The sequence below is a fragment of the Stegodyphus dumicola genome, chromosome 5 (assembly GCF_044657685.1).
Source record: "Stegodyphus dumicola isolate Sdum_Otavi_A_Nest chromosome 5, ASM4465768v1".
In the NCBI taxonomy this organism is placed as follows: domain Eukaryota; kingdom Metazoa; phylum Arthropoda; class Arachnida; order Araneae; family Eresidae; genus Stegodyphus; species Stegodyphus dumicola.
The window spans coordinates 31,665,216-32,241,931 of NC_140772.1; the positions used below are offsets into that span (position 1 = coordinate 31,665,216).

Consider the following 576,716-nt stretch of genomic DNA (forward strand, 5'->3'; position numbering starts at 1 on the left):
TAAGCAGAGAAAGTTTTGTTATTTCTTTTATTTGTACCGGTAAATATTTTAGCTTTTTTTTATGCATTTGCTTTTATCAGTTTGTATTGTAGAATTCTAAGCTACGTTTGGACAGAAAGTCGTCCGAGAGTCCACTGAAGTTATTCAGCATTAAACATACTTAGAAATCAACGTTTGTTGTAATCAAGTTGTGTTGAACCCAGCTTAAGTTAAGCCAGGATGGAAAGTCATCCCGTCATTTTGTTTACTTATCTTACTATGTTTACGAGATTCAGCCTCGAATTGAGATTAAGTGCAATTAGAGTGTATTTTTATAACCCGAAAAGTTCGATGATTTTCCCGTTTTTGCTTCCCTGTAAAGGAAGCATTGTAATTGAGAAAAATTTCGGGTATCATGTTTCAACGGAAATATCCATTTTGTCCTCTCTCGAATCCATTTGAACGATGTTTATGCGTGACAACTGTACGTACGGATAGAATAAAGAACTGTTCTCCTTAAACGGATTGCAAAATTTGATTTTAAATGGATTCCAAAAGAGATTTTACTTTCGAGACATCTGTACGTACCTATGTATTTATCTCCCACAGCTCAAAAACGAATTGCCTCAGAATGTTGAAATTCTGTATATAGGACTGCTATAACATATAGTTATGCACTTCACTTTTTTGGCCTCACCAAAAGTAATGTACAAATGTTACCGTGAAAGATCGAAATTGGAGAATGTCGACTTTCACCGGAGAATATCAACAGTCACCAAATACGTCGGTGAAATCGACAAGCACAGATATGCTCTGGTGAAAGTCGAAAAGAGAGGTCACAAAGTGCCATAATAGTTTAAGTTGTTGCAATAAATAAGATTTGAATCACATAATTTAGTAAGTTTTTTATTACATTGGTAAGTTGTACGTTTTTTGCTTTAAAAGTGATTGAATTTGGTTTTATGTTCCGGTTAAGGGTTTTATGCCTTTAGTTAATTAAGTGAGCCTTTAGTTTTAGTTAATATGCATGCGATAGATGTAGAATTATCAGCAATTTAAGCTTAACGAACCCGCCATTTGTTTACATTTGAAACTTTTAGTAGAATTGAGCCCGCCAGTGGCCGAGCGGTAAAGTCGCTAAACGCTGGTAGTTCAGGCCGAAGTTCGAATCCAGCGAACGGGATGGCTGCATGGGTGTTTTCGTGGTTTTCCCCATATGTAACGTGTATACGAGCCAGTTTCCCATAGAAAGTCCTCCACGAAGGCATCCCTTCCCTTAGGCAGATAGCCCTCGAGGCTGGTGTCCGCCGATAACATCGCGGCAAAAACATCGCGGACGAAAACGTCGCAGAGAAAACAACGCAAGGCGAAAACGTCGTGCTACAAAACATCGTGGGAGAAAACATCGCAGTTCTAAAACATCGTGGTACAAAACATCGTCGTCGAAAATAAAGCGATTCAAAAACTTCGCAGTTTAAAAATATCGTGGTAAAAAATAAAGTATCTACAAATCATCGCGTGACGATAACATCGCAGACATGCTTTTTTTCAGACTTTAATAGCTGTAAATAGATATTCCCATAACAATTTGTGAGCGCAAAATAGAAAGTAGGATAATTTGTTTTCATATTTTATATTAACTAATTTTTGCTGAGGAAATAAGAAGGAAACTTAAGCATAGAAAATTAATGCAACTTATAGCACTTAATAGAATTTTAAACCGACATAGTTAACTAACAAAGACCATTAATAAATTATTTTTATAAAGTTTTTACTGGTAATTTTACATAAAAAGTATAATCTATAAGTTGCTTTTAATTTTCTATGCTTATATTTCCTTCTTACTTTTTCAGCAAAAATTTATTAGTTAATCAAAAAATGTGAAAGTAAGAATTATTATTCTTTACATCTTGCGCTCTCAAATTATTATGGGAATATCTATTTACAGTTATTAAAGCCTAAAAAAAGCATGTCTGCGATGTTATCGTCAGGCGATGATTTGTATATACTTTATTTTTTACCACGATATTTTCGACGACGATGTTTTGTACCACGATGTTTTAGAACTGCGATGTTTTCTCTTTGCGATGTTTTCTCCCACGATGTTTTGCAGCACGACGTTTTCGCCTTGCGTTGTTTTATCTGCGATGTTTTCGTCCGCGATGTTTTTGCCGCGATGTTTTCGGCTGTAACCCTCGAGGCTTTCCGTAATTAAATAACCTAACCTAACCTAACTTTAGTAGAATTGTGATTTAAGTCAGTTTCTGAACCAATTCCAGTATCTTTCTGCCGAGTGAAACCAAAAGTAAATTATTAATTGACGAGAATTTGTTTCGCGATTCGTTGACCCTATCTGTATGTTGCAACTACACTCACGTTTGTGAAAATTGCAACACCAAGAAGGAATCGTCATAATTGAATGCAATTTAATACACAGTTGAGTGGTAGTGGTACAAATAAATGATTAAATTTTCAAAGCAAACAAACAATAACAAGAGATCAGAATCAGTATTTTATGTGGCCACCACGCGCCGCAATAAGTGCTGCTACACGACGTGGCATGGAGTCAAACAAAGTTTGAATGTCTGACTGAGGAAGAGCATTCCATATCGTTTGTACGCGTACCCAAAGTTCGTCTGCAGACGCAACAGGACGAGGATCACGAGCAAGACGCCGACCAATGACATCCCACACATGTTCAATTGGCGACATATCCGGGGAACACGCAGGCCAAGGAAGAAGCTGTACCTGCTGCGCTGCAAAGAAGGATTTAACAATCCGAGCAGTATGAGGGCGGGCATTGTCCTGTTGAAATACAGCGCCTGGCAAGCTTTGAAGGAAGGGAACAGCTTCGGGGTGTAGAACTTCACGGATATACCGGTTGCTGTTCAGATTGCCCACAATTCGTAGCAATTGAGATCGTCTATGATATGCTATGGCGCCCCAGACCATAACTCCGGGTGTTCGTCCACTGTGGCGTTCGATAATGCACTCCGGAAGGTGGCGTTCACCGGCATAGCGTCTGACACGAATGCGGCCATCATGGTACCACAAATTAAAGCGGGATTCGTCAGAAAACACGACATGCTGCCAATCAGCACGCCAGTCTCTATGCTGATTGGCCCACTGTAGCCGCAGGCGACGATGGTCGTGCGTTAGGGGGGATCCTGTATAAAGGAGTCCGTGCGCGCAGTCCACACTGCAGCAGACGTCTACGAATTGATGAAGCACACAATGAAACACCTGTAGCTATTGACCACAGTGCTGCCAATTGTCTAGAGGAAGCTGTACGGTCCGTCCGCGCCATGCGGACCAGGTGTCTATCATCGCGAGCTGACGTCACATTTCGGGGTCCACTCCCGGATTTCCGAGTTGTCCGACACTCGTCCGTCCACTGCTTCCAAACGCGCATCACTGTGCTGCTGTTACGCTGCACACGAGAGGCTACTGCACGATACGACAATCCAGCTTCACGAAGGCCGATGATTCTCCCTCGTTCAAACTCTGTAAGTTGTTCAAATCTCGCTCTCTTTCGTCGAAGAGGCATAAGTACAGATTGAGTTAACGTTTACCACTAGCAGATAACCACCGATAACCATACACGCCTCGCTACAGCCGTCTATTTATTCGGATCCATCAGCCGTTCAGAGGGCGCTGCTCAGCATACGCATGCGCTACGGATTTGCAATTCTAATCATTTGCATATCATGCGCTACTTTGCATTTCCTGAAAATTTCAGCTCACTCGCGTAAGTCCTTCATGGTGTTGCAATTTTCACAAACGTGAGTGTAGATATCGCAAATACTACGTTGCTTATGATAAAATTATAAACTACGAGGTGTACAGTAAATGTTGCGACAAACTTCTACGGGAGGTGGGGCACATCGTAAGATTAAGAATTTCACAGAAACCTGTATCCGGAAATGTGAGGGGTAAGTAGTAGCAGAAGTAGAAGATTTGAAAAGAAGCAAGCGTAATTAATTTGAAACATTTTATGGATTAAAGAAGGATCTTTATAACGGTATTAAATACTGAAAACAATTAGTACAGTATAACAACATTCTTTCTAGAAAACGCAAATTGTAGCTTAAAAAAATATTGAATAATTTGAATAAGGACGAGCAGGTCATCACATCACCTAATTTTGGAATTCCTTCATAAGTGTCCTTGTGCTGAACAATTTCCTATCCATCACTCGGGCGTTTTTGTTGTTCTTCTTCCAACTTTTATTTTACAATGCATGGCAGCTTCCGCGACTCTTGGATCGCGATTTATAACCTCTACTTCTTTTGTCTCCAAGAACAATTTTCGTCTTCTTTCGAAGAATCGAACGTCATTTGTTTTGTCGTCTGTTGTGCTGCTTTGCCACGTGTCCATCACTGATTTGCCAGATGGATATTCCAGAATCGTTATTGGCCAGATGTTGGTTTCAAAATGAATGTTGTATGCGGTTGTTACGAAATGTTTTTCTCTCAATAAATAGGAAAGAGCCATGACCTGACTGAACCATTTCTTCGAAATTTCTTCCTCCCTAGCATCCACCCTCTTCCGATTGTTTTGAGAAATGCTTAAATGTATTTTATGAGAAGTAATTCAGGACATTTCCATAGCTGAGCTTATTCTTCACCTCTCTTCCGTGAACTTTAAAAGACTCGATGACAAAAGTGATCGACTGTTGCTTTGTCTTCCTAATTCGCTGTATTTTCGGAAGTTGCGATTATTTCGGGAAAGTAAATACATGGTCAAAGTCTTTTTGTGAAAGGGGGTTAAGTCAGTTTTTTGGGCGTAGTTTCTTGCTCAAATTTTTGGGTAAGAGAAACATAAATTTTCTTATCATGGTGATATCTGCATAAATCAACTAAACTTATCCTCAAGTGTGCATTGTTATGTACTACGAGTATGAGTTTGCGTATAAGTGATTATAGAATGATTAAAAAAGAAGATTATTAAAAGAATGATGAAAATTAATTAATTTAAATTAAAGGAATGATTTAAATTATAGCAAGTCATATAATTTTAACAGAGCTCCGATAAACATCTTCCATATGTTTCTGAGAGAGAAACAGGATTATTAATAATTATAGGATGATCTGAGAGCTGACCAGGAACCAGGAGGACGCCTTCAAACCGTTAACAGGTGACCTTCAAACTTTATGCAAGTCGGCCATTTTTTGAAACAGGGGCTATCTCAGCTTAAAGTTTCCCTCAGCTGTATGGAAGTCAGATTAGCAAAGCAAATGAAAATTCTATTTGTCAGACTTAAATATGCCTCCATCTTTATGCAAATTAATTTCTTACTTATGTAAAAAATAATGTTACGTTATTTTTTTTCTTCATGTTTGTACGGGGCTCGTAGATTTGGAGTGAATAACGACGACACTTGATGAAGTATCGGAACACACATTATTTAGCCAATATTAATCAGGACAGCTCTAATAACACTTTTTACAGTCGTCGAATATCTACTGTAAACACGCTGGTGATCAGCGACACAGCTTTCACACTGCCAGGCAATAACGGTGGAGACAGCTTCCTGCAAAGCACCAGAGTACAGCTCCCGATTCTGTTTGGTCGTTCTCGGAACTCCACGTACTCTCGAGAGTCTCCACGCTACAACTCGCGATGGACCAGACGACACACGAGCACAGCTCCCGACTCTTCGATTCAGTTATTCCCAGAGCTCAACACGCTCTCTCGACGATGCATTACGAGACTCTTTCGGTGCACTCGACGACCCACTCGGCACTCGACTTCGAGACACTCGCTCAATGACTGAGTATCAGCTCGCTAGAGGAGGTACACACTTACTGACTGCGGACCAGCAGGGTTTATATAGCTTTCGGCTTGTGTTCGAGAACATTCTGGGCTAAACCGGTAAGAATTCGTTCCAGAAGGTTCTCCCTCCGTCCATGGCATATCGCCAATTTTGTCGCCAAAATGGGCGATTTCTCGCCAAATTTGGCTACCCTGCCTTCCCTTACCATGTTATGGCAACCCTAAAACTGCTTTGTGAAGAAGCCATCTACCGCGCCTGTACATTCCGTAACAATAAGTAACACGCACATTTATTTATGTAAAGTAAAATAAAACACGACGCAGAGAGAGTCTTTAGTGTGAGGTATTGGTGAGGAGCTTCACTCTGGTTGCCTTGAGCGGAAAGTTTTAGAGTAAAATAAAGTCGTTTAAGCAGAGCAAATGCAGATAATTTGGTATGGTTTTTTAAATACACCTGTTAGGTCGAATTTTTATGTATAATTAAGTAAAGATGTGTCTAAAAAAAAGAGTAAATTCTGCCATTAAAAATAAATTGATTTGCCAAATATGTAGACTGTACCCTAACGTCACATTGAATGTTCGATTTGTACTAAAGAATATAATTGGAATAAAGCAAGTCGAATTGTATTTAAAAATGCAAGTCCTTTCTCTTAGCCCTAATGCAAGTCCTTTCTCTTAGCCCTAATGCAAGTCCTTTCTCTTAGCCCTATCAGCTACCGAAGGAGTATGTGAGGTGTAATTCACGAATCCATTTCATCCCCCTTATTCAATGTTGCTGGTAGCTAATTTAATTAGCTATAGTATTTACCTTTTGGCACATGTTACTAGCCTTGTGTTTTGGTTATGATGAATACGGGGAAGTGTCATTTAACATTATTCATTTTCAAAGTAGGATAACACATTTATTGTTCACAATCTATTTTTCGCAAGAATAAGTATAATTTAACATGGTTTGCTAATTGAATGTATTGCATTCATTAAAGACTTCTATACAACTCCTTGGAGAAATCTTCCATTCCAATTAAATAGTCCTTTTACCTCCCCAGACGATTGATTGCGATACTTGTCATTTCCCGTATCATCCTGTGATCGAAATCGTAGCATTTCATCCACTGTTATCCCATTTCCCCCTCATTAGTAATCCCTGCTGATGGTATCTTTTCCGTTTCATCCTCTTTTCAAAACGTCTTTACCGAGACAATTTTTTTGAGACGATAAAAATTATGTGACAAGTACCCATTGGCTTGTTAGACTTAGTAATGTGATCAACAGGCCAGTTGCTGTAAACTGGAACGGTGCACAAGCCTAAAATGCAGTTTTGTTTTTGATCACATATCTTTAAATTAATTTAGCTTCTTCAAATTTCTGCTCAAACTTGTTTAAATTGTGATCATGAGTTTATTGAAACCGAAACTTATTGAAATTATGTGTGATCATCGAGCGTTAATATACAAAGATAGATCATTTACATTCAAAAGAAATTGATAATTTATAATACATTACGAAGAAATTCTTGAAATAAATTGTCGAAAGTAAATGGTTAGTAAGAAAGATAAAAGCAGTAACGCACGTCTCTTTTAAAGCATTTTAGTTGATTAAAGCGGGAGACTGTTGCCACAGAAAATAACTTTTCTATAACATGATGAAAGAGGAAATGATGGAGGGGCCGCAGAGAAAGAAGCAGCAAGATTTTGAGCAGAGGATGAATCGGTACTGAGCCCTCCCAAGAACACACAGCACGACACGATGCAGAATGAGTTTCTTCCATTATACGCAAAAGCATAGTGAACTGCAATTTTAACGGCTGTTTACGTCAGGTAGGAAATAGGAAACATTATAACTGTTAGATAACCCGTTTATATATATATATATATATATATAAATCTTTAAGCTTGCAGGTCGAGCCCGTATGTTATTGTATATTTAGGACTAATAGCAGACCGCTATTTATTTTTATTTTTATTTTTATTTTAGTCTTGATTTTTGATGTAATTGGAATAGTTTTTACATATTTTAACACCTTAATGTGTCATTTTGTGCGGACGCGTAGGGAAATTGGAACAGAGAATTGAGACTAATAAATTTTCCAAGACACTTTTGTCTAATTAAAAACATTTTGTAGCGAAAACGTTTCAATTGTCTGTTTCGGCGAAACGCGTAATGGAGTTAGCTTGATTCGACGCTCAATTAGATATTTTCCTTGAAAAGCCAGATTGGACCTCGAATTCAGGTAACTTACCATTTTCCGCTTTCTATTTTTATCTGTTTTTGTTTGTTTTATGTTTTAACTTGTTCCTTGGTTTGATTTTTCATATGTTTTAATTTTTCAAGTGTCACGTCGATAGGTATTTTACTGTAATTTTTGCCATTACTAGTTTCCAACGCTTAGTATTTTACTGTGTTTATTTTCTCGTGTAGCATTATTTCTCACCCTTCAATGACATTGTTCTTTTAAAAATGTGTTGAACTTTTTTGGAGCCACAGCTCCTGGTAACTTTTAGGCGAGCTTACTACAATTTCTAATTTACTTAATTTTGCAGCATATTGCGGAAAACATTTTCTAGACCAAATTGGTCATATTGCATTATACTAACTACCTTGCTTGTTAATAATATATATATATAATATATATATATAATAAGTAATTTTAAAAATAATAATAACAAAACTCGGTTTTCCAGGTGATTTATCTTTCAGTTAGGAGATATTTAGTGGCTCTCATTCAATTCCCTGGATCTTACTTATTCTCACTGTTACAGATTTACAGCAATATATTTGAAAAACATTTTCAAGTTACTTCTTAAATAATTAGTAGATTATTTCTGCAAATAAATTTCAAAAACACTGTCCGAAAACAAGTATGACTTTCTCTAAAACTACGCAGTACACATTCATTTTCAACAAATTATTAAATTAATTTATACGGCTGTTTACGACATTGTTCAGCAAATACGTTAGTTTTCGCGTAAACATTAGTGGGAATATAATTATTTGCCTCGTAAAAGCTTACTTTCTATGTGTGTTTTGTGACTCATTGTTTAGTAATAAATCTAAATCCATGTTTTAAAAAATACACAGTTCTGAACGTTACGATCTATTTCTAGCCCACCAGCGGTCGAGTGGCTACATGGGCGTTTTCCTAGTTATTCCCATGTGTAACGTGTATACCAGCCAGTTTCCCTTAGAAGGACCTCCATGAAGGCATCCCTTCCGTTAGGCAGATAGCCCTCGAGTGCTTTATATAATTAGCTAAACCAAACCAAGACGTTATTTCTAAACTCATATTTTTAATTTCACTATTTTATACTATTGTCGTTTATTTATTTAATTATTATTTTTAATTACGTAATCTTTAATAAATAAAATACGATAAAAAAGGATAAGTTAATGAATTTCACTACATTTGCATTGTAAGGAAAAAAAGGCATGTCTGGCATTCATTGTTAATAGATAATATTTGTAGATTTTCTCCTTTTGTTGTTGTTAATAGATAATATTTGTAGATTTTCTCCTTTTGTTGTTGTTAATAGATAATATTTGTAGATTTTCTCCTTTTGTTGTTGTTGTAGATTTTCTCTTGTGTATCGAGAATATCAGCTAGTTAAAAAAAACCTTGATCTAACGATTAAAAGTTAAACCTTGTCGCAAAAAGTTAAACCTTGTCCTTATCCTTTGCAGAGGGCTGGGACATATATGCCGCGCACGTTCACTCCTTTAAATATGTTTCAGGAAATTTGAGTAAATTATGGAGATTTGAAATTTACTTTTTTAATGGGGAGTAGGAAGTGTAAGACTTTGTTGATTTGTTTTTCCGCTCTTTCCTTTAAAAATAGCTGATTAAATGATCCTAATACATAAAAACTGGCCGCTATAAATACCACGGGAAAAGATTAAGCAGATTTTCCTTGGGTGGTTTTGCTCTAATCTGATAATCCAATCCATTTTCGGTGGTCTTAGTGAGGTATCATTGTAAATAATAAATTAAATAAATGTAATAAACCATTTGCTGAATTATTACCCATTAAGTGTCTACAACCATGGTTTGAATGTCTTTAGCATATCTTCACGCAGGCCAGAAAGTTAATTTGGGAAGGGGGTAGGAGGCTTCTTTTCCAATCGATTCGTGTTTTCCTATTGTTTAGCTCTTAGTATTGTACGAAACTGCGTTAAGAACATAAAGAATCTTTCCTCTGAACGATCGTGAAGGGTTATCGACGGTTTTTGCTTCTGGACCGGAGCCTTTTGTAACCGACATCCCTTTCATTCCCACGCGTTTTAACCTCATGAGGCTGACAAGTAGAGGAAATGACTCTCATCAGAGGTCATTTCCGACCTGATCCGGAAGATGGCATTGTCTGTCAGTCAGTCAGCCTCTAGATCCCCCTTTTCCGTCCCCTGTAATGAAGTTCGAGCAAATGGCTGAGCGAAAATAAAATTACTGGATCAGTGTCAACCTTTTTTTTTTTTTTTTTTTTTTTTGTTATATTTTTTTCCCTCCGTCTTGTACTCGGTTTAACAAGGCAAGAATTTGTCGAATTTGTTACAGGGATTAGAAGTAAGATTCGCTTTTCGTCTTGACTGCAATTACAAGAAATGCGCTTAAACGAAAGGCATGTAAATTTCGAAATCTGAGGTGTTTTTTGTAAACAATGCCATTAAGGGGACTCGTACACCTTAAAACCCATAAGATTTTCGAATATGTGACTGTTGCAAGAACTGGGATAACTTATTTATTTTAAAAGCAATTACTTCGAATTTTTTACAGATGACTACATAATATAGCTGTTTTCTGAAATAGTGATCAGAAAGTTTGTGTTGCCACAAACATTTTTATAATTTAATCCGCTTTTTGACAAAAGTTTTCGTCATGTTTCCACCTTGCGCACACAGTTTAAAACATTCTGTTGCATAATTTAATTCTGTATTTAATACACAGCTTTTATAACATTTGGAAACTACTGTGAACCAAAAAATTCTAAGAATTTCATGTTAAATTTTTATTTTGTTTGGAGTCGAATTTATAAAATGTATTTTATTAAAAAAAATATGTAATGTTTTCGTCCATAAAATTTTTTAATATTAAAATATTCATCAGATTTTAGGTTCAGTTAAAAGATAGGGCTCATATAAAGAATTCCATCCAATTTTCAAGTATGTACCATTAGCCATTTTTAAAATATCGTGCGCGTAAGGTGGAAAAATGACGAAAAATTTTGTCCCAAACCGGATTAAATTACAAAAATATTTGTGGCAACACAAACTTTCTGATCACTATTTCAGAAAGCAGCTATATTATGTAGTCAGCTGTAAAAAGTTGGAAGTAATTGATTTTAAAATAAATTCTTGCAACAATCACATATTCGAAGGGTGTTAAGAGGTCTAAGGTGTATGAGCCCCCTTAACTTTCACAGTGATTGTAGAAGCCGTCCGACATAGATTCATCTATTAGTTTAGCTATTTTCTGTAGGTAAATTATGTTTCTCTTTGCGAGTTCAACAAGGAAAGGCTTCTATTAAATAAATCGTTGGTTCTTTTTTGCTTTACTTAATTTACGTTTTGTTAAATTTCTAATATTATTGTTCATCGCTATGTGGTTTCATTTATATGGAAATTGAATATCCATGTATTTGCTGTGCTGTTATTGGTTTATTTACTGAAGCGTACTAATTTTTTCCGTGATATTTTAGAGTGTGTGAATGAAACAAAAGTATTTTGAATCCGTTACGTATAATATATTCTTTAAAGACCTCTTCAAATGCCAGTTTGCATTTTAGGAGAGCTTTTGTTTGAATTCTTACAGAATGAAATATATATCGGAATAAACTTGTTAACTTTTTTTCATTCAAACCACATTAAGTAAACATATATAATGGCCAAAAATTAAATCTTTATTTTTACTAAGATTTTCCTTTTTAGCTTTTAAATGAGTTTCTCTTGTACAGTGTATTAGTGTTTTTCTTATTTTTTAAAGCAGAAAACGTGAAAAATGTGCACTCCCCTCGCCGGGACTAGAACCTGGACATCTCGAATACCCTCGAGCGTGCTACCGTTTTACCCCAAAGGCATGCAGAAAAGAGGGAGAAGACACCTTATACCCTTGTGTGAAGTTTTGAAGCTGTAGATGAGAATTAGGGATATTGTAATTTCGGTACATAAAGTGCCTGAAAAAATATGTGACATTTTAATTTTAAAAAATAATATTCCGTAAATAATACTAAGTTTCCAGTCGAAAAATCTGTTCTTGAATACTAATGGTAATCTGAGAAAACCGGTTATATAACATCGAAGTTTAGTTTCATATGCAGCTTTTTAAAACGCATCGAATTTTGTTTTTACTTTCTATTTCTGGTTAGTCACCTTTCTCTTGAAATCATCATTGGGACACCTATATACAAGCAGTATTAATCAAGGAAATGAAATGATACTTGCGTGTTCTAAAAAAAATTGCCCATACTTTTATGAAGATTTGCGTTTTGCAAATTAGAAACCGATCTTCATTTGGGTGCAGATATCTTTAAATCGGGTACCCACCCTTACGAAGGTTTCTGTTTTTTTGAACAACGGCTGAATTACATAAAAGTTCCGGAACTTATGACGGGATAGCTTTATGAAGGATTTCCGAATCAGGTAGCTGAAACCATAAAACGCAGTACTTCTTGCTTCGTATTGTGCGTTCTTATGATACAAGCTGACCACTACACCACGAAGGCATGCTAAGAAGACAGAAGAAATACATTATATACTCCCCATTTTAAAGGCCGAGTGGGTTTTAAGAGATCCATTCGCCAAATCATGGTGGTGAAGAATTGTAATTCACCACCTTTTTGTTCGGGTGCCACTGTAGAAACATTAGGGTGTGTTAAAGCAGGAGAGATGAAAAATGAGCAACGCCTTCGCCGGGACTCGAACCATGGACCTCTCGAATACGCGCCGAGCGTGCTGACCACTACATCACGAAGGCATGGCAAGAAGGCGGGATTAATCAAACTAAAAAGTATAAGGAATCCTCTCGTGGCAACCATCTCCTTAAGATGACCATTCTTAAAACTGGTCAGTGTTTCTGTGAGCATAATTTAAACATCGGTGTTAAACGCAACCTCTCTTAGACGGCCACCTCCACAGTAGACCGGAATCACCATAGGTGTCGTCTTAGAAAGGTTTATATTTGCTTTAGAAAAAAAAATATCCAAAAGAACTTTAAGATATTGCTTAGCTTTTAAACAAAACTGTTAGTCAAGTTTATGAGAACGATAAATTTCAAATATTTATTTGGATTTAATATTGAAAATTAATATTTTAGTCAAATAAAATATGTTTTTGCTTGCAGTGCCTCATTATTGCGTTTTAAGTAATGTTATTAAACTTTTTAAAAAAATTCGTTTGTTTCCTGAAATGAGAATTTTAAGAATAAATTTTGGAAGTATTAATACTTCACCGTTAAAAATATTTTCTCATAAATGTACGACATTGAACTTAAGTGCAGTCAAAGAAATTTAAATTTTGTTTTATCCTCTACGCATTTGTTAGATGAGTTTCCTGTTTCGTGTCATTAATTTGATGCAAAGAAATAAGCTCCTCATTAGTTTGAGAGTTGTCCTTAATCTTGAAACTTAAATTTGAGTAGCGTCGAGCAAAAGCTACGTATGCAAGAGAAAAAAATAATGCAAGAAGCAGAAGAGATATTTTTGTCTTTGAATCCCGATTTTTCTTCATCCCTAATCAAAGTGAAAGCTCTTTGAGATGTTTTGCCGATTTCGATTGAAGGGTCTTGGCAGTTTGTTCTCTTTTTTTTTGGGTCTCAAGGATACGAGGAGCTTTAACTCCAGAGGCCGATTAAATCCGGGCTTCTAAGTCCCCGGATAAATCCTGAATAGGGAGGATTTAAGTATTTCCTTAAGATCTCCGACAATTTTGTCTTTCTTTTGAGCGCACTTCTTGAGAGTATTGAAAATTTTTATTGCGTAGCTTATAAATGGAAATATATTCAGGAGAAGGTCATTAATGAAGTGATACGTGTAGTTCTGGAAAATTCTCGATAACGTGCAGTAAGGACTGACGCTATTTTGCCACGGAATAAAATTTTGTGTAAAATTATTATTATTGTTTTTTTTTTGGCATGCTGTTAGCGGTTTCCACATCCAGTTGACAACTGAAAGATCTGTTTTCCGAGTTCTTGTTAAGTCACGGTTATTTTTCATGTGTCCTCCTTCGAAAAATGTAATGATCTCTACGATGACGCAGAACCAAAATGTGAGAAACCGTAAGCCATCACCATCTGAATTCGGTGAATTGGTTAAATGTCTGTTCATAATTGTCCTTTAAGTCGGAGTGAGTGTAAATAAGTATGGCATTTCCCACGTACGTTCTGTCACGCTTAGCATGTGCAGCTAGTAGTTAGAAGGGGAATAGTTATTGTTTCTCTTTTTCACTCTGAAAGTCTTAATAATCTCTATAACTTCTTAATTTTCATTACAAATCGTATCCATAGCGTAGGATGGTATAACTTCCTTATACTATCTCTTGATCATAACATTGCATTTAAAAAAAATCTGATGTGTAAACCACATGACTTCCTTGTGTGGAACATTAAATTATACTCAATTTTCCGGTATTTCATTTATACATATTGAATTAACAGTTAACAAATTTTGAATTAAATCTACTTCGTCGATAGCGCATAAACCACAATAAAGTAAATGCACTCTTTAATGTTCACTCTATTTACCTACCATAGCGACACTTCGGCGTTACGTTCCCTCAACACTGTTACATCTTTTTCATTTTATAACTCAGAATTCAAAAGAATAATTATATCATCTGAAGAATTATATAATCGTTGCCACATGTTCTATTCAAATACTATAATAAATCTAAAGCGAGGTATAAAAGAAATTAAACAAATAAAAAATAAACAGTTTTTGACGGACGATTCAGCAGTCGTGCGGTACTACTCATGCGCTACTTTAGCGGGCAAGAAGTTAGATTTTTCGGTGCACAAAACTGAAAGTTTACTATTCATTTCACTCGACAAAAGGACACTGAAGGCGTATAGAAACTGAATTTGTTGAAGACGCTATGCTGAGATGGGATAGTTTGGGATAATTTAATAACGTAAGCATAATTTAATTCGCAGTAATAAAAGAAGCTGTTACTTTGTTGTTGCGAAGCTTAGTTTCTCTAGATTGGCAACAAATCCACTATTCTGCTAAGTTTCAAATGTAAACAAGTATGGCTGCTATAGCAAAATATATATATAATTAGGCTTAGCCTCATTTAAAAAACTTTTAAATTGTTGATAATTCCACAGTTATTGGATGAAGGTTAAGTAAAGGCATAAAAATCCTAACCAGAAGATAGGAACAACATTTTTAAATTAAATAATTAAAATTTTTAAATAATTCAATCATTTTTAAAGTAAAAAATGCACAATTTACAAACATATAACAATAAAGAGACTGAGTTCACTGAGCCGAGTAATAGAGTGGATGTATATATAAGTTTATTATATGTTACGGTGAAACACCGAAATCTGGAGAATCTCGACTTTCACCGGTGAATGTCAACATTCACATAGTCTGTTGGTGTATGTCCGAAATATTTTCCAAATACTCTTATTTCTGACTTACACCGGTCAATGTCGACATTCACCATGAACTAATGGTGAATGTTGAACATATAACAATATTATATTTTCTTCTCCGTAATTCAGTCGCGAATAAACGCACCTGAGACTTGAAATAAGAACTTAAGAACATGAGAACCTAAAACGCACAATACATTCAAAATGAGAAAGAAAAATAATAGAAGTTAAAAACTTACTTAATTATACAGTACGTTCTAAATGAGAAAATAAAATAACAGTAATTAAAAACTTACTAAATTATGTCATTCAAATCTTATTTATTGCAACAACTTAAACTATTATGGCACTTTATGACCTCTCTTTTCGACTTTCACCAGAGCATATCTGTGATTGTCGACATACACCGGTGAGGGTCCGAATATACAAGAATGTAGTGAAATATTCGATCTTTCACCGACGTATTTGGTGAATGTTGATATTCTCCGGTGAAAGTCGACATTGTCCAATTTCGGTCTTTCACGGTAACACACACACACACACATATATATATACTGAAGACCTAAAGATAATAATTATTTGAGGTTGAATTAAAGATGGGTACGAGTGTTAGTAAGTCACAAAATAAGCAAGCGGGAAAACGTTACTACTGGTCGAAGTTTAAAACTTCTTGTTTATAATATACGAGAAACGGTTCGTATAAGAATACCACAAGTAGACGGATGTAAGGCCGACAGCCGCGAGATTATAACTGGCATGATTTCTAAGTAAAATGAAAACTTATATAAACTAAATACAAAAGACAACGTTTTAAACCAACTTCCTACATAAAGAATGATTTTACTGTCTGCAAATAAGCTTTCATTTTAGCCATTAATGTTCTAGATATTGAAATAAGAATAAGAGAAGAAGAAAGTAAGAATTCTAATTTAGTTGGCTAAGGATTTCATTGCAATTGTATTAGCAGTTGCAACTCAAGCTGCTGCATATGTAAAAAGTCAAAAACTCTTTGTAACTTCAAATTTCACAGATGCAATTCCTGCCAAAGTAAAAAATGTGTCAAAAATGTAATAACATATTTTAATGCAATTTTTTTGCATTTATTTGTTTGTTAGAAATGTAATAATATTGTGTTTTATTTATTTCTACTTTACTTGCTTCGCCATTAAAAGACACTACGAGTTGGAACGGTCATTGCCAGTCCTTTGGTTGCTTAGTTTTTTCAACCTGTTTTTTTTTTTTTTTTTTTTTCTCTTTTATTTCTGATTGCTTCTGGAAGACTGGTTGGTTAGTCTAGTAACCATTTTTCTTTCTTGTAATCTATTTCCCTTTGTAATCTGCTTGCCTAAATTCTTTGTAATTTATTTGTCCTCTAATCGAGTAAATACTCGTAAAATGCTTTTGCACCCCATTTACTCGAAGACTCTTGATGACAAGACTACAGTTAATAAATGGATATATTATCAGATATTTTGCAATCTATTCAATGTTTACAATTTAGCATCTTGTTATCTACAAGATCTGCTTGTGAGGATACTTTCTGTTGCATTTAGTTGTTTTTGATTACAACTTCCGTGTTGCTGTGGCTTATCATCATTTCTTTCAGTTCTTTCAGACAATAGCACTTATTATTTAAGTTTTTTGAGTATTTTAAGTTATTTGCAAGTTTCCCCTTAAGATTTTTGTGTGTAATGTAATTTGGTTGATGTCATAAATAGTAAATGTGTCTTATAAATAACAGTAGTCATTTTTAAAAAAATTGTTTTTATATTAATAAGATTTTGTAGATAACAAATTTGCTAACGCATGTAATTTCATGCACTTCATATCGCATGACAGTAAAAGTAATACAGAGCTTTGGATTTAATTTATTATGCTTAATTCATAATACTGTCAAAACTTCATAGGTAATGATTAATAATTATCGTAAAAGTGGTGATTTGCATTATTTATCACATTAAGAAATATTCATGGTTATTATTAATAATAACAGGATTGTTTTTACTGTGACCATATCGTATGATGTACTCGAGATGTGGAAAATATATAAGAATTAATTCAGAAGTCAAACAACAAAAATCAGCGTTATATTTACAAAATTTTCACAGGACTAGTTTCGATGGTTTTACCAAACCACCATCTTCAGCTGCAAAACCGCAAATGAACAAGATAGGAAATAATGATTAGATAAGATAAGAAAGCCTGGACAAGAATAAGCAAGTGGCGCCATCTGTTGGCAAAACCAGAACTAAAACATAATTTCTCTAAAAGCCGAAGGCAAATTTGGATTGGAATTAGGATCGTTAACTAGAACAGAAAGATTTTTGTGAATGTGAAATGCCTCTAGAAAATCCAGTTCTCCAATGGAAGATGTTTTTTGAATAATTTTAGCAGGATATTTGAGGTTGTTTGGCTTCTGAATTAGTATTTATTCGGCGTGTTATTGTGTCTTAATTATATAAGAATTGTTAAATAACGAGATCAATTCATATTGTTGACAATTAGGTTTTTCCCGCCTGGATACAAAAATCATCAACTGTGACCTCACCGGAATACAAAATATGGAGGATCTGCTAATTGGTTATGCTAACCACTTTATCGTGATAGCATGCGCTGTGATAATAACTTTCTTTTTGTCTGTCGTGTGACTTTAGAAAGTATGTATCGTTTTAAGGACATTAGGAATTAGAGATAAGAATATCTTCTTGCATTAATCATAGTTTCCTTCCCTGCTGTTCAAATAACCAGGGGAAAACTAAAGCTGAGGCAAGGGAGCAGCTAGCTTAATATGAGATAATAAACAGAACGACTATTATTATCTCCTATTTTCATAAACTTTTTAAATCTGTAAGATTAGCAGAATCTGTAGATTGTAATCTGTACATCAGATTAGCACAATTAATTAAATGAGTATAATTTTTGTCTCTCCACACTGATTGATTGTAAAAATGGCGGAATTAACAGATGCTAGCACTTAACGGACGGGGCGGCAAGTAAATTTACGTGTTGCCATTATGATTTCTTAGGACGGGCCTCGTAGATTTACGTTTTTGCTTGAATTTTCAATACCCTGCGAATGAAACTACAATGCTTTAAAACCATACATACATGTTTATTTAATTGTCTTAAAAATGCTCGGAAACTGACAGTGGCAGATCAGATTCGACCCCTCCGTTAAGTGCTAGGAAAGGAAACAGAATCGCACTGTTGGCGTGATGGTAGAGGAGCCGATTGTCATTACCTTAAGTCTGGACTCGAATACTAGCAAAAGCTTGGATGTTTGAAAAGTATAGTGTCTTAGTGGTATGGCAGCAATCAGTGTTGAAGTTCCTGTGAAGAGGTTGCTCGTAGGCGAAGAGTGGTAGAAAATCGTTATATAAATTAAGCTGTGCAAAAGAGAAATTGCTAATACCCTGGACAACAACAGGCGCTTACTACATCTTAGTCATGAGGAATTTATGGCAAAGATCGATAGCATCTCAATTCAAAATGATAAGAAACAAAGACAAAAGAAACGGGGGATTGGAACAAGGAAGCTTATTTTATTAGAATGATATCAGGCCAGCATTAGTGTACTATTACCAACTGAGAGACACATTTTCTCTTTCTTTGAAACACTTACCATTCTTGAAGTGGTGAAACCTTCAGTTATCTAACAAAGCCAACTGGCGTAGACACTTCCACAACGAGCATTACAACGTAACATTCTATGTAATGTGTCCAATGAACTGTAAAATATCCCAATGAATTGAATGCTAGAAAAGATGATGAGGCTTTAGAGAAGAGAAGGGTTCAAAAAGAAAATAACGGGAATCCTGCCAATTTCTCATTTGACAAACCGTTAAAACTATTAGACAGTTTCAGTACAATTTTAGGATCTGACGAAGTTTTGAAACGGCAAGCTACTTCTAATGTTTCATAGTTTTCAGTGCAATTTTGGATCTAATGACGTCTTAAAATAGCAAGATATTTCGATTGTTGCATAGTTTTCAGCGTTGGGATCTCACGATGTCTTGGATCAGCAAGGTAGTGTATCGAATATTGATCACGGCTGGTTTTTAATGCAAACATTTTGGCTTACCCACACACCTCCGCAGTAGTGGTCTGTTCTCATGGTTTGAGTACATGAAAGACAAGAATGGTGGATGACACTGGAAAAGACTTTTCCAGTACAAGCTAAGCATTACCTTCTTTGTATGTAATAATACTTTGGAAATACTGGTTTTATAATGTAAACATTTCGGCCACCAACGCAGTAGGTATCTGTTCTCATGGTTTGAATACATAAAAGACAAAAATGATGGATGACACTGGAAGAGATTTTTTTTTTCAATGCCACAAGGTGAGCATTATGTTCTTTGTATGTAATGATTCTTTCGGAGTCTTTTCAAACTTCTTCTGCTTCCAAACATGAATCAGCTTTAAGATTGTCACATAGTATCCAATTTTTGTCAAGCACAATGCGATGAACACAGTGCATTTATAATTCACTAAATCAGAAAGTACTAGGGAAACATATTTATTTTAAAAAATTTCGAGTAAATAATTGCTGCTTATTTAAAAAATAACCATTTGTTATAAAGGAAAAGAAAATAAATATGGATGCATAATTTCCAATTTCAGTTATAACAAACAAAGATGAATGTTTGTTAAAACCCGCTCATGCAGCTATTAAATTGAAAAATAATTTATGTGGGTAGATTCTATACCTAGAAACCCACCGGGGTTCTTATCACAAATAAAAAAAGCTTTTGTATTTCAACAGTAGCAGCAAAATCAAATACATGCATTATAAAAATAACTGCAAAGTGTTCTTTAATTGGATAAAAAGAAGAGAGAAGAAAGTGCATTAAAATACATTTTGCAGTTAATTATCTATAAATCGTATTTTTGAAATATTTTGTTTATAATGCATTCTGTAGAACTGAATGTCTTAAATTGCTTGTAAGATCATGAGTGTATATTTTATATCTGCTGCGTTTATCATTCTAAGAAATGTTGTTAGATAAATAAAAATTGGCAACAAGCTTCAATTTCTTTTACGTATGCTTTTTGTAAAGTTTGGAAATGTGCTAAAGAATGTGAAATGAAATATTTGAATTTCTTTTCTGACGAGCAATTATTTTGCCTTTGTTGCTTCCTAAAAGGAAAATGAGATAGTGAAAGAGGATCTCGTTTTCTTACCTCCTTTTTATCTTCAAAGTTTAGGAAAAAAATCTAAGCTGTTTTATATGATCTGAAATAATTTTTTCCGCAGACTCGAATAAGGAAATAGTGTTTTTCAAATTTAATTTCTTTATTTTCGGCGAATTTGCAAGATGCAAATAGGTTTTCTTTGAAAAATTCAAAACATGTAAGTAATAACCAGCATGCCAAAAATATATTATATATTTTAAAATCTGCGGTGAGTTTACCAATGTATACAATCTCATTTGCAGTAAAGCGAATTAAGTAAACTTTAGAATTTTCCTCAAAAAATAAACGTTTTATTTCGAACTTCTTCCATAAAGTTAAGTCAATTTGCATATTAATATAGAGCTGAAATATTCAGTTGGAAAAAAAGGGCACAGAATTTTTACCATTAGGAATACTTTTAAGATAAAAGAGGGAATTATGAATATTCTTTCATTTTATTTGGAAGCAAATGGAAGATACTGCGGAATATAAGTGGAGAATAAATGTATTAGTTCAATCGATCTTAACACGAAAAAATAATAAAGTTCTGATTATCTGACTGCAATTCCCGATTTTCCAGTATTTATTTCGGATAATTAGGCATTGTAGTCACATAACTAATACAAATCACATAAGAATAGTAAAGGTGAATTATTAAAATAAATTCTCTGGATATAAAAAAAACATTTTATTTCAAACTTGGAGTAAAAAGCAGTTGCATAACTATAGAAAATTATCGTTTTATAATTCATATCTTTTAAACAATTTTATTCAAAAAAAATATATATATGTCCGGAATAAATAGATTGGTGAAGAATCAGAGATGTAGTCGAATGCTCTAAGTATCAGACGATAAATTTAAAAAACAGGATCCATTCATTATTATTTAGGAGAAATAGCAGTTACAAAAAATCAGATCTCCGGAGTAAATAAAAAAGAACTACTAATAACTTTTTGTATGAAGTTTACTGCATCGTTACAATAAAGAAAAGACCCCGATATTCCTTTGCGACTCCTTTTATAGCCTCCGGAAAGTCGGAGCTTCCAAGAAATGACGTCAGCCATTCCAGTTCGCTATAAATATCTCCAGAACATTCTATAACTGTACGTGTAGAAAAGGCGGGAAAAACAACTTGTGGATTTAATTCCACGTACTTTCAAATAAGAGACCGTCGCCATTAAAAATGAAAAGAACAGTTAGAATTTTAAGTGTATTTTTGACTATGGAATTTTATTATTACATATATATATATAAATGCATCGCTCTTCGCAGCGCGTTGTATAAAAGTTGGGTTTTAGATAAGAAATATGAAGTGAACCCTCTCTGTGATGACTACCTCCTGTGGTGCTGATAGCCTAAGACAAAGTAATGGTCAGGACGGGGTTTATTTATGTTTTGATAATACTTGTTGTTTATGGAGACAGTCGTCTATGGGAGATGATAGCTCCAAAAATTTTCATTGCATTGTACCGGGTGTTAAAAGGAAATGAGAATATCTCCTGTGGAAATTTCTACATAGTGCTTTGTGAAAAAAGCTGGTTAAGATCATGATCCGGTTGATGATGAGCGATTATTGATGCTCAGTGATTTGCACAGAAGAAGTACGGACACTATGTTTTGAATGAAAAATACCATAAAGTACATTACTAGTAGCAATATCAGAAGCAGTATTAGTAGTCGTAATAGTTGCAGTAGTCGCAAATGTGGCGCAGAAATCGTTCGTCATATTACTATTGTTATCCGCCTGTACGGTTAACCGCCTAAAGTAATCATTATACAAAAAAATATGTATAATAATTTTAATGAATCCAACTAATGTAATTTCACGGGTCTACGTACGTAGTAATCAGTAGACATGAAGTGCGTGTATTGTTTTTAAATCGTTTTATTTGTTGATCAATAACAGTCTAAATTTGAAAGAAAAATTGAATATTGCTACAAATTTTGCATATTTTAGTGAAATAATTTATAATAATATTAGAATAACTTTAGCGAAATTATTTATAAAATTGTTATCTCTTGTATAATGTAACATGGGAAGCCTCAAAGGAATGATGCTTCGCCGGGAGAATAGGGTTATAAGGGCAATCCATTTAACATTGAGGTAAATACTCGCCAATTTGGCGAGATAGCTAGGCGACTAATTTTTATCGCCAAAATTGAAAAAAAAAAATTTCCTTGGGTCGCCAGAATTGGCAACTATCTGGCGACATTATGATCTGATCCCTGTACAAAGGTAATGAGTCCAGTCCGTATGTAACTGTAATCGGTCCTATATGTAACCTGTAACTGTATATTTCGAAGCAATTTCGAAATAGATACTGGAAGTTTTCTCGGCAGCTTGGCGGAAAACTATATAAGATCGGAAAGAGCATCAGTTCTCAGTTTAGTTCAGAATATTGAAAGATCACTGTGCGAGCTATGCATTTGAGGCTTTTTATATTGTTTTTCATTTAATGTTTTCAGTAGTTTTATGGAGAGCAACTACCAATAATGATGCTCTTTCCGAGACTAAGTCGAGTCACAAAACATTCGTACAGTACTTGTACCCAAGAGCTGTACGAATACCTTTTTGAAATGTTCAGAACTGTCAGTTGTTTGTTTTGAGAAAATAAATTCCATCAAGCTATTATCGGTTCTGCGTTCAGTACATTAGGAACTCTATGCATGTGATAATACCTTGTGCTGGCGTATAGAAGATAAAAATATGTTTTTTCGGAGAGCGTCAACACACTTTTACATTACTAAGTTTATTGATTAAATTTGAAAAATAAACATATTTCTTTTAAAGCGCTAAGTTTCTGAATTAATTTGGAACATTAAGTATTTTGCGATTTGCCGAATGGCAACAAATTACTTTTAAATCGTGACGTCTGTGAGAAAACAAATTCGAAATTCAAAATTAGGATTTCGAGGGGCGCATGTTCAAATGAGGAATTATATGTGTTAAAAACTGGATAGCTGTAGGTACCGTCGTGTTTCCATAATGCGAGGGATATACATATACGCATACATACACACAGAGAGAGACAGATAGATTCTTCATTATTTATTAACAGAGAATATCTAAAGAAATGATCGCAGTCATTGTCGTCGTCATCATCCCCATTTTTTGTTCTTAAGTTTCATGATAGGTGGGATAAAACAAAACTTCGGCTAGTTCAAGTTTGCAATAAACTGAGATTGTTGAAATTAATGTAATTTAAACTAGATGTAATCTCTAAAATTTACTTGTGTCAAAACTCGCCGTTAAGCAAATAACCACAGAACAATGCGTGAAAATGTTTACGAATACAATTCCTCAAAGATTTTGTATTCTCTCGAGTAATAATTCAAAAAGAAATGAAAAACATTGCTATTAGCTAAAGGTTTTCATTGAAACAAAATTTCAAATATGCATTTATAAAGAAAAGAAATTTAAAAATTCAGTTTTTAAGAGTTCATTTGTATTTATTAAAAACATAAAACCGCCTCCTTTTGCTATGCGCGCTCTTTTTTCAAGTGCATAATGAAACGTAAACCTTCAAGTCCGTAACGGCCAGTTTACTTGATTTTATCATGGTAAACAAATCTTTAAAGTTTTATTGGATAGTTTTAGGAAAATTTAAATTCTAGAGGCTGTACCCCCCTGGTGTTTTGGCTTAGATAGTTTATCATGTGCCTGGCGGTCACCGACTTCGATTCGCCAGACGCAGATGTCCGTGGTTTGATTTCTAGTGGATAAAGGTCCATGCTGGAAACTAATTTAAAAGGAGAAATAAAGGAGGAAAGTTTGGCCCAGACGAATATTTACTTAAGGGGACTCTTACACCTTAAACCTCTTATGATCTTCGAATATGTGACTGTTGCAAGAATTGGGACATTTTATTTATTTTAAAAGCAATTACTTCCAACCTTTTACATCTGACTACATAATATAGCTGCTTTGGAAAATAGTAACCAGAAAGTTTGTGTTGCCACAAATATTTTTGTAATCTAATCCTCTTTGTTACAAAATATTTCGCCATGTTTCCACCTTGCGCGCATGATATTTTAAAAATGGCTAGTGTTACATACTTGAAATTGGATGGAATTCTTTATATGGGCACTACTTTCTAACTAAACCAACAATCTGATGAATATTTTAATATTGAAAAATTTTATGGACGAAAACATTAAAACAATTTTTAATAAAATACATTTTATAAACTTAACTCCAAATAAAATAAAAATTTAACATGAAATTTTTAGAATTTTAGGTTCACAGTGGTTTCCAAATGTTATAAAAGCTATATATTAAATATGGAATGAAATTATGAAACAGAATGTTTTAAACTGTGCGCGCGAGTTGGAAACATGACGAAAAATATTGTCACAAAGGGGATTAAATTATAAAAATATTTGTGGCAACACAAACATTCTGATGACTATTTCAGAAAGCAGCTATATTATGTAGTCAGCTGTAAAAAGTTGGAAGTAATTAATTGCTTTTAAAATAAATAAGTTATCCCAATTCTGGCAGCAGTCACCTGTTCGAACATCTTATGGGTTTTAAGGTGTATAAGTCCCCTTAACTACAGTATATTTTGCTCGCACTGATATTTACTTGAGTATGTATATTTTCTAAGATAATCGCATACGGGTACAGATTAATAGGGCAAAAAAGACGTTAGTTCCGAAATAGATATTAGTCTCAAAACGGTATTTTGCGTCGGAACACATAAATGCATTTTATCACTTCAAGTTGTTGCCACCAAATATTATCGCCCTGTATTATTTTTACAGAAATTAAATAATGAAGAATATCTATAAATGAATGTATGCTTCTCGCACTGCGAAAAAACAGCGCACTTACAGCCACCAAATTTGGAATAGCGTAGCCCTCCACCCGAACATGGGCACCCGGAAGCCTCAATTTTGAATTTCAAATCTGTTTTATTATCTGTTTCATATTCTGTAAAACTGTAAAGAATTTTTGATTAACAAAGTCAGCGATTTCAAAGCGAACAGTGGCAACACTGAACGGAATAAAGCATTTTTATTTCTAGCGCACGAGACTGTGTATCGGAAATTCTAAAGATATGCTGCTTTTAAATATTTTGGGATTTTGCAGTTGAATCGAATTTTATGTTACGTAAATTTCAAAAAAACGTTATGAAAGTAAACACACAATATGTTAAGAATAAAAAATCAAAGTTTTGTAAAGCCATCTGAGTAAGAAAACTGAATACCGATATGATGAACTGAGAAAAGACTGGGGGGGGGCAACAGAAAAATGTCTGCCAACACTTAATGCTGCATCGGGAATTATAAACGATTGCTACTTTTAATTTTTTTGTAAATTTGCTGTTGAATTGTACATGGTTTAAATATGAAGAAAATTATTAATAATAAAGCTAAAATGACAAAAAAAAATGAATGAGTGTAGCAGCGTCTGGTAGACTGTGAGTTCAAGCGAAAGCGTAAAAAGCCTTAAGAAACCCTTTTGGGTGACCTTTCAAAGCTGAAACCTTTAAGATTTTTTTAGTGTTCTTTTCAGTTTTTGTTTTCCAGTTAGAGAGATAATATTCAACACAGCGTTTACTTTTACTTCTAGAAATATTCGTCGCGTTGAGAACTTGTCTCTACAAGAAACTTCGTTGATAAAAATAATCTTATTTCCAACATTTTTAGTTCGAGAGATTTAATATTAATATATAAATAACGAAACTCTGAGATTAATTTGTTAATTTAATACATCTAATTTGTTACATTTGTCATAAAAGTGTGTTGGAAAATCTACTCGACCTCTATCGAAGAGTAATATTTCTTTCCAACAGCCCTGACAACGAGAGGTGTATGCGAAAAGAGAGTTATTTGCTGTTCCATTCCTACTGAAATGGAACTTGCACAGTCATCGAACATCTGTCCGATAGCGGAAGATACATTATATCGTTTACGAGTTGACTTTACGGAATAAATAAAAATTCATCCTAGCCTCTCGACCATATCCATTATCGGTCACATAAACACGCTGGAATGGTAATATATCTCTAAATATCAGATTTAAAGATTTCCAATAGCGTAGCATTCAGAAATATTTAATACTTGCTATTTTATTCGGAGACCGTGAGCGATTATGAGTTAGGGCAACGGAATCAATTTAGCACGGCGTGCAGGGATGAAAGGAATTTAGGGAGGATTAGTCATCAGGTTTAGATTCAGACGCTGGAAAGAGAGAGAGAGAGAGAGAGAAGTTTTCGGTTGTGCTTTTGATGCAGTCGCTCGAAATGTTTCAGCACGAACTATTCGAACTGAAATAATGAGCAGTTTTATCGGTAACTCACGTTCCTTACGCAGAGCGTACGTTGCATGAAAAGGAATATTATGAATGTTATCTTCTCCAGAGAGATTTCTATCTTTCTGTATCGACGTTATTAAACGAGAAAGGATACTGTTACTGCTCCAAGGAAAGGAGGCGCTCCGATTACAGTTGTAACTAATATAGGGGATTTAAAAGGGTATAGCTGTAAAAAGTATAGCTTTACTGAAAGACAATTTTGCAGTCATGTAATAATAACATATTTATCATTTGAGCATCACGCGGATGCTATAAATCCAGGTTTCTACCGATTAAATAATCTCCAAGTTAATAATGCTGCTTTTGACCACGTTTATTGTTGAAAGGTTATGTAGAAATTTCGTTTTCTCCGTAAGAATTCCAGTGCCAACACGCATTGGCGATTTGAACTCATGTACAGTTAAAGCTCCCTAAGACTACCGTCAGTGGTTTCAGACGTATTTGATATTCAGTAAAGGTGCTAACCTTAGAGAGTTCATTTTCTTACTAATGTTTATTACTCAGTAATAGAGGCCTTTTCTAACTGTGGTCGTTTTCGGAATGTGGTCACCATGAGAAGTTCCATGGTATCTAATCTCTTCTGTCATGATGACTATTAACACTGTAAGACCTTTTACAATAACGTCAGGTCAGTGGTTATCCCAGGCGACGCTGATTTAGAGAGGATGTATATTGTCTAGGATAATTGGTGTAAAATGCTAGATGATTAAAAAAATGTGTGGCCAAAATAGACAGATACGAAGAGCGGATTAAAATAAGTAGGTTTTGCATTGGAATATTTGTGCCGTAATGGCGAATTGTGGTGGTAAAGGTCGATGTTCAAATCCATAGGTAAAGGAGGCAGTTTGTTGGCATAAATCATCATTTCTCATTGGGATTTCACACCAGATGCATGGCCGGATCATTGCATTGACATCCAGTATATTAATGGATCTGTGGACTGAAACGGATCATCTTCTCAGAGGATGAACGATTCCCAAATAGACAGCTGCTGAATAACCAAACATTCGAACAATATTAACCGAGCTGGGCGGGACTGGAACATTTTGTGCTTGCAGCTGTGATGTTGGTAAGAGAAGTCATCGGACTTGGTAAGATAAGTCATTTGCATCCGATAGGCTGGGCAAGTTCTTTGGCCTCTATGATCATCAGATACGACATACGTGAATTTCCTCTTCTGGACGCGCATAAAGAGTGTAATCTACGAAAGCCCCTGGAATATGATAAAGATGGGCGGGACTGGAACATTTTGTGCTTGCAGCTGTGATGTTGGTAAGAGAAGTCATCGGAGTTGGTAAGATAAGTCATTTGCATCCGATAGGCTGGGCAAGTTCTTTGGCCTCTATGATCATCAGATACGACATGCGTGAATTTCCTCTTCTGGACGCACATAAAGAGTGTAATCTACGAAAGCCCCTGGAATATGATAAAGATGAAATGACCACAACGTCATTTGTTGGAGATGTGCTTGAAATGTATGACATCTTTGCTAATGTAGACCAATATGTATATCGCCACTGTGAATTTAGTATTACTGTAAGTTGAACTTTCGAGCATCTGTTATAAGAATATGAATCGCTGTTTTTTTTTCTTGTTTTGACTTTACCTGTGGGTTCTTATCTTTCCTCTCTTGTTCGTGCCTTCCATATGTGCCAACACATACATGTACCATTTCCACCCATACATTCCATTATAAAATCTTACTTTGGTCCCTTTTATCTCCTTTTAAATTTCTGGCACATATTTTAGAATCACTCCGTTTATTAATAGAATGGATTACTATGATGAGACTATGGATTAATATGATAGCACTTCCAGTTCTAGACCTTTTTGATTTTTGGGAAGATGGTCTCTATAAAGAAGTAGTGTCCTTACCGATGTTGTAAGGATTATGCTGTATATATTAATAAGTATTCCTCAGAAATAAAGATGTTTGGGGGTATAATTATAATATGCAGAATATAAAGAGAACTCAAGGCTCTGTATTATAATATGCAGATAATGTACTGTCTTGTTAATATATTATAGTACCCGGCTTAATGTACTTACTTTGGGAAGTGTACAGACACAAGGAAGAAAACTGCATAATCGAGTGAATTATTAAGCAAAATATAATTCAGATAGTAAATAACATGCACAAACAATAATGCATGTGTCGATGGGAAAAAAAGTCATACCGCTGTTTATAAAATGCATTCGAAGTATTAAGACGTGTAAAACCATTTGCTTCTTAAGTGTTGTTTTAATGAGGATAGGAATTTATAGACAAAAATGCATTTTGCATTATCTGATGTAATGTGTGTATTATGGATTATATCGATCGTATATGCAGACGTAGCTGCGTTAAATATTAAAAAGGGAAAAAGAATTTTTCAAAGAATATGAAACCTTACTTGCCATAGAAATCTTTTCTGGTTATTGTTGAACGCCAAATCATGTTATCAGCTTTAAAATTATTTTGAAGCTTCTTCATTCTTTAGAATTATTAAGATTAGTTTGAGATTAATTAGTATGAGAAACTTTAGAGCTGATGATGAGTAGGAAATATTTTAATTAATATGATAAATAAAATACTTCATCTCATTTGACGAACAGCGTTTCCGGTTGCATCTTCTTGATGAGAATCATTTATCGCGTAATGTGCATTTTTCACCATGTATTGGACTTCCCATACACATGCGTCTGCAACAATCCTGCTAGGACCTTAGCAAATCTTATTATCTTTCAAAATTTGCTTAACCAAAAACAGCAGGTTATATTAATAAAAGTTATGAAAAGGAATTCTAAACAAATACGTACTTATAAACATTACATAAAAACTACATGGTATGATGCTGGCCGGTATGCTTTAAACATCATTGTATCGCTGCTAATTGTAGCAGTTGTGATAAACATATACAGCTAGCCGTAACTAGTTGCATGTCGCAGCGTAATATTGTGATGTATACTCAGATCTGCGTTTCAGTGTGATTATGTATAAATAATATATTTATTTGTTAAGATCACTGCAATTCATACCTCGTAATTATCTATCAGTGTGTAACTGCGGATTCAATGTGAATTCAGTTTAACATTTATGCAAAGAATATCTATGAAACATCTCTCTGGGCCGGCTTCTAGTGCGGGCTGACTGTGCTCCTTCCAGTAGGTATTGTAGTGAGATGGAGTGGAACTTGTAAAATCAACGACGGAGTTCTGGTGTTCCATTCACATTTCTTTGTCCCTATCCTATCCCTCCCGGGGGTTGACTCAGGAAAATTCCTGGGAAGTTCTGGTACCTAGGCAGTCTCAACCACGGGGTATACAAACAGTCTTCTCACAGGACTAAAACCCGAGTATTGTGCTTAGGTTGGTTCAGGCTTGACAGGGACCGTACTGGTACTGTCGTGTCTGTTCCTCTGACTGTGGTGGAGGGTGGAGCTATATTGGTGATTTTAGTGGGCCTTCTTGATGGAGGTTCAGCCCTCAGAGTCCCAGTGACGGGGACTGACATAGTAAGGCAGGGCACCAATTTGACGAACGATGCCGAGGGAGTGGTCTCCCGAAGCAAAGATGTCCCAGCGTATTTCTTAATCACAGTGATCTTCTTCTTTGTCCTGCTGGGGCTGTGTATAAAGCCGGGCAGGGACTGTGGGGCCTGCGCCGTCACTGAGGAGTCCGTCATGGCCCAGATATATATATCCTCGAAAGGCTTACCAGGACGAGGGTCTTGGTCATGGAGCTCTGTCCCTATCCTGTCCCTGCATCTGCAGCAGTAGACTGTTTATTATAGAATTCCCAGATTTTGTATATGAAAACTGTAGTTATACGTATGTATTCTTACGGTGATGTATTTTATATTTCTGTTTTGGATTTTTTTGGTGTGTGTGTGTGAGAGAGAGAGATAGAGAGTCACTGAGATAGGGAACATTGGTCTTCATATTGTTGTTCATTTGTTTAATATTGTTGCGATGTAAATGTGAAGGAACTCAAAACACGTCCTCGTTTTAAACATGAAACTTATATTAAATAACTGCACAATACAAGTATAAACAAGAAAATAACATATAACACTTATAAGTACGAGAACAGAACAAAATAGTGAATAATAGACAGCATAGCAGCTGCCTTGCGAATGCGTTCGTCTGAGTCTGACTATTCAACTGAATTAAATGTTCTTTGGCATAGTTCCAAAACCGAAAGAGTGAGGTTGAGTTGTTCTGTTCCGGCGCACCGGAACATACTCCCACCCTATCAGGCATTAGTCCTGATATATGGGCAAAGGTGCTAATTTATGAATGTTTCTTTTAAAAATAGAGCTTTTAGTTTTAACCGTGGCCACACGAACTAGTCCGTCAGCACCATGATGAAGTTCGACCACTTGCCCTAGTGACCAAGAACCTGGAATATGACCATCATCTAGTAACAGGACGATGTCTCCAGTTTTCATATTCGGCTGAGTGTCCTTCCATTTCTTTCTGGTTTGAAGAGAAGATAGATATGCTTTGGTCCATGATTTGCAGAAGTCCTTGCGCATCTTTTGAAGGAGATCCCACCTATTCCGTATATTAGCAGGACTAGTAAGAGGTAGTTCAGAAGGGGATAAGGATCACGTCTCCTGTAAGAAAATGTGAAGGAGTGAGAATATTAATGCAATCAATGTCAGTATTGTTTACACTACATAACGGACGAGAATTTAAAATGGCTTCTATCTGAGCCAATAGAGTTGTCAATTCTTCGAAAGTAAGTAGCGTTTCACCTATTACTCTTTTACAGTGATATTTGGTTGATTTAATTGCGGCCTCCCAAATTCCTCCGAAATGAGGAGATGCTGGAGGTATAAAGTGCCATTCTATTGATGCTTGAGTTAAATGATGAGCAACGGCTTCGTTCTTAGGAAGTGAGGCCCACAATCGTTGTATTTCGCTGAGTTTTCGATTAGCCCCAACGAAGTTTGTTGCATTGTCGCTGTAAATGTGACTTGGAGCTCCTCGTCTAGCACTGAAGCGACGCGAAGCAGCTAAAAATGCATCAGCGGTTAAATCGCTCACTGCCTCGATGTGTAGAGCCTTAGTAGCGAGACAAATAAATAGAGCAATGTAACCCTTGGTTGATTTTGCTCCACGACCCTTGTTGAATTTGATTGAAATAGGACCGGCATAGTCCACTCCGCAGTTGAAGAAAGGCCTCTCGAGTGTTACACGATGCTTAGGTAGATTACCCATAAGCTGAGACGCGGTGGATGCTTTAAATTTGAAGCATTTGATGCATTTGTGAACACATTTATTAATGAGCTTTTTTCCACCTATGATCCAATATGATTGTTTGATAATGTGGGACAGTAATGAAGCACCAGCATGTAAATAAGTCACATGCTTTTCTTTTACGATGAGCTCACTTATCTTGTGTTTAGCAGGTAGAATCACTGGGTGCTTTTGATTAAAAGACAATTCTGAATTTTGTAAACGCCCTCCCACCCGCAAAAGACTGTTTTCATCTATAAACGGATGGAGGGAGTGTAGCTGACTTTTCTTAAGCAACGATCTTTGATTTTTAATGCATTTTAGGTCTTCATTAAAATAATCTTTCTGAACCCATCGAATTATGATTATTTCTGCATTTTTAGTTTCCGTGTAAGTGAGTGGAGAAAAGGAATCAGTTATAAGTGTTTGACATTTGTTATTGGTTTTGCACTTATTGATGAATCTTAAACAATATGCTAAAATGCGTATAATCTTAGAAAATGATGAATATTTTTCAAATAAATCACTATATAATTCATTTGATGTAGCACTATGAAATGAAAATATAGGATCAGATCTTTGTTCAGCTTTAATTAGATCCTTGATTTCTTTGGAAGCGGATTCCTCTTTCGGCCAGTGAGCCGAATCCAAAAAAAGCCAACTTGGGCCATTCCACCACAAGTTGCAATTAGGAAGACATTTGGGATCAATACCACGCGAAGCGATATCTGCTGGGTTATCTTTGGAAGGGACATGCCTCCAGTATTTTGTTGGAAGTACTTCGATTATTTGAGTCGTCCGGTTTGCAACAAAAGTCTTCCATTTACGGGGATGTGCCGAGAGCCAGGAAAGTACGACTTTGGAGTCAGTCCAAGCGTAAACATCAAACTTATATTTTTTGAGAGTGTTCATGACTGTACGATATAACTTTGAAAGCAAATGAGCACTGCATAGTTCCAATTTAGGAACAGATGCTTGTTTAATAGGTGCGACTTTAGTTTTAGAAACTAAGAGAGAAATCTTTATTTCATTTCCGTGTATTTGTTTGCAATATATTGCAGCAGCGTAAGCAAGTGTTGACGAGTCGCAAAAGCCGTGCAATTCAAATGTGTCAGAGGAAATAAGCGTGACACCTCTAGGAACGGTAAAATGTTCAACTGCATTGAAAGATTTCTGAAATTTAAACAAATCTTCAGCAAGACTTTGTGGAATAGGAGAATCCCAGTCCCCTTTTGTAAGCCAGAGCTTCTGATAAAAAATTTTCATTACAACAGTACATGGTGAAATTAATCCTAATGGATCGAAAATGCGTGCCGATTGGGACAAAATGTGTCTTTTTGTCAGCGGTGAGGTGAGTGCAAGTGCGGGTTTGAAAATGAATGTGTCTGTTGAAGAGTTCCAAAATAATCCTAAGACTTTCGTGCTTTCCTTATCATTAGGAATTATTTCTAAATTAGTGTCCGTTGAACAATGTTCTTGAAATTCTGCAAGAAATGCATTTGAATTAGAATTCCACTTTCGTAGGTGGAAACCGTGTGTTTGTAAAATATTGGTAATTTCCTTACAAAGTGATATTGCATCACTATCGGTACTTGAACCCGATAGCAAATCATCCATGTATACATCGTGTAGTAAAGTATGAGAAACAGCACTATTTTGTGAATAATCTAGTGCAATTTGCTTAATGCATCTAGTGGCTAGGAAAGAAGCTGGAGCTAAACCATATGTTACGGTGTTTAACTTGTATGTGCGTATTTCTTCGTTAGGATTAAACCTCCAAAGAATTTGTTGGTAGTTCCGATCCTCATCGGACACTAAAACTTGACGGTACATTTTCTCTATGTCTGCGGAAAAGACTATTTCCGGAAATCGAAAATTAAGTAAAATTTCGAAAATGTCTCGTTGCAATTTAGGACCAACACCCAAGATAGAATTCAATGATTTACCGTTGGAAGTTTTACATGAAGCGTCGAAAACGACTCTTAATTTAGTAGTTGTACTAGACGGCTTGATCACTGCATGATGGGGAAGGAAAAATTGCTCATTCTGAAATCTATTTAAACAGTTTTGTGTAACCAATTCCATATGACCTAAATTTTCATATTCATGCATAAAATCCTTGTATTGGGTTTCAAATTCCGAGTTTTCCTTAAATTTACGTTCCATAGCATATAATCGAGAAAGTGCAGCTGGTTTTGAATTACCTAATTCAGATTTAGATTTTAAAAATGGCAACTTCACCACAAAACGACCATCTGAATTAATTGAGTAATTTTCCTGAAAATGTGTTTCAACAAATTGTTCTTCAGGTGAGAATACAGTGTCAGTTGAATTTGGTACTTCTTCTAACTCCCAAAACCTTTTCAATTCGCTGTCAATATTTATTTCATAAATATGCATGTTTGAAAGTGAATTTGATTTCGTTTGATATTTCGGTAGTTTTCCGGATATGAGGAAACCAAAAATTGAGTTTTGAGCAATTAAATCACTTTGAGAACAAGTTATTTGTCCAGGAAGTAAAATAGAAAACAAGTAGTCAGATCCTAGAATAATATCTATCTTATCCGGAATGTGAAAATATGGATCAGCTAACTTTACATTTTTCAAATGCGAAAAGTCTTTCTCATTTATTTTTTGGCTTGGAAGCGCAGCAGTTAGTTTATCTAATACAAATGCCTTAATTGGCATTCTCACTGATGCATCATGTATTGACATCAACTCGATTTCAACGCAACCTTTTGTAACTGCGACTTCTGACTCAGCTAAACCCTTGACAGGAAAACGCGCATTTTTCCTTTTAAATCCCAATAAATTAATACAAGATTCAGATAATAATGTTGATTCGGAACCACTATCACAAAGCATTCTAATATTACGTTTTTGACCCATCGAATCAATTACATTTACATACGCAGTTGGCAATAAGCCAAAAGTTGTTTGAACGTTATTATTTTGAATTACAGTTCCGTTTTTGTTTTCATTCGTAGACGCAATGTTTGGTATTTCATTCGCGGTTGGATTCTTTCTTTGCTGTTCTGACTGAAAATTGCTCTCAGAAAGAGACGCAGATGTGGAATAACTTTTTAACTGATTTTCACACAGAGTACTATGATGCAATAACTGGCAATAATGACAACGATGTTGAGACATACATTCAGATTTTTTGTGCTGACTAGAAAAACAATTTAAACAAAGATTATTTTTCCCGACAAATTGATTTCTTTTTTTGACAGTTAGTGCTTTAAATTTGGGGCATTTGAAAAGAAAATGATCTGACTTACACATAATACATTTGATACTTTTGTTCACAGAAAATCTTTTAACATTAGGTTGAGTTGTTTCCCTTTCTTTTTCGTGGAAAATTTCTAAAGAGGAACATCTATCATTTATAAATTGAATAAACATTTCAAAAGTAGGAAATTCCACTTTTGCTGAAAACTCAGACCACCGTTTACATGTTTCGTTGTCAACCTTCTGTAATAAAATATAAATTATCCAAACATCCCTTTCACTAGCTTTTGGATCAATAGATTTTAAACCTCTGATAATTTCATCAGATGTATCGGCAATTTTTCGCAAATTAATTGAGTTTGCATTAATTACACAAGATTGTTCCATGAAAGTTTTTATTAGTGATGTGACAATTTGTTTTTTCTTATCATACCTAGATAATAATTTTCCCCAGGCTTCCATATAACTATTTTCTGAAATGGGAATATGTTTAATAATAGAAGCCGGTTCATCAGTTAATAAACTTTTTAGATATTGAAATTTTTGAATGTTGCTTAAATTTTCATTGTTATGCACTAATGATACATATAAGTCTTTGAAAGACATCCAGTTTCTGTAATTACCGTTGAAGGATTGCATATTTATTCTCGGTAATTTAAAATTATTAGCAGTATTTGGAGTACTATAACCTGGCATTTGACGTTCATTAACATTAGTAACTTGCATATTAACAGTAACATTTAATTTCTCAAGTTCTTGTTGTAGTTTGGCTTTGGTTTCATAATATGTTTTCTCAAATTCTTCCATTTCAGAACTTTCCGGCGGAAGTTCTGAGTCTGCCTTGTCAAAATCAGAATAAACGCTTTCAATTTTTTGAAGTTTATTCATTAAATCGTATTTTTCGAATAACTGCTTATCATCATTAATGAAATTTGAAATTCTGGTAAGAGCAGCTTTCGCTCTACCTCTACTATTTTTTGCAATCCTAACCTTGTCTTCCATTACGACGTAATGGTGCAATGAGGAAAACCAAAGTCAAACTTGTAAAAAAAGAAAAAAAAAAAATACTTATCTTGCTTGGTCTTTAAATGAAGTTCGAAGCTAAAAGTATCCAGTAGTATCCATTACTGTACCGAATGCAGTGTTGCAGTGCTGATGAAACCGAAATCTCGTCGGTGCCTCCAAAATATTATGTTGCGATGTAAATGTGAAGGAACTCAAAACACGTCCTCGTTTTAAACATGAAACTTATATTAAATAACTGCACAATACAAGTATAAACAAGAAAATAACATATAACACTTATAAGTACGAGAACAGAACAAAATAGTGAAGAATAGACAGCATAGCAGCTGCCTTGCGAATGCGTTCGTCTGAGTCTGACTATTCAAACTGAATTAAATGTTCTTTGGCATAGTTCCAAAAGCGAAAGAGTCAGGTTGAGTTGTTCTGTTCCGGTGCACCGGAACAAATATTAACATCAAATTGTGAGATCTGGGACGATTCAGGATTCCTGACTGGATTAAATGTTGTCTTTAAGGAACCTGATGTATAAAATGGTATGTAGAGGAATGACCTGGAGAGCGCTGCACGTGGAGTAAACAGGATAATATTGTGACCAGAGGCGTCTCTTATGGCAGTTGCAAAATCCAGCTAATGCAATTCGGGCCTCTCTCATGCTAGACTTAAGTAGAGCGACAACAGGCCGTTCCCAAACATAGCAGTCATTGTCAGAAACAGCTCTCCAAGACGTACTTATCACGATCCTGACCCTATTGGTAAGGTCCTCAAAAGGATGGGCATTAAGGGTCTAGTTGTGTCCTTAACCCAACCCTCTTTAACAAACCCATCCACAGTTTCATTTCCATGTATGTCTACATGTGACAGAACTCATTGGAAGAACACCTTATGATATTTACTGAGAGATTTCAGTTTGGGGGCCGTGTTCATAATTAGTATAGCCATTATGTTTCCGCCATTTAGATAGATGCGCCTGTCGCTCAGAATCTATACATCTTTGTCGAGATTAGCAGTCACACAATAATTCATCGAGGATGGCTGCTAGGTATTCAAACTGACCCTATTTCCAATAGCAATCAACTGTAATCTAAAACTTGAGCATTCATTGGGATTTCTCTTATTAATTTTAATAGCATTATTCTCTTTTCTGATATAAATTCTGTTACCTAAATCAGCTCCATCACCCCTACTGCCGTCAGTATAAGTCTGCTTGATCAGGTCTTTTATGATTACCCTCCAGGACCAACTATCTGAGACACTCTGGGTGATGAATACTTTTACTAGGATATGAACTAAGTTCAGAGTTGAAAAAGACCAAAAAAGGAGAAAATAGGATCAATACAGCAAAACCTCTTATGGTGGTGGCTGTTGGTTCAGTTATGTAAAAAAAAAAAATAAATAAATAATTTCGGCGCTCATCTCCACAGATTTCCAACTTTGCAAACTATTTCACCAGAAGGTATTTACTCCTAAATCTCGCAGTCTGAAGATTTAACTTCGTGCAAGGTGATGTCTCTTGGGCAGGTGTATTACGCAGACTAGTAGCCATTCTGGTAGCATTGAGCTGAAGCAGTTCTCATTGATTACTGAAGATAACTGGTCAAGGCATCTTGGTAAACCTGAAAGATTGGGCAAATAATACGTATGCATAGACGGAAATAAAGCATGGGCGCCATATTCCTATTCTTTTTGCATTTAGAAATATTTTTCACAATTCTAAGTCTCTGTTTATATCTACAAATAAAATCATCAGTATGCACATGGCTGAAAAATTCCTGGTGGAGAGTAAATCCCATATATTTAAGAATTGTCTCCCAGTAAAGTCTCTTTCTCAGAAGTAAAATATATGATTCCGTATTGTACATGTATCTGTTACCGTGAAAGACCGAAATTGGAGAATGTCGACGTTCACCGGAGAAATCAACATTCACCAAATACGTCGGTGAAAGACCGAATATTTCACTACATTCTTGTCTATTCGGACCCTCACCGGTGTATGTCGACAATTACAGATATGCTCTGGTGAAAGTGGAAAAGAGAGGTCATAAAGTGCCATAATAGTTTAAGTTGTTGCAATCAATAAGATTTGTATCACATAATTTAGTAAGTTTTTTATTACCGTTATTTTATTTTCTCATTTAGAACGTACTGTATAATTAAGTAAGTTTTTAACTTCTATTATTTTCCTTTCTCATTTTGAATGTACAGTAAGACCCCGCTTAACGCGGGGGATACGTTCCATCAAAGTAGAGCGTAATGCGAAACAGCGCTAAACGAGGCTATCTTTACATGTAAATATTGGGGTTAGGGGAAGGTGGCTAGGAAATTGGTTAGGTATTATATTTAAAAAGTATGTTTTTTTAATAAAAATAAAACCAAACATTTATTTCTTAAAGCCCAAATTAATACCACATTATTATTTCTTGCAAAAATAAAAACAAAATATAAATAACAAAACGAATATTCTTAAAAAAAACAAATAAAATTATAAGTCAGTCATATTTAGTTAGCCTTCCGCGTTTTCAGTGTTCTGCCATTTTGTGACAAAAGCATCTAATGTTGTTTGCCTTTTTTGCGTTGTTCTCTTAAAAGTTCTTCTTAACGGATAGAGCATCTCTAACACCACGCCTTACTTTTGAGCTCCTGTCAAAATTCGGATCATTTTCAATGAATTGATCCACTATTTCAGTTATGGTAGACAAACTCCTTTTTACAAACGCCATCGAAAGTTCTTTTTGCTCTTCTTCTGAATCACTGCTGTCAACATTTTTGTTTTCTTCTTTTTCAGTTAATTCTTTGAGCTCGTCATTAGAAAGACTAGCCGCTGCTTCTTGAATTATTTCTTCGACATCTTCCACATTTACCCCTTCAAAATATGTCTGTACAATACCGCACCAAACAAGAAATACAACTACACTCTTTCGGATATGTATTTGAAACCTATCGCTGCATAATATTTCGGGGAATCCCCGTATGCTGCGAGCGATTTCGTGGAATCCCCGGGTTGAAATAAAAGAGCGCTAAACGAAACAGCGTTAAGCGGGGTCTTACTGTATTGTGTGTTTTAGGTTCTCATGTTCTTAAGTTCTTATTTCAAGTCTCAAGTGCGTTTATTCGTAAAAGAATTACGGAGAAGAAAATATAATATTGTTATATGTTCAACATTCACCATTAGTACATGGTGAATGTCGACCTTGACCGGTGTAAGTCAGAAATAAGAGAATTTGGAAAATATTTCGGACATACACCAACAGACTATGTGAATGTTGACATTCACCGGTGAAAGTAGACATTCTCCAAATTTCGGTGTTTTACCGTAACGTATCTATTAATAAAAAAAAATTGCTGGCAATGGATTTTAAAGGACTGCAAGTTAGCTGCAAACTTCTGACTGCGATCCTCTCCCCCTGTAGGTTGTGCTATGGTTTCTAATGTTCTTTACTATGATTCTGTATAGTGTTTCTAAAACAACTGAACGAGGAAACTAACATAACTAAACGTGTCTTTATCAACTCACAGCAACGTTCAAATAGATAGTAGTTGTGAAATTTAACTAGCGCCCTTTTGTTTTCTAAAGAGACCTTTGCACTGCCAAAGTAGTATTTAATCATAAGAAATTATTTTCATATTGTTAAACGTTAAACTTAAGCATTGTCCTTTACTTCTCTCTGATTATATTTGTTCAGACAAGAAGGTTATACATATCAAAGCGTGCGTGAGAGAATTAAAAAAACTACTAAAAGTTAACTGTAGTATTATTATTGTTATTATTCAATAATGACAAACGAGGGCTGTTTGTCTAAAGAGAGAGAGGCCTTCGTGAAGAACTTTCTGAGGAAACTTTTTCGCATCCCCGTTACACATGGGGAAAACCACAAAAATGCCCATGCAGCCAGCCCATTCGCTGGGATATGATCCCAGGTCGAATTACTAATGTTCACCGGCTTTATTACTCGGCTGCAGATAGGCCCAAATTTTGCCTTATTAAGGGGTATCAGAAACCCCTATACCGACAATGTTAAATTAGCCATTTTCGATGTACCTTTTCTCAAAATCTGCTGTAGATACAAGCTTGAAATTTTTTCTGTAATTAAAGTATATCTATTCGATTATACTGAAATGAGCTTTTGAAGCATTTGTAATTTTAGAGTAAATTACAGAATATTTTGTTAGGCATACTAAAATGTAGCACTTTTCTCACACAAAAAAATTACAATTTTTTTTTTCTAAGTTTATTACAAAAAGCTCATTTCAGTAAATTTTAGGAAACCTAATAAATCAGCCATAAAAAGTTTAGATACCTGTGAGCAGTAGTTCCTGAGAAAAGGTACATCGAGTGTAAAAAAATCACGTTTGGAGAAAAACGCGTTTTTATGTAAAAATCCTCATTGATCAAAGCAGTAGATGACAAATTAAAACTAGATTTTTTTTTATAGTTCTAATTTTCATAGAAGTTAAAGAATGGTATTTTTAGAAAGATAAAAGTGTAGAGAATTTGAAAATGGAAAAAAAAAAAAAAAAAAAAAAAAAAAAAAAAAAAAAAAAAAAAAAAAAACGAAATCACAATTTTTTGAAGATTTTGGGGTTCCAACTCTCCTTAAAATAAACATAAAAATACAATGAATGAAAATAAGTATAAATGAAAATAAATCAAAATGTATATAAATCTAAATGTACATAAATCAAATATGTAAAATGTATATAGATCAAATGCGCAAAAATGAATTTAAATCTAAATACTTATTTTACATCCCATACCGTGATTTTCCTCAAGAATTAACACCGATTATCAATATTATACAATGTTGATGAGTGAACCTCTTCTGTAATGATTAATTAAGGATAAAACTTAGTTTAGAAGACTTGAATTTAATATTTCTATGTTTCAAGATAATTCTCGATAAGTAATTGACCAACAGTAAGAATGTAACGCTTAGTAATGTACCTTTCAGAGCATATCAAGAACAGTTTAAGCACTTCAGCTACTATGTTAAATTACATATTAGTCGAACATTTTAGATTCATATACAGGGGTTGGACAAAAATATGGAAACACCTTTAAAAAAAACATGTTTCTTTACTTAATATGGTGTAGGAAACCCGCTGGCATCCAAAACAGCTTGCAGTCTTCTCGGAATGGATAAATACAGTTCCTGTATGTTTGCCAAGGGAATATTATACCATTCTTCCTGCAAAACGGTGGCAAGTTCAGATAACGATGTTGGCGGTGGATAACGAATCCGCACTTTCCGTTCCAATGTAGACCACAAAGGTTCGATAATATTCAGGCCTGGAGACTGTGGTGGCCAGGGGAGATGGGACAACTCATCCTCGTGCTCAGAAAACCAGTCCTGGACAATGTGAGCTGTGTGAACAGGGGCTTTGTCGTCTTGGAAGACACCATCACCATCGGGGAACAAAGTTTGTACCATGGGATGAACTTGATCGGCCAAAATGTTCACATAAGTCTTGGCAGTCATGTGCCCTGACACAGTTATCATGGGGCTAGAAGAGAACCACGATATGGCTGCCCAAACCATAACAGAACCCCCGCCATGTTTCACTCTTGGCAAGAAGCAGTCTGTATTATAGGCTGGAGATGGCGTTCTCCAGACGTAAACTCGGCCAGAAGTGGGAAACAATGTGAAAGAAGACTCGTCAGACGATATTACTCGCTTCCACTGCTCTATAGTCCAGGCTTTATGACTTAAACACCACCTTTTCCTGTTACAGGCATTAGCATCACTGATGAGTGGCTTCTCAATTGAAGCACGGCCAGCAATTCCCTGTTTATGAAGTTCCCTTCTAATTGTTTCGGTACTCACAGGGTTCGGTAACACAACATTCATTTCAGCAGTAACTTTTGCAGCTGTGGTTTTCTTATTTTTCGTCACAATTGCCCTTAATGATCGTCTGTCACGGACACACTTTCGTCCGCGCTGTGATTTAGCAGATGATGTTTTTCCGCTTTCCAAATATGCGGAATAAATCTTCGATACAGTACCTCTTGAAACACTAAACACCTCGGCTACCTTGCTTACGGAAGCACCTACCATACGTGCTCCAACAATTTGCCCACGTTCGAAGTCTGTTAACTCTGGCATAATGCAATGACAACCTTACATAACAGTACTCCGACAACAATTGAACTGTTTAGCACATTTACGAAGTTGTATAGGTGGCGTCATTAGTCAAAAACGCCAGCGCCACCTACATATTTCATTAAAATCAATCTTTCTTTTCAAACATGCTTTTCACAAGGTGTTTCCATATTTTTGTCCAACCACTGTACTTTTCATGTGCATTTGTGGCTTTTTAATGCAGTGGTTTATCTTTTTATGTTACTTAACATCGTTATAAAATTAAAAACAGGTAAATAAAATAACAAACTGGATTTTATTTAGTTAAAAAAATGAATAATTATTTGTATTATAGAAGTTCTGTCGGATTCTTTGATTCTGTTGCATGTCAAATAATTTTTCATAACGTGAATTTGACATTATTTTCTTCTTATTATAATATTTTGATTCTAATAAGTGATTTCATTTTTTTACAGGTAAGAAGTATTTCCATGTTGTTTAGAGTTCCAGTCAGTGGGACGTCTGTCAACTGGTGTGCGAATTGACTGCTTTGACATGTAATAATGATCTTACGCTTCCTTAACGCAGTATTCCCTACAGCAAAACCAAGGTAAAATTTTGTTTAATTAAGGTGTATAAGGCCAGAAAATTTTATGAAATTATCTTACCTTTTATTGATAGCCTTTCTATGTGATGTATTCCAGTATTAATGAGCGATGTTGTAAATATTATTTGTAACGACAACATGTAGCTGAATAATGCTGAACCTTTTTATTTCTACGAAATGGGACTCTAAAAAATTTCAGTCGCGTCTTATTATAATAATATCTTACAGTCAGCAATTATGAAAGGTATAAAATGACACAGTGCAAATCGGTGGCAAGAAGAAGTGTTATTACATCACCAGTCAATAAAATCTGAAGATCAGAGCTTTATTGGCTGGCAAAAAGCGATTACGTGAAAACTGTTGTACAGGGACATGTACTCAAACAATGTTAATAGTTTTAAAAGTAATTCAAAGGAGTTGTTTCTAGAAATGCCTGACACAAACGTACGCAGAAGATGATTGCTGAAGTAAGAAAATAGCACAAAAATGTTTGGAAAGATTTGTAGAGACATTAGGTTTTTTTTTTGGAAGCAGGAGAAATGAAAAATGAGCAATGCACTCGCCGGGACTCGAACCACGAATCTCTCGAATACGCGCCGAGCGTGCTGACCACTACACCACGATGGCATGCTAAGAAAGCGGGAGAAACATCTTACGTACTCCCCGTTTTAAAGGGGGATTGGGGGACACAATCGCCAAATTCTGGTGGTGGAGAATCATCATCCACAAACGTTTTTAATCCGAGCGCCACTGTAGAGATATTAGGTTTTTTTCCTTGGAAGCAGGACAGATGAAAATTGAGTAATGTCCTTTCCGGGACTCGAACCGCGGACCTCTCGAATACGCGCCGAGTATGCTGACTGCTACACCACGAAGGCATGCTGTGAAGACGGGAAAAATACCTTATAGATTAATTTAGAATTTCAGCTACATATAACTTATGTAGCCTAAATTTTAAATAAATCGTTCCTTTAATCTGCGTATATTTCTTGCTCATTACGAATTCTTCACGTTTCTATGCTGAATATCCCTAGAATTCCGTTATTTCAGCCAGTGCCACAGTTAATGGATTCTTTTAGATCCGAACCTAAGATACGAAATAGCATTCATTTGTTTCGCTCATTGTCTTCCTGTCGCATTCGAACCGCTGACCCTCGCTATTTATGTACATCAGGAGTCTAGCGAGAAGCTTCGAGGGGGGGGGGGGTAACTAACCGAAGTTCGAGATAAATGTGATGCGATCAGATTTCTTTTTCGTTTCCCTCTTCCAGAGTTTCTGCGCCTTTTGTTTCAGTGAGTATTGTTCACCCATTGCTTAAACGTGATGAACGGTCACGCCGCTTCAGGCAAATGGCGCCACTTCTCACATTCTTTCACTATCAAAATCGAACTGCCATTTTTTATACACGTTTATCTTCTCAGTTAGTCGTGCATAAAATGGTGGACCCTGGAGCGAGGTTACATTTCGCATCTGCTAAGATCCGCCTGGCAATAAATGTTCACGAGGCTTTAAACTGTAATAATAGAAAACTATTCCAGACGGGTTTTATAGCAGCCGTTCTCTTTCGATACACGACTTTGATTGCGTTTATTGTCCTGTATTATTATTACAAAAAAAGGAAATTAGAATTTAATTTTCTGATATGTATAACTTTCAGATGATTTGGTTCTTAACACTTTACTTATAATCGTTGAATATTTATTTTTTAATATGGCTGATGTTTAATTATATTCCTGGCGGGATTTAATTTCACTCCAAGGAAATGGCATCTGAAAAATATCAGTGTAATTAAAATCCGTTTCGTAGAGTGACAATGTTATTTATGTCTATAAGCATATAGGAAAGAGAAAAAAATTTCGCCAAATGTTAAGGGGACTCGTACACCTTAAAACCCATAAGATCTTCGAATATGTGACTGTTGCAATAATTGGGATAACTTATTTATTTTAAAAGCAATTACTTCCAAAATTTTACAGCTGACTACATAATATAGCTGCTTTCTAAAATAGTAATTCGAAAGTTTGTATTGCCACAAATATTTTTATAATTTAATCCGCTTTGTGGCAAAATTTTTCGTTAAGTTTCCACCTTGCGCGCACAGTTTAGAACATTCTGCTACATAATTTTATTTCATATTTAATATATAGCTTTTATAACATTTGGAAACTACTGTGAACCAAACACACTGAAAATTTCATGTTAAATTGTTATTTTATTTGGAGTTGAGTTTATAAAATGTATTTTAAAAAAATCTCTAATGTTTTCGTGCATAAAATTTTTTAATACTACAATATTGATCAAAATTTTGGTTCAGTTAGAAATTAATGCCCATATAAAGAATTCCATGTAACATTAGCCAGCGCAAGGTGGAAACGTGATGAAAACTTTTGTCACAAAGCGGATTAAATTACAAAAATATTTGTGGCAACACAAACTTTCTGGTTACTAGTTTCTAAAGCAGCTATATTATGTAGTCAGCTGTAAAAAGTTGTAAGTAATTGCTTTTAAAATAAATAAATTATCCCAATTCTTGCAACAGTCACATATTCGAAGATCATAAGGGGTTTGAGGTGTATGAACCCCCTTAAGAGTCTCGTTCTTTTCACACGGCATTTCGGTGATACCAGGAGTCTTTCGTAAGTTTCTGGTACAATCGAATCTATTTTAATCAGGTTTAAGTTCGCATGTGCGTAACAAGCATGTTTGTTCTTACATAGTAATATTGTTTCTCAAAGGCTCTGAATTGGCTCAGCTATATTAAATATTTATTCTATTTTACTGTAATTATTCAATAGTATTTTAGTATCGTAATGGTTTGTTTGTGCATTATGCTTTGCGATGCGATCCGTTCATCGGTGTTTAAAACGCAGGAATGTAAATGTAAAATGCCAAGAAGTGTAAAATGATTTAAAAAGTGTAAAATGCAGTTATGAATATTGCGTAGTAAACATATGTAAAGAGGGCTTGCTTTATAACGCCATACAGAATTTTGATTTTCTCAATTTTATTACCACTTACCTTCAAAAATTGTTAAACTTCTCTGCCCCCTTTTTACTTCCTTGTAAGAAGTGAAGGAAGTATTGTAATCCCGATAATCTTCGGGTATCATATTTCAATGCAAATATCCATTTTAACTGCTATCGAATGCAATTGAACGATATTTTTGAGTGACATTTGTACGTAAGGACAGAGTAAAGGACTCCTTTTACCAAAACGGGTTGCAAAGAGGATCTAAAATGGATTAAGAAGATATTTACAGAATAAAGAATTCTTTTTACCAAAACGGGTTGCAAAAAGAATTTAAAATGGGTTCAGATGATATTTTTCGTGATGTCTGCACATACGTATGTATGTAATGTATTTATCTCGCATAACTCAAACACAAGTTGTTTCAGAACGTTGAAATTTTGTATATAGGACTGCTATAACATATAGTTGTACACCTCCCTTTTTGGTTGCAATCGGTTGCACCAAAAGTATATACGTAACATAGTGGAGTAACAGAGTGGGTATACGAATGATATCCACTCTGTTACTCGCCTCCGTGAGCTCAGTTTTATATATATATATATATATATATATATATATATATTCTTAAATGTTGGTAAACTGTGTATTTTTTGCTTTAAAAACTGATTGAATTATGTTGTTTTTATCTTCCGGTTAAAGTTCTTATGCCTGTAGTTAATCTGCATGCAATAGTTATAGAATTATCAACAATTTAAAAGTTCTCTAAATGCAGCTAAGTACTTATTTCCTTTTCTTTCTATAGCAGCCATAATTGTTTACATTTGAAACTTAGCAGAATAGTGAATTTAGTCAGTTTCTGCACCTTTAGCGTCTTTTTGCCGAATGGTACCAAAAGTAAACTTTCCGTTTTGTGCACCGAAAAATCTGTCTTCTTGGTCGCTGGCCGAATTGTTTGTTTTTGCGCAGAAACTCTAATTTTAATTGCAAATTTTTTTTAAAAATTGTTTTAACTATATTTGGTGTTTTTATTTAAGTTTTTTTAAGTTATTTTGAGGTTTTTATGTGTTTTTCCCTTGGCGTGAGTTGAGAGCTGAAATAATTAAATGAGAATTGTATCTCTGATAAAATTCGAGAAAATAAGTTTAAATGAAATGCAGCAAAAAATGCGCATAATTTAATATTCCGTACAAGAAAGACATTCCGTACATATAGTACATACATCAGATTTTTTAATATTGTAAATCAAATCACCACAGTGATGCGAAAATTCCAGATCTTTACAATGACTGAAAAACGTCTTGATAGAGTAAATCATAATGTAGATGCAATCAATACCGTAGAGCAGAATAAACCGAATGACAATTTTTGCATATTCTTTGACTACCCCAAATACAGTATTTATTAAAAAGACTGCATAGATTCATCACCATTACATTTTCTTTTATTTTGTTTTTAGATGAGGTAACTGTTGACTTTTTTACTGAATACTTAGTTATTGTTTTTATCAGTTTTTGTAGTGCTTTGGAAAACAAACGTCCAGCTTGTTTTTTATGCTTCATGCATAACTACGGATTGTCATCAAAGTCTGTTAGATAAAATGCATTTGAGAAGCACAAAGTATTTAAAGAAATACAAAATTTTCCTTTTTATTTTGCCCAGTAATGGAAGCCGTTTAATAAAAGAATTGAAATTAATCATAATAAATGGAATATATTTTGTTTAAAATTTTATTTACATTAGAAAATTTTTGCTGCGTTTTTTTAATTAAAAGTTTTTTGATTACTTTCTTTTGCTTTATTCTCTATTCTTCCCAGTATTCATTATCTGTTTTGTGATTATTTATTAATATATATTTTTCTTTTAATTCTGACCATTCATTAGGAAGAATAATTGAAAATTTTAGTGTGTGTAGGTACGTTAGAATAATCCGAGAGTACTGAGGTGTATAGAGAAAACATTCTTTCTTTGTAGAAAACAATTAGATGTGACATTAAAAATTCGTTTCTCAAAAAAAAAAAAAAAAAAAAATCATGTCTAACTGGAGCATTTGAAAATTACGTTCTTCTGAAGAAATGATACTAGATTTAATAAGGAAAAAAAATAATTCATTTATATCATTAATTTTTATTTTAAAAATATGTGCATGTGTTACAAATTAAATATGACAGTGTAATAAATTGTATACCTTCTCAATGCATTTGTGAGCGATGATTTTTTTCTCTATTATTATGCGGGATCCGGGAAATGTAAGAGAGCATTATTTTTGGTACTTACGTGTTAACGCAACCAGGCCAAAATTTGCATAAATTGCGAAATTTGGCGACCCTACTTACGGCAACCCTACGTGTTATACGTAGTTTTGTAAAAAGAGCATGTGGAGATTCACAAAATTTTCCTGCATTTTCGTGCAAATTTTTGTAATTTATGAGAAAATAGCAGTGTACATGGATAAAGTCAAGAGTGTGCGCAATGCCATTTTTGTGCAATTCTGAGATGTTTTTTTTCTAAGTAAAAATAAGTCGACGTGTACATGGTTATGGCGAATACGGTTTTCAATCAGTGCTAAAAGCAATAGCCAAAAGATTTCTGCCAAAAAAATAATTCTGCAACTTATTAAAATTCGAAACCGGAAGGGTTTAATTGCTATTTTTTTTTTTATTTTAAAACAAAATAATATAAAAAACTGTATTAAAAATTATCTGTAATTAATAAATGTACATTTTCTTTCTATTCATACTTTTTTACTCAAACTTACAAATAGCGTCAACCTGGTTGTGATAATACGTAAGTACCTTATTTTTTATAATTTGTAAAAGCTTTGTCATTTTGCATCGAAGGCAGAGAAAAATCCACGCAGATTTTCTGGTATGAATGATTGAGAATCTTCCGAAAGCACTTTTACGTATTTGAACGCGTAGGCAGTAGACTGAGTGTATACTGATGCTGAAACTACTGAAAAACAGTTCAAGAAAGGGAAGAAGAACTGGCCAACCAACGGCCGAGTAGCAAAGTCGCTGAACACTAGTAGTTCGGTTCGAGGTTCGAATTCCGCGAACGGGCTGGCTGCATTGGCGTTTTTGTGGTTTTCCCCATGTGTAACGTGTATACGCATCAGTCCTTCACGAAGGCATCCCTCCCCTTTGGCAGATAGTCCTCGAGGCTTTGCCGTAAGCACATAAACAAAACCAAACCAAAGGGACACAGAACCGCTATAAAACGAATAGGTACTTCTTCGTTTCGCCGGCGCAAATCTCGCCAAGCAGACTTTATTGGCGACAACACACAGTATAGACATAGAAAATGATAACAAATCTTAGTTCTAAAAGAATGTTTTATTTTGAAGGCATGAACATTTTAACATCGTTTAAAATTTTGTAAGAAGCTAATAAATAAAGACAATAAATTTGTAAAAGGATATTAATTTACGAACTTACTACGCTGTCAGGGTTCAACATCCTGATTCGCCGGTTCATATCACGTGACCCCAAGTGACCTCATCTCACGTGAACTACGCTACAAAAATCTAATTCTCTCAGTAATTATCCACATTAATTTCAAGTTAAATGATAATTTGGAATACAAGTTTAAATGAAAGAATTATTTCAGTTCGTACGAATAGCTTACTCAGAAATTATGTAAAGCCCCAGTGCTTTACTTCGCTAGTGCATTCACATTAGAATAGATGAATTTAACATTTGACTTTGCCTTTTCTATATTTTCGCCTTCGCGTGAGCGGTGTGATTGCATCCTAATTGACTTATTTACTGCGAATGGCCTTAGGGCATAAAATTGAACGATCTGGTAAAAATTCTATGTAATTGTATGCCAGTATTGAAAGAAACAATCAATCTGGTAAGAAATGGCTGCGACTTGTTTTGAAAATGAGGCGTAAAAGGTTACCAGCGAGGATATTCCGTTTGGCACCAGTTGTACCATTATTGGCGACTTTATCGCCTGCGCTGGCAAAACGGAAAAGTACCAACAAATCTGTCTTTAAGGATATTTTTTAATAAATTTTAAAAAATGAATTTGAGGCAATAACTTGAATAATTTTTTCAACTATGGCAGTTCCTTCTGCGTGTTATTAGTTTATACCGTCTCACCTTCTTTGGAAACATAAACTAATTTGAGACTCTGGAAGAGGTAAGCGAATTATGGCTATGTCTTGGAGATTATAACAGAGGCGTACTAAGGGTGTAAAAGAAGACCTTTTATTATGTTCAGTACTTTAACAGAAGGCACGGCTTGTGCTTACAGAACGAGGCAGCATTTAAGACGTAAATGAAAAGTGATGACTTAGAGACTGAGTTGTAGAAAGCCAAAGGCGATACAAAAAGAATGCGCACAAGTTGGCTCAAATCGGCACAAGTATCGGCATGACAACAACTAACTTAATGGCGAGAATAACGCAACGGTGTAGATAGATTGTTATCAAGAAATTCAACTAGCAACGTGGCCTTCAGCAGACGAAGCACGCTCTGATTCAACACTCTAAAACATTCCTTTAAATAGTACTATCTCTTTCCACCTAATATGAATACGCGCGAACTAAAATTTGCATTCTGGCAGGAAAACGGAAAGCGAGAATGACAGTAAAGCTACTGAACATAAAATCAATGGTTAGTCAAAAAGTAAATAAATCCTTACAAGTTGCTTCAATGTTTATGCTCTTTTGTTAGATTAAGGTCTTATTTTGCGTTAAGCAGTTACATGAATAGGCTTTTCGAGATGAAAAATGCATCGTGAATTCGTCGACTTTCATTCATATATTCCCAATATTCGCATTCACTCTATTCAGCTTCTTTAAAATAATATTTCTTTTAGAATTCTAAGAATAGGCGCCTTTTTCAAGTGCCTTTCACTCCCTTTACTTAATGGAGTTTGCTTAATCCAGGCTAATGTCTCTCAATCGCTTGAAAATGTTATTTCCCCCCCCCCTCCTTCTACTTCCCTTCTACTCGGCACTTGCTTTAAAAGAGTCTTGTCCCTTGAATCCCTCGGAGATTCTGACTTCTTTGTTTATTAGATTTACGTAGTTTTCAAGTGATTTTCTCTTGTGATTTTATGTTTTGTTCCTGTTTTACTTTGTAGTGATTTACTGTGTCGTTCCCTTTCTTAAGACGCTGCAGAGAATTAAAACTTTTATTTTAAGGCAATGTTTTCGTAAATAAAAACACACAAGGAATAGTCGCTGTGTTTTTATGGTCAGAGTGTGAGATTTTATGGACAGCTTCACCGTCCATATAAAAGGCTTCGAATCTGGTGCATGATATTTTTCGCAAGTTTTGGTGAGATGACATCAACATTCTGTGTATTTAGCGATGTAGTATTTACGTCAGGATTCAGACAATTTATTTTTCACCGTTTGCCACAAGTTCTGTTATTAAATTGTGATATCGAGAAGCCCCCAACTTGTTAGCAAACTGTGGTAGTGACTGCTACTAAGTGTGAATTTACACAGAAACGTAAGAAGGGTTTTTTAAGCCCTTTTTATTCAACTTTTAAAATAACAGATGCGAAGTTGGCGCTCACAAACTACGCCGACGCGGCGGTTTAACTGAAACAGAACGTAGAACTGAAAAATAATGACTGGATGAATAAAATAGCGAGATCACTATCCACGAGGCTCTGAGATCTAAACTAACCTAACCGCGTTCTAAATTACCGCTGAGATTCAGCGAGCTTACTGATTAAGCAGTTGAGAGATCCAGCAAAATCTGCCGAGATAGGCGCACAGGCCGACACGCGCGGTTCTAAATTTCCACCGAAAGACATTCACGTTCGCGATTCAAGAAGCACAGCTACAATCTCGTTTCCCTTCTATTTAAACTCAACTTACTTCCGCTAAATTTGACTGTACTGCGCGCTCTACTAAAATTTACATACTCTAGCATTGGCAATTCTAAGGGAAAGTAAAGGCTAGACAGGAAAGATAACTTAAAAATAAATGTTAGTTAAAATAAATATAAACCCTACAAAGTGATTCAAATAAATTGAAGACTTTTATAAATTGAAAGAATAATATAACAACTACGCACTTGTGATACTTACCAGTGCGTTATGAACGTAACACAAATTCAAGCATAAATGGGCAAGACGGAATAGTTTAGGTACGTAAATGCTGCGATATGTTTTTCTGTAGTTTAAAATCTAAGGAATGAATTGAAGATGCCAGTTTAATTAAAACACTACTTCTGTTTCATGCTTGCGGAAAAAAAATCGTGGCAATTCTATCACGGTGGCAAAGTTGGAGTGGAAAACAACGTAAGGATAATAGCTCATACAGATCATTTTGGAAGTGCGGTTGAGAAAAAAGGCAAAGGTACTTTGAATATTATTTTTGAATATAGCAAAGCACATGGGAGCTGTCTACCTAAGAGGAGGGATGCCTTTTTGTAGGACTTTCTAAGGGGAAATGGCTCGTTTTCAGTTTACCCAAAGAAAAATTTGCGAGAATTCTAAAACAAACACTTTTTGCACTAAGATTCGACCCTGGACAGGAAGAAAGAAGGGATAAAACGTGGCTGTTCTACAGAGGCTGTTCACACATTTTTTAGACGATGTATATTGTATTCACAAAACAAAATTACATAAAATTCTTGTGTTTTAAATGTTCTACTTGACATCCCTTATGCTGAACTATCTTTCGACACCGCAATTTCCAGGATAATAATGCCTTTTGAAGTGGCAGAAGAGGTATTCTATGAAATTCCTCCCGAACAGCTTTCCAAAGCCCTGTTAGGGTTTTGGGACAACGTCTGGATAATGCAGTTTTTAAAAAGTTCAAAAGCACAAAAATCCATAGGTGACACATCGGGAGATTTAGTAGGGATATCAGTGAAGGGTATGGCCTTGATACTAGTTTTTTGTTCCATTTCTTTTAGGAAATTTACAGTGGATTTTGATGTGTGACTGCTAGCTTTGTCCTGATGGAGTCTCACAGATGTATGGCACTGTGGGTAAAGAAAGCGATGGTATTTCATTCAGAAAAATTGGCGATAAAATATGTTTCTGGTAGTATTTGGAGTTAATCTTGACATTTTTTTGCACTGTCTTTATTTTTAACTTGCCATTATAAGAAGAACCAGCAACAATCATGAATCCCATAGAAAAACTTTCTTTCGATTCTTTGAACCATGTACTTAAATTTTTTCCTCCACTTTTATGATAATAAATGGCTCTTTTTTTTGTTACAATCATGTAAATACACCTACGCTTCATCTATTGTGACAATCGTTTTCCATTTTTCTTTGGATAAGTGTTTCTCATATAGAATTCTGCAGCGTGTCCTGCGTTGAGCGATATGCTTCGGAAGAAGACGATGCACATTGCGTTTTTCGCTTTCTTAAGACTTAAATCAACGTTTATCGTTTTGTTTACAGTGGACACCGAGAATTTTAATGATTTTGCAACTGTCCTCTGACTAGGGGGATTTTTCTTTTAACAATAAACAACGTAACTTTGCAATAGTCGAAGATGTCCGTTTTTTCCTTGGATACTTGTTTGGAATTTTTGTCCCACTTGAGGCTCCAATTTGACGTTTTTTTTTTTCCTTTCTTGTTGATGACGTTACCTATCGACGCTTTAGATATCACAAAACCATGACTCTCAGATTGTTTCTGGATAACGGAGTACGCATATGTCTCTTCGGAAAGTGCGTAAATGTAGCCTTCGAACCACTGCTTTGTTAAATTCGCCATTTTGAATAAAAACAAAACTTTCAAGCCACAGACGATAATTTTGACTTTTAAAAACATAGTACAATTGCAATTACTTCTTTTGCAGCAAAAGAATTTTTTTTATTACCGCTTACCAAAATCGTCTAAAAAATGTGCGAACAGCCTCTGTATAATATACGAAACGTCGCGGTAGAATATAAAGCGACGACAAAATTTCTTAATTTCAGAACAGAACTGGACTGACATAGCGGTAGAAAATAAAGTAGCTTCATCAAATGACAAAAGTTGTTTTTAGAAATATCCAACTTATGTGTCTGTGACGCTTAGAATTTTGCAAAACATTTTTGCTCTTTCTGTATCATTCCGAGTACTTCTTGTGAAGTCCACGAATTTTATCGTGGACAGAAGCGCAAGGATTGTGCTGACCATTGTCCAAGGTTTTAAGTGTTTAATAATTCTACAGGGTTATCCAAATTAAACTTCCCCAACTCAGAAGCCTGTGCAGAGCGTTCTATGGGTCATAATGTGATGAAATTTTAAAAACAGACACTTCAGATCATGCGCTCGAGATTTATTACACAAAAAAAAATTAGTGCAAGAAGTTGCCGATAGGTGGCGCTGTAACACTAGTAATGTGCATATTGCAGCAACGTGATTTGCAGAAATAAAGCTTCTGCTCAACGTATCCAAAAGACGAGCCCTACAAAAGTGGAAGACAGGCCTTGCACAGGCAGTTGTTTCCAGCTCGCTGAAGACAAAGCTCTGTTAGTGAAACTTTTCTACTAGAATGACGAGAACTCCTATGCTGCGATAAGAGCATTCCCTCAGCTGAAGATCTTACGCCGAGGACCAATAACACCACGCGCTCTCCGAGACATGATGAAGGAGATCGAAAGAACGGGACGGCTGGGAATTTTACCAGGTAAAGGACGACAGGTTGGGGAATCTGCACGCGTAGAAGACGTTGCTTTGGCGGTCGTGGACCCCACTAGCCAATTGCCACATGGTGTTGTCAGTGTTCCAACTGTTTCTCGTGCTGTTGATATGCCCTATACGACCGTCTGGCATGTGATGCGTCGAATCCTCGGTTATTTTCCTTATAAAATCCATAGTTGTCATCAGCTGTCCGACGGGGATCCTGTAGTTCGGGAAACATTTGCGTTGCAGTTCCTTGCCAGAATGGAAGTCAAAGCTGCTTGGCCGTGGAACATCCTTTGGACGGATGAGGCCCATTTTCAGCTAAATGGCCAAGTGAATACGCACAACTGCCGCATTTGGGCAAGTGAAAACCCGCGCGCAATCCATCAAGTGCCCTTGAACCCTCCAAAAGTTACTGTATGGTGCGGTTTCACTGCAACATTCGTCATTGGGCCTTAGGTTTTTGAAGAGGTGACTCCAACAGGGTTCAAAACCTGCTCTATCACAGGAAAACGGTAACAGGAAATGTTGACAACGTTTGTGATCACTGAACTGCAACGACGTGGCCGCCTCCAGAACACGATATTTATGCAGGATGGTGCACCTCCCCATATTTTTCGTGGCGTTCAACAGGTGTTACGGGCAACTTTTACCGATGCACGTGTGATCAGCCGCTGTTTAGCTACAGCTTGGCCTCCCCGCTCGCCTGATCTCACGCCATGCGACTTTTGGTTACGGGGATTCTTAAAGGATCGGGATCGACCGAGAACACCCAGCAACCTTGGCACATCTGAAAGACGCAATTATTCGACATGTTCGTGGAATTAATGTGGACTTACTGCGTTCCGCTGTGGAACACACTGCTTTGCGAATGGAAAGAGTTGTGGAGAACCACGGCACACATATAGAACATTTGTAGAATATCTTGTTGATCTGCAGCGCCACCTATCGGCAACTTCTTGTACTAATTGCTTTTTGTTTAATAAATCTCGAGCGCATGATCTGAAATGTCTGTTTTTAAAATTTCATCACATTATGACCCATACAACACTCTGCACAGGCCTCTGAGTTGGGGAAGTTTAATTTGGATAACCCTGTACTTTTGCACAGCTCCATCGCAATTCTGAAGGCGAAACCCCAGGAAACGGATCCAAGGTTCTTCTATCTCCTCTTCTCCTAGGTCCAACGTCTAGATAGCTTTGGCGTGGTAATAATTTAAATGCCTCCTTCCTTAATACACTGTACGCCTGTAGAGTTTCACCTTCTTGAGCAGCATGTACTATGACGAAATCCTAGCTGGATCCAAGAGACTTATTGCTATGCCCAGTAAAGAAAACAGAGAAACGTAAAAGAAGGGTCATTTACACCTTTCTTATTAAGAACTTAAATCATTTAACGTATGTCACTTTGTGCTTACAAAACCAGCCAGCATTTATGGCGTAACTCAAAAAGTAATGAATTGAAATTAAAACTTAGATCTTGCGTTAGCCGCAGACACTAATAACGCGCCAAGTTGGCTCAAACCTCTACCTCAAGCGCTATTGGCAAGAATAAAAACAACGCCGCAGGCAGACAACTGTGTTAGAATTTCACAAGTAACGTGGCCTTCAGCAGGCGGAAAACGCTGTGATTTAAACTGCCTAAAACCTTCTCTTAAATACGCGTTATATGAATTAGCATTGTAGCAGAAAAACGGAAAGGAAGAATGATGGTAAAGTTACTGAACATAAAATAACTCGTTAGATAAAATAAATAAATCTTTACACGCTTATAAACGTCCATGCTTCCTCGGGAATTCGAATCCGTTCCGAAAGCTATGGCACCTGGGTCTCCTGCCACCATGGCAGCTGGGCGTCATATCGAATATTTAAATGGATATACGAAATATAAAAACTTTCTCTTCTCAAACTTTCTTTCTCGTTAAAGTTTTTTTTATGAAGAGTTCTAGTATCAAACTGTTATATTCATTAAGATTACTGTACTTTTACTGGATGATAATTTCACATTGCTACGATGATTAGAAATTAAGTTACTTAAAGATAATAAAAGGAAATGAATTGAAAGAGCAACCCACTAAGAAATGATGTAGCAGAAATGCAAATGTGACTGGAAATAATGAAAAGAATAATCCCTTAGAATTAAAAAAGGTTTGTTACTGAATGATGATTTCGCGATAGAACAATGATTATAAATCAAGTTACGTAACGACAAATGTTTTAGGAAAGGAACGGTTGAAAGAAATTCATCAAGAAACGATGCAGCAAAAATAAAAATGTGGCTCACTCAAGAATGATAATAATTCCTTAGAATTAGAAGAAATTAAAACATTTCAATACCCGATTTATTTTATCAGCATTTATCAGATTGCAGCAGGGCAGCGAATTTTGTAGGGCAAGTGAATTGTAGGGCAGCGAATTTTTAAATAATATTTACTGCCTATATTGCATTTTTAAAGCATTTTTTAAGTACTGCAATTGTTAAATAGCTACTGCACCAATGTTCTGTTTCTATACTTTGCCGTAAAAATCATGGGCACCAATGCGGTGTTACTACTTCCTCTTAGGGAGGAAACTAATGCAGAAACAGACAGGTGAAACCGCAACTAACTAAAAAAAGCAACTGAGAAACTAAACTCTTAAGAGTTTGCTAATTACCAAACTTTTAGTGATCGTATAGGTAAAACGGTAATGCATTGCGTTGTGAAAATCCATCCGGGACCGCGCCGTGAGAGGATCGAATAAATAACATGTAGAATCAGTATATATATATAAGAAAAACACATAATAGATATAAAGAACACATAAGTAATAGGTTTCCAGATTAAATATCAGTTTATTCAAATTCCTCACAATAAAAATTAAATCTTATCCTCATCAGAGAGTCTAAGGGGAATTCTTCAATTTGTCATTTACTTCTTGTTACATTTAAATTCATGATTTGCAAATCTATTAAATGACTCTTTTAATTTAACGGGTACCCGATCTATAATTTCTAAGAGATTAAGGAAAACATATTATTTGCAATTCACATCTGTTCTAAGGAAGATTACACAAACAACTTAAATTATTACATCCTAATTCATATAAAAACCTTAAGGTTTGTCTTGGTAATTTAGAAGGGGAAAGGGAAACAATTGAAAGCCTGAGAATTAAATTAAGATTCGACGTTGTTATTTTACATTCCAAGGAAGTCGTTGAAACCTTACTTAAAGTTCAAACACAAAAAAAAATAGACTTATCTGGTAAGGACGTCTTGAAGTGGAGGACTCGTATCCTAATAAGCGTTGACGTCGGCGGGGCTCATTTTTACGGTCACAAATGGAAGTTTCAGAAGACATCGTCATGTCCTGGCACTATTTGCGAAACACACACGCAGGTAACTGGTTTTCATAACGACGAAGCTATTTTAACTCTGGAAAACAGAAACAGGAGCACTGCTGCCCAGCACGGCTGTCCGCCTGGTCTTGAAAGTCTTAAGTCACTCGCCCGGTTCAATTTCGCCTTTTAACCAGAACGCGGCAGGGGAGCATGTTTGCAGCTCCCGGCCAGAAACGTCTCTCTAGGCAATTACGGCTCGCCTGTTCTTGCTCATCCCAAGAGCAAGCTTCAAGAGTAACGTCCAAAGTAAGTTCCGCAAGCAAGTCTTGCCAAGTCTCGCACGAGAAGTGATTCAAACTCGACAACGCGGCAGGGGAGCATCTCTCTTCGTAAAGTACATCGTTTAGAACACTCAGTCCCAGAGCAAGTTTCAAGAGTAACGTCCAAAGTAAGTTCCGCAAGCAAGTCTTGCCAAGTCTCGCACGAAAAAAAAAGTCACACCAAAAAGTGATTCAAACTCGAATTTTCTTCCTCTCCTTCACAAACGTGGGCTCCCACTATGGCTTCAATTATCGCCCCCTTAATTTTGGAAAAATTTGCGTTTTCAACCCCTGAATGCGGAAATAAGGGCGATCGCGCATGCGCGCCCTTCTTCACTTAGCCAACAACCGGACCCTCAATCGCCAAAAACCTGAATGACTTACATCGAAAGTCAAGTAGCAACCTTTGGCCCTTTTGTCACGTACTTCCTGTCTTAAGGTCAACTACACAATGAAATTCCTTCTAGAACATTCTAAAGGACAAAGCGCGCGAAATCATGACTTAGCAAAAATTGCCTCCCTTTCCCTGCTTCTTTTCACAATGAATCAAAGCTTGTACAAAATTTGCAAATAAAAGAAAATAAATAATATTCTTTTAAACTAAATAATATTCCCAGAAGCATCTGTTTTTCCCCAAAATTAAAGCCTTAAAATAAATAATTCAGAATCAAATAAAATAAAGATTTCCATAAATCAGAAAATCATTCACCTAGTTTTTATAACGCTATCAGACAAATTCTCTACACAACACAATATTATTTGTACTTCATTAGACATGTCTGTTTTTTTATCTAGTTTCATTTTGTGTAAACTGGTAGATTCATCTGGGCTCAAATCCCGGAGATTGAGGTGCGAAGCGAATGTGTAACAGTTTCTCTTAGAACGCTCTTCCTGAAATTATGGCTAGTGTGTTCTGCATTAATCTGCTTGATACAGTTCTGAAAAAATAATTAAATTGTTTACTCTATTTTAAGCACCATTTTAAAGCAAATATTGAATTATATCATTCTTTATTTTGCGGTTACTAATCAGCTATCAATTAGCTTCATTTTCATTATTTATTTATTGAAATTTAAAAAATCTGATGTGTACACCACATGATTTCCTTGTACGGAATATGAAATTATACACATTTTTTCTTGCATTTCGTTTAACCTTATTAGATTGAATTAAACTTACTTCGCCGACAGTGCATAACCACAATAGAATAAATGCAATCTTTAAATTCACTCTATTTGTTTACCATAGCGACACTCTGGCGCTAGGTTCACTTAACAGTATTATATTTCTTTCATATTATAACTCAGAATGCACAAAATGTATATCATTTAAAGAATTATTTAATCGTTGCCACATGCTCTATTCATATACTATAATAAAGTTAGAACGATGCATAAAAGAAATTAAGCAAACAAAACAGAAAAGAAACAATTTTTCCCACACGATTCAATATTTCTCATTCAATTAATTCAGTTCTCACTTCGCGACAAGGCAAAAATACATAAAAACTCAAAATATCTGTATTAGAAATTACGAAGTAAATCTTAAACACTTATTTCCTCGGAAAAATTCCAGAAAGGATTAAGCATGATTTAATTCGCGATAATAAATTAAGGCGTTATCTTTGTTGTTGCGAAGCTAAGTTTCTCTAGATTGGCAACAAATCCGCTATCCTGCTGTTTCAAATGTAAACAAGAGCAATGGCCGCCATCAAAAAAAATTATTAGGCTTAGCGGCACTTAAACAATTTTAAAATTGTTGATAATTCTAAAAGTGTTGCATACAGATTTACTAAAGGCATAAGAACCTTAACCGGAAGATAAGAACAACATAATTCAATCATTTTTAAAGCAAAAAATGTACAATTTACAAACATATAAGAGTAAAGAAACTGAGATCACTGAGCCGGGTAACAGAGTGGATATATATATAAAAATATTTATATACGTTTGGTGCCGCCGATTGCAACCAAAATACGAGGTGCACATCTACATGTTATAGCAGTCCTATATACAAAATTTCAACGTTCTGAGGCTACTCGTTTTTGAGTTATGGGAGATACGTACGTACGTACATACGTTCGTACAGACGCCACGAAAAATTCTCTTTAGAATTCATTTTAAAGCAGTTTTAAAAATTTTTTTGGAGGAAAAGAGTGTTTTAATTTGTCCTTACGTACAGATATCACGGAAATACATCGTTAAATTGCGTTCGAAAGAGGTCAAAATGGATATTTTCGTTAAAATATGCTGCCTGAAACTTTTCGCGATTATAATACTTCCTTTTTATTTTGTACAAGTATGTAAAAATGAAAAAACTTTGTAACTCATAAATGTTGCTGAGTTTTTCAGTTCTATGCTAATCGAACTCAGTTCTTTGCTTTCAGTTCTTTGCAAATCTCTGTCGGAAAGACAAAAAACTTTCGAAATGCCAAAGTTTGTGCGATGTAATGACTTTTTTGCTTACAGTTAAGTGTATTTAACGTTTGATTAAAGCGAATTAAAAAATTTATTTGAAATGCCGAAGTCATCTCTTGAGGAGCAGAAAATTTTTAAGTGCGTGTATTGGCGGCTTGATGAGTTTTTATACATATTCATTTTGAGGGACGTTGGAACAGGATCCCTCTTTTTCAAGGAGTAAAACATTGCTACCCTCTTCCCAGAAATGGAGATGAAATATTTTGCTCCTTGAAAAAAAAAAAGAGATCCATCATCCATCTCGTTATAAATGTATAGAGCATTTCTGTAATACTCTATACATTTATAACGAGAGGTTTCATCACGAGGCCCCAGTTTTTCAAGGAGCAAAATTATTCTGTTTTATTACCAAAAAAATTTAAATGAAAATGTATGAATATATTTTTGCTCCTTAAAGAAAAAGAGATCCATTCCTAATCTCTTTCAGAATGTAGAGAGTATTTCGGTAAAACCTAAGAGAGACGAGAGACGAAAACTGGATTATTTTTTTTTCCAAAGAGCAAGCACATCTGCCTTTCTATATCTCTCCCTATAAAAATGATGGAACATTTTACTCCTTGAAGAACATGGCAGAATGTTTTTCGTCCGTGGAGAAAAAAGATCTATTTCCATTCTGTCAAAATTCATAAAATACATAGTGTATTTCTTTCTGAAAGTCTGCTATGAGATCTCTTTTCTCCAAGGAACAAAATATTCCACCTTCTACCCAAAAAAGAAATGAAGGTAGGATCTCCTTAAAGAAGATGGCCGAATATTTTTGCTGTTTGCAGAAACGAGACCCAAAACTAATTTCTCTTGAAATGCATAAAGTACTTCTAAAACCGGCCTTCATCTAAGCTTAATTGTTATCTAGTTGTAAGTCTGAAAATGGTGCGAATCTCTCATATGTGATAAGTTGAGTGTAAAATATTTTTTTGAAAATGCCAATTTTGCATAATTAAATTGGTTTCATATTTAACGACGATTGTAATAAAAAGCATCACTTTCTAGATTGTTTTAAGTAGAGAAATTCGTAATGTTTTAGGTCAATTAACTAAATAAATTTTATTTTATTTTAAGTTAACTGTTTTAAGAAATAAAAGGCTATATATATTACTAGTAGATAAGCAATAGTTATCGTTGAATCGCTGATAATATTTATGGATTTAGTATTCAGCATGGGTAGTGGTCAAGATCGATACATTTGGACCCTTTTGAGGATATTTTTAAAAATTTTATTTATTTACTTATATTATTTTATTTTTATTTTGTTTCCTTCCCCTTCGTTTTTTTTTCCTCTGCCTTGCTACTAACAGTTTTACCATAGGATCGAATTTCCTTCATTATATTTCCTTCCTGTAATTATTGCTATTTTGTGTCTTACTCGTTACTTTTGTTCTCTTATTTACTTCTTTGCGTTTTTTTTCCGGGGGGGAGGGAGACTTAATATAGCGTAGATAAAACGCAAGAGTAGTTTTAAGAGGCTGAGCAAAAATAAAAGTATCGTTAAGTTTTTATTTATTTATGATTTTTTGTTTGTCTAAAGAAAATATTATTCGCTATAATTTTATGCTAATCATTCAATTTCCTGCAATTATTTGCCAGTGATGAATGGTAATTTTTTATTACGAGAAGATAATTCCCAAAGGAATAGGTTTCCTTAAAAATGAAATAATTTACTTCCGCTAAAGTGAAAGCAAATGATCCTATTTTCTGTCTTTCCCCCCAAACAGAGTGAATTTCCCAAGCTATTTTAAGAATTTCAGTGAATAAATCATGAGATATGAGTGTTAATAAACATTAATGATATCTGAAACGAACGGTACTGCTTTCAAAAAATATCTGCAGTTCGGCAGCAGGAAATATTTTATAAGAGGGAAATCCGTATTTGGAATTTCGGCAAGGATACAGTTAAATTTTAATGTTTTCTGGTCCAAAATATTTACTGATCTCTGTAAATTCTCTGACGATGCTTTCATCCTCATTTACATGATGAAGATCTGGTTTTACTTATATATATGCTAGTGTGTCTCTAAGGGAAAATATTGCCGATTTTGAGAGTGTTTGAATTTACCCAGAATCATTAGTTATTAAGAGATAGCAGCTGGGTTTTAGATTTAAAGAGAAACTACGACTTAATTTATGCAACAACTTCAATATGCAACATATAGATTAGCGTTTCTTATTCTTTTAGATAACGTTAACTGTATTTAATGTGTGCTATTATTGTGGAATCTCTTATTTGCTTCAAAGGTATGGTTTCAATGCAACCCTCTGTAAATAAATTATTTGTAAAAAAAATGTCATTTTTACTTCCTTGTACGAAGTAAAAAGGAAGTATTGTAATCGCGAAAAGTTTCAGGCAGCATATTTCAACGAAAATATCAATTTTGACTGCAATCGAATGCAATTTAACGATGTTTTTGCGTGATATCTGTACGTAAGGACAGAATAAAAGACTCATTTCCTCCAAAAATATTATAAAACTGCTTTAAAATTAATTCTGAAGAGAGAATTTTTCGTAGCCTCTGTACGAACGTATGTACGTACGTACGTGTCTCCCATAACTCAAAAACGAGTAGCCTCAGAACGTTGAAATTTTGTATATAGAACTGCTATAACATGTAGATGTGCACCTGGTATTTTGCTTGCAATCGGCCGCACCAAACGTATATTGTTTAAATTTAAATATATTTATATATATATCCACTCTATTACCCGGCTCAGTGATCTCAGTTTCTTTACTCTTATATTTTTGTAAATTGTACATTTTTTGCTTTAAAAATGATTGAATTATGTTTTTTTATCTTCCGGTTAAGGTTTTTATGCCTTTAGTATACTAAAAAGCAATATAATTCAATATGTGTGCAATATTTTTAGAATTATCAGCAATTTTAAAGTTCTATAAGTGCCGCTAAGCCTTTTTTTTATGGCGGCCATTCATTGTTTACATTTGAAACAGCAGACTAGCGGATTTGTTGCCAATCTAGAGAAACTTAGCTTCGCAACAACAAAGATAACGCCTTCATTTATTATTGCCAATTAAATCATGCCTAATCCTTTCTGGAAATTTTTCGAGGAAATAAGTGTTTAAGATTTACTTCGTAATTTTTAATATAGATATTTTGAGTTTTTATGTATTTTTGCCTTCTCGCGAAGTGAGAACTGAATTAATTAAATTAGAAATACTCAATCGTCTGTGAAAAACTGTTTCATTTTTGATTTATTTGCTTAATATCTTTTCTACATCGTTCTAGCTTTATTATAGTATTTGAATAGAACATGTGGCAACGATGAGATAATTCTATTCTTTAAATGATATAAATTTTGTGCATTATGAGTTATAATATGAACGAAATATAATACTGTTAAGTGAATCTAGCGCCAGAGTGTCGCTATGGTATACAAATACTAGAGTGAATTTTAAAGAATGCGTTTATTCTATTGTGGTTTATGCGCTGTCGGCGAAGTAGATTTAATTCAATCCAATAAGTTTAAATGAAATGCAAGAAAAAAATGTGTATAATTTAATATTCCGTACAAGGAAGTCATGTGGTGTACACATCAGATTTTTTTAAAATAATATTTATTTGCTTCAAAAGGTTATTTCAAAATTAGCCCAGAAGTTCTTAAAACAGCGTATTCTAACAAGATTTTTAAATTTTAATGAGTTGAATTATATTGCTTTTTAGTATCTCACGTATACTTAATATTAGTGTTAGGTGGTAGCAGACCACGAAACACGGGTTACAGGGCTGGACCCTTATCCCAGTTTAACAAGATATGTGATAAACGTAGCATGAAAACATAATATATAAGTAATATAATAATGTATAATAAGAAGAATGTTCCTTGTCGGGTGAATCAAACGATGACAAAATGTTCATAATAAAGGCTATACAAAATGAAGCATGTCCTTCGATATCGAAGCTTGTATAAAAAGCACTGATGGAGAAGTGGCAGCGTTAAGATTTAACGATTGGCAGGTGGATGCTTAGCTATTGGCTGGAAGTAAAACTTAATATTAGATTGTACGAATGAAAGTAGAATTCTTATGTCAGATTCTTCGGCATAAAGTCTTCGACTTTTTTTTTTCTTTTATTGGTCGACTCATTGCTGAGTACCCCATTTCTCACATACATGTAGTTGCAAATGGTAAAAGTGCCTACACGGCCTTTTGTGACAATTGATGGCATTCATCTTTCAAATTGCACCAAAATTTCGCTAACGGCATTAATTTAAAATTTTTTGCAACGATGACTCGTTTGTCATTTCATTAGCAGTTTCGTATTCTTCTGCTGACATGCTTGAAGGTCTTGCATTGACAACAAGTGGGTTTTTAATCAACAGTTCGTTCTGATATTTAATCTGCTGTTCATTTGAAAAAATACTGACTAAAAGCTTCATTCAAACTTATCATTCGCTGAGTAATTTATTGAATAAATGTCTTCCCTATTTCAGCAGCTTGCTCTTCTCTGACAAGCCTTTTAATGTTGGGAAACAACCAAAGCCGTATGAGAAGTTGTTCTAAGTTCTACTTTTTTCTTGGAAGCACGAATTTTTTTGTAAGCCTTAAATTCATTTCCCCTTTTTTTTTTTTTTTTTTACCTTGAAGTGTTAAATTAAGCATCTTTGTACAAATGTTGCTTAAATAGGCTGTTAGTTTTAAGCTGTTAATTTCTATCAAAACATCGCCTTTTAAATTCGAAATTGTGTTTTAAAAAAACACGCACCTTGTAACTTAGTTCAAACATACAGGTTAATATAGGGTGGCCCAGAAGTCACTTTACATTTTGAAAATTAAATAACTTTTTTTCTATTAATATATTTCTTTTTCTCTTTTCAGAATTAAAAAATATAATCCCTGGAAATTTTTGGCATGGATAAGTTTACAACAGAACAACGAGTGAAGATAATTGAATTTTACTTTGAAAATGGACGGTCAATTGTTGCAACGTAAAGAAAGATATGCGCCATTTTAATGTTCGACATCCCCCTAGTAGGCCTGCAATAAGGAACTTAGTGACGCGTTTTCAAGGTTCAATTAGTGCAATCTTTAAAACCAGCAGACTTTCAGAAACGAGTAAATTATGCTGTCAGGTTTCAGAGAACTGCAAGAAATGACAATGAGTTTATTCACAAGTTGATCATGGGAGATGAAGCTCATTTCCATTTGAATGGACATGTGAATAAGCAAAAAATAAAAAAAGAATTAATTAAATACAGTCATTTAAGAAAAAGTTATTTAATTTTCAAAATGTAAAGTGACTTCTGGGCCGATCTTTGCGTTGCAACAATTTACCGTCTATTTTCAAAGTAAAATTCAATTATCTTCACTCGTTGTTCTGTTGTAAACTTATCCATGCCGAAAATTTCCAGGGATTATATTTTTTAATTCTGAAAAGAGAAAAAGAAATATATTAATAGAAAAAAAGTTATTTAATTTTCAAAATGTAAAGTGACTTCTGGGCCACCCTATATATTTCGTCAAGATAAGCTTTTGATTTCAATACATAAAATAAGAGACATGTGTACATTTCATATGTTCGGGCGTAGCATTTGAAACAACGATTGTTTAGTGGCCGAGATTTGTGAAGTTAATGATTCTGACGACCTCATTAAAAGCAATAGCAATTACCTGCCTATATAATAGATCATGAAGTTCTCCTAGAAGACGTTTGGCAGCCGGGGAGTCACGGTGATTTATAGCTCGCAGCTGGTCAACGCTTCTGGTGTTTTAGGGAAGGCTTTCTCATTACGCCATCTGTGGATCGAATCAGAAGTGTGATGTGAGAGACCACGCCGGCTTTGGGGAAAGAGGCAGAGTCCGTGTTATGGGACTGAAATACTTTTCTTCATTGCAAAATAGCTCTTCGGTGACTAATTCAAGTAGTTCAATTCTTCCGAATTTGCGAGCGTTGGCTGGCTCTGCTGGCTGCCATATACGTTCCCCAGCATAAATATTTTTCAGCTCCGTTTGTTAGACGTGGTTAGTTGTGCCCGTTGAACACTTGTGGAGCGAGGTGGTGTAGGTACCACGAGTAACGTAGTTCGTCATTTTATGACCAGGTAAGTAGGTAGAGGAGGTGCGTGTTCCTGTCACGTCCAAAGAGATACCACTGTGGCGACCGCGGGGATGTGGTTGAATTGTGGCTCCTGTCTGTTCAACACTTTTGCTGTATTAGTGGAGGCTTGCTTGTGATGTCACCTATGGATCGATTCAGAAGTGCAGTGCAAGAGACCGCATTAGCTTTGAAGGGTAGAACGTAAGTCCATTTCATGGGAATGAAATACCATACCTTGTCATGAAAGAGCTGTTTGGTGATGAATTCAACTTTTTCGAATTTGCAAATGTTGGCTGGCTGCGCTGGCCGCCATAACATTTTGGCGATATTTTTAATAAGCTGTCGTGTCGAATTAAATATATCACTCATGGCCTTTGATCCAGCGATACAGATATCAATGCAGTTGTTCCATGGTATTTTTCACTTTGTGATGAAAATCTGCATGATTTCATTACAAAGTAACGACCAGAAGAAACGTAAGTTCATTCTCTTGATTGGGGGCTCAATCTCTGATGCGCTGATTTGTCATGCCGTTCGAAGCTACTCCTTTTACAGCTTTTGCAACTAACATATTTTATAATCTACGAAAGGTTTAATGAGATGTTTTGCAGCTGAGTAAGCTTCACCACGGTGAGCTATCTGACAACTGACTAAGAAAGAAGCTTCACTTGCTTTTTAATTCATCGTTTTTGTGGTTTGAACCATCGTTTCTCTTAAGTGAACTGATTCCAAAAAATGACTCATTTTCGCTGGAGCCATGCAAAGTGAACTGAACACGTTAAATGGTAACCATTATTGTTTATGAATCCTTGATATATGTAACTTTCATCATATTTCCTAAATTTTTAGTAACTGTTATTGGTTGATTACTTATAGAAACATTAACTGGTCTAACTTCTTTTGGAGCGATTTCATTTGTAGAAATCTTACTTTTACCTTAATTATGTCTAGCAAAAGAGCTAATTGTTGAGGCCGGAGCAAAAGAATGTTTTGCAGCAGCACTTCTTTTTTTACGCCACTTCTATATCCTGCAACAAAATTTCTAAAACGATTTTAAGACAAAAAATACAGTGATAGCTGTATTTTAATACCGAATAAAATTTAAATGGTTTCTTACGTTGATAATATTGTTAACATCTGAATATAAAACACAAACTATTCATACAATTTCTAGGTCTTAAAACTTCAAAAGGCACAATATAACAGCGCGCCTTCGTCTGCCCTGGAGCACATGGTAATACATAACGGTGATTCACCAAGAAAACTTTAACATCTGTTGCGGATCACATAACAGGATAATATTTCAATTGGAAGATGCGCGTGATAATATAGTCGCAGTTTTGATTATTCTTTTAGCTGCGCATAATTGTCGAAAAATAAATGTTCATCTTTTATTTTGTTTGGACTTCCTTATAATTTACGTTATGGCCGTCGAGATGTTGGGTTCTTTACTTCTAATTTTCTGTAAAAGTATGTGTGAAGGGATGATATAAGAAGACGAGAAGAATAAATAAAGTTTATAAAGTAAGCCAAAGGAATTTGTATTTTATAAGACAACGTCAATTGTGCCTATTATGCCCGGTTACTCGCAGCGCACTTTCATATTAAAGTTTATGGGATTCCCCAGGCTGGCTGCTGTAAAATACTCGAAACAGAGCTATTGCAAATCGTGACGTCAAGCTGTTGCAATGGCATCGACTATCCACAGATAGCCCTCGTGTGCTTTGCCATAACTGAGTAATCCATAAATCCTTTGGGGCTTACTTGGTGTGTAGTGGTGTGGTCTATTTAATTATGGCAAAGCACACGAGAGCTATCTGCCTAAGGGAAGAGATGCCTTCGTGGAGGACTTTGTAAGGGGAACTGGATCGAATGCACGTTACACATGGGGAAAACCATGAAAACATCCACGAAACCTGCCCATTCGGGGGATTCGAACCTCGGACCGAACTACCAGTGTTCAGTGTTCTCGGCCGCTGGGGGGCCTGGGGGGCTTACTTGGCAAAAAGGCATTGAAGGTGCAGAAACTGAATTATTCACTATTCTACTGAGTTTCAAATGCAAACAAATATCGGTTCATTAGGCTTAACTCGTTAAGTTTCAAGTTGTTGATAATTCTACAAATAGTGCATACAGATTAATTAACTAAAGGTGCAAAAACCTTTACCAGAGCATAAGAATAACATAATTTAATTACTTTTAAAACAAAAAACAATTTATTAACATATAAGAATAAAAAAATAAGCTCACCGATCCAGACAACAGAGTGGGAATATATATATGTACGATTGGTGCAGCCGATTGGAATGAAAAATTGAGGTGCACAACTACATGTCATAGCAATCCCATATAGAAAATTTCAGCATTCTACTGCTATTTGTTTTTGAGTTATGCGAGATACATACATACATACGTAAGTACATTGTACGTACAGACGTCAAAAAATCTCTTCTGAATCAATTTTAAATCCTTTTTGGCAAAAATATTCCTTTATTTTGTCCGTAAGTACAGATGTTACCCAAAAACTTCGTTCAAGTGGTTTCGAGAGCGGTTGAAATGGAAATTTTCGTTGAAATGTGATACCCGAAATGTTTCGCGATTACAATACTTTCTTTACTTCGTGCATGGAAGTAAAAAGTACGTAAGTTTCAGAAGGAACCTCCGCGGAATCCCAGGGTTCCACTGAACACAGTTTAAGAAAGGCTAACACAGAACAACATGAAACTTAACCTTCCTCCAAATAAAGTCATTTCCAGTAACATAATTAACAGAGCGAAGTTATATTGCTTTACGCCAGCTTTTGACGAAAGAAATGAAATCGCTTCCAAATAGCTGATTTACTAATTATTTTCAAATTTTAATTGCAATACTCACAAGTTATTAATTTCCCAGCAAGTTCATCCATCCCATTCATTAAGTATTATAGTAGTTATTTTAAATTGAATGAACTTCATTATTACTGTAGTTACTATTGTAATATTAATGAATCCTGTTTTATTATTATTATGACAATACTTATAAAACAATCTGAAGTTTTGCCGCTGTCAATATTTTTTCAGTGTGCACGTATAACAGTGAAATTGTAAGGTATTACCGCATTTCCGTGCCTTTGTTGTTGTGGTTGGCACATTCGCCTGGAAACTATAGAAGATCAGATCCGTGATTCGAATCCTGGCAAAGGAGAAGTTTATTTTCTCATCTCCTCGGCCTGAAAAAACCTAAATAAACTTCACAAATCTAGTAAGAAAAGATCAAGTTAATCATACTGTTAATAGATAATTTTCGTCTCGTTTTTAAATTTCGTAGCGGCATTGACAGAACGCATTTTTAGTAACTATTTAATTTACAAAGTATGTATTCAGTGGGAATTAAATTAAATTAAAATATTAATGTCCTTACTGCTCAATTTATTTCTTTCAGTTTTGTTCTGAAGCATTTACTGAAGCGAAATGAATTCCAAGAATTTTTTTTCCTCTCTTCCGAACTCAAATAAAACCGGATCAAGAGCCTTCAAAAGTGGAAAAGGAGGATCCGAGGAATATCCAGTTCGCGTTAAGTGGGATTTCCGGATCCCGTTCTCCTTTCAGCGATTCCTGTCCACGATAAAAAGAGCAGGAGTAACTAACCAGTTCTGAAAAAGCGTTTCTGTCCCCATTTACTCATTTGTTTTCGTCGCTAATTGTCCCGCCTCTGTCGATCAATTAGTGCAACAATTAGATGCGATTAAACGGGAACAGTTTCATACTGTAACATTTTTTTTTCGCTTCCAATATGTTTCACAAAAGAAACAAAAAGTTTCGGGATTTGCGAGAAGGCTTTAAGTGTTTAATTTCTAACGAGCTTAGAGTGGATTTCCCCTTTTGCCAAGGACTTTTTTTCCCTCCTTCAACTACTTTCGAAGGAATTCTTCCACTAGCTTTCTCTTCTGTGTAGAGAGATTTTCTGATTATGTATATGGGCAGACTTGGGTCTTAACTTCTCCTGAAGGACTTTTCAAGTTTCCTTACAAGAAACCAGCTGTGTTTAAAATAAATTTCCTTACTCCAAATGAGAGATTTTTGAGACTGTCAAGAATAATTTCGTGTACAGGAATACATGAAATCACTACATTAATCATTATTTATTAGAGTACCTACATAACATCGCCCATTAGCAGTTAAATAGTTAAGAGCGCTAAACACTGATATTTCGACCTTAATTCTAAGAAGAAAAAAAAAAAAAAAGATGTGTACACAACATGACTTCCTTGTACGGAATATTTTCCTTTGTTTTCCTGAGTACTCCTTTTTATGACTAAACATTATCAGAAGGAAAATGCGCCGTAATTTAGACTACAATCAGACAATAGAGAGTCATATTTTATACTTCAATTTAGTGTATAAAAATCGTAAAGAAAGGATGGATTGGGTGCTACTGAAGCCCAAAATCAGACGTTGGAAACAGTTAATTGTGAAATTATCCAACTACAAAATTACAATTATCTTTTACCATACCTTGAGATATACAGAATGTTGAATGCAGTAGGCTGGTGATGTAATGTATCATTGTGAGCATCGCTCGTGTTCGCCAAACGCTTCATCTCCTTGTCTCCTCTTCCGTTAGTTGATGTCACTGGCAATCCATCAGAGCCGTCAGAAACTGGAATTCTCGTCCGTATTTGTCCGTGTCATGTATCTGCCGCAAGTATTTGCGGATTTCAGCCTGTCTCTCTGAAGGAGACAGAAGCCTGTAACTTACTTGACCGGCTTGACTGATGTGATGATACTGATTCGTTCATTTTTAGAAATTTCTATATATGGCAGCTGCGTTACAGCAGTGAGAATTCCTGTAGATATTTTCTCGAACTTTAAGTGATTTTCTGAGACATCATGTCGAATGAAATTGCGGATTTTCTCGTATTGTTTTCTAATGTGCATTACTTTTAAGTTTGTATTGTTATTAACACGTTGAGCGCCATGTCAGCCATCTGTGGCTAACACTAGACTTTCCGTTTAGGCCGCGTCAGCCATCTGTGGCTGACCCTAGACTTTCCGCTTAGTCCGCGTCAGCCATCTGTGGCTGACACTAGACTTTCCGTTTAGTCCGCGTCAGCCATCTGTGGCTGACACTAGACTTTCCGTTTAGTCAGCGTTAGCCATCTGTGGCTGACACTAGACTTTCCGCTTAGGCCGCGTCAGCCATCTGTGGCTGACACTAGACTTTCCGTTTAGGCCGCGTTAGCCATCTGTGGTTGACACTAGACTTTCCGTTTAGGCCGCGTCAGCCATCTGTGGCTTACACTAGACTTTCTGTTTAGTCCGCGTCAGCCATCTGTGGCTGACACTAGACTTTACGCTTAGTCCGCGTCAGCCATCTGTGGCTGACACTAGACTTTCCGCTTAGTCCGCGTCAGCCATCTGTGGCTGACACTAGACTTTCCGTTTAGTCCGCGTCAGCCATCTGTGGCTGACACTAGACTTTCCGTTTAGTCCGCGTCAGCCATCTGTGGTTGACACTAGACTTTCCGTTTAGTCAGCGTTAGCCATCTGTGGCTGACACTAGACTTTCCGCTTAGGCCGCGTCAGCCATCTGTGGCTGACACTAGACTTTCCGTTTAGGCCGCGTTAGCCATCTGTGGTTGACACTAGACTTTCCGTTTAGGTCGCGTCAGCCATCTGTGGCTTACACTAGACTTTCTGTTTAGTCCGCGTCAGCCATCTGTGGCTGACACTAGACTTTACGCTTAGTCCGCGTCAGCCATCTGTGGCTGACACTAGACTTTCCGCTTAGTCCGCGTCAGCCATCTGTGGCTGACACTAGACTTTCCGTTTAGTCCGCGTCAGCCATCTGTGGCTGACACTAGACTTTCCGTTTAGTCCGCGTCAGCCATCTGTGGTTGACACTAGACTTTCCGTTTAGTCAGCGTTAGCCATCTGTGGCTGACACTAGACTTTCCGCTTAGGCCGCGTCAGCCATCTGTGGCTGACACCAGACTTTCCGTTTAGGCCGCGTTAGCCATCTGTGGTTGACACTAGACTTTCCGTTTAGGCCGCGTCAGCCATCTGTGGCTTACACTAGACTTTCTGTTTAGTCCGCGTCAGCCATCTGTGGCTGACACTAGACTTTCCGTTTAGTCCGCGTCAGCCATCTGTGGCTGACACTAGACTTTCCGTTTAGGCCACGTCAGCCATCTGTGGTTGACACTAGACTTTCCGTTTAGTCAGCGTTAGCCATCTGTGGCTGACACTAGACTTTCCGTTTAGTCCGCGTCAGCCATCTGTGGCTGACACTAGACTTTCCGTTTAGTCCGCGTCAGCCATCTGTGGCTGACACTAGACTTTCCGTTTAGGCCACGTCAGCCATCTGTAGTTGACACTAGACTTTCCGTTTAGTCAGCGTTAGCCATCTGTGGCTGACACTAGACTTTCCGCTTAGGCCGCGTCAGCCATCTGTGGCTGACAGTAGATTTTCCGTTTAGGCCGCGTTAGCCATCTGTGGTTGACACTAGACTTTCCGTTTAGGCCGCGTCGACCGCCGCTGGCTGACAGTATGTAACATGATATATAACTATACAATTTATACTGTTTTATCGAATTACAGAAAAATTATTTAAAATTTACTTAATTTTGATTCATTACAGGACTAATGGTATTCATTGAAACACGGTAAGCATAAAAACGGTTCTCCATTACAGCTATTACAAATTGTGACAACTGTCTTAGTCTTTTTTCTGGCCATGACTCTACCAGCTTCAGTTGGATTTTTATCATAACATAATTTACAATAATTCCGTACTTCAGACGCTTTTTCCGGTTTTCTTTGGGTTTATGCTGTCGTTTTTTTAGATATTCTTGCATTTCTGTTTGATGGAATATATTGTTGTGTGCGTACGGGTTCGTTACGAAATGAATGGACAAGTTCGATGAAAAATTAACAAAAATTTATTATTATCACAAGAAATATCCTTAAATTTCCTCAAATTATCGTGCAGTATTACCATATCTCACAGTAGTTATCTTTTAACTACTCAAACGTTCAATAGAACTTAATTCCAAAACAGCTAAAGAAAGCTAATCCGCGAATTCGCTACAATCAACAAGAGCAGTTTTCTAAACAACAACAACAAACTAAGTAACTACTACGAACTTTTTTTTTATTTATGTCTGACTGACATCAGGTATACAACTACTTTGAGTTTTGACCTGTTCAATCTGTGCAGCCTATGAAGGCCATTCACGGTTTTTAGTACATTAAGGTGCTACTGCACTTCGCCCGGGGGCGTGACATTAAAATAAGGTGCAATCATTCCGTGGCGAAGTCAAGCTGAATATACGAAAATTGGGAAATTAGTACTTGGAAAACAAAATCATCCAGTATTCAAGTCCATGCATGATGCATTCGGTCAGGATAGTAGCGTAAGGTTACTGAGATAGGCCTACTACGAACTGAGAGGTTTTCCTCCTTTTATAAGATTTTTAAATCGCGTGCGAGAATTTTCTGGTACTTTCTCGAAATCAAAAAGACTTATTTATTTATTTAATGTTAAATGCACGTGCACTTGTATTTTCAATTTTTCCGGCTTAGCTTTCTTTTAATATTCGTCACGCGCTGCACTGCGCGAGAAATAAAACCATTTAATTTATAATTGAACTAACATTAGCTTTTTAAATACCAAATTCGTAACAATATTCTTTTTCACAACTTGTAAGGGATAGCGCTAATTCTTTCCGGACTTTAGTAATGCTAATTTTCTGCTTCATAATATCTTTGCATAGAATGTAACTATTTACAAAGCAGACTTGGAGCGTAACGTCTTGAATGAATGCCTATAGGAATCACGTTCCAAACGTAAACTATCTTCTACTGCGATAAGAATCGCTGGCCCTACAATGCCAGCGCTTTTAAGCGGCGCGCGTGGCCTGAAGGGAATTGCCTAAGAAATACGCTTGGCGCTCAACGTTTAAAGTTTGTATTGTTATCTCTGTATTAGAATATTTTTACATTTAAATCCTTTTTGTGCTATTCTTCTTTAGAATATAAGAAAATATGAGAAAAAATCCTTTCTGGAAGTTCAGTAAAATCGCCTTGCGTTGCTTGTCAATGCTGACGAACAGTTTGGATAAAAAAGAATCTTTTTTAACCTATTCCAGACGGATCCGAAACGAAAAAACGGGTGACACATAGTGTTAATTGTACTGAATGATGGTGAACTGCAAGCCGTCCAGACGGTATATTGGTTAGGGAAGCCGACTACGATACCAAAGGGCCCGGGTTTGAATCCCATAGAAGGCATAGTTGTATTTGTCCGTCTCCTGGTAGGAGGCAAAGGTAGCCCCAACCCATTAGGTACCTTCATAATAAAGTGACCACCTCTTCTGGCCTTAGTAGCGGCCGGCGCCTGTGGACAGTTGACCTCGCCGTTGGGAAAACATAATATTGAATTGCAATTATCAGTCAGTATGGAAATAGCAGCCAATCAGGATAAGACTGGTTTAAAATAAGAAGTTTCTTAGAAATGTGTAGCCATAAAAATTTGGTATTGGTTTCAATTTAGTCCCTAAATTGAGTGACCCAAAAATAGAACCATCATGAATGCAGAAAATGACCAATGATAGTTTAAATGATGATTTATTTCTTGCAGAAAATAGTAAAAAGAACCGAAATGTTGCTATTATAGATGGTGAGAGTGATCCCGTGTATGAGAAAGACACGCCTAATGAATACAGGATGGTTAGATGATACACTTGATGAGATTTTTTAAGGAAACTGATTGGGATGATTGTAATGTAAGTAACATTGAAGAGCTTGAAACTTGAGCTGTATAGATAGATAATGGTAATTAAAAAAAAAAAATCCTTTTGAGAGCAAATTGGTTCTTCAAAAAGGAACCTAAAGGAGGTAATACGTACAAAAAAGCTAAGGATCGTCTTTGCCAGGAAAATTTCTTGATTATATTCTTTTCTTCATTACTGAATCTAAAATAATGATATCATGTTATTTGATTATTTTTGGAATAAATGTTATTCCATTTTAATGATGTCTTTTTATTTTATTTTGCATCGCATACATGGTGCTCAACCAATCTTATTTGTACGAAGTGACTGATTTCTATTGCAAACATGCACTTTTGTTAAAAATGGTCAATATTTTCAAATTTCAAAAACAAATTTCGGCTTCTTGGGGGATTGTCTCGGAAAACATTCGCCTTCTCGAATGGATTAAAATTAATTCCAAGTATTTATAATGTAATGTATGAAAGCGTCGAAGAAAATTTGTGTATGTATAACATAATGATAATGTATACAATTTCCAAAGAAAACCTGTAAATATATGGTAAAATGCATAAAAACATCATCCAATTAAGTGACAATTTTTGTCTAAAATATCTTTAATGACTACATTTCTGAATAGTTTATAAATATAAATTTCACGCTTTATAAAAAATTCAGTTAAAATGCGTAATAAAAGGTTTATTAAGTTACATATTAATTATTTATGTTACTCCTGCAAAGTTTTGCCAATTTTCACTACTTGCTGACTCCATCAGCCTGCAAATTTTGCCTTTGTTTCGTGCGATAAAACTACTGCCCTAATCGTCATCCATCGATTAATTACAGGTACTTGTAAGGAAGACTATAAAAAACGTCTTTAGAAAAGACTATCGAAACTAATTTTCAAACTATATATTGTGGATCATTCAGGCACTAGACTGTCGCAAATTGAAACATGCTGCCCTACAACTTAGTGCTATACTCGAACTTTGATTATGCGTTTCAAAATGATTTATCAGCGAAATCATTAATTAAAGTAGGTACAATTTTACGTATTATTTCCTAAATAAATGTTTGCTTTGTTTACATTAATTTGTAGCGTGCGTACGTAGGTAATAGATTCGCTAATGCGACCTCAGCGGTGTCGCATTAGGATCACAGCGGGGCTGTTTCAGGAAAGTAAAGGATGCGGACACTTTCTTCGAATAGCTACCCCCTCAACATATCTTATGAGATCCACAACAGCTTTCAACAGCCACAACATCGTGGACGAAAACGTCGCGGAGAAAACAACGCAAGGCGAAAACGTCGTGCTACAAAACATTGTGGGAGAAAACATCGCAGTCCTAAAACATCGTGGTACAAAACATCGTCGTCGAAAATAAAGCGATTCAAAAACTTCGCAATTTAAAAACGTCGTCGTCGAAAATATCGCGATTCAAAAACTTCGCAATTTAAAAACGTCGTCGTCGAAAATATCGTGGTAAAAAATAAAGTATCTACAAACCATCGCATGACGATAACATCGCAGACTTGCGTTAATAACTGTAAATGGATATCCCCATAATGATTTGTGAGTGCAAGATATAAAGAAGGATAATTTTTGTTTTCACATTTTTTTATTAACTATTTTATTAGCTTTGCCACGTGTCCATCAGAACGTGCATACATCCACGTGCATACAGAACCGATTTTAGCTTGATGAATAATTTTACGCATTATTTCCTAAATAAATGTTTGCTACATAAATAAATGTTTCCTAAATAAATGTTTTTAAGTAATATTTCCTAAATTAATGTAATGTAAACAACATTAATTTGTTGCGTACGCACGTAAGTAATAGATTAAATGCAAACAGAAGCAATTACAGATTGATGAAATTAAAAAACCTGATGTATACACCACATGACTTCCTTGTGCGGAATACTAAATTGTATGCATTTTTTCTTGCATTTCATTTAAACGCATTGGACTGAATTAAATCTACTTCGTCGACAGCGCATAAACCACAATAGAATAAATGCATTCTTTAAAATCCACTTTCTATACCGTAGCGACACTCTGGCGCTAGGTTGACTTAACAATATTATATTTCGTTCATATTATAACTCAGAATGCACAAAATTTGTATCATTTAAAGAATAGAATTATCTAATCGTTGCCACATGTTATATTCAAATACTATAATAAAGTTAGAATGGTGTATAAAAGAAATTAAGCAAGCAAAAGAAAAAAGAATCAGTTTTTCACAGACGATTGAGTATTTCTCATTCAATTAATTCCGTTCTCACTTCGCGAGAAGGCAAAAATACATAAAAATTCAAAATATCTATATTAAAAATTACGAAGTAGATCTTTAAACACTTATTTCCTCGAAAAAATTTCAGAAAGAATTAAGCATGATTTAATTGGCAATAATAAATGAAGGCGTTATCTTTGTTATTGCGAAGCTAAGTTTCTTTAGATTGGCAAAAAAGCCACTAGTCTGCTGTTTCAAATGTAAAAAATCAATGCCCGCCATAAAAAAAGGCTTAGCGGCACTTAAACAACTTTAAAATTGTTGATAATTCTAAAAATATTGCATACAGATTTACTAAAAGCATAAAAACCTTAACGGAAGATAAAAACAACATAATTCAATCATTTTTAAAGCAAAAAATGTACAATTTACAAACATATAAGAGTAAAGAAACTGAGATCAATGAGCCGGGTAACAGAGTGGATATATATATATATATATATATATATATATTTATATACGTTTGGTGCGGCTGATTGCAACCAAAATACGAGGTGCACATCTACATGTTATAGCAATCCTCTATACAAAATTTCAACGTTCTGAGGCTACTTGTTTTTGAGTCATGCGAGATACGTATGTACGTACGTACATACGTTCGTACAGACGCCACGGAAAATTCTCTTCAGAATTCATTTTAAAGCAGTTTTATAATTTTTTTGGAGGAAACGAGTCTTTTATTCTGTCCTTACGTACAGATATCACGCAAAAACATCGTTAAATTGCATTCGATAGCGGTCGAAATGGATATGTTCGTTGAAATATTCTGCCTGAAACCTTTTGCGATTACAATACTTATTACAATTACAGTTACTTATTACGATTACAATTTACAGCTCATTTTATCCATAAAAAATGTTCCTACAGCTCTGTTCAGTATTGCTGAGCACTGTACTTCAAACTACTAAGAACGTTAAACGCAACGCATTGCAAAGCGCATCTAAAAAAGGCGAAACTGCTACTGAGATCGCTCAGTACTCCAAACTCACGCTGAACTGAACAACAACTCAGAAATATTTTCTACAGTCTTATGTAGTTTTCACCCGATTGCATAGAAATCTCTAGTAAATTCCATATCTCGGAATTTCTGGTACGCATATTCCGTTAGAATTACATCTAAGAGCCGGATGCGGCGGCGCCGCTGCATATAGCATCAATTACAGTTATCAAATTACAATACCCTTTAAAGTTGTGCAGGTACCGAACCAAAATGTTGCCAAATGGTCGCCAAGTTTGGCAACTTTGGGCAAATTTGGTGACACAGATTAGTCGCCAAAACCGTCGCCGGTTTGGTGATATCTCGCCAATTTAGCGAGAAAGCCGTTTACTCGATGTTAAATAGACTTGCCTCTCTATTACTTTTTCGGAAAAACATCGCTTCTTTAGATTTTCATGTTATATTCATAAGGTATTTCTCACGCCTTCTTAGCGTGCCTTCGTCGTGTAGTGGTCTGCACTCTGGGCGCGTATTCCAGAGGTCCGTGGTTCGGTTCCCTGCGAAGGCGTTGCTCATTTTTCACTTCTCCTGCTTTCAAAAAAATACCTAATGGCGTCCGAATTAAAAAGGTAGTGAATGCTGATTCTCCACACCCAGGGTTTGATGATTGGGTCACCTAAAAACGCCAGTCGCCCTTTAAAAGGGGGGTATATAAGGTATTTCTCCCGCTATCGTTGTGTAGTTGTCTGCACGCTGGGCGCGTATTCCAAATGTCCGCGGTTCGATTCCCGGCGAACGCTTTGCTCATTTTTTACTTTTCCTTCTTCCAAAAAATATACCTTATGTCTCTACACATTATGCAAAAAATACTACAATTTCACATATAATTTCAATAAAATTATCTATATATGTACAAAATTCATTACAGTATGGTTTTAAAAGTAGTTTTGCAGTGCAGACATAATCCATGTTATGTGTAAACACCTATCTGACGTTTTGACCGTGAGAGAAGACAGACCCGTCTATCTTCTGTCACGACATTTTTGCAAATTATTGTTTCATTAGACTTTGCAAATCATTAGACTGAATTTTGGCGAAATACGCAATGATTAACAATTAGCTCACTTTCTGTACGCTATAAAGAATTAAAGTACTCTAACGTCGTAACGATTAACGCATTCCTAGTTGCTTTCGTGGTGTAAATAGTTAACACGTCTGGCTGGCAAGTGGAAAATTCTTGATTCGAATTTAAGCGACAGCATAATGGGCTTTTCATTTTTTGCGTTTCATTCATAGTTTCATTCATAGTCTTTCATGCATTTCATTCATAGTCTGCATAGAGCATCCCTAAATTTTAAGATGACTATTTCTTTTAACGCCCGTTTTCCCTCTCAGATCATTTCGATTACTACCAGACTAGATATGTTTCCCAAAACAGTGATAATAACAATAAAGTTTTAGAAACATTAGGTTGTTATTTGGAAGCAGGAGACATGAAAAATGAGCAATGCCCTCGCCAGGACTCGAACCACAGACCTCTCGAATACGCGTCGAGCGTGCTGACGACTGTACCACGGAGGCATGCGAAGAATGCGGGAGAAATACCTTACAAAATCATTTTAACAAAGAAAATTAGTTCATAAGTTCATCTTAAAATGTTAACGAGTTTCAGTCATTTTAGCTGTCAGAAGTTGCTGTCGAAATGGACTATTGGGATTATTTGAAGACTTTGGGTCTATGTGGAAAATTTTCTAAGAGAAATAGCTCGCATAAATGTTTCTCATGGAGGAAACTATGAAAACTCTCATGCAACCAGCTCGCTCACCGGATTTTAAACCCGAGGTTTAGCTGATCAAGCACCGGTACTGTTCGGACATTGATGTGTTACTAAATCATATATTCTTCAAGTGAAAAAATGTGCACAATAACTTCAACTCATAGTGTATTTAGCCTTTTAATTTATTTCAATTTCTAAGTTCTCTTTGCTTTATGAATAAAATGCTGTTCTAGATTTCAGTTTCTGACAGTCTTACTGATATTTGTAATAAATAAGATTATGTTTTCTCTTTAAATTAAAGTTCTATTTATATTTTCATTAAGCTAATGCAGATGTCTTTATTTATTTCCCTGAGAACATTTTGAAATTGACTTTTAATATCTTTTTTCATTCTTTTCTGACTTTAAAAATTCCTTTAATTAATAGAATTTTTCTCTCGTTAAGATATTATTTTAAATGCTTCGAATTCTGAATACAGGAAATTATCGCGTTTTTTTTCCCCTAGATATGATCATTTTACAGAAAAGGAATGCATTCAGAAAATAAAAATTTCGTAGTTATGTATTCGGTTTTACTTCATTAACAACCCGATGAGACAAAGAAACGTGGACTCTAATTTTTGTTTTTATTCGCAAAGAAAATAAAATGCAATGTGCATTACGCAGAGATAGTGCAATATAAAATTACGTTAGCTCAAATGCTTTTAAAGAGCTTTTAGGGAAAATGGCAAGTTTCATCTAGTCTGGTCGTTTCATTTGCAATTAAATAGTGTAAACAATTTATGCCTACACAGTCGAATACGTTATTAACTCCCTCCCCCCATATGCCGTATATCTTTTCCAAAGATTTTTATATTCCCTTCACAAATCAGCTAAATTTTACATTTTTTTCGTATGTCAATGAATAATTATACAAATTTTGATTAACGATATTGATAGTATAGAAGTGTCTGTAATTAAAGTTTCCACCGTGTAGTTTCCGCTTATTTCTCCCACTCGAGATTTTGCCGGAGTAGTTGATTCGTTCTGTTAAATATTTTTCTTGAAAAGGAATTTTCTTCCATGAACTGCACGACAATAATTGTCTTGCAGATTCCTCTGTATCAATTGGTCATCATTTAATTACCAGTTATGAATGTCTTAATAGACCAATATATTTCTTGGAACCACACGGATTGTACACATTCAGCACAAAAATTAAATTAAGGATTTCCGTCCTCTGAGACTATCCGGAATGTGCTGTAGAACACCTTCATAATTTGTAGCCTCCCTCTGACCGGCCAGGGTTTTCGCAAAACTACTATGAGAAAAAATTATTTTCTTGATTTTAATATAAAAACTCTCCTGGTATTTTATACCTAGATTTGTGTAATTTTAATATATTGCCTTAATTCTTTTTGACATATTTTAATATGCACGTATATATACGTTCTTACAGATATCACAAAATATATTTTAGGCCGTATATATACGTTCTTACAGATATCACAAAATATATTTTAGGCCGTATATATATGTTCTTACAGATATCACAAAAAATATTCTAGGCCGTATATATACGACCTTGCCGGTTAGAGGGTTTTAAGTACATTTTTTCCCCACCAAATTTGAGGTCTGTGATGGCAAACACCAAAACTGCCTTTCCTGTTTTTCCTTCTTTCAGTCGACGACTAATAACGCCATCCTTTTCAAAGCTGTCAGGACCTCTGCACGTAACCAGTACCAACCGCGTCATTAAGCACAGTAATATGCGGTTCTATGATTTTTCATTTGAATGACATTTATATCATAAACGGGCAGAAACAGAAAAACAAAAGCAGAACTTAAAAGGAATCAGAACTCAAAACTTAAAAGAATTCAGATTTTAGCGTCCCACCGGAGGGTTTATTAAGGTTTTTTATTCTCTTGCTGAGCTAAAAGTTTCTCATTCTGCTTTTCGACTCACTCCTGCTAACGGAACGTTTTGTCTTTTTACCTTCGTAATATTCTAGCTAAATTAGAAGTTCTTGAGAGCTAGAATATTGACGAACTGTATAGCAACTGTTCTCCGAGTTCTTGTAAGTAAGAGTCCGAAGAAGAGTTAAATTTACCCTTTATTCCAACTTAAAATAAGTTAACAGATGACCCCCTTCGTGGACCTAAAATAAGGCTTCACTTGGGCTTTAACCCAAGATAGAAATTAAGAAACTAATCTAATGCCTATAAAATAAGCTAGCAGAAGCTGCACAGAATTAACTTACAGAGTTGCCCGTTATTTAATGGTAGCGACGTATACTAGCAGGTGCGTAACAATACGACGGAATAACACTAAAATTAGATTAGCAGTAACAAAACTTGGCTGGAAGACAGAACACGCTTTCCTACGCTCTTCTAGTGAAGTGATCCAGACTCCAGCTTACTTACTGGTTTCTACTCATTTACATAAAACGTAATCTGAAAACCTGGAAACTCATTTTGGCAGGCTGGCTATTCATAAGTACAATATTAGAAGATTTAAAAAAAAAAAAAAAAAAAAAAAAAAAAGGCTTGTTCCAAAATAAATGTTAGAAAATTAAATAAACTGTACACCTTCATTCTTAAATATCGCTTTCTTACTTACGCTTCATCAAATTCAACTGTAAAATCACAAGCATTTTAAAGCAACATATTTTTAGATTTTCCGATAGAGTGTTAAGTGTTGCCACACATTTTTCCTATTTTTTTAACGTTTTTTCTGTGGTCATCCTATCGATGTCTAGTTTTCTTAACAAGATGACCTACACAATTTTGTTTTGTCTCTTTAGTTTTAGTGGTAACATAATTTTCTTCATACTTACGTCCCATAAAATTCAAAACCAAAATCAAAAGGTGTTTAAAAGCAACGTGTGTTTAGAATTCCGCATAGACTGTTAAGTACCGCCATTAATGTATTTATTAGTTTTTTCTCAGTTCATCGTATCGATATTCAGCTTTCTTAGTAATATGACTTACACAACGTTTCCTCAACTATTTCAGATTTCCTTTTTAATTTCATTTAATTTTTATATCCTTCGTTTTACTTTTATATTAAGTTTTGTGTTTTAAGTGTATTTATTAAGCATAACTTTTTTGCACTTATTTTGCATAAAATTTACACTTTTTTGCATAAAATTCAACAGCAGTATCACAAGATATTTAAAAACAGCATATCTTAAGAATTCCCGTTAAAGTGGTTAGTGGTGCAGTACACTTTTTTAATATATTCGCTATGATATTTCTTAAAAAATGGAGATAACATTTGGTGGCAGCATTTAGAAAGTGATACTGACCAAAAAGGGAGGTTTCAGACTAATAACACCCCTGGTGCGAATAAGAAAGAAATGTTAATATTCTACAAAGAAAATCTCATGCTATTTTGAGCTTCCCACTGACGTTTAAACAGAGAATTCCCTCTGACAGCAGGGCAAAGGAGGAAGTGATCATCGACCATGGAGCCGCAACTGCAGAGAGGACTCTCCGAGCTGTCGAAAATTCCAGTCCTGTCCAGATGGGCAGCCAAACAATTATGTCAAACCGCCAATCAGAACGCAGCTACTACAGTATCGCGAGGAGGGTAGTCTGGTAAATCATTAAGAATTTTAATATCAATAAGATCCAGACTTTCCAGTTTAATGCGTTTTAAAAAATAAAAATAAAACTTTGATCAATGAAAAATTTTTATTAACTACTGACTTGACAAGCTGTGTTACAAGAAATACATTGAGTTATTTTGATACATTTCTTTGTCAGGCTGTTCGTCTTTCTGGTACCGGATATGTTATAATGAGAGAGAAATTTTAAAATTATTCTTATTTTTAATTCAGCTAAATATTTAAGTAAAAATCAATACAGAGGCTATTCGGAGACTTTTAGAGGATTTCATTGTATTTACAGAAATATTTTACATAAAAATTTGTGTTTGAAAAGATCAGTTTGATAACTCTTATACTTCACTATCTTTCTACACGGTAATTTCCAAGGCAGCGAAGCTTTTTGCAATATCGGAAGAGGTATTTTATCCCATTCCTCTTTAACAGCTTTTCAAAGTCTAAGGAGGGTTGAAGGTCGACGTCTAGACAATCTGCTTTTAAAAAGTCCAAAAGCACAAAATTCCGTGAGTGATATATCAGGAAATTTAGTACGGTTCAGAGTGAAACATGTGGCTCTGATACCCGCTTCTTGTTCCATTTTCTCCAGGAAATTAACAATGGATTTTGACGTGTGGCTGTTTCCTTTGTCTTGATGCAGTTTTACGGACCGATGACACTGTGGGTAAAAGTTAAGGTATTCCATATTTGAAAATTGTGTATAAAGTATGTTCCTGGTAATATGTGGAATTGATCATAATATTTTTCTCCACTCTATTATTTTTAATTTGTCTTGGTATGAAAAACCAGCAGCCATCATAAATCCTTTTGAAAACTTTCTTTAGATTGTTTGAACCGTGTTTTAAGATTTTTTTCTACTACACTTGGATGGATCTCTTTGGATCTCGGATGGATCTCTTTTTACTCCTGGATGGATTTCTTTGGATCTGGAATAGATCCCTTTTTACTCCTGAATGGATCTCTTTGGATCTCGAATGGATCCCTTTTTACACCTCAATGGACTCTTTGGATCTCGAATGGATCCCTTTTTACACCTGAATGGATCTCTTTTTATTTCACTCATTCGTTTTTTCCTCGGAAATGTATTTAGAACAATTTTTCCACTTGAAACCAAATTTGACATTTTTTTCTTTCTGATTACAATATTACGTACCATAGCTTTAGATACCGAAAACCCTTGGCTTTCACAGAATTTTTTAATAACTAGATACGAATAATTTTCTTCGAAAAGAGCACAAACTTCCATCCATTGCTTCTTTAGAAGTGCCATTTTGCATGAAAACAAAACTGTCAAGTAGCATATGATAATTTATACTTTCTAAAACAAAGCTGCAGTTGAAAGCTTCCAAGCGGACAATTTTTGTATAGCAAAGTAAAATTATCTAATAAATGTGCGAACAGCCTGTGTGTTCTCGAATATTTAGGCTTCAAGATGTATCATTTCATTTTAAAACCCTCAAACCGGTAAGACCGTATATATACGGCTTAGAATATATTTTGTGATATCGGTAAGGACGTATATATACGTGCATATTATAATGTCAAAAAATTAAGGCAATAGATTAAAAGTAAACAAATCCAGGTATAAAATGCCAGAATTTTTACATCAAAATCAAGAAAATAAGTTTTTTCTCATAATAGTTTTGGGAAATTTGTGTTTTCTTAGCGAAAATCCCGGCCCATCAGAGGGTTTTTTCCCTTGTGCGTACAAATATTTTGTCGAAGCGGTTGACCTGATTGATGATATTATACAGAGACGGGTGCCAAAATGGATTTCTGAAACATTTTCATAGTTTTTGACATACATATATATTCTTTCCATATCATCGACTTTGCTTAATATAAAGGAAAAGGGCAAGTGGTTGTTCACCGCGTATTCAATTTTTATATTCTGCAAGGCAGAACAACAAGGGAAAAGGCCAACCAAATCCCGAAGAAACGAGGTCTCAAAGCGAAGAAGGCAACTACGCAGAAAATCCTTCCCCTCTTTTATTTCCATAAAAAAAAAATTCTTTGAAGATAAATGTCGAAGAATCGCTGAAACCGCAGATGTTGACAAGAACACGCATACTTTCCCCACCATGAATTTCGAAGGTGTAGCATCTTTGCCTTAAGAAATACTTTTATATTTTTTCCGGGGACGTAAAATTCAAACTACCGGACATAAAGCATTTTTCAACGCGCGCTTCAGCAAACTGCGGTTTTTAATTTTATGTAACACCGTTTTAAAACAAAAGCCTCCTCGTGGGAGAGAGAGGTGGAATGTGGAAGACGAGAGAGCAAAGATAGAAGGTATTTTTATAGTTTACAAAAGCAAGCGATGGCGTCACAGAAGAGGTAGGTGTTCGCTTCTTCATTATCAAGAAAATGTATTCGGGGCCATAAATGGAGAATTATTTAATAGTCCAAGAGATGCGAGAATTTTCGAGCGCCGTAAATACTTTTATCATGCAAATATGGACGAAAGTTAAGAACCGACGGCGATTTCCAAACTTATTTTTACCAAACAAAAAACATACAAGAATAAAAAAGGTGAAGCTTAAGATGATATAAGGGTTAAACACTCTCATAAAAATGATAAGGATAAGCAAAACGTAAGTAAACGTAAGGCATTGTTTCAGCTATAAAGGTGCAGATGTTTGAAAGTGAGAAAGAAGAATTATGATGTACTTCAATAAATTGACTCTTCAGCTATATAAGAAAAGTAGTTAACTATAATCGTCAAACTTAACTATTATTAAACAGTGAGATAGTAGTTCAGTGACCACTATGGTCACTGCGATGTGACCGCAGAGTGGCACTGTGCAGGCCATTTAAGAAGCTCTCCCTAGAGATGAGATGAAAAATTGTTCCCTTATCCTTCCTTTTAACAGCAAATATATTCTTTTTATTGTCCCTGTGGGTTATGTTTTCTCACGTTCCTTTCACGACTTAATGGCAAAACGAGGAAAATGTTTTTTTCATTAGCTTTCATCCCCAGAAGTATTTATAATAATTTTTAGCTGTGATGCTTTTAACCAACAATGCGTACGTAACTATTTATGCTTTTGTTTGAACGAATATTTTATCATCAAGCAATATTAAAAAAATGTAGTTGACTTTATTAGTCCAAAGGGGCAATTTGCCCAGAAAGCGTATTCATTTCGTTTTGGCATTTTGCTGCGTTGGTTCACTTTCTGCATTCTTTCACTTTTCAAATTGTTGCCACCAAATGTTATCGCCCTATATTATATTGAAAGAAATTAAATAATGAAAAATCTGCATAAATGTATGTATGTTTCTCACTTTCTGATAAAACAACGGTATATAGAGCCATCGAATTTTGAATAACGTAATCTTTCACCGAATACAGGCATCTGGTAGCCCTAATTTGGAATTTGTTCTGTTATAGATTTCATATTTTATAAAACTTTAACGAATTTTTGATTAAAAAAACTGAAGGATTTCAAAGCGAGCAATGGCAACGTTGTACATAAAAAAAAAATGTATCGCCAGCGCCGGCGAGAGTCTGTAACGGAAATTCTAAAGAAATGCTCATTTTAAAATTATTTTGCGATATTGCTGTTGAACTGAATTTTATGGTTATGTTATTTAAAAAGTAAAGGTAACATACAAAACTTTAAAAAACGCCTCTTTAAGACGTAATTTATAATCTGAAACCTTTCACATTTTTTTTTATCTATGTTCTTCACTTATGCTCTTAATATTTAGATGTCTAATTCAGAAGAACAACAAAAATCAGCGTTATATTTTCAAAATTTTCACAGGACTTGTTTCGATGGTTTTACCAAACCATCATCCTCAGCTGCAAATCCGCAAATGAACAAGATAGGAAATAATGATTAGATAAGATAAGAAAGCCTGGACAAGAATAAGCAAGTGGCGCCATCTGTTGGTGAAACCAAAACTAAAACATAATTTCTGTAAAGGTCGAAGGCAAAGATGGATTGGAATTAGGATCGTTAACTAGAACAGAAACATTTTTTTTTAATGTGAAATGCCTCTAGAAAATCCATTTCTCCAATAGAAGATGTTTTTTGAATAATTTTGGCTGCAGAAAAACCACCAACAGATGGCGCCACTTGCTTATTCTTGTCCAGGCTTTCTTATCTTATCTAATCATTATTTCCTATCTTATTCGTTTGCGGATTTGCAACTGAGGATGGTGGTTCGGTAAAGCCATCGAAACTAGTCCTCTGAAAATTTTGAAAATATAATGCTGATTTTTGTTGTTTGACTTCTGAATTAGTATTTGTTCGGCGTGTTTTTTTGTCTTAATTTGATGTCTATTAAATTTCTTTAAGTAGGAACTAGGAACTGAAGTTAACTGATTTTTTTCATGTTCAGGGGTAAGTTTACTTCCTAAGATAGAAGGTTTAGAAGATAGGTATCTGAAATGATTAATCATTTACTCCGAAATGTTGGTGTTTAAATGTAAATGACACAATCTCCCGAAAGGTGCTGATCTAAAATAAATTAGTATCTTACCATAACGGGTAACTTCTGCGTATAGATAGCTTTCCCGTTCACTGCTATAAATAATAAATTAAGGATTTGTTGGAGTTTTATTGCTCCAACATAGTTTTTTTACTGCCCAATAACATGAATACTTATCATATTTCAAATGAGCTTGTCTTCTACTTGTATCATGCTTAGCTTTCCCTTCTGTTTTGTTACTATATTTGTTAAGAGCAGGTTTTATGCAATTTCTGTATGCAGCTATTTTTCTTTCTTTTGCTTCGCGCCATACTCGATCTAGCTGTGTGTTTAACAGGATGATGAAAGTTATTATGATTTACTTCAAACACTTTGTTTTTTCTGAGCATCACTTTAAGATAAATATTCCTGAGGTTAGCTAACAGTAAGACGTCATTTAAACTCTGAACTAATTTTACTTCCTTGTACGAAGTAAAAAGGAAGTACTGTAATAGCGAAAAGTTTCAGGCAGCATATTTCAACGAAAATATCCATTTTGACCATTATCGAATGCAACTTAACGATTTTTTTGCGTGATATCTGTACGTAAGGACAGAATAAAATACTCTTTTCCTTCAAAAAAATTATAAAACTGCTTTAAAATTAATTATGAAGAGAATTTTTTGTGGCGTCTGTACGAACGTATGTACGTACGTAAGTATCTCGCATAACTCAAAAACGAGTAGTCTCAGAACGTTGAAATTTTGTATATAGGAATGCTATAACATGTAGATGTGCACCTCGTATTTTGGTTGCAATCGGCCGCACCGAACGTATATATATATATATATATATATATATATCCACTCTGTTACACGGCTCAGTGATTTCAGGTTCTTTACTCCTATATATTTGTAAATTGTACATTTTTTGCTTTAAAAATGATTGTATTATGTTGTTTTTATCTTCCGGTTAAGGATTTTATGCCTTTAGTAAATCTGCGTGCAATATGTTTAGAATTATCAGCAATTTTAAAGTTGTTTAATTGCCGCTAAGCCTTTTTTAATGGCGGCCATTGATGTTTACATTTGAAACAGGAGACTAGTGGATTTGTTGCCAATCTAGAGAAACTTAGCTTCGCAACAACAAAGATAACGCCTTCATTTACTATTTAAATCATGCTTTTTCTGGAATTTTTTCGAGGAAATAAGCGTTTGAGATTTACTTCGTAATTTTTAATATAGATATTTTGAGTTTTTATGTATTTTTGCCTTCTCGCGAATTGAGAACTGAATTAATTAAATGAGAAATACTCAATCCTCTGTGAAAAACTGTTTCTTTTTTTTTGTTTTGTTTGCTTAATTTCTTTTATGCATCATTCTAGCTTTAGTATAGTATTTAAATAGAACATGTGGCAACGATTAGATAATTCTGTTCTTTAAATGATATAAATTTTGTGCATTATGAGTTATAATATGAACGAAATATATAAGTTAACTGTTATATAATTATTTGATTATATAACAGTTCTTAGTTTCCGTTATAAATTTATTATATAAGTGAACTGTTATATAATTATTAATACTGTTAAGTGAATCTAGCGCCAGAGTGTCGCTATGGTAAACAAATACTAGTGAGTGAATTTTAAAGAATGCATTTATTTTATTGTGGTTTATGCGCTGTCGGCGAAGCAGATTTAATTCAATCCAATAAGTTTAAAAGAAATGCAAGAAAAAATGCGAAAATGCGTATAATTTAATATTCCAATACAAGGAAGTCATGTGGTGTACGCATCAGATTTTTTTGGCTATGCTCAGAATGATTGGTGAAACAGGGAGTTTATGGAAATTTAAAATCAAGCTCTACAGTTTAAAAGTAAATGGCTAATCTTAATTTAAGGCTTGCACCACATTTTTGTGCTGCGTTGACTGAGTATAATTTTCTCCTGTTATAAGATATTTTTTCCCACCTTTTCGCATACCTTCTTGATTTAATTGGAAGCATACTTGACACGTAATCGAGAGGTGCAGGGTTCGAGCCCTGGCGAGGAAACTGCACATTTTTCATTTCTCCTCCTTCAAAATAACTAATGACTCTACACTGTAATGGTGAACAGATACTGATAGTGTACTGCCATGCGATGATAAATTGCTTTGTAAATTTAGCTACAGCAGATCAATTGTTTTAGTTTTAAAAGTAGGACAGAGTTGTAAATCTTTAAAATTTTTTAACTATGATAAATCGTTTCAGATTGTAATAAGAAGCAATCGTTTCAGTTTGTCTCATAATTTTAAGTTTGTAAAATCACCAGAAGAAATAATTTCTCAATTTTAAATTTGGGTTTGTGTTTTTATTTGAGTTTAAACAATTGCATAGGATGGTAACTTGCCAAATTAGATAGTTCACTCTGACGTTAACTGTTATATTGTAACATCAAATTGAGTTATTTTCACACTACAGAAATTACAACTTGAGCATCGAAATGTTGACTGGTCTGTGTCCTTCTGCACTTCATTCCAGTCCATTTATAGGGGATATGACACAGGGGTTTTCTATCATATCTATACAATTATGTGGTAAAAGTTTTATGGATTTCTAAATAGATATCGCATTCAGCTATGCGTTTTCCTTTATCTAACTGTATCCCGGTAACGCCACATCTGAATCTTCACGTTACCTCTGCTTAGAAAACCGTATGTTTGGCTCCCGAACTAATGTGGTGGACTATAATTCATCAACCAATTGGATTTGGTCGACTGGGTCTCGTGTTTCTTTCCAGGTCTTTTAAGAACCTAAGAAACTATAACATTTCCCCTTAGGTACTGATCTGGAATGACTGGTTAACACGGCTAATTAGCAAGTGGAATATACTTGTTCGAGGCTCAGGAAAGGTATAGTTGAGTTTGCGCCTTTCCTAGCTATGGAAAATTTGAGGATTTCTGCGTATTATAAGAAAATAATATATTATTCGTATATATATTCTTATATTATTTTATGCCACGTGTAACGCATATACGAACGAATTTCCTTTAGAAAGTCCTCCGCGAAGACTGTTCTTTCCTTAACCCTTTCCCGCACGCTACATTTTAAAGTCGGAGTTTTGATTTAAAAAAAAAGTAGGCAGTCTAATTAGGCCTAGAGGAGTACACAAGTAAAATTTGTAAACATAGCACTTATCGTTCTAATTCTGTGGTTGTGCCCAAAGTGGCACACTGATTGAATAGAGCTTCGAAAAGAGCGGTGAAACGAGCATTGCTGTCAATGAACTGACCGATGAGATGCGGAGAAACAAAGAATACAGACCCTCAGTTGTCCTAGATGATCGGTGAGCCCGGTCTGGGCATACCTAGGGCTCGCCGTTTGATTTTAGGCAAGATTTCAAGGTAAAAATTTGAAACTAATATAGAATAAGGAGATTAGCATATAGCCAAAAAATAACGTAGAAATTGTTTTTCAAACAATTCCTTTCATACCCTCAAAAAAATCTGTAAGATTTCTTTGAAAAATGAGGGTCTTAAAAAAACTAAACATGGCTAAAATATATGGACTGGTTTGTGTTGAGCTGCCATCTACTATAAATAAAGAAGGTTCAGAGTAACCTATAGTAATCTATAAATCCTTTGTCATTCAATTTTTCTGTGCGTACAGAAGGAAATTTTTAGGTAGTGTCCAGGCCGAACAACACACTGTGCTGCAGAGTTAAGGGTTAAATAAATGATCCACAAGCGGCCGAGCGGTAAAATTACTGAATGCTGGTAGTTCGACCTTTGTTTGATTTCAGGTGAACGGGCTCAGCTGCGTATATATTTCCGTGGTTTTCCTCGTGTGTAACATCTGGTAGAGTCAGTTCCGCATAGAAAGTCCTCCACCTTTCCCTTATCGTGCTTTGCCATTGGCAAATAAACCAAACAAAACTTTAAATAAATATTCTCGCTCTGTTACAGTGGATTAAATAAATTAACGAAAAACATTTGCTCTTTTGTCTTGCATAATTCATCACCGCCTTTAATTGGAGTTAATAAACTATATTAGTGGGATCTACTATATTATTAGTCCAAAGGGATTTCAGTCCCAAAGGACTATTGCTTTCGTTTTGGCATTTTGCGTCGGACTCATAAACGTCGGTTCACTTTTCAAACTGTTGCCACAAAATGTTAGAGTCCTGCATTATATTTGAAGAAATTAAATAATGAAAAATCTGCATAAATGATTGTCTATTTCTCGCATTGTGATAAAACAATGGTACATAGAGCCATCGAATTTTGAATGACGAAATCCTACTGCGAATATGGGCATCTGAAATCCCAAATTTGGAATTTTTTTTATTATAGATTTTATATTTTGTAAAACTTTAACGAATTTTTGATTTACAAACTCAATGCTTTAAAAGCGAGAAATGGCAACGTTATATATAAAAAAAAATACTTTTATCTCCAGCTCGCGAGACTGTGTATATCGGAAATTCTAAAGATATGCTTAATTTAACATTATTTTGCGATATTGCTCTTGAACTGAATTTTATGGTTTAAGTGCAAAGAACATGATATTTAATAAATAAAGGTAACACTCAAAACGTTAAAAAAACGCCCCTTTGGACGTAATTTAAAATCTGAAAAATTTCAGATTTTTTTTTTATTATATCTATTTATTATATCTTAAATAGGAAAAGTACTGATTTTGATACTTTTAGTTATAGCGAAGCCTCTCTCTAAGCCGACCACTTACGTTTCCAGACAATTTTGGCTGCCTGTGAAGGTGGCCGTCTCAGATAGGTGATGCTCATTAGCTTCCTTATTTTTATTTATTTATTTATTTATTTTTCATTCACAGAAATACTGGTCATTTTGAGAGCTGGTCTTCTTAGGGAGGTAGTCGTCACGAGGCGTTTCAGCGTTGTTTTAAAAAACTGGAAACGCGATGCATCTTACAGATAATCGTATCGAGGATTATGCCTTCTCGGTTTTTAATTTGATAACAGCAGCTGCTGCAGAAATTAAATTCAGAATTATTGCATTTAAAAATACAATCATGGCTACGTTGATATTTCTTCATGTTACTCAATCTTGTTGCATCAACCGCTTTTGTTTTCCATCACGGTTTTCAATATAGCATTTATTTTTTGATCAAAGATAAACTTCGGATATGCTCCTGATTGAAATCACGTGATTGAGGTAAACGCCTCGGGACGTGAGAAGAACCACACCTGGAGTGCATCACAATCTTTCCCTTTTAATAGAGAATATTTATTTTTAGCTGAATCGATGCTGGGAGGTGTCTGTCTCTGGCCGCCTGCATATTCTTAAATATTTCGAAAACCTCTTTATAAGTGGGCTTTTTTGATAGATTAAGCAAAAACTTTTGTAATATGTACATGCATTTTTAAATCGAGTAATTCCGTCTGCCTGGTTCTTTTGTTTATGCCTTCTAATTGGCTTTCTTGTTGAGAGTAGTTAAAAATAGTCAACTTCAAATCTGAGCGGTGTGTTTTGCATACTGTGTTTAGAAATTCAGCTTGCATTTAGCGTGTCTTTCTGCGTGAAATTCGTCAAATTGGTCGTATTATCGTCTTCGCTAATTCAAGCAAAAATCAAAAAAAGCTCTTCCTCTAGAAATATTAGGAAGTAAAAAATATGAAGCTGAGTTAGTTTCTTATCGCCTGGATTTATTTCAAAACGCTCCTGTATTTTGAAAGTAAGATATAAATTTATAAGAGTTCCAACTTGTTAGGAATTATTAATTATTGCATGTTATTATGCGCTGTAGAAGAGTAACACTTCCAAGTAACTATATCCAAATCTCTCATGGTCATCTTTCTGAAACTGAAAAATATTTCTAAGAATGTATTTACTCTTAAGTATTAAACATCACCTCTTAAGAAAATTGCCTCAACAGGAGATCAGAATCATCTGCTGCTGCGAACAGTGAACCTCGGGAGATTTTATTGCATCCTCAGGAATACAGCTAATTACTGAGAGTGTTTACACATTTTAGAACGATTTCGGGGCCGTTTAATCAAAGCTTAAAACGCAAGAAGCAATTTTTTTGAATGTTCGATCTACCAGTCTTTTTTTCTAGACTACACGTCTGCATTCTGATTTTCTTGATATACGGGCCTTTCGTGAAATTTCTAAGCGTATTGATTTTCATTCCTCTTCCACTACTTTATAAAGTCGTGGTCGGTTTGACCTTAGAAGGTAAGAATTCTTTTCGAGAAACCAAAGCCACAACAGTATATAGGTGAAACGTCAGAGGTCTTCGCAGGAATTCCTTGAAAAGATAAACGTGCAATACCTGTATCAGTCTTCTTTTTTCAATGACTAGAGTGGTACTTTCCGATGTATGATTTATAGCTTTGTCTTGAAGTTTCACTCTTTGAAAGCCATTGGGGTAAAGAAATGAATTTCTGTTGTAAATAACGGACATAAAACTTTCTCTTGATAGTACGTTGATTTGATTTGAAAAATTCTCCCGCTATTTATATTTTTAATTTCCCTTTGCAAGAGAATCCGACGACAGTCATAAACACCTTATTAAAACTTTCTTTGCATTGACGGAAGTAGGTTTGTACATTTTTTACCTCTTCATGTTCCATAATAAATTGACCTTTTTTGTGTATGTTGTTGTTGTTGCGAACATTTAGATAAGCCTGTGATAACTCAAGGGTCGCAATGCACTATTTCCATTTATCTTGTACTAAATGTTTTCTTAGAAGGTTCTACGAATTGTTCTGCGTTGAGCCACACGCCTGGGCAAAATTTGGTGAAAAGTTTTCAAGTTGTAAATCTTGGTTTATTATTTTATTTATCGTTGTTCCATATATATTTAAAGGTTTTATAATCGATTTCTACGTCGGCGAACTTTGCTTCTTTACCAACGATTTAATTTTAGAAACTATGCGTACCTCTTTCGAGTATTCGTTTGGAGTTTTCTTTTCCTTGTAGAAATGATGATTGACAGCTTTCCCTCTTCTGATTAGTAATGTTCTTTATTTTACACGAGTAGTTTTTAATCTCACGCATTTCACAATGTTTTTTTAATTATGGAATAGGAATATTTCTCTTCGGAAATTGCAAAAACGTAGTTTTCAATGTACAACTTGTTTACATGCGACATTTAAAAAAAAATTTGATGTGTACACCACATGACTTCCTTGTACGGAATATTAAATTATACGCATTTTTTCTTGCATTTCATTTAAACTTATTAGATTGAATTAAACCTACTTCGCCGACAGCGCATGAACCACAATAGAATAAATGCATTCTTTAAAATTCACTTTGTTTACCATAGCGACACTCTGGCGCTAGGTTTACTTAACAGTATTATATTTCGTTCATATTATAACTCAGAATGCACAAAATTTATATCATTTAAAGAATTATCTAATCGTTGCCACATGTTCTATTCACATACTATAATAAAGCTAGAACTATGTATAAAAGAAATTAAGCAAACAAAACAAAAAAGAAACAGTTTTTCACAGACGATTGAGTATTTATCATTTAATTAATTCAGTTCTCACTTCGCGAGAAGGCAAAAATACATAAAAACTCAAAATATCTATATTAAAAATTACGAAATAAATAAATAAATCTCAAACGCTTATTTCCTCGAAAAAATTCCAGAAAGAATTAAGCATGATGTAATTGGCAATAATAAATGAATGCGTTATCTTTGTTGTTGCGAAGCTAAATTTCTCTAGATTGGCAAAAAATCCACTAGTTTTCTGTTTCAAATGTAAACATCAATGGCAGCTATTAAAAACAGGCTTAGCGGCAATTAAACAACTTCAAAATTGCTGATAATTCTAAAAATATTGCACACAGATTTACTAAAGGCATAAAATCCTTAACCGGTAGATAAAAACAACATAATTCAATCATTTTTTAAGCAAAACATGTACAATTTACAAACATATAAGAGTAAAGAAACTGAGATCACTGAGCCAGGTAATAAAATATATATATTTATTTATTTATATACGTTTGGTGCGGCCGATTGCAACCAAAATACGAGGTGCACCGCTACATGTTATAGCAATCCTATATACAAAATTTCAACGTTCTGAGGCTACTCGTTTTTGAGTTTTGCGAGATACGTACGTAGTTCGTACAGACGCCACGAAAAATTCTCTTCAGAATTAATTTTAAAGCAGTTTTATAATTTTTTTGAAGGAAAAGAGTCTTTTATTCTGTCCTTACGTACAGATATCACGCAAAAACATCGTTAAATTGCATTCGATAGGGGTCAAAATGGATATTTTCGTTGAAATATGCTGCCTGAAACTTTTCGCGATTACAATACTTCCCTTTTACTTCATACAAGGAAGTAAAAAGAATAAATTTCACAGATGGAAACAATATTTTTCATTTTATATAATGAAGTGTTGTCGGAAATTTGTATCCCAAACATTTGCTTTTATTTTAATTCTTTACTAGAGTTGTTCTAAAAATGTGTAAACAACGTTTGTACAATTACTTTTTTTCAAACAGTAGAACCAATTCTAATTGAAAAATCAGAAACTTCAGTTCAGAAGAACTTTGAGCGGCACATATTGTGTATACCACAGACGTTGAGTTAGAAGTATATAAAATGTCTACAAATACGTAAAGGAAGACGTAATTCGTGTGCATGGTCATCTTAGGGAGGTTTCACTCAGCGCTAGAGCAAGTAATAATAAGCGACGGAAAATGCTAAATCGAAGCTTCTTTGTCATCTGCCAAAGTTAAGGGGACTCATACACCTTAAAACCGGTAAGATCTTCGAATATGTGACTGTTGCAAGAATTGGGATAACTTATTTATTTTAAAAGCAATTACTTCCAAATTTTTACAGCTGACTACATAATATAGCTGCTTTCTGAAATAGTAATCAGAAAGTTTCTGTTGCCAGAAATATTTTTATAATTTAATCCGCTCTGTGACAAAATTTTTCGTCAAGTTTCCACCTTGCGCGCACAGTTTAAAACATTCTGTTGTATAATTTAATTTCATATTTATTATATAGCTTATATAACATTTGGAAACTACTCTGAACCTAAAATTCTAAGAATTTCATGTTAATTTTTTATTTTATTTGGAGTTGAATTTATAAAATGTATTTTATTAAAAAAATCTGTAATGTTTTCGTGCATAAATTTTTTAATACTACAATATTCAAAAAATTTTTGGTTCAGTTAGAAAATAGTGCCCATATAAAGAATTACATGAAATTTCAAGTATGTACCATTAGCCATTTTTAAAATATCATGCGCGCAAGGTGGAAACATGACAAAAATTTTTGTCACAAAGCTGATTAAATTACAAAAATATTTGTGGCAACACAAACTTTCTGGTTACTAGTTTCTAAAGCAGCTATATTATGTAGTCAGTTGTAAAAAGTCAGAAGTAATTGCTTTTAAAATAAATAAATTATCCCAATTCTTGCAACAGTCACATATTCGAAGATCATAAGGGGTTTAAGGTGTATGAGCCCCCTTAAAAATAACCACAACAAACAAACAAAAAAAAATGTCTATATGATAACAAAAGAAAAATTCGAGAATTTTTTTTTTACATTTCCACTGCTGCAACTGAGGAAGAAATTTATGTTCAACCTGTAGCTAGGGTTATTTTGTTAAGGCAAGGCATACGAAGGATATCTGCTTGAAGAGATGGGTGTCTTCATGGAGGCCTTTTTTTTAAGAGGAACTTCGTTGGTGTTTACTTTACAACTGACGAAGCCCACCAGCGGCCGAGCGGTAAAGACGCTGAACACTGGTAGTTCGGTCCGAGGTTCGAATCCCGCGAACGGGCTGGCTGCATGAGCGCTTTCGTGGTTTTCCCCATGTGTAACGTGTATACGAGCCAGTTTCCCTTAGAAAGTCCTCCACGAAAGGCATCCCTCCTCTTAGGCAGATAGCCCTAGTGTGCTTTGCCATAATTAAATACACCAACACCAACTTTACAACTGACGAAAATCACGAAATCTCGCACACAGCCCGCCCATTCATCGGGTTGTTTAACCTTGGAAACCATAGTCCTGGAAAATAATATCGATTCTTCTTGTGTAGTTTTTTAATGTTTAGTTCACCTATGTGTTTCGGGTTTGGCACAGGTTTCACTATATTTGCATATATTCGTTAATAATATTTTAATTTCATATATGCAATTTTCTAGAATTGCTCATATGAGAATTCCTCTGTATAATTTAATTGTAGCGAAATGGAATTAGTAAATTATATCTGTGCCTGGTTTAAGAGCTTTTAAAATGCATTTAGACGGATTTAATACTAATTGAGAGAAGTCCAAAGTAATTCCTTTTTAGACGTCTTAGTTTCTGTGGATTACATTTAAAATCAACTGGGAATGGTAAATGGCGTAGAATTGCTTTTATCCATCGAGAATTAACTGTTCTGATGATCTGCTATCCAGATATACTGGACTTAAAGTCAAAGTTTCGTTACGAAGTTTAATCATTCGATTAACTGCGTAATTAACCCATGTAACCGTTTAATTTAAGATTAAAACTGTATAAAGAGCTTCATCGTTTATTCATGTTTCTTCAAAATCTTTGAATGCCATGGTCTTGTGTGATTATTATTAGCCAAAGTAATGTAAAGGGTTCTTTTAAAGGTTTTAAATAATAGCGTTTTCTATGCAGTATTTCGGACATGTATATTATCATGCTTATCGCTTTTTTAACTTTCCCCGAGTATAACTTGGAAGAAAATCGTTTAATATTTCAGTTATTATCTTAAAATGTTTATATGAGCTCAAATTAGAATGTTTATCGAGAACTGTTTTCTATATGCAAAATGTAAAAAGCGCAAGTATGTGAAAATTTCTGGAAAGAGTTATTTGCGTAATGACAAATCGGAGTCACATGGTAGGTCGCGGTTGTACCAATGTGATTCCGATTGTTTCATGATATGGGAATATTAATCAATCAAATTTCGTTTAACCCTTTCCGCAACTAAAATGAAGTAAAGGTGACACTTCGGGAATAATCTCCGTATTAGGCGGGAGGGCCGGTCAAAATCCAAAGAAGAACCTCAAAAGAAAAATACAAAAGAAAGACCCCGCTTAACGCTGTTTCGTTTAGCGCTGTTTCGGTTTAGCGCTCTTTTATTTCAACCCGGGGATTCTCCGAAATTGTGCGCAGCGCTAGGTTTCCAAATAACATATCCGAAACAGTGTAGTTGTATTTCTTGCTTTTTATCATTTGAAACAACATTTGTTGACATTATTGTAAATTTGATATATAATACTATAACGATTAATAATACAGTGACAAATAGTATGTATGATCTTTAGTTCTTATCGTGGGTGATAATAAAAAACAAGAAAAGAAAGCAACCAGAAAAAGCATTTCACTGGAAACTCAAATGCAAGTGATTAGAAGATTAGATTCTGGTGAACGTCAATCTCACATTAGTGCTGCATTGATTTTGGCAACTTCAACAATAAGGACAATTCTTAAGAATAAAGAAAAAATACTGTCATCGACAACTGCAACTAGAATTACCCGTTCTAGAAATAACATTATAGAGGAAATGAGAAAACGACTGTCTATATGGATTGACGACGAAATTGAAAGCAATATGCCATTAAGCCAATCTATCATAATGCCTTCTTAACAAAAAGGCAGAAAATTGGAAACCAAGAATAGACTGAATGATCTGACTGAGAATTTTATTTGTTTTTAAAAGTATATTCGTTTATATTTTTTTTTTATTTTTGTAAGAAATAAATGTTTGATTTTATTTTTATTAAAAAAATTATTCAATTTAATACCTAACCATTTTTTATCCGTCTTCCCCTAACCCCATTATTTACATGTTAAGATAGCCTCGCTTAGCGCTGTTTCGCATTACGCTCTACTTTGATGGAACGTATCCCCCGCGTTAAGCGGGGTCTTACTGTATAACGAAACCACTTACTACGCTACGGGGCCTCAGTTCAGCAACGCAATTTTTTAAGTATAACCCCTCAAGGCTGAACCGGACCACAGGCGCTCGTCAACACATAGGTTTCCGAGACCACCAAGGGAAAAGGCAAACTATAGACACCGTGTTTCTGGCTGTCACGCTAGCCCACTCAAATGCGCTAAGCCACAACCATCCAGAACAGCAATGGTTGGGTTTCTGACCCTAGGAACCGGATCCATGTTATTGAGCCTCAGAGCCGCTACTGTGATAGTAAAGAAATAAGCCAGTTTATACAACCCCAGTGGGAAAGATATGGGGATATGGCAGTATATCTTTATTTGGTAAGGCCAGTTCAGGCTCCAGAATGCTCGTAAGTTCGCTCAGGAACCATTGTTTATATACCGGCTGCAGTGGTATTTGGATAGCTGAGGTAACTTATCATACTTTGATAACTTCTTCTGGGTCTATATCAAGGGAGAGATTTACGACAGACTCTAAAAGCGATGAGGACCATGTAGCATGCATCTCTGTAGTGAAAGCGATGAGGACCATGTAGCATGCATCTTTGTAGTGAAAGCGATGAGGACCATGTAGCATGCATGTCTGTAGTGAAAGCGATGAGGACCATGTAGCATGCATCTCTGTAGTGAAAGCGATGAGGACCATGTAGCATGCATGTCTGTAGTGAAAGCGATGAGGACCATGTAGCATGCATCTCTGTAGTGAAAGCGATCAGGACCATGTAGCATGCATCTCTGTAGTGAAAGCGATCAGGACCATGTAGCATGCATCTCTGTAGCCACTACAGAAGTCCGTAACACACCATAAAGTTTTCCAAGCAGCATGCGATTCCATGTGCCGAAGACGTCAAAAGTGTGTTATAGTTCATAGTAGCAACTCTGAATACCTTCTGTAATCCCTCGTTGAACGGAACACCAATCTTTTATTTCCTTGTACGATATAAAGGAAGTATTGTAATCGTGAAAAATTTTGATATCATATTTTAACGAAAATAGCCATCTCGGCCGCTCTCGGATCCATTTGAATGATATTTTTGCATGACATCTGTACGTACGGAACATTTTTTACAAAACGGATTGTAAAATGGATTCAAAAGAGATTTTTATCGTGATGTCTGTACTTATATGTGCATTTATCTGCCATAACTCAAAACCAAATAGCCGTAGGACGTTGTATATATGGGACTGCGTCAACCTCCTGTTATGCATCTGCATTTCCTGTTGCAACCGGCGGCACCAAACGCATCCGGCTCGATGAGCTCTGTATTCTCTTCTTATATGTTGGTAAACTGTGCATTTGTTTGCTTTAAAAATAAATGAATTGTGTTGCTTATGTGTTCCGGGTAACGTTCTTATGCCTTTAGTTAATCTGCATGCAATAGTTGTAGAATTATCAGCAATTCAAATGTGGCGCTAAGCCTAACAAGCCTTAGTGGAATGTTTAGCTTTTTTTTTCGAATGGTAATTTTCGGAATGTAGTGAGCGCTCATGGTTTGTATACGAAAAACATGTTTTTAGGCAAATAACTTATTAATTTTTCTAATCATCACGGGGGCATTTCTTTCAGGTGGCATTAAAAGCTCGGGTTTTCGAAAACAGAAATGAAGTATTTTCTAGTTACGTAACAACTTCAAACTACAGTGGAGGAACAAAAATATGGAAACACCTTGTGAAATGCATGTTTGAAAAGAAAGATTGATTTTAATGAAATATGTAGGTGGCGTTGGCGTTTTTGACTACTGACGCCACCTATACAACTTCGTAAATGTGCTAAACAGTTCAGTTGTTGTCGGAGTACTGTTATGTGAGGTTGTCATAGCATTATGTCAGAGTTAACAGACTTCGAACGTGGGCAAATTGTTGGAGCACGTATGGTAGGTGCTTCCGTAAGCAAGGTAGCCGAGGTGTTTAGTGTTTCAAGAGGTACTGTATCGAAGATTTATTCCGTATATTTGAAAAGCGGAAAAACATCATCTGCTAAATCACAGCGCGGACGAAAGTATGTCCTGAGTGATCGTGATAGACGATCATTAAGGGCAATTTTGACGAAAAATAAGAAGACCACAGCTGCAAAAGTTACTGTTGAAATGAATGTTGTGTTACGGAACCCTGTGAGTACCAAAACAATTAGAAGGGAGCTTCTTAAACAGGGAATTGCTGGCCGTGCTGCAATTGAGAAGCCACTCATCAGTGATGCTAATGCCCGTAACAGGAAAAGGTGGTGTTTAAGTCATAAAGCCTGGACTATAGAGCAGTGGAAGCGAGTAATATCGTCTGACGAGTCTTCTTTCACATTGTTTCCCACTTCTGGCCGAGTTTACGTCTGGAGAACGCCATCTCCAGCCTATAATACAGACTGCTTGTTGCCAAGAGTGAAACATGGCGGGGGTTCTGTTATGGTTTGGGCAGCCATATCGTGGTTCTCTGCTAGCTCCATGATAACTGTGTCAGGGCACGTGACTGCCAAGACTTATGTGAACATTTTGGCCGATCAAGTTCATCCCATGGTACAAACTTTGTTCCCCGATGGTGATGGTGTCTTCCAAGACGACAAAGCCCCTGTTCACACAGCTCACATTGTCCAGGACCGGTTTTCTGAGCACGAGGATGAGTTGTCCCATCTCCCTTGGCCACCACAGTCACCAGACCTGAATATTATCGAACCTTTGTGGTCTACATTGGAACGGAAAGTGCGTTCTCGTTATCCACCGCCAACATCGTTATCTGAACTTGCCACCGTTTTGCAGGAAGAATGGTATAATATTCCCTTGGCAAACATACAGGAACTGTATTTATCCATTCCGAGAAGACTGCAAGCTGTTTTGGATGCCAACGGGTTTCCTACACCATATTAAGCAAAGAAACATGTTTTTTTAAAGGTGTTTCCATATTTTTGTCCAACCCCTGTATTTACTTAAGAAATTCAGTCAAGCATGTCTTGAGCTGATTTTAAATAGAAGTTTGTTTACATGGTTGACGCTGCAAATCACTGAGGCATTATCTACCTGTCTTTGATTTATCAGTGACATTCATTACTATGCATGACGCATACGATTTCTATCATGCATAATAAAAGTAATTTATATCACAGTTTAACTTTCGCATATTCTATGCACATTTTCTGATATGTTGTAGATCTACCGCACATGATTCTTTTAGAGCTAATTAATTCAACGTAGCACTTAAATAAACAACAAAAAATTTATTTCTGCGGCACTTTACTGTATGTTTATGTTCCTCGGAATTTCTATCAAGAACTAATAGTTGCTTTGCATTTGTATCAAGAACTAAGTGTTCAGATTCACTTAGTACACACAAGTATTTGAGTAGAACATGTGGCAACGATAATTCTTCAAATGATGTAAATTTTGTGCATTCAGAGTGTCGTTATAGTAAACAAATATAGTGAATTTTAAAGAGTGCATTTATTCTATTGTGGTTTATGCGCTATCAACGAAGTAGATTTAATTCAATCCAATCAATTTAAATGAAATTCAAGAATAAAATGCGTATAATTTAGTATTCCGTATAAGGAAGTCATGTGGTGTACACATCAGATTTTTTTTTTTTTTTTTTAAAGTGGACGTCGTTCTTTTTCAGGACCCAGAAAAGAACTGTAGAAAGTTTGGTGACAATAGCTGTAGTAAGGATTGAGTTATTAGCGATCAAACAAACACACAGACTCTCTACTGTATAGATAGATAACACGAACTCCTAAACGTAAAATATACTTTGCAAATATGTGAGTGTAGGCGAAAACTACATTTACATGGGATATACCAAAAATAACTCAAAAAATATTGTCTTTAATTCCAATTAGAATGATTTTTCTTTTCCTTCTTCCCCTTTTATTTAATCAGCTTCAAAATATTCATAATTATTTAAATTATTTATTATTTTTATTATTCCCATCCTAACTTTTTTGTTTGTGTATAAATATACCTCGTTTTCTTTTAAAATATTATTAAAATAATCTAATAAGCTTTTAAGGATTATGTTAATTTTATTAACAGTTAAATTTTGAGTTAAAGTTCCTTTCCTATCGCTTCTTAATTTCAACTTACCACTTCCGGCCAGAACGTAGTTTTAGAATCACGTCTGAATGCTAATGAGGAAGAGCGGTATTTAACCGCGACATTCTACTATCTTAGCAGAGAGATACCAGATATTCTAGCTAGCACGCGTCCGCCTTTTTAAGCTACTCTCTCGTAAGCTATTATTACGCTTGGCCGTCCTTTAGGCCCTTGATAGCTTTGCAGTCAATTAGCGTTAAGGTGCCAACTCTGTTAGAATTTTGATAGCTTCGGCTATATCTCTTTAGTTAAGATTAGTTTAGTTTATTGTCTCTTAAGTTGAATCCCGAGTGTCTGCTTTATTGTACACTTCCAAGACGAAGTTCTGTTAAATCTTTTTTGAATAATAAAGGGTCTTTAACGCTTTTTAAGTTTATTTACTGTCTCACAAACTCAAGTGATTATTCGCTTACTAGTTCTTGATTCTTCACATTCAACTGTAACTTAGAATTACACAGTCGGGAATCCTACAAGCTGTGTATGTGTTACGGTGAAACACCGAAATCTGGAGAATGTCAACTTTCACCGGTGAATGTCAACATTCACATAGTCGCTTGGTGTATGTCCGAAATATTTTCCGAATACTCTTATTTCTGACTTACACCGGTGAATGTCGACATTCACCATGTACTAATGGTGAATGTTGAACATATAAGAATATTATATTTCCTTCTCCGTAATTCATTCGCGAAAAAACGCACTTGAGACTCAGAATAAGAACTTAAGAATATAAGAACTTAAAACACACAGTGCATTCAAAATAAGAAAGGAAAATAGTAGAAGTTATAAACTTACCAAATTATGTGATTCAAATCTTATTTATTGCAACAACTTAAACTATTATGACACTTTGAATTGCACAAGAGGCCCTTGCTTTTACAACTGCATTTATTTGTGGAACACTTCCTTTTGTAATGGCAGCATGTACATATACTCCTCTCTTTTCGACATACACCAGAACATATCTGTGATTGTAGATATACACCGGCGAGGGTCCGAATGTACAAGAATGTAAAGAAATATTCGATGACGTATTTGGTGAATGTTGACATTCTCCGGTGAAAGTCGACATTCTCCAATTTCGGTCTTTCACGGTAACATATGCACACTTCCATAAGCAATGCTTAAAATTTTGATTTAATGCTTTACATCTACATTTGCAGCTCATTCATTTATTTATTTATTGGAATCTATTTAAATATTCGGACATTGTTCATGAGCGGTTTAAGCTTGATTTATTCTTTTTTCTCCAAAGTAAAAGAGGTAAGACTTTTTTGCGATACAAGAGTAAATCAAACTTTAACCAGTCATGGACAGTGCTCGAATATTTGAGGGGATTCCCCCCCTCAACAAAAAATGATCAGGTTCACTCGCCAGGATGCGACGTAGAGTGTCCTGTGTAACTGTCATTGTCTTCTGAAGAATGACATTTTCAAGACTGTTAATATGAGATGCAGCATGAGAGAAAAACTTTAGTTTTCAAATATCCTCATTAAAAATATGCTGCAGTAAATTCCGGAAATTAAAGAAGAGCCCCGAAATGCACCAAACCGAACGAGAAGAAGCCCGGATGATAGGTATTTTTAATGGAGGAATTTGTGAACTTTCCAAGTTTTTACTCATGCTTTATCTAATACACTCAACGTAAGCATGCTTAGATTACTTCTGTCCATGCAAATGCTGCAACTCTTGCTCATCTGCAAGGGCTACAGAACTACTTCAACGACAGCTCTGCAGGTTCTAGCAGGAATTCCTCCTCTAGACCTGCAAGCGGAAAGGGAGTCGTTAATTGCAAGATTGTTAAGGCTAGGTGAGGATGGAGTTCTATGGGAACAACACCACTTTGCTGAAGACTTTGAAAAACACAAGCCAGTGACTCAAGGACATCCGGCTGAAACACATCTAAAAAAGTGTATTCTAGGCCACTATGTGACACCAAAAGATAACCACACAGCTATATTTACAGATGGCTCAAAAACCGAGACGGGTACTGGCAATGCCTTCTGCGTTCTAAAAGGTAATACAGCTGTGTATAAATGGAAAAGAAGACTTGGCAGTAGGAACTCAGTATTCCAAGCTGAGCTGGCAGCACTTAAAGCAGCAATTAATTATGTGAAGAGGAACAGACTTCTCCACATTACTATTTACAGTGATTCTGCCTCTAGCCTTGACGCAATCAAAGGTTACAAAAGTAGAAGCCAGTATGTCCAAGAAATTAGAAAATTCCTCCTCAGTCTTCCACCATCAGAAAGGCCATGCCTCACGTGGGTTCCGGCTCACGTGGGCATTAAAGGCAATGAGGAAGCAGACACCCTGGCAAAAGAAGCGGCAAAGGAGGTCTCAAGAACAGAACTGCCAGATAAATTACCTAGGTCTCATCTCTAAAAGATCACTCTAAAACAACTGATAGACAGATGGCAAGCCAGATGGGACACAGCAGATACAGGAAGGAGAACGTATATGTTCTTCCCAAAAACAACGCTAGAGTTAAACTGCAATAGTGGTAGTCAGACACAGTTTTATACAGGTCATGGCCCATTCCTGACCTATCTGCATAGATTCAGCCTGAGTGACACAGAAAGATGTCAATGTGGAGAGGTGGGGGATCCAGACCACTACGTCTTCCACTGCACAAACACGGCACAGTACCATATAAGAAAGCCAAGTCAAGCTTACTGGCCACAATGGGCGGCAAATATGAGAACAAACAAAACTGCAAATAAAAAGCTACAAGCGGTAATCAGCCATTGTCAGAGAAAGTATTCTCTAATACGACGATAAGTGTCCCCAAATAGAAATAATCAAGTGCTTAGCGCTCTGAATCATAAAATGTATAAATCACACTAAATCAATCTGGGCACACACCTCGAACCTCTCAACCCAAGACTAACTTAGATAATTAGGACTATGGCAACAACCTGCCTATATTCTTTATAATGTTTACTTTTGCAATTAATGTACAGGTCTAGGACTCGCAAGACCAGATCGTGCCAGTAAAATCTTCAACAGCAGTGAGTTTTTCCTACACTTACTAATCGTGTATTTAAATTACAAGTTTGTGATAAATAGGTTCAAGAAGGGCAAGGTCAACTTATGTTATCACCTCAAGTTTATGAATGATATTATTATTGGTATGGCATTTTTGCCTTCTTAATTTTAATAAATATTCAACTTTTTATGCAAATCTTAGGGAAGAAATATCTGTATTTATGTGATCAATTGCATGCTTGAATCTCTTCCCTAGTGATCAGCATTACGTGCTTAATTATGTTTTGTATAAATTATGTGCATGTTCTAAGGTGATAAAACTAACTATGGAATATGGAATGTAGGTAAGTTTCTCTTTGTAATTATGTATCAGCATTATGTATTCAAGTGTTTGGAATCAGATATCAGTTTTACTGAGTATGGTGCTGTACTTTTCTGTTTATGTTCACTTTAAAGTACTCAAGTCTGTATTTATTCCTTCTCAGCATGTACTATGAAGGTCAATTCGTACTTGGCTAGGATTTAGACTACATAGCAGTACTTAATGATCATTTTTATGTATTATGCTTATCAGTTTTATTTTTAGTTTTCATGTATTATGTATGCATTTTTAAGTGTTATGTATGCAGGCATTAGGGATCAGCTTTCTGTATTTCTGTACTCAGTATCATGTTAGTTTTTCACTTTAATATTCAGTTTTGTACTTATGTATGTATTATCCTGTCTGCAAGTACTACGAAAGAAAATGTAGGTGAATGGTTCAATTTGTAAAACAACTACAGTTTAAGTATGCGCAAAGAACTAAATTATGCAGGAATTTGTTATCTTAGTGATAACAGGTATACAATCTTTTAAATGTTCTTACATAAGAGTCAGGCACATGGAAAGTAAACTGCGTTAAATTATGTTTGGGCGCTAGGATTTTTTTAATCATCTTTTAATCTCTCTCTTTATTATTTTTTTTATTTTTTATTTAATTTTTTTAAAGTTTACTATGTGCAATAATTTAATAGGTTACAACTTTCCTCCATGCAGGACCAACGATTTCACAGAAGCCCCATAAAGATATGACGGTTGAGTCACGATAAGCACCCGCATGTAGACATTTAGCAAGTCCAGAAAATCCACGGCAGTTAATTTTTCAGGCAAAGTCCTTCTATCTTTACTTTATCTAACACAAGTTTCTGTCTATTCTAACAGCGATTCTTAACAGTCTTTTGATTGCTTCTTTGCTTAATTTTAAGTAGTTCCTAACAGGATACTCTTTCCCCGTACAACAACATCCAAGCTTATATGTAGACTTTATGAGGCTCTTAGCCGTCTATTCGGCTGCGTTCCCGGAGCAGGATGGAGCAGAGAGTAGATGGTTTCTGCCAGGAAGATAACACACTGTGAGGCTAAGGCCAGGTCAGTGGTCTTCCTTGGTGGCGCTCACTCACTCACTCACTCATGCTTTATCTGGCATTAACAATTTTGAAAATGCATTTCATAAGGAGCCTATGTATGCTATGCAGTACACTCTATAATAGCGCAGCGGTGCCCAACTTTGTGTACTCGGCGATCGTTTTGTATGTGTACTATGAACGAAAAATATTATAAAAATAACCATTCATTTGTATTTCTTAATTGGTAGAATATGGTAAGCATTTATAGTCATAAGAGATATCTTGCAAGATGTTATAAAATAATTGATTGCTGACTAATGATAGGTGACAGGTGACCATCAACAGAGCAACTGCACCATCATTACGAATTTCAGGATAAGTAAAAGGTAAACAGTTCTTGAGAATATAAGTAGGTCTTGAATAAAAGAAGAAAACAGTCCTTGAGTTGTAGTCTTTAAATTAAAACTATTTGAGTAGAAATTCATCGAAGTCAAGATAATTGACGTATAAACATGTACAATGATGAATACAATAAGATTAGAGAGGACGTAATATGGGTAATTAGATTTTCTATAGTAAGAATTTTAGAAAAAGCATGATGACATCATACTACACGAAATTTTGAAGAAGGATGAATCCTTAGTATTCCGAAGTTCCAAAATGGGAGGGAGTATGCTATGTAAGTACTTACGGTGCTTTGAGATTGTCACAATTTAAAGATAGATAAGTTATAAGTGACTGTAATTTTTTACGAAGTATATTCCTTTCCTTGATTTTCTTGAACCAAAGTGGAGCAGATGTTGAATTATAAGGTTTAAGATGAAATTCTTTAGTAATTTCACAATGAAACAAATAATGGTCTATTGCTCCATCGTGTCCACAAATGCATTGGATTGAAGAATGTAATCCAAATCTATGCAGATAGAAAGGAAATGGACCATGATCTGTGAGTAGAATTGTGATTGCACGTTCAGTAGGTATTAGATTTCTGGAAGGAGTTGGAATAAATAAAACGGTGCGTCTGCCTGTCGTACCAGAGATCCATTTTTCATTCCAAAGGGTTTTGAGATTGTCTTCTAGTTGGTTATTCAAATATGATAGAGGATATGGTAGAAAATGTTGAGGAAGTGATGAATTATTTGCTGCATATTTTGCCAATTGGTCTGCCATTTCATTGCAAGTTGTACCTGAGTGAGCTTTTGTTCATTTAAATTTTGGTCTAAGATTAAGTGTAAACAGAGATAGTATGCGATGTATGCGACGTACGATTGGTAATCTGCTATGGCCAATTATTGCAAAGATGCTGGATGCACTATCAGTAATTATGATACTTGTTAATGAGGTATCTTTTGCATACTTTATTGCCTGTTCTATTGCAAAACGTTCTGCTTGGAAGACGGTATTATTTTAATAGATAGAAAGGAAATGAACCATGATCTGTGAGTAGAATTGTGATTGCACGTTCAGTAGGTATTAGATTTCTGGAAGGAGTTGGAATAAATAAAACGGTGCGTCTGCCTGTCGTATCAGAGATCCATTTTTCATTCCAAAGGGTTTTGAGATTGTCTTCTAGTTGGTTATTCAAATATGATAGAGGATATGGTAGAAAATGTTGAGGAAGTGATGAATTATTTGCTGCATATTTTGCCAATTGGTCTGCCATTTCATTGCAAGTTGTACCTGAGTGAGCTTTTGTTCATTTAAATTTTGGTCTAAGATTAAGTGTAAACAGAGATAGTATGCGATGTATGCGACGTACGATTGGTAATCTGCTATGGCCAATTATTGCAAAGATGCTGGATGCACTATCAGTAATTATGATACTTGTTAATGAGGTATCTTTTGCATACTTTATTGCCTGTTCTATTGCAAAACGTTCTGCTTGGAAGACGGTATTATTTTAATAGATAGAAAGGAAATGAACCATGATCTGTGAGTAGAATTGTGATTGCACGTTCAGTAGGTATTAGATTTCTGGAAGGAGTTGGAATAAATAAAACGGTGCGTCTGCCTGTCGTATCAGAGATCCATTTTTCATTCCAAAGGGTTTTGAGATTGTCTTCTAGTTGGTTATTCAAATATGATAGAGGATATGGTAGAAAATGTTGAGGAAGTGATGAATTATTTGCTGCATATTTTGCCAATTGGTCTGCCATTTCATTGCCAGTTGTACCTGAGTGCTGGATGCACTATCAGTAATTATGATACTTGTTAATGAGGTATCTTTTGCATACTTTATTGCCTGTTCTATTGCAAAACGTTCTGCTTGGAAGACGGTATTATTTTAATAGATAGAAAGGAAATGAACCATGATCTGTGAGTAGAATTGTGATTGCACGTTCAGTAGGTATTAGATTTCTGGAAGGAGTTGGAATAAATAAAACGGTGAGTCTGCCTGTCGTATCAGAGATCCATTTTTCATTCCAAAGGGTTTTGAGATTGTCTTCTAGTTGGTTATTCAAATATGATAGAGGATATGGTAGAAAATGTTGAGGAAGTGATGAATTATTTGCTGCATATTTTGCCAATTGGTCTGCCATTTCATTGCCAGTTGTACCTGAGTGCTGGATGCACGATCAGTAATTATGATACTTGTTAATGAGGTATCTTTTGCATACTTTATTGCCTGTTCTATTGCAAAACGTTCTGCTTGGAAGACGGTATTATTTTAATAGATAGAAAGGAAATGAACCATGATCTGTGAGTAGAATTGTGATTGCACGTTCAGTAGGTATTAGATTTCTGGAAGGAGTTGGAATAAATAAAACGGTGCGTCTGCCTGTCGTACCAGAGATCCATTTTTCATTCCAAAGGGTTTTGAGATTGTCTTCTAGTTGGTTATTCAAATATGATAGAGGATATGGTAGAAAATGTTGAGGAAGTGATGAATTATTTGCTGCATATTTTGCCAATTGGTCTGCCATTTCATTGCAAGTTGTACCTGAGTGAGCTTTTGTTCATTTAAATTTTGGTCTAAGATTAAGTGTAAACAGAGATAGTATGCGATGTATGCGACGTACGATTGGTAATCTGCTATGGCCAATTATTGCAAAGATGCTGGATGCACTATCAGTAATTATGATACTTGTTAATGAGGTATCTTTTGCATACTTTATTGCCTGTTCTATTGCAAAACGTTCTGCTTGGAAGACGGTATTATTTTAATAGATAGAAAGGAAATGAACCATGATCTGTGAGTAGAATTGTGATTGCACGTTCAGTAGGTATTAGATTTCTGGAAGGAGTTGGAATAAATAAAACGGTGCGTCTGCCTGTCGTATCAGAGATCCATTTTTCATTCCAAAGGGTTTTGAGATTGTCTTCTAGTTGGTTATTCAAATATGATAGAGGATATGGTAGAAAATGTTGAGGAAGTGATGAATTATTTGCTGCATATTTTGCCAATTGGTCTGCCATTTCATTGCAAGTTGTACCTGAGTGAGCTTTTGTTCATTTAAATTTTGGTCTAAGATTAAGTGTAAACAGAGATAGTATGCGATGTATGCGACGTACGATTGGTAATCTGCTATGGCCAATTATTGCAAAGATGCTGGATGCACTATCAGTAATTATGATACTTGTTAATGAGGTATCTTTTGCATACTTTATTGCCTGTTCTATTGCAAAACGTTCTGCTTGGAAGACGGTATTATTTTAATAGATAGAAAGGAAATGAACCATGATCTGTGAGTAGAATTGTGATTGCACGTTCAGTAGGTATTAGATTTCTGGAAGGAGTTGGAATAAATAAAACGGTGCGTCTGCCTGTCGTATCAGAGATCCATTTTTCATTCCAAAGGGTTTTGAGATTGTCTTCTAGTTGGTTATTCAAATATGATAGAGGATATGGTAGAAAATGTTGAGGAAGTGATAAATTATTTGCTGCATATTTTGCCAATTGGTCTGCCATTTCATTGCAAGTTGTACCTGAGTGAGCTTTTGTTCATTTAAATTTTGGTCTAAGATTAAGTGTAAACAGAGATAGTATGCGATGTATGCGACGTACGATTGGTAATCTGCTATGGCCAATTATTGCAAAGATGCTGGATGCACTATCAGTAATTATGATACTTGTTAATGAGGTATCTTTTGCATACTTTATTGCCTGTTCTATTGCAAAACGTTCTGCTTGGAAGACGGTATTATTTTAATAGATAGAAATGAAATGAACCATGATCTGTGAGTAGAATTGTGATTGCACGTTCAGTAGGTATTAGATTTCTGGAAGGAGTTGGAATAAATAAAACGGTGCGTCTGCCTGTCGTATCAGAGATCCATTTTTCATTCCAAAGGGTTTTGAGATTGTCTTCTAGTTGGTTATTCAAATATGATAGAGGATATGGTAGAAAATGTTGAGGAAGTGATGAATTATTTGCTGCATATTTTGCCAATTGGTCTGTCATTTCATTGCAAGTTGTACCTGAGTGAGCTTTTGTTCATTTAAATTTTGGTCTAAGATTAAGTGTAAACAGAGATAGTATGCGATGTATGCGACGTACGATTGGTAATCTGCTATGGCCAATTATTGCAAAGATGCTGGATGCACTATCAGTAATTATGATACTTGTTAATGAGGTATCTTTTGCATACTTTATTGCCTGTTCTATTGCAAAACGTTCTGCTTGGAAGACGGTATTATTTTAATAGATAGAAAGGAAATGAACCATGATCTGTGAGTAGAATTGTGATTGCACGTTCAGTAGGTATTAGATTTCTGGAAGGAGTTGGAATAAATAAAACGGTGCGTCTGCCTGTCGTATCAGAGATCCATTTTTCATTCCAAAGGGTTTTGAGATTGTCTTCTAGTTGGTTATTCAAATATGATAGAGGATATGGTAGAAAATGTTGAGGAAGTGATGAATTATTTGCTGCATATTTTGCCAATTGGTCTGCCATTTCATTGCAAGTTGTACCTGAGTGAGCTTTTGTTCATTTAAATTTTGGTCTAAGATTAAGTGTAAACAGAGATAGTATGCGATGTATGCGACGTACGATTGGTAATCTGCTATGGCCAATTATTGCAAAGATGCTGGATGCACTATCAGTAATTATGATACTTGTTAATGAGGTATCTTTTGCATACTTTATTGCCTGTTCTATTGCAAAACGTTCTGCTTGGAAGACGGTATTATTTTAATAGATAGAAAGGAAATGAACCATGATCTGTGAGTAAAATTGTGATTGCACGTTCAGTAGATATTAGATTTCTGGAAGGAGTTGGAATAAATAAAAAGGTGCGTCTGCCTGTCGTACCAGAGATCCATTTTTCATTCCAAAGGGTTTTGAGATTGTCTTCTAGTTGGTTATTCAAATATGATAGAGGATATGGTAGAAAATGTTGAGGAAGTGATGAATTATTTGCTGCATATTTTGCCAATTGGTCTGCCATTTCATTGCAAGTTGTACCTGAGTGAGCTTTTGTTCATTTAAATTTTGGTCTAAGATTAAGTGTAAACAGAGATAGTATGCGATGTATGCGACGTACGATTGGTAATCTGCTATGGCCAATTATTGCAAAGATGCTGGATGCACTATCAGTAATTATGATACTTGTTAATGAGGTATCTTTTGCATACTTTATTGCCTGTTCTATTGCAAAACGTTCTGCTTGGAAGACGGTATTATTTTAATAGATAGAAATGAAATGAACCATGATCTGTGAGTAGAATTGTGATTGCACGTTCAGTAGGTATTAGATTTCTGGAAGGAGTTGGAATAAATAAAACGGTGCGTCTGCCTGTCGTATCAGAGATCCATTTTTCATTCCAAAGGGTTTTGAGATTGTCTTCTAGTTGGTTATTCAAATATGATAGAGGATATGGTAGAAAATGTTGAGGAAGTGATGAATTATTTGCTGCATATTTTGCCAATTGGTCTGCCATTTCATTGCAAGTTGTACCTGAGTGAGCTTTTGTTCATTTAAATTTTGGTCTAAGATTAAGTGTAAACAGAGATAGTATGCGATGTATGCGACGTACGATTGGTAATCTGCTATGGCCAATTATCTCAAAGATGCTGGATGCACTATCAGTAATTATGATACTTGTTAATGAGGTATCTTTTGCATACTTTATTACCTGTTCTATTGCAAAACTTTCTGCTTGGAAGACGGTATTATTTTAATAAAGACGAAAATAACTTTGTTTTAAAATATTATTATTTTGGAATACACAGTATGCATTGCCAACGCTTGAATCTGATTTGGATCCATCAGTATAAATTTGAAGCTTGAAATTATAAATTGATGTCGTTATAATTAAAGATTTTGTAAAAAATTGAGAAGGTTTTATATACAAATTGTGATCTAGAAGTTCATAATAATTTGGAGAGTAGAGGTTATTGTTAAATGAACTTGTAATACGTAATCTTGAGACTTGGACTTTTGTGGCTTCTTTTTTGATTGAAAGATTGATGGGTGGTATGCCAGTGATGATTTGAAATGCATTTGTAGGAGACGTTCTGTATGCTTTCGATATTAATAATAGAAATGGTTTTTGAGCGGATTGTAAATGTCGTTGAGCGTGGGTGTTTACGTTATTACCCCAGGCAGAGGCTCCATGAAGAAGTATTTTTTCAATTACTGTAGAGTACCATATTTTTTGGAATAGTAGACTGATGCCCCAAGTACTTGAACAAACAGTGCGTAGAATGACTAATGATAGCGAACATGGAATCTTATTCCTTCATTCCGAAGTTAGATGGCTCAGCAGGGGAAAAGTACACTGGTGTGCAAAAATTAAGGACGAAGTCGAAAAATTAGCATATCAGCTGAACGAAGAGGCAGAGCGGACAGAAAGACCAATCAGGAGATTAGGTAAGGTGATGTACGGTAGCACATGCGCAGATATGCAGGTAGACGTAATGGGGGAGTGTTTGAGTAGTATAAAGCATGCTGTCGGTGTAAGATCAGTATTTCTGGCAAAGAGATTGCACGCCGTATAGCAGTTAAAATCACACCGAGTTGCTGCCTCAGCGAGAAATGGCGAATAATCAATCTGTTAGACGACATCTGGATGCTTTTACCCGAGGTCGAATCATTGGGAAGTTGGAGGAAGGCCGCAGTGTGACAAGTGTGGCTGCAGAGTTCGGAATGGCTCACAGCATCGTTTCACGACTTTGGAGACAATTTCAAACTACAGGAACAACTATCCGGGTGTTTAGTAGTGGTCGTCCAAGAGGAACCACACCCGCAGATGACCGGTATATTGCCTTACAGGCCAGAAGAAACAGGCGGCAGACAGCGGGAGAAATCGCCAGACACACGACACAGGCGACTGGACGACCGATATCGCGTTTTACCGTGGCCAGAAGACTGCACGGTGGTGGTCTGTTTGCACGACGCCCTGTACAGTGTGTACCCCTAACGCCTGCCCATCTGAGAAGGCGTTCTCTGTGGTGCCGGGAACACCGGAATTGGAGAGACAATGAATGGGGACGAATACTCTTTACAGATGAGAGCAGATTCAGTCTGAGTAGCGATTCTCATCGCATACTCATCTGGAGAGAGCGGGGAAGCCGCAATCATCCCTCGAACATCATTGAAAGAGACAGGTATGGAGGTGGCGGTGTTCTCGTTTGGGGAGGCATCATGCTTGGTAGTCGTACAGACCTTCACATCTTCGACGCAGGTTCAGTCAACGGGACCCGTTACTGTAACGAGATTCTTCTTCCATATGTGCGTCTTTTTAGAGGCGCTATGGGTCCGCAGTTCCTTTTCATGGACGACAATGCACCATGTCATCGCACAGTAGCTGCCGAACAGCTCTTAGAGAGTGAGGATATTGAACGTATGGATTGGCCGGCACGATCTCCGGATCTCAATCCCATCGAGCATGTATGGGATTTTCTAGGCAGACGCTTGGCAGCTCTTACCTTACCACCAGTAACGATTCCGGAGCTTCGATTGGCGCTGCAAGACGAATGGGCAGCAATGCCTCAACAACTCATTGACACCCTCATTCTCAGCATGGGCAGACGCTGTGAAACCTGCCTATCAGTCAGGGAAGATCATATCCCCTATTAAAGACCGGATGTTTCTTGCTGGACACCCAAGCTTCTTTTTATCCCTCTGATTTCTCTTTTAGTAAGTGTTGCTTACATTACTCATGTCCTTACGTATTGGGGATCTTACGGTATTAAATGTGTTGATTTGGAAAGCTTTTGTACAAAGTTATATTGAAAAAACCGTCTCGTCCTTAATTTTGCACACCAGTGTACTTCAATGATTTGTAGAACTTCTTTCGCCAGTAAAGCAGTTTGGGAAATTCGAAAACGAAAGTTATAAAGAATTGGACGATAATAATTGGTTATCCGATTTGTATTTTCTCACGGATATACCAGCTAAACTGAACAAACTGAACGAAGATCTCCAGGGAAAAGAAAAAAAAAAAAAAAAAAAAAACCTTTTTCAATTGACTGGGACTGTAACTGCTTTTCAGATAAAGTTAAATTTGTCGATAAATCAGACGAAAGAAACAAATTTCACCCATTTTTCAGAATTTATCAAGCCATATTAATAACCACAAGGCAATTGAAACAGATAAATACTCGCAAAACCTAAATGCACTGAAAAATAATTTTGGAACTCCGTTTCTCTGATTTCCATAAAGTTCAACCAGTATTATTATTCATCTCAAAACAATTTGCCGAAATTAATATTTCAGATGTATCACATAACACTGAAAATATGTTTAACAAAAATGTTGATGTTTTGGATATGTGCTCGCGAGAGGCCAAAGGTTGGGCTCCACTGCTATAGCATATCATGGAAATTGTACGTGAAAGACGGCAGCAATGTCTTGATCGTCATAGAAGACATCTACAACATGTTGCATTGAAAATGTGAGGCTTGTTTTGTGTATCCAAGACTCTAACCCAGCTGCGTTCAGTTGTACTGAGCTTATTGCTGCCAAAACTTATATTTGCTACTCTTAAATCTTCAAATTATCTAAAAAGGTGTCCGCAATTAGGTAAATAACATTCCTGAAACATAAGTTTAACTTGCTTAGTTGTTTAATACGTTTCAACAGTTGAGGTATTCTTTTTCAATGGCTTCTGTTTATCGAATTTAATTTTCTTATAAATAAGATTATTGACACTCAGAAAGCTTAACGTGCCAGAGTTAAGATTTAACACTCTGCACATTGCAATGTATGTATTATTTCATACATTTTATTGAAAGTGTATCGCCTAATGTATTGTTGAAATAATCACTTTTAAGTTTATTCCGAGTATTCTTGAACAGCTGGAAATTAACTCTGAATCTTAAATTGCTCGAAATTATGAGTTTTTTTAGGAAGAGTAAAAGAATCCACTTCAATTTTTAATGTTAAAAAGGAAATGAAATTCGTAGTGGAAAATGGAAAATCAACTCTTAAAAGAAAATTACAGAAATTAAACTTTATTTTCTTTTTTCTAAGCGAGAATGTATGTGCAGTGCAGTTTACTTTGTTAAAAATTCTTCTAAATCCAATTTTGAAGTCGACAGTTTATTCTCGTTTTTGTTTTGTTTATACCTTACAACTGGCGTAATTAGGTTTTACTTCGAAAAGACAAGGGCAAGGAATACTCCTCTTTTACAAAAAAAAAAAAAAAAATGGCGTCTGTAGTAAGTAGCAATGTAAAACCAATCAAGCAACGACAAGGGTATCTTTTTGCAATACTTTTGCTAGTGCAAGTGGTATTAGTTTTTCTCCTTTGATAAATTCGATGCCTCTTCAAATCTCTAAAGAGCATACTGATAATATAATTCATTAGATAATACGTTAGATATTTTAATAAATGAAAACAAAATTCTTGTCCACCAGACCTGTCTCTTTCATATTAATATGTTTATTTTCTTTTCATTCTTTCTTGTCCAAAAGGGCAATTTGCTCTGAAGGACTATTATTTTCGTTTTATCATTTTGTGCTGGTTCATTATAAATGTATGATTCACTTTTCAAATTGTTGCCACAAATATTATCGCCCTGTATTACATTTAAAGAAATTAAATAATGAAGAATCTGCATAAATGTTTCTCGCTCTGCGATAAAACAACAGTACTTAGAACCATCCATTTGAATGACGTACGTTTCCACCCAAATATGGACATCTGCAGGCCCAAATTTGGAATTTGTTTTATTATCTATTTCATATTTTGTAAAAATTTAACCAATTTTTGGTTAACAAACTCAAGGATTTGAAAGCGAGCAATGGCAACACTCTACGGAGAAAAAAAAAAAATCTTTTTATCTCCCGCCCGAGGAACTGTGTATCGGAAATTCTAAAGATACCCTCACTTTAAAATTATATTGCGACATTGTTATTGAACTGAATTTTATGGTTTAAGTGCAAAGAACATGATATTTAATAAATAAAGGTAACACACGAAACGCTAAACAAAACACCCTTTTGCACGTAATTTAAAATCTGAAAGTTTTCAGTTTTTTTTTTTTATTTTTTTTTATCCCACCACCTCTGGGGTGCGAAAACAAATTTCTTCATAAATATATTCTCTAATTCCTTTAGTACAGATAAATAATTGCATCTATAAAATTTTAGTTCTTATTATTTTAACCAATTCCAGCATATTGTTGCGTTTTGCTTTTCTTCTGACACCAGTTGTTACGTTATACGTTCCTACGTGTCCTTCACGTTCGTACGGGGTTCGTAGATTTGGAGTGAATAACGACAACACTTGATGAAACATCGAAACACACTTTATTTAGCCAATATTAATCAGGACAGCTCCAATAACACTTTTTACAGTCGTCGAAGATCTACTATAAACACGCTGGAACAATCAGTGACACAGCCTTCACACTATCAGGCAATAACGGTGGAGACAGCTTCACTGCAAAGCTCCCGACTCTGCTCGGTCGTTCTCGGAACTTCACGTACTCTCAAGACTCTCCACGCTACAACTCGCGATGCACTCGACGACACACTAGCACAGCTCCCGACTCTTCGGTTCAGTACGTAGTACCGCAAGTACGTGTTAAAAAATTACGACCGCAAGTGCGTGTTAAAAAATTACGTATTAAAAAAATTTAAAGTAGCACAAGGAAATAAGAACAGCAAAAATTTGGCAAAATCGCATGCACATTAATTTTAATCGCACAGGTTTGTCAAAAGCAGCAAATTTTGGAGAAATATCGCATCTACTCTCAATATTCTTGTTTTTAATTAATTTATTGCCAAAAGGCAACAAATACAGTTTCGCAAGCACCAAATTGATTTATTGCGTCACCCTACGATTTTGTTTCTTATTTACAAAGCTAAAATTGCCGTTTGATGATGTCTGCTTCGAGTCTATTGATATAATAAGAGAAAATGCGTCGTGAGTCTTCAAGATATAACCCAAAAATAACTTCAAAAAATGTTTTGAAGACAAAGATTAGGAAAAGAACAGCCTGACAGATTCGCAGTTGTAGAGAATTACTTGCAATAAATATTAAAGAATAAATTAAATCTCGTGTTTTATGGAATCATTCCAGGCACTTTTAATCGCAATGAATAAGTTCCACGGAATAAAATAACTCGCTGAGGAATACAAAGAAAGCAACCAAGACGTAGATAACGAACACCATTTGATATATCAAAAACCCTTCTTGAGCTCCCTATGCTTATTTGAAATCTACGTAAAAAGCCGTACTGAGCGATTTAATTTCTCTGAAATTCTAAACACTTTCTCGCAAGAATCTTCTGGTTCTGCGACTTTCTGCATATTTACGTGCTTTTAATGTCGGAGATTTATTCTTTTTAAATATCTGAATCAAAGTGAAAATAATAATCGAATGGTTAGAAAAGGCAGAAAGAATTAAAGCGAAAGATTTCTGAGTTTATTCGAGCTTAAAATTTAAATATTTATTTTCAAGACTTGGAATTTTCTAACAAAGCTACTTCATGAGTATTCTATGTTAAAATTAAAATTCTCGAAAACGGGACCATCAGTTTTCAAAAATTTTACCATTCTGCTTGCATTACTTTTTACTATCTAATTTACTAATGCTCAAAATGAATACAACTGACACTGAAAATGCAATAAAAATAAAACTGGGAGTCTTGGTTTCGTTTATTTAGTTATGGTAAATAATCTCAAGGGAAGGGATGCTTTTGTGTAGGACTTTCTAAACAAAATTAGCTTGCATGCACGTTACACATGGAAAAAAGCACGAAAACGCTCAGGCAGCCACTTGCGCTATTTGAATGAACGTTTATTCGAATTTGTGATTTTTCTGATACGTCATCATTTCGTTGTGCTAATTTTTGCTACTTAGAATTTCTTTTTAAATTTATCAACAAATTCGTATATATTAATATATCTTTTGGAATTAATTTATAGTAAAAAGTTATAAATTATTAAGGTTTAAATAAAAACTGATAACTGAAAAACCTTCAATCGTTACCCATCAGTGCATGGGAACTCAACTTTCAACACGAGCAATGTTTCTTTAATTTCTTTACTTCATATTTTTGGTGATCTATAAGAAGGATTGCAATGTCAAAATCAAATTATTACTGCTGTGTTAAAGTATGAATTATGAGTAGCGTGAAAAAATTCAGCTTCACCTATTAAAATGCTTGCTAACAGCACCGATATTTCAGAATTCGATAGAAAAAAAAAAGTAAAAATAAACAAGGCCAAATCTTCTTAAAGTTATATTAATGTGAACTGACGACGCATACAATTGATTAAATGAAGCGAAGTACCTCTTTAACTGTATGACCGGCAAGGCCGTATATACACGGCCTAGAATACATTTCTGATGTCTGCAGAAACGTATATATACGGGTATCATGAAATATACCCAAGGCAAATATAAATGCAGGTATAATTTACCATGAGCATTTTCGCATTAAAATCGAGAATCTATCTCTTTCTCATGACAGTTTTCGGAAATTTGGGCTTTCTTAATGAAACCTCGTGCCGATTAGAGACTTTTATGTTTAGAAACGGAAAGTTATCTTAGAATGTATTCACTATGTTTGTTTTGTAATATATTTTTATATCAAATGCTACTTGATTAATTTTAAAATTAAAAAAAAATTAGAATAATGGATATATACAATCTAAACTAAACAAAAGCCAAACTTTTAGAAGCTAAGATGTGAATGTCTGTTCAAAAATGAAATAATTATATCATTATAAATAACGAGAGATAAATTTAACATTGAAAAAAAGTAGCTTTTTATCAGCAATCAGAATCTGATGAAGCGAAATAAGTTCAACAATCAGAAAGAAGTATTAACTGAATAGCATTAATAATTAAATCAAGAAACAATGAATAAAATAATAAACCATCATCTCAAGAGAAGCAATATTATCAATCCAAATGTGACAAATCATCTAATAACGGATATAAATTAACCGAAAAATAATAAACTTAATTCACTTAGAATTAGTTAAAAGAAATGAAGACTTAAATAATGGAAAATTCGTAATTTGGGATTGGAATTTTGATCAAAATTAATATGCATAAGATCAAGAATCGAATAACAATCCGTAACCTACGGAACCCTCGGAAGCAGAATTTGTAATGACTCCAGAAGCGCTTACAATGAAGTCACGTGGTATATGACGTCACAAAATCATTGTGACCGCTACTTTTTGCGACTTTTCGATTCTTTTCTTGTTACTTTAGCTCAAAAATTTCTGGCAACAATGACTGGAAGACAGTTCGAACTTCCAATAATCGGTTCTCTTTCGATGATTGTGGACCTTTGCTGTCTTCGGAGTCAGCGGGATAGGTATTCAAAGAAAGATGCGCCTGATTTAAAATCATTTATTATAAATTTACTATCCCAAAATAATTAGAAGACGTTTAAGATTTGACTGTAGAGATAGGCGAGATAATTTTGATATAAGCAGAGGCTTATTGGACAAAGGTAATGATACTGCTTCTTTTAACTAACCAATTCGCATTAACATTTCAATCATACAATAAAAATCGAAATGCGTATTTTTTGATAGTCAAAATGTAAATTTGTTATAACCACTCGACGCATTTTGGGCTTGTATGTACAAAGCAGCCGGTTGTTGAAAGCTATATCTTTTGTTCCCATTGCTTTTATTATACAGAGGCTGTTCGCACATTTTTTAGACGATTTTGGTAAGCGGTAATAAAAAATCGTTTGCTGCAAAAGAAGTAATTGCGATTGTACTATGTTTTTAAAAGTCAAAATTATCGTCTGTGGCTTGAAAGCTTTGTTTTTATTCAAAATGGCGAATTTAACAAAGCAGTGGTTCGAAGGCTACATTTACGCTCTTTCCGAAGAGAAATATGCATACTCCGTTATCCAAAAACGATGTGAGAGTCATGGTTTTGTGATATCTAAAGCGTCGATAGGTAATATCATCAACAAGAAAGGAAAAAAACGTCAAATTGGAGCCTCAAGTGGGACAAAAATTCTAAACAAGTATCCAAAGAAAAAACAGACATCTTCGACTATTGCAAAAGTACGTTGTTTAATGTTAAAAGAAAATCCCCCTAGTGAAAGGAAAGTTGCAAAATCATTAAAATGTAAACAAAATGATAAACGTTGATTTAAATCTTAAAAAAGTGAAAAAACGCAATGTGCATCGTCTTCTTCCAAAGCATATCGCTCAACGCAGGACACGCTGCAGAATTCTATATGAGAAACACTAATCCAAAGAAAAATGGAAAACAATTGCCGCAATAGATGAAGCATGGGTATATTTAAATGATTGTAACAAAACAAGTGCCATTTATTATCATAAAAGGTGGGAAAAAAATTTAAGTACATTGTTCAAAGAATCGAAAGAAGTTTTTCTAAGGGATTCATGATTGTTGCTGGTTTTTCTTATAATGGCAAGTTAAAAATAAAGAGAGTGCAAAAACATGTCAAGATTAACTCCAAATACTATCAGGAACATATTTTATCGTCAATTTTTCTGAATGAAATACCATCGCTTTCTGTGAGATTCCATCAGGACAAAGCTAGCAGTCACACATCAAAATCCACTGTAAATTTCCTAAAAGAAATGGAACAAAAAACTGGTATCGAGGCATACCCTTCACTGATATCCCTACTAAATTTCCCTATGTGTCACCTATGAATTTTTGTGCTTTCGGACTTTTAAAAACTGCATTATCTAAACGTTGTCCCAAAACCCTAACAGAACTCTGGAAAGCTGTTCGGGAGAAATGGGATAGAATATCTCTTCTGCCACTTCAAAAGTTATTATTATCCTGGAAATTGCGGTGTCGAAAGATAGTTCAGAATAAGGAATATCAAATAGAACATTTAAAACAGAAGAATTTTATGTAATTTAGTTTTGTGAATACAATATGCATCGTCTAAAAAATGTGTGAACAGCCTCTGTACCAGACATGATTAGGGTGAAGTCGATGGAAATATAATATGCCTTCAATAATCGCAAGATAACAAACTAGGTTAAAATTTGCTAATTATACGCTAAAAATAATTGAACTTTCTTGTTTACTTTACAACGTAAGTTGTCAAGCTGCTTTCAGTACTTTTTTATGAAGCTGTTTAATATCAGATCCCTCTTTTTCGATGATATTTTATTATCCGCTTGCAGTGTCCAGATAATTTTAGTATACAAAATTTAGATCGTTGCAGTTGTGCTGTATAATCTCTACATCCGCGAACTGTAATTGCAAAAGTTTAATCCAATGTAACTTTCGCTGAGCAAAAGCTCTTTTCCGCCTAAATTTTACGAGGAAAATTTGGGATTTAGATGTTACCGTGAAAGACCGAAATTGGAGGATGTCGACTTTCACCGGAGAATGTCAACATTCACCAAATACGTCGGTGAAAGATTGAATATTGCATTACATTCTTGTACATTCGGACTCTCACCGGTGTATGTCGACAATCACAGATATGCTCTGGTGTACGTCGAAAAGAGAGGAGTATATGTACACGCTGTCATTGCAAAATGTTCCACAAATAAATGCAGTTGTAAAAGCGAGGGCCTCTTGTGCAATTCAAAGTGTCATAATAGTTTAAGTTGTTGCAATAAATAAGATTTGAATAACGTAATTTAGTAAGTTTTTAACTTCTATTATTTTCTTTTCTCATTTTGAATGTACAGTGTGTTTTAAGTTCTTATTTTAAGTCTCAAGTGCGTTTTTTCGCGACCGAATTACGGAGAAGAAAATATAATATTCTTATGTGTTCAACATTCACCATTAGTACATGGTGAATGTCGACATTGACCGGTGTAAGTCAGAAATAAGAGTATTTGGAAAATATTTCGGGCATACACCAAGCGACTATGTGAATGTTGACATTCACCGGTGAAAGTCGACATTCTCCAAATTTCGGTGTTTCACCGTAACATAGATACCTTCGAAGGCAAAAAGGATGTGAAGTGTAATTATCTATCGTCAGGCTTGCAAGTGACCCATGAGTATTTTGCAAATTTATTTAAAATTGTTGACATCTGTGATTATTTTTGCAACCATTTCTTTTCGGTTTATTTCTGAGAAATCCGACTGCTGTGCTTGCTGTAAGACAAGCTCCTCGTAAAAAAAATAAAAAACCTACGTGTTAACAAAACTTAAAAATTCGATTTTTTTTTTTTTTTTTTTTTTTTTTTTTTTTTTTTTTTTTTTACTGATCCTGCATGGTACAATGGCCTCGAAAGAATCTGCTCCGACAAACGAGCATGAAATCGGAAGATTTATCCGATATGCTTTTGTTGCGTGGGCGAAAAAAACGCCACCGCTTCTCCAAAACCGGCTCGGCAATGAGTGTCAACTGAGTGCCTATTGATGCGCGAACAGGTATGGCGCCCGCACAAACACAATAGGCGGCTTGGAGAAAACAAAAAGTAAGTGCGGCCAATTTGTGGCCATTAATGACGTGATGGATCCAGAATCTTCTCCACGCTCTGCTGCTTTGCTTCCCCATACGGCACGAGAATTTGAAAACTGCCATCAATGCTTTATAAATCAGCTGAGAAATTAGATGTTTGCTGCCGGTGTTGTAACTTAGAAGACTTTTATAATCCAATCACATTTTCTTGCAAGAATAGGCTTATCTTCGTGTGAGAAAAAGAAAGAACTTTCGTTTATGATCTGTATTATCAGGAAACATACGCGTAATTGACTGCAGACTACTCAATCGCGCAGCTGCACTCAGTTTTCACTAAATTGCTTACAGCCCTGAAGGCATTATATTAGGATTTTCAGAAAAGAATTCAAACAGCTATTACTTGAGATCTGTTGAATAACCTCTGACCAACAAACGTTTTTTTTTTTTTTTTTTTTTTTTTGTTTTTTTTCAAATTAAAAAATCTGATGTGTACACCACATGACTTCCTTGTACGGAATATTAAATTATACGCATTTTTTCTTGCATTTTATTTAAACTTATTAGATTGAATTAAACCTACTTCGCCGACAGCGCATAAACCACAATAGAATAAATGCATTCTTTAAAATTCACTTTGTTTACCATAGCGACACTCTGGCGCTAGGTTTACTTAACAGTATTTATTATATTTCGTTCGTATTATAACTCTGAATGCACAAAATTTATATCATTTAAAGAATTATCTAATCGTTGCCACATGTTCTATTCAAATACTATAATAAAGCTAGAACTATGTATAAAAGAAATTAAGCAAACAAAACAAAACAGAAACAGTTTTTCACAGACGATTGACTATTTCTCATTGAAATAATTCAGTTCTCACTTCGCGAGAAGGCAAAAATACATAAAAACTCAAAATATCTATATTAAAAATTACAAAGTAAATTTCAAACGCTTATTTCCTCGAAAAAATTCCAGAGAGAATTAAGCATGATTTAATTGGCAATAATAAATAAATGCGTTATCTATGTTGTTGCGAAGCTAAGTTTCTCTAGATTGGCAACAAATCCACTAGTCTCCTATTTCAAATGTAAACATCAATGGCCGCCATTAAAAACAGGCTTAGCTGCACTTAAACAACTTTAAAATTGCTGATAATTCTAAAAATATTGCACACAGATTTACTAAAGGCATAAAATCCTTAACCGGAAGATAAAAACAACATAATTCACTCATTTCTAAAGCAAAAAATGTACAATTTACAAACATATAAGAGTAAAGAAACTGAGATCACTGAACCGGGTAATAGACTGGTTATAGATATAAATATATTTATATACGTTTGGTGCTGCCGATTGCAACCAAAATACGAGGTGCACATCTACATGTTATAGCAGTCCTATGTACAAAATTTCGACGTTCTGAGGCTACTCGTTTTTGAGTTATGCGAGATACGTACGTACATACGTACATACGTACAGACGCCACGAAAAATTCTCTTCAGAATTAATTTTTTTTCGAAAGAAAAGAGTGTTTTATTCTGTCCTTACGTACAGATATGACGCTAAAACATCGTTAAATTGCATTCGATAGCGGTCAAAATGGATATTTTCGTTGAAATATGCTGCCTGAAACTTTTCGCGATTACAATACTTCCTTTTTACTTCGTACAAGGAAGGGAAAATTAGTTAAAATTTCACAAAATATGATATAAATAATAAAACAAATTCCAAATTCGGGCGTCCGGGAGCCCATGTTCGAGTTAAGGATTACGTTATTCAAAGTTTGATGACTCTAGGTACCGTCGTTTTTTCACAATGCGAGAAACATTCCTACATTCATGCAGATTCATCATTATTTAATTTCTTTAAATATAATACAGGGTGACAATATCTGGTGGCAACAATTTAAAAAGTGAAACGTCACAAAATGCCGTTTTGAGACTAATAGCCCTTCTTTGCTGCCGCTTGGGCCTAAAAAAAAAAAAAAATTTCTTTCTCGAAATAATTTTACGAATACACGTTTCTGCATTTTTAATTTGTGAAACTGTTTTTGCTTAATACTTTCTCAGTTCCAAATTAGTCCCTGCACTTAGGTCGAAAATTTTGTCCGAAATTAGTTGCTACATTTCAAGTAGAGGGAGTCATAAATAACTTTCGATGCAATTTTGTAGATTGACACCAGTAAAATTATATATCAATTAAAATTGTTTTATTTGCCATTAAAATTATCATAACTTGATATTTTCATTCTCAATATTTACTTTCCACAAATGTGGCACTCATTTTTCGATGCAAATTCGCACGCTCCTAAGCCACGCCCCTTTTTGTAAGGACTCTACCGCCAGTATATCAGAAAGATAAATGTTTAATGTGAATAAGGCAAAGCCTCGAGAGTTGTTTACCTGAGGGGTAGGATGCCTTTGTGAAGGTCTTTCTAAGGGTAACTGGCTCATATACACGAAAAAGATCATTGAAAATTCACTATTCATTAACTAGAAGAGGTTTTTTTTTTTTTTTTTTTTTTTTTTTTTTTTTTTTTTTCTTTCAATTACTGGTGGAAGAGTCCTTACAAAATAGGGCGTGCCTTAAGGGTGTGCGAATTCTGGATTTTTGAAACTAATCTGGTACTGATTGAAAGAGGGAATGCTTGGCAAGTAAATGTTGTTGATTGATAACGTAGCACCCTGAAATTTCTGAAAAATGTTCAAGCGAAATCATAAAACCATCAATATCAATAATCAGTGCAAAGGTATTTAAGTGTAGCAACTAATTTGGGACAGAGGGAGTATTTTATTTAGCATGATAATTATATATGATTGATAATAATTATAAACCAGAATACTTTTGATAATAATATAATAATTATAAAAGCTATTTTTTTAATATGCGCCATAAGTATTTTAGGCTGTTGGGGTGTTTTTTTTTTGGGGGGGTGAAAATATTGAGTTTACCCCGGAAAATAAGGTTCTTTTCTGTTTTGATATTCGATTCTTATCTGACATTCACTGATAATTCAGTAATTATTGACGATTATTAATTTTAGAAAATCAGAAAAGTAGTTGCTCTTAGGATAGGAAGATATAGCTAAAATAATTCAGAAAGAAAAATAATTTGGGGGGGGGTTATTGTCCAAAAACGAATTTTCAGCTCAATTTTAAACTATTCTTAATGTCTGGAAACAGTTTCCTCGGTCAAGGTGGTACGTTAACGCATGTCACCACTTCCAAGAGGTTGGTGAACTTTCTCTCTGCCTAATCGTGCATGCGCGAGCTCAACGATTGTTTCGGGTGACATTGTATTCTATCGTAAAAAAGCTGTCTCGTGCTCATCAAGCGCGTAATATAATGCAAGGACTTTGTTTCTCTCTTCCTTCTTTACTTACTTCAGAATCTTGACATTCAGTGAACTCTTTTCTTATTTACCACATTGTCATTTCAAATTTGTTGAACAAAGACTTTCGAATTTCTTTCTTGTTAAATAAAAATGGTCATCATTGATTTTTCTTTAATCCGTTTTTTATCATGTTCATTTTCTTACTCGTTGTTACTGCTAAGTTTTAGAAACGTTTGTGTCTTAAAAGCAGTAAGACAAACTAAGAATTTTAAGCCTTTTAATGCCGAACGACGACATATGGTCGTTCGCAACACTTGCGAAAAGCCAGCGATGATATATCGTCGCGTCGATGGCGCCTTACTATAGCATTGCGAAAGAACTCTGTTTCAAAATAAATTTATAAAACGTTATAACATGATATAATTTCACTGCAGAAGAATTTAAATAATTGCTTTGGGGTATAACCTTTTCGTTATATTCTATGCTGGTTGGTGCCGAGACTGCGTATCCTCTGAAGCGTTGAAGTCGACAAGGGGCAGCTTCTATTCGCAAAATGTTCATAGCTGTTAACTCTTTGAGAACCGAAGTTTTCGCTAACCTGTATGCATAAAATACGGAGCCGCCCGAAAAGGTTTTCGAGAGTCACAGCAATTTCCTGCCCCCCCCATCCATTAACGCATAAAGAAGAGTGAAGATTCCAAATATCATCCTGTCTACTTCCTAACAAATGAAGATAAAAAATCCACAAATAAATCCTTTTAGGACAAGCTTTCTGCAATAAACTGATACAATGCATTTGGGGGAAACTGCACCTGCTACTGCATACCTTAGGGGAGGGAAGAAAACAACATCGGGATTTCGGCCGTTTTGGGCGGTTGTGGTCGTTTGAATGAAAGGCCGTCTGGGGCGTTATGGTCTTCAAAGATTTAAAACAGAAATGTGTTCGAAACAATGTTGTATCGACAAGAGGAGACTAAAATCTTTCTTTCAGTGTTTCCTCGGCATAAAGAGCATTTCTGAGCACTTGATGTTCGAAAAACCATCACATTTTGGATACAGTGCTGTAGCCCGACCGTCTCAAACGCAACCTTGGCTGGGATTCTGCGAGAACACAGACTCGCTCGTCTGAAAGGGGCGTTATAACTTGCTGGGATGTGAAAGGTCACGTTAAAGTCTTCTCTTCTCCGGAAAGAGAGAATTTAGAGAGAATTTACGTCCACATCCGTCCACCCTATTTTGAGAGAAATTCGGTCCGAATGGCGCATGCGTGTTTGCGCTCATGGTCGCAGATGAGGCTGTAGAATAATAATTAGCAGCAGAGATTTTTGTAAATACCATTTCTTAGTTTGATTGTTATGAGCTTTTTTCCCAAACCTTAGCAAATTCATCAAATTGGCCCGGTATTCGTTCGTCTCATGGGTACGATATATTGGCTTGTCAGTAAAAGGGTTGTAATAAGGAAGGGACTTTATTGTTTTGTAGGGTGAGTCAATTAAACGTATACAAAATTTTAAAAGGGGCAGGTTGCACAAATGAAAATTGGAATCATCGAGTAATGTAGGTTTGGGAACGCCATGTTTATATGCGTATGCACTGCGAAGACGGTAAATGAAAGAGGAGCACATAACACAACAAAACGCTTTTTATTACTTACAATATATTTTAGATGTGCATTGAAGTTTCAGAGCTGTTCAAAGCAGCTGCTACGAATTGTAACTGTTGTAGGGGGCTGAAAAATTCCTTGTTTCTCGGCAGTCAGAAGCTGCTACAGAGATGCGTGCTACAAGGTCCTCATTACTTTCAACGAGGATAACGTACGCCAGTCCTTTGAAATAACCCCAGATGAATAATGATACATACTAAGTTTGGGGATCATATAAACAAATAAACGCAATTTTGCTTCTATCTGTATGTCATGTTATAAAGTATTTCTCCTCCCTTCTTAATATGCCTTTGTGGTGTAGTGGTCAGCACACTCGGCGCGTATTCGAGAGGGCCGTGGTTCTTGTCAAGGCGAGGACATTGCTCATAGTGGCGCCCGAACTAAAAAACGGTGGTGGATGATGATTCTCCACCACTGGGATTTGGCGACTGGGCCCCCCCTAATTCCCAGTCGGCCTTTAAAAGGAGGAGTATATAAGATATTCTCCCGCCTTCTTAGAATGCCTTCGTGGTGTAATGGTCAGCACACTCGGCGCGTATTCGAGAGGTCTGTGGTTCGGCGAGGACAATGCTAATTTTTCACGTCTCCAGCATTCGATATAACCTAATGTACCGATCGAATAACCATTCGAAATAATCTACAATGATTAAGTTGCAGAAGCATTAGGATTTTTTGGAAGCAGGAAAGATGAAAAATTAACAACGCCTTCGCCGGGAATCGAACCGCGGACCTCTGGAATACCGGCTCAGTGGGCAGAACCACTACACCACGAAAGCACGGTAGGAAGGCGGGAGAAATACCTTATATACTCCCCTTTTAAAGGGTGGCTGGGGTTTTCACGGAACCCAATCGCCAAATACTGGGTGAGGAGAATCCTCATCCAACCCCCTTTTAGTTCGGGCGCCACTGTAGAGACATTAGGATATTTGGAAGCAAGAGATTGAAAAATTAGCAATCGCCTTCGCCGGGAATGAAACCACGGACCTCTGAAATACCGGCTCAATGTACAGACCACTCCACCACGAAGGCACGTTAGGGAGGCGGGAGAAATACCCTATATACTCCTCTTTTTAAAGGGCGACTGGGGTTTTTAGGGAACCCAATCGTCAAATTATGGGTGAGGAGAATCCTCATCCAACACCCTTTTTAGTTCGTGCGCCACTGTATAGACATTAGGTATATTTTTGGAAGCAGGCAAGATGAAAAATTAGCAACGCCTTCGCCGGGAATCGAACCACGGACCTCTCAATTACGCGCTGTGCTACCGTTACACCACGAAGGCACGCTAGGAAGGCGGGAGAAGTATCTTATAAAGTAACGACGGAAAAATGAAGGACTGACTCCATGCTGCTATATGATTGCAATTCGTGTTTGTGCAACTTACTCTTCTCAGAAGTTGGTAATTGCTTAGTTGATTCATTCCGCATATTCTTCCATTTTATTTTTAGGGTTATTTATAATCTTATTGCATTTATTCTGATCGATTCGTGCTAAAAATACATCATGCTTGAAAAAAAAATTTAATTTTTTTAATGAATCTTTTTTGGCATAATAAAATTTTATGATAAAAAACAATGTTGTTAATCTATCATTTCTTTCTGTGGCAGTTCTTAGCTGAGTATTTATACTTGCATCATATTTTAGTGCTTCATAATGATAATATTAAAGCTAAATTACATTAAGAAATAAATTTTAATTTTTTTTTTTTTTTTTTTGTTTGTTTGTTTCGAGATAAATATTGTTTGGTGGGTCCTGAACGTTCTCCTTTTCTGCCAAAATTTTCCTCTTATGATCAGAGTGATGTTATCCACAAATTTGCCTTTAATTTCGAAATCATGTTGTTTTCAGAAGATATGTTAATGGAAATGCTCGAAAACATTCTTGCTTCCTTTATAAGCATACGTCAGTAAAAAATGGTATTTTACACCTAAAAGCCATTTCGTATAAGGGCTGCACGCAAATATAATAGATAAAATAATGGGACCATTTCGGTTTTACCAATAAAATTTTTCGAAGGAAGGAAAAATAACTTATATATTTATGTTTTTTTTTTTTTTTTTTTTTTTTTTTTTTTTACAATGGAGCTCTCGCAATTAAAAACCTAGTACTTAAACGTGGATGCCTTTTCCCATCATTTCAGCGATGTTACAACCTTGAAGGAGAAACTCCTTTTACGTGTAAAAGCGATTAAAAAGAAGCAAGCTTTTAATTGCCATAGAATTCAAAGAGAGTCAATTACTTCGGCTTATACCTCCTACTTTCCAGGAATTCCTTTTGTTGTCTGCTTGACCTTGTGCTTACTGTTTGGCAGCTGAAGTCTTTCGAACATTTAACGACAGGCTGTAGCAACCGAAAAACTCGAAGCGCTGGAGCAAGTTTTGGCAACCAGCTTTCGCAGAGGTGAATTTTAAAGACTTCGTATTTAAGCAAACTCGGTTTGTTTCGGAGGCAAGTTAGCTGATCCGTTCACACTCAATGTGGACTGCAATCAAGACAAAGAATTTTTTTTTCTACATTTGTCCGCAGTTAATTATTCGCAACGAAACTTGCGCATTAATTGAAATACATTCCATCAGTCTACAAAGAATATAAAATACCTGGAGCGTTACAACTCGTTTGGAGCCTGCAAAATAATTACCCAGTCAACAATATTTTTTTTTCTTCCCTCCCATCTTCTTGGATAATGACAGCATATAAAAAAGTAAGTAATAACTTTCTGCGCTTGGAAAATATCAACATTAATTGTTCTCATCCGTTGTTTTCTACTCCTATTAATCATTTCTTGTTTGCGTACTCACTCAAAGGAAAGCATTATGCTTTTATTTTTACAACACAGTAATAAAACAGAAGTATGTCTGCTTCAGTTGCTATGTGTGTATGCGTGTTTTTCCTTGAGTCCTTTTTTTTCGCCTTTTTTGGAAAAGAGCTCATGTTTTTGTGCTACATTTAACTATTCTTGGATTAATCTTAGTTGATATGAAATAACTGAATCATCAAAGGAATTAGTTCAAAACTCCAGAATGGGTTACGCGTAACAAATGAAAAGGTTCATAAAAATGGTGAACACTCCACATGGCAGCAACCTTCCCAAGACGATCACTTCTGAAAGAATCCTTATTTCTGGAAACATAAATAGATATCGGTATATAACATTACTTCTGCCGCCTAGACGCTGTAGTAGTTAGTGGAGTCGACTGCGATACCAAAGGGCCCGGGTTCGATGCGGCATGGTGGTACTCTAAATAGTATATATATTTGTAATAATAAAATTCCATGTCAAGATTACACTTAAAATTCTAAACTAAAATGTATGAGCTAAAAATGTATGTTCTTTTCATTTTTAATGGCGACGTTCTCTATTTTGAAAGTACGTGGAATTAAATTCACAGCCTCGTAGTCAAGTTGTTTTTCCCGCCTTTTCTACACATTATAGATGTTCTGGAAGTATTTAAAGCGAACTGGATTGGCTGACGAGGCTGACGTCATTTCTTGGAAGCTCCGCCTTTTCAGAGGCTATAAAAGGACTCGCAAAAGGAATATCGGGGTTTTTTCTTAAATGTCACGATGCAGTAAACTTCAAACAAAAAGTTATTAATAATTCTTTTTATTTACTCCGGATATCTGATTTTTGTAACTGCTATTTCTCCTGAATAATAATAAATGGATCCTGTTTTTTAAACTTATCGTCTGAATATTTAAGCTACGACTAAAGCTGATACATCACATATATATATATATTTTTATCGAATGACGGGAATGTTACATTATACAATTCACGTTACATTATCCTGTAAAGACATTAGGCAAGTTGTAAGCAAGAGAGATTGAAAATTAGCGACGCCTTCGCCGGGAATCGAACCGCGGACCTCTGGAATACGCGACCAGCGTGCAGACCACCACACCACGAAGGCATGCCAAGAAAGCGGGAGAAATACCTTATAATGCAACAGAATACTACTGTTCCAGATATAATTTCACTAAAATTATGTACAAAATTAGCAAGAATACATTATTGTGTATGCCTAATATTCATCACAGTATTAACACTAGGAAGCGTCTGTTTAATGTCTGTCTTGTGAAGCTGTTCTTCTTATTAATATTTATTCTGCAATCCATCCAAACAAAAAAAGTTTGTTCTTTTTAACCCAAATGGGAAATAGCCCAGAAGGGCTATTAATTTCATTTTGGCATTTTCCGTTGATTCACTGCAAAACTCTAAATCACTTTTCAAATTGTTGCCACCAAATATTAGAATCCTGCATTATATTAAAAGAAATGAAATAATGAAGAATCTACGTGAATGTATGTATGTTTTTCGCATTGTGAAGAAACAACGGTACCTAGAGACATCAAATTTTGAGTAACATACTCCTGCACTCGAATATGGGCATCTGGAAGCCCAAATTTGGAATTTGTTTTATCACCTGTTTCTTATTTTGTAAAAATTTCACGAAGTTAACAAACACAACGATTTCAAAGCGTTCCATTAGCATTAGAAACGCGTACATCTTCAAGCACGGTTTTTTTATGCGCGAGGCTTCATTTATTTCGTACTGGTATTATGTATTGCAAAGACGTTACAATGTCTACTGGTATTTTCATCAAATAACTTTAAATTTCTCTATCACTTTTGAGTTTGTTAATCAAAAATTCGTTAAAGTGTTACAAAATATGAAATAGATAATAAAACAAATTCCAAATTGCAAATTTGGGCTTCCAGATGCCCATATTCGGGTGGAAACGTACGCTGTTCACAATTGGGTGGCTCTAGGTACCGTTGTTTTATCACAATGCGAGAAACATACGTACATTTATGCAGATGCTTCATTATTTAATTTTTTAAATATAACACAGGTCGATAATATTTGGTGGCAACAATTTGAAAACTGAACCGACATTTATAGTGAATCAGCGCAAAATGTCAAAACGACATTAATCGTCTGCCCCTTTGGACTAATAACTTAATCATTCACCGAATATGGGCATCTGCCCTAATTTGGAATTTGAAATATGCTTTATTATCGATTAGTCGCTACGGGGCCAACCTTCGTCTGGCTTTTTAAATGTACCAGAAAAATGCTGAAAGGAAACACCAAACATTAAATTTAAAAACTGCACAGTTTTACTCTGCAGAGCAACTTTATCAGAAAACACACAAAAACGAAATCTGACAATTTTCAATAAAAATGTATTATGTATAAAAACATTACACTGAAGTAAGCAATATCCCTTAATACAAACATTAATTATCCTAATAAATCAATTAACGAATTTCCCGTTGCCAAAATCGCCCACCTGCGGCCGAGCGGTAAAATCGCTGAACACTGGTAGTTCGGTCCGAGGTTCGAATCCCGCGAACGGGCTGGCTGCATGGGTGTTTTCGTGGTTTTCCCCATGTGTAACGTGTATACGAGCCAGTTTCCCTTAGAAAGTCCTCCACGGAGGCATCCCTCCCCTTAGGCAGATAGCCCTTGAGGCTTTGCCGAAATTGAATAACCTAACCTAACCTAACCGTTGCCAAAATCTTAAGAATTCAAACGGTTATAAAGGAAGCTAAAAACTTTGTTTCCTAAACAAAATCATGCAAAACTTTTCAATGTCTTAAAAAAGGGAAATAAGCAATAAATAACATGAAAGAAATATTTTTAAAAAATCTTAAAAGGAAAGCATAACTAATAATATTTTATCTCATATTTTCAACAGTCCAGTATACAAAGCATTGAAGGAAAAACTGTTGCCAAAACCACATTTTTAAAAGAATGAAACTATTCAAAATCATGCGATTTCATCAAAAAAGATAAAATAAAAAAACTCTGATTGGAATTTTGAAAAAATCGCTTCGAGGTGCACTGGCTCTTGTCTAGATGCACCTATGTACCAAATTTCGTAGGCCTGGGTGTATTAGCTTACGCGCAGCACAAAAGAAAGGCACACAGACAGACTCTTTCTTTTATTATATGTAGAGATTTCATATTTTTTAACACTTCAACGTATTTTGGATTAACGAACTCAGCGATTTCAAAGCGAGGTATGGCAACAATGTACGGGGGGGGGGAATTTATCTCCAGCGCGCGAGACTGTGTATCGGAAGTTCTAAAGCTATGCTCATTTTAATATTATTTTGCGATATTGCTGTTGAATTCAGTTTTATGGTCTAAGTGCAAAGAACATTTAACAAATAAATGTAACAAACAAAAGGTTTTAAAAAAGTCTCTTTGAGCGTAATGTAAAATCGGAAAGCCTTCAGTTTTTTTTTTTCCCTGACTATATTGTTAATGTTTTTTCCGTTCCTCTGGCGACCTAACTGATATCAGCATTTTTTTTCTTGTTTCAGCTGGTATCGGCATTTAGAGTTTTAAGTAAGAATGCAAGTATTAAATTAAGGCTTGAATGAAGCAGATGAACGGGGTATCATCACCTTGTTTAGAATTATTGATTATTTTCTGGACTAATCGTCTTCATTACATTATATTTCCATTACCAGAAATATCAATTTATTAAACTTAAAAAAAATCGAAAGTTTTGTCCCCTAATTCAAAAGAATAAATAACTTATACGTTATCGATAAAATTATGCGAAAAGAAGTATACGAATTTTTCAAATAATGAAAAATCTTAAGTAGTTTTTAGCTAATATCTGAAAATACAGTCATTAATTATTCAATCCAAATAGTACAAAATATTTTACGCATGAAAAAAGCATTTTCATTAGTTTTGCTTTTTAAAAGAAAATAATGCTTTTATCAGTTTTTATACAATCGTAAGAATAATGTTAGTTCTTGCTTCGAAATTTTACAAATATGGTAATCTTTGCATTTTTCTCGTCGATTTCTTTAGGATACTATAAAAAGAAATTCCTGTGTTTTTCTGTACGCATATGTTATAAGAACATCTCTCTTTCCTGTGCTGCAGAATCGAAAATCAGAATAGCAAATGTTACACAAAACAAATGTATTATATTTTCTTTATCCCCCTACCCCCCCCCCGAAAAACGTACCTCTGTACGACTCTAAGGACGTGAATATTTAACTTCACCTGCTGGTATAACTAAGACAAAAGCTAGAGAATTCTTAATAACATTTGCAGATGTATCTGCTTAGAAAATCATCGTAACATCTCATTGAATTCCGCCTTTTTACTTCCTTGTACGAAGCAAAGGATTTATCGTAATCACGAAAAATTCAGAGTGTCATATTTTAACGAAAATATAAATTTCGACCGCTATCGAATGCAATTTAACGATGTTTTTGCGCGACATCTGTTACGTAAGGACAAAATAAAGGACACCTTTTTCCTCAAACGGTTTATAAAATTGATTGAAAATGAAGTTAAAAGCGTTTTTCCCCATGGCGTCTGTACGTATGTACCTACGTACGTATGTATGTATGTATATTGCATAACTGAAAAACAAGTAGCCTCAGAACGTTGAAATTTTGTTAACTATATAGGAACTGCTATAACATGTAGTTGTGCACCTCTTTTTTGGGGGTTGCAATCGGCTACACTAAAAATATATGTATACCAACTCTGTTACTCGGCTCGGTCCGCAACAGTTTTTTAGTCTTTTATGTTGGTAAACTGTGCATTTTTGCTTTTAAAATGATTGAATTATGTTGTTCTTATCTTGCGGTTAAGAATTTTATGCCTTTAATTAATCAGCATGCAATAGTTGTAGAATTATCAACATTTTCGTTTTTTTACGATAGCAGCCACGTTTGTTTACATTTGAAACTTAGCAGAATAGTAAATTAAGTCAGTGTCTTTTTGCCGAGTAGGACCAAATGTAAACTTTCAGCTTTGTAAACCGAAAAATCTGCCGTCTTTCCCGCTGGCCGAATTACTTGTTTTTTGCGTAGAAATTCTAATTTTAATTGTTAACATTGTTTTTTTTAATTGTTTTAAGTCCATTTGGTGTTTTATATTTTTCAATTTTTAATAAACATATTTTTAGGTTTTATGTATTTTTTGCCCTGCCACGAAGTGACAACTGAATTAATTGAATGAGAAATCTATCTTCAATGAAATTCTAGGAAAGAAATTTAAATGAAATGCAGCAAAAAATGCGTATAATTTAATGTTCCGTACAAGGAAGTCATGTGGCGTTGACATCAGATTTTTTTGAGTAAATAATCCAATGAGAAAAAAAAAATAATTTCAGAAGCCAGATATTATCTTTTTGGATGCAAATAATAGAAATATTAAGCCATATTGCATAAAAATGGTGAAAACTATTCAGGAATAACAGAAGGTCGGAAGAAATGTGTTGCAAATTGGGTCGGCAGAAATAAAAACCAAAACGGGAGTCCTCCTTCCTGAACCAGGACATCTGACACATCTGTATTACATCAAAAACTAAATTTAAAAGCAATTAAAATGTTTTAATGTTCCCAGGAAATGTGCGGAAATATTTCAACTTTCGGAATAATAACATACGGGAATTGTGGAGAAACGGGGTTCCGGGAAAGAAACCCTTGTTTGTGAGCTTCACTAAATTGTTGGATTGTAGTCGGTGTGCGTACGGAGTTTGATTATTTTCATCAACAAAAGAGCCTTCCAAAGCATAATTTGAATGCATGATACAGTTAATCGCTTCTGCGTTCACGTGCTAAAAGGTCATAAATAACCATACAGATTCTGAAAGTTCTCAGCTGACGAGCGAGAAATCCACTCGACCACAATGTTAGCGCGGTAGAAAATGCGAAAAAGAAAGTAAAAAGGGCCAAACTCCCGGCAAAACGCCAAGCTGATGGCGCTTCAAAGTGTTGCTAGCTTTAAACGCTTCGCTTACCATCATATTCCGCTGCAAATTATTGCCACGCCTGGAGGAAAACGTAGTACAGAAACGAGAATTGCCTCTACCATTTGGTGGTGGCTCGTGGTTCAGTCGAGCGAAGCTTCCAGCTGGCTGTGGTTGCAGTTACCAGATTAGACGGTTGCTGTTAAAAATATTCATTAGCGTTAAATTATGGTGAATTTGTAAATTGTCGCCTTTTAAAGTTCGTGCGATGAACTTGTTACTTGTAGTTCTTTTTCAGCACCTCGGTGAAATAACTAGGGAGAAAATGTGATGCGAGCTGCGAGCTCGCCAGAAATCGCTTAGTGTTTCACCTTATCACTTTTCGATGGTTTGTTTCTCGTTCTACCGTCTACCTAATCCAGTTTGTAATGAATGTTCTTGCAAATCCAGTATGTCAGATGGTTTCTTTGAGTGATTTGCGTTGATACTAAATAATGAGCATGGCTTGCTTTAAAAATTCTCCAACTCTTTGAATTTCAAAAAAAGTACCCCGTTTTCTATCCGTCTGAAAAAATATGTCATAAATAAGGTAAATTTAGCTTTTTTTTTTTTTTTTAACGGTTTTCAAGTTAAAGGCTGGGACACATGTGCCCCAGCCATAGTTAATGATGGGACACATATGTTACCGTGAAAGACTGAAATTGGAGAATGTCGACACACCGGAGAATATCAATATTCACCAAATACGTCGGTGAAAGACCGAATATTTCACTACATTCTTGTATATTCGGACCCTCACCGGTGTATGCCGACAATCGCAGATATGCTCTGGTGGAAGTAGAAATGAGAGGTCATAAAGTGCCATAATAGTTTAAGTTGTTGCAATAAATAAGATTTGAATCACATAATTTAGTAAGTATTTTATTACTGTTATTTTATTTTCTCATTTAGAACGTACTGTATAATTAAGTTTTTAACTTCTATTATTTTCCTTTGTCATTTTGAATGCATGGTGTGTTTTAGGTTCTCATGTTCTTATTTCAAGTCTCAAGTGCGTTTATTCGCGACTGTATTACGGAGAAGAAAATATAATATTGTTATATGTTCAACATTCACCATTAGTACATGGTGAATGTCGACATTGACCGGTGTAAGTCAGAAATAAGAGTATTTGGAAAATATTTCGGACTTACACCAAGAGACTATGTGAATGTTGACATTCACGTGTGAAAGTCGACATTCTCCAGATTTCGGTGTTTCACCGTAACACATATATTCCACACGTAGCAATCGACTTACTATAAGCACACTTGTTGTTCTGGAAAACTTTATTATATGAAATATATTTTACATCGTATGGTACAGGGTAAAGCATTGTTTCCATAACCCAGCACTGCAATTTGAGTAAGTCATATTTGTCCTTTTCACTATCTTCATTTGTGTACAACGAGCACAGAGGCGTCTTATTGGAAGATGAAACATTCAATAGATTCTAAGTGCTTTTCAACACAGCAGTAATTTTTTAACTTTTAGTGGGATATGCATGTCCCCTAGGAGTGAAAGGGCTAAATTTGAACGAGAAGTTATTTCCGCTCTGAGCAAAGGTACTGTCCTGGCCAATTTTGCATGTTAGAATGAGGTAAGTCTAAATCATCACGTGCAGACTCTTGTCTGTTATAAACGAAGAAAAATTTGATTTTTTGAAAATTTTTGGCTGAATGTTATTTAATTTAACATTAAATAGATATTTGACGGCTGTAAATAAATATATCACGAAACCTTTCATGTCGACTACATTTAGAAAGTTTCAAGTGAGCACCTAAGTAAACATCCGAAAGTCGCCGATAAGAATTATTGTAATTAATAATTATGACGTTCCCTTAAAAATTATCTCATTCCTCCATATGTAATGTCGCGGTATAAGTGGTTAATGCGTTTAAGGGGGCTCATACACCTTAAACCCCTTATGAGCTTCGAATTATGTGACTGTTTGTTGCAAGAATTGAGATATTTTATTTATTTTAAAAGTAATTACCTCCAACTTTTTACAGCTGACTACATAATATAGCTGCTTTGGAAACTAGTAACCAGAAAGTTTGTGTTGCCACAAATATTTTTGAAACTTAATCAGCTTTGTGACAAAAGTTTTCGTCATCTTTACCCCTTGCGCGCATAATATTTTAAAAATGGCTAATGGTACATACTTGAAATTCGATGGAATTCTTTATACGGGTACTATTTTCTAACTGAACTAAAAATCTGATGAATATTTTAATATTAAAAAATTTTATGCACGAAAACATTACAAATTGTTTTAATAAAATACATTTTATAAACTCAACTCCAAATAAAATAAAAATTTAACATGAAATTCTCAGTTTTTTTTTTTTTTTAGTTTCCAAATGTTATAAAAGTTATATATAAAGTATGGAATTAAATAATGCAACAGATAATTTTAAACTGTGCGCACAAGGTGGAAACATGACGAAACTTTTTGTCACAAAGCGGATTAAATTATAAAAATATCTGTGGCAACACAAACTTTCTGATTACGATTTCAGAAAGCAGCTATATTATGTAGTCAGACATAAAAAGTTGGAAGTAATTGCTTTTAAAGTAAATAAGTTATCCCAATTCTTGCAACAGTCACATATTCGAAGATCATAAGGGGTTTAAGGTGTATGAGCCCCCTTTTAACTAACAAGAAAATGAAATATCCTAATATTCTACACAGCTCACGTTCACAAAGTGAGTATGACTCATGTTGGCAAAGTCCACAGGAAACCAAAATCATCTGCGACTACGGGTAATTAATTATTTTAGTGAGGTTTCTGTCTACTTAACCAGACAATATATAGGGGCGTGCAAGTTTTCTTTGCATAAATGAAAGTTGCGTCATTCATGAAATTATTGCTTGGATTAATTCACCCCTTAATTTGGATTTTTGGAACTTTCGGAAACTGCACTGCATTGCAGTTTCGTGAATGACGCAGTTTCTATTCAGTGCTTGTCGGAGGAGTGAAAAAACATGTGTCCGTAGCCCCCTGTTTCTTCTTTCAACCAACTATTACATCTCCTGTTGCGTTCACCCATCGCGTAGCAGCAAAGCTTTAACTGGACAGCAAACTTACTGTCAAGGATAACAATTTTGCTTATATGCACTAATTATTGCTTTTAACGTCTTTGTTTATTTACTACTAGGCTTCGTCTTGCTTTTAAATATACCGGAAAAGTGCCTAAGGGGAACATCAAACACTAAAAACAGCGCAGAATTTTACTCTGCAGAACAATTTTATCAAAACAAAAAGACACAAATTTCAGTAAAAATGTATTACATATAAAAACATTACAATGAAATAAGGAATATTCCTTAATACAAATATTAATTATCCTGTGATGTATGGGTGACGCCAACCAACAAGACGGATAGAGGGCGCGAACTCTCAGTCTGAGAGGCGCCAAAGTTTTAGTTTCCAAGAGGTAGACCAGACCGACAGAGAGATCATAGGGAAGGCTCGTGGAAGCCATTAATGAAAACGAAATTAACTTGTATTACTTAATATATATATGTATTTCAGTTATTAGTATTGTAGTTTTAGCATAAGTTTTGTGTTCGTGCAATAAATGTTCAAAATACAAGAAGGTGGAATTATTTCTCTATGAGGCGGAGGATGAATAATTGGTTAATTTATTTATTAGGCGGAGATCCTAATAAATAAATTAACCAACTTGCGGTTGCCTTATCTCAACAAACGTCCAATATCCAAGCGAAACATTAAATTTAAAAACTGCACAGAATTATCGCCCTCATTTTTCCAAGTGGCAACAGTGCTGATTTTCAACAGTCAGCAGTCCAGTAGATAAAAGCATTGCATGAAAAACTGTTGCCGAAACCACGTTTCTAAAATAATGAAATTATTCTAAATGACGCAATTTCGTCAAAAAAGATAAAATTAAAAAAAAAAAATCTTATTCGAATTTAGAAAAACTCGCTTCGAGGCTCTTGTCTAGATGCACCTATGTACCAAATTTCATAGCCCGTGCGAAAAAGAAAGTAAAAAGGGCCAAACTCCCTGCAAAACGCCAAGCTGATGGCGCTTCAAAGTGTTGCTAGCTTTAAACGCTTCGCTTGCAGCTTACGTTCTATTTGCTTCTGAGTCTATTTGCTTACGTTCAGCACGAACGGAACACACACACACACAGAGAGAGACTCTTTCTTTTATTATATGTAGAGATTAAATTGTGTGAAGTAGTTCTAATAAGGTTAGAGATTATTTTAAAAGTCAAACAACAAAAATCAGCGTTATATTTGCAAATTTTCCAGTATATGCTGGAATTATTAATACGCTGCTTTTTGTTGTTTGAATTCTAAAATAATTGTTGTGTGGCATGTTATTTTAAAGGTTAGAAATGACCTAAAGCAAAATTTCTAATTTATAAAAAGTAATTACTGATACAAACGTTGAATCAAATAATTATTAAACATAAAAGCAAAACCCTCTTTTGAAATGCGACTATTTTTCAGTTTGTATTTCACAAACAAAAACGTGCCCTCCAAAGTGCAATCCTTTTTTTCAGGTCAGTGGAAAAGTAAGGGACGAATAAACTGTTCCCTATCAGTCAATTCCAACACCCGAGGGCCTGCTTGCTGACACCTGACTTTTCTTATCTTTCCCCTTTTCTTTTTAATGTGCAACTGTCTTTCCTTTTCATTTTCATTCTCCGCAAGTTGGGGAAAAAATAAATAAAAAATAAATAGAAAGAAGTGTCGCAGCGTTTTTTCAAGTAATTTTTTATAACTCCAGAGCCTTTTTTCCGCTGCCAAGTATTCGATGCATCCAGATAGCGTCCAGGTGTTTTGGGGATTTATTGTTATGGCTTTGTTATTGTTCGTCGAAGTCGTTCATAACGAAAAAGCGAGAATAGTTTCCTTCGTTATTTCCTTCCCCTCTTCTTCCCACGTATTTAGCTTTTTCCCTTAGTTATCCTCCCTTTCGAGGGATATTTTGAATCATTTTAAACACCCGGTAATATTTAAATGAGAGAATGGAAATCTATAGGCGTCGGAGACGTACTGAACACCAAAAGTGCACTTGAAATTCCAGCAATAAAAATAAAACAACTCTCCATCAAAAATAAATTTTGAAAACTTTGCGGAATAAAATATTCTAGATAAAGCTCAGATAATTCTATTTTTGTGTGTATATAATGCATGGTGTTTGAAACATTTTATTATTTGCACTAGTGGTATAAGTATTTTTTTTTTTAAATTAGCAGTTGCATATATAATTGTTTCAATAAAATTTACTTTTTCATGCCAACTACCTTCTAATGACGACCGTTTGTCAAAGTGGTCAGTACTTTTGACTCTATTAACAGTGGTGCTGAATGTTACAGGGTTTGTCCAAAAAGTAGTAGAACTGATTTATTTTAAACTTTATTCATAATTTTGACACGCCCACTTAATAGTTTTCAAAATATGCCTTTTCTGTATCAACACAGTGTTTCTACAGACTGTGCCAATCACTGTAGCCTCTCTAGAACGCAGAAACTGGAATGCTCTTCAGCTCCTTCGTTACGGCCACTTGAATGGCCTGGACCGAGTCGTGGTGGCGTCCTTTTATGACCCTTTTCAGTCAGGGGAAGAGGAAGATGTCTGAAGGAGCGACATCTGGGCTATACCTGTACTTAAAAGGCTCAGAAAACGAGTCGCCCGCATCCAACTAGCAATCGCTGGATCATGGAAGCTCCATCACGGCAATACGCCGAAACACACCGCGTTTGCTGTCCTGAACTTCCTGACCACACATGGTATCACACAGGTTCCTCAGCCACACTACAGCCTATATGTCGCTTCCTCAGACTTCTTCCTCCGACTGAAAAGGGTCCTGAAAGGACGGCACCACGGTTCAGTCCAGCCCATTCTAGAGGCCGTTACGAAGAAGTTGAAGAACATTCCAGTGAGCCATCACTAATTGGCAAACTCGCTGGAATTGCTGTGTTGATGCAGAAGCGGCATATTTTGAAAGCTATTACGTCGATGTGTCAAAATTGTAAATAATAAGTTTTTTTAAAAATTCAGTTCTACTACTTTCCGAACAAACGATGCATATCTGTAAGATGATCATTTTTACAGGAAACCAAAAACATCTGTAATCGCGGGTTGTCATCTTAAAGAAGGTTCGCCGTATTTAGTTTTAAATTATAAAATTCATAAAGCAATATACAGATATAATAAGAAGACAAGCAGTAAATGAATGGTCATCTGGATTTCCAGGTATGAAATCCTATGATTCCTATTATGGAGATACCTGATACAGTTATACATAGAACAACAAACATCAGTGCCAATGTTAAAAAAAGGTTTAACCTGCCTAATGATCCCAACAGAAATACGTTTCGTCTTTTTGTTTTTTGTTGTCTTTTTGTTTCGTCTTTTTGTTGTCTACAACTTTGTATCTTGTCTTCAGAATATGTTTGATATTCATACCGTCACGTTTAACGTTTATTACAAAATTTTGTGCCATTTGTTCTGTATGGTGATTAGCAGAGACGACTACCGTATCATCCGGCCCAGATTCGAAGCCTGAAGACGCATGCGTATTTGCAAATGTTGTGGTTGTAGCTTGTCTGAGAATATGTCCGTGAATTTTATTGTGGCCAAGAGGCAAGACTTGCTTCTATCGTTGGTTTAAGCCATGTCCATCTTATAGGTGATCGTACGATTTTCCTCAGCTCTGTAATCGAGGGTTGTCGTGTGGAATCCAGATCTTGGAAGAGGATCCACCAGCGAATGTTTTTTGAGGTTCTCTCATACACATGCTTTCAACGTCTCGAGAGGGCTTCGACATTACCTATGCCAGTTCATACACATGCAGTGCGACATTACCTATGCTAGTATTCATTATTCAGTTCGACATTACCTGTGTCTCAAGGGCATTATTCACTTAACAACTAAGATTTTTCCAGAATTCATAACCAGGTCCTAGACCATGGCAGCCGACTTCCCTACTCTGTGCAAGCCGGGTAGCTGTTTGTAAATATGCTGTGTCTATGTGAAACATGGCGCTGGTCTTCTCGAGAGGCTGAAGGCAAGGAAAAAGGGTTGCCAAACGAGAAGCCAGCTGTCCTCCTAGAAGTTAATCACGCCTTATGACGTTTATTGCTGTCCCCAACTCAAAGAAAGAAGTGGTAAACCGTTCTTTGATCTGTACCCCAAAACTGGGATGGAGCTGTGCAAAATTCATATTGTTATCCCTAAAGTGAGCAAAGCCTTGACCAGCAAAGGCGTCATCCACTCCCTAGAGGCCATGATAAATGTGTTTTCCTAATCTAACACAGGAGAGTTGAAAACAACAACAAAATATTGTGTTCTATTTCTTTGGTGAGAAAAAGGTTGGAATTAAAACTTAACATATAAAAATCTAAAGACATAAAAATCTTTTAAAAATCCTCATTTACATAAATTTTCTTGCAACCGGAGTTGCCATACATTGAAAACTCACTGAATGTTTTGAAAAAAAATACACATTACTCTATGTTAAACTTATATAACAATCATATAGGAACATAATAAGCATGTAGGTATATGTAAATGTACTGCAGAACATGCCAGTTCAGTATCTGTTTATAAATAAAGACGTACAATTGTATCAAACTCATAATTCTCACTCGTTCATTGAATGAAAAGAGTTGTGTAGACAATCGAATCTGACATGGATGCTAGAAAACCAGTTCTTAGTGTTTCATTGATTGAAATTCGAGTAAGATTACTTAGATGTGGTGTGTACGTCAAAAACAGTGGCACTATAAGCATATGTATGAAATGTATATATTACTGTTGTGGTGGAAGAAGAAAAAAAACTTACTTCAAAAATAATTTTTTCCACTTAAATTGGTTGTGTTTTCTCTTTCTTCTTTTCTCTTTTTTTCCTTCCTTTTTAACATGTGTTGAGTGTTTTTATTTTTATTTCCGTAATTCAGGTAAGAGTGTGAAATCAAGCCCATAACCAACCACAGATGCCATTTTGCAGTATAAGGTCATTCACTTTCTTATAATAAAAGTTTATTGTTTATCTGGTGTAACAGTGCGGATCATTTAAAAAAGTTTGTGATGATAGCGTACTGTATGGTTATTACTTTTTATATCAAAAGTATAATTATTAAAAGACGTTTCTGATATTTATATTTGTGTGTACCGCCACTTCAGGATTTATTTATTTCTACCATTACACTTATTTATATACAAGAGTAAAACCTAAGAATAAAATTTTGTATACACAGATTGTAAATTTTACTTTACTTGATTGATACTTACTGTATAAAAATACGAGCAAAAAAGGTTTATTTTTCATTTAATTATGACAAAGCACGTAAGTGTTATTTGCTTAGAAGGATGCCATCGTGGAGGATTTGCTAAGGGAAACTGGCTGGTATTCACCAACCATTTTTGCCCGCATTCGAACCCAGGACACGCTTCTAGTGTTCATCGGTCTTACTTCATAAATACTAGTGAGCCCAAAGCAAAACGAACAAATATTTCGGTAAATTGCAACATTGTTTAAAAAAAAATGCTTGTTAAAGTTATGTAATAGCTGGCACCATAAGAAGATCAGGAGTGTATTGGATTTATTAGTTACATTATCAGAAAACATACTAGGACTATTTTGCTTAAAAGAAAAAGGATGCCTTCGTTAAAAACTGACTAATACTATAGTTACACATGAGGAAAACCACCAAAACAACCAAGTAATCAGCTCATTGAACCCGGATCGAAATACCAGTGTTCTGAATTATCATCGGCTCGGCCACTGGTGGTAAACTGTGAAATAAAAAGAACTATAAGTTTACATATAGAAAGCAGTTGGTTTTTTAGTAATGCTTGTACACTGTTTGTTTGCCAAAACTGTTAAACACCCGGCGTCCCCCGTCTTCCGTCACCTGTCACCTGTTTGCCAAATATATAGGGTCAACCTACGTATCGGAAACATGCAGCAAAATCGAGGTAACGGCTTCTTAAGTCGTAGTGTATCATCTTATCATGGCACTTAAATAAATGGAAAATTTTAGGAACACGATAACTATAAAACAAAACAAAACAAAAATCTGAAAGATTTTATATTACGCCCAAAGGAGCGTTTGTTTTTAACGTTTTGTGTGTTACCTTTATTTATCAAATATCACGTTCTTCGAAAACCATAAAATTCAATTCAACAGCAATATGACAAAATAATATTTAAAAGAGCATATGTTTAGAATTTCCCATACACAGTCTCGCGCGTTGGAGATAAAAAAAAGTTTTTTTTTTTCCCTCGTACAGTGTTGCCATTATTCGCTCCGAAATCGTTGAGTTTCTTGATAAAAACTCGTAAAAGCTTTACAAAATATGAAATTAAAAAAAATTCCAAATATAACAAATTTGTGCTTCCAGATGCCCATATTCGGATGGAGACATTACGTTATTCTTAATTGGATGGCGCTAGGTACCGTTGTTTTATCACAATGCGAGAAACATACATACATTTATGCAGATTCTTCATTATTCAATTTCTTTAAATATAATACATGGCTCTAAAATTTGGTGGTAACAATTTAAAAAGTGAAGCAACGCTTATAGTGAATCAACGCAAAATGCCAAAACGCAATTAATAGCCCTTATTTGCCCCTTTGCGCTACCAATAGTTTTAAATGGAAATAATAATAATTATTCTTAGCCTGCCTCGCCTCTCATTGGGCACTACAGGTCATTCGTTATTAATTAATTACAAAGCAAATTACATTTATAAATACAATTTGATGTTGGTTTTTCCAACTTACATTGAATAGTTGAAATAAAAAACACTAAATGGAAATAAAAAACACTATCTAGATAGTGTAAAATATCGCTATCTAGGTAGCACTATCTAAGTAATAAAAAGTACTATATACATCAGGGATGGCAAAGATATAAGGTGGCATATTAAATTGCTTTTATTCGCTTATATTAACCGAAAAAAACCGTCTCCGATAGTAGCTGCTAAGGTGGATTCAGATGCGAGCACTAGCATGGGCGCCATTATGACATTTTCCAGGATGGAAGGGTGACTAGTGCCCCCTTCCACCATGGAAGTCCCTGTAGGGAAGACTGGCTTTTTCTAGAGGAATTACTTGAGTGGGATTGAGTTATAAAAACGGAGTTTTGGTTTATTGCATTTGAATGTGTAGTATGCAACAAACCTGATGTTTCGAGATGTAGCGAAATGATCTTTTGCGAATGACAGCACTTATGAATTCTTATCGTCTCCTTTATTGATTCCGACAGTTTTATTTTTTAAACATGACAATCTGAAATAGTGACAAGATAAAATGCTTCTATACCGGAGAAAAACTGAATTTTTAAATAAATGTCACATAAAACCTTTGTATTAGAGCAGTGTTTCTCACACTGTGCCCAGGAGGCAGAGAATAATTTTGAAAAATTAAACATTTTTATGCAGATTCGATGCTCCGCGTCAATGTGAGAAAGAGTTTGGTAGTTTGAAACTTCTATTTATATAAAAGATTATTGAAATCATTAGTAGTTATTGAAATAAAGAGAGGTATTTAAAGACTACATTTAATAGCAAATATAACAAACAGCACACTGGACACCTGAAAATAATAAACCGTAACTTATCGCACGCTACTCGAAAAAATTCGCCATCCATGATCTAGGCCAATCGGGGGAGCGTTAAAGTCCCTGAACACTAGTAGTTCGGTCCGAGGTTCGAATCCCGTGAACGGGCTGGCTACATGAGCGTTTTCATGGTTTTTCCCATGTGTAACGTATATACAAGCCATGATCTAGGCCAATCGGGGGAGCGTTAAAGTCCCTGAACACTAGTAGTTCGGTCCGAGGTTCGAATCCCGTGAACGGGCTGGCTACATGAGCGTTTTCATGGTTTTTCCCATGTGTAACGTATATACAAGCCAGTTTCCCTTAGAAAGTCCTCCACGAAGGCATCCCTCCCTTCCGTGTAGTGTCTTAGGGCGGAACACATAAATAATAATAAGAAGAACCCTGATCTAGATCGGGGATATTTTATGGGATATTTGAAGTTCGGGTAAATGAATATTTTTATGTATATGGATTTAACAGCGCTGGCTTAAACAGCTTCAATCTCTCCGTCATTTACATCACTAGCACTATATATGTATTAAAAATTTAAATTATTTCCAGAATGGACAGGTTTCGATAGCGAATAAGTAAGTAATAATAAGAAGAAAGCTATCCAAATAATAAGTGGTTTGGATATCTGATTTTGGAATATTTGAAACTGAAGAGGCTGTTTTAAATCTTCGGTCATTCAATGCAAGTCTGTTAAACGTTATTCGCTAAAAATTTTAATTATCCGCATAAAAGCCACATTTTGATAGCGTATAAATAACAAATAATAATAAACATCATTCAAATGGTTACAAATTTGGATAATAAAGTCCTAGATAACAGAAATTCTGCACGAAGTGAAATTGATAATGTCTACTTGATTCTTTCCGTAATCTATTGTGAGTGCATTAAGATACTGTACGTAAATTTCATTTCTTTCTCGGAAAAATGAGTTACGATAACGTATAAACAAATAAGTTAAGAAAATCAGTATATGCCAGTAGCAACGACCGTGGAAAATGGTGCTTAATTAGAGTAGTGCCAAGTCTATCCCAAGATTAAAAACCAAGTGCTTTAAGCTTAATTTTTCCATCGATGATTACGTGCTGTAATGTCTACTCGAGAAATACTACCACCTGTTTATTTCTGATATGAAGAGGGGAAAATCCTACTTATCTCCAGAGCCTTTTTGGGGACGATGAAAAAGAACTACATCCGATGATGAAACGATTTTTTTTCCTTTTATCATGCTAAGTTTAATAGGAAAAAAGTTACGTAAGACGAAGCATGCAAAAAAAAAAAAAAAAAAATTAACATTTCCTATTTAATTAAAATTTAATTTTTTTTCTCTCTTTTTGATGTTTAGAAGTACTTAAAAGATTAAAAGTGACAGGCGATCTACGCTTTAGAAGGAAGATGAAAAACTTACCAGCTTCTTATACTTCAATCCAAAGAGTTGCTATCCCTCATTTTTGCCCCCTTCCCCATAAAAAAGGTTCAGTACTATTTTACCAATTAGCTATCTTTGTTTCGTAGGGGAAAAAAAGTTGGATGACGAAGGTTAATATGTTAAAAGTAGCTATAAAGTTTTAGATTAGAGTTTTCAATAAACTAGAATAACGGTTGACTATTGATATTCAATCGATGTTTGATTGAATATTGATTGCGACTTTATAGACCAAGTTTAACTCGTTGTATAAGAAAAAATCTGATGTGTACACCACATGACTTCCTTGTACGGAATATTAAATTATACGCATTTTTTCTTCCATTTCATTTAAACTTATTGGATTGAATTAAATGTACTTCGCCGACTTTAAACCACAATAGAATAAATGCATTCTTTAAAATTCACTCTAGTATTTGTTTACCATAGCGACACTCTGGCGCTACATTCTCTTAACAGTATTAATAATTATATAACAGTTAACTTATATAATAATTATGTAAGGGAAAGTAAGTTAACTGTTATATAATCTAATAATTATATAACAGTTAACTTATATATTTCGTTCATATTATAACTCAGAATGCACAAAATTTATATCATTTAAAGAATAGAATTATCTAATCGTTGCCACATGTTCTATTCAAATACTATAATAAAGCTAGAATGATATATAAAAGAAATTAAGCAAACAAAACAAAAAAGGAACAGTTTTTCACAGACGATTGAGTATTTCTCATTTAATTAATTCAGTTCTCACTTCGCGAGAAGGCAAAAATACATAAAAACTCAAAATATCTATATTAAAAATTACGAAGTAAATCTCAAACGCTTATTTCCTCGAAAAAATTCCAGAAAGAATTAAGCATGATTTAATTGGCAATAATAAATGAAGGCGTTATCTTTGTTGTTGCGAAGCTAAGTTTCTCTAGATTGGCAGCAAATCCACTAGTCTCCTGTTTCAAATGTAAACATCAATGGCCTCCATTAAAAATAGGCTTTAACCACTTTAAAATTGCTGATAATTCTAAAAATATTGCACACAGATTTACTAAAGGCATAAAATCCTTAACCGAAAGATAAAAACAACATAATTCAATCATTTTTAAAGCAAAACATGTACAATTTACAAACATATAAAAGTAAAGAAACTGAGATCACTGAGCCGGGTAACAGAGTGGATATATATATATACATATATTTATATATGCTTGGTGCGGCCGATTGCAACCAAAATACGAGGTGCACATCTACATGTTATAGCAGTCCTATATACAAAATGTCAACGTTCTTAGGCTACTCGTTTTTGAGTTATGCGAGATACGTACATACGCACGTACGTACATACGTTCGAACAAACGCCACGAAAAATTCTCTTCAGAATTCATTTTAAAGCAGTTTTATAATTTTTTTGAAGGAAAAGAGTATTTTATTCTGTCCTTACGTACAGATACACGCAAAATCATCGTTAAATTGCATTCGATAGCAGTCAAAATGGATATATTTTCGTTGAAATATGCTGCCTGAAACTTTTCGCGATTACAATACTTCCTTTTTACTTCGTACAAGGAAGTAAAAACATTTGCTAGACAATTGGCAACAACGATTTCGGAAACATCAAGTCCTTAGATTACACCAACATTGCTTTACATTGCTTACGATAATTCACACTAGCATTGCCATTGTTATTTGTATTTACATTATCTATGCACTATTGAAATAAATTAGAATCACTAATTAGCATTATATAATGTATGCTTTTGAACTGATATTTAACCAATAAAATTACAGTAATTTTATCAGTTCGTTGTATGAGATCAAGATTTACATTTTAGTAAACGTTGTTTTGACAGACATTGCAGCTATATTTCAGCTAACTTAAATCATTCAGATATGAATAATGCGACATTTTAAATAAAAAATAAGAAAATGTGTTATTAAATTCGTAATTCGTAAATTTAATTTGATATTCGCAAAATGTTTGAAATTTCCCTTAAACTTTCAGAAATTCGCGTCTCCATGAAATCCCCCCCATGCGTTACCATTGATCCAGAAATCCAGGTGTTGGACACCTTGTAATTGACTGATGCACTGTAGTTTCTTCAACAGACGTTGAGGTCAAAGAAGCACTCTGCTATGAGTAAGATATTATCGATTCTAAAGTACCGTTTTGATGAGATTTAGGATTTAGGGATTATCTTTTATATATGATTAGGGCAGTAACTTTATCACATGCAAAACTTGGCAAATATTGGAGCTTTTTTAAAATTTGGCAAATAATGGATTTTTCCGCCAATGCCGATTAAATAAGCAAATTTACTTACGTTGCATGTACAAAATTCTGGTCAGCAGTAATGAATTTGTCTCGTAATACTGAAATTATCTGCTACATTTTTTTAACCTGTCTGAATTACATCTAGCTGACTTTTTGGTGGCCTAAAAATACTTTTACGAAATTTTGTATATACATAAATAATTTTAGTGAAGCTATGTTTAAAACTGTAGTATTGTTTATATAATATAAAGTGAAATGCTTGAAAGAGACGATTCTCTGCCGAAAAAAGGAATTACACACGGCAAATCTATTTAAGATAGAGTAAATGGCTATTTTGCTAAACTGGCGAGATATCGGCAAGCTGAAGACGGTTTTGGCCACATCGCCAAAATCGCGAATTTGATGAAAAAATTGACGGAAGTCGCCAAACTTGGCGACCTTTTGGTCCGGTCCATATATAACTGCAATTTTTACCGTTATGATAATGTCATATATATTCTGATTGAATAAATGTAATTAATCTTTAGTATATGTAGCTGTAATATGCCTTCCAATAATTTCAAGAAGAGGAAGGTACTAGAGATTTCTCGGAGGCCGGGGAAAAGCTATATCAGATTGGAGACAGTATCAGTTTCTCAGCTGTTAGCTCAGAGCTGAATTCGGAGTACTGAGATATCTGTGATAGCTTCGCCTTTTAGATGCGTTTTGCATTGCTTTGTGTTTAACGTTCTTAGTACTTTGATGTGGAACTACTGATTGTGCTGTGAAGAGCTGTACGAGTACTTTTGTAAAAAGTTCCAAAACTGTAAAGTGTTTCTTTTGGTAAAATAAATTTTATCAAGCTATCAGCAGTTTTGTATGCGTTCAATCTATTACGAACCCGTGCGCAAGCAACAATATATTTTAGCATTCAGATATATGTGTAAATTTTTAGTTATTTTAAATGAGTTCAAGGTTTTTTTTTTTTTTTTCTTTTTGTAGGTAAGTGTACTATTCCACTTCTTCTGTGCAACAAGCTGATGATAAAAAGTTGTCCCTCTTTTTAAGAAGTATCATCCTATGCAGAACAGTTACTTATCCTGTGCAGAACAGGAGGTAAAAATATTAATTTTTTTTTCCAATGTGTACATTGCAATGCTTAACACCGTCCAGTAAAACAGTAATCTTGATTTTAAATAACAGCTTTAAAATATTTCCAGAAATTAGTGTGTTTATAAGTATAAATTTCAATTAAAAATTTATAATAGAATTTGGCTAATCTTTGGAATATGGTAACAGGTAGTTTGGCGACATTTTGGTAAGGCGATAAAGGTTACTAGCTAGGACTTTAGCAGTGTACATGGATAAAGTCAAGAGTGTGCGCAATGCCATTTTTGTGCAATTCTGGGATGTTTTTTTAAGTGAAAATAGGTCGACGTGTACACGAATACCACCATGTATGTGCTATTCTTAAAAACGCGGCAAGCAGTTTGCGATTCTGCACTTTCTCCCAATTTCACACCTAATCTTCGTCATGATTAAGCACTTTTGTACCATAAAAGTTCTACCATAAGCGTAATTCGGCTAGCACATTGTTGGAGAAAAAATTTTGATTAAAAAAAAAAATGCCTTTACTTCGTGAAAACAAAATGGCGTCCAAACAAAACCACCATGTATGTGCAATTCTTAAAAACGCGGCAAGCAGTTTGCGATTCTGCACTTTCTCCCAATTTCGCACCTAATCTTCGTCATGATTAAGCACTTTTGTACCATAAAAGTTCTACCATAAGCGTAATTCGGCTAGCACATTGTTGGAGAAAAAATTTTGATTAAAAAAAAAAAAATGCCTTTACTTCGTGAAAACAAAATGGCGTCCAAACAAAAACTAGCAGTTTGCTATAGCAGGGTTGGTCGAAAAATTTTCGCCAAAAAATCGCCAAGTTACCATAATCCAAAGATTAACCTAGAACTTTTATTGGTTGCATTTTTTTGTTTTGTTTTGTTGTTTTTGTTGTTTTTGTTTGTTTTTCTCCACCCTCTCTAGAATGTTAATGTAAACCACGGCTGTGAAATATTTCGAGAAATCGTTAGCGTAAATCCCAGGCAACGAAAATTTTGGGAATTTTGAGTATGTACCCCGCGAGTTGTTTTCTCGCTATAAAATTATCTGTTATAATATACATCAAGTAAACAAGCTTATAATTATGAATTAAATAAGCTTTAAATATCTTATATGAAATCAAGTAAATTATTTTGAATATTTATTTAATTCATGCCTGTCTTCAGTTATGGGATGTTGTTATTAATTTTACCTAAATGATAATATTCAACTCTAAATACGTATTTACAATTCTTGTTTACACAATAATTTGATAGAAAAGCGTTAGAAACGATGATGTGTGTACTTTCCGAAATAAATATCAAAGTCCACAGCTAATTTCTGAGAATAATTCCATCCTTTATCCGTTTATTTATGAAACATTTACCCGTAATGTGAAATAACAAACAACCTCACATTCATCTGATGGTTCCTGATTAATTGAATAATTTCCGCTTATTTCCGCGGCGTTAATTGATTCGCTATTTTCAGCTTTTGTTGTCGCATTTTATCAATTTTCGAGCGTCAGGGGATCAATTGGTTTTCTTTGTCACCGTCGCTTTATGTTGAGAGAGTGAGTGCTATCATTAAACGTAAGCCTGGGAAATGAAATTAACAGTAGCCACTTAAATTGTAACCTAATTTCTATTTTTATGATATACCAAATTAGCATGTGTTTTTAGACCACATATTTTGGCGGGTCCAAAATTACGATGCGGTATATCTATTTGAGACAGTGAATAGTTTTGAAGAAATTACAAATTTTAAATCATTTTTTTTTGTCCTTAATTAATCTGAGGACCACTAAAGTTCTTTTCATTTTAAACTGGTTGTTCTTGTTAACATTCTTTACTTAAAACTTCACTGTCATTAGCAGTATTGTTTGAGTCTTTATCCGCAAATGATGCGAGGTACATTGCATTATCTTGCGATTAAAGGATCGCTTTAGACAGCTATCTCTTTGAAACTTTTGGACGGTGCATGCCATGATAGGAATGAGCATACGGGGCAGTGTGACTTTACCATATGGTGATGCAGATACATTTTCCCGCGATGCTTTTGATCCAGAATAATACCGCTACAGAATCTGAGTACTATCTTCCTACACTCATGTCCATAAATTAAGGATACTGCAAAATCAGGCAAAGGAAGAGTTAGAAGCAAAACAAATTTGACTTATTTGTAAAGCTTATTTATTAAACAAAAGGTAAAGAGCAAAAAAGGATGCTATATGTTTGATATTATTAAAAAACTTAGCGATTTTTTCTCTCTGCAGCAAATTACAAAAAAAAAAACCTATTTACAAAAAAACAATTACATGGTTGGTAGGATTGTTAATGCATTGTATGTCTCCCAGACGATGCAATACAGTCCGTACAACGCCTAGGCATGCTGAGTATCAAATTATCGATATGATCTTGGGGGATATTACACCACTCAAAAAGCAATGCTCTCCGAAGTTCCGGTAGACATGTAGGAGGAGGTTGACGGGCTGCAACTCGTCGGCCAAGCATGTCCCACACGTGCTCTACTGGATTCAAGTCCGGTGAGAATGCTGGCCAGTCCATAAGGGTGATATCCTCCGATTGAAGGCATTCGCTTACGATGTTTGCACGGTGAAGACGGGCGTTGTCATCCATAAACACAAATTGTGCTCCATGGCACCCCGAAACAAACGTACATGTTGTTCCAGAATGACGTCCCGATAGATTCGGCTTGTCATGGTTCCAATTTGAAAAATCAGGTCAGTTTTGGAACCTAGAATAACTCCACCCCAAACGAGCACTCCTGCACCACCGTAACGGTGTCATTCAATGATGTTATCTTGGTGGTAACGGGTCCCTGGAGCTCTCCAAATGAAAGTCCGGCGAGAATCAGACTGCAAGCTAAACCTGGACTCGTCGGAAAACATCACACAAGCCCACTGTTGCGGTGTCCACAATGCATGCTCTCTAATCCAGGCTAACCGCAGGCGACAGTGAGTTGCAGTAAGTGGAACGCATCTGACAGGTCTACGAGCATATAGACCAATCTGCCCTAAGCGTATGTACGCGGTCTACCTTGAAATTGTCGTACTAGTGGCTGAAGAGAGCTGACGAGACAGGTCTGAGGCTGTGCTCCGCCTGTTTCTTTTGGCAGTTACTGCCAAATACCGGTCCTCATTCGGCATTGTAACTCTGGGGCGACCTGTGCTGTAACGTCTACTCACATTACCATCATCTTGGAATCGTTGCCAAAGTCTGGAGATGACACTCTGGGCAATTCCAAGTTCGTCTGATACTTACATTTGGATAAGCCCACATACCAGACGGCCGATAATTCTACCACGTAAAAAATCATCCAAATATGATGAGTTTATTTGCCACAGTAAATTTTTGTGGCTTTAGAACTTATTTATCTTAGTGGAAATGCTAGGAAACTTTATTTGCGACTAAATTTCTGAAACGACAGCTAAAGCCAAACTTTTCAGCTTCTGAGGAAGGATTCTATTTTTTGTTGATGATTTTTCTACTGAACTTCTACCACTGTATTAACTGCTTTACGAGAGACTCCTATCCCACTACGGGCCCACCAGCGGCCGAGCGGTAAAGTCGCTGAACACTGGTAGTTTGGTCTGAGGTTAGAATCCCGCGAACGGGCTGGTTGCATGGGCGTTTTCGTGTTTTTCCCCATGTCTAACGTATATACGAGCCAGTTTCCCTTAGAAAGTCCTCCACGAAGGCGTCCCTTCCCTTAGGCAGATAGCCCTCGAGGCTTTGCCATAATCGCACACACACCTTTCCCACTACGTTCTTCGAGAACAAAAAAGAGATTGCGCCTTTTGTTTTCAAAAATTTCGCACGAACCCGAAATGATCTAGTATCTTGGCAATTGCTTGTATTTAATTTGGTGGCAGCGGTTAAGTTCCATGAATTTACCCCAAAATGTGAGTGAATGCCGTAACGATTAAAAGTGCACGTCTACGCATTCCCCCTTTTCTTTCATTTCGCGTGTATGTGCAATCAATAATTAAGATAAGTGTTCATCGCTTTTAAATTGGTCAGTTTGATATACAAAGCAAATATAATTTGAAAAAGAATTAAAGATAATATGTTATTTCGAATGGCAATATCCAGAAGACAGGGCAGGTCACAAATTATAAAGAGATTATTAGATTTTGCGCAGTGGCAACGCATATGGCGTCACATAGATGATAAATGACTTAAATGATTAAATCTGTAATATAAGAAATGTAATGGCCCAGTAAATTTAAATTGATTTTGTTAAAAATATAAATTGATTTCGTTAAAAACTTCCGTCTTTAAGTGTGTGGCATGCAGATACGTTGTCTCGAAGGCATTTATACCAAATAAGAAATCTTATATGAATAAACCTCGGTTTATCGGGGATAAAACCATCCGGTTTTTACTGTATTTATTTATAATCCCCAAGCGAGACATCTGAATCACGGTCCATAAAAATTTCAGCTTTAAATATAATATAATAAAATATTTCAATCTTTTCTCTGATATTTCCCACTATAAGATAACATGGTAATAATTTTTTCTAAGCATAAGAAATATATCTAAATTAGTTGCTTCCATAAACGACGAATTAAGGGGACTCGGTACCTTTTGAATGATTTTTTTTATTTAAGCACTTTCATCTACATTTTATGAATAATATTAAGTGGTTTTATGAGACAAAATGGTTTTAAGCTGAAAAAAAAATTCTTGCTATTAATTGTTGTTTAATTTGAATTTAAAAAAAAATTCAACAATTAAAAATTTTTCTTCTTCCTCAATTTTCAATATTTTTGCTTCAAATTTTTTTATTGTATTCATCATAGTGTTCTTAATAACTTTACGGATCGATTTTTCAATTAATGAATTAGTTTCTGAGAAAAAAAAAATAAAAAGCACATTTTTATATAAAAATTTTTTAAAAATATGATTTCAGTAACATTTTTACTTCCAATAATTTTTCTTTTTATTATTTTTCAAATCCCATCCTTGATTATATTTAGTATATAATTTTAAATAAGCAGTAAATTTATTAAATAATTTGGTCCATATCTGAACAAGTTTTAGGACTTTAAGTAAAAGGATATATTAAAAAATTGCAAACTGAGAAATCGCAGTTTAAAGAATGTAAACTGTCTAGACGGTCATTCAATCATTTCCAATTTCTTAAAAATTTTATTACTGAATTTCAATACATATATATATTTATATTAAAACTTAGTACTGCTCAATTGATTAATATGAATATAAATTACAAGCTTTTGTTTAAATTCTTATCTGGCTAGAAATATTGCAAAAATATCATAAAATGCAAGTAGAATTTTCCTTTACCTGTTTTTGTTTTTTAAAACACGCTCAAAACAATTTTAATGCATGAATTAATTATAATATATTTTTTAAAACTCTTATAATCATTATTAGTAATATTAATTTGTCGTTTTATTCATTTTTTAAAAAGCAAAATTTGAAATTTTAACGGACATGAAACATTTTATTTAAAACCACTCAGCAGCTTATGTGATTTCTTTTCTTATTTTAGCCATTTGTTCTCGTATATAAATTGTATTTTAAATTAATTTATGTGCATTTTAATTAATTAAAAAGTTTAATGTTTGTTCCAGCACTATTTCAATAATGCTACGGTCAGAAATTTGATCACTTTCATTACCACCTCTTTCTGTTCGTATCTAATCGCAGATAATTTCAACTTTTGAATAAATATAGCATTTTTGTTGACTGATAATACATATAAAATTATTTGCTGAGCTCAGTATAAGTATAAAAACTTGCCAGTTTAAAGGTGAAAAAAATTTTTTTTCCAAATTTAATTTATATTTAAATAAATCATTATACGCATAAATAGAGTTTTTTGATAGTTGGAGTCATATTTAATTACACTCCTTTTCATTTACACTGATTTTTAGTAAGTTACTGAAAAAATTAAAAAGTAAAAAAAAAATAATAATAAACACTGAGGGGGTGTGGCATTTAAAGGGGTGTCAAAATTTTAAAAACCTTTTTATAGCATTTATTATCGTCAGATCATTTCAAAATTTCTCTTCAGTGTAGTAAGTGTATTAAGGTACGGTTTCAGCAAAAAATTGAAAAATCGGTATTTTCATTGATTTTTGGGGTACCGAGTCCCCTTAAGGGGGCTCATACACCTTAAACCCCTTATGATCTTCGAATATACGACTGTTGCAAGAATTGAGATATTTTATTTATTTTAAAAGCAATTACTTCCAACCTTTTACAGTTGACTACATAATATAGCTGCGTTGGAAACTAGTAACCAGAAAGTTTGTGTTGCCACAAATATTTTTGTAATTTAATCCTCTTTGTGACAAAATATTTCGCCATGTTTCCACCTTGCGCGCATGATATTTTAAAAATGGCTAATGGTACATACTTGAAATTGGACGGAATTCTTTATATGGGCACTATTTTCTAACTGAACCAAAAATCTGATGAATATTTTAATATTGAAAAATTTTATGGACGAAAATATTACAGATTTTTTTAATAAAATACATTTTATAAACTCAACTCAAAATAAAATAAAAATTTAACACGAAATTTTTAGAATTTTAGGTTCACAGTAGTTTCCAAATGTTATAAAAGTTATACATTAAATATGTAATTAAATTATGCAACAGAATGTTTTAAACTGTGCGCGCAAGTTGGAAACATGACAAAAAATGTTGTCACAGAGCGGATTAAATAATAAAAATATTTGTGGCAACACAAACTTTCTGATTACTATTTCAGAAAGCAGCTATATTATGTATTCAGCTGTAAAAAGATGGAAGTAACTGCTTTTAAAATAAATAAGTTATCCCAATTCTTGCAACAGTCACATATTCGAAGATCTTGCGGGTTTTAAGGTGTATGAGTCCCCTTAAAGTATGTAAACGTTTTCTAAGCACAAGAAATAGATCTAAATTTGTTACTTCCATGAACCATGAACTAAAGTATGATGATGCATTTTAAAAACATTTCATTTATTATACTTTCATTGAAAACATATTTAACTGAAATATCAAGCATCGACTAATCGACTAAGCTCTTTTGAAATCGGGTTTGATTTTTATTTTAACGTCTTTGTTATAAATTGATATAAATAAAAAAGTGAAATAATATGTGAGTAGAACCAAACTGTAGTTTGAGACATACATCTTACTACAGAAACTTGTTTGCAACGAATTTTCCTGCAATGAATGATGAACGATATGCTTTTCATTAACCTGATAAATTTTCTACAGATTTCTGGTCTTTATCTTTAAAGCTCCTTCACTCTAAATATGGTGTTATTATTTATTTAATTATACGCAATTAAAAACCTTCATATTAACTAATTTACCTACACTAACGTTTTTCCAGTTGTAAACTGTCCTATTCTGCTGTTTCAATTATAAACGCAGTTGTCCTTATTTGTAGTGATTCCATTATTGGCACCTTTAACCGTAACGGTACGATTTCTAACAAAGGACAACGATTCCTTTAACTTGTCCTTTCTTCTTCTGAGACTAGAAATCTTGGTTTGAGAAAACAGATCCAATTCTGTGAGCGAGCTTCTATAGATGGCAAACGATGCGAAAAGAATGTGACGCTTTTGGTGTGTTATCTTTTCACCCAGTTGTTCTATCGACCATCTTTGAACGACGCGAATTCAGAGTATTCTAAATAAAGCTACTACTGCTGTAGCTTTTAATTCTAGATATAATTGTATCTTCCTTTTATGAATAGTGCAATTTATCTTATCTCAAGCCGAATTTATATTAATCTAGTTAATTGCATCTTGCACCGTGGGCATATTTCACAAGTGCACATCTATGTAGCCACCGAGGGAGTGGCTTCTAGGATGGACCAATGAGCATCCAGTAATATTTCTGTCACGTCACATTGTAAGGATCTTAAGTTCTACTAACGTTTATTTTATTTTAAATCTTTACTATCACTTCTTATTTTCTACTTCCGGCCAGAATTATAAGCGTTAACGTATTTATGCAAAGTTTGTCTGGCGAACGCCAAGTATTTAAGTTGTGGCTTTTTGCAAAGCGAGAGGGAGGAAGCAGTTAGTCGAAGCAGGCCGCTTACCTTAGAAGTTTTACTCAGTTGCTGGTTGCCTTCCAGGCCAGAGGTTTAATCCTCTTGATAACTTTAAACGTATTGTAGTGTTCGCAGTTCTCTGTACTACATACGGCTTCCTGTTAATATAAGGCCAATCTTCCACGTTTATTATTTTAAAGTTAAATTAGAGTTTAGTTTTATATTTTTACGTTTAGACCACAAGTAGTGGGTCTTTGTATTCCGAAGTACGGAAGTTATTGTAAATAGAGAAAAATAAAGGGTTTTGTATACCCTTCTTGTGTATCCTGTCTACTTCCCACAGTTATTGAACATAGCTTTAGTAAGCTCTCTGTTCCGAGTCAGGTCCTTGCATGTTCCCGAAGAAAGTAAGACGGAACATTGAACCTGATAACATGACCTTTCGCGTGTTTTAAGATTTAAGCAAGATGCTTGAAAATATTCTGCCACGCAATTTTCTGTACAAAATAATTAAAGCATCGTCGATTGCTTCTGAAACTTTTCATTGCAAAGTTAGATCAAATACGAAATTATGAAGATTTCACTACCAGGTCGAAATAAATACAAACACATGTTGGATACTTCGCAAAAATTTCGATGTGAAATATTACTTAATAAGTGGTAAATAAGATGAAGAAAGAAGTATGTGATAAACATCTGAGCCCAAATGCAATCTTTACATAAAACTATGCCTATGAGAAAAATATTTACACCAATTATATGTGTAAATAGAAGTCAGCACTTTTTATTGCAGTCTATATGAAAAAAATGTTCTATAATAATAACCAATGCACAATTTTATTCAAAGTAAACTTTACTAATTTTCATTCCTATACATTTAGCGTGTTAAATTTCACATTTAATAACAGCTCACTCTTAAATGTACTGTCTACACAAGAAATACTAATCAAACAGAGTCAATTTATCTTATTCACAACGAATATATTCAATTTATTCACATATAATTTTTAATATTAGCAATGGATATAATCAGATATATATTCTGAATCTTACACTTTAAAAATCAAAAGAATGCAAGTACTGAAATAAGAAAACGCTAGATTCATTGTAACACTTTCAGTCATTCTCAGCTCAATTAAAATAATATACACTTCAGTTCTCTTAATCCACATAATATGCCGTGAACATCAATCCAAACATTAATGCGTCATAAAAATCACGAAAGTGAAATGTCGGAGATTAATTAAACTCAGAAAACGAAAGCACAAGATTTCTACCATTACGTCATATATTTATAACTGCGAAGAAAATTCAAATTAAGACGTAAACAACATACGCTCACGTGCACGAAGATTTAGCGTCACCAAGAGCAATAGCAGCTCATTGGTCCATTTTCCAAACCCCTCCCTCAGTGGCTACGCTGATGTGCACTTGTGAAATATGCGCACCGTGGATAGTTAAATATGATATGATAGATCGTTTTACTGTTGCTACAATAGAAGCGAAAGCATGATTATAATTGAGATTAGTTTTATTTGATGCAAAATATGATCTAAAATACTACTATTCTTATTATTGATTTGAATCCTTAGCAAATACGTACATGTAAGCATCAATTTATCATCTTCCTTTAAAGGCAAAGTGGTATAGATATAACGTCTAGCATATACCCATCTGATATAACATCTAGGTCACCAAACAGGGTCAATACAGTTCTGACATTCCTTCTTCTTAGGGCTTTAATTAATATTTCACATAATAAGGAATTATCATCAAATTCCTTCAAGCATGCTGTCGTTGTATAAGTTATTGCCATATCCAGCTAGCAATTGGAAAATCCGTGGTTCGAATCCCAGTGAGACAGCGATTGATTTTTCACGTTCCTTGCTATTGGAAAACTAAGAATCTGCAGCAGCGCCCGAAGTAAAATATAGTGGCCGATAATAATAATAGTGGCCGATTTCCTTCAGTGCAGAGGAAAGCCTACAAATTGTTACGGTAAATTCTTTCATATCAATAATTTGGCAAGTTTTCAGGTTAATCTTGCTGTCGGTTGTATTCCACATAGCTAAAGTTGGCAAAGGGTTTGATTAATAAGTTAACAGCTGTAGATAACTTAGAAGACAACTAATATCTGTTATACCTGAACCGCGCTACATTGTTCTGCTTGCCGTACTGCCAGAGGCTAACTTTCATAGAATCGATACTGTATATTATGAAACAGTTTGTAAGATCGAATCTGCACCGGTAACAAGATCTAAACAAGATGTACCAACAGAAGAGCGACGCAAGCCTGCTAGTTACCTGCAAGCTATCACAAGAGGAAAAAGTTCTGATAATTATTAAATTTTAAGTAAGATGATGAATGCATATTTATCATCTGCACAGAATCATCACAAACATACTGTCGATTCTGCGTCACCGGCATCGGCATGCCATCAAGGTGGACATAGGCTTGCCTTTGTGCACACTGGTACCGAATCGATACAGTATTTAATCGATATCGGCATGTTATAGACAAGGCTTATAAATTAACAACCGCACATAATCAGAACAGGGATAATTTTTGATTAAGTTTAAAATTTTAGGATACCTGTGTTAGGTTGAACAAATACTTTAGCTATTATGTCAGTCATACGAGCAAAGAGGTTGTATCATCGTGTCGATTCTATGCAATGTTGATCCTGTGTCGCTCGCATTCCGCTCCTAGAGTCGGGGATGCGAGAATAAGAAATGAAATGACAGAATAATAAGAAATTATATTGTAGGGTGTACTTGCTTATCTTCTAAGTGACATTGCTCCAGAGGAAACATGGCCAAGTTCTGGAAGGATCTTGTCCTCCCTTTCAAGGTTTATGTCCATGCCTCCGGGACCGTTCTGAGAGGGCGCCACTCCTCTCGGTCGCTGGGAAGGGGAAACCTCCCTCAGCTTTTTGAATCGTCTAGGCAGAGACCGGCGGGCGACCATTAGACAGTTACGAAAAGATCCACAGGGCCAATCTCTACCCAGACAACACGCAGTCAATATACTACGCCACGAGAGGGGGCACCACTCCCTCCTGCAGCAAGCTAAAAATGGCATTGTTTATACAAAATTCGAGTTCATACGTCCCTCCGCACCGACCGACAGAAATCATATCCTCTCAGACGGTCAAAATATCGACCATGTAACGTCCCCACCACCAAGGACACCGACAAGACAGTACGAGTACGGTCCCTGCCAAGCCAGTACGGTCCCTGAACCTACCATCGAATAAACGATGGCTCTAGTCACTGTGAAGACCTTCTAAGTGACAGGTGACGGAGGACGGGGACGCCTGGTGTTTAACATAGGTAAACAGGCGTATGTCCCACGCCCTTCCCTATCTAGAGACAGCCTCGGGACTTTATTGAGATAAATGCACCTGGCCATACAAGGGCTTAGGAGTGAGGTTAGACAATGTGTTTTGCAAGCATAGGTTGCACTAAACAGGCATTACAGAGGTGCATAAGATGATGTACATAAAATACATAATAAAAAAAAAGAAAGAAAAAACATTTCAATACTGAGAAAGGGACATATAATACATACAATACACCAGCACATTAATTACATTGAAGCACTGATACAAACATTATACCGATTATACATTGCACTAGAACATATCTACTTTAATAGGTAGGATATACATAATGAGAAGTGGTAATGCTAACTTGTTCACTCTACACAAATATTTGTAATACATACATCAGTATTGATGCATACGTTAGTGAGCGGCTGGTATCCACTGGTAAGAAGGGGGATAATGTATAATTTGGCGCAGGTACCGGGGTAAAGGTACAGTTCTTGACAATGGACTGCATATATTAATGCTGAAGTTGTCAGAGTTCGCGGAATTCGCCTTTTGGCGAGAGTTCATGCAAGTTAAAAGTTAAGTTCGGTGAGTAAGTTAGGAGTTCAAAGTTTATTGGAATTGTATTGGATATGCATGGTTCACTAAGGGTACCTTTACCACCAAGACATTGGTGAATACACATTGGTGAATGCACTATGACAGTACACTGATGAGTACACAAAGAGATGAATGCGCTAGTGAGAATACGCTGATGAATGCATATGCCGATGAATACACACAGAGATGAATACAGTATTGAAGAATACACCGATGACACCGCTGACATGATATTGATTTTAATGGGCTAAAGACATTTATGCGGAGGTGCTGCTTTGGCACCGGTGAGTACACTCTAATGAGTGCGTTAATGAAGAATGCGCTGATGAGTCCACACTGATGGATACATTAAGGAAGAATACTAGTGGATGCACATCATGATACTTATGAATGCACATTGAGGAGTGCATTAGGGAAGAATGTTGATGCACTAATGAGGGGTGCACTAGTGAATACACACTGATGATTACTTTAAGCTTCTAAGTGACAACTGTACGTGTAACAAGTTCTTGTAGGAACTACACAGGAGAAGGATTAAAAGTATCCTTTATTAAAATCTTTAACATTTACAATGCGTCAACTCGACGCTAACACATTACGCCTCCCTTGGGCGGTAGCTCAAATCACAGAAGTAAACTGAAAATTCGAAGATGTTCACAATTAGTAAAAATTAAGCTACAGGGCTCGGATATTCCTGTTTCTTAAACCCGCGTCGAAACTAGTGGCCGCAAAGTAAAATGTTGTTATGCCACGTAAACCAGTGATAACTCCTGGAGTGGAAGCTCACGCAACAGGGGTGACGGCAATAGCCTAACTCTCTCTAACTTTTCTTCTAGAAATTTAAATTCATTTTCCACAAGGTAGAATTTGCATTCCTTCACGCGCGCTAACGAAATTTAAGTATTCTGGCATTGACAATTAGGGGAACGGAGGCTTATAGGAAGGCGTAAAGTTAAATAAAATTGGTTATTTAAGGGGACTCGGTACCCCAATAATCAATGAAATTACCGATTTTTCAATTTTTTGCTAAAAAAAGTACCTTAATACACTTACTACACTGAAGAAGAATTTTGAAATGATCTGACGATAATAAATGCTATAAAATGGTTTTTAAAATTTTGACACCCCTTTAAATGCCACGCCCCGTCATTGTTTATTTATTTATTTATTTATTTATTTTACTTCTTAATTTTTTCAGTAACTTACTAAAAATCAGTGTAAATGAAAAGGAGTGTAATTAAATATGACTCCAACTATCAAAAAACTCTATTTATGCGTATATACTGATTTATTTAAATACAAATTAAAGTTGGAAAAAAATTTTTTTCACCTTTAAACTGGCAAGTATGTATATTTATACTGAGCTCAGCAAATAATTTTATATGTATTATCAGTCAACAAAAAATGCTATGTTTATTCAAAAGTTGAAATCATCTGTGATTAGATACGAACAGAAAGAGGTGGTATAATGAAAGTGATCAAATTCCTGACCGTAGCATTATTGAAATAGTGCTGGAAAAAACTTTTTAAACTTTTTAATTAATTAAAATGCACATAAATTAATTTAAAATGGAATTTATACGAGAACAAATGGCTAAAATAAGAGAAGTAATCACATAAGCTGCTGAGTGGTTTTTAAATAAAATGTTTTATGTCCGTTAAAATTTCAAATTTTGCTTTTTAAAAAATGAATAAAACGACAAATTAATATTATTAATAATGATTATAAGCGTTTTAGAAAATATATTATAATTAATTCATGCATTAAAATTGTTTTGAGCGTGTTTTAAAAAACAAAAACAGGTAAAGGAAAATTCTACTTGCATTTTATGATATTTTTGCAATATTTCTAGCCAGATAAGGTTTTAAACAAAAGCTTGTAATTTATATTCATATAAATCATTTCAGCAGTACTAAGTTTTAATATAAATATATATATGTATTGAAATTCAGTAATAAAATTTTTAAGAAATTGGAAATGATTTAATGACCGTCCAGACAGTTTACATTCTTTAAACTGCGATTTCTCAGTTTGCAATTTTTAATATAATATATCCTTTTACTTAAAGTCCTAAAACTTGTTCAGATATGGACCAAATTATTTAATAAATTTACTGCTTATTTAAAATTATATACTAAATATAATCAAGGATGGGATTTGAAAAATAATGAAAAGAAAAATTATTGGAAGTAAAAATGTTACTGAAATCATATTTTTTTAAAATTATTATATAAAATGTGCTTTTTATTTTTTTTTTCTGAGAACCTAATTCATTAATTGAAAAATCGATTCGTAAAGTTATTAAGAACACTATTATGAATACAATAAAAAAATTTGAAGCAAAAATATTGAAAATTGGGGAAGAAGAAAGAATTTTTAATTGTTGAATTTTTTAAAATAAAAATTCAAATTAAACAAAAATTAGTAGCAAAAAAATTTTTTTCAGCTTAAAACCATTTTGTCTCATAAAACCACTTAATATTATTCAGAAAAAGTAGATGAATGTGCTTAAATGAAAAAAATCATTCAAAATGTACCGAGTCCCCTTAAAATAAATATAAATCCCTACAAGTACGATTATTTTAAACTAATAAAATCTTATTTATTGCTTAGCCCTTCAAATATTATGTATGCTATTTTTCTAATATTTGTAAACGACGCTAGGCACACAGAGAAACCGCTTGCGATGGGCACTTCTGTAAATGACCAATATTTCTTAGAACATTTATAAACATCGGTACTAAACATTATCTTTCCAAGATAATCGTCTGCAAAGAAGACCGAAACCATCTAAAACTGGTGATCGTTCTTAGGAATTCAATGTATCTTGTGTTTATTTATTTTCCTTCTCGCGTCGTTTTACTTTAATGGATGTTTATCGTGCATTCCTTGTCTTCCTACTTATGTTACCTTTTTTAGGTACCACATGTTGGCATCCAAATTCGCATTTTCTGTTTGGCAAAGAACAGCTGTGTAATATAAATTACTATTTTTGTCCACTGTGACGACTGAGTCATTCTGGCCATATGCGTTTCGACCTGCCAAACTCTACCAGAACCTGAATATTGCTGTTCGTGGAGGTGGCAACAGCATCTAGTCGTCGATCTCCATCCATCATCCTGACCAATCACGATACGAGCTATCTTATTGACGTTGGTTGCCTTTTATTTTTCATTATTTCTTGACACGCCATCGCCGTTTTTTAGTTTCTGTAAATTTTTTTTAAATCTTGGGAACTATTTTTTGTGATTCTTCCTCCTAATTCTTCCGCCTCGAATCTCTCACATGTATGTCACCTGAGAAGAAGATCGCGTTCACCGTGTAATCATTTTAATGAGGCGCCGCTTGCACCACTGAAATTGAATAGCTGTGTTTAGGTTCGGATTTTATACACTCGATTAATTCTGGCAGGCTGTAATGTATACAGGCCACCGCATTTATTCTTTCATTTTTATTTTGTTATTTGCTTTTGTTTTTGCAGCTACTCTTTCAAATAATGATTGTTTAATTTTCTTATCTTAAAGTTGTCTAGCGCGTGCGATAAAAGATAAAAAGAACACCGAAGGCGACAAGTGTAATTGTATTACTTTGCGGTTTGGATATTTTCTTCAGTATCACATGTAAAATCTCGTCGGATAGCTTTACATAGTTTATAATCAGCGCTGACAAATTGCTTTGGGATTAATTTCTTGAAAGGAAAATGTATTTTATATTTTTCGCTGTTAAGTGTATGTTAGAATATGCAGCTCTTTTTCTGCCGCGCGGGAGTTATTTATTGCTCGCACACAAAAGTCGAGTTCTTCCGAAGAACTTTAAAGTTAGTGGTGAATCATGGAGATTATTTTTAATTTATTTACAACAAACTTTATTGCGTAAATATAAACAAAACTATTTTATGTTTTTTCACATTTCGTGAGCATTGCTTTCATATCAGACTTAACCAGGGGGAAAATAAATTTTTTGGACCTGGGCAATTAACTTCACAGTTACTCTTCTTAAAGTAAATAATATTCAGTTAAAGATTTAATAATGTTCTATTAGAGCTCTGATATGCCATTATCAGTAAGCGACCAAGAGACATGGAGTTGTTACATTCGCTGTTGTACTGGTGATATATGAAATAAACTGGCACCTGTCTCACCATATCAGGTGAAAAAGATACAGATAACTAAAAACTAAAAAAAAATTGCTAAGATTGAAAAAAGACCAAAATTTTATCTTTATTGTTTAAAAATCATTCATTGGTATGACAAATCTGCTTTTTGTATCACAGAATATATAAAAATTTTTACAATAAAAATTTACCATAATAAAAATACATAGAATGGACTAACAAAAATGGAATAAAATTTATTATCACACAAAAAAAAAAAAAACTGAAACTACTTAAACCATAAAATTCAATTCAACAGCAGTATGGGAAAATAATTTAAAAGGAGCATATCTTTAAACTTTCCGATACACCGTCTCCCGCGCTGGAGGTAAAAAATGTTTTGACTTTCTGTTCAATGTTACCATTGCTAGCTTTGAAATCTTTGCGTTTGTTAATCAAAATTCTTACAAAATATGAAACAGATAATAAAACAAATTCTAAATTCCAAATTTGGGCTTCCAGATACCCATATTCGAGTGGATGATTACGTTATTCAAAATTTGATGTCTGCAGGTACCATTGTTTTTTCACAGTGAGAGAAACTTGCATACATTCATGCAGATTCTTCATTATTTAGATTCTTTAAATATAATGTGGGTGAATAATATAATGCAACAATTTGAAAAGTGAAACATCGTACCGTTACAGTTACAGTGAACCAACGTAAAATACCAAAACGAAATTAATAACCCTTCTGGGAAAATTGGTGCTTTAGGCTAAAATTGCTTAAAATTAGTAAATTATGTTTCGAAAAGCACCGCATTCTGTTAAAACATTGTTTATATAACAAAATAAGAGTAGGAGTTAATATCTTTCAGAATTACATCGTCTGCGTTATTCATGAAGTCTGTTATCCTTTTTATGATAGTATGATATTTTCGAATTATAAATAGTAATTTATTTTTATTATGTAGAAAAGACTTCTTTACTTATTTCCAAAGATTTTCAAGAGAACATTAGATCGTGTGTACAACAAAATGGTTTAAAATGCAATAATTTAAAAATATGATGCAATTATGCAATTTTAATTCTCAGCGTTTTAGTTCATGAATTAGCATATGGTTTTTTCTGACCAAAATTTAAGTAATATTCGTATACAGCAGATGCAATAATGTATCATAGAATTGTAAACGCATCATCCTGTACTCAGTTACAATTTTGATGTCTTTTGGATTTGTGAGAACATGATATGGAGTTATTAAGTTAACAGATGTTTCTATCTTATGCTTGTTAATGTAAAGTTGTAGTTTTAATGTATGCTTCAGTGAAGCAGAAGGCATGAAGTTCTTAAATATTGTTTCTTGTGAGTAGCAATTTACAATTTAATTTTTTTTATTTTCCTTTTTCTTCAACCAGTAAAAACATAGTTAAATTATAAACTGGCATGTTCAATGACAGTTTGATATGCTTTTCTACTTCCTTGTACGAAGTAAAAAGGAAGTATTGTAATCGCGAAAAGTTTCAGGCAGCATATTTCAACGAAAATATCCATTTTTACCGCTATTGAGTGCAATTTAACGTAAGGACAGAATAAAAGACTCGTTTCCTCCAAAAAAGTTATAAAACTGCTTTAAAATTAATTCTGAAGAGAATATTTTGTGGCGTCTGTACGAACGTATGTACGTACATGCGTACGTACGTATCTCGCAAAACTCAAAAACGAGTAGGCTCAGAACGTTGAAATTTTGTATATAGGACTGCTATAACATGTAGATGTGCACCTCGTATTTTGGTTGCAATCGGCCTCACCAAACGTATATAAATATATTTATATATATATCCACTCTGTTACCCGGCTCAGTGATCTCAGTTTCTTTACTCTTATATGTTTGTAAATTGTACATTTTTTCTTTAAAAATGATTGAATTATGTTGTTTTTATCTTCCGGTTAAGATTTTTATGCCTCTAGTAAATCTCTATGCAATATTTTTAGAATTATCAACAATTTTTTAGTTGTTTAAGTGAAGCTAAGCCGAATCCTTTTCTTGATGGCGGCCATTGTGTTTACATTTGAAACAGCCGACTAGTGGATTTGTTGCCAATCTAGAGAAACGTAGCTTCGCAACAACAAAGATAACGCCTTCATTTATTATGGAAATTTTTCGGGAATTTTTTCGAGTAAATAAGTGTTTAAGATTTAGTTCGTAATTTTTAATATAGATATTTTGAGTTTGTATGTATTTTTGGCGAAGTGAGAACTGAATTAATTGAATGAGAAATACTCAATCGTCTGTAAAAAAACTGTTACTCTTTTGTTTTGTTTGCTTAATTTCTTTTATACATCCTTCTAGCTTTATTATAGTATTTGAATTGAACATGTGGCAATGATTAGATAATTCTATTCTTTAAATGATATAAATTTTGTGCATTTTGAGTTATAATATGAACGAAATATAATACTGTTAAGTGAATCTAGCGCCAGAGTGTCGCTATGATTAACAAATGCTAGAGTGAATTTTAAAGAATGCATTTATTCTATTGTGGTTTATATGCTGTCGACGAAGTAGATTTAATTCATTCCAATAAGTTTAAATGAAATGCTAGAAAAAATGCGTATAATTTAATATTCCGTACAAGGAAGTCATGTGGTGTACACATCAGATTTTTTATTAAAGGTATATTCTGCCCTTCAAAAAATGGAACAGTTCTTTTGTCTCCTGTTCTACTGGAACGATCGGCGAAATTTAACTAGCGTTTTACGCATCTCAAAACCGCGACTTAGAATATATGTATTAGATTTATGCAAAACATCATTACAGCATAGGTACTTTGACACAAAATCGGACTTTTTTGAAATGACATACCGATTTTTTTCCATATTTCGAATATTTTACATTTTAATTGTGCCTAAGTGCCAAGCAATAGTAATTTTAAAAAACTTACTCAAAAGTTTAGCTCCTCACTGTTGATGGAATTTGCTATACATTTATTAATAACTCTTCTTTTTATGAAACTTAATTCATTTCACAGTTAAAAATTTAGGTTCAATCCAAATTAAATTCGCAGATAACTTCTGATTTATTTTTAAATTTTGTATTTTTTAAAAATTTTTATAAATTTTTCGAAAAATATTTTGTGTTATAAACTTTAAAGTTTTAGTCATCACCTTAAAGGAGATGTATTTCTAGGCATACCTGCAACAAATTTGAGTTTTTATTCAAAATTTCCCAACATGTACATGAATTTACATATTGGCGCGTTTTGAAATTTGGCATATTTGTTTAAAACGATAATAACGCCAAACGTGGTTTACGTTCTTCATTGAAATTATTTGAAAGAAGGAACGATGCGCCTTTTTTTCCCCGCTCGTGCGCAATGAAAGAAAAAAGAAAATAGGTTGACTTAAATTAAGAATTTCACAAAATGAATTATCCCTCGGGCATACTGAAAAAAAGTGCGCTAAGGTAATTTTTTTAATTTCTGTGCTACTTATTTCCATCTTATTATTTCTTCCGTTAAAGGTCGGGGCTTATTTTTATTATTTAAAAGTGCGCCAAGATAAATTTTGGAAAAAAATGCGCCAAGATAAATTTTTTAAATTTCCATTCTAATTATTTCCATCTTATTATTCATGTTATTATTTCCTCCGCTAAAGGACGCTGCTTATTTTTAGGATTAAAATTTCTGACTACCAGGCATTACATTGTCTATATAGCATTTGAAAGGTATGTGATTCGAGTCGCGCAGGGTACAATTGATTTTTCATGCTTCATGTTTATAATACTGTTACGAAATGTACAGGCGCGGTGAGATAGCTCCCCGCAAAGCAGTTTTAGGGTTGCCATAGAATGGCAAGGGAAGGCGCGGTTGCCACATTTTGCGAGAAATCGCCCATTTGGCGACATACCATGGACGGATAAAGAACCTTGTGGAACGAATTCTTACCGGTTTAGCCCAGAATGTTCTCGAACACAAGCCGAAAGCTATATAAACCCTGCTGGTCCGCAGTCAGGGTGTGTGCTTCATCGAGAGGGCGAGAGTGTGTGCCTGACATAGAGGGTGAGATAGTCGGTATCGAGTTAGTGTCTCGTCTAGAGAGTCAATTCCAGCGGAGTCGATAGAGTTGACAGCCGGGCACCGACTGCCGAGTGGATCGTCGAGTTCACCGAAGGAGTCTATTAGTGCATCGTCGAGAGAGCGGGTTGAGCTCCAGGAACGACTGAACCGAAGAGTCGGGAGCTGTGCTCTGTGTGCCACCGAGTGCATCGCGAGTGGTAGCGTGGAGAGTCTCGAAAGTACGTGGAGTTCCGAGAACCACCGAGCAGAGTCGGGAGCTGTACTCTGGTGCTTTGCAATGAAGCTATCTCCACCGTGATAACCTGATAACCTGAAGGCTGTGTCGCTGATCGTGTCAGCCTGTTTATAGGAGTTCATCGACGACTGTAAAAAGTGATTTTGGAGCTGACCTGACAATACTGGTTAATAAAGTGTGTTTCGATACTTCATCAAGTAGTCTGATCATTATCATACAAACGCCGTACGAACGTGAAGGAAGAAAATAACGTAACAACTGGTGTCAGGAAAAGAAAAACGCAACAATACTCATATGGTCTTCACAGTCTGTGTTGTTTTATTTAAATCAATCTTAAATTTTATGTCCATCACATGCATCAGTGTTGTTTAGAAGCTTCTAATTCATTCCTAATTTCTTTTTTTAATCTAACCTTGTCTTTTGGGGAAGGAGCATATTTTTCGAGGCATTTAAATCAGCTAGAATTATACGGTGGTCTTAAAGCATTGTGTAATGTAGTCTTCCCCATCCCATCGCCAATTTCGAAAGGAAAGATTTCGTAAAATAAATTACTCCCATTCAAATCGCAGGATTTTTCGATCTGTTTAAATCCGGAATAATTCAGCCGACCTAGTAGAGTATAGCTTTTTGCATACTTCTATGCATCTTACCAACTGACTTCGTTTACGGGGAACTACGGTAATGAAACTGTCGATAGGCTTGCTAAAGAAGCAGCACAGAATCACGAGATAACACAGACCTTGACGGTTTCACGCCCAGTATCTAATCTAAAGCGTCACTTACTTCTCACAGCCATCTCCTTGTGGCAAAATGCATGGAGTTCGGAGGAAACTGGTCGCCGAGCATTTGCCCATGTCCCTAAAGTAGATTTAGACCGATTAATCATGCCACCACAGCTGATCTTCTACATTACGGGCCACGGGCCTTTTCCCTTATATTTCGAGAGACATGGACTCTCTTCCTCAGCACTCTGTAGTTGTGGACAACTGGGCAATCCAGAACACTATCTAATCGATTGTCCACTTACTACTGAATTCCATATTCCTTTTCCACCAACGGATAGGACTGCCTTTAGTCGTTTTTTGATTAAGCAACGGCATCAAGTCAAAAAGATAGTCCGTTTAATTGACAAACTGATGAATCTGGGACTTGATCTTTGTGCCTTATAATATCGACATATGATTCAACTTCTTCAACTGCTTGTATATATTATAACCCATCTACTTTTATGCTCTGAAGTGTTTGTAACCATTGTAATCTATTGTAATCCATCTGTTATAAGTCGCTGTGTATAGCAGCAGTCAAATATTTGTATATTCTCTCTCAGCATCTTTTTCTAAGTGCAACCAGGTAATATTGTCTATAACAGCTGTCCTTGTACCTATGGTACATTTATTACCAGGTGCTGTTTACTATCTGTATATCTTGCATTTGCCTATTTACCGATGAATAATAATGTTATCTTTTGCATATGCACATTTATTATCAAGTGCTGTTAAATATCTGTATATATTGAATTTGCATATTTATCTGTTGCATATGTATTGTCCTAATAGTCTCTTTGTTGTCCATAGCAGCTATCAATGTACTTATGGTACATTTTATACCAGGTGCTGTTAAATATCTGAATATATTAAATCTGTATATTTACCTATGAATAATAATGTTATTGTCTTTATTTTTATCTTTTGCCCATGTATTATCAAACATATAACTGTCTGTATTCCCTCATAATGCACTATGATAATATCTACATTGAACGTATTTTGCGTTTTTCACTGTATAATAGTATAGAATATCTTGGCATATCTAGTTGGGCGTATTAATGGTACATTGTTTGCCAGTTGCTGTTAAACATCGGTATACCATATACTTGCATATTTGGCTATACATTATACTGTTACTGTCTTCTTTTCATCAATTGCCCATGTAATATCATAAATTTAATTCTCTGTGTAATAATAACACTGAATGTATTGGGGTCGCTAGAGATTTTCATTGTATAATATATCCAACCATTATCCATTGTTTTAAATATATCCATTGTATTTATACCAACATTGAATGTATTTTGTGTTTTTCACGGTATAATATATGTTCATAATTTGTGGCATACTTAAGTCTATATTTCATCCTTTGCAAATGTATAGTAACACATTTAACTGTCTGCATCAATTTATTTGCTGCATAAGGATCACAAGTGTCATGATAATTTTAAATGTATATTTGTGTTACCAACACTGAATGTATTTTATATTTCTATTGTATAGTATTGTATAGTATCTATTGTATCGTATCGTATTATGGTATTGTTTTGTATTGTATAGTATCTTATATCAGTTGGCTTTATACAGGTTAAATATGTTAATTTTTGTTCATTATAATCGTTTAATTAGCTTTTGTATTGTATTGTATTGTAGTATTGTATAGTATTGTATGGTATCTTATATAAGTTATCTTTTATGCAGGTAACTGCATCAATTTATTTGCTGCATTAGGATCACTGGTATCATGACAATTTTAAATGTATTTTTGTGTCACCAACACTGAATGTATTTTGTATTTTCATCACTAGTGTCATGACAATTTTAAATGTATTTTTGTGTCACCAACACTGAATGTATTTTGTATTTTCATTGTATAGTATTGTATAGCATCTACTGTATCGTATTGTATTGTGGTATTGTATAGTATTGTATAGTATCTTATATCAGTTGGCTTTTAGTACAGGTTAAATATGTTAATTTTTTTTTTTTTGTATTGTATTGTATTGTAATATTGTATAGTATTGTATAGTATCTTATATTCGTTAACTTTTATGCAGGCTAAATATGTTATTTTTATTCCTCATAATCGTATAATTAGCCTTATTGCATGTTTTTCCTACAATACCACGTGATCAAGTGTATTGTACCGCTATTGCATTCTGTTACATTGTATTCTTTTATTTTTATTTCTTTTGGTATATCCTCTGTGTATTGCTGTAATCATTTACATTCATTATTTCACTATGTTCTCTATTTTTATGTTATATTGTCATTAAGTCTAATTCTACTGTCTATATTTATTCATTGTATATTATTGGGCTGCCCAACATCAGACTGTACTTTAGCTTATGTATATTCTATATTTGTGTGTATTACACCTTTGTAAAATTTTTGCTTATTGTCCAAACTCGCCCTTTTTGGCCCTGCATGCTTTTGTTATTTTATTTAATAAATGTGGGGCCTGGGCGGTTGTTGGGACTGTCTTTCGTGGGCATTTGGTCTGTTGGACTGCCCCCGGGTTGAATTTGGCTCTGGGTTTGGGCGCCCGGTGCGTGGCGTCTTGTAATTCCTCTTTAGGCTCTAGATATAGGTGGACGTGGTGCTATACCGATTAACCTTTTGGTAAAGGGACAGTGCCCACGTCCTCCGTTGCTTATCGCTTATATATATATATATATAAATCAAATAAAAACAAAACTTATGTAAATGATGGGAAAAACCGATAAAGAAGAATAACTCCAAATACTTCTTCGCTAACTTATGCCTTATTCGCTTAACTCAACGAGAATAAAGCGAAGTCATCATAGGAGCAAGTTTCAATAAGATGGATGTTGCCTTAAATTCCTTTGAACTGCATTTCAATGAAGTTTGTTCAAGAAAGAACATTTTCATCGTTTTATTGTTTTTATTTGAATCGCAGATCTTCAGGATGCTTCAAAAGCTTTTCGTTTCTATTATTAAAGTAAAGACCTAGACTTTTTTTCCCTTGATTAAATGTTGATTTTAATAGGACATGAAATATTTTTTTAAATTATTAGTGTATTATGGATAATTTTTTCCAGTGCGTCTAAGTATTTGATTTTTACATTGGTTAATTACTTAACACAGAAATGAAAAGAAAGCATTAAATTTTAATGAATTAAAATTAATTACTTTTATAGCACAGTATTCCCCCCATTTTAAAAGTAATTCTCAGTTATCTATTTTGCTTTTTTTTTCCGTTAACTGCAATTGTTAACTTGTTGTGTTCCACAAAGTATAGCACTTGGCTTACACACAAAATTTACACCACTAAAAATAAACAAATGTAGAGACTAAACTACATTTATTTTTATTTAAAACTAAAAATAAACAACTGCAAATGGGGGAAAATATTAAAAAAGCAATAAATAAATAAAAAAAAACTGAAAGCCTTCAGATTTTATATTACGCCCAAAGGGGCGTTTCTTTAACATTTTGTGTGGTATCTTTATTTATGAAATACCATGTTCTTCGCACTTAAACTACATAAAATTCAGTTCAACCCCAGTATCGCAAAATATTTAAAAACAGCACATCTCTAGAGTTTCCGATAGACAGTCTCGCCCGTTGGAGATAAAAATATTTTTTTTTTCGTACAGTATTGACACTGCTAGCTTTGTTCGAGTTTGTTAATCAAAAATTCGTTAAAAGTTTTGAGAAATATGAAATAGATAGTAAAACAAATTCGTAATTCAAAATGCCCTGGTTCCAGGTGCTCATATTCGGGTGGAGGATTACTTGATTCAAAATTTGACGACTCTAAGTACTAGTATTAATTATTAATATTAACGGGCGCAACGCCCAGTCCCCCTAGTCCACCACCAGTTCACAATGCGAAAAACATACATACCTTCGTGCAGACTCTTCGTTATTTTATTTCTTTAAATGTAATACAGGGGGATAATATTGGGTAGCAGCTGTTGGTGTATTTAATTATGGCAAAGCACACTAGGGCTATCTGCCTAAAGGAAGGGATGCCTTCGTGGAGAACTTTCTAAGGGAAACTGGCTCGTATACACGTTACACATGGGGAAAACCACGAAAACACCCATGCAGCCAGCCCTTTCGCGGGATTCGAACCTCGGACCGAACTACCAGTGTTCAGCGACTTAACCGCTCGGCCGCTGGTGGGCTAATGGATGGCAGCATTTTCAAAAAAATGATTCAAACTTTTAGTGTGATTCAACGCAAAATGCCGTTTTCAGACTAATAGCCCTTTCTGGGGTAACGCTCCTTTGGGCTAATAAATAAAAAAACAAGTGAAATAATAATATAATAATAAAAAATCAAAATATTTAAAAATTTTAAATTTGAAAGCTTTCAGATATACACTTAAAAGCCAAAACCGCTGTTTTTATATTACGCCGAAACGGGCGTTTTTTTCCATTTATAGACACACAGATTTCGAGAGCATTTGAACTAACGCAACATTATGCTAAAAGTATTTAAAAACAGCATATCTTTAGAATTTCTGATAGACAGTCTCGCGCGCTCGAGATAAAAATGTTTTTTCCCCCCTACAGTATTGCTACTACTCGTTTGGAATGAAAAAGTCGTTAAAGCTTATAATGTTGCGTGGCTCCAACCGGTCAGCAACAGTAGTAGTGACTGCTATAAACTGCAAATTATACAAACTCGTAAGAAGGGTTTAAATCCCTTTTTATTCCACTTTAGAAATCACAGATGCGTTCACTTGACGCTCACAAACTACGCTGACCCGGCGGTGTAACAAAAATAGAAAAGTACAACATAAATACAAATAACACATAAATAACGAAATCACTACCTACGAGGCTCTATAATCGTGACTAACTTAACCGCGTTCTAAGATACAGCTGAGATTCAGCAAACTTTCTGATTAAGAAGTTGAAAGATTCAACGAACTGCTGAAATAGGCACACAGGCCGAAACACGCGGTTCTTAAATTTCTACCTAGAAACCTTGATTCAAGAAGCACACTTACAATCTCGTTTCCCTTCTATTTAACTCAATTTACTTCTGCTAAAATTTGAATACTCTGCGCGTTCTACTAAAATTTACATACTCTGGCATTGGCAATTCTATGGGAAAGTAAAGGCTTGACAGGAAAGATAGCTTAAACTTAAAATAAATGTTAATTAAAATAAATATAAACCCTACAAGCTTTACAAAATATGAAATAGACCAATTAAAAATATTCAAAATTCGGGCTTCCAAGTGCCCATGTTCGGGTTGAGGACTATATTACTCAAAATTTGATGACTCTAGGTACCGTTGTTTTTTTACAATGGGAGAAATATGCATACATTCTTGCAGATTCTTCATTATTTAGTTTCTTTAAGTATAATAAAGAGTGATAATATTTGGTGGCAACAATTTGAAAAGTGATTCAGCGCTTTGAGTGATTAACGCAAAACTCCGTTTTGAGAATAATAGCCTTTCTGGGCCCATTTGAGCTAAAATGTAATAAAATAAAGAGACCTCAGTAATCTAACTTGAGAAGGAAATTTCGAAAAGCAGAATTCGTCTCTTGGATATTTTTCTTTTTCTCAGATCTAATCATATTCCCAGCATATGTTTAATTTGAAAGTTTTACTTGGATTCACATCGGCTGAGTGAATAAGCTGACAGATAACTGGTGGTTTGTTCCAGGCCCGGTTCGGTTACTGATTAGGTTAAGTAATAAGTGTGAGTCTTTTGCCATCCTTCTATCATGTAGCATAACTATGAGCAAGCTTCCTTAGAAAACTTTTTATACACGACTGTCACTTCGAAATCTTAGGCTTCAGAGCTGTGAGCGAAATTATAAATCATTGAGTTTCAGAAGGTTTCTTCTTTAAATTATATATTTTTATATAATTCTTATAAATTGTGATTTAATTTAATAAATCTTATACAATTACGAAATTCTTATATAATTTATGATTTGTATAATTAAATTTAATTATTATAATTATATAATTAATGTGGCTATATTGTTATATTACATAAATACAATAACTATTATTACTTCCTTGTACGAAGTAAAAAGGAAGTATTGTAATCGCGAAAAGTTTCAGGCAGCATATTTCAACGAAAATATCCATTTTGACCGCTATCGAATGCAATTTAACGATGTTTTTGCATCATATCTGTACGTAAGGACAGAATAAAAGACTCATTTCCTCCAAAAAAACTATAAAACTGCTTTAAAATCATTTCTGAAGAGAATTTTTCGTGGCGTCTGTACGAACATATGTACGTACGTGCGTACGTATTTCGCATAACTCAAAAACGAGTAGCCTCAGAACGTTGAAATTTTGTATATAGGACTGCTATAACATGTAAATGTGCACCTCGTATTTTGGTTGCAATCGGCCGCACCAAACCATAAATATATTTATATATATATCCACTCTGCACCCGGCTCAGTGATATCAGTTTCTTTACTCTTATATGTTTGTAAATTGTACATTTTTTGCTTTAAAAATGATTGAATTATGTTGTTCTTATCTTCCGGTTAAGGTTTTTATGCCTTTCGTAATTCTGGAAGCAATATTTGTACAATTATCAAGAATTTAAAAGCTGTTTAAGTGCGGTTAAGTTTTAAATAACATGGCGGACATATTTGTTTACATTTGAAACAGCAGAATTGTAGATTTGTTGCCAATCTAAGGAGACTAAGCTTCGCAACACAGAAATAACGCCTTCATTTATTATTGCGAATTAAATCATGCTTAATCCTTTCTGGAATTTTTTCGAGGAAATAAGTGTTTAAGATTTACTTCGTAATTTTTAATGCAGATATTTTGAGTTTTTATGTATTTTTGCCTTGTCGCGAAGTGAAAACTGAATTAATTGAATGAGAAATAATAAATCGTCTGTGAAAAACTGGTTGTTTTCTGCTTTGTTTGCTTAATTTCTTTCATACATCGTTTTAGCTTTATTGTATTTGAATAGAACATGTACCAACGATAATTCTTCAAATGATATAAATTTTGTGCATTCAGAGTGTCGTTATAGTAAACAAATATAGTGAATTTTAAAGAGTGCCTTTATTCTATTGTGGTTTATGCGCTGTCGACGAAGTAGATTTAATTCTATCCAATCAATTTAAATGAAATTCAAGAAAAAATGCGTATAATTTAATATTCCGTACAAGGAAGTCATGTGGTGTACACATCAGATTTTGTATATACTGTATTTACTATATAAATGTGCTTATTATTATATAAAATATAATGACATATTTTTATATTAAATGCATATATAAAATATAATTTTTGCTTTTAAACGATATATAATTATGATGAGTTATCGCATTCTCCCATGCGTATTCTCTGATGTGACTGTGAACGATCAGCAGTCGAAAGATTTGTAGTTACAGTCTTGGTCACCAAGATTAGAACTAGAGCCAGCAAGTCTATGCTGGTTCTTTTACGTTTTCCATTTAAAAAAAAAATGATAATGTGTTCATAATAATATTTCTTAGTTTTACTGTGTGTAATGTGAATACGAGCCAATTTACTTTAGAAAATCTTCCACGAATGCAACGCTCTTCTTAGAGCTTAATTTGTTTAGCTGTAATCTAATTAAATCCATTCTTATCCAATCCAGTTCAGTCGTTCAAGTACCTTCTGGAGGATAAGAACCACTAAACTGTTGTTTGACTCGAAGTCAAATCTTGGTTTTCATCCTGTAAGTCAAATCGGTTTATTAGGTTATGGCAAAGCATACTAGGATTATCTGCCTAAGAGGATGGATGCCTTCATGGAGAACTTTCTAAGTGAAACTGATATACATGTTACACATGGAAAAAATCACGGCAACGCCCATGCAACCAGCTTATTCACCGGGATTCGAACTTCAGACCGAACTACCAGTGTTCAGCGACTTTTACCACTCGGCCGTAGTCAAATCTCGATGAACGTATTTGGTTGCATTAGAGTTTTCATATGCTTCTCTATGTGTAGCAGAAGTACAAAACCACTTTCCCTTAAAAAGTCCTCCTCGAAAGCATCTTTCCAAGCAGTCTATCTTGTACTTTACGTAAGACACGTATCCAATCGACTCGAGTAGTTTAATTCTAATTAAAATACAGCTATTTCTGTATTTTAATAGGAAATTATATGTAATTAGAGAAAAAGAGAAAATTAAGAATTTTCGTAATTGATATTAAATGCGGAAATAAAACTTAGTCTTCTATATAATATGCTCATTGATTAACATTACGATGTGAAAAGACTTCGAATGATAATTACGATAGAACTGAATGGAGGGGGAAACTTATGTCGAATACTTGATTATCGATTCCTAATTGCGCCGCGAAAATATGAGAAATGGAATATTCATTACAATATTTTACCGCCTGATTCTTTGTTCTGTTTTCAGCAGATCGAAATTAATTGAAATGATTAATGTATGACGAGCCTCGTATTGATTTCTTTTTACAATCCTTTTCTTTCATTTTTTTTATATAATATGATGCGAATGCCGTTTTATTCGGCACAGCGCCATAATTTGCGTGTCTATTGAGTTATTTTATTATTACGTCCTGTGCTTGTAAGAGATTCATTCTGCAACAAAAACAAGTTCAATTTTAGATGTCTGTGGATTATTTATTTATTTACGGGGAAGACTGGCATTACGCCTCTACCGATTAGGTTAATTGGTTTAGCGCCGTCTTCCCACAATCTAGAGCATCCATAGATGGCGATGAGACGCGTGAAGGCCACACTGACCCCCCACACCAAACGCCACCACCCAGCGATGCGAGTCGACGTCCTAGCCCTCGACACGTTTATTAATTTAAACAGAATTATGCAGTAAAGATGTGTACGTAATTTGGAGTGGAGTACATAATTTGGACAGGTAACATAGTTAGTTCCATGCACAGAATTTTGAGCATACAATAATTTAAATATAGTTGTCATGTAATAAGTAAATAACCTAATATAAATATATATATCATAAATTAGTGACAGCAAAAGTCATAAAGTAACATAGAAATAACATAGTACACCCATATATATGTTTCATATAAGTCAATAGTTCATAAAGTTAATAATGAATCATGAGTTAATAATGAGTCATAAGTTCATAATAGGTCATAAGGTTCATAAGAGTGCATTTATATACTGATAAGAAATAATTAATATGTGTAATCAGAATTGGAAGTTCATATAAATTCTTCTGCATTCATTTATATATCTTACGTATAGTTCAATAGTTCATATAGATCAAAATAGGCCGTAGGGTTCCTATAGTCCATAAGAGGTGATTAGTCGTGGTATTGTGTTCTCCTTTTAATTTTAAGTACTTATTCTTGGTTGGATGGGCAGCGAGATGAGTAAGCTGGATGATTACAAACAATATTCTGAACCGGAACATTTATTTTTAATTGTAAAATTCATACAGTTAGGAGCATTAGCTGTGCAGTCGGGTTCTCTGTACTTTTTACCGCAGTAAACACAGCGCGAGTGGAAGGGGCAATCTTTTATTCGGTGATCAAAAGTTTGGAGATCAAAGGTTTGTATCAAAAGATGTCTGTTGATTAGTGGAAATATTTCATAAGCGAAAGTAAACATTTTACACGTTGAACATTTAATCAAAAATTTACTACAAAATGAATGGCGCTTGAGAAATACAAGTGTCTATAGATATTGTTCGGAAATGCTCAGCCGCGGTAAGAGAGCTTCCCCGCAAGGCGCGTTTAGGGTTGCCATAAAATGGCAAGGGAAAATTTGGCGACAAAATTGGCGATATGCGATAGACGAATGGAGAAACATCTGGAACGAATTCTAAATCCTTGAGCTTGTTAATCAAAAATTAGTTAAAGTTTTACAAAATATGAAATCGATAATAAAGCAAATTCAAAATTTCAAATTTTGGCTTCCAGATGCTCTAGGTACCGGTGTTTTATCACAATGCGAGAAACGTACATGCATTTATGCAGATTCTTCATTATTTAATTTCTTCAAATGTAATGCAGGACTCTTAACATTTGGTGGCAACGGTTTGAAAAGTGAAACGGACATTTATAGTGAACCAACATACAAAATCGAAAAACGAAAACTATAATTCTTCAGGGACAAAAAGCCCCTTTGGACTAAAAAAAAAACGCAGCAATATCTACTACAAGCTTATTTTACCTAAAGGTCAGAACGGGTCCTAAATATTCTCATATTCGAATCCTGAAAAATTTCTCAAATTCTTTATGTAATACTAAGAAGGAGATAAAAAAGGTCTTTTTAGTCTAAAGGAGAGTTTGCCCAGAAGGACTATTAGTCTCAAAACGTCATTTTGCGTAGGTTCACTATAAACGGCATAACACTTTTTAAATTGTTGCCACCAAATATTATCGCCCTGTATTATTTTTAAAGAAATTAAATAACGAAGAATCTGCATGAATGTACGAATTTTTCTCACGTTGTGAAAAAAAACGACGGTACCTAGGGACATCAAATATTGAATAGCATTTATCCTCCATCCAAGCATAGGCACCTGGAAGTCCGAATTTTGAATTTCAAATTTGTTTTACTATCTGTTTCATATTTTGTAAAACTTTCAAGAATTTTTTATTAAGAAATCTGTAGAGTCATTAGAGGTTTTTTTGAAAAATGGAGGCATAAAAAATCAGGCTTGAAAAATGAGTAATGCCGTCACCTTGATTGGAACCTGGATTTCTCTCATACGCGCCGATGTGCTGCCATTACACCACGCAGACATGCTGGAAGCAGAGAGAAAATACCATATAAACTCAGGCGTGGCCTCTTATGACCATAACTAACTAACTGGTTTTATACCGCGGGTCGTGAACTCAATCACATTCCGGGAACTGGTATCAAATACCAGAAATAGTCACCCAAAGATGACTTGAACACTCCTGCTGGCCCCGGAGTCCCACACCGCCGAGACAGCAACAAATTTAGAACTCCCTCCGCTGATCGCTCAACGATCAGCAAGCCCACCGCTAAACACGGACCAGTCAAGACCACCGTCCCGGCTGGTCCGAGACCACGGTGGGGTGGGCGATGACAACTTGAGGCGATGACTGGCCGTTGATTTAGGCTACCTGCCAGCATTACACGGGATGCCCCTCTCCTTAGGCTTTACATGGAATACCAAGGACAGCAGTGACCAGACTCTCAATGGTCCAGTTTGCTATTTGGCTACCAATACCCTGGTGGAGAGGACTAACACCTCCCGGCCCATGAAGAGCAAGTATGAACTTACCCCATGGACCATCGGGAACCGCCAAATTCATGAATTTTATACCCCCGTGGCCGAGACTGCTGTAACGTCAGGACACCCGTGTCGGGTGAAAGAAAGACAGGTTGTCTTTTAAATTATTTATTTGATAAACTAAAATAGATTTCTTGATTAAAACATAAAAATAAACTGATCATTACAGCCCTAAATCATACAATATCCGCTAACGCAGATTGGCCGCAAAAAGACGTCCTCTTTACTGTAGTTACAGCATAAAAAAAATAGAAAAAAAAAACTATTGTTCTACCGAAACCACTGGCGTGGTTTAGAACATAAAAGATGCGTCCTGTCACCTCAAAATCACATGAAGAACTCTTACACAAAGATTTCACTCGTTTTGTTATCTGCGAAGAGAAACATCATTAGTTCCTTGTGTCCGGAAACTCCCAGGGGGTTTTATCTGCAGTCCTGCTTTTTGCAGGTATGGTCCATTTCGTCCGCGAACAAAACAGGAAGTTATAATTCATAACATGTGCCCGCGGGGGGGTGCTAGTAGCTGTAACGTCACACTGCCTAGGTACAGATCCTAGCCTGTACTGCGCAGAGTACTCTACGTCGACCCCCGGGGGGGGGCTTATGACCATAAGACCAACTTGTTTGGTTAGGTGGGCCGGACTGCGCGCACTTCTGATACCTCAACGGTAACTCAACGATTTCAAAGCGATCAGTGGCAACGTTGTACGGAAAATACGGTACATTTTTAAATGCAACGCGCAAGATTGCCAATCGAAAATTCTAAAGATATGCTGTTTTAAAATATTTTGTGATACTGCTGTCGAATTAACTTTTTTGTCTTTTGTCGTTTATATGCAAAGAACAGGATATTTAATAAAATGTAACGCACAAAACGTTTAAAAAACGCCCCTTTGTGCGTAAAACAAAATCTGAAAGCTTTCATTTTTTTTTAAAAATTTATTCTTATTTTCCTCATTTTTGCTTAGTTCTAAAAGTGTTTAACTGGAACGAAATTTTAAACTTTTTAATAGAGAGAAAAAAAATTAAGAAAACTGTTTTTAGTACACCAATATTTATTAAAGAGAAGCAAATAATATTTAAATTTGCAATTAATCTTAAATTTTCTTCAAATCCTCAAAGGTTTCTAAATTTCTGTGGTCCTTGTTATAAGACTAAAAAATGGTTGAGTTAGGTTAACTGATTAAAACACAGCACTTCGGTAACTGCCTGCTTACGGGAAGGGATGGCTTTGTAGATGATTTCCTAAGAAAAACTAGCTCATATTCACATCTCGCATGGAGAAAACCACGAAAACGCGTATGTTATTTCATTCGCCGGTATTCGAACCCAAGTGTAACAACTAATGCTCAGCAACTTTACCACTGGATGGCTATGATTTTTTTTTTTTTTTTTTTTTTTTTATGGCGGGGACCAGCTTTTAGGCTTTGGCCCCTACTAAGGTCAAAAGTGGTGATCATTTTATCATGGAGGTACCAAACAGGCGGCCACTGTGAAAGGACAGATAGTTTACATTCATGCCTTCTCCGAGATTCGTACCCGGACCCTTAGGTACGTCAGAATCACTAACCACTTTCCCGTCTTGGCGGCGGAGGGTCAACACTACAAAGGAAGAAGCTAGGAAGGTGCCAAAAAATGCTTTTACGTAATTGTAGACTTTTGTAATTAAAGCAAGATTTGAAATCTGTGTTTAATCGGGAAAAAAATAAGGCTGTAGGTTTTTAAATGCATCAGTATTTGGTAAGGAGAAACAAATGGGTATTTTTATCTAGACTTAAAATGAATACCGAATGTTTTTCGAATCTGAATCCTTAGAAGTTCTCGAATTCTTTATATAAGAAGAAGAGAAATATTTAATTAGAAGCATTTTTACTTCCTTGTACGAAGTAAAAAGGAAGTATTCTAATCGCGAAAAGTTTCAGGCAGCATATTTCAACAAAAATATCCCATTTTGACCTCATTCAAATGCAATTTAACGATGTATTTCCGTGATATCTGTATGTAAGTACAGAATAAAACTCTCTTTTCCTCCAAAAAAATTGTAAAACTGCTTTAAAATGAATTCTGAAGAGAATTTTTCTCTGTACGAACGTATGTACGTACGTGCGTACGTACTTATCTCGCATAACTCAAAAACGAGTAGCCTCAGAACGTTGAAATTTTGTATATAGGACTGCTATAAGATGTAGATGTGCACCTCGTATTTTGGTTGCAATCGGCCGAACCAAACGTATATAAATATATTTATATATATATCCACTCTGTTACCCGGCTCAGTGATCTCAGTTTCTTTACTCTTATATGTTTGCAAATTGTACATTTTTTGCTTTAAAAATGATTGAATTATGTTGTTTTCATCTTCCGGTTAAGGATTGTATGCCTTTCGTAATTCTGGAAGCAATATGTGTACAAATATCAACAATTTAAAAGCTGTTTAAGTGCGGCTAAGCTTTAAATAACATGGCGGACATATTTGTTTACATTTGAAACAGCAGAATTGTAGATTTGTTGCCAATCTAGAGAGTCTAAGCTTCGCAACACAGAAATAACGCCTTCATTTATTATTGCGAATTAAATCATGCTAAATTCTTTCTGGAATTTTTTCGAGGAAATAAGTGTTTAAGATTTACTTCGTAATTTTTAATGCAGATATTTTGAGTTTTTATGTATTTTTGCCTTGTCGCGAAGTGAGAACTGAATTAATTGAATGAGAAATACAAAATCGTCTGTCAAAAACTGGTTGTTTTCTGTTTTGTTTGCTTAATTTCTTTCATACGTCGTTTTAGCTTTATTATAGTATTTGAATAGAACATGTGGCAACGATAATTCTTAAATGATATAAATTTTGTGCATTCAGAGTGTCGTTATAGTAAACAAATATAGTGAACTTTAAAGAATGCCTTTATTCTATTGTGGTTTATGCGCTGTCGAAGAAGTAGATTTAATTACATTCCAATCAATTTAAATGAATTTCAAGAAAAAAATGCGTGTAATTTAATATTCCGTACAAGGAAGTCATGTGGTGTACACATCAGATTTTTTTTATTAAAGCAAAACTTAAAGTTTGCATTTAATGAAAAAAATAAAAATAAATAAATTTCTTTAAAATCACTTACATTGATTAAAGATATATAAATGAAATTTAATAAGAGAAAGACGTAATCTCTTGCATCTTACTTTTCATTTCTGAGTAAAATTCGACAAAATTTATCTGAACAACAGTTCAAATTAAAAAAAAAAAAAAAAAGTTTTGCAGAGTTTTTTTAAATCGAAGGAAATGTAAAAGAATATTTAAAATGTTAACACAAATAAACTCTATAAATATAAAATGCTAAATTCTCTTCAAAAAATAAAGAGTTTGATTCTAAGGGCTACTAAGAATTGGTAATTGGTAACCCAGCTCACCAATACCACCTCCACTGAATTTTAAGCAATTGCGATTTATATAATGAAAGCTTTTATGAATAGTCAATAAAACTAATTAACCAAGAGACTCCCCTCCGAAAAAGTTACAGTTAATATGTTAAAGGGGGTTAGGATTCGAAAGATTTTAAATTGCAAAAAAAATGCTGTAAGATTCGGATTCTTCCATCTCGATTTTTTTTTAAGATTTGCGAGATTCGAATATCCCGTCTGTAATGTTATCAAATAAAATTTTAAACACAGCTGTGATATTCGTTCTTCCAAGATATATCCAAATAACAAACAAGTAAAATAAATAATAGTAGGAAAATCGTTTTTAATGGGGAACATGTTTCCTATCTCCCATTTTATTATTATATGTTATTGTCAATAAAATGACGACATACGCGGGTAGATTCTATTTGATAACTGTAACAGGTGTTTGCTCTGAAGGCTATCTGAAAAAAGCCAAATCTCAAAAGTAAAGTATAACCTGAAGAATAAGTTTTGAGAATTCACAACTGATATTATTTCTCGCTCGTTCAAAAATCTTGAAAAATAGAAATACAACGAAACCTTTAGTTATCCCGACACCAGATGTCTGGCAGTCTAGTTATCCGGATCACTTGTTTTCGAGATTCGGAAGACTGGAGGTGAAGTAAAAATAAGCTTATTGTATATTTGTTCACTTGCTTTTACTTTTTTGTTAGCTGAAATTACATAAAATGGACATTCCAAAAATTCTTTTCATTAAAATCATAAATTTATTACGCATTTACAAGCACAAAAATATAATAAGATGTGTGATACTGTAAATTATTTAAATTACTTTTTTTCAGTGTTAATCGTAGCCAAAATAACGATATGTTGGCTTAGTTTCAGTTCAGTTCAACGGAAACAAATTGCGCATGTAGTTTTTAACAGACACACACACACACACACACACACACACAAAAAAAAAAAAAAAAAAAAACTGAAAGTTTTCAGATTTTAAATTACTTCCAAAGATTTTAAATTACTTCCTACTTTTTTAACGTTTTGTATGTTACCTTTATTTATTAAATATCATGTTCTTCGCACTTAAACCATAAAATTTATTTCAATAGCAATGTCGCAAGTAAAATCAGCTTATCTTTAGAATTTGCGATACACAGTTCCGCTCCCGCTAGAGATAAAAAGGTTTTTTCCCCCCGTAGAGTGTTGCCATTGCTCGCTTTGAAATCCTTGAGTTTGTTAATCAAAAATTCGTTAAAGTTTTACAAAATATGAAATCGATCATAAAACAAATACCAAATTTCAAATTTGGTCTTCCACGTGCCCATATTCGTAGGAGGATTACATCATTCAAAATTCGATGGCTCTAGGTACCGTTGTTTTATCACAATGCGAGAAATAGACATACATTTATGCAGATTTTTCATTATTTAATTTCTTCAAATATAATGCAGGACTCTGACATTGGGTGGCAACGGTTTGAAAAGTGAAACGGACGTTTATAGTGATTCAACGCAAAATCGCAAAACGAAAACAATAGTCTTTCGGGAACAAAGCCCCTTTGGACTAAAAAACAATTATTCTGCCTTTTTCCTTAATATGCTATGTAGAGGCATTTGGTTTTTTTTTCGGGGGGGGGAAATCAGGAGTTGTAGAAAATGAGCAGTGCTGTCGCCGGGACTCGAACCTCGGAACTCTCGATTACCAGCCAAGTGTGCTGACCACTACAACACGAAGACATGTTAAGAAGGCGGAAGAAATATTTTTTATATTCCCTCTTTTAAGGGGCAATTGGGGATTAAGATTGCCGAATCCTGGTGGTGGGGAATCATCATCCACCACCTTTTTTTAGTTCGGGCGCAACTGTAGAGCCATTAGGTAATTTTTGAAAGCAGAAGGCGTGAAAAATGAGCAGTACCCTCTCCGAGACTCGAACCGCGGACCTGTCGAATGGGCGCCGAGCGTGCTGTCCACTACACCACGAAGGCAAGCTAAGAAGGCGGGTGAAACACCTTATAACTAAAAATAAATGTGTTACAATTTTAGTTTCAGTCTCAACGTATAAGTAAAAATTAAATTCATGATCTTATTTTAACTAAAAAAAATATCTTAAAGATTTCAGATTTTTAACGGTCGCCTAAAAGGATTTGTTAAAGTTTCTTAACGCTCTCACTGGGCTCCCAGTCTACTTAGCTTACTGTTGCACACACTTCCTGCTAACCTGTTTGTTTTGCCTTTTTAGCTTCATTATTAAGCATTAATTTCGCTATTTCTGAGGCGTTACTATGCGTATATCCTTTCTCCAATATTTTTTTTTTCTTATGTGATCTTTTGTCTGTCTAATGATGTATCTATTTAGTTTGATTGTAATATTTCTTGTTTCGCAGATATAAACATTAGCGCGCACCTCAAATATCATCGTAATATTTTGCTTTCCCATCAGACAATTATGGAGAAACGTAATCCTACGTTTAAAGGGGAAAAAAAAAGTTTCTTTTAGACAATAGTTATTTTATTGGGTATTTTAGGAAGGCATTTTGAAAATTTTGTTTTGTGTCTGTCTGTGTTTTGTCTATTTCTGGTCTTCGATTTGTTGCTTTTGATCATGTATGTGAGTTATAAAGTTTGACGAACCGCGTCATTGCATGCACAAGGTCGTCATTATGACACTCACGTTTTATATCATATGGCCATTGTTAACGCTCATAGAACAAATGAAATTTTAAAAGCTATTTTTCGTCAAACAAATTCTGAAAGGTACTAATTCTAATGTTTTTCGTGTAATGGCTTTATTTTCATGTCGACATAGTTTTCTGTGCAACCTTACTTAATAAACTGCATTCACATCTATTGAAATACTCGACAATTTTTGTTTCCTTGTACCAAACATTGTAATCGCGAAAAATTTCGGGTATCACACTTCAATAGAAATTTCCATTTTGATTGTTCCCGAATTCATTCGGACGAATTTTTTTGCCTGACGTGTGCGCGTACGGACAGAATAAAAGATTCCTTTTTCCAAAACAGGTTATTAAATGGATGTTTGTATAACATCCAAATGTGCAACTCACTTTTTTATTGCAATCAACAGTACCAGGCATATACCCCTTACTCCGGTTGAAATATTTTGCAATTGTATGTCATAGTCATATACTTCCAAGCGCAGTAGTGTTTTAAATGACGAAATTGACCGGGATATTAAATTTCAAAATTTGCAGTTTTTAATGTCATTCTCCACTTGCCTTGAGAGACCGCTTTATTAAATTAGGGATATTCGAGAAATAGACGGTATAGTGGTTAAGGGAGGTAAACCGCTGAGTTGGCTTCCGACCCAGGTATAGATGTATCCATGCAGAATTGGTTACCAACTTGGCGGGAGTCAACCACTAGCTACCAGGTCGCAGCCTTGGTCAGCTCCGGCTGAGCAGACGACATTTATAAAATGCAAAAAAGAGATATACATGTACATACAAGGCACTTGAAGAAGAGTACAACAATGTGCAAAGAAATATATACATGTGCATACAAGGCACTTGAAGAAGGGTACAATCAAAACATATGTATATACATATAAATACAAACTCATATACAGATATATACACACTGACATACATATATATTCCGAAACAAATAAAACTATACATACTCTCACTCATATTGATATATACACCCATACATATACGTTATTATGATAGTTAAAGTTTACAAGAAGCATGCCATTGAGGTACTCGTGATCCTTAGTATAAATTAGGTACCATAATTAAAAGATATGAACATGTACAGATACATTACAGCATTCAGATACAGTACGAACTTTGTGTATGAGAACCTGGCACAGCATAAATACAAAATTACATACTGAACATACATATCACATACTCTGTTGCTGACATATTGAGCTAGCTTATATAGACTTTTATGACTACTATCTTCCAGCGTCAGAAGAGTAATTGCTAGTACAGTAGTCAATTATTGTTTTCAGTTTCTGCTGGGCAACTCTGTTACTTTGCAGATTCTGGAACCAATTTGGCCAGAATCTGGCTCCTGGTTGCTTGAGGCTGTTAAGTGCTGTGTGTGGGCAGGAGAACATAAAATGATCTGGATGACCCTCCTCCCCACATTCACAGTTACCATTCTCTCTCAAGCGAAAGCGGCAGAGGTATGAAGGAAAGGGCCCATGACCAGTGAGGAAATACGTCATGTAATTGCTATTAGTTTGGATTGTTGTCTTGACCTTGGGAATGAGATTGTAAACCCGTCTCCCTGTGGAGTGTTGATCCCAACGTTCTTGCCATATTCTTAGGATCTGATGGAATGTCCGACTCTTTAGGTCCGAGACTGACCTAAGGGTCAGGATACGGTACCGAAGGTCCCGGGATCGAATCCCGGGGAAGACATGGATGTATGTAAGTGTATAGTGTCGGTGCGAGATGGCGGCACTCTAAGTACGTGGCGAGCCGAAAGACCTCTCGTGTGGATTGGTGAAAGGGAAAAGGAGTAGGAGACCACCGGACCATTCCCCCGGGGTGCTCTTCGTTAAAACTGGGTTGGAAAGTAGAAGTCCAACCTCTCTTTGGAGTAGGCTCTAGCAACTATTCTTCCATGTGCTGTAGACACGACAGTAACAACCACAACAATACAATTCGAGGAAATGAAGTGCAGCCAAAAAAAAGTGTATAATTTATTTATCTGTACAAGGAAGTCATCTGGTGTACACACAAGATATATTTTTATTAGCAATAAACTCTTTCTTTCTTGTTTTTAGTAAAGTATATAATTATACGTTCTTTCAGAATCATCTTCTTTTGCAGCCATTTTTTCAATCGAAAATTTGCTCAGAAAAATATCTCATGAAACTTTCATCATTGCTAAAAAATCCGGGAAGTGTCTACTGACTAGACAGTAAATGTTTTTCTCCTCCCCCCGCGTCTTTTTATGGATGTGCGATCTTTTCAAATAATGCTTTATGAGACAATGGATGTTACTCAATGCTTCTATCGGATTTGTTATGAGACAGAAATGGAAAATCCTCAAAGTGCGGAAAAATACTTCAAACGAAATGTAAACATTATATTGAAATCTGAGAAAGTGCATAGGATTCGCTTCGAGAAGCATGCTGCAAAAACATTTCAAACAAGCGCTGAAAATAACAGATTGGTCCGCAGTAATATAAAACCTAACACACTAAGCAGGGAAACGCGTGCTTTGAAATTCCTTTGTTTTTTATGACCTTCAGAAAATGCATATATATTCTGCTGTTCAATAGAGCATGAACAGAAGCAGAGCGTAACATGAGCAATTTTGTTTGAACAAGCAGAGAAATTTTTTCGCTCGCTTTTACTTTTTAGAAGTGGAAAGAGGGGGGAGAGGGAAAAACCCACGGATTTTTTTTTCATTGTCGCTCCTCGTGTTAAACAAATTTTTATCTATGATATTTTATTTTCTGATTTCGTCTGATCTGTTCTCATTTAAAAAAAAAAAAAAAAAGAAAGAAAGAAAAAAAATGATATTACCGATTCAGGTATCAAACTTTACATACGTAAATCTTTGGAAATTACAAAAGAAATTAAAAATATTATTATTTATTAAAAGTACATGTCATTAATAAGCTTCAATTACAGAGGTTTCTGGTGCTTTTTTCAGACAATTTTCATTGTAACTACGTAAATATTTTACCTAAAATTTTTATGTTTTAAATGTTCTATTTAATAACCGTTATTCTTCAGTATCTTCATACATAGTAATTTCCCAAGACAATGAAACCTTTTGTGGTACCGCAAGAAGTATTTTATAGCTTTTGGGCGGCTGGCACGGTTTATATAGCTTTTGGGCTGCATTCGAGAACATTCTAGTCCAAACCGGTAAGAATTCGTTCTAGGAGGTACTCCAGCTGTCTAGGGCATATCGCCAATTCTGTCACCAAATAGGCGATTTCTCCGCCAAATATCGCAACCGTACTTTCCCTTGACATTTCTTGGCAACCTTAAACCCATTTTGCGGGGAAGCTATCCTACCGCGGCTGGACATTTCGTAACAATATGTTTTTGGTAATATGTGGAGTTGATCTTAACATTTTTCTCTACTGCCTTTTTAATTTGCCATTATATGAAAGACCACCAACAATCATAAATCCCGTAGAAAAACTTAATGCATGTTTAAATTTGAAGCATGTTCTAATTTTTTTTCCTCCTCTTTGATGATAATTGATGGATCTCTTTTTATTGCAGTCATTTAAGTACACCCAAGATAAATATCATTAATTGCTATAAATGGCATTTATTTTGTACTCATTTCCCGTTTTTGAATGCTTAGGTTTCCTTCTCATCTTTTCCGCAAAACTTTATTGGTTAATTTCAAAAATGTGAAATGCAAAAGTAAAAAATATTCCCCGTTGCGTTCACAAATTATTTTGTGAATATGCGAAAAAGCCTGAAAACGCACGTATGCGATGTTATCATGCGATGATTTTAGGTGCTTTATTTTTTGCCACGATATTTTCGACGACGATGTTTTTGAACCGCCTTTTTTTTTTTCGACGACCATTTTTTGTACCACGGGTTTTCAGAACTGTGATGTTTTCCCCTTGCTTTCTTTTTTGTCACGATGTTTTCTCCAATCATTTTTTGCCTTACTTTGTTTTCTCCACGATATTTACGACGGACACTCATAACAGCTTTAATGAGGCGGAACTGTTGAACTTATTTGATACATTAGAATAATCCTTTTTAATATTTGTTATTTCTCTTGAACCAATTCATATCTTAACTATAGCAATAAAAGGTATTTTTGCAAACATTTTAATTAGATATGACAGAAAATTATCAGATTACTTGATTATGGCAGTGGCAAAACATACTAGAGCTATCTGCCTAGAATGAAGTATGCTTTCGTGGAGGACTTCCTGAGATTGGATGGGATTATTTAGATTTCGGCAAAGCACACGATGGCTATATAAGGTGAGGGATGCTTTTGTTGAGGACCTTCTACGAGAACGTGTCTGGTATATATGTTCATGTAGGTAGATCCGTGAAAACCTCTATGTAACCAACCAAGCATCGAAATTTAAGCCTGAGCTGAACTACTAATATACATTACTATTACAGCTGGGCTGCTGGAGTGTAGACTTTCTAACGGAAACGGGCTCCTATTCCATCTGGAGACATATCCATCCATAACATATGGAGAGAGCCATAACTAAATATCATCAAGTGCTGAGATTTTATCGCTACCAAAATTAAATAGACTGCATGTTTATAGCATGCATACACCAAAGTTAAAGAAAATCAGTTCATTCATCAAAATGCATTTTTTACTTATGTGATTCATCTAATTCTTTGTAACTAGCAGCTTTTAGCAAGAGCTTATCCGAATTATTTTCTCGTGTTGTTCATATCCGTTTGAAGTAGTACGTCTCAAAGGCCTGCTTGCTTTATTAAAATGAAATTTAAAGTGCCTTCATCATTATAATGCAGTGAATAATAGAAGATAAAAAATAATTTTCTTTTTTACTTCCTTGTACCAAGTAAAAAGGAAGTATTGTAATCACGAAAAGTTTCAGGCAGCATATTTCAACGAAAATATCCATTTTAACCGCTATCGAATGCAATTTAACGATGTTTTTGCGTCATATCTGTACGTAAGGACAGAATAAAATACTCTTTTCCTTCAAAAAAATTATAAAACTGCTTTAAAATTAATTCTGAAGAGAATTTTCCGTGGCGTCTGTACGAACGTATGTACGTACGTGCGTACGTACGTATCTCGCATAACTCAAAAACGAGTAGCCTCAGAACGTTGAAATTTTGTATATAGGACTGCTATAACATGTAGATGTGCACCTCGTATTTTGGTTGCAATCGGCAGCACCAAATGTACCGGCTCAGTGATCTCAGTTTCTTTACTCTTATATGTTTGTAAATTGTACATTTTTTGCTTTAAAAATGATTGAATTATGTTGTTTTTATCTTCCTGTTAAGGATCCTTTAGTAAATCTGTGTGCAATATTTTTAGAATTATCACCAATTTTAAAGTTGTTTAGTTGCCGCTAAGCCTGTCTTTAATGGCGGCCGTTAATGTTTACATTTGAAACAGGAGATTAGTGAATTTGTTGCCAATCTAGAGAAACTTAGCTTCGGAACAACAAAGAAAACGCATTCATTTATTATTGCCAATTAAATCATGCTTAATTCTTTCTGGAATTTTTTCCAGGAAATAAGCGTTTGAAATTTACTTCGTAATTTTTAATATAGATATTTTGAGTTTTTATGTATTTTTGCCTTCTCGCGAAGTGAGAACTGAATTAATTAAATGAGAAATACTTAATTGTCTGTGAAAAACTGTTTCTGTTTTGTTTTGCTTGCTTAATTTCTTTTGTACCAGTTCTAGCTTTATTATAGTATTTGAATAGAACATGTGGCAACGATTAGATAATTCTTTAAATGATATACATAATATGAATGATAATATGAATGAAATATTATACTGTTAAGTAAACCTAGCGCCAGAGTGTCGCTATGGTAAACAAAGTGAATTTTAAAGAATGCATTTATTCTACTGTGGTTTATGCGCTGTCGGCGAATTAGGTTTAACTCTATCTAATAAGTTTAAATAAAATGCAAGAAAAAATGCGTATAATTTAATATTCCGTACAAGGAAGTCATGTGGTGTACACATCAGATTTTTTTATTTTATGATGCTATGTGTTTTTATAACGGCATAAACATTGTTATTTTCTGTATTGCAAAATATCTTTCTTTTACTTTTGTGTTTTCCCGTCGATCATGAAAATCGCGGTAAAATCACGTTAAACTTGCGCCAATTTTTCGGGTGGAAATTTGGAGGAAAGAATCGCTTTTTGTGATTAGATAATTGACAAACAGTTATCAGTTACAGCAGGCGAGGGCATCAGTGCTTTACCATGGGTTCAACAAGTTCTGCCCTTGGACTGCAAATTTCTGTAAGTCAATTTTTTTTTTTTTTTTTTTTTTTTAAGGTTCTGTACTTCTCCAAAGTATCAAACAACAATTTATTTGCCAGTATTACTCAGAACAGTTCCAAAAACACGTTTACAGTCGTCGAAAAGAGTACGTTAAACACACTGAAACAATCCCCAACACAACCTCCAGGCTACAACAGTGAAGACAGCTCCACCGCAAAGCACTAAAGTGCAGCTCCCGACTCGTTTCGGTCGTTCTCAAGTTAATCTGTGAATTTAAAACACTGCTACTGAACTCTACATACTACAGATACTCTCTGACTATGCGTACCGGCAGGGTATATATAGCTTTTGACCTGCCGTCGAGAACATTCTCGGGAAACCCGGTAAGAATTCCCTGTAAAATGTTCTCTCTCCATCTATCTGTAAATGCATATCGCCAATTTTGTTGCCAAATGGGCAATTTCGTGACAAATCTGGCAACCCTGCTTTTCCTTGCCATTTTTTCTGTAAATTCTAAACTCGCTTTCCGGGGAAGCTATCCTTACCGCAGCTGGGCTTTTCGTAACAATAGTATATGTGAGCCCTTGTACTTCTAACAAAGCAATGCTTGCTATGATGAGTGTTAGCATGGAATGTATTTTATAAGTGCTACATTCTATGCAAGCATTAATTATAGCAAGTATTGCTTCGTCATAAGTACAAGAGCTTCACATGCAAGTTATGCATATAGCACATAAAAAAAGCTTAATATGAGTTGAAGACCATGAGATTGTCTGACAAACAAATTTATTAAAACTAGCCCCAAACATTCTGGCCGCCCCAAATCCCTAATAGTAAATTTTAACTGCAAAGCTCTTAAACCCCCTGAGCCGAAACTCCAGCCATCAGATTAAATCCCTAAAATAGTATTTAAAATAACAAACAGTTTACGTACATGCTCCTTTACGAAAACGGAACTGGCTTATCGAGGTTACACGAAGCGAAATCAGTTTCGGAAGGTCACGTGATCGAAATAGTCGATCTCTTTCTCTTTACCATAATCCCGGAGTTAAAAGTTTACCGAAATAATAGTTAAGTCTTAAAATAAATATAAATTAGTAAACGTGAGTAGGTCGTACGATTTACATTAAATTTTTCATACTGCTATATTTTTAAAGGCGGTAAAAATGTATATCTTCAATAATTTTTAAAACAATTTGTACTTCGTTTATGAACTAAAAATATCATTGAGAATCACCACATGCGAACTTCATTTATGTAATTTTGATAAAAACGAAATCCATTTACGTAATCTGAATCAAATTTATTGTCAAAATAATATAAAATCCACATAGGGGGGAAATTCAATAGATTTATGAATGTAAATTTTAGATTTTCATACTAGTAAAATAAATATTAAGGGAAGAATTATTTTGTAAAACTCCATACCGCTACCATCGCATTAGTTATATAAATTTTTAGAAGACAAATACCCATAGTCATCTCTCTTCACTCCATTCACTAATAAAATCTGCATATCTCAATTTTATCAAAACAGGAAAATGAATTAAAATTCCTTAAATGCTAGAAAATTTGAATATAAAGATGAGCTTACATGCATGTTGTACTATAAATAAATCTTTCAAGATAATATCAAAGAACTAAATGCTAATTGCATTCATAAAAAGGACAGCCATCTATTTGTACTAGTTCCAATTTAAATCAAATTCCAATCAAAATCACTTTTTCCAAACCATCCAAGAGGTAAGTGATTAGGCTTGGTTTTTTTTAAAGTGATTTCTCCAAATTACAGGTCTATTCCACTATTAAAAATAAATTCATAAAACTTGAAGCTGTACCATATACATACATGCTACATATTATACATAATCTATGCAGAAACAAAGCATAAATCAAAATAAACAATTGAGTTATTAACTGAAATTAATTAAATTTTTTAACATTTTTATATGAACATTTTATATTGATTTTGTCATTTTTATATTTTGCATAATTATTTAACATTATTTTACAAGTTATCAAACATATTTTCTAACCGAGTTTGTAAAGTCATTCCACAAGTGCAAGAATCTGTTAAATTAAAGTAACTGTATGGTGTACTAACCGTATCCAAGATAACTTATATAAAATATCCATTTGCTTTCCTGGCATAAGAAATGTATTTTTCATGTTTTTAAGAATTTCACCAAACAAGAAATATACAATTGAAGATTTTAATAGAGTAACTTCAGATGGAGAATTTTTAATTTCCCCCTTATCTAATTCTTTAAGAAAACCAAAAATATCATCTGCTGTATCTACTTAATGAATACTTTGCAACCAGTCCTGTCAAATATTGCATTTTATCACCCTTAATTTTTCATGGCATCATAATCTGAAACATAAACTAGCACTGCTATAATATCAGAAGAAACATTTTCTATAAAAAAATCATTATTAGTAAATTTGAATAATCAATTAATATTCGCAAAAGTAAAGATAGAATCCTTATCATAATCTGGTAAAAGGGACATTCATATTTGATTGAAATTATAATATTGTTTTAAAACGAAGCTTCTTCTCATTTTCTAATAATTGTAGGTCATTTATTTAATAATCTGAACCTGACATTTGCCGATACATTTCAAAACGTGATTCAGGAACATCAGTGTGAAATTTTCCTAACAATATGTATTCAGCTTCATACTTTTGAAACAAACATGGAATCATCAATTGAATGCATCTGTAGTTGTTATTAATGCCTGAAATGTTTGTGGTGATAAAGTTTCTTTTATTGGAACAGAATGTCAAATATACTATTAGAAAGAAATAATCAAAACAAGGAATCCCTAATTTACTATTCCAAACAAATATTCAAAACAACACTTCGCGAAACGTCCAAACTAATGTATTCGATGTATGTTAAAACGAAATACTTGAATAGGATTGAGAACAGCTACAAATTTTCTCAAATAAATCTAAAAATTAAAAAAGTATAAAACGAAGTATAGATAAAAATATTATTTACCACGCTAAGGTAATCACTTAATAGCAAAATATACATCCAAAAAATCCACGACCACGAGTTCACAACCACACACTACCACAAAAATACATCGACCATCTTGATCACGTGACTTTTGCGCTTCAAGGCCATTATAGAGTTGGCTGTGTATGAGTGCATTGTGACGCCAGCTTATCCATTATTGGTGCTAAATCGCACTGTTTGGCGATAGCTTTTGTTTTGTCAAAAATGATCGATGAGAAAGTGCGTAAGTATCCGACAGTCAAATTAGACATTTTTGTTATAGTAATACATTTTTTCCCTTTAAAGGACAACTTTTTTTTTCCTTTTTTCTTCGCTAATTGGCTCTTTTTATCTTCCTCTTTTGCTTAGTATGCTAGATTTTAACAGGACAATCTTTAATGTTTCTTAATTAGTTATATTTTTAATGTTAATTAGTTATAATATTCAAGTTTATCATGCATAACTGCATTTCTATTCAAATAAATCATCCTTACTTGATGGTTAAGAGACAGTACGTTAAATAATGCTTCCTGTCTTAAACGATTGCTCTGAAGGTCAGACAAATGCAAAGCGGAGATTAAGTTAATTTTCGTGGTGTCTGTGATAGCTTATTAATTGATGATGTTAGTTTACGACGTGCTCATTTATCAAGAAAGGTGAGAGACATGGATTATCATTTTTCAATTTCCTAGAAATATTCCTAGTTGTGAAAGCTGAAGAATGATTTTTGAAACCCTCTGTCCTCTTTTTTTTAATACGTTTCTGTGTTTTTTAACGCTCATGAAAACTTAATTAGTAATCGATCTCATATGATTAATATTTACTTTCGATTCGTTTTAACTAAAGGATTTACTTTGTTATCTCTTTCTGTTATATGTTTCAAAATGATACAATATTTTTCTAGCTTTTAACTTTAATTCTAGCTGATTATTGTTGCAATTTAATTTTTTCTAGTGAAAAAAATTGAATATGTTTGAAGTGTCAGAACTTGATTAGTGACATTTTGATTAATAGGCTGGATCTTAATAGTTAAAATAACCTCGATTTTTTATAATATAAACCAATTTTGCTTTTGCTGTTGAGGCTGATTAATGACCTGAGACTGCAAAGTTAATGTAATTTTACGTAAAAAAGGAATGAATTAAATGCATTTATTGGAAAATCAAATATTTTATTCATGTTTTGTTAATGTAAATTGCATTTATTTTTTATTGTTCCCGGGTATTATAGAAGAGATTTCTGATTTTAATTTAAGGAAATTATCCTCTGTTAGAATTTAATTATTTCTTTCTTAATTGGTAAAAAGTCTTAACCAATTTTAAGACACTCTGATGCGCTACATGTTTTTGTGCATATGTAATTTTGCAATCGTTTGGTGAATTAAGTAAAAGCTTGTTTGGAATGGAGTGAATTTCAGAAGCCTCAAATGCTTAATAATTATATTTTTCTTTTAAACTAAAATAAATATTTTTATTTTAGTTCTTGAGATAACTAGTGTAAAGCGAAGCAATCAAAAATTTGCATAAAAATTCGTGAAAAATATATTAACTTATTCGATCAGCGCCTTTTCACGAATCCATTTGTTCTCTTCTGATTCTACGACGTATTTCGGTAATTTATCTATTATTAAGTGGAGAATCTTTCCAGAAATTAAATCATTACTCCTCAGAGGAGAGTTTTATTTCAGTTATTTAATTTCATTCTTGATGTTTATGAGCAGAACTGAATCGGGCTGGTTCTTACTTAAGAAAGTATACAATTTGCCTTGTAAACTTGCATATTTCACGCTTCTCTAAAATACACATATAAAGGTAACCTGAGAATACTCAAAATTTTGAAAGAAAAGATGGAAATACACTATGTTATCACAGTTCACAATTTAGTAAATGTGCATACGAAGTTAAGTGTGCGTACTTTATGAGAATAGTCTTAACTTTGTTAGGTTCCGGAAACCTCTTAAAGTATAAACTTTAGTATAATGTCTGAGACTGTAACAGTTTTGGTGGAATCGTTACCTTCCTCAGAAAGACGTACTATCTTAAAGAAGCATTGAAAATATATCAGTAATGGGCAGAAAATGAAAAGATAGTTATTTTATGAGGTATTTTTGTCGTTCTTTCCCGCAGGCCTTCATGGTGTAAGTAAAAGCACACTCGACGTATTCAGGAGGTAGTTCGAATCATGACGAGGGCTCCACATAAACCGAACGGCATTCTCTAAATTGCCTTGAAGCCTGAAGATGCTTCTAAAATCGCATTCACAAAGGAGTCCGCGTTTTGGGGAATGTCGTTTGGCTTATGTGGCCCATCGCCAGGATTCGAACTCGGACTTCCCAAATACGAATCGAGTGTGCTTCCAGTTACACCACGAAGGCATGCGGAAAAGAGGGAGAAATATTCTTAAAAGTTTTACTCACGAAAACAGACTACTTCTTATTGCTTTAGGTTAGAATAACAATATGTAAAGCAAATTCAATGACAAAGCTGTGTTGAATGTGATGTCATGACAATCTGTACTTAACCAGGATCCATTATCAGGATTCTTTTGCCTAGGTTTTTCTAATTTTTAATATTTACGAATTCGATGCCCTCTAATCATCTCAATCATCGGCATTTAAAGAAATTTAAGAATTTACAGAAAGTTTAGCAATAAATGATTTTACTCTGTTCATATTTGCAATATGGGAAACGAATGTTGATCTTAATTGATCTTAATATATTATATAATATCACTGGTCTTATAAACTCCTATATATAATTCATAATTAAATCTTTTTCTCGAGTATCATCGAATTAAAAATTACCAATAAGGGTTGAATATTTTCGTTCGTGTCTTGTTCAGAGTGGAATGTTCTAAACCCCACTTCCATGTTTGGAATTAGATTTTAAAGTAACTCCTCTTGTTGTTGCAGTTTTTTCTCGCTTAAATTTAAACTTAAATGAATTTGACGTCGAGTATTTAATTTTTACAGAAAAGACAATCTACACCTTTTCTGTAATACATAGATAGTTTTTGTCAATAAATTATTTTATTTAGGATCCACGAATAGAATCATGAAAAACATAACTGTAGGAAACATATCACTCAGGTAAGGAATTTAACCCATTCTATATTCTGTTTGCTATACTTACTGCATACCCCCCCGCTACTCTCAGGACTGCAAGTATCGTTTCGAAAGACCCGTTACTGCTGTTGCTCGGAGCTACCTGCTTCCCATTTGCCTGCTGTTTACTAACCATTTGTTGTGTGGTTGTCTACTGGCTGTTTTTCATCTTTATTAGCTGTACATCTATTTAGCCAAAGATGAAAATACAGCATTTATGTCTTGGGCGTCGCCAGTGCTCAGAGAAAATAAATGTTTTCTATGACCACTTAGCAGTTCTCAAGAAAGTTGAGCGTGACCTGAAATCATGTACTGTTCTCGTATCTTTATTTCCTTTCATGGTGGTCCGAAGGAGAAACATTGTTTTGTTCTTGAGAAAAACTGGAACGTAGGAGTCCTTCGTCCAAATGCTGTTTGCAGCTGTTTCGTTATATATTGACGTCTTGTCACCGAACACACCAATTTCAGTACCTAATCGAAATCGGGAAATTCTGGTGGAAATTTTCCAAGTCCTGCTAACATTATAGCCGCGAACAATAAGGATGCTCTTGCCAACGGGAGACATTGTGATAATTTTCTGGCAAATGAGAATTCAGAAAATGGTCCTTACATGCCCAAGAACTCTTGAACAAAAACAGTGAATGCTGCTGCAGAGAGAGAGAGTTAGTGAGTTAGTTATTTTTTAGTGAAAGGAGAGAAAGTAGGTTTTAATCTCTTGGGTTTTTTTTCAAATCTGTCAAGAGCAATGTTTTGTTCAATCTGCCAAGAACATTCTTATCTCTCTGCGAAGAGATCTAGTAGCCGGATTTTCCGCTACCTAGCTTGAGAGCAGCCTGCTCGGAACAGCCAGAAGGTGCAACAAGACTGTTTGCTTTACACAGGAACTTCACCATGCATCAAAAAGGAAACCTATCTGTGAACTTTAACTCCAAGTAACGGACATGAACTTTAGCAGACTTTGTGCATCATCTGGTTTTTCGCTTTATACTTTTTTTTTTATTCTTTCTCGATGAGAACATTATCTTGTAAATTATTTCCATACAGCCTAGAATTAGAATCTTAAATAAATTAAATAGACTACTTCCTTGCTTGCATCAACTCGACACTACCTCCTTGCTTGTGTCAACTTGCTGCACTCGTTTTTGTTGCTAAGTCCTAAGAATTAAGAAATACTTTCTTAGAGTCTGCTGAAGCCTTCGTTGTAAATAATTTGACTGAAATTCTAGTTTTATTTCTGGTGGTGTTCCTTGTTTTCTGTAATATATTTTCATTTCTTCGTTGAAAATAATTTGATTTAATTTCTAGTCTTATTTTTTTTATTTCTGGTTGATTATTTCTAATTTCTTTTAAAAAACTTGGCAAGCATTAAAGCCCTGTTAATGTTTGTTTTCTATCATATACACTGACTACCAATAAGTATTTGGACACCTGTGATAGAAAAGAAAAACTAACTTTATTCAAAATCAATAGTTGGTAGAGCCTCCACGAGAGGTAATTACAGCGTGGACCCTCCGGAGCATACTTTCCACAAGTCTTTGTATGACAGCTAGTGGTATTTTCTTCCACTCGGCTTGGAGAAGACATAGAAGTTCCTTCACCGATTTTGCACGGGTAGTGCACCCCTGAATTCGGCGATGCAACTCGTCCCAGAGGCTGTCGATAGGGTTCAGGTCTGGACTCTGAGCAGACCAGTCCATTCGATGAACTCCATTGGCACCATACCAAGCCTTGGTTAACGTCGAAACATGAAAACTGGCATTGTCGTCCTGAAAGTAACAGGGCTCCAACCCGTAAAACTGTCACAACGTAGGAAGCACATTGTCATCCAAAATAGTGCAGTAGGCATCGGAGTTGAGCTTACTATCAATGGGGACCAAGGGTCCCAGCCGATACCAGGAGAAACACCCCCAGACCATAATTCCACCTCCGCCGAACTTGACTGTTAGCACAATGCATTCTGGCAGGAGACGTTCTCCAGGTAGACGCCAGACCTAGACCCTGCCACCCGAACGGTAAAGGATGAACCTTGATTCGTCACTCCAAAGAACCCGTTTCCACTGATCTACGGTCCAATTTCGATGTGCTTTGCACCACATTAACCGAGCAGCGCGGTTGGACTTTGTGATCAAAGGCTTGTGGGCAGCAGCACGACCATGAAAACCAAGCAGATGTGCTTCCTTATACGGATGGTATTCATTGAAACAATACTCCCGGATGCCTGTTGAAACACACTCGCGGATGAGGGCCATCGGTTGGGTGCGGTTCTTCCGAATTTCTCTGGACAGCACTCGTCGGTCTCTATCTCCCAGTTTGGTTGGTCTGCCGACTCGGGGCACATTCCGACAATCACCGCTCACCTTCCACTTCTTAATCACATAGGCCACTGTCGATTTTGTGTACTTCAGATCGCTAGATATGTCTCTTAAGGATCGGCCACATTTGTGATACCCGATAATTATACCTTTATCGAAATCAGAGAGCTTCGAACTGCGAGGCATCTTGCATGCCACTAAAGCCGATGCTGTTTCCTACACGATATATACCGGCGGAGTCCGTGACGTACCTTAGGACCGAAGATATCGTCATTTGCATAGGTGTCCAAATACTTATTGGTAGTCAGTGTAGCTATATTCTCACATAGACACATATTACGTTTTCGATATTTTTACACTCCGAACTAAACGAGAAGGTTCTAGTTAACCTTCAAAAGTGTAATTCTGGAAATTTATTCACATATTGATTTCTATTGCTTAGTATTGGTTGTTTAAACTTCCGGAAGTGTGCCTATAATTTCAAATTTACCATTCCATAATTTTTCTATTGCTTAATTCATTAGCCGTAAACTTAAACTGGTGAGTATTATGTTATAACAACCATAAAGCTTATGGATAACGGTTAGAATGTTATTGAATACAGTGAAGTCATATTTATAACTAAACATGGAAGCTTATATGTAAAATTCATGGATTCGGTATATCTCATTGTAAGCTTTTTCATTCGTACTACACTCATGTCCATAAATTAAGGATAATGCAAAATCAGGCAAAGGAAGAGTTAGAATAAAAACAAATTTGACTTATTTGTGAAGCTTATTTATTAAACAAAAGGTAAAGAACAAAAAAAGATGCTATATGTTTGATATTATTAAAAATATCAGCGATTTTTTCTCCCTGGAGCAAATTACAAAAAAAAAACCTATTTACAAAAAACCAATATTACATGGTTGGTATGATTGTTAATACATTGTATGTCTCCCAGACGATGCAATACAGTCCGTACAACGCCTAGGCATGCTGATTATCAAATTATCGATCCGATCTTGGGGGATATTACACCACTCAAAAAGCAATGCTTTCCGAGTTCCGGTAGACATGTAGGAGGAGGTTGGCAGGCTGCAACTCGTCGGCCAAGCATGTCCCACACGTGCTCTACTGGATTCAAGACCGGTGAGAATGCTGGCCAGTCCATACGGGTGATATCCTCCGATTGAAGGCATTCGCTTACAATGTTTGCACGGTGAGTACGGGCGTTGTCATCCATTAACACAAATTGTGCGCCCATGACGCCCCGAAACAAACGTACATGTTGTTCCAGAATGACGTCCCGATAGATTTGGCTTCTCATGGCTCCAATTTGAACATACAGGTCAGTTCTGGAACCCAGAATAATTCCACCCCAAACGAGCACTCCTGCACCACCGTAACGGTGTCGTTCAATGATGTTTTCTTGGTGGTAACGGGTACCTGGAGCTCTCTATTTGAAAGTCCGGCGAGAATCAGACTGCAAGCTAAACCTGGACTCGTCGGAAAACATCACACAAGCCCACTGTTGCGGTGTGTACAATGCATGCTCTCTACTCCAGGCTAACCGCTGGCGACAGTAAGTTGCAGTAAGTGGAACGCGTCTGACAGGTCTACGAGCATATAGACCAATCTGCCCTAAGCGTCTGTAAACGGTCTACCTTGAAACTGTCGTACCAGTGGCTGAAGAAAGCTGACGAGACAGGTCTGAGGCTGTGCTCCGCCTGTTTCTTTTGGCAGTAACTGCCAAATACCAGTCCTCATTCGGCGTTGTAACTCTGGGGCGACCTGTGCTGTAACGTCTACTGACATTACCATCATCTTGGAATCGTTGCCAAAGCCTGGAGATGACACTCTGGGCAATTCCAAGTTCATCTGATACATCCAGTTGGCTACGCCCACATTCCAGACGGCCGATAATTCTACCACGTAAAAAATCATCCAAATGCGTCCTTTGTGTCATAACTATTTGGTTATTGCACTAAAATGCTTATAAAGCGCCTGCGAACAATTTTACTTCTTTGCCTGTATAGTTTATATAACACTCTTACACTCTCGTCATTGTGGCGTACCATCGGTGTCATATGGTCACTTCCTGAAATTTTCATATGATTCTTGAAGATGTGTGTAGCTATTTTACAGGTGATATATTTATTTTAGAGTTCGATTTCCGCGTGACTCCGAATTATCCTTAATTTCTGGACATGAGTGTATAAAATAAATCATCTACATGCAGATAATTTGGGAGAAAGGCGGAGAGAAAAACAAATTCGTCAAATGATAAACATTTTCGTCAAAACTATGAGTGTGAAAGCGTATCCATGATTACTGGATTCCGTTCTTTCAGTACAAGCGTAAGCAGATTAAGTAAAATAAAATCAGGTACTAGACTGCTTTGGATCATAACAAGCAGATGCCTCCACTGCTAAGAAAGAGATTGCTTCCAGTTTTCTCCGAGACTAAAAACGAATTGAGAAGAAGCTTCTCTGCCGATTTTGAGCTGTCGGTTCCCATTACGAGTTGCAATAAAAACCCAAAATCGTATTCTAGGGTAATTTTATAGAAAAATTCAGTCGGTTTGATAACCTACTTATATACCGAGAGGCAGTTTTTTTTTTATTTCTAAAAATGGCATTTTCACCATCGCCTTTGAGAAATATTCCATCATGTCAATGCGAAATCATTTATTTGTAGACTAGAAAGGTGTAGTCGAAGAGTGGACAGACTGCTTCCGCCTTCGAAGAATATCATTTCATACATTTTAGATACTAAAATCAAATGAATCAAAATTGAAATTACAGTTTGGAAGGAAGAACATGAATATTTAAATTCAGTATCAATATAGAAAGAAGGTAGCCACCGCTTCTGGAATAAACAGATCTGACTATAACAAAATTTAAAAAAAAAAAAAGACATGAAGTGATTTAGTGAATTTTATGGACATATACGCAGGCGGAGACTTCATCTTATATGTCCTTAGGAGAAAGTGTTTGTTTCATGGGATTTTATAGATCTATTATAATGGTGGATGTGACTTTTATGAAAATATATGGCGGAGAAAAGTTCTTTTCGAGACGGTACGGAATATCTGAAACGAAAGCTTAACTTTATAAGCTTTTCCCGGTCGCAATTTTATTAAAAGCGTGGGGGGATTTTTTCCTGCAGTATAACTGTTGTGAAATGGTACTAGAGTTAGTTTTTAGTTATTATTATAGTATGAAATCGTAATATGAAAGATTTTGCTTACCTTCAATTTACTGCTTTTCATGGGTTACTTAGTGCAGTATAAAATAATTTAAAGTTTGATGACAAGACCAGGAAATCTAATTAATTCCATCTATTGTTAGACAGTTGTGAAAAAGTTATAAACTTACTTTTTTAAACTAAAATTAGGTAACTTTCTAAAACAAATTTCCCCCCCTCAGGCTTTTATGACCGTACTGAAACCTTAAATAATTATTACAGAATTAATAGTAAGATTTATTTTGCCTACAACTGAAGCACAAAATTAAAACTAATGAACACAAACTGATTCCCGCTCCTCTTCGAAATAACAATCAACGAGGAAATTCCAATTTTTTACAATTCACATTTTAAATTTTATCCTAGCACCTAAAACAGTGTAATTTCACAATTTCACGTACTAATTACCCAATTTTTGTCAGCAAAAGAGCTCAACAAATACTCACGAAGGACGCAACTAAAGAGAATCAATTTGGCAGGCGAGTGTTTCTGGTTCTCCTTAATTCAGATTACTTTTACTTTATAAAAATCCTCTTATTAGCGTATTCTGGCGAAGTAGATGAAACAGTAGGAATATAGGACAGATTTTCACATATGCAGGGTTTAATTATAAGTGTTAATTAAAATAAACCTTGTCGCCTAAGCGGATTAGTGGTTACCGAAGGCCCCGGGCTCGAATCCCGGAGAAGGCATGTATGTGTATAAATGTATAGTGTCTTTGCGGCATGGAGACACTCTAAATATATGGCGAGTGAAAAGTCTTCTCATGTGGTTTGGTCGTAGGGAAGAGGGGTGGTAAACCCTCTGATCTGCCCCCTCCCCGGGGTGCTGTCCCTCAAAATTTAGATGGAATGGAAGTCCAACATCTTTGAGGCTCTGGCAACCATTCTTCTATGAATTACGCGGACAAAACAACAACAAAATAAATCTTACAGTGTATATCATAAATTTCCATTATAGGTATTTCTCTTTCCAAGCGTGCCTACATGGTATAGTGGTTCTGCACGCTGGGCCGGTATTCCAGAGGTCCGTGGTTCGATTCCCGACGAAGGCGTTGTTAATTTTTCATCTCTCCCGTTCCAAAAAATCCTAATGACTCTACAGTGGCACCCGAACTAAAAGGGTTGTGGATGATGACTGTCCACACCCAGGATTTGGCGATTGAGTCCCCTAAAAACCCAGTCGCCCTTTAAAATGGGGAGTATATAAGGCATTTCTCCCTCTTTCCTAGCGCGCCTTCGTTGTGTAGTAGTCTGCAAGCTGGGCCGGTATTCCAGAGGTCCGTGGTTCGATTCCCGGCGAAGGCATTGTTAATTTTTCATTTTTCCTGCTTCCAAAAAGTCCTAATGTCTCTACACCATTTATTGTTAAACTTTACGTGCCTGGGACCTATCGTACATCATCAGCTGCGAGAGCGGTTCGCATCTCTTAGAAAATAAATGAATGTTAAAATTAAACAGAGTATTTTGAAGCCGGCTGGCTTCCAAAAAATATAAAACCATCGAGACTGTAGCCTAGGGAAAGTTTCATTGTATTTACATTCATACCATCTGGAATGACGCATTATTCTGGGAATTCTATACAAGTATCCGGTTATCGGCAATACCTGCGTAATATTCGAAACCATGGCATTTCCCCTACCTTTATATAAGAGAAATAATCTATTTTGCTGCAAATACACACAAACAGAAATAGACAAAGCATGTTTACTGCTGGGAATATAGTAACACCCCGCTTAATGATACCGCAAATCAACTCTGACCGGTACAGCACTTTTACCTCCAAAGTTCGTAAGCTGTAAATTTAAGATTTGTTAAAATGAGGATATACTCAAACATAAAAATTTTGCAGATTCATTATTTTTGGCGCTTTTTAATGATTTCAGCTTGTAAAGTATACCTTAATTTTATAACAGTTACTTTTAAGTTTATACCACTTTCCTATCTCTTTTAGAAGTATCGAATGGCTACATCCGATTGAAATTTTTCAACTGTCAAATTTAAAGACAGATTTTATTCATCAATCCACGTAATAACATTTACTGAAAAGCTAATCTGTGTAGAGGGGGGGGGGAGACAGAAAACGGTCTCCTCTGAAAGTGATGAGTGTTACTGAAAGCATAAACAGGCATCTGCATTATTAAAATCTCTTTGAGTCGATCTCCTCCGCAGCAAGCTAAAATGTGATCACCTTAGAGAATTACGTTCATTTTGTTACGCCCTTTGATTTCCGTATAAACATAGCTTTTTTTTTTCCTCCCACTATTGTAAACAATTTTTTTATTTCTGAAGAAAAGGACTGTATAGGTAATTGCCCTCGTATCGATAGAATGGTTTTTAAAATACAGGGTGTTTATAAAGTCCTGGACCCATTTTGATGTTTAATAACTCATAAAATAATAAAGATAGATTAAAATTAGTAGTATAAATGGTTAGATAGACTCAAAAGGTTTCATGACCCTTGTCAGTAGTTGCCAAAAACGAAATAGAGTAAAATGCAATTAAAAAGCAGACGATATTTAGAAAAGTACAGATATTTAGACTGGAAAATGAAATTATCTGATTTTAACCACACGCGCAGACGATATTTACAAAAGTAAAGATATTCAAACCTGAAAAGGAAAATATATACGTTATTTCATCAATAAATGCCATAAGTTTGTTTATATCTTCATTATGAGTTATTAACCCGTCGGAAGTCGCACCAAGAAAAGTTACTAGAGTGGGCGCGTGGGGTATCACATACCAATATTGAAAATACAATAAGAATAGTATTATTTAGTTTTAATTTTTTTTTTTTTTTTTTTTTTTTTTTTTTTTTTTTTGTTCTCGTGTATTGTAAATAAATTAATAATAATTGGGTTTCAAAAAATAAATTTCAAAAATAATCTTAGAGTTAAAATTAAGATAAATGAAAATAATAAACATCATGCCTCTAAGTTTCATTGCATCTCTGATACACATGCTTATTTTATTTCTTCACACTTTGAACGAAATACATTCATGTGTTCTTGGCACAGAATGTTTTCACATTTTAAACATTGCATTCACGTTCTTCTGTCCTTGGCGCGAGGGCAAAAAATTTATCACATCTTTCATACTTAGTTGTTTCGAATTTCATATATTCGTTTTAATTCTTCGTCGAAACTTCTGCTTTTGTTTTGCATGCAGTACGTCAATTTCTTGGAAAAGTATTAATCTCTGATCTTTGTTCAATACTTTTTTTCATTAATTGTAATGCTAAGTCCTTCAAAAACAGACTTCTGTTTCTTGTTGGTGGATTAGAAGTTGAATGTAATATAATTCAAGCATTTATTACAGCAACATTCAGTGCAGGAAAGAAAATTACCATTGGCCACCTCCTTGTTATTCTGGCAATTGAATAATTGGCTGACATTTCTTCCCCCATATCTACTGCTCCTTTAGTCATATTATTAAAACATATAATTCCTGACGTTTTATTTTCTACAATAGTGTCATCTATAGTATGATCGTTATATTATGTTGAAAGCATAAGAGCAGTTTTTCCTTTTTTAAGAACATCAGGAATTAATGTTTTATCTTTTTCGAAACCAAAACATTGTAGAAAATATTCTTAGTTTCATCTTCAGTTTCCGAAATGCAATCTTCATCGCTTTCAAATATTTCTAATAAATCTCATATGCCTTGCATCTCTAGATCATAGGGACTTATTCTTTTTACCATAATGCGGTTAGAAATTTTTAAGAATTTAATGTCAAATACTTTAAAATCACTTGCGAGTAGAAATATTTACTGTTACACTCTAGAAATAAATTTCTGAACTAAATATTCGGTGAGAAAAACACTTACACGGATAGGTTCGTAGGGTGTGTCATACCCCAGTTCCAACAAAATACCGATAAACCTTTTTCTGAAACACACAGGCAAAGAAAAAGCGGTTCTGAAAGTCAACCACAACTAGAAACTCAGCTACGGAAAGCAGCACAGAATTTCAGTTTCACAAGTTACGAATATTCCACTTTTATGTAGGGTTGGGGTATGATACACCTCACGCGCTTTCCCGCGGGTTAAACATCAAAATGGGTTCGGGACTTTATAAACACCCTGTATATTCTAGTTTAAGGGGACTCGTACACCTTAAAACCCATAAGATTTTCGAATATGTGACTGTTGCAAGAATTGGGATAACTTATTTATTTTAAAAGCAATTACTTCGAATTTTTTACAGATGACTACATAATATAGCTGTTTTCTGAAATAGTGATCAGAAAGTTTGTGTTGCCACAAACATTTTTATAATTTAATCCGCTTTTTGACAAAATTTTTCGTCGTGTTTCCACCTTGCGCGCACAGTTTAAAACATTCTGTTGCATAATTTAATTCTGTATTTAATATACAGCTTTTATAACATTTGGAAACTACTGTGAACCAAAAAATTCTAAGAACTTCGTGTTAAATTTTTATTTTGTTTGGAGTCGAATTTATAAAATGTATTTTATTAAAAAAATATGTAATGTTTTCGTCCATAAAATTTTTTAATATTAAAATAGTCATCAGATTTTAGGTTCAGTTAAAAGACAGGGCTCATATAAAGAATTCCATTTAATTTCAAGTATGTACCATTAGCCGTTTTTAAAATATCATGCGCGCAAGGTGGAAACATGGCGAAATATTTTGTCACAAAGAGGACTAAATTACAAAAATATGTGTGGCAACACAAACTTTCTGGTTACTAGTTTCCAAAGCAGTTGTATTATGTAGTCAGCTGTAAAACGTTGGAAATAATTGATTTTAAAATAAATAAAATATCCCAATTCTTGCGACAGTCACATATTCGAAGATCATGAGGGGTTTGAGGTGTATGAGTCCCCTTAAAGAGATAGGGGAGATTTTAAATTTTGCTTTAACGTGTTTTTCTTCGCATTGTTTCTGTACTTTGAAAAGAAGAGAAAGATAGCAAACAAGTGAAGTAATAAGTAGACGCAAACTAAAAACATCTCTGTAGCTACAGTCGTATGAATATCTGTGGTGCACACTTCCTTCTGCAAATGCACTGGAAAACTACTCAGCGACTTATTGTACCACCTGTGAACCAGTAAACATGACCCATTGCCACTGAACGCACGCTGTATTATTATGCCATGCTCCTGCATTTCCTGCCGAGAGGAAGTTGCGACATTTTGACAGCTGAGAAAATAGAAATGAAGGTTTCTTACAAACCTGATGGAAAACAGAGCATTTTGAAAACGAGTTCATGTGTAAGAGACTAAGAATCCGTGACTGGATGTTACCTATAAATTGCGCACTGCTTGTGAAATGCAGGTGATGTAATACAGTGTGAAAGCGTATCATTTTATACCTTTCTTAATTCCAGAAAATGATTCTTGCTGCGCTGTAAATACTTCCTATTTTGAGATTTTGGCAGAAATGAAATAATTCTTTTATTATTCTTCTATCTATCTCTAATAAATATGTACGGTTTGGTTTAGTTTATTATGGCAAAGGCTAGAGCTATCTACGCTAGGGCTATCTACCAGAGGAAAGGGGTGCTTTCGTGGAGGATTTTCATAGGGAAACTGCTCGTATACACGTTACACATGAGGAAAACCACAAAACACCCACCCATCCAGCCATCCCGTTCGCCTGGATTCGAACATAGGTTATAACTACCAGTGTTCAGCGGTTTTACCGCTCGGCCGTTAGAGGGCAACAATATTTATGAAGGCGTTAGTTTTCATTTATGTTTTATACATGGCACATTTATCGCTTAGTATTAGAAAAAACAAAAGAATTTTAGAAAGTATTGTTTATGAGTCAGTTATTTTAGCAATAATTAGACTGTAGACATAGTGACCTTGAAGATGGTATTATTTCCTCTTCTAAATTTCTTATTTTTGCCGCTGTCTTGAAAAATAGTGAAATTGTGATGTTGTGTTTCTAAGTCATTTTTAAGTTATTAAACTTGAATTATTTATTTTTTTTTTTGTTGCATATTGTCCAAAATAAATTTTACACTTTTTGAAAGTTTATTAAAGAATTATTAATAACAAAAAGTGCGGAATGTTTAGGGGGTGTCGCCTATATTAAAGTAATAGATGTTTAATAGTTTTTGTGGCAATACGTAATCTGAACTCTGTGGGCAATACGTAATCTGAGCAACTGTGATCGAGAAACGACAGATATAATTTTCTGAGTTTACGTCTCCTGTGGCTTTCCTCTGAAATTTTCTGAAAGTCTGTTACACAGTCTTCACAAAGATTTATTAGATAATGGCAACGTACACTAAGGCTATTTGCCTACGGGATAAAACCTTTATAGAGAGCATTCTTAGTGGAACTTTCTCATTTCAGGTAGCGCATGAGTTCCCATGCCCACGCTCCCAGAAGCCCGTTCGCCAGACTTTAAATCGAAGTCCAACTACCAATGTTCAACTATTACATCAGTTCGGCCCCGGATGAAAATCTGCATTACTGTTTCAATCCTTCTAGATGTTTTACCGTTTCTCCGAATTTTCTGCACACGCAATACTTCCCAGCTCAGATTTTGTCTTCCATTGTCTCTTACATTTTCAGAATTTTCTGAATAATACTTTAAAATCTATTTGTGTTGCTCGAAAGTAAATGTGATATTCTTGTTCATTTCATGTGCTCATCTATGCCACATACTAGACTGGAAACAAGAGAATACCTACACGAATTCATGCACACTAAGAAAATGTCCGATCAAGCCATCCTTATAGCTTCTTTCTTACTAAAGCTCACACTTTGCACCAACAGAAGAAAATTAGACGAAAGATCTCTACGTAGATGCTTTATTTGTTAGGGTTAAAAATGTCAGTGTTTCCGCGGTATAGAGATATGATTTTGTATTAATAACTATGCCTGAAACTCCAACCGCTTATTATTTATTCAGATCCAAATCTTGAGTCTGAGGAAGGAATGAAAAAGGTAGCCTTACAAGCTTCAAATTGCTTCAGTTTTGGTATACAACACAAACAACTTTCCTCTCCGAGATAAAACCTCGGTTCTTCCAATGCTAACTAGTGGTATTAACCACTTATACCACGTGATAACTCCTTACAAACTCTAATACAATAGCATCTATTAAAAATATTGTTATTAGAATTAGAATATTTCATAGTGAAACTTGACACAACAGCTGCCTGAAGGTCGTCTCAAACATTCAAAGCATTCTGGAAGAACAGCTCTTTAGAACAATTTTTCTGCTTTGTCACACGATACGAAACAGCCAATCACCACAGGCGATTTTGAAGTTACCAATTTAAACGGAAACTAATTTCTTCAATACAAATGATGCTTGATGTCGGGGGGGGGGGGTGTTCGATGCTGATAGCTGATTGGTTGTTGAAAACGAACAACCTAAAATTTTTGCAAAAGAAAAAAATATGCGTGTTTTTTTCTGTGATAAAGCAGGTAGAAAACCTTTCTGAAACAGTTGTTCGTCTGAAATAAATGGACGTGTGATACCAGCCTTAGGGTATAAAACTAGTGTTATCAGGTTCAGTGTTTCTTCTTACTTGCTTGGGGAGCATTCAATGACCTGACTTGGAACAGGGAGCTTACTAAAGCTATGTTCAATAAATGTGGGAAGTAGACAAGATGCACACGAAGGGTATACGAAACCCTTTATTTTTCTCTCTTTACAAAGATTTCCGGACTTCGGAATACAGAGACCAACCACTTGTGGTCTGAACGTAAGAATATAAAAATATTAACTAAATTCTAACTAAACTAACTTTTGATTAATAAACAAGTGTCTACTCGAAGATTGGCCGTATATTAACAGAAAGGCCATATGTAGTACAGAGAACTGTTAACACTACGATACGTTTAAAATTATCAAGAGGATTAAACCTCTGGCCTAGAAGGCAACCAGCAACCGAGTAAAACTGCTAAGGCAAGCGGCCTGCTTCTACTAACTCCTTTCTCACTCTCGCTTGGCAAAAAGCCACAACTTAAGTACTTGGCGTTCGCAAGACAAATTTGCATAAATAAGTTAAAGCTTTTAATTCTGGCCGAAGTAGAAAATAAGAAGTGATAATAAAGATTTAAAATAAAATAAACGTTAGTAAAACTTAAGATCCTTACAGTGTTCTCGGACGAACTTGTGTGCCATTCCTTTTCTTCCAGCATGCCTAATACCAAGAAACCATTTTGCAATGGATTATTGCAACGTGCAGGTAATAAATACCCAATACGTTGTAGTGAAATTACGTCTATATGCGAGAGTTTTAAAAATTTACTTAATTTATTTACTGTCTTGCTTCTTCAAGGTAACGAACTTTGTCTTTCTGAATAAAGAGTTGTGGATTTTGCATGTTGTGATATTCTTTTTTCTGGCACTAGGGATTACAATTCTTAACTATCAACGCCTCAGTTGCGTGTTTAAACCTTATAGCCATTCATAAAAGCGCGAAGTCAATGTATGATCGAAATTGTCTAAATAAATCTTCATGATAAGTGTTTAAAAATTTGCATACATATAATCACGGTCAAATTTTATGAAAGTTATCATTTCTGTTGTAATCCTTTTTGAAATAAATCCAAGGTTAGATATCATAGTAAAAAATAAAGAAAATGAAAACGCCTTATCCAAGATGCCTTTTTCAAAATGACAGCCATTTGTCTTGAAATACTAAGAGATACCTCTGGTGGAAGCGATTTCATCCTGTGTTGTTGATCATAGTACTTATCTAATTAAGGATGATGATAGCTTAATCATTATGCAATCGTATCTATCTCCCAACTGCTGATCATCTAACAAAAAAAAGAATGTTTTTATAATGAAAGGTTTATCCTTTGTAATCATCTTAGATGACGTACAAATTATATTGCTATCTATATGCTATTTTTTACGGTTCATTTAGTTATATGAAACGACTTTTTAATATATAGAATATTTCGCAATAGATAATGAGATTCTTTTAATAAAATCTGAAAAAAGTTACTACTTTTTTATAGTTTTTTTAATTAATCAGTGTTTCGTATATTTAAAATAATGAGATTTTGTTAGGGTAGGGGGAAGATTTCTCTAATGCAACTAACTATTTGGGAGAAGTAATGTTAGATATTCATATTTATTTTTATTCTGAGAAATACTGGTCATTCACAGAAATGACAATCATGCAAGATTTTACTGTATTTATTATCTTTCTAATATTTTTAAACATTTATTTTTAAAACGCAGTGAACCATTTTGTGGCAGCACTTCTGATCGTAAGTAGTATTTTTGATAATGTAAAATTAACACTGGTATTGAGTATTAGCTCTCTAAAAGGACCACTTTCAGTAAAGTGGAAAATTATCCGGAACCGGAACTGGTCGTTTTAGAAAAGATCTATTGTATGTATAACATATTAAAATTTTTGGATTATTTAATTTATTTGGATTTGTTTAACATTCAGAAATTTTCCCTAATTGACGTTTTCTTATTTTAGGTAAGAAAAGATTTTCGTTATTTCCTTGGATGCAAATTGTAGCGAAAAGCATTTTAAGTAAGTTTCATTTTTTTGGTAATCTTATTACAATTATGCGAAGGAAATTATGTCTGCCACTTTTCCTCTAAAGTATTGTTTAAGTATTTTTAATATATTGCATTGTTCATTTTAATACTTGTATTTTATTTTATACAAAAACCACGAATTTTAATTATTTTGCTGTTTCGGTATGTGTTTTGTTACACTTTTTATGAATGCGAAATGTCAGTATTTCTACCTTTACAGCAGATTATGATTCTTAATGGAAAAGAAGTAAAATATTTGCTTTGGCTGTAGCCCGCTTATCTGGCAAGCTTGCCTTTAGTTATTTATGAAGTATGTTTTACTATTTATTTAAACAACTGTTAGTCATGGACCTTATAAGAAATAGACTAACCCAAACGGGTTTCCTCCCTCGTCTGAGGCGTTGCCGGCTGTCACCTTGATCACATCCGGAGGAGTAGGGACGACTTGCAGAAATCTAACATTGGTTGCCTATTGCAGCGTGTATAATTGTCGAAAAAAAGCTGGTTGTAGCGCCTCATTTCACAAATTAGAATTTCTACATATTTTTATTTTTGAAACTCAGATTGATTTCTAAAAAATTTAGCATATTTATCAAGCATAATTAACGATCCAAATAATTATAAAGCTATTGCATGTTTTCAGGGCTGGATATTTTTCTAGCTTTTCCTATGCTGTAAGGAAATTTTTAACTACTTCTTTCATAATATTTTAAATCTGAACTAATAGAAAATTTCAAACAAGCAATTTTCTCTTGCAATTTTTATGCTTTTTATTGGTGTAAATAAATAAAAAATACTAAAATATTTAAAAACGAATTTTTGAAAGATTTGTTTAAAATTCTAAATTGTGCTGCTTTTTTAAAATTATAGATAAGTATTATAGCATAATTTCTATACAGGAATTTTATTTCAATTATATTTCATAATAAATCATAGTGATAAACACTTTTGACTCCTTAAAAATGTTTATACATTTAATTCTAATATTAAAATTGTATTTAACCGTAATAATTAATTTTGCTTGTATTTTATAGCGATTATTTTTTAATTTATTTTTAGTTCTGCATAAGATTTTTTTATTTACTGTTAATTTAATTTATTAGCCCAAAGGGGCGGTAGCCTAGAAAGGCTGTTAGTTTCGAAGCGGCATTTTGCGCTGTTTTACTATAAATGTCCGTGTCTCCTTGCAAATTGTTGTTACCAAATATTATCGCCCTGTATTATATTATATGTAAAGAAATTAAATAATGAAGAATCTGCATGAATACATATATGTTTCTCGCACTGTGACAAAAACTACAGTATCTAGAGTCATCAAATTTTGAATAATGTAATCCTCCACCCGAACATGGGCATCTGGACGGTCAAATTTCGAATTTGTTTTAATCTTTTTCATATTTTGTAAAACTTTAACGAATTTTTGATTAACAAACTCAACGAGTTCAAAGCGAGCAATGGCAACACTGTACGGAAAATAGCATTTTTATCTCCAGTTCGGAAAATCTAAAGATGTGCTGTTTTCGAATGTATGTGGTTTACGGGCGAAGTACATGATATTCAACAAATATAGGTAACACACAAAACTTTAAAAAAAGGTTCCTTTTGGGCGTAATATAAAATCTGAGTGCTTCTAGATTTTATTTTATCTTTTTTTTCCCTTTATTACGCTCAGAAAATTCTATGCTCCGAATTTTATGAATTATTAAAATAACTAATCGACTTTAATGTTAATAATTTAATGATCATATGATCAAATAAATACGATCGTTTTGTAATGTTATTATAATTTGGAAAATCCCTGCCTGAAAATGTTCATTAAATTTAAAAAATATATACATCAGATTTTGTTTAATTTTACCTTATTTATTTTAAAGCATCGCGTACTATTAATCTTATTTAATTTTACTTTATTTTTAAGCAAAATTAAATTCATAAATTTTGTGCTTAGAGTTTTTACCGTTTTACCAAAGTAAAGATGTTTGTACAAGAATTACGCGTGGAAAAAATGCGCGAAATGCAGTAAAAAGTGCTTTAATGAGATATATTAAATCCTATTTGGAAAAAACTGTGGCTTTCATGATCTCATCACTATACAACGTATCACATTTAATAACTAAAAAGAGTTATGTGATACGAACGCCATAGGTTTCAGTGTTAAAGTAAACCAGATCGTCCCTACTCTTTCTTGCCGACATGTCGGTGACGCGCGCCCCGCCCACTGGGTTAGTCTATCTCTTATAAGGTCCATGCTGTTAGTATTGATTTGAATTCAGATTAGTAAGAACTATTGAGACGCAGAACATATTAATGATCATTCTGAGAGCAATAAATTAAGTGGATGAAAATCTGAGAAAGTTTGTCTCCCTTTCTTGTGCTTTCGATACATTTCGAATTTAGATTTCAAAATTTTTATTTGATACAGCAAATGAAAGAAATCGCTGAAGTATTTTATAGAGGAATTAGTTAAGCTTGCTTATTATGGCATGATGGGAAAATTATTATTTTAAGTCACCAATGCGAAAAAAAACTTTATAGGGAAAATATAAAATGTGAACAAAATTTCTGATATGGACGCCACATGACTTCTTTCTACAGCCTATGAAACCATACAAATTTTTAGCTGCACTTCATTTTATCTTATTTCCTCGAATTTTATTGGGAGATATATTTCTCATTCAATCAATTGAGTTTTCACTTCACGGCAAGGGGAAAATGCATAAAAACTCAAAAACCTCTTCATTAAAAATTGTAAAATGCAGAAAAACCTCGAGCACAAATCACATTTAAAAACAGTAAAAAGGTATTTTCGCAAATTAAAATTAGAGTTTCTACGCCAGCGCAAGCTATTCTTCCAACTCGCAGGAAGAAAAAAAAAACTTTTCCGTGTAGAGAACTGCACAAATATGAAAGTTAACATTCAATCACGTTGGGCAAAAAGACCCTGAAGTTGGTTACCAACTGACTGAATGCACTTTTCTTACTAAGATTTTCAAATGTTGACACATGGCAACCTCGTAAGGCTTAGCACCACTTAAACTTCTAAATTGATGATAATTCTACAGCTATTACCTGCAGATTAACTAAAGCATAAAAACCTTAACCGGAATATAAGCACAACATAGTTTAATCACTTTTAAAGCAGAAAATGCGCAATCCACCAATATATAAGAATACAAATACTGAGCTCATAGAGCAGAGAACAAGATAGGAATATGTATATATATTTGTAATAATAAAATTCCATAGTCAAGAATACACTTAAAATTCTAACTGTATGTTCTTTTCTTTTTTAATGGCGACGTTCTCTTACTTGAAAGTACGTGGAATTAAATCCACAGCCCCGTAGTCAAGTTGTTTTTCCCGCCTTTTCTACACGTACAGTTATAGTATATTCTGGAAATATTTTAAAGCGAACTGGATTGGCTAACGAGGCTGACGTCATTTCTTTGAAGCTCCGCCTTTCCAGAGGCTATTAAAGGACTCGCAAAAGGAATATCAGGAGCTTTTTCTTAAATGTCACGATGCAGTAAACTTCATACAAAAAGTTATTAGTAATTCTTCTTATTTACTATTAATGATCATTCTGAGAGCATATGAATTTTGTAACTGCTATTTCTCCTGAATAATAATAAATGGATCCTGTATTTTTAACTTATCGTCTGATTATTTAAGCTACGACTAAAGCTGATACATCACATATATATATAATTGAAAAGCTAGTAAGTACTGTGCAGTAAGACCTATTTGGTCTTATAACTTTTTTGCGCAATATGCTGCAAAAATAATGAAATAATAATAAGAAAAATTGTAGTGAGCTCGCCAAAAAGTTACCAGGAGCTGTGGCTCCAAGAAGTAGTACAACACAGTATTAAAAAAAAAACAATGACATTGTAGGGTGAAAAATTAGGCTACACGCGAAATAAAATGTAGAATATAAAACACAGTTAAAATCAAACGTTGGAAACATGTGAACGGCAAAAATACAGTAAAAACCTATCGATGTGATAAGTGAAAAGTTAACACATATAAAAAAACCGATCGACGGAACAAGTTAAAACAAAATTAAAACATATGAAAAACGTAAAATTACAAAAATTATAAAGCGGAAAATGGTATATTAGCCTAATTCGACCTCCAACCTGGCTTCTCAAGGGAAATTTCAGTTGGACGTCGAACCAAGCTAACTCCATTACGCGTTTCGCGGAAACAGACAATTGAAACACTTGTGTGACGAAAAATTTTTTAAATAATATGAATTTTTCCAAAATATCTTTTGGAGCTTCAATTCTCTGTTCCAATTTCTCGACGCGTCTGCAAAAAAATGACACTTTAAGGTGTAAAAAACGTAAATGCAACTCCGATGTACAACTAAAATAAAAATAAAAATAAAATAAATAGCGGTCTGCTATTAGTCAAACTATACAATAACGTACGGGCTCGACCTGCAAGCTTAAAGAATTAAACCTTTATATATATATATATACATATTCCTATCCTGTTTTTTTATATGTTTTTTCATATGGTTTTAACTTATTACATCGATCGGTATTTTACTGTAACTTGTATCCAACGATTAGTATTTTATTGTGTTTTATAATTTACATTTTATTTCGCGTGTAGCCTGATATTTCACCCTTCAATGTCATTGTTTTTTTTTTTTAAAAAAGGTGTTGAACATTTTCTTGGAGCCACAGCTTTTGGCGAGCTAACTACAATTTCTCTTCTCATTTCCTTAAGGGGACTCATACACCTTAAAGCCCTCATGATCTTCGAATATGTGACTGTTGCAAGAATTGGGATACTTTATTTATTTTTAAAGCAATTACTTCCAACTTTTTACAGCTGACTACATAATATACCTGCTTTGGAAACTAGTAACCACAAAGTTTGTATTGCCACAAATATTTTTGTAATTTAATCCTCTTTGTGACAAAATATTTCGCCGTGTTTCCACCTTGCGCGCAGTATATTTTAAAAATGGCTAATGGTACATACTTGAAATTGGATGGAATTCTTTATATGGCTATTTTCTAACTGAACCAACAATCTGATGAATATTTTAATATTGAAAAATTTTATGGGCGAAAATATTAAAAAATGTTTTAATAAAATACATTTTATAAACTGAACTCAAAATAAAATAAAAATTTAACATGAAATTTTTAGAATTTTAGGTTCACAGTAATTTCCAAATGTTATAAAAGCTATATATTAAATATGGAATCAAAGTATGAAACAGAATGTTGTAAACTGTGCGCGCAAGTTGGAAACATGACGAAAAATGTTGTCACAAAGCGGATTAAATTATAAAAATATTTGTGGCAACACAAACTTTCTGATGACTATTTCAGAAAGCAGCTATATTATGTAGTCAGCTATAAAAAGTTGGTAGTAATTGCTTTTAAAATAAATAAGTTATCGCAACTCTCGCAACAGTCACCTATTCGAAAATCTTATGGGTTTTAAGGTGTATGAGTCCCCTTAATTTTGCAGCATATTGCGCAAAAGTTTTTGACCAAAATTTGTCTTTTTAGTATTGTACTTACAACCTAGCTTATAATATTATATTATCTATAAGATATAGATATATGCTGTATTTTAGGTTCGTACACGCCACTGGTACTTTTAGCAGCTTTCGGTATCGGTCATAGCTGATGGTTAATACAGATGAAGATAACAAAACTGGATTTCGATAAATCGCCAATCTTTATTTTCGCACGTATCAAAAATCATCCTTTTGAAGACAAGATATTTTTAATCATAGTGAGAACACAATACTTTCCATGTACACGGATTTTAAAAGTACGACGTAAGCATTTTGGACAGGACAGCATCAGCTAGGAAAAGGAGTGACGCAGTTGTTTTGCAAAGAGTATACGTAGCAGTGGCGTAGCTAGTGTGGGCAAGAGGGGACATGTGTCCCTGGGCGCAGCATCCAGGGGGCGCCAAATTGATGCTACGGAATTTTTTACTGAAATGTTTTCTATTCTTGGTACACAGAAAGGGGTGCAAATTCTTCAGTTGTCACCGGGCGCTGGGAACTATAGCTACGCAACTGATGCGGAGTAGATGCAGAAAGTACTCTAAGTTGTGATTGGTTAATTTTAGTTTTAGTTACTTTTTTCAAGCAGCGTTATGTAGCATGGAAAGATCTCGAATTTGGGAAGAACAGGTGAACTAAGGGGGGGAGGGGAGACACCAAATTTAGAATAGTTAATTTGGAGGTTGTAGACACATTAAGATTTTTTTGATGCGGTAGGCATAAAAAATGAACAATGCCCTCGCGGGGACTCGAACCACTGACTTCTCGAATTCGCGCCAAGCGTGCTTCACGAAGGCATGCTAAGAAGGCGTGATAAATACCTTATAAGGTCGCCAATTATTTCTTAAAGCAGCTATCGTATTTTGTTATATCTTACGTATTTAGTGCGGCCGACTGCATTCTAAGATGCACAACTAGACGTTATAACAGTCCTATATTAAAAATTTCAACGTTCTATGGCTCATTTTTGAATTATGCGAGATACGTACGTACGTACGTACAGATGTCACGAAAAATAATCTCTTCTCAATCCATTTTACAATCCATTTTCGAAAACGAGTCCTTTATTCTATCCGTACATACAAATGTCACACAAAAATATCGTTCAAATGCATTCGAGAGCTGTCAAAATGGATATTTTCGTTTAAAATATGATAACCGAAATTTTTGGCGGTCCTATACTTCGCACGAGGAAGTAGAAACGTGGTTTAGCAAAAATGATAAGAGATGATGTAGTTAATCATTTAATAAATTAATTTCTTCCATTTGTAACGACATTTATTATTTCGTTTATTTACAATGCTTTCTTTTTATTTTGAATGCTGATTTAATTTACAGACGTATAGTCTGTATTAAACTGATTTAAAATACAGATAAATAATTAATTATATTTTCTGTTTAATTATAACATAAATTATTTCTCTTTTTTGCGTTATTTCCCTTCAACTGCCCTCCGGTTAATCGTGATTTTTATTGAACCATAGATGTCCTCTGCATGCGGTAAATCGAGAATCGATTATATTTAAATTTTTGAATTAATTAGCCATTATTTGTACCTAAAACATCTTTGAATGATTGAAGCCTTGTAAATTTATTTAAAATTGTTCTTCTGAATTGAAACTTAGAACCACTCATGCATTAAAATCAGTTAAAAAAATCTGATGTGTACACCACATGACTTCCTTGTACGGAATATTAAATTATACGCATTTTTTCTTGCATTTCATTAAATCTACTTCGCCGACAGCGCATAAACTACAATAGAATAAATGCATTCTTTAAAATTCACTTTAGTATTTGTTTACCATAGCGACACTCTAGCGCTAGATTCACTTAACAGTATTAATAATTATATAACAGTTAACTTATATAATAATTATATAACGGAAACTAAGTTAACTATTATATAATCCAATAATAATATAACAGTTAACATATATATTTCGTTCATATTATAACTCATAATGCGCAAAATTTATATCATTTAAACAATAGAATTATGTAATCGTTGCCACATGTTCTATTCAAATACTATAATAAAGCTAGAATGATGTATAAAAGAAATTAAGCAAACAAAACAAAAAAGAAACAGTTTTTCACAGACGATTGAGTATTTCTCGTTAAATTAATTCAGTTCTCACTTCGCGAGAAGGCAAAAATACATAAAAACTCAAAATATCTATATTAAAAATTACGAAGTAAATCTTAAACGCTTATTTCCTTGAAAAAATTCCAGAAAGGATTAAGCATGATTTAATTGGCAATAATAAATGAAGGCGTTATCGCTGTTGTTGCGAAGCTAAGTTTCTCTAGATTGGAAACAAATCCACTAGTCTCCTGTTTCAAATGTAAACATCAATGGCCGCCATTAAAAACAGGCTTAGTGGCAATTAAACAACTTTAAAATTGCTGGTAATTCTAAAAATATTGCACACAGATTTACTAAAGGCATAAATCCTTAACCGGAAGATAAAAACAACATAATTCAATCATTTTTAAAGCAAAAAATGTACAATTTACAAACATATAAGAGTAAAGAAGCTGAGATCACTGAGCCGGGTAACAGAGTGGATATATATATATAAATATATTTATATACGTTTGGTGCGGCCGATTGCAACCGAAATACGAGGTGCACATCTACATGTTATAGCAGTCCTATATACAAAATTTCAACGTTCTGAGGCTATTCGTTTTTGAGTTATGCGAGATACGTACATACGCACGTACGTACATACGTTCGTACAGACGCCACGAAAAATTCTCTTCAGAATTAATTTTAAAGCAGTTTTATAATTTTTTTGAAGGAAAAGAGTCTTTTATTCTGTCCTTACGTACAGATATCACGCAAAAACATCGTTAAATTGCATTCGATAGCGGTCAAAATGGATATTTTCGTTGAAATATGCTACCTGAAATTTTTCGCGATTACAATACTTCCTTTTTACTTCGTACAAGGAAGTAAAAAGCGTAAACGGTAACTGTAACAAAAAGTACTAAACTTATTATTATTTTGTAATTTTCTATTCCATCATTGAATACATTCTGAGAATTTTGCCTTTGAAAGTCAACAGTTTTAAACTTCACTCGACTTATCTTAAATATAAAACTTTAAGCTTATAAATATACCTCTTTCGAATTCTTTTTTCTCCTACTGGGATACTGTTTGAAAAATGATCCGGAATTTTTTTCAGGGCGTGTTTTGAAACTATTGAATGAAATACCTGCTTAAAGCTCACTTATCATTGCGTTTATTCTTTTCAGAAAAACGATCTCGTCTAAATAAATACTCCTGAATTCTTTTCTGTAGTTTTAAATATATTTGAGACATCAAGTCAGATTTTGCAGGTTTCTTTCTTTATATAGGTATGAATGTGCCTGCAATTAAATGTAACGTATATAGAAATAAAGTATTTTATAAAGTGTATTAGTATAATTTATAAAATATATTATAAAATAAAGAATATGAAGTATATCATGAAATAACCAAGATAAGCATATTACAAATAGTAGTATGTTAGGAAATAAAATATATTATAAATAGTGGAATTTTATAAAATATATTATAATAGTAGACTATTATGAATGATGTACAAAATATATTATAAATATTAATATATTATTAAATTATAAATATTAATTTATTATGTAATAATGTATATTATGATAGTAAGTATATACAAAGTATATTATGAAATAAAGCATATTATAAATAGTGGTATGTTATGAAATAAAATATATTATGAACAGTGGAATATTATAAAATAAAGTATATTATAATAGTAGACTGTTATGAATGATGTATAAAATATATTATAAATATTAATATATTATTAAATTATAAATATTAATATATTATGAAATTATAAATATTAATTTATTATGAAATAATGTATATTAAAATAGTAAGTATATACAAAGTATATTATAAATAGTAGTATGTTATGAAATAAAATATATTATGAATAAAGGAATATTATAAAATAAAGTATATTATAATAGTAGACTATTATGAATGATGTATAAAATATATATTTTAAATATTAATATATTATTAAATTATAAATATTAATTTATTATGTAATAATGTATATTATGATAGTAAGTATATACAAAGTATATTATGAAATAAAGCATATTATAAATAGTAGTATGTTATGAAATAAAATATATTATGAATAGTGGAATATTATAAAATAAAATATATTATAATAGTAGACTATTATGAATGATGTATAAAATATATTATAAATATTAATATATTATTAAATTGTAAATATTAATTTATTATGAAATAATGTATATTAAAATAGTAAGTATATTATAAAATAAAGTATATTATAATAGTAGAATATTATGAATGATGTATAAAATATATTATAAATATTAATATATTATTAAATTATAAATATTAATTTATTATGTAATAATGTATATTATGATAGTAAGTATATACAAAGTATATTATGAAATAAAGCATATTATAAATAGTAGTATGTTATGAAATAAAATATATTATGAATAGTGGAATATTATAAAATAAAGTATATTATAATAGTAGAATATTATGAATGATGTATAAAATATATTATAAATATTAATATATTATTAAATTATAAATATTAATTTATTATGAAATAATGTATATTATAATACTAAGTATATACAAAGTATATTATGAAATAAAGCATATTATAAATAGTAGTATGTTATGAGATGAAATATATTATGAATAAAGGAATATTATAAAATAAAGTATATTATAATAGTAGAATATTATGAATGATGTATAAAATATATTATAAATATTAATATATTATTAAATTATAAATATTAATTTATTATGAAATAATGTATATTATAATAGTAAGTATATACAAAGTATATTATGAAATAAAGCATATTATAAATAATAGTATGTTATGAAATAAAATATATTATAAATAGTGGAATATTATAAAATAAAGTATATTATAATAGTAGAATATTATGAATGATATATAAAAAATATTAATATATTATTCAATTATAAATACTAATATATTATTTAATTATAAATATTAATTTATTATGAAATAATGTACATTATAATAGTAAGTATATATAAAGTATATTATGAAATAAAGTATATTATAAATAAATAACAATTAAATGTAATTAGTTTGCTATAAGAAATGTGTAATATATTTTCTTTTAGTACAATAATTTCTAGAACTGGCAATGGAAATTTAATTTGTGGAAAAAAACGTTTTCGAGAAAATCTCATCTATTAAAATAGACACTGATTAAAACGAGATCGGATAAGAGGAAGACTGTATAAGATTTGATACGTCAAAATTAAACTGATCTCACAGACAGAATAATTTATTCGTTCAATTGAAGTTATCTTTTTCCTTTCATGTACATGCTAACGTCCATAGAGGCCTTACATTTCGTGTCGAAGATGTTTATGACAAGGTCTTATTTTTATGACTCTTTTCAAATGATTAAGTAACTCAAACTGGTTCAATTTGTATCTTCTTTCCCTGCTTCTTATGACTTCGAAATCTTTTCACGCCAGTGTTCTTCTGAACTGATGAGGAAGGTCCCCTCCCCATCTCAAAGCTTCGTCGGAAACCATCCGTTCTGGTCGTGTCATGGCTCGTGATGAACGATGTCTGACTGATAAGGCTCCCTCAGCCTCTAATGATCATTCTTCCTCTCCGCTGCTCTTCAACATCTTCTTCAACCCGGGCTGCTGTTTTATTGACGCTGGATAAATGTGGATTTCCTTGCAGCATCCAACCAAGATAAGCATCTGGTGGGGCCAGTTAGGCGGGAGTGGGACTCATAATGAAGTCCTGCGAACGTCCAAGAGTCTTTCAATATCGCTCTTCGTTGATCGACGCATTTTGCAAATGGAGTGATAGTTTTCTAATGGGTTTTTATTGCATTTCGCGATAAAACCGCTGCGAAGTTCGTTCCAGCTGCACCGATACCACATACGTGGCTGCTAATGTCGGGTTTTATGTATTTTATGGTCGTGGTAGGTGTCGCTAATATGTATTATTAGATGTCATTAAGGGAAAGTAGAGCATTTCGTGGCTGGCATTCAAACTTTCAGGAATGATTCCTCCACGTTTGCCATAGGAAAACAGTTAGAATTCAATAAAGGGAACTTAATTGGTTCCTTTTGTTTTTATGAATGATTTAATTGCTGTTCCAAAATGGGGTTTTATCGCTGGCTCGTTGCGTATGTAAAGTAGGTCGCAGCACTGCTTTGTAGATGGCTTTTGTAGTATCTTTAATGTAAATTACATTATTACATTATGCCAACATAAATTTCCAAAATAAAGGCATATATATATATATATATAATTAACTTGGAAAGTATGTCCTGCCCAAAAAATACTGCTAAGATTTATTTGTAAATATTAATTGAGTAAAATTAGGCAAAAAATATAAGAAAATTAAGGAAAAATAAGTTACTCATTAAAATCTGAATTAAACTATTTAAATAAAATTAATCGCACTGAAAATTAAAATCAATGTCAACCAGAATTCTTGAGAATAAAGAATATCTCAATTACTCATTTTTTTTTTTTTATAATTACGTCGTTTCAAGATACTATGTTTCCACAAATCAATGGTATCCCAATGGGAGCTAATAACTCAGCTCAACATTGTAACCTTATAATTATTTTCTTAAGAATTCAAATATCTTCGTTCACTTCCATTCAATCGTTTGCAAAATAACTGCCTTGACCTGCAGATAAACTGATGATACTATAACTTTTAATAATTTTAATCTCATTAAAAAAAACGAAATATCTACATTGAATGATTGGAATTAAACAAAACCAACTCAGATCAATTAACTGAGTATTATCTTGAACTATGCATTGTGAATCTCAAATAATTAAGGTTTTATGACAAAGAGAAAGATTTCAACTTTACTACTATAAAATAAATTAACTGGTTTTCTAACATATCTTAAAAAAGTTTCAAGTAATGCTATTTATAATCAATTAAAACGAATTTAGAATATCTGTACTGTGCAACAACAAAAATTCTATTACTTTTACATACTTTGAAAGATAATCAAGTTCCATTAACTTTCATTAATTTACAACTGAAAAAAGCTGGATTCGTCTACGACCATGAAATTTTTTAATGGCATGACGTCCATTCTTAAATCTTTTTTAGGAGGAATTATGCGGATGTGTGAGAATAATTTCATGATATATAAATGTAAAAGTTGTAATTTTTATGCAAATTTGTATAATATTTCTACTCTTTTTTTTTTTTTTTTTTTTTTTTTTTTTTTTACAAAAAATTGGCAGTTTCTTTTCTAGTCGCCATTATCTGCCGATTAACGTGAAGACTGTTTCTTTTTTGAACAATAGCTGCTTATTTTTATTACTTTGCTAGATAATTATAATTTATTAATATTTAAAGTTGCAGTTTTCGTAAATACTATTTTTTTTCGCTTGTACTGTATGGCGTGATAAAAATTAGCCAATAGCAACCCGACCGCGCATTCGTTTCTTTCCGTTACTAGAAGTTCCACGATAATTATATATTCGGCTTTAATAATTTCTTATTGTAATTATTTCTTACCATTGTATTTAGACGCGAATTCAAATTTATTACCTAAGTTTAAAAGATTTAATTCCAGCTGTATTATGTTTATTTTATTTGAAATTTGTTAAATTTTATTCACGTATACGTATATAATTTTGTTAGAAACTTGTGGTATATTTTTATTATTTTTTGATTAACGAAATTTATTTTGTAGGTAATGCGACAGTTAACAGAAGTATTTAAAATATTTATATTATCAATTCAGTGCTACAGTTGATTTTAAACGTGCAGCAAGAAAATAAATTTGTCAGAAAAAAAAAAGAAATGTTGTTATAAGATGACTTTACCGCCTCCTGACAACGATAAGAGTCTGAAAATAATAATACAGCTTTTCCCGTTTTGTATTTTTACCAATGTATGTTTTTATTTTAATTGATTTAATTTTTTTTCTTTTCGAGAATTCTGGTTGGCAGTTTTAGTTAACAGTACCAGTTTTATTTTGCAAGTTTTATAATTTAACTCGAGTAAGTTTAATAGAGCTTAGTGAGTAATATATTTTTTCCTCAATTTACTTACATTTTTGGTCTGTTTAGTTTCAGGTTTATTTAATTTAATTAATATATCTGATTCATTTATCAAACCGAAATTAGGGATCTACAGCATCTGCAGTGAGTCTACAACGAGTCGCCAAGCGATATTTCGTCGTGCAGTTTTTAATCCAAAGGGACTTTGTCCCTGAAGGGCTATTGTTTTCGTTTTGCGATTTTGCGTTGAAAACTTTAAAAGGCTGTATTTCTTTTCAAATCGTTTCCACCAAATACTATCACCCTGTATTATATTTGAAGAAATTAAATAATGAAAAATCTGCATAAATGTATGTATATTTCTCGCACTGTGATAAAACAACGGTGCATAAAGCCATCGAATTTTGAATAACGTAATCCTACTGCGAATATGGGCATGTGGAAGACCAAATTTGAAATTTGGATTTTATTTTATTATCCATTTCATATTTTGTAAACCTTTAACGAATTTTTGCTTAACAAACTCAAGGATTTCAAAGCGAGCAATGGCAACGTTGTACAGAAAAAACGTTTTTATCTCCAGCACGTGAGACTGTGCTTCGGAAATTCTAGAGATATGCTCAATTTAAAACTATTTTGCGATATTGCTCTTGAACTGAATTTTATGGTTTAAGTACGAAGAACGTGATATTTAGTAAATAAAGGTAACAGACAAAATGTTAAATAAAGCCCCTTTGGACGTAATTTAAAATGTGAAACCTTCAAGATATAAAAAAAAAATTTTTTTGAAAAAAAAATGGTTGCGTATAACTAAATCACAAGTTTACAATTAATCTTCAAGCAATATTTGTCAGTGAGCTTCGGGATGAGTCTATATTAAATAGTTAATTTTATGAGTCATGAACCTTTAATGAGTCATGTGGGTCATGTTTCTGTAATGAATATCAAGTCCTGAGACGAGAATGATCCTTCAAGCGATATTTAGCCTTTGCAAATGTTTGTGAAAAAAACCTGTATAATTAACTTATCCTTTTGTTGTTCTTTTGCTTACACTTGCCAGCTTTTAAGTTCAATTTTGGAAATTACTAGAAAAATTTGTCTTTTACGATTCTCATCTCGAGAGGTTGCATTCCATTTTCTTAAAGTAATTATATAACTCAGTAATAATGATGCTTGCCAAAAGAAATCAATACAATGATGCATTATCCCATCACAAATTTCTTTCTTCTAATCTTTCAAGTTTCGCTATATTTTTTTTAACTTATCAGCTTAATTGAGCAACTCCAATAAAAACATCTTTTTTGAAGTATCTTATTCCCTAGAATATGCTTCGTCACTAACGGAGCTGATAACGTGGACTTAGGAGTTGCAGTTTTCGCCCCATGAACCGATGAGTCTCTGGAGTGCCATAGATTTGATTGAGAGAAAATCCGCAGAATGGCTTTAATCTCTTTTTTCCATTAAAATTTCTTACTATCTGGTGGCAACAAATACTTCGTCCCGTCACTGAAAATGTAGACGAAAAGTTTTCGTAGACTTGATTATCTCTCTCTCTCCCTCTTTTTTTTTAATAAATTGAAAAGAATTGAGCTCCAAATCCTCTTTTTCTTTTAATATAGTATATACACACCTTTAAGACACAGCTTTTTTTTATGCCATCCTCTTTTTTCCAAATACGACATATCAGTTGCGAGTTTTCGATCTGTCTTAGTCTTTCAAGAGATCTTTCAATTTTATTGTTTTATGCGTTCGAATTTCTTTATCCATTGCTCTGTTGGAACTCATATTTTTCAGCTGGCTGTACTTTTGTTTGAAGAGTTTTGTTCTTCTGATAGATTTGCGAGAAGTCAATCTAGCGTACTGCTATTTCTTGATACATTACAATTATTTCATAGTCCCTTATTTTACTGCGTTTCTGGTATCCAAATCAGACTCTGAATTATTTGAATTCCAAATATCCGAAATGCAATTCCACTTAGCTGCGTTTCAGATATCCGAACTGTAACTCCATCATCCTTGTCATATAATCGATCCTTTGATCACTGTCATAAATCGATCGTTCGATCAATTCATCTTTGTCGGTTCGTTTCGATCCACTTATGAATGTTATTAGTCAACTCTATTTGCAGGAAATAAACTGGGACACTTATGCAGGTTGAACAATAACATGAGCTATATTTTTAAATTTTGTAAATACAGGTTAGCTTTTCACAAAGTATTGCTTTTATTCACATTTACATCAAACGCACAAGTAATACAGGGGTTGGACAAAAATATGGAAACACCTTTAAAAAAACATGTTTCTTTGCTTAATATGGTGCAGGAAACCCGTTGGCATCCAAAACAGCTTGCAGTCTTCTCGGAATGGATAAATACAGTTCCTGCATGTTTGCCAAGGGAATATTACACCATTCTTCCTGCAAAACGGTGGCAAGTTCAGATAACGATGTTGGCGGTGGATAACGAGAACGCACTTTCCGTTCCAATGTAGACCACAAAGGTTCGATAATATTCAGGTCTGGTGACTGTGATGGCCAGGGGAGATGGGACAACTCATCCTCGTGCTCAGAAAACCAGTCCTGGACAATGTGAGCTGTGTAAACAGGGGCTTTGTCGTCTTGGAAGACACCATCACCATCGGGGAACAAAGTTTGTACCATGGGATGAACTTGATCGGCCAAAATGTTCACATAAGTCTTGGCAGTCATGTGCCCTGACACAGTTATCATGGGGCTAGCAGAGAACCACGATATGGCTTCCCAAACCATAACAGAACCCCGCCATGTTTCACTCTTGGCAACAAGCAGTCTGTATTATAGGCTTGAGACGGCGTTCTCCAGCCGTAAACTCGGCCAGAAGTGGGAAACAATGTAAAAGAAGACTCGTCAGACCATATTACTCGCTTCCACTGCTCTATAGTCCAGGCTTTATGACTTAAACACCACCTTTTCCTGTTACGGGCATTAGCATCACTGATGAGTAGATTCTCAATTGCAGCACGGCCAGCAATTCCCTGTTTAAGAAGCTCCCTTCTAATTGTTTTGGTACTCACAGGGTTCCGTAACACAACATTCATTTCAACAGTAACTTTTGCAGCTGTGGTCTTCTTATTTTTCGTCAAAATTGCCCTTAATGATCGTCTATCACGATCACTCAGGACATACTTTCGTCCGCGCTGTGATTTAGCAGATGATGTTTTTCCGCTTTTCAAATATACGGAATAAATCTTCGATACAGTACCTCTTGAAACACTAAACACCTCGGCTACCTTGCTTACGGAAGCACCTACCATACGTGCTCCAACAATTTGCCCACGTTCGAAGTCTGTTAACTCTGACATAATGCAATGACAACCTCACATAACAGTACTCCGACAACATCTGAACTGTTTAGCACATTTACGAAGTTGTATAGGTGGCGTCAGTACTCAAAAACGCCAGCGCCACCTACATATTTCATTAAAATCAATCTTTCTTTTCAAACATGCATTTCACAAGGTGTTTCCATATTTTTGTCCATCCACTGTACATTACATCTCTCAGTTCTTAACAAAAAAAAAAAAAAAAAAGCTAACTTTACTCTCGGAATACAGCCAAAACTAATTTCAAATTTTTTTTCACGAACATGCCGTTCTTCTCGCATCAAGCACGTTTCTTCTTCTCGTTCCCAGATTTTTCCCTCTCCTTTCAGATAAACTGTTTTTTCACACGAGCATGCCGTCCTTCTCGCATCAAGCACGCTTCTTCTTTTCGTTGCCAGATTTTCTGCTCTCTCCTTTCAGCTATAAGTCGTTGGCTTTCAGCTATAAGTCTTTTCTTCCGGCAGGTTTGGTCGGTAGCATAGAGTATGTGCATGACAATCCTTATTCCAGGTATCCAGACCAGAACGTTATTTACCTGCATTACAAATATCCTGGAAAAACCCTCCAGTTACTGTATTTCCAGGTATCCGAACCCACTGTATTCCAGGTGTCCAAAGAAGAACGCCAGCTCTCCACATCCCAGATATCCGAATAGGCGTTTTAAGATATAGAACCCTAATATTTGCATTCTATGTATCCGAATATATCAGAATTAACATCATTCTATATATCTGAAATCAAACCCAGTTAACTGCATTTGAGATATCCGAACTAAATCCGAAATTGCTTGCACTGCAGATATTCGGATCATTGTTCTTCTGTTAAGTCAAACAAGCTGGTTGGCGTTTTATTTACATGCTGTTAAGTTTTTATTAATATAATAATATGAAAAGATAATGCAATACAGTAAATGGTTTTTAAAATGATTAATTTATATAAATGTATACAACAAATTATATTGTTACGAATTTGGTATTTAAAAAGCTAATGTTAGTTCAATTACAAATTAAATGATTTTATTTCTCGCGCAGTGCAGCGCGTGACGAATATTAAAAGAAAGCTAAGCCGTAAAATTAAAAATACAAGAGCGTGTGCATTAAATAAATAAATATCTCTTTTTGATTTCGAGAAAGTACTGGAAAATTCTAGCGCGTGATTTTAAAATCTTATAAAAGGAGGAAAACATCTCAGTTCGTAGTAGTTGCTTAGTTTGTTGTTGTTTAGAAAACTGCTCTTGTTGATTGTAGCGAATTCGCGGATTAGCGTTCTTTAGCTGTTTTTAATTGCGTTCTATTGGACATTTGAGTAGTTAAAAGATAACTACTGTGAGATATTGTAATACTGCATGATAATTTGAGAAAATTTAAGCATTTTTTTGTTGTGATAATAATAAATTTTTTTTTGTTCATTTTTCATCGGACTTGTGCATTCATTTCATAACGAACCCGTACGCACGCAACAATTTTTGGTGTCAGAAGTGGGATTTGAATGCCAATAACAAGAGCGATGGAAGAGCAATTAAGGCAGTTAGTATCAGCCTTTGCCTCATTTAAAGAAGAAATTAAAGAGGAAATGAAATTGGGCCAGGAATCCGTTAAGGAAGAAATGAAATTGGGCCAGGAATCCGTTAAGGAAGAAATGAAATTGGGCCAGGAATCCGTTAAGGACGAAATGAAAGCCGTTCAAGCTGGTCAAGAAGAAATGAAAAGAGAAATTACTTGCATAATAGAAAATAAATTTGAAGCTATGGAAGGCAGAATTGACGCAGTTGAAAATAAAGTTGGCCATATTGAAGAAAAAGTTTCTTCCGTAAAAGATCATATTGAAGAAAGAGTTTCTTCGGTGAAAGAAGAAATAGAAGAAAGAGTTTCTTCTGTAAAAGAACATATAGAAGGGAGAGTTTCTGCTGTGGAGGAACGAATTGAAGGAAGAGTTTGTGCCGTCCAACACCAAATCGAACAACAAATTGATGAGAGAGTTTCTGCAGTTGCCAAAGAAATGGATACTTTAAAGAAATTCGTAACGTCGGCAGGGAGCAGGAGTGATGATTTTAAATTCTTACCAATGCCTGCTCGTCCACCTCTGAAGCTATCCACGTATGATGGGAAGACCTCCTGGCAGGTGTATAAGACACAATTTTCTATCGTGGCGGATGCGAATGGATGGGATTCCCAAGCTAAGGCCTGTCATCTCGCCGCTTCTCTAAGAGCCGACGCAGCGGATATCCTTCAGACTCTTCCCGAAAACAAAAGGTTAGATTTCGAAGCTCTATCCGGCGCTTTGGAGCTGCGCTTCGGCGAGAAATGTTTAAAAGACTACAGCAGGCTCCAATTAAAATCTCGTCAACAGCAGCCTACCGAAACACTTCAGGAGCTCGCCGCGGATGTTGAAAGGCTGTCCCATCTCGCCTTTTCGGAATGCCCGACAGAAACAAGGGAAATCCTGTCCTTACAATACTTTATCGACGGCATCCGAGATACTGAAATACAGAAAGCTCTTCGAATGGCAGATGTAAAGGACATAAAAAGCGCTCTGTTGTACGCCATGAAGTTCGAGGCAGCCCAGCAAGCAACTAGTACAGATCGCTACCCAGTTAGAGCTGTGCGAATCCATGAGCCAGTGGATCAACTGATGGCTCGTTTAGATGATTTAGCCAGACAAGTCGAAGATTTGATACGGAGTAGGAGCGAGAAGAAAGTGGCTCTAAGGTGTTGGAGATGTGGTAGTGAAGGTCACCTAAGACGGAATTGCAGAACACCCCAGGGTACGGAATATAAAGCAGATGATTTTACCAGACAAGTCAGTGGCTTGAGACGGAACAGAAGTGAAAAGAAACTAATTCTAAAGTGCTGGAACTGCGGAGTTGAAGGCCACATACGAAGAAACTGCAGAACACCCCGAGGTACGGAAAATAAGACCATTTCCCAGCAACAACGCAGTAAACAAATTAGTGACCATATCGAGGAACGGAGGTTGCCAGATAGTGAAAAACCTTGTTTTAAAGCTCTTAAAATTTATACAGTGAGTGGCAACAATAACGGACTGTCCATCAATGGGAATATCGATGGAGTTCCTTGCAGTATGATCATTGACACAGGAGCTAATGTTACCATCATTAGGAAAGATTTAGCTGAACAATTTAAAGATAAACTTATTTGGACGCCATCCTGTGTTACCCTTCAGACTGCGTCTGGTGACAAGATCGACATAACTGGGAAGTTAAACGTAAACATCACGTTTGGAAGTGCCGTCTACCATCACACGGCATATGTGGCGGATATTACAGATCCATGCATACTCGGATTGGACTTTTTAAGGAAATACAATTTTTCCTTAGACTTGAAAAACAACAAACTGCTTTCAGGATCTAAAGACATGACTATCCATCCTAAGAAGGGATCCTCACCTGGAAATGCCGACGACGCTTTGTCCGAAAGAACCAGCTCGAGAAACAGCCGAAATCATGCTAGGGTCGAAAAGAAACACCAGACTACCAGCTATTCTCCATCTCAGATGCTCTTCGGTCGAGACCTTCGTCTGCCTTGTGACCGCCTGTTTCATCGCCGTACGGATGCGCCTTCATCGCCTGAGGAACACATCCAAGATGTCAAGGCCCGTTTTGAAGTGATGCACCGTTCCGCACGAAAGCGAGTGAACTTGGCGACGGAGAAAGTGAAGACCAGATACAACACGAGAGCTGCTGGACATAGATCCAACGAAGGAGACAAGGTGTGGTTGTGGAACCCGATTCGACGAAAAGGAGTCAGGCCTGATTTACAGTCACCTTGGGATGGTTCGCACACAATCCTAAACAGGCTAAATGACGTCATGGTTCGGATCCGTGAGTCTTCGAACTCTTACGACAGGTTAGCTCATTACTATGGCCATAGTACATAATGTAAATAATTGTAAATAGTATAAGACCATGGTCCATCATTTTGTTTTTAAATGTGTATTTGATTTATTTTATGTATTGCATTTATTGTTCATGTTGTTTATTATTGTAATGTAATGCTTATTAATGCATTTATGCCACAGTTGTAAGTTTAGCTTCCTGTCCAGAGATTGTACTGCCCGGGACGTGCAGTCCTTGGGAAGGAGGCAGTGTTACGAATTTGGTATTTAAAAAGCTAATGTTAGTTCAATTACAAATTAAATGATTTTATTTCTCGCGCAGTGCAGCGCGTGACGAATATTAAAAGAAAGCTAAGCCGTAAAATTAAAAATACAAGAGCGTGTGCATTAAATAAATAAATATCTCTTTTTGATTTCGAGAAAGTACTGGAAAATTCTAGCGCGTGATTTTAAAATCTTATAAAAGGAGGAAAACATCTCAGTTCGTAGTAGTTGCTTAGTTTGTTGTTGTTTAGAAAACTGCTCTTGTTGATTGTAGCGAATTCGCGGATTAGCGTTCTTTAGCTGTTTTTAATTGCGTTCTATTGGACATTTGAGTAGTTAAAAGATAACTACTGTGAGATATTGTAATACTGCATGATAATTTGAGAAAATTTAAGCATTTTTTTGTTGTGATAATAATAAATTTTTTTTGTTAATTTTTCATCGGACTTGTGCATTCATTTCATAACGAACCCGTACGCACGCAACAATATGTATGAACTGCTTAGTTGTCTATTATTACTCTATATTGGCATGTAACACTTTATATTGAGTGTTTTTTTGGTGTTATTTCTCAAATGATTTGACACCGTGGGCACCTCTTTAGTATTAGTATTATTACATTTCATTATAACATTGTGTTCGCAGTAGTTTTTATATTTATCTCATTATGTTTATTACATCAAAATAGTTTACAAATAGTTTACAATAGTTTATTACATCAAAAGTTTTCAATTTAATTGATGAATTTAAAATTGTATTGAAGCTGTATTGTAATCTCTTTACGTCCTAAACCATTATTTTTAATAAATACTAGATGCGAAGTGTACGGTGGGTTTGCACTATATGCCATAATAGGTAAACACTAGATCCTTGCAATTTTTTATTAACTTTTTTTTTTACATTTTTTAACCCCAAAAAGGCGTGATCCCGAATGAGCTATTAGTCTTCGAACAGCGAATCATTTTTCAAATTGTTACCACCGAATATTATCGCCCCGTACTATTTTTAAAGAATTTAATATAATGAACAGTCTGCATATATTTGTATGTATGTATGTATGTTTCTAGCATTGTGAAAATACGATGGTACCTACAGACATTAAACTTTGAATAACGTTGTCCTGCACCTGAAAGTCCGAATATGGAATTTCAAATTTTATATTTCGTATTTTGTAGAACTTGAATGACTTTTTGATTAACAGATTCAACGATTTGAAAGCGAGGTGTCGCAACACTGTAGAGAATGAAATAGTAGTAACTCCAGCTCGCGAGACTGTCTGTAGGAAATTCTAAATTCTTTGACTGAACAAAATTGATACTCTCTTCGGTCTTAAGAGCTTTCCCCGGCCGCCGAGAATCTCCCAATACCTTGAATTTCTTGAAATTGCTGGAAGGCCTACGTAAGATCAGATTACAAAGTTATATAAGTGTAGACTGTGAGTTATATAAGGCCAAGTTCAGTTAGTTACACAGGAATCAGACCAATATGTCACCAAATAATCGCCAAGGTAATGAATTCTACGATTTCTCGCCAAATTTGGCGATAACAGTCTCCAGAACCACCGCCAGCTTTACGTTATCTCGCCAACCTCAGTGTTAAATCAACTTCTCTCTGCGACCTTATTTTTCTGGCAGAGCTTCGCATTCTTGAGAACTTTCATGCTACAGTATTCAAGAGATTCTACAATTTACATACGCTTTCATTAAAATCATTTATTGTAACAATATTTTTACATAAATGGAGGGATACAAGGTGTTTGGAATAAAATAATATTAGGTACTTTTCCGTTTTGCCGGCGCAAGCGATAAAGTTGTCAATAATGGTACAACCGATGCCAAACGGAATATTCTCGCTGGTAACCTTTTACGCCTCATTTTCAAAACAAGTCGCAGCTTTTACTTATCAGATTGATTGTTTTTTTTTTTTCAATACTGGCATATAATTGCATAGAATTTTTATCAGATAGTTCAGCTTTATGTCTAAGGACATTTTCGGTAATTAAGTCAATTAGAATGCAATCACAGTGCTTACCTGAAGCCGAAAATATAGAAAAGGTAAAGTCAAGGGTTAAATTCAATTCTAATGAGAATGCATTAGCGAAGTAAAGCACTGCAGTTTTACATAATTTCTGAGTAAGCTATTCGTACGAATTGAAATATTTCTTGCATATAAACTTGTGTTCCAAATTAAGATTTAACTTGAAATTAATGTAGATAATTACTGAGAGCATTAGAATTTTGTAGAGTAGTTTACGTGAGATGAGATCGCTTGGAGTCACGTGATATGAACCGGCGAATCAGGATGGTGAACCATGAAAGCATAGTAAATTCTTAATGTTTTTTTACAAATTTATTGTCTTTATTTATTGGCTTTTTATAAAATTTTAAGCGATATTAAAATGTTTATGCCTTCAAAAAAAGAATTCTTAAAACTAACATTTTTTTTTAATATTTTTTATGTGTATACTGTATGTTGTCGCCAATAAAGTCTGCTTGGCGAGATTTGCGCCGGCAAAACGGAAAAGTACCTAATATTATTAGATCGTATTTCAGTTTAATATTTCTTTTATTAGTTTATCTTTAAAGTATATAGTACATTAAAATACTGCACTGTAGTAACAATATCATAGAAACTCTGTAACAATACTGTAATAATATTACAAGAGACAAAGCATCTGATAACATCAACGCTGATCAAATTAGTATGTTTTTTAATTCCGTTTTTGTATATTACTTTTGTATTTTTATTTGGGTCATTACGTTTATTAATTTCTTAAGTTTAAAACTCATTCTGTGCTTTTGTAGACTGCTCCTAAAAGTTAGAAATTTGGCATATTTGTTAAAAGCGATAATAACATCAAATCTGGTTTAGGCACTCGGTTAAAATTATTTGGAAGTAGGAACGATGTCACTTTTTTTCGGCTCGTGCACAGTTGAAAGGAAAGGAAAAAAGGTTGCCATATATTAAGAAGTTCGCCAAGTGAATTATTCTTGGCACAAACTGAAAACAAATTGACCGAGATAATTTTTTGAATTTTTTTGTAAATTTCGCACCAAACTTTACTAGGCATAATTTGAGTCGTAGAATCGAAATACGGAAACAAATTGGTATGTTATTTCAGAAAAAGTCCCATTTTGTGTCAAAATACCTATATTAGAACATGCTATATATAAATCTAATATATATCCTAAGTAGCGCTTTCGAGACATGAAAAACGCAATTTGAATTTTGTCAATCGGCTTAGTAGAACAAGAGACATGGGTATTTTAAAAGCAGGCAAGATGAAAAATGAGCAATCTCCTTCACCGAGGATCGAACGATGGACCTCTGGATACCGGCCCCGCGTGCAGAATCACTACACCACAAAGGCACGCTAGGAAGGGAAGAGAAATACCTTATATACTCCCCCTTTAAGACAACTGGGTTTTTAGGGAACCCAATCGCCAAATCCAGGATGGGGGAGAATCATCATCCACCACTCATTTTAGTTCGTGCGCCACTGTAGAGACATTAGGTATTTTGGAAGCAGGCAAGATGAAAAATAAGCAATCGCCTTTGCCGGGAATCGAACGACGGAACTCTGGATACCGGGCCAGCGTGCAGAACCACTACACCACGAAACTACGGTAGGAAGGCGAGAGAATTTCCACGGTAGGAAGACCTTATAAGTGTACCTTATAATGTATTTTCTACCAATCCCTGTTGTTCTTTCCATTTTAATGCTTTATTCAATACAACATTTTTATGTATTATAATATGTATTAAAATAGGAGTCGGGAATTGCTAATTTGAAGAGAAGCATGCCGGCGTAGACTCAAGCACATTAATTCAATAAGACCGCAAAATTTTATCTACAGTGTTTTAAGAATCTAAACAAATAAACAGATACATTTACACAACAATAAATGACAATAATTGATTTAAATTACAAAATGTACTAGAATACTGCATATTTCAATCTTAATTTTCCAATACCCGTATTCTATTAAAGATTAACATATTTTTGTCCACTTAATATTAGCAGATTTTTACTCCTGAAAGTGAGGAACTTATATTAGATTCTTTTGCAAAATTGAGAATTTTCATGTCAAATTACCACCAATCTCGAGATAAAATTTCTTTAGCTTTCAAATTCAGACTGACCTGCTACTCTTCCATCAATTTACTTAAGAGAACTCATTGTCCTTAGATAAAGCAACATCTTGCTCACCAGTTAAACAGTATGACTTTTGCTGACTTTTATCCAATTTGAAACGAGAAAAGTTTGTGGAAAGCAAGTATTTTCTCTTTGCACCTATATCTCGAAGGTACTTCCGGATCAACGAATTTCAAGTGCCCTAGGTTTGCGTGGATTCTTACTATGATTGATAGCCATGCCTTTCTCAATATTTGAAAGCTTATCTGTCGGTGTGGAAGGAACCTTCGCTACTCATCACATCATGATGGGTGTTAGGGAAAAAATATTAAGTTTTTCTGTTAACAAATATTTAAGTTGCAAATGAAAAGTCTTGGGTACATTTTCAATATTATTATTATTATTATCATCATTATTTACGTGTTGCGCCCTAATGCACTATACGGCAGGGAGGGATGCTTTCGTGGAGGACTTTCTAAGAGAAACTGGCTCATATTAAGACGTTACACATAGGGAAAAGCACGAAAACGCCAGTGTAGCCAGACGCCAGTGTAGCAGGATTTGAACCTCGGACCAAACTACCAGTGCTCAGGGATTTTTACCGCTCGGCCGCTGGTGAGCGTCCATTTTTAGTAATAAAAAAATTTCATTTTTCTTCATTTTTATTTGTTTGCATCAATTATTGGTATAAATAATGATATACATATACATTAAGATTTTATATTTTAATTAATCCGAAGGTAAATAATGTTTGCATGCCTATATTTATATAATTCATTCCAGCAGCCATACCCTTCTAGATAAAAAAGTTATAATTTTGCTTTATTATACAAGAATATAGCTGAATTATAATAGCATTTCGTATTTTGAGCTTCGCTCTGATAAAAATATCAAAATAACTTTTATTTAAATTTATTTAAATATTTCCATACTTTATTATACTGGAAATTCCCAGTAATCTCTTGAGTAATATATTCCTTTTTGCATAATCTGCTACCGTTTTTTTGCTTTTTTTAATCATAAAAGTTCTTCGCGTCGTAAATGCTACTAATTAATATGCATTTATTAGAGCATATTTATTAGAATGTAATTACATTAAAATTTAATGACATGCAGTGCACTTTAATTCTTAACGCTTCTGAATTTTGTGTATAAATAAACGACTACAGTTTTAATTTTATAGAAACAGTATCGATCTTATTATTTTTAAGAGGAATTTGTAATTTATTTTGCATCTATAACGATAAACCCTCTCTTTAGACGACTAGATAATTTTGTTTTTATATAGACGTGATCGCCTCAGAGTGCTGATTTTCATTAATGAGTTTCTTTATGCTCTTAATCTGAAATGGTCGCTACGAAAAAGCTCGCGATATACTCAGTTAAGCTGCGTTCAGACGGGGGTATAAGTGGTTAAAGCCGAGCTCCGTTGCCAAGGCAGCCAGTCTGTGCTACGTCACAAAATCTGGTTTAGGGCTCGTGGCATAGGGTTCAAAGTTTTCAACTTTACGCCGAGTTTGGGATAAGCGTCGACCAATCAGAGCGAAGCTAAAACGAAGCGGCGTTCTACAGAAGATTTCGCTGTCACAAAACAAGCAGAGCGAACGCAGAAAGTCAATCGAGCAGGATAACAGCACGGGAAAGTTGTAGACACATCCACGCATGTGCAAATTTAGCTTCTCCGATTGGCCACGGCTTACACACCGTTCTCGCAAGTGTGAACGGAATTTCCGTATTTTATGCCCTTATGGCTACGCCTCTATGCCCTTTACGCCGCCGTCTGAACGCCGCCTTTAGGGACTCATATATACTATATTTGTTCATATATACATATATACTCTCTCTATATGTATATTATAAAAGTAGAAAGAGGTAAATTAAAAATTAAGAGACTTAACGGTAAAACAAATTGCGCATTGAGCTGCAAATTTTAATATATATATATATATATATACAGAGAGAGAGAGAGAGATCTAGATATAGATAGATAGATTGTTACGAATTTTTTACATAAATCGATGATTTTAGTGCAATTGTATGTATAATTGTTGTATTTTTTCCTGTGTAATGTAACATGAAAAATCTAGACAGACGAGCAACTATATATATTGTTGCGTTTTTCTCTTCTGACACCAGTTGTTACGTTATTTTCTTCCTTCACGTTCGTACGGGGTTTGTAGATTTAGAGTGAATAACGACGACACTTGATGAAGTATCGAAACACACTTTATTTAGCCAATGTTAATCAGGACAACTCCAATAACACTTTTTACAGTTGTCGAAAATCTACTATAAACACGCTGGAACAATCAGCGGCACAGCCTTCACACTGTCGGGCAATAACGGTAGAGATAGCTTCACTGCAAAGCACCCGAGTACGACTTCCGACTCTGCTTTGGTCGTTCTCGGAACTCCGCGTACTCTCGAGGCTCTCCACGGGATGCACTCGACGATACACAAGAGTATAGCTCTACTCAGCACAGTCTAAGACAAAACTCGACGATGCACTAATTCGCGATGCACTAAAAGACTCTCTCGATGTACTCGACGATCAACTCGGCGCTAGACTTCGAGACACTCGCTCAATGACTATCAGCTCGCTAGACGACTGCTAACTGACTGCGGACCACCAGGGTTTATATAGCTTTCGGCTTGTGTCCGGGAACATTTTGGTCTAAACCGGTAAGAATTCGCTCCAGAAGATTCTCCAAACGTCCATGGTATTTCGCCAATTTTGTCGCCAAATGGGCGATTTCTCGCCATATATGGCAACCCTGCCCTCCTTGCCGTTTTATGGCAACCCTAAGACTGCTTTGCGGGGAAGCTATCTTACCACGCTTGTACATTTCGTAACAATATATATATACAATTTTTGGGGAACTAAGCAAACTCCACAAAATGATCATGTTAAATTCCATAATTTCGTTTCTGTTGATGCGTGAAAATTTTATGACTATATACAGAAACAGTGTTCTGTTTAATTGATGCTATGTAATTAATCTTGCAGTATCAGTGAGTCTATATCTCTTAAGATATTTTATAATTTAATAGTTTTAGAAAAATCATTTTTGACCCCTACGCATTTGTGCAAATGTAGGAAGCCTCAAATGAATTACAGTTATCCTTCGCGAGTACATTTGAGAACCATGAAGGATTTGTGCTTCGAGATAAGATTAAGTTACCATTGACAAATATAAAATTCATTCGTAAAGCGCTTTCGTTTTGATGCGTCTTTTAAATGCAGTAGCTATATCTACAGAAAAAGAAATCTGAAAAAGTAAATCATATTTAGGAATATACAGCTTTTCAATGAAATTCAGCATTGTGGAATTTAATGGCTAATTTTGAAGATACTTTAATAACTCACGGAATACCTAACAACGGACGAAATTCCAGTTTAATGCTATTTAGCTTTCACCGTAAGAGTAACTTAAATGTCTTGGATTGTTCCTAGAATATTAAGCTTCATTCGTACGGTAGTTTTAAAGTCATTACAGGTTTAAGCAGAGCTTCGTTGCTGAACAACCAGACCTTGCTACGTCACAAAAACTGGTTTAAGGAGTTTGTCTAAAATTTCTAACTTTTCAGCTTTATGCCAAGTTATTATAAGAACTACCAACCATAGTGAAGCAACCACTGAGGGGTAGATGGTTTCGCTGGGTCAGCTACACATTTGCGCATATGGCAACTTTGCTTTCCGTCACTGGCCGTGGCTTAAACCCTGCTAAACGAGTATAAATGGACTTAATGACTTTTATCCTTTAAGGGGGCTCATACACCTTAAACCCCTTATGATCTTCGAATATACGACTGTTGCAAGAATTGAGATATTTTATTTATTTTAAAAGCAATTACATCCAACCTTTTACAGCTGACTACATAATATAGCTGCGTTGGAAACTAGTAACCAGAAAGTTTGTGTTGCCACAAATAGTTTTGTAATTTAATCCTCTTTGTGACAAAATATTTCGCCGTGTTTCCACCTTCCACGCATGATATTTTAAAAATGGCTAATGGTACATACTTGAAATTTGACGGAATTTTTTATATGCGCACTATTTTCTAACTGAACCAAAAATCTGATGAATATTTTAATACTGAAAAATTTTATGGACGAAAATATTACAGATGTTTTTAATAAAATACATTTTATAAACTCAACTCAAAATAAAATAAAAATTTAACATGAAATTTTTAGAATTTTAGGTTCACAGTAGTTTCCAAATGTTATAAAAGTTATATATTAAATATGGAATTAAATTATGCAACAGAATGTTTTAAACTGTGCGCGCAAGGTGGAAACATGACAAAAAATTTTGTCACAAAGCAGATTAAATTATAAAAATATTTGTGGCAACACAAACTTTCTGATTACTATTTCAGAAAGGAGCTATATTATGTAGTCAGCTGTAAAAAGTTGGAAGTAACTGCTTTTAAAATAAATAAGTTATCCCAATTCTTGCAACATTCACATATTCGAAGATCTTGCGGGTTTTAAGGTGTATGAGTCCCCTTAAACGATGAAGATTTATGACCACAAAACCGTCATCTGAACGAAGTTTTGTTGGTCTGTAGGACCTTAAAGAAAGATTTGTCTTCAAACTGACTCCAGCCATATTGTCTAACCTGTATTAATGGCGTATAGGATTTAGAAATATCTACTGCAAATCCTAGTCAGCTGCAGGAGAAATATTCTTTCAGCAGTAGTTGTGTATGTTCTTTACATAATTAAGTTACCATCTTCAGTCGGTAGTCTCAGATCGTCTTCAGTCGATAGAAATTAAGTTAGCGTGTTTAGTCGGAGTGGAAGATCCAGAGAAAATCCTTTATCTCCTGCTTTTTTGCGAGATTTTGGCTTGACCAACATCAAACCATCTTAATGTTGGCAATATCAAAATATCACACTATAAACAATATTTTGTGGTCTCCTAATAAAATGTTGAGCTCTCTGAAATCATCTAATCTTTGAAAAGGTTCTGTGATAGGTTTTATTTACTTTCCCTGGATATGCTGGAGATTGTTTCTGAAGCTGCCGAATTTGATTATTGGATTGGTCAATTGACATCATCTGCTGCCTTAAACAAGAAAAGTCATTTTTTTATATTTCCTATAAAATTCCGCGTTATACTGGAATTAATTGCATGTTCTATATTATTTTTTTGGATGGAATCAAAGACAGATTAAAAGAATTCGTTTTAATTACTTAATCAGACACGAGTCTTTGTCTTCTGTTTTTACTTGGGAGGTGTACGAAGATTTCCACTTATGTCTCTAATTCCATAATCAACCTGTTATTAGTATGTAAATAAATTTAATAATTATTGTTACAAATTTTGTACATAGTAGATAGATGATTTCAGTGCAATTCTTTGTGAAATCGTTATATTTTTCTGTGTAACGTAACACGAAAAATCTAAAGAGAAATAGCTATGGCGGTAAAGTAAGAATACAGGAGCAAGTCTTTTTAACATTGAATAAATGGGCATCTCGGTAATTTGGTGAGAAATCTCCAAAATTCGCCAAATTTGGCGACCATTTGGCTGCATTTTGGTGCAGTTTCTATATCACCGTAATAGTATTTGTAATTGAAATAAATATAATTGATCACTATATTAGCTGCAACCGTTATTCGGCCCTCATATTGCTTTTGAGTAATTTCGAGAAGCACAAAGTACTAGAAATATCTCGGCGGCCGATTGCAAACTATATAACGCCGGAGAAAGAGCATCTGCTATCAGTTGCTTAGTTATAGTTGTTGCGAGTTGTTAGCTCAGCGTGAACTGAGAAATCTCCGGGTTAGTTTTCTCTTTAGATGCGCTTTGCATTGCGTAGTGTTTAGCGTTCTTAGTATTTTGAATCGTTGTTGTTGTTGTTGTTTTGTCCATATTACATGGAATAATGATTGCCAGAGCCTACTCCGAAGAGAGGTTGGACCTTCATTTCCAGCCCCCAGTTTTGAGGAAGAGCATCCCGGGGAGATCAGAGGGTCTACCACCCCTCTCCTCACCCAACAATCCCCACGAGAGGACTTTCGGGTCGCCGCATAGTTGGAGTGCCACTATACCACACCGACACTACACATTTACAAAAATCGATGTCTTCTCCGGGATTCGAACCCGGGACCTCCGGTACCGTAGTAGACTCCCCTAATCACTGTGTTTTCAATCTCATTCCCAAGGTCAAGACAACAATCCAAACTAATAGCAATTACATGACGTATTTCCTCACTGGTCATGAGCCCTTTCCTTCATACCTCTGCCGCTTTCGCTTGAGAGAGAATGGTAACTGTGAATGTGGGGAGGAGGGTCATCCAGATCATTTTATGTTCTCCTGCCCGCACACAGCACTTAACAGCCTTAAGCAACCAGGAGCCAGATTCTGACCAAATTGGTTCCAGAATCTACAAAGTAACAGAGTTGCCCAGCGGAAACTAAAAACAATAATTGACTACTATACTAGCAATTACTCTTCTGACGCTGGAAGATAGCAGTCATAAAAGTCTATATAAGCTAGTTCAATATGTCAGCAACAGAATATGTGATATGTATGTACAATATGTAATTTTGTATTTATGCTGTGCCAAGTTCTCATACATAAAGTGCGTACTGTATCTGAATGCTGTAATGTATCTGTACATGTTTATATGTTTTATTTATGGTACCTAATTTATACTAAGGATCACGCGTACCTTAATGGCATGCTTCTTGTAAACCTTAACTATCATGATAACGTATATGTATGGGTGTATATATCAATATGAGTGAGAGTATGTATACTTTTATTTGTTTCGGAATATATATGTATGTAAGTGTGCATATATCTGTATATGAGTTGATATATATATTTTGATTGTACTCTTCTTCAAGTGCCTTGTATGCATATGTATATCTCTTTTTTGCATTTTATAAATGTCGTCTGCTCAGCCGGGGCTGCCCAGGGCTGCGGCCTGGTAGCTAGTGTTTGACTCCCGCCGAGTTGGTAACCAATTCTGCATGGATATATCTATACCTGGGTCGGAAGCCAACTCAGCGGTTTACCTTCCCTAACCACTGTACCGTCTGGGCGCAGTTTGAAACGTAACTAATAATTATGCTCTGTAATACCGTGAACACCTGTACGAGTATTTTTGCGGAGAACTTCAGAACTTAGAAGAGTCTCATTTGATAAAAAATAAATTTTATTAAGCTATTAACGGACCGGTGTGCATTCAGTCTATTACGAACCGGTACGCACGCAATATTATTGTTCCTGTGAAAGATAAATGTAATCTCTTCCTAGAGTTAAAAAAAAAAGGAAAAAAAAAAACACTAATCTGCAGCGGGTGTCGACACTGAATCGGGTCATGAATGGTTAGTGGTTGAAAGGTGAATTAATAGTTAGTGGTTGAAAGGTTAATTAATAGTTAGTGGTTGAAAGGTTAATTAGGTTTTGGCTGAAAGGTTAATTATGAATAAACGCATCTATATGTTTAATAACGCAGAAAAAGGAAGGTTGATTTCATTGTATATAGCAGTTATTTTAAACTAAATTTCGTTGCGATTCAAATAACTCCTCTAGAGGTTATGCAAATCAAAACAAAAATTGGAAATGACTTTTGAATATGAAAGGAACCGAACCGCAAAACCAAACATCTAAAATAATTAATTAATATCTTTTAGAGTCATTAGGTTATTTCAAAGCAGAAGAAATGTAAAATGAGCAATTCCTTCGCCGGGACTCGAACCACCACGGACCTCTCGAATACGCGCCGAGCGTGCTGACCACTACACCACGAAGGCATGCTAAGAAAGCGAGAGAAATGTCTTATAATCTCTCTTCTCTTTTTTTTTTTTTTTTTTTTGCTAATCTTTGGAATATGGTAACAGGTAGTTTGGCGACATTTTGGTAAGGCGATAAAGGTTACTAGCTAGGACTTTATCAGTGTACATGAATAAAGTCAAGAGTGTGCGCAATGCCCTTTTTGTGCAATTCTGGGATGTTTTTTTTAAGTGAAAATAGGTCGGCGTGTACATGGATACCGTGTATGTGCAATTCTTAAAAACGCGGCAAGCAGTTTGCGATTCTGCACTTTCTCCCAATTTCGCACCTAATCTTTCTCATGATGAAGCATTTTTGTTCCATAAAAGTTCTAGCATAAGCGTATTTCGGCTAGCATATTGTTGGAAAAAATGTTGAGTTAAAAAAAAAAAATGCCTTTACTTCGTGAAAACAAAATGGCGTCCAAACAAAAACTAGCAGGTTGCTGTAGCAGGGTTGGTCGCCAAATTTTCGCCAAAAAATCGCCAAGTTACCATATTCCAAAGATTAACTTTTTTTTTTTTTTTTTTTTCTTTTTTGGCTATTGCTAATCAGTGTTAATAAGTAAAATTCCAATAAATTCATCTTTTCATTTCTCACATAAAATGCATGCAGCATTAATAGTTTTCAATACTTTTATTTATTTTTCAGAGCTAAGTTGCGTAAAGCTTTTTTGGAATTTCTAACATAAAGCAAATTATTATGTTAAAGGTTCCAGAAAAGACAACTGTAATTTTAAGGGTTCTTTGACTCAACAAATTTCGAAAACTATTGCTTTACACTAACAGACAGTTATTTTTCCGTAAAAAATGCAATTAATGGCTTGCTATTGCTGTTTTTATTTTATTCATACGTTTATTTTCCATTAAAGAATGAATCTGATTTGAAAAATTAAGCAAATTCGTGTGTATTATATAAAGTATTTTAATATGCCGTTTAAGAATCGTTACGCTTTCAGTTACATCTTAACCTCTTACGTTAATCGCCATCTTTTTCAAATGAGGAAGCTGAAGGACATTTCAAAGTCAAAATTTCGATCATCTGGAATGGTTTCACCTAAATAATGATCGATAATATCGTTCTTTTATTTATGCAATCTGCTAATGTATATTCATTGCCCTAATGTAATGGGTAGTTACAGTGGGTGAAAAATAACCGCAAATTAAACATTAACGGGGCAACTATTTAATGATATACGTATATATATTTTTTTCATAAGGCATGGAAATCATCCATTACATATTAGCTCTAGCTAAAAATAAATTTTGCTTTATGAAAGAATTTATAAACCAGTGTAATATAGACAACAGATATATCTCATTTTATTGCATTTCTCAGATTATTTTGCTTTTTAGCAAACCAAAATTTTACAGTAAGGTATTCCAAGGAGATGACGGGTGACATTTTACCAACGACGCTGCTTGCTTCGTTATATCATATTTTGTTTATTTCAACAACATTTCATTATTAGTCTATGGTAGTTAGACTTGAATGTAGTAGCCTATGATGGCTTCTAATAAATTATATATTATTTACTTAATAAGCGTATTTAATAATAATTTCCAGTAAGGTAAATGTATTTTATTTATAAGAGTTATTAGAAATATAAATAGTTAATTATTTTCAATAAACGCATTTAACAGTATTCTCCAGTAAAATGATTTTCAAGAAATACAATTTAATACAATTACCATTTTCAATAAGTATAGTTAATAATAATTTTTCGATATAATAGCGCTTCCACTTAAATAATAACTTCAGTAAATGTTTTAATCTCATCTGTTATTTTAACTTTTCATGATATGATTTGTTTTTCGCATCATTATTACATTTCCGTAAACTTCATATAATTAATAATTTACTCAATACTTATATTCAGATAGACAATGACTACCAATAAGTATTTGGACACCTATGCAAATGACGATATCTTCGGTCCTAAGGTACGTCACGGACTCCGCCGGTATATATCGTGTAGGAAACAGCATCGGCTTTAGTGGCATGCAGGATGCCTCGCAGTTCGAAGCTCTCTGATTTCGATAAAGGTATAATTATCGGGTATCACAAATGTGGCCGATCCTTAAGAGACATATCTAGCGATCTGAAGTACACAAAATCGACAGTGGCCTATGTGATTAAGAAGTGGAAGGTGAGCGGTGATTGTCGGAATGTGCCCCGAGTCGGCAGACCAACGAAACTGGGAGATAGAGACCGACGAGTGCTGTCCAGAGAAATTCGGAAGAACCGCACCCAACCGATGGCCCTCATCCGCGAGGAGTTTCAACAGGCATCCGGGAGTATTGTTCCAATGAATACCATCCGTAAGGAAGCACATCTGCTTGGTTTTCATGGTCGTGCTGCTGCCCATAAGCTTTTGATCACAAAGTCTAACCGCGCTGCTCGGTTAATGTGGTGCAAAGCACATCGAAATTGGACCGTAGATCAGTGGAAACGGGTTCTTTGAAGTGACGAATCAAGGTTCACCCTTTACCGTTCGGATGGCAGGGTCTGGCGTCTACCTGGAGAACGTCTCCTGATAGAATGCATTGTGCCAACAGTCAAGTTCGGCGGAGGTGGAATTATGGTCTGGGGGTGTTTCTCCTGGTATGGGCTGGGACCCTTGGTCCCCATTCATGATAAGTTCAACTCCGATGCCTACTGCACTATTTTGGATGACAATGTGCTTCCTACGTTGTGGCAGTTTTACGGGTTGGACCCCTGTTACTTTCAGGACGACAATGCCAGTTGTCATGTTTCGACGTTAACCAAGGCTTGGTATGATGCCAATGGAGTTCATCGAATGGACTGGCCTGCCCACAGTCCAGACCTGAACCCTATCGAGAACCTCTGGGACGAGTTGCATCGCCAAATTCAGGGGTGCACTACCCGTGCAAAATCGGTGAAGGAACTTCTATGTCTTCTCCAAGCCGAGTGGAAGAAAATACCACTAGCTGTCATACAAAGACTTGTGGAAAGTATGCTCCGGAGGGTCCACGCTGTAATTACCTCTCGTGGAGGCTCTACCAACTATTGATTTTGAACAAAGTTAGTTTTTCTTTTCTATCACAGGTGTCCAAATACTTATTGGTAGTCAGTGTATATGTTCATACTTTTTCGTTAACGTTATTTTGAAAATAAAATTATTAGTAAACTTTTAATTGCCAATTAACGTTCAGGTGAAAGATAAAATTAGGCAGGTTTCATTTTAATTAAACAACTTCAAAAAAAGCTAAACGTGATTGATTTTGAGCGAAAAACGTCTGGAATACCAAGGGAATCAAAATATATACTTTTACCGTCGAACAGTAAATCACATTGTCAACACAAAAGAAAGGCGTAGATAGAAATTAACAACATTGTCGCAATAGACTATATAAGTGGCAAGAAATCAAAAAAGCATTCTCGATTAATGTGTTATAATATAAACTTCGTATGTGCACTGAAAAACCAAAATTTTGAATGATTTTATTAACATATTCAATTTATTGACATTATGTTGAGGTATATTTGTATTCGAATTCAATTATTTGTTTTGAATTTATATTTCTTGGATTATTTACAGCTACATTTTCAACTATGCGAAATTACGAACACCGACTGCAGCCCTTCCTCTCTTCAACTCTTTTGCGTCGGCAAAGGCCAAAATCTGTTCCTCTCAAACATCTGAAACGACCGTAAATACAAATTTTTGTTGGCATGGATTTCCTTCCTCCATGCCAAGTAGAATGCTACAGCAATAACAATAACCTGCGTAAGTAAAGCGATTACTTCTCTCTTGGGGATCTTTGCGCGGTTTCACCCACTGTGTACAGTTAACCCTTAGAATAGGAATGAAGTTGTGAGAATGAATAGCTAAACGTTGACGCTAAACAAAAGAGAGGGTAGGTGCGTTCAAATATGAGAGCTACTTTTAGTCGCTTCAAAAGAATGACTGGCATGCCATTTAACAACTCCCGAAACCAGTAAGCCGTGTATTAACGTGACGGAGGAAAGCACCAAGCCGAAAAGGGACTCAGGCATTCGGGTGACTCGTCGATATCGGATACTTTTAAATGCACGGGCGTTTCGGGCGGCTTTGCTTTTAAAGAGTTACTGAAATTCCTGTTATAACTCGACTTCCCGGAACATAATTCCTGGTAACATATATTTAAATATTTCGATAAATCACTCTGAGATGACCATTCGTGATTCCATAGTCTATGGGTCTTCTGCGGAGATAGTCACATAGAAATTATGTTTATTTACTCAAAAGTACTAATATTTTTCAGAGTTTGTCGACATAGAGAGATGGCTCCACAAAAAGATTCTCTGTATTTCCATTTCTCCATCTCATATTTGTTTCGCTTTGCAGTAAATGGAAAGGACGTGTCGTATTTGATATCACTATTAAAAATTTATGAATAATTCTTGGGATTTTTGGACTTTTGTAGCAACAGGGACTGAAAGTTCCTGATCTTCATATGATGCTGTAGAATTAACGAATGACATAACTACTTACAATATTTCAAAATTCATACGTCTGTTGATGTTTGCATTTTTGAATAACATACACGGGTCCTTATATGTAAAGCCGAAAAGACAACTGAGTGGACGTTTCCTTCATTCCAGGGGACTGCTAATCCTCGTAGAGTATTCAAAATGTATCAGATTTTAGGTATTTTTCCAGTCCGAAGTTTTATGAAGTTAGAAATAGAAAAACAAAATTAAGAATTTTTAATTGTCCTCCATTTTTTAATTCCTCCCCCCTAAGTACGTAAATACACTCATGTCCATAACTTAAGGATTATTCGGAGTCACGCGGAAATCGAACTCTAAAATAAATATATCACCTGTAAAATCACTATACACATCTTCAAGAATCATATGCAAATTTCAGGAAGTAACCAGATGACACCGATGGTACGTCACAATGACGAGAGTGTAAGAGAGTGATATATAACGAATACAGGCAAAGAAGTGAAATTGTTCGCAGGCGCTTTATAAGCATTTCAGTGCAATAACCGAATAGTTATGACACAAAGGACACATTTGGATGATTTTTAAACGTGGTAGAATTATCGGCCGTCTGGAATGTGGGCGTACCCAACTGGAAGTATCAGACGAATTTGGGAGACAGAGTGTCATCTCCAGGCTTTGGCAACGTTTCAAAGATGATGGTAATGTGAGTAGACGTTACAGCACAGGTCGCCCCAGAGTTACAACGCCGAATGAGGACCAGTATTTGGCAGTTACTGCCAAAATAAACAGGCGGAGCACAGCCTTTCTCGTCAGCTCTCTTCAGCCACTGGTACGACAATTTCAAGGTAGACCGCGTACAGACGCTTAGGGCAGATTGGTCTATATGCTCGTAGACCTGTCAGATGCGTTCCACTTACTGCAACTCACTGTCGCCTGCGGTTAGCCTGGAGTAGAGAGCATGCATTGTGGACACCGCAACAGTGGGCGTGAGTGATGTTTTCCGACGAGTCCAGGTTTAGCTTGCAGTGTGATTCTCGCCGGACTTTGATATGGAGAGCTCCAGGTACCCGTCACCACCAAGTAAACATCATTGAACGACACCGTTACGGTGGTTGCAGGAGTGCTCATTTGGGGTGGAATTATTCTGGGTTCCAGAACTAACCTGCATGTTCAAATTAGAACCATGACAAGCCAAATCTATCGGAACCTCATTCTGGAACAACATGTATGTTTGTTTCGGGGCGCCATGGGCGCACAATTTGTGTTTATGGATGACAACGCCCGTCCTCACCTTGCAAACATCGTAAGCGAATGCCTTCAATCGGAGGATGTCACCCGTATGGACTGGCCAGCATTCTCACCGGACTTGAATCCAGTTGAGCACATGTGGGATATGCTTGGCCGACGAGTTGCAGCTCGACAACCTCCTCCTACATGTCTACCGGAACTTCGGAGAGCATTGCTTTCTGAGTGGTGTAATATCTTCCAAGATCAGATCGATAATTTGATACTCAGCATGCCTAGGCGTTGTACGGACTGTATTGCATCGTCTGGGAGACATACAATGTATTAACAATTCTACCAACGATGCAGTATTGGTTTTTTGTAAATAGGTTTTTTTGTAATTTGCTCCAGGGAGAAAAAATCGCTAATTTTTTTAATAATATCAAACATATAGCATCTTTTTTTGCTCTTTACCTTTTGTTTAATAAATAAGCTTTACAAATAAGTCAAATTTGTTTTTCTTCTGACTCTTCCTTTGCCTGATTTTGCATTATCCTTAATTTATGGACATGAGTGTAAATAAAACGACATAATTTCCATAACCACATAAGACCCTACATACATATCGACAAAATAATCTAATATTACAACACAAAACTGGGTAAAAAGGTTAAATTCTTTTTTCTTTGATATATTAAAATGAATAAATATTGAAATTTTATGTTAATTTCCAAAAGTACGTTACGTAATTCGTATTAAATATAATTAGAGGAGAAACTGCCTTTAAAATGTAATTTGATTAAAGAGGTTTTGCTGAAGGTCTACTAGTCACATTCGTAATATACTCAGTTTTTATTATTTTTTTTTTTTTTTTTTTGCCTGTTTGCTTATCTGTTTATTTATGCGGTGCATCTGCGAAGTTTTAAAGCTGTAGCGAAGTTCAAAAAGTGTTACGATATTTATTACTTATTGTAGTTTAGTTTAGTGACGGAGGACTTGGGCACCACCCCTTTACCATTATGGTTAATTGGTTTAGCGCCACGTCCACCCCTATTTAAAACTGTCTCATGTTAGGGCCACACGAGATCCACTCATAGGGAACATTGATTAGTGTTACAAAACATAGATATTAAAAATGGTTACATCTGTGTGAACACAGTACTTATGAGTTATGAACAAAACTTTAGCAAGTGACACATAAGATTACAATTCAATACCATAGCAAGTAATTTTAGCAAGTTACATATAAAGTTTACAATTCAATACATAAAGAAGATATATCATACATAATGATTATATTATTCTGTTGTGATTGATAAGTGACGACATTGTCAACATGAATTTACTAATGCAGAATTCAACATTTAAACTCAGTATACAAAAACCGAAGAACATACAAATGCTTACATTTCATACATTGCCAACTTAAAATTTATAGTGGAGAAGTATAAAAATGCTTAGATCTCACATAAGTCTCTAATTATTCTGAATGTCATTGTTAACTTACTACTAAAGACACAGTTATTATATTAAAATTGGATATTAATACAGTTAATTGAATAATTGCACTTAGACTATAAATACACTATAAAAACATTAATTCTATATAATTTCTAAAATGCAATGGCTCAAAACAATGATTATATGCGAATATTAAAGCAATGATTCACTATAAATATACAATGATTCAATACTATTACTTAAATTAATGATAATATTATTCATATTATTAATCATATATGCCATGTTGACATCAAAATAATAATTTTTTATATAGGTGCTTATTACTGAAATGATGTTACATATTACTAGCAAGCAATTCAATAATAAGATATGTACAGCACAATTTTACTTGCACACTAGAAATACTATACAAATAAATAATTCAATACAATAATACCGTACGATTACTCATGAATAATTCAATACTATGATTCTATATCATTATCCAAATGCAATGATTCAATACAACAATTCTATGCGCTTATTAGAACAAAAATCTATATTCAAAATTTCAATATTATTGCTCAAATTAATAAAAATACCATTTATATTATAAACCTCACTAGCCAAGTGACACAAACATTTAAATTACACCATTCATTAATCATTACAGCAATGATACTACATGTTACTTGAAAGCAGTTAATTATAAATTATGTATTGTACAGTTTTACTTTGCACACTATAAATAATGTAATGATGCAATACAGTGATATTATACTGCTTCTTTAGACCATGTACCAAAGCAATAATTATATGCAGTTACTGAAGTATAAAGATTACGATACAAGTATTCAGTCATTTAACCCGCGGGAAGGCGCGAGGGGGGTATCATACCCCAACCCTATATAAAAGTGGAATATTCCTAACTTGTGAAACTGAAATTCTGTGCTGCTTTCAGTAGCTGAGTTTCTAGTTGTGGTTGATTTTCAGAACCGCTTTTTCTTTGCCTGTGTGTTTCAGAAAAAAATGTATCGGTATTTTGTTGGAACTGGGGTATGACACACCCCAAGCGCCTGTCCGTGTAAGTGTTTTTCTGACTGAATATTTAGTTCAGAAATTTATTTCTAAAGTGTAACAGTAAATATTTCTACTCGCAAGTGATTTTAAAGTACTTGACATTAAATTCTTAAAATTTTCTAACGGCATTATGGTAAAAAGAATGAGTCCCTATGAACTGGAGATGCAACGCATGTGAGATTTATTAGAAATATTTGAAAGCGATGAAGATTCCATTTCGGAAACTGGAGATGAAACTAAAAATATTTTCTACAATGTTTTGGTTTCGGAAAAGATAAAACATTAATTCCTGATGTTCCTAAAAAAGGAAAAACTGTTCTTATGCTTTCAACATTATATAACGATCATACTATAGATGATACTAATGGAGAAAATAAAACGTCAGGAATTATATGTTTTAATAATATGACTAAAGGAGCAGTGGATATGGGGGACGAAATGTCAGCCAATTATTCACTTTCCAGAATAAAAGAAGGTGGCCAATGGTAATTTTCTTTCCTGCACTGAATGTTGCTTTAATAAATGCTTGAATTATATTACATTCAACTGCTAATCCACCAACAAGAAACAGAAGTCTGTTTTTGAAGGACTTAGCATTACAATTAATGAAAAAAAAAGTATTGAACAAAGATCAGAGATTAATACTTTTCCAAGAAATTGACCTACTGCATGCAAAACAAAAGCAGAAGTTTCGATGAAGAATTAAAAGTAATACATGAAATTCGAAACAACTAAGCATGAAAGATGTGTTAAATTTTTTGCCCTCGAGCCAAGGTCAGAAGAACGTGAATGCAGTGTTTAAAATGTGAAAACATTCTGTGCCAAGAACACATGAATGTATTTCGTTCAAAGTGTGAAGAAATAAAATAAGCATGGTGTATTGGAGATGCAATGAAACTTAGAGGCATGATGTTTATTATTTTCATTTATCTTAATTTTAACTCTAAGATTATTTCGGAAATTTATTTTTTGAAACCCAATTATTATTCACTTATTTATAATACACGAGAACAAAAAAAAAAAAAAAAAAACCTCTAAAAAATCTGAAATGTTTCAGATTTTAAATTACGTCCAAAGGGGCGTTTTTTAACATTTTGTGTGTTACCTTTATTAAATATCATGTTCCTCGCACTTAAACCATAAGATCCAGTGCAACAGCAATATCGCAAAATAGTTTTAAAACGAGCATATCTTTAGAATTTCCGATACAGAGACTCACGCGCTGGAGATAAAAATGTTTTTTTCTGCACAACGTTGCCATTGCTCGCTTTGAAATCCTTGAGTTTGTTAATCAAAAATTCGTCAAAGTTTTAAAAAATAGGAAATCGATCATAAAACAAATTTCAAATTTCAAATTGGGTCTTCCACATGCTCATATTCGTTGGAGGATTACGTTATTCAAAATTCGATGACTCTATGTACCGTTGTTTTATCACAATCCGAGAAATATACATACATTTATGCAGATTTTTCATTATTTAATTTCTTCAAATATAATGCAGGACTCTAACATTTTGTGGCAACAGTTTGAAAAGTGAACCGACATTTATGAGTCCGACGCAAAATGCCAAAACGACACTAATAGTCCTTCGGGATTCAAATCCCTTTGGACTAAAAAAAACAGTTTTAAAACTAAATAATACTATTTTTATTGTATTTTAAATATTGGGGTATGTGATACCCCACGCGCCCACTCTAGTAACTTTTCTTGGTGCGACTTCCGCCGGGTTAATATATGTACTACAGATTTGTAATAATACTATATATGTTATTAATAACATTTAAATATATGGTATTGTCATTACTTATTGTAAAAAGAAATAGTATTTCCATTTGAACCTGTATTGTAAAGCCAACTTTTATTTCATTGGAATATTTCTTGAGTTCCATAAAAGATGGCGCTGCCGTCACGGTGTTGCTCAGAAGTTGGGAAAGCTAATCGGGGGAAGGGGGTGGTATAAATAATAATAATAAACAGACAAGATTCCCTGACATCTGGCGGATGTTTCTCCCTGACCCCGGTTCCGGCAGGACGCTCGATCATTTTCTCTCTTAGAAGAAAAACAATTTCCCTACCTAAGATTATAAAAAAAGATCTCTATTCCTCCAAACTACAGATAATAACTCCGATTATGGGCTTCGTGTCCTGCCAACCATGGCAAATTTTGGGACAAAACAACCTCCAGAAAATTTCCGCAGACACGCTGTTCTGACCATGCGACAGCAATTAGTTGACTGAGGTTGTTCAACCGATTCCAGGACAAGATACTTTGTGACGACAGTTGTCGTAACATTTCTAGTAAATTCAGCCTGTAAAGATTAAGTTGTAGAAATTTAGGAAACTCAGTTGCAGAGATGGCTGTGATCCAACAATATATCTCTTTCCATGTCATTCTTATGTTTCCGAAGCATCAAACATGAATCGTAAACTGATGCTAAATCCGTAATTGCTTTAGAATTCATATATTTACGATGCACATTTGTTTGTTTTAAACTTCAGTGCACATTTCATTCTGTACAATATTTGTACAAGCATGATTACCTGCCATTGAGTTTCAGTTAATTCGCGGACTGATATTTTATCCTTTTAAATAAATAAAAAAAAATCTGAAAGCTTTCAGATTTTATATTACGCCCAAAGGGGATGTTTTTTTTTTTTTTTTTTTTTTTTTTTTTTAACATTTTGCGTGTTACATTTATTTATTAAATACTAGCAGCTTCGCTGCCAGCCTTCGTCTGGCTTTCAAATGTACCGGGAAAATGGCTGAAGGGAACACCAAACGTTAAATTTAAAAACTGCGTAGAATTTTACTCTGCAGAACAACTTCATAAAAAAAGTTATTGCGTATAACAAAATCACAATGAAATAAGCAATATCCCTTAATACAAATATTAATTATCCTAATAATTAAATTAACCAATATCCCTTTGCAAAATCTTAAGAACTCAAATGGTATAAAGGAGGTTAAGAACTTTGTTTCTTAAAAAAAAAATTACTCAAAACTTTTCAATATCTTAAAGAGAGTGAAATGGATAACATAAAAGAATACAAAACACGAAAAAATTCTGAAAAGCAAAGTATAATTAATAATATTTTATCTGACATTTTTGAAGAGGAAAAAATTTCAATGAAATAAGCTATATCCCTTAATACAAATATTAATTATCCTAATAAAAAAATTAACCAGCTTTCTATTGAAAAAAAAATCATGCAAAACTTTTCAATATCTTACAAATAGTGAAATAAGCAAAAAATAACATGAAAGAAACTCAAAAAACAAAAGATTCCGCGCAGAATTTTACTCTGCAGAACAATTTCATCTAAAAAAAATCAATGAAAATGTATTATATATATAAAAAAATGACAATGAAATATGCGAATCTCTTAGAAACAGTGACATATGAAATACGATGAAAAATTGTTGCCAAACCCATATTTCTAAAAGAATGAAACTATTCAAAATGATGCGATTTCATCAAAAATCTATCAACAACAATAAGAAAGGAAAATTGTTGCCAAAATCACATTTTTAAAGATGTGAGATGTAAGAAGTGTACTCGGAAGCTTCATTTAAAACATTTTTTTTTAAAATACAAAATATTATCATTTTTTCAAAATATTTTTGTAAAAGCAGTCGCAAAGATGAAAGTTTAACGTGTTCAAAAATCAAAGAAAAATATAGTGTACATTTTTAAAAATAAACTTTTTTAGAAAAAATCCCATTGAAAAGGTGTTAAGCTCCCTTTGTTAAATGAATTCGTATTGAATCGATTTATTGAAACACGAAATTTATTTTAAGTTCTTAAAATAGCTAAGTGCCTAAGTTTCATGACGATGTGAAAATGGAGTGTGTAGAGTAAAATCTCGCTTTCCTATAGCCCATTATGTCTTAAAATGACGCGATTTCGTCACAAAACATAAAATTTAAAAAAAAATTCGAATTCGAATTTCGAAAAACTCGCTTCAAGGTGCACTGGCTCTTGTCTAGATGCACTTATGTACCAAATATCGTAGCCGTTTGTCTATTAGCTTACTCGCAGCGCGAACGAAAGACACACACATACAGATGGACTCTTTCTTTTATTATGTGTAGATATATTATGTCTTTCGCACTTAAACCATAAAATTCAATTCAACAACAATATCACAAACTACTCTTTTAAGAATATATCTTCAAAATTTCCCATAGACAGTCTCGCGCGCTAGATTTTTTTTTTTTTTTTTTTTCCCGCACAATGTTGTTATTGCTCGCTTTGAAATCATTGAGTTTGGTAATCAACAATTCGTTAAAAGTTTTACAAAATATGAAATAGATAATAAAACTTATAGAACTTATTCCAGCTTCTAGATGCTCAAATTCGAGTGAAGAACCATCCTTATTCAAAGTTTGATTCCTCTAGGTGCCGTTGTTTTTTTCACAATGCGAGAAACACACATACATTCATGCAGATTCTACATTATTTAATTTTTGTAAATATAATATAGGGCTCTAACATTTGAGAAATGGAACGCCGTTTATAATAGCCCTTCTGGGCAAATTGCCCCTTTGGTCTAAGATAAAATAAAATTCGAGGGAAAGCAGAATATCCCATAGATATTACTTAGGACACTTCCCTTTCAACATATTTTTACTTCTTTCTCTGCTGAAAATTAACATTTTAAAGAAATTTTAACACAGTTATTGATGCATCTTTTTTAACACTATATGATATTTTTTCATCAACAATAAAAAGAGCATTTCAGTGAGCTGAAATTTGCAGTTTTTTGTAAGCAGGGGGTTGTCTATTCCTATATCAAAATGATACTTTGTTTCTTTTACTGGAAATATTTCTCCTTCTCGGATCAAAATCTCAAAAATTTAGATTTATAGCTTTCTTCCATACTTCTTATACTTTAATAAGTAACTTTTAAAGTAAGCCAAGATTATTTTAATTTTTTTTTTTATGCTTAGAAAATACTTGTGTACTATGTTTCTATAAACTAAAAGTGTGAACCGTATAAAAAGAGACCTAACAGCTTTATTAATGATAATTACTACATTCAGTATTTCTACATGTTGCTTCAGTCGAAACCAGTGGTCAAGTGAGAGTTTCTTTCTTTCTCTACAATAGATGGCGCTGTAGGCTAACTTAACAACATGCAAAAATCTTTTCCTCTTAAAAATTATGAGGCCCACCAGCGGCCGAGCGGTAAAGTCGCTGAATACTGGTAGTTCGGTCTGAGGTTCGAATCCCGCGAACAGGCTGGCTGCATGGGCGTTTTCGTGGTTTTCCCCGTGTGTAACGTGTATACGAGCCAGTGTACCTGAGAAAGTCCTCCACGAAGGCATCCCTTCCCTTAGGCAGATAGCCCTCAAGGCTTTGCCTTAATCACACACACATAGAAATTATGAAATTAAATTTATGCAATATTTTAATAATTATGAATTTAAATGATTATTTTTTAAAATAATAAACCTGAAACATAGTTATTTGATGAAAATAACGAGTGAAGATTTTAAAAATGATGTCAGTAATATTTAACAGACATTTTCATTCCCACTTCATTGATATTATATAAAATGATATATTTTATTGATGTATCAAATCTTAAATTTATATATTATAATCGAAAATTTAACTTCTCCTTTGCTTCAACTCATATAATGAAAAACTTTCCTTTTTATTGAGAATCTGGCAATGACAAAATTCTTCAGATTCAGACATTTCATTAAAATTCTTTCAATTATATTCATTCGCATAAAAACTCACGTCGTTTATATTTTAGATCCATATTATGGATTCAAATCTGTATATCAATTTCATTTCATGTAAAATTTCCTGCAGTGTGTAATAAAACCTTAAAGGGGCAAGGGGAACTAAAATTATCACTGAAAAAGCAACTAAAAAAGGTCTGCAAGTTTTCAGATATTTTTTAACGTTTTGTGTGTTACTTTTATTTATTAAATATCATGTTCTTTGCACTTGAACCATAAAATTCAATTCAACAGCAGTATCACAAAATATTTAAAAAGAGCATATCTTTAGAATTTCAGATATATAGTCTCGCGCACTAGAGATAATTTTTCCTCCCCCGTACTTTGTTGCCGTTGCTCGTTTTGAAATCGTTGAGGTTGTCAGTCGAAAATTCGTTAACGTTTTACAAAATATGAAATAGGTACTAAAACAAATTTCAAATTTGGGCTTCTAGATGCCCATATTCGAGTGGATGACTGCGTTATTCAAAATTTGCTGTCTCTTTGGTACCGTTGTTTTATCGCAATGCGAGAAACATACCTACATTCATGCAGATTCTTCATTAGTTAGTTTCTTTAAATGTAATGCAGGGCTCTAATATTTGCTGGCAACAATTTGAAAATGAAACGCCGTTTTATAGTGAACCAACGCAAAATGCCAAACCAAAATAATAGTGTTTCTGACCAAATTGCCCCTTTGGGCTACTAATTATGTCGTTTATTGTGTGGAGCACATTCTACGGATTAATGCCTAGTATATACCTGTGCCTAGAAGAGTAGGACCGAATATCCTATGTGTTTTCAGCAACCACTCAGCTGGAGCACGTAGGAATCGAGATCAGTGTCACATTCTTGCCACTAGGTGGCGGGCATCTCTTCCTTTACTTTTGCTGTAATTAAGTTCCGAGAAGCAGTCGAGATTGGAACCGCTCTGAGGAGCGTAAAGACTCAGAACTAAAAATGTACTGTCTTAAAATAATTATCACCTACCTTGTAAATAGTGTATATTAGCGTTTTCATTGAATAAATAATTAAAAGACAAGATGGCCTGCTAATTGTAATAGAAACTCTTACTGGAAAACGTGATTATTAGAAGCCTGGCGTCGAGAACACTGAAGATGCAGCAGGTAAGGAATTTTACATTAATTTTATTGTAAATAGAAGAACCTGATGCAACATTTTTATGGCGCCCGAACAGGGACGCCAGGTTATTTGAAAAGTTCTAATAAAGTGAATTCAAAAGCTGAATATTAAAATTGAAGATTTTAATACTTGTTCTTGAAGTATTCAGCAAAAGAATAATTTTGTTTTCTAAGTAAGAGTTAAATATTTGTTTTTCATGAGACGTATATTTTTTGTGTAAGTGTTTGAATCTAAGAAAGATAATGGCTGAAGTAGATAAATTAAAAAAGAGAAGTAGTATCTTAAGAACTGCCGTTACAAAACTATTTAAGAAAATCGAAAGTGAATTAAATAAATCTGAAGGTAGTATTAATGAGCTCGAAGAATTGTTAGAACAGCTTAATGCTAAAGCCGAAACACTAGCTAATGCCGATGTAGAAGTTGAACCAATTCTGAGTGTAGATGAATTCGAAAATGAATTCGAAATTACAGAACAATATCGTGAGAAGATAACGTTATGGAAATTTAGGCTTAAGAAACGGATTAAGGAACTTAATCATGACTTAAATGCACCGAACACACAGCAAAATATAAAAGATACACCTAATGTTAAATTACCAAAACTTTCGATTCCCGTATTTTATGGGAACAGTAGTCAATGGCTTACTTTTTGGAATAGTTTTGAGTCCTCAATACATAATAACGAATCATTGAACAAAGTAGACAAATTTAATTACCTGAAAGCATATTTAGGAGGAACAGCTGCTAGCTGCGTTCAAGGATTTCCGTTATCGCCAAAACATTATGATTCAGCAATTCAAATCTTACACGACCGTTTTGGAAGGAGAGACATTCTTATTAATGCGCACATGAATAATTTGCTGAATATTGAATCATTAAAAAATGCGAATGACATAAAAACATTTCGTAACTTGTATGATAAAGTACAAACGCAGATTAGATGTCTCGAAGCGTTAGATGTTGTATCGGAATCTTACAGCGCTTTGCTGTGTCCGATGATTTTGAAGTTATTGCCTTCAGAATTAACGCTTGAATTTCATAGAACACAAAATGTTGGCACCGATTATAACATAAAAGATTTAATGTCATTTTTACACGCAGAACTTTCATCCCGCGAACGCACAAGGTCAACGCTTTCGCAACAGCAAAAAGTATCCAATCGGCGACAGTCTTCTTCCCCCCCTGCAACGAAAAGCGCATATGGTCTCTCAAATAGACATAATAAACCAAAGATTCCGACCGCTACAGATTTGTTTACAAAATCTGAATGCAGGGAGGAAGATATGAACTGCGTATTCTGTAATCAATTCCACAAGATTCATGACTGTAGTTTCGTTTCCGGCTTATCATTACAAGAAAAAAGGGACATTTTAAAAAGAAAATGTGCTTGCTATAAATGCCTAAAATTTCACCATTTGGCTCAAAACTGCAGAACAAAAATAACTTGTTCTATTTGTAAAAAACAACATGCAACTATTATGTGTAATAAACAAAATCCTTCTGTCGAAGTTTCGGAAATTAAAAAAGACAAACAGATAGAAAATAAAGTACTTTCAAATCAAGCAGGATGTTCAGAAGTATATTTGCAAACTTTAGTTGTTCGCATATATGGAAGAGGGAATAACCAATTTGTTCGAGCGATAATTGACACCGGAAGTCAAAACTCATACATAAGCAGGTATGCAGCAGAAAGGTTACAATTAAGAAGCTTAGGTGAACAAAGTGTAACCCACGGACTTTTCGGTGGCATAGAAGTTTCGGAAAAACATAAACGTTATAGAATAAAATTGGGTAGCGTAGATAAACGGTATAATTGCGAAATCAATGTATTGGATGAAAGAAAAATATGTTCTTCGGTCCCTAAAATCAAAAATATACACTGGATTAGGGAACTTAGAAGAAGAGGAATTTACGTCAGTGATGTTTTTGAAAATTGCAGATTATTTCAGGAGAACCCCCAAGAGATTCATTTGTTGTTAGGGGCAGATGTTGCTGCAAATTTATTTACAGGTAAAATCGAAGTTCTTCCTTGGGGAAGATTAGTTGCTGTAAGTACAAGACTTGGGTGGACAGTCATGGGGAAAGCGAACACTGACAATTATGAAATAGAAAATTCCTTTTCCACGCTTTCGTTATCTTTACATATTTCTGATGCCACGTTGTCAGAACTGTGGAGGCTTGATGTTATCGGAATAACAGATCCAGTTACAAAAAAGGCTAGAGAGGAAAGGGATTTGCAAGCAAAATTGCAATTCGAAAATTCTGTATCTCTAAACGAAGAAGGGCGTTATGAAGTCGCACTTCCGTGGGCGGAGAATCATGTACCACTCTCCACCCACAAGGATTTAGCGTTGAAACGTCTACAATCTACCACCCAGAAACTTTTATCTCAAAATTTATTTTCTTCATACAATGCAGTTTTTAATGACTGGTGTAACTTAGGAGTGATCGAAGAAGTTAAAGAAAATATTGCGGTTGACTATGGACATTATTTACCGCATAGACCGGTGATCAAAGAAAATAGCTCAACACCAATTCGACCGGTCTTTGATGCGTCTGCGATGAAACAATCGTCTCCTTCTCTAAATCAGTGTTTGAAGTGTGGACCAAATTTGATAGAACTAATTCCATCTCTTTTGTTTAGATTTCGGGAAGGCAAGTTTGCTGCTATAGCAGACATTGAAAAGGCTTTCTTACAGATCAGTGTAATCAGTGTCAATTCCAAGTGTAAGGCCTCAAGATAGAGACTGGCTTCGGTTTTTCTGGTGGAATGATGTGGAAGAAAGGAAAACGAAAATATTTCGTCATACTAGGGTAGTATTTGGGGTTAAGAGTAGTCCTTTCCTTTTGGCAGCTGTTATAGAATTCCATCTACAAAAGTACATGAAAAATTCTTCATATGATACGGAGATAATAGCTAAACACTTGCGTAGCTTCTACGTAGATAACGTTGTTGCCAGTTTTGACAAAGAATCCGAGATGATTCAGTTCATCGAAAAATCTCGAGAAATAATGAATGAAGGAAAGTTTAATCTTCGAGGTTGGTTACATAATGAAGATAACCTGAAACAGGAAACTATTTCACCCGTATTGGGTCTGTTATGGAACTGTCAGAAAGATAATTTAACTTTGAATCTGAATTGGCTAGAAGATTTTGAAATGGGTATAATAACGAAGAGAACAATTCTCGCTGTAACACACAAAATATTTGATCCTATTGGTATTGTGAGTCCTGTTCTCTTGTATCCTAAAATATTGTTGCAGAACCTATGGAAAACAGGAATTTCTTGGGAGACTGAAGTTGACGAGAGTACAAAACAAAATTTTGTGAATTGGTATAAAAGCCTTTTTCTCTTAAAAGAAATATCCCTCCTACGTTGGATACATTCCAGCAAGGACAATAGGAAGTTCTGCAGCATTCACACATTCTGTGATGCCAGTAGTAATGCGTATGCTGCTGCAGTTTTCTTGAGAACTGTGACGAATTCTGGAGTTGAAGTTCATCTGTTGGCATCGAAGTCTAGGGTAGCTCCCGTGAAATCTATTACGATCCCTCGTCTGGAATTGATAGCTGCCACGATAGGTGCCAGACTATGCTCTTCTGTTTTAAATGGTTTACAATGGCAAAATGTGGAAACGCATTTTTGGACGGATTCTACAACAGTTTTGACATGGATTCAAAGGGAAGAGATTGTCTGGGCTGTCTTTGTGGAAAACAGAGTCAGGGAGATTAGGAAACTGACGGATCCAAAAACGTGGAAACATATTGCTGGAACGAAAAATCCAGCTGACCTCCCATCAAGAGGTTGCACCGCCAAACAACTTTTAGCAGTTAGATGGTGGGAGGGCCCCGACTGGCTGAAGAAAAATCAGGAAGAATGGCCTAGACAAAGGGAAATACCGGATATGGAAATAGTAAATTCAGAAAAAAGGAAATCAGTCATTTCTGCACTAAATACGCAAAGGGTAGAACATTTTTTTGAGAAATATTCATCTTACCATAAAATGTTAAGAATAACTGCTTGGATATGCAGATTTATCAACAACTGCAGAAGACCAGATTCTAAACAATCAGGAGAACTCACGGTCCCTGAAATAGAAACTGTAGAAAAGAAAATATGCAAGATAATACAAATAGAAGCATTTGGCAAAGAACTTAAAGTTAGCAACCTTTGTACCTTTCTTGACTCAGATGGCCTTATTCGGTTAAAGACCAAGATTACTAGAAGAGAGGAAGAAGAAAATTTTCTCTGTCCAATTGTATTGCCCTCAAATCATGACTTAGTTCATAGGTTAATTTTAGATTACCATTTGCGACTATCCCACGCTGGTGTGCAATTCGTACTAGCCAATATTCGACAGAAATTCTGGGTCCTGAGAGGAAGAAAAACAGTACGTAAAGTTCTTATGAAGTGTGTTCGCTGTAGAAGATATAGCGCAAAGAATATAGAGACTGTTCCAGCACCTCTTCCTGAAGATCGAGTTAGAGATGCTCTGGTGTTTGAAGTGACCGGAGTCGATGTAGCCGGTCCTCTTTATTTACGAAAAGGAAAAAAGGCATGGATCTTGCTCTTTACTTGCGCGGTCTATCGCGCGATACATCTTGAACTGATAGAAAGTTTATCAACAAATGTGTTCATCTTGGGATTAAGGAGATTTATTGCCAGAAGAGGTCGTCCAAGTATTATTTACAGCGACAATGGCACTAATTTCGTTGGAACTGAAAATCTTTTAAGATCGATAGATTGGAAAGAAATAGAATGTAATTCAACTAGTATGAGAATACAGTGGAAGTTTAATTCCCCAACTGCTTCATGGTGGGGCGGTTGGTGGGAGAGGTTGGTACAAACAGTGAAGATGTTGAGAAATGTTCTCGGCAAGTCCTGTGTCTCTTATGAGGAAATGTTGACTATACTTTGTGATATCGAATCAGTAATCAACTCAAGACCCCTTACGTACCTTTCAGAAGATCCAAATGATCTTACGGCACTAACTCCTTCAATGTTTCTACAAGATGTGCACGACATCAGAGTACCAGACTTAGACTACCTGGATACCATCAATCTGACAAAAAGATACAAGTTCTTGCAGAACTTAAGAGAACATTTCCGCAAAAGATTTCGTGATGAATATTTAGCTATCCTAGTGCAAAAATCATCTAAACGATCTACTCGGACTATCAACAAAAATGACTTGGTGTTTGTCGGCAGCGACAACAAGAAGAGAATAGATTGGCCAATAGGTCGTGTTGTAGAACTATATCCTGGGAAAGACAACGAAGTACGTGTTGTCAAAGTGAAAACTGCAACGGGTGAACTCCTAAGACCTGTGAAACGTATTTATCCTCTCGAACTTGATAGACCTAACTTGTTTAGTGACTTCACCATGAACATAAAAAACTCTGCGGATAAGTGTTACAGTGATATGAACTATCAAACTAGATATGGACGTAAAACTGTAAAACCTCTTACATATTTTTAAATTGCTATACTAATTTTTGTTTCTTTTCAGTATTTTAGAAATTTAATTGTCCTAACAGTTGTCAATTGGAACATGTTATCTGGATATGGTATGAATGTAATGCAGAAAATGTTTAGTAATCCTTCTTTGTAAGTATTAATTTTAGAGCATTAGTTACTTTTCATATTTGTGAAAGTTGTACTTGAATTTTTGTTTGATTATTGATAAATTTTGTTTTGATTTTCCCATCTTATCGAGGTAAAATCAAAAGGTGGGAGGATGTCACATTTGCCACTAGGTGGCGGGCATCTCTTCCTTTACTTTTGCTGTAATTAAGTTCCGAGAAGCAGTCGAGATTGGAACCGCTCTGAGGAGCGTAAAGACTCAGAACTAAAAATGTACTGTCTTAAAATAATTATCACCTACCTTGTAAATAGTGTATATTAGCGTTTTCATTGAATAAATAATTAAAAGACAAGATGGCCTGCTAATTGTAATAGAAACTCTTACTGGAAAACGTGATTATTAGAAGCCTGGCGTCGAGAACACTGAAGATGCAGCAGGTAAGGAATTTTACATTAATTTTATTGTAAATAGAAGAACCTGATGCAACAATCAGCAAGTCTGGTGTTTGTTTGCACGAGACATCATGTGCAGACCGCGTTTCTCTGCCTTTTACATTCCTTTGGGCAAGCTTTATTTTGAAGCGAATAGACGTAATGCCAATCAAAGAGAATATAGGTTAGTATTTAAATTAAATTTATCTGCTAGTAACACTCAAAATAATTATCCCAAAACAGCAGCCTGAACAATCACGATGCTAAAAATTATGAAATTGTTGCAGTTTTCTTTTCGCAACTATTATTTCCTTGCAACTGTTGTGTTGGCAAGAAAGTAATTTCTGTTTGCACAAATAGATAGTGTCACGTTATTTTTGTTATTCTTCTGTTAATCTTATATATATATATATATGTGTGTGTGATGTACCAGCTTTTGTCCGGAATAAATAGATTGGTGAAGAATCATAGACATAGTTGTAGATCAAAATATCAGACGATAAGTTTAAAAAACAGGATCCATTTTTTGTTATTCAGGAGAAATAGCAGTTACAAAAAATCAGATCTCCGAAGTAAATAAAAAAGAACTACTAATAACTTTTTGTATGAAGTTTACTGCATCGTTACATTAAAGAAAAGACCCCGATATTCCTTTGCAAGTCCTTTTATAGCCTCTGGAAAGGCGGAGCTTCCAAGAAATGACGTCAGCCTCGTCAGCCATTCCAGTTCGCTTTAAATATCATTCTATAACTGTACGTGTAGAAAAGGCGGGAAAAACAACTTGACTACGGGGCTGTGGGTTTAATTCCACGTACTTTCAAATAGGAGACCGTCGCCATTAAAAATGAAAAGAACATACAGTTAGAATTTTAAGTGTATTTTTGACTATGGAATTTTATTATTACATATATATATTCATTTGAGATTTGGCAGCTGGCATTTTAGTTTCTATAGAAAAAAATTCCGTGTATTTTGGTTACAACTGTTAGTTTACGGTCAGTTTTAATATGAGGTACAAAAGTAATTATTTTCGACAAATTGTTACGGATTTTGCATTTATTTAGTTTGCGTTTTTATTAATAGAATTGTTATTAGTTGTTTCATTTTCCCGTGCAATGCTGCTCGCGACAAATTTAAAGAGAAAGCTACACAGAAAAAGGGAAAATACAGGAGCACACGCATTTAAGATTTAATAAATAGACAGTATCTCGTAATTATACGCTTTTGATTTCCAGAAAAATCGAGAAAATACCAGAATATTCTCGTGCATTTAAAAAGCTTATAAAAGCTGGAGGAAAACATCTCAATTCCGCTGTTGTGTGAATAACTGTTGTGTTTACTGTAGCGAATTCGCGGTGAAATCGAATTAGCTTTCTCTGTTTTGAGTTAAGTTCTGTTGAACGTGTTAGTAGCTTAAAATATAACTACTGTGAAATATTGCGATATTGTACGATTAGCTCTGAGGAAATTTAAGCATTTTCTTTTTATCCGTCGTGATAAGAATAATTTTATTCACTTTTCATCGGACTTGTGCATTAAATTTATCACGAACCCGTACGCACGCAACAATATTTTATTTTTTACTTCCTTGTACGAAGTAAAATGGAAGTATTGTAATCGCGAAAAGTTTCAGACAGAATATTTCAAAGAAAATATCCATTTTGACCGCTTTCGAATGCAAGTTAACGATGTTTTTACGTGATATCTGTACGTAAGGACAGAATAAAAGACTCTTTTCCTCCAAAAAAATTAGAAAACTGCTTTAAAATGAATTCTGAAGAGAATTTTTCGTGGCGTTTGTACGAACGTGCGTAAAAACGTTCGTGTACGTTCGTATCTCGCATAACTCAAAAACGAGTAGCCTCAGACCGTTGAAATTTTGTATATAGGACTGCTATAACATGTAGATGTGCACCTCGTATTTTAGTTGCAATCGGCCGCCCCAAACGTATATAAATATATTTATATATATATATATCCACTCTGTTACCCGGCTCATTGATCTCAGTTTCTTTTACTCTTATATGTTTGTAAACTGTACATTTTTTGCTTTAAAAATGATTGAATCATGTTGTTCTTATCTTTCGGTTAAGGTTTTTATGCCCTTGGTAAATATGTATGCAATATTTTTAGAATTATCAACAATTTTAAAGTTGTTTAAGTGCCGTTAAGCCTAATAATTTTTTTGATGGCGGCCATTGCTTGTTTACATTTGAAACAGCAGAGTAGTGGATTTGTTGCCAATCTAGAGAAACTTAGCTTCGCAACAACAAAGATAACGCCTTCATTTATTATTGCGAATTAAATCAGGCTTAATCCTTTCTGGAATTTTTTTGAGGAATTAAGTGTTATAAGATTTACTGCGTAATTTTTAATACAGGTATTTTGAGTTTTTATGTATTTTTGCCTTGTCGCGAACTGAATTAATAGAATGAGAAATACTCAACCGTCTGTAAAAACTGTTTCTTTTTTTGTTTTGTTTGCTTAATTTCTTTTATGCATCGTTCTAGCTTTATTATAGTATTTGATTAGAACATGTGGCAACGATTAGATAATTCTTTAAATGATGTAAATTTTTTGCATTCTGAGTTATAATATGAACGAAATATAATACTGTTAAGAGAACCTAGCGCCAGAGTCTCGCTATTGTAAACAAATAGAGTGAATTTTAAAGAATGCATTTGTTCTATTGTGGTTTATGCGCTGTCGACGAAGTAAATTTAATTCAATCCAACAAGTTTAAACGAAATGCAAGAAAAAATGCGTATAATGTAATATTCCGTACAAGGAAGTCCTGTGATGTACACATTAGATTTTTTATTTTCATGAAAGTAAGAATGCGGTTGAGGCTTACAAAGTGATACGTGTAGTTTATGGTATTCATTACTTAACAAAACGCATGTTGCCAGAATTGGTTTAATAAATGTTGTTCTGGATATTTTTTTATTTAAAGATAACTCAAGCTGTGGCTGATCTTCTGAAGCTGATGATACCAAAGCAATAACTGAATAAAATCATCATATAACTGTGAAAGAGATTGCAAAATGGTTAAATGTATCCCACACAACAACTGAAAATCATATAAGATATCTTGGACTCGTTAAGAAACTCGATATTTGGTTTCCCATTGAATTGAACGAATTCACTTAACACAACGAATCAATATTTGCGATACGCATTTTAAACGTAATGCAGTCGCAACTTTTTTTTAAACAAATTATGACTAGTGATGAAACAAGGGTCGTCTACAATAACATTAATCGAAAAAAATCATGATTCAAACATGATGAATCAGCTTAGATTATATCGAAAGCTGAATTGCATCAGAAAAACGATCATGCTGCCAATTTGAAGAGGTTTGTGTATTTTGAGCTGCTTCCAAGCAACCAAACGATCAACTCAGATGTTTACTGCCAACAACTTATGAAATTGGCGGAAGCAATGAAAGAGAGAAGGCTAAAATTGGCAAATTGCAAAGGAATCATGTTCCACCACGTCAATGCGAGGCCTCGCACATACTTAGCCACACGTAGGAAGTTAGGAGTTTGCTGCGAAGTGCTTTCGCATCCCCCCCATATAGCTTCGGCTTTACACCATCGGTTTATCACTTACTTCGAAATTTACAGAACATTTTTAAATGGTAAAAATTTCAGTAACAACAATGACATCATATCGCACTTGGTTGAGTTTTTTGTTAAGGGGACTCGTACACCTTAAAACCCATAAGATTTTCGAATATGTGACTGTTGCAAGAATTGGGATAACTTATTTATTTTAAAAGCAATTACTTCGAATTTTTTACAGATGACTACATAATATAGCTGTTTTCTGAAATAGTGATCGGAAAGTTTGTGTTGCCACAAATATTTTTATAATTTAATCCGCTTTTTGACAAAAGTTTTCGCCATGTTTCCACCTTGCGCGCACAGTTTAAAACATTCTGTTGCATAATTTAGTTCTGTATTTAATATACAGCTTTTATAACATTTGGAAACTACTGTGAACCAAAAAATTCTAAGAATTTCATGTTAAATTTTTATTTTGTTTGGAGTCGAATTTATAAAATGTATTTCATTAAAAAAAATATGTAATGTTTTCGTCCATAAAATTTTTTAATATTAAAATATTCATCAGATTATAGGTTCAGTTAAAAGATAGGGCTCATATAAAGAATTCCATCCAATTTTCAAGTATGTACCATTAGCCATTTTTAAAATATCGTGCGCGCAAGGTGGAAACATGATGAAAAATTTTGTCCTACAAAAATATTTGTGGCAACACAAACTTTCTGATTACTATTTCAGAAAGCAGCTATATTATGTAGTCAGCTGTAAAAAGTTGGAAGTAATTGATTTTAAAATAAATAAATTCTTGCAACAATCACATATTCGAAGGGTGTTAAGAGGTCTAAGGTATGAGCCCCCTTAATAAAGACCAGAAGTTCTATGAGCGCGGAATCCTAAAGTTACCAGAAAGATGGCCAAAGGTCATCGAACAGAATGGAAGGTATTTGACTAATTAAAAATCATTTTTTGTAAACAAAAAAAAAGTTTTATTTCATACTAAAAAACCGAAATTACTTTCTTGGGAACCCGATATATTGGTCGTAATCGCTTTTTAGTAATACTAGTTACTCATCCAGAAATTAAGATGAAAAGATTGGTGAGTCCAATCAAGTTATGGAACATTTATTGTTGCCACTCCCAAAAAACACTGTGTCTTAATTCCCACACGCCGCCTATTTTTTTTTTGGGGGGGGGGTGGACGAAGAAGAAGAGAGTCAAATTTCTGAATGGGCGTTTTCCCCGTCATTGAATTTATATTAACCCTCAGGCTCTTTTACCGTTTTATTTCCGTTATATGTACGTTTTGCTTCCGCTTTGGGGCTCAGACGCCCATCGTTTCCAGAGCAGATTTCGTTTTGTCTAAAGGCAGTGCAGGAAATTGCGTCGGCGGAATGTTCATGTGGTTATTTAATGATCGGAAATACGGCAGCTTTAATTTGACATTGAACGGAAGCCTGGATTAAGGTCTCTAAAACAGCAGAACCGGGACAATGGCGGCCCAACTCCACTTTTCCTGTTTTCTTTTCTCTCTTGGGGTGCATGCTGGCAGCGCCTCCGCGTCGTTGCGACATCGCTTCGTTGAAAAGTGGGGGAAGAATTTTTTTTTTTTTTTTTTTTTTTCCTATGATGGTGCTTTTGAGGAACGGTGCAAGGACGTTTCCATGGTTCCGGTGCATTGTAGAACGGGTTTCTTTCAAAAATGTTATTCAACAAACAACACGGTTGGGTAACCAGTACCCGGAGTTGGCGCTCGAGAAAAGCTTGAGGATTATTCCATTAGGTCATATCGCCGGAATTTATCATTTCTTTCGTTTCATAACTTACCACGGTTAGGTAATCTGGAAAAATTTTTCGAGATTTTTCCTTCCGGATTTGTTGGTGAAGAATGTGGCCACATTTTTGCGTTCTCGTTTAAATGCGTGTTCGTTTAAGTTTGAAAGCGAAATAACAAAAATAAGCTTGCGTGCTTTGTGTTCCAATAGCGCTGAGTTCGTCTCGACGTAAATCCATCGTAAGTTTAAAATATCGCAAGTCAAAAATGTATCAGCGCACATTATTTATCAAACATCATAGCTTAAGGTTAGGATAAATGCGCTGAAAAATCTACTTTTTACTCTTACGAGGGAAAAAAAAGTTATTTTTACATTTGCTGAAAAAAGTATCTTTTACAATCCTGTTTTTCACAATATACAATAGAAAGCCCGGCGGTCATACGGCCCGGCGGTGTTCTAGATATTATAAATTGTAATTAAAATGATTTGTGCAAAGGTTCTGCTAATTAAAGTGAATTACCCAGGGCAGGTTTTATGCAAAAGTTAATTCACAAACGTAAGATTAAGAACTTCTTAATTTTTCATTAGTTTCTTAATTGCAACTTATACAGACACTTAGAAGGATTGAATCTTTCTTACCGCAAGTTCTGAATACTAAAAATATACTGAGAAGATTTTGGCCATATTTTTTTTTCTCTTATTACATGCTCTGCCATCAGGCACTACACGCAAAGGGAGGGATGCCCCGTGGAGGTCTTTTTAAGGGAAACTGTCTCGTATCCACGTTACACATGGGGAAAACCACGAAAACGCCCATGCAGCCATCCCGTTCGCCGGGACTCGAACCCCGGATCGAACTAAAAGTGTTCAGCGGCTTTAACCGATCGTCCACTGGTGAGCATGGCCACCATTATTTAAGATAAAAAGAGGCTGTTGCTTACTGTTTAGTTAACAAGCAATGCCATGATAGCGGGTGTTAACCTGGGATCCAACTTCGATTATGCCAATTTGGAGACCCAATTTCAATAAACTGCAATGAAAAATAACCGTGGTAAATTGCACAGAAAAGTCTTGCTTTTGCATCAAAATGGAACTTCTCATAAAACTGAGCTTTTCATGTAGTCTTATATTGATTGGGGATGATACTGAAAATCGCATCCTGTGAGTCGACTGCTGAGCCAGTAGTGCTAGAGAATGTTATTCAGAAAAGCGGATTTCAACTTCAGTCCCACTTATCGCGGTCAGAGACCTGATTGTAGGTAATTGTATAGTAACTTTATCTCCTTGCCACAAAAACTCAGTTATAGTGACCCATGTGATTTTTTTAAATAAAATATATTGTTATTGTTATTTAACTCATGCGTCTGGCAGTAACATCAGATAAAGTCTACAAATTTTATTGTGGCCAAGAGGCAAATGTTACGCCTGTCGTTGGCTTAGCACTTTATTGATGGAAGTACAAGTTTGCCTAATTTTGCCCTAACTTCAAAGTGAAAAGCTGCGTTCACACCAACGCGGTCACGCGTAAAGCGTTAACCAATCAGAAGCGAGTTCAGAGGCGGCATTTGTCGAATTGCCGGAGACCGCGCGAGTTGACTTAACTTCAACTTTTTGACGCTTGACGCGTCAGTTTCAGGCATCTCGTTTCAAACGTCCAGTTTATGCCATGGTTTTTAAATAATTTCACTTTCAAAAATTCTTTCTTCTTGATGAAAAAAAAAAAAAAGTTAAATGGACTAATCTTCATAAAAATTTCAGATAATAATAAAAAATGCATATGCTAATAGAGTAAATAGCATTATAAATTATTTAAAGGAAACTTCTCAAGTTTATTAGCAGTAATTAAATTTAGTAATCAACCATAAATGATATATGGTTGATAATTTTTACAGAATAATATAAAGCAATAGACTGTTGCGAGAAAATAGTGATGGATTTCGAAATACCAGATTTTTAATTTTTCTTAAAATATATCTACATCAATTTAAGTTGGCTCTTGTTGCCTAGTGAATAAAACGTTGGCTTCTTGAGTTAAAGATTTTGGATTTAAGCGTCACGAGGAGTGGTGGTATTTTAAAAAAGAATATTTACAGAAAATATTATCGCTACTTTCAGAGTGAAGTGTTAAAACGGTATTTGCTCGCAAGACACCTTAGCGCGGAGGTAATACGCTCCAAGTAGTAAATTCAGCTTTTGCTAGGGACTTGTACGTAGCGTATTCGGAAACTAAGTACCGTTTCATTCTAGCGCCGTCGCAGCGCTGTGGTAGGTGTCCCGCGCATGCGCACTAGTCTTTCTTGTTCACTGACTTTCAATTGTCGCCATTTTGGTTGCTCTATGTTGTGTTTTGAGTTTGCTGTGCACGTTCAAAATATTTAAGACAATTAGTTCTCCCGCTGACTGTGAGATTCGTGCCGTGATTAAATTTTTGAACGCGAGGAATGTTAAACCGGCCGAAATTTATCGTCAAGTGACAGAAGTTTACGGTGAATACGCGATAAGTGATGGAATGTTGAAAAAGTGGGTAAGAATGTTTAATGCAGGTCAAACAAATGTCCACGCCGAGGCTCGGAGTGGTCGGCCTTCTGTTGTCACCGATGATTTGGTAGAAAGTTGATGAAGCAATTCATGAGAACAGACGCTTCACAATGACAACTCTTTCAGAGGCATTTCCAGAAATTTCACGTACAGTTTTGTTCGAAATTGTGTCTGACCGCTTGAATTATCGCAAACTGTGTTCCCGATGGGTTCCAAAAATGCTCCATGACAATGCTCGGCCCCATACTGCTGGTGTCACTCAATCGTTAATTCGACTGTTTCATTGGGAGCAGTTCGATCACCCGCCGTACAGCCCGGACTTGGCGCCGTCCGACTATAACTTGTTCCTGCACATGAAGCGCGAGCTTGGTGGCAAGCGCTTTGGATCTGACGATGACACGAAAAATGCTGTGGAGTCGTGGTTATCGAAACTGGCGGGAAGTTTCTTTGACGGTGGTATACAAAAACTGGTCACCCGCTATGACAAGTGTTTGATCATTGGCGGAAACTATGTTGAAAAATAGTTTAAGACATGTATTTTCATGTAAAAATAAAATTGGATTCGAAAAAATTGTTTTACTATTTATTTTATTTCATTTTATTTTATTTTATTTTATTTTTTTTCAAAACGGTACTTAGTTTCCGAATATGCCTCGTATTGCGGGTTCGGGCCTTGCTTTTTCTCCTACCTTTGATGATGGTACGAATACACTTTTTTTTTCCCTAATGTTTTCCCCAAGTTTCCGATATGAAGCGTCATCTAGTGCGAGCATATAACAACTTTTAAAGCGAAAGTTGCCGCGACGCGGTGTGAACAGACGAACGCGGAAAGCGTTTTTTTCCACGTTGACGCTTTTTGCCCCAACGGACCGGTGTGAACGCAGCTTAATCCTCCAGGGAACGGTTCGAGGATCTCCGTTCCTCTTTTCCTACCAGCAGCCTTTCGAGAAAACTTTCGTGTCGACAGAATTTAAACGCACCCATGCGATAAAAGAACTGTACGCTCCCAGACACCCATTCCTTCTGTGTTGCTTAACCATTATTCTCCGTTATTTGAACCCGAACTGAGGACTGTATCAGCCGGTACCCTATCAGCATACCAATAGAGGTCGCAATAAAACATCATTTTAATATATGACTTTCTTTTAAGCTATGTTCAGAAAACAGTTCTCATATGTGCGCAACTGTAAAGGAATCCTGAGCCATAACCTAAGCCAGCCAATCAAGAGTAGATGTTTTACTTTTGAATTCGAATCATTACTTTGTACTAATACACTTAGGTGTGCCAGGCCTTCTTGCTCATAATTATTCCAAAAAGTGTGAGGCAATCATCACTTTTCAGTCACACCGAATGCCTATCGCGAACAATCGTTCTCCCTAAAGAGGTAAATTTCACCAGTGCTACGTGTTCTGCGTTGGTGAAAGGCGTTGCGCAAAATGCACTCGTGCGGCTACTTGTTATTTCGCTCCATATCGGATAAAAAGCTTAATTTGCGACAACTTTAAAGGATTACCGGCACCTAATAACAACTCTAGACGTTATCGTTACACGGAAGGCCACGTGACGCGGCTCGACGTTCCTAATTGGGTCGCTCATTACAGCCAGTAAGCGCCCACGTTTCACTGTAACCTAATTACCGACGGCAGAAGGGATTTGTTATGGGATTTTTTTTTTTCTTCCAGTCCTGTATCTTTTGTAATGATCTTCTGCATCTAACTTTCTTATCTTTAAAGAAATCATTACAGCGTGCATCTTCAAGAAAGAACGAGAAATGCAGCAGCTCCTCTTACGAACAGGCTCTCAAATTAAACTATTTACTGAAACGAGGTAGTTACGTAAGGGTTACTGTATAATTATGCAAGTCTAGATTGAAAGATAAATGTTTTTGAATTTCTTATTTAAAATATAATCAGTTCTCGATTTATTTTTTGGATGTCTTGTCTGGTATTATACCTGTATGGTTCGATACCATAAGGGCAGTTGAAAAAACAGGTACAGGTAGAAGCTAGGCCAGCACCTCCGTAGTACCACAGGTAATTGAGGTATTGCTGAACCTAGCTAACTGTTAAACTTTCCACCCCAATTTTGAGGGAGAACACCCCGGGGAGTGGTACAAGGTTCTCTCGCCCCTCTCTCTCTTTTTTTTTTTTTTTTTTTTTCCCATCAAACACTTGAGAGGACTTTCTGAGATAACTGAGTTCTGGTATTAATAGTGTACATAAATCATATTGAGAAAAGACTGTCCTTGAAAAGTTCAACAACTCATGCTTCCAAAAGCATAAATATAAGAATAAATGTCTTTTCTAAGGCGGAACAAGAGGAATAGCCCATAACAGTATTATAAGGTATTTCTTCCGCCTTCTTAACATGCCTTCGTGGTGTAATGGTCAGCACACTCGGCGCGGATTCGAGAGGTCCGTGGTTCGAGTCCCGGTGAGGGCACTGCTCATTTTTCATTTCTCCTGCTTCGAAATAACCTAATGTATCTATAGTGGCACCCGAACTAATAAATATGGTGGATGATGATTCTTCACCACCAGCATTTGGCGATTGGGTTCCCTAATCCCCAGTCGCCCTTTAAAAGGTGGAGTATATTAGGTAGTTCACCCGCTTTCTTAGCATGCCTTCGTGGTGTAATGGTCAGCTCGCTCGGCGCGTATTCCAGAGGTCCGTGGTTCGAGTCCTGGCGAGCGCATTGCTCATTTTTCATCTCCCTGCTATCAAAAATCCTAATGTCTCTACAGTATAATTAGCAGGAAATACTGTAAACAACTTACCTTCATTTTCAGATATTTCAAGTCTCGAAAATAAGTTTATTTGGTAACATAATTTAAAACTGCTATCAAATTATTAAAAAAACTGTCAATAACAAAACAAAAAAAAATATTAGACTTGAAGAACGTAAGTTATAAATAACATTAAACAGCACATTTACAAGGGAAACTTGAGCAATGTCATTAAGTGCAAACTCGCCTAAAAAAAAAAAAGCCACTTAGAATTTTGTGTTTTAAGATGGAATTGGGCTCGCTGACATTATCAGTCAATCATTCTATTATCCTGCATATTTTTCTTTTCCGTGTAAAGTCTATGTCACTGAATACATAAAATTTTAAAAAGACTCTTGAAGAATTATCTTCTAGCCTTGTGAAACAAAACAAAAATCAGAAGAAGGATGTATAAGGCCCATATCACACATACATCTATTTCATACGAACAACTGCTTCAGACAATTGTTCTGTCTGGTTTATTACAGACGCGTAATTTTTTCCTTCCTTTCGAAAAAAATTTGCAAGTTGTTCGTTTTCAACCAATCAGCTTGTTTGTAATGGAGAACTAGTTTCCCCTTTATATGTTACCCCCAAAATGATCCGTAGTGATTGGCTGTTGAGACAAAGCAGAAAAATTGTTCCGAACATTTGTTCTTCCGAACGAACGGATATCCGATACCAATACCAATACCAATAATGAATTATTGCTGGCAACGTTACCAGCTCTGCTGAAATAATGCCGTGATAGCGGCAATTGAGATTGTAATCGACATGAAGGGTATTGTGTCCGTGAGACGGCAACTTGAGTCCTGGAGAAGAAAGGGGTGTCGATGTTACACCATGAGGTGACGATCAGCGTGGCTACACTTGCCGTCTCTCAGGAGAAACTGGCAAAGAACGTGCTCAGGAGAAACTGGCAAAGAACGAAGCTCTGGCAAAGAACGTTTAACAAATGCCGAGTCACTAATTCAGCGTTAATTTTCAAAATTTTCACAGGACTAGTTTCGATGGTTTTACCGAACCACCATCCTCAGCTGCAAAACCGCAAATGAACAAGATAAGAAATAATGATTAGATAAGATAAGAAAGCGTGGACAAGAATAAGCAAGTGGCGCCATCTGTTGGTGAAACCAGAACTAAAACATAATTTCTTTAAAGACCAAAGGCAAAGAAAGATGGAATGGAATTAGGATCGTTAACAAGAACAGAAAGATTTTTTTGAATGTGAAATGCCTCTATAAAATCCAGTTCTCCAATGGAAGATGTTTTTTGAATGATTTTGGCAGCAGAAAAATTGAAAGTGTGAGTTTCGGACCAACAATGTTGAGCAACAGAAGACTTCTGTGTTTCCTTTTTTCTAACATATGCCTTATATTCCTTGACGCGAAATTTTAAGGCTCTCTTAGTCAGTTGAAAATGATTACAAATAAATGATAGAATGAAAAACTATGTACATTATATATAGATACGTATGTTTAAATTATCCAGCAGTCCTTAATTTATGTGACAAAGTTTTCATTTGCCAGTGAATAGACGGCGAAAGGTTGAAGTAATTTGCCGTCGTCAAGAAGCTCGTTACCGAAAATTTCTGAATAGTTGACAGTCCGGCAATTTATAGCCTTGGTAAAAAATCTGTCATTCGGATCCTTTAGTAGTGTATGCATTCTTGGGATCTTAAGATCTTGGATATCCGATAGCAGCCTAAGACCCTTTTATTCAAACATAAAATTAACAATTACCCGGTTTGGGTTACAAGGAGCCACGCACTTGTTGTGGCTTAATAGAATAACGTAACAATTTCTAATTTCAAGGTTAACGCGCAGGAAAAGCTCTGGTTTGTAGTAAACCGGCGAAACAAGTCTAATGGCTAGAACACTCAACGCCGCTAACGCACGTCATTAATAATCACATCCCAACGTGGCCAGGAATAGGCAGACGCGCTCTGAAACTAACTTCCGAAATGCTTGCTTAAATAGGAAATAATGATTAGATAAGATAAGAAAGCCTGGACAAGAATAAGCAAGGGGCGCCATCTGTTGGTGAAACCAGAACTAAAACATAATTTCTTTAAAGGCCAAAGGCAAAGATGGAATGGAATTAGGATCGTTAACAAGAACAGAAAGATTGTAAACAAAAAACACTTAATTTTACCTTAATCTGAATAAACTCTTGCAATCTCATTTACATTCTGGCATGAAAAACGTGGGTGAAAAGAGAGTAATAGGAAAGGTTTTCAACTAAAAACTATATGCTAAAAATAAATAGGTAAACCCAGTGCTTAAATTGCGCCGTAGCCCACCGGAGCCCTAGATAAGGTGAGCTCCGATACTTCTTTTTTATAAAACTAAAGCACAATTTCAAGGTAACAAAATTTCGAATTCCTTACGTTTTAGTTTAACAATAAGCAGACCTTGCAATATTCTATTTGCCTAGAAATACGAACTTATATGAGAACATGAGACGTTCAAGTAAAGTCCCGTCACTCACATGCGGAAACCTTTCCCTTTAAGAAGGCAATAAATTTGGGGGAGTTTGTTTAGGAACGCGTAAATTTCTCGCCATGCCATCGTATCTAGTGTATTGTTATCGATGGTTACAGTTAGTTATCCTCGCAAGAAGGAAAATTTGTGCTCTTAAATGCACGTTAAGTGACAGTGAGTACAATAAGAGTGAAATACTGAGATAAACTGCTCAAGCACTCTTGCCACATTATCCACTAATGTAACCAAATACGGGGAGCGAAAAGCGTAACCAGCAACTTTACATTCATCTTTAGAAGTCAGATCCAGGACTCATATCTGCTTGATGGCTATAATTATATCAGCAGAGAGCCGCGGTCAAAGGGAACGTTCTCTCTCACCAAGAGTCCTCTCATTTTTTGTTTCCACCCACTCATACCCTCATTACGTTTCGCCCTGATTTTAGCATTATCTGAATTTTCATCAGCTATACTTTAAGCATATTTAATTTTTGTGATGATAAAAGAACTTTCCCCCCTACGATCAGAGCTTAAATTGGGCCGGAACCCACCGGATCCCAGCTCCGGTGCTTCTTAGTTTTTGTAATAAATCATAATTCTAGTCGGAGCGCACCGGACCCTGAATAAGAAAGTTGCGCCACTTCTTTTAAGTAACTGGATAAAAATTTCTCTCGAAAATTTATTAAAAAACCCCTATTAAATTTTAATTTATATATTTACATTTTATTTAATTTTAATTATTTAATTACTTTAATCTTTAATTATTTCAATAAATAATATTTCATTAATTATCTAATATTTATCAATTAAATTAAAATTAACTATATAATAATTGTTGATTAAATAGCAATTTATAAACATTAATTAAATATCTATTAATTAATTTGATAATAATTAACTATTTAATTTTACAATTACTAATGAGTTTAATAGTCATTTTATTTATTTATTTACTCTTGTTCCTCTTTGCTGACGGTCCTCCATAGTGCTCCGGCACTTCTAATTTTAGAAATTAAGCCGTGGATAAACCTCACATCCATTTTGTATTTTCCGAGGACATTTACGCTGATGGTTTGTAATAATATTTTTTCCAATGTTCTGCAATAAAGAAATTATTTTTGAGACAAGATACGGTTAATCCGTAGAGGCTTACAGCGCACACTATATTTCTGCAGCACTGACTATATGCACCATAAATCAGGAAGCCAGACAACGGGAAAATATTGATACATGCGTATGGTTTCATAATGGATTGAATGCACACAAAATCGATGATAACTTGACAAAATTTATTTTTTAAAAAGAAACACCTCACAGTTCTGGAACTTTTCCCAAAAGTACTCGTACAGCTCTTTACGGTACGCAGAGTACAATCAGTAGTCACCACTTCGAACTACTAAGAACGTTAAACAGGAGAAGATATAAAAAGCCTCAAACGCATAAGCTCGGGCAGTGATCTCTCAGAACTCTGAGCTAAACTCAAAACCCTGAAGCAAACTAAACTGATGCTGTCTCCGGTCTTATACAGTCCCCCCCCCAACGTGCCTTCGTGGTGTAGTGGTCTGCACGCTGAGCGCGTATTCCAGAGGTCCGTGGTTCGATTCCCGGCGAAGGCGTTGCTCATTTTTCATGTTTCATGCTTCCAAAAAATCCTAATGTCTCTACAGTGGCGCCCGAACTAAAAGGGTGATGGATGATGATTCTCCACACGCAGGATTTAGCGATTGATCCCCTGTAAACCCCCATTCGCCTTTTAAAAGGGGAATATATAAGCTATTTCGCCCGCCTTCTTAGCGTGTCTTCGTGGTGTAGTGGTGTGCACGCTGGGCATGTATTCCAGAGGTCCGCGGCTCGATTTCCGGCTAAGGCGATTGCTCATTTTGCAAGTTTCTTGCTTCCAAATAACCTAATAGCTCTACACAGTTACATTTATATAGGCCTGCTTAAAGTTACAGTTGCATAGGAATCGAACCAGTTACAGTTATATAGGTATAGAGCCGTAATTGTCGCCACATGTGCCATATCTGTACAATTGTCGCTTTATTATTATTGGCTATTTAAGTTTTAATTCCGTTTACGTCCCCACTGTTGTGTAAAAGTCACATGATATAGATTAATCTAGAAAGACGAAGTCCAGAAAAAGCTGATATTAGCAATTATTATTTTTAGACTAGAGAGGGGGAAATACCAATTTAAAATGAAGAATTAAGGGGCTATTGTTAATTTAAGTTATAATTTTTATCTTATAAAAATTCTTCTAAGCATTTTTATCTTATAAAATTAGATATTAAATTTTGACTTTAATTGCGGAATAAAGTATTTTAGGGTATTAAACAAAAGAATGGACTTAACACTTTCGAAAGGATTCTGTAGACTCTTGTCTGAAATTAACCATAAAATTTTAATTTTATACAAACTAATATCCACCAATAATTCAAAGTACAATAAATAATTTTTAACAGCCGCATCCTTAAAACAAACAGCCGTGGAAGTGATCTGTATTGCTAAGAACATAGACAACCGTTGGTATTGAACATCCCTTCCCGTACACGCCCACCTCGACAGAAGACCAAAATCATCTAGAAATGGTGTATTTATATTATGTATTTCGGCCTGACTTTCATTGCTTAGTATTCCAGCTTATTCCTTGAAATAACATACGCATCAGAAATTAAATCCTTTTTACTGATTAAATAATATTTAAAATTAGAATATAATAATATTAATTAGAGCATTATGATCTGAAGAGCATTATGAATTCCCTGTTTAACCGCTCTTCTAAGCATGTTTGTGGAAAATGCGATGTTTAAAGTAAAAGTTTTCCTGCGTCATGGAATTTTAAAATCGTTAAGTATCAGCATTTGGCCTTGAAGTTCAGTTGCAGTTTGTTAATGTCAAAGTTCACTTTTAAAAGCACGTTATTAGAATTTAATAAATATTACACTGGTATTCTGAATTCTAACGTACTTTTTAATTTGCATATCGTGAATAATTTCTGTGTTTACAGAAATGTATGTAGCACTTAATTAAAATTCTAAAGAATTGAAAGGGAGTTATTTATGCATAATTATTATTATTATATATGTTTATTTCTCGTCATTCCGTTATTACTCAACTAATTTAAGCTATTTTGATCCGAATATTTTCATTCAGGCTGCCTTTATTATTTCATATTTTTATTTTTTATTGCGTTTCTGAAACTTTTTCTTGGGAAAAAGTAACATTATTGCATTGAAATGCATACTTTATCGCTTCATTTCGGCTATTGCTGACTTTTGTGCTTATCATCTTTTTAAATATATTTTTACTTCCTTGTACGAAGTAAAGGCAGTAAAAATATAATTGAAAAGATGTAAACGAATGTACTTGTACGAAGTATTGCAATTGCGGAAAATTTAGGATTGTCATATTTCAACGAAAATAGCCATTTTGACCGCTCTCCAATCCATCTGAATGATTTTTCTACGTGACACATCTACGTGCGGACAGAATAATAGACTGTTCTCTCCAAAACGGAAATGTAAAATTGTTTCAAAAGAGGTTTTTTCCCTAACGTCTGTATGTTAATGCACATTGGATGTATCTCGCATAATTTAAAAGCGAGTAGTTGTGGAACGTAGGAATTTTGGATATGGGGCTGTTATAACACATAGTTGTGCACCTCCCCTTTTCGTTGCAATCGGCCGCACCACACTTCATATTATATATATGTACCTCGGCCTGTTACCCGGCACGGTGAGCTCTATATTTTTCTTGTTATGTGTTGTAAACGGTGCATTTTTTGCTTTAAAAGTGGCTGAATTATGTTTGTCATATGTTCCGGTTATAAGGTTTTTCTCCCGCCTTCTTAGCATGCCTTCGTGGTGTAGTGGTCAGCACACTCGGCGCATGTTCGAGAGGTCCGTGGTTCGAATTCCGGCGGGGATATTGCATATATATACCATCTTCTGCTGGCAAAAAATCCTGATGTCTCTACAATGGCGCCCGAATTAAAAACGGTGGTGGATGACGATTCTCCACCACCAGGATTTGGCGATTGGGTCCCCTAATCTCCAGTCACCTTTTAAAAGTGAAATATATAAGGTAGTTCTCCCGCCTTCTTAGCATGCCTTCGTGGTGTAATGGTCAGCAATCTCGGCACGTATTCGAGAGGTCCGAGGTTCGAGTCCCAGAAAAGGCATTGCTTATTTTACATCTCTCTTGCTTTCAAGAAATACGTAATGACTCTTGTCTTTAGTTAGTCAGCATGCATTAGTTGAAGTGTTATATATATGAAATTTAATAACGTACGGCATCATTGTAAAATTCATTAACATGCTCTAATTTGACTATATATATAAAATTTATAATTACACCAGGCAAAGGACATCATGTTAATTCGAATACCGTAACTGACAGTAGTTGCTGCGAAAAGATAAATTACCCTGTTCCAAACAAACAATCTTCCACTTTCGAAGTGTCCCTCAAAGCTCGCTTTAAAACGGGTTGTGTTGTAATTCGCCAAAATTCCCGTGAGAATAATTATTAAAATTAAAGTAGGAACCTTGATTAAATGCCTCTCATCTGTTTATTCATTGTGAGCAGTTTCCACTCTTTGGATGCAACTCGTAAAAGGATGATATTTCTTCCAAAGCACAGCTTTGGGACTACGCAAGAATCATTTCCAGTATTTTCTGGTGTTTTGCATCGTAAACGAGGTGTTTTCTATGCATTCATCAGTGTCGGATTTAATAATCTTGGTTGTTATTCCTAATTTTCAGATGGTATGGCTCACCCCCCCCCAAAAAAAAAATCTGATATTCTTGAAAATACTTTATTGTTTACATGGCTTTGTTCATCTTGGTTCCTTTATCAAATTTACTCAAATCTTGAAATTAACTTTTAACTCTCTTTAACTTAACCAGTTCTCTTGAAATAATGTGCTCACACACAGTTGTAATTTAACCTATCGATAAAATATCAGACAAATAACTATTTATCATTATTAAAAAAATCGATTTATTTCTTTGTTTGAGTTTGTATCTCATGCATATGCATGAAAAAATATTTTTAATCATAAAAGAATATGTAGTGCAGAGATACAAGATTGTAAAACCGTTTTAGATGTTAAGCTATATAGGTCTTTGAAAAAATGGTCTCTGCAAAAGATTGATCTTATGTAAAATGGCGCGAATATTCATAAAACCCGAGGCAAATTCAATTATAAATAGAATGCCTGATTAGTGCTTCCCTCTAGGAGGTATTACAACAAAAAAAAAAAAATAATAAAAACTCAAACAAGTAAACATTTAGAAAGCATTTTAAACTTTTAAAAGTTTTAAAATGTTGAAGAACGCTTGTGACGCGTTACTGCCGCCCTGCGGAAGTTTCACTTGAACGCGCTGGACGCGTTACGGACGACGAAGAGGTTAAATATACAGTAAGACCCTGCTTAACGCTGTTTCGTTTAGCGCTGTTTCGGTTAGCGCTGTTTCGGTTTAGCGCTCTTTTATTTCAACCCGGGGATTCCACGAAATCGCTCGCAGCATACGGGGATTCCCCGAAATATTATGCAGCGATAGGTTTCAAATACATATCCGAAAGAGTGTACTTGTATTTCTTGTTTGGTGCGGTATTGTACAGACATATTTTGAAGGGGTAAATGTGGAAGATGTCGAAGAAATAATTCAAGAAGCAGCGGCTAGTCTTTCTAATGATGAGCTCAAGGAATTAACTGAACAAGAAGAAAACAAAAATGTTGACAGCAGTGATTCAGAAGAAGAGCAAAAAGAACTTTCGATGGCGTTTGTAAAAAGGAGTTTGTCTACCATAACTGAAATAATGGATCCATTCATTGAAAATGATCCGAATTTTGACAGGAGCTCAAAAGTAAGGCGTGGTGTTAGAGATGCTCTATCCGTTTACGAAGAACTTTTAAGAGAACAACGCAAAAGAAAAAGGCAAACAACATTAGATGCTTTTGTCACAAAAAGGCAGAACACTGGAAACGCGGAAGGCTAACTAAATATAACTGAGAATTTTATTTGTTTTTTTAAGAATATTCGTTTTGTTATTTATATTTTGTTTTTATTTTTGCAAGAAATAATAATGTGGTATTAATTTGGGCTTTAAGAAATAAATGTTTGGTTTTATTTTTATTAAAAAAAACATACTTTTTAAATTTAATACCTAACCAATTTCCTAGCCATCTTCCCCTAACCCCAATATTTACATGTAAAGATAGCCTCGTTTAGCGCTGTTTCGCATTACGCTCTACTTTGATGGAACGTATCCCCCGCGTTAAGCGGGGTCTTACTGTATGTAATACAGGACGAATACTATTGGGCGGAAATAATTTGAAATGTGATACAACCATCTGTCGCAAAACAAAGAAGGTAAGATAAATGAAGTAAGCCTTCGTCGTATGTCCCGTGCGATGAAAATAAAACCATGAAACCTCATGGTATGAGGTCACGACTTATTATGCCATTAGCCGACTTCTGGTTGATTTTGTTTACATTCTAATCGCTGTTGTTAACAAGTTAACTGTTCATCATTGAAGGTTTATAAGTCTCCCGTTCTAAGTTCAATACTTAACATAAATCATTTCCTACTTAGCATATAGGACTAGGAAGGTCCCACACGTTTTCTCCCAACCGAAAATTTGTGTCTAAAAACTTACAAAGTTTTCGGAATTAGTTTATTTTTAGTTTAAATGAAAGTACGTTATTTAATGATTAATTAACATGGTAGAATTATTTGAAATAAAAATCAGTCCGAAAATTTAATATTTATTTATCAATATAGTTGAATTACAAAGTGACCCCTTTTGTTATACCAAACTTAAGATTTCAAATAAAAAATAAATACAAATTTGAATTTTTTCTGTACGATATTATTCTTATTGTGCATGTATGTTTGGTAAATAATTAGGAATCAAAATTAAAAAATTATTTAAAATATTTTATTTAAAAAAATATGTTCATTAAAAAAATAGAAATTCTATCCGGTTAGCTGTTTTTAGATTGTATAATTCGGCCTGCATGCAGTTTCAGCTTGAAACCACTGTATTACATTATATTGCGTAATGCTACCATGCCATTTACCGTGAAAACGATTTTGTAAGTGTTGCTTTTTGAAGAAACGTGAGATCTTTACCTTCCACGCGGCGTCGCATGTAACCAGTTTCCGATGTGTTTTTATTCGGCGTTTTACAGGAGCTTTAATTTAACATTCAAATTTCAACCACATTGCTTAAGCTTTGCCACTTGAGCAGTTTAAAACGATGGCTTTCTAACAATTTAAATCTGTAGTTTATTTTTAATAATATATTCACTATTTAATGATTGATGCAGTTTGCCGTAACTGATGTTACTTAATATATTTATAATATACTCAGTTGATAATAATGAACATTTTCAGCGCTATTGCAATGTATAAAATGTGTGTCTATACCGTATACTACGAATTTCATTACAGAATCGTTTACCGAATCTAACCTTAAGTCCTAATATATCGCACGGAGGATTCAAACCTGTCAAGTTCCCTAGCGCCAGGCCACAGTCGGCAAGTTATATAAACCGCCCATTAACTGTAGCATAACGCCGAGACAGGGTAGGGATTTCAGCCACCTCCGTCCCCCCCGCCACTATAGTATCGTTAACTTGTAGTCCCTCCCATCTACGTCATTAATCATAACCGCGCAAGTCAGTAGCAGATGCTGGTATTACGCCTGTGTATGGAGAAGATTGTTTGGGGGAAGGGGGAATATATGATAGCAAACGATTGTCTCGAGTGGCGGTAAAATTACCTCGGGCACAATGGGTATTTCCGAAACCAATTTCGAAAGGCTACCGACCAGTGTCTTTCCGCATTGTTTTTTGGGGCTATAATCTGTACTTGGACATCGTCATCGTCCCCGTCTTTTGCAGAGGAATATCTATGAAATCAAAGGTCGAATTTTCTGCTTCCTGGTGCCGCACCGGTCAGCGGTCACGGTTGATGGTCGCTAAAGAAATCCCCACTTCGCTTTATCACTTCCTCTTATAGAGACAGCGTACAGCACGTGCTGATTTAAATAATAACATTGAAAATCAGCATTCTCTTTTTTCGTTTTGTTTTTTAAACTGTGAATGGACAGAAAGAATTTCTATGCTTCCTTTAAAAAATTATCTGTTATATAAAAGTGGGATATAAATAAAGAATTTTAATTTGAGGAAGAGTAATTAAATTAAAAGGAAGAAAAATGCAGGATTCGACGCTGCGTAGAATTCAAACAGAGTCGTGAGGAAGAGTAATTAAATTAAAACGAAGAAAAATGCAGGATTCGACGCTGCGTAGAATTCAAACAGAGTCGTGAGGAAGAGTAATTAAATTAAAAGGAAGAAAAATGCAGGATTCGACGCTGCGTAGAATTCAAACAGAGTCGTGAGGAAGAGTAATTAAATTAAAAGGAAGAAAAATGCAGGATTCGACGCTGCGTTTATTTCAAACAGAGTCGTAGCTAGGGTTTTCAGCGCCCAGGGACAACTCAAGATTTTGCGCCCCCTACTGCTTGCTAAGGATGGAAAACATCTTATTCTAAAATGTTGTAACATCAGTTTGGCTCCCTTTAGATTATGCGCCCGGAGACAGATGCCCCCTTGCCCCCCTCTAGCTACGCCCCTCAATTCATACTGCTCAGAATAAACATTCCGTAGCGTTGGCACGTCATAGAATCGACACCAGCATACAACCGGCGCGATGCCACCGGTATACGATCAATACTATAAAACGAAATTTTGATTGTGATGAAATATCGTGAGAGGAATGATGCCCATTTATCTTCTGCACAGTGGTCACTGACGTAGAATCGACACAGGCGTAGAACCGACGCAGCGTAGAATCGACGCAAGGATACTATTAACCCAGGCATACGACGGACAGAATCGACATCGGTATATAAAATCTAAAATCCACATAGTATTTATAAGGCCTATACTTAGCAGCGGTGCAAAATTAAGAGAGAAAGAATTTGATTAAACTGTTTTTAAGATGCTTGCATAAGATCGAAATCGTATTTTAAGCTGCCATATCGATCGTATTATGGGAGAAAAGGCTGTCAATCCAGCGCTACATTCTAATTCATAAGTCCATAAAGCATTTAAAAAATTTATTAAGAATAAATTAACCAACCCATGCTAAATTTTACCTTGCTGAAACAGAGGTAAGTGTACAGTTAAACAGAGGCCATTTCTTCTTCTTTTTTATTCCAAAAGGAACGTTAGTCCCGAATGAGATATTAGTCTCGGAATGCCATTTTGCGTCGAATTACTAAAAACGGCGTATCACTTTTCAGATTGTTGCCACAAAAATGTCATATTATATGTATTTGCTGCTGTTATCTTGTCCAAAAGTTAGTGCAGAAAGGTCAGATAAGGCCAAAAGTATCTAAACCAGACCTAACGACGTCAACGATCCTCGAAGAAGATAGGAGCTGGCACTCCGGTGGAAGAATGAATTCTAAAAAGCCTGGCCATTATGGCAGGACAGTCGAAATCAGTAATGGTGTGTACCAGGACAATGAGGGCAGCAGTTATAACTTCGCTGACCATCAGGGATTGTTTTCATTCCTTTAAAGTGATTTGTTCTTAGTCTGGCTATGGTAGATGGTTTAATACGGTTGCACTTTATCTCGGCAATAGAAATTTTCTTGATTTGTTGGGAGATGAGCCTTTGGCTGACTACTGCATCTGTATCGGCAAGGGTTAAACTGTTGGATAGCTAAGTATCATTTCTTCGGAGAGGCTTTCTCATTACCATAAATATCAATGTACGCTGGAATCCACTGTGAGGTACAGGCTTTCAGGACAGCTGTTATTGTATTGATCACAACAATGTTCTGGTTAATTTGAGAGTGGCCTGTCTGGATCCCTTGGAGCACACATTTAGAATCCGAGAAAATTACAGTGCCGCTGGAATTCTGAATTGCTTTGGAGTGAAAGCTATCCAAAGCACCCTTGATTGCTGCCAGGTCGCAGGTATAATTTGAGACAATTTCTCCAACAGAAATTTTATGCGTTTCATGATCGGCATTTGCGAGTATAAAGTAGATGCCAGCGCCTCCCTTATTGAGGTCCAAGTCAGAGGAACCATCTCTATAGGCAATAGCTGAGTTCTGTATTTGAAAAAAAAAATTAAATAATGAAGAATCTGCATGAATCTGTTGCTCAGTTTGAAATAGTTGATAGAATAGACATTGCATGTTTGTCACATTGTGAAAAAACGAACGTTGCCTAGAGTCATCAAGTTTTGAATAACGTAGTCTTCTACCCGCACATGGAAATTTTAAATTTCAAATTTGTTTTAATATCTATTTCATATTTTGTAAAACTGTAACGAATTTTTGATTAAAAAATTAAGTACTACTATAATATAATTAAATACTACACACACTAATTAATACTTACAAAATGTAATTAATTTTTACGAAACATACAAACAGAGGGGCGTATCTGTTTCTAAACAAAAATATGTTTCAATCTTAACATTCAGTCTCGATCTCCTTCCGTAGTTTTTGTCTGCAATTTGCGATGCAAAAGTGAAATTTCTCTTATGATATCTAACACGAAAATATTTTGACAGATGATGTCTTATTATGCGAAACTTACTTCATACGATATTATGTATTATTCATGCATCCTTTGAAATGTTATATTTATATATTCTCCATGTTTAATTGTATGATAAAATATACCATCAATTTGCTGTATATTTTACTTCGTAACAACACTTATATCAAGCAGCATTGATTTGCTTTGGAAAATGTGCAGTAAAATTTAGACAGCTATGCGTATTTTAAAATCAAAAATACTTCTCTATCAGCATGAAGGAATAGATATCAGAAATAGTAATGGAAGATGATATCAGAAAAGAGATATCCGAAATAGGACTGGAAAAATTATAAATTGCTAGAATATGTCATAAATATTTCTGCTTTGGATAAAAGTTTCAGAGAAATATATCCTATGCATTCTGAAGAGCTGAGTCAGTTGTAAAGTGCATGATTATTTATAATTCTGTGAAAATGTAAAATTCATTACAATTTAAAATGCGCTTTAATGAGGTGGCTATCTTGGTCTTCGGATTTAATTACATGTGACATTTTCTTGTCTTTGTTCCTCACCTGCCAACTAATCTCCCTTAATCTTTATAGTCGTATCACCGATGCTCCAACACTTGTCAATCATGACATACTGGTACGCGTGTAAATCAAAATAAGTTATCTCATCGATATGTGCAAAGATAAACACATTGAATATTTTCTAATACAATGAAGACAAATGATGAATTTAAATTTATTTGAGAATAAAAATCTTTATAATTTGTTTTCGTGAACTTTTAAAATATTTCAGGGAATTATGAATAAGCCTGAATTTAAAATTCATAAAATGTATCATATCTAATGTACGATCCAAAAGAGATTTTAAATCCGCTGTTAGACTAAGATCATATTATGTGCTCGTTGAATGACATATTAATATTTTGCCCAAGCTGCGAAGACATAGTACATTGATTTGTGTTATTACTAACCCCACATCCAGAAGGAGAAGACATTGTGATACACTGGATTGATTAATTCCAGTTGATAATTTATCCCATGTCCAGGATATGGAGGCCTCATGATGTTATATATTAATCGTTGCTGCTGTTCATTCCATGCCTAGGCTATGGCAGTCTCATGATACAATTCTCTAACTATTATTAATATTAAACTTATGTTCAGACTGCTGAGATATTTTCTCCCTCCTTTCTGCATGTCTTCGTGGTATAAAGGTTAGCACACTCGGGGCGTATTTGAGAGGTCCAGGTTCGAGACCCGGCGAGAGCATTGTTCATTTTTCATGTTTCTTGCTTCAAAAGTCGCAATGTCTCTACAACATCGTGATAAACTGCATATTAACTGCTGTTATTAATCCCACATCCAGGCTTTGAAGCCCTCGTGATGCAGTATTGTTATTAATACTAATAACTGTTGTTACGTAGCGTATTCGGAAACTAAGTACCGTTTCATTCTAGCGCCGTCGCAGCGCTGTGGTAGGCGTCCCGCGCATGCGCACTAGTCTTTCTTGTTCACTGACTTTCAATTGTCGCCATTTTGGTTGCTCTATGTTGCTTTTTCAGTTTGCTGTGCACATTCAAAATGTTTAAGACAATTAGTTCTCCCGCTGACTGTGAGATTCGTGCCGTGATTAAATTTTTGAACGCGAGGAATGTTGAACCGGCCGAAATTTATCGTCAAGTGGCAGAAGTTTACGGTGAATACGCGATAAGTGATGGAATGGTGAGAAAGTGCGTAAGAATGTTTAATGCAGGTCGACCAAATGTCCACGCCGAGGCTCAGTGTGGTCGGCCTTCTGTTGTCACCGATGATTCGGTAAGGACAGTTGATGAAGCAATTCATGAGAACAGACGCTTCACAATGACAACTCTTTCAGAGGCATTTCCACGAATTTCACGTACTGTTTTGTTCAAAATTGTGTCTGACCGCTTGAATTTGTGTTCCCGATGGGTTCCAAAAATGCTCACTGATGTTCACAAAACAAAGCGACTTGGTAGTGCCCTGACATTTCTCACGCGGTACAGCGATGAGGGAGAAAACTTTTTAAACCAAATTGTGACAGGTGATGAAACTTGGGTGTGTCATTTCACACCAGAATCGAAACAACAATCGATGGAGTGGAGACATTCTCCGAAAAAACAAAAGTTCAAAGTAACAATGCCATCACAAAAAATCATGTGCACTGTCTTCGGGGATAGGAAAGGCGTTTTGCTTACTGAATTTCTTCCCAGAGGTGAAACCATTAATGCGGCACGATATTGTGAGACTAACAAAACGAAGGCGTGTCATTCAAAACAAACGAAGAGGAACGCTCAGTAAAGGAATTGTGTTGCTCCATGACAATGCTCGGCCCCATACTGCTGGTGTCACTCAATCGTTAATTCGACAGTTTCATTGGGAGCAGTTCGATCACCCGCCGTACAGCCCGGACTGCGCGCCGTCCGACTATCACTTGTTCCTGCACATGAAGCGCGAGCTTGGTGGCAAGCGCTTTGGATGTGACGATGACACGAAAAATGCTGTGGAGTCGTGGTTATCGAAACTGGCGGGAAGTTTCTTTGACGATGGTATACAAAAACTGGTCACCCGCTATGAGTGTTTGATCATTGGCGGAAACTATGTTGAAAAATAGTTTAAGACATGTATTTTCATGTAAAAATAAAATTGGATTCGAAAAAATTGTTTTGCTATTTTTTTTTTTTTTTTTTTTTTCTTTTCAAAACGGTATTTAGTTTCCGAATACGCCTCGTAATACTGATCATATGCCCAGGCTATGGAGGCCTCTTGATGTAATACATGAATGCTTATTGATCATTAATCCTGTTTTCATGTATGAAGGCGTCGTTCAAATTATTGTTTTTGATACCAGTTCCCTGTCCAGTCTGTGGATACATCGCGATGTAATGCATTAAGAGAAATTCTTATTCATCCCATGTCCAGTCTGTGGAGGGCTGGTGATACAATGCATTAACTTTTATTGTTATCAGCCTTAATGTTAAGGCTATGGAGGATCATGATTTAATATACTAATTGTTATTTTTATTAAACTTTTATGTCCAGGCTGTGGAGACGTAGTCCTGTGCTGCATTTTTTGTTGTTGTTACTAATCTCTTGTCCAGGCTATGGGGGATTCGTTAGGCAGTCAACAAGATGTCAGTTACCCATTATTATTCATGAGATCTCTTTAGTTTGGACTGAAGAATATAACTTTTGTATAGAAATAATAGCTAAAGATTCAATACATTTCCGTATTAGCCTGGTCTCGTGGTGAATAATAACGCCTGTCTTTGATCACAAACTTTAACCAGTTTCTTCCCAGGTCTGATCGATAACATTCCGAAGAGTGCACTTAAGGGACCTGTAATATCTTCCACCCCCTACCTCTTAACAAGATTTTCGGTTAGGTTTAGTTAGGTTACAGAGTCATCAAGTATGAAATACCTGAATAATAGGCAATGCCGTCTTCGGGATTCGATCTCCAGATCTTCCGATTGCTAGCCAAACAGGATTTCCAGTTACACCACAGTGACACGCAATAAAATTCTTAAAAACGAGGTTATTTTTATATGGGAAAGCATACAAAAGCTATGTGTTTACGGAAGAGCTGTCTTCGCGGAAGTCTTTCCAAGTGAAACTGGCTCGTATTCATGTTAAACATGGAGACAGTCACGAAAACCAAATATGCAGCTAGCCTGTTCGCTTCAGATCGAACCCAAATCGAATATTCTTTACGCAGGAGTCTTAATTGCTCGAGCCACAGGTGCAAACAGAAAAAATTTCGAAAGGACTATTCCAGAAAGACACTACAACCACAAATCGAGATCTGGATTCTAGTTCATCGACGTAAGAGCCAGTCTCTTATTATCATCATGTCTACCATACATTCCTGTTCATTAATCATGAGCGTTTCAGATGCGATGAACATTTCCAGTATGTCTAAATAAAAACGTGTAAGTTAGGAAATGAAAGGAATGGTATTTAATAAAATTCTGCCCAGCGGGATCCGTCATCAAACACCTGGCCTTTGAAAGGCATAATTGATAACCACCAACGGTATACTCGTTATTGCTAACTCAGCAGAAAATTAGCATCATTCTCTTGTTCAAAAACTAGTCTCGATACTTATTTTCAATAAAAATTTTTATGTAATTCTACATATAAGAACAAATTAACCGACACTAGCAAATATTTAATTGTTTTAATGATGCAGTTATTCCGATGGAAGACTGTTACGTACACCTTCCTTCTTGCGTAATCGATAGACGGAAATTCTAAAATCGATATTCTGTAGCTCCTTCTGGGAGCTGGAAATAAATGGTAGCTGACTAATTACTGCAGTTGGTAAATCTTTTAGACCCGTCAGTGGGTAACTTGCGTGCCATTTATTATTTTCCCCCAAGTGTTGCTCTTAGGTACAAGGATTTTAAACTCTTACCGGTGGTCACTAAACCTGTCAAAGTGTAAAAGTTTCTGCCATTTATCAGTGTTGTTATCCACTTTCATTTAGATTTGATGTTAATTATTTTCTGTATTAGTTAAAGATCAGCAATAGCTGACAGCTTCTTTTCTAATTAACTCTGCCTAGAAGCGTGGTGTTCAAATTGCTATGAACAAAGTAGCTAAATCATTTAATATACGCTTCTGAGATTGTACTAATATAAAACACTGTGAACCCTTTCAAGGCGACCATTTCTCTAAGACAATCTTCTCCGAATTTGATCAGTATTTCTGACGACTTATATAAACATCGGCATATATGACCTCTCTATGACGACTATCTCTGTATGAAGAGCAAAGTCATCTAGAACTAAGACGGGTCAGCTTAGAAAGATTTCACTGAAATAGTGGAATAGAATTTCACTGAAATAGTGAAATTCAGGAATTAAAATTGTAAGCGTAAAACATGTTGTGTGGTGGATATGTTAAAAAGAATTCAAATAATATTAGATTCTAAATCCATGCTGTTTGAGTTTAGGGGTTTTGATAACTTGTTACTATTTTTGTTATGTATTTATTTCTATTTGTTATGCATTTATTTCTAAATGCAGCAGACCCTTCCTAAAACACCCACCCATGTTTTAGATGATTTTGTAGTATTTATGTAGTATTATGTATTTATGTAGTATTATGTATTTATGTAGTATTATGCATTTATGTATTTTGTAGTATTATGTATTTATTTAGGTGGTTGTCTTAGCGAGATGATGTTCAATATTCCTGTTTATGTTCTTAGTAGGTTCTTTTAGATCTGTTTCACAATGACCTATAACAACGTACGTATACAGTTATACAATTAACTTTGAACTACCAGTTTGCTTATGATTACTTTTACAGGAATCATCTTCGGGAGGTGGTCGCCTGTAGAGGGTTCACTACATTACTAATAAACAATAAAGCAAGTGTAATACCAGGATAAAGGATCTTGTACTTTTTAAATAAACACATTCAATTATATACAATATGATACATAATACAGTTACATAATAAATATACGTTACACAGCTCATCACACTACATTCTAAAATCATCGCCAACTCTCTAGCTCAAACCGAAACTTTTTCCTCACACAGTTGAGGACTGCTACAACGCCCTCTATGGGAGATCTCAACACATTTCATTTACGTATTCCATTAGTGTTTATGTGAGTATCGTTTGCTTCATTTTATTGTTGCAAACAGCCTAAATTCCTTTTGTTTTTCTTCCTTTAGTTTTAAACTTTATGTGTGGCAACAAGATAATTGATTGATCGAATTGTGTTTGTGACAGCCATGTAGAACGCCTCGTTTATTTTGTATCAATTATTTCACATCGCTGACATGTTATTTATAATCAGTGTAATGAAATAAAAGTGAAGGAATACAGTCCATTTGTTGATTGATTATTGTTTGTGAAACATATTAAGTTAAGAACATTTATTAATTAGAGTAGACAAAATAGAAACACAAAACAGATATTTATATGCAAAAACGAGTCAACTTATATAAGCTTTACAGTTATAAGAAATCAAAAAATTATTTAAAATATTTTATTCTTATAGAATTACTCACTGCTAAAATTCAAAAAATTGTATCTGCATGATTTACTTTAAACTGAAGAATTAATTAAGGGAATTGATTAATTCTATATATTTATTTGCTGATAGATTTCTTGAAGTTGTTATTACTTTAAAATTAAATTCTAAAAGAGTATTTTAATATCTACTTGTAAATCAAGGAGCCAGTTAATTTACCAATTTAACGATTACCAAGTTATTAGGAATTTTCAGCCTTACTTTTTTTCTCTAGATCCTTTCCATAATTATTCAGTTGTGCCCTCTCGCTCAAAAAGAAATGGTAGAAAACAATGTTCTAATGAACAACGTTATACATCTCCAGCAAAGCTTTGAAAATCGGCTATTGAAAATTTACCTGTTCTTTAATCATACTGTTAAAAATATTCGTAAACCGATATTAAATACTTGAACTGAAAGAAAAAATTTCTTTTCGGGTATTTTAAGGTAAAATAAAGACTATTTATACCGTATGAGTCTTTGTAACTACCTTTCTGTATCATTTTAATAACGAAACATCCATTAAGACTCATTTAGTTTCATTATTTGCAAGGAATTGAACGAATAATTCTGTAATAATTGAAATCATTTTCCTATTTTTAATTGCCAGATTTCTCTCGAGTTTTGCCTTACAGGGAAAACTTTCATTAAACACTTAATAATAAAAACTTTCTTTATGCGATCGTCTGTGCTTCTGGCTGAAAATCCCGATTGCTGAACTTTTATATATTAAATTTAATTTAAGCGTTTGATTTAAATAAGAATGTTGCATTCTTTCCTGTTATTAAAAGAACGGTTTCTTTGGCTAAAACATACATAGCAGCCCCATTGGGAGTACTTCGAATCTCCTTATTTTAAAATCCACCGTATTTGGTTTCTTTCTTTTCTTAATAAGGATGTTACACTTTCTACTTTAGATTGGAACCCGCAAACGGATCTTTCATTAAATTCCTCAAAACTTCATTATTTAAAAGTATCGAAATCTATTTTATTTTTTATTGTCTTCTTCAAATTCTTCTCCCGAGAATGTTTATTCTTTCGTCTTCGATTTATGAATAAAAGGAGAAAAAAAAAACCTTTTTTTATAAATGTTTTGAAATTGTAAAATGCGACTTTTCTTGATGGTTTTACTCTCCTCAATAAATTTGTTCAGTACCCAGAAAATAGAAGCGTACTGTAACACAGAACAAAAAATCTGATGTGTACACCACATGACTTTCTTGTACGGAATATTAAATTATACGCATTTTTTTCTTGCATTTCGTATTTCTTGCATTGTATTAAATCTACTTCGCCGACAGCGCATAAACTACAATATAATAAATGCATTCTTTAAAATTAACTCTTATTTGTTTACCATAGCGACACTCTGGCGCTAGGTTCACTTAACAGTATTATATTTAGTTCATATTATAACTTGGAATACACAAAATTTATATCATTTAAAGAATTATCTAATCGTTGCCACATGTTCTGTTCAAATATTATAATAAAGCTAGAATGATGTATAAAAGAAATTAAGCAAACAAAACAAAAAAGAAACAGTTTCTCACAGACGATTGAGTATTTTTCATTCAATTAATTCAGTTCTCACTTCGCAACAAGGCAAAAATACATAAAAACTCAAAATATCTGTATTACAAATTACGAAGTAAATCTTAAACACTTATTTCCTCGAAAAAATTCCACAAAGGATTAAGCATGATTTAATTCGCAATAATAAATAAAGGCGTTATCTTTGTTGTTGCGAAGCTACGTTTCTCTAGATTCGCAACAAATCCATTACTGTTGGTTCAAATGTAAACAAGCAATGGCCGGCATCGAAAAAATTATTAGGCTTAGCGGCACTTAAAAAAATTTAAAATTGTTGATAATTCTAAAACTATTGCATACAGATTTACTAAAGGCATAAAATCCTTAACCGGAAGATAAAAACGGCATAATTCAATCATTTTTAAAGCAAAAAATGTACAATTTAAAAACATATAAGAGTAAAGAAACTGTGATCACTGAGCCGGGTGACAGAGTGGATATATACAAATATATTTATATATGTTTGGCGTGGCCGATTGCAACCAAAATACGAGGTGCACATCTAATGTTATAGCAGTCCTATATACAAAATTTCAATGTTCTGAGGCTACTCGTTGTTGAGTTATGCGAGATACGTACGTACGTACATACGTTCGTACAGACGCCACGAAAAATTCTCTTCAGAATTCATTTTAAAGCAGTTTTATAATTTTTTTGGAGGAAAGGAGTCTTTTATTCTGTCCTTACGTACAGATATCACGCAAAAACATCGTTAAATTGCATTCGAAAGCGGTCAAAATGGATATTTTCGTTGAAATATGCTGCCTGAAACTTTTCGCGATTACAATACTTCCTTTTTACTTCGTACAAGGAAGTAGAAAGTATAAGCACCGTAACATTTTTTAGTTTTATGGTGCATAAATTTAGAAAAAAATGTTAATTTACTCACGTTAATTACTCTTTTTAATTAAAGAGTAATTAAAATGTTAATTACTCTTTTTAATAAGCTCTCTCTAAAGCGATTACCCATCGTTTCAGGTGCCTTGTGTCTTTTGTGGAATAAGGTGGTGTTTAATGCTAGTGTTTATTTATGTTCTTAAAATATTGATAACTTTTTACATAAAGACGCCCGACAATTTTTGTTTAAAAAATGTTTGAGAAACCAAATATTCAAAGCATATATTTAGTGGACTATTACTCCATCTCTCCCAAATTTCCTTATCGTTTGCCGGGTGGTATCACGCATTTTGGAAAACTGGGATCTAACTGATGCATACTATTCAGCATTTTCTCAACTGTTTTCTTCCGTTCCATTCCTGCGAATATATTTATGAGAACTATATGTGTCATGAAGTGACATGAAGACCGCAGCTTTATGCGACAAGATTTTTTACGAAATATCAAAACTTACATTCATATATATTCTTTCTGATAGTTTCTCAATATGATCCTATTTGCCCACTTTATGATTCTGGAGAAATAGACAGGGACCACCTGCTCCGATGTGAGGCTCTTCGTGGCTTTACAGAAGAGTCTAGATACTGGGAAGCAAGAAAGTTCTTTAGGCAATGACTTCGGTCATTTTGTTCCTAATTCTACTGTATGTAACCTCTGTTTATGAGATTTTAGTTCTTTGTAACTTTTTGCCTACTTATTGGAAATACAAAAAAAGTTGCTCAATATTTGAGAGTAGATAGTTTCTGCCGGAATGATGCTTTAACTCAATTAGCTTTCAGTCTTCTTGATCAGAAGCCATCTTGAGATGAAAATTGAAACGTTCGTTAGTTGAAATGAACGAGAATAAATCTACATGAATCGAACACATCACTCTATGAATCCATGACTTCAGGACAGTAAACCTTGGATTCAAAGTATTAATCCAAAACACTAGTCTTCTGTCTGTGTTTCCTGAAGCTCTGGGATTCCATGCTGTTCCTCAAGAAGTTCTGGAAATTAAAATCCAAACTCTAAAGATATTTTAAATACCACGTGGACCGCGAAAGTAAATGTTTAATTTTTTTCTGTTTTTATTGAGGAATAAAAGTGGGTAATTATTTCTTAATTAAGATTATAATGAAACAATTATTTACCTTCGTTATCATATAAAGTGTATACAATATTGATATATTTTAATGTTTTTCCTTGTAATATTGCGCGCTTCCAACCTGCACGCAACAATAGTGGTGACTGCTACAAACTGGAAAGTATACAAAGTCTTGAGAAGGGTTTAAATCCCTTTTTATTCAACTTTAGAAATTACAGATGCGTGCTCTTGACGCTCACAAACTACGCCGACCCGGCGGTAAAATAAAAATAAGAAACTAAAAAGAAATAATAACAAGTGACTAACTACGAGGCTCTCTAAACGTAACTAACATAACCGCGTTCTAAGATACCGCTGACAATTCAGCAAACTTCTGAATATTACGTTGAAAGATTTAACAATCTGCCGAGGCAAGCACACAGGCCGAAACGCGTGGTTCTTCAATTTCTAACTAGCCACCTCCACCCTCGTGAAGCAAGAAAGCACACTTTCGAACTCGTTTCCCTTCTATTTAACTCAGATTACTTCCGCTGACAATTTGAATCCTTGCGCGTTCTACTAAAATTTACATACTCTGGCATTGGCAATTCCAGGGGAAAGTAAGGCTTGACAGGAAAGATAGTTTAAACTTAAAATAAATGTTAGTTAAAATAAATATAAACCCTACATACTTAGCCATGTATTTTGTGGAGCTAGAAAGCGTTCAACAAAAAATATTCATGGGTTCCACTAACCGACATATGTAGTTTTATGGGGTCACGGAATCAATAAAATTTGAAAAACCACTGATCTAATCAAATTAAATTTAATATTAATAGAGCAAGAATGATATTGTGTTTTTAATACAGACGCGTTTTTTCCGTCATATTTTTTTTTTTTTTTTTTTTTTTTTCTGTAGCGCAGCATTTTTTAATAAAGCAAACATTACTTTTAATATTATTCTACAATTTCCTAAACCTTAAGTCCCGAGAATATACCCGAAGGAAGTTGTCACATATATGGAATGGAATAGAAATCTTTCTCGCTTTGTTGAATACAGAATTGCAGTTATAATTTTCAAAATATATTTATGGGTTCCTCTGAGAAAGTCTTCTGGAATTTAGAATTAACGCATTTCCCTGAGATCGGACGTTTCATTTCCAGCTGTGGCAAAACCATTCATTTTTGTGGCGGAATCTTCCGCTGTATACTGAACATTATCTTTCCTTTCTGCTCAATTGACTGAAGACATGAGAAATCGTTGTTGACGCCCACCGCCCATGATGAATGACAAGGAACTTGCTTTAATTCGAGAAATTAATAAAATTCCATGTCTAGGAATACAAGTCTGCGTTGAATAGAGTGATTAAAGATATTCTGCATTGAACGCTGTGAAGGCCTGGCATCGTTCATCGGAAACCATCGGTTGTCTTCCGACGACACGATCTGTGGTTCGTCATTGTCTTTGCTTAATTGAGCTGCTTCGTCTGGCTAATGATGATGACTGCTGCGAACGCTTTGAGGGACATCCCGAATGTGGAACGCCCTTCCCCCTTTCCGGTGCAGAAGCTCAAAACCAGATTGGGATAAATGGATTGAGTCAAATTAATCTGGAATTCTTTCATGCGCTGTTAAATATTCCGCGTGTGGAGGTTCCGTTCAATAGCAACCATTGTGCGCTTCTAACGGGATAATGTTTTCGATAGCGCTTGATTTGTAATTGTGTTTAACGGAGTACAGACCAAGATGGAAATGGTTTTAAATGAAAGAGATCGTGTGGAAGATTCGCAGTAAAATTGGCTTAGATCTTAATGAGATACTGTAAAAAAGGTAATCTTCTTCAAGAATTTATGAAAATGAGAATTGCAGATAGGAAGTCGGGGCGATTTTCCGCTAAAATGGAGTTTTGTATTTACGCTCCGTAATATTTTCTGGTGAACTTTCGTGTGCAGCTTTTACAATCTCCTGCTAATTTTAAAACTACCCGAATTCGAGGTTCAGTTTCGTAATTCTTTTTTACTTCCTTGTAAAAAAAAAGTATTGCAATGGTGAAAAAATTTTGGATATATATTTTAACAAAATTATCCATTTTCCCGAATCCATTTGGGCGATTTTTTTGCGTTATATCTGTACGTATGCACAGATTAAAGTTTTTTTAGTCCAAAGGGATTTGTCCCTGAAGGACTATTGTTTTCGTTTTGCGATTTTGCGTCGGACTCATAAACGTCGGTTCACTTTTCAAACTGTTGCCACAAAATGTCAGAGTCCTGCATTATATTTGAAGAAGTTAAATAATGAAAAATCTGCATAAATGTATGTATATTTCTCGTATTGTGATAAAACAACGGTACATAGAGTCATCGAATTTTGAATAACGTAATCCTCCAACGAATATGAGCATGTGGAAGACCCAATTTGAAATTTGAAATTTGTTTTATGATCGATTTCCTATTTTTTAAAACTTTGACGAATTTTTGATTAACAAACTCAAGGATTTCAAAGCGAGCAATGGCAACGTTGTGCAGAAAAAACATTTTTATCTGTATCGGAAATTCTAAAGATATGCTCGTTTTAAAACTATTTTGCGATATTGCTGTTGCACTGGATCTTATGGTTTAAGTGCGAGGAACATGATATTTAATAAAGAAAGGTAACACACAAAATGTTAAAAAAACGCCCCTTTGGACGTAATTTAAAATCTGAAACATTTCAGATTTTTTTTTTTTTTTTTTTTTTTTTCCCAGAACGGATTGTAAAATGGATTCAAAAAGGGATTTTTTTTTGTGACGTCTGTTTCTTGCATAACTTTGTAGAGACATTAGGTATTTTTTTTTTGGAAGCAGGCAAGATGAAAAATTTGCAATTGCCTTCTCCAGGAATTGAACCACGGACCTCTGGATTACCGGCCCAGCGTGCAGAACCACTACACCACGAAGGCACGCTAGGAAGGCGGGAGAAATACTTATAACTTAAACTGATTAACCGCAGAATGCTGAAATTTTGTATATGGTACTGTTGTAGCATCTAATTCTGCACCTCCATTTTCTATTGCAATCGGAATATTAAACATATATACATATACCCACCACTTACTCGGCTTAAAAGTCGTTACCGGGCTTTATTTTCGCAATCGTTCGTTGTAGGTTTCAAAAAGTATTTGCGTTTCAGATATGTCAAATAAAAAAAAAATAATAGTAATTAATTTTCAACTAATAACGAAATCTAACTTTTAATGGTCTCCCGATCCCTATACTTATATTTGGGAAAGTTTTATGCTCGTTGTGATTATAAGAAGTTCGACTCCCATACGACGAAAATTCACCAGGATATTTAGTATCAAAATTTGCAATTTTGTATGTCATTTTCAACTTGCCTTGTAGCATCAGTTTTTCAAGTCAGAATAGCTTGAGGAAATTAGTTTAAATGAAGCACAACAAAAAATATGTATAATTTAACAGACCGTGCAAGGACGTCATAAATATGTGTAATTTAACCCTTTGAGGGGCGGTATATAAAATAATTTAAACTGTGGTAAAATTTTGCATAAACTATAACTTATGGACCCTAAGGACACAAAATTGAGACTTAAAAAAATTCTAGAGCAAAATCCTGAATTTTGAGAGCCGGTATATATTTTATACCGGCGCCCCTCTAGGACATTTTTTTCCAGGTAGTTGCCAACTGTTAATCTTTGTTTTTTAAATTGATTTTGGGCATTTTTGATGTGCGTCTGTAGTGATGAGTGCTTGAAAATAGTTATGTAAGTCTAAAGACAAAATTTTCTTAAATTTCGGCAGAAATTTAAAATTTTAAAAATAAAATGTATGTTTTTATGCACTTTGATGATGCAACCCAGCTGAACATACTTATGGGTAAAAAGCTCTTCAACTTGATTTAAATTCAATATTATTTTATAAAAAAAAATTAGCAAATATAACACTGCATGTGTAAATCGTATCATGCTGTAACTGAACTAGTATAATATTACAAGCAGATGTAACTCAGCCGAAAATTTAAAAAAAAATTGAAAAATGAAGCACTACGACCGACTCAGCTGAGAAAGTATGTTGCATTTTTGAAGTTGTATTTTATGCTTTAGATAATATGTGAAAAAAACCATGCTTCATACTATGATACGAAGAATTGCCCCCCCCCTCCACGCACACACACTTTAGATTACGGAAGACCGTAAGGGTCCCTTTTTTATTTTTTGTAAATATAGGTTGTAATATATCTTTTTGTTCAGGAAGAGACACCGTTAAACAATTTTATTATTTGATAGACCTCAAAGCTCTTATTCTGATTTTCAACCCCTTTGGCTTCATAGGGGATCCTTTTCAACTTTTGGATAAATTTTAGTTTGCATCTAAAACGGGGCTTAGATATATTTTTCCTCCTTTCACCAACTGTGAAAATTTATTTCCGAAACAACCTATTTGTATCAATCAGAGCGCAAATTTCTCTTGTGTTCTCTAGTCTTTCATCTGAAATTAACAAAGAATTAAAAAGAATTTCCCTAAAGAATAAAAGCATGCTTTCAAATCAGCAGTTTTTGTGATTACACTATGAGATGGACCTTAAATACATTTCCATTTTAAGTGAGCTTTCCCTTTGTGAAGTGTGATCTTATCACACTTCACAAAGAGAAGAAGGCCTGGCTCCCGAAAGACAAATTAGTTGTCAATCACCTCTTTTCATTTTCTTACATTCTAGGATTTTGGAAAACAGGAAGCAACAGGTGTCTTTTGGGGGCTAGCATGCCACATTTAACCCCCACAATTGTGTGAAGTTTTGACCCCAGACGGCAATTTTGAAATCGATGAGTCTTTCTCTTGGGAAAGAGATAAGTGCTGAAATAAAAATTTTAGCTAAACACAGACGAAGGAAACTTGAGCTGAGTACACAAAGAATAAGTGAAACTAATATACTTGTATTCAGTCCTAGCGCAGGATCAGAAAACTCCCCATTCCTCCATGAACATAATATTTAATCCTAAACGACTTATAAGTTAATCATGAAATATTATTACATCATAAACTGTTATAATAATAAAGAAATTCTGTCACGTCACAGAGTAGAAAAGGAGAAGACTGGTGCTGCCATCTATTGGCGTGGTACCCTCAGTGTGGGCGCCGGTATATATTATATACCAGTTTTAAAATCGTATAAATAATCTGCTGTTAATTATCACTTCTGACTGAAATGAAGTAAATATATAAGATTCAGCATGTGTACGTCATATATTTGCAGATTTTGAATTTTTTCTTTCCCTCCAATAGAATTTATCAATCCTCCAACATGATACCTTGGAACGACGTATATTAATTTCATAACTGTAAAATATTGAGCATTCATAGGGTGATGTTGCCATTTAGAATCGAAAGAAAATACTAGACACTTACGATTATAGCTTTTGGTGTAGAAAATTTAGCATTTTTTCGGAGGTTAAAAAATTGACAAACAACCGGTATATATTCTATACCGGTGCCCTTCAAAGGGTTAACAGACCGTGCAAGGACGTCATATAGTGTTCATTTGAGATTTTTTTCCCATGTGTAAACAAAATGTTGTCCTCTGGCATTTTAACCATTACCTCAGAACACAGTTGTGTTCTGAGGCGGATTGCGAATGGTACATTCGTAATAACACTATTCATGAGGAGTTTGGTATTATGAAGCTCAGAACCTTTTACTATCATCCTGCTAAAGTTTTCCATTGTCGTTACGAGAACTAGTAACAACACAACTCCGAATTTACAATTACCGATTATAATGATGTGCAAAACATAAGACTGCCTATGGCTATTCTCAATCCTAGAATTGTTATGGAAGATTAATCCTACTTGTGTTGTATATTTGTGTATTTTTATATGTAATTTTTATTGAACCTTTTCACTGTTGGTATGTCTCTTCGCACTTGCTCACCACTGCTCATTGTATCCGCTCGATGGCTTCTGATGATCCTCCCCATTTATCCATTTTCTAGAAAAAATTAAATACTTTTAATATTATTAGAAAGAAAAAAAGCTAGAACGATGTATAAAAGAAATTAAGCAAACAAAACAAAAAAAAAAAGAAACAGTTTTTCACAGACGATTGGGTATTTCTCATTCAATTAATTCAGTTCTCACTTCGCGACAAGGCAAAAATATATAAAAACTCAAAATACCTGTATTAGAAATTACTAATTATTAAAAATTAAATTACTAATTATTAAAAATTAAGTAAATCTTAAACACTTATTTCCTCGAAAAAATTGCAGAAAGGATCAAGCAGGATTTAATTCGCAATAATAAATGAAGGCGTTATCTTTGTTGTTGCGAAGCTACATTTCTCTAGATTGGCAACAATACACTACTCTGCTGTTTCAAATGTAAACAACCAATGGCCGCCATCAAAAAAATTATTAGGCTTAGTGGCACTTAAACAACTTTAAAATTGTTGATAATTCTAAAAATATTGCATACAGATTTACTAAAGGCATAAAAACCTTAACTGGAAGACAAGAACAACATAATTCAATCATTTTTAAGGCATAAAATGTACAATTTACAAACATATAAGAGTAAAGAAACTGAGATCACTGAGCCGGGTGCCGATTGCAACCAAAATACGAGGTACACATCTGCATGTTATAGCAGTCTTATATACAAAATTGCAACGTTCTGAGGCTACTCGTTTTTGAGTTATGCGAGTACATACGTTCGTACAGACGCCACGAAAAATTCTCTTCAGAATTTATTTTAAAGCAGTTGTACAATTTTTTTTTTTTTTTTTTTTGAGGAAAAGCGTCTTTTATTCTGTCCTTAAGTAAAAACACGTAAAAACATCGTTAAATTGCATTCGAAATCGTTCAAATTTGATATTTTCGTTGAAATATGCTGCCTGAAACTTTTCGCGATTACAATACTTCCTTTTTACTTCGTACAAGGAAGTAAAAAAAGAAAGGAAATTCATTTTACCTTATTTATTACTTTCTCTCACTTTTTCCCTTTCGATGTTGCTCAACAAACGGCGAAAGGTGTCCGTGATTCTGCTTTGAATTGAAAGTGGTTTGATAAACAAGGTGCTAAAAATCATTCTTAAAATTTCTTGTTTTATTAGAAACATTGTCTTTCACCATTATTTAAGAATCAAGTCTATAGACCATGAGCCCTTCTCCTCCGTAATGAAATTGCATTACAATGCGAAATGGCAGATATTTTGTTTTGTAAATTGCAAATTTCTACTTTAACCCTTTCACTGTCGAGTTATTTTGATGATTTGGGTACACAAATTGTCAAATTTTTTTATTGCAAATATCAAATGTTTAGTACAAAATAAAATATACTTAAGTAGTTAAAAATTGATATTTTGAAGTACATGGGTAAAATTTTTAAAGTTTTGTAGCCACTGCGTATTTGCTTGAGGCGGCTGCCACTCAACATGGAAGTTGTAAAGTTCGCTTCTAGTGAAGCATTATTTTCTAAAAATGAAAAAAAAATTAATTATTATCTAAAAAATAAATAAATGAAAAAAATAAAAAAAAATCTGAAATGTTTCAGATTTTAAATTACGTCCAAAGGTGCGTTTTTTAACATTTTGTGTGTTACCTTTCTTTATTAAATATCATGTTCCTCGCACTTAAACCATAAGATCCAGTGCAACAGCAATATCGCAAAATAGTTTTAAAACGAGCATATCTTTAGAATTTCCGATACAGAGACTCACGCGCTGGAGATAAAAATGTTTTTTCTGCACAACGTTGCCATTGCTCGCTTTGAAATCCTTGAGTTTGTTAATCAAAAATTCTTCAAAGTTTTAAAAAATAGGAAATCGATCATAAAACAAATTTCAAATTTCAAATTTGGTCTTCCACATGCTCATATTTTTTGGAGAATTACGTTATTCAAAATTCGATGACTCTATGTACCGTTGTTTTATCACAATACGAGAAATATACATACATTTATGCAGATTTTTCATTATTTAATTTCTTCAAATATAATGCAGGACTCTAACATTTTGTGGCAACAGTTTGAAAAGTGAACCGACATTTATGAGTCCGACGCAAAATGCCAAAACGAAACTAATAGTCCTTCGGGATTCAAATCCCTTTGGACTAATAAAAGTGAATACCTATTAGTAGTTCAGTAATTCAGTCTTGTGTGGTACAACTTGAAACACTTTTCCAAGCACAAACCAACTCCACAATCACTACACCAGAATCGTGTTTCCTTCCTTATCTTTTTCCCATTTTTATCCTTTTTCGAACAACATACTTTGCACTGTCCTGTAGGCTCACGTTTCACAGGAGTAGGAGGAGTATAGGAAATAAAATGTCGTTCAGTAAGACGGGCAGGGTTATCTATTGTAGGTGGTCTGCCAATATTCTTTTGTCGAGAAGCTGCATCATCATATTTATGTAAAAGCTCTTCTACAACTTGGATTCGAAATTCTAAAAATGTAATACGTTTCCCAATTACGTTTTTATAGAGTAAATATGAGTTCCAAAGTACTTTGTCTAGTAAATGTAAAAATATCTTTTTATAATATTTTTTCTGACGTTTTCGGATTGTTGGATGGAAGCATATTTCCTGATCACAGCGATCTACACCACCCATAGATGGACTGTGGTCTGAAACAATCTTCGGCTTGAGTATATCTTCATTTTTTTATTTTTGAGGCTGACCATGGAAGTATCATGAGACACACATCCTTCATCTTCGGTTGAAGAATCTAAATCATCTATATACTGTTTCAAAGAAGTGGACGCCATTTTACAACAAAAAGATCCCGTGCACTTTGAACCAAAGAACTTATAATCTCTAACCTTTGAAATCTTTAGTAAAGTGCTGTCATCTATTGAATTGAGCGCACATTAACTTTTCCCGAGATACAGTCGGGTTTGACAAAGAAATGAAGCCGAAATAAACGTCTCCCGATATATATTCGGGTATAACAATACGATGCACTCAAAAAAAAAAAAAAAAAAAAAAATTACCCCGAGTAATACTCGGGCGTGACATTTTCGAATCTCGGGCGTGACATTTTCGAATCTCGGGCATGACAGTTAAAAGGTTAACTGTAGATTCCTAATGAATAAGAAAATATGCTAACAAAAGCCAATTATTGAAAGTGTCTTAACAAAAAAGGTCCAATCTCCAGACACGCATACAGAATTGGAAAGGGGCCAAACAATCGACAGCCTATCTGCCAGCACATGATTGTCATGGCAGGTCAAAAATCAGTTTCGAGCTTAGACAGATTTCGACTGATTACCGGTGTCGATCTTAGCAGTTACCATAAATGTATATTAGCCATCATAGCGGTGCACTCACTCACTCACTCACTCACTCACTCACCATAAATGTATAATTTAGTTAAATTTTTTCCCTTTTGGTTATGCATGGTTGTTAATTATAAGCCTGTCTACTTTATGCCTGTGTGACTGTATGCCAGTGTCATTTCAGTTCCGTACCGCCATTAACACCGAGTCGGGCCACATTCCCTGGCTGCTTCTTTGAGCTGCCTTACATGTTCATACGGCCTCCCTCAGATGACTACAGGTTCACATGTTCATCGCCACCATCCATCACACTGAGGGCTGCGCGGGGAGCCGCCCCCCCTCGACACAGCGCTTAATATATACATGATTTTAACGCTTCCATAGCGAAGGCAACGGACACGGCAGTACCAGTACGGTCCATGCCAAGCCCGCGCCTACCATAGGATGGACCTATGGTGTTACGTACCGACACTATGCTGCTATCGATCATACGCATTGTCGATCTTATACTAGTGTGGATTCTATGCAGTATCAGTTCCACACCTGCGTAGCATCGGTCATAGACTCTAGCTGATTTTACACCCTGTTAATTGAGAACGGTACTTTGTTTCTTGAAACATAATGTATGCACTTCTGCAGTGTAAATTACTTTCAGTCAAATTATTAAAGTTTCGTACGTTGCTTTTAAAGCTGCCTTGTATTTCTTATTATTTCATTGCAAACAGCGTTCCATTGTAATTTCATATATCTTGCGTAAGTGTAACGTACTTGTCTTCCTTTGTTTAGGTTTCTCATGAAGTGTCTTAAAATTTCAATAATTAAGATAAATGGATCGTTAAGGTTTACGTTGCCACGATGATTTTTCTTCGTCGAGTCAACGGAAAGTGCAAACTCTTTCTTCAAGTGCACTAATAACTTTTATTTTACTGTCCTTACGTCAACCATCAGAAGCGAACAAAGACTACATCACGTGCGGTGCGTCTTTTTAAAAACATTTTTCATCTTCATTTTTTGTAGAGAGTAATGATTTCTTAAAGGCATTCACACTCAGACGATAATAGTCTTCTCGGACAGCGTGAATGTCATCTTTTGTTTTGGAGTCAGTTCATTCTCTTAGCGCAAGTACATTCCCGTTTTGCGTGACTGACCGCCATACGGCAAGATAGTCCCCCCCACTCATCCTCCCTGAACTATTATTTCCATTTCTATTTTCATTCTGAGAAGGTCGGGTGGGTGGGTGGGTGAACGTTTTTGTTTGGGGTTAGTTTTGTATGCATCTGAGGTAAATGAAAATTGTACTCATGGCAGCGTAGTGATAAGACCACTGCTGCTGTTTGACCTTGCACTTATGCCAAAAACGAGTTGCGCGTATTGGGGAGCGCAAAAGGGTATAACAATGCTCCGTCATAAAGGTGCTGGGACCTTTATTCAGGTCAGCCACAGCTCTGGAAAAGAGAAACCTCCACAATGATGAACCGGAATTAAAGTATTACTCTGATTTATAAAGCAATAAAAATCTTACTTGCGTAATGTCGTCCCGTCATTAAGAACCTGGGCCTTCATGAAGGTTGCTTCTTTTAATGTTAAAAACTGATTTCCATAAAGGTACCTCACGATTCATGCGGAGGCACCGTTGCAATGATCTTAAAAAATTCTTGGCAATTTACGTAAAGACATAGGTATCTTCAAGACAAGCCATTGCAACGTAGTATTCCTGTGCTCTGCTCTTTCAGATATATGGACAAAGTCTTCTAGAAACTGTGTCACTATGGTCGAAATCAATTTTTTTCAAGTCTAATAATGTATTTCTAATTCCATCATAAAAAGCAAACTTAGAAGCTATTCAAAATGATTCCCTTTCAGAAGAAATTGAGAAAGCGACAGTCGTAAGGAGTCTCGTATTCCAAAGATGTCTTTTATCCCAGAGGAACAAAATCAATAAAGTTATTTTTTTTAAGTTGTAAACTTATGTTTTGTTTTATACGAGGAACCTCAAAAAGTTTAGATTAGTGGATCTTTCACTAAATGTATCGTTGGCTTTGTTTGCCGTACAAAGTACCTCTTCACTAAGACGAGTTATGATGATATTAATCTGATGACAAACATGAAGACTTCTTTTTTTCTGGTGCTGCAGACCAGTAATCACAGACTAAAGCAAGACCAAAGGTATAAGTCAAAAGAGGTCAAGTCTGGGCTTCTTGCAAGCGACTGATTACTCCCACATCCAATGTCTTGGAAACTGTCAATCAAAATACATATTGCTAGATTTAATGATAATACTTTTGTCTCTATTAATGCCACCCCCCGAACTGCAGCTTGTAATGCCCGTATGTTGGGAGCGGACAGTATGGGGGAGATTAGCTGCCTTCACAGTGACTAGAACTATCGTCCATATCCATACAGACTCGACAAGGATGGTAAGGGTAATGTCAAGTCTGTCTCGCGCTGTGCGATCGCTACATGTTAAATAATTTTAAATGTTGTCCCTGAGGGTTTCGGCCTCTCGGAATCACGTCCTGAGTGTGAGTACTTGAAAATCATATACGCGCTATTCGATGGCCCGGTCTGGGGGGGGAGGGGCTCTCACTCTGGCGCAATGTCTCTATTAATATGGCTTTGAGACTTCAGCCATCATAAACATGAGCAGAGTAGCATCAAAATCTTTTTTGAGCTCAAGTTAGTATAAAAACTTGCTTATCTATATTAAAATTAAAAGTGATTAAAAGTGTTCACCGCATAAACAAAAACTTCTCAGTAAATTATTTAAGGGGGCTCATACACCTTAAACCCCTTATGCTCTTCGAATATGTGATTGTTGCAAGAATTGGGATATTTTATTTATTTTAAAAGCAATTACTCCCAACGTTTTACAGCTGACTACATAGTATAGCTGCTTTGGAAACTAGTAATCAGAAAGATTGTGTTGCCACAAATATTTTTGTAATTTAATCCCCTTTGTGACAAATTTTTTGTTATGTTTTCACTTTGCGCGCCTGATATTTTAAAAATGCCTAATGGTACATACTTGAAATTGGATGGAATTCTTTATATGGGCACTATATTTAACTGAACCAAAAATCTGATGAATATTTCAATATTAAAAAATTTTAGGCACGAAAATATTACAGATTTTTTAAAAAAAATAGATTTTATAAACTCAACTCCAAACAAAATAAAAATTTAACATGAAATTCTTAGAATGTTTGGTTTACAGTAGTTTCCAAATGTTATTAAAGCTATATATTAAATATGGAATTAAATTGTTATTAAATATGGAATTAAACAGAATGTTTTAAACTGTGCGCGCAAGGTGGAAACATGACGAAAAGTTTTATCTCAAAGCGGATTAAATTATAAAAATATTCGTGGCAACACAAACTTTCTGATCGCTATTTCAGAAAGCAGCCATATTATGTAGTCAGCTGTAAAAAGTTGGAAGTTATTGCCTTTAAAATAAATAAGTTATCCCAATTCTTGCATCAGTCACATATTCGAAGATCTTATGGGTTTTAAGGTGTACGAGTCCCCTTAAGCCTAAAAGATCCGCCTAAGTGGAATAGTGGTTAGTGAGTCTGACTGCCGAACAGAAGCGCTCGGGTTCGCTCGGGCTCGGTTAGTCTCAACAACAACAAACCTAAAAGAGATTTAGCAGTTTACACTGTAACCCAGCCACTAGGTTACGTTACAGTTTTACACTGTAACCCAATGGCTTTAAAATCAAATTGCACACTGGTCGCATACACAATTCAAAAGCACCTGACTGGCCATTATGATATAAATAATAATAATAATATCATACAGAAAAAACTCAAATTCATATTTATTTTTTATCTGAAATCTAAAGTTTAGTACCTGCAAAAGATTTTTGTTTGTTACACTTTGGAATTCAAGTTTATTGACGGGTAAACGTTAACTCTTTCGCATCGAAGTCGCCCCAAACGCCCGAGCATTCAGACATCGGCTGGACGCCCGAAACGCCTGAATAATTTCCTACCCAGTGCTTTCCCCCCATCACGTTACTGCATTACTCATTGCTTTCAGGTGTTGTTAAATCACATGTCAATCATTCTTTTGAAGTTACTAAAAGTAGCTTCCTTGTTTCCTTTGTTTACTGTCAGTGTTTAGCTTTTGATGCCCGAAGTTGCAATCCCGTCCCAAGGAGGAACTTCACACAGTGTCAAAGCGTCGAATAAAGAAGTTCTCGCTTTACTTAAGTAAGGCTATTTATTGTTAGCGCTGTAGTATTCAACTTGTCATGGGGAAAGGAAAAGCATTCCAGGAGAAATTCTTAGATACGGGCGTTTTCGATGTTTTTGGAATTGAGATTTTGCCCTCTCTCGATGCGAAAGAGTTAAATTCTTATATTTACATTTCTTTCAAATAATTATAACATGCTTAATTAAGTATTAAGTAATTTAATTTAAACTAAAAATAAACAAATTGTGGAAAATTTATTAGTTTTCAAAGGAACTTTTATAAGTGGCACAAAACTAGAGAATGTATAATAACAATTAATTTCTTTCTCTTGTTTATTAAATTTTTCTTTAGTCAGCGTATAAACGGAAATATATATGTTTGTACGTAAATAATGATAAACCTCTTTATTTCTTAGTATTGCTTGACGCTTGATGTGTTTAGATTCTGATAAACTTTGCAATTGTGGAGAGAAATTAGTGGAAGTTACCTTCATCCCAGAATATAAATACTCATCGGCTGAACGAGTTCTTTTCTTAGTGAGTTTTAACTGCGAAGACAAGTCTCTTCACATGTAAATGTACTTCCAAACAAAGAGATTATTCTTAGAGCAAAAATTCGTAGCTTTATTTATTTTTGACACGTATTTTCAAATCTCTGTATACGATTTATGTAACACTGCAAATTAACTAACTATATATAAAATTTATAGATTTTCTATGGCATTATTCTTGTTGTTTATAGTAGAAATGAAACTACTAATAAAGCCCTAATTTCAAAAAACTAAACTCCTGAAATATTTGCGACAAATACGTAATTAAAATGTCTTTGCGGGTCGCATGAAACTGCTTCGGGGGGCGCCAGTTTGAAAATGCTATTCTAACTGAGGCACGTATGTCGATACACCCAGTACGCTGAAGAAGCCTTTTATGTATAAAGGTGTTTGAAACTTGATCGGACAAGAGTGCGTAAACTTTGTATATGTTACCGTGAAAGACCGAAATTGGAGAATGTCGACTTTCACCGGAGAATGTCAGCATTCACCAAATACGTCGGTGAAAGATCGAATATTTCATTACATTCTTATACATTCGGACGCTCACCGGTGTATGTCGACAATCACAGATATGCTCTGGTGTAGGTCGAAAAGAGAGGAGTATATGTACACGCTGCCATTCCAAAAGGAAATGTTACACAAATAAATGCAGTTGTAAAAACAAGGGCCTCTTGTGCAATTCAAAGTGTCATAATAGTTTACGTTGTTGCAATAAATAAGATTTGAATCACATAAATGAGTAACTTTTTAACTTCTATTATTTTCTTTTCTCATTTTAAATATACTGTGTGTTTTAAGTTTAATCTTATTAAGTTCTTATTCTGAGTCTCAAGTGCGTTTTTTCGCGACTGAATTACGGAGAAGGAAATATAATATTCTTATATGTTCAACATTCACCATTAGTACATGGTGAATGTCGACATTGACCGGTGTAAGTCAGAAATAAGAGTATTTGAAAAATATTTCGGACATACACCAAGCGACTAGGTGAATGTTGACATTCACCGGTGAAAGTGGACATTCTCCAGATTTCGGTATTTCACCGTAACATATATATTGCAAATAAATGTCATGAATACACAGGTAACAACAGTAGCATATCAGAACAAAGCCTCGTAAAATATTCTAGTTGGATATCACGGTGATTTGATTTTAATATCATTTAAAATTGCTGAGAAAGCCCTTTTCTGCCGGGTAAATAAATTTTTGAATTATTGCAAGGCTGTAATGATGATCAGCAACTAAGCGAAAGATTTTTAAACTTTAATAACTATTCGATATCAGAAGCTCCCGAAGAATGACTTAAAAAAAAAAAAAAAAAAAAAAAAAATTCAATGAGCCTCATTTTTATATCTGGAAGCTCATGTCAAATAAAAGTTAAAATTTGAAATGCGTTGAAGGAAATTTTGAAGATGGCTTGCATCGTTATTTAAAAGATGCAAAAATTCAACTGCTGTGAGTGGTTATATGTATGCAAATATAGGTCGTTTAGCGTGTTCATGGGTCAAGGTTTACTTAAATCTCGCAAATAAGCATTACAAATGTAGTCATAAATTGCATGATGCATATTTATGAGATGGATTTTATTACTGAACATAACTGAATAATTATGTGAGAAAATAGGCATAGTACCGTTGCCCACCATTAATCTTTAGAGAATTGGATTAATGCAGATTTTAATGTTCACATGGGAAAATTCCATACGACATCATTTAGTGTCTCTTCAAATTTTAGTACTTAAATGAATTGAATTGGATTAGTTAATTATGACAAAGTTCGCAAAGATTATCTGCTTCGAAGGAGGCATACGTTTCGTACTGGGTTTTGACCAACTGGTTGGTGTTTACATCACGCAAAGACAGTGAGGGCAACCACAAAAATTTTAATGTGGTCAGCATGCGGGATGAAGCTATCAATAATCAATGCTTTTACTCCATTTTAGGAGTGTTGATGACTCATGTTCATTTCTGAAATTTGAATTAGTGGAAAAATGTGAATTTGGTCCAGAAAAGATGAGGAAAAGTATCAGCAGCTGGAAAATAAACATTGGCTTCGGGAATGGAAAACTTGAAATGTCTTTGCGGGTTGTTTTATTTTAAATGGTTTCATGCTAAAACTTTGAATTGTTTCATGGTTAAATGTTATATGAAAAGGAGTCTAATTCGCATATTTAAGACTCTTTGAATGATATATTGTGCCTATTGACTGTGTAGGGTTTATATTTATTTTAACTAACATTTATTTTAAGTTTAAACTATCTTTCCTGTCAAGCCTTACTTTCCCCTGGAATTGCCAATGCCAAAGTATGTAAATTTTAGTAGAACGCGCAAAGTATTCAAAATTGTCAGCGGAAGTATTCTGAGTTAAATAGAAGGGAAACGAGTTCGAAAGTGTGCTTTCTTGCTTCACGAGCGTGGAGGTGGCTAGTTAGAAATTGAAGAACCACGCGTTTCGGCCTGTGTGCTTGCCTCGGCAGATTGTTAAATCTTTCAACGTAATATTCAGAAGTTTGCTGAATTGTCAGCGGTATCTTAGAACGCGGTTAGGTTAGTTACGTTTAGAGAGCCTCGTTGTTAGTCACTTGTTGTTATTCTTTTTTTAGTTTCTTATTGTTATTTTACCGCCGGGTCGGCGTAGTTTGTGAGCGTCAAGAGCACGCATCTGTAATTTCTAAAGTTGAATAAAAATTGACTTAAACCCTTCTCAAGACTTTTGTATACTTTTCAGTTCATAGCAGTCACCACTATTGTTGCGTGCAGGTTGGAAGCGCGCAACATTACAACTGAATGAATGATATATTGCCTATAATATTCGCATATTTAAGACTGTATGAATGATACATATGTATGATATATATGTATGATATATATGTGAATGATATATATGTGAATGATATATTATGTATAGTATATTATATATGTGAATGATATATATGTGAATGATATATTATGTATAGTATATTATATATGTGAATAATATATTATATATGTGAATGATATATTATATATATATATTAGAATTAGTGATTCATTTATTTTTAAAAAAATAAGTGAATAACTATAGGTATATTTGCTAAATTTTGGATCTTTACTTAAGATCTGTATTTTGTGAAACGAATTGCTATTAACCTCTGAAATTAGGTATTGCTATCACTGCATGGAAAGGGAAAAATTCGCCTGTCTTAGCACAGACAAATATCTTTTGTTTGTATTCTAAATTATAAAACTTTGTTTCTCAACCAGCGTAACAAAGTGTAAAAACAGTGTGTAATTATTGACAACATTTTGTAGCAAATGTTATTAAATTTGTTTTTTCAATTAATAAAAGATGTTCTTGGTACTTTGTAATATGTGCATTTCTAACTTCTCTTCTCAGAATAACAAAGCACAATCAGTAGTTCCAGTTCCACTTCAAACTACTAAGAACGTTAAACACAACGCAATGCAAATAGCATTTAAAAGGGAAGCTCACACGGATATCTCAGCACTCCGCTCTGAACTAACAGCAACTGATAAACTGATGCTCTCTCCAGTAGTTTTCCTCCCCCGGCCGCCAAGAAATCTCTAGTATCTTCCACTTCTCGAAATTACTTCAAGAAATTCCACTTCTCGAAGGCATATGAGGGCAGGTTACGGTTACAGCTACATACAGAGACCAATTGCATTTGTTCAATGACAATACTAATTACAGTTATGCAGGGACCGGATCAAAATGTCTCCACGTTTGGCGACTTCTGGCGATTTCTCGCTAAATTTGACAACAAAAATCAGTCACCAAAACCGTCGCCAACTTGGCGATGTCTCACCAATTTACTTAATAGCCAGTTACTTAACGTTGAATAGACTTGTCCTGTAATCTTACTTTTCCGGCAGAACCTCATCTTATTCAAGTATGTTACATTATGCAAAAAAATAATAATGAATGAAGTAATACGTTAATAACTTTAGTGAATTTGATATTAATTTCACTAAAATGATTAACGTATGTACAAAATTCGTAACATAAATTGCTGTTATCTATGGATTTTATTTTCTTTTAAACTTCTTTCATTTTATTTCTTGTTTACAGTGCTATCTGCTAATAAATAAAATCCAAAGAGAATGGTGAAATTTTGCGGCGACATATGAATTACTATCATAAAATCATAACTGCAAATTAGTTAATAAATAATAAATATGAAGCTTTTGGATGTCTGAACTAACAAGTCAAAAAAATTAGTTAATAGTTTCGATATTCGTTAACAAATCATAAATATGCATCTTTCATGTGTTCTAAATTAGTTAACAAGTCATGAATATGCAATATCCAGGCGCTAAAGACATATTTAACTGTAGTTGTTCTCCCCTCGAGAAATATATATGTTTTTTTTTTTTTTTTTTTTTTTTTTTTTTTTTTTTTTTTGCCATCGTTTACTGCCACTTTTAACATTGATCATTGCCGTTTTGTGTTTTCTTTTTCAGACTGACCGGTTTCTGACTAGTTCATTTCGAACTACACGACTTAAAATACCGATTCTATACGACATTTGTATCTTACAACAGAAAGCGCATGAAGAACCCGATTATGTATTCAAACGCATAAAATTTTAAAGGTAAAGCAAATGACAATGGCGAATGAGAAAACTACAACGTCAGTCGTGATGGTAACGATTCCGGATACGATTGTTCATGGAATCTGCTGCGTCAGTCAAAGTTAACTTCCGCGCAACGGACCTTTTTGGCAGATGTCTCTTCATATATCACGTCCTACCTATTGCGTGATCTGCAGCGGTTGTCCACTTGCATTGTGGGTATCATTTCACTTAAAAGTTGGAGATACGTCATACAATTTTGCTTTTTTGACAGCGCGTGAGCGGACACGGAAGGCCACGCTTTGTGTGATGACGTCACGAACACAGTTGTATGTAGTACTTGCTGCCAGGGAGATCAACGGTCGGTCCGGCAGGTGTTAGTGCAGCCCTTGTCGCATCATACGTGACAGACCGTTTGCTGGAATGAATTTTTTATGAAGGTACGTGCTCACCGGATGTTGCTGACGTTACCAGAGGCAAGGAAGGGGCGGGGCAGAAGATGATATTGCCTTAACTGAACCTGCTGTTATCGGAAGTTTGCAATGGATTGGAGAAAGATGACGAATTGCGTATGTAAAAATTGTTGCAAGCGCCAGACATGGTATATCTATGAAACTTCATTTTGAAATGCTAATCGCTTCATGTCTCCAAAGGGTGTAGCATTTGAAAAAGAACAAGGAAGACCTCTAGAAGGTTTTTTATTATTTATTTGCACCGCAATACAGTAGGGAGGGGGAGAGACAGTTTGCTATGTTCCCTTCTAACTGGCCGATCGATAGAATTTAAATTGCATTTCTCATGTCTGAAAGCGCGACTTATGACATATGTTACATTTATCTACATTAATGCTTCAACATACATATTTTGACACAAAATTGAACTTTTCCTGAAATGGCGTACCACCATTTTCTTTTACCCTTAGTTCAATTCCACGCTTCAGAGTATGCATAAAAGCCGAATTTTGTAAAATCCTACAAGACATTTCCGAAATATGTGGTTTTAAATTTAGCGCTAGTTTTTACATTTGCCGAAAAAAGAAGGGTTTCACTATGCGAAAATCTGTGTTAATTCTGACTTTTTTTAATCTCTTCAATGAATGACCATGTGCTGCAATCTTTCAGAAGGTTAAGATTTCGCCAGAAATTCCCCATTTTAAACATAAAAATTTTATAATATTCAGAAAATAGTCATATTATTTGAAACTATGCCTTTTATAGAAAAATTTAGATTTTTTTTTTTTAATTTAATATATGATTAAAGAGTGTCAGTTTTCTTTGTTTACGCTACAGAATGTGCCAGAATGAAGATTAAATGTAAAATAGCAGAATGTGTTATAACTTTAGTGTGTTCTGTTTCACTCACGTCAGGTGCAGTCAAATATTTACTAGTCTGTGATTCGCTAAGGACTATTTGTCATTTGAGTGAATTGTGTTAGTAGATTGCTGTCGTTTTCTGTTGAATAACTTCTGGACAACTTGTGAAATACAAGATCTGAAGGAATGATTGTGATTATTCGCATGAAAAGACATAAGTCCTTCCGCTAATTCTAATTTCTTTTCTTTATCTTCATAAATTGTTTTCCAAAAGAATTCCTGCATTTTGGAGGGAGATGCAGTAGTATTTAAATATCGTAATACGGAAAAACGTAAAACTCACTATGTTATGAACTGCATGGGAATAAGAGCGAGAGAATTAAAAAGGTGTTACCAACCTTAGCGATAGATAAAACCGATGTAAGATTTTTCCTCAAATCACTTTACCGACCCTCGTAACTTAAGGTGACCAGATTTTAACATTGGTAAAGCGGGACACCATTTACCGGTGAAGGGGATTTTTGATTATAAATTTGGTCTATATGGCGCAACACAGATTTTCATAGGACGCGAAAATAGTATTATATATTTTTTTAATTTCAACATAAGTACAATTTACAAATATAATCCATTAAAAATTACGTATAGTATTTTATTCTTTGGCATATTTGTCATTTGAGTGAATTGTGTTAGTAGATTGCTGTCGTTTTCTGTTGAATAACTTCTGGACAACTTGTGATGTACAAGATCTGAAGGAATGATTGTGATTATTAGCATGAAAAGACATAAGTCCTTCCGCTAATTCTAATTTCTTTCCCTTGTCTTCATAAATTGTTTTTCAAAAGAATTCCTGCATTTGGGAGGAAGATGCAGTAGTATTTAAATATCTTCTATGTTTCTGTGTCGTCGAGTGCTTTGAAATATCATTCTTCCAGCCGGGCGAAATAGAAAATTCACCATTACATTTCTCACATTTTATCATGTAATCGCTTTTGTTTTTTTAAACAAAAGGAAATTCACTTCTTAGATCATTTTTGAATTTGGATCTTCTGTTCGTACTCATTTAAAAATTTATAAATTATATTATAAATTTTTATTTGTATATATTGCTTAAAAAAACAGTAAGTAGGTACATAATTACATGAACATATTTTATTGTTAGTTTAAAAATCAAATAAATTTTTTTTTGTTATAAAGTAACTATATTTTAAAAATTATTTTAATTTTAATCCTATATTTCTTTCTAAATAATAATAATACTAATTTGTATTATTTTTCTTCTGAATTTTCCTTAAAGGCCGACGCTAGACTTTTTCCGGCACTATAAAACATAAATAATAAGAGTACTGTCTGCTAAATTCAAGAAAATTTATGTGTTTATGAAATAAATACATAAATTACGTACGTAAATTATCAAAATAGCTGATATGATGACATCAGTTGTTTAACTAGCAATAGCACGCAGTACGATATGTATCGTCTGAGGGACAGTTACAAAATGTTTGTCAATGCCAAAAATGCCATTAAATCCAAACAATGGTAGTCGAGTTCTAACAACTGATCAACAATGCCGAACTTTGATAAGCAGTTCTGGATAATCAGTTGTCAACAATTATTTGTTATTATTAAAATTTAACCTTATAAAATTAACAAAAATAATATAAGACTCATATCCTGGCGGGAGGTTTGGTCATCTTGTCGTAGCTACAGTTTGCGATAAGTAAAATAACTCTGGCTCGAATTATTTTCTACACTCTAGTACACCTTTGGGATAGGTAACATCAAGGCATGTAATATATCGTCTCAGCTCAAATCCCATACCCTAGACCAGTACCTTTGGGATGAGCCAAAGTAGAGTTTAGTTTGAGTTTATTAATATATATACTTTAAATTATAATGACCGACCAATGTAACTGTGCCTTGTCCAACGTTCAACCATTATTTTCAATCCCCAATGATTTGTCTGGGGTAATTATTATTATTATTTTTTTCCTTTGAAGTATTAAAGATTTTGATGTGATTTGTGAACTTTTGTTTCTGATGTGTTCATTTTTTTATGTGTTTGATGTCATTAAGCGTACGAAGAGAACTATTTTTACTTCCTTGTACGAAGTAAAAAGCAAGTATTGTAATCGCGAAAAGTTTCAGGCAGCATATTTCAACGAAAATATCCATTTTGACCGATATCGAATGCAATTTAACGATGTTTTTGCGTGATATCTGTACGTAAGGACAGAATAAAAGACTTTTTCCTTCAAAAAAAAAATATATATATATATAAAACTGCTTTAAAATTAATTCTGAAGAGAGTTTTTCGTGGCGTCTGTACGAACGTATGTACGTACGTGCGTACGTACGTATCTCGCATAACTCAAAAACGAGTACCCTCAGAACGTTGAAATTTTGTATATAGGACTGCTATAACATGTAGATGTGCACCTCGTATTTTGGTTGCAATCGGCCGCACCAAACGTATATAAATATATTTATATATATATCCACTCTGTTACCCGGCTCAGTAATCTCAGTTTCTTTACTCTTATATGTTGGTAAATTGTACATTTTTTGCTTTAAAAGTGATTGAATTATGTCGTTTTTATCTTCCGGTTAAGGATTTTATACCTTTAGTAAATCTGTGTGCAATATTTTTAGAATTATCAGCAATTTTAAAGTTGTTTAATTGCCGCTAAGCCTTTTTTAATGGCCGCCATTGATGTTTACATTTGAAACAGGAGACTAGTGGATTTGTTGCCAATCTAGAGAAACTTAGCTTCGCAACAACAAAGATAACGCATTCATTTATTATTGCCAATTAAATCATGCTTAATTCTTTCTGGAATTTTTTCGAGGAAATAAGCGTTTAAGATTTACTTCGTAATTTTTAATATAGATATTTTGAGTTTTTATGTATTTTTGCCTTCTCGCGAAGTGAGAACTGAATTAATTAAATGACAAATACTCAATCGTCTGTGAAAAACTGTTTCTTTTTTGTTTTGTTTGCTTAATTTCTTTTATACATCATTCTAGCGTTATTATAGTATTTGAATGGCAACGATTAGATAAGTCTATTCTTTAAATGATATTTTGTGCATTATGAGTTATAATATGAACGAAATATAATACTGAAGTGGAGTCATCACTTTCGCGCAACACAAAAAGTGAGAATTTTAGCTGATTTTCGAGTTTTAATAAGTGAAATTGTTTTTGTCATACATATATGGAATTTTCAGTGTGTCATCTTTATACATAGATGATTATTTTCTTTATTTATTTTACTTAATAGTGTATAAGAATTTGTCTTATAAAGAAAAATGTAACAGTATTTTCCGAAAATTTAAAATTTTTACTGAAGCACTGCGCGCAAACTGACAGTAATACAAATTTAGTTACAATAATAATTTTAAGTGAATCTAGCGCCAGAGTGTCGCTATGGTAAACAAATACTAGAGTGAATTTTAAAGAATGCATTTATTCTATTGTGGTTTATGCGCTGTCGGCGAAGTAGATTTAATTCAATCCAATAAGTTTAAATGAAATGCAAGAAAAATGCGTATAATTTAATATTCCGTACAAGGAAGTCATGTGGTGTACACATCAGATTTTTTTATATCTTCATGATCGCTCTTAGATCGTTTTTGATGACTCTCATATCCAAAAACCTTAATTAGCTGAGTGCGTCCATTCCAGACAATATTTTTTTCCTCTTAGACCTCCGTTTTCCTTCACCATTTTTCCTATTCGTCTTTCACAATCACAATTGGCCTACTAGCGGCCGAGAGGTAAAGCCGCTGAACACTGGTAGTTCCGTCTGAGGTTCAAAACCCGCGAATGGCTACACATGGTTTTCTTCGTAGATGAACCAGTAATGATTTTTATATTTTTAAAAAAGTTGAAGTTTATTGAAACATGCAATTTTGGGAAGCATAACCTTTCTTGTTGCAAATCGTTACGAATTTTATATAAATTCAAGTGCAGTTTTGCTTTAATTCTATTTTAATTTACTTTGATATTTTTATTAAGTAATATTCAACCATAGGAAAATAAAGATTAAATAACTTTAGATGAAAATAAGGTAACGTAAAATCATACTCATTAAATATATCGTTACGCAAAATACGGACGATATATCTAACGGAAGCCCCTTCCCCAAAAAAAATATTTCAAATTTAATCAATTGTCATTTTTTCTGAATTAGCATTCTGATAAATTTCAGTACCGTTCAATTTTGCAAAAATTGTTAATTTTTTTTAATTAATATTTCAGATGTTACGCATAAATTTATTTCAATTTATTAAATTTCGTAGAAAATGAAATAGAACAAAAAAGGAAAAGGAAATATAAACGGAACCTGAATAGAACAAAACGAGTGATGCTCAGATAAGACATTGTTATCTCTTTTTATCTTACGCCGAAACTGATCTTCTCGACGCCTTTTCAACATTTAATAATAAAAAAAAAAATTGAATAATGTTGTGCAAATTTTTATAGGTTATAATTCAAAATCTTTTCCGAAAAATTTATAAAAATTCTTTAAATATAAATTTTTTTATGATAAATCAAAAAAGTGTTTTATTTTATTTGGATTACCCCTAAATATCGATTTATGAAAAGAAAAAAAATCAAGTAAAATTTAGTTGAAAAGCGATGTTATGAAGTATAAACCTAATTGCATTAACACTACCGAAATAAAATTTTGAGGGCTAATTTTTAAGAAAACTGCTGGTGAGTTAACAAAACTGGGCAGTTTGGCGTGACCTGAAACGTACAATCGAACTGTCTACAATCGAACAAATCTACATGTCATGTCAGAAAAAGTCCAGTTTTGTGGCAAAATACATATCCTTGACACAATGCTAAATATAAATCTAATACATATCCTAAGCAGCGGTTAAGAGATATAAAAACCATATGTTGGATTTCGTCGATCGAAATGTGTAGAATGGAATATATCCCTCCCCCCCCCCCCCCGCTTTTTGTTTTCTTCTTCTCTATGTCGTTGCTAGTGACTGTAAGGTACAGTATTTCTGCAGCAAGTTTCAAAGAATCTGGTCGCAGGAAACAAATGAAACAAACAGTTTCCGCTATAAGAAGAATAAATTTTGGACGTAAAAAAAAAAAAAAAAAAAAAAAAAAAAAAAAAAAAAAAGCTAAATTTTGAGGAACTGCTGTATAATGCTGTTCCGTTATAAAGTTATTCTTCGCTTTGTGCTAGTCAACCCGATTTAAAAAGGGGGGGGTGGTTCATTAACCTCTAACTACAGCCTTTTCAGTCCAAAGGGGCAATTTGCCCAGAAGGACTATTAATTCCGTTTTGGTATTTTCGTTGATTCACTACAAGCGTTGTTTCACTTTTCAAATTGTTGCCACCAAATATTATCGCCTTGCATTATATTTGAAGAAATTAAATAATGAAGAATCTGCATAAATGTATGTATGTTTCTCGCATTGTGATAAAACAATGGTACCTAGAGCCATCAAATTTTGAATAATGTAATCCTCCTGCGAATATGGGCATCTGAAGACCACATTTGAAAATTTGGAATTTGTTTTATTATCGATTTTATATTTTGTAAAATTTTAACGAATTTTTTATTAACAAACTGAAGGTTTTTAAAGCGATCAATGGCAACGTTGAACAGAAAAAAAAACATTTTTATCTCCAGCGCGCGAGACTGTGTATCGGAAATTCTAAAGGTATGCTTATTTAAAAATTATTTTGCGATATTGCTGTTGAACTGAATTTTATTGTTTAAGTTTGGAGAACGTGATATTTAATAAGGAAAAGGTAACACACAAAATGTACAAAAAAAAAAAAAAAAAAAAAAAAAAAAAAAAAAAAAAAAAAAACCTCTTTAGACGTAATTTAAAATCTAAAACCTTTCAGACTTTTTTTTTATTTTAGGCTAACAACTCAAACGTCATAATATTTTTAAAAACATAAACATCGGTATTGAACATCCTCTTCTTAAGGAGACCAAATGTAGGAAATATCGTGGTATTTATATATAAAATCTAAAAATTCGATACATTTTACTTCCTTGTACGAAGTAAAATAGAAGTATTGTAATCGCGAAAAGTTTCAGGCAGCATATTTCAACGAAAATATCCATTTTGACCGCTATCGAATGCAATTTAACGATGTTTTTGCGTGATATCTGTACGTAAGGACAGAATAAAAGACTCTTTTCCTCCAAAAAAATTTATAAAACTGCTATAAAATTAATTCTGAAGAGAATTTTTCGTGGCGTTTGTACGAACGTATGTACGTACGTGCGTACGTACGTATCTTGTATAACTCGAAAACGAGTAGCCTCGGAACGTGGAAATTTTGTATATAAGACTGCTATAACATGTAGCTGTGCACCTCGTATTTTGGTTGCAATCGGCCGCACCAAACGTGTATAAATACTATATTTATATATATATCCACTCTGTTACTCGGCACAGTGATCTCAGTTCCTTTACTCTTATATGTTTGTAAATTGTACATTTTTTGCTTTAAAAAATGATTGAATTATGTTGTTCTTATCTTCTGGTTAAGGTTTTTATGCCTTTCGTAATTCTGGAAGTAATATTTGTACAATAATCAACAATTTAAAAGCTGTTTAAGTGCGGTTAAGTTTTAAATAACATGACGGACATATTTGTTTACATTTGAAACAGCAGAATTGTAGATTTGTTGCCAATCTAGAGAGCTTCGCAACAATAAAAATAACGCCTTCATTTATTATTGCGAATTAAATCATGCTTAATCCTTTCTGGAATTTTTTCGAGAAAATAAGTGTTTAAGATTTACTTCGTAATTTTTAATACAGATATTTTGAGATTTATGTATTTTTGCCTTGTCGTGAAGTGAGAACTGAATTAATTGAATGAGAAATACTCAATCGTCTGTGAAAAACTGTTTCTTTTCTGTTTTGTTTGCTTAATTTCTTTCATAAATCGTTCTAGCTTTATTATAGTATTTGAATAGAACATGTGGCAACGATAAGATAAATGATATAAATTCAAATGATATAAATTTTGTGCATTCAGAGTGTCGTTATAGTAAACAAATATAGTGAATTTTAAAGCATGCATTTATTCTGTTGTGGTTTATGCGCTCTCGACGAAGTAGATTTAATTCAATCCAATCAATTTCAATGAAATTTAAGAAAAAATGCGTACAATTTAATATTCCGTACAAGGAAGTCATGTGGTGTACACATCAGATTTTTTTTTTTTTTTTTTTAAAGGAAAGGCGAAATTACTTTAAATTTATTTTACTTTTTTAAAGCATCTATCTCCTTAGCCCCACTTTTACAAAGGACGAAAAAAAAAAAAAGTTTGTTTAGACATGGATCGGTTTAAAATAACTCTTCTGTTAAAAAATTTGCATATTTCTTTCCCGAAATTGATCTGCTACTGAACTGTCATGCAAGATGTGGAGACTGTGCATACAAAATGGTATTTACTGAATAGTGAACTAAAATACGCATAGCAAAACGAAAAGAAATTGTGTATTCAACGCAAAGAGAGTCTATTGAAATGGCATCGAAAAGCTGTAATCCAACATGAATAAACTTCGTGCTTTTCTTAGCTAAGGTTGCCTTCAAAATAAATTGAAGTTTAGACATTAACCAAACATACGTAAAAATCAGAGAGAATATCTCATTTAAATAAAGTTGCTAAATATTTTAGCAAAATTTATTGAATACTAGAGAAATGTTAAACAGTTTAAGGAAGATATCATAAAAGATAACACAGCAAATATTTAGAAAATGTATTAAAATAATTTTATACTTAGAAAGGGCGGAATTATTATTATTTTGCGACTGGATATTAAGTTAATAAATTAAATCGGTGAACTGTGGTATACCACATGACTTCCTTGTACGACACGTTAAATTATACACGTTACATTCTTTACTGCAGTTTTATTTAAGCTTATTTTCTCGAATTTCATTAGAGATATGTTTGTAATTCAATCAATTCAATTCTCACTTCGCGGCAAGGCAAAAAATAAATGAATAAATAAATAAAAACTCAAATCTTCATTAAATAAATGTCATCTTCATTAAATAATAATTAAATCTTCATTAAATAAATAATTATGTAAAATACAGAAAACCTAAAACACCAAAAACAGCTTTAAAAGGAGTTTCTACAGTTAGAGCTTTTATGCAAAAACAAGCAATTCGGCCTGCGAGCAGAAAGACAAAATTTTGGGTGCACAAATTTGTTAATGTTTGGTCACACTGTGTAAAAAGACACTGAAGTTGGTGCACCAACTGACTTAATTTACTATTCTACCGAGACAGTTTCAAATGGTGGTATCGTTAGGCTTAGCAACGCCACATAAACCTTTAAATTGTTGGTAATTCTACAGCTATTGAATGCATATTAACTAAAGGCATAAAATCCTTAACTGTAGCATAAGAATAACATAATTCAGTCACATTTAAAGGAAAAATTTAGTTTTCCAAAATGTAAGAATAAAAGAGCTGAGCTCACTTAGTCGGGTAACAGAGAAACAATATATACAGGTTTGGTGCTGCCGACTGCAGTGAAAAAAAGAGGTACAAAACAACATGTTATAGCAGTCCTATATACAAAATTTCAACGTTTTAAGGATAATCGTTTTTAAGTTATGCGACATAGATACGTGTGTACGTACGTACGTGCGTACAAATGTCACGAAACAGTCTCCTTTGAATTAATTTTAAATCCATTTTACAATCTGTTTTGGAAAAAAAGAGTCCTTTATTCTGTTCGTGCATACAGATGTCATGCAAAAACATCATTTCGATGGATACGAGAGCGGTCAAAATGGATATCTTCGTTGAAATGTGATACCCGAAATTTCTCATGATTTCAATACTTTCTTTACTTCGTACAAGGAAGTAAAAAATTGCTATTTTAATAAGTGTAACAGGCACTGCAAGTCAGGAGGATGTAATTCTTTATAGAGAAAAGCACCTACAAAACACCTGATGCTGGAAATGTTTTAAATGGTTAAAGCCTTTTTTTTAAACTGAAATAGAATTTTTTTTTTTTTTTTTTTTTTTTTTTTTATAATTTTGGTCAAATTGTGAAATTAATTTTTAACTTTTTTTTTTTTAAACCTTGCACGCGTGCGTATTTTTGATAATAAAAACAATGACTGAATTTTGAAAAATTCCTCCACAGGAGTGTTTTTATAAAATTCAATGCAGCTTTTTTTTTTACTATTATTTAATGATGAATTTTCTCCGTATATTTGTTCTTATCGATAAAACGGCCTAACAACAGCCGAGCGCTCAAGACCACTGAGCTTCAGTAGTTCGACAAAGATTTAATTCCAGACGAGCAGACTGGTTGCATTTACATTTTCGTGATTATTCTTCTTATAATGTGAATATTTCCCTTAAAGAGCCATTTATGATGTTAGCCTGTCATCTGACCCGCCCCTTTATATTTTCCTGTATTGGATTAACCTAACCTAATTTAACCGAAACTAGAATAAAAATATTTCCGAATAAAAAATTTTCAAAAGCCATAACCGATAGCATTTTTGGTTATTTTTCGAAAGTGCTTTCATATTTAGCTGTCGTTCAGCTGTTAATAATGAGCGACTTTTAAAGATATTAAAGATTTCGTGTATCACTATGAGCAGCTCTACTATTTTAAGTAATGATGAGTGATTAAATGATGAACTATGATGAAATTAAAGAGGCATTTTAGTGAATTCAGTCCAATCTTGCACTGTTGAATAGATCAGAAGGTCTTGAAAGAAAGTGATGGCTTGATTTTCCTTGATACGCTGATTAGAATAAATAATTTTTTTTCTCTATGTACAGGGAAAGTAATTTTCTTTTGTCATTACTTTTACTTTTCCATTGATTGAAAATTACAAATAAAATAAAAAAATGTTTTTATATAACACGTTTTTTTTTTTAGTTCACAGTGCACTAATAAGTGCAAACCTAATTTTTTTAACTAAAAATAAAGTCGTGGGACACCTTGTAGAGTCATTAGGTTAATGGGAAGCAGAAAAGATGAAAAATATGCAACCGCCTTCGCCGGCAATCGAACCACGAACCTGTGGAATACCGGCCCAGCGTGCTACCGTTACACCACGAAGGCCCGTTAGGGAAGTGGGAGAAATACCTTATATACTCCCCTTTTTAAAGGGCAACTAGGGTTTGACAGGACCTAGTCGCCAAATCCTGGGTACGGAGAATCATCATCCACAACGCTTTTAGTTCGGGCGCCACTTGTAGAGTCATTAGGGTTTTTTTGGAAGCCGGAGAGATGAAAAATTAACAACCGCCGCCTTCGCCGGGACTCGAACCACGGACCTCTGGAATATCGGCCCAGCGTGCTACCATTACACCACGAAGGCACGCTAGGGAAGTGGGAGAAATACCTTATAACCTATAAAAGAAATGTATTGGAATCAATTATATGCATTGGAACGAGATGCATGGTATAAGAAATGATAGTTAATGATGAAAATCAGTATGTTTATATTAAAGTGTACAGAAATATCCATTTAAATTTTAATTTCTATATAAACTAGAGATATTGAATACATTTCCAGATTTTGATTAGTTTATAAATGAAAATTTCAATATAAAAACAAGTATAATAAAATTTTTATTCTGACTGCACACAAACTCTTTATGTCAACATTTCGTTTCTGATATATGTCTTTCTCCAGAAATGTTAATGTAAAATCTTGATCACGAAATTGTTACTGTAAAATTTCAGGATGCGAAAGTTATGTTAATTCTCAACTACATGGATCGCGGTCATTCCGTTAGTTTTATCGCGATCATTTCGTGAATTTTATGTTTTAATTTCACTATAAAATTACTGTCATGTTTTCGAGGAAGGTTCAACTGCCGATGAATACTATATGTTCATCAACAATAAATAAATTATTTAATTAGAATGTATTTCTGAGGGGGAGGTGTAATTTCTGTCCTCGTATCATCCAAGTACGTTTCAAGTATGTTAAATATTACTGCGAGTAAACCTGCTATATTTAGTTCCATTGCTCAGCTTATGTGGAAGAAAAGTCTTTTGAAGTGAGACCGCCATATTCCAGTAATTGGATAATCATTCCATCTATGTCTGCTCATCCCTCGTGGCCAAATTACTCCCAACTCGCTTAGCTGTCTCGAAGCTAGCGAAGTTATGCAAACTTCGGCATTGCTTTGAGGCAGTAATCGTCTGCGGGCACATCAAAGGGAACGTCGCCTGGACGAATGCGGAGTTCGCTACTCATAACGTGGACATTTTCGAATTCCATTTCTATATTCGAAATCTTTTCGATTCTTACGCATTTGTTTGTAAAGTTTCTATTTTATCACTATTCAGTTTCTGAATTGTGTGAAAATTATTTGATTGCATTTGAGAGGACAAATGCTTTTTATTTATTTATTTTTTTATTTTATGCAATGAATTTTCTACTGGCGACCATTCTCCCTAACACGACCGCTGCTGATAGTTACGGGGCCTGACTGTCACCTCTCTGGTCTCACAGTACACAAAAATGATCCGGAATCGATATGGCCGTCTTAGAGAACTTAACTGTATAATCATATACATGTATATAGGCCAGTTTCTCTTATAGAGTCATCCATGAAGTTAGCTTGTCATTTGACCCGCCCCGTTGTATTCCCCTGTACTGAATTAATTTAACCTATAACTTAACCGAAACTAGAATGAAAATATTTCCAAACGAAGAGTTTTTATTGTACTGTATCTTAAAGTAATCCTCTGATGGCGGGTACCTTTTGAAAACAAGCTCTTCTGCAAATTAATAGTATTTCTTAAAGCTTTAGAACATGAACTAATATCATTATTGAACATCATCCCACTGGTGCTGTACTGGGTCACGAAGTATACTTTTGAAAGAAATTCAACCCAAATAAATAAAATGAAATTCTCAAAGCATTTATATTATTAAATATACTTGAAGCACACAGTTTGAATAAATTAACTGAAATATTTGAAATAATTATTTGAAGAAATATAATTCAACAGTGCAGCTCAAACAATTAAAATGAAATTCTAAAAAATATCTAAAAATAATATATCTAAAAATAATAAATCTAAAAATAAGTGTAATTAAAAAAAGAAATAATATAAAATAAAAAAAAATATTTCCAAGAAAGAATAAACGAGGCGTTTTTTCCGGACGTTCAGAATGAAATGCAAAGTGAAATAGGTTGTCATAAATTGAAAAGTGCTTTCTGTGAATTATTCTTGACAGAGAGTAAAAAGCGCCAAGCGAAATTCTCGAATTACTTCGTACATTTCTCACCAAAATTTACGAAGTTTGGTATTTAGGCATACTAGAGTCGTAGAATCGAAATATGGAAACAAATCGACGTGTTATTTAAAAAACAAAAAAAAGTCCTATTTTGTGTCAAAATAGGTATGTTAGAACAACACTCTAAATAAATCTAATATGCTTGAAATGTAAATTAATCTCATTGATAGGCCCAAGTAAACCAGAAAATATAGAACTGCACTTTTTTTTCCTGACTCGCTCTGCAGGTAAATATTTTTCATTCTAAACGGATCAATTTTAGTCTGTCACTTGCTCATATCATACTAGAAATTTACGAGTTTCTTATATTTTTTAAAATCTGTATATAGGCATTTGCTTTTAACAGCAACACAAGCCTTACACCTCGCGTATACGTATATTACTTTTAACTTCGAAACGAATTTTAGGTTAAAATTTTAGCTTAAAATGAAACGCTTGATACTTTTTGATGTTTCAGTATTTGCATGCTGCATGTGTCCATTATTGTTTCTTGTTAGCTACATATTTGTGGAGACATTAGGTATTTTTTTTAAAGCAGACAAGATGAAAAAAAAATAGCAAACGCTTTCGCCGGGAATCGAACCACGGACCTCTGGAATAGCGGTCCAGCGTGCAGAACCACTACACCACGAAGGACGCTAGGAAAGTGGGAGAAATACCTTATACATTTACCATTTTTTCTCTTAGGGTAAATTGTGAAAAGATACATATAATGTAAATTTTAAATAAATTTTTTTAATATATAAAAATGCTAAAGAAAACGCAAACTGAGTGAATTATTCAATGTCATTTAAACTAAAATAGAAAAGGGAGCTAATTATCTGGAACTGGGCTTTTCAAAAAGGCTAATTTGGGAATCTTGCTGAGTAACAACACAAAGGGGGCTAGTTGATGACAAGCGAAGAAATGAATCTTATTTCCGTAAAACTGTTATTGCTTTCATTTTTGATAATGGCAATGCGGTATTATTAATCACGTTTGTGATATTTACTATAGGCTGAATTTAGCATTAAAGTAATATAGTAAGTTTAAACAGTAGCAATCGCTGCTTGCTATTTTAAAGAACACAAATATTTAAATCAGTACAACACATCAGTCTAGCTTCAATTCAATTCTAGCAGTGAAAGTTCTAACTCTCTTCTAACATATGCAAAATTTTCTCACTACTCTTCCGTTCGGCAAGACAGACGGCGGCTGTTCTTTATAGATTAACAATTGTTGTAACAGTCATTCTTCTGTCTCTAAATTACAACTTCTCTCATTACTTAAATTCAGACTATGGCATTCTAGGGTGTAGAGTTTATATTTATTTTAAGATATCTTTTCTGTCAAGCCTTTACTTTTCCCTGGAATTGCCAATGCCAGAGTATATAAATTTTAGTAGAACGCGCAGTGTATTCAAATTTTTAGCAGAAGTATTTTGAGTTAAATAGAAGGGAAACGAGTTCGAAAGTGTGCTTTCTTGATTCACGAGCGTGAAGGTTGCTAGGTAGAAATTTAAGAACCGCGCGTTTCGGCCTGTGTGCCTACTTCGGCAGTTAGTTGAATCTTTCAACTTCTTATTCAGAAAGTTTGCTGAAATCTCAGCTGTATCTTAGAACGCGGTTAAGTTAGTCACGTTTATAGAGCCTCGTAGGTAGTGACTTGTTATTTATTCATCCTGTTATTCATTTTTAGTTGTACTTTCTTATTTTTATTTAACCGCCGGGTCGGCGTAGTTTGTGAGCGTCAAGTGAACGCATCTGTAATTTCTAAAGTGGAATAAAAAGGGAGTTAAACCCTTCTTAAGAGTTTGTGTAATTTCCAGTTCATAACAGTCACTACTATTGTTGGGGGCCACGCAACATCACAAGGGAATAAAAGGTATAACCAAGACTTAGTCCGAAAGTAACGTCTTAATTAAAATTCGTCTTATATAACAAGCCAATTCGAAAAAAAAAAAAAAAAAAATCTTTAACGATCTCTAAAGCTAATTGCTTTTAGGAAAGCTTTTCCTTAAATAAATTCAACATGGATATTCAAAGCTGAAATTGAAATTTTCTGTCACTGTAGAAAATTTTTAACGCTTGACAGAAGTCACATCAATTCCCAATCTTCCCGTTTTAGATTCCCTTGATAGAAAATGCCTTTAGTAGAATTTTACAACAGGTGCTTTTAACGGTTCTGTGGAAAACATCGTGGCAAAAATCTTGGGGATGAAAACATAGTGAACCAAAACAAAGCGAAGGAAAAATATCGACATAAAAAAGAAAACAAGGAGAAAACATCGGGAAAAAATGCAGTGGTATGCTGTTTCAGAGCATCACTTTACAGAAAACAATGGTAAAGAAAAAAAAGAAATACATGCGTTTTCAGATTTGAAATCTTAACTACATGTTCGTTGTTGGAAGTGCAAAATGATCTGTGAGAGTGAAAAGAAAATAATATTTGGAAATTTTTAAATTAAATAATAAATATGTAATTGAAAATCAGAAAAAGAAACTTAAGCATTCAGAATTGAGAAATGAGATGAAATTACAACTAGAATAGTCTATAAGGTATTTTTCCCGCCTTCTTAGCATGCCTTCGTAGTGTAGTAGTCTGCACGCTGGGCGCATATTCCAGAGGTCCGTAGTTCGATTCCCGGAGAGGGCATTGCTTATTTTTCATCTCTCCTGCTTTCAAAAAATACCTAATGTCTGTACAATGGCGCCCGAACTAAAAGGGTGGTGGATGATGATTCTCCACACCCAGGATTTGGCGATTGGGTCCCTAAAAACCAAATCATCCTTTTAATTTAAGTATATAAGATATTTCTCCCGTCTTCTTACCACGCCTTTGTAGTGTAGTGGTCTGCACGCTGGGCGCGTATTCCACAAGTCCATGTTTCCATTCCCGGCGAGGGCATTGCTCATTTTTCATCTCTCCTGCTTCAAAAAAAGTATCTAATGTCTCTATAAGTTTTTCATGGAATTTTAAACTTAAGTAAATAGCTATTAAAAGCAATTATTCAATTATCATAAAAACGTATAAAATATCATAAAAATAACGCGTTATTTAAAATTAACTTTTTAAAACATAAATTAAAACGTAAAAGTAGCAAAAGCATATAAATAATTAGTCTTTTAAAAAAATGTTGTGCTTTTGTCTTCTTTCTTTAAAAATTCTCCCGTTGCCATTCAGAGAGACAAAAATGGCACCTAAAAGAAAAATGAGTGCGAGTCGTACCTTTCCAAATAACTAATTCTTTGTGGGAGGGCTGCTAGGAAATAGGTCATCCTGCACAGTAAAACAGCAAATGAAGAATTCTTAGTCATCGCTTTGTATTACGGTAACCAAAAAAACAAATTAATAAAAGTCATACTATTGTATTTTTCCTGCTCTTTCTCTTTTGTAACTGTGTTTGAAACAAATAAAAAGGGAAAGGAAGTTAACGTCATGTGTTCCAACACCTACGAAACATCCGGAGCACTGTATGTAATGCGTCGACGCCCTCTATTAAGTCCGCGCGCCCTCTTTTTAAACGTTGCTTGTAGGTTCTGTAGGGCGCGACTGATGGAGAGACTTCCTGTGCCTGTCCACCCCCACTCTGAATGTCACCTGATTCCCTGGGACATATGACTGTGATTCGGAGCTATTTGTTAACCGCATCTTTAAGCTGCTTTGTGCATGAACCGCAGGGCATGATCCCAATTGTTGTTAACTCTAATCTTCTGTTGAACTTATCCGGATGTTTTATGTTATTTATTATGGAACGTGTAATCCATGCCTTCCACTATCTAGTTATTAGCGTGAATATTGGATCTGGATCTTGCATTTTTTGAAGGTATTTGGAAATATGGAAGAAAGAGAGGTAAAAAAAAAAAAAAAGAATTAAGATAGCAGTATGAGGTTGAAAAGGGGTAATTTATGATTATTATCTGTTCTGGTTGATCACAAAAAACTTTCAGCTCAGAAAACCACTAAGTAACTGGAATTGAGCATAAAAATAACATAATTCAGAAGTGCCGATATGACAAAAACCGGAAGAATCTTTTTAAGAAATCAGTAGAGTTTTCTCGGCCGAGAAAAAAAATTATGAAATGCACTAAATGAAAAAAAAAATATATGTATATATCTGTAGAATGGCATCGTCCATTATAATTGGATGACGCGACAAGCTGTGAAAATAAATCTTTTACTTTTCCAATGATAGAATTCAGACGATTCCGCCATTAAGACGATGACGCGATTAAAAGATGTTTGCATGTAAAAGACGATTCCTTCTCTTCATCTGTAAATGATCTCATCTATTTCCTTCTGCGTATGTAATTACTTTGTAGGTTGTAGCAGTTATTCATGTTTCCATTTAATATTCGAGTTATTCACAAGTCTGATTAATTAAACCGATTCTACATACAGTGTCTCACAAAAGTGATGGGACACTTGTGCTTTACAAAAGAAAACTGTAATAAAATTAATTAAAAAAACATGTAAAAATTTTTGTGGGTGTGTTTCATACTTAAATTTAGTAACAATTATTACATAACATACATTTTCTCAAAATATTAAAATATTAATTTAATAAAAATACAATTGTTTAGAACGGAGCAAAAAAATGGCTCACATAAGTGATGGGACACTACGTACTATGCAACAAAAATCGTCTGAAGTAAGCAATAAAAATATCTTTTGGGGTATTTATTTTTACTCAAAAGCAATGGGCAATAATTTATAAAATCGTCTGCAGTCTTTCTCTCCAGTTTGTTTTGGAATTTTTGTGTTTTTTACGTCTGTGCAGCCATGAATGCTAAACGAAAAGAAACTTTGCCTGAAATTCGAAAATTAGTTATTAATTTGCATATTGAGCGTGAAAAATTTATTAGAGAAACTGCTGAAACAGTTAACTTCAGTCATTCAACAGTTTTCGATATCATTAAACGATATAAAAAGAATCCTATGATTCAGGATAAAAAAGACCTGGCCGACCATCAAAAGCTATCCAATGGAATAAAACGAATTATCGTTCGAAATATTAAAAAAAATCCAAAAATGAGTGCTCTAAAGTTGCTGTTGATTTACAAGCATTATATGGAGTAATTGTTAATTCTGAGACTTAGAAGAGTAATTCGATGTACTGGATATTACGGTAGAGCAGCCAGGAAAAAATTCTTCGTAAGTGAAAAGAATAGAAAACTCAGACTGGCTTTCGCAAAATCCAAAATAAAAATAAGAATTCTGATTACTGGAATGAAGTTATATTTGCTGATGAGAGTAAATTTAATATATTTGGTTCTGACGGTAGAATCTTGGTGTGGAGAAAACCCAGGGAAAAATTTCGCAAACAGAACTTGGTGCCAACAGTAAAACATGGTGGAGGAGGAATTATGGTATGGGGGTGTATGTCGTCCGCTGGAGTTGGTAATCTTGTTTTTATTGACAGTATAATGGATCAGTACAAGTATATTGACATTTTAAATCAAAATTTGAAATCTTCAGCACGAAAATTGAACCTTCATAACAATTTTAAATTCTACCAGGACAATGACCCCAAGCATACTGCTTTGAACGTTAGAGTCTGGCTGCTGTATAACTGTCCTGAAATAATAAAAACACCACCACAATCTCCAGACTTAAATCCCATAGAGAATATTTGGCAAGAATTCGAATCAAAAATTCGCAAACACACCATTTTTTCAAAACAGCAATTAAAACGGTGCTTCAAGAAGAATGGGGTAAAATCACTCCAGAAATCACAAAAAATTAGTCGAATCCATCCCAAGAAGATTAAATCACGTTTTAAAAGTAAAAGGAAATCCAACAAAATATTAAAACCTTTTAAAAAGTAAAATTTTTGGATAAATATTTGATGGAAAAGTAAGTGTCCCATCACTTATGTGAGCCATTTTTTGCTCCGTTTTAAACAATTGCATTTTTATTAAATTAATATTTTAATATTTTGAGAAAATGTATGTTATGTAATAATTGTTACTAAATTTAAGTATGAAACACACCCACAAAAAATTTTACATGTTCTTTTAATTTATTTTATTGCAGTTTCCTTTTGTAAAGCGCAAGTGTCCCATCACTTTTGTGAGACACTGTATCTATTTATTTTAAATGAGCATAGTAAAGTTTCATTTAGTTTCATTAACAAGTTATTTTATGTTAACTTGCTTTTCTGTTCTTCTCATTTCCCATTTTCCTGCTAGAATTTCTAGCCAAATTTCTAGCTCGCGTGTATTCAAATGCTGTAAAAAGGAGATAATTAAATTTAACTAGTATTTAAAGGAAGGTTTTAGAGGGTAGAATTAGAGCGTATTCCGCCTGTTGAAAGCCACGTTAGTAATTTGATTCTCTTGACAGCTATATTCTGCCGCGTTGCGTTATTCTCGTCATTAGGCTTATCATGCCGAACCAACTTGCGCCATTCTTTATCTATGTGAGCAGCTGGGCTAACTTATATAACTTACATTAAGTCAGTTTCATTACCTTTGATTTAAGTACTTAAGATAATTTTCGACTAAGATAAATTTTGTCTATTTTGTAAGCAACAGCGGTGCCTCCTGTTAACTTTTATTTGAGCTAAATAAAAGGGACTTTTACATCCTTTCTCAGTCTCTGTGGTATTTTTTACAAGACATAATGATAATTCATGTAAGGTCTTAGAGAAGTCTCATACATTTAAAGTTACCAAAGAAGACGAGACATGTTTAAGAAAATCGGCCATTCCACCGAGAAAAATTGAAAAATCTCCTTGACAAAAGATACACATAACTTCCTCGACTAAATAGAACAAGAGAAATAATCCGTGTATAGTAAGTTTCCAAAAATATACCCGCTACAAGCTAGCCCAATAATTTACCGGCGAGTCAGATAATGTTACTGGCGGCAATAGCGCGCAAAACTAAGATAATTAAATTTAACTAGGATTGGCGGAATCTAACCACGTAGCGCGCAATGGCAGAAACACCCTATCGAGATTGAGAATCCTCACCTTAAATACAGACAGCTAACTAATATTCATTATGATAAAGAATAGGGAAGAAAGAAATTAAAATACAGATCCAAAGCATAATAAGTGTTTAGTTTAAAATAAGACACAAAGTATTAGGCAAAAAATAAATTATTAATCATTTCCTTAAAAAAAGTAGTTTATATATGAGAATTATTTGCCAGACGTATAGGAGGGCCCACCAGCGGCCGTCGCTGAACACTGGTAGTTCGGTCCGAGATTCGAATCCCGCGAACGGACTGGCTGCATGGGTGTGTTCGTGGTTTTCTCCATGTGTAACGTCTATACGAGCCAGTTTCCATTAGAAAGTCCTCCATGAAGGTATCCCTCCCCTTTCGACAGATAGCCCTCGAGGCTTTGCCGTAATTAAATAACCTAACCTAATCTAACTTAACCAAACGTATAGGTTTATTTATGAGTCTGTTGAAATCGTGACCAAAACCATTGATTCAGGAAGCTTTGTAAAGACATTAGGTTAATTCGAAGCCGGAGAGATGAAAAATTAGCAACGCCTTTGCCAGGAATCGAACCACGGATTTCTGGAATACGCGCCCAGCGTGCAGACCACCGCACCACGAAGGCTTGCCAAGAAGGCGGGAGAAATACTTTATAGCTTTAACGGCTGATTGAAATGTGAAATAGGCTTTTCAAGTACGAGCAACATGAATTTACAAGCGTTGTTAGTCCATCCACTCCCCTTGTACACAATAAAATGTACACATAATCTGTCCTAGTGTCTATATATATAATATGTCCTAGTGCCTAAATAAAATCAAAGAACTGTCAGTCCATTTAACATAACATACATTTCATCATAGACTTCATGATATCCCGCCATTCATTCGTGAAGATTCTGTATTATGTTTATAGTCTCAGCTAAATGTCTAAGATTTCGGGCTGTTGTTATTCCTAATTGCATTCTTCTCATTAACTGGTAACTAGACGTATTTTTTCCTGTGGTCTGATGTCAGTATTGTCCGAACCGTAGAGATATGTTGGAAACATTAACGCAGAAAAAAATGCCCTCCATTAATGCGAGATCAACGCGCTGACACAGCAAGCATGTGAGTGCATCGCTACGGGGAGTTGCAGAAGATTTGCTACCAATGGGAGCAGGATAGATATAAGGAAACTCCTGCAGAGAACGGACATGACAAGAAAAGAAACAGAAATAAAAGTTCTAGAACAGAAACTAACCACAGATGTCTTATTCCTGTCATGGGGTTTCTCATTTTTATTGGCATGTTTCAGAAATGAAAATAATCGATATCTGCATAGCTGCTAGCATAATTTCTTTTTTTATTATTTTGTTAATTGTGTATCATATAAGTTTCGCAGTTCTTTGCTTTTTTTATATTGCTTATTTTGATGTTAATTTTGTAGTTCAGAAATTCAAATTAGAAAGCGAAAGCTTATTAAGAAAGATATCGATTAATTGGATTACATTAAATTAATTATGGCAAAGCTTACGAGACCTGGGGACAGATATTTTGGGAAAAATGTGATGCTTTCTTTTTATTATGTCTCCGTTATTTAAATGGGACCTGACGCGTTTTCATCCATGGTAGCCAAAGCGACAACCCTATTCAGAGTGCCTCGTAAACTGCGTTTTAAACGATCAGCAGTCCTAAAAGTGATCGTTTATAATCCACCCGTCACGAGTTCTGAGAAGATTTACTTCTTTGGGGCAGTCCAGTAGCGAAAGGGCTCTTGATACATTTTGAAAACAGAGGCGTAATAATAAGAAGCACCGAATTGTCTGTGGAAAATTGGCTCGTATACATCCTACACATTGGCCCAACAACGGTCAAGCGGTAACATCGTTGAACACCGGTAACTCAATCCGGGCATCGAAAGCCAGTTCCCTTAGAAATCCCTCCACGAAGGCATCTCTACCGTTAAGCAGTAGCCCTCGAGTGCTCGAACTATCGGTGTTCAGCAACGATATCTCTTTGGTCACTGTACGAGGTTATTTTCTCTGTTCCCCTCGTATGCTTCCCTTGACTGATTAACTAGTCATAAACATATTGTGAGGCATTGTGAGGCGCTGCAATGTTACTTTGCTGTGGCAACATTTGCCAAGGCTCGCAAATGATAAATTCTGACTTTCATAACGTAACGCAACACAACGTTTGAATCTTTTGGAAAGATCTCTCTAAGAATGTGTCTAGCTTTTAATAACACGTGGATATGGGTGATTATAGTTACCACAAAAGTTTGATAATTTACTGTTATTCTGTATTTGATAATTTACTGTTATTCTGTATTTGATAATTTACTGTTATTCTGTATTTGATAATTTACTGTTATTCTGTATTTGATAATTTACTGTTATTCTGTATTTGATAATTTACTGTTATTCTGTTATCTGTAAAATGTTTCACTCATAAATATACGTGTAACATAATATCTTTCTTTTTCTTTTAGGTAAGTAAAGAAATGAGGCTTTTATCTATCTGCTAGTATATTTTGTACCGTTCTCTGCAATGAATGAACGCGTAGATTTTTATTTTCACAAAACCGAAGCGGTTATTCTGCGCAAGTTGCTGGATTCATTCAAGATATTACAGGTAGGTAAATTTTTAAAATTTTGATTGTTTATATTAACCAACATATCTATTGTTAGCAAAGCTGCCAATGACATTCTGAAATTTTATTGCCATATCGGTGTGTTCGGTAACGTTTCCTTTGATAAAGTTTAACTTTAAAAAAAAAACTGAAAATTTGAAATAGTTGCGAAAATTATTCTGTGTAATATTTATAAATTATAATTAAAAATAAAATTACTATTTCAAAGGATTAGCAGATTTTTCTTGAATGGACTTTCGAATATGAATGGAATATAAATGATGTTTTTCAACAGTTTAAATTGTGCAACTGTGTTTAACTTTTGAAATGAAAGTAAACTATTTGTCATTCAGACTTTCTTAAATGCATTTAAAAGTTTCCGTATTTGAGTAACTTACTTAGATGATTTCTTTTAGACGACTTGGGTGTTTTGAATAATGTAGACTTAGTCGGAGGGGGAAAAATGGCGTTTATTTTTAAAACTGTATCATAAAATAAATGAAATCAAAAAATAAAAAAGAGATTTAATAGAGTAACACAAGTTTAACTTTTATTTGGTTTTAGAGAGGCAAGCTATACGGATAATTGGCGTTCAGAATATCCTGAGCCCCAATAACTGCAGCTTCGGATATTTAGAGACTACATAGTATCTGGAGCTCGGGAAATCTAGAGTTCGATAATTAACCCTTTGACTGCGAATTAAAAAGCAATTACCCCGTTTTCTATCCACGTGATCAAAATATGTCATAAATAAGGTAAATTTAGTATTTGGAATTTTTTTGACAAACGGTTTTCATGCCAAAGGATGGGACAGATATGTCCCAACCGTATTTAATGGTGGAACACATATGTCCCACACGTAGCAATCGAATTACTGTAAGCATACCTATTTATTATGGAAAACTTTAACTATATGAAATAGATTTTACATCATATTGTTACGAAACGTCAAGGCGCGGTGAGATGGCTTTCCCGCAAAGTAGTTTTAGGGTTGCCATAAAATGGTAAGGGAATGTATGGTTGCCACATTTGGCGAGAAATCGCCCATTTGGCGACAAAATTGAAGCTATACCATGGACTGATGGAGAACCTTCTGGAACGAATTCTTACCGGTTTAGCCCAGAATGTTCTCGAACACAAGCCCGAAAGCTATATAAACCCTGCTGGTCCGCAGTCAGTTAGTGTCTCAGAGTATGCCTCGTCGAGAGGGCGAGTGAGAGTGCCTCGTCTAGAGTGCGAGATAGTCAGTATCGGTGTCTCGTCTAGCGAGTCCATCCCTGCGGAGTCGATGAGTTGACAGCCTTGGAGCGAGTGCCGAGTGGGTCTTCGAGTTCACCGAAGGAGTCTGTTAGTGTATCGCGGTTAGTGCATCGTCGAGAGAGCGTGTTGAGCTCCGGGAACGACTGAACCGAAGAGTCGGGAGCCGTGCTCTGAGTGTCGTCGAGTGCATCGCGAGTTGTAGCGGGGAGAGTCTCGAGAGTACGTGGTGTCGGGAGCTGTAATCCAGTGCTTTGCCGTGAAGCTGTCTCCACCGTGAAAGCCTGATAACCTGGAGGCTGTGTCGCTGATCGTGTCAGCGTGTTTATAGTAAATCTTCGACGACTGTAGAACGTGTTTTGGAGCTGTCCTGACAATACTGGCAAATAAAGTGTGTTTCGATACTTCATCAAGTGTCATCGTTTTTCACTCCAAATCCACACGGAGCCCGTACGAACGTGAAGGAAGCAAATAACGCAACAACTGGTGTCAGAAAAGAAAAAAACGTAACACTATGATACAGGGTAAAGAATTCTTTTCATAACCCAACATTACACATCTGGCAATTCATATTTGTTCATACTCTGTGTTTATTTGAGGTACAACGAGCACAGCGGCATCTTGATTTTTCAACTATTGGCAGATGATTCCCAACATTCAGGAGATTCTAAGTACGTTTTAACCCAGCAGTAATATTTAAACTTTTAATGGGACATATAATGTCCCGTTAGTAGTCAAAGATCAGTAGCAGCTGGAATTCGGATCATTGGAATTTGGAATACCTAGAATGCGGACAGTTGGACTTCCAAGATATCTAAAGCCAGTGATTAAGTGGAGTAGATGTAGAATCCGCGGCTTAAGTGTAATTCCGGATATCTAGAGTGCGTAGATAAGTAGAGTTGAGGGATGTTCAGAAACCGGATAACTTTAGTTCGAAGCACCTAGAGTTGGAATATCTTAGATTTCAATGAGTCTTTAGCCCAATAATATAACTTCACAATATAAACGATAATTTAATTTTAGAATATCTAGAGCACGCATAACTGGAGTCACATCTCTAGATCGGATATCCCAAACCCAGGGAAGTTCATTACACTAGATTTCGAATAATTGGAGTTCAAGATGTCCTAGTCTAGATAGATAATTAGAATAGATTTATAGTCTAGATAACAATATTATACGTCACAATATGATTTTGAGAATTACGTAACAATATGATTTTACATCATATTGTTACGAAACGTCAAGGCGAGGTGAGATGCCTTCCCCGCAAAGCAGTTTTAGGGTTGCCATAAAATGGTAACGGAAGGTATGATTGCCACATTTGGCGAGAAATCGCCCATTTGGCGACAAAATTGAAGATACACCACGGACTGATGGAGAACCTTCTGGAACGTGTGTGTGTGTGTATTTAATTATGGCAAAGCACACGAGGGCTATCTGCCTAAGGGAAGGGATTGCTTCGTGGAGGACTTTCTAAGGGCAACTGGCTCGTATACACGTTACACATGGGGAAAACCACGAAAATGCCCATGCAGCCAGCCCGTTCGCGGGATTCAAACCTCGGAACGAACTACCAGTGTTCAGCGACTCTACCGCTTGGCCGCTGGTGGGCCCCCTTCTGGAACGAATTCTTACCGGTTTAGCCCAGAATGTCCTCGAACACAAGCCGAAAGCTATATAAACCCTGCTGGTTCGCAGTCAGTTAGTGTCTCAGAGTGTGCCTCGTCGAGAGGGCGAGTGAGAGCGCCTCGTCTAGAGTGCGAGATAGTCAGCATCGGTGTAGTCAGTAGATAGATAATTATAATAGATAGATAATTATAATATATTTCAATAGATAATTATGAAATATGTCTGCTGTAATTGAAAGAGTTTCGCCCACAAGGAAAAGTTCTTTCCACCCTCTCTTCCCTACCCCTCTTTTTTCCCAGTATTTTGTGCATTTAATATAGAACTAGTAGTTTACCTTTAACTGTCATATAGCATATAGCATTTTGAAAAAAGAATTTTCGAATTTGCTACATCATTTTCTTTCTCCTTATTTTTTATTACTCTCAAATCAGTTGACTACCACTCAAATCATTTATCTTGTTCGTAACGCTAAAAAAATAAATAAATAAACTACAAAATTTCGTTCATCAGTATTCGTCCCACGATCTGCGGAAGAAGAACTTACGCTGATGAAAAGGATTTAAAAAAAAAAAAAAGACAACAGCGTGTTTTGTGGGTTAGAGAGGCATCAAGATCATCAATGAAAGGTCTTGATTAAGGTTGAGAAGTCACTAGGTTGTATGACTGGGAGCGAGGGGGAAAGGTTAATGCTGATTTTTCTCTAAGAGAACTCCGCTTTCGCCTGCTAAAAAAAAACCTGCCAGATTAGATTCTTTCTTATTGCTATCTCCCTCCCTCTGGAACGTGTGAGGAATAATGCCAAAAGGTATCTTTTTTTTTTTTTTTTTTTTATGCGTCATCTTGTAACTCAAGTTGTCACTGTCGTAATTATCTTACATGCGTCTCGCAAATGATTTTTTTCTTTCCTTACCTCCCTGAAGCATTTTGAGAGTTATTTGTATGCTCAAGACACGAATGAAGTGTGGTACACACGTTCTTTGCGCTGGTAATTAAAACTAATTCTATCGTTAAGTTTTAGTCATTTCCTTCTTTAAATTTCTCTTTTTATATCAGGTTTTTCCTTAGGATGAACTTCTTCAAGTTTTGGCATTATGTTATGAAAGAGTTTCTCTCAAAAATGGATTCACTTTACGGTGAATTTTATGTTATTCATCGTGTTCCTCTTTCGGAAAAACTTAACCTTTTACATTTTGAAATTTTTGATAGATAAATACAAGCAAGAGTTCTAAATTATAGATATAGACTTTGACTGGAAAGAGCCGCTTATTTTAATGTTAATCATTTCTTAGGAGTATTTTCACCAAGGAAGTCTCTTGGATGATTTTTTAAACTAATAATTGCATTCCGAAATTCTGTTAGATAATTTTAAATAAATTTAATCGTGTACTGGTGCATAATTTTTAAATGAGAGTTTTGATTACAGGAGACTTTTTAAAATTTTAGGTGAGTGTTTTCAATCAAAAATTCTGTTCGCTAATTTCTTAAATCAGCATTTTTATTTGGAAAATTTATTAGGTCACTTTAAACAGGTGTTTTCAGTCGGGAACATTAATATTCATGTTTTTAAATAAGCATTTTTGTTTCTGGTGTTCTTTCCATATTTTTAACTGAGCATCTTCATTTGGAAAATCATGTTGGATAATTTTTAGATAACCATTTCTGTCAGGACAATCTGGTATATATAGCTTCGAGAATATTCTCGAGAAAACCGCTAAGAATGCGTTCTAGAATATTCTTGCTCCGTCTATGGCATATCACCAGTTTTATCGCCAAATGGGTGATTTCGCGCCAGACCTGGCAACCCCACCTTTCCCCGTCACATTCTGGCAACTCTAATCCTTCTTTGCGGAGAAGCTATCTCATCACAGCTGGGCATTTCGCAACTATGTATTATCGTTGCGTTCAACGGTTTTGAGGATTTGGAGTAATTGATAATAAACCTTGATGAAAATCAGAACACAGTTTATGTGCCAGTATTACACAGGACAGTTCCAAAGACATGTTTATAGTGGTCGAAAAGCTAAAATAAACACGCTGAAACAATCAGCAATGCAGCTTTCAATTATTGAAGTAGCTATAAGAATTGAATATTATATATTGAAGTAGCTATAATGGTGAAGACAGCTTTACGGCAAAGCACTAAAGTACAGCTCCCGGCTCGGTCGATCGCTTTCAAAATACTACTACTACTACTACTACTCTGCGTACAGGCAGAGTATATATAGCTTTAAACCTACCTTCGAGAATATTCCCAAGGTTAGGGGTCCCAATTGCCAAATCCTGGTGATGAAGAATCATCATCCACCACCTTTATCTTTTAGTTCGGCGCCACAGTAGAATCATTAGAATTTTTGAAGCAGGAGAGATGAAAAATTAGCAATGCGGTCACTGGGACTCGAACCTGGACTCTAGAATACGCGCGGAGTGTGCTACCGTTACACCCCGAAGGCATGCAGAAAGGAGGGAGAAAACACCTTATAGTTGTATTTTAATAAAAAAATACTAAAATTGCTCATGTCTATAGCTATGTCTAAACGCATCTACGCTACGTCACTCACCACGTTCGTAATTATTTCACATAATTTATATTCATAATTAACATCCATTATATATACATACATACATATATTACGAAAACGCTTAAGCATTACACACTTGAAACTACATTATGCTACATTCTTGAAAAACTACTAAATCGCCCAAGCATTATACACTTAAAATTACATTTTATTAGACATTTGAAAAACTACGAAAATGCCCAAGCTGCTGGTCTGTTCAACCAAATTTGAACCTGGTCGGACTGCCGGTGTTAATCGATCTTACCCATTTGGTCCTTTGCGGATGTTGAAATGTAAGAAAGAGATGAAAGATGTTTTGCCTTGATAACTAGTAACTACTTTTTATACTATCCAGATAACGTTTTATTCTTTTAAACAAAAGACTAATATAAACATTGTCCTCTTTTGCTCTTTCAGCTTAAGAACTGGACGAATGCATTAGCCCCATGGCTGACCTCACCATCGTTGTCCTTTCCTAGAAAGATAGCTACTAGCAGCCATGTTTCCTGGACATATAAATAAATTTAGAAGTCGCCCAGTCGATATGGTGGTCAGGGAAGGTAAACCGCTGAGTTGGCTTCCGATCCAGGTATAGATATATCCATGCAGAATTGGTTACCAACTCAGCGGGAGTCAACCACTAGCTACCAGGCCGCAGCCCCGGCTGAGTAGACGACATTTATAAAATGTAAAAAAGAGATATACATATGCATACAAGACACCTGAATAAGAGTACAACAATGTACAAAGAAATATATACATGTGCATACAAGGCACTTGAAGAAGAGTACAACAATGTATGTATACATGTGCATACAAGGCACTTGAAGAAGAGTACAATCAAAATATATGTATATACATATAAATACAGGTATATAGTACTATCTTCCAGCGTCAGAAGAGTAATTGCTAGTACAGTAGTCAGTTATTGTTTTCAGTTTCCGCTGGGCAACTCTGTTACTTTGTAGATTCTGGAACCAATTTGGTCAGAATCTGGCTCCTGGTTGCTTGAGAATGTTAAGTTCTGTGAATGGGCAGGAGAACACAAAATTATCTGGATGACCCTTCTCCCCACATTCACAGTTACCATTCTCTCTCAAGCCAAAGCGGCAGAGGTATGAAGGAAAGGGCAAGCTGAATGCGATGCCGAAGGGCCTGGGTTCGAATCCCGGAGAATGCATGGTTGTAACTGTCCGTCCCTTCATAGGAAAGGCGATGGTGGCCCACCTATTAGATGCCTCCATAATAAAGAGACCACCACATCTGGCCTTGTATAGATTAATGGACTAGGTTACATTTGTAATTGTTCACAATCTGCCATTGGAAAAAAAATAATAAATTTGAAATCACTGGCTGAACTTAAACAAGCTGATAAGCAGAATGGGCCAGCAGCTTAATCGGCGAAATAGCTAAAGTGTATTATTCGCAAACTGACCATAAATATCCCTATTCTCATGTGTAGAAAATAATCAAGAACAACTCAAACGAGAGAAACTAAAATTCATATAATAGTAATAATGATAAAGCTGTGTTTGCACTAATGTGAAAATTGAAGAAATATCAGTTACTTCAGGTATAAAAACAAATCGAACTTTCGGAAGTTTATTTCTGTTGCTTCTTGAGAACGTTTCACACTTCACTATGCGTTTACTACCATCACTCGTCTTTTGATTTGGTTCTCCGAATGCAGGAGGTTTCTTTACCGATAGCTATGATTTTAACGAGGAAAAAACCACAGTCAAGTTCGACTATGTTACCCATTCGTTCTGCAGTCGTTTTAACGGTTTTCTTAAGGGGATGTAAACATTTCCGAATTACCCAGCTGTTGAATAGAATTTTCCCAATTTTCGTCTTGGAATGTATCGAGTTCAATGTGTTCTCCCTTACATACCCCTTGGGATAGTCATGAGATGAGATGAGAAAGAGAGAGTTGCTGCTGTTGGTTGTGGAAGAGGCCAATTGCATTTTCCGATCACGTAATTCTTGGCGCCTTTTATTTCTACTCTTCTTTCCTACCCCCCTCCTCTGTTCCATGCAACTATTGCTTTCTTCGTGATCTCCTTGCCCTTTGTGCGTCTCGATTTCTTGATCTTGACGTCCTGGACAATTCCAGGATATCGGTTGGGTGGAATGACATTGGTGGAGGGGATTTGGTGGAATATGGAGAGACGGCCTGTCCCAGTTTTAACAATGATTCTTTCTTGTCTTACCTCTGACAGGTACTCTGAGATGCCTTCAGGTGTTGAGTCATCTTGAAACTGACTTGCTAAGTTCATGATTTCTTTTTTATACAGTTGCGCAACACTATAGAGTTATTTCTGAAAATTTTGTTGAAGGAATTTTTAACATCTTTTTTCAAAAGAAAGCTCTAACCTTCTCCCTCGAAAAAATTATCTTATCATATAAAAGAATCTTTCTGTTTTTTTTTTTTTTTTTTTTTTTTTATTATTTGTTTACTTTTTTACATTTTCAAAACTATAGCGAAAATTCTGATGCATTTTAAAAGGAATTACGAACAGAAATTTAAAAAAACATTTTTATTAAACTGTTGTTTAAGTAAAGTTTTTAATTATTTTAGAAATTACATTTTTAACACTTCCTAGACTATTTTTAAATATTTATGTTTTTGCTCTAAATGTTTCGTGCATTTTTTTAGATATACTACGCTTAAACGCAGGAAATGTTAGATATTTCTCTCATTAAATTTTATTAAAATAACTTTGCTGTCGTACCTAGTGAAAAAAGAGAGAGAGAGAGAGAAATCTAACTAGTTCGTAGTTTAAATACTTTTTAAAAGGTTATTACAAATGTTAATATTAACACAGTTTCGTCAAAAGTGTAATAATATACATGTGCAAACTTTTAAAACATTAATGCCCATGAAAACTGGGCGCCGTGAAAAAATCATTTAGCTTTTAGTTGTAATACTTACCAATTTAATTGGAAACCTGTTTATATTTCACTTCTCTTCAATCGTGATTTACTTCACTCATCACAGAAAGAAATAAAATAATTTCGTGTTCCATTAGGCTGCGGCACTGGGAAATTGCAGCCATTTAAAATGACCTTTTTAGAAGGCTGCCATCGAACATAAAAGAGTTAATAACTTTTAAACTACTCAAGGGACAACCTCGAGATCTTTCTATATATAGCTTTAAAAAAAAATTGTACTTAAAGTTTAAGTCGGCAAAAAATTCGATAATTTGACTGTTTATTTATTTATTTTGCTTTTACTGTGTTTCCTTAAACAGATAATTAAAACTATTGTCTAGATTATTCTTTCAGAAAAATTACAGTGAACGGAACCTTTCAGGTAATAAGAAATCTGTTGTCAAATATGTCATTGGTATATTTGATTTTCCTGCAATGACACAGTTAACATAAAATCACAAATAGTTTAAAGGGCATGACAGTTGTCCCACATTCGAGAGAATGATAAAATTATTGCTATCAAAAATCTATAAATTGTTGCTAATCGCAATGTATCTTTAATTGGTTTTCCAAACTGTAATAGTTATACAGTTTGAATAGTCCATTGCGAAAGAAAATACATTACCCTCGAATGCTCACTAGGGCTATCTGCCTAAGGGGAGGTATTCCTTCGTAGAGGATTTGTTCTTGTTGCTAATGCTCAGTTGTCTGACCTATAGTTAGCCCAAGCCCAAGTCCTTGTGGCAAGGAACGCACGTTTAATGCCTGTCGTTGGCAGCCGCCTTGAGCACCTTACTGTTGACAGTGCTTTTAGCTCTTCCGCCCCCAATTTTGACGTAGAGCACTCTTGAGGGTACGGGTGTGAGTATCTCCCACCCCTCTTTTTCTGCCATGGTTCCTCCCTCCATGTTCCCTGCCACCAACGCATGGAGGTAGGAAGTTACCTCCATGCACCAACCTTAACAAATGTATTTTAGGAAGATGAAGACAGTGGAAAAGGTAGATTCAGAGATTCGGCATGGTATTTGACATGGTACAACAGGGAATATATTTTTTGAAGATGAAAACAACACAAAAGGCAGATTCAGAGGTTTGGCATGGTATTTGATGTGGTACAACAGGGAATGTATGTTTTGAAGATGAGAACAGCAGAAAAGGCTGATTCAGAGATTTGGCATGGTATCTGTCCATGGTTCCTACCTCCATGTTCCCTGCTACCAACCAATGGAGGTAGGAAGTTACCTCCATGCACCAACCTTAACAAATGTATTTTAGGAAGATGAAGACAGTGGAAAAGGTAGATTCAGAGATTCGGCATGGTATTTGACATGGTACAATAGGGAATGTATTTTTTGAAGATGAAAACAGCACAAAAGGCAGATTCAGAGATTTGGCATGGTATTTGATGTGGTACAACAGGGAATGTATGTTTTGAAGATGAGAAGAGCAGAAAAGGCTGATTCAGAGATTTGGCATGGTATCTGTCCATGGTTCCTACCTCCATGTTCCCTGCTACCAACCAATGGAGGTAGGAAGTTATCTCCATGCACCAACCTTAACAAATGTATTTTAGGAAGATGAAGACAGTGGAAAAGGTAGATTCAGAGATTCGGCATGGTATTTGACATGGTACAACAGGGAATATATTTTTTGAAGATGAAAACAACACAAAAGGCAGATTCAGAGATTTGGCATGGTATTTGATGTGGTACAACAGGGAATGTATGTTTTGAAGATGAGAACAGCAGAAAAGGCTTATTCAGAGATTTGGCATGGTATCAGTCCATGGTTCCTACCTCCATGTTCCCTGCCACCAACCAATGGAGGTAGGAAGTTACCTCCATGCACCAACCTTAACAAATGTATTTTAGGAAGATGAAGACAGTGGAAAAGGTAGATTCAGAGATTCGGCATGGTATTTGACATGGTACAACAGGGAATGTATTTTTTGAAAATGAAAACAGCACAAAAGGCAGATTCAGAGGTTTGGCATGGTATTTGATGTGGTACAACAGAGAATGTATGTTTTGTAGATGAGAACAGCAGAAAAGGCTGATTCAGAGATTTGGCATGGTATCTGTCCATGGTTCCTACCTCCATGTTCCCTGCCACCAACCAATGGAGGTAGGAAGTTACCTCCATGCACCAACCTTAACAAATGTATTTTAAGAAGATGAAGACAGTGGAAAAGGTAGATTCAGAGATTCGGCATGGTATTTGACATGGTACAACAGGGAATGTATTTTTTGAAAATGAAAACAGCACAAAAGGCAGATTCAGAGGTTTGGCGTGGTATTTGATGTGGTACAACAGAGAACGTATGTTTTGTAGATGAGAACAGCAGAAAAGGCAGATCCAGAGATTTGGCATGGTATCTGACATGGAACAACAGGGAATGTATTTTATGAAGATGAAAATTTTATGATTTATTTTTTATGATGATTCAGAGATTTGGCATAGTGCAACAGGGAATATAGATTGTGAAGATGAAAACAGCCGAAAAGGCAGATTCAGAGATTTGGCGTGGTACAGCCAATATATATATTCTGAACTATTTTATTGCAGGGCTGTAGTAACAGAACCCGATCATGCTGAACTTTCTTATGTCGTCGAAGCGAAGCCAAAAGATTCGCGATATATGAACTATGTCTTTATAAACTGAATAGGATTAATTAACATGTATAATTTTGGATCTGAGGTTTGAAAATTTTAATTTTACTGTTTTAAAGCTTTAATATAGGATTTTCGCCGGCTCTAAAAATATTAACGTATATATGAATTAAAGTATTTATGGATCTCAAATATTTTTTCCATTCGGATATACACGACACTTTTTTTTTTTTTTTTTTTTTTTTTCGTGATAGAACATATAGGAAAGAAAAATAAATCATCATGAATTCTTAGAGGAATACCAAAAAAATTTTATTTTTTGATTCATAAGTTGAGATGTTAAACGTCGTTAATGAGGTAGTATTTTTTTGTTTTAAATTTAATTAAACATAAAACGAAAGACTGAATTAGATCTCTCGTTAATTTAAAAAAGGGCGCATCTTCCTTTTTGTATTAAACGCCTTCTTTTAAATAATTAACGATGCACATCTAAAAATAATTATCTAATTCTCTAGTAATTAAATTATACGCGCTTAGCATTAATTTTGATGCAGTTGCTTCATATTTAGAGATTTATTTCGGCAATGCACAATTGCTCTTCTGAAGTTATTAAATTTTTCTTGAATTAAATTTTATGTTCATGACTACCATGAAAGTTTTTTTCGATTTTTGTTATGTGTCCAAAAAGGAAAATCCAGGATCTTCGCTAATGATTTAGTTTAGTGATTCACTAAGAGAAACTTTTCCATGCATCTGAAGTACAGTCTTGTTTTACAGTTATATATGTCAAGTGTAATTAATTAATCAATTAACTATCAATAAATAGTTAATAGTTACGTTATTATTTCAATAATACATTACTTTTTTCCTCTACTCTCAGAGTAATTACGTACTCGTTGAACGTGTTTAATTGCAACTGTAAAAGATCGCTTGGCTAAATTGCGTTTAATTGCAACGATAGATGGCTTGGATAGTCTCAGAGTAATTTCAAGAAACATTGAATTCATGTTTAGGGTTCAAGAAACGCGAATTTTGTATTCGAAAAGGAGGAATAAACAAATCTTCGATTGCTAATCATATTATTTGGGCTCGTAACCACAATTTTGTCTTTGATTCTGACAAAATCCTTTACACAAGTTAAATATTTCATTGATGCCGTAAAATTCATCATTTTTAATCTTTACTTCTTTGATAATTTTTACTTCCTTGTACGAAGTAAAAAGGAAGTATTGTAATCGCGAAAAGTTTCAGGCAGCATATTTCAACGCAAATATCCATTTTGACCGCTATCGAATGCAATTTAACGACGTTTTTGCGTCATATCTGTACGTAAGGACAGAGCAAAAGACTCGTTTCCTTCAAAAAAATTATAAAACTGCTTTAAAATGAATTCTGAAGAGAATTTTTCGTGGCGTCTGTACGAACGTACGTACGTATCTCGCATAACTCAAAAACGAGTAGCCTCAGAACGTTGAAATTTTGTATATAGGACTGCTATAACATATAGATGTGCACCTCGTATTTTGGTTGCAATCGGCCGCACCAAACGTATGTAAATATATTTATATATATATCCACTCTGTCACCCGGCTCGGTGATCTCAGTTTCTTTACTCTTATATGTTTGTAAATTGTACATTTTTTTCTTTAAAAATGATTGAATTATATTGTTTTTATCTTCCGGTTAAGGATTTTATGCCTTTAGTAAATCTGTGTGCAATATTTTTAGAATTATCAGTAATTTTAAAGTTGTTTAATTGCCGCTAAGCCCGTTTTTAATGGCGGCCATTGATGTTTACATTTGAAACAGGAGACTAGTGGATTTGTTGCCAATCTAGAGAAACTTAACTTCGCAATAACAAAGATAACGCATTCATTTATTATTGCCAATTAAATCATGTTTAATTCTTTCTGGAATTTTTTCGAGGAAATAAGCGTTTGAGATTTACTTCGTAATTTTTAATATAGATATTTTGAGTTTTTATGTATTTTTGCCTTCTCGCGAAGTGAGAACTGAATTAATTGAATGAGAAATACTCAATCGTCTGTGAAAAACTGTTTCTTTTTTGTTTTATTTGCTTAATATCTTTTATACATAGTTCTAGCTTTATTATAGTATTTGAATAGAACATGTGGCAACGATTAGATAATTCTTTAAATGATATAGATTTTGTGCATTCTGAGTTATTTTATGAACGAAATATAATACTGTTAAGTAAACCTAGCGCCAGAGTGTCGCTATGGTAAACAAAGTGAATTTTAAAGAATGCATTTATTCTATTGTGGTTTATGTGTTGTCGGCGAAGTAGGTTTAATTCAATCCAATAAGTTTAAATAAAATGCAAGAAAAAATGCGTATAATTTAATATTCCTTACAAGGAAGTCATGTGGTGTACACATCAGATTTTTAATTACAATCTAATTTCCCTCTAATATTTTGGCTTTATCTCAATTCATTACTGTTTTGATTCACAGATGGCGCTACGTTTGCTTTAATCCGCCCACTGATTTGCATATAAACATGCTTTTCGCCCCTCCCACCTTTGCAAAAATATTTTGCTTCGGAAGATTAGAGGGATCTATGGCTGATTGCGGCGAAACTGATAGAGTTTAATTAAAAATGTTTCACAATTTAAGTTTTCTTTTTTGTCCAAAATTCTTTGGATATCCTAAGGACGTTTTTCTAGCAACATTCGATCCGTGTATTGCAACAAAACCACATAGTCAGTCGCTGGCAGAAAGCACTAGTAGCTGCCAGTCTTCGCAGGTATTAGTTACTTTTGCTTTTATTATTAATATGTTGTACTAAGAAGCCATTGTAAGATAATTAATTAAGTTTTGAAATCTTTTAAGTAAACTACACCACGAGGAAATCAATTTTTTGTAAAATTTTAGCACTTTTGGAAATTGGAACATTTAGATACTGAGTGATCAACATAACTATTACTTATCATGATAGCAACAAAGCTTTTTACGTCGCCCTAGATTTTGAGCTTTGGTGAGAGGAAAAGTTACATTATTAACCCTTTCATTATACCAGGCAATGGAAACTTTTAATTGAAAGTGGTTAAAATGGAAATTAATTAATTAAACTTTTAATGGAAGAAAATGTATGATTTCATGATAAGTAAAGTTAATATAGTATATTTATAAAGTTTTGCTACTGAATAAATTTGATTTAATTAGTAAGATTTTTTTTCAACTGAAAGCTAGTAAATAAATTAACAACAGTTATTATTTTATCTATTTCGGGAAAGAAAAGCTATCGTTATAACTGGAATTCGCGTAATTATTTCTCTACTGTGTATTAGTAAAATTAAAATATGTCTGTAGAGACAACTGAAAATCATTCAAATTTTAAAATTGTAATGGCCGGAATAAATGTTAGTGAAAACTAAGCTTTCAAAGTACATAAAGCTCTTCTTTTGTGTATGTTTGCTTTTGTTATATAATTCTCCTAAAGGGTTGTGAGAAATTATCGGATCCCCCCGCGCGTGCACTTGTGATGTAAATGGTTAATGGATCCAGCTTCTAGCTGAGTGGTTCTCAACTGTTTTTCCACTCGTACCCCTTTAACCATTGCTAAACGATCATTTCCCCCTTTTTCTAAAATTCGAAAAATGCATATACATTTATTTAAATTTAGGGTTATGTTTAATGCGTCTTATAAATTAAACAAGAAAATGTATAGGTGAGGTTGATAAATACCAAAACTTGAGTAAACATAATTTTTTATATTCATAAACTAAAACTAAATACATAACAGGTAAATAAAAGGCTGATCACATTCTCAACCTTGAAACTATGTAATATCCCCCAAGGGGGGAGGAATTCCTTCTTGATTGACAGCCGCTATTCTAACTTGAAAATCCATGAATCGAATCCTGGCAAAGACCCCCATTTTTTTCTGCAGTTCTTTGTCTTTAGAGTTTTTCATTGGTCTTCAAATTAAAATAATATATATGGGTAACGATACTTCGTCACCATCGAACCACCACCGACTGGATCTCATGCCTCTTCCCAGTTGCCGTTTAATCGGGAGAGAAAAAGTAATAGCATTTGATCATATGTTCTCTTGTGATGTTAATGCTTAGCACATGCAACTAGAATTGAAAGATCCATAGTTTGAACCACGGTGGACTTTTCACCTTCCGATTCCGAGAGGGGGGGAATAATAGTTTCTGCAATGGTGCTTGAATTTAAAATGTAATGAGGATAACTTATCGTCCCCTGGAGATCCATCGACTGGATCCTGTGCCTCTCTCCAGTCACCCTTTTAAATGCGGGGGAAAATGTAAGGAATTATCGTAATTGCCCCCGAGCATGCTTCCGGCGTGTAAATGGTTAGAACTCCAAAGCAGGAAATGAAAAGCCTGTTGTTCGATGCCCGGTGACAGCGTGCTCGATTAATCAGTTTCCTGGCTTTGATAAATCTGAATACCGCCATAGTGGCACCCATAATAAATTATGCTGGATGGTAACTCATCCTTATTTGGATTTGGGAATTACGTCTCATGCTTTCTGCCAGTCAGTCTTTGCGTAGTTCCCTTACATTACAGTAATATAAGGATTTAACGAATTCTCACGCCTACTTAATGTAAGTGGTTAATAAGTTCAGCTGGCAAGTGAATGATCCGTAGTTCGAATCCCCTTGAGGCTAGAGTTGAATTTTCACGTTTCCTACTCCGAAAATATCATACTCTGTTATTCGAAAAAATTATCGTCTAGGTGGCAAAAACACCTATTCATCAGCGTGTAAAATGAACTGATTTAATGTGCGAATTTGCTAACCAACCTGCATGCGTGGAATGCTAAAGATCCCTACCAAACTTTTGATAGGCAAATCAGCTGCCAGTATTTATCGAAGGGTCATGAATTAACATCTCACAAATCTGGAAATTTTCTGCGAACATTTATGTGTTGACCGGGACGTAAAAGATTAATTTCCTCTTTAATATTTGCGGAGTATTTGCGGAAATATATTAAGGAAGAACCAGCATTTGCAGATCGCATTAATCTTTCACGAATTTAATATGGGTCCAACTGAGTATTTCCCATAATAGACTGGGAGCTGTTTAATTTTATCCCTTCGCCAATAATTCTCAGTCCATCCTGACTGGTGGTGGAAAACATTTATTCTGCCCTGAGAATCGTAATTAAATCCGGGAACGGTGTCGGTTGCCGGATTTGCTCGGCGGTGCGGTAAAAGTACGTTTTGCGATGGTAGTTTCAACATTCACGGAATACTGCCCCCTGCTTCCCATTGCATAATACTGTATGATTTCCGCTGTTCGAAATCAAATATTCGTCTGCTTGCTTGCAATAAACTGTAAAATTGTTGTTTGGATTTTCGCCTGCCTTGATCTTTACTCAGTCAAAAGGAATTCATTCCATTTCGGAAAAGAATTTTAATTAATCTACGCCAGTGTTTCTCAAGAACTTTTTGACCTCTCTACCCCCATGTATGTAGCTGCGACTCGCGTACTCTGAAATATAGAAACTCTCTGAAGCTTATATGTTCTGATACTCATATATAGTTGCTCTGAAAGAAAAGAGGAGATACCTACCGGTTCCCTCACCCTGAAAAAGAATAATGAAGAAGTTAATAATTATAAAAAAAAGTATACCAAAGGTTTCAGATTTTAAATTACGTCCAAAAGGGCGTTTTTTTAACGTTTTATGCGTTACCTTTATTTATTAAATATCATGTTCTTTGCACTTAAACCATAAAATTCAGTTCAACAGCAATGCCGCAAAATAGTTTTAAAATGAACATATCTTTAGAATTTCCGTTACACAGTCTCGTGTTCTGGAAATAAAAAGGTTTAAATGTTATGTTTTTTCTGTACAACGTTGCCACTGTTCGCTTTGAAATCCTTGAGTTTGTTAATCAAAATTCCGCTAAAGTTTTACAAAATATGAAATCGATGATACAACAAATTCCAAATTTGGGCTTCCAGATGCCCATATTCGCAGAAAGATTACGTTATTCAAAATTGGATGGCTCTAGGTAACGTTATTTTATCACAATGCGAGAAACATACTTGCATTTATGCAGATTCTCATTTAATTTCTTTGAATATAATGCAGGTCTCTAATATTTGGATCTGGCTATGACTTACCTTTCAAAACAAAAGTACATAAAATTTACTATCTACACAGATTCCATGAGTGCCTTAATGTCATTGGAAAATCACTTTCAATGTACTCATCCAGTTGCAACCAGAATCCTGAAGTTGAATCATTCTTTAAAAATTCGGGGATACCAGATTCTTTATTCGTGGATCCCTGGACACGTTGCCATTAAGGGGAATGAATTGGCGGATATTGCAGCTAAAACTGCAACCACAATGTACAATCTTCAAATTCCACTAGCAGACATCAAAGGGTTTGTCAAAAGCAAAATTCTCAGCAAATGGCACAAGCAATGGGATGGCAAAGTATATAACAAGCTGAGAAATGTAAAACCCACCATTGGATACTGGCCATGTATGGCTAATAGAAGGGAGGATGTCCTCTTGACTCGACTGAGAATTGGCCATTGTCGCCTGACCCACGAGTATCTTCTGAAGGGAGAAGAGAATCCCAGCTGCCCAAACTGCAATGCAGATCTGACAGTCCATCACATCTTGGTGGAATGCCAGAGTTTTAATTATTTTCGCCAAAAACATTTTAATTGTTCAGAACTGGACTTAGGAAATTTAATTGGAAAAACACATCATCGTAATTTGTTTCTGTTTTTAAAAGATATTGGCTTGTATAATAGACTTTAACCTGTTTTTTTAAAAGATATCAGCTTTTATCATAGATTGTAATCTGTCTCTTTTTACCTAAGCTGGAAGTTTTTGCAAATGACTAATTGCATTGTTACCATTTGTCTGCGCAGATAACCTTGACAGGTTTTGTGCCAAATTACAATAATCCAATCCAATCCAAACTCTAATATTTGGTGGCAGCAGTTTGAAAAGTGAGCCACCGTTTGTAGCGAATCAACTCAAAATGCGAAAACGAAATTAATAGCCCTTCTGGAAAAATTGCCCCTTTGGTGTAATAAAAATACGTAATTATTAATAGTTAATGCATTATTATAAATTTAAATAAATAAAAGGTTTTATAAAATATGCTTTTATTTAAAACTCATAAAACAATTCATGAGCTAAAAGGAGGAAAATAATTCGTCGTATAGTTTCTTGGAAACAAGAGATTAAATAATCCTTTTTACAAAATGCATCTATAGGCTAAAAAAAAAAAAAAAATAAGGAAACAGTTTTTACAAAATAACACTTTATTTAAAATTCATAAAACAATTTTGTGAACTGAAAAGAGATAAAAATAATTTATCATCTACTTTTTTTGGCAACAGGAGATTAAATAACCCTTTGAATGGTCATGTATGTAAAGCATTCAGGAAGTGTTTGGTCATCTATAGCATGTTTAACGGTGTCAAACACCAGGACGGCTGGATGCGAGACCCTCCCCGTAATCGAATTAAATTGAGAGTTACGAATTAAATTCTGCCGATAATTTAGATCAATAATCAAATACTAATTAAATATTAAATTTTGTAAGTTTAATTATAATACTAAAAATGAGAGAAGGGGAAAATGAAAGCTGCTGAACTGGTGCATAATTCATAAGGTAAATGCTGATCAACCACTACTAGTAAGTAATAACATATTTACACAAAAGCTATAATACATACCAACACAAACAGAAATACTACATTTTGGTCACCATTCGAACTTCCTAAGAATTTTAGCGTCTATAAAATTCTTTGAATATTTTACCTCTTGTACTAAGTGCAAAAAGAAAGGATAATAAATACGAAAAACTTAGAGATTTCGATCATTTCAGAATGTTAGTAGAAATTAATTAACTTAAAATTAGTGGTTTTTTGCGTTAAATGTTCTTACGTTTCGAAGAATCCAATTAACTCTAAAGAATCTTTAATGAAAACACGGCCACATGAGCATGTACTGTTTAGTACTTTTGTTTTACACTTGAAAAGCTAGCAGCGCATGAAATTAGAAAGACCGTGAAATCAAATTGTAATTAGAATGAAGGTGGAAAAAAGATCTCTCTGCAGGTTTGTTATAATGCATGTGTAAGCATATATATTTTTTCCGTTTTTCGTATTAACGTAGCGATAGCGGCATAGAAGCCATTGCATCATACAATGTTATTTATACTGCCTTTCTCTATCGTTTGATTTTTAACACATGCGTTATTCCAAACAGCTTCCTTTGCCTTGGAATTAAGATGAGAATTCAGCAAAAGGTATTTTGTAATTTTTAATTTATAGAGAAAAAGAAATATTAAATCTGGGAGAAAAAAATATTTGCCCTTTTTATTTCCTTGTACGAAGTAAAAAGGAAGTATTGTAATCGCGAAAAGTTTCAGGCAGCATATTTCATCGAAAATATCCATTTTGACCGCCATCGAATGCAATTTAATGATGTTTTTGCGTGATATCTGTCCGTAAGGACAGAGTAAAAGACTCGTTTCTCCAAAAAAAAATTATAAAATTTCTTTAAAATTAATTCTGAAGAGAATTTTTCGTGGCGTCTGTACGAACGTATGTGCGTACGTACGTATCTCGCATAACTCCAAAACGAGTAGCCTCAGAACGTTGAAATTTTGTGCATAGGACTGCTATAACATGTAGATGTGCACCTCGTATTTTGGTTGCAATCTGCCGCACCAAACGTATATAAATATATTCATATATATATCCACTCTGTTACCCGGCTCAGTAATCTCAGTTTCTTTACTCTTATATGTTTGTAAATTGTACATTTTTTGCTTTAAAAATGATTGAATTATGTTGTTCTTATCTTCCGGTTAAGGTTTTTATGCCTTTAGTAAATCTGTATGCAATATTTTTAGAATTATCAACAATTTTAAAATTGTTTTAAGTGCCGCTAAGCCTAATAATGTTTTTGATGGTGGCCATTGCTCTTGTTTACATTTGAAACAGCAGGATAGCGGATTTGTTGCCAATCTAGAGAAACTTAGCTTCGCAAAAACAAAGACAACGCCTTCATTTATTATTTAAATCATGCTTAATCTTTTCTGGAATTTTTTCGAGGAAATAAGCGTTTAAGATTTACTTCGTAATTTTTAATACAGATATTTTGAGTTTTTATGTATTTTTGCCTTGTCGCGAAGTGAAAACTGAATTAATTGAATAAGAAATACTCAATCGTCTGTGAACAACGGTTTCTTTTTTGTTTTGTTTGCTTAATTTCTTTTATACATCGTTCTAGCTTTTTCTTCTAGTATTTGAACAGAACATGTGGCAACGATTAGATAATTCTTTAAATGATATAAATTTTGTGCATTCTGAGTTATAATATGAACGAAATATAAAACTGTTAAGTAAACCTAGCGCCAGAGTGTCGCTATGGTAAACAAAGTGAATTTTAAAGAATGCATTTATTCTATTGTGGTTTATGCGCTGTCGGCGAAGTAGGTTTAATTCAATCTAATAAGTTTAAATGAAATGCAAGAAAAAATGCGTATAATTTAATATTTCGTACAAGGAAGTCATGTGGTGTACACATCAGATTTTTTTTTTAGCCCAAAGGTGCAATTTGCCCAGAAGGAATATTAATTTCGTTTTGGCATTTTGTGTTGATTCACTTACTTACAAGCGTTGTTTCACTGTTGAAATTGCTGTCACGAAATATTATCGCTCTGTATTATATTTAAAGAAATTAAATAATGAAGTATCTGCATAAATGTATGAATGTTTCTCGCATATTGATAAAACAACGGTACCTAGAGCTATCAAATTTTGAATATTGTAATCCTCCTGCGAATATGAGCATCTGGAAGCCCAAATTTTAGATTTGTTTTATTATTGATTTCCCATTTTGTAAAACTTTAACGAATTTTTGATTAACAAACTCAAGGATTTCAAAGCGAGGAATGGCAACGTTGTGCAGAAAAAACATTCTTATCTCCAGCGCGCTAGACTGTGTAAGGAAATTCTAAAGATATGCTCATTTAAAATTACTTTGCGATATTGCTGTTGAATTGAATTTACGGTTTAAGTGCGAAGAAAATGATATTTAATAAATAAATGTAACACACAAAATATTTAAAAAACGTCTCTTTGGGCGTAATGTAAAATCTAAAAGTTCTACAGCTCTTTTTTTTTTTTTTTTTTTTTTTTTTTTTTTTTTTTTTTTTTTTTAGTAATAACTAAAATTTTAAATGAACTATAATGACAGGGAGACCAAACAAAATGTTAGCTTTTTTTAATTTTGACAAAATTTGTATTTTAAATTTAGGGAGGGCAGAACATGAATATTGTTTCTATTGTTAGAAATATATCTCTGTGAGCAAAGGATGCAAAAATAGGGGTTGCGTAAAGATGCAGTGGACACGGTATGTAATCATTGCATATTAGGAAAACAGCAAATTCTTATCGCCTTTTTATATGCGAGTTTGAATCCTGTTCCTTTTCTGAAGTTACCTTGTAAAATATTTTCTGTAATGCTATTTGAATTTGATTTCTTCATTTCTAAAGAGATTTATTCATCCATTGCGTTTTGTTTTGAATATTTGATTTGATACAAATAATCAAAAGCAATTATTCTCCAGATTAAGTGTCATGAAATACGGATAAAGGGCGTTTTCTGTTAATTGTATTATAGGTTTTTCCTGCGTCTTTTTATTGGCGTCGGATTATTCGTGATTTTGATGCAACTGTGGACTTCGTTTCCGTTATAACCGCACAGTTAATCGAGCGTTGATTGTATTCAGCAATTATATTTGTAATTTCCACGTTTATTAAACAATAATACTTATCCCTTTTGTGATTTACAACCTACTTGATGATTAATGACAACCCTATTCCCCATACACTTCTCAAACTGTTGCAAATTCGTGATGAACTGCGTCTGAAATGCATGATTATTAGTCACACATTCCACGTAGTGGGCAGATACGCCAATAACTTCATGCTCCAGTTGATTTATTGATGTACTACTTATACATTCCATAGCCAAGCATTAATTAAATATCTAATTTTTATTGTCTTCTCTTTTGGAAATATAGTTGTGGGCTGAAGTTTGCAGTCCGGGTCAAGGTTCAAATTAGAAAACAATGAGTTAATCGTATTGTTGTTTGATCTGGAATTAATAATGAGTTCCGATCGTTTATAGATTGTGGCAACTGACACAGACCTTCTGTTTGAGGTATTTCTTAATTGCGGCAAAATACATTTCGTGTTCTATTTCATGAGCTTTTGTGGGTTAATCGTGACTATCACATGAGCCAAGATGTTCACCCATTGTTTTTTTAATTCTTTTTTGGCAATTAAGCATTTGCGATATTATTCAGAGGCGTCAGATTCGTGTTTATACTTGCTGGAATATTTCTGCGTAAAAACTGACGGTCCTAGGAGAATACTATAAATAAAAGTTATTTTTATTTATTAACAGTAATTTTTATTTACTAATATTTTATTAATTATATAAGAAATTATCGTATTTCTTCTAGTATTCTCTCATGAGCTTGTAAATTTGAAGATTCATAGTTCAAATCTCGGTGAAGGGACTGCTGATTTTTCACGTTTCCTGCTTCGAAATTCTTAATGGCGTGTATAGTTTTCACTTCCTCGTGCTAAGTAAAGGAAGTATAATAATCGCAAAAAATTTCAGGTATCATATTTCAATGAAAACATCCATTTTGACCGCTCTCGAACCCATTTGAATGATTTTTTTTTCGGTCTAACATCCGTTCGTACGAACAGAATAAAGGACTATTTTATCCAAAGTGAATTGTGGAATAAATTTAAAATGAATTTCAGGAGGATTTTCTTTTTCATGACGTCTGTACGTACGAACGTACGTACAAACGTATGTAGGGATGTATGGATGGATTTCTCGTAATTTAAAAACGATTAGCCGTAGAACGTTGAAATTTTCTTTATGGGACTGCTATAACATGCAACTGTGCACCTACTTTTCTGTTGCAATCGGACGCACCAAACGTATTACAAAGCTGTATATAATATAAAAAGCTAATTGTCTTCAGACTTATGCTGTTACTATGCTGTTACTAAAAAATCTGATGTTTACACTACATGACTTCCTTGTACGGAATATTAAATAATACGCATTTTCTATTGCATTTTATTTAAACTTATTAAACCTACTTCGCCAACAGCGCCTAAACTACAATAGAATAAATGCATTCTTTAAATTTCACTTTGTTTACCATAGCGACATTCTGGCGCTAGGTTTACTTAACAGTATTATATTTCATTCATATTATAACTCAGAATGCACAAAATGTATATCATTTAAAGAATTACATAATCGTTGCCACATGTTCTATTCAAATACTATAATAAAGCTAGAACGATGTATAAAAGAAATTAAGCAAATAAAACAAAAAAGAAACAGTCAGTTCTTACTTCGCGAGAAGGCAAAAATACATAAAAACTCAAAATATCTATATTAAAAATTACGAAGTAAATTTCAAACGTTTATTTCCTCGAAAAAATTCCAGAAAGAATTAAGTATGATTTAATTGGGAATAATAAATGAATGCGTTATCTTTGTTCTTGCGAAGCTAAGTTTCTCTAGATTGGCAACAAATCCACTAATCTCCTGTTTCAAATGTAAACATTAATTTCCGCCATTAAAAAAGGCTTAGCGGCAATTAAACAACTTTAAAATTGCTGATAATTCTAAAAATATTGCACACAGATTTACTAAAGGCATCAAATCCTTAACCGGAAGATAAAAACAACATAATTCAATCATTTTTAAAGCAAAAAATGTACAATTTACAAACGTATAAGAGTAAAGAAACTGAGATCACTGAGCCGGGTAACAGAGTGGATATATATATAAATATATTTATATACGTTTGGTGCGGCCGATTGCAACCAAAATACGAGGTACACATCTACATGTTATAGCAGTTCTATATACAAAATTTCAACGTTCTGAGGCTACTCGTTTTTGAGTTAGGTGAGACACGTACGTACGCACGAACGTACGTACGTACATACGTTCATACGTACATGCGTTCGTACAGATGCCACGAAAAATTCTCTTCAGAATTAATTTTAAAGTAGTTTTTTTGAAGGAAAAGATTATTTTATTCTGTCCTTACGTACAGATATCAGGCAAAAACATAGTTAAATTGCATTCGATAACGGTGAAAATGGATATTTTCGTTGAAATATGCTTCCTGAAACTTTTCGCGATTACAATACTTCCTTTTTACTTCGTACAAGGAAGTAAAAAAATGGGCCTGTTTCATAATCTTTAGTCTGTCAAATAGCTCTTTGACAGTAAAAATTCCTTTTTTCCTTTTCTTAATTTCTTCCTCGTTACAACACGACAATTAGCCAGAAATTAATTAATTTCCATTAACTATTATTTTCAAAAAATTTTAACAGACGGTTTCACTCAAATATGAACTCCACAACATACGTCCCTCAAGCATTCCTAGTCACTCCCTCTCTCATAAATTACTTCACACAAGTCTCACCGACTGATATAATTCAAAGCTCCCGCTGCCGTTAAAGAATTTCGGAAACACAACCCTTCTGAGTAAGACGCGAAGAAAACACTTTGCCCACTTCCCACTAGAAAGAACGTAAGTTAATTAATGCTTTTTCTGGCCTTTTATATCTTCATTTACATTCCCTTTTCTTATTATATATTTTAAACTTCAATTTTTATTTTTTTTAATTTAATTAATTTTTTTTACAAAGATTGCATTATATTTCTTATATTTTGTAATTTTCTAATGTTTATTTCAATTACTTTGAGTTCTTCATAATGCCAATTTCCAATGTTTAATTTTTCCAAATAGTTTTGAATTAAAAAGCATAAACACGAGAGTGTCGGGGGACAATTACTCGAGAAATTTATCAGTTTTACTGCAGAAATTGCTTTTTACTCAAAATTGAATTAGCGAAAATGCTTAATCGGAATGAGTTCTTTGGTGCTCTGCATTGGTTCTGGATCCCTACAATTCACGGAAATTTTTGGCCTAGCTTGAATTGCCGGTTTGGCATCGCCTTATTACTAAAGTAAAGGACGAAACATCTTCGTATTTATTTCTTAATTATTGTTCATTGAACGGGAGTTGGTTTGTTCCCCTTGAAAAGTCAACTAATTTCCGATCAATGGCAATGATTACTTTCTTTTAATTTAATTACTTGCTTTTAATTTATTTCTTTTTACAATTGAAATTTTGTTATTCATGATTTAATTCAAGTCCCCGTTAAACATTTTTAACAATTTACATTCAAGTTACTTTAAAACAATTTTCGGAATTGAACTTACTAACTATGGATTCACTTTTTTAAGATAATTCTACTGAAATTAATCTTAGGGGATGATATAATCAATATTTCTTTAGTAAATAAATTATTATTAAGTTACTTTGCAGCAATTGCGCAAGTAGTAGAATAACTCGAGCGCACTTATCGATGAAATCTGAACCCAACATCTGGACATTAATTTGTCATGTGATCTGGAATGTAATTCGGTATAAAAAGTAACTTCATCGCAACTCTCTCTCCAGTTTTTATGTCAAGTGCCCTTGGGCTTTAATTCTGGAACCGGCAACATTGCTCTTCGCAATAGCTCGGTCAATTATAAAGTCTACTCTCTCTTCCCTTCGTTTTTCTCTTCTGCTTTTTTTCGCTGTGTCGCCTTGCCGCTAGCCACGCACATCATATTACATATATATGTATATAAACCCACCGAAATAGGTATATAAACCCACCATCTTATCCGAAAAAGGAGGGCAAAAGTACCTTATATACTTCCCCTTTCGATGGGCGACTGGGGATTAGAGGACCCAGTCACCAAATCCTGGTGGTGACGAATTATTGTCCACCAACTTTTTTAGTTCGGAGTTACTATATCACTTATAGAGTCATAATAGAATTTTTCGAATCAGAAAACATGAAAATGAGCAATGCCCTCACCCGGATTCGCACCTAGACCTCTCGAATATGCCCCGAGTGTGCTACCGTTGCACCACGAAAGCGGAGGGAGAAAATACCTTATAAAGTATTTTTTACACCCTTCTTAAAGTTCTCTGTCTTCTGGAGATAACGAAATGCTGCTTAGTTTCAGCTTGAGTCTCGCTGTAGTTTATGCTTCCTAAGGTCACACTATAAAGTTTTAAGTGTTTGAAGGAATTGGAACTGGAATAATCAGATTGCACTTTTGGCCGGAAGTTTATTAAAAGTGAAATTTGGCATCACGTATCATTTCTTGCGCCATAACACAGAGAAAGTTCTTAACGTACTGTTATCATATTCCCGGCTTGGGAAGACATATTGCTTATTTTTCAAAAAGTTATTTTCTTACGTTTAAATAAAAAAATATACTAAAAGAATTCTTTAAAGTGGTAGCATCTCGAAATTTTTATGAAGTATGACTCTATCGCGGTTTAATAACGGGTCTATAAATTACGCACTTCAGTTGATTATTATTTTTCCTCTCTTTTTTTATACACTCATCTTTACTCCGCTTTTTAAGGACTTCGACTTAATGTATCGTTTTCTTCCGGAGCAGTAGTGCCAGAAGAAAGGGGGGGTGATCTAGGGAACTAGAAGAAGGTATAAAAAATTTTATTCCAAAGGCGAAAAAGTTGTATTTTGTTCGGAATTGTTGAAAAAAGACTTTTTTGTTTATATATAAGAAGGCTGTAGGAGGTTTGAAAAATGGGTTTGTTATGAAGATTTTTAATACTTTCTCGTATTTGTGCGGTAGAAGTCTTCCGAGAATTGCAGAGCGTAAATTTTCTTTATCGAGAGAGATCCTGTTCTGATTTTAATGGTCTTAAATATCATTTATTGCATAAAACCTGAATTTTTTTTTTTTTTTTTTTTTTTTTTTTTTTTTTATTTATGGGTACGAATTTATTTAGTTGTAATATGCGACTTTAAAAAACTGTTTTATGAGGGGTTTTGTTATTATTTGTAACAATACAAATTGTAAATTGAAGTCTTTTCTTGAGGTTTTGTGGATAATTTGTATACGGTCGGACTACAAGAAGAATGCTTAAAACTGATTTCAAATGCTTGGATTGTTTTAAATCTCGGCTTAGGTTTGGTTTATTTGATTATTGCAAAGCACTCGAGAGGTGTCTGCCGAAAGGGAAGGATGTCTTCGTGGAGGACTTTCTAAGGGAATCTGACTCGCATATATGTTACACATAGAAAAAACCACAAAACGCCCATGCAACCAGCCCGTTCGGCGGGATTCGAAGCCCGGACCAAATTACCAGTGTTCATAGACTTTACCGCTCGACCGCTAGTGAACGTTAAAGCTTGGAGTTCATTTTAATGGATGAATAAGTAATTATTTTTTTTTAAATTTTAATTAATTAGGATTTTTCTATTTTTGCTAATGAAATATAAATATCGTTTAAAAGGTGAAGAACTATTGCATTCGGTCACTCATGTATCCTCGTGATGTTAAAACGTCTAGCTGGTAAGTGGAAATTAAGGATCCAAGGAAAGGCACATTTGACTTCAATTTCCCGATACCAAACAACCGAATGGTCATAGCGGCTCCAAATATCTAATATTTTCTATAAAAATATTAAAATCTAACTTTGTAAACAAAACTTGATAACCAATTTAGGCTACTCGCTACCTGACCACATCTGATTTTCTTACGTTTTACAAATTAGAACGTTCGACTGTGCCTTGTACCTCTTCCCACTCGCTCTTTACGTGATGAAGAATGTAAGGCATTGTTACGTCCCTTCATCCGCACTCTCATGGTGTAATGAATTAGCATGTCCAGCTACCAAGCGAAGGATCTGAAGTTCAAAACTCACTGAGGGAATTGTTGAGTTTATTACGTTTAGGCACCAAATAGCCTAATACGCTCTCTCTGCAGTGGTACTTGAGAAAATGATTTCTACAAAAGTATTAGAACTTTCGTTAATTATGAAAGGTTGGTTAATTTATAGTCAGCCGTGTTACATTATTAATCTATTTAACAGAATTCTTGCTCAAGCACATTTGATTTTCTTAAGTTTTCGGCATCAGAAACCGTTTAATCTCTACAATGGTTAAGGTGGAGTGTGGTGATAATAGCTCGTAACCACTTGGATTGGGTCGACTGGATTTTGTTTCTCTTCCCAGTAATCTCTTACGTGTGGGAGAATGTAAAGAATTGCTCCATTGCCTATGGTTTAAGCACCGTGATTGAAATACTAGCGGGGCCACAATGTTTTTCTCATGTTGGCTGTCTGTAGAAAACGTTTAAATCTCCTTATAACTATTGCAGTGTGAACGTGTTAAAGTCGTTTTGTAGTCAGCAACTCCGTTTCTGTAACCGATCTTCAAGAGCTTCTTTTTATTCGACATTCCGGGTTACTTGACTATCATTTAGTGCCGTCTGTGTCGAGTAATACGAGCTGTATTACAAACATCTTTATATATATAAGCGGCTAAAGTGTGTGTCGCCGATAGTTTATTGTTGCCACTTGGAAAAATAAGCGCAGAAATTAATGTTTCCGCAGTTTTTAATTAATATCTCAACCGATTAAAGCCATACGAAGATGAGAACAGTATCGATGGGTTCGGAGAATTTTTTGGATTCCGAGGATATGCGACTCGAATTTCAACTCGGCGCCGTTCCAGAGATATTCGAGAAAAAATAATTTGGCACGTAGCCAAATCCCTCTAACAGGGAAAACCCAAGAAAGAAAGTGGAAATGTAGGCAAAACGTAAGGGAAAATTAGTTTTTAATTAAATTCTCAGCTAATTAAAGTCCTAAGAAGACACGAATGGTCAAAATGGCGTGCCACGGACCTGCGGAATCCAACGGTGTGCTTCGCTAAGCCCGGGAGCCAGCCGTTTCGGAGGATATGATGTTACTTCATCCCATATATATATATGCGGCTTAAGTGTATGTTTGTCGCTGATAGTTTATTGGTTGCTGGTATAACTTTACTAGCCAATGGGGTGAAGTTGCTACGGCAGAGGGTTCCCGTTTCAATTGAGACGTAAACAATTTCCTGTAAAACTTGCCTTTGCTATGACCATCAATAAGTCTCAGGGCAAACGCTTAAGCGTGTTGGCATTTTTTTACCTGACCCTGCATTTGGACACGGTCAACTTTATGTTGCCTGTTCAAGAGTTCGTGAAAGAACGGACGTAAAATTAAAAATATTGGATGGTCCTCTGCAAGGCGAGCTTTAAAATAATGGAAAGATCTACACAAGAAATGTTATGTACAACGAGATCTTTAACATTTGAATTAACATTTCATAAATCACCTTTATTGATTGAGCTAGCGGCGGGTTCTTAAGAAATGTACCGCCAGTTGTTTCCTTCATTTTACTCTACTTTAAGCAATTAAGCAAGTAGAAGGGGGAAACCGCGTGGGGTAGTAAGCAAAGGGGAGTCCTCGCCGCTTACCCTGGGTAATTCAGTTTAAATTAGCAGACACCTTTGCACAAATCATTTTAAGTACAATTTATAATATTTAGAACAGCGGTCATTTCGTATGACCGCCGGGCTTTCTAGTTAATTCACAACGAAATGCAGGCAAATATGTTGAAAATATAAGCACCTATTTACATTAAGCAAAACTGAAACTGTCGTGGTTCGATTCGGCGATGTTTGTTAATCCACTTAAAGATATATACATTTTTGAAGTTTTCAACCCAAATATTAATTTATTTTCGGAGACAAGAGACACAGAATGAGCATTTACAAAACTTTATTTATAATTAACTTCGAAACATTATCTTTAAGGCTTCATTCAGTCGACGTTTTTGTCGTCATAAAGTTTTGTGGTTTAAAACATTAAAATCATTTAAGTCCATCCACACCTATTGAATAATATTTAATCCACAGATAATCAGGGGAGGGAATGTTTTGTGGTTTAAAACATTAAAATCATTAAGTCCATTCACACCTGTTGAATAATATTTAAGCCATAGACAATCAGGAGAGGGAAAGTTGCACATACGTAAATGTGTAGCTAATTCAGTGAAACCGTCGAGTGATTTTTGCTTCACTGTGATTGGTGGCTCGTATACCAACTTGGTATAAATTTGAAAAGTTAGAACTTCTAAGCAAAATCCTTAAACCAATTTTTGTGATATAGCAAGGTCTGGTTGCTTAGCGACGAAGCTCTTCTTAAACCTGCTAACACATTAAAACCACCATGTAAATGAAGTTCAAGAGACTAAAGTGACCTTTTTCATAGTGAAGCTATGACATGAAGCTTTCATAGTGAAGCTATGGCTTAGCGAAGCATACCGTCGGATTCCGCAGGTCCGTGGCACGCCATTTTGACCATTCACGTTTGGGACTTTAATTAGCTGAGAAATTAATTAAAAAACTAAATATTGCTTAGTGATATTAATTTATTTTCTATTAACTATTGTGCAATTATATACTATCTTCCGGACCTAACTGATTCATCCCCTGCGGCAATCAGTCACCAGATGGAGCTGCGTGCATATTTCCCTTGAGTATGAGAAAGAAGTGGGGTATCTAACACTAAAGCAACTATGAACTGGCATATATTTTGAATAAAACTCTATGCATTTAGAGAGAGGTTAGGCGTAGGTCTCTTCTTCAGGAGCAAAATATTTTACAAAGATGGGAGAAGCAACAATTATGCTTATAATGCAGTCGACTGAATTTTGAAATCATTAGAGTTTTATTCAAAAGCTACGCCAATCCAAGCTTACTTTTAAGGTTTTGCATCAAATGCGTTTCTGTTCCAATTACATTTTTAAATTAATATGTTACATATTAAATATATACGAAGTCTCAGATGTTATTAATTTCCTGGCGAATATTCCGTCAGGCAGTTCGTTGCATGTTTCATCTTTTGGTTCTTTCCGTTCTGACGCAATGAATCTAATATCAGAGATATCTTCAAATAGCCAAAAGTAATCCAAGACCTCATTGGTCGTAAATGTGCTCTCTTCATCCTCAGGTGATAACTTGTTCAGAACCAGACTGCTAGATACATCTCCTCTGGGAGGGGTCCAATAAGAAGTCCTCTTCCTTTTTTCATTTGTACGTTCTTATCCTCTATTCCCAAACGTCCTTTGCGAACGACTCTTTCCCTACTTGTCGGAGAGAAGAAGAAACGGACGAGGATGTCGAGAGATTTTTCTTAGGAAAAAGTATTGTTACTCCTCGTTCAAACCGTCCTGTAACTTGCTTTGTTTCTTATATTTATACAGTATAACCGCAGGAGGTCTTAAATAATTTACAAAGGTAAAAGACGGTGAACCCTTTCCTTGCAGCACTTTCCTGAAACGAGCGTCTTTGAAAATGACGTGTGTTTTTGAAAGCATAAATAAATATCAGTATTGAATATCGCATCTCCAATTCAGCCACCTGAAGAACAAAATCAGCTGGAACTGTGGATGGTTTTCTTAGAGAGGATTCTATCTATTTCAGATCACTTGTGTGTTTCTTCTCTTCAATATTGCTTTCCATATCTCAAAACTATTTCTGTAAGGAACCTGAGAGGCTTTTAAAAAAAGTACTTATGTGTTGCCATTAAATTTTGCTAAATTGTAAAAATATATTTTGTATTTAACTATAGCTTTTATTGTTCTGCAAATCATCGCTTCCTTTCTTAGTTTCAAAGGCAATTTATTTATATTTTAATTTAAAGATTTTAGGTGACGGTTAGAACTAGAAGTCCCTTTCAGAAGTAGAGTAGGTAAGACCACTGAACATTGTTAGTTAGACAGGTTCAAACTCCAGCGAGCAGACCAACTGCATATGTCTTTTCGTATTTTTTTTCCAGTTTCTGACAAGAATACGAACCACGTTTCTCCAGAAAGTCGCCCTCGTGTGTATTCCTACCTCAAGAAACAGTCGTTTCGTGCTTAATCAGTTAAATTAACTTTCTGGAGTCAGCCAGTAATCTAAGGTTCATTTTTTAGTTTACTTGTCTGTAATCATTCAGTTTCCTTACATCTTGCCAAAAAAAAAAAAAAAAAAAAAAAAAAAAAATTCTATATTTTCCGTTTTATTGGACGGATTGTCGAAATTTAACTTGCGTTTTTTCATGTCTCGAAAGCGCTACTTAGGATATAGATTAGATTTATATATAGCATTATTCTAACGTAGGTATTTTCACACAAAATTGGACTTTTTCTAAAATAACATACCACTCTTTTTTTTTTTCATATTTGGATTCTACAGCTCAAATTATGCCTATATATATAATTTTGTAATTTTTGGTGAGAAATTTATGGAAAAATTTAAAAATTTATCTTAACTTATTATTTTTAGTATGTGCCAAGAAGAATTCAGTTGACGAACTTCTAAATTTATGGCAACCTATTTTCCTTTCCCCTTATTTCTTTGTGTAGCGGGGCAAAAAGTGAATCTTCCATACTTTCAAATAATTTTTACAAAATGCGTAAAGCACGTTTGGCGTTATTATCACTTGTAACAAACATGCCAAATTTCAAAACGCGCCAAAATATAAATTCGTGTATATCTCTAGAAATTTTGAATAAAGAAATCTAATTTTTTTTTGCAGATATGCTTAGAATAAATACATCTACTATGAAGATGTTGGTAAAAATTTCATAGTTTATAATACAAAATTGTTTCTGAAAAATTTATAAAAAATATTTTAAAGTAGAAATTTTTAAAAATAAATCATATAAAATAGGCGAATTTTATTTAGAAATGAACCTAAATTCCGAAATGTGAAAGGAAGAATCAAATAAGTTTTATAAAAAAAACGATATTAATAAATATATGCCAAATTCAATTAACATGAAGGAGCTAAAATTTTGAGCTAATTTTTTAAAAAATACTGATGCGACTTTTACAAAACTTGGCACTTTGGCGTAATTTGAGTCGTAGAATCGAAATATGGAAAAAAATGGTATGTTATTTCAGAAAAAGTCCGATTTTGTGTCAAAATACCTATGTTAGAACAATGCTGTATATAAATCTAATATATATCCTAAGTCGCGTTTTCGAGGCATGGAAAATGCAAGCTAAATTTCGACAATCGGTTCAGTAGAACAGGAGATATAGACCTATCCCATTTTTTGTGTGCAAGGTGTACATACAAAAAAAGAAAAAAAAAAAACAAACTTTCCTATCTAATAATTTTTTGGCATTAAATATAGATTTTAATATTCTCGTATTTGGTGGATTGTTATCGAGTGTAACTGAAATAAGTACACCAAGTACTTAAATGTATTGCTTTCAGTTTCCTTCGCGCAAACAAGTAGGATTTGTCTCCGAAAGCAATAGCTTTGAATGTCGTTCCTTTCAATATAATAACGAATTATGCGCTTCGTAAAGCCTTTTTCGAAGTTTCACAAACTAATTTATCGGTGGAAAGTAACAAAAACAGAAGACTTGAAAGAGAGAGAGAAAATGGAACTACTTAGCACCGAGAGTACAGCTATTCTGCTATACGCTGACTTATCATCTTCTTGTTGGAGGAGAATTAAATTAATTGATTGTTGCACATGTATCTATTGGCTTGCATATTTTACAACGCTATACTTTTCCCCTTTTGTTGAATATCTCTTCCTTTCGCTGAAAAATCTCCTCAACGGCAGCTAATCACTTATTCGAGACGTTTGCGTAGAAAGTAAGGTGGTATTCAATTTGCCCTGAAGAAAATGTATCATAATTCTATTATCCAACAGGTTCAGCGTAGGGATGTTATTTTCAGGAAGAAAGTTGTTTGTTTCTTCTCATTTTTACCTTCTTCTTTATTAGGCTGCAAGGAATTGTTAGTTATCTTTACTAAATAATGGGAGCGATTTGTCTTAATTTGCTGGATACTGAATGAATAATAGATGAACATACATTATTTATCTTAGTGAGCAATAGATAAAATATGTGTAGGTAAAATTGAATATAAACTTTCCTTCCTTCCAACTGGTTAGTAGTAGTTGAATGGTTATCTTATAGATTAAAAATTTGATAATCACCACATATTTCGTAGTAATCTGGTTTCAAAACAAATGTTTATATTATGCTGCAGTAAGGTTTTGCAGTTCTATAATAATAAATTTCGAATAACAATCTAAAATCCAGACCCTTAGTCAACTAAGAATTTAGATGGTTTAATTATTTGATGAATTTTTGTTGTGCACATTAAGACGTGCAAATTTACGGATGTTTTTATTAAACAGGTGTGGACCACAGTCCGTGAGAAGATTTTGTTTAACAGTTGCAGAGTACCAACATTACTGACAAATTTTGCTCTCAATTTCAATGAACAGATGTGGTGCCATATTCTGTCAGAAGACGTTCTTATGATCCAGATTATTTTGTTGCAGTGGTTTGGAACACAAAATTCCGGGAGGAGTCTTTGTTGGGCAGGTCTGAAACACCAATTTTTCGGTCGACATTATTATGAAGTCTGGAATATAATCTTCCGGAATGACTTTGTACTGTTTATAATTACTTTACCTATGCTTGACATAGTAGAAACCTAGTTAAGCTATGTAGGTAGGTAGGTTACAGAGGATTGGAACGCCTGGTGTCTAACAGAGGTAAACAGGCATGTGTTCCACGCCCTCCTCTAACTACAGAAAAAGCTCCCTGGAGCCACACGGGACTGCACCAGGAGATTATTGAGGTTGTCAAATGGAAGTACATGGCCTTACAAGGGCATTAGTAGGATTGTATTACAGACTGAAGAAGCAAGCTGTGGTGTTACAGATAGTAGGTAGTTAAACTAAAAATACTTATAAAAATAAATATAAAAATAAGACGTACACATAAAAAGACATAAAAACGCATAGGCAAACAATACAATGTAAGCTATGTAGTGACTTAGTTATCTATATGCAGTTAAGCTATGCAGTGACTTATCGCTAAGTGTAAATGACAAAGTCCAGAGAAGGGTTAAACTCACCCTTTATTATCACAAACTAAGAATGCAGATGGCCTTTTTCTTGGGCTTACAAAAAAGCCTCCACTTGGGCTTTAAATCAAGATAAGAAAATAAGAAACTAATCTAATTCTAAATTAAACTAAACTTAGCCAAAGTTGTACAAAATTATCTAACGTAGTTGTGCCCTTAATTAAATTAACTGGTGAATAACTGGTGAATATCAGCAGACACGTACAATACGGCCGACTGTAGTTAGCTTTAAGCAACGAAGCACTTCTAAGCTCTTCTCCTGAAGTAAGCGAAACCTTCCTTTAAATACTCATTCTACCTCATTTATATGTGACGCGGTACTAAAAATTTATTATGGCAAGGAATACTAGGGGAAACGAGAATAGATAGTAAAGCATGTTTAAAAATTAAAATAGCTGTTAGAAACTTAAAACAACGCCTTATAACTTAAGGCCAGTTTACACCTTTCCGAGTCACTCGCAGTGAGCCCGTCGCTACGACTACTTTGACACTTACAACTTTAAGGCCAGTTTACACCTTTCCAAATCACCTCCCAGTGAGCCCCTCGCTACGACTACTTTGACAATGTAAACGCTCACTTCGTCCGAATAGAAACGTAGAAAAGATGAGTCCGTTTCTACTTTTAACCAGTTGAAAATTTATCCGGGCAGTGTTCGCAGAGACGAACGTGCCAAATTTTTTCGTCATATAAAAAATGCCGTGATGGAGCGACAATTTAACTATGGTATTTTTAATGCATATGCATCTTGTGAAGTATTATGGGATACTTCACTACCTGAATATTACGATCATTGTTTACTAATGCCTAAATATAAGGTGGATATAACTACTGATCAGAAGGAATTTAAGTTTTTAATATTGTAGGAAAAACATGGAAGAAAATTAAATTAGTGTAACGGATTCAAAACATTTATTTTAAACATGTTTATTTATGAATTTTCTTTAATCAAAAAACAATTAAATTATATGTTATTCAACTACCCAATAAAATAATTTAACTAACTAATAAAATACAGTTTTTAATTAAAAAGATATCTTAAAGGGCAATTATTTTGTTGATATAAATTTCGAAAAACCAATTTCTACTCATGGCCACATCTAATAAAATATAATCTAAATTTTTGAAATTTTGTTTTATAGACTTTCCTTTTTATTTGAACCACAAATTAGATTTTATTTACAAACGATCAGTCGGAAGTATTAAAATAAAAATCGCCGACAGAAGGCGTATGAGGCTATTACGAATACTAGCATGTTAAAATTTGAGGGTGTTGAAGAGTTCAAGCAAAAGATTAATAATTTTCGCTCAACCTCATACACAGAAAATGGCCTCAAACACTTCTGGAATAAATAGTATGTTGATTGTGCATTTTGGCACTCGAAATATGTATTGCAGAGAACTGTAGGAATCATCTGTTCTCAGAAACCGAAGCGCTATCTGCGTTTTAAATTTGCTAGCAGAGCATCTCGAAAGACTGGACTTTATATATATCTATATGTCCCTGAAGGACTATTGTTTTCATTTTGCGATTTGCGTCGATTCACTACAAACGGCGAATCACTTTTCAAACTGTTGCCACAAAGTACTATCGTCCTGTGTTATACTTAAAGAAATTAAATAATGACAAATTTGCATAAATGTATGTATATTTCTCGCATTGGGATAAAACAACGGTACAAAGAGCCATCGAATTTTGAACGACGTAATCCTCCAACGAATTACGTCGTATTAACATATAATCTGAATTCCATGTGAAAGACCAAATTTGAAATTTGGAATTTGTTTTATTATCGATTTCCTATTTTGTAAAACTTTAACGAATTTTTGATTAACAAACTCAAGGATTTCAAAGCGAGCAATGGCAACGTTGTACAGAAAAAAAAAAAAAAAAAAAAAAAAAAAAACATTTTTATCTCCAACGCGTGAGTCTCTGTATCAGAAATTCTAAAGATATGCTCATTTTAAAACTATTTTGCGATATTGATGTTGAACTGAATTTTATGGTTTAAAGGCGAAGAACGTGATATATAATAAATAAATGTAATACACAATATATTAATAAAACGTCCCCTTGGACGTAATTTAAAATCTGAAACATTTCAGATTTTCTTTTATTTATTTATTTCTTGTATATTAATTTTTTAAAATTTTTGTTATGGTAAAACCTTTTTTGAACTATTAATCTAAAATCTGAAGTTTTCAGTTTGTGCGTTTTGGCTGTTTTAATCACATATTCCTAACTTGAAAGTTTAAGTGTACATGTACAGCCAGCTACAGGTATTTATTTATGAGCATTGTGATATTTGCGTAGGCGCTATTCCTAGAAGAATAGAAAATAAAAACTCCATCGCTGCGCATACATGCATTTGAAATGCTTTGTCATTTGTGCTTATGTCAGTAAAAACTTTTCTAGATAAGCGAGATAATAGCTAACCCGCAGACTTCAGCAACTCTTTGTTCGAAAGCAGAAGGTAAAAAACAAATTAAAAAGAGGCCATCCGAGTAGTGAGTCGTGCAATTGCATCACCTGTTGACGGAAGTTCTCGAAAATTCAAGGCTTTTCTGAATTTCTTTCGCATTAATATTTAATTTCCAATTCCGTTTCTCGTTTCATCGCGAAGTAAAGTTTGGCATGGCTGCCTGCTCTCAGCGAGATTAACAACTTCGCTTCTTCGTTTGGTCTTTTACTTTTGCTATATATCCCTCCCTGGCTTCTCGTTTCGCTTTAGATCCGACAATCTAGAGCACCCCATCTATATAGTAGAAAAGGGCTTTTACCTGCTATTTTGAATGAGTTGGTTCGGTGTCCAATGGAAGCGGTTCTGCAACAAGTACGGAGGACTTGTTTGTTGGCTGAGTTTTCGGCTACACGATTGTGAGCAATTTGGAAGAAATGATAGTAAAATATGTCAGTGATTAAAGGCTATAGTCATATGCTTGCCTCACACGTTAGATTTGGTTCGTTATTAACACCTAAAGACGTCACTGTTTTTTTCACCTTGTAAACAAAATCAGAACCGAACAAAATACGAGTTGGTGGCCAATTCGTGCTGCGTACTGTCTTTTATTTATGATTCGCATTATATCAAAACATTATTTATCAGCGTTATGATATTTTGGTAACTCCCAATGACAACACGCTTTATTAGCACATTAAGGCAGTTATAATTAATTGAATTGTGCTTAAGGGGTGTTGGAACCCCAAAATCTTCAAAAAATTGTGATTTCAGATTTTTACATTTTCAAATTCTCTACCCTTTTATCTTCATAAAAATACCATTCTTTAATCTATATGAAAATTAGAACCGTAAAAAAATCTAGTTTTAATTTGTCATCTACTGCTTTGATCAATGAGGATTTTTACAGAAAAACGCGTTTTTCTCCAAACGTGAATTTTTTTATGCTCGATGTACCTTTTCTCAAGAACTATTGCTCACAGGTATCTAAACTTTTTATGGCTTATTTATTAGGTTCCCTAATATTTACTGAAATGCGTTTTTTGTAATAAACTTAGAAAAAAAAATTTCATTTTTTTGTGTGAGAAAAGTGCTAAATTTTACTATGCCTAACAAAATATTCTGTAATTTAAAATTCCAAATGCTTCAAAAGCTCATTTCAGTATAATCGAATAGGTATACTTTAATTACAGAAAAAATTTCATTGTATCTACAGCAGATTTTGAGAAAAGGTACATCGAAAATGGCCAATTTAACATTGTTGGTATAGGGGTTTCTGATACCCGTTAAAGTTAAAGAAAATTATGCTTCAGAATAAATGTAAAAAGACAAAAAGAAGTGAGTAATTAGGAGTGAGTTCAACCACAGTTTGGTAGACTGTGAGCACAGTAAGATAGTAAAGAAATCTTAACAAACCCTTTCGGGCGGCGACCTTTAAAATCCAAACCCTTTCAATTTTTGTTGTTGTTATTTTTATTAAAATTTCTCATTTATTTCTTTGTCTTCATATTTTTTGCCAAATGACTGTGACTTGTTTCATTAGACTGTAGTATATTTTATTAAAAAACTCTGTCTAAGACAACACGCAATGCCAAACGCTTTCAATTGTTTCTGGATGTGGTCCTCTTAATGAGGCAATGTTTGTATATGTTCTAAGAAATGTTCATTTTCAGAGGCAGTCGTCAAAGGGAGAAATCAATATATATATAAAGGGAGAAATCAATATACTATATATATATATATATATATATATATATTATTAATAAATACTCATACTGATTTTAAATTTGTCAATCATGTAAACAACGAATGGTTTTAATTTCAAAGAAAAATGAAAGATCTTATTTACATCGAGTGGCAGAACTTTGAGAACTGGAAATTTGCAATTTTGTATGAATAAAAGTATAAATCATTTTATACTTTGTCGAAGACCAGTATTGTCCTGTGTGATAAATGCTCTGACAGCATAACGTAATATAACGCAATGCTATAAAACACAAATTAGGAGAACTGAAGACATTTTGAAAGTCAGCGTAACTGATCGCAACACTTCTTGTTAACTAAATTTTGTTGTTAAGTGTGCCTTTGATTTCGGTTGAAAAGTTTTAGTGGATTTTAAAATGCAAGCAAAAAGTCGATTCTTTATGGGCAAATTATTCATGAGCGAATTAACACTGTGCTTTCATTGCACCCCACCCCCAAAAAAGTCAGTGAAAGAGAAGTCTTTTTTTCTTTGAAATCCTAAAACATCATCATTTAGATTAGGGGTCTTCATCCTTTCACGCCCGAAGGCCATATCAGTAAATTCACAAAGATCCGCGGGCCACGTGCCTATCAAAATAATAGTGTAGTCAGAAAATTACATAAAGATGGAAGTTGGTTTTGCAAGACTACAACTGATTCTAAGCGAAGAGATAGTGTTAGAGATTTGTATATACATATGTTACCGTGAAAGACCGAAATTGGAGAATGTCGACTTTCACCGGAGAATATCAACATTCACCAAATACGTCGGTGAAAGACCGAATATTTCACTACATTCTTGTATATTCGGACCCTCACTGGTGTATGTCGACAATCACAGATATGCTCTGGTGAAAGTTGAAAAGAGAGGTCACAAACAGCCATAATAGTTTAAGTTGTTGCAATAAATAAGATTTGAATCACATAATTTAGTAAGTTTTTTATTACTGTTATTTTATTTTCTCATTTAGAACGTACTGTATAATTAAGTAAGTTTTTAACTTCTATTATTTTCCTTTCTCATTTTGAATGTATTGTGTGTTTTAGGTTCTCATGTTCTGAAGTTCTTATTTCAAGCCTCAAGTGCGTTTATTCGCGACTGAATTACGGAGAAGAAAATATAATATTGTTATATGTTCAACATTCACCATTAGTACATGGTGAGTGTCGACATTGACCGGTGTAAGTCAGAAATAAGAGTATTTGGAAAATATTTCGGACATACACCAAGAGACTATGTGAATGTTGACATTCACCGGTGAAAGTAGACATTCTCCAGATTTCGGTGTTTCACCGTAACATATACATTGGTTCCAAACAGTCAAATGAAAATGGAATTAAAATGTTTTGGAACTTTTTTAAGTATGAAGAAAAAGCATAAAGATGATTGTGCAGAACGATGTTACAAAATGCGTTTACAGTAAAAAAAAAGAAAAGAAAAGAAAAAAAATACCGGCGCGAGATGTTAGTTACTCTAGTTTTAATGTGAAATTTGGCGTTGTTTTTTGCTTGATTAAAACTTCAATATCCGGTTTAATCTGTCTTGTTGCAATTTGTAAAGTTTCCTCCAAATGTCTGTTGTCTGTCTGCTGTATTTTTGTTTCTGATTTTAGGATTTTCATTTAACTAAAAAGCTGTTCACACATGTAGGTACTGCTAAAGAGAGAAGACACGAAAAGTGTATGTTTACGAATTCCTGGATACTGGATAAGATTTAAAAAAAAAATTACGACGAAAAGCTGACAAGGCAATTTTTCTTGAAATCAAAATTTCTTAAATTTCTTCGGTTTTTCTTTAAGTTCAAATGTACGGCCACTAAAAGGACTTCAAGGGTCACTCGTGGCCTGCGGACCACGGGTTGAAGACCCCTAACTTAGATAAAGGGGTTTGCTGAAGTGTTTTTTTTTTTTTTTTTTCCTGAATTCACAGCCTACTTAGTCTGCTACTGCACTGACTCCTACTAACCTATTTGTTTCACATTTTTAGCTTCATTATTAAGCACCATTTTTTTCACGCTTACGCTATATTTAATTCAACACCAAAATCGCGTTTATATTTAATTTAACAAAACTTAGAATTCTTGATGCAGTGTTGAACGCATGTGCAGGCATACATATTTGTACATTTCCATTATTTTCTGAGTTTATCATATCAGTTTTTAGCTTTTTTATTAAGATGGTTAGAAAAATATCTTTCGTCTTTTTAGTATTGACGTTCTGTGTGTTAACTTTATTTAATATTTCGATTATCGCACTTAACACCTCATAAAAATTCAGTTCAACAGGAGAAGGTTTTCGATAGATAGCCTAGAGATAAAAATGTTTTATTCCATACAGTGTTGCCACTGGTTGCTTTGAAATCATTGAGTTTGTTAATAAAAGAAATCGTTAAAGTTTTACAAAATATGAAACAGATAATAAAACAAATCCGAAATTCAAAATTAAGGCTGCATGGGCACATGTTCGAGTACAGAACTATGCTATTTAAAATTTGATAACTCTAGGTACCATTTTAGTGCAACGCGAGAAACATGCATACATTCATGGAGATTCTTCATTAATTAATTTCTTTAAATATAATACGGAGCTATACTGTTTGGTCGCAACAAGCTGCAAAGTGATATGCCTTTACACGCAAATAATATGCCTTCAACGCAAAATCTCGGTTCAAGATTAATAGCACATTTGATCTAATATCCTTTTGGCCTAATAAATAGATTCTTTCAAAGTTTTATTAGAGAAAACAACTTCAGTTGCAAGACTGAATAATTATATGATGATAAGAATACGTTCTGAAGTTTAGTTGGTTAAGCTACAAATGTTCTATGTGTGATTTTTTTTATAACTTTATAAATATCAATGTGATAGTCAGGTTCTTCCAAAACATGTTTCAGCCATGGACCTTATAAGAAATAGACTAACCCAAACGGGTTTTCTCCCTCGTCTGAGGTGTTGCCGACTGTCACCTTGATCACATCCGGAGGAGTAGGGACGACTTGCAGAAATTTAACATTGGTTGCCTATTGCAGCGTGTATAATTGTCAAGAAAAAGTTGGTTGTAGCACCTCATTTCACAAATTAGAATTCCTACATATTTTTATTTTTGAAATTGAGATTGATTTTTAAAAATTTAGGATATTTATCAAGCATAATTTACGCTCCAAATAATTATAAAGCAATTGTATGCTTTCAGGGCTGGATATTTTTTTAGCTTTTCCTATGCTGTAAAGAAATTTGTAACTACTTCTTTTAGAAAATAATATTTTAAATCTGAACTAACAGAAAATTTCAAACAAACAATTTTCTCTCGCAATTTTTATGCTTTTTATTGGTGTAAATAAGTAAAAAGTACTAAAATATTTAAAAACGAATTTTTGAAAGTTTTTTTTAAAATTCTAAATTGTGCTGCTTTTTTAAAATTATAGATGAGTATTATAGCACAATTTTTATAAAGGAATTTTATTTCAATTATATTTCATAATACATCATAGTGATAAGCACGTTTGACATCTTAATTTTTATACATTTTATTCTAATATTAAATTGTATTTAACCGTAATAATTAATTTTGCTTGTATTTTAGAGTGATTATTTTTTAAAATTTATTTTTAGTTCTGCATAAGATTTTTTTTATTTACTGTTAATTTAATTTATTAACCCAAAGCGGCGGTAGCCTAGAAAGGCTGTTAGTTTCGAAGCGGCATTTTGCGCTGTTTTACTATAAGTGTCAGTGTCTCCTTGCAAATTGTTGTTACCAAATATTATCGCCCTGTAAAGAAATTAAACAATGTAGAATTTGCATGAATACATGTACGTTTCTTGCACTGTGACAAAAACAACGATATCTAGGGCCATTAAATTTTGAATAATGTAATCCTCCACCCAACATGGGCATCTGGAAGGCCGAATTTCGAATTTGTTTTAATCTATTTCATATTTTGTAAACTTTAACGAATTTTTGATTAACAAACTCAACGTGTTCAGAGCGATCACTATACGGAAAATAACAGTTTTATCTTCAGTGCGGAAATTCTGAAGATATGCTGTTTTCAAATGTATGCGGTTTACGGGCGAAGAACGTGATATTCAATAAATATAGGTAACGCACAAAACTTTAAAAAAGGTTCCTTTTGGGCGTAATATAAAATTTGAATGCGGTAAGATTTCTAGATTTGATTTTATCTTCCCCCCCCCGTCATTACGCTCAGAAAATTTTATGCTCCCAATTTTATGAATTATTAAAAAACTAACCACTTTAATGTTAATAATTTAATGGTCATATAATCAAATAAATATGATCGTTTTGTAATGTTATTATAGTTTGGAAAATCACTGCCTGAAAATTTTCATTAAATTAAAAAAATATTATCAGATCTTGTTTAATTTTACCTTACTTATTTTAAAGCATCACGTACTATCAATCTTATTTAATTTTACTTTATTTTTACGCAAAATTTAGTTCATAAATTTTGTGCTTAGAATTTTTACCGTTTTACCAAAGTAAAGATGTTGGTACAAGAATTACGCGTGAAAAAATGCGCGAAATGCAGTAAAAAGTGCTTTAATGAGATATATTAAATCCTATTGGTAAAAAACCGTGGCTTTCATAATCTCGTCATTATACAACGTATCACATTTAATAATTAAAAAGACTTATGTGATACAAACGCCATAGGTTTCAGTGTTAAAGTAAACCAGATCGTCCCTACTCTGCCTTGCCGACATGTCGGTGACGCGCGCCCCGCCCACTGGGTTAGTCTATCTCTTATAAGGTCCATGGTCTCAGCGTGTCCATATCAAAAGTTGTACCAGCTGAATATGATGCATTGTGTAAGAACATCCAAATGTATAAGAAGGGAAGAAACAAAGACCGTATATTAACGTATTGCCGTAAGAAGTGGTCATGTTGTGTTAAACCCAGTCTTCTTGCTGGCCAGCTTACATAGTCTTGTTACCTGAGCTGCCTGTTTAACCGCCTCAACCGCGACCAAAAGGGCAAACATGCGTGCGCCATTTGGACCGAATTATTCTCAAAATAGGGTGGAAGGATGGGGACTTTCTTTCCCTCCACTCTCTCTTTACGGGAGAAGAGAAGACTTTCATATCGGAGCAAGTAATAGCGCCCCTTTTGGACGAGTCTATGTGTTTTGGCAGACTGCCAGCCAGGGTTGCGTTTGAGACGGTCGAACTATACTACATATTTGTTCATATCATGTTCTACGACGCTATACAATAACAATTCGTCTGTCATCAAAAGTTCTTATGTGATGCTGACTTTACAAAAACAATTAAAATAGGGAGGTCTTAAAATATTTCTTTTATAAAAAAGAATTAATTCTACTTGAAGGAAACAAACGCTTTTAGACATAACGCTTTCTTGTTGTACAAGTTTACCGTATATAGCACAGCAGAAAATTTGATTCAAAATTTATAATAGAAAGAAAGAAATTCGGTAGCAAAAGTTATGCAGAAAAATTCATTAATTCATGAGAACATCATTTTGTTTTCTTCTTTGAAGAAAAGAAACCTTCCATTTTCAGGAAATTACTAAACATTATGTCCTTTCCGCCTTCCGTGAGAAATGACGAGTTTGTTTATGTTAGCAAGTAGGTCATGGTTAGAGAGAGTTGCATTATGGAACCAACAGATGATGTTTAGGATAATGACCAACCACTTTCGCTTGCTGACCCAAATTCTCTTTCCGACCGGTGTGTAGTAAAAACTTTCTTCCTTTTCCCTGGAGAATGAGCGTCATCTTCCGTTTTGGCGAGGTCGATCACTTGGCTGTCATCCCAGTCATTAACGTAGGTGCTGGTGGCTGCGGTTCAGATAAAGATACTCACAGGGAATATTAAGTTTTTTTGGGAGGGAGGGGGTATAGTAATATTCTTAGAAAAGCTTTCCAAAAATGGTCTTCGCAGTGAGAGATTAACGTATAATTTTGAATATTATTTTAGACATAAAGGTGTAGTAAAGGTTGAGTGATTAATGTAGCAGAAGCATGGGTAGTTAATTACAGTGAACTCTTCCGTGGCGACCATCTCCCTAAGACACCCACTTCTAAAAATAGCCAGAATTTCTGAGTACAAACAAATATCGATACTGACTATCATCTGTCTAAGATGATCATCTCTAGAGAAGAACGTAATCCTCTGGAACGAAGGGTGTGATCTTGGATAGGGTTCACTGTATTTTCGAAATCTGTTATAATGTTTGTCTTCATCAAAAAAAAATTTTCATTATGCTTGTTATTCAATGCATGTGTTTCGTGCATACGGGTTCGTACGCACGCAGGTCCGATGATAGCTAAATAAAATTTATTTTATCAAAAGAAACCCTTCAAAGTTTTGGAATTTTCCACAGAAATATTCATACAACTGTTCACAATATTCCAGAGTACAATCAGTAGTTAGATTTCAAATTACTTAGAACGTTAAACACTATGCAATGCAAAGTGCGTCTAAAAAAAAAAAGGTTCACCAGCTGTTACGCTGAATTAACAACTCGCCAAGAATAACAACAACTACTAACTAACTGAGAGCAGATTATCTCTCTCCGGCCTTATAACGGGAATATGAGAAATATGAGGAATTACGGTTGCAGCTAATATAGTGATCACTTACGTTTATTCAATTACAATAACTATTATGGTGATGCATAGACATGACCAAAATTGGCGACTTTTAGCGATTTTTCGCCAAATATGGCGACAAAATATAGTGATCAATTATATTTATTCAATTACAGTAACTATTATGGTGCTACATAGACATGACCAAATAAATGTCGCCAAACGCTCGGTAAATTTGGCGACTTTTAGCGATTTCTCGCCAAATTTGGAGACAAAATAAGTCGTTAAAACCGTTCTCAGCTTGGTGATATCTCGCCAAATTACCGAGATACCCATTTACTCGATGTTAAATGGACCTGTATGCTTATTTTTCCTGCATAGCTTCTCTCTGAAGATTCTTCGCTTTACGTAACACTGAAAAACACAACAATTTCACATGTAATTTCACTAAAATCATCTGTGAATGTACAAAATTCGTCACACATGCAAATTTATTCAATATACTCAAGATAACGCTACCTATTTGACGCTACCTATTTTCGACATTTATTGTGCACAACAATGAACACAGCTGAACAAGGTAAGTCAGTGTTTTGGATTCTCCAAATAGGCTATATTTTGTTAATTTCACATTTTAGATTTTTTACGTTTTTCGTCAAAAAATCAGACCCTGGGCCGTTGTCTTGTGCTCTCATTAGGAGCCGAGTGTGTGTGTGTAATTATGGCAAAGCCTCGAGGGCTATCTGCCTAAGGGGAGGGATGCCTTCGTGGAGGACTTTCTAAGGGAAACTGGCTCATTTACACGTTACACATGGGGAAAACCACGAAAACGCCCATGCAGCCAGCCCGTTCGCGGGATTCGAACCTTGGACCGAACTACCAGTGTTCAGCGACTTTACCGCTCGGCCGCTGGTGGGCCATTAGGAGCCGAAAGCATTCAGCGAAGATCTGATGTCACGTGAATGTAGAGGGCTTTAAATTATCATAGGCGTAGTCGTATACTTTGTTAAAATGCCAAACAATATAGTTGCATCAGTTTGTTTTTATAGCTTTAATTTAATTAATTCAAAAAAAGACCGAGGTTTATAATATATAAGCTCAAATTTTGTACGATAGATAATAAACTAAAATCATGAAAGCAAAATGTACAGAAAGGTGAAATGCATTCTTTGTTTGAAGTATTTTAAATGAACAAATAGTTTATTAATAGGTTATTTCACAAAATAATTTACGTAATTTACGTCAGTGATATCTGTTACATAGAAAATAATTAGAGATCGTAGCGATGATCCGGAAAACTAAATTTCTTCGCTTCTTTATCCAATGGTAAAAGTCTTTTCAAATAGGCTGCAGAACTTTTAAAACTGCTCGGATTAAAAACAAAGACCTCTTAAAGTAGGCTACTACACTCAGCTAATCCCGAAATTTCTCTGGAAGTAGAACCAAAAGCGCATGTAGGGAAAAAAAATATACATTTTAGGCATTTAATTTTCTATAAAAGATTTTGGCACGGGTTTCCAGACTTGTAAATCGAGCCCTGATAAAATATACGCGATATAAAGAATTTTGCGTAACATTTGTAGTCGCGAATAAGGAGTTTTTTAAAACTCTTAATGTCAAATAGAATATATATATAAAGATATAAATAGAATATATATTGTTACGTTTCTCTCTTCCTTCCGACACCAGTTGTTACGTTATTTTCTTCCTTCACGTTCGTACGGGGTTTGTAGATTTGGAGTGAATAACGACGACACTTGATGAAGTATCGAAGCACACTTTATTTAGCCAATATTAATCAGGACAGCTCCAATAACACTTTTTACAGCCGTCGAAGATTTGCTATAAACACGCTGGAACAATCAGCGACACTGTCAGGCAATAACGGTAGAGACGGCTTCCTGCAAAGCACCCGACTCTGCTTGGTTCCAGAATACAGCTCCCGACTCTGCTCGGTCGTTCTCGGAACTCCACATACTCTCGAGACTCTCCACGCTACAACTCGCGATGCACTCGACGACATGCGAGCACAGCTCCCGACTCCTTGGTTCAGTCGTTCCCGGAGCTCAACACGTTCTCTCGACGCTGCACTAACCGCGATACACTAAGAGACTCCTTCGGTGAACTCGACTACCCGCTCGGCACTCGCTGCCCGTCTGTCAACTCGATCGACTCCGCAGGGATTGACTCGCTAGACGAGACACCAACTCTACACTGACTCTCGCACACACACTCTATGAGAGGCACACACTAACTGACTGCGGACCAGCAGGGTTTATATAGCTTTCGGCTTGAGTTCGAGAACATTCTGGGGTAAACCGGTAAGAATTCGTTTCAGAAGGTTCTCCATCCGTTCATGGTATATCGCCAATTTTGTCGCCAATTGTGGCAATTCTGCCTTTCCTTGCCATTTTATGGCAACCCTAAAACTGCTTTGCGGGAAAGCCATCTTACCGCGCCTTGACATTTCGTAACAATATATTTATGTGAGTAAAAATTTATCTTTCAAATATGCCTGTAGTAATAAGAAGAAATCGGTTGCATTTCCCCAGTCGACTCTCTCGGTTTGGTAACAATGAATGTCATTAAGCAATCCAGATCTTACTCTGGCACTCTTTTCTTTCTTTATGGTAGATGCATTCTAATTTAAAGAACGGGTGTATAGCAGAAATGGATCTCTTAAAAACTAATGTGTTTAAACATATAAATTTCTTTCATACTTCACAGAGAACTCATGAGATACCATATTTCATTGTTACACTGTCACTTATGGTTGTTGGAGACCATCACTATGAGTCAGTTTGAACGAGTTAGCTTAAACTTTTAAAGATTGTTTTTTTTTGATTTTGTGACTACAGCAAAGCCTCGAGGGCTATTTGCCTAAGGGGAGAAATGCTTTCTTGGAGGACTTTCTAATGGAAAATGCAACCCCGATTAATTTTCCATAAACCAGCGCGAAAGTATTCAACATGCCATTAAGGAATTTTGACCGACGGATTTCTCTAATTTTAAAAGAATTATTTGTATGATGATGGCTAGATATTGAATACCTACTTAATTTAAGATATTTTATATGCCGCATCCGTAATTTGTATGGTTTTTGTTGTGACTAATCTCGCTTATCTGATATCAGAACAAGCCCTTGAAATTCATTGTGGCAAGGCGACAAGCTTGTGTCATTGGCAAGAGCCTTGGGCACCATAGAAGAGACAGTAGGACATTGCTCAGTTCCGGCCGCAATTTTGAAGCACCTCGGAGAGAGGAACGAGTCCTAGGGGGGCTCCCAGCAACCTCTCGAGAAGACTTTCGCATATTTTGAGTGCACCCGTGCCGCACAGACACTATACATTTACAAACATCCATGCCTTCTACATGATTCGAACATGATCCCTTCGGTATGGCAATTGCAGAGTCGCAAACCATTGTCCCTCTTGAGCAGGATTTGCATCTTTTGATTATGTAACTAAGAGTGATTATATAATTAACTGTGATGTGTATTCCATTGGATTATGTAACTAACTGTGATCAGCTAACTAAAGAGCCATCTGTAACTTTACAAATTCTGCCGGGGTTAATCTTTGGATTATGGTAACTTGGCGATTTTTTGGCGAAAATTTGGCAGCCAACCCTGCTACAGCAACCTGCTAGTTTTGTTTTGGACGCCATTTTGTTTTCACGAAGTAAAGGCATGTTTTTTTTTAACTTAACACTTTTTCGAACAATCTGCTAGTCGAATTACGCTTATACTAGAACTTTTATGGAACAAAAATGCTTAATCATGACGAAGATTAGGTGCGAAATATTGAGAAAGTGCAGAATCTCAAACTGCTTGCCGCGTTTTTAAGAATTGCACATACACGGTATCATCCATGTACAAGTAGACCTATTTTCACTTAAAAAAAAATCTCAGAATTGCACAAAAATGGCATTGCGCACACTCTTGACTTTATCCATGTACACTACTAAAGTCCCAGCTAGTAACTTTTATCGCCTTTCCAAAATGTCGCCAAACTACCTGTTACCATATTCCAAAGATTAGCCTCTGCCGGAATGATTGTGGCAAGTGTGGCAGGTTTGGTTTATTTAATTATGGCAAAGCATTCGATGGCTATGTGCCTAAGAGGAGGAAGGCCGTCGTGGAGGCTGTTTAAGGGAAACTGGCTTGTATACATGTCACAGATGGAGAAAGCCACGAAAACAGCCATTCAGCAGCCTGTTCGCCAGGATTCGAGCCCCAGGCTGAACTACCAGTGTTCAGCGACTTCACCGCTCGGCTGCTGATAGGCTGAGCAAATTTGGCCGGATATCCGTCAAGGCTGGACGAAAAATGCATAAGTACCCAAATATATTTTCCAGGTATATATAGCATAAAATTAGTATATTTTCGAACAAAGCCACGGTATTTTTGAGTTTCAAACCACCCTATAAACATTTCACCACGATCAAAAGCATCCTATTTAAAACCGCGTAAAATGCAGGACCACTATTACAGCGTGTTAGATCGTAGCGATGATCCGGAAAACTAAATTTCTTCGCTTCTTTATCCAATGGTAAAAGTCTTTTCAAATAGGCTGCAGAACTTTTAAAACTGCTCCGATTAAAAACAAAGACCTCTTAAAGTAGGCTACTACATTCAGCTAATCCCGAAATTGCTCTGGAAGTAAAACCAAAAGCGCATGTAGGGAAAAAAAATATACATTTTAGGCATTTAATTTTCTCATACTTTAAAAAACAAATTTTTTTCCAACTCCTTTTCCTCAAGTGTAACGAACGTTCTTAAGTTTTCTAAAAGTTCCCATCTGCAAAGTAGAGAAGAATTTCTGCTAATGCTACATTTCAAGACCTTCGCGTCCACCCCTCCCCCTCCATTTCCTCAAGAAGAAGAACCCACTTTCGTATTTACTTTGTTAATTAAACTTTGAAACCTCCCCCTTGCTGCATTCTGACCCGAACTAAAGCACCTTTTTGGCGAAATGTTTCTGAAATTAGGTTTACCGGCAAAGTGCCGTCCGGTGCTCTCTGGATATGGCCGCAGATATTATTGTTTTTCAGAGTTTCGCAGACACTTTAATCTCGAACAAACGTTTTAATTAAATTATTCGAAGAGGAAAGAATTTCATCTTTTTAGGAACTTCATTTTCACTTTTGCCGGTATTAATAAAAGAGGAAAATAATAAGTAGGGAGAGAGAGGGAGAGTATCCTGCTTCTTGTATCGACGCCGTGTTGGTTTTAAGGTGTTCATTTAATTAAAACTTTAAAAAGACGAAGTTTTCGTAAAGATTATTAAGTTGGTTTTAGCGCCTAATATATTAGATGGATTAAAGTCGCGACAGCTTGTGCTTGTGTCCTTTGCGTAAAGATGTCTATCCGTTTAATATTAATAAGGGTATTTACACTTTAGAGAATGTTTAGCAATTGTGTGTCATTAACAATGTATAGATAAATTGAGTCGTATGAACACATCGCTTTAAAAGTTGATAATGCGTTAATTTTTGCAGTCTATGTACATTTTGGTATGTTATTCATTTTACAATATATTATAATATACATCTGAATGTCTGATTTATTTAATTAGATCGTTTTCATTGTAGGACAATACGCGCCAAATACCGTATATTTCGAGATATTTTGGACCAAAAAAAAGACGTCAAAGTGGGGGGTCGACTTATAGGTGGGGCCATAAAAAATTAAAAGAATCGGAAGTTCAAAAATTTCTTTATATAATGCAGTTGTTTTCTTCCCGCACTCAAATTGGACGACTTATCAAATAAGTCACTTACTTGAAGTAATTTCATGACTTAAATTATGTGACGAACTAATCACAGAGTTTCCATACTTTAACTAGAGTAAGTTTCCATTAAACCAAAGAATTTTGGTATACGATTCTTTTCGTGGACACTTTTCTGAAGAAGTGACAAAAGTGACAAAACACCTAAAAACGACTGTGGCCGTAATTCCGGGAGGATTGACATCTGTCATTCAACCCCTAGATGTCTGCCTCAATAAGCCGTTCAAAGTAAATGTTAGAAAATATTGGGCAGAGTGGATTAGTTCCGGTCGACCAACATTTACAAAGGGAGGCAACATTAAAAAGCCCGATATTACATTAATTGCTCAGTGGGTTAAAGATGCTTGGAACGAAATACCCTCTGAAATGATTATAAAATCATTTAAAAAATGTTGTATTAGCAACGAACTAGACGGAACGGAAGATGATGCTGTTTTTGAAAGTGAAAATGACGACGAAGGCTCTAGTAGTGATTGTAACAATACAGAGTTCGAGACTGAAAATATGTATGATGACGAGCCAATGACGACAGTAGAGTTCTATGAAATGTTTGGCGAATCTGACCATGAATCGGACGTTGAAGGATTTTGATTTTCTTTATTTACCAAGGTATTTTTTATCGTATATTTACTTTTTTTTCTCAGATGATTTTGAATAAATGTAGTACTTAAAAATTTTTTTCGAAGTTTCTCGATCGATTTCGGAAGTGGGGAGTCGACGTATACGCGGGCTTCTTATTTTCTACGAATTTTTTATGTCGAAGTGGGGGGGTCGACTTATACGCGGGTATATACGGTAGTTTTCTTTAGAAAGGTAGGTTGGTTATAAGGTATTTCTCCCACATTCTTAGCATGCCTTCGTAGTGTAGTGGTCTGCACGCCTGCGCGTATTCCAGAGGTCATTGGTTCGATTCCTGGCGAAGGGGTTGCTCATTTTTCAAGTTTCCTGCTTCCAAAAAAATACCTAATGTCTCTGCAAGTTGCACCCCGACTGAAAGGGTGGTGGATGATGATTCTCCACACCCAGGATTTGGCGAATGGGTCCCTTAGAAACCCCAGTCGCTCTTTAAAAGGGGGGAGTATATAAAGTATGTCTCCGCTTTCTCAGCATGCCTTCGTAGTGCAGTGGTCTACACGCTAGGCACGTATTCCAGAGGTCCGTGGTTCTAAACCCGGCGAAGGCGTTGCTCATTTTTCAAGTTTCATGCTTCCAAAAAATACCTAATGTTTCTACAAGGTATATTAGATAATTCTAACGAGAAAGCATACCGTAATTTGTTACTTTCGACTATGGTAAAATTTTTCTCAGCATAAGAAATACTGTATTGACTCGCATATTTCTTTCCCTCCCGTACTTTCCCCCCTAGTTTTTTCAACGTATGAAGATTCTGATTTATGGCAGCAATCTACAATGTATGCGCAAGTAGGAAAAAATTGTCGAAGAACACGAAATTTCTTGGCAAAAAGCGCAAGATACGCCTGTCGTTGGCAACAGCCTTGAGCACCTTATTGGTGACAGTGCGATTTAGCTCAGTTCCCCCCGATTTTGATGGAGGGCACCCCGGGGGTCTACCACCTCTCTTTTCCTACCACCAACCTCCAACCTCTCGAGAGGACATTCGACTCGCCGCATATTTGGAGTGCCCCCATGCCGCACGAGCGCTATACATTTACAAACATCCATGCCTTATCCGGGATTCGAATCCGGGCACTTCGGCACGACAGTCAGCGAAGCTAACCGCTATACCGGTTGGGCGGCAGTAGGAAAGTATTTCATATATGATAAAAGAATCTTATTGAAATTAATAAGTCCTATGAAATACATAATGTAATAACATTAGTGTTTTTTTATGTGTGCTTTTTCCGTACGTTATGTTTATCATTTAAGCCCTCACTTCGGAAAATGGGTTACAGCCGAAAACATCGCGGCAAAAACATCGTGGACGAAAACGTCGCGGAGAAAACAACGCAAGGCGAAAACGTCGTGCTACAAAACATCGTTGGAGAAAACATCGCAAAGAGAAAACATCGCAGTCCTAAAACATCGTGGTACAAAACATCGTCGTCGAAAATAAAGCGATTCAAAAACTTCGCAATTTAAAAACGTCGTCGTCGAAAATATTGTGGTAAAAAATAAAGTATCTACAAATCATCGCATGACGATAACATCGCAGACATGCGTTAATAATTGTAAATGGATATCTCCATAATGATTTGTGAGTGCAAGATATAAAGAAGGATAATTTTTGTTTTCACATTTTTTTATTAACTAATAAATTTTTCTGAAAAAGTAAGAAGGAAACTTAAACATAGCAAATTAATGCAACTTATAGCAATTAATAGAATTTTAAACCGACATAGTTAACTAACAAAGGCCATTAATAAATCATTTTTTATAAAGTTTTTACTGGTAATTTTTCATGAAACGTATAAGCTATAAGTTGCATTTAATTTTCTATGCTTAAGTTTCCTTGTTACTTTTTCAGCAAAAATTTATTAGTTAATAAAAAATGTGAAAGTAAAAATTATCCTTCTTTACATTTTGCGCTCACAAATCATTATGGGAATATTCATTTACAGTTATTAAAGCATGTTTTGAAAAAGCATGTCTGCGATGTTATCGTCATGCGATGATTTGTAGATACTTTATTTTTTACCACGATATTTTCGACGACGATGTTTTTAAACTGCGAAGTTTTTGAAGCGCTTTATTTTCGACGACGATGTTTTTTACCACGATGTTTTAGGACTGCGATGTTTTCTCTTTGCGATGTTTTCTCCCACGATGTTTTGTAGCACGACGTTTTCGCTTTGCGTTGTTTTCTCCGCGATGTTTTCGTCCGCGATGTTTTTGCCGCGATGTTATCGGCGGACACCGGAAAATGTATACACCGAGTATGTTTTCCCTTCCGGTTTTCAAGCAATAAAATGAGTAGGAAAATGGGGGGATGCAAGCATTAAGTATAATATATCTCTGAGATTAATTATTTCAATAAAAAAAAAGGAACAAAATGGAATGACATACTTAAAAATATGTTATTATCAATATATATTTGAAAACAAGAACACTGCTGTAAGAAATAGAACAGCGCATTTAATTTAGCGGTGGCCAGTAAGAACTTAGCGTGTATAGTATCTTTTTGTAGAAAATTGTATGGTACAGAATTAATGTTTTAGTTTAAAATTTTAAAAATGTGATTACCTGACATCTGTCTGTTATTAAAAAGCCTTTTTTTTAGCTATCTGGGCCCTGTAGCCCAGATGGGTTATCAGTCTCGAAACGCCATTTTGCGGTGAATCGCTAAAAATCGGTTGAATCACTTTTTTAAATTGTTGCCGCCCAATATCATCGCTCAGTGTTATATTTAAAGAAATTAAGAATCTGCATGAATGTATTGTGAAAAATGTTTCTTACGTTGTGAAAAAACAACGTTATCTATAACCATAAAATTTTGAATAACGTAGTCCTTTACCCAAATATGGGCACTCGGAAGTCCTAATTTCGAATTTGTTTTATTATCTGTTTCATATTTTGTAAAACTTCAAAAAATGTTTGATAAAAACACAACAATTTCAAAGCGAGTATTGGCAACACTATACGGAATAAAACTTTATTTTCAGCGCGTGAGACTGTCTATCGAAATTCTAAAGACATGCTGTTTTTAAATATTTTTAGCGTAAAAGGGCATAAGCCCGAATGCTCTCGTGTGTGTGTGTGTGTGGTTATGGCAAAGCCTCGAGGGCTATCTGCCTAAGAGGAGGGATGTCTTCGTGGAGGACTTTCTAAGGGAACTGGCTCGTATATACGTTACACATGGGGAAAACCACGAAAACGCCCATGCAGCAAGCCAGTTCGCGGGATTCGAACCTCGGACCGAACTACCAGTGTTCAGCAACTTTAACGCCTGGCCGCTGGTGGGGCCCCCGAATGCTCTCGAAACGTCTATATATATACGTGTGTGTATGTGGGGGGATAAAAACCCCTTTGTGCATAATATAGAAATCTGAAATCTCAGATTTTTTAAAACTTTTTGTTTTGCTTTGATTATAGAAATTTTTATTTAAGCTTGTTGGAATATTGTGATAGGTTTGTTAGCCACTGATTTGTTGTAAACTAAATTAATAAAATTAACCAAATAAATAATTATTTACTTGAACATTTTTCGAATATAAGTTTAGCTGAAGCATAAAGCATTAAAATATGACTATTCATAATGGTATTTTATTAACATGTAAGTAATTAAAATATTTTTAAAGAATAATTATAAATCCTATATTAACTGAGGATTTAATAATCGCGATGGTATCTCAATTAAAGTATTGCTTCGAGCATTCGCATGATAATTTTATTTTGTACTTTCCTGCAACGGTATGATATTTATGAGTTTATGGTCTTTCCATGCGAGAAATTTTCGTAAGTTTTCCTACATGTGGAGCGGCCCTCTCTAGCGATTAATGGCTGCCATGATCCTCTATACCGTTGGTAGAGACGAAGATAGATGGCATCTGGAGCGCAGTCCACAGAATTTCTGGTTCATAAATCGAAACCATTCAGCGGTTTGTCCTTCACCAATAATCAATAACAGCTCTCTAGTAAATCCATTCGTCATCATTCTTACTCCATATAATTGCGCTGATGAAAACAACACAGCAACAGCAACAGCAATGAAAAGAAGTATCTCCGTTTCGCCAGGGTAATTCGGGGTTCTGAAACAGACAGAGGCAGAAAAGGCTCTTCAAATAGTAACGAGCTCACCCAGTATTCCTCCCAATGCCCTCAACCTCAAGCAGTTTTCCGTATTTCGAGGTAATCGAATTTTGCTTCGGACTGCTCCTCTTCAGCTAAACTTTTAACTCTTCGGTGGGCAGACCCCTGAGGGGACGTAAACTGCATCCTATCCCTCTCTGAAACTCCAGGAGGCAGGTGATCAAAAATAAAATTAAGGTGGAAAAGGATGAAGCTGGAGGTTTTTTTGAAAGGCTGCCGAAAAGAGCTAAGGCTGGGAAGAAGTTAACAAATTATATTTGCTAAACACCTTCTTGATCTCCATGTTTTAGTTTTGCGAAATACTGGTTTTGTCTTGTCGGTTATGTATAGATGTTTATTGTAACGTAACTTTTTCAAGCCTATTTTTTTTATTCTTAAAAGGTTATTTTTTATTATGTTGCTGATTTCTTTTTTTTATTTTCTGTGTCTTTTTACTTCCTTGTACGAAGTAAAAAGGAAGTATTGCAGTCGCGAAAAGTTTCAGGCCGCAGAAAATATCCATTTTGACCGCTATCAAATGCAATTTAACGATGTTTTTGCGTGATATCAGTACGTAAGGACAGAATAAAATACTCTTTTCCTCCAAAAAAATTATAAAACTGCTTTAAAATTAATTCTGAAGAGAACTTTTCGTGGCGTCTGTACGAACGTATGTACGTACGTATCTCGCATAACTCAAAAACGAGTAGCCTCAGAACGTTGAAATTTTGTATATAGGACTGCTATAACATGCAGATGTGCACCTCGTATTTCGGTTGCAATCGGCCGCACCAAACGTATATAAATATATTTATATATATATCCACTCTGTTACCCGGCTCAGTGATCTCAGTTTCTTTACTCTTATATGTTTGTAAATTGTACATTTTTTGCTTTAAAAATGATTGAATTATGTTGTTTTTATCTTCTGGTTAAGGATTTATACCTTTAGTAAATCTGTGTGCAATATTTTTAGAATTATCAGCAATTTTAAAGTTGTTTAATTGCCGCTAAGCCTGTTTTTAATGGCGGCCATTGATGTTTACATTTGAAACAGGAGACTAGTGGATTTGTTGCTAATCTAGAGAAACTTACCTTCGCAACAACAAAGATAACGCTTTCATTTATTATTGCCAATTAAATCATGCTTAATTTTTTCTGGAATTTTTTCGATGGAAATAAGTGTTTGAGATTTACTTCGTAATTTTTAATATAGATATTTTGAGTTTTTATGTATTTTTGCCTTCTCGCGAAGTGAGAACTGAATTAATTCAATGAGAAATACTCAATCGTCTGTGAAAAACTGTTTCTTTTTTGTTTTGTTTGCTTAATTTCTTTTATACATCATTCTAGCTTTATTATAGTATTTGAATAGAACATGTGACAACGATTAGATAATTCTATTCCTTAAATGATATAAATTTTGTGAATTATGAGTTATAATATGAACGAAATATATACGTTAACTGTTATATAATTATTGGATTATCTAACAGTTAAATTAGTTTCTGTTGTATAATTATTATATAAGTTAACTGTTATATAATTATTAATACTGTTAAGTGAATCTAGCGCCAGAGTGTCGCTATGGTAAACAAATACTAGAGTGAATTTTAAAGAATGCATTTATTCTATTGTGGTTTATGCGCTGTCGGCGAAGTAGATTTAATTCAATCCAATAAGTTTAAATGAAATGCAAGAAAAAATGCGTATAATTTAATATTCCAATTTAATATTCCAATACAAGGAAGTCATGTGGTGTACACATCAAATTTTTATTTTTGTCTTCCCAATACTCATACAGTGCTGTTCTTTTAGTTTTTTGAAGCATAACGAAGTTTCCTCGTAGCTAAATAATAAATTACTAAGAAACAACGAAATTCCCTCTTAGTATTTAGCAGAGCTTAAATTGCGCCCACCAGAGCCGGTCTCCGTTTTTTCTCAGTTTTTGAAGTAAGTCGTAATTCTAGCCGAAGCGCATCGGAGCCTTAAATAAACAAACTCCGGTGCTCCTTTTATGTAAATGAAGCACAATTTCAGCGGAAAAAATTTAATTTAATAACAAATAAGCATTAAAAATCGATTCTAATTACTGATTGCATACTTGTCTTCTCCTGAGAAATAAACCCTCTGACGGAGATTAAGACTTTTAAGGAAATAAAAGCACTCCACCTACATGTCTACGTCTTACTCTGCGGGAAGAGCGATGAATTTATGAGAACGGATGAAGTTTCCGCCGTTAAAAGTACTAAACTTGATCACCTGGTCGTGCATGTACAACGCATAGCTTTCCTTAGGGAGTAATCCCTAAGGAAAGCTAGGCTTTTTGGAATGATGTAAACAAACAGCGGGGGGGGGGAAACTGTCACTTGTGCAGATTGCCAATGCCACTTGTACAGAGCTTTACGTTTCTTGCGTTGTTATAAGGTCGGAGTCAGGTCAAGTTTTTTTTCCTTGCCACATTCTGCTTGGCTTAGATTTAGTACATCGGTAGGAAATAGCGGTTAGACAGTGTTGAACACTTCTTTGTTTTCGACGCTATACTTCTTCGTTAAAACTTCCGTCCACATTTCATTGAATTTTAACTTTAATTAAAAATTTTAAATACTGTGATTATTAGTTATTTTACTTATTTTTTTCCCTTTCTTCGCGGCCTTCTGTAGAGCTCCAGCACTTCTAATTGTAGAAATTAGCTAATTAAATGGTTATTAATTAATTTAATTAAATGGTTTTTAGAAGCAGGAAGAGATTTCCTCTTAGTTATGTAATAAAAAACTAAGAAACATAACGAAATTCCCTTTTAGTTTTTAGAAACATAACGAGATTTCCTCGAAGTTATATAGAGAGAGATCTGAATTTTTATGCAGTAATACCTAATAGCCTACTTTCATAACCAGTTATGCAAACTTCTATAGCAAATTACGAAAATTATACAAAACGTTCTAAAACGTTATCCAATTTCCACGTGCATGTGTTTGTGGTGTAAGTGGTTAACACGTCCACCTTCAAACACCGACCGGTTATGTGAATCCGACAATAGCGCAATCGATTTTTAATGTTTCCTACTTCAAAAAATGTAATAGTATTGTTACGTTTTTTTCTTTTCTGACGCAAGTTGTTACTTTATTTTCTTCCTTCACGTTCGTACGGGATTTGTAGATTTTGAGTGAATAACGGCGACACTTGATGAAGTATCGAAACACACTTTATTTACCAGTATTGCCATCACAGCTCCAAAACACGTTTTACATTCGTCGATGAACTACTATAAACACTCTGACACGATTAGGGACACAGCCTTCAGGCTATCACGGTGGAGACAGCTTCACAGCAAAGCACTAGATACAGCTCTCGACTCTGCTGGGTCGTTCTCGGAACTCCACGTACTCTCGAGACTCTCCACGCTACAACTCGCGATGCACTTGATGACACACGAGCACAGCTCCCGACTCTTCGGTTCAGTCATTCCCGGAGCTCAACACGCTCTCTCGACGATGCACTAACCGCGATATACTACTAGACTCCTTCGGTGCATTCGACGTTCCACTCGGCACTCGCTGCCCGGCTGTCAACTCGATCGACTCCGCAAAGATTGACTCGCTAGACGAGACACACACTCAATACTACTGACTGCCTGCGGACCAGCAGGGTTTATATAGCTTTCGGCTTGTGTTCGAGAACATTCTGGGCTAAACCGGTAAGAATTCATTCCAGAAGGTTCTCCATCAGTCCATGGCATATCGCCAAATGTCGCCAAACGGGCGATTTGTTGCCAAATGTGACAACCCTGCCTTCCCTTGTCCTTTTATGGCAAATGAAGTCTTATGTCATTTATCACGAATTACAATTACAAATGTCACAAAACTGACCGCTAGGTTAGTACACTGATAACTGTTTTATATTTTTAGACAATGCAAATGAAATAAATTCGTGTAGACCAGTGGTCCAAATGGTTAGTGAGGCCTGTCAGAGGCCGAGCAGTAAAAGCTGCTGCTGTGTACTGGTAGTTCTGTCCGAGATTCGATTACCGGCGAGAATGGACAGGCTGCATGGGCGTTTTCGTTGTTTTTCCTATGTGTAGCGTGGATCCGAGCCAGTTTCTCTTAAAACGTCGTCCACGGGTTATCGCTTCTTTCCGTGTAGTGCCTAGTGGCGGAGCACGTAATAAATAATAGATCAATGGTTTTCCATTGATCACTTTTATTTGCAGTACATAATCATTTTTATTTGCAGTACATAATCACTTTTATTTGCAGTACATAATCTCTTTTATTTGCAGTACATAATTTTATAACATAGTAGAGACTGTCTTTAAATGCATAGTAAGGTCAAAAGAGGTCGTCATTTTTGTTATGGAGGCACCTAATAAGTGGGTCGCCGATATTCCCTATTGAAGGCACGACAAATTACATCGATGCCTTCTCCGGGATTTGAACCCGGACCCTTCAGGTACAGCAGTCAGAATCACTAACTGCTTCCCCGTTTGCGCGACATATATGTTATTTTTGGGCAAAATATCGTACGCGTGGAAATAACTGATCCTTTCTGCTTCATACCTCAGCACATATTGTAAAGGCGCAGTGTAGAATACAGAATTAAACAAAACGCGTGTTCCGATTGCTTTAAAGTTGACGTTGTTATAAAGGAAAAACTATGCGACCATCTTTTAGGGGGGAGAAAGAATATTAGTAAGTAGAGGAAACTAACTGAAAATCTCATCTTTCCAGAAGAATTCGGAATAATTTATAAGGTTGCCAAACGCTTTCAGGAATTAGCGTCAAAGGGGTGAGTTGGCTATATATCGGTGGTGGCCAGCTAATGCACAAATACCACATTTGTTATAATTCTAAAGCTAACAGTAATGACCCGTGACATACTGTTAGCTTCTTGCATGCTAAAAGTACGGTGACAATCATATCTCTTCGACACTATGGCTAAAAGTGTCTGCAGTTGCCTGCCAAAATTTTGTATAATTCGAACCAATTATTCAGCATGTTTTCAAGAAGTACACAATCTTATAACACAGACGACTCCCTTAGACTCTCACTCATGACTGCAGGTTATGTTGGTGTTTCGTTAAGGCATTCGTCTTAGGTGATGCTCAAAACCGAGGTTTATTCATGTTCTAAAAAATTCTGATAACTTGTAGAAGTGGTTGCCTTAGAGAGATGGTCGCTTCCAGAATATTGCTGTATATTATTTGACATCTAATCGATGTTTAAGAGAACATACACGAACGTATATCTTTTAATTTGATTTCAATGCTTTCATTTCTTGATATTTGTCGGCTTGTTGAGATTTCCATATATTTAACCTTCTAACCGGCAAGGCCGTATATATACGGCTTAGAATATATTTGTGATATCAGTAAGAACGTTATATATATATTCTTACGTTTTTCTTTTCCTTAACGCTCGTACGGGTTTCGTGTGGATCTGGAGTGAATAACGACGACACCACTTGATGGAATATCGAAACACACTTTATTTACCAATATTAATCAGGACAGCTCGAAAACACTTTTACAGTCGTCAAAGATCTACTATTAACACGCTGAAGCAATCAGCGACACATCCTACAGGTAATCGGGCTATAACGGTGGTGACAGCTTCACTTCAAAGCACCAGAGTACAGCTCCCGACTCTGCTCGGTCATTCTCGGTACTCTCGAGACTCTCGATGCACTTGACTCGAACTCGCAATGCACTCGACGACACACAGAGCACAGCTCCCAACTCTTCGGTTCAGTCGTTCCCGGAGCTCAACACACTCTCTTGACGAGGCACTAACCGCGATACACTAAGAGATTCCTTCAATGAACTCGACGACCCACTCGGCACTCGCTGCCCGGCTGTCAACTCGATTGACTCAAGACACTAATTATTCCGCACTCTCGAGGCACTGTCCCTGACTGCGGACCAGCAGGGTTTATATAGCTTTCGGCTTGTATTCGAGAACATTCTGGGCTAAACCGGTGAGAATTCGTTTCAGAAAGTTCTCCATCCGTCCATGGTATATCTTCAATTTTGTCGCCAAATGGGTGATTTCTCGCCAAATGTAACAACCCTGCCTTCCTTTGCTATTTTATGGCAACCCTAAACCTGCTTTGCGGGGAAGCTATCTCACGACGCCTGTACATTTCGTAACAATATATATGTGTGCATATTAAAATATGTCAAAGAAATTAAGGCAAGTGCACAAATCCAGGTACAAAATACCAGGAGAATTTTGACATTGAAATCGGGAAAATAATTTTTTCTCTTAGAAGTTTTGGGAAATTTGTGTTTTTTTAGCGGATATTCAGGCAACGCTTTTTCTTCTGTATTTCACTGATATATCTGCCTCCTCCACAGAAACTACACCATCAAGATTGGAAAGCTATTTCGTAGTGGTATAAATCTCTTGCAGAGGAATTTTTATAAAAATTTTATTCTTAAAGTGTATTTTAAAAAATATGCAAGCAATCTCAGAATATATTTCAAATAAATCTTCAGCGAATGTTTCATTAATAATCCATCGAAAGAGGTATTGCAAATATGAGCGCTCAGGGAAAACTACTATGTAAATAGAACATTGCGCAAAAATACAAGATAAATACCTAGCGAGACTGGGGAGAAGAAATGGAATAAACGAAAGAAAGATTACCATTGGTTTGCTCAGTAAGTAAGAAACTGCGAGATAATTGGATATTTTATGATTCTAAAAATGCTTACTATTATATCCTATTCTCTCATATCGTAGAAGGAATCCATTTTATTTACATAGATTAAGAACTAAAAAGAAGAAGATTTCTGAACTGAATCTGACCTATATATCATAAGTGTATTCTATTGTTTTGTATCCTTCGTAAGTATATTATTGCATTTGGTAAACCTTTAAGAGTGGGAATTTCGGATATGGATTTACACAGAAATTGGGTACTTGTATATTAGCTGGTATCGTCGATCCACCGAAAACAAGCTGTTGGCACTGATAAAATGTATTTTGGACGTCAGAAAATCGATGATGCAGATTTTGATTTTCTTGTACCAAGTAAAGAAAATATTGCAATCGCGAAAAATTTCGGATATCATATTTCAACGAAAATATCCCTTTCGTCCTCGCTCGAAACCATTTGAACGATGTTTTTGCGTGACATTTTTACGTATGGACAGAATGAAGGACTGTTTTGCCAAAAAAGGATTGCAAAATGGATTCAGAAAAGATTTTTTTTTTCTTGACGTCTGTACGTACGAAAGTACGTACGGATGTATGTATCTCGCATAACTCAAGAACCAGTAACCGTAGAACTTTGAAATTTTGTATATGAGACTGCTATAATATGTAGTTGTGAACCTCCCTTTCTCCTTGCAATCGTCAGCACCAATTGTGTATGTTGCGGTGAAACACCGAAATCTGGGGAATGTCGACTTTCACCGGTGAATGTCAACATTCACATAGTCGCTTGGTGTGTGTCCGAAACATTTTCCAAATACTCCTATTTCTGACTGACACCGGTAAATGTCGACATTCACCATGTACTAATGGTGAATGTTGAACATATAAGAATGTTGTATTCTCTTCTCCGTAATTCAGTCGCGAAAAAACGCACTTGAGACTTAAAATAAGAACATAAGAACTTAACCCCTTCGCGCCGACTGTCACGTATACGTGCCAGCAACGAACGCGCACTTACCTACCGGCCGACACGCAGGCGTGCCAGAGGATTATTCCATTCTCTACCGACTGCCACGTATTTGTGCCAATACTTTGGAACGTTTTTCAAACTATAATTTCTGCCACAAGATGGCACTGTATGTCCATATGGTTTCAGATACATGTAAATTAGACCTTCTACTCGAAATGAGAGAAGCATGACTCACATACACGTGTTTTTGATTATATAAACAAACGGGGAAATAAATGTTTCCAAATGGCGTGATTTATGACGTCTCTTTAAATCGCACTTTATTCGCACGTGGTAGTTGTTTACTGTAAGTAGAGAAGTTTTATTTTCTCTAAAGCGTTGGGTATTTCGGTTTGCAGTTCAGTTTTTAGAAAATAATTAGATCTTGTTAGACGTGAATTCTTTGTTTTTACCGTTGCAATGTCGAAGTGTCGAAAATGTTTAACAGAGCATGAAATAGCAGAAATGATGCAAAATATTTTAGATATTGATTCTGAAATTCTGATATTCTGATATTGATTCTGAAAGATTAACTGAAAGACATTTTCCAAAACTTTGTTCAGAAGAGACTGATAAGAAAATGAGACGACGATGCTTCGTTTGTTCTCATTCCCGGAAAAATCCTCCAAAACGGCAGATGAGTTATTACGAGTGCAAGGAATGTAACGTAGGACTGTGTGTAGATCCCTGTTTTCAAATTTTTCATACGAAAAGAGAATTTTAAGTAATATATTTAGTTTTCAGATGTATAATGTTAAAATTCATTAAATGGTGAGTAATTAAAATGAAATGTGTAAAATATGCATTTAAACAAGAAATAAGGTAATTAAAGTATATATATATAAATATTTATAAAGCCGTTTAAGTGCTCTATAGAGCATTATTAAACAATGCGTTGATACTTCGGAAATTTCATGGATTTAGGCTTAGTAGCAAAAAAGCCCCCGGCCCTGGAGAGACGCTCGCGTAAGACGCTGCCGGCCTCAGCGATAAGCGCGCGTTTTCGCTACCCGGCTCGAAGGGGCTTTAAAACACACAGTACATTCAAATCAAAATGAGAGAGGAAAATAATAGAAGTTAAAAACGTACTAAATTATGCGATTCATATCTTATTTATTTCAACAACTTCAACTATTATGACACTTTGAATTTTACAAGAGGCCCTTGCTGTTACAACTGCATTTATCTGTGGAACACTTCCTTTTGCAATGACAAGCGTGTACATATACTCCTCTCTTTTCGACCTACACCAGAGCATATCTGTGATTGTCGACATACACCGGTGAGGGTTCGAATGTACAAGAATGTAATGCAATATTCGATCTTTCACCGACGTGTTTGGTGAATGTTGACATTCTCCGGTGAAAGTCGACAATTTCCAGTTTTGGTCTTTCACGGTAACATATGTTTATATTTCCACTGTGTTACCTGGCCGTTACTGATCATCGCCGCTATCCTTCCTGTTCTTTAAGTAGACCACCTTCACAAAAGACTAAACTGTCGATCCTGGTAGGATCCTAAAAGCTGGTAGTGATGGATTGGCCTATATCATCTGACCTACGGAGCCGTTATCTTTGAATCCAGAATACGTTTGCTGTTTTGCTCTCACGAGGACGACATGCGCGACCTTATAAATCTGCTTCTGGTAGGTGCTCATCGTTGGGAAGTTCACTAGTAGTTTTAAAAATGCTCCCAGTATCTTTTACTTCCCTACCCGACCCCTCTTCTTTTCCTTAGCGCGTGTACCTTCATGTTAACAATTCCCTTTTTATCTCCACTAATCTTTTGTTACCGCTGGAAAAGGGTAGTGTGGTTGAAATGACCATGACCTTAAATTCCGCTGTGGTTCAGACTAGTAAGTGTTTTATCCTCACGAAGCTACTGTCGTGACGGAGGTGGAGTCAAGTGGAAAAGAATCATGTCTAGAAAAAGTGTTGGTTGGCAAAGGGTGGAGGTGTCATTCCCTGTTAGTTTACTAGAGTGCCTACAACTGGGCGTCGTCTTAGGGCATGCGGTGCATGTCTATAAATTTCAAACAGTAAAAAAGAAATTATCTTTAAGGGGACTCATACACCTTCAAACCCATAAGATCTTCGAGTATGTGACTGTTGCAAGATTTGCGATAACTTATTTATTTTTAAAGCAATTACTTCCAAATTTTTACAGCTGACTAGATAATATAGCTGCTTTCGGAAATAGTAATCCGAAAGTTTGTGTTGCCACAAATATTTTTATAATTTAATCCGCTTTGTGACAAAACTTTTCGTCAAGTTTCCAACTTGCGCGCACAGTTTAAAACATTCTGTTGTATAATTTAATTTCATATTTAATATATAGCTTTTATAACATTTAGAAACTACTGTGAACCTAAAATTCTAAGAATTTCGTGTTAATTTTTTATTTTATTTGGAGTTCAGTTTATAAAATGTATTTTATTAAAAAAAATCTGTAATGCTTTCGTGCATAAGTTTTTTTAATACTAAAATATTGATCAAATTTTCGGTTCAGTTAGAAAATAGTGCCCATATAAAGACTTCCATTGAATTTCAAGTATGTACCATTAGCCATTTTTAAAATATCATGCGCGCAAGGTCGAAACATGACGAAAACTTTTGTGACAAAGCGGATTAAATTACAAAAATATTTGTGGCAACACAAACTTTCTGGTTACTAGTTTCGAAAGCAGCTATATTATGTAGTCAGCTGTAAAAAGTTGGAAGTAATTGCGTTTAAAATAAATGAATTATCCCAATTCTTGCAACAGTCACATATTCGAAGATCATAAGGAGTTTAAGGTGTATGAACCCCCTTAAATTCATTCTTACAGTAAAACCCTTATTAATTAACTTAAATATACAGCTTTGGATTTGCATCATCCATTTTATTTAGAATCGGAAATTTAAAACGAAACGAATTGCGCGATATCGTGTCAATTTTCTGCTTCTGCATGTTATCTAAATACCAGCGCCATTAACAAAACTCTTTTAAGAAGAAGTTAAAGGAGAAAATCTATTGCCTCTTGTCCTCTCGTAACGTTGAAATAGCAGTCCGGGTTTTCTTCTATCTGTATGCAGTGCGCTTATCGCACATCAAGTGGAAGTATTCGTTCTTTCAGCGTTAAATTTGGAGCAATTCATTATTGCATTTTATGCATTATTATGCATTTAGTGCTACGCAAAGGCGAATTCTCTGCTTCGAATTTTACATTTACCGTACATTTAAAGTTCTTTATTTAAATCTGGCTTATTTTAAAGATATTTATTTTTAATTCTGGATCTCTTCAAAGTTCAGTATGATAATGAAGCATTTCTTTTTCTTTTTAAGTAATTTAAAGTGTGACTGAAAATGAAACAGAAGGGTTTTTAAAAGGCTTAATTGAACCAATGTTTTTTTTTTTTTTTTTTTTTCATCCTCTGAACAGTAACAATTACTGAAAAATTATGAAACGGGCATACAGAGTAATTTAGAAATTATAAACACGAGACATACGCAAATTACATAACGCAAGAAAATTAGCTTGTCAATAGTTTATGATGTTAAATTTCTTTTGTCATGCTCTGTTGTAAGTTATGAATTGAATTTGGCAATTTCAGCCTGTTATTAGTGTCTGTCTTAAAGACATCAAGCATTTCTCTCTGATCAAAACTTGAACTCAGTCCATGTCCGGTTTTGACACTTCTGAATTGTTTAATAAAATTTTAAATCTGGTCAGATTTTAATAGAGCTTTAAATAAGAGAGACACCGTTGAACAACTGAACTGTAGCATTAATAGACAATATGTGTGTGTGTGATTATGGTAAAGCTTCGAAGGCTATCTGCCTAAGGGGAGGGATGCCTTCGTGGAGGACTTTCTAAGGGAAACTGGCTCGTATACACGTTACACATGGGGAAAACTACGAAAACGCCCATGCAGCCAGCCCGTTCGCGGGATTCGAACCTCTGACCGAACTACCAGTGTTCAGCGACTTTTACCGCTCGGCCGCTGGTGGGCAACAGACAATATGAATACCATGTTTGTTTAGCAGTTAGTAAAACCTGTAGAGACATTGGGTTATTTTGATGCAGGAGACGTTAAAAAATGAGCAGTGCCTTCGCCGAGACTCGAACCTCGGACCTCTCGAATACGCGCCGAGAATGCTGACCATTACACCACGAAGGCATGCTAAGAAGGCGAGATAAATACTGTTACGAAATGTGCAGGCGCGGTAGGATGCCTTCCCCGCAAAGCAGTTTTAGGGTTGACATAAAATAGCAAGGGATTTCCTTGCCATTTTGCCACATTTGGCGATAAATTTTGCCACATTTGGTATTTTAGGGTCGCCACATTTGGCGAGAAATCGCCGATCTGGCGAAACAATTGGCGATATGCCATGGACGGATGGAGACCCTTCTGGAACGAATTCTTACCGGTTTAGCCCAGAATGTTCTCGAACACAAGCCGAAAGCTATATAAATCCTGCTGGTCCGCTGTCAGTCAGTGTGCCTCGTCGAGAGAGCGAGTGTGTGTGCGCCTCGTCGAGAGTGCAAGCTAGTTAGTATCGAGTTGCTGTCTCGTCTAGCGACTCAATCCCTGCGGAGTCGATCGAGTTGACAACCGGGCAGCGAGTGCCGAGTGGGTCGTCGAGTGCACCGAAGGAGTCTGTTAGTGAGTGTATCGCGGTTAGTGCATCGTCAAAAGAGCGTGTTGAGCTCCGGGAACGACTGAACCGAAGAGTCGGGAGCTGTGCTCGTGTGTCGTCGAGTGCATCGCGAGTTGTAGCGTGGAGAGTCTCGAGAGTACGTGGAGTTCCGAGAACGACCAAGCAGAGTCGGGAGCTGTACTCTGGTGCTTTGCCGTGAAGCTGTCTCCACCGTGATAGCCTGATAACCTGAAGGCTGTGTCGCTGATCGTGTAAGCGTGTTTATAGTAGTTCATCGACGACTGTAAAACGTGTTTTGGAGCTGTCTTGACAATACTGGTAAATTAAGTCTGTTTCGATACTTCATAAGTGTCGTCGTTATTCACTCCAAATCTACGAGCGAACGAGCTGGCTGCATGGGTGTTTTCGTGGTTTTCCTCATGTGTAACGTGTATACGAGCCAGTTTCCCTTAGAAAGTCCTCCACGAAGGCATCCTTCCCCTTAGGCAGATAGCCCTAGTGTGCTTTGCCATAATTAAATACACCACACCAAATCTACGAACCCCGTACGAACGTGAAGGAAGAAAATAACGTAACAATTGGTGTCAGGAAGAGAATAACGTAACAATACCTTATTATAAACTTAATTTTAATAGTAGTACAGAATAAACGACTCAGTTTCCTTCGGAAAAGCAAAATGGGTAGGAAAACAACTGAAGAAGAAAATTCTCTTTGTCTAAATTGCAACTCATCCGAGCTATTATTTAGTCATTTGGTAAAAATGTCTTCAAGCGGATAAATAGCGAAATTAAAAATGAATGATATCTATGTGAGATGGAGTACTAATAAAAATATTTACTTTTGCTTTATTGTTTGTTCCCTTAGACTGTTAGTGGTTAGAGAAAGCTGACTGCTAGTCTGAATTGCAGGATGACAGTTTGAATCCAGTGGAAAGGGTTGGCTATAAGTGTCTTGTCGGTTTTTCGCGAGCGTATTATCATACCTTAGTGGGGTACCTTGGACAAGATTCTCGGTAATTAGACTGTTAAATAGCTGATTGACAGGGCTATTCCTAATGCATTAAAATTAATCATAGTAGACAGTAATTTTAATTTACTCGTTTTCATCATAGAAAATAACGATTTTAATTTACTCATTTTCATCATAGAAAATAGTAATTTTAATTTAATCATTTCCATTTAATTTTTATAGTCCATTAATTCATTATTTATTTAATTATTATTCCGAATGGGGTATTAGTCTCGAACCGGGATTTTGCGTCGTCCTCTATAAACGGCGAATGAGTTTTGAAATTGTTGCCACCAAATATTATCGCCCTGTATTATTTTTAAAGAAATTAAATTCTAAAGAATCGGCATATATGTATGGATGTTGAAAAAAAAATGACGGTACTCATCGCCATCAAATTTTGAATACCATAGTCCTCCACCCGAAAATGGGCACTCGGAAGCCCAAAATTTGAATTTTGAATTTTATATTTCATATTTTGTAAAATTTTAAAAGAGCAGTGGCAGCAATGTACGGAATAAAGCATCTCCAACGCGCGAGACTGTATACATGAAATTACGAAGATATGTTGTTTTTATCTATTTTGTGATTTTGCTGTTGAGCTGAATTTTATAAGGCGTAAGTTCGAAGAACATGGTATTTAATTAATAAAGTTAACACACAAAACGTTAATAATAAAAAGGCAACAAAATCGTTTTACGAGCTGTCTTAACCTTCCACCACGCGCGTATGCGCAAAATTTACGACAAATTCAGTTTTTAATGCACATTTTTCGCATATCGAAGCTGAGACGTCTGAAGGTCATTTCTATTCCTCCTTTCTACCCTTCCCCACATCATGGAATATGCCAATAGGAAGTCATTTGACTTTTTTTTTTTTAACTGGGCTTTTGTGCTAGATGGCAGCTTTTTCATAAAAGTTACGACACGCGCGTGGTCGTGTTTTAAAATTCGGAAAATATTTTTGTTCTCAAATATTTTGTAATTTTGTGTTATTAATTGCCGTGTATTATTTTAATTTGAATACATTTGGCTCCATAAATTTTATATCGGTTTTAATGGAAAAAAAAAAATATGTGCAACCAGCTGATTTTGCTCGGATTCTTCAAGAATTATCTGATGAAGAAAAGTAAGACAAGGAAACCTTTGGATGGGAGAACAATAGCGATTTCCATTCCTTATTTTCTTTTATTTCTATTTTTTAGAAATAAATAAAAAGTTAGTTTAAAGTGCGTTTTTGTAACCAGTAAGAAGTCAATTTCCTTACAGAAGTAAGTAATGCTAAACTTAATTTTTTATCCTACCAAGGTGTTTTCCTTTTTTATTGTCTATACTTGTCTTTGATGAATATTAAAATTAGCTACGATTTTAAAATATAATTATTAAATAATAAATTTAAAATTTTCTGTAATGAACTACATCATATCATTTCCATCTCACTAACATAAGAACTTGAAAAATAATTTACTTATATCTGAATGTAATATCATTTGTATTTTGCAATAATAAGATTAATATTTTATTTCTTAACAAATTTATTATCAATATTCATTCATTTCTGTCGATTTTCGTGCCCAAAACGGTAAAATAACGGATGTCGTAAAAAACACGACGCGCGCGTGCTCATGTAAAATTACCAAGCGCGCGTGCTGGAAGGTTAATAAGAAAACTGAAACTTGTTATGATGAACTGTGAAAAGACTGAAAAACGTGTGTCAACACTTAACACTGCATTGGATAGTTTAAACATATGTTACTACGCCGCTTTTGAAATTTTTTTGCAATTTTGCTCTTGAATTGCATACAGTGTAAGTGTGATCATGCTTAATAATACAGCTAAAGAGAAAAAAATAGAAATGGGTTAGCAGGAGTGAGTGTAATATCTAGCTGGTAGACTGCGAAACTCAGCAAGAGTATAAAAAACCTTACCAAATCCTTTTGGGCGGTCGTTAAAATCTGAACTCTTACAGATTTTTTTTATATTTTATTAATTTAATTTATTAATATTTTACCGTTTTATATTTTATTTAATTATTCATTATTTATTGCTGTATCCATTATTTTATTCGTTAACTTTTGCTCCCATTCCTGACGTTATTTTGTAGATGTTTTTTTAATTTTAAAACCACTTCTAATTTTAAAAATCAAGCCTGTATTATTAGGGCAAGTTTAGAGATTTTCACGTATGAACGCAAAGAAAAATCTCCAGTATACCAAGCAAATGAAAAATAGCTGTAAACCTTTATCAATAGGCTGTAAAAAAGGCAATAAAATATCGATCTATAAATTAACATACATGCCTTTATGAAATAAGAGTTGCCTTTAGAAGCCTTGATTACTCTGCTAATTCCACAAGTACATAAAATTAACAAATTTAAGTAAGAGTAGAAAAATAGAGGTACAATTTAGTATGGATATTCATTATTCTTTAGACTGATTATATAAACTGTAGTTAAAAAAATCATACGAATAGTGTCGCATAAAGAAAATAGAGATTTTTCAGTTTATTTCAATCGAAAAGCGCAGTCAAAAGCGACAAAAGTCAAATGCACAAGGGAAACAAAAATAAAAGATTTCTCCTTCCTCAAACAAAATATAACCCGAAAAATGTGCAAACGCTTGATTCTAATAATAATTTATGAGCTTTCTGAACGCAGAGGAATTTCCAGCTTCTAACTCCAGTTTCCTGAAATTGTATCAAATATATTTAATACTAGTCCCGTGAATTATTTGAGTTGAATGTTCTGTATTTTCCCCTTGAGATTGAAAATAAACATTTTCGCAAATTTCTACCGTGTATAAATATCAACGGTATTCCTAACATAATAATAAATGAAATTTAAAAGGGGGAATTGGTAGTTTTGCGTATATTGGCATTAATTGGTACCAGTATTAAACTTTTATCTGGCACTAAAGTAAAATAATAGCTGATTTTTATACTTTATTTACTGATAATGCTTGGAAATACAGGCTGGTTTTAGGTCAAAAAGAATAACTCAGGAAAATTTCTGTATAAGAACTTCAATGAAGTTTTGATTACAGTTTGAAAGCCAGCAGTGGCAACTTCGAAATAATACGTTTTTATTTCTATCGCTCGAGACTGTTGCCATTCGAAAAACTGTAAAATATTTCTCTTTCAATTTTAACTAAGAAACTCGCTTCCATGAAAATAGTGTGTTGCCAAGACCGGAAATAAAATGATTTTGTCTTCGATGGGCCAGCGTGTTGTCATTCAGTAAAGATTAAGGTACTTTCAAATTTAATCTAGAATATTATAGAGTAATAAAAAGCAATTTAAAAGCAACAAACACAGTTCTTAAGAATATTTTTTCCTACATTGTAATGTCATTGATTTAAATAAACATGTATTAAAATCATGAGATATATAATTAGAAATATACAACATCTTTAAGCAATTATACTTGTTGGACTCATTGAAATTATTATATACTTTTTCTTTTCTATGAAAAATTATTTTAAGGGCTAGCCTCGAAAACGGCTCATTTTTAAAGGAACAACATACCGAATATACAAATATTTATGGCAAACTCTTAACTCTCGACAGAGAATTCTAAAGATATGCTGTTTTTAAATATTTTGGGATTTTGCAGTTGAACTGAATTTAATATGACAAGAGTGAAAAGCATGATATTTGATAAATAAAGTTAATACATAAAATGTTATATTAAAAACAGAACACTTTTTTGGCTAGCCATCGTACTAAGAAAACTGAATATTGATATGATAAACTGAGAAAACACTGAAAAAACATTAAAATGTATACCAACACATAACACTGCATCGGGAATTCTAAAGATATACTACTATGCAGTTTTTAAAAATCTTGCAATTTTGTTGTTGAAGTTTATGCGCCGTAAGTATGGAAAAAAACTATGCTTAATGCTAAAGCTTAAAAGTAAAATCTTATGTGCACACCACATAAATTCCTTGTACGGAATAATAAATTATACGCATTTTTTCTTGCATTTAAACTTATTGGATTGAATTAAACCTACTTCGCCGAGAGCGCATAAACCACAATAGAATAAATGCATTCTTTAAAATTCACTCTAGTATTTGTTTACCACAGCGACACTCTGGCGCTAGATTCACTTAACAGTTTTATATTTCGTTCATATTATAACTCAGAATGCACAAAATTTATATCATTTAAAGAATAGAATTATCTAATCGTTGCCACATGTTCTATTCAAATACTAGAATAAAGCTAGAATGATGTATAAAAGAAATTCAGCAGACAAAGCAAAAAAGAAACAGTTTTTCACAGACGATTGAGTATTTCTCATTCAATTAATTCAGTTCTCACTTCGCGAGAAGGCAAAAATACATAAAAACTCAAAATATCTATATTAAAAATTACGAAGTAAATCTCAAACTCTTATTTCCTCGAAAAAATTCCAGAAAGAATTAAGCATGATTTAATTGGCAATAAATGAATGCGTTATCTTTGTTGTTGGGAAGCTACGTTTCTCTAGATTGGCAACAAATCCACTAGTCTGCTGTTTCAAATGTAAACAAGGAATGGCCGCCATCAAAAACAGGCTTAGCGGCAATTAAACAACTAACAAGCCCTTCATTGTATTTAAAGAAATTAAATAACGAAGAATCTGCATGAATGTATGTATGTTTCTCGAACTGTGAGAAAAACAATATTACCTAGAGACATCAAATTTTGAATAACGTACGCCTACACCCGAATATGGGCATCTACAAGTCCAAATTTGGAATTTGTTTTATTATCTACTTCATAAATAAAATTTAACGAATTTTTTATCAGCAAACCCAACGATTTCAAAGCGAGCATTGGCAACATTGTGAGAAAAAATTTATCTCCGTCGCGCGACACTATATATCAGAAATTCTAAAGATATGCTCTTTTAAAATTAATTTGTGGCATTACCGTTCAAATGAATTTTATAATTTAAGTGCATGATATTTAATAAATCATGTTCGCACAAAAAACGCCTTTTTGGCCGTAATATAAAATCTGAAAAGTTTAAGTTTTTTTTTCTTTATTTCTTTGTTTCTTTTGTTTCTTTATTTATTTTTTATAAATTAACATTTTGCACTGTTGTATTTCTCTTTCAATAAATAAAATTCACCTTTGAAATAAATGACTGTAGCTTGGTGAAGCTCAATTCAGTTTGAAATCCTAAATGATTTCACAGCTTAAGAAATGTAAGGTTTTGAATTCTAGAAGTTTCAATAGTATAATAAAATAAAAGGGAGTGTGCATTCACAGTATAGTTCACTTTCTTTCCAGTTCAAACTTAGCCCTAATCTTACAGACAATGTAATATATAATAAGAATTGCTGTCAGCAATCTCGATACATTGTGAATCATGTACAACAGTTCTCTGAATCTTATTGATAAAGCATAGTTGGAGATTTTTTTTAATAAATACAGTACACTTCCAATTACTTTAAATTTCTGCGAATGAATTCTTTTTCTCTTTCATTTCGTTACCAGATTCTTCATTTTAAAAATGAAAATATTCGTCTTCTAGCTTAGCACAATGGAATAAAAGATGATTTTTTTTTTCTTCTTTTCGTTTCTTTGGCTCACGTTATTTCTATTTTTATGTAATTAATTCATATTAAAAAGGATTCCCATTTCGATGAAAGCAAAACTTAAAAGATGACAGATTCGTGCATTAAAAATTGTGTCAGCCGGCATGAAGTAATCTGGAATAAAAGCAAGAAACTCATGTTACGCATCAAGCATGTCATTCAGATTTTAATGCTTAGCTGACAGCAGAATATAACTCATTCGCTTGATTCTTTCGTTTCAGGCTGAGTAATTTTTTTTAAATTTATTGCTCTTTCTCTGTTTTTTTAATATATGTGATGTATCTATCAGCTTTAGTCGTAGCTTAAATAATCAGACGATAAGTTTAAAAAACAGGATCCATTTATTATTATTCAAGAGAAATAGCAATTACAAAAATCAGATATCCGAAGTAAATAAAAAGAATTACTAATAACCTTTTGTATGAAGGTGACACTTAAGAAAAAGCGCCTGATATTCTTTTTGTGAGTCCTTTTATAGCCTCTGGAAAGGCGGAGCTTTCAAGAAATGACGTCAGCCTCGTCAGCCATTCCAGTTCGCTTAAAATACTTCCAGAACATTCTATAACTGTACGTGTAGAAAAGGCGGGAAAAACAACTTGACTACGGGGCTGTGGATTGAATTCCACGTACTTTCAAATAAGAGACCGTCGCCATTAAAAATGAAAAGAACATACAGTTAGAATTTTAAGTGTATTCTTGACTATGGAATTTTATTATTACATATATATATATAAATTAAAAGCTTCCGTTTGAACTTTCTTTAAAATTGTGTCTTGAATGACCGTTAGAACTTTTTTCTGTCATAAAATAATTTAAGTCATATTTTACATTGTGCCTTTGATATCTAAAAAATATTTCATTATCAGTAAATTAATTCAAGTGAAAGTTTTTTTAATGGCTATTCTTGTTTGAAGAAAGTTGAGATTCACGTGCTACGTAAAATTTTATATTGGTAAAAACGGTATTTTTTTTTTTTTTTTTTTTTTTTTTGTATGTGAAAAAAAGTTTGTTCTGTCGTCCTGCCTGAAGGCACGGTATTTTGTTTCACAAAAACAAAATATCTATGTCTTTTTAGCTACCAGAGATAATTTTGTCTGTTAAAAATGTTATTAGTCCAAAGGGATTTGAATCCCGAAGGACTATTAGTTTCGTTTTGGCATTTTGCGTCGGACTCATAAATGTCGGTTCACTTTTTAAACTGTTGCCACAAAATGTTAGAGTCCTGCATTATATTTGAAGAAATTAAATAATGAAAAATCTGCATAAATGTATGTATATTTCTCGTATTGTGATAAAACAACGGTACATAGAGTCATCGAATTTTGAATAACGTAATCCTCCAACGAATATGAGCATGTGGAAGACCAAATTTGAAATTTGAAATTTGTTTTATGATCGATTTCCTATTTTTTAAAACTTTGACGAATTTTTGATTAACAAACTCAAGGATTTCAAAGCGAACAATGGCAACGTTGTGCAGAAAAAACATTTTTATCTCCGGCGCGTGAGTCTCTGTATCGGAAATTCTAAAGATATGCTCGTTTTAAAACTATTTTGCGATATTGCTGTTGCACTGGATCTTATGGTTTAAGTGCGAGGAACATGATATTTAGTAAAGAAAGGTAACACACAAAATGTTAAAAAACGCCCCTTTGGACGTAATTTAAAATCTGAAACATTTCAGTTTTTTTTTCCAATATTAAAAACAAAAGAATATTTTTAACGATTTAAAAAATTTGCTCTTCAATATACTTTGTTAAATAACTGAGTAACTTGAGAAAAATTACTTTCTGCAGTTTAATAGTAGAAAAAAAAGAAACCGTTCAACGTAATAATTAGCACTTATGAGCAAACCTTTTTATCGCGAAATATAGTTTCTTCCAGCTTAAGGCATCTTTCATCAAAACGGTGTTCTTGCGAACGTTTAGGGTACCAATGTCGAACTCGCAGTCCTCAATTCACCTCAGAAAATAAAAAATAAAAAAAATCTGAATGTACGAGTATATTACGTCTAAAAGAACGTATTTTAACGTTTTATGTGTTACTAAACCATAAAATTTATACTCGTACATAAAATTAAATCATAAATTAAACATAAATTTAAACCATATAATATTTAAAAAAGAACATATCTTTAGAATTTCCAATACACATTCTCGCGCTCTAGAGATAAAACTGTTTTTTTTTTATCATACAGTGTTGCCATTTCTCGCTTTAAAATCTTTGAATTTCTTAATCAAAAATTCGTTAAAGGTTTACAAAATGTGAAATAGATAAAATTACATAAACAAAAAAAGAAAATTTGAAAGGTTTCAGATTTTAAATTGCGTCCAAAAGGGCGTTTTTTTTAACATTTTTTGTGTTAACTTTATTTATTAAATATCATGTTCTTCGCACTTAAACCATAAAATTTAGTTCAAGAGTAATATTGCAAAATAATTTTAAATTGAGCAAATCTTTAAAATTTCCGATACACAGTCTCACGCACTGGAGAAAAAAAGTCTTCTTTCTGTGCCATTACTCGCTTTGAAATCCTTGAGTTTGCTAATCAGAAATTCGTTAAAGGTTTACAAAATATGAAATCGCTTAATAAAAGAAATTCCGAATTAAAATGTTTGCTTCCAGATGCCCATATTCGCAGAAGGATAACGTCATTCAAAATTGGATAGCTCTAGGTACCTTGTTTAAATACAATGCGAGAAACGTACATGCATTTATGCAGATTATTTATTATTTAATTTCTTCAAATATAATACAGGGCAATAATATTTGGTGGCAACAGTTTGAAAAGTGATACAGCTTTTTAAAGATTTCAACACAAAATGCCAAAACTAAAACAATAGTCCGTCAGGGAAAAAGCCCCATTGGACTAATAATAAAACAAATTCCAAATTCAAATTCCGGGCTTCCAGATGCCCATATTCGAGTAGAGGACTATGTTATTCAAAATTGGATCAATCTAGGTATTGTTGTTTTTCACAATGTGACTCTGATGTTTGGTGGCAGTAATTTGAAGTGAAAAGCCGTTTTATAGCGGACGAAGCAAAATGCCAATACGAAATTAATGGCCTTTATGGGGAAATTGCCCCTTTGGACTAAAACTGTAGAGTCATTAGGATTTTTTTAGGGGCAGAAAAGATGAAAAATAGCAAACGCCTTCGTCGGGAATCGAACCACGGACCTCTGGAATACCGGCTCAGTGTGCTACCGTTACACCACGAAGGCACGGTAAGGAAGTGGGAGAAATACCTTATAAAACAAAGTTTAAATAATTTGAATGTCCCCGAATATTGGATCTTGGACTCTATAAAGAACTCTTCAGACGGCCTTTTTACAAGAATATTTAACCCATTTGCGGATGAAATTCACAAAAATTCTGAGCGACTCTAATGTAAATAAGCAAAGATTTAGTGAAGTGGGTATCCCCGAATTTTGTAAACATTTGTCTGTTTGGTTATCAGAAACCTGCAAATTTCTATGGTATATGATATTCATATTTGGTAGTGCGTATCAAACTCGGTAGATTTCTTTTGTTTTTAGCTGATTATGGCAAAGCACACTAGAACTATTGCTTAAGGGAATTGATGCCTTCGTGGAGAACTTCCTAAGAGAAACTGAATACACGCTCAAACTAGGTAAAATGAAACCTTTTCTGGTTAATGAAAAGGAACAAGTCCTCATTGAGATCCATTTTAACAAGCATTCATCTGAAATCTATTCTGAAAACTGCTCGTTCGAAGAGCCCAGATGTCCCCAGATATCTCAAACCTGATTGGATGAAAAGATTGTAGGTGTGGAGAAAAAAGTCTGAACCTATTTCTTTAAAGAACTACAGGTACAAGTTGAAGAAACGTTGGCACTTGTGCATCCATCTAGGCGTATCCCCGGAGCTTGCTAGCTGCTAAGCTTCCAAGTGAGACCGCTCAGAGTGGCAGCACCAATATCTCGAAAGAAATTTCTCTCGGCATGTATTTTGAACGCCTCCTTGCTGCACAGATACTATACGCTTAGAAACATCCATGTCTTCTCCAGGATTCGAACATAGTCCTTCAGTACGGCAGTCAACGTCACTACTATACTATTTGGGCAGCTTTAAAGAACTGCAGTATTAAGTAAGATTTTATGCATTTACTCCCTTTTTATCAAATCTTAAAGTGTTAATGGTTTCTTCTCCTTACGGTTCGCACTATAATACGTTAATGTCTATTAGATCCAATTGACATACCGTGTTTGACATGGCTAATTTAGTGTTTGAACTTGGAATTTGGAGTGTTGATCAAGACAAGTCTCGAAATATATTTTTGATGAAATTTTTGCTATCCAAATGGCAATGAAAAATTGAATGAATTGGACTTCCGAAACCTCTTGATGAGTTGTCTCGAAGCCAATGTACCGTGAAACGCAGTTTAAAGATTACTTACGTAAGGAAACTTGATAAAGCAATTTATGGAAGTAATAATTTGAAACTTTTCGATGAACTTGCATATTTTTAATCGAAAGAGTACTTGTTTATTAATGTTTTTGAAATATTAAGATAGAATTTCAAGGATCAAATTTTACATTCCTCCTCTCCTTGTGTGCTAGAAATTAACTACAAATTTCGATAACTTGTTTAAATTAGTCATTAAAAATTTCACCTTTCATTTCAAAGCAATATTTTATAATTGAATTATAAGTGACTTTCCAGTGCATCCTCACTGAAATGCGCCAGGCTTAAGAATGTCGCTACCATCTGGCAGCCCGACAATAATTGCCGTCATCAAATAAGCTTCTACGTCTGGAACACCTGACAGTTATCTCGGAAGTTTTGAAGGACACTTTTCACTCGCGGGGAAAGAGGAAAGAGTGTCAATCTGTCTCCAAACTCCTCAGTACAGTTTTGATCCACATAATCTGTATTCTACGATGCGTTGGGAAAGGATTTCTTTCATTGGGCCAAGCACAAGACATCCAGTAATAAATATCTCACTGTTAATCAATGCACTTGATTAGCACATAGCTTATCAATAAGCCTGTCATGCAGTTTGTAGTTTTCTTTCTTGCTTGAATTTCAAATGAATCCTTCGGAAAACAATTCTGCCAAAGTTTGATTTTCCTTCTCTTCTTTTTTTTATGTGTGTGTGTGTGTGTAAAATGGAATGATAAACTGTTGCAAACAATTTCTTGTCTTCTTTGGAAAAATTTACATTCGAATTTTCGTGGAATAATCCCCAGGCAGCGGGATTAGTTGTCTTGTTTATGTTACGACTTCGGAGAGATTTTTGCCAATCAAAGCGAATTTTGTATGTAAATTTTTCGCAAGCCTATTGAAGAAAAAATAGGTAAAAATGTTTTCTTTATCACCGAGTTTCTTCAGAATTCAATTTATGTTTATTTATGATTTTGCTTTCCGTTTCTATGTGAGGATTTTTCGTTGTAGATGATAGTTCAAAATATATTTGGAGTTTTGGTTTCCGTATTCTTTTGTAGTCATCATTTTTAAGAACGTTGTCAAAAATATTTCAATGGCAAAGTCAGAACATTGATTTCCGTCATCAGAAACGTAACCGGCTTTTCAGAATAATATGTTCTAGTTTCTGTAAATAGAATTGGAATTCGTAAAGTATATAAGTTAAAATTTTACACCTCCAAAGCAAAACATTGCTGTCCCTGATGAGCAGAGTGATCCTAGAGTTTAATGAATGAATTTTTCCAGCCTTTAATGAAAGAATCTTTTAAGACTTAATTATGAAATGTAATTAAAAATGATGAATAGAATTTAATGAAAGAATCTTTCAAAAGTTTAATTAAGGAATCTTTCAAGACAAGAACAAATCTTTCAGTGCTCGGAGTTCTGTAAATGTAAGTGTATAAAAAATTTAAAATTTAAAATTAAAAAAAAATCTTTTAAAGCCAGAATAGTGACTTAACTAGGATAACTCCTGTCTGAGTGGCAAAACTTTCGAAAAATGCATTCAATTTAGTGATGCACTCTTTTTTCTCATCACAAAAATAAATCTTGTAAATTCTGTAAATACATATACATTCAGTAAATTATACTTATTCAGTATTTTATACTACCTCTAATAATTGGACAATACTTGTATTCTGGTACTGTAGATATGTTACTATTCTTTGGAATATTTTAAGCATCTCTGAAGAAGAACGTGCTTTGTCCTCAAAGAATGATATTTTGGATACTAATTTTAATTTTTAAATGGAATAGCTTTCATTTTAAACATTAGCTCAGGGATTCGAAAAATTCGGTGTGCTTTCTTTATATTCGTATCTTTTCTCATTTTTTACGATATCTTATTTATTTATTTATTTTTAGAAAATTCGTAAAAGTAGTAAAATTAATGGAATCGAGTGGTTTGGGAAATAGCCAAAATGTCGTTTTTCTTCCATCTCAAAAGTCATTTTGTACGTAAAGTGATATATGAACGATGATATGCGAAACATGATTAACTTTCTGGAATCCTTCTACGAACTAAAACTTCTCCTAAAATAATAAATAATACGTAAAGCAAATGATTATTCATATACTTCGTTGATTTTCTTTTTCTACTACTTTAATAACCTCACTACTGATTTCTTGTTCGTCGTTGTTTGATTATTGTTATATTTTTCCTTTTGCCATCTTCTTAAGAAATGAGAAATAATTAATTACCGACAACTCCGATTCATGGTTGTAATACCGGCGTCTAGTCGTCGGTATCTCCAAATCTTTGTTAATCTCATGGCAGACAAAAAACACAATAAACCCATATGATAATCGGTGGAAAATACTATAATAATTTATCCGTATTTTCAAGGATCTTAATCTGAAAAATAATTTAGCTATGCAAATTAAATCAGCGTTCTAAAGGAATAGAATAAACCATTAGTAAAACGGAAGAATAAACATCACTACAAATGAAGGGATTAGGTTATAAATGGCATGAAAGAACAGTATTGTTACGAGTGTTGTACATATGTAAATAATTTTAGTGAAATTATATGTGAAATTGTAATATTTTTTTGTATAATATAAAATGACATTCTTGAAAAAGATAAAGCTCTGCTGGTAAAATAATAATACAGGCGCATTTATCATTGAGTAAACAGCTACCTTGCTAAATTGGCGAGATATCGCCAAGCTGGTGATGTTTTCTTTTGGCAAGTAATTTTGGCGATTAATTTTTGTCGCCAAATTTGATGAGAAATTGCCAAAAGTCACCAGACTAGACGAATAAATAGAGACATTTGGGGCTGGTTGTTGTATATCAGTAACTGGCAGGGGCGTAGCTAGAGGGGGCAAGGGGGGATCTGTCCCCCGGGCGCGGAATCCAAGGGGCGCCAAACTGATGTTACGACATTTTAGAATTAAATGTTTTCACCCTTGGCAACCAGTAGAAGGCGCGAAATTTTAGTTGTCCCTGGGCGCTGAAAACCCTAGCTACGATTTTGGTAACTGGATTTAATATTATAATATCATAGTTGAATAACTGTAATTGATCTCTATATGTAACTGTAAACGTATACGGCTCTCATATGCGTTCCAGTCATTTCAAGAAGTGGAAGGTTCTAGAAAATTCTCAGCGGCCAAGGGAAAAACTGTATAAGACTGGAGAGATCATCAGTTCCTCAGTTGTTATTAGTTCACATATCAAAGAGCAGATGTTCAATACCTATATTTAGCTACATTTTTAGAAATACTGGTCACTTTCAGAAGGACTCGCTTAGAGAGGTAGTTACTGTGAAAGAGTTTACCGCATTTCCATTTCTTTTTTATATTCCCATATGATAATAATGTTTTTGCATTTAAATAAAAATGAATTGCAAATTAAATGAAGGCGTTTAGGAAAATCCTTTATTTCTTTGCTGATGCCTTTATCCGGGCATATAGCTTCATAATCATAAATAATTTAAGGGATAGGAGTTCATCTTTTTATGAAATTATCTTTGGGATACGGAAGAAATTCTAAGCAAAGTTACAGATAATATATCCTAGATATATTTAAATCACTTTATTGTTTATTAGAAGTGACAAATTAAATCAGACAGATATTTAGGAACAGATAGCTAAAATTGGTATCAATTATGCAAAATAAATTCAATAATCGAAAAGTGGGAAAGAAAAATTCATTTTTACTTGGAGCTTCTTGAAATTCAGTATCTCTTCGTTATATTTCGCTCTGTTCTTGTGCTTTCATCGATTTTTCATATTTTCCTTGAGTTGCTCTCTAGAGACAAAAGAGGCGAAAATTGTAAGGCGTTTAACATAAATTGCATTACATATCCGCCGCCGAGTACATTGCCAAAGGTTGAGAACGAAGAGCTTTGCAGAGTTAAATATGTTAAAATCAGAGAGAGAGAGCTGATTTGTTAAGCCGGAAGAAGCAATAGAAATTGTTTTAAATTTAGATTGGATGATGTAGATTTGTCTTTCGATTTCCAAAATTAATGTAGTTAGTGAAAAGCGTTGTATTATCTTCTTCTTTGGTACAAGGCGAGCTTTAGAGCTGCTTTTTACGTTGCCTTTAATTTTAAAACGAATTTTATTGGTTATAAAAGAATAAAAGGGGGGGGGAAAGAGTCGTTAATACATTATTCTTCACGCATTTTTGACATTATACGAAATATAAATGCACTTATTCAAAGAAATCTATATCTTTTAAACGAAAATCTTTTATTAAAAATCGAATGTGCAGTTATCGATGATACTAACAATATATCAGTTTTTTAAACATTGCCCTTTTTGAAAAGGAATTAAACAGAATTTACAAATATTTTTTAGCCCAAAGAGGCAAACAAAAGGGTTATTAATTTCGTCTTGGCATTTTGCGCTTATTCACTCTAAACGGGGAATCACTTTTTAAATTGTTGCCACCGAATATTAGAAACCTGTATTATATTTAAAGAAATTAAATAATGAAGAATCTACATAAATAAATCTATGTTTCTCGCATTGTGATAAAACAACGGTACCCAGAGCTATCAAATTTTGAATAACGCACGACTCCACCCGAATATGGGCATCTGGGAGCCCAAATTTGAAATTTGTTTTATTTATCTGTTTCATATTTTGTAAAGTAGTTATGAGTTTTTGTTTAAGAAAATCGGCGATTTCAAAGCGATCAGTGGCAACACTCTACCGGGGGGGGGGCTTTTTTCTGTGTATCGGAAATTTTAAAGATATACTCATTTTAAAATTATTTTGCGATATTGCTGTTGAACTGAATTTTATGGTTTAAGTGCGAAGAAAATGGTATTTAATAAATAAAGGTAACACACTGAACGTTAAATAATCGCCCCTTTGGACGTAATTAAAAATCTGAAACCTTTCAGATTTCTTTTTATTATTTTATTTTATTTTATTTTTAGCCTAAAGGAGCAATTTGCCCATAAGGGCTATTAATTTCATTTTGCCATTTTGCGTTGATTCACTACAAACGGCGAATCACTTTTTAAATTGTTACCACCAAATATTATCGCCCCGTATTATATTTACAGAAATTAAATAATGAAGAATATGCATAAATGTGCGTATGTTTCTTGCATTGTGATAAATCAACGGTACGTAGAGACATGCAATTTTGAATAACGTACGCCTCCATCCGAATATGGGCATCTGGACGCCCAAATCTGGAATTTGTTGTATTATATATTTCATATTTTGTAAAGCATTTATGAACCTTCTCTATATCGTTCCAATTTTAGTATAAAAAGTGTGGAACGCTTCACGATTTTGCGTGTAGCATTAATGAATATTTGATTAAGAAACTGAACGATTTCAAAGCGAGCAATGGCAACACTGTACAAATAAAGAAAACCTTTTTATCTCCAGCGCGCGAGACTGTGTATCGGAAATTCTAAATATATGCCCTTTTAAATATCTAGCAATATTGCTGTTGAATTGAATTATGGTTTAAGTACGATGAACGTGATATTTAATAAATAAAGGTAACACACAAAACGCTAAAAAACCGCTCCTGAAAGCTTTCAGATTTATTGTATTGTTATCTTTGTTTATTTGTTTATTTATCTGTGTGGGTAGTTTTAAACTGTCGCATAGTATCAATCGAAATAGTAAGTTTTCTTTTGCATTTTCATTTGCACAATGTTTTATTAATTCGAACAGAAATTTTCACACCTAAGTTTTCTTATGAGTTTCAGATTTGTACAACAAATACACGAAGCAATACACAGTCCTATTCTCATTTTTATTAGTAGCCTAAACATCACTTTCGTAAACTGCATTATGAAAAATGCTTCACTGTTGTATTCTTGAGATTAATGCTGCAATTTTGATTAATTGTTCAAAATTAAATTGAGCTTGAAAAACGCCGTCACATTGCAAACATTAAATCGATTAAATGGAGTGATTATTCAGTTAGACAGCAAAGATTTTGCACGCCCAAGATGTGATTTATTGCCTGCGTCTTCACTGTCTGAATATTGAACAACTCTGATTCGCGTTCACCGTTTTTCTCACCGATTTAACGTCGTAACCGATTTAACGTCCGTCTTCGATGTTTGGCAAATAAAAACGCTGATTCGCGTCTCCTGTTGACAATATTTTGAAGATTAAAAATTAGGTTACTTTTGTTTCTGTAATTGAAGTTTTGTTATTCAACGAATGACTGTAATTATAACAAAATATGGGGGAAATCTATTTTGTGTTTATTACAATTGTAATGCTAGTTACAAATGTAGCCTCAATTACGTTAATTTTCTTCTTTAGTGTTAAAAAATGTAAACCGTAGTATTGTCTGAGCATAGTTACTAACTCTACCCTCATCACGGCCGAGCGGTAAAGTCGCTGAACACTGGTAGTTCGGTCCGAGGTTCGAATCCCGCGAACGGGCTGGCTGTATGGGCGTTTTCGTTGTTTCCCCCATGTGTAGCATGTCTACGAGCCAGTTCCTCTTAGAAAGTCCTCCATGAAAACATCCCTTCCCATAGGCAGATAGCCCTCGAGGCTTTGCCATAATCACACACACACACTACCATGTCAGCTTTGTCCAATCCAATTTAGTTTACGACTAGATATAAGACTTTCTAAAGGAAACTGGCTTGTGTTTCAGTTACACATGGGGAATTGCACAAGAACAACCGTGCAGATTGTGTGCCGAAATTTATATTTGCTTGGATAGAACTACCAGTGTTCGTCTGATTTATCCGTTGAGCCATTGGGGATCGATCAAGTACAAGACACAGGTTCAGTGCTAATGTAACTTACAACAGCGTTAGTGTATAACCAAAAGCATTGCTTAATTGGCTGTTCTTTTTAAATAATAACAAACCAATGCAATGAGACACATTCCGCAAGAGAAGAAGAGGGAGAATGACTTTGCTTGTTTGCATTAGCTGTATACATAAGTCACGTGATCTCTGAGGTCATCTGCGTTTTTTGTTTACAAAAGGTATACATAAGTCACGTGATCTATGAGGTCAGCGGAATGTATCTCATTAAAGTCTAGAAGACATTTGAAATCTCCTTATTTTTACGTCTTTTTTTAGCCCAAATGGGCTCATAGCCTCGAAGCGGGATTCGGTGGCGTGTCACTTTAAATGTCTGAATCACTTTTCAGATTGTTGCCATCAAATATTATCGCCCTGTATTACTTTTAAGGAAATAAAATAATGAAGAATCGTCACGAATGTATGCAAGCTTCTTGCGCTGTCAAAAAACGACGGTACTTAGAGACATCAGATTTTGAATAACGTAGTCCTCCACTTGGAAGTACTAATATTGAATTTCGAATTTTATATTTCACATTTTCTAAAACTTTCATGAATTTTTGACAAACTCAAGGATTTGAAAGCGAGCAGTGGCAACACTGTACGGATTAAAACACTGTTATCTCCGGCGCATTGAGACTTTGTATCGGAAGTTCTAAAGATATGCTGTTTTTAAATATTTTGTGATTTTTTTCTGTTGAATCGAATTTTATGTGGCGTAAGCACCAAGGTAATAAACATATAATAAATAAAATAAACACACAAAATGATTACAGTCAAAAGTCAAAAAGAGTTTTGTAAGTCATTTTACTAAGAAAACTGTACGTCAATATGACAAACTGAGAAAAGACTTGGAAAAATGCATGCCAACATTTAACACTTCATCTGGAATTCTAAACCCATGCTGCTTTTAAATATTTTGTAATTTTGCTATTGTATTGTACATGGCGGGAGAAGAAAGGGATGCTTCATAATAAAGCTAAAAAGACAAAAAGAAATGATTTAGCAGGCGTAAGTACACCAGCAGACTGGTAAACTGCTAGCTGAGCGAGGTCGTAAAATAACTTCAACCAACTCTTCTGGACGACAATTATAATTTTCATTGTTGTTATTATATGCTTTCGTTTTTGGTCAATATTTACAAGAAACACCAATTTTGTTGGCATCAGATAGTAATCGACGTGTTTCAGCATACGTAATTCCGTACTTTTTTCCCTTTTTTACCCCTAAGGGCAAATTAGAGTGAGGGTTGTGCACGAAAACACCCGGTCTCTCATTCTGCTCAAACTTCAATTTTACGAATGCGCGCTTTCATTGTGTGGCTCAATGATTGCCTCATCCGGTAAAATCCAGGAGAAAGTAATAGGGAAAGGTTGAAAAAAAAAAGAGGGGAGGGAAAGAAATAAAGGAGAAATTTTACTGTAACTTTTTTTTTTTTTTACTTTGTGGAAGCGAACGGAACAAAAATCAGGTTGTTCTTCGCATGAAATTGCCGCAGGCTCCAAGCATCGGATCCGCCCGAATTCTCCCAATCTTTTGTTTTGTTTCATTGCATTGTGTATTGGAAACAAGAAGCTTGTTTGAGAGTTTGAATGCATCCCGAGAAGGTAATACTATTAAGCTCATTGAAGTTTTATTTTTGTTGCTGTTACTTCTAGTATCTCGATGGTCCAACCTCTGAAAGGCTGGAGATTGCTGCCACTGTTTTTAAGAAAGAAGGCTTTCTATAGCAAAATGGACATGTAGGGTATACTTGTTTACTTTTGAATGATAGGATATTCATTGTCATTTACATTCTATGGTGGGAAAGTGTTCAGAACGTAACATTAAATGATGAAATCGAATAACAAAAAAGGACGTGATATGTAGTTAGGTACTTAAAATAATTACTTTTATCTGAAGTACATTATCTGTTATTGTTACCAAGGTTACTTGTCTGGCAATGGTCAGCACAAGCCTACGACATTCATCTTGGCAAGGAGCCAAATGCGCCTCTCGTTGGCAAGAACCTTGAGCAGCATATAGGTGACAGTCCATTAGCTCAAGTACGCTCCCAGTTTTGAGAGAGAGAACCCGGTCTTCCCCTAAGAACAATCTCTCGAATGAACTTTCAGTTCGCCGCATATTTAAAGTGCCCTCATACCGCACAGACACTATACAATTACAAACATCCATGCCTTCTTCGCAGCTCGAACCCGGCACCAGTAGGTGGGTTTTGTGCCAGAATCTTCTGTATAGTTATCATTGTCATATATTTCATTGTATTTCATGCATCTGTATAGTCATCATTGTCATGTATTTCAATGTATTTCATGCATCTGCATAGTCATCATTGTCATGTATTGGAATGTATTTCATGCATCTGTATAGTCATCATTGTCATGTATTTCAAATGTGTGTGCTTAAGGGGATTCATACACGTTAAACACCTTATGATCTTCGAATATGTGACTGTTGCAAGAATTGGGATATTTTATTTATTTTAAAAGCAATTACTTCCAACTTCTTACAGCTGTTTAAATAATATACCTGCTTTGGAAACTAGTAACCAGAAAGTTTGTGTTGCCACAAATATTTTTGTAATTTAATCCTCTTTGTGACAAAATATTTCGCCATGTTTCCACCTTGCGCGCATGATATTTTAAAAATGGCTAATGGTACATACTTGAAATTGGATGGAATTCTTTATATGGGTACTATTTTCTAACTGAACGAACAATCTGATGAATATTTTAATATTGAAAAATTTTATGGACGAAAACACTAAAAATTTTTTTAATAAAATACATTTTATAAACTCAACTCAAAATAAAATAAAAATTTAACATGAAATTTTTAGAATTTTAGGTTCACAGTAGTTTCCAATTGTTATAAAAGCTATATATTAAATATGGAATTAAATTATGAAACAGAATGTTTTAAACCGTGCGCACAAGTTGGAAACATGACGAAAAATGTTGTCACGAAGCGGATTAAATTATAAAAATATTTGTGGCAACACAAACTTTCTGATTACTATTTCAGAAAGCAGCTATATTATGTACACAGCTGTAAAAAGTTGGTAGTAATTGCTTTTAAAATAAATAAGTTATCCCAATTCTTGCAACAGTCACCTATTCGAACATCTTATGGGTTTTAAGGTGTATGAGTCCCCTTAATTATGTATCATATTAATGTGTAATGTAATGTGTATCTGTAATTATGTATCATATTGATGTGTAAATAGTATTTTATGTGCAAGCAGTAACTCAAGTGTAATGTAATGTGTATCTGTAATTATGTATGTATGTAATGTGTAATGTAATGTTTATCTGTAATTATGTATCATATTAATATGTAAGCAGTATTGTCTGTACAAGCAGTAACTCAAGTGTAAGCAGCAATTTATGTGTAAACAGTAATTTAGGAGTAATAATGTGTAATGTAATGCATATATTTATGTGTACATGTAAGTATATTAATGTGTAAGGTAATGTGTATATGTAATTATGTATCACATTAATATGTAAGTACTATCTTCTGTGCAAGCAGCAAATCATGTGTAAGCAGAAATATATGTGAGCAGTAACTTAGGTGCAAGCAGTAATTAATGAGTATCTATGTATCATACTAATATGCAAGCAGTATTTCATATGTAAGCAGCAACTTTTGTGTAAGGAGTAATTTATGAGTATTGATGTATCATACTAGTGTGTAAGCAACAACTTATGTGTAAGCAGGAACTTATGTATCATCAGTAGGCAGCAGTTCGTGAGTGCGTAGTAATTTATGTACAATGCAACAGAATATACATGCAATGCAACGATATAACGCAACTATGCACAATGCACCTATGTAATATAATCCTTGACTGAAACAGCATGCTGTTTCATACTCCGCACTGAATAACCAAATATGTGTAAACTGTGATCCGAATGTTGCCATATGTACAATGCTGTATGTAATAATGTTTCATATTAATGTGCAACCAGAATTTTAAGTGAAAGCAGCAACTTATATAAGTAGTAATTTATGTGTCATCAGCAGGCAGTAACTTATGTGTAAAGTAGCAATTTTGTATAGTGTAACGGTATATATGTGTAACGCAACGGTGCATTGCAACTATGTAGTATATTCTTTGACTGAAACAGCATTTTGTTTCATACTCCGCACTGAATAACCCAATATGATTGAACTGCGATCTGAATGTTGCCATATATACAATGTATTATGCAATTGTGTATCATATTAATGTATAAGCAGTATTTGTATAATAATAATGTGTAATTGTGTAAACGTGTAATGTGGCATGTATATGAATTTAAGCATCATATTAATGCTTCATATTAATGCCATCATATTAAGGGGACTCATACACCTTAAAACCCATAAGATCTTCGAATATTTCACTGTTGCAAGAATTGGGATAACTTATTTATTTTAAAGGCAATTACTTCCAAATTTTTACAGCTAACTACATAATATAGCTGCTTTCTGAAATAGTAATCAGAAAGTTTGTGTTGCCACGAATATTTTTATAATTTAATCCGCTTTATGACAAAAGTTTCGTCATGTTTCCACCTTGCGCGCACAGTTTAAAACATTAAGTTGCATAATTTAATTCCATATTTAATATATAGCTTTTATAACGTTTGGAAACTACTGTGAACCTAAAATTCTAAAAATTTCATGTTAAATTTTTATTTTATTTGGAGTTGAGTTTGTAAAATGTATTTTATTAAAAAAATCTGTAATGTTTTCGTTCATAAAATTTTTTAATATTAAAATACTCATCAGATTTTTGGTTCAGTTAGAAAATAGTGCCCATATAAACAGTTCCATAAAATTTCAAGTATGTAACATTAGCCATTTTTAAAATATCATGCGTACAAGGTGGAAGGAAACATGACGAAATATTTTGTCACAAAGCGGATTAAATTTCAAAAATATTTGTGGCAACACAAACTTTCTGGTTACTAGTTTCTAAAGAAGCTATATTATGTAGTCAGCTGTAAAAGGTTGGAAGTAATTGCTTTTAAAATAAATAAAATATCCCAATTCTTGAAAGAGTCACATATTCGAAGATCATAAGGGGTTTAAGGTGTATGAGCCCCCTTAATGTAAGCAGTATTCCATGTGCAAGCAGTAATTCTTGTGTAAGCAGTAATTCAGGTGCAAGCAGTATCTTATGTGTATGCAATAATTTAACGAATAAGCAGAATTTATATGTTATCAGTAGGCAGTGATTTAGGAGTAAGTAGTAATTTATGTATTATGTAAAGTAGCAAGTCTTATGCTCAAGTTTAGGGTAATGTTATGTGTCAAATATCATATATCATGTAAGTTTTATGTTTATGTCATATCAACAATGTAACTAATGTAAACCAACCAACATGTAAACCAATGTTACTCTGAAAAGAAATAGCTCCTGTATGGCCATGTACACCTATTGTGAAGTATCAATAAACTCCCAGTGCGCCCTTATGGGGCCCCAGGGAGTTGTTGCGTCTGGATAGGGGAGGGTGTGGGACATATGCATGTTTACCTCTGTTAGACGCCAGGCGTCCCCGTCCTCCGTCACCTGTCACATGTATAGTCATCAACAACAGACATAAGTTTTCACGATATAAAAAGTAGAAAAGGATCATCAACTCATAACTCATCCGCCACTTAAGCTTCTTAAAAATAATCACTCGTAAAACACAAATTTTGGACCTTTTTACTTCCTTGTACGAAGTAAAAAGAAAGTATTGTAATCGCGAAAAGTTTCAGGCAACAAATTTCAACGAAAATATCCATTTTGACCGCTATCGAATGCAATTTAACGATGTTTTTGCGTGATATCTGTACGTAAAGACAGAATAAAAGACTCGTTTTCTCCAAAAAAATTATAAAACTGCTTTAAAATGAATTCTGAAGAGAATTTTTCGTGGCGTCTGTACGAACGTGTACGTACGTATCTCGCATAACTCAAAAACAAGTAGCCTCAGGACGTTGAAATTTTGTATATAGGACTGCTGTAACATGTAGATGTGCACCTCGTATTTTGGTTGCAGTCGGCCGCACCAAACGTATATAAATATATTTATATATATATCCACTCTGTTACCCGGCTCAGTGATCTCAGTTTCTTTACTCTTATATGCTTGTAAATTGTACATTTTTTGCTTTAAAAATGATTGAATTATTTTGTCTTATCCTCCGGTTAAGGTTTTTATGCCTTTAGTAAATCTGTATGAAATATTTTTAGAATTATCAACAATTTTAAAGTTGTTTAAGTGCCGCTAAGCCTTTTTTTATGGCGGCCGTTGATCGTTTACATTTGAAATAGCAGACTACTGGATTTGTTGCCAATATAGAGAAACTTAGCTTCGCAACAACAAAGATAATTCCTTCATTTATTATTGCCAGTTAAATCATGCTTAATCCTTTCTGGAATTTTCTCGAGGAAATAAGTGTTTAAGATTTACTTCGTAATTTTTAATACAGATATTTTGAGATTTTATGCAGTTTTGCCTTCTGGCGAAGTGAGAACTGAATTAATTGAAAGAGAAATAGTCAATCGTCTGTGAAAAACTGTTTCTTTTTTGTTTTATTTGCTTAATTTCTTTTATACGTCATTCTAGCTTTATTATAGTATTTGAATAGAACATGTTGCAACGATTAGATAATTCTATTCTTTAAATGATATAAATTTTGTGCATTATGAGTTATAATATGAACGAAATATAATACTGTTAAGTTAATCTAGCGCCAGAATGTCGCTATGGTAAACAAATACTAGAGTGAATTTTAAAGAATGCATTTATTTTATTGTGGCTTATGCGCTGTCGGCGAAGTAGATTTAATTCAATCCATTAAATAAAATGCATGAAAAATGCGTATAATTTAATATTCCGTACAAGGAAGTCATGTGGTGTACACATCATATTTTAAAAAAATAAATTAAAAAAAAAATTATTTATCTGCGTATAGTATGCGGACTTTCCACTCATTCACAAGGCTTGTATCATCACGGTGTGTCCCAGCGAGTTAATTTTCCTTAAAAATTCCTTTACAAAGGCATCTTTTCCGTAGAGCAAATAACGAGTTCTCGAGTATTTTGCCGTAATCTAAAATTTCTAACCCAGTGAGTTGATGAACTATTTTGTAGTCAACCGATTTTCCTTTTGCTGCATAAACGAGTGTATGTAAAATATAGCGGGAAAAGAACGAGAAGCTTCTGCCACCAATTGTACCATCGGCTTCGAAAGCGAATCTTCTGCCTTAGAAATCTCTGTATTTTCATTCTGGAAGCGTCCTTTGTTGTCGTTTTTCACCGCAACTGACCACCGAAATTCGGTCGAAGGCGGCGATATCGAAGCCGCAATTCCGATAATGTCAGCATTTCCTCGGCTGTCCTCATCTCACCCGGAATGTCAATGAAGTTTGGTATTGACCAGGCTGTTGGATGTACCGCTACCTCATCTTCTCTCTGTCCTCTCTAGTGGACCTTCGCTAAACCCAATTTCGCTGGCTGCTTAATCTGAGATTCTGGTTCCCTCTTTTGCAAAGACTACATCTTCGGCATAAATAAAATATTAAGAGTGGTAACAACTTAAACACACGAATCTTTTATGCGTGAAACGCATAAACGATTTTTTTATGTTTTTTAATGCTGTTGCATTTAAACGTTTCATTCAATTATGAAGAATTCTTCTTGAAAATTATTCTTCAGAAAATTCTTTAAAACTCCTTAGTAACTTTCCTTTTTGATGAATCGGATATTTCTTAAGATATAAATGCACATTTAGTGGGAAGGCTGCCCAGCCGGTACAGTGGCTAGCGAACCTGTCTTAACTTAGCGATCAGCCCGGATTCGAATCCCGGAGAAGGTAAAGGTAAAAGTAAGGGGGACACCAGCGATGTACCATAGGTCAACTGGTAATGCCTTCCCATACTAACTCTTTGAGAAAAAAAAAGGGGGGGTAATTGCAAGTTTTATAAGAATTTGCATAAACTGAAGCTTTTCAAAAGGTCTAAAGTTTGCCTATTATGGTACATCGTGCAATTCCACAGTACGCCCCGCATCCAGTATTTGTTAAAAATAATGGTGTAGGGCATAAGTAGATTACAAAATAGTAGGAATACAATTTGAGATTCACAAGATAAATTGAACATCTGATTTGGTGCAACAAAAATACGAGATAAACATAATTAATAAACAAATAAGCATAATGAGATAATTATAATTAGTACTGGCAAAACAATGTTAAATGAATTGTTATAAGATTGCTAAAGAGGTAGGTGTCCATGGGTTATTTCAGATATATTGGTTTATTGCAGTTTATAAAGTTCAGGAGCGGATTCATTTTGTCCATAATCACAGCATGTAAAAGTTCACCAAGTTTAAACTGTATGTGGATTTACACTTGACAGAGATCTACGCTGTAGGAAGAGAGTCGTTGCATAATTTTCTGAAACTTTGGATATTGATGTTTATCTTTAATTAAAAATCTTTCGAATGCCAGGAGGTCAGTTCTTGGGGATTTTATGTGAATATCCTCAATTAAGGGGCATGAGAAAGTGTAATGATCAGGAGTTCCCTGTTCCCCACATATACAGATATCAGAATTTGCCAAATTTCTTGCGTAGAAATATGTGGGGAAGGGTCCATGTCCTGTTATACAGTAATTTAGGGAAGGATTCCAGTTCAGAGATTCTAAGCGTACATGGCAATGGTGACAACCTCTTATGTGTTCCATAATGCAATGGCCACCACTCCCGGCCCTTGTAGTGGCGAAAGGCTAATGGCTATTAAATAAAGCGTGCGCCATTAAAAAAAAAAAAAAAAACAAAACAAAACAAAAAAAATCTGAAATGTTTCAGATTTTAAATTACGTCCAAAGGGGCGTTTTTTAACATTTTGTGTGTTACCTTTCTTTATTAAATATCATGTTCCTCGCACTTAAACCATAAGATCCAGTGCAACAGCAATATCGCAAAATAGTTTTAAAACGAGCATATCTTTAGAATTTCCGATACAGAGACTCACGCGCTGGAGATAAAAATGTTTTTTCTGCACAACGTTGCCATTGCTCGCTTTGAAATCCTTGAGTTTGTTAATCAAAAATTCGTCAAAGTTTTAAAAAATAGGAAATCGATCATAAAACAAATTTCAAATTTCAAATTTGGTCTTCCACGTGCTCATATTCGTTGGAGGATTACGTTATTCAAAATTCGATGACTCTATGTACCGTTGTTTTATCACAATACGAGAAATATACATACATTTATGCAGATTTTTCATTGTTTAATTTCTTCAAATATAATGCAGGACTCTAACATTTTGTGGCAACAGTTTGAAAAGTGAACCGACATTTATCCGTCCGACGCAAAATGCCAAAACGACACTAACAGTCCTTCGGGATTCAAATCCCTTTGGACTAAAAAATCTGAAAAGGTTTTTAGATTTTAAGTTACGTCCAAAGGGGCGCTTTTTTAACATTTTGTGTGTTACCCTTATTTATTAAATATTACGTTCTTCACACTTAAACCATAAAATTCAGTTCAACAGCAATATCGCAAAATGATTTTTAAATGGGAGCGTATCTTTAGAATTTCCGAAACAGAGTCTCGCGCGCTGGAGATAAAAATGTATTTTCTGTGCAACGTTGCCATTGCTCGCTTTGAAATCCTTAAGTCTGTTAATCAAAATTTCGTTTAAGTTTTACAAAATATGAAATCGATAATAAAACAAATTCCAAATTAGGGCTATAAAGATGCCCATATTCGGTGAAAGATTACGTGATTCAAAATTGGATGGCTCTAGGTACCGTTGTTTTATCATAATGCGAGAAACATACGTACATTTATGCAGATTCTTTCATTATTTAATTTCTTTAAATATATTTACAGGGTGATAATATTTGGTGGCATCAATCTGAAAAGTGGAACAACGCAGAAAGTGAATGAACGCAAAATGCCAAAACGAAATTAACAGTCTTTCTGAGCAAATTGCCCCTTTAGACAAAAAAAAAAAAAAAAAAAAAAAAAAACTGAAAATTATACCTCCGACTGGCATTATTTGCAACACAACTAATTTACAACATAGAATTGATAATTATAGAAACATATAATAATTTGAAAAGCCAAAAAAAAGTCTGAAATGTTTCAGATTTTAAATTACGTCCAAAGAGACTTTTTTTTAACGTTTTGTGTGTTACCTTTATTTATTAAATATCATGTGCTTTGCACTTAAACCATAAAATTCAGCTCTGTAGCAATGTCGCAAAGTAATTTTAAATTGAGCCTATCTTTAAAATTCCCAATACACCGTTCCGCCCCTGCTGGAGTTAAAAAGGTTTACCCCCCCCGGCCGTAGAGTGTTGCCATTGCTCGCTTTTAAATCGTTGAGTTTGTTATTCAAAAATTCGTTAAAGTTTTACAAAATATGAAATCGATCATAAAACAAATTCCAAATCTTAAATTTGGTCTTCCACATGCCCATATTCGTAGGAGGATTGCGTCATTAAAAATTCGATGGCTCCATGTACCGTTGTTTTATCCCAATGCGAGAAAAATACATACATTTATGCAGATTTTTCATTATTGAATTTTTTCAAATATAATGCAGGACTCTAACATTCGGTGGCAACAGTTTGAAAAGTGAAACGGAGATTTATAGTGATTCAAAGCAAAATCGCAAAACGAAAACAATAGTCCTTCAGGGCAAAAGCCCCTGTGGACTGAAAAAGAAAGGAATTAGTGAAAAGGGTTGTGGGGAAGGAGAGGAATTTTCATGCTTTTTTTTAATGTATTAGTTACAAGTCCGTACTTTATAATAACTTTCTAACGAATATTTAAATATGTGAATCTTTTATGTATAATCTTTTTAGCCGCTTTGATCGGTATAATTTCTAGTGCTCTTAGCTACTGTATCGTTTGACTTAGGTTTCGAATTTGGAAGAAGCCTTGGATGTTTGTAAATGGATAATGTTTATGTGATTTGGAAGCACTCAAAATATGTGTCGAACGGAAATCCCTCTCCTGTGTTTGATAGTAGGGAAAGAGGAATGGGAGACTCCGTAGTGATTGAGTCTATGTCTTCACCGAATGATTTTAGAGAAATTGCATGGTCCAACGTTGATTGCATAACGTGAATATTTATAGAGAAAATTACAAAACTATTCATTATTATACAAAGGACTTTGCAGTGAATACTAGAGGTATTTTTATTCCAGAAGGGCGATAGAATAGAAGGTCTATTGTTCTCAAATTTTGGCCTTTCACCATAAACGGCAAATCACTTTTTAAACTGTTGCCACCAAATATTATCGCCCTGTATTATATTTAAAGAAATTAAGTAATGAAGAATCTACATTAATGTATGTATGTTTCTCCCATTGTGAAAAAACGACGGGACCTAGAGGCATCAAATTTTGAATAACGTAATCCTCCATCCGAATGTGCGCACCTGAAAGACTGAATTTTGGTTTTCGAATTTGTTTTATTATCTATTTCACATTTTGTAAAAGTTTAACGAATTTTCTGTCAAAAAATTCAACGATTTCAAAGCCAGTAATGGCAACACTGTATGGAAAAAACATTTTTATGTCCAGCGCGTGAGACTGTCTATCAGAAATTCTAAAGATATGTTGTATTTAAATATTTCGTGATATTGCTGTTGAATTGAATTTTATGTGGTTTAAGTGCGAAGGACAGGATATTTAATAAATAAAGGTAACACAAAAAATGCTACTTTGTCCGTAATAAAATCCGAAAGATTTCAGAATTTTTTATTTTATATTCTTTATAAATGATTAGTGAATGTTTTTCCTGACCTTCTTCCTTTCCTTAGATTCCAGAACTTCTGCATCTTAATTAATTTACATATTTGAGATTTTGTTCCAAAAATTCTAGAAAATCTCGGGATTCTAAAACAATAAATATAACTTGTTTCAATCTAGAAAATACAAAACGAAACAGTACAAAGAAAATATCGGATTATTTTAACTTTGTTTTTGTTTCAATTTATAATCATATTGAACATTTTATAATATTTATTTTATAATTTATTGCTGACAGTCTTTATTCGAATATTCTTTTAATGGCACAAAAATAATCTGCTGATTTATCTGTTTAATGAATCTCATGTCTGGACATAACAATTCCAGAAACGGGGTGTTTTGTGTTGCAAAGACGCCAATTTTATGTAAAACAACGCATTTTTAAGCATTTTCAATTTTCATAATCATACATATTGTATTTCTGCTACAACATTTATTTTTTTACTTTCCTACTTGCGTACTATCGTCTGCATCAAGTACGAAGCATCTTAACCATGCTAAGATTTTCTAATAGAACAAACGCTGTAGAATACGGATAAACGAATAACTGTAGAATGAAAATGCATAGAAAAGTAAAATTCTATCTCCTTTTTCAACTGTTAACTTCTCCACAATTTTATACGAAAGATGGTAGATTAGATTGAATTTTGCTGCAGATTTTACTGATATTATAGTTCCTTCCATGAATTTCGTTCAAAATTCATCACGTGAAAAGTAACTGAACATAAATGTCGTAATCTTAGATTTCAGTTCCAAATCATTCAGTAGTCTTGTAATGTGTAATTTTAAATAATCGACTTATTCCCATATCGATTAGATTGTACTTCCGTTGTATGGTAGTACAATCATCGTCGTAATCTTAGATTTCAGTTCCAAATCATTCAGTAGTCTTGTAATGTGTAATTTTAAATAATCGACTTATTCCCATATCGATTAGATTGTACTTCCGTTGTATGGTTAAGTAAAAATAAACAACTTTCAGGTTTATGAAATTTTATGATGAAATTTTATGATGGACAAAAATAATTTCTTTCAAAAATTTTCAAAAATCCGGAAACAGGAACAAAGATTCTAGTGAATATGGAATCGAGATTTTCTTGCAAATCTTAAGATTTCACATGATGGGATTTTTTTTAACATAGCCACTATGAAATTTCACACTGAGTACAATGCTTCGAAGCTTCAATAACAGTTTGATTGTTTTTCTCTAACCGATGTATTATCAGTGCTTCTTGCTCTAGAATCCAGTTATCCATTTTGAACGCTCTCAAATCCATTTTGAACGCTCTCAAATCCATTTGAACGATGTTTTTGCGTGACATCTGATAAAATAAAGGACTTCTTTTTCCAAAACGGATTGTTAAATGGATTTAAAATTGATTCAGAAGAGACTTTTTTGTGACGTCTGTACGTACGTATATACATAACTATATATCGTATATACTCGCGTATAAGTCGATACCGCGTATAAGTCGACCCCCCCCACTTCGACATAAAAAATTCGTAGAAAATAAGAAACCCGCGTATAAGTCGACCCCCCACTTCCGAAATCGATCGAGAAACTTCGAAAAATTTATTTTAAGTACTACATTTATTCAAAATCATCTGAGAAAAAAAGTAAATATACGATAAAAAATACCTTGGTAAATAAAGAAAATCAAAATCCTTCAACGTCCGATTCATGGTCAGATTCGCCAAACATTTCATAGAACTCTACTGTCGTCATTGGCTCGTCATCATACATATTTTCAGTCTCGAACTCCGTATTGTTACAATCACTACTAGAGCCTTCGTCGTCATTTTCACTTTCAAAAACAGCATCATCTTCCGTGCCGTCTAGTTCGTTGCTAATACAACATTTTTTAAATGATTTTATAATAATTTCAGAGGGTCTCTGTAATTAGTTCGTCACATAATTTAAGTCTTGAAATTACTTCAAGTAAATGACTTATTTGATAAGTCGTCCAATTTGAGTGCGGGAAGAAAACAACTGCATTATATAAAGAAATTTTTGAACTTCCGATTCTTTTAATTTTTTATGGCCCCGCGTATAAGTCGACCCCCCACTTTGAAGTCTTTTTTTTTTGTCCAAAATATCTCGACTTATACGCGGGTATATACGGTATATTCCCACTCTATCGCCCGTCTCGATGAGCTCAGTGTTTTAATTCTTATAAGTTGGTAAATTGTGCACTTAAGAGTGATTGAATTATGTCCTTATTATCTTCTGGTTAAGGTTTCTATGCCTAGCATGCAATAGTTGCAGAATTATCAACAGTTTAAAAGTTGTTTAGTTGATACTAAGCCTAACGAGTCCGCTGTTTGTTTACATTTGAAACGCTTAGCAGAATGGCGAATAAAATCAGTTTGTGCAGGAACTTCTGTGCCTTTTCGCCGAGTGGAACCAAAAGTAAACTTTCAATTTTATGCATCGAAAAATCTGTCTTCTTACCCGCTGGCCGAATTGCTTGTTTTTGCGAAGAAACTGTAATTTTAATTATAATTTTTTTAAATGTATTTGGTGTTTTATGTTTCTCTGTATTTTACAATTTTTAATAAAACTGTTTTGAGTTTTTATGTATTTTTGCATTGTCGTTAAGTTAGAACTTAATTGATTGAATGAAAAATATACAGTGGATGGACAAAAATATGGAAACACCTTGTGAAATGCATGTTTGAAAAGAAAGATTGATTTTAATGAAATATGTAGGTGGCGCTGGCGTTTTTGACTACTGACGCCACCTATACAACTTCGTAAATGTGCTAAACAGTTCAGTTGTTGTCGGAGTACTGTTATGTGAGGTTGTCATTGCATTATGTCAGAGTTAACAGACTTCGAACGTGGGCAAATTGTTGGAGCACGTATGGTAGGTGCTTCCGTAAGCAAGGTAGCCGAGGTGTTTAGTGTTTCAAGAGGTACTGTATCGAAGATTTATTCCGCATATTTGAAAAGCGGAAAAACATCATCTGCTAAATCACAGCGCGGACGAAAGTGTGTCCCGAGTGATCGTGACAGACGATCATTAAGGGCAATTGTGACGAAAAATAAGAAGACCACAGCTGCAAAAGTTATTGCTGAAATGAATGTTGCGTTACCGAACCCTGTGAGTACCAAAACAATTAAAAGGGAGCTTCATAAACAGGGAATTGCTGGCCGTGCTGCAATTAAGAAGCCACTCATCAGTGATGCTAATGCCTGTAACAGGAAAAGGTGGTGTTTAAGTCATAAAGCCTGGACTATAGAGCAGTGGAAGCGAGTAATATGGTCTGACGATTCTTCTTTCACATTGTTTCCCACTTCTGGCCGAGTTTACGTCTGGAGAACGCCATCTCAAGCCTATAATACAGACTGCTTGTTGCCAAGAGTGAAACATGGCGGGGGTTCTGTTATGGTTTGGGCAGCCATATCGTGGTTCTCTGCTAGCCCCATGATAACTGTGTCAGGGCACATGACTGCCAAGACTTATGTGAACATTTTGGCCGATCAAGTTCATCCCATGGTTCCCCGATGGTGATCAAACTTTGTTCCCCGATGGTGATGGTGTCTTCCAAGACGACAAAGCCCCTGTTCACGCAGCTCACATTGTCCAGGAGTGGTTTTCTGAGCACGAGGATGAGTTGTCCCATCTCCCCTGGCCACCACAGTCACCAGACCTGAATATTATCGAACCTTTGTGGTCTACATTGGAACGTAAAGTGCGTTCTCGTTATCCACCGCCAACATCGTTATCTGAACTTGCCACCGTTTTGCAGGAAGAATGGTATAATATTCCCTTGGCAAACATACAGGAACTGTATTTATCCATTCCGAGAAGACTGCAATGTATAATTTAATAGGCCGTAAAGGGAAGCCATGTGGTGTTCACATTAGTCTTTTTTATTAATATCATTTCTCTGTTTCCAATAACGATAGGAATACTGAATGCGTTAAGTAGGCCAAAAGCAATGAATTTCCGTGTGCTAAAATTCATTGTCCTTGCGGTGTGACATTTAGAATTCTGGCCGCATATAAACGATCTGGGTCGATTTTAAGCAAGAAGAAGCATTAGATCCTTCTTTTTTAATCTAATTTCCCGACTTTTGTAATTCAATCAATAGATTTTCGTTGCATCCAGTCGGAATGCTTTCCAAAGCTCATTACTTTTTCTTAACTCTGCATCCATTTTTTTTTCGACTTCTTTTTCGCTTTTGCCATTTATTCCATTGATTAGATAAGCAAACAAAATGGCGCCGAGGACGAGAAGATTGCCTTTATTATTATTATTATTATTGGTTGTTTTTTTTTTTCACTTTTATCATATTCGGGAATAATTTATCATTATATTAACAATCCCGAAGTTCGAATCGCAGCTGGTGTCCTCCAATTTAGTCGTAGCCGATATAATTTTTCTGCGCCATAGCTTAATGAGTGACAGATGGTTGTATTCGTTGTAAAAATGCTTAAACCCAACCTATTAAAACGATGGTAAAGTGAAGAAACGTCGTGCTAATACCATTTATAATTGAGTTTGCTATATGTCGTACAACTACACTACATTTTAACTTTTTGTTACTGGCACCAATTAGTGTTCAGAACGTTTTTCCCGGGTTCTAGTAGGCAGTGAATAATAGCTCTTTTGCTAATATTTCATTGTTTGCTGAATATTATGATCGAACATGGCCACTTAATTGGTTTTCTTGAGCTTGAGTTACCACGTTTTCTACAAAGTTTCTGTTCATTTAGCTTCGCTTTTTTTTAACTGTACCATTACGTCTTCTGCACATTTTCTGAATGCTATGCTAGTAGGTTATTTTACTGAACTTCTGCGAGGAGGCCTTCTGCCTAGGTTATTTTACTGGACTTCTCCGGGAGAACATCTGCCTAGGTCATTTTACTGAGCTTCTGCAAAGAGGCCTTCTGCCTAGGTTATTTTACTGAACTTCTCCAGGAGACCTTCTGCCTAGGTTATTTTACTGAACTTCTGCGAGGAGGCCTTCTGCCTAGGTTATTTTACTAAACTTCTCCGGGAGAACATCTGCCTAGGTCATTTTACTGAACTTCTGCGAAGAGGCCTTCTGCCTAGGTTATTTTACTGAATTTCTCCAGGAGACCTTCTGCCTAGGTTATTTTACTGAACTTCTGGGAGGAGGCCTTCTGCCTAGGTTATTTTACTGAACTTCTCCAGGAGACCTTCTGCCTAGGTTATTTTACTGAACTTCTGCCAGGAGACCTTCTGCCTAGGTTATTTTACTGAACTTCTGCCAGGATACCTTCTGCCTAGGTTATTTTATTGAACTTATGCCATATGCCAACATAGATCCCAAGGGTCATGACCTTGAAGACTTTCTCGCTGGTAAATAACTTAATTCTAATTAACACAGCAGATGCTCTTTCAACGTTTGACAACATGTATGTATCCACAAGGTTGTCCAGACCTCACGTTTGCTACATCACCCGCAGCCACACTTAAACTAGATTTGACGATGGTTAAAGGAACTAGCTTATCGGACCATAATTACATCACCTACAAAATCGATAGAACTATCACTACGACTTTTATCAAAAGATATTACTTGTCAGGAAAGATTAGATCATTTACAAGAATAATAAAATTACGACTTTCCACATTCTACAGACGCCTAATATAAGATCTACAGCAAACATAGGGCATTTTATGGATGATCTTATGACTTCTTTATATGAAAGATGTGAGGAACACCTCCCCGTAAGAACTAATAAACAAATTAACAAGCTGCATTGGTGGAAAGGTAGGTACGCATACAACAGAAAAAAGTGACGCGTGCTGAGAAGACGATTGAAACAAGAAAAAACGAATAATATTGAGTCTAACACTCTTCGCCATTTCCTAAAAAAGAAACGGCTTTATACAAACGGATGATTATCGAAGAAAACAATAAATTCATGGGAAAACTTTTGTACAGATAACATCATTACATATGGTATTTACCACAAGATTGTAATGGATAAGCTCTACAAACCTCCGTATTATTTAAATCGGTGATTTGTGTGAGGGGTCGTGTGGCCCCTCATCCTTCCACATACCATCTTGCCATGAGGTAGGAAGTCCTTTCTTACCTTTTCTAATCTTGGGGCGCGGTGCTATACCAATTAACCGATATGGTAGAGAGGTGGTGCTCGCGTCCTCCGTCGCTTGTCACTTGCCAGGAGACCTTCCATGCGCTTTTTGAAAATTGTGTTACTAATTTTTTGACCTAGTACTCCAGAAATCACATTTTTTATACAGTTTATTTAACATCAGACAAATCATATTAAAGATTTTGAAATTTTCCTTGAACTTTATTAAAGACCATCCCACCAGCGGCCAAACGGTAAAGTCGCTGAATACGCAAGTAGTTTGATCCAGGGCTCGAATCCCTGCGAACCGGCTGGCTGCATGGGCGTTTCGTGGTTTTTTCCATGTGTAACGTATACAAGCCAACTTCCCTTAGAGGGTTCTCCCCTTCCGTAGATAGCCTTCGTGTGCTTTGCCATAATCAAACATGCAAAATAAACCAAAATCATTCAACTTCATCAAATATTAAAGTTATATTTAGTTTAAAATTTTATGAAATTTTTCCGTAATGCTCAGTCAAAAAAATTATTTTTAGACATTTGCAAAGAGAAATCTTTTATTACCGTTACTTGACTTTAAATTAGAATTTTGATGTAATAACCTTGACTAAAATCGCCTTCTAGCATTTAACCGCTTAACGACCGCGCCCGAGATATCTCGGGAATAGATGCCGTTTCGATTTTCCTATGAACGAGTTAACTCGGGAGGTGGAAATGTTACGGATATTTAATGCTATCGCATGTTATATCGCGTGGCAATCGACCCTCTGCCATGCACATATTTTCTTAGGTGTTTTAGGCTTCCAAGCGGTTATTGTGATTGGTTCATGGACACTCTTCTATGCACATGTTTTCTCAGCTGTGGGAGAAATCCAAGCGGCTTTTGTGATTACCCGCTCGAAGTGATTACCCTCGAGCTGTAATGGGGGTATAATTGTCCAGACTGCGATGTGCCGCTATGTCTTACACCATGTCTCACACTTTACCATACTGTCAATGACATTTATAAATCGTAAAAGGTAATTACTTGATTTTTACTTTAGCCCTTATTACCCAGACTATATTACTTTTGGCTAGATTGTGTTTTTGGTAGCTGCTTCACTGAGCCCGAGTCAACTCGGGTAATGTCATGAACCATAATAAATATCTTGTCCCCCCCCCCTCGAAAACTTTTTTTTTCTCCTTATAAAGCTACATCTAGTAAGCTATATATGTAGATAATAAAAATGGTCTAAAAATTAAGGATTTTCGGCATAAATTTTAATATAAATTGGTCATTAAGCGGTTAACAAAGTACATGGAGACCTCCGTTAAGGGACCACTGACACGCAGTCGCATGGACCTCCGACCTAAGGTTCTACACCAATCAGAGTTATATGTCCATGCGACGGAAAAGAATCTACCATCCACCGCCAGCGGCATTCACTGAATCAATGATAGTAATATTACAATGCTAAATTGACAATCTATACAATAAATGTTACATAATAATCCGTATGAAAAATAAATATACGATCAATTAATAATTACATTGTCATGGATAGGATCTATGTTGGGGAGAGTGGAACTTATATATTAACCAGTTTTTAAACCTATGTCTTCTTCAATACGTCATAACTTCATGTTCTTATCAGTTACACACCTAATGATGTGTGTCCGTATAATTTTTGCAGTTATCCACAGAGTAAGCCAGTCACATAAGTTCAGGCAGTTGATAGTTCCATAGCCCAAAGTATATGATGTTGTGTATTCTATTGTATGTTCACTTTTGTTAAGTTCATCGTTCAAGTAAATACTACTTGTCCACTTCGATACATCATAACTTCGTGTCCTTAACAGTTTGCACACCTTATTATATGTGTCCATAGCAATTTGCACACCGCTGTGTCGCAATTATCCACAAGTCAATCACGAAATTGCAATTGGGAAGTTCATTGTAATATGTACACTATTTTACTATTATCCACATAAGCAAATGTTTTGTAAGTAACGACTTGGTTACTTACAAAACTCCCAGATGATAAAAAAAAAAAGAACGAAACTAATTCTTAAATTTTTCAATACAATTCTAAATTGTGCAAAACTAGATCGTGCGGTAAAGTCGCTGAAGATTGCTAGTTCCGAGTTGGTTCGATTCCAGGCAACTGCATGGGCATTTTCGTGATTTTCCCCATGTGTCACGTGTACACGAGCCAGTTTTCCTTAGAAAATCCTCCATTCTGGCATCCCTCCCTTTAGGTAGATAGCTTTCGTGTGCTTTCCCGTAATCTCAATAAATCATAACCAACGAAACCTCCATAAGTGGCCAACGTTTATTTATGCGACTGATTGTAGAATTGTAGGAAGAATGAATGTCTGCCATTCATCGGTTCTGTTGTCTGTCTCAAGATTAACGGACTTAAGTTTCTTTTAATTGTCCCAGGATTGATGGTTAATCGAAGTTGTATTTTCGTTATGTCGTAGATATCTAAAATCTCAGATTTTTTAAACTCGAGTTTTTCATAAAATATTACAGCATGGAAAGCAGTTAGCTCATTTCAAAACTGGAAAGCGAACGACTGAAAAGTAACTTTTAACCTCTGCGGCTAACGATTTGCAGTATCCACTTACGAAGAAGGGAGATTAAACTGAGCAGTCGAGGAGTGGTTATACCTTTATGCATTTGAACAAGAGGAGATGGCCTCGGTAGCCTCGCACACAAAATTGGCCTCCTCCTTGCCGCTGCGGCTGGATTCATCAGAGTTCATTTGTCGTAATGAGATCGAAACGCCGCAGAAGTGGATGGATTAATGGAGAGAGTTGTATTATGTGGATGATGAAGCAGATGAGTGGGAAAATTTGGGTATATTAGACCACCTCGCGTTGTCATTCTGCTTGCTTTAAAATACATAGAGGCTTATTCGCCTGAGAATAAGATTTGCGAATTTCGTAGCGGAAATTTCGTATAGTGCATCTCTAAAGGATAAGTCGCCGAAATGGGTGTTTTGTAAAATGTGTATTTAGGGTAGCGAAACTTGTTTGGTGGGCGCAATCTTAAGAGACTCTTATTCTGTGTTTCATCTCGCTAATTAAAAATTCGGTAAAAAAAAAAAGCAACTTTAAAGGCTCCATCTCTGGGAATTTATAGCAGCCAGTAATGTTTGGCACGTATCAGATTATAAATATAAACCTTCAGAATGTGTTAGAAATTTGCATTTCTTTTGCGTTTGCTCGGAGTCGAAAAATCTGACGTCATTAAATCTAAATTTAGAAAGTATAGCTCGCAGTATTCCAGAGCGCGATGCGTTACACTGCGGCGTTCCCAGCTAAAAACGCGTCACCACAGCTACGGAGGGAGTCCCGGTGCTGTCGTTTAGAGCTTCTAGTCCGACGTCTTGATGTCAAAGAGACTTGGAACTTGCTGCTAGTTAAACTATGTCCATCAAAAAATAAATTTGAAGAATATGTCCATGTTCTGTCGACTAAATCTTTCATATTCTTTCTCTAAAATACAAAGTCATTCGTTATTTAAACTCAGCCTAATAGCCGCCCAACCAGTATAGTGGTTAACGTCGCTGACTGCCGTGCCGAAGGGCACGGTTTCGAATCCCGGAGAGGGCATGGAGCTTTGTAAATGTATAGTGTCCGTGCGGCATGGGGCACTCTAAAGCCGAAAGTCGCTCTCGAGTCGAAAGCGAGCCTCCCTGCGGCGAGCCGAAAGTCCTCTCCAGATTTTGATGGTAGGGGAAGAAGGGTGATTGACCCTCGGAATCGTCCCCCCCCGGGGTGCTCTTCATCAAATTTGGGGGGGGGGGTGCGGAATCGAGCGAAATCGCACTGTCATCTATATGGTTCTCCAAAGCTGTTGCCAACTACAGGACTGCTTGCAATTAGGAATTTCGTGGAAAGGAAGCTGACTATATATAGGTCGGACAAGTGAGTATTAGTCAACAACAACAACTCAGCCTAATTTAAATTTTAATGAAGGCGGTCGGAAGAATATGAAGCAGAAAAAAAGTTAATATTAAAATAATATGTCAACTAATACAAACCTTTCAAAGTGCAAAGATTAAGTTTAACATTTACAACTTGAAACTTGGTTATCTGATAGAAATAAAAGAGGTTACTGATGAACTGCTTTGTTTTTGTTCTTTTCGTTTTTCTTTCAAAATATCTTTTAAAATATTTTTTATCTTTTTTTTTTTTCGTGTTTATTTCTTGTTTTGTGCAGATATATTTTTATTTCTGAAGTATTGTTTTAATAGCTTACTGGAACAGAACATGAAAGTTTACTGCTACAATTGTACTACTGAGCTGTTGGTAGGACAATTTACCTTACAGTTAGAATTCACGGCCTTTCACAGTTGCTAGTGTGGGTAATTGATTAACTGCGGACCATGAAGGAGATCATTATGACATTTCAAGAGTGCCTAACACTTACTATTGCACTGTAATAGTAACTGTGTATTATTGCTCTGAGTGTTGAAGTAATTAGTATTACGTTATTACGATATACCATTGCATATAATAATTTTATAGTACATACATTATGCACGCATTATATACTGCTGCATTCCTTCTGGACATTATAATCGTTGGTATAATGTTAATATTCTGCATTATTAGTAATATTTACTATTGCATTTTTCATTTCATTGTCCTCCGAGTCCTACACTGCATATAATCATAATTACTATATTACAGTAAGCAAAAGCATATTATAATTTTATGTTAAATACATACAGTTTTATTTCTCCTACGGTATACATGTACGCGTAATTGATACGCTATTACAATGGAAGGATTAGGATTATTCAGTTATGGCAGAGCACACGAGGGCTATCTGCCTAAAGGCAGGGATGCCTTCATGGAGGATTTTCTAAGGGAAACTGACTCGTATACACGTTACACATGGGGAAAACCACGAAAACGCCCATGCAGCCAGCCTGCTCGCGGGATTCGAACCTCGGACCTAACTACCTGTGTTCAGCGTCTTTACCGCTAGGCAGCTGGTGGGCATTACAATGGGAGAGATATTTTTCGAATGGGTAATTCTATGCTTCTGCCGTACCTCGTCCGTGTTCTGCAGCTTTTCATGAATGCGCAAATTTCTTCTCTGTTTCTCTTTCTCTCTCTCCTAAGGATAAGTAAGAGATATTATATCCATTCAAGGCGTATGGCTCCCAAGACAAAAGTCTCAGATTAGATACTTGGACAAATCTTTGTAAAGAAAATTAATTTACCGTTGGGAATAAGACGACAAACTGCATTATACTGTTGCCACATGTCCGGAGTATCTCATTGTGAGATATACGCAGGAGACAGCACAAGCTGAAGCAATAAAAGGAAGATTTTTACCTCAGTTTTCACTGTGTGTTTATACGAAAGTTCAAGAAGGAGTTAGTATCACAATTTCGAGTTTTGATAAACGGAAATACAGTGAGCCTTCTCTAAATCTGCTGATGATTATTCATGTTTTCTGAAATACTCATCACTTTTTAAGGTACTCATTTTGGAGAGCTAATCGCCATGAGAATGTACTAAGTATCTCCATGTCGCTTCTATTTTGCATTTACAGTACAATTAAATAAATAATTGAAAACTTTATATGAATTAGGAGAACATTATTTAATAAATAATTTTGTTGTATTAATTATCATATACAAAAAATCTGATGTGTACACCACATGCCTTCCTTGTATTGAATATTAAATTGGAATATTAAATTATACGCATTTTTTCTTGCATTTTATTTAAACTTATTAGATTGAATTAAACCTACTTCGCCGACAGCGCATAAACCACAATAGAATAAATGCATTCTTTAAAATTCACTTTGTTTACCATAGCGACACTCTGGCGCTAGGTTTACTTAACAGTACTATATTTCTTTCATATTATAACTCAGAATGCACAAAATGTATATCATTTAAAGAATTATCTATTCGTTGCCACATGTTCTATTCAAATACTATAATAAAGCTAGAACTATGTATAAAAGAAATTAAGCAAATAAAACAAAAAAGAAACAGTTTTTCACAGACGATTGAGTATTTCTAATTCAATTAATTCAGTTCTCACTTCGCGACAAGGCAAAAATACATAAAAACTCAAAATATCTGTATTCAAAATTACGAAGTAAATCTTATACGCTTATTTCCTCGAAAAAATTCCAAAACGGATTAAGCATGATTTAATTGGCAATAATAAATGAATGAGTTATGTTTGTTGTTGCGAAGCTAAGTTTCTCTAGATTGGCAACAAATCCACTAGCCTCCTGTCTCAAATGTAAACATCAATGGCCGCCATCGAATTAGGCTTAGCGGCACTTAAACAACTTTAAAATTGTTGATAATTCTAAAAATAGTGCATACAGATTTACTAAAGGCATAAAATCCTTAACCGGAAGATAAAAACAACATAATTCAATCATTTTTAAAGCAAAAAATATACAATTTACAAGCATATAAGAGTAAAGAAACTGAGATCACTGAGCCGGGTAACAGAGTGGATATATTTATAAATATATTTATATACATTTGGCGCGGCCGATTGAAACCAAAATACGAGGTGCACATCTACATGTTATAGTAGTCTTATATACAAAATTTCAACGTTCTGAGGCTACTCGTTTTTGAGTTATGCGAGATACGTACGTACGCACGTACGTACATACGTTCGTACAGACGCCACGAAAACTTCTCTTCAGAATTCATTTTTTTAGTTTTTTTTGGAGGAAAAGAGTCTTTTACTTTGTTCTTACGTACAGATATCACGCAAAAACATCGTTAAATTGCATTCGAAAGCGGTCAGAGTGGATATTTTCGTTGAAATATGCTGCCTGAAGCTTTTCGCGATTAGAATACTTCATTTTTACTTCGTACAAGGAAGTAAAAAGAAAAATATGTATCTTTGCTAGTATAACTATAATATACCGGAGAAAATTGTGTTCATTTGGTTTTTGATTGATGCAACCAGCTTCAATTAACAATGGCTGAGCAAAGGCTAAGCTGAGTAAAAACCTTTTACTGTAAAACCCTGGAATTTCCTTCTCCATACGCATTATATAATCTGATCCTTTTATGGTTTAACGTACAAAAATTGCCATATATTGGCATCCGTACTGCATAAAATGTGCATGTGTGTCAAAAAGTGGAAATCGAATTATTATTATTATTATTTCAAGGAGAAAATTGTATGAAAATTGAATATGAATTGCAATGATTTGGAACTATGAGAGCTAATACTGTCGCAACCAGAAAGACATCAGGAAAGTATTCTATTTTTCTTTTTAAACAGTGTGATAGGAAACCTGCTATTGTCGTCTAATAAAATAAAATTCGTCAGATAATAAAATCAAGGAATCTGTTCGTTTAAAAAATTGTAGGAAATAAAGACAATACAATCTGACTTTAATTCATATTAAATTTTATTTTTTATGTAGACGATTCTTTATCATTTAGAGAGAGAAGGAGTATGTAGCTAAACAACATTAAACTTCTATTGGAGATTTTCTTAAATCTCTTGAGAGTAAACTCCGATTTTTCGGAATCCAGATTTTGCATCAAACTCTATATTTAGTGTTTTAGTAATGTATGCTTGCACCGTTTGCAAACGGTTGAGCGTAGTTGCTGTTAGTCAAAATGATGAAAAACAAAATGGTGTAAGGTTCATTTTAATTTTATAGTCCGTTATTTTATGTTAATTCTCTTTCCTATCAAGTCTCCTTTCATTTCCCTGCCAGAATGCAAATTTCCAGTGCGCGATATTCAAACTAGGCAGAAAGAAGGAAGCACTTAATGAAAAGCTTTGGAGGATAAATTCAGAGCGTGTTCTGCCTGTTTGAAGACCACGTTGCTAACTTTGATTCTGTAACGACCAGAATTCTGTGGCGTAAAGTCAAAGTGTTGGCTCCTGTAAGTACGAGTGGTGTCATCTGTTAAACTTTATTCGGATTAATAAAAGGATAATATTCGGATAAAATTCGGATAATATTCAGATAAAATTCGGTTAATATTCGAACAAAATTCGGATAATATTCCGATAAAATTCGGATAATATTCGGATAAAATTCGGATTAATTATTCGGATTAATAAAAAAATAACTTTATTCGGATTAATAAATTACGCTTGTCTATGTGGTACTTACAAGACATAGCGATAATTTGCACATCGTCTTTTAAAGTTTTGGATTTATTTTATGTTACCAAATTCTCCATTGGCGCTCGAACTGACTGGATTACGTAATGCCCAGTCACCCTTTAAAAGGGGTAGCATGCAAGGTATTTTCTCCCACCATTCCGCATGCCTTTGTGGTGTAATTGAAAGCATACTCGAAGCGGAATCGAGAGATCTAGGATTCGAGCCACGGCGAAGGCAATGCACATTTTTAACGTTTCTTTCCTGCCTTTAAAAAGAAAACTAATGACTCTACAATGGTATTTACGATGAACTCACACGGGAAAGAGGTTCAAACTGAATTAGTAAATTAAATTTGTTGCTGTAATTTTCTGTCTCCGCTCAGGAATACTTTCCACGAACGCCTGTGATATACATAAGTGAATATTTTTGTGTTTTTTGTCTGAAAATGTATTCTGAATTCAGTAGCAAATTTGGATAGCTTTGTAATATTTAGTTAATGTAAATCAATGAAACTAAATTTTTGTTTTATTTTTCTAGGTAAGTGCTTACTTTATACAAGTTGAAAATGAAATCCAATCTTTACTGTTGAGAAGTATCGTGTGCAAGATAGCAGGTAATCTTACTTATTATAAATTACTGATTAATCTGCATAGGGTCGGTTATTTATGTCGAAATGGTTCCGTGTGGAAATCTTCTTTAGGTGCACCGGAAGTTATCCACATTCTAATGCTGACCAATTTCTAGCTTTTACAAAGCAAATTTCGTGAAGGCATGGTTACTTTTATGCTTAAGTACCACTATGCAATAGCTTTCTACAAGCTAGAAACTGGTCTTTCTAGCTTCATAAATGCACCTACACTCTTGAACTTTTATGAAGGTTTTTAACATTTCAAATAGGAGACGACTTACATAAAAGTGCAGACACATTTATGATCCGAAAATCTCAAGTAGTCCCTCTCATATGTGTATCTGTAAAGAATTTAGTATCATAGCTATATATGATATTGCAGAACTTAGATATCTAATATTTATATGCACTCGTGCTAAAAAAATAAGCAACAACAAAATGCCAAAAGAAAAGGTACAAATGGTAAAAAAGGGAATTAAAACATACAATTTACATATAGAGATAGAGATTGCGTCGCGGAATGCAAATAGGCAACAGAAATTAGCATAAAACGCTATCCCGCAGACGCCTTAAAAAGGGCCATACCGGATCTATGCATCAGTTCGAAAGCAGCGATAGTTCCGTATATTCCGAAATAACCAAATCGGAAACCATTAGCGGAAGACGTCATTTGCACGATAAAAAGAGCTGGACGAGCTGTCAGGATGTTGCAAGTTGATACAAGCTAATCCGCTATTGCGAGAGAGCTGAATGTGCATCGTAGTGTCATCAATAGGTTGTGGAATCGTTACCAAAGGGATCAAAACCCTTGTAGAAGACGTGGGTTTGGACGCTACTACGAGGGCAGGCGATAACTTCCTGCTGCTATGTGCAACTCCGTATGTCACTAACAGCACGACAGCTGGCGTCCCTTCTACTTGCTGCTGCAGGACGTTCCCTATCCCGCCAAACTCTGTCTCGTCGACTGCATAAAGTGGGTTGGACGTCTGAGGACCTGTGGTTTGTGTTCCTTTGTTCCACCATCGTATGTAAAAGCGCGGTTGAACTGGGCCCGTGAACATTGCAGTTCGACAGTAGATCAACTTACGGTACACCAAAACATTGGGCCATAAATACTTTATGGATGAGTCTCGTTTTAACATTCAGAACGAGTCCCGAAGGCCAAAGCCAGATACACGTTATTGGGCACCCACCATCGTCAAAAGAGACCATTCCAGAGGATGAGGCTTACTTGTATGGCTTGGGATCGCAACGAATGGCTGCACCGACCACTACGTGATTCCTGGTGATTCCATGACAGCCGCCCGATATCACGACGAAATTCTACACCCTGTTGTGCGTCCTTTTATCGCTGCAGTGGGTACCGACGCAATATTTATGGACAATAACTTCCAATCGCATACAGCTCAAGTGGCGCGAAGTTATTTGGAGAGTGAAACCCTTTTACATTTCCCGTGGTCTGCTACATCACTAAACTTCAATCACATACAGCATGTTTGGGGCATGTTGGGGCGACGATAGCAGGTCGCGGTGTGCCTCCAGGCACCCTCCACGAGCTCCGATATGCATTACTACAGGAATGGGTGCTACTGCCACAAGAAGCGATCAACGACACTATTGCAAGTTTGCCTCGCCCTTGTCAAGCATGAATTTCAGCTAGAAAATATCATACCCGTTATTAGTGTGATGTATCCATTGCACATTTTCCCGACCAGTTTGGTCTTTTGCTATGTGATGATCAAAATGCATGTGTTTTTACATGTCATTTCTTTATTGTTAGCTATGTTTTCTGATAATGCCACATCAATCTCTTGGGTCAATTTCAGGCATATGCGTTGAATAATTTCTGTTTTATTCCGTGTTTTGCCTTTGTAGTTTATTTTTTGAGCATGAGTGTATTATCGAGCAAGTGGCTCGTACATTTTTAACATACGTAATAAAATTTTGCATTGGAACTCATAAAGTAAACTGTAATTGTTAACCTTTTTAATCTAAAAAACTGTTTTTTTAAAAAATGTCAATTGCTGAAAAATATTTTCATAGCTGAAAGTAAATTTTGAAGAAATCAAGTGGTATAACTAACTTTCAAAACGATAACGAATTACTGGTTTTTAGCATTTTTTAAAGTTAGAATAAAATTAGCTTGATTTCTCATCTTTAACTTACATAGCTTTAATTCTGTAGTAGGTAACAAATTCAACATTCGAACGACATTTCACCTAGAAATAACTGTGCGATTTTGCTGTGTACTCTAGTACGCATTTAACTTCGTCACGCTTCTTGAATTTTTCCCAAATCCAAATTTCCTCTCGAAAAGCGTATTCTGGTTCTAACTGCTTACGATTTATAATATGCGAAATATTCTGAACATTTCCTTAAACATATTTGAAATGAAGCGTCAACTGAAGGAAGAATTTTCTAATTAAATATTTCTGGGAATGGTAGGAAATTCTTGAGAAAGCATTTCGTATTTACAAGCTGTGTAGAACATATTCCATCAGCCTAAATTATAAGCTTACATTTTTACTATCAAATCCGAACGAATGTTTTCCATGCTTTCGAAAACGAGAAAGTGTTAACAATCATATCTGAAATATGAATGTGATTTCAATTAAAATAATGAGAGGGATGCCTTTAGTTATCGGGATATCTTATGAAGAAAAGGTTGCTTAGTTCCTTCAGAAATAACGAGATGTTGCATGACTTAGAATAATAATGAAATGCTTGTCTTTAAAAGCACATGATTCGCGTTCAAACGAATAAGAATTTGAAAATGATGTATGAAGATATCTGGACTGTATTTCGCAATCTGTATTTATACCATGCTGTTTTTCGAATTGATATCATTTGACTAATTGAATAAGTTTGTTTCACTTTCATTAAAGCGCTAAATATTTCTGTTTATTTCTCCAAAATCAGATGCAATAAGCAATTTGGCATGACTAGTGCCATTTTTTACTTCCTTGTACGAAGTAAAAAGGACGTATTGTAATCGCGAAAAGTTTCAGGCAGCATATTTCAACGAAAATATCCATTTTGACCGCTATCGAATGAAATTAAACGATGTTTTTCCGTGATATCTGTACGTAAGGACAGAATAAAAGATTCTTTTCCTCCAAAAAAATTATAAAACTGCTTTAAAATGAATTCTGAAGAGAATTTTTCGTGGCGTCTGTACAAACGTATGTACGTACGTACGTATCTGGCATAACTCAAAATCGAGTAGCCTCAGAACGAGTAGCCTTGAAATTTTGTATTTTTACTGCTAATACATGCAGATGTGCACCTCGTATTTTGGTTGCAATCGGCCGCGTCAAACGTATATAAATATATTTATATATATATCCACTCTGTTACCCAGCTCAGTGATCTCAGTTTCTTTACTCTTATACGTTTGTAAATTGTACATTTTTTGCTTTCAAAATGATAGAATTATGTTCTTTTTATCTTCCGGTTAAGGTTTTTATGCCTTTAGTAAATATGTGTGCAATATTTTTAGAATTATCAGCAATTTTAAAGTTGTTTAATTGCTGCTAAGCCTGTTTTTAATGGCGGCCATTGATGTTTACATTTGAAACAGGAGACTAGTGGATTTGTTGCCAATCTAGAGAAACTTAGCTTTGCAAGAACACAGATAACGCCTTCATTTATTAAATCATGCTTAATCCTTTCTGGAATTTTTCGAGGAAATAAGTGTTTAAGATTTACTTCGTAATTTTTAATACAGATATTTTGACTTTTAATGTATTTTTGTCTTGTCGAGAAGTGAGAACTGAATTAATTGAGTGACAAGTACTCAATCGTCTGTGAAAAACTGTTTCTTTTTTGTTTTGTTTGTTTAATTTCTTTTATACATCGTTCTAGCTTTATTATAGTATTTGAAGAGAACATGTGGCAACGATTAGATAATTCTTTAAATGATATACATTTTGTGCATTCTGAGTTATAATATAAACGAAATATAATACTGTTTAAGTGAAACTAGCGCCAGAGTGTCGTTCGTTGTGGTAAACAAATAGAGTGAATTTTAAAGAATGCATTTATTCTATTGTGGTTTGTGCGCTGTCGGCAAAGTAGATTTAATTCAATCCAATAAGTTTAAATGAAATGCAAGAAAAAATGCGTTTAATTTAATATTCCGTAACACATCAGAATTTTTTTTTTTTTTTTTTGTTAAACAATATTTCCTGTCTGCACCGTGGCTAATAGTTAAAAATAAATTAACGTTTTTGATTAGAGAGAAGGGCATCAGTTTGGACATTGTTTGGTTTTACACAAAATGAATAGGAAAAAATGTACGCAGCTCACAAACATATATATAGAGAGAGTAGCATTTAATATATACGGCATTATCGCATTTCCCTACGCATGCTAATGTAAGTGGTTAAATATTGTGTAATTGCTCGTGATGTTAGTGGTTAAACATTGGAAGATCTGTAGTCTAAACATTGGCGAGAGCTTGGTTCACGTTCTCGTGTTTTTTACTTGCAAAAATTCGAAAAGCTATGGCCTGGGAAATAAATTGGTGGGTGATAATTCGCTTAGATTTGGTAAACTGGGACGCGTGCATTTTCCCATTCCACTTTTAATAGAAGCCATCCCGAAGGGCCCGGGTTCAAATCCCGGAGAAGCAAATGTAGTGTCGGTGCGGCATGGCGGCACTGTAAATCTGCGGCAAGCCGAAAGTTCTCTCGTGTGGTTTGGTGGAAAGGGTGGAAGTCCCTTGAACCATCCTCCCCCTGGGTGCTCTCCAGCAAAATTGGGGGCGCAACTGAGAAAAATCGCCCTGTCAGCTGTAAGGTGCTCAAGGCTGTTGCCAACGACAGTCGTAATCTTGCGTTCCTTGCCACAAGGAATTTTGTGGCAGGTGAGCATAAGTAACAAGTGGCAAATGAGCATAAGTAACAAGTGGCAAGTGAGCGTAAGTAACAACAACATGTTTGCCCATGCCACCGTGTAGAGTGTCCTTCGTAAATATCGCATCCTCCTGAAATCGCATTTTTAAGTCTGTTAATGTGAAGTAGGACTGAAATTTTGGGATTTCAATATACCTCCCTAGAAAGGCTCCTGTATTCCTGTGGTGACTTCTCTTTCCATTTGGTAACATTCAACGTCTCTCAGACGGTTTTCCTGATCTTAATGCAGCAGATACTTTTTAAACGACAACGAAATATGTGAACGATGCCGTGGGCCACTCAAAAGGAATTTTCAGGCCGCATTTTTAGAGCCCACTGGCCTCCAGTTGACCACCATTGGTGCAAAACATGTTTTAGTGAGTATAGCAATGTATGACACATTCTGGCATCTCAATATTACTTTTCAGGAAAAGTCAAAATATCACTCGCTCCAGAAGTTACTTAATGTATCATTTTACACTGCGGCTCGTAGAGATCTCCTGAATGAGCTAACCCTGGTGAAAGAAAGACTTGATTCTTTACTGCGATAAATCACAGCTCTTACATATACTATACTACAGAAAGTATATGAGTAAATTCAGCGAAATTTTACTCAACACGCAAGAAGTATCGCAGGTTTACAGAATCGCTCACAGAACAAAGTTCAACTCAGTAACCAACGAACAAGAGCTGAAGCGTGTAAGCACAATAGTGTAAAAACTTGTGGGAAAATTTACCGCTAAGTTTCGGAAAAAATTGCCGCTAAGGATTCAAAAATACATTTTCTAGAAACTTCTAGAATTTATCAAGTTTGGTGATAAATCTTCAAATGGTGTCATCTTGACAGCAAAACTTGTCACCAAGGCCACGGAAAAGGGATTTTACCCTTATCCCTTGTTCGAATCGCGATGTCCTTAAAATTCTAACGTCAGTCGAATCAGAATTAAGGGGGCTCATACACCTTAAACCCCTTATGATCTTCGAATATGTGACTGTTGCAACAATTGGGATATTTTATGTATTTTAAAAGCAATTACTTCCAACCTTTTACAGCTGACTACATAATATAGCTGCTTTGGAAACTAGTAACCAGAAAGTTTGTATTGCCACAAATATTTTTGTAATTTAATCCTCTTTGTGACAAAATATTTCGCCGTGTTTCCACCTTGCGCGCATGATATTTTAAAAACGGCTAATGGTACATACTTGAAATTTCATGGAATTCTTTATATGGGCACTATTTTTTAACTGAACCAAAAATCTGATGAATATTTTAATATTGAAAATTTTTATGGACGAAAAAATTACAGATTTTTTAAATAAAATACATTTTATAAACTAAACTCAAAAGAAAATAAAAATTTAACATGAAATTTTTAGAATTTTAGCTTCACAGTAATTTGCAAATGTTATAAAAGCTATATATTAAATATGGAATTAAATTATGCAACACAATGTTTTAAACTGTGCGCGCAAGGTGGAAACATGACAAAACATTTTGTCACAAAGCGGATTAAATTATAAAAATATTTATGGCAACACAAACTTTCTGATGACTATTAAAGAAAGCAGCTATATTATGTAGTCATCTGTAAAAAGTTGGAAGAAATTACTTTTAAAATAAATAAGTTATTCCAATTCTTGCAACTGTCACATATTCGAAGATCTTATGGGTTTTAAAGTGTATAAGTCCCCTTAAAGGATTTAGAATATAATACATAAAATAAGCATTTACAAATATAATAATTGCCTGCAAATGTAAGGTTAAACAAAATACAAAATAAATAAATTTACATTTACCTTGCAAAATGCACTGAACTAAACAAGTAAGCGAATAAAAGCATAACAATAAAAAATGTATAAAAACAAAATTACAGACAGACATACAAAACTGGAACATTACACAAATATTTACAAAAATTACAAGAATGCGAAATCTGCTCAAATTCCAAAATACCCCATTTTTTGTAAAAATCTTCAGTAACATACACCGAAAACTATCTCCTTCTACCGGGAAATTTTAAAATACAAATAACTTACGAATTCCATTAAATTCTTTGAAAGAAGCAAAATTAATGTAGAATAAATTGATTATTTTTAAAAGTGTAAAAGATGGATTTTATCGAATATTTTTAATTCCTAATTAAACGGCAAGTTAAATCAGAGTTTCCGAAGCTCAAACTCGAACTATATATATATATTTTTTCATTGTTTCATTTTCCGTGATTGCATCTCTTTCAAATTCGGAAATTGAATCTTCTCGACCTCACGCAAACGATTATAAGGATTATGTGTATTCATTAAGCTGGAAGAGAAATTGGAAATTATTCAAATAACGAGACGATGAAATGAAAAGGATTAAATCCAATAAAAATGCAAAATTGTATATACTCTGATTAGGGATTGTAAAATGGAATCGTAATAACCCCTTCTCAGTAAGGTAAGTTTCCTTTATTCTCCAGAGATTGGATTTGCATTTTTGTTCGATATTCTTCATTCAAGATTTGTTCGAAATTTAATCTCGTCTTTCCATCGCAAGAAGAATTCGGTTAATTATCGCTTTGAAACCACTAAATGCCTTTTGTCAGCGAAGCTCCCGTCAGATTAAAAGACATTAAAAGTTTGGGGAGGGATTATTTGTTTTATTCCTTTCACCCCTGTATACAAAAGACAGTGGACGGGGATGTTGATTTTAAGCTTTTGTATGCGATTACAAAGAGGTGGTGGGAAAAAAAAACATTTGAAAGGGAAGAATGCTCCACATTTCATTTTGGAGAAATTTCAGCTGGTATTCCCGAGTTAATTACAGCTGCAGCTAGCGAAATGATTAAAAACGAATCAAAAAAATTCCCTTCCTTTTTCCTCAACTTGTTATTGTTGTAACAAGTCACTGATTTTTAATTTGAGAAATATCTTTCGATAAATACAGTTGTCGTTCAGTCGCTTACAGATTAATTTCAGAGACGATGTCAACGTTTAACTCTAAATCAGGGTTAATCGGAGGGTAATTAATAAAAACATGGAAAAAGAATAACCATTATTATAAAGAACAGAAAATATTATTTCCAGCTTACATGTGTTTTCAAGCAGTTTAATCTGTAGAATAAGTTCACTTAGCTGAAGTATAAAAATAAACATCAATAAAATGAAGAAACGAATTTATAAATGATTATGGCATCATCAACCACCAGTGTAGTTCTCCAAAGAATTTTACTTTTCTTTTCTAGTTTCTTGTGCGAAGTAAAGTAAATCTTGTACGAAGTCTTGTAAACGTCAAAAATTCTAGGTATTGTATTTCAAAGAAAATATCCGTTTTGACCGCTCTCGAATCCATTTGATCAAAGTTTTTGCGTGACATCTTCACGGACAGAATAAAGGTCTCTTTTTCCCAAAACTGATTGTAAAATGGATTTAAAAATGGATCCAGAAGAGAATTTTTCCGTGACTTATGTACATACGTACGCTACCTATACATGTCGCATAACTTAAAAACGATTAGCTGTAGAACGTAGATTCAGAGCTTTGAAATTTTGTATATTAGGATGCTATAACACGTAGTTGTGCACCTGCCTTTTTGGCTGCAATTGGACTCGCCAAATATATATATATATATATATATAATTTATTTACTAAAGAATATTGATTGTATCATCTCCTAATATAAATTTAGTAGAAGTATCAAAAAAGAGTGAATCCATATGTAGTAAGTTTAATTCCGAAAATTGTGTTTTAAAGTAACTTGAATGTAAATTATTAGAAATATTTTACGGGGACTTGAATTAAATCATGAATAACAAAATTTCAAACTATGAAAAAGAAATTAAATTAAAAGCAAGTAATTATCCCTATTGATCGGAAATTAGTTGACTTTTCAAGGCGAAATATATATATATATAAATTGTAGTAAGCTTATCAGGTTCAATGTTTCTTCTAACCTTCTTCGGAAACATACAAGGACCTGACTAAGAACAGAGAGCTTACTAAAGCTATGTTCACTAATTGTAGTAAGTAGACAGGATACAGACGAAGGGTATACAAAACCCTTTATTTTTCTTTATATACAATGACTTCCGTACTTCGGAATACAATGACCCCCCACTCGGGGTCTAACGTAAAAGATATCAAAATAAAACTAAACTCTAATTTAACTTTAGAATAATACACGTGGAAGATTGGCCTTATAATAACAGGAAGCGTATGTAGCACAGAGACTGTGAACACTACAATACGTTTAATTTATCAAGAGGATTAAAACCTCTGGCCTGGAAGGCAAATAGCAACTGCGTAACTTCTAAGGTAAGCGGCCTGCTTCGAACTCACTGCTTCCTCTCTCTCTCTTGGCAAAAAGGCCACACTTAAATACTTGGCGTTCGCCAGACAAACTTTGCATAAAATCCTTAAAGCTTATAATTCTGGCCGGAAGTAGAAAATAAGAAGTGATAGTAAAGATTTAAAATAAAATAAACGTTAGTAAAACTTAAGATCCTTACAAGCTCGCCTAAAAGTCACCAAGAGCTGCTGCTCCACAAATTTCAACACGTTTTAAAAAAATTAACACATATGAAAATCAAACCATTAAACATGTAAAAAATTTAAAAAAACAGAATCAGATACAAAACCTTGAGACAGTCATTATGGAAGTTTTAAAAATTGAAAAAGCAAAGAGACGAAACTGCGCATGGGATGCTAGATTGAAAAATATAAAAATATATAAAAACAAAATCTGATGTGTACACCACATGACTTCCTTGTACGGAATATTAAATTATACGCATTTTTTCTTGCATTTCATTTAAACTTATTCGATTGATTTAAAATCTACTTCGCCGACAGCGCATAAACCACAATAGAATAAATGCATTCTTTAAAATTCACTCTATTATTTGTTTACCATAGCGACACTCCGGCGCTAGATTCACTTAACAGTATTAATAATTATATAACAGTTATATAATAATTATATAACGGAAACTAAGTTAACTGTTATATAATCCAATAATTATATAACAGTCCAATAATTATATAACAGTTAACTTATATATTTCGTTAATATTATAACTCATAATGCACAAAATTTATATCATTTAAAGAATAGAATTATCTAATCGTTGCCACATGTTCTATTCAAATACTACAATAAAGCTAGAATGATGTATAAAAGAAATTAAGCAAATAAAACAAAAAAAAAAAAAAAACAGTTTTTCACATATGATTCAGCATTTCTCATTTAATTACTTCAATTTTCACTTCGCGAGAAGGCAAAAATACATAAAAACTCAAAATATCTATATTAAAAATTACGAAGTAAATCTTAAACGCTTATTTCCTCGAAAAAATTCCAGAAAGGATTAAGCATGATTTAATTGGCAATAATAAATGAATGCGTTATCTTTGTTGTTGCGAAGCTAAGTTTCTCTAGATTGGCAACAAATCCACTATTCTCCTGTTTCAAATGTGAACATCAATGGCCGCCATTAAAAACAGGCTTAGCGGCAATTAAACAACTTTAAAATTGCTGATCATTCTAAAAATATTGCACACAGATTTACTAAAGGCACAAAAACCTTAACCGAAAGATAAAAACAACATAATACAATCATTTTTAAAGAAAAAAATGTACAATTTACAAACATATAAGAGTAAAGAAACTGAGATCACTGAGCCGGGTAACAGAGTGGATATATATATAAATATATTTATATACGTTTGGTGCGGCCGATCGCAACCAAAATACGAGGTGCACATCTACATGTTATAGCAGTCCTATATACAAAATTTCAACGTTCTGAGGCTACTCGTTTTTGAGTTATGCGAGATACGTACGTACGTTCGTACAGACGCCACGAAAAATTCTCTTCAGAATTAATTTTAAAGCAGTTTTATAATTTTTTTGAAGGAAAAGAGTGTTTTATTCTGTCCTTACGTACAGATATCACGCAAAAACATCGTTAAATTGCATTCGATAGCGGTCAAAATGGATATTTTCGTTAAAATATGCTGCCTGAAACTTTTCGCGATTACTATACTTCCTTTTTACTTCGTATAAGGAAGTAAAAAGAGGTCAGAACAAAAATGAGGAAAATTTTTTTCTTGCAACATGAAGGTCTAACCTTTCTTCTCCGGGTAAAAGTTACCAAACCGAAGAAAGAAATCGAAAATTAATGCAACTTTTAAAAACGGAGTCGTTAAATGAAAATTAAAATGGGAAAAGAGAATTTTTTTTTAATCTACAGATCATAATACATAACAAAACAAAATACATTTTTATTTATCTCCTCTGCTTAATGCTTAAACAGAACTAATCAAGGGAAAAGTTTTTTGAAGCCCTAAACCAAGTTGATTACTGAGCTCTGAATGTTCCGTTCCTCTGAACCATTTCAGATTCAAAACCGCGTTTTAGTACCAAGCCTTCACTTTAAAACAAATTTCGAATAGTTTCTCAAATGTTCAGATCTTTTCCCTACATGCATTCGTACTCAAATTAGATTAATAATTATATACAAATGCTTAAACGTAATAAAAAGCCTAAAAAGTCAAACAACAAACTAATTACATTGATAAATGGATCATTAATTGATTTACTTTCCCCTACGAAAATAGGCCGTTATTAACAAAATAGTAAAATTAAAATATATTCCTAAATATGAAGTTGATTCAAATACAGAAAATTAATCTTATCATCATCAATGTAATTTATTTCCTACTAGCAGCTTCGCTGCCAGCCTTCGTCTGGCTTTTAAATGTACCGGAAAAATGGCTGAAGGGAAACACAAAAGTTAAATTTAAAAACTGCGTAGAATTTTACTCAGTAGAACAACTGCATAAAATAAAAGGGTACTTTCCCGTTTCGCCGGGGCAAATCTCGCCAAGCAGACTTTAATGGCGACAACATACAGTATACAAATAAAAAATATTAAAAAAATGTTAGTTCTAAGAATTCTTTTTTTGAAGGCATAAACATTTTAATATCGCTTAAAATTTTATAAAAAGTCAATAAATAGAGACAATAAATTTGTAAAAAGACATTAATTTAAGAATTTACTATGTTTCATGGTTCAAAGTCCTGATTCGCCGGTTCATATCACGTGACCCCAAGCGATCTCATCACATGTAAACTACTCTACAAAAATATAATGCTCTCAGTAATTATCTACATTAATTTCAAGTTATATCTTAATTTCGAACACAAGTTTAAATGCAAGAAATATTTCAATTCGTACGAATAGCTTGCTCAGAAATTATGTAAAACTGCAGTGCTTTACTTCGCTAATGCATTCTCGTTAGAATTGATGAATTTAACCCTTGACTTTACCTTTTCTATATTTTCGGCTTTGGGTAAGCACTGTGACTGCATCCTAATTGACTTAATTACCGAAAATGGCCTTAGACATAAAACTGAACTATCTGATAAAAATTCTATGTATAAATTATATGCCAGTATTGAAAGAAACAATCAGGTACTTTTCCGTTTTGCCGGCGCAGGCGATAAATTCGCCAATAATGGTACAACTGATGCCAAACGGAATATCCTCGCTGGTAACCTTTTACACCTCATTTTCAAAACAAGTAGCAGCCGTTTCTTATCAGATTGATTGTTTCTTTCAATACTGGCATACAATTACAAAGCATTTTTACCAGATAGTTCAGTTTTATGCCCTAAGGCCATTCGCGGTAATTAAGTCAATTGGGATGCAATCACACCGCTCACCCGAAGGCAAAAATATAGAAAAGGCAAAATCAATGGTTAAATTCATCAATTTCTAATGAGAATGCACTAGCGAAACAGCACTGCGGTTTTGCATAATATCTGAGTAAACTATTCGTACGAATTGAAATAATTCTTGCATTTAAACTTGTATTCCAAACTAAGATTAAACTTGAAATTTATATAAATAATTACTGAGAGAATTAGATTTTTGAAGCTTAGTTTACGTGAGATGAGATCACTTGGGGTCACGTGATATGAACCGGCGAATCAGGATGTTGAACCATGAAAGCGTAGTAAGTTCTTAAATGAATATCTTTTTACAAATTTTTTGGCTTCTTACAAAATTTTAAACAATATTAAAATGTTTATGCTTTCAAAATAAAAAATTTTTATAACTAACATTTCTTAACAATTTTTATGTGTATACGGTACGTGGTCGCCAATAAAGTCTGCTTGGCGAGATTTGCGCCGGCGAAACGGAAAAGTACCAACAATCAATATGATAAGAAAAAGCTGCGACTTGTTTTGAAAAAGCTGCGACTTGTTTGTAAAAGGTTACCAGCGAGAATATTCCAGTTGGCATTAGTTGTACTATTATTGGCGACTTTATCGCTTGCGCCGGCAAAACGGAAAAGTACCAATAAAAGTTATTACGTATAACAAAATTACAATGAAATAAGCAATATCCCTTAATACAAATATTAATTATCCTAATAAATAAAGTAACCAACTTCCCTTTGCAAAATCTTAACAACACAAATGGTATAAGGGAGATTAAGAACTTCGTTTCCTAAAGAAATCACTCAAAACTTTTCAATATCTTAAAAACAGTGAAATGAGCAATAAATAACGTAAAAGAATACAAAACACAAAAAATTCGGAGAAGCAAAGTATAATTCATGATATTTTATCTTATATTTTTCAAGAGGAAAAAATTACAATGAAATAAGCTATATCCCTTAATACAAATATTAATTATCCTAATAAAAAATGAACCAACTTTCCGTTGAAGAAAAAAAAATATGCAAAACTTTTCAATATCTTACAAACGGCGAAATAAACAAAAAAATAACATGAAAGCAACTCAAAAAACGTAAAATTCTGCGCAGAATTTTACTCTGCAGAACAACTTTATCAAAAAAAAATGTATTATATAAATATAAAAATGAAAATGAAATATGCCACTCTCTTAAAAACAGTGACATAAGAAATACGATGAAAAATTGTTGCCAAAACCCATATTTCTAAAAGAATGAAACTATTCAAAATGATGCGATTTCATCAAAAATCTATCAACAACAATAAGACAATAAAATTGTTGCCAAAATCACATTTTTAAAGATGTGAGATGTGAGAAGTGTACTCGGAAGCTTCATTTAATTTTCTTTTTTAAATACAAAATATTATCATTTTTCCAAAATTCTTTTTGTAAAAGCAGTCGCAAGGATGAAAGTTTAAGGTGTCCAAAAATCAAAGAAAAATAAACTGTACATTTTTAAAAATAAACTTTTTTAGAAAAAATCCCGTTTAAAAGGTGTTAAGGTCCCTTTGTTAAATAAATTCGCATTTAATCGATTTAGTGAAACACGAAATTTATTTTAAGTTCGTAAAATAGCTAAGGGCCTACGTTTCATGATTAAAACTTTCATTTCTATCTCATCCTTTTAAATTAACCACTTTCAAAGGATAAAATACATTCTCATCACTAATAAAATTAACAAAACTATAAAAATTGAAAAGTTTCAACTTGGGATTAACTTCGGAATTCTTTTAACTTTAGCTTAGCAAAGTAATACTATTCCTTTAACTATTTCTTGCTTTAAAACTATGATTTGCTCCACAAATCTCAAAACATTGACCTACAAACAAGCCAGTCGGATTAAACAAGAAAGGTAACTGATTTAACCGTTCAGGAAACTGCGTCAGCATGTTTCCGAAGAAAGAATTTTTTTAGGAGGACATTTTTCTAGAAGACATCATTTTGGGTTTGAAGCATCTGGTTGGTATTGATATCTCGTAGACGTAATATGATTACTCATATTTTCGGCAGCAAATTTAACTTTTCTTCGTCGGCAATTTTTAAGCGGAATACTACGGTGTTATTCAGATTATCCTGATACTTATTTATACTGAAATATTATTTCTTCTTTAGCCCCTTCGCGCCGACTGTCACGTATACGTGCCAGCAACGAACGCACTTACCTACCGGCCGACACGCAGGCGTGCCAGAGGATTGTTCCATTCTCTACCGACTGTCACGTATTTGTGCCAGTACTTTGGAACGTTTTTCAAACTATAATTTCTGCCACAAGATGGCACTGTTAGTCCATATGGTTTCAGATACATGTAAATTAGACCTTCTACTCGAAATGAGAGAAGCATGACTCACATACACGTGTTTTTGATTATATAAACAAACGGGGAAATAAATGTTTCCAAATGGCGTGATTTATGACGTCTCTTTAAATCGCACTTTATTCGCACGTGGTAGTTGTTTACTGTAAGTAGAGAAGTTTTATTTGCTCTAAAGCGTTGGGTATTTCGGTTTGCAGTTCAGTTTTTAGAAAATAATTAGATCTTGTTAGACGTGAATTCTTTGTTTTTACCGTTGCAATGTCGAAGCGTCGAAAATGTTTAACAGAGCATGAAATAGCAGAAATGATGCAAAATATTTCAGATATTGATTCTGAAAGATCTGAAAGACATTTCCGAAACTTTGTTCTGAAGAACTGAAAGACATTTTCCGAAACTTTGTTCAGAAGAGACTGATAAGAAAATGAGACGACGATGCTTCGTTTGTTCACATTCCCGGAAAAATCCTCCAAAACGGCAAATGAGTTATTACGAATGCAAGGAATGTAACGCAGGACTGTGTGTAGATCCCTGTTTTCAAATTTTTCATACGAAAAGAGAATTTTAAGTAATATGTTTAGTTTTCAGATGTATAATGTTAAAATTCATAAAATGGTGAGTAATTAAAATAAAATGTGTAAAATATGCATTTAAACAAGAAATAAGGTAATTAAAGTATATATATAAAATATTTCTAAAGCCGTTTAAATACTCTATAGAGCATTATTAAACAATGCGTTGATACTTCGGAAATTTCATGGATTTAGGCTTAGTAGCAAAAAAGCCCCCGGCCCTGGAGAGACGCTCGCGTAAGACACTGCCGGTCTCAGCGATAAGCGCTCGTTTTCGCTACCCGGCTCGAAGGGGTTAGAATCGATTTTTATAAATATTTGGGGTATTATTTTTTGTTGTATATGAAATTTAATGGTCAAATTAGATAAAACAAAAGCACGGAGCATTATTTAATACAAGCATGCTATAAATGTTACTGCATGCAATGTATTAAATATATAAACGGAGGTAATACATAACGCTATAAAAATATATACGAATCAAAATAAAATAATCTCAAATATTTACAAAAATTTATAACAATATGAATATCATTTTTCAAATTTTAAATTGATGTCGAATGGCATCTATGAAACTCCTACCCAAGGCCTAATTTATATAAGGGCCAAACGGGGCATGCTTTAAGGGCTTTGGGTTTCCATGTTTAGGAAGTCTCCAAATCATCTTGTATTATTTCAAATATATTTCAACTTTAGATTTTAAATATATAGAATTATACACAAGAACAAGGTTTTAAGTTTTATTAGTCCAAAGGGGCAATTTGCCCTTAAGAACTATTAATTTCGTTTCGGCATTTTGCGCTGAAAACTTTAAAAGACTGTATCACTTTTCAAGTCGTTGCCACCATATATTATCGCTCCGTATTATATTTAAAGATATTAAATAATGAAGAAGCTGCATAAATGTACGTATGTTTCTCGCATTGTGATAAGTCATCGGTACCTAAATCCAGCAAAATTTGAATAATGTAATCTTCCATAGAATATGGGCATGTGGAAGCCCTAATTTGAATTTGAAATTTGTTTTATCATCGATTTCATATTTTTTAACACTTCAACGAATTTTTGATTAAAAAAACTATCAAAGAGAGCAACGGCAACACTGTACGAAAAAAAAAAAAACATTTTTATCTCCAGCGCGTGAGACTGTGTATCGGAAATTCTAAAAGTTATGCTCATTTAAAACTTAATTTGCGATATTGCTGTTGGATTTTATTTTATAGTTTGAGTACATAGAACATGATATTTAATAAATAAAGGTAACACACAAAACGTTAAAAAAACGGCCCTTTGGACGTTATTTAAAATCTGAAACCTTTCAGATTTTTTTTTTCTTTTAATTTGCTGTAAAAATTAGACACTGGACCATTGTCTTGCACTTTCATTGGCAACGGATATTGCTTAGCAAAGGATATGGATTTGTAGTTTGCGTAACAGATTTCCGCTGGAAAGTTATACGTAATTTTCTTCTTCCTTGCCTTCGCTGTGTAATTGGAAAGTACGTATGGCTAGCAATCGAAGCTCCGGTGTTCGAATCCCAGTGAGGGTGTCATTGATTTTCATGTTTCTTGCACCGAAATGAACTAATGATTCTATACTGTGACCACCACATTTGAAACTCATAATGTAATATGAATATAAGAGTATTTTGGCTAATGTCAGTGTTGATACTATATTGTATAATAAATAAGTAAGCAATTTAATAGTTTGCTTTGGCTTTATCAGTAGTTAAATTAATTAAGGTTAATAATAAAATCAGCTAAAATATTAATTCAGAAATCAAACAACAAAAATCAGCGTTATATTTACAAAATTTTTTTCACAGGACTAGTTTCGATGGTTTTACCGAACCACAAGAACATTCATAAAAATCTTTCTGTTCTAGTTAACGATCCTAATTCCAATCCAAATTTGCCTTCGGCCTTTAAAGAAATTATGTTTTAGTTCTGGTTTCACCAACAGATGGCGCCACTTGCTTATTCTTGTCCAGGCTTTCTTATCTTATCTAATCATTATTTCCTATCTGGTTCATTTGCGGTTTTGCAGCTGAAGATGGTGGTTCGGTAAAACCATCGAAACTAGTCCTGTGAAAAAAATTTTGTAAATATAACGCTGATTTTTGTTGTTTGACTTCTGAATTAGTATTTAATCGGCGTGTTATTGTGTCTTAAGCTAAAATATGCTAGTTTTTTTCCCTTTATCACCGATAGGATGAAAGGAAGAAAGAAAAACAATACATCTTGGTTTAAAATATGTTAGCTGAACAATGCTACAGTAAGATGAAAAGCTTTTATGCTAATAATGTGTTCAATTGCTAAATAAGCTAAACTGATAGAGGAAGCTGCTACGCTATTAAATATCTAACCAGAAATGCAGAAGTTTTTCTCGCTTGAAGATAGACAATATACTAATTGTGTTAAAAATTATTAAACAAAATATTAGTTTTGTGTTTAATTTTATACGCGGCATATGATGTAACATAAATGTTGATGTTCTACCAAATCATGGAATTCTTTACAGTAGATTTAGTTTAAATAAACTTTACAAGGCATTTCTCCCGCCTCCTTAGCATGCCTCGTGGTGTGGTGGCCTGCACGCTATGCGCGTATCCAGAGGTCCGTGGTTTGATTCCTGGCGAGGGCGTTGCTCATTTTTCAAGTTACCTGCTTCAAAAAATATACCTAATGTCTCTACATTGGCGCCCAAACTAAAAGGGTGATGGATGATGATTCTCTGCGCCCAGGATTTGGCGTCCCCTAAAAACCCCAGTCGCTTTTTAAAAAGGGGAGTACACAAGGTATTTCTCCCGCCTTCTTAGCATGCCTTCGTGGTGTGGTGGTCTGCACGCTAGGCGCTTATCCAGAGGTCCGTGGTTCGATTTCCGACGAGGACGTTGCTCATTTTTCAAGTCTCCTGCTTCCAAAAAAATACCTAATGTCTCTACAACTTCAGAATTTAAAATTATTAGATTATTGTTACTGCTGCATTGTAAAGAATTAGAGAAGGAGGGCCCCGCATAAAAGGTTTTGTTACAGTTCTGCTCTAAGCTTCCAGTTTTTTTTAATATCTAACCCTGCTACCATGCGTTTTCTCTTAAACAATGGAGAGACACGGATATAATGAGGTTTCAAATTTATCATTTTAGGGTTAACTGATGGAGCAGCATAATACGGTTTAGTATCTCGTGGTGAGCACTTTGCCTAAGACGATCGCCTTTGTAACAACAAGTATTTCTGAGAACCTAAATGAATATTGTTGTTAAAGATAACTTTCTTAAGATGGCAATCTGCACAGAAGACCAAAATAGTCGATCGATCATGTCGATCTTATTACCGACTTTGATCCTGAGCCGTGTTGATAGCATCTGTCCTTTGCATGTTTCATCCTACCCCTTATCGACTGTGCGCAGTGTGTCTGTGATGAAGTTTTGCATGTGACAAATGTACATTCATCCTCTTATTCATTAAAATACCGTTATGGAAACTTTCTTTTTATCATGTCGAATGACGTTAACTAGAGTCAGTCGTATGGTGTCGAATCTACACAATTTCGATGCAACCCAATATTGATCCTATGCAATATTTATCTTATGCAATGTCGATCCTCTGCAATATGGGTCCCATGCAGTATGTATGTCATGTTGTGTCGATCCTCTGTAATGTCTATCCTATACAGTATCGATGCCATGGAGTATTTATCTCATTCAATGTCGATCCTCTGCAATATCGATTCTACGCAGTGTCGATCGCATGCCGTGTTTATCTTATGTTATGCCAGTCCTCTGCATTATCGATTCTACGGAGTGACGATCCTGTTCAGTGCCGATTCTATGCAATGGCGATGCTATGAAAATAAGTCAAACCTTTGGTGCACGAATGGTATTTTCTTCTTTATTTGACTCCATTTTTTTGGCTTTAATAAAAATTTCACAGCCGCGCTTTACATGAATCAAGTCCGCAAAAATTGCGAAAACTGAAAGGCATGATTCGGAATAGAGTTGACAGGCTTACGTTATGAAATGTATCCCATTTGGATTCGGATTTCAGAAAAGAGCTTAAGGAAGAAGGGGATGATGGCCTGTCATCATGATGCTTATGCCAGTAGAAATGTTTTTATTATCCCGTCCAGTCCGGAACTATCTGTCTTCCTGCAAATGGTGTTGATAAATGCATGGCTTATTTCCTCTGAAATGAACCACATGCATGCGAGAGAATGTTTAGCTTAACGTACGTTGAACTTCTTGGCAGTTTAGAGTTACGTGCAGCTGTGGTGTGTTAGCTATCAATGATCTGCTGTTCGACAATATGTCAACGGTTGCGTCAAGCGCGTGGAGTGTTTGATACCAACTAACCTCTCGAGGATAAAGGAGGCTTCATTAGCTCTAGCGTTTGTAGTAAAGTTTTTTTTTTTTTTTTTTTTTTTTTTTTGCGGGGTTTGTTGTTGTAGCAGTTTCTGCAAAGATAATATTTAATTTAATAAAGTTACAGATAAAGGAAATTATCTTCTAGAAAATTCAAAGTGGAATTTAGATTGCAAATGAGCACTGTTGAGGTAAAATTAATTGGCAATTAAGAAAGCAATAGGCACTAGTGTGGCAATAATTAATTGGAATTTATGAATAAAAACACTGGATTGTCAGTTAAAATGTAAAATAAAAGAATAAAACAAGATGATTACTGCTGCTTCCATGGGAAGGTCACAACTTATCAAGGTGAACTGGAATCTTTCCTATGTAATTCTCTTGTTTTATTCTTGTTTTATTCTCTTGTTTTATTCTTCTCTTTTACATTTTAATTGACATTCCAGTGTTTTTATTCATAAATTCCAACTAATTATTGCCACAGTAATGCACATTAGCTTTCTAAACTGCCAATTATTTTTACCTCAATAATGCATATTCGCTTTCTAAATTGAACTTTGAATTTCCTAGTAGATAAATTCCTTTATATTCTCTATAACTTTATTAAATTATATCTATCTATCTCTATATATGTAGATATATGTTATATATATCTTAGGAATTTTAATGTAGGATATAATTTCTTTAAATTTTATTACATAAATATAAATTTATGTAATAAAATTGTATAATGTAATTTTTACTTAGTTACATGTTTGTTATTTGTGTTTTTGCTTCGTTTGTGATATACAGCTCATCCACTTCTGCCCACGAAATATGAACTCTCGATCACGAAATTTGTCGTGAAATTATTAAGGTAAATTCCAGGCTGCGGCTACTTGGCGAGCCGCGATTAATTCCGTGAGCGACATTGAATTTTGTCTCTTTTTTGCCCATGATAAAATTGCTGCCCGGTTCAGAGTGCTTAGTGACGGTAAAGGCCTCCCCCCAGGGGGTTGACTCAGGAGACGTCCTGGGAAGTACTGGTTAGGATCTGTACCTAGGCAGTCTCAACCACTGGGGTATACAAACACTCTTCACAGGACTAGAACCCGAGGATTGTACTCAGGTAGGTTCGGGCTTGGCAGGGACCGTACTGGTACTGTCGTGTCCGTTCCCCCGGCTGTTGTGGAGCGGATATGTAGATATAAGCGGGGCTTTTCGACGGGGGTTTGGCCCTCATAGTCCCAGTGACGGGGACTGACAGAGTAAGGCAAGGCACCGATCACGAATTAATTTTTGCCGAGGGAGTGGTGCCCCGAGGCAAAGGTGACATAGTGAATCTTCTTCGTATTTAGCATTTTTATTACCTCGCCGAGGCTATGTATAAAGCCGGGCAGGGACTGTGGGGTCTGCGCCGCCACTGATAAGTCCCATCTAGAGCCCGTTTCATCTAAACTTTGTAAGGATAACTCCAGGTCGAAGGTTCGGTCTCTGGCGTACTTGACGGTAAAGGCCACCAGGGCCGGTCACTAACCTTAACCTTTAAAAAAAAAAAAAAAGTCTAACAGTGTTATGTCGCCTTGGCAGATGCTGTCCACCATAACAGCAAAGTTCTGCCCCGGGTAGGGCCAGCGGCCTACACGACATTTATTGAAATCAAAGTTTAAAAAAAAAAATTACATTCTTAAACAAGACCCATTCAAAATACATAGTTACGTATCCCGTTAAGCTACATAGGCAACTGAGTTTTATGGTTCTTTTATTATCATAATCGCGTATAGACACATAATTATTCATTTTTGTTACCAGTTGCTACAGATTGCAAAGGCAGTACTAGGCAAATAGTTAGAGTACAGTTGTAGTAACATACTCTTTTCAATATTGCGTTAACAAAACAATGCGCTAATTATAAATAAAACTGGGTTACATATAAAAACAATAAAAAATTAAAAGCCTCAATTATGTACAATCCATGCATGTTGTCACGATACTGAATGTGTTGCCTACCATATGAATTGATTATATATGCAAACAAAATATCATAAAAACGCTTGATTAAATACAGGTTCGTTCCAGTATACTGCTGAAACGAAGCCGATGGCTTCTACTGGTAGTCGTATACTGGGCAGCACAATAGCTAATTATTACACTGACTACTATATCAAAAGGCCTGGGCCGTAGAAGGCATGGATGTTTGTAAGATTTCTCTACGGCAAAATACACAGCGAGCCGAAATCCTCTCGAGGGCATGTGGTGGGGGGGAAAGGAGTGGGAGACTCTTGGACCGCATCCCCGGGGGTGGTGTTCTTCTTCGGAATGAACTCCGTGTTGGATTTGTTTATTTAATTACGGCAAAGCACTCGAGGGCTATATGCCTAAGCAAAGGAATGCCTTCGTGGAGGACTTTCTAAGTGAAATTGGCTCTCATACACGTTACACATGGGGTAAACCACAAAAATACCCATGCAGCCCATCCTGTTCGCCGGCATTCGAACCTCGGATCGAACTACCAGTGTTCAGCGACTTTACCGCTCGGCCACTGGTGGGCCCTACTTAACTCTTTCGCATCGAAGTCGCACGTAACGCCCGTTCTTTCAGGCAACGGCAAACCGCCCCAACTCCTCGTTTATTTTCTACCTAGTTCTTTCCCCTCCACGTTAGTGTATGGCTCATTGGTTTCGCGAATTGTTAAAAGACATGTCAATCATTCTTTTGAAGCAAATAAAGGAGAAATACGGAAAGCTATTGACATTCGTAAGTGCAATGACGTTCGCAGGTGGAATTCCTAAGGTGAAACTGCACACAATGGAAGAAACACCAGAAAAACCTCCAAGAGCAGCAAGGGGGAAAGGAAAACTATTCCAAGACAAATTCGTAAACACGGGCGTTTTCGATGTTTGTTGAAAACAGATTTGGTCGTCTCTCGATGCGAAAGAGTTAAGTTCGAAGCTCAGCAGTTAGCAAGATTTGACGATACCTGGTACGTCTAGATGGATGCGCAGGTGCCAGCCTTGCTTCAACTTATACATACTCATTAATATTGAAATGTAAAATCCCTGTTTCTTTTATTATTTTTATATAAATGAGATTACTGTTTATAATATGGGATTAGATTAATCCGTATATGCCACCTTAATGAAGATAATCACCAGGCAGAAATTTAACGACACTATTGACAACTGCAACTAATCTTTACGCCTCAGCTCCAGAAAGATATTTAAAAGCGCTGAGTCATTTCATTTGGCTATCAGATCCAGCCTTAGATACCTACCTCTAAGAGTATTTCCACATTAAAGTGGGCGAATTAATCAAAGTATTTACCAGTAATAATAATTGGTCGCTTTCGGACTCCACTTCCGAATTTCATTAATGTGGTCTTTCCTGTTTAATTAGACTAGAAATTCGTTCCGCGTTTAGTGTGGAAACGTTGAGTGGGGTCAGCTGGTACTCGCCATTTTCCTACGCTGGAAACATTCGAAGAATTCGACAGACGCATGGCTCAAATGGGCCTGATTAATTTTATGTCTTACACTAAATGTCATTCAAGCTGCAAAGTTTATTTTAATTAAGAAATTTGGCATTGTTATTAGTTCTGATGATACAATGCATTATCATGACTGGAAGTTATTGCTGTGTATTATTGCTGTGTTTGTTTAATGTGTGGGTGTGATTTACTACAATCAAATAAAATCGCAAATATACTTATTGCTACAATATTACTTTATTTTATAACTGTTAAATTGGCAGAGTTCTGTTTTCAAAGAAAGTTTCAACATTGGATGATGACCTAATCGGTTCACAAACAATTTTTGAAATAAAAAATTCCTTGATGACGAACGATGTCTTGAGATACGAACTAGTAAGCGGGCAACAAATGATACTCCGAAGTGGAATGAATGCATTAGAGAAGAAATGTCTTGGTTTATTTGATTACGACAAAGTCCCCACAGGCGATCTGCCTAACGGGAAAATGCCTCCGTGAAAGACTTTCTAAGGGAAACTGGCTTCTATCCATGCTACACATTCCGAATGTCTTCAGAAGACGGAAAGAAGGAAATTCCTAGTTATTTGATCCGCCAAATTTATGCAAAGTAGGGTAAAGTGCGTTCATAGGACATTATCAACTTGATAAAGCAGTAGTAAGCCATAGCATAGATGTTTTTAATTATAATGCAATGTCTTGCTTTAGCAACATTTTTAAACTACACAAATCACACTAAACAAATTTTTAATTGGAAAAAAAGGCTCGTCGATTCTCAAGTTGAAGCAAGCGATGTTAAATTGGGGGAGGGGGAGGGGGAGGTAGAAAAACAGCAGCCCTTTGATATTTCTACGGATTTCACTATCAAACTAGAATATTTTGCATCTTTGGCTTCTTCACCATTTCATTTTACATTAATTCATGAGGGGGGGATAGTTTCGATTTACGAATATTTCGAAAGACGAACTATCTTCAGAAGCGAATTAAGTTTGTAAAGCAAAGTTTCATTGTATCAACAAGGAGCTTAATTAAGCATTTATGTTGAACATCATAATGAAATGCAGTATACTTTATTCTGTTTTACCTTAACAGAATCTTCTCTTTCTACATTCTAGCATAGTCATGTGTTTGTTCTTTAGATATTCGATGCAATGCATATTAATTAGCGGAGTTCTTATTCTAAATGGGCTTTGCCCCTGAAGGACTACTGTTTTCGTTTTGCGATTTTGCGTTGAATCACTATAAATGTCCGTTTCACTTTTCAAACAGTTGCCACCCAATGTTAGAGTCCTGCATTATATTTGAAGAAATTAAATAATGGAAAATCTGCATAAATGCATGTATATTTCTCGCATTGTGATAAAACAACGGTACATAGAGCCATTGAATTTTGAATGACGAAATCCTACTGCGAATATGGGCATGTGGATGTCCAAATTTGGAATTTGTTTTATGATCGATTTCATATTTTGTAAAACTGTAACGAATTTTTGAGTAACAAATTCAACGATTTGAAAGCAAGCAATGGCAACGATCTACCCGGGGGGGGGAACCTTTTTATCTCTAGCGCGTGGAACTGTGTATCGGAAATTTCAAAGATAGGCTCATTTTAAAATTATTTTGCGACATTGCTATTGAACTGAAATTTACGGTTTAAGTGCGAAGAACATGATATTTAATAAATAAAGGTCACACAAAACATTAAAGAAACGGCCCTTTGGACGTAATTTAAAATCTGAATCCTTTCAATTTTTTTTTTTTTTTTTTTTTTTTTTTTTTTGCTTACTAGTGTCTGAGCGGATAAGACCGCTGACTCCTGGTAGTTCAAACCCGGATTTAAATCTGAGCAAGCAGGTGGACTGCATGAATGTTTTTTTCCTCCCCATATATAACACATATACGAGTCAGTTTCTCTTAAATGGTTCTTCAAAAGGCATTGCTTTCCACATATAACCTTTATGTGCTTTGACATGTGCAAATAATTTAACTTAGCTGGTTAATGGTTAATATGATTAATGAAAGGAACACGAGGACCTTGTGCCTAAGCGGAGGGATGGCTTTGTGGAATACTTTTCAAGGAAATCTTATTCGTATTCATGTTAGACGTGGAGAAAATTGTAGTCGTGTCTTTCACCTAGATTCTCCAACCTGTGTCAGACTATCAGAGTCCAGTGATGTTTTCCGATCTGCCAGCGGCCACTTTTGAGATTTATGGTTTTATTTCATGCGCGCAGTCGAATGCGAGCATTTTATTTGCAAAAAGTACCAGGGGCGTAGCTAGAGGGGGGCTAGAGGGGGCATCTGTCCCCGGACGCAGAATCGAAGGGGCGCCAAACTGATGTTACGACATTTTAGAATTAAATGTTTTTCATCCTTGGCAAGCAGTAGGGTGCAGTAAGCTTTCAAAATAGTGCGGGTGCATATCGCGCCCGAAATGAAATGCGAATCTGTTTAATTATGAATTGAAACTGTGTATTAATCAATGCCACTTCTGCTAAAGTTTTCCTTCAGTGTTTTGTCATCTTCCGTAACGCAAACCTATCATTCTATATGCGCAGTTAAATATCATCAAGTATCTGCAGAATTATTACATATTATATATATATATATATATGTAATAATAAAATTCCATAGTCAAGAATACACTTAAGTCTCTACCTGTATGTTCTTTTCATTTTTAATGGCGACGTTCTCTTATTTGAAAGTACGTGGAATTAAATCCACAGCCCTGTAGTCCAGTTGTTTTTCTCGCCTTTTCTACACGTACAGTTTTAGAATGTTCTGGAAATATTTAAAGCGAACTGGATTGGATGACGAGGCTGACGTCATTTCTTGGAAGCTCCGCCTTTCCAGAGGCTATAAAAGGACTCGCAAAAGAATATCGGGAGCTTTTCTTTAATGTAACGATGCAGTAATCTTTATACAAAAGTTATTAGTAATTCTTTTTATTTACTCCGGATATCTGATTTTGTAACTGCTATTTCTCGTGAATAATAATAAATGGATCCTGTTTTTTAAACTTATCGTCTGATAATTTAAGCTACGACTATATTTATGATTCTTCACCGATCTATTTATTCTGGACAAAAGCTGGTACATCACATATATATGTGTGTGCAAGAAAAATAAAGAATATGTAAAAATTAAATTAGCAACGTAACTTAATTTTCCTTCTGTATTCTAAAAGTAGTAACCTCTATTTGAACTGCGTCATTTCGAGACTAATCCATGTCATGTGACTCTTACATAATTCTGATGATGTAATGGAACTAAAACTCAAAACAGCCAATGGTAATTTTATAGCAATATTAACTATCCAATCAAAATGCATTGAGAACCAAAATAAACTGAGTCTGAATTAAGATTTCGCCCAATAACGCACTTGCTTTCTACGCTTTGTCCCTCCTTCTTTGTTACTGCAAATTTATCTAAAATGTAAAACTTTTCGGTATAGACACGATTAATGTGCCAACTTGGTTGTGGCCGCAACATGTTTACTGAAATAAAAAATCTGCTGTGTACACCACATGACTTCCTTGTACAAAATATTAAATTATACGCATTTTTTCTTGCATTTCATTTGAACTTATTGGATTGAATTAAATCTACTTCGCAGACACCGCGTAAACCACAATAGAATAAATGCATTCTTTAAAATTCACTGTAGTATGTGTTTACCATAGCGATACTCTGGCGATAGGTTCACTTAACAGCATTATATTTCGTTCATATTATAACTCATAATGCACAAAATTTATATCATTTAAAGAATAGAATTATCTAATCGTTGCCACATGTTCTATTCAAATACTATAATAAAGCTAGAAGGATGTATAAAAGAAATTACACAAACAAAACGAAAAAGAAACAGTTTTTTACAGACAATTGAGTATTTCTCATTCAATTAATTCAGTTCTCACTTCGCGAGAAGGCAAAAATACATAAAAACTCAAAATATCTATATTAAAAATTACGAAGTAAATCTGAAACACTTATTTCCTGGAAAAAATTCCTGAAAGGATTAAGCATGATTTAATTGGCAATAATAAATGAAGGCGTTACCATTGTTGTTGCGAAGTTAAGTTTCTCTACATTGGCAAAAATCCACTAGTCTGCTGTTTCAAATGTAAAGAATCAATGGCCGCCATCAAAAAAAAAAAAAAAAAAAAAAAAAAAAAAAAGGCTTAGCGGCACTTAAACAACTTTAAAATTGTTGATAGTTCTAAAAATATTGCATACAAATTACTAAAGGCATAAAAACCTTAACCGGAAGATAAAAACAACGTAATTCAATCATTTTTAAAGCCAAAAATGTACAATTTACAAACATATAAGAGTAAAGAAAGTGAGATCACTGAGCCGGGTAACAGAGTGGATATATATATAAATATATTTATATACGTTTGGTGCGGCCGATTGCAACCAAAATAAGAGGTGCACATCTACGTGTTATAGCAGTCATATACAAAATTTCAACGTTCTGAGGCTACTCGTTTTTGAGTTATGCGAGATACGTACGTACATACGTTCGTACAGACGCCACGAAAAATTCTCTTCAGAATTCATTTTAAAGCAGTTTTCTAATTTTTTCGGAGGAAACGAGTGTTTTATTCTGTTCTTACGTAGAAATATCAAGCAAAAACATCGTTAAATTGCATTCGATAGCGGTCAAAATGGATATTTTCGTTGAAATATGCTGCCTGAAACTTTTCGCGATTACAATACTTCCTTTTTACTTCGTACAAGGAAGTAAAAATTAATTAAATCTACCTTGACTGGAAAATTTCATTGTGGATCGGCGTTTTAGCATTCTACGATATCAAAATTCTCGCTGTTCATTACAGATTCAACCGCTTGCGTTCAACTACAGAATCAATTACATATATTAATGAAATTATATATTAAAACTTAAATTACATTATTAAATTATATATTAAAAATTATTATATTTAAAACTTTCTTCCGAACGAAAAGGATCACTAGTGAAAATCAGTGAGCGACCTCGATTTCAATAATGATAACGAGATCCTGAAGATTAACTTATGAATTAAAATGCATCTAAACAACGAACTTGCTCTTTTTGTTTGAATTGTTCAATTTTATACCTGGATGGGGTTCAGGCTGGGTAGTCATATGACTGAGATCTGACTTGGTTGGGGTGGGTGGAGGAATTCCCCCCTTTCAGGGTGGTCTCAGGGGAAGATAACCGAAACTCAGCCTGTCTGCTCTCGAGGTTAGTTTATTTCATAGTAAATATTTGGCGTGCGGCTTGACAGACGAGATCGATACCATATCTCCATTTCTTCCACCCTGGCAGAACACGTGCTTCTTGTGTCATCCAACTCTAGCAACCTGCAGTATCTCAATCATCACACTATTGAAGCGCGAGCTTCGTTCTAAGCGTCCCTCTACATAACAAGCTACAGCTTTGTTCCAAACATTTCATCGAGGATTAAGAGTAAACTTTATTTTGGAACTGATGGAATCCTCCTGTTAGTTCTCTGTTTACAGATTGCAGTTACTAGGATATTTCTTTATGGGCTCTTGCTGAGTTAACGGCGTTATATCGTTGATTTAAACGCATTTGTTAAAAGGCACAGTTTAGTTTAATATTAAAAAAAATAAATTGCGTTTTTAGCTTAACATTTGTTACATGCAACAGAAAATAAAATCATTAGACTTTTAACCAGGACCTGATTTTCACAAAGACAAATGGAGCATGTGCCCTGGCCCTCCACTTACAAAGGCTCTGGAAATCCTTCTATGTATGTATGTATTTAAAAAAAAAAAATATTTCAGATTTTAAATTACGTCCAAAGGGGCTTTTTTTTTTTTTTTTTTTTTTTTTTTTTTAAAGTTTAGGGTGGCGATTTTTATTTATTAAATATCATGTTCTTTGCACTTAAACCATAAAATTTAGTTCAATAGCAGTGTTGCGAAATAATTTTAAAATGAGCATATCTTTAGAATTTCCGATACACAGTTCGACGCGCTGGAGATAAAAAGTTTTTTTTTTTTTTTTTTTTTTTTTTTTTTTATTTTCCCGTAGAGTGTTGCCATTTCTCGCTTTTAAATAGTTGAGTTTGTTACTCAAAAATTCGTTAAAGTTTTACAGAATATGAAATCGATAATAAAACAAATTCCAAATTTCAAATTTGGGATTCCAGATGCCCATATTCGTAGTAGGATTACGTCATTCAAAATTCGATTGTTCTATGTACCGTTGTTTTATCACAATACGAGAAATATACATACATTTATGCAGATTTTTCATTATTTAATTTCTTCAAATATAATGCAGGACTCTAACATTTTGTGGCAACAGTTTGAAAAGTGAACCGACATTTATGAGTCCGACGCAAAATGCCAAAACGAAAGTAATAGTCCTTCGGGACTCAAATCCCTTTGGACTAAGAAAAAAAAAAAAGAAAAAAAAAAAAAAAATTAAGATTTTTTTTAATTTTAGATTTTAAAAATTTAAAATTAAAAACAAACAAAATTTTAATTAAATTTCGTGTATTAGATTTCTGTGTTTAGATGTCTTCAGGAATTAGACACTACACACCGAATATCGTTTAACAAAGCCTCGATTTAACTTGCACAGATACAACGTGAATATGAGAATCTTTTTTTTTTTTTTAATGGTTAACATGGTCTTATGTTTGAATAGTAAACTTACAAAGAATTTAACTGCATTATTTTGATCTGATCGCTGTAAGTTAATTAAGGTTCGTAATACAAGTAACAATTATCATCAGTTCTGTAGATCTTTATCCCAGTTTTTTTCCATAAGGCGAAAAACAAGAATCTGGATTAGGTGTTGGTGTATTTAATTATGGCAAAGCACACGAGGGCTATCTGCCTAAGGGGAGGGATGCCTTTCGTGGAGGACTTTCTAAGGGAAACTGGCTCGTATACACGTTACACATGGGGAAAACCACGAAAACGCCCATGCAGCCAGCCGGTTCGCGGGATTCGAACCTCGGACCGAACTACCAGTGTTCAGCGACTTTACCGCTCGGCCGCTGGTGGGCCGAATCTGGATTAGGATATATAAGCTTACATTTTTTATAATAGATAATAAACGTATAAAGTAATATATTCTTTGGTAATATAAACTAAATATAAACTCCTAAGAGACTTAGATGAATTGTCGCTGTGTTTGGAAAAGAACTGCGAAGTCTTAAGAAGGTTTCACAAACCTTGTTGTTGAATAATGCTCACTTGTCTGACCTATATTCAGCGCATGCCCACGAGATAATGCTCAGTTGTCTGACCTATATTCAGCGCATGCTCACGAAATTCCTCGTGGCAAGGAGCGCAAGATTACGCATGCCGTTCGCAACAGCCTTGAACACTTGGTGATAGTGCGACTTAGCTCAATTTTGCCCCCAATTTTGATGGAGATCACCCCGCAGGACAGGTGCGAGGGTCTCCCACCATTATTCCCCTGCCACCTATCTCTCGAGTGGACTTTCGGCTCGCCGCATGTTTAGAGTGCGCCTATACCGCATGGACAGTATACATTTACAAACATCCATGCTTTCTCCGCGATTTGAACCCGGGCCTTTCGGCGCAGCAGTCAGGGATGCTAACCATTTCACAGACTTTTAATTAATTCAGAACTTAAACATAAAGCGCACTTCTCATGCTTTCAAATTAACCACCACTTGTGGCGAAGTAACAGTCATATTCAAATTGAGAACTAAGTCTAGTAGCCAAAGACTACACAGTTGAAGTAATGCGAAGATGGCGGAAAACTTTTCACCAGCGTAACAAATATCGGCAGCATTAACGAAAAGCCGACTCAATGCGATCTTATCTTAGCTAGCGAAACCTGGTAACGTGGCCTCGAGAAAGCAGAAATACGCTCAGTGTTACAATCCAAAAACCTCAGCTTAAGCACTCTCAAACCTGATTTGCATTCTGGTGGAGAAACGGAAAGAAGAAGTGACAGGGAAGATCTAAATCATGATAGCTGTTTAGATTAACGTAATGGAAAGATGGAACTATGAAACTGAAATTATAAAAACGAAACATATCTTAAAAATTCATTTATTTTTTAGTATTTTAAAATGAAAAAAAAAAAAAAAAGAAAAAAAAAAAAAAAAAGAGAAAATTATTATATTATTTTACAAGGTAATTTCTCCACCTTTTCTGCCGGAGTTTAAATCCCGGTGACGACACTGCACATTTTTGCATTGTATAACGTAATCATTCAACATGTGGCGCCCGAACTAAAAAAGGTGGTGAATGATAATTCGTGATTACCATGATTTGGCGATTGGGTTCCCACATCCCCAGTCGCCCTTTAAAAGAGGGGAGTATATAAGGTATTTTCTCTCTGTTTTCTGCATGCCTTCGTGGTGTAACTGGAAGCACACTCGTCGTGTATTCGAGAGCTTAGAACCTGTAGGCGAGGGCATTACAGATTTCTTCCGTTTCTTGAGATCGAAAAGTTCTAGAAGACGCTATAGGTGCGCAGGAAGGTGGTGGATGATAATTCCTCACCACCAGGATTTTCAAATAAAGTCCCCTAATCCCCAGTCGCCTTTTAAAAGGGGAGTATATGAGACCCTTCTTTCCGCACGCTTTCGTGACGTAACTGCAAGCACGCTTGGAGGTTTAGAGTTCGAATCCCGGCAAGGGCACTCAACATTTATCATGTTCCTGCATACATTCCATGCAGACTCTGCAGTTTCATAAAATAAGTTTCGTTTCCATCTACAGCATAGTCCTTTTTTACTTCCTTGTACGAAGTAAAAAGGAAGTATTGTAATCGCGAAAAGCTTCAGGCAGCATATTTCAACGAAAATATCCACCTTGACCGGTTTCGAATGCAATTTAACGATGTTTTTGCGTTATATCTGTACGTAAGGACAGAATAAAAGACTCTTTTCCTCCAAAAAAACTAAAAAACTGCTTTAAAATGAATTCTGAAGAGAATTTTTCGTGGTGACTGTACGAACGTATGTACACGTACATACGTATCTCGCATAATTCAAAAACGAGTAGCCTCAGAACGTTCAAATTTTGTATATAGGACTGTTATAACATGTAGATGTGCACCTCGTATTTTGGTTTCAATCGGCCGCGCCAAACGTATATAAATATATTTAAATATATTCACTCTGTTACCCGGCTCAGTGATCTCAGTTTCTTTACTCTTATATGTTTGTAAATTGTACATTTTTTTTTTCTTTAAAAATGATTGAATTATGTTGTTTTTATCTTCCGGTTAAGGGTTTTATGCCTTTAGTAAATCTGTATGCAATATTTTTAGAATTATCAAGAATTTAAAAGTTGATTAAGTGCCGCTAAGCCTATTTTGATGGCGGCCATTGCTTGTTTACATTTGAAACAGCTGAGTAGTGAATTTGTTGCCAATCTAGAAAAACTTAGCTTCGCAACAACAAAGATAAACGCCTTCATTTATTATTGCGATTTAAATCATGCTTAATCCTTTCTGGAATTTTTTCGAGGAAATAAGTGTCTAAGATTTACTTAATTTTTAATAATTAGTAATTTAATTTTTAATAATTAGTAATTTTTAGTAGAGATATTTTAAGTTTTTATGTATTTTTGCCTTGTGGCGAAGTGAGAACTGAATTAATTGAATGAGAAATACTCAATCGTCTGTGAAAAACTGTTTCTTTTTTGTTTTGTTTGCTTAATTTCCTTTATACATCGTTCTAGCTTTATTATAGTACTTGAATAGAACACGTGGCAACGATTAGATAATTCTTTAAATGATACAAATTTTGTGCATTCTGAGTTATATATAATATGAGCGAAATATTATACTGTTAAGTGAACCTAGCTCCAGAGTGTCGCTATGGTAAACAAATAGAGTGAATTTTAAAGAATGCACTTATTCTATTGTGGTTTATGCGCTGTCGGCGAAGTAGATATAATTAAATCCAATGAGTTTAAACAAAATGCAAGGAAAATGCGTATAATTTAATATTCCGTACAAGGAAGTCATGTGATGAACACATCAGATTTTTTTTAATATAGCGTGTCATATTCAATTCATTTAAATTGCTCTTTGACAATTTTGATTTGAAATTCATCACTGTTAGCATCCTTCCAATTTTATTAAAAACGCGAAAAATATACGAGACACTTTTACTTTCTTGTGCACACCATCGCATCTCTGTTTTGTTTCAAAAATGTGCCGACGATAGTCTGGAAATAAATCGGGCTCTATTTTTCTTCCACCCTTATTTCTGTAGACATGTATCAAAAAGCATAAGTACTTTAATCTTAGCGCCCTTCTTCTGTATGATTTGGAATTCTGGGGCAGGAATCGCGGAACTTTATTTTTTCCCAAAGAAGAGTATTTGTCTCTTCAGCACTTGCATATCGAGCAGAATAGTGTAGGATCCAGACGCCATTACGGCCCACTTGTCTTCCTGTAATCTTCGAGCAATGCAATTGCCAAGCATAAATCTGTTCTTTCATTTCTTTTCATGAGTTTCTAGACTTTAATACCTTTGCAAATCGGAAGCAGTTATGTGAACTTCAGTTATTTAGAAAGCACGTCTGTTGTATGCGTGAGTAAGGGATATTTGTAACTATGAACTCTTTGCTTTTTATGTCTATTGTGCTAATAATGTTCAACAGCCATTTTCAAGCAAGCAGATTTATAGCATTTATTCTCTAAGAAAGTACACTGTCTCTTTAAATAGTTTTTAACATAATATATTAGGTCTTCCTAGATAGTATGTAAGTTACTGAGGACGCGGGTTCGCTTTCGGCTAAGGCTTGTTTATTTGTGTTGTTTGTCCCCTCTCTTGCGGGTGCACAATCGGGAAGCGCTGGCATTATCTCTTTCGTTCAGAATATGCGGCTCCTTGCAGCGAGATTTTAGATCTCGAATAAAAGTGACAAACGATGGTATCGTGAGAATGTTGCTCTATCATAAATCATTGCATTCTTTTCAGCAGGCTTTCGTGGTATAATCGGTAGCACGTCCAGCCACCACTGGAAGATCTGTGGTTTGAATTCTGACGCGATCATATTAATCAGTTTCAGCCTCTAGCTTCCAAAAAATAGATAAGGAACGTCAGAACCAAAGTGTAGTGAACGAATTCGTCGCCACCTTGATTTAGTTGATTGGATCTCTTTCTTTCTCTTGTTGCCTTTTAAGTGGGGAAGAATATAAGGAGTTATCGCATTTTGCGGATGTGATCTTTTGTGATGTAACTGACAGCAAGTCCAAATACCATTGGAAGATGCGTGGTTCCAATCCCGGTGAAGACGTAGTTAATTTTTCATGTTTCCCGCTCCGGAAACCTAACGCTTCTGCGCATGTGCTAAGTTAATTGTCTACTAACGGTTCTGCGCATGTGCTAAGTTAATTTTCTACTAACGCTTCTGCGCATGTGCTAAGTTAATTTTTAACTAAGGCTTCTGCGCATGTGCTAAGTGAAACGCTTCTGCGCATGTGCTAAGTTAATTTTCTACTAACGCTTCTGCGCATGTGCTAAGTTAATTTTTAACTAACGCTTCTGCGCATGTGCTAAGTGAATTTTCTACTAACGCTTCTGCGCATGTGCTAAGTTAATTTTCTACTAACGCTTCTGCGCATGTGCTAAGTTAATTTTCAACTAACGCTTCTGCACATGTGCTAAGTTAATTTTCTACTAATGCTTCTGCGCATGTGCTAAGTTAATTTTCAACTAACGCTTCTGCACATGTGCTAAGTTAATTTTCAACTAACGCTTCTGCGCATGTGCTAAGTTAATTTTCAACTAACGCTTCTGCGCATGTGCTAAGTTAATTTTTTAGTGGATCAACTAGACGGTATAATGAGGGTATCCATGTCTTAAACCTAATTCCTTAGACAAATCTCTTTTATATCTAACAGTAGCCAGATGTCAAACGATTGGCAGCGACAATGCAGCACTGGTGTTTCATCTTTCATTCAGAGCATGTGCGCCCATGCGCAGAGGTTTTGTATCTCAACTGAAGGTGATAAGCAACAATACCGTGAAAGTATCCATGTACTGATCTCAGTTACTTAGTGCATTCTCTTGCTTGACCTTATATAACCTAATAGGTCTGTTAGTATATACGGAGGGTCTGCGAAGTCGATTATCTCCTTGAAATGCTGACAACTGCTTAGTTGCAATTCTTTTAATGAAAGGATGCAATATCTTGAGCAACTTCAGAACGCTGACTAAAAACAAATAGAAGTAGGTGTCAAAAATATACATTTTTGTCCACTTGGCATTGTGTTGTCATATGTCTAAAAAAGTAATTGTAATTTCAAGAGTAGTGAGCATGAATTGCACAGAAATAATAATGAGAAAATTGGCTACAATAAACTATAATACCACGATAAACTATTTTTATATTTGCTCAAATAAGCTTAAGGCAGAAACGAGAGAATTGATTTCGCAACTCAGTATATATCTTTTATATATATAACTCGATATATATAAGCCCCCGCTGCCGCTAAAGAATTTTCGGAAACACTACCCTTCTGAGTCAGACACGAAGAAAACACTTTGTTTACTTTCAACTAGATGTGTGTGTGTGTGTGATTATAGCAAAGCCTCGAGGGCTATCTGCCTAAGGGGAGGGATGCCTTCGTGGAGGACTTCCTAAGGGAAACTGGCTCGTATACACGTTACACATGGGGAAAACCACGAAAACGCCCATGCAGCCAGCCCGTTCGCGGGATTCGAACCTCGGACCGAACTACCAGTGTTCAGCGAACTTTCAACTAGAAAGAACGTAAGTTAATTAATACTTTTTTTGGCCTTTATATTTTCATGTACATATTTTCATGTACATTCACTTTTCTTATTATATTTTTTATTTTTATTTTTTGATTTGTTTTTGCAAAGTTTGCATTATTTTTCTTATATTTTGTAATTTTCCTAATGTTTATTTCAACTACTTTGAATTCTATTTCATAATGACAATTTCCAATGTTTAATTTTTACAAATAATATTGAACTCAAATGCATAAACACGAAGGTGTCGGGGGACGGTTAATCGAGCATTATCAAATTTTACTGCAGAAATTGCTTTTCACTCAAAATTGAATTGGCTAAAATGCTTAACAGGAATGAGTTCTTTGGATATCAGCATTGGTTCATAATCCCTTCTATTCACTAAAATATTTGGCCTGACATGAATTGTTGGTTTGGTTTCGCCTTATTGCTCCAGTAAAGACGAAACACCTTCGTATTTATTTCTTAATTATTGTTCATTGAACGGGAGTTGGTTTGTTCCTCTTGAAAAGTCAACTAATTTCCGATCAATGGCAATGATTACATGCATTTAATTTAATTCTTGCCTTTAATTTATTCCTTTTACAATTGAAATTTTGTTATTCATGATTTAATTCCAGTCCCCGTTAAAACATTTTTAACAATTTACATTCAGGTTACTTCAATACATCTTTCAAAATAGAACTTACTAAGTATGGATTCACTCTATTAAGATAATTCTAGTATAATTAAACTTAGGAGATAATATAATCAATTAATTAATATTATTTAGTAAATAAATTATAGATAGATATAGATATATAATTACAAATAATTCTTTTGAGAACAAAACACAAACATATGCCTAGTTATTTTTGCGCATTAAGCTATGTATATATATATAACTTTTCTATGATTTTAATTCATTTAGTGCGAAAACAAGTTACTACTACTTGCGTAATTGCTGCAAAGTTAGTTAATAATAATTTATTTTCTAAACAATATTGATTAATTGATTATATTATCTCCTAAGTTTAATTAACGTAGAATTATTTTAAAAGAGTGAATCCATACTGGTAAGTTATATTTTGAAAGTTGTTCTGAAGTAACATGATGATTTAATTCCAGTCCCCGTTAAAACATTATTAACATTTTTCTTTCAAGTTACTTCAAAAGTTCTTTCAAAATATAACTTACCAGTATGGATATAATATAATCAATTAATCAATATTGTTTAGAAAATAATTTTTCTATGTATATATATATATATATATAACTCGGTATATATCTTATCTCGCAACTCTGTATATATCGGGGTTTTAGATAATACACGTTACACACGTTATACTTCGTGAGTGGCTTAAATTAATTTATTAACTGTTAAAGGCTTTCTTTTTATGGAAGTGCATGTTTGTAATGTCGTAAATACGTTCTTAATAAAGAGTTCAAAAACAGTTAAAAACATTCTTAAGTACACAAGTTTAAAGCTAAAATATTTCTCAGACAGAATTATTCGTAGAGTTTATTATGAAAATAATAAAACTAATCTTTAAAATCCATTGCCATCTAATGAAAGAAAAATTTTCCAATTTAAATAAACTATAGTAGAAGCTTTAATACATGGCGTCAGAAACATCTTTAATTAAATATATTCATGCTATAAATGTTAATTAAAATTATACCGTTGATTAATTTAAAGTTTTATTGTAAGAAGCGGGTATTTTTAAACTGGCTTATTTTTATACATCCATAGACAACGAAACATTAAAATCTGAATGGTAAACGTCGCAGAAATTGGAAACAGCTTTTGTTTGCTTTATCAGCATAGGATTTTCTTCGCAAAGTTAAAAATCATACCATAATTCATAATTTTCAAGCGCTTTGAAAAAATTACCATAATATTGCAAATTTTTTATAATATTTGAGTGGCTTAAATTAATTTATTAACTGTTAAAGGCTTTCTTTTTATGGAAGTGCATGTTTGTAATGTCGTAAATACGTTCTTAATAAAGAGTTCAAAAACAGTTAAAAACATTCTTAAGTACACAAGTTTAAAGCTAAAATATTTCTCAGACAGAATTATTCGTAGAGTTTATTATGAAAATAATAAAACTAATCTTTAAAACTAATTAAATTATCAAACAGAAATGCATGTTTTTTAAGCCTATTTCATTATTCATAATTATGTTTCTAGAAGTTTATAGATTACATTAAAAGTTCAATTTTGGGTTAGTTCTATAGGTATAAGCTTAAGTAAGGAAAATGTTAAGACTATGTATTGATAAGCTGGCGTTTGGCTGTTAAATAATTCTTATTTTGCGTGCCAACCTATACCAAAGTGCTTCCTTTCATCATATTCACGTTTCCAAAAAATAAATGCCATCAATTATAAGAAATGCTAGATAAATTTCTTTTTTTTCCTTATTATTTTATAATTACTTATTAATTCTTATTTCCAATTAATCCGATTAAAACCGTTTTCTCTGTAATTTTTCAGTTTTTAATTTCCTAGTTATCGAATTTGTGCAAGAAATTATTTTCGTGAAATGTTAATATTAAAAATTATATTTCAGAATACATGTACCAAAAGAAGGCTTTCAGTAATAACTTTAAAGTTGATTGTTTTTCTTACTAATGGCTGTTGTATATTATTTAAAGAATACTATTAAATTAATTAAATTTATAAAATTATTTCGTCGTTTATTGAAGCGTTTAAGGGCTTCAGTTTTAATGTTATAAATTCTGTGACAATGTAAGTTTAGATAATGTGTGTGTGTGTGATTATGGCAAAGCCTCGAGGGCTATCTGCCTAAGAGGACGAATGCCTTCGTGGAGGACTTTCTAAGAGAAACTGGCTCGTATACACGTTACACATGGGGAAAACCACGAAAACGCCCATGCAGCCAGCCCGTTCACGGGATTCGAACCTCGGACCGAACTACCAGTGTTCAGCGATTTTACCGCTCGGTCGCTGGTGGGCCACTTTTAAAGTCTGAAACACGCATGTGTGCGATCGTCATGCGATGATTTGTAGGTACTTTATTTTTTACCACGATATTTCAATGACGTTTTTAAACTGCGAAGTTTTTGTAAGTTTAGAAATCGTGGTTTTAAAATAGATTCTCATATCAATAATTAATATAAAATATCAGCTATAAAAATGACCAAAAATGTAATATCTCACACAATTAAAGTGAACCCTCTCACGACAACCTTCTCCCTAAGACGACCCCTTCTTAAAAGTGAACAGTATTTTTAAGTACATATCCAAATATCAGTACTGATCATCACCTCTCTAAGACGACCTCCTCTATGAAAGATCAAAATGAAAACCATTAAAATTAAAATATAAAACCGTTTCGCAGTTTTTGGTTCTGGAAGCCTGATCTTGTGGTCTTCCTAGATTAAAAAAAAAAAAAAAAAAAAAAAAAAAGACAAAAAGTAAAATTTTGATTAATTACATGTACCACATGCCGACCAGACGGGGAAGTGGTTAGTGACTCCGATTACTGTACCGAATGTCCCGGTTCGAATCTCTGAGAGGACGTGGATGTAAATTTAAATTGTCTGTCCCTGCATAGGAGGTAGTGGTGGCTATCTATTATGTGCCTCCGTAATAAAATGACCACCGCTTCTGGATTTAGTAGTGGCCGAAGCCTAAAATGCTTAGTGCCCGCCTTTAAAAAAAAGTATACCGCATTATAGCTGAGAATTTCAGCGTTTTGAAGTTACACATGCAATCGTCGAATCCCGAAGTTCCGAGGTTCGAATCCCGCGAATGGTCTGGCTGCATAGGCAATTTCGTGGTTTTCCCCATGTGTGACGTGTATGCCACCCAGTTTCCCTTTGAAAGTCCTCCACGAAGGCATCCCTCCCCTTAGGCAGATAACCCTCGAGATTTGCCCTAATCGCATGCACAAATCCTACCGGCATTTTATAGAATGTATTTATTGCCTGTTACCCTCCCTACCCTTGGGGCAGAATCTTAGCAATTCCTATTCCTATTAAGCTATTTCGGTGTTAGCAACAAAAGAAATTTAAAGTACTATGACTGCGGTGCTTCTCCCCATCGTTTTGCTGCACATTTGGCGCTACTGTACTCATTATCAGTGAAAAACGAAATGTAGTGAACTGAGCAATTGTGCTTTAAAAATTATAACATGATTTACTTATATATGTATCTGTCTAAGAAGGTTTTGGTTTATTAGATTATGGCAAAGCACTCGAGGGCTATCTGCCTTAAGGGAGGGATGCCTTCGTGGAGGACTTTTTAAGGGAAACTGGCTCGTATACACGTTACACATGGGGAAAACCACGAAAACACCCATGCAGCCAGACCGTTCGCGGGATTCGAACCTCGGACCGAACTACTAGTGTTCAGCGACTGTCTAAGAAGGATTTTCATCATCAGTTTAAATAAAAACAAACAAAATCGAACTGATGCATGTTCCCATCTCAGACTTAAGCTTACCAGCATACATTCAAATACAGAACCAACTGTACAAGAATCAGTATGCTTGTCCATCTGATTAATATGAATACCGTCATTTAGTTAACTTTTTAATTAATAAGATAAGAATTATCCAAACTCTAATATCCTTCAAAAAATTAAATATTAAAATTATTCTTATAAATATTATTGTAAATTAAATAATTATTAAATCCCTTATATATTATTAGTCCAAAGGGGCTATCTGCCTTAAGGGAGGGATGTCTTCGTGGAGGACTTTTTAAGGGAAACTGGCTCGTATACACGTTACACATGGGGAAAACCACGAAAACACCCATGCAGCCAGCCCGTTCGCGGGATTCGAACCTCGGACCGAACTACCAATGTTCAGCGACTGTCTAAGAAGGATTTTCATCGTCAGTTTAAATAAAAACAAACAAAATCGAACTGATGCATGTTCCCATCTCATCAAATAATTATTAAATCCCTTATATATTATTAGTCCAAAGGGGCAATTTGCCCTGAAGGACTATTAATTTCGTTTTGGCATTTTGCGTCGAAAACTTTAAAAGGCTGTTTCACTTTTCAAATCGTTGCCACTATATATTATCGCCCTATCTTATATTTAAAGAAATTAAATAATGAAAAATCTGCATAAATGTATGTATATTTCTCGCATTGTGATAAAACAACGGTACCTAGAGCCATCAAAATTTAAATAACGTAATCTTCCATAGAATATGGGCATGTGGAAGCCCTAATTTAAATTTGAAATTTTTTTATTTTCGATTTCAAATTTTGTAACACTTCAACGAATTTTTGATTAAGAAACTAAACGATTTTAGAGCGAGCAATAGCAACACTGTACGGCGAAAGGAGAAAAAAAAATTATCTCCAGCGCGCGAGACTCTGTATCGGAAATTCTAAAGATAAGCTCATTTTAAAATTAATTTGCGATATTGCTGTTGAACTGAGTTTTATAGTTTGAGTACGTAGAACATGATATTTAATAAATAAAGGTAACACAGAAACGTTAAAAAAAACGCTCCTTTGAACGCAATTTAAAATCTGAAACCTTTCAGATTTTTTTAAAATTTTAATATCAATTTTTTCTATAAATTAGAATTTTCCTAATTAAAAACGCGTACAAATTTCCTTTTATTAACAAAATATCGATATAAAATTAGATGAGTTTCAATTAACTGTATTTTAAAAATATAAATGTACTGAGTTCAACATAAAAAATTGCTTTCGATCGGACAAAAATAGGTTAGTCCGCAGAGCATTCTTGTATATCAGTAGTCCCCCACTTAAAAAGAATTTGAGGAACGGTGATCTAGACCAAAATCGTCATGACTATTCCGAGGAAACCTAATGTTCTGTACACAGAGAAACTATTAATATATGATTATAACTATTACAGAAAATGTTTATCTATATGTAATAATTTCTGTGGATGACTTGAGGATTTGAGTTAAATAACTCTATTTTATAAAGTATTTTCGGCTAATCTTTGGAATATGGTAACAGGTAGTTTGGCGACATTTTGGTAAGGCGATAAAGGTTACTAGCTAGGACTTTAGCAGTGTACATGGATATAGTCAAGAGTGTGCGCAATGCCATTTTTGTGCAATTCTGGGATGTTTTTTTAAGTGAAAATAGGTCGACGCGTACATGGTTACCGTGTATGTGCAATTCTTAAAAACGCGACAAGCAGTTTGCAATTCTGCACTTTCTTCCAATTTCGCACCTAATCTTCGTCATGATTAAGCACTTTTGTTCCATAAAAGTTCTAGCATAAGATTGTTGGGTGTATGTGTGTGTGATTATGGAAAAGCCTCGAGGGCTATGTGCCTAAGGGGAGGGATGCCTTCGTGGAGGACTTTCTAAGGGAAACTGGCTCGTATACACGTTACACATGGGGAAAACCACGAAAACGCCCATGCAGCCAGCCCGTTCGCGGGATTCGAACCTCGGACCGAACTACCAGTGTTCAGCGACTTTACCGCTCAGCCGCTGGTGGGCCCCCCATAAGATTGTTGGAAAAAAATGTTGGAAATGTTGAGTAAAAAAAAAAAACATGCCTTTACTTCGTGAAAACAAAATGGCGTCCAAAACAAAACTAGCAGGTTGCTGTAGCAGGGTTGGTCGCCAAATTTCCGCGAAAAAATCGCCAAGTTACCATAATCCAAAGATAATCGTATTTAAAAATAAAGATAATCGTAGAAGTCTACACGACGCGTATTCGAGAGGTCCAGGGTTCGAGTCCCGGCGAGTGCATTGCACATTTTTTATGTTTCCTAATAAAAAAAATAATAAATAAATAATAATAAGTTACTAAACTTATTATGAGAGAACGGAGACGAAGAACGTTCACTCGTAGCATGATTTGAACGCAGAATTGAAAGAGCAGGGCTTGATATAGCGTCATTTATGGGAGGGGGCGAGATGAAGCCCACAATTTTATACAGCTTATATTTTCATAATAATGAACTTTAGCTGGCAGAGGCTAATCGACCTTGTAGGCATCAGAAAGGCGAAGTATAAAAAAAGGTACTGCACAATAGTAACAGCGCTATTTATAAACGCGGTTTTTTTGCTTAAATTTTGCGGTCTGTTATTGGATAAGAGCCATCCACGGTGCATAATTATAAGATGGCATAATCTGAATTAGTTTTCAGATATGACGCAGTGTAAATTCCAGGAAGAGACGTGGCCAAAGTAAAATCAGAAATTAAAAAAGGAAAGAACTATTGCTAAACTAACATAATAATTCTGAGTTTCATATTTTATAGCTTATATGTATAAATGTAAATATAGAATAATGTTGATGCGCGCTACGGTTGCGTAGTTATCTCATAATTACACTGAAGAAGGGGAAGAAGTTGGCACTGTATGTACACTGTAAATAACAATATTGACACTGTAAATAACAGTGTAAATTGAACACTGTAAATAACAATATTGACACTGTAAATAACAGTGTAAATTGAACACTGTAAATAACAATGCAATTTATAAATTGATACTGCAAATAACAGTGCTTGCAAGATGAACAATTGAATAGCTCAAGGAGAAAAACGGAGGTAAAACAAATGCGAAAAATATCGTAGATCAAGTAGAATCACAGTACAAAGTGTCAAGCAGTAATTATTGAGCAGGAGTTCAATACCGTAGCACGATTCTGAACGAATATATGAACTAAAATGATTGATTCTGGGCTCCTGCTCATTCGAAATATATGATTTGCCCCGAGAAGCTCTGGGAGCATCGAAAATGCGCATTTTGGACAATTCTAGAATGTCGCCAGCTTGCGATAAAAGTTGCTGCCAAGTCCCGATAGAATAATTTTTGTTTATATTTTCAGTTCTAACTGAGCAAGTTTTCCAATTTAAAGTTTAGATAGTTTTAGAATTAAAATTTCTATGCAATAATGGCTAAGTAAGAAATTTTAAATACAGTAAATAAGCGCATATTATTTAAACGAAAATAAGCGATAAAATTAATGCATAAAATACCCGAAATAAGTAACTAAATGCAATATACAGAGGCTGTTCACACATTTTTTAGACGATGTATATTGTATTCAAAAAACTAAATTACATACAATTCTTGTGTTTTAAATGTTCTATTTGACATCCCTTATTCTGAACTATCTTTCGACACCACAATTTCCAGGATAATAATGCCTTTTGAAGTGGCAGAAGAGAGATATTCTATCCCATTCCTCCCGAACAGCTTTCCAGAGTCCTGTTAGGATCAACGTTTGGATAATGCAGTTTTAAAAGTCCGAAAGCACAAAAATCCATAGGTGACACATCGGGAGATTTAATAGGGATATCAGTGAAGGGTATGGCCTTGATACCAGTTTTTTGTTCCATTTCTTTTACGAAATTTACAGTGGATTTTGATGTGTGAGTCCTGATGGAGTCTCACAGATGGATGGCACTGTGGGTAAAGCGATGGTATTTCATTCAGAAAAATTGGCGTTAAAATATGTTTCTCATAGTATTTGGAGTTAGTCTTGACATTTTTTGCACTCTCTTTATTTTTAACTTGCCCAGCAACAATCATGAATATATGAAGAAAAACCAGCAACAATCATGAATCCCTTAGAAAAACTTTCCTTCATTTCTTTGAACCATGTACTTTAATTTTTTTTCTCCCCTTTTATGACAATAAATGTTTTTTTTTTTTTTGTTACAATCATTTAAATACACCCATGCTTCATCTATTGTGACAATCGTTTTCCATTTTTCTTTGGATAAGTGTTTCTCATATAGAATTCTGCAGCGTGTCCTGCGTTGTGCGATATGCTTTGGAAGAAGACGATGCACATTGCGTTTTTTCGCTTTTTTTAAGATTTAAATCAACGTTTATCATTTTGTTTACAGTGGACACCGAGCATTTTAATGATTTTGCAACTGTCCTTTGACTAGTGGGATTTTCTTTTAACATTAAACAACGTACCTTTGCAATAGTCGAAGATGTCCGTTTTTTCCTTGGATACTTGTTTGGAATTTTTGACCCACTTGAGGCTTCAATTTGACGTTTTTTTCCTTTCTTGTTGATGATATTACCTATCTACGCTTTAGATATCACAAAACCATGCTTCTCACATCGTTTTTGGATAACGGAGTATGCATATTTCTCTTCGGAAAGAGCGTAAATGTAGCCTTCGATCCACTGCTTTGTTAAATTCGCCATTTTGAATAAAAACAAAACTTTCAAGCCGCAGACGATAATTTTGACTTTTAAAAACATAGTACAATTGCAATTACTTCTTTTGCAGCAAACGATTTTTTATTACCGCCTACAAAATCCTCTAAAAAATGTGCGAACAGCCTCTGTATAATATTATTGCTATATAGATTATATAAATGACTATTAAAATCATGCAACTAATTACAAAACTTTACAGCGTAATTGAATTACGAAAGATTTGCTCAAAAAGTTTCAATAAAATTTTATCATAATAGTACTATTTCCTATTATTTCACTCCTCTTGATTTCTCTATAAACTTCTATGCTGCAGTTGCTATTAATGTTCTGTTTTTCTTTCTGGTAAGTTTTTTGTAACATATGAACCCCTTCTCCTAATTAAATTCTGATAATTTTTTTTTTGCACGGCAACTTGAGGTTGTGAGTGCAATTAGTTGCTAATAATGTACCCCCCAAAAAAAGCTATAACTGATAACAGAGTGGATCCCCTTATTTTACTTTTCTTCGTCTTTTCGTTAATTATGTCTATCGATAACAAGCAGTTTCCACACTTTTTCCTCCTCCATAATGTAATTTCCTGTCCACTTAGTAACACTTTTCTTTTCATGCATAACTGATAAGAACTCATTCGAAGATGATGCTTCCCGTTTCCTCTATACATGCTGCATTTTAAACATTTTTACTCTCTGGTTATTGATTAATATTTCTTCTGAATTTAGCCACCAGTTTTTTTTTTTTTTTTTTTTTGCTTGTTAGGAAGTTTTTGATATCAGATGTTTCTGCAAGTTTCTATCCCAAGGGACAAATAATGCTATACAAATTATGAACGTTGCTAGTTTGTTGTTACAAATGTGCTCTTTATAATTTCCTATGCCAAAAAGCTCCATAATTAATGTGAAACGCTTTCTTAAAATAAAACATCATCTTTGCGGCTGCTAAATTCTATATTTAATCGGTTGAATATTTTTCAAACCTTGTAAAGAAACAAAAGAATATGATGTAGACGCTGCATGACTCCCTTGTGCAAGGTCTTAAATTATACACGTTTTTTACCGCTCTTCATTTAAGCTTATTTCCTGAAATTATTCTGATTTAATGAACCGATCCTTCAAGGCAAGTGGAAAATGACATCAAAAACGGAAAATCTTGATATTAAATATCCCAGTCAATTTTTGTGGTACAGGATATACTTCTTATAATTTTATTTTTTCATTACGAATATGAAACTTTCTCAGGTATAAGTACAGGAACCAGGAAACCACATTAAAAGTTAAATTTCTTTATTTGTCCAAAATTAATTTTGATTTTTATATTTTTAATATTGCCAAAAACATCAATATTTTCGTCATTTAAAACACTTCTGTGATTGGACGCAAGTGACTACGAACAACAATTGCGAAAGTAAAGGCCGCGTAAGGACGTTTAAAACGTACATATGTACAACTGTTTTGACAATATATGTAACTGTTTTGACGAAACGCAATTGGAATTAGCTGGATTCGAAGATCATTGTGTATTTCCCTTGAAGAGTCCATAATGAGATTCGAATTAGGCTAATTTACCATTTACCGCTTCTTTATATTTTTGCTTTTGTCTTTAGTAACTTTTGTGTTTATATTCAAATGTTTTAGGATAGTTTAAACTTTAATCAACATTTTACGTCCAATTTGATTTGAGTTTTACATTCACTTTTTATTTCTCAGTTTTCTTGTGATAATTTCATTTATCTCGTATTTAAACTTTTAATCGCAATTTATTTTAACTTAGTGTTAAAATTATTCACGGGAACCACAGTATCACATTTGCTTTAAAGCAATAGCATGAAGAATTTTCTTTTTACCTTGTTTTGCTAATTTTGCAGCTCAATGCGCAAAATGCTTGTCTACACAGGTCATTTTTAGTTAACTCTCCTTTCTTAAATTATATATACATATACGTTTGGTACTGCCGATCGTAATAAAAAAATGGAGATGTACAATTGGATGTTACAGTAGTCCCATATACGAGTACAAAATTTCAACTTTCCTTCTACGAATAAAGGAAACACTGTTATCACGAAAACTTAAGGGTATAATACTTCAACAAGAGTATCCATTTTGACCATTTCTGAATGTATTTTGACTATGTTTTGCATGCTGTAAGTACGTATGGATAGAATAAAGGACTATTTTTTCCAAAACGGAATGTAGAATGGATTTAAAACGGATTCAAAGGGGATATTTTCTTGATATCTCTACGTACGTACTTATGTATGTATATATCTCATATAACTCAAAAACTATTAATTGTATAACTCTGAAATTTTGTATGTAGGTCTGTTATAACATATAGTTGTATGCTTCCCTTTTTTTTCAATCGGCTGTACCAAACGTATATACATATAGAGAGAGAAATAGATACAGATATGGATATATGTACGATAAAAAATATGTAAATCAGCTTTTTAACTTAATTTAGTAATAGCCTCTTAATTCGTTATTTTTAATTGTGTATTTCCTCTCTGTATCCTGAAAGTAGTAATAACTTTTCTCGGCTAAGCCATTTCTACATTAATCTATGTTACATAGATTTCGTAATGCTGATGACGTATAGCTGATTCGGAACTTGAACTCGAAATTTTGAAAGCTGAAACATTTCTAACCTAAATCAAAACCTTTTGTTGATGAGCTTCCATTCTGGATAATTGCCGTCAAATGTTTGATCGAGGTTGGTTATTGAACACTTGATGGTTTTTCAGTATTTGATGGCTATGTCGCGAAATATTCATACATTCATGCAACTTCTTTATTATTTAATTTCTTTAAATATAATTTAGGGAGATAATATTTGGTGGCATCAATTTGAAAAGTGATACAGCCGTTTATAATGATTCGAGGCAAAATGTCGTTTCGAGACTAATAGACCCTTCTGGGATAACCCCCTTTGGGGTAATAATTTTGGACTAATAATGAAATCTGTCTTTGAATGCAGTCTCCCGTCTTCTATATTTGTATTTGGGAAAGTTTTATAAATTATAAAGTAATAAAAAAATAAAATTATAAATTCTACTTCTGTACGGCAAATTTGACAGGGATATTTAATTTCAAAATTTGTAGTTTTTTGTGCCATTTTCTACTTATCTTGAGGGATCGGTTAATTTAGAATAATTCGACGAAATAAGTTTAAGGGGACTCGTACACCTTAAAATCCATAAGATCTTCGAATATGTGACTGTTGCAAGAATTGGAATAACTTATTTATTTTAAAAGAAATTACTTCCAACTTTTCACAGCTGACTACATAGTATAGCTGCTTTCTGAAATAGTGATCAGAAAGTTTGTGTTGCCACAAATATTTTTATAATTTAATCCGCTTTGTGACAAAATTTTTCGTCGTGTTTCCACCTTGCGCGCACAGTTTAAAACATTCTGTTGCATAATTTATTTCCATATTTAATATATAGCTTTTATAACATTTAGAAACTACTGTGAACCAAAAATTCTAAGAATTTTATGTTAAATTTTTATTTGGAGTCGAGTTTATAAAATGTATTTTATTATCTGTAATATTTTCGTCCATAAAATTTTTTAATATTAAAATATTCATCAGATTTTTGGTTCAGTTAAAAAATAGGGCTCATGTAAAGAATTCCATCAAATTTCACGTATGTTCCATTAGCCATTTTTAAAATATCGTGCACGCAAGGTGGAAACGTGGCGAAAAATTTTGTCACAAAGCGGATTAAATTACAAAAATATTTGTGGCAACACAAATTTTCTGGTTACTAGTTTCCAAAGCAGCTATATTATGTAATCAGCTGTAAAAAGTTGGAAGTAATTAATTTTAAAATAAATAAAATATCCCTATTCTTGCAACAGTCACATATTCGAAGGGTGTTAAGGGGTTTAAGGTGTATGAGCCCCCTTAAATGAAGTGCAACAAAAAATGCATATAATTTAATATTCCGTACATTGCAGTCATGTGGAGTCCACATCAGATATTTTTAATGAAACTACAGTTGTAGAGTCATTAGGTTTTTCTGAAGCAGCAGAGAAGAAAAATGAGCAATGTCCTCACCGGGACTCGAACCCGTTACACCACGAAGGCATGCAGAAAGGAGGGAGAAAATACCTTATATACTCCCCCTTTTAAAGGGCAAATGGGGATTAGGGGACCCAGTAGCCAAATCTTGGTGTTGAAGAATCATCATCATCAGACACCTTTTAGTTCGGGTGCCGCTGTAGTGTCATTAGGTTTTTTTTTTTTTTTTTTTTTTTTTTTTTTCAGGGAACATAAAGAACGTGCAGTGCCCTTGCCGGGACTCGAATCTGGACCTCGAATACGCGCCTACTGTGCTACCATTACACCACGAAAGGCATATAGAAAGGAGGAAGAATATACCTTGTATAGTAATCATTTTACCGCCCGGTGGCGAAGTGGCTAGCGCATCGCGCAGCTGCACCACAGGTCCGGGATTCAATTCCCGGATTAGGCAAGGTTGGCTCAGCCTTTCTTTCTTGGAGTGGGTCGATAAAATGAGAACTAGTTCGCTTGAGGACTAAACACCGGTGGTCCTGCGACTAGCTGACCACTTACCCAGTACATATGCTGATGCAATCCGGGGCCCAAAGTTAAGAAAGCAGATTTCGGAGCATTGCAGACCGTGGCCCACTGAGTTTAGTTAGTAATCATTTTAGTCATGAGAAATGTTCTTAATTTAGCTGAATATTCCAAAATTTGTTACATGTTAAGCTGTTTATAGTACAGTCCATATATCATCGTTTAGCTTGCAACTGTGTGGCGAGAGAGTGATTGATTTTCCATGTTTTTCGATCTATAGAAATGCATGAAGTTCCAATGTTTAACATATGAAAGGCGGCGGATTTTCTTTCTCATCGCTGTTACCTGAAAAAGAATCGTGGCGAAATCGATAAACTCTTTTCATGAAACTTTGCAAAATTTAATCTTTAAGTTGACTTGCAGTCAGCTAGATAACGCGTCAACATTCAAGAAGTAACTGTTAGCGAATTACTTCTGGGTTGAATATACTTTTAAGAATAGTTAAGCATTAAAACAGCGAAGTGAATAAATAAGCAAAAAGACATCCAAACAACATCCTCTTGATTGATTTTTCAACATTCATTCATTATTTAGTGCATGATATTCCGGAGTTTCGATTATCAATACGTAGTGTAAAAAATCTGATGTGTACACCACATGACTTCCTTGTACGGAATATTAAATTATACGCATTTTTTTTATGCCTTTCATTTAAACTTATTGGATTGAATTAAATCTACTTCGCCAACAGCGCATAAACCACAATAGAAGAAATGAATTCCTTAAAATTCACTCTAGTATTTGTTTACCATAGCGACACTCTGGCGCTAGATTCACTTAACAGTATTATATTTCGTTCATGTTATAACTCATAATGCACAAAATTTATATCAGTTAAAGAATAGAATTATCTAATCGTTGCCACATGTTCTACTCAAATACTACAATAAAGCTAGAACGATGTATAAAAGAAATTAAGAAAAAAAAAAAAAAAAGAAACAGTTTTTTCACAGACGATTGAGTATTTCTCATTCAATAAATTCAGTTCTCACTTCGCGAGAAGGCAAAAATACATAAAAATTCAAAATATCTATATTAAAAATTACGAAGTAAATCTCAAACACTTATTTCCTCGAAAAAATTCCAGAAATGATTAAGCATGATTTAATTGGCAATAATAAGTGAAGGCGCTATCTTTCTTGTTGCAAAGCTAAGTTTCTGTAGATTGGCAACAAATCCACTAGTTTGCTGTTTCAAATGTAAACTATCAATGGACGCCATGAAAATAAAGGCTTAGCGGAACTTTAAAATTGTTGATAATTCTAAAAGTATTGCATACAGATTTACTAAAGGCATAAAAACCTTAACCGGAAGGTAAAAACAACATAATTCAATCATTTTTAAAGCAAAAAATGTACAATTTACCAACATATAAGAGTAAAGAAACTGAGATTACTGAGCCGGGTAACAGAGTGGATATATATATAAATATATTTATATACGTTTGGTGCGGCCGATTGCAACGAAAATACGAGAGGTGCACATCTAAATGTTATAGTAGTCCTATGTACAAAATTTCAACGTTCTGAGGCTAATCGTTTTTGAGTTATGCGAGATACTTACGTACATACGTTCGTACAGACGCCACGAAAAATTCTCTTCAGAATTAATTTTAAAGCAGTTTTATAATTTTTTTTGGAGGAAAAGAGTATTTTATTCTGTCCTTACGTACAGATATCACGCAAAAACATCGTTAAATTGCATTCGATAGCGGTCAGAATGGATATTTTCGTTGAAATATGCTGCCTGAAACTTTTCGCGATTACAATACTTCCTTTTTACTTCGTACAAGGAAGTAAAGATGAAACAATGAGAAAAAAAAGCTATTAAAAACGGAAATGCTTGAGTCTGAGCTCACTAATTTAATATTATTTCCCGCAAGCGCATCGTCTAACACCGGATTTCTTCTCGGAAACGAAGTGCAATTAAAGAAGATATAATTAATCCCTGAGTCACCGTGTAGTTGTCTACTGTTTACCGTAAGCGTTGTAGTGTTTCCACAGGTAATTCTCACGCCCTTATTTCTGACGATGTGCGGATAAATTCCTGAATATTCTTATCTAACATATTCTAAATACCAGCTAAGTATTTCTGTAACAGTATCTTGCTTTCTTCCACAAAAAATGCTATGCTAGTTTACCATTCTTGCCCATCAATCTGTCACGTAATTGTTTTCATTCCCTCTCTGGCTCCAATTACAATGATTTTTACTGCCTGTAATTAGGAGTTCCATTGCAAAAGGCATCGTATCCTCCCTCCGACTGGAAATACACTTGCCCCGCTGCTATTACAACCAGCTATATCTGTTTACGATCACGGTATATTTCGTCCATCTACTTACCTTTAATCGGCAGTTCAAACTCTCGATTTTCTTAAGTCGGATCCCTGCCCTACCCCCTAAGCGAAAGAAAAATTACCTTCCTTTTTTCTGACAGTTCAACAGATTAAAAAAATCCAGAGCAACCGTGAAAAAAGAAGTTTATTTTCGATTCGTGAGTTGATTTCGGGACTGTTCCTCACGATTCGATAGTTCGAGGTCAAAAAAAGAGCGACCCCGGACTCAAGAGATCACGACGGCTCCCGGGATCCCCTCCGGCTCCCTTACCCCACGGTCACGCTTGTGATCCCAGGGACAGGTGCCCTGTACAAGTCTCCAGACATTCAGGGTTTTGTTCAGAGATCACCCTCGCACCATAAATCGAGCAGCCGCTTCTTGTTTTTAACGCCGAACAGGCATTAGAAGCCACCGACTTCACTTAATTACTGATTTGTAATGACCTTTTGGCAACCTCTCATTTGTGAGGGAGCTTTATTTTTTGAAAAATAAAAGTTCCCAAGTTCAGTCGGAGGTGGAGTTTCGAAAACAGAGTTTATGTCTGCCAATATGTATTTTGTCTGTTAGCTCTTCAGTAGGATTGTACGCTTTTTGCAAAAGCTGCAGCTAATGCTAATGCTAGTGTTCATTGAAAGTATTTGCGATGTACTACAGATAAGCTTTAAAGAACTTCTCTTTAATTTGCTATATCTTTAGATGGGAACTTAGTATAAGACTCTAAAAATTTGCCTTTCTGGCAGATATATATAGAATAGAGAGTTACGATTACTAGTAAAAACACCATGGCATTATCGATGAAAACATCACGAGTTACTGGAGAAAACATTGCGGATAAAACATCACGCATGAAAACGTTACTGAGATTTTATAAGAACTAAGCCATAGTGTGACTAAGAAGAACCAGAATAACTAATATAACTACTCATAAATTTATCATCGAACTGCCTGAAAATATGAAAACTATGAATTAATAATAAACTCTTGATATATACAACAAATAAATGGAGAAATCAAAAGGTATTCATAAATAATTTCGAATTGCATATTAAACAATATTTAATATTCATAGTGAAAATGACTGTAACTGTAACTATATTTACTCAATAAAGTTAAAAGTTATATATATAACTGTAACTATATTCTCCAGCTATCGAAATAATAGTATTGCACTTACATAAATATATTCCTGACTCACGAAATATGACTTATGATCATCTTAGACGCACGAAATGCATATTTCTGTGATGCTGTTGTCGCTAGTCTATATTTTTTAGCTGCACTTTTTTTTCCTTTTATATTCTTAAATTGCGAAATTTTGCTGCCATTTTCTAGAACGGCATTTTTTACTCTAATATCCTCATTTTATCCCAAAGGGGCGTTACCTCACAAGAGCTATTGGTCTCGAAATGGCATTTTGCGTCAAATCACTAAAAGTCGTAAATCACTTTTCAAATTTTTGCCACCAAATATTATCGCCCTGCGTTAGATTTACACAAATTAAATAATGAAAAATTTGCTTGAATGCGTGTTTCTGGCATTGTGAATAAACAACGGTACTTAGAGACATCAGTAATAACCTAGAGGCGTCATGATTTTGAATAACGTAATCCTCTACCCGAACATAGGTACCTGGAAACCCGAATTTTAAATTTCGTATTTGTTTTATTATCTATTTTGTAAAATTTCAACGAATTTTTTGATTAACAAACTGACTTGTTTACTAAGCGAGCAGTGGCAACACACTATACAGAATAAAATATTTTTATTTTCTACCAGGCCAGCGAGACTGTCTATTCTAAAGATATGCTGTTTTGAAATGTTTGGTGATTTTGCCTTTGAATCGAATTTTATGTGGCGTAAAACCCAAGAAAGTGATATTTAAGAAATAAAGTAAACACACAAAAGGACAAAAAATAAAGTTCTATAAAGTCATCTTAGTAAGAAAATTGAACAGTATATGAAAAGCTAAGAAAAGACTGGGGGGGGGAACCAGAAAAATGTATGCCAACGCTTAATGCTGCATCGGGATTCTAAACGTACAGTGTCTCACAAAAGTGATTCTAAACGTACAGTGTCTCACAAAAGTGATTCTAAACGTACAGTGTCTCACAAAAGTGATTCTAAACGTACAGTGTCTCACAAAAGTGATTCTAAACGTACAGTGTCTCACAAAAGTGATTCTAAACGTACAGTGTCTCACAAAAGTGATTCTAAACGTACAGTGTCTCACAAAAGTGATTCTAAACGTACAGTGTCTCACAAAAGTGATGGGACACTTGTGCTTTACAAAAAGAAACTGTAATAAAATAAATTAAAAAAAACATGTAAAAATGTTTTGTGGGTGTGTTTCATACTTAAATTTAGTAACAATTATTACATAACATACATTTTCTCAAAATATTAAAATATTAATTTAATAAAAATACAATTGTTTAGAACGGAGCAAAAAATGGCTCACATAAGTGATGGGACACTTACTTTTCCATCAAATATTTATCCAAAAATTTTACTTTTTAAAAGGTTTTAATATTTTGTCGGATTTCCTTTTACTTTTAAAACGTGATTTAATCTTCTTGGGATGGATTCGACTAATTTTTTTGTGATTTCTGGAGTGATTTTACCCCATTCTTCTTGAAGCACCGATTTTAATTGTTGTTTTGAAGAAATGGTGTGTTTGCGAATTCTTGATTCCAATTCTTGCCAAATATTCTGTAAGTCTGGAGATTGTGGTGGTGTTTTTATTATTTCAGGACAGTTATACAGCAGCCAGAGTCTAATGTTCAAAGCAGTGTGTGGGGTCATTGTCCTGGTAGAATTTAAAATCGTTATGAAGGTTCAACTTTCGCGCTGAAGATTTCAAATTTTGATTTAAAATGTCAATATACTTGTACCGATCCATTATACTGTCAATAAAAACAAGAGTACCAACTCCAGCGGACGACATACACCCCCATAGAATAACTCCTCCTCCACCATGTTTTACTGTTGGCACCAAGTTCTGTTTTCGAAATTCTTCCCTGTGTATTCTCCACACCAAGATTCTACCGTCAGAACCAAATATATTAAATTTACTCTCATCAGCAAATATAACTTCATTCCAGTAATCAGAATTCTTATTTATGTTCGATTTCGCGAAAGCCAGTCTGAGTTTTCTATTTATTTCACTTACGAAGAATTTTTTCCTGGCTGCTCTACCGTGATATCCAGCAAGTCGAATTACTCTTCTAATAGTCTCAGGTTTAACAATTACTCCATATAATGCTTGTAAATCAGGCAGCAACTTTAGGAGCACTCATTCTTGGATTTTTTTTAATATTTCGAACGATAATTCGCTTTATTCCAATGGATAGCTTTGATGGTCGGCCAGGTCTTCTTTTATCCTGAATCATACGATTCTTTTTATATCGTTTAATGACATTGTAAACTGTTGAATGATTCAAGTTAACTGTTTCAGGAGTTTCTCTAATAGATTTTCCACGTTCAATATGAAAATTAATACCTAATTTTTGAATTTCAGGCACAGTTTCTTTTCGTTTAGCATTCATGGCTGCACAGAGCTAAAAAACACAAAAATTCCAAAACAAACTGGAGAGAAATACTGCAGACGATTTTATAAATTATTGCCTGCCAATTGCTTTTGAGTAAAAATAAAAACCCAAAAAAATATTTATATTGTAGTACGTAGTAGTATCTAATGGTGTCCCATCACTTATGTGACCCATTTTTTGCTCCGTTTTAAACAATTGTATTTTTATTAAATTAATATTTTAATATTTTGAGAAAATGTATGTTATGTAATAATTGTTACTAAATTTAAGTATGAAACACACCCACAAAAAATTTTTACATGTTTTTTTAAATTTATTTTATTACAGTTTCTTTTTGTAAAGCACAAGTGTCCCATCACTTTTGTGAGACACTGTATAATTCTATGTTGTTTTTAAGACTTTTGTAATTTTGCTGTTGAACATAATATGGCACAAGTGCGAAGAAAATTATGCTTTATAATAAAGCTGAAAAGACAAAAACTTGTGTTGTTGTTTCCTTGGTGATTTTTTTCGTAAACGAACTTTTTGCCTCGATGTTTTTGGCGAGATGTGTTTATAGCATTTTTATACCTGAAACCAAGTGTAATTGTTTTCGCGCTGCGAAACAGAAATCGTCTGCTGATAAACATCAAATTAGCAGAAATGAAATAAAGGAATCCGTTGCCATTTAATTCAACATAACACCTATCTTCCTTTACACAAATAATGACAGGGCATTATTTAAGAGTGTATAAAAGGAAGTCATTTCAAGCCAATGTATACATTGTAAGAATATGTGGTATTTTTGAATGATAACAATGCTATTAAAAGTACGGTTGGTGTCTATATGTCGCTACTTTCATGCAATGACTTTACTGACATTTGAAAACAGAATATCGCTTACGTTTTAGTTTTTTCTTAATACTGAAATCAATAGTGTAATTTATGAAAACGTTTCTAACATCTATAAGGACTTTCTGACATTTTTAACTAGTGTAAAATGAAAGCATTTCGCGCTTTTGAATATAATACCATTTCACTAACTGGCAATTTTTTAACTGACCACTTCAGAAAAACGTTATCACTCGAAGAAAGATATTGTTTTCATTTGCGAAGAAATAAAAAATCGTTTCCAATTCATGTGGTAAAAGATCTTTCAAAATTAGGCCAAGAAGTACGCGTAGATTGGTGCAGATTTAGAATAAACCTCTTATCACTTTCGACCACGATCAGGCTTATATCCCTTTTCTTCAGGAGCAAGAAAATGGCACATGAAAGTTCTTGCTTCTGAATATCAAAAATACCCCGGTTGTCCAGCCTAGTCTGATAATCTTTAAAATTTCTAATTCCCTAGTTAATATCACTAACTTTAATCCTTCGAAACATGAGATGAGCGTAATTTCAACTTACGGAATATTTTTTTTCCTTTTTTTCTTTGAAGAAGAGGAATTTATGTATGGTCGCTCTCGAAATCGATAGAGTTATATTCACAATCTATGCCAATGTAATTTTTTTTTTTTTGGCCTGCTTTTAAATTTTGTGTTAGCGTGTTTCTCTTTCAGTTAGACAGTGGAATATAGAATTCTTGTTATCACAATTTGATACTCTTCGGTTGCATTACGCTTTATTAGACTTAGCTATCATTAAAAGCATGATAAAGAATAAATATCTGAAAGGTTTCAGATTTTAACGGTCGCTGAAAAGGGTTTGTTAAGGTTTTTTTACTCTCTCGCTGAGATCGCAGTCTACCAGTCTGCTGTAACACTCACTTCTACTAACCCATTCTTTTTTGTCTTTTTAGCTTTATTATTGAGCATCGTTTTCTTCCCATTTACGCCGTATACAAAACAATAGCAAAATTGCAAAAATTTTAAAAACAGTATAGTAGTATACGTTCAGAATTCCGATGCAGCGTTAAGTGTTGGCATATATTTCTCTGTTTTTTTTTTTTTTTTTTTCAGTTCTTAGTTCATCTTTCTTATTACGATGGCGTTACGAAACCGTTTTTCCGCCTGTTATTACTAACATTTTTGTGTATTTACTTTATTTGTTAAATATCACGTTTTTGGCGCTTTTACGCCGCATAAAATTCGTCTCAACGACAAAATCACAAAATATTTGAAAATAGCATATCTTTAGAATTTTCGATAGACATTCTTACGCGCTGGAGATGAATACTTTTTTTTTTCGTACAGTGTTGCCACTGCTGTCTTTGGAATCGGTGAATTTGTTAATCAAAATTCGTCAAAGTTTTACAAAATATGAAAACGATAGTGAAACAAATTCAAAATTCGTAATTCGGGCTTCCACTTGCCCATATTCGGTTGGAGAACTACGTTATTCAAAACTGGATGGCTCCCGATACCGTCGTTTCTTCACAATGTTATTTCACATGCAAATTCTTCATTATTTAATTTATTTAAGTATAATATGAGGCGATAATATTTGGTGGCAACAATTTAAAAAGTGATACAACGCATTTAAATGATTCGACGAAAAATGCCGTTTTGAAACTGATAGCCCAGTCGGGACTAATGTCCTTTTCGGGTTAATAATAATTGATGCTACTAAAAATCATTTGTTATGTAGCTCTTCAGCTACCAAATGTTAGTTTGAATCTTCTGTCTTCGTTATCTATCGCTGTTATTCTATCGTCTAGGCCAAAAATTGAGACTTGATGATAACAATAACATTGCATTTGAAATATATAGATTGGAATTGTCTATGTTTTTTTTTTAAATTTTATTTAAATGGTGAAGATTTTGTTTTATGAGGTGACAAAAGTGGTTATTATTTTTATTTCAAATAAAATATGAATACTAAATTACTTTGCATTTTACTACCAGCTACTTTGAGTTCTAAATGCGCATTTTTAGTGGAACATAGTATTTCAACCATTATCTTTATAATATTATTTCTCCCTTAGTAAGAGGGCCCACCAGCGGCCGAGCGGTAAAGACGCTGAACACTGGTAGTTCGGTCTGAGGTTCGAATCCCGCGAACGGGCTGGCTGCATGGGCGTTTTCGTGGTTTTCCCCATGTGTAATGTGTATACGAGCCAGTTTCCCTTAGAAAGTCCTCCACGAAAGCCATCCCTCCCTTTAGGCAGATAGCCCTCGTGTGCTTTGCCATAATTAAATACACCAACTCCCTTAGTAAGCTTTACCATCTGTAGTACAATACGTTGCTACAATCTTTAAGCCATTGCTGCGGAGAATTACAATAAGATGTGGGCTACATTTGTATGAAAAGGTTTATATAAACTTCGAAACGAAATGTTGAATTGCGCTGGAGCTATAGAATAGGAATCAATATTTGTTTGTCTCGCCTATTTATGTTCAGCCTCTGTTTGGTTGAATCCACATGCACAAATATACATAAAAAAAACTTGTCCTAGAACTGTCTTAGTCTGATATATGTCTATCAACTAGAATTGATTTGGAAATGGAAAACGTCTCAATAATTCACAAGAGTTCTTAACGGGTATATGGAGGTGTATATACAATGAATGGACAAAAATATGGAAACACCTTGTGAAATGCATGTTTGAAAAGAAAGATTGATTTTAATGAAATATGTAGGTGGCGCTGGCGTTTTTGACTACTGACACCACCTATACAACTTCGTAAATGTGCTAAATAGTTCAGTTGTTGTCGGAGTACTGTTACGTGAGGTTGTCATTGCATTATGTCAGAGTTAACAGATTTCGAACGTGGGCAAATTGTTGGAGCACGTACGGTAGGTGCTTCCGTAAGCAAGGTAGCCGAGGTGTTTAGTGTTTCAAGAGGTACTGTATCGGAGATTTATTCCGCATATTTGAAAAGCGGAAAAACGTCATCTGCTAAATCACAGCGCGGACGAAAGTGTGTCCTGAGAGATCGTGACAGACAATCATTAAGGGCAATTGTGACGAAAAATAAGAAGACCACAGCTGCAAAAGTTACTGCTGAAATGAATGTTGTGTTACCGAACCCTGTGAGTACCAAAACAATTAGAAGGGAGCTTCATAAACAGGGAATTGCTGGCCATGCTGCAATCGAGAAGCCACTCATCAGTGATGCTAATACCCGTAACAGGAAAAGTTGGTGTTTAATTCGTAAAGCCTGGACTATAGAGCAGTGGAAGCGAGTAATATGGTCTGACGAGTCTTCTTTCACATTGTTTCCCACTTCTGGCCGAGTTTACGCTTGGAGAACGCCATCTCAAGCCTATAATACAGACTGCTTGTTGCCAAGAGTGAAACATGGCGGGGGTTCTGTTATGGTTTGGGCAGCCATATCGTGGTTCTCTGCTAGCCCCATGATAACTGTGTCAGGGCACATGACTGCCAAGACTTATGTGAACATTTTGGCCGATCAAGTTATCCCATGGTACAAACTTTGTTCCCCGATGGTGATGGTGTCTTCCAAGACGACAAAGCCCCTGTTCACACAGCTCACATTGTCCAGGACTGGTTTTCTGAGCACGAGGATGAGTTGTCCCATCTCCCCTGGCCACCACAGTCTCCAGGCCTGAATATTATCGAACCTTTGTGGTCTACATTGGAACGGAAAGTGCGTTCTCGTTATCCACCGCCAACATCGTTATCTGAACTTGCCACCGTTTTGCAGGAAGAATGGTATAATATTCCCTTGGCAAACATACAGGAACTGTATTTATCCATTCCGAGAAGACTGCAAGCTGTTTTGGATGCCAACGAGTTTCCTACACCATATTAAGCAAAGAAACATGTTTTTTTAAAGGTGTTTCCATATTTTTGTCCAACCCCTGTATTTGGTATCTTATTTAAATGGAGGCTGTACAGCTTTATAAGGACGTAGAATGAAAATGGCGCAGCTTAGTTCTATGGAAATGGTAACAAAGTCAGTTATTTAATCTTGCAATGCTGTTAAACGAGTATCATTAATTGAATAGTCATTACAGGAAGAACACGATCTTGGAATTGAGGAAATAAATACTTCCAAACGGATCTTATTTTAAAAACTTTACTTTAAATAGAGTGTGGTGTTGCGCGGCCCAACCTACACGCAACAATAATAGTGACTGCTATGAACTGGAAAGTACACAAAACTCTTAAGAAGGGTTTAACTCCCTTTTTATTCTACTTTAGAAGTTACAGATGCGTGCACTTGACGCTCACAAACTACGCCGACCCGGCGGTAAAATAAAAATAAGAAACTAAAAATGAATAATAACAAGGTACTACCTACGAGGCTCTCTAAACGTAACTAACCTAACCGCGTTCTGAGATACAGCTGATATTTCAGCAAACTTCTGAATATTAAGTTGAAAGATTCAACTATCTGCCGAGGCAAGCACACAGGCCGAAACGCGCGGTTCTTCAATTTCTACCTAGCCACCTTCACGCTCGTGAAGCAAGAAAGCACACTTACGAACTCGTTTCCCTTCTATTTAACTCAAATTACTTCTGCTTAAAATTTGAATACTTTGCGCGTTCTACTAAAATTTACATACTTTGGCATTGGCAGTTCCAGGGGAAGTAAGGCTTGACAGGAAAGATAGTTTAAACTTAAAATAAATGTTAGTTAAAATAAATATAAACCCTACAAGAGTAAAAACAAAGAATAACATATTGTTAGGTTAGGTTATTTGTTGCAAACATTTGATGATTTTAAGCCTTAATTCTACTGTGATGTCATTGTGTATAAAAGCTGTGATAGTCGTATTACCTTCGTGGACGATTTCAACGAAGAGTTAATTCTTAGGCCGCTTTCATACTATAATTTAAATAGCATTAGTTTCACAACCACGCGTTTTAAGCTCCGTAATAGAATTCATAATGGCTAAAAGTCTGGGGATTTATAGGCTCAACTACAACCAGGCCAAGAAATCGCATTCTCGCATGCACACTGTCATGGTGTAAATAGTCAAAGAATCCAGCTCATTTCTCATGTTTCAGCCACCGAAAAAAAAATGTAATGGTTTTCTACTGTACTGATAGAACTAAAATTTGGATAACGGCAAAGATACCACCTAGATTTGGTCAATTACTTCTCGTGCCTTTTTGCAGTCGCCAACTGGGTACGAGGAATGTGAGAAATTTTCAATCTCGTGCTTCGTGGTGCGATTGGTCAAAGCCCATAGCTGTGAAACGTCTAGCTGTTATCCAAAGTTGGAAAGATCTGTGGAAACTGTTGGAAGATCGACACAATGTCCACAGATCTTCCAGCAGTAGTTGGAAGATCTATAGTTCTGAAGCTTGGTGAGAATACAATTGGTTATTCATGTTTCCAATTTCAGAAAATGTAATCGTCCCTACATATTTAACATAAATTTGATCCCACCCAAATTTTTGGAGACAACTTAATTTTTTTTCCCTCCAACACGACAACTGCCAGTGAAAAAATGCGCTTTTCCACCGAAAAGCATCATTTTCATGTTTTAACACAATGAAAAGGGTACATTAACAATTTCCTGCTGACTGCGTCATTTTTGCTTACAAAATCTAGCATGGATGCGAAATATTGCCATTTTACTGAAGTCGAAAGTGTTTTCACTGTCATATATGGTCGATTTTTATCTTCTTTATACAACACTTTGCTTAAAAGTGAAAGTTTGGAAGTGTAAGCCCAATTTTACATGTACGTCTGATGACATAGCGACATCTTGTTTTCTTCCGGTAAGTTCTCCGTAGGGTACATCTGATAACTGTTCCAGAGTATGAACGCTCTCTTATTCAAGTAACTCTTGAAGGAAGCCGCTGAAATGCTACAGATATCATACATTGCTATCGGTAAGAACGAAATCTCCTGTAATCTTGCTATTCAATGATATTGTTACCTATTCGAACTCTGGTGGGCTGTTAACGCAAAATACTCAGTTTTAGATATGGGTACATTGAAAAAAGCGCAATTAAAAGCAGTACATGTAGCAGATATATAAAACCAGCGTCTGAAAAAGTCCATGACACTTTGAAATACACTCATGTCCATAAATTAAGGATAATGCAAAATCAGGCAAAGGAAGAGTTAGAAGCAAAACAAATTTGACTTATTGTAAAGCTTATTTATTAAACAAAAGATAAAGAGCAAAAAAAGATGCTATATGTTTGATATTATTTAAAAAATTAGCGATTTTTCTCCCTGGAGCAAATTACAAAGAAAACCTATTTACAAAAAACCGATATTACATGGTTGATAGGACTGTTAATACATTGTATGTCCCTCAGACGATGCAATACAGTCCGTACAACGCCTAGGCATGCTGAGTATCAAATTATCGATTTGATCTTGGGGGATATTACATCACTCAAAAAGCAATGCTCTCTGAAGTTCCGGTAGACATGTAGTAGGAGGTTGACGGGCTGCAACTCTTCGGCCAAGCATGTCCCACACGTGCTCTACTGGATTCAAGTCCGGTGAGAATGCTGGTCAGTCCATACGGGTGATATCCTCCGATTGAAGGCATTCGCTAACGAAGTTTGCACGGTGAGGACGGGCGTTGTCATCCATAAACACAAATTGTGCGCCCATGGCGCCCCGAAACAAACGTACATGTTGTTCCAAAATGACGTCCCGATAGATTTGGCTTGTCATGGTTCCAATTTGAACATGCAGGTCAGTTCTGGAACCCAGAATAATTCCACCCCAAACGAGCACTACTGCACCACCGTAACGAAAGAATGATGTTTTCTTGGTGGTAACGGGTACCTGGAGCTCTCCATATGAAAGTCCGGCGAGAATCCGATTGCAAGCTAAACCTGGACTCGTCGGAAAACATCACACAAGCCCACTGTTGCGGTGTTCACAATGCATGCTCTCTACTCCAGGCTAACCGCAGGCGACAGTGAGTTGCAGTAAGTGGAACGCATCTGACAGGTCTACGAGCATATAGACCAATCTGCCCTAAGCGTCTGTACACGGTCTGCCTTGAAATTGTCGTACCAGTGGCTGAAGAGAGCTGACGAGACAGGTCTGAGGTTGTGCTCCGCCTGTTTCTTTTGGCAGTAACTGCCAAATACCGGTCCTCATTCGGCGTTGTAACTCTCCGGCGACCTGTGCTGTAACGTCTACTCACATTACCATCATCTTGGAATCGTTGCCAAAGCCTGGAAATGACACTTTGGGCAATTCCAAATTCGTCTGATACTTTCAGTTGGGTACGCCCACATTCCAAACGGCCGATAATTCTACCACGTAAAAAATCATCCAAATGCGTCCTTTGTTTCATAACTATTCGGTTATTTCACTGAAATGCTTATAAAGCGCCTGCGAACAATTTTACTTCTTTGCCTGTATCCCTTATACATCACTCTCTTACACACTCTCGTCATTGTGACGTACCATCGGTGTCATCTGGTTACTTCCTGAAATTTGAATATAATTCTTGAAAATGTGTGTAGTGATTTTATAGGTGATATATTTATTTTAGAGTTCAATTTCCGCGTCACTCCGAATTATCCTTAATTTATGGACATGAGTGTATATTATGAAAAAAAACTGCATTGTCGGTTTTCGAAATCGGTTAAGAGTTGGTGTTAAAGAAAAGCGGAAGATATGTTGATTTTAAACGCCAGGCTTGTGTATTGCACTTGTAGATATGCTTAAAAATCTGCACACAACCCGAAAAGTCTTCGTAGATACCATAACTCTCTGCGCTGCGCAACGTAATTAGAGGAAAAACCTTTTGATTTTTTTTTTTTTTTTTTTTTTTGCCAGCAGCAGAATACATTCGTTATAGTAACTTAGTAAGATTTATTTTCTCACCCCTTCCCCAATGGTGGGTCCTGCCTTCTCCGGGATTTGAACCTGATCGCTTTGGTATCGCAGTAGGCTCCCCTAACCGCTATACCATTTGAGCGGCGGAAGATTTAATTTCATTTGCTGCTAATAAATTCTTTAGTTCATTAACATAGTGTCTAAGAAAGTTCTCCTGAATATCATATGATTTTTGTCTTTTGAGGATATGGTTATCCTTAAAAAAGGAATGTTCAATACCCACCACTATTTAAAAAAAAAAGGACTTTGAAATGGTTGCTATGAGAGGATTGGTCTTTACGTGGCGCCGTTATTCAAAGAAATGTGAGCTATGTAAATGGAATTAAAATATTGGGAACTGCATAACTCAGATTATGATGATTTGCGATAGCAACTAATGCTTTTGGATTTGCGTAGTTTGTTTCGTACCTGCATTTGCTTCTACAAAAAGGAGTCGGATTTACAATCCCCGAAACTTGATGAGGTATAGTATTAGTATGTAGGTCATGAAGCAGATTTATCTTGAGAAAGAAAGAGAGCTTCCATAATGTTGTTAACTTCATTTGAAAAATTCGAAGAGTATAGTGAACCTTTTTACTTCCTTGTACAAAGTAAAAAGGAAGTATTGTAATCGCGAAAAGTTTCAGGCAGCATATTTCAACGAAAATATCCATTTTGACCGCTATCGAATGCAATTTAACGATGTTTTTGCGTCATATCTGTACGTAAGGACAAAATAAAATACTCTTTTCCTTCAAAAAAATTATAAAACTGCTTTAAAATTAATTCTGAAGAGAATTTTTCGTGGCGTCTGTACGTACGTATCTCGCATAATTCAGAAACGAATAGCCTCAGAACGTTGAAATTTTGTATATAGGACTGCTATAACATGTAGATGTGCACCTCGTATTTTGGTTGCAATCGGCAGCACCAAACGTATATAAATATATTTATATATATATATATCCACTCTATTATCCGGCTCAGTGATGTCAGTTTCTTTACGCTTATATGTTTGTAAATTGTACATTTTTCACTTTAAAAATGATTGAATTATGTTGTTTTTATCTTCCGGTTAAGGATTTTATGCCTTTAGTAAATCTGTGTGCAATATTTTTAGAATGATCAGCAATTTTAAAGTTGTTTAATTGCCGCTAAGCCCGTTTTTAATGGCGGCCGTTGATGCTTACATTTGAAACAGGAGACTAGTGGATTTGTTGCCAATCTAGAGAAACTTAGCTTCGTAACAACAAATATAACGCATTCATTTATAATTGCCAATTAAATCATGCTTAATTCTTTCTGGAATTTTTTTGAGGAAATAAGTGTTTGAGATTTACTTCGTAATTTTTAATATAGATATTTTGAGTTTTTATGTATTTTTGCCTTCTCGCGAAGTGAGAACTGAATTAATTCAATGAGAAATACTCAATCGGCTGTGAAAAACTGTTTCTGTTTTGTTTTGTTTGCGTAATTTCTTTTATACATCGTTCTAGCTATATTATAGTATTTGAATAGAACATGTGGCAACGATTAGATAATTCTTTAAATGATATACATTTTGTGCATTCTGAGTTATAATATGAATGAAATATAATACTGTTAAGTGAACCAAGTGCCAGAGTGTCGCTATGGTAAACAAAGTGAATTTTAAAGAATGCATTTTTTGTATTGTGGTTTATGCGCTGTCGGCGAAGTAGGTTTAATTCAATCTAATAAGTTTAAATAAAATGCAAGAAAAAATTCGTATAATTTAATATTCCGTACAAGGAAGTTATGTGGTGTACACATCAGATTTTTTTACTTTAATGCTAATTATATCCATTCTGTCTTGATTTTAACGGTGGCTATATTATATCCGGTATGATTGTATGAATGGCAACAAATGGTTCTACTGCATAAAAATTCGCCAAAAGTTGCGCTGAACATTTATAAAAAATTTATTTAACTTTTGTGTTTCAATATATGCAATTGCGATTTTTGTTGCACCGTCATCATCATCATGTAAACTGGCTGCGTAAACGGTGGTGCCATAATTACTAAGGAAAATTTCTCCTCTTGTTAAGGTTACATAGATACCTGCATTTAAAACATTTATACCGGCTAATTATTTACGCATAAGAACTAAATAGATTGATGCATGAATTCGTAAAATACAGTGATTTTAAAACAACTCCTTTTTTTATTATTCGGTATTTAAAGTGCAAATTGTATTTGTTTTATAATGTATAACCTAGATCGTTAATACATTTATGCTTATTTGATATCACAAAACTGTATTTAATTTGCATAAAAACCAAAAAGAACTTCTTGGATTCATTTAGCAAAAGTCAGTTCAAGTCGAGAGATTTTTACAAAATCCATCACAACGTCACGATCTAAGAAACTGCTATAGCATTTCGTTTGAAAGGTCAATGAACTTGAAGTCGTGGATTAGTAAAATAAAGGGTGAATTAATCGACCATATGTCTCTCTCTTCTGTTTAGCTTTTAATGGTAATCACTATGTAATGACCATAGTTATTAGCTTAATGACCCATTCAGATGGATGATTTCCTACAATCATAAAAAAATTTAGATTGTGAAAATGAAATTTAATTGAAGGTAACGAAGTATAATTAAGAGCAAAGTAAAGGTAGCCGAAACAAATAAATCGTGTGAAGTATTCCATGTCAGATGCAAAACCCTGAAGGAAACCTGAAATCTATGGATACACGTCAATGAAAACAAACTGGATTAGAACTTCAATCAACAGTTTCTTTTATCAGAAGAATGGGCAAAGGTTCGAAGAATGATTTCGAAAGGGATGGGAAACACGATTTATTCGACTTAGAAGTCAAGTAGTATCACCAATGGATGGCTGCCAGCTTGTTTAAACCTCTGCGGCACAGTGTGTCCGGTCTGGACACACCTAAAAATTTCCTTCTGTACGCACGGAAAAATTGAATGCAAAAGGATTTATAGGTTACTCTGAACCCTCTTTATTTATAGTAGATGGCAGCTCAACACAAACCAGTCCATATATTTTAGCCATGTTTAGTTTTTTAAGACCCTCATTTTTCAAAGAAATCTTCCAGATTTTTTTAGGGTATAAAAGGAATTGTTTGAAAAGAAATGTCTATGTTATTTTTTGGCCGTATACTAATCGCATTATTCTATATTAGTTTTAAATTTTTACCTTGAAATCTTGCCTAAAATGAAACGGCGCCTAGGTGTGCCCAGACCGGGCTCACCGATAATCTAGAACAACTGAGAGTCTGTATTCTTTGTTTCTCTGCATCTCATCGGTCAGTTCATTGACAACAGTGCTCGTTTCAGCACTCTTTTCGAAGCTGTATTCAATCAGTGTGCCACTTTGGGCACACTCATAGAGTTAAAACGGTAAGTGCTATCTTCACAAAATTTTACTTGTGTACTCCTCTAGGCCTAATTAGACTGCCTACCTTTTTTTTAAAATCAAAATTCCGATTTTAAAAGGTAGCGTGCCGGAAAGGGTTAATAGATACATTTTTTTCTGTAATCAACAGTACAACAATCACAGTATTTCGTTCATCAAAAATATGGTTTGGGCTAATTGGAATGCTTGCGAACGAGTACACAAAGCAGTGCCCGTAGTTCTAAATTCTAGCTGTTTTCCCGCCAAAATTGGACTGATATGTGCTATTGAAACATACACGCAATTTTGTTGCGTAAATAATTGTTGAGTTAGGCAGAGCGTACAGCATTCATACCCAGCATTACCGAAAATTTGGTAAATGTTTGACATTTGCAAAAGTTATTTACTGATTAACGAACAAAGAAGTGGCTCTAAGAACCTGTTATTGATCAGAAGCTTTATTTATAGAATAAGCATCGATTAACACATATCTTGTATGTCAGTATTTAGATTTCGAATGCCAGATTCTGATTTGTGCTCTTTGTTAAGAGTACCTCAACGTGTTTTCCAGAGGTACCATGTTTCGCAAACCTCGTGGCATGCGTGTGTTCATTTATGTAGTAATTCCAGCATTGATGATGCTCTGAAGTATGCGTGGATAATTTAACTGCATTTCTAATTATTATTATTTTTACTATTATTATTGTATTGATGTTCACCTATAAATTTGAGTCGCCTCTGATAGTATGGAGCTTCGATGAGCATAACAGCATCGCCTTAGGGCTTGAATACATTATAAAACACGAGCATCTGTAGTGGTATGAGATCGGTTGGTGACAAAAGATTAGGAGAACTAGGCTTTTGGATTCTAAACCTAAGGAGCTCGGTTCTTACAAAATGCTGTCGTGTGCTTTGCCTTAATCAAATAGCCAATCTTGTTTGAGAGTCTCTGCTGGGTATTTCCGCACAGTCCTTCAATCAAAGGTCTTTCGATCGATGGACGACAAAGATCTACCAGTGTGTTTCTGTAGGCCAAAGAGTGATATTGAAAATTATGTATTTTTAACTGTAGTTAAAAAGCTTCTTTCTGGAGGAGGAGACATGCCTAAAAATTTTCGTTGCCAAAAATAATCTGTAAATCTTTGTTGATAGCAATTGGTAGTTGTGGACTGTATATTAATTCATAAAAGTCAAGTTGAGAAACTTAACAACATTTATTTTCTTTCAAGAACAATAATACCGCTTAAGCGGGCAAAGAGTGAGTAAGGAATAATTAACAATTGACTGTCGCTTTATTCGGGCAGAGAAACGGAGACTCGATGTGGACCGAGTGCATCCCTATCGCTTACTGATTAGTACTGGGCTCTCGCCACTAACCTTACGTGGCGCTGCAGAAGTTAAGCCAGTACAAATGCATAGAAATATTCTAACCGAGACCAGTTTTCTAGTCTGTTTATAATACTTTTCTGGAAACACCTTGCTTTATTTTTATCAGCCACATTATACTATAACAGATGGCTAGATCATTAAATAGCAAATTTCAAAGACCTTTTACACAGTGGAGTTTTAAAATTAGCTTTTAGTTGCTTTAAATACGTATGATTTTTTTAGAACAAGCACCATTTCTTCTGAAATTAAAAATTTTCCTGTTTATAATCAGGATTTACCCAAACCATATACAGTTGATAGCATGCCACATGTCTAGATTTAAACTGATTCTCCTGATGCTTATTTGCACCATTTTATTTAAATCGAGTTGGGTTCGTCCACTTGTAGCAAACCTATGGACAAATATTCTTGTGCAGCTTATTCCCTTTTGTAGTACAGTAGTTCTTCTCTGTTAAGACTTCATTCTAACTTTTTTTTTATATATTTCTTTCAAAAATTCAACTTAACTCTAAAAGTAAGAGACTGCCATAGTCGCCGAGAAGGAAACGAAGATATGCAATTTTAATGCATTTGATGACAGCGTGTTCAATGTAGCTGTCTATAATAAAATACGAAATGCATCTGTTTTTAACTATCCCCTGTCAACAAGCCAGGATCAGGTTCAATAAGTGAGAGATGTATTGCTTCGGTTGCTCAATCCCCTGGAATTTACGCCGCGGCTGGTTTTCTTGATTGCATTTATAAGCTGGGGATTAAGTTTCTGGAAAAAAAAAAAGGACTCAGGCAAATAAAAGAGAAACGGAGCACCGAGAGGAAAGTGCAACGTCAATTACGAGCATGAATCCCTGGACATCCTTTCTCTTCCTTTGCCTTCAATTGCTTTTGTGGTTGCTGAGATTGCATTGTTACTCTGTCCCTAAGGGATTCGTCGTCATCGATTCGCCACTCTGAATAAATAGAAGGTTAGAAAGTAGACAAAAGATCTTTCGAATTTTCCCAAGTTGTATTCAAATGTTGCAGTGGCACTGGGAGGTTTATTCGACTTGATTGCTGTCTGATATTTAGAGTTCTTTAAAACAAACACTATCGAATGCTTTTATTGAAATTCCTTATGGCCTAAAAGGATGTGACTCTGAGTGCAATTTACATAATCCTCTTGCTATTATTAAATTGCAAAGGTTTGACTCCAATCCTTATTTACCTGTCATTGTGAACATCAACTTATCATTATAAATTTATTGTAATTTTTTAAAAATTGGGTTCCGTGGAATACCGGTGTTTCGTAGAACGTTGTCAGTGGATTAGATCCTTTTTCCATAATAATGTAAGCCTTCATGCAGCGACTATTTCCCTAAGACGACCGACTTTGAAAGTGATCAGTACTTCTAGTATAAAGAAATTTTGGTATTGAACATCTCCATTCTAAGACGAATCAAAATCAGCTAAAACTGTGGGTAGTCGTTTTAAAATGGGTGTGTTGCAATTTTAATTTAAAATTTTTAATGCATCGTTTTTAGCACTTTTTATCATTTTGTTATTTCAACATTTTGATAGTAATAATTTAAACTACTTTAAAAACTTTAAGCAAAATTAATTTTAATGTTAATTAAATAAATGTAACACAGTTTGAAACTCGGTGTATTTAAAAATACGCAGAACTTTTCTATCAAAATAATGAGTATCAGAAATTTACCTTAAGCCTTATGTGTTATCATAAATTTACCATGTAAGCTAAATTAATTTCTACTTTTATTTCATGTTCTGAAGCTTGTCATATATTGGTGTCAAAAATACCTCAAAACGTGTCAACGTATCATATTTAGAAAGTTATGTAAGGAATTATAGTATTCCTACATTTGTGCTTTTGTGGTTAGTACGTCAGCTGACACTGAAAGATCCATGGTAAGAAATCCGGCGAGAGCACAATAAATTTCTAATCTTCCTTGTCTCCGGAATCGTTTCAAAATGTCTCCAGAAAGGGGTCCATATTAAAACGGGTCAAATGGTCATTCGCCACCACGTGAATCTTTCGATCTGGTACAATGCTTTGCGTTCTCACCTCTTAAGGTAATGTAAAGAATTGCCCCATTCCTCCGATGGAGCTCTCGTGATATAAGAGGTTAGCATATCCAGCTGGCATTGGAAGATTTGCGTTTCAGTTTCGAAGCAGGCAGAGTTTTTATGTTCTTAGTTTCGAAAACCTAACATTTCTACAAGCCTAAGAAAAGATTCCGTCTAAAGAGAACTACGTTGACTTCAGGTGTAATGGTCAGTATACATTAGCAAGCAAATTGAAAGATCTTGATTTTAATACGCGACGAGAACACAGATAATTTATCAAGATTCTTACTGACAGAAACATTTGCGGTTGCGACAATGTCGTCTATTTGTGCAGCGGTGAATGTGGTGAATGACAATTCATTACTACCCTGGTTTGTTTTTGCTCTAATTATCCTTTTCATTTCGAGGGCTATAGAAATTAAAGGCTTCTACTATATAAAAATTAAAGGCATTCTAGTCTTGCATGGTCAGCGTATCAGCTGGTAAACTGAAGGGTCTCGGTTAACTTCCTGGAGAGAACTTAGTTGACTTTCATGATTTTTGCTCATGAAATGACTCTTAAATCTCATATAATCATTGCCCAACAAGAACAGAGCAGAAACCCCTACCAAACACAGATAGTTATGTGCCGATTTCAACTCCTGGTGAAAGCAACAGAGCGATAAAAGTGCTGAAACTATCCTGTATATGTTCCCTTAACGTGATACCTAATTTTTTAGGGCAAATTCTTTGTGAAAGAATTTCTGTTTAGTCAGAAAGCCCTGTAGAGCCTTACCATGATTAATAACTGCATCTCAAGTAGTTACTGACAGGCTTCATTTTCCTCGTTATACACTCTAGCGCAAAGTAAAAGAATTTGCAAATAACATGTTTTTTTCACAAAATGTATTGAACATAAGGTAGTAATTATGCCGCCGAAGAATTATGCTAATATTCAAAGTTGAATACGTATGCGTACACGTTTGTGTCTGCGAGCTATGATTGTGAAAGGGTTCTAAGGTTATTATATAGGGGTTTTCGGCGATTTGTGTTCTTCAGGACGTTCGCCATCTTTCTCGGGATAACTGGATAAAATTTAAAAGGTTTGAAGTAAATTGAGTCGTAAGTTAAATTGAGTCGTCATGAGCGTATGGATGACAAGATGAGATGGACAATTGTTGGTAGACTGGAGGCTAGCCTGTCACGAATGACGGTGGCTACAGAGCTGAGTGTAATGCCCCAGTGATAAATAGTCCACCTATTTAACCCTGGGCCATTACACTAAGCTCTGTAGCCACCGTCATTCGTGACAGGCTAGCCTCCAGTCTACCAACAATTCTCCATCTCATCTTGTCATCCATACATTCCCTGAGCCATTACCACTGTAACATCCACAGGTAATAGAGATGTCATTGAACCTAGTTAATTAGTTAAGCTTCCCAATTTTGAGGGAGAACTCTTCAGGAGGGGCAGTCCAAGAGTATCCCACCCCTCTTCCCCACTTGCGACCTCTCATGGGAACTTCAATTCGCTGTGTAGAGTGCCCCCTTGTCGCCCGGACACTATGCGCTTACAAACATCCGTGTCTTCTCTGGAATTCGAATCCGAGCCCATCGGTATGGCAGTCAATATCACTAACCACTATACCGGCTGTGGGCGGCGTTTTGTTTTAAAAAGTTACCTTCTGTATTTAATGGTGTCTTTAGACATTAATCATGGAACTAATTTGGTATAAAATGCTTGTTACACATTTGGCTGGAAAAAGAAGCGGTTGCATGAAATAAGAACTTTAAAGGACAAAATTTTCATATATTAAATTTATACTGAATTTTACCAGTTTTGTTCAGTTTTATAGTAGAATATCGGGGTTTTCAATATTAAGATCTAAATATACTGAACTATTCCGTGGCGGTCATTTTTCTAAGATAAATTGAGTTTTCAGGAATAAGTCGAAGAAAACAATCAGTACTTGTGTGAGCGTAAAGAAACATAGATAAGAAGATCTTCTTCTGGGTTTTGTATTATAAAACACATTGCTTTTAAGTTAATGCGTTTGTATAACTTCTGTTTCGTCAGCTTCACGAAAATATAAATTACATGAAATTTAAATAGCAGACGAGTTGTTAATTTATACGAAAGCTTTGGCAATGCAGTAAGAAAACAGTTTATTTCAGGAGCGGCCCAGTTTATTTCAGGAAACAGTTTATTTCAGGAAGTTTCAGGCAGCATATTTCAACGAAAATATTTATTTTGACAGCTATCGAATGCAATTTAACGATGTTTTTGCGTGACATCTGTACGTAAGGACAAAATAAAACACTCCTTTCCTCCAAAAAAAAATATTATAAAACAGCTTTAAAATGAATTGATTCTGAAGAGAATTTTTCGTCGTGTCTGTACGTACATATGTATCTCGCATAACTCAAAAACAAGTAGACTCAGAACTTTGAAATTTTGTATATAGAACTGCTATAACATATAGATGTGCACCTCGTTTTGGTTAGAATCGGCCGCACCAAACATATACAAATATTCTGTTACCCGGCTCAGTGAACTCAGCTGTATGCCGTTTTATTTTTTGGTAAATATTTTCTTGTATTTGTTAGCCTTGATTAACAGCCGCAGATAACTAGAACTTTAGTTGTTAGGTTAAATCTGTTTGTTATATTGTACATATTTGCGTATTTGTATTCTCAACACTGTGCAAGAGAATTAAATAATTTTGTGAAAGTCATACTCATAATACGGATTGCCAGTAACTTTTACTCTTTTTACTTCCTTGTACGAAGTAAAAAGGAAATATTGTAATCGCGAAAAGTTTCAGGCGTATGTCTAATTCAAAAACGTACGTACGTATCTCTAATTCAGTACGTACGTAATCTCTAATTCGTACGTACGTATCTCTAATTCAAAAACGAGTAGCCTCAGAACGTTGAAATTTCGTATATAGGACTGCTATAACATGTAGATGTGCACCTCGTATTTTGGTTGCAATCGGACGCACCAAACGTATATAAATATATTTATATATATATCCACTCAGTTACCCGGCTCAGTGATCTCACTTTCTTTACTCTTATATGTTTGTAAACTGTACATTTTTTGCTTTAAAAATGATTGAATTATGTTGTTTTTATCTTCCGGTTAAGGATTTTATGCCTTTAGTAAATTTGTGTGCAATATTTTTTAGAATTATCAGCAATTTTAAAGTTGTTTAATTGCCGCTAAGCCTGTTTTAATGGCGGCCATTGATGTTTACATTTGAAACAACTGAAAACTAGTGGATTTGTTGCAAATCTAGAGACACTTACCTTCGCAACAACAAAGATAACGCATTCATTTATTATTGCCAATTAAATCATGCTTAATTCTTTCTCGATTTTTTTCGAGGAAATAAGCGTTTGAAATTTACTTCGTAATTTTTAATATAGATATTTTGAGTTTTTATGTATTTTTGCCTTCTCGCGAAGTGAGAATGAATTAATTAAATGAGAAATACTCAATCGTCTGTGAAAAACTGTTTCTTTTTTGTTTTGTTTGCTTCATTTCTTTTATACATAGTTCTAGCTTTATTATAGTATTTGAATAGAACATGTGGCAACGATTAGATAATTCTTTAAATGATATACATTTTGTCCATTCTGAGTTATATATAATATGAATGAAATATAATACTGTTAAGTCAACCTAGCGCCAGAATGTCGCTATGGTAAACAAAGTGAATTTTAAAAAATGCATTTATTCTATTATGGTTTATGCGCTGTCGGCGAAGTAGGTTTAATTCAATCTAATAAGTTTAAATAAAATGCAAGAAAAAATGCGTATAATTTAATATTCCGTACAGGGAAGTCATGTGGTGTACACATCAGATTTTTTACTTCCTTGTACGAAGTAAAAAGGAAATATTGTAATCGCGAAAAGTTTCAGGCAGCATATTTCAACGAAAATATTTATTTTGACAGCTATCGAATGCAATTTAACGATGTTTTTGCGTGACATCTGTACGTAAGGACAAAATAAAACACTCATTTCCTCCAAAAAAATTATAAAACTGCTTTAAAATGAATTAATTCTGAAGAGAATTTTTCGTCGTGTCTGTACGTACATATGTATCTCGCATAACTCAAAAACAAATAGCCTCAAAACTTTGAAATGTTGTATATAGAACTGCTATAACATATAGATGTGCACCTCGTATTTTGGTTAGAATCGGCCGCACCAAACATATACAAATACATTATATATATATCCACTCTGTTACCCGGCTCAGTGATCTCAGTTTCTTTACTCTTATATGTTTGTAAATTATACATTTTTTGCTTTAAAAATGATTGAATTTTGTTGTCCTTATCTTCCGGTTAAGTTTTTTATGCCTTTAAGAAATCTGCAACCAATATTTGTAGAATTATCAACAATTTAAAAGCTGTTTAAGTGCGGTTAAGCCTAATTTTTAAATAACATGGCGGACATGTTTGTTTACATTTGAAACAACAGAATAGTAGATTTGTTGCCAATCTACAGAAAGTAAGCTTCGCAACTACAAAGATAGCGCCTTCATTTATTATTGCGAATTAAATCATGCTGAATCCTTTCTGGAACTTTTCGAGGAAATAAATGTTTATGATTTACGTCGTAATTTTTAGTAGAGATATTTTGAGTTTTTATGTATTTTTGCCTTGTGGCGAAGTGACAACTGAATGAATTGAATGAGAAATGCTGAATCGTCAGTGACAAACTGTTTCTTTTTGGTTTTGTTTGCTTAATTTCTTTTATACATCCATGTAAATTTATTATAGTATTTGAATAGAAGATGTGGCAACGATGAGATAATTCTTCAAATGATGTAAATTTTGTACATTTTGAGTTATAACGAAATATAACGCTGTTAAGTGAACCTAGCGCCAGATTGTCGCTATAGTAAACAAATATAGTGAATTTTAAAGAGTGCATTTATTCTATTGTGGTTTATGCGCTATCGTCGAAGTAGATTTAATTCAATCCAATAAGTTTAAATGAAATGAAAAAAAAAAAAAAATTCGTATAATTTAATACTGCGTACAAGGCATCAGATTTTTTTACACTTGTATTTGTTAAGAGTTTTGGATTTCAGCTAAAAGTAGAAAGATGGTAAATCATTCGTAGCAAAAAAAGAAGTAGTTTTAAAAATTAATAAGGTAAATCTTACAACTTTTCCAAGACTATAAGGTATTTTCTCTGTCCTTTCTGCATGTCTTCGTGGTGTAAACAGTAGCACGCTCGGTGCGTATTCGAGAGATCCAGGTTAGAGTCCCGGTTTGCTTATTTTTTATGTCTCCATATGAAAAAAAGAAAAAAAAAAAAAAAAGAAAGACTAACGTCTCTACAGTGGCGTCCGCCTGAACTAAAAAATGTAAAAAATGTGGTAGATGATGGTTCTTCATCACCCGAATCTGGCGGTTGGGTCTGCTAATTCCCAATCGCCCTTTAAAAGGAGAGTATATAACGTATTTTATCCCTCCTTTCTGCATACCTTCGTGGTGTAACGGTAGCACACTCGGCGCGTATTCGAGAGGTCCAAGTTCGAGTCCCCGTGACAACATCGCTCATTTTTCATATTTCCTGATTAAAAAAAAACTCAATGTCTCTACAGTGGCGCCCGAACCAAAAGGTGGTGGATGATGATTCTTCTCCACCAGGATTTGGCGATTTGGTCGCCTAATCCCCCCAGTCGCCCTTTAAAAGGTTGGAGTATATAAGGTATTTTCTTTCTGCATGCCTTCATGGTATAACGAAAGTATTCGAGAGGTCCAGGTTCGAATCCCGGCTAGGGCATTGCATATTTTTCGTGTTTCTTACTAATCCTAATGTCTATACAAGACTACTACCTTCACGAGAGCGCAAAATTCATCTGAAATCATACATGATCGTCTTAGAGAGTTTTCTATATATTCAGACAATATCAATGAATTGTCTGAATTTTATCTTTATTGTCTTTGAATTTTATCTTTATTTTATCTTTGAATAAAATAAATTTTATCTTTATTTTATCTTTGAATAAAATAAATTTTATCTTTATTTTATCTTTGAATAAAATAAATTTTATCTTTATTTTATCTTTGAATAAATTGAATTTTATCTTTATTTATTTATTATTATGGCGTTATCTTTATTGTCTGTCCATCTTCATATACAATGAATCTTGCATATGAAGATGGACCTGTGAAAAAAATATAAACAGCATGACTGAAGAAATATTTTTTGAGTTTATAACAGTAATGCGTTGAAATCCTTTTTAAACTGTTATCCGCTGTTGCAGATGATTTTGGACTCATGCGAGGGGGGTCGTCTTACAGAGATATTGCTAATATTTTATAATATTTTCAGGGCAACTGGTTACTTTCGGGAAGTCGCCACGAGAGGGTGCTCACTGTTTGTTTCCCAGATTTTCCCCGCATGCAACTGAATAACCTTTAGAGATCTATGTGATGCCCTAGATCATCAACCTTCATTACGGTTTGCAAATATTGATTTATAATTGTTGGCAGCTCTTACATTTGTGCTTCTTGTTGGGTAATGAGGCCTATTAATGAGCCTTTTATGCCCATTTCTCCTTCCTTTTCGAAAAATCTCATCAAGTTAATGAGTCGTAGTTCATTTTGTTCACACCTCACTTAACGTGGTTGCGAGGTCGTTTCGTACTGTCTATGCTTTTAAAGCGTGGCGCTTTATTAATTATCTGCATATGAAATTGATTTAATTAGCTCTCACTGCTTTTGATTCTTGGACAATGGCCAGTTTGCTGTAGATGGTGCTCAAACGAGATGACCCATAACGAGTACAAATCCAGTGTGTACTTCTGGTGCCATGGTTACCCAGTTTTCGGCCTTTTCCGCTCCTCCCACTGCAAATCAGTCGATAACTTTCTGCTTCACTTGAATTAGAACACTGTACCTGATTGCCTGTCCCAGCACTCACACCTTCGTACCCTTTACATTAATACAGGTGCTAAGTAGGTAACATATTATCGTCTTGGAATGTCCATCAAGTGATGAAACACCTTTTTCTAACTCTTCCCTCCCCCTCGCATATGAAGATGATGTGAAGCGCAGGGATACATCTTCCTTTAACATCATATGTCATTTTAAAGCAGTTTTCCTACCTCCGTTTTAATACAATTTTAAGGGGATTCATACACCTTAAACCCCTCATGATCTTCGAATATGTGACTGTTCAAGAATTGGAATATTTTATTTATTTTAAAAGCAATTACTTCCAACCTTTTACAGCTGTCTACATAATATAACTGCTTTGGAAACTAGTAACCAGAAAGTTTGTGTTGCCACAAATATTTTTGTAATTTAATCCTCTTTGTGACAAAATATTTCGCCTTGTTTCCATCTTGCGCGCATGATATTTTAAAAATGGCTAATGGTACATACTTGAAATTGGATAGAATTCTTTATATGGGCACTATTTTCTAACTGAACCAACAATCTGATGAATATTTTAATACTGAAAAATTTTATGGACGAAAACATTACAAATTTTTTTAATAAAATACATTTTATAAACTCAACTCAAAATAAAATAAAAATTTAACATGAAATTTTTAGAATTTTAGGTTCACAGTAGTTTCCAAATGTTATAAAAGCTATATATTAAATATGGAATTAAATTATGAAACATAATGTTTTAAACCGTGCGCGCAAGTTCGAAACATGACGAAAAATGTTATCACAAAGCGGATTAAATTATAAAAATATTTGTGGCAACACAAACTTTCTGATTACTATTTCAGAAAGCAGCTATATTATGTACATATATTATGTACATGTAAAAAGTTGGTAGTAATTGCTTTTAAAATAAATAAGTTATCCCAATTCTTGCAACAGTCACCTATTCGAACATCTTATGGGTTTTAAGGTGTATGAGTCCCCTTAAAGCAGTTTTCCCAGTTCAGCGTTTCTGAGCCTAGAATAGGTTACCAATTATTTCTTGGTTAATCTGTCGTAAATAAGAATAAGCATAAAGCAAATTTGCATGCAGTATGTGAAGACATGAGACAAATGAACACTGGTAGTTTGACCTGGAATTAAGTCCCAATTAATGGGCGCTTTCATAATTTTTTCTATATGTAACGTGAATACTAGCTAATTTCTCATGGAAAGTCCTCCACGAAGGCATTTTTTCTTTTAGACAGGTAGTCGTAGTGTGTTTTGCAAAAATCCAAAAACTCAGTCTAATGTAATGCATCTAGTACAACCAATGTAATAATCATATTAATTTATCCATGACTATCTTAAGGGGTATCAGAAACCCCTATACCGACAATGTTAAATTGGCCATTTTCGATGTATCTTTTCTCAAAATCTTCTGTAGATACAAGTTTGAAATATTTCTTCTGTAATTAAAGTATACCCATCTGATTATACTGAAATGAGCTTTTGAAACATTTTCAATTTTAGAGTAAATTACAGAATATTTTGTTAGGCATAGTAAAATTTAGCACTTTTCTCACACAATTTTTTTTTCTAAGTTTATTACAAAAAGCTCATTTCAGTAAATATTAGGGAACCTAATAAATAAGCCATAAAAGTTTAGATACCTGTCAGCAGTAGTTCCTGAGAAAAGGTACATCGAGTATAAAAAAAATCACGTTTGGAGAAAAACGCGTTTTTATGTAAAAATCCTCATTGATCTAAGCAGTAGATGACAAATTAAAACTAGATTTTTTTTACAGTTCTAATTTTCATAGAAATTAACGATTGGTATTTTTAGAAAGATAAATGTGTAGAGAATTTGAAAATGCAAAAATCCGAAATCAAGATTTTGGGGTTTCAACACCCCTTAAAGGTGTTCAGAAAGGCTTTCCAAATAAATACTGAAAATCGATATCAGTTTATAAAAGTTAAACTGCCGGAGACCAGATGAAACGCCATCATTTGTGTTGAACAATGGTAAATGAATTCAATAATGATGTAAAATATGCGTGAATATTTAAATGAGCTGTAAAAATATAAAAAAGTTTTTATATAATAAAATTTTGTTTAAAATGGATGCGATATTAATGCAATAAAAGGAGAAAAATAGTTTATCATGTAGTTTAATAGGAATAATAGATTAAATAATTCCATTATTCCATTAAATAAAAGCTTATAAACTAAATAAAATTAAATAAAAGCTTATAATAAATGATAATCAAGGTGATAATAATAAACAAATGATAATAGAGTAAAATTTAAAAAATAGAAAAAGTAAATTGAATGAAAGTAAATTATATATATGTTCTGAAAGTTAAAGAAAAAGATAAAAGGAATCTGAGGAAATAAACTGTATTAAGTTGGATAAATGCATTTATACTCTTGTGCAGTCGTTCGTTTCCCAGTACAATGGTTCAAAAAACTGTGCAAATGGCGATTCACATTACGATGGTACCTTTCATTATTTTGGAGGTATTAATGAACTGTAAACCCGTCATGTTATACGAATTAGCAATAATCGTTCAGTTTGCAAAAAAATAGATAAAAATCCACATCAATTTTAAACCATTGCGAGAAATGTAATGAACCTTCTCAAAGAATGTAGAGACACTAAGTATTTTTAGAAGGCAAGAGAAATGAAAAATGAGCAATGCCCTCACCGGGACTCGAACCTCGGACCTCTCGAATACGCGCCGAGTGTGCTGACTACTACACCAAGAAGGGATTCTAAAAAGGCGGGTGAAATACCTTACAAGACGACGTCTTGTGTTTCCAGTAATCGCCTCAAAACGTATAATTAATAGTGAGAAATAATTTTGGTCTACTGTAGAGATAGTCTTCTGAGAGATACAAAGTTTACTTACGTTCTTAGAGATACAGTTCACTTTCAGAGGTGGTCTCCGTGAGAGAGTTTACTGTATTTATGCTATTTTATAACAATATAAATGTTTACAAATCGCTGCAATAATAACAGCTATCTGAGAGTTAAAATATTAATTTAAAATGTATGGTTCTTCGGTCGTGAATTGTTATGCTTATCTCGTGCTCCTTTGTATGTTTTAACTTTTTAACACTTTTCATATAGCTGTTCGCACATTTTTTAGACGATTTTGGTAAGCGGTAATAAAATTTCGTTTGCTGCAAAAGACGTAATTGCAGTTGTACTACGTTTTTAAAAGTCAAAATTATCGTCTGTGGCTTGAAAGTTTTGTTTTTATTCAAAATGGCGAATTTAACAAAGCAGGGGTTCGAAGGCTACATTTACGCTCTTTCCGAAGAGAAATATGCATACTCCGTTATCCAAAAACGATGTGAGAGTCGTGTTTTTCTGATATCTAAAGCGTCGATAGGTAATATCATCAACAAGAAAGGAAAAAAACGTCAAATTGGAGCCTCAAGTGGGACAAAAATTCCAAACAAGTTTCCAAGGAAAAAACGGACATCTTCGACTATTGCAAAGGTACGTTGTTTAATGTTAAAAGAAAATCCCCCTAGTCAAAGGACAGTTGCAAAATCATTAAAATGCTCGGTGTCCACTGTAAACAAAATGATAAACGTCGATTTAAATCTTAAGAAAGCGAAAAACCGCAACGTGCGTCGTCTTCTTCCAAAGCATATCGCTCCACGCAGGACACGCTGCAGAATTCTACATGAGAAACACTTATCCAAAGAAAAATGGAAAACGATTGTCACAATAGATGAAGCATGGGTATATTTAAATGATTGTAACAAAAATATAGCCATTTATTATCATAAAAGGGGAGGAAAAAATTTAAGTACATGGTTCAAAGAATCGAAAGAAAGTTTTTCTAAGGGATTCATGATTGTTTGTTGGTTTTTTCTTATAATGGCAAGTTAAAAATAAAGAGAGTGCAAAACGATGTCAAGATTAACTCCAAATACTATCAGGAACATATTTTATCGCCAATTGTTCTGAATGAAATACCATCGCTTTACCCACAGTGCCATCCATCTGTGAGACTCCATCAGGACAAAGCTAGCAGTCACACATCAAAATCCACTGTAAATTTCCTAAACGAAATGGAACAAAAAACTGGTATCAAGGCCATACCCTTCACTGATATCCCTACTAAATCTCCCGATGTGTCACCTATGGATTTTTGTGCTTTCGGACTTTTGAATTGCATTATCCAAACGTTGTCCCAAAACCCTAACAGGACTCCGGAAAGCTGTTCGGGAGGAATGGGATAGAATATCTCCTCTGCCACTTCAAAAGGCATTATTATCCTGGAAATTGCTGTGTCGAAATATAGAATAAGGGATGTGATCAAATAGAACATTTAAAACACAAGAATTTTATGTAATTAAGTTTTGTGAATACAATATACATCGTCCAAAAAAATGTGTGAACAGCCTTTGTATACGCGCAAAACTTTATTTGCACGTGACAACATTAAAAAAAAATTTCCCGTTTGACAGAATGTAAATGGTTATTTGAATATTTATGGATGTCCACGGACATATTTTCTCGGTTAGATTAACTCATCAAACTGCCACTAATCAGTCGCAATTTCACGCTTGGCATTGCAGCTTGTTTGACGAGGTATCAAGTGGCGGACTGGACACCTGGACCCGCGCAGACGTCGATAAATATCTCCAATCCGCCATACTATTCAAAATCGGGCTCTTGATGCCTCGTAATTGGCTAGCTGTGAATCCCCTTGCAAGGGCAACATTCCTCATTAAGGAGGGATTGAATGGACTGATGATTGAGAATCGACCTTTGATAACTGAAAGCATTAGGTGTGCGCAGAAAATTTTCCAGGGAAAGATAAAGTTTGAAGACAAATATTTATATAAATAAAATGTTATTTATTATTTAAATGTTATCAATGTTCATTTGTAGAACACTGTGTGGTATGAATGTAATAGCACATACTACACGTGTTCTATAAATGCAGCAATATAAAACTGATTCTTTTATAAGGTTCCTGAAATGCCTAATTTGCAACTCATCTGGACGATACCCAAGACTGAGCAGAGTATATGTGTGTCAAATGGTATTAAAGCAGAATAGAAAAATCTGATGTCTACACCTCATGACCTCCTTGTACGGAATATTAAATTATACGCATTTTTTCTCCCATTTCATTTAAACTTATTGGATTGAATTAAATCTATTTCGCCGACAGCGCATAAACCACAATAGAATAAATGCATTCTTTTAAAATTCACTCTAGTATTTGTTTACCATAGCGACACTCTGGCGCTAGATTCACTTAACAGTATTATATTTCGTTCATATTATAACTTATAATGCACAAAATTTATATCAAAAGAATTATCTAATCGTTGCCACATGTTCCATTCAAATACTATAATAAAGCTAGAACGATGTATAAAAGAAATTAAGCAAACAAAACAAAAAAGAAACAGTTTTTCACAGACGATTGAGTATTTCTCATTCAATTAACTCAGTTCTCACTTCGCGAGAAGGCAAAAATACATAACTCAAAATATCTATATTAAAAATTACGAAGTAAATTTCAAACTCTTATTTCCTCGAAAAAAATTCCAGAAAGGATTAAGCATGATTTAATTCGCAATATTAAATGAAGGCGTTATCTTTGTTGTTGCGAAGCTCAGTTTCTCTACATTGGCAACAAATCCATTAGTCTGTTGTTTCAAATGTAAACAATCAATGGCCGCCATAAAAAAAAAGGCTTAGCGGCACTTAAACAACTTTAAAATTGTTAATAATTCTAAAAATATTGCATACAGATTTACGAAAGGCATAAAAACCTTAACCGGAAGATAAAAACAACAGAATTCAATCATTTTTAAAGCAAAAAATGTACAATTTACAAACATATAAGAGTAAAGAAAGTGAGATCACTGAGCCGGGTAACTGAGTGGATATATATATATATAAATATATTTATATACGTTTGGTGCGGCCGATTGCAACCAAAATACGAGTTGTACATGTACATGTTATAGCAGTCCTATATACAAAATTTCAACGTTCTGAGGCTAGTCGTTTTTGAGTTATGCGAGATACGTACGTACGCACGTACGTACATACGTTCGTACAGACGCCACGAAAAATTCTCTTCGGAATTCATTTTAAAGCAGTTTTATAATTTTTTTGAAGGAAATGAGTCTTTTATTATGTTCTTACGTACAGATATCACGCAAAAACATCGTTAAATTGCATTCGATAGCGGTCAAAATGGATATTTTTGTTGAAATATGCTGCCTGAAACTCCTGTGCTAAATGCTCCTGATGGAAATGGTATCTTTCAGCAATTTGTGTGCTAAAACTGAACGTGTGTGATTATCTACAGCAGTATTTTATACAGTTGGAGTTTATAATATAGACAACTTTGATCGCACGATGATGAATTTCGTTTTGTGTAATTAATACATCCGTCAGAAACATTTTCCATAATAATTTGCTTGTTTGTATGGGACCCGTATAAATTTCAAGTTCGCATATATATTTCATTAGAAAGCTTCTTATCACGTCGCTCTTGAGAACTGTACTTAGAGGGCTTCGGTTCTAGAGGAAAATATAGTATACACGCACTAGACTCTTTGTTAATTTCCCTCAATCGTGGTGGATTGAACACCACGATTAAACATCTCTTTCTCATCCTTAATATAATAATTAAGAGGCCAGCCTCCGCAAGCAGTTAGTGAGACCGACTTCGGGCCAAAATATGGCATTTCTAAAAAATGAGGACCCAAAGAAGTGTCCGTGGAACTTCTTCCTCCTCTTCCTTGAAGTTTATGGATGCGACGCCGTGTGAATGTATGTTGTTAGTTATTGCTTAATATAGCAAATATTCAGTTAGTTGGTTATTAAAAGCTGTCACGTGACGAAAATATTGCCGCAACTTGTAAGTTTTTCTTATTTAGCACGTGGAGAATATGGCTTCAACTACTAGAAGTGCAGGCGTCTTGAAATATCCTGTATGATTCATTGCAACGGCATCTAAAGAATACGTACTTTTGTCACTTTTATATTTTTGCCCTGTTTAATTGATCGATTCTTTTTGAAGTATTCATTAAAGTGGCTGTATCATTTGCGAGATAACTGTACAGAATTAAGATTCGTGAAAGAAAAAAAGTGCCATGTTCCTTCATCTTTGTCCATCGTGCTGTCTGTTGATGTATTGATTTGCTTTAAAGAAAATGGTCAAAAACAGGATTTTCTTTTCTTTTCTTGCTTTTTATTCCGTTTCTTTTACTTTTTTTTTAAGTGTGATTAATTGAAATTACGTAATCTCACGTATAATTACTTCTGTGCACCATGTCTTCTTCCTTTCTCCGTTTTCTTTTCCGTAATTTCTTTACGTTATTTATTCGTTCTTTTTTACATTTTAGCTTCAGTCCGAATTCTTGCTTGATCTGCTCCAAACGAAATGGAAAGAAAGAGGAAGACTTTTCCTTTTTTTCCCCCCCCATCCGTTTAGAATGGAAAATTTAAAAAAAAAAAGGATTCCAATGCAAAAAGAGTTTTTTTAATTAGCTCTGAAACATTACGCTTTCCATTATTCTTATTCCATAATGAAATTCACAGTGTGACATTTTTTTAATCAGCGGGAAAGGGTGTAATAGAGCAATATTAGTTCCGGATGCTTTTCCTTGAAAGAGAACGTAGGGATTACGTCCTCATAACTTTATCATTCTACTCCAATGAGTGTCTTCGTATTACCCGATCATTAATCACCTTGAAAAATAAATGAGGATGGGTTATTTAAAATTCCTTCCTACCCCATATTTTATTTCACGCCGCCGACCTTGAAAGAGCGATACCGATATCGATTATTGTAATCGTCACACCTTATACCATATCATTAAATGAAAATAAAATTAAAAAAAACAAAGCGTATTTTTTCAAATTATTTCGTCATATTAAATTAGTGTTAAATTTCTTGAATTTTTTTTTTTTTTTTTTTTTTTTTTTTTTTCCCCTTCGATTTTTCTCTTTGAAGCTGGAAGTGAGCTGCGGATATTTTGTGTTCTGGTACGTGATAAGAAAAATAGGGGAAATTGTTAATTGGTAGGCTAAAAACGCTTTTGTTGTTATAACTGTTGCTTATGCTCATTTATCTGACGAAGTCAACCCAAGCTCACAAAATTCCTCGTGGCAAGGAGCGCTAGATTAAGCCTGCCGTTGGCAACAGCCTTGAGGACCTTTCGGGTGGCAATGCGATTTAGCTCAGATCCGCCCCCAATTTTGGACAGCATCCCCGGGGCGGGGGGGACGGGTCCGAGGTTCTTTCCCTCTCCCCTTCCACCAAACCACACGAGAGGACTTCCGGCTCGCCGCAAATTTAGTGTGCCGCACCGACACTATGCATTTACAAACATCCATGCCTTCTCCGGGATTCGAACCCGGGTCCTTCGGCACTGCAGACAGTGACGCTAGCCCCTATACCGGCTGGGAAAAACGCTTGTAGTAATATAAAGCATATTAAGGAATGCATCAACATTTCACTCTTGATTTCCATCGCGCTGTGGTGCCGCAGCTGCATGCCATGCTACCATCCAAATTTCTTCTATTTTATCTAGAACTATGTTGTTTTTGTTGTCTTTTCCATATTACATGGAATAATGTTTGTCAGAGCCTACTCCGAAGAGAGGTTGGACTTCTTCTAAAGGGAGGGGTGCCTTCGTGGAGGACTTTCTAAGAGAAACTGGCTCGTGTACACGTTACACATTGGGAAAACCATGAAAACGCCCATGCAGTCAGCCCGTTCGCGGGATTCGAACCTCGGACCGAACTACCAGTGTTCAGCGACGTTACCGCTCGGCCGCTGGTGGCCATCTGGAACTATAATTGCATAAATACTCAATTCATACACGGTTTCCTACATTTATGTACAATAATTCTTACAGAGGTATATGTGTTGTATCCGTATCACAATATTTTCTAGTATCGGTACATATTCCCCAACTTGTACGTTTTAATTGTATTCACATCGACATTTGTATGATACGTAAGTATATCGTACTCGTGAAATTGTGCTAGGGGGCGTATTCAACGTATTTGCTTGGACTAGTTTCTATAGAGCGATGCTTGTGTAAATACATGTATACTTATATGTAAATACATGTATACTGTTACAGACAATTTTATAGTGTCTGTAACAGAAAATGAGTATATATTTGTATTAGGATGGCGTGCATCGACATATTTATTTGATCTAATTAATGTTTTTTATAGTTATTGTTTTACATGTAATTATTTACAATATTTGTAACAGAAATCCGTATCTGTATATTTGCATTAATGATTCCCGCATCAACATATTTTTCTGGGCTAATTTATGAACTTTTAAAAATCTATATAGTATATATACTACATGTCTTTACGCACAAATTTGTAGCGTCTGTGACAGAAATTCGGTAGCATGTAGAATTCCTCCTATGAATAATTAATCCGTTTGCGTACAGTAATAATGCTGGTAACAGTGATACAGCTGCATTATATGTACAGTCAGATTGCAGCTCCCACTTTCCTTCCAAAATGTTACCCCCTTTACAGCTTACCTTCCATTCTTGGAATCTTTTTTTTTTTTTTTTTTTTTTTTTCCCTTGGAAAGACAGGGGACATGGGAGATATCAGGGAACATGACCTAAGACAATAAGAAACATTTATAATCGTCGACAGGATTTAAACAAGCACCTTTCCTAAGCGGACCGGGTGTCCTGCCGGCGGGGAGAAAAAAAAAATTATTCTGTAATATTTAAAATACTAAATGTGTAAATATCTTTTTTTAGTTCTAGATTTTACAAATGTAAAACTTATACATACAGGAGCAAAATTTAAAATTTTGCATATTTAAGCTCATTCTTTCTTCAAATATTTGATAACGAAACGTTGTCTTGCACTGTCAGTGGCAATAGATATCATTTAGCGAAGTCTCGATTTGTATCTTCCACAGTCAACCTCTGCATCTGTACGACCAGTAAATTTGAAGCTTAACATGTCACGTATATATGAAGATCTTTAGATTATAATAAGTATGGTTATAAGGTGTTTCTCCCGCCTTCTTTTCATGCCTTCGTGGTGTGGCGGTCTGCACGCTGGGCGCGTATACCAGAGGTCTGCGGTTCCCGGCGAAGGTGGTTGCTCATTTTTCATCTTGCCTGCTTCCGGAAAAATCCTATGGTGATGTCTTTATTTGACTGAAGTAATTTAATTGCGTTGGTTTGGTTTCATTTATTTAATTTAATTTAAGTTTGTAATAAAATCAATAACAATGCTTTATTCCTATTTCCCGGACACTCCTTTAATAGTAGATAAGATAAAAGAAAGTAACAAGAACCTGGTTTAAAATTTATGAGTTTATATTCTAGACATTTCATAAGAAAATGAAACAATAAAAACAAATCATACTTAAAAATATGTGCTTTTGTTTGAGTAACATCAAAAGAAAAAAATCTGATGTGTACACCACATGACTTCCTTGTACGGAATATTAAATTATACGCATTTTTTCTTGCATTTCATTTAAACTTATTTAATTGAATTAAATCTACTTCGCCGACAGCGCATAAACCACAATAGAATAAATGTATTCTTTAAAATTCACTCTAGTATTTGTTTACCATAGCGACACTCTGGCGCTAAATTCACTTAACAGTATTAATAATAATATAACAGTTAACTTATATAATAATTATATACCGGAAACTAAGTTAACTGTTATATAATCCAATAATTATATAAAAGTTAACTTATATATTTCGTTCACATTATAACTCATAATGCACAAAATTTATATCATTTAAAAAATAGAATTATCTAATCGTTGCCACATGTTCTATTCAAATACTATAATAAAGCTAGAATGATGTATAAAAGAAATTAAGCAAACAAAACAAAAAAGAAACAGTTTTTCACAGACGATTGAGCATTTCTCATTTAATTAATTCAGTTCTCACTTCGCGAGAAGGCAGAAATACATAAAAACTCAAAGTATCTATATTAAAAATTACGAAGTAAATCTTAAACACTTATTTCCTCGAAAAAATTCCAGAAAGAATTAAGCATGATTAATTAGTTGGCAATAATAAATGAATGCGTTATCTTTGTTGCGAAGCTAAGTTTCTCTAGATTGGCAACAAATCCACTAGTCTCCTGTTTCAAATGTAAACAATCAATGGCCGCCATTAAAAAAAGGCTTAGCGGCACTTAGACAACTTTAAAATTGTTGATAATTCTAAAATATTGCATACAGATTTACTAAAGGCATCAAAACCTTAACCGGAAGATAAAAACAACATAATACAATCATTTTTAAAGCAAAAAATGTACAAGTTACAAACATGTAAGAGTAAAGAAAGTGAGATCACTGAGCCGGGTAACAGAGTAGATATATATATGAATATATTTATATACGTTTGGTGCGACCGATTGCAACCAAATTACGAGGTGCACATCTACATGTTATAGCAGTCCTATATACAAAATTTCAACGTTCTGAGGCTACTCGTTTTTGAGTTACGCGAGATACTTACGTACGCACGTACGTACATACGTTCGTACAGACGCAACGAAAAATTCTCTTCAGAATTAATTTTAAAGCAGTTTTATAATTTTTTTGAAGGAAAAGAGTCTTTTATTCTGTCCTTACGTACAGATATCACGCAAAAACATCGTTAAATTGCATTCGATACCGGTCAAAAATGGATATTTTCGTTGAAATATGCTGCCTGAAACTTTTCGCGATTACAATACTTCCTTTTTACTTCGTACAAGGAAGTAAAAACAGCAAATTATTTGGTTACTTTGCGAAACCCCTTATACAATTCGCGTGAATAATATTTACTTCATTGAAAAACCGCCCAGCCGGTATAGCGGTTAATGTCGCTGACTGGCGTGCCGAAGAACCCGGGGTCGAATCCCGGAGAAGACATGGATGTTTGTAAATGTATAGTATCTGTGTGTCATGGGGGCACTCTAAATATGCGGCAAGCCGAAATTCCTCGCGAGAGGCTTGTGGTCGGGAAAGAGGGGTAGGAGACCCTCGAACCCGTCCCCCCCGGGTGTACATCTCCACCAAAATTGGGGGAGGAACTAAACTAAATCGCACTGTCACCTGTAAGATGCTGAAGGCTGTTGCCAACGACAGGCGTATCTTGCATTCCTTGCAATGAGGAATTTCGGGGGCTTGGGCTGACTATAGGTCATACAACAACATTGACCTTGTTTTGACCTTGTTGTCATTGACATTTGTTGGCATTAGCAACAACAAAAACTTTATTGAAAATGGGAAAGAGTCTTCATAATGGATTATGCTCCAGTTATTTACCAGTTTATTAAATTAGTCGCTGACGATGCATTATTTCCGTATTAACATTCATAAACACGTTCCGCGTGAACGCAGCATGCATATGCATGCTTATACTGACTCTGCTTCATTCATATAAAAATAAAGCGTGTTTCAAATACGAATTTGCATTACAATGCTGATTTAAAATTTTGCAATTATCATACTTTCATATATTATAGACAGAAGTGAACTGGATTTAATGAAAATTCTCCCAAGCTGTATATTAACACAAAAATTCTGCATAATTGCTTATTTTTCAGCGAACGATGTTTGAAGCAATATAGAGCAGTTACATATTGTGATTTATTTATTTTGCAGCTTGGGATAAATCGAGTCGTTCAAAACATTAAAACTTAAAACTGTAACTTTTTTTTTTTTTTTTTTTTTTTTTTTTTTTTGTTACCAAATTGCAGTATATAATAAGATACTCGCTTCCTTCATTTAAATAAATGTATTCGAAATATTCTATCTTCAGAGAATTCCTGGGAGTATTTTGACATCAGAAATAAATTATTCACCGAGTCCTTTTAAATATGATGCATATATTCTAAAGCTGATTTTAATGTCTTCGTAGTAGCATAATTCAGATACGTATACATTTTAATATATGATGATTATGTCTAGTCTGCATTCTGTGTTGTTATTTGGAAGAGTCTTTCGAAGGAGGGGAATTTACTTTCCACTGCTACGTTCTTAATTTCAATTTCAGTGACTATATTGGTAATTATTAAGCTTATTTTAACGAGAAAATATATTATTTTCGGTATGTATTCTGACATCATTTTTTGGAAAGGGGGGGGAATACGTGTCACTCTTTTTGTGTGTATTTTATGAATCTGTACATGATATTTCAATAAACGGATAAATAAATAAATAAAATGCTAAGCATCTTCCAAGCTAGAGATCCTGAGTTCATGATTCATGAACAAAATAATATAGATTTTTACTATGTTCCTCAAATTGGAAATGAATAACATAGGCACAAATAATGCGCCAAGCTGTTTGTGGCCGCAAGTATTCGGCTTTTTAAATTACTCATAATTTTACTTATATATATACTTGTGCGATGCGAATATAGAGTAGTTTCTCATAGAATAGTCTTTTCTCATAGAATAGAATAGAATATTTCTCATAGAATAGAAGTAACTTTCGTGTTCTTAATCGTAATTAAATACTTAACCTTGTGATAGATACTTTTAAGTTTGATAACAATTAAGCCTGGTTTGAGAATTGTCCTATCTTCTCTTTGGCTCATATCACATATATTTGTTGCGGTGAAACACCGAAATCTGGAGAATGTCGACTTTCACCGGTGAATGTCAACATTCACATAGTCTCTTGGTGTATGTCCGAAATATTTTCCAAATACTCTTATTTCTGACTTACACCGGTCAATGTCGACATTCACCAGGTACTAATGGTGAATGTTGAACATATAACAATATTATATTTTCTTCTCCGTCATTCAGTCGCGAATAAACGCACTTGAAACTTGAAATAAGAACTTAAGAACATGAGAACCTAAAACACACAATACATTCAAAATGAGAAAGGAAAATAATAGAAGTTCAAAACTTACTTAATTATACAGTACGTTCTAAATGAGAAAATAAAATAACAGTAATAAAAAAACTTACTAAATTATGTGATTCAAATTTTATTTATTGCAACAACTTAAACTATTATGGCAATTTATGACCTCTCTTTTCGACTTTCAGCAGAGCATACCTGTGATTGTCGACATACACCGGTGAGGGTCCGAATATACAAGAATGTAGTGAAATATTCGGTCTTTCATCGACGTATTTGGTGAATGTTGATATTCTCCGGTGAAAGTCGAGATTTTCCAATTTCGGTCTTTCACGGTAACATATTCACTAAGACCAAAGGATTATGCAAATTTAGACCACGCGAAAGAGAGTATGAAAACTGGATAGAATAATTGCAACTCACGCCTATCGAAGCGGACACCAGGGCGTTCCTCGGAGAAAGTTAGCGCCAGTTTGTATAGCTTAGAGGCCACAGCACATGTGTTTGGTAAATGACTGTAAGTGCTTATTAGTTGACAGGAAACATACAATGTTTGTGATATAGTTTTTGTTGTAAAATTCAGTCTACGAAAATGGCAAACTGGATTAATTTTGTAAATGTATCTTTAATAGTTTATTCTAATTTGTTTGTGTTGTACGTTTTAGCTTTATTTGAAAGCCCATGAGTAGCTAGAATCCGTTATTTAATCTGTCTATGTGTGGAAGTTGTTTAAGTATTAGGAAGGTAACTTCTCAACATCAAAAGAATTATGCAACATAAAAGAATAGGCCTGCTTATACTTAGAATTAGGCAGGCACTCTTGGAAGAATAACGTAATACCAGGGTTATAACCTAATATGTTGTTAGGTGCAAATGTATTGAATTTTTAGATAGTAATAGAAAACCTGTATTTTTATTATAGTACTTTTATTACTGTTCTTTCTTGCATTTCGTCTCATTTTGAAGTCTTTGGAAACTTCTTGTTTTTACCCACATAGAACCCCTCAAGATAGCATTCAAATAGCAACAAAAAGTCGATTTTCCTTCAGTTCCCTCATCATTTTATCACTTTTTTTTTAACTTACAGAAAAAAGTACTTTTTTGTAATATTCTTCTCTGACTGATGATATCTTTGAGCGCCATTTTCGATTTCTTTTGAACGGCGATTTTTATTTTGTATCTTTATTTCATGGAAAATTCTTCTAATAAAACAAATATAAGCCTTCAAAGATAGCGATTTAGATGCGTCCGATTCCGATGGATTTCTCTCTACTTCAACCGCATTTTTTCTGTCCTCCTCTCCCTCACTTCCATCGAAAGTGTGCATTATTGCGGATTAAGTTTGGTTTTTATCGCTGCTCTGAGTTTTTTAATATTTTCATTCATCTTCCTGCAATTCAGAAATGTCCCTAATATCGAGATTCGGAGAATGTCTGAAGCTGGAAATGTGTGGTGCAGTACTGCAATTTAATGTTGAATTAAAATGAAATTTTTTATCCTCTAAGATTCAATGTGCGAAGGTGAAGTAAATGTTCGCAGCTATGCCGAGAAGACTGTAATGATTTAGAGTAAAATCAGTCAAATTAAGAATGGATTTGATTTTAGTTTTTCCTCTTTGCAGGTGGTTATTTTATAACGTTGCGCGCCTCCTACTTGCACGCAACCAAGAGGTGACTGTGAAAGCTGTATAAAACACAGAGTCTTGTAAAGGGTTTAAGTCCCTTTTTATTCAACGTAATAAATTACAATTGCGTCCTCTTGACGCTTACAGACGGTGCCAACTCGGCAGTCAAATAAAAATAATAACCTGAAAAGAAACAAAAGACACGACTCTAACTACGAGGCTCTCTAAAATAACTAACTCACCGCGTTTTACAATACCGCTGCTAATTCAGCAGACTTGAAGCTCACTGGAACGATTACCACTACTTCCCGCCAAGCACATAGGCCGCAACGCGGGGTTCTTCAATTCTCGCTAACTACCTCCGCGCTCGTGCAGTAAGAATATCACACACCGAACTTGTTTCCTTCTATTTAAATCAGAATACTTCCGCTGATAATTTGAATCCTTGCGCGTTCTACTCAAATTTACATATTCTGGCATTGGCAGTTCCAGGGGAAAGTAAGGCTTGACAAGAAAGATAGTTTAAACTTAAAATAAATGTTAGTTAAAATAAATATAAACCCTACAATTTAAAAAAGGTGCAAAGAAAAGAATGCAACTTAACTATGCATTTTTAATGCAGATTTTCTCCAAAGAGTTTATTTAAGTTTACTATAAAAATCCAGAGAATTTAATGAAGTAAAGCACTACTGAACGTATTTAAAAATTTTTAAAGAGCTTGTCTTCAGGGAATCTAATTAAACTAAATACTTATCGGATGTTACTACTTTCTTAAAATATGCGATCGATCTGTAATCTCATATTTTCTGTAATGGAAGTTTAATAAAATCTATTTAATGGATATGTGTGAAACTGATCCAAGAGATTGGTTAGGTACTACTAGACCACACAGCAAACAATAAAGCAAAGACATACAAAAACACAAATTTATTATGACCGTCAACATCGCGCAAGACCAAATGGGTTGGAAGAACGTACAATGGAAATATCACGCTAATAACGGGTATGATATCCTCTAACTAAAACTCATCCTGACAACGGCGAGGTAAGCTGGAAGTAGTGTCGTTGATTGTTTGTTGTGGCAATAGTGCCCATTTCTGTAGTAATACACAGCCTGTTGATGATTTTACAGCCTTTTGGTGGCATTAGGATACGCATTCAGCTCGCTCGCAACAGCGGATTGTCTTGCAGCAACTTGCATCATCCCAACAGCAGCACTCCCAATGCATTTCATCGTGCAGATGGTGTCTTCGAGTCGTGTTTTCCGCTTTGGCAATCTCGGATTACACGGAACTATCGCTGCTTGCGAACTGATGCATAGGTTCGGCATGCCCCTTTTTTAAGGCGTTGGTGCTGTGACTGCGGGATTGCATTGTATGCTAATTTTTGGTCGCCTATTTGCATTCGGAGATGCAACCTCTATCTCGCACATGGATTGTATGTTTTAATTCTTCTTTTTACGGTCGTACCATAGAGTCTGTTGCTTTTTAGTCCAAAGGGATTTGAATCCCGAAGGACTATTAGTTTCGTTTTGGCATTTTGCGTCGGACTCATAAATGTCGGTTCACTTTTCAAACTGTTGCCACAAAATGTTAGAGTCCTGCATTATATTTGAAGAAATTAAATAATGAAAAATCTGCATAAATGTATGTATATTTCTCGTATTGTGATAAAACAACGGTACATAGAGTCATCGAATTTTGAATAACGTAATCCTCCAACGAATATGAGCATGTGGAAGACCAAATTTGAAATTTGAAATTTGTTTTATGATCGATTTCCTATTTTTTAAAACTTTGACGAATTTTTGATTAACAAACTCAAGGATTTCAAAGCGAGCAATGGCAACGTTGTGCAGAAAAAACATTTTTATCTCCAGCGCGTGAGTCTCTGTATCGGAAATTCTAAAGATATGCTCGTTTTAAAACTATTCTGCGATATTGCTGTTGCACTGGATCTTATGGTTTAAGTGCGAGGAACATGATATTTAATAAAGAAAGGTAACACACAAAATGTTAAAAAACGCCCCTTTGGACGTAATTTAAAATCTGAAACATTTCAGATTTTTTTTTTTTTTTTTTGAGCAAGAGTACCTTTACAAATTTTTCTTTTCCCAGTGGCGGCCCCAACAGTCCACAGACGTTGGCCAGAAGCGGTGGTCACTTTATTATGGAAGCACCTAATAAGTGGGCTGCCTTTGCCTCCTATGAGGGGACAGACACACCGGACGAAGGACCTCCGTCCCAGGTCCTCATTATGTGGGACGCATTCAGAGTTTGGGGTATCCAACGTCCGTGGGGACCTCGTTATCGCGGGCGCACCCCCCCCCTCCCCGCAGTCCCCGCCCGGCTTTTACTAAGCATTGGGCAGAACAGAAACGTTGGGAAGTTAACACGTTGTCACCTTGCCGAAACTCACATTGTAATAAGGTGCTTTGTCCGCTTTGTCAGTCCTCGCCACGAGAACTGATTGGGGTCAAACCCCTGGGAACTTGTCGACAAATATACCATATAGCTCCACCACAGCCGAAGGAACAGACACGACAGTACCAGTACGGTCCCTGCCAAGCCTGAACCAAGCTGAGTGCAATACTCGGGCTCTAGTCCTTTGAAGTCAAATTATATACCCTCGTGGTTGAGATACAGAGATACAGAATCCTAGGTACAGATCCTAACCAGTACTTCCCAGGCGTTCGCCTGAGTCAACCCGCGGGGGGAGGGCCTATGAGGGGACAGACAAATACAGCCATGCCTTCTTCTGGATTCTAACTCTTTGGTACCGCAGTCGGCTCCCTTAACCACTATAGGCTCTTCACAAATGTAGTGCTCCGGCATAAAAATATGACACTATTATGAAGATTAGCTTGAAATTTAAAGGTAGCATCCTATGTAAGAGTGCGAGCTCCTTCATGTTGAAACACCGCTATGCGAATGAGATTTAAATTTTGTAGTGTGATTAATAAATCAAACGAAAATCGGAAACAAAAAAATGCCCCAGCATAAATGTATGCGCATCCTTATGAAGGTTATTTTATCCAAAATCAGAATTCCCCGTCATAAGGATGTGGCACCGTTGTGTTAGAGTTTGAAGGCCTCGGAGAAGAGTGGCCGGGTTATAAAATGGTGTGTACAGTTTTATGATGAGGCGCCGAATTTTTATATTTAGCTGACCTTTTTGGAAGCACATTAATGTATGCGAGCGTGCGTTGCTACTAGCTCTGCATCATGGGACTGTACTGTAGTAATTGCCGCTAGATTTAATCAAGCACAGAACATATCCGTAATTAAAGATTTTTAAGATTGAATTAAAGAGTGACGAAGACATCCTCTGCCTGGGGTACAAAAATGGATTCCTGCAGCATTGATTATTTCTTCAGAATAATAAAGTTAATTGGACAGAGGAGTAATACGGAGGCAATAATAAATAAATTGGCAAGTCCGATATAGCCGCAGAACCCCAGTCATCGTTTTAACTGAATCATTGTAGCAAAATTTTGAAACATTCCCATGTTTCAAAGCAAAGTTTTACTACGTATATCTCAGCTGAATCCTTGAAGGTGAATTCAAAGTCAAACATTATTCTTCCTTTGATGCTTCATTCTAAATACTCGAGAGATTTTAGTAACTATCTATCTCTGGTTGCATCGCGAGAGACTTCACTGTAATAAAGAAGAGATTGCTAAGAAGGAAACTCAGTGATTGGCGGAAAAATAAACCTTTTCGGATAACATTCTGCCGCCACTCTTTCTCCGGCTGAGATAAATTTCTTGGCTAAAATCTTGGTCCGCTGCTTAGATCACATGATCGAAATCCTGAGTCGTCGTCTGGCACCGGAAACTTTAATAATAACTTTTCCAGAAAGTCGAGGGACTGTGGGAAATTATCCGCAAGATTATTAGGAGACAAATCGGCAACTCCGACTTTTGCGGCAGAGCGATTCTTCAAAATGGGTCCCCTCGAGCCTTCCACGCCAGAACCCGTAATTAAACAAGTTGTTTGAAACTTGGAGAACTTTTCGATTTTATTTCCCGCCGTGTTTGCATTTTATGTGTGGTGCAGTCCGGCTATGAATTCTGGGCAAGACACTCGGTGATTGTTTTGTGCAAAGCTACCTTCCGGCTAGTTATGCCTGAGGTCTTTTTTTTTTAATATATATATTTCGAAAACTATTCATTCTCTCAACCATAGTTGAAGTTTTATTTTCAGCGATACAAATGATTTTCTTTCGGTTCGACGATGTTATTTTTCCTCCGGTACTTGCTTTTACGCTTAATTAAAATTGTTTTCCAGCTCCTGTTTTACGGAAATGTGACACGAGATCAACCCTGCATAAGATCGATACTCTTTCTGCCGGTTTTTGATCGGCACAAAAACCTGTTTTCGTCCTAAGCTGGTGTCAATCGTAAAAACGTACCTTGAAATTAATAATTAAATATTTTTTTCTTTAATATGTACTGTTACTAATAGTAAGTAGTTAGATTATTTTTGAAGTAGGAGATGGGGAAAATGCGCAATGCCTTCGTCGGGACTCGAACCTTGGACATCTCGAATACGCGTCGAGTATGCTGGCGATTACACCCCGAAGGCGTGCTAAGAAGGCGGGAGAAATACCTTATATACCTCCCTTTAAAAGGGCGACTATGGATTAGGGGACCAAGTCACCAAATCCTGGTGGTGGAGTATTATCATCCACCACCTTTTTTGTTCGGACGCCAGTGTAGATTTATTAGGTTATTTCGAAGCAAGAGTGATGAAAAATGAGCAATGCCCTTGCTAAGACTCGAACCAGGGACCTCTCAAATATACGCCGCGCGTGCTGACCATTACAACACGAAGGTATGCTAAGAAGGCGAGAGAAATGCCTTATATAACTCCCCCTTTTAAAGGGCGACCTGGAATTAGGGGACCTAATCACCAAGTCCTGGTGGTGGAGAATCATCATCCACCACCTTTTTTAGTTCGGGCGCCACTGTAGAGACGTTAGGTTTATGGTGTGGAAATCAAATAGCCCTTCAGCTAATGCTAGCTGTTCCTCCGTTAACAATACATATTCCTTGACGAGACGTAACGACAATGATCGAACACCACTGAGTAAATCTAACTCGTTACATCGCCTAATTTAGTTTACTCTGCAAGCATTTTATGTTTTTTTAATTTCTTTATATTCACTATAATAATTAAAAAAAATCTTCAAAATAGTTGCAAATACAGCAAAAAAAAATAAATAAATAAAAAATAAAAAAATAAAAAATATAAAAAAAAATCTGAAATGTTTCAGATTTTAAATTACGTCCAAAGGGGCGTTTTTTAACATTTTGTGTGTTACCTTTCTTTATTAAATATCATGTTCCTCGCACTTAAACCATAAGATCTAGTGCAACAGCAATATCGCAAAATAGTTTTAAAACGAGCATATCTTTAGAATTTCCGATACAGAGACTCACGCGCTGGAGATAAAAATGTTTTTTCTGCACAACGTTGCCATTGCTCGCTTTGAAATCCTTGAGTTTGTTAATCAAAAATTCGTCAAAGTTTTAAAAAATAGGAAATCGATCATAAAACAAATTTCAAATTTCAAATTTGGTCTTCCACATGCTCATATTCGTTGGAGGATTACGTTATTCAAAATTCGATGACTCTATGTACCGTTGTTTTATCACAATACGAGAAATATACATACATTTATGCAGATTTTTCATTATTTAATTTCTTCAAATATAATGCAGGACTCTAACATTTTATGGCAACAGTTTGAAAAGTGAACCGACATTTATCCGTCCGACGCAAAATGCCCAAACGAAACTAATAGTCCTTCGGGATTCAAATCCCTTTGGACTAATAAATAATAGGTAATATATTTTTACAGTACATTTAAAATAAGAAATGTAGATGTTTTCTAAAAAGCGGGACATTTTTAAAAATCGGCGGGACGCGGGACAGTCCTCTAGAGAGGTTAGGTATATTTTAACGCAGGAGCCACGGAGCTCTCGAATACGCGCCAAGCGTGCTGACCACTACATCACGAAGTCATGCTAAGAAAGGCGGAACAAATACCTTATAAAGTCTTGTGTACGCTGCCCCACTGTCGATTATATGATGATGTATGTCCTAAGCTTGTTCGATCTTGCATTGTCGTGGTATGCCAGAGTATGCTAGAGAATATGTTGTGTCAAACTTATACTAATGACAACCCTCTTCAGGTGACAAAAGTGCACCTTAATCTTCCCAAAGCCTGGCGTAAATACGCAGAAGCCGTAAATATGAGTTCATTCTTGTACAGGATTACGCCCGCGCCATGAACTATGGGCTGAGTGAGTTTGCATCATGATCTGAAAACTTCTTGTTCACTTTTTTAGTATGTTGTTCGACATACATTACACTAAATTCATTCATAAAATTCTAGAAGTAGATCTGTGTTTGCAATTTAAAATGAAATATTTTGCCGTCACTTTTGAAACGCATGAATAGATAAATATTTATCTAGTGTTTGTTAATTGAAAAAAGAAAAGAAAAAGAAAAGAAAAATAAAAAAAAGAAAAATGCATCTAGCTTATTTACTTACTTTATTATACGAAATTTAATGGATCCTGAATTGTTCAAAGTTAAAATATATAGTAAGCAAGTAGCAGTCTCTTTTAACAAGTCATATTCGTATTCAGGAACAGTTATAAAAAATTTAAATACAGAGGCTGTTCACACATTTTTTAGACGGTGTATATTGTATTCACAAAACTGAATTGCATAAAATTCTTGTGTTTTAAATGTTCTATTTGACATCCCTTATTCTGAGCTATCTTTCGATACCGCAATTTCCAGGATAATAAAGCCTTTTGAAATGGCAGAAGAGATATTCTATCCCATTCCTCCCGAACAGCTTTCCAGAGTCCTGTTAGGTTTTGGGACAACGTTTAGATAATGCAGTTTTTGCACAAAACTCCATAGGTGACACATCGGGAGATTTAGTAGGGATATAAGTGAAGGGTATGGCCTTGATACCAGTTTTTTGTTCCATTTCGTTTAGGAAATTTACAGTGGATTTTGATGTGTGACTGCTAGCTTTGTCCTGATGGAGTCTCACAGATGGATGGCACTGTGGGTAAAGCGATGGTATTTCATTCAGAAAAATTGGCGAAAAAATATGTTCTTGATAGTATTTGGAGTTGATCTTGACATTTTTTTGCACTGTCTTTATTTTTAACTTGCCATTATAAGAAAAACCAGCAACAATCATGAATTCCTTAGAAAAACTTTCTTTCGATTCTTTGAACCATGTACTTACATTTCTGTCTTCCCTTTTATGATAATAAATGGCTCTTTTTTTGTTACAATCATTTAAATACACCCATGTTTCATCTATCGTGACAATTGGTTTCCATTTTTCTTTGAATAAGTGTTTGTCATATAGAATTCTGCAGCGTGTCCTGCGTTGAGCGGTATGCTTTGGAAGAAGACGATGCACATTGCGTTTTTTCGTTTTCTTAAGATTTAAATCAACGTTTATCATTTTGTTTACAGTGGACACCGAGTATTTTAATGATTTTGCAACTGTCCTTTGACTAAGGGGGATTTTCTTTTAACATTAAACAACGTACCTTTGCAATAGTCGAAGATGTCCTTTTTTTCCTTGAATACTTGTTTGGAATTTTTGTCCCACTTGAGGCTCCAATTTGACGTTTTTTTCCTTTCTTGTTGATGATATTACCTATCGACGCTTTAGATATCACAAAACCATGACTCTCACATCGTTTTTGGATAACGGAGTATGCATATTTCTCTTCGGAAAGAGCGTAAATGTAACCTTCGAACCACTGCTTTGTTAAATTCGCCATTTTAAATAAAAACAAAACTTTCAAGCCACAGACGATAATTTTGACTTTTAAAAACAGTACAATTGCAATTACTTCTTTTTCAGAAAACGATTTTTTATTACCGCTTACCAAAATCGTGTAAAAATGTGCAAACAGCCTATGTAATTACATCTGTAACGAATCCTTTAACATAAACTGTTGGACTAACTGTGACAAGACTGCTCTCTGGTGAGTAAGCCAGAGAAGTTCTTCAGTAAAAGCCAAGTAGTGCCAGACCAGTAGGTAGTGCCAGACTCTTGCTCTGTAATTTCCTTAAAGTTAAATGTAATGTCCGTGTGTAACTTAAACCTGTTAATAAATACTTGTTACACTATACAGGACTCTTCTATGACGCTATGTAAAGCGACCTCCTACACTTCTGAAATTTTATATTACAGATAACTATTTTAATTTTCATCTGAATAGGGCTGATTTGTATTGTTAAATAATTTGTCTGTGTTGAAAAAAATAGTATATTATTTCTGAATTTTAGATGGATTTTGTTTCGGTACTTCTGATTTCATACGTTGATTTCCTTGATGTAGAAATCACAGAAATTAGAAAAAATTAACGAATAAATATAAAATAGTTGCTCGTTAGTTGTGTACGATATTGAAAAGCTTCAATTTATAGTTAGAATAACAAATGAATTTATTTATGGAAAAATATTTTTGAATTTGAACTTAAATGTATAAGGTATTTTACCCGCCTTCCTGGCATGTCTTCGTGGTGTAGTGGTCTGCACGCTGGGCGCGTATCCAGAGGTCCGTGGTTGTTTTCCCGGCGAAGGCGTAGCATATTTTTCATCTTGCCTGCTTCCAAAAAATACCTAATGTTTCTACAAATGCTACTTCTACATACAAACTTACCAAGAATGATGTATAGCATTTTCCCTTTCTTCATAGTTATGTGTAGTCTCGTTTATTTCTCCTTTAATTAGTTAATAGTGAAGTAGAAAATTAAAAAGTAAAGTTTTAATTAGAATTTACCAAGTACGATACCTTACACGAGAAACATTTCGCTGTTAAAAATGATACCAATTCCCATGGAGACTTTCTAAAGTTATTTGCTCCAAAGTTTGTTTGCCACTAGTAACATACACTCATTCAGCAGCTTACGTAAGGATTATGTTTTGTGAAACCTTTTTGCAAGTCAAATTTTAGGAAAGGAAGAATTTCCCTGGATACTTCTGCATCATCCTTAACAATGGTGTTGAAATTGATTAAAGAAAGAAATGTTTTCTCAACACGTAAATAAAATTATTTGTTTCGTAACCTCTGAAAGCAGCACTTCGAGAAGTAAATTGTGTCTAGGAAAACAGGTGATGTAAGTACTTCCATTTATCTTCCTAAAAGTAGCAATAAACTGCTCACTATTTGAACAAACTAACCCATTTCGAAACACTGTGTACTTTTTAATAGTAGTATTTTTGTGGCTCTGTTTGAAAGAGAGAAACGCCAACGTGGACTTTAAAATTCTGAAAAAGAAAGACGTTTTAAATGGGTGTTTGAGATTGGGGAGGAAGAAACCTTAGCTTGGCGTAGATTTTAAATAAAGCTGTATCGATCTGAGAGAAATAAGCAGTAATCTCTCGTCTTCAGTCAAAAAAAAAATTTATTTTAAATATTCCCTTATATATTTGCCGCTAGTTCCGTATAACCATTTTATTATTATCTGTAAACAAGCTCTGACTGTGTAGAGTTCCTCACTTTGTAAAGTTACTGTTGAAAGTGAAGAATCTTAAAAACTGATAAGCGAATAATCGCTTGAGTTCGTCTGACAAGAAACAACAAGATGGAAGGGTAAATAACCCTTTATTTTTCAAATAAGATTTAACAGAACTCCGTCTTGGAATGTTCAATAAAAGCCGACACTTTGGTTTGAACTTAAGAGGCTAAGGAGTAAACTAAAACTAAACGCTAATTGACTGCGAAACTATCAAGGGCCTAAAGTAGGGCCGAGCGTAATAATAGCTAACGAGAGAGTAGCCTAAAAAGGCAGACGAGTGCAGACAGGATACCTGGTAACTCTCTCCCTCAGACCGAAGAACTTCGCGGTTAAATACCGCTCTTCCTCATTATGTATTTAGACGTGATTCTAAAACTACGTTCGGGTCGGAAGTAGTAAATTGAAATTAAGAATCGACAGGAAAGGAACTTTAACTTAAAGTTAAAATTATAGTTAAAATTAAAAATTAAAGTTAAACTTAAAGTTCAAATTAATAACTTTAACTTAAAATTAACATAATCTTTACAACTGTTCGTGCAGAATGGATAGGACTTTACTAATATTTATATTGTTAGTGTAATTAATAAAAGACATTTCTTAGGGCGTACATGATTTATCTAGACAACAAAATTTCTCCTACGTAAATATTATGTTCTGCATAAAAATCTGATGTGTACACCACCACCACATGACTTCCTTGTACGGAATAATAAATTATACGCATTTTTTCTTGCATTTTATTTAAACTTATTGGATTGAATTAAATCTATTTCGCCGACAGCGCATAAACCACAATAGAATAAAGGTATTCTTTAAAATTCACTTTGTTTACCATAGCGACACTCTGGCGCTAGGTTCATTTAACAGTATTATATTTCGTTCATATTATAACTCAGAATGCACAAAGTTTATATCACTTAAAGAATTATGTAATCGTTACCACATGTTCTATTCAAATACTGTAATAAAGCTAGAATGATGTATAAAAGAAATTAAGCAAACAAAACAAAAAAGGAACAGTTTTTCACAGACGATTGAGTATTTCTCATTCAATTAATTCAGTTTTCACTTCGCGAGAAGGCTCAAAAAAAACTCAAATATCTATATTAAAACATCTACATAAAAACTCAAAATATCTATATTAAAAATTACGAAGTAAATCTTAAACACTTATTTCCTCGAAAAAATTTCAGAAAGGATTAAGCATGATTTAATTAGCAATAATAAATGAGCCGGGTAACAGAGTGAATATTTATATAAATATATTTATATACGTTTGGTGCGGCCGATTGCAACCAAAATACGAGGTGCACATCTACATGTTATAGCAGTCTTATATACAAAATTTCCACGTTCTGAGGCTACTCGTTTTTGAGTTATGCGAGATACGTACGTACGCACGTACGTATATACGTTGGTACAGACGCCACGAAAAATTCTCTTCAGAATTAATTTTAAAGCAGTTTTATAATTCTTTTGAAGGAAAAGAGTATTTTATTCTGTCTTTGCGTACAGATATCACGCAAAACCATCGTTAAAATGCATTCGATTGCAGTCAAAATTGATATTTTCATTGAAATATGTTGCCTGAAACTTTTCGCGATTACAATACTTCGTTTTTATTTCGTACAAGGAAGTAAAAATTAATAACCTTATAATAATATTTCTAATTTAGTAGTGCATTCACCTGATTGTGACTGGTCGTGATTGTCTGTTAGAACATCTGCATTGAATGAACGTTGTCTCAAGTCCAGTTTGTAAATTGTGCAACCTTTATGAGGGGAAATGGATGTCTTATATCGGAGTCGTTGCGCTGGACTCAATTAATACCGGATCACTATGGGAGAGTTATTGGGAGGCTCGTTACAAAATGGATTTATAGATGATATTGTGGGCTGTTTTTAGTTTTGTCGTCCACTTTCATATTTGCTTGTTCTGTCTGCGGTTATCTTTCTAATCTACCATTAAAAGTAAATTTTTTTAAAAAATTATTCCTGGGACACTACCATGGAAGTAATTTTTTTTATCACAGCAGTGAATAAAAACTCTGCTTTCAAATCGGTGGCTTGGCTTAATGGGGCTGTATACCTTCGAAATTTTTTTTTTAAATTTTTAAGTTTGTACATTTAATTTTGGTTTTAAAATAATTAATGATGAAAAAATGAAGAAGCTGAGTTATTTAATAACCATTAATTTTTGTATTTTTGAAGCAAAGTGAGAAAAAAATATTTAGAATAAATTAGAAACACTGTGATAAAAAAGTGTAGTATATTTTCATATTTTGTAAAATGCAAACTCATCAGAATAATATTCTCAAGGAGACGGACTATTACACTCTTTCGCAAAGGAAAAAAAAAAAAAAAAGAAGCACCATGAAGAAAGTGGTTGTTTTTAATAAAACTGAATATGTGTATAGCTCAGGGGCGTAGCTAGAGGGGGGCAAGGGGGCATCTGTTCCCAGGCGCAGAATCCAAGGGGCGCCAAACTGATGTTACGGCATTTTATAATTAAATGTTTTCCATCCTTGGCAAGCAGTAGGGGGCGCGAAATCTTCAGTTGTCCCTGGGCGCTGAAAAGCCTAGCTACGACTCTGGTATAGCTCGTACACAGATAATAAAATTATTACAAAATCAAGGTCATAGTACCTGTTCACGGCTCACAATCATTCATTGAGTGTTCAAGTTAGTAGTTGGTCGAACCGCCCCTGGCAGCAATGCACGCTTGAATTCGTCGAGGCAAGGAGTGCTAGAGGTTCCTAATATCATCCTGCGACACATTCTGCCAGGCATTCATCTGTTGCCGCTCCAGATCTGCGATATTTTGTGGTGCCGAATCTGGCGGCCTACCATGTACTAGACATGATCGATTGGTGAAAGGTCTGATGACCTTGCTGGCCAAGGAAGAGTATCAACCGCACAGAGACAGTCCAGAGATATGTGGCCTGGCATCATCTTCTTGGAAAATGGCTCCAGGATGGCGTGTCATGAAGGGTAATGCAACCGTCCGAATGGTATCAACATATCGTTGAGCTGTTAAAAATGTATGGAGGATGACTAAAGATGACCTGCTGTCATAAAAAATAGCGCCCCACACCATCACACCAGGGGTTATGGCTGTATGCCTTTGTAAAACAAAGGTTCCCATCCTCTCCAGACCGCTGCCCCCGTCGTCTCCAGACACGAATACGGGGGTCATCTGCTTCAAGACTTAAGCGGGATTCGTCGCTGAACACAATACGATGCCAGTCTGATGGCAGCCATGATTATAGGTTGCGACACCACTGCAGACGACTCCACTGATGTTGTGGTTTCAAAGGTAAACGTCTTAAAGGTCCCTGTGAGCGTAACCCCACCTCAGACAAGCGCTGTAAAATGTTGGACGGTACCGCGGATGTTATAGTCGTAGCCTTCCAGAGCCTTCGTTTCGTCAGCAATTTCCTTGTAGCAACCATTGCTGCCAACATCTTTGCACAGCAGTGTCTGTACGCTTCAGGTGGCGGCCTATTGCTCGGTATGACCACCCAGCTTCACGCATCCCTACAATGCGACCACGTTAGAAGTCGTTTAGTTGTCTGTAAGGGTCTTCGATATCGTCGTAATGGCATTTTTAGTTGCTTCTTTACGGATAGTTACGGGTAAAAGAAGATAAATTTTTCGTCTCTGTTACTGGTTTTATACTTTGCGAACTGCACACTGAAAATGCGCGCTATGATCGCAATTCCTGTTCATTTGCCTTAAAACTCTGGTCATTTGCATGTTTGATCAAGATGTTTTTGCATACCAAATTTCGTCACGATCGCAAAAGCCCTTCTTGGTGCTCCGAGTGTTTTGCAAAAGAGTGTATTTTAAAGCTAAAAAGTTATTTTAAAATGTTATAAGCTAGAATGTGTAATATAACAATAAAAAACATATTTTCTCATTAAAATTCATGTTTAACATATAATAACTTTATAAAAAATGCATTTATCAATTAGTAAATGGTCTGTCTCTTTACATAAAATGTTCGAAACATGTATACCAAATTTCATAAGATTTCAACCATAATTTTTAAAGATATTGTGTTTCTTGTTAGCATTAAAACACGAAAAATGAAAAACGAGATAAACGCATTTAAAGAATTCAAACGCGCGATCACTTACTTTTAATCAGTTTGTAAGCTTAAAACTCCCCTGATTTATAACTTACGCCCTCTTTATTTTCCAGAATTTACATTTTTTTTTTTTTCTTCTTTTTTGCAGTTTTTAAAATTTTTCTCTGCTTTTTAAAGCCTAACAGGGAATGTTGTTTTGCATTGTCAATACGGTTAACATCAAACTTTTAATACTCGTATGCAGTATATTAACCAATATTTATACCTAATTTCCTAAAGATATTAAAGCAGTCTCTATAGCCATCATTGAATTGTATAATGGCATCATACACTCCAAATTTCATTGTTTTTTGGCAGGCGAAAACTTATTTTGGTATTCTTTGCCAAATAACACAGTCAAAACTCTTGCCTGCATTCTAAGTTTTTCTGTGCAAACATTTGGACAATAATAGCATAAACAATATTTTATATCATAAAAATACTTTTTGATCTTTAAAATGCAATTAAATAAAGTTTTAAGCCCCCAAAATGAAAGTAAAATACTCTGACACACCCACTTCGCCTTTTAAAAATGCACGTTCGGCGCACTTCCGGTATGCGTCAAATACACTCATGTCCATAAATTAAGGATAATTCGGAGTCACGCGGAAATCGAACTCTAAAGTAAATATATCACCTGTAAAATCACTACACACATCTTCAAGAATCATATGCAAATTTCAGGAAGTAACCAGATGACACCGATGTTACGTCACAATGACGAGAGTGTAAGAGAGTCATATATATGAGGAATACAGGCAAAGAAGTAAAATTGTTCGCAGGCGCTTTATAAGCATTTCAGTGCAATAACCGAATAGTTATGAAACAAAGGACGCATTTGGATGATTTTTTATGTGGTAGAATTATCGGCCGTCTGGAATGTGGGCGTACCCAACTGAAAGTATCAGACGAATTTGAAATTGCCCAGAGTGTCATCACCAGGCTTTGGCAACGATTCCAAGATGATGGTAATGTGAGTAGACGTTACATCACAGGTCACCCCAGAGTTACAACGCGGAATGAGGACTGATATTTGGCAGTTACTGCCAAAAGGCGGAGCACAGCCTCAGACCTGTCTCGTCAGTTCTCTTCAGCCACTGGTAGGACAATTTCAAGGCAGACGGTGTACAGACGATTAGGGCAGATTGGTGTATATGCTCGTAGACCTGTCAGATGCGTTCCACTTACTGCAACTCACTGTCGTCTGCGGTTAGCCTGGAGTAGAGAGCATGCATTGTGAACACCGCAACAGTGGGCTTGTGTGATGTTTTCCGACGAGTCCAGGTTTAGCTTGCAATCGGATTCTCGCCGGACTTTCATATGGAGAGCTCCAGGTACCCGTTACCACCAAGAAAACATCATTCTTTCGTTACGGTGGTGCAGTAGTGCTCGTTTGGGGTGGAATTATTCTGGGTTCCAGAACTGACCTGCATGTTCAAATTGGAACCATGACAAGCCAAATCTATCGGGACGTCATTCTGGAACAATATGTACGTTTGTTTCGGGGCGCCATGGGCGCATAATTTGTGTTTATGGATGACAAAGCCCGTCCTCACCGTGCAAACATCGTAAGCGAATGCCTTCAGTCGGAGGATATCACCCGTATGGACTGGCCAGTATTCTCACCAGACTTGAATCCAGTAGAGCACGTGTGGGGCACGCTTGGCCGACGAGTTGCAGCCCGTCAACCTCCTCCTACATGTCTACCGGAACTTCGGAGAGCATTGCTTTTTGAGTGGTGTAATATCCCCCCCCCCAAGATCAGATCGATAATTTGTTACTCAGCATGCCTAGGCGTTGTACGGACTGTATTGCATCGTCTGGGAGACATATAATGTTTTAACAATCATACCAACCATGTAATATTGGTTTTTTGTAAATAGGTTTTTTTTTGTAATTTGCTCCAGGGAGAAAAATCGCTAATTTTTTTAATAATATCAAACATATAGCATCTTTTTTTGCTCTTTACCTTTTGTTTAATAAATAAGCTTTTGTTTAATAAATAAGCAAATTTGTTTTGCTTCTAACTCTTCCTTTGCCTGATTTTGCATTATCCTTAATTTATGAACATGAGTGTAAATTATCATAACTCTGGTTTAAATGAACGTAGGAACAAAATTCAAACAGTTTTAGAAACATAAGAAATACGACTTTCAACGAACGTAAGAAACAAAAGAGATTTTTTTGACCAAAATCTCGGTTTCTAAGGTATACAGCCCCTGCATACCTTAGAAAGTACACGGGTACATGCACTTTTATCGAGGTTGCTTTTCGCAAATTTGTCGCTGATATCCATAAAGGTGCCCACACCTTTCTAGGGCACTCTTAGGCTTCTCTCTTTTCGAATAGTGGTCGGCACCATTATAGATGGATCCCATTATTACGACGTGATCTCCTGAATATCCAGTAATTGATTGAGAGTTTACCTGACTGACAAATTATCCTAATTTTTTTCACCAGGAAATATCAACATGTGATGGTTTTAATTAAATTTTTTTAATAAATAGGTATATTATTTGCCTGGTGATGGATAAAAAATACTGTTTTTCTTGGGTGGGAAAAACAACGTAATTATCCTCTAAAAAAATACGAGAGCCCCGAATGTTTGAGATTCATTTGTCGGTTAATGCGTGGGTGGATGATTTATCACTTGCTGTAACCGAGACATGTTATAAATTCATTTCTTCGCTCGGGTTTTATAATAATTTTACCAGCGGCAACTTTCTAGCGATTCTTTTCATGTATCTCATTACCCCAGGCCTCCTTTCTTTTATATGGAAATAAATTTGCATCCAGAATTAATTACCCGAATATGTATGTGAGAAAATTGGTGTCTGGAAAATAAAATAAATGAAGGAATTTTTTGAATTCCGTTTTCATGGAAAGTAGCTCCAGTAATATTAATAAATACAACGGACGGAGTATCTAGTTTCAGTCTTGGAAGCTTCTTCCTTATTTGCATGAGTTATGACTGGTTTTAAGCCAATGTTCATTGCATCATTGTATCCAGTTATCTTATGTGCATTGATAATACGTATAAATCGACACGCATAAGATGTCTTTAAATTTCTGTGACAAAGACTGTGCTCGCAAAAAGAGTATATTAACAGAATTATTTGAATAATTCAATCTGGAATTTAAAATTTAAAATAAACTATAAATTAATGTTAATATTTTATAATTAAAATATTAATGTTAAATTTATAATTAAATATTTGTAATATTTTATAATTAAAATATTTAATTATAATATAAATTTAAAAAAATCTGAAAGGTTTCAGATTTTAAATTACGTCCAAAAGTGGCGTTTTTTTAACATTTTGTGTGTTGCCTTTATTTATTAAATATTATGTTCTACGTATTCAATACATAAAATTCAGTTCAACAGCAATATCGCAAAATAATTTTAAAATGAGTATAGCTTTAGAATTTCCGATACACAGAGTCTCGCGCGCTGGAGATATTTTTTTTTTCGTACAATGTTGCCATTGCTCGCTACGAAATTGTTTAGTTTTCTAAATCAAAAATTTGTTAAAGGTGTTACAAAATAAGAAATTCATAATAAAGCAAATTTCAAATTCAAATTAGGGCTTCCACATGCCCATATTCTATGGGAGATTACGTTATTCAAATTTTGTTTGCTCTAGGTACCGTTGTTTTATCACAATGCGAGAAACATACATACATTCATGCAGATTCTTCATTATTTAATTTCTTTAAATATAATACAAGGCTCTAATATTTGTTGGCAACAATTTGAAAAGTGATTCGCCGTTTATAGTTTTCAACGCAAAATGCCGAAACGAAAGTAATAGCCCTTCAGGGCAGATTGTCCCTTCATAGTAATAATAATATAATTAGACATAGAATATATTAGAAATTAGAAACGAAAAAATGTTAATAAAAAGTAACTGAAATAAATTTTTCTTTGTTGGCCTAAGTAGTAACTTGGGGGGAAAAAAAAAAACTCAGTGCCGTAAGCCTGTGTTCAGACGGCGGCGTAAAAGTCACAGAGGCGTAGTCATAAGGGCATAAAATACGGGAATTCCGTTCACACTTGCGAGAACGGTGTGTAAGCCGTGGCCAATGAGAGAAGCTAAATTTGCGCATGCGTGGATGTGTCTACAACTTTCCCCCGCTGTTCTCCTGCTCGATTGATTTCTCGCGTACGTTCTGTTTGTTTTGTGACAGCGAAATCTTCTGTAGAACGCCGCTTCGTTTTAGCTTCACTCTGATTGATCGGCGCTTATCCCAAACTCGGCGTAAAGTTGAAAACTTTGAACCCTATGCCACGAGCCCTAAACCAGATTTTGCGACGTTGCACAGACTGGTTGCCTTGGCAACGGAGCTCGGCTTTAACCACTTATGCCCTTTACGCCTCCGTCTGAACGAAGCTTAGCAGCCCTAGTGGTCCAAAACCTGCAGTGTATATTTCTAATAATATTTTATAATTAAAATAGTTAATAATAAGTGTAACGTTAGATTCTTGAGACGAAGGAATGTTTGGAGGCGAAGAACTGGAAAATTTGTCGTAGGCTTTTCCGGCATCGAACTTTGAACCTTTGAATTGTGGGTTAATTATTACACAATTTATTGCAGCTTACTGATGACATGGTTTCTTTGTATATAATCAGAATGCGTAAAAAAATATTATTAAGAACCTGGCTTTTATGCTAATGCGCTATCTAACGTCATTACTAAGCTGACTCATGAGTAATCAACACAACTTTCCAACAAATTAAATCACAATTACAATATTTCAGTTGTTAAAGCTCTTTGTCTAAACTTTGAAATTTGTTCGTTATCTAAACTCGGGTGATTTGCAATTTCTGGCTAAACAGAAACGACATAAGATTCAACATAAGAAATAACCTACTCATTAAAATAAAACTTAAGGTGCGCCAATATGGCTAGGCTGGCGGTGTAAATCGGGGAACGAAATGCAAATCGCCAGCGAAACGTCGTCCAAACAAAGATGCAATCGATGTTTGCTTTCAGCCAATAGAACTATTGAAAAGAAACAAGTAATATTAAAAAATTAAAGTCAACTACTACTTGAAGGCCCGGTGGCGCAGTGGCTAGCGCATCGCAGGTCCGGGGTTCGATCCCCGGGCTACGCAAGTTCGACGCAGCCTTTCATCCCTTGATTTCCATCACTTGGGTCGATAAAATGAGTACCAAGTTCGCTTGGGAATTAAACACTGGGATCCTGCGACAAACTGACCACTTGTTCAGGGTTCAAGGCATATGCTCACGCGCCCCGGGGCCCACGGTCAAGAAAGCAAATTTCGGGCACTGCAGGCCTTGGCCCACTAGGGCTGTTACGCCACTGAGTTGAGTGGGTTTTTTTTTTTTTTTTTTTTTTTTTTTTTTCAGTTACTACTTAGGTCAACAAAGAAAAATTTTATTTTAGTTACTTTATAAGGTATTTCTCCCACTTCCCTAGCGTGCCTTCGTGGTGTAACGGTAGCACGCTGGGCCGGTATTCCAGAGGTCCGTGGCTCGATTCCCGGCGAACCACGTTATTGCTTTCTGATTAATTATGAGAAATGTTTTGCCGCATTTAATCGACTAAAATTGAATATAAGTGAAATATGGGGTGGAACTTGAGTTTTTACGACTATTCGATTACAAAGACGAAAATCATTAAAAACTGCGTGCCATTTTCGCTGATATAATGAGAGAGAATTAGTTTATTCTTATATGGAATTTTTTTATGTGCGTTTCATATCGCATCAGACTGAAAAAGGTATGACTATGAATCTTATTTTTTGCATCAGTGTTAGAGAAGGATTAACAGTGGTATCGTTCTCTCTGTTGTTAGATGCATTACTGTCAATCTAACTTAACTGGCATCGGGTACTTCTGCTAGTAGGAAATGTTTAACAACTCCCTTTAAACATAGAATTATTCACAAAGGTATCGACCGTATGTTCTTTCAGATTATGACACTTGATGCTAACTCAATCAGGTATTGGCTGTTCATTCCCGTCGCGGACGAAAAAGCTGAACTCAAGTTACGTTCTCGACGTAATACGAATTTACGCCGGCGAAAAGGAATAGCGGCAACTACGTCGCAAGCCGCAAGCGTACTCCTATGGACGCGCCTTTATTACATTATTACTCTTCGATAACAATTTATACGAAAGATATATAAGCATCTATTACAAACTTATGATAAATATTACATCCAAAAATTACTGTTGATAAGTTGTGTGTACTTTAGTCGTGAAGAAGAAGCTTTCCCAGCTGTTGGAAGTCACTTTTTACCTGGCTGACCCTTATTTCATTTCTAAATCTAGTGGCATATGCGAAAGGGTCTAGCATTTCTCTTCTGTCGTAGCAGCAAATCTGCCACTTGCGCGCGGTTATCTCGCGTTACGAGCGCAGAGCGCGTGAATTACGTTCCTCTGCGAAAACTCTTCCACACGTCTTCGGCGCCCGGATATTTTGTCTTTCCTCGCCACCCATAAAAGCCCTTGCGAGTCCGGGGGGGGGGAAGAGACAGGCAATAATAACGATAATTGGGGAACACTTTTCGTGGAACGTGATA

At 34.8% G+C, this 576,716-nt stretch overlaps 2 non-coding genes across 2 annotated transcripts; one reads left to right on the forward strand and one right to left on the reverse strand.

Moving 5' to 3' along the window:
* The first annotated feature begins 285,073 nt into the window (after nt 1-285,073).
* Nucleotides 285,074-285,146, forward strand: TRNAP-CGG (transfer RNA proline (anticodon CGG)). The gene has a single exon. It is a non-coding gene; the product is annotated as a tRNA-Pro (tRNA).
* Nucleotides 285,147-338,326: 53,180 nt separating this feature from the next.
* Nucleotides 338,327-338,398, reverse strand: TRNAI-GAU (transfer RNA isoleucine (anticodon GAU)). Its single transcript has one exon. It is a non-coding gene; the product is annotated as a tRNA-Ile (tRNA).
* Between the last annotated feature and the right edge of the window lie 238,318 nt (nt 338,399-576,716).